Source organism: Microcebus murinus, chromosome 10, assembly GCF_040939455.1.
Source record: "Microcebus murinus isolate Inina chromosome 10, M.murinus_Inina_mat1.0, whole genome shotgun sequence".
Lineage (NCBI taxonomy): Eukaryota > Metazoa > Chordata > Mammalia > Primates > Cheirogaleidae > Microcebus > Microcebus murinus.
The window spans coordinates 77,355,051-77,904,534 of record NC_134113.1 but is presented as its reverse complement, the minus strand read 5'-3'; the positions used below and the strand labels follow the sequence as shown (position 1 = coordinate 77,904,534).

The 549,484-nt window shown below is 39.0% G+C and overlaps 1 protein-coding gene and 1 long non-coding RNA gene across 2 annotated transcripts; one reads left to right on the top strand and one right to left on the bottom strand.

The window, feature by feature from the left end:
- The first annotated feature begins 66,410 nt into the window (after positions 1 to 66,410).
- Positions 66,411 to 145,640, top strand: LOC142873405 (uncharacterized). The gene is made up of 3 exons (XR_012921467.1): positions 66,411 to 66,474; positions 144,481 to 144,758; positions 145,388 to 145,640. It is a non-coding gene; the product is annotated as an uncharacterized LOC142873405 (long non-coding RNA).
- ITPR2 (inositol 1,4,5-trisphosphate receptor type 2) lies at positions 77,787 to 544,878 on the bottom strand. Its single transcript, XM_012739535.3, has 57 exons — positions 544,749 to 544,878; positions 502,805 to 502,875; positions 452,542 to 452,657; positions 451,674 to 451,760; positions 449,448 to 449,606; positions 443,761 to 443,859; positions 443,364 to 443,447; positions 442,913 to 443,059; positions 439,062 to 439,157; positions 424,091 to 424,135; positions 412,939 to 413,090; positions 409,476 to 409,575; positions 408,782 to 408,942; positions 403,804 to 403,945; positions 401,544 to 401,705; positions 397,154 to 397,326; positions 396,077 to 396,196; positions 395,770 to 395,955; positions 394,378 to 394,629; positions 393,783 to 393,927; positions 391,883 to 392,033; positions 368,712 to 368,905; positions 365,943 to 366,072; positions 363,792 to 363,849; positions 361,749 to 361,914; positions 360,517 to 360,690; positions 344,501 to 344,590; positions 344,264 to 344,389; positions 343,369 to 343,491; positions 342,536 to 342,736; positions 339,887 to 340,138; positions 336,369 to 336,494; positions 321,277 to 321,405; positions 319,960 to 320,080; positions 305,019 to 305,209; positions 298,782 to 298,924; positions 291,713 to 291,821; positions 239,679 to 239,787; positions 239,002 to 239,189; positions 232,189 to 232,372; positions 231,244 to 231,500; positions 229,200 to 229,400; positions 226,170 to 226,280; positions 222,329 to 222,424; positions 220,956 to 221,078; positions 188,673 to 188,780; positions 183,400 to 183,592; positions 180,690 to 180,815; positions 173,426 to 173,601; positions 164,754 to 164,918; positions 161,269 to 161,464; positions 157,197 to 157,283; positions 144,136 to 144,266; positions 142,863 to 143,028; positions 130,160 to 130,320; positions 82,671 to 82,832; positions 77,787 to 81,969 (listed from the first exon to the last, which is right to left on the bottom strand). The coding sequence occupies exons 1-57, from the start codon at positions 544,838 to 544,840 to the stop codon at positions 81,883 to 81,885; spliced, it is 8,100 nt and encodes a 2,699-aa protein (XP_012594989.3). The 5' UTR covers positions 544,841 to 544,878; the 3' UTR covers positions 77,787 to 81,882.
- Positions 544,879 to 549,484: the final 4,606 nt, after the last annotated feature.

Sequence of the window (549,484 nt, the reverse complement as noted above, 5' to 3'; positions counted from 1 at the left end):
TACCCACATACCCACAGCCCCCAATGGAGCTTGCCTCACCTATCTTACTTAGATCAACCGTCAACAATGAGACTGAATGACTGTGGTCTTTGGGGAATTGCAACTTCAGTACCAGGTATAGGAAACACAAAGGCTAGTTCATCTATAGGTCACAGTACTTTGCTCAAGCAGCACATGAAAGTCATTTGTAATTCAAGATTGAGACAGGCATACGCAATTCTGATCTGATTATTCTTTTTAGTAATCTGATTTTGATAAACAGCTGATGAAAATGGAGGGTGTCTGGTCATCAGAGGAGAGATACCCAGGCAGTGAAATCAGTTTCTCTTATCTTACCAGGCAGGGATTTATTTCAAGGCTCCTATTAATAGCCCACAAATGCCAAGAACTGTGATCACTGCCCTGGACTGCAGGAGCCTTCTGAGCAGAATGACAGAAACCCATTGGGTAAGGTCTTCTCCTCCATTTTTATTGTCTATGAATCTCTGATTAGCTCTGTTGGGAATTCTAGTAATTATTTTAAGCTGGCACCTTTAGAAAAAATATATACCTCTTAGGATTCAATTAAAAATGAAAAGAACCTCTGCATGGTGTTGCCAAGGAGTTTTCACTGTTTAAGGCAGGGGTATAGACCAGGACGAATAAAACGCTCTATGTTAGGTGACATTTCCATCTGGTTCTGCTGCCAGAGCAGCCCTGGGGAGAGAAGCTGGAGACAGAGAGAGAGGGGACAGCCTGCTCTAGCCTGAGGTCCCCATGGACCTCAGAGTCTTTCAAGGATCCCGCAAGGCCCTTTACTTATTTCTTTCTGCAGCAGACATTTCTCATCTGGGACTAGCTACGTGACCAGTTTCAGGTGGAGTCACATTTCCTTGCCTGCTCAGTGACATGTGAGTCCTCAGCAAAGCTTTCAGAAAGGGTCCCTGAACTTGGTGAGGTGCAGCCATCTCCGACTGCCTTGTGAAGCCCCCCTGGGCAGCATGAAGACAGGAGGTGAGAGGCCATCTCCCCTTGTGGTGGCTTTCCCTCCCATTTCCCCAAACACCTCCCCTGCAGGTGCCAGTCCACCAGCTTCAATGCACAGATCTCTGGGCAGCAGCTGCCAAACTGAGAGTGCAAAAAATTGTGCTGTGCTGAGTTCTGTGTGCAGATATGGCTCAGTTCTCATCACGTTCAGTTCACCGCATTTCAAAAAGTTGACAGTAGAAGGTGCTTTCCATTCTGCCTTTAAAAGAGGAATTTCCCCTAAAATCACTGAAGATCCTTTTAGTCTTTGGGCCCAAGCTTCTTGAAGGACATACTTGCCTGCATTATAGGGCAAAATTTTAGGACACATAATTCGAAAACCCTACCAACTTTAAAGTAACATGGAGAAAAAAACAAAACGACCTACTTCTTTTGATTTCTTATTGCCAGGAGACAAGGTGAAGTTCAAGTTCACCTCAAATGAGAAAACTGGATTGCTTCCATTTTATCTGTATACAACCTGCATGCAAATATGTGTGGGGACTATTTAAACTGCAAGGACAAGAATTCAAAAGACAGTGCTCAGCATAGCTCATGGAAGTGTCATTACAAACCCATTTTCTTTTTCAATGCTAACTGGCTACATAGGAAGGATTTAGAATAGACATTAGGAAGAAGTTTCTAACTACGAATGTGTAAGAAATGAAAGAAATTACCAATGGATCTTGTAGAACCCCTATTTCTGTAGTATATTCAATCATCTTCTCTGAAAATTATTAATAAAATAGTATATAACTATAGAATGGCTTCATTCAGATACTGCCCCAAAACTATAGGGAAAAAAAATTCTTCCAACTGGAAGTCATGGGAATTTACCAAACCAGCAGAGATTTCTAATGATGTCACTGTCCCTTCTTGTTTGCTCCCTGGCCTCTTCTAGTTCTAAAAATACTTCTGGTTTGGGGAATTGTGGAGACAGGGTCAAAAGTAGGGAAGTTAAGGGACTGGAGAAAAGAGTAGAATTGAAATATCAATAAATTATCACTTTAAGGTCACAATAAGAATAAAATTAAAAGTAAAAACATTCCTGAAGAATAGTCTACATATTTTAAGTACATGAAAATAATATGCAAAAACACAGTCCTCTTTAATGAGACTTGGGAAATCCCAGAATGGTATTTTAAGGAACCCTTGAATTCAGCAACTATATATATGTGACAGGCCACCTACTGCGGTCATCAAGAGTACAGTTCTGGAACCAGGCTGCCTGGCTTTGACTTCCAGTGTGGCATTGGACAAACCATCAAATCTGTTTATGCCTCCTTGCCTCAGTCTCCTTATCTGAAGGGAAATAAATAGGGATTTTGTGAAGAATGAATGAATTAGCATTTTATGTAATAGATTTAAAACAGAGCCTATAGTCAGTGCTCTGTGTTTGATGATGACAACGACGACGATGATGATGATGATGATAAACTGTCCACAAATATTCATGGGCACATCAGGAAATCAGGAAAACAGTGGTAGAACTCAAAATTCCTATAGCAAAGCACTCTGCAGAAACACAAGTTAATAGCTTCTATCTTTTGGAGCCTAAGTACAAAAAACAGCAATCCCTCTGCCCCTTGAAAACACTGGAAAGTGCAATACAAACAATTTTCTTGTGTTTATTCCCCAGCCATGATTTCTGCTCAGTGAGCAAACTGGATCAGAGCTTCCAAGGCCTGGTGTCTGTGAGTCCAAAGGCTTAATGACGCCAGGGCCAGAATAAGACTTTTAGAGCCCAGAGCCAGCCCATGGGCCACTCCCTACCTTCATAGATGCAGACAGCTTCAAATTATAATAAATACCTCACATAGCCTTGAAGAGAGTGAAAAAGTAACACAAGCTTGTAGTAATGAGCAGTGTACACTGTAAAGGACAATCCTACCATCTTTGCTTTGGAGACTCTGGTGGGTTTATGAATTCAGTGTTTATATGGACACATATGACCTCTTTCTTTAAACCCAGCTGGTAGAGTTATTTTCTTCCTACCCATCCATTAGCTCTGTCCCTGAGCCCTGCCCAGCACTAATAACTTAGGTTTCATATAGGGGCAGGACCATGGCAAAGCCCTGGTAAGGACCTTCCTGTGACAATAAGATGGCTCATAGCAAGCTGCTATCTGTAAATTTTACAGATCCATGTCCTGATAGTCAAGGTCAGCCCTGGAATCCAAGAGATAATATTTTCCGGGGCCTTTTCCAAAGTTGTTCTTACCAGGCCACATTGTCTGCTCCAGAAGCCCCATGGGGTAGTGCCAGAAGTAGGCTTAAAACACAAGCCTGCTCTGCTCAAACCTAAATGTAGAGTGCTATAAATTGACATCTTGGGTACTCTCAAGAGCTAAGATAGATGAGATTTAGACTCGCAGCATGTCAGTAATTAAAAATAGACATGGAGAACAGACATGCGCAAACTATCTTGCTGGAGGAGAGATGTCTTCCTTGCCTTTGGGAGAAATGTCATGGGATCTGATCTGACCATGAGCAGACACTCCAAGCCACATCCGTTGCGCCAACAGTAGTGGTTCTATGAGGTCAAAAGAGGGACACGGCCAACTTCACACTGGATCCCAAACCACCTCCCCTCCTGCCCCAAGTTTCCTCTCTTCCTCTGCTTTTTTTTTTTTTTTTTTCATGCAGAGGAGGAAAAACCAAAACCAGGGAAAGAGACCAAGAAGACATGAGCATGAAAACTCTTGGATATCAGCCTGCAGAGTTTTATATTCATTACTTCTGTAACACAGAGCAGTTTCTGGATGAAAAGGAGTTGAAGGTCAGAGAGAATGAACATGTGAGCCACTTAAAGATAAGCACTAAGATTTTCGCACTGTGTTCTGTAGAAATCTAAGATTGACCGAAGGTGCGTGAATTCTTTCGTAAGGGGAATCAGGCTTCAGGTGGGGGTTTTTTTGAAATTACTGGATATTATTATGTTGTTTAGAGATAGTATTTCTCTGCTTCTACCCCCCAGATTACACTGTCATCCACACTCCACATCTGGGCATTGTTCTCCAAGTGCAGTTATGGCCCTTGGCTCAAAGCAAAGGGGAGAAATCTTTTTCAGCTCTTAAGTTTTAAATTTTGAGTCATGTTACTTACAGTCAAAAGTTTTTTTTTTATTATTATTATACTTGTTTTACTGTAATAAGGAAAGTATAAAAAAGGGAAAATAAAATATTATTACAACCTCTTTTCATTACTCTCACCTCTTTCAGGGTTACTTCTCTTAAAATCATCGTGCTAGAGTTAGAAGAAATGCCACCAGCCCAGCTCGCTCACTCTATAGATGAGAAAACTGAGGTCAGATGAGGGTAAATGACTTACTCAAGGTCACTCAGCTCAAATCTTTCCCTAGCTTTCCTTGTTAACATAAGTTTTTGGCTTAAAACTGACACAAGTTTTGCTTTCTCTCCCTTTTCTTTTTTACTCCTTTACCTTATGATTTTTAAAGTTTTTACTGTTTGATTGGGATCACACAAACTCTAATTCCAACAGTTTTGAAGCCCCTACTCAATATTCTCAAGGAGGCTAGGCCAGAACTTGATTTTTTTCTAGGATAGGGCAAAACCTCTACATTAATTTTGCTACTATGTCCCAGGAGGTTCTTCTATTTATTTATTTATTTTTAGAATGAAATAAAATAAAAGTTACGCATCTTCTCCCAACCTCAATGACTCATGAGTGAAGGAAGAGAAAAGGTGATTTGAGGGGACCCAAGAGCTCACTTGAAGAGGCGTAGCTGTAAGTGTGACTAGGAAACACTAAGGGGCAGACCAAATAGCATCTTCCGTTGAGAATGTCCCCTTGGTGCTGATTGTATAACACTGGCGACTGCAGTCCCTGAGGGAACTTCCCGTCTGCCTGTGTGGTTCAGTGGATAAAAACAGACTCGAGACCAGTCAGCTTCCCGGGGTCCAAGTCTAGGTTTTGCTACTGTTTATACTAGCTCTGTCTATATGCACTTGGACAAACTCCTTAACTACTCTATCCCTAAGTTCCCTCCTCCATAAAATGGGGGTAAAAAGAACACCTACCTCAGAGGGTCATTTGTGAGGCTGACATGAGTCAATATCTGTAATGTGCTGGGAAGAGTGGCCGGAACATTCTAAGGGCTCAATCTATGCTTATCATCATCATTACCTGTTGTCAGCCCTGTTTCCCAGCTCATCTCTGGATCTGAAAATATGGGCCAGAGATGGAAGAAGAGAGGGATTATTTTATTATGTTCGACCAGGTGTTCAGGAAAACAGCGCAGTTACAACTTGATGTAAGGAGGAACCCTTTTCCTTACACCTAAACCCAGCTTTAACCATTAAAGCATACATACTCACAGTTAACATTCGAAATAGAGAGAAATTTCCAGAGTGTGCTTTCTTAGCAGAATCTCTGGTAGACTGCAGACTTCTACATTGAAGTCTGGTTTCTGGCTAATACAACCAGCCCTCTCTGAAACTAGCATGTGCTGGGCTTTCTCGTTGTGGTGTCAGATTTGCACCAGGGAATGACAGTCCCACAAACTCCAAGTCTTCAGGAGTGGGATTGGCTTTTACACTCTGCTCCAAATGCCTCTATAGCCAATCAGCATTAGATATTCCTTCCCCATCACCTTCCTATGCCTTTGGTGATGTCCCTGTCAAAGCTGGACTGGTTCTCTGGGGAGAGACGTGGTTTTAGAGTCCTGACATTTCAAGAGCCAGCCCTTCCAGACTACATGGAAAGGTTTGGTGGGCAAGTAACAAAAACCATTTCTCTTCTCCATCAGATCCTCAAGCCGTCCAGTTCTGTGTCAATCCTTTTGCCTTTAGTGGGGTTGCAAATGGGCCTCTCAGGAGGTATCTTATAATTACTGGCACACAAGGAAAAAGTAGAAAGTAGGGAAGGGTTCTAAAAAAATATTTCCAGTGGCAATTAATCGGCCCGACCCTGATACATTCTGAAGGTCATTTAATGCTGGCAAGAGAAACAGAGATCAGGGAGTCCCCAGCCACGCTCATGAAATCACAGTGCAGGAAAAGCTTCCGCTGGCTCTGAATTTTTGTCTGCATCTTTCATACAACCAACCAATGCAAGCACACAGCACCCATGATGGATGGATAACTTGGTTAATTACATGAACTCCTCCTAAAACACTCTTTCTCCTCCACCACCCCCAACATGTGAGAGAGGGACCAACTATACAACTTAAAGCTAAAAAACACTGGACGTGGGCATCAGTGGGTAGAGAGGAACGAGCAGCACCGTTGGGCGTGCCGCCGGAACAGTGAGAATCATTCTTCACCTGCTCAGCCTGAGAAAAGGACCCGGCTCCAGCTTATCTCGCTAAGTGACTAACGTGAAATCAGCCCGGGGAAGCCTGCCATGACCTCAGAACTGCCTGCTCCGTTCTGAGCAGCGTTCTGGCAACACAACAGAAAACCAGAGGGGTGGGGAGAGGCCCCACCCAAGAAGAACGAAAGAATGGCACGAAATACGATGCAGCTGCTGAACTTTCTTTTCATTAACTTTAAATTATATCAATTTCTGGACTAGGCTTTTGGATACCTATTGAAAGGAGAAAAAAGACACACACACAAAAAAAACAAATAAAACAAAAACAACAATCTGTCTGCTTTCAACTGAGCTCAAATTGAGCAATAATGAAAGTTATTCAGCCCGGGCAGAGACAGGACCATCACTGCTATCACTGCTCCCTGCCTCCCACTTCTGTTTAGCGAGGAGATTCCATTTCTGCTCTCCTCGGCGGCAAAAAACAAAACACAGGCCTTGCTGCAGTCTCCCCTGGGCCTGGGTTCCCCGTCACCTGCAGTGACTCATCAAATCAGCCCTTCCCGGGCATGAACAAGGGCAGCGTGTGCACCGTCTTTCCGGGGGGGCTTGATCATGCCTTGCCTGAAGCAGGTCTATTAGAAACAGCCGATGGCTCCCGGATCATTAAATTATCGACCTGCTCCAGACTCCAAGTATATGTTGGGGGAGGAGATAAACCAAGATGCTTCTCAGTTGTGCAAAACCAGCTGAGGTTGGGGTGGGTGCAGGGAGCCATTAGCCCTCTTCCCCCAATCCCCAAGCCTTCCTCAAGATCCTGGACCTCCAAAGCCTTCCCTGACCTTCTGCCATGAGGTGCCTTTTAGTATAACTTGGTCACAGGATCAAAAACCGAGGGCAAGAGGGAAAGGAAATGTAAAAGCTTCAATATACCCGATTTGTGCTAGTCACTGTTCCAAGAGCTGGATCTCTAGAGATCGATGACACAGACAAGCTTACACACAAGTGGGAGAGACAGACGAAAAGATAAGCAGAAGAGTAGGTCATTTTAGACAGCGAGCAAGTGTTAGGAAGAGTGAAGGGGAGGATGGTCAGGGAACAACAAGCCGTTTGATCTGGAACCCGAATGATCCGAAAGAGCCAGGCAACGGTCTGGGGGGAAGCTTTGCAGGTAGAAGGAACAGGAAATGCCAAAGTCCAGGAAGGAGGCTGGGAAATCAGAGCCACAGAAAGAAGGCGAGGGTACCTTGATCAATGTCTGAGGTCAGGCTGCCCCCAGATGGGAATGAAGTAGAAATTTGCGGTCGCAGAGCAGCTTGTGGCCGCGGTAAAGAGTTGGGGAGCCACTGGGGCATTTGTAAGCAGTGGCGTGACATGGAGCTCGTCCCCTCTGCTTCCCACACGCGTGACATGCAAGCATATATACCCCACACACAAACACAGGGAAGATGTGTGCTTGGGAAAAAAAAAAGTGAGTTTGGGCTATGAAAATACTTCATGTTTTTATAATTGACTATGCCTCCAAGTGTGATGTTTAGAAGGATGAACCATTTCTCAGAAGTACAAAAGGAAGGGCTAGATTGGAAAATAAGGCAAGTGTTTCTTTGAAGCCCCTTTCTAGAGTTAATACCTGAAATGGAGCAGCGCCATCCACACGGAAGTCATGCTGGACGTCGGCTTTTCAAAGCCGACCTTTAAGAGACATTTTATCATGATCGGAACAGGGTCACGACAGGGAGGAAAATGCTGGATGGTTTTCTCACTAAGCCCCCCGAGAAGGCACAGCTTGGTTTAAGGAACCAAAACCCAGAAATTTACAAGTGGTGTGGTTTATCCATACTGGCACAGGGCACCAGGCCTCCCTCTGAGATCCAGGCGAGAACTCTCCATTTTCTCCACTTGTTTAACCACAGTGGTCTCCCTTTGTCCCGGGACTGCACCATCCTGAAGACCCGGTGAATGGAAGCACTTGGAGCAAGTACATGCTCTGGGTATTGAACTATGAAACTCCTTCAAATATTTTTTTTTTTATGTGACTTCCCTCCCTTTCTTTCTCCCTCCCTCCCTCCCTCCCTCCCTTCCTTCCTTCTTCCTTCCTTCCCTCCCTCCCTCCCTCCCTCCCTCCCTCCCTCCCTCCCTCCCTCCCTCCCTTCCTTCCTTCCTTCCTTCCTTCCTTCCTTCCTTCCTTCCTTCCTTCCTTCCTTCCTTCCTTCCTTCCTTCCTTCCCTCCTTCCCTCCCTCCCTTCTTTCCTCCCTTCCTTCCTTCCTTCCTTCCTTCCTTCCTTCCTTCCTTCCTTCCTTCCTTCCTTCCTTCCCTTCCCTTTCTCCTTCCCTCCTTCCCTCCCTCCCTCCCTCCCTCCCTCCCTCCCTCCCTCCCTCCCTCCCTTCCTTCCTTCCTTCCTTCCTTCCTTCCTTCCTTCCTTCCTTCCTTCCTTCCTTCCTTTTCTTCTGTTTTCTTCAAGAACTTCAAAAGAAGGAGAGAAAAGTTTGAGAGAAAAAGGAGGACGATTTTTATTATGAACTCTGAGTATGTCTAATATGGCTAGCATTTCATAATATTATTCTTGTAAAAGGATGGAGTTTTAAACACCTAGGGAGCAGAGGCATTCTCTCAGACTACAAGTAAACAGACTTCATATCCACAGAGTTTCTCATTGTTTAAAGCAAATATGTACAAAAGGCAAATACCTTCTTTAAAAAAAAACAAAAACAAAGTTAATGTTGAAAAAAAATTGTAACAGACTCGAACAGAGGAGTTACTAATACAGAATACATGAAAACATGAATTACTTGTAGGCGTATTTTTATGCACTTCATCATATTTATCCTTTACCAACTTTGAGATAATAATGAAACACAAAATACTTTAAAAGGAAAAAAAAACAGAAGACAAATATTAAATAAAATCAGGAGAGTATACATAAAATAGTAAGAGGCACTATAAATAAGCAAAATAAAATCCTTAACTCTGAAAAGTGTGGATACTTCCTATCATCATATATTTTACTTTCTCAGTATTTCCAGAGCCCTAAATAAATTAGATTTTAAAATTTCCTTTTCACCTCAGAGATATTTCCATCATTTGGACAGACATTGGAAACTAGCTTAATGATTAAAAATCTAGAGAATAAAAGTATGGTAGATTAGCTATTGGTCCTGCAACAACATGCATGTTGGAATTCCTGGATGCGGTCAATGTTACCAGATATGGCAAAAGAAGACTTTGCAGATGGGACTAAGTTAAAGATTTGAGGGGGGAAGGTTATCTTGGATTATCCAGGGGGACCCCTAAATGCAGTCACATGTATCTTTAAAAGAGAGACACAGAGGGAGGTTTGACACGAAATAGGAGAAGGCAATGTGACCACAGATTGGCGTGATGTGGCCACAAGCCAAGGAATGCCGACAGCCACCGGGAGCCAGAAGAGGTAAGCAGCGAGTTCTCCCTAGAGTCTTTGGAAGGACCTGCCAACCCACACCTTGCTTTTGGGATGGTGAAATTGATTTCAGACAGTCTGGACTCCCAAGCTGTTAGGGAATAAATCTGTGTTGTTTTCAGCCACCCAGTTAGTGCTAATGTGTTACAGCAGCCCCGGGAAACAAATACAAAAGCTATTCTGAACTAGCACTCACTGACAAAGGAAGTAAAAATGGCTGTGAGGGGGTAGAATTTTTTTTTTTTTTAATGAGGCGGCGTTGAAAATGATCTGCATTTCTACATCGAAGGAGTGAACCACAGTCCTTATTACATTCAGTTTAGTGCCTATGACTTCTTCAAAGAAAAGCAGGTAATATTCGGGTCCTATCAGCTGGTCAAATTTCAGTACTAACCACATAGAAAGCACTGACTCTTGACTTGCTGAAGGGACTGTAATCTTGGAAACATCTTTTATAAGTCAACACAATAAGTGCAGATGGTAGAAAGGAAAAAATCAAAGGGTACAGGCAGGTTTAGACTGAGTGTTAACTAGCAAATTCTACTGCCAGCCCACTTCCCCTAAGGCAGCCACATTAACCCTTTCTCATAATTACATCCATGACTCTAAATAACAGGATTACACTTCTACCATTTTACCAACTTTAAGGAAAAATGAAAATCAAACAAAAACAAAAACCTACAAGCTCCCTATTAAGGGAGATGATGGTTTAGCTCAGTGGTTTTCTGCCTGGCTACGTATTAAAATCACCCCAAAAGCTTTAAAAACATATCTACAACTGTTCCCTATAGATTCTGACTTAATGTTTCTTGGGTGGGTCCTAAGCATCAGTCATTTTCAAGATATTCAGACGATTCTGCTGTGAAATTAGGGCTCAGAACTGCTAATTTAGCTCACATTCATCTCCTGACACTTCTTCTCTCCTCCCTCCCAATATCCACTAGTTATACTACATATTTTCTTTCTTTTTTGTCATCTTGCAATGAGGTGTTATGATGTGTCTTAATCTTTATTTATTTAATATTTATCTTAAATAATATGGCTAAATATCTATTTCTTGCCTGTCAACTTTGGATGCTATTTTTCTGCTTCCTAACTAGTAGGTGGAATTCTACAATGGCCCACCCAGTTTCTACCCCCTGGTGTGCATGCCCTGTACAACCCCCTTCCTTGAAGTGTGGGCCGGACCTGTCATTCAACAGTTAAGTCTGAGTTCATCAAGAGGAATCATCCTGGGTGGGCCTGACCTAATCTGTTGAGTCATTTAAAAGAAGATGCTGCTCTCCCACTGGCCTGCCTGCAAGGAAGCAGACAGCCATGTTGCCATGTTGTGAGCTGCTTTGTGGAATATTCCATGGGGGAAAGCCAATCCTACAACTGCAAGGAACTGAATGAAGTCTGCTGCAACCAGTGGGGCTGGGAAGAGGACCCCCGCCTGAGACTAGATGGCTACCCCGGCTGTCTCCTTGGTTTCGGCATGGTGAGATTCTGAGTAGGAAAACCCGGCTGGTTCATGCCAAGACTTCTGACCTACAAAAACTGTGAGATAATAAATGGGTGTTGTTTTAGGCTGCTGAGTTTGCGGTAATTTGTTATGCAGCAAGAGAAAACTAACCAAGCAAGATGAGGACAGAGTGACCCTTACTGGTTTCTTACACTACTTCTCTGTTTCCTGGACCCTAGTTTCTATCCACACGTTTATTTCCATGTTTTCAAAGTTAATAACATTTACATTCTGTTCTATAATACGATAGTGTTGTCGTTATGAGAACAGGGTCTGTAGCAGACTGGCTTTATTGGAACTTGGTTCTATTCAACGTTAGCTAATGAAATCTGGGCAAGCAATATAATCTGTCTGTCACTCGTATCTTCATCTGTGTAACAGAAAGAGAAAAATCAGCCCTACTTCATAGTATTGTGACAAATAAATGTCAATGCATGTAAAGTGGTTAGAAGTGGGACTAGCATGTAAGAATAATTATTCAATAAGATTGTTATGTTTATGCTTTTCGTGATGTGACTATCAGTTTATTCTACAACTTGAAAACCAATACATTGCATTTACTTAAATAAGACTAAGTAAATATCTTTTTACAACAGTGCCAAATAGTGTCTTAGTATTCAGTATCTTTATCTGCAGGTCCAGTGTCATGACTTTTTGGCTGTTTGAAGGAGCGTGTTTCTAGCTTCAAGGTCAGATGGATACTATTTTTTCTTATACTTCATCACTTCTCAAAAATTCGCCATATTTTAGTTTATTTTGGATTGGACAATGATTTTTGTGTACAGATATTTAATTTTATCTTCCTGACAAAACAACTAATGCTTTCATAATACTTAAACATTATCTAGTATTTCAATAGTCCAAAAAGTGCAAGAATCTACTTTCTTTCCAGAAATATCCCTGAGCTCCAATCTGGACTAGTTCCGGAAGCTTTGAAATAGCAGTCAACCTGGGACTTTCTTGTAAATATTTGAACATTTTTTTCTATTTATCAATAAAAATAAACCAAAGTAGTTGTATAAAGTACATTTCCCTGGAAATTCTGTCAGTCTGATGATCACAGATGGCTATCGTCCCATGAGGAAGAGGACTGGCTTTGAAGCCAAACATGCCTGAATTCTAATTCTACCTTCATCGTTTCTTCACTGTGAGATCTTAGGCAAATAATTAACTTTCCAGAGCCTTGGTGTCCTCATCTTTAGAATGATGATAACGGTACATGGATGATAATTCTGTGCATGGCAAATTAAATGAGACAGTGAGTGTAAAGCTCTGTATAGAGTACCTGGTACACGTAAACTCTTACTAAAAGGGAGCTATCATCATTATTAGTAAAGGACTGCAGTTAATCACTCTTTAAGCATTAATTAACCCACTCAAAGAGAATTATTTCTTTTAAACTGGAATGTAAAACATGAAGAAAAAGCACATTAAATACAAATGTTCTGTTTAACCAATAATATAGCATTATCAAATGAGTACACAGATAACCAACACACAGGTTTAAAAAAATGGTCTACCCCAAAGAACAAAAGTCACTCTATGAAAAAGACACCTGCACTTGAATGTTTATAGTAGCACAATTCACAATTGCAAAGCTGTGGAAATAATACAAGTGCCCATCAATACATGAATGGATTAATAAAATGTGGTATATGTATACCATGGAGTACTACTATTCAGCTATCCGAAACAATGGCGATATCGCACCTCTTATATATTCCTGGATACAGCTGGAACCCATTCTATTAAGTGAAGTATCCCAAGAATGGAAAAATAAGCACCACATGTACTCACCAGCAAATTGGTATTAACTGATCAATACATAAGTGGACATATAGGAATAACATTTACCGGGGGTCTGGCAGGTGGGGGCGGGGAGGGAATGGGTACATACATACATACATAATGAGTGTGATGTGCACCAACTGGGGGTTGGACATGCTTGAAGCTCTGACTTGAGGGGGGGCAAGGGAAATATAAGTAACCTTAACATTTGTACCCCCATAATATGCTAAAAAAATAAAAATAATAAAAAAATGTATTGCCAGCATCCAGAAGCCCTCATTGCCCCCCACCCCTGTACTTCTTCCTCATCAGAAACACTTCCTTGCACCTTAAGGGTAACTGCTATTGAATTTTCATTTTTAATTTTCTTAACTTCTATGGTAAAAAACTTCCTCACTTTCTTTTCAGCTTTATTATCTAAAAAGAAATACCTCTAGCAAGACTTGGATAGCTTATGAGTTGCCCAGGTAAGTTGGGTGTATTGATTTCGTATTTATTGAGTGACACAGTGGGCAAAAACTATACAGAAACTAATAAAGTGATATACTGTTTGCTCTCTAGCAGCTTATCGTGATGAAAAATAAAGCCATACCCCTGGCTCCTAGCTTGCCTGACGCCCTTCATGCCATCTTCCTATGGAGTATAACAATGTTTACTAGAAGCAAAAGTAATACTGGAAATTATTCTTTTTATAATTGTTTTCAAAGCCAACTTGGTACTCACATCCCATGACATGAAGAGAAGGGGACATGGGAAAAGGCTTTATACTTATTTACATAGTGGATATTGTAATGATGAAAAAATTAAGTTTCTCCCTAACCTTAATAATTCTTAACTGGAACTTCCTATAACAAAAGATAGATTAACAAGGGAAAACAAACACAAATTTACTAACATGTGTACCTCATGCATACATGGGGGAAACACAGAGAAATGAGTAAATCTCTAGAGTAGATCTTGAAGAAAGAGGCTACTCCCATGTCTTCAGTTCCTCCAAATAACCAGCTCAATATAATCAATTTGCTTAAAAACTTTATTTCAGGGTGGCATATTCTGGTCTCCTACAGTCATATTTTAGGATAGTGGATCCTGAACCCCATCAATATCATTAACTCTATTTGACTTGTGAGGAAGTTGAGGCAATGGCTAGTAAGTTGGGACAATATAATCTTAAAAGTTAAAAATGGTGAGTCTTCAGTATCACTACCTCAGGAAGATATCATAATTATAAATGTAAATGCGTGTAACAATAGAGTCCCAAAATGCGTGAAACAAAATCTAACAGAATTGAAATAAAACTAGACAACTCAACAATTATAGTTTTAAATGTCAATATCATCTCAATAATTGATAGAAATGCTAGACAAAAGAATTAGCAGGACTATAGAACACTTGATAACACCATCAACAAACTCAACCTAACCAAGTTAGGTTGACCTATAGAGACATACCACCCAGCAACTTCAAAACACACATTCTTTTCAAGCACATATGGTTGGACCCTGATAGGCCCTGAAACAAGTCTTGGTAAAGGATTAAGATCATAGAAAGCATGCTCTCCAATCACAACAGAATTAGAAATCAACAACAAAAAGAAATCTGAGAAATTCCCAAATATTGGGAAATTTAAAAACACACTTTTAGATAACTCATAATTCAAAAAAGAGATCATAAGGAAAATTAGAAAGTATTTTAATCAAATGAAACCAAAACATACCATATCAAAATTTAAGGGATGCAACTAACATAGTGCCTAGAGGGAAATTTATAGTTTCAAGTCTCCATATCAGGAAAGAAGACAGATTCAAATTGATAACCTAAGCTTTCAGTTTAAGGAACTAGAAAAAGAATCATTCTTTTAATGATCAAGAAAATTGACAAACTTTTAGCTAGACTGACCAAGAAAAAAAAAAAAGAGAAGACACAAATTATTAAAATTGGAAATGAAATAGTAAACATCACTACAACTCTACAAAAACTAAGAGAATTATAAGGGAATGTTATGAATAACTTTATATCAATAACTCAGGCAACTCACATGAAATGAAAAGATTTTCAAAAAGTCACAACTTACCAAATTTGACTTGAGAAGAAATAGAAAATCTGAGTAGACCTATAACAAATTAATTAATTTAATTAATAATTAAAAATCTTTTCACAAAGACAAGCCCAGACCCAGAAAATGTCACTGGTTAATTCTATTCAATATTAAAATAAATAAGGTAAGTCTTTCACAAATTATTTCAGAAAGTAGAGGGGGGGAACACTTCTCAATTCATTCTATGAGGCCAGTATTATCCCCAGTACCAAAGGCAAACTAAGGCAGCACAAGAAAAGGAAACTATAGATCCCTAGTCTATAGTTTCATGAGCACAGATACAATAATCTTCATAAGCACAGACACAATAATGACTACCACAATATTAGCAACTTAAATCCAGCAACATATAAAATGAATTATACACCGAGACAAAGTAGGATTTATCCCAGGAATGCAAAGTTGGTTTAAGATCTGAAAATCAATCTAAAATATATAGGACAAATACCACATGATCTCAATGTATCTCTGTATCTCAATGGATACAGAGAAAGCATTTGACAAAATCTAACATCTATTTATGATTAAAAACTCTCAGCAAACTAAGAATAGAAAGGAACTTCTTCAACCTTTGGATTTGGTGGTATTTGTACAATTCTCTAAATTTACTATAATCATTTAACTGTGTACTTAAAATAGGCAAATTTTATTGAATGTAAATTATGCCTCAGTATAGCTATTATAAAAATGAAAATGGTTAAGATGATTCATTCTCATCAGTAGAAGCTGCTATGGGGCAAGAAGTATATCTTTATTATATTCTCTTTGGAGCACAACTTATTAGGATTGCTCAATCAATTTTTAGTAAATTACTCAACTGAGCATTACAAAACTAATCACATTCCATGGCCTATACAACCTATAGCCTGGCATTCAAGGGCATGTTATTACATGCCCTTGGCACAAATGATCTTCTAACTACTCTGTTTTCCTAAAAGCAGCTTTTTGTACCCACTTTCTCATCTATGTGCCTCGGCTCACACTGTATACCCTTCAGCCACTAGGTGGTACTTTTGGCATGTGTAGCTTGGTTGCTGTACAGAATGACTTCAGGGCAGTTTGAGAAAGGGAGACACAAGGTGTAAAAAGGTCATCTGTCAGCAGGGTAGTCACAGCTGATGAGAGTCTCTGTCAAATATAATTACTTAGACAACTGTAACTCACATTCATAGAATAAATCTATTTTTTTTCTCTTCCTCAGCAAAAGTTGGATATGAAGTGTCTCACGACGGTTCAGAATTTTTCTGAAATGTGGGTTCCTTAGGCTCTGTGTCCACAAAAGCCAATCTTATGAGGGAGCGAGTGGGCAGCTCTGCACAAGTAATGGGGCTTCATTTGTTAGGTCTTCAAATAATATTTATTCAGTGTCTGCTCCATGCAAAGCACTGTTCTATGTATTAGAGATATAGCAGTGCCCTCGTAAGGGCTTACATTGTGCTTGGGGGAGAAATGAATAATAAAGAAATAAATACCGATATTCAGTCTGTGCGAGAGCATCAGAAAGCCCTGAAAAGCAGAAAAGGAGAAAATGGAAATGGTGGAGGGGGCAGTTACCATCGTATGGGGAGTGGATGGACGGTCAAGGCTTTTTTTAACGAGATGGCATTTGAGTGTGTCTGAAGGACATGAGGGAGGAAATCACACAGCAAACTTGGGCTAAAGCAAGCCAGGCAGGGAGAATAGAAAATACAAAGTGCTGTAGGCAGGAGCATTCTGAGTACATTCAATCAAGGGAAAAGAGGAAAAGAGTGTAGCTGCAGCACAGAGTGTCAGGGGTACATGGCAGAGATAAGTTCAGAGAAGTAGAGGTGATAATGGCTTGCAGAGCATGAAGGGCCTTTGGATGGGAGCTACTGAAGGATTTGGGGCAAAAAAGTGACATGATCTGACTTCTGCTTTAAAAGGATTACTCTGGTTGCTGGGTTGAGGTTAACTATAGCACGGCAGAGGTAGAGAGAAAGAGACCAGTGAAGACGCTATTGCAGTAATCCAGGCAAGAGGTGATGGTGGTGTTAGCAATGGAGGAGAGGAGAGAAGTGACCATATTTTGTGTATATTTTTAAGGAAGAGCCAAGAAGATTAGCTGACAATTAGATACAGGGTGTGAGAGAAAGAGAAGAGCCAAAAGTGATTATTTATTTTAATCATTTAGCAAAAGTTTATGTAGTACTAATTATATGCCAGGCACTGTTCCAAGTTCTTGACAAATATTGACTCATTTAATCTCTGCAACAGTCCTATGAGATAGGTACTATTTTTATCCTCATTTTCCTGCCTTCAAGGTTTTGGCTCTGAGAAGCTAGAAGAGTGAAGTTTTCATTTACTTAGAGAGGGAAAGCAGTGTAAAGAGGGGGTTCAAGTTGATGCATTAGGTTGGTGTTACAGGTGAAATGACTTATAGAACCATGTGGTGATGTCAAGTGGGTAGGTGGTTAAAGTCTGGAGTTAAGGAGAGTGGTCTAGGCTGGAGACATATAGTCGGTGGTAAAAAGATGGTATTTATTTATTCTTATTATTTTTTGTATTTCTTCTTTGACATTTTTTTATTTTAGCGTATTATGGGGGTACAAGTGTTAAGGTTATGTATATTGCCCATGCTCCCCCTTCCCCCTCAAGTCAGAGCCTCAAGAGTGACTATCCCCTAAACAGTGCACAACTCACTCATTATGTATGTATATACCCATCTCCTCCTCCCCCCTCCCACCTGCCCAACACCTGATAAATGTTATTCCTATATGTCCACTGAAGTGTTGATCCGTTAATAACAATTTGCTGGTGAGTACATGTGGTGCTTGCTTTTCAATTCTTGAGATACTTCACTTAGTAGAATGGGTTCCAGCTCTATCCAGGAATATACAAGAGGTGCTATATCACCATTGTTTCTTAAAGCTGAGTAGTATTCCATGGTATACATATACCACATTTTATTAATCTACTCATGAATTGATGGGCACTTAGGTTGTTTCCACACCTTTGCAATTGTGAATTGTGCTGCTACAAACATTCGAGTGCAGGTGTCTTTTTCATAAAGTGACTTTTGATCTTTTGGGTAGATGCCCAGTAGTGGGATTGCTGGATCAAATGGTAGATCTACTTGTATCGCTTTAAGGTATCTCCATATTGCTTTCCACAGAGGTTGAACTAGTTAGCCATGAAACTGGTTGAGATCTCTATTTCCAAGGTAGTACAGACATAGAAGAGAAGAGGACCAATGGCCAAGCTTGAGGTCATGCTGTGTTTAAATATGAGGACGAACTATCAAATAAAAAGAAAGAGGAATAGAGCTTGGCGTCCTAGAAGACAAGTGAAGAAACTTTGAAGGAGGAGGAAGTGAGCAACTGTGCTATAGATGGGCCGAGTGAAAGAGGAGGGAGAATGTATATATTGGTTCCTTCGAAAAGAGCTGAATGGTACAGACAAATGTCTGAAGGCAATGGGTTCAAGAAATGAGAGGAGGAGAATAGAAGACGGTGAGTACAGAGAACTCTTTTGAGACATTTTTTATATTAATAAAAAAAGAGAATAGAGAAATATGGCAGCAGCCAGAGAAGGATATAGAGACAAGAGAAGGTTTTGTTTTGTTTTAAAAATGAGAGAATGTTTGTACACGGATGGAAACGGTCCAGTAGAAAAGGAAAAAATATTGATTCAAGAGAGAAGAGATTAAGTGACGTCAATGAGCAGTTAGGAGAGGATCGTAAAGCACAAAGAAGAGACCCCTCATCCCCCGTCAGTAGAGAGAAGGCAGGATTCGTGCAGTTGCGTGGAGAGGTGTGCTGGGTGCCCAGGGAGTTCCCTTCTGATTGTTTCTATTTCTCAGTGAAATAGGAAAAAGGGTACAAGCCGACAGAAATGATCAGAAGAAGTACTGGAGTTTTGAGAAGAGAGAAGATGTGAAATGAACATCTAGGAAAACTCTCATCCAAACATCCGACCAACCAACTGCAGGTCATTCTGTCACTTTAGTCTCAGTTCTTGGGTCTAGAAAAGGTGGAGTTTCAAGGGGCCCCTATTAAAATGCAAATGTTTAGAAACCCAAGTGCTTTCCCACTGGTTTGCTCGGTTAACACATTTGTATCAGAGGATGTCTGAGCTGTGAGACAGCTGAGAGGAAGTGTCCCTTGGGTCCTGAGGCTTTTACTCAGGTTTTCCTGGGAAATCTAAATTTCACTTCCTTTTTTCTTTTTCTTCAAAAAAAAAGTAATTTATTAAATGTAATTAATGTGAAAAGCTTTGCAAGATTTAATGTAATTAAATCCACAAATCAGAAAAATAACTCATCAAACTGCTTGTCCCTTTTTTTTTTCCCCTATAGAAATAAGACATAAGACTAGACCTTTGGTTGAGAAAGTGGTATTGGGGACACTTGTTCTTAGTAAAGAAGACAGGGACCTCCTATGGGAGGGGAAGGGCTGCTCCAGGCCAGTAATGCTTATTTTATGATGACAGGGCTTTCTCCATGCCTCCAAACCTAAGCATGCATAAGTGAATTAATAACCCCTCCTAAATTAATAAATACTGAGCAGGAACATACTAACTTGTCCTCTCTTCTACTATGAGGGGCCAAAGAATTTCTGTAGAATTTTCTTTTTAAAAAATGCACAGATTGGGCCACTTCAAGGATGGCAGGGGAATGCTCTGCATAAGGCGCTCGGGCTCTGGCACATCCCCTTAAAGTTATTAATAGAATCCCAGTTGTACCACATTGAGTTTGCGACATTGAGAAAGTGTCCTATCCTCACTGAGACAATTTCTTCCTCTATAAATCATGGGCTGCGGATGAAAGGTGTTGCAAAATCAAGTGAGGCAACAGGTGTGCAGGTCTGTGTCTGGCACATGGAAAGGGCTATCATTATTAATTGTATGTTGCAAGACACTTAGGCGGTGTCTTTCCTGATACCTGCAGAAACATCTAGCGCTCCCTCTGAAGATTTCTGTTTAAACTTGTATCAAGGGAATGAACTATTTTTCACTATGCTCTCGCTTACAGCACTCAATCCTTCATTTCTGGCCACCAAAATGTGTGGAGTTTTCCCCCACATCTAGCAATCCTCTAATTCTCTGTGGGTACCCATTGGGTGTCCCACAGATCAATACAACCCTGACACTAACCCCAGGTAGGGCAGACCCCACAGGTTAAGGCCATAGTCCCACCACTCTACCCCCCACTTCAGATGCCAATCACAGGCAGCGGGTCCCCAGGTTAGCCACAACTTCTAGCCACACATTGGAGGTTCTCATGACCCCCTTCTGGAGTCTGATAATTTGCTAGACCAGCTCACAGAACCCTAGAAAACAGTTTACTTACCAGATTACTTGTTTGTTACAAAAGGAATACTAAAGACATGACTGCACAGCCAGATGAAGAGCTAAACAGGACAAGGTCTGGACATGGAGATCCCATGTCCCCTCTCTGTGTGCACCACCCTCCAGGCACCTCCGGGTACTCAGCAACCTGGAAGCTCTGCAAACCCCCTCCCTCCCTCTGGGTTTTCCTGGAGGCACCATTAAGTAGACACGATTGATTAATCATTGGTCATTGGTGATTGACTCAACCTCCAGCCCCTCTTCCCTCCCAGAGGTTGGGTGGTGGGGTTGAAAATTCCAGTCCTCTAGTCTCAGGGTTGGATCTTGGGGCCACCAGCCTCCCAGCCTTAGGGGCTTTCCAAAAGTCACCTCATTTACATAAACTCAGGTGTGGTTGCTAGGGGCTCATTATGAATAACAAAAGACATTTATTGCTCTTATCACTTAGAGATTCCAAAGGTTTCAGGAGCTCTGGCCAGGAACCAGGGATGAAGACGGAAATATATATTTCTTATATATCATAATATCACAATACACAACCCAAAGACCCAAATGCCATTAAAACAGGGAAATAGAACAAGAGCTGGAAAGTGGGAGAATGCACAGGCTATGTTTTTAATCGCCTCCTTGGCAGTGTAAACGTGTCAGGGACTGCTATATATTTTGCTCATCTCTGGGAGTCCTTAGCCAGCTGATGAGGAAGACATCTTTATCTTACTATAACAGCGAGAATGGCCTGAAAAAGGGTAAAAATGTTTTCTGTCTCTTCAAAACCCTCTTGCCCTTTTTGAGAACTAAAACCCACATCCCTGCCTCAGGTCAGTGGTTGGGAGGGGCAGGAAGTGTCCTTTGTTCTTTGTGCCACAAGAGATGGCTGGGGGGGGGCATTGCCCTGGTGGAGGTCACAAGACTGTCATAACCAAAAATGGGATTATGCAATTAATCAGAACCTTTAGAAGCTCTGTACTTCTCCTCAGAGGTGGGACGTTGGTACTTTGAGACTGGAGTCTGCCAACCTCCTCATTTCCCAGCGAACTGATAAATTTTTTCCTTCTCTTCAAACCACTTGTCCTCATTCTTTTGATGCGGCCTCAGGGACAAGTGCTGAGCTTTGATAATATCACCATGGTATTTTTAAAGTTCCAGAATGGGAGGGGACAATGTGTCTAACTGAAGCAATGGGGCTGCTTAATAACTCATTAAACGAAGGATCATAATCCAACAAAAATGCGTGTCTTTCCTCAGCAGTTGGTTTTACTGGGCTGCAGCCGCTAGGCCGTCTCACCCTGGCTTGGTGCTGGTGAGGGAGTGGGTGTGCTGGCGGCTGCACTTGAAGCTGGATTTAATGATACCCTCCAACAACGGCGTCCTTTGATGATATAGCTGTCTGAATCTCGCAGCTGTTTTGCTGTCGTGTGTACTTTCTTATATGTCACAGCTGAAAATGAAGAGAGCATGGAAAATTCCCGGAGCCACAGACAGAGCACCGATGGGCAGAGTAACCTTGAGCTCGCACGCTCGGGGAGCAAGAGAGCCAATGCACTGGGTTCTGCAGATAGCCCACCCCTTTGTGACCTCTGTGTGTCAGTCAGCCCTGATTCTAGACACCTAGGCCTGCCGATGGAAAAGAACCCAAACTCTGTAAAATGATTTAAAGAGGTTTATGCTGAGCCGAATACATGCAACCACGGCCCAGAGAGCCATGCCCAAGAAGCCTTGAGCAAGTGGTCTCCCTGTGGCTGGGTTACAGTTTGGTTTTATACATTTCAGGGAGACAGGAATTACATGTAAAGTCATAAACCCGTACGTGGAAAGTATGCATTGGTTTGGCCCCAAAAGGCAGGACATTTTGAAGCAGGGGATTAGAGTGTATAGGTGGCTGTAAAGATTCTTGGATTTGTGATTGGCTAAAGAAATGAAGCTTTATCTAAAAGGTTAGAATGTTTTCAGTTAAGATAAGGGAGTCTTTTAATCAGAGACAAGCTGGACACATACCGGACATATACCCGAGCTCACGTGATCTGTTAAGTAAGCTGATGACCTGTAGGTGTGATTTATGTTTTCACTCTTGTATAGCCTTAGGCCTGTTAATGATTTACAAAGGATATCTCCAAGAAGGGAGGGGGGCATGATGAGACATGTCTGACCTCCCTTCTCATGGCCAGCAACTCAGCTTTAGGGAATTTCTGGAGTCCCCTTGGCCAAGAGGGGGTCTATTCAGTTGGCTGGGGGGCTTAAGCTTCCACAGGCTTATGGAAAAGGTGAGGGCCCACCGGACAAAGCTCTGGCCGACAACTTGAACTGTTATCCATTAACCTGCAGGAGGGAGGCAGTTTGTGCCTGACACGCCGGTTTGCGGGCCACAGCCGTGGCGCCATATGTCTTTTACAGCCAGCTGGAGTGTGGGGCCGCTCCCATGCTTGTCACCTGACCCTTTTCTTTCCTGGCAGGTGACTGTTTATGCCTTTCTGGCCCTGCAGAATCTGGGCCAGAGCTATCAGTGCAGATTGCAGGTTATGCTGCGCAAGGGTTTTCAGTTTCTTTATTTAGCCATAGAGCCTCTTCTCCCAACAAAATCTCTCGCCAAAGCCCAGTGTTTAAAAGCAGCTAACTCTGGATGCATTGGCATGAAGTGGAAGTAGATGACACACACACACACACACACACACACACACACACACACACACACACACAGACGCAGACACTTGATGAGGCCCCTCTAAAGAATTCCTAGGACTCTAAGCAGAGGCAGTTTGAAAACCCCTGATAGTCTTCTCCTCTCATTTTATAAATGAGAAGGTAGATCTAGATCTTCCCCGTCCAATAGCCACTTGTCCCGTGTGGCCACTCAGCATTTGAAAGGGCTGCTCTGAACTGAGGTATGCTGTAAGCGTAAAACACACACACAATTTGAAAGACTTGGTACAAAAAGAAGGAATGTAAAATATCTCATTAATACATTTTTTTTAATGGAGGACATGTTGAAATAATAATAGTTTGGGTTCAATAAAATATATTATTAAATTTAATCCCACCTGTTTTGTTTTACTTTTAAATATGTGTCTACCAGAAAAGTCAAAATTACACAAGTGGCTCACATTTGTGGCTTGCTGAGTTGTAATCCTGCTGGGCAGCACTGATCTAGATTATTCTGCCAAATACCTTTCAAAGGCTGCCGGATCAGTGGAGGCGGGTCAGGACCCATGACTCCTAACTTAGTGCTCCCTTAGTCCCACTATTCTCATATGATTTGACTCACGTGCACAGAGACATAGTTGACAGACAGCAGCTTACCATAACATCTGTGGGCAGTTTCCTTTAATGCAACGGGAAAAGGGGAAAGAACTTGTAGACGAAGGTGGAGGTCGAGTAGGATTAGGCCCATGGATGACCTTCCCAGTCACATGTGTGTTTGGCATCTGGGGGCATCGCTTAGGAGCACCGACTTAGAAACAAGAAGGGCTGAGTCTGGATCCTTTGATGAGTGTCTCTCTCCTTGTGTAAGTCACCTGCCTTCTTGGTCTCATTGCTCTTATATATAAAGTGAGGGGATAAGTTTACAGCACCCAAAGTAATTCTTCCAGCTCTGGGATTCTGTGACTTACCATTTTTGTCTTCACCTGTATTCTTCCCTGCTAGGAAACACTGTTTTTGTTTTTGTTTTGAGACAGAATCTCACTCTGTTGCCCGGGCTAAAGTGCCGTGGCATCAGCCTAGCTCATAGCAACCTCAAACTCCTGGGCTCAAGCGATCCTCCTGCCTCAGCCTCCCGAGTAGCTGGGACTACAGGCATGCACCACCATGCCCGGCTAATATATATATATATATATATATATATATATATATATATATATCTTTTAGTTGTCCAGCTAATTCTTTCTAATTTTTTTTAGTAGAAATGGGGTCTCACTCTTGCTCAGGCTTGTCTTGAACTCCTGAGCTCAAATGATCTGCCTGCCTCGGCCTCCCAGAGTGCTAGGATTACACGCGTGATCCACCATGCCCAGCCTAGAAAACACTTTTGGAAGAGGTGTTCCCACGACTACTTCTCTTTCCTTCATAGTTCATAGACTCTTCCTCCTAACTGCCACTTTCAGCAAAGTAGGGCTGGGAAGGGAAGACTGCCTCAAAGACAACTCCAAGTCACTTCCCTTGACCCTGAGAGTGTGAACCCTTAGCTGTGTGCTCTTGCCTCTAGCCCAGGAAAGGAGGAGCAGGAGGAGGAGGAGGAGGGTGAGGAGGGGAGGAAGGGGGAGCCAGTGGAAGGAGGAAGAGAAAGAAGAGGAAGAAGAGGGTGAAGAATAAGAAAACGGGTTTTAGAAACGCATACCCAAAGGGGGCTTAGTCTTCCATCCGGACACCTTGGTTTATAAACTAGAATTAGCAGGGCAAGGTCCTGTTTTATTTTGGGGGTTAGGCGTTATCTTGGGCAGCACCCCTAAGCACACTATTTATTACACAGGGGACGATAAACGTGAAGCCATCACTTCCGTGGGCCCTCGGAGTCTGTGTGTGTCCCTGTCTGTCACTGACAATAGGCGTGAGAGTGAAAACAGATGACACACACAAGGACGCAGAGCGAGAGAAGTCAAATTAGACGACAAATTCATTAAACTTGTTACCCTCCTCCTGAGCTCCCATGAGGCAGAAAACACCCAGACATTGTTTTAAGGCAGGGAGTTTCCAGCGTTGCAACCGAACGCCCTGGCGCGGGGCCAGGCCTGCCTCAGCCGTGGGAGAGCGCCGCGTCCTGGGGGCTGTGCTGCAAGTTCCAAGTTGATGAGGCATTTGTGGCGGCATTGAGCTGGCACCTATGGGTTTAGGGTCCGATCTTTCCTCTAAACTACACCTCATCCCCGAGTGGCTGCACATGCCAAGACGCTGGTGGCGCTCTGTTTTCTTCCTGATGCTTCTCTGAGTTTTGGCCTCAGATGAAACCATGAAGCAAGAAAGGTTTTTCTCAGGCCCCACCCTCACCTGCCGGCCCCAGGGAAGAGCAGCGAGAGGGGAAGTGGCTCTGGGGACCTGGGGAGACGCTGGCCCACGCCGCCCCATTGTCTCGTCTTCACCAAGGCTCTGGCTCTGCTTTGAAAGGCAGCTTGAACTTGACCTCCACTGCCCACGCCGGGGACACCAACGGTCGGGGTTGGCTCGGCCGGGAGCTAAAGAATACTGGATTCAAACAGGCTTTTCAGAAAGGAAGAAAGGAGGCAAAAGCACACTACCTAGTTAAAAATCCCAGATTTCTGGGAAGTTAAAAGAGAGGAAAAAGCTGGAACGATTTATCTGGTAGGAGGTGGAGGGGCGGGAGGTGTCCGGTCGTGAATCCCTCCGGGCCTGCCCTGTTTATCCTGGTGTGCAGGACCCGCCCCGCAGAGGGGGGACCGCAAAGCCCAGCCCTGCCAAGGCTAACGGCCAGCTGTCTGCTGCTGTGGCTCAGGGTTCCTTCCTGGCGTGTCTGCTGAGACCCTCTCAGCCAGAGCACGAGGTTAATGTCCCCTGACAGACTCCAGGCATACGGATAAACTGCTCCTTTGGCAGTGTCTTAACTGAGCAGGGGCTGATGGAGGCCTAACCGGGCTCCAGGCTCCAAAACGAATTGAGGGGAAATGCCCTGCAGGTTGAGCACACTGTTCCCGCAGCAGCAGCGCTGGTTAAAACGTCCTGGAGTAGGAGGCCCAATCTAACTGTGTTTCCTTGCCAGGGCCTCGGGGGATCTCTTACTGCCTCCCCGCCAGGGCTTATGGTCCTGTGTATTTTTCTCAAAAACATTCAGGATCGCAGTCTTCCCACGTGGCATCCATCCTCAGAGACGGTGATGGAGGAAGAAGCCCTTTCTCTGCGCATGCTCTCTCTCACGTGTCTTCTGAGACCTACCCACAAAAAGGCTGTGAGCTAGGAAGAAAAGCCGAGCACTCCGAATCTAGGGGACTTGTAGGGTCACCTCGTGTGTTAGTCAGCTCAGGCTGCCATGACAAAGTACCACGGACTGTGGGGCTTGTTTTTGTTTTTCTTTAACTTCAAAGAACAAGTATATATATATATATATATATATATATATATATGTACATATATATATATATATATATACACACACACACATATTTCAGGATATTATGAGGGTACAAATGTTAAGGTTACATATATTGCCCTTTTCCCCCCTCCCCCCTTGAGTCAGAGCTTCAAGCGTGTCCATCCCCCAGTTGGTGCGCATCACACTCATTATGTATGTATATACCCATCCCCCCCACCTGCCCGACCCTCGATAAATGTTATTCCTATATGTTGTGGGTCTTATTAAACAACAGAAACTTATTTTCTCATATTAATAGTTCTGAAGACTAGAAGTCCAAGATGAAGGTGCGGGCAGGGTTGGTTTCTTTTGGCTTGCAGATGGTCATCTCTTCCCTTTGTCTTTGGGATAGTCTTCCTTCTGTGCATGTCTTCTCATCATATAAGGACACCCATCATGTTGGATTAGAGACCACCTTATGACCTCATTTTAGTTCAATCACCTTTTTAAAGGGCCTGTCTCCAAATGCAGTCACGTTCTGTGGTACTGGGGGCTAGGACTTCAGCATATGACTTTGGGGGTGGAAGGGCACAATTAAGCTCATGACACCATGTCTGTGACCTTCAGGAAGGCTGAGAACCTTCAAGGCCGTCCACCCACCCAGCCATGACGGCACACATGTGGACAACCCAATAATACCATTCCATCTCCTTTTCTTGCCAAAATGCCCTAGTTTTACTGGTCTTCCTGAGCTCCTTAGGCCAGTCTTCTCCAGGATGTCGGTTCTCTGTGGTATAGGGCACATTTCCTGGAACACCCCCCTGGGGACTGAGGCATTACCAAGCTGGAGGACTGCATGCTCCGTCACCCGTGACCCGTCCCCTGCCGGCAGTTCCCAACTCAGCCAACGCAGATAATGAGGCCCAGTTAAGGAGGCTGAGGTCTTGCCCCAGGAGCCAGGGATAGCACACAGCCCAGTCCCCTGGGGGGTGGCATTCAGAAAGACAGCCTCCTCCTCATCAGCGTGGACTTCCTGTTCTGTTGACAAGCAGGCCTTCTCTGTGTGAAACAGGTTCCAGAAATGGATGTTCAGAATCTGTTTGGCTTCCCACCACTCCCGAAAAGTAATTCCCTGGTAATGCAGGCTGGGAAAGAAGACAGGATTATGGAGCCTGCAGATGATCTCTCCTAACCCCTCTGTTTTTCTTTTTGTTTTTTTTCAAAGAGCAATTTAAAGTCACTTCTCTCCCTGAACCAGATCAGCGACTGTCTCCTTTACCCTGGGCTTTTGCAATTCAACTCTATTTTCTCTGATCACAGTGCTGAGCTTATTCCACCAAAGCAGCTCTTGCGAATCCTCTCCCTGAGAGGATGGCTCCTGGGTGGTCCTTCTTGGGTGGGTCCCTGGGCACAGAAACCCCTGGCCACGTTTCCTCCTCTGCTCGGCAGGCTGGGCAGATTCCACCTGCCTCCTCACGCAGCTCAGCTCCGGCTCAGTCAGCAGATAAGATCAGAGACGCTATGGAAGGGCCCTGTCTTAACAAGGCAGAAAATACAACCTATTCCAGACATCAGGCCTACTGTGCAGAAAACAAACCCCCGCAGCACACCGGCTTTGGGGGCCCTCTCCCGGAGAGGGTTTCTCTGCTCATAAAGATTGGTATCATGGGGTGAGGAGAGAGTCATGCCACTCCCAGCAGGGCCTCCGGTCAGAGAGCTTCACTTTCAATTAGCCGAGAGCAGCTGTAGACTGCTGCTTATGTAACAGGCTCTGCCCGCCCGCCGCCGCTTCCTCCTCCTCCTCGGTAGGAGGATGTGGAACCATTTGGTGTTTGCTGAATAATGAGTCACGGGCAGAGTCAGGGAGGAGACACAGTGAATCTCTCCCCTGCATTGCTTCATCCGGAACTTCTAGTAAAGAATGATAAGCCCTGAGTCAGTGCCCGGGGGCGGCTGGGGGGGGGGGTGCTGCCCTCCCTCCCTCGGGGAAGGGAAATCACGGCAGAACGCGCTGCCTTGAGGGCTCCAAGGGACCCACGTGTCAAGCTGAAGGGGACTCTGGGGGCATCTGAGGCCCAGCTGGGCCTTTTGTAAGGCGATTGGCTGTGTATCCAGGCCTGTGGCTAACCTGCCCAGGGCTTTCTGATCCGGGGCAGTTACAGACCCCTCCCCGGGCTCCAGCAGGGACCCAGGAGTGTCAGGATGCAGACCACAGCTGCAACGTGGACACAGCTTTCTCCAGACCTCGTGCTAACCCTAAGAAATGAAGCAAGCCTCAGGGGCGGGACCAGGGGCGTATTTATACCAATGGAGAAGTCAAAAGGTTTGGTTTCTGCCAGAAAGGAAATTAAAAAAAGTGACTCACATCCATTCTGAGGTCAAACAAACAAAACCCTGAGAAAAATTAAGCCCTGGTGTAAGAAAATGCACCAGGAATTATTTGTCCCTCTTGTGTTTCTAAGAAAGCTAGTCAAACTTTATAGACTTTCCACGTCAGCAAACAATTAATCGTGACTCCCGCCCGCCCGCTCCCCGCCATGCTTTGCAGCATGAAGTCACAGCTTTCCTTGTCCCTCTCCAGGAAATCACAACCCAAATCTCCGTGCGGGCAGACGTGGGGTCTATTGTGGAGTTGGTGGGTCCACTTTATGTTGTGGTGGCAGCTGCTGCAAGAAGTTCAGGTCCACTTGCCTGATGAACAAGCTAGGGGACATTTCCTTCCATGCATAAGATTTCGGTGTGCTGGGCCCTGCCTACCGGAAGTAGCATAATGCAAAAGTCAAGGTCAAATTGCCTGGGTTTGCCAAGTGCCCATCAATACATGAGTAGATTAATAAAATGTGGTATATGTATACCATGGAGTACTATTCAGCTCTAAGAAACAACGGTAATATAGCACCTCTTGTATTTTCCTGGATAGAGCTGGAACCCCTTCTACTAAGTGAATATCCCAAGAATGGAAAAACAAGCACCACATGTACTCACCAGCAAATGGGTATTAACTGATCAGCACCTAAGTGGACATATAGGAAAAACATTTATCAGGTGTCGGGCAGGTGTGTGTGGGGGGAAGGGCTGAGTATATACAAACATAATGAGTGAGATGTGCAATGTCTGGGGGATGGTCACACTTGAAGCTCTGACTCAAGGCGGGGATGGGGGACAAGGGCATTATACGTAACCTTAACATTTGTACCCCCATAATATGCTGAAATAAAAAAACAAAAAACAAACAAACAAAATGTCCCAGGTTTGAATCCCAGCTCTGCTGTGTACCGCAGGCTGCGGGACTCTAGCACTCAATTAGCTCCTCTACCTGGTTCCCCCATCTGTAGAATGGGGTGACAGGAGTCTCTGCCTCACAGAGTGGCTGTAAAAACTAAGGTAAAATTTGTAAAGCATTTTTTTTTAACCTGTCATTATCATCATCTCATTTAATGTTAGCCAAATGTTCATCTCTAGTCGATTCTATCCAAAACTATGTTAGCAAGGCAGACACATAGCATAAACAAGCCTTATGATCAAGCAGATATGGACTTCTTACACCTAGTAAAATTCTTCTTTAGTGTTTTCATTTGTAAAACAGGGAAAATGTCATAAATTTATAGTAAACATTCAACACAATAAAGTCTATAAAGTTGTTTAGCTTAGAAAGTGCTTAATAAGGGGTAGCTATTTTGGTTCTAATGATCAAGTCTAATGATCTGAATCCAGTAAGTTCCAGATTTCTTCATCCCACGTAGCAAAATGAAGTGCCAACCCCAGATCAAAGACATCCCTTTAGAGTATTTCTACACATATTTATGCTATAAAACTTCAGAAGGGAGGAAAATTCAAACAATTCTAATTTAACATATATACAAAGTTCTTAAGGTATCTATCTTGGTGTTTGGTTGAGAAAAGGAAAGGGGAAAGATGAGGCAACTCTGTAGATTCTTGAATAATGGCTCTTTTGGCTTGGGTTTTGTTGATTGATTTCCTGGCTTGATTCAGTTCGTGGTATTTTGCTCAGCTCAGCTGACCACAGGAAACAGATGGCAGGCCGCTTCTGAGGCTGGCTCTTTCGCACCAGGTGGATGTGATGAGTGCTGCATGATGAGGGCAGCCACACAGCTAACGTCACCACCACGACCACCGTCACCACTGTCATCATGCCACAGAGTGTCCACATGTAGAGAGCACCTACTATGTGTTGGGCACGGCGCTAAAGGACATTATGTATTAGCTCAGTCTCATCCTTACAACAACCCTGTTGGCTTAATATTATTATTACCATCTTAAGGATGAGAAAACTGTGGTTTTTTTTTTTAGAGGTCTGCAATCTGTGACGTGGTGCACCTAGAGTTAGACTCCAGCATTCTAGTCGTGGAAGCTTTGTCCGCCGGGCTGTGCTGCCGCCGCTACTGCTACCAAGGAGGGGCCTCCCTGGAACACTCCCCCACCTCCTGCAGTTGTGGTATATGAATCATCTGCCTTCATGTCCCTGCTGGGCAGCCCTAAGGTGACCTTCTGGGTCAGTGCCCCGTCCCGGGAGTGCTCACGGGCAGTCTGCATGCAGGGAGGAACCACGGGTGCTCCTGACAGGAAGGAGCCATTGCCATCCTTGGGCTCTTGTGTAACTCAGATAAACTTGACAGAAACAACCCAGTTCCACAGGAGGATGAAATTACCCCCGAGTTATTACTCTGTGGCGTCAAGGGGGAGGAGATGCCCCCTCTCCGCCCACCCCTTGCTGTGGTGGCTTCCCACGCCAATGACCCCGGCCCCGGGTGTCTTGGTGCAGCTATCAGACCCCTTTGAGAAGGGCAGACCTGACGGCTTGGACAAGTTTCTTTTCTTGAAACAACGTTAATTTGTCCAGTTTTGTGGCTTTTTTATGTGGAACAACATTAGCTCATCCAAGCCTGTGGTTTATTTGAAAACGAAATTCCGGTAAATCTTTCGCACCATCTGGCAGTGTGGTGATTGGCCGCGAGTTAGGGACAAGCCACCGAGCACACAAGAAAACAAAGCGGAGAAAACCCACCCCAAACAGAGAGGCTCTCTGTAAATCCTGCGCCTGAGCAACCCCACAGGGCTCTCTGAGGACCGGCCTGTCCCTGTGAGCAGAGCTGTGACCCGGCACTGTCCGTGGGAATCTGCTTGGCTCAGAAGCTGAGGCCCAGTGGAGTTTCTTAGCTTGCGCTGTAGCCAGGGTCTTGAATCCTTTCTGTAGAAACAGACTCGCAGGGACCCTCCGAGGGCACATACAGAGGCTCTAGAAACCAACATGACTCATCAGGAGCAAAGGAAAATTTAAATATCAGCAGGTGACTTAGGCGTGTGGAAAAATGACTGGGCCTGAGTCCCTAAGAGATGTAGAAGATGTCATTGTTATCTGTCGGCCACACCCACCAGTCCTTCCCTTACATGTGCGACAAGTGTCTGTCCAGTGCCAACGATGTGCCTTGCACTGCCCTGGGCACGGGACATAGAACTGTGAGCAAGACAGATGTGGCCCTTGCCTTTAAGGAGCTTATGTTCCAGTAGGTTCGGCGATTTAAAACACACATCATTGAAAACAATAATTTCAAATCCAGTAAGTGCTACGCAGGGACAAATTAGAGGCTGAGAAGGAGAATGAATGCAGGGGGCCAGGGATCAGGACGGGCTTCAGCTAGATGGCTCAGGGAAGGCTGTCCATGGAGGCAGCGTTTCAGCAGAGACCCCACGGTGAGACGCTGGTGGCCCTGCAAGGTGTGGAAAGGCCTGGAATGCTGGAGGTAATGAAGGGCTGGCCTGGGATGAGGAGAGAGAGGCAGGCAGGGGCCACACCCAGAAGGCTGTGAGAGGCTCACACGGAGGGCGGAGGGAAGGTGTGACCCAACTCACAGGAAAAGAGAGCACTGCTGCCACTGTGGGTGGAAGGACTGTAGCAGGTCGATAGTGGGCGCAGAGAAACCATTGAGGAGGTTATTTATCTCGGGTGTCCAGGCAAGAGATTTGAGTTAGAACCAAGACAGTCTGCCGATGGATTAGACGTGGGGGATTAATGTCAGGGATCCAATAATGATGCTCCTCTGTCCTTTAGCTTGAGCCACTGGTGGGTGGTGACATCATTTACTAAGATGGCGAAAACTGGAGATGGGACCACAATATTTTGGGGGAAAGGGAGTCTGTATAACTCACCCTGCCAGTCCCTGGACTGGTCCCTCGACACCCCTACAGTTTGTGCTAAATGGTCCCGCACCTAAACACCACACTGACTTTGTCATAATGGGAGTAGCACCCTTGCTAAATGTGCCAGAACTTACACTGGTGGGAAGAAGGTGAAAGCTAAGATGCAGGCTTAGACGAAAGGGGAAACCCCAGTTGCAGAGGCTCCCTCAGCCAAGTTAGTCAGGAGGTCTGACGCACGGGATCCAACGGGCATTTGGACATCAGGCGTGGTTCCCACGGGGGCCGGGGAGAGGCCGTCCCTCGGGCTGTGCTCACACTGGGAACTCCAGACACGAGTGGTGAACAGGGAGGTGAAGGGCAGGGCAGTGTGGCTTCAGTTGACCTGTCCATTTAAGGCTTGGATCTGGCCAGGTGCTGATCGGCTGGAGATCAGGTCTAACCAGTGCCCTGTAACCCCAAGAGCTAGGATTTCTAAAGGAATTTGAAGCTTAGAGCTGTCTACCCATCTTAGCGAATGACAAGGGTGCTAGGCAAGACAGCTCATATTCATTCTGTGAACAGGGTCAGCATTTCGGGAGAGTTAGGAGGACTGAGGGTGAGATACACTTGAGCACTCACAGTGCATTGCCCACACCTCCCTTAGTGGGACTACCGACCTTGAGTTCTTGCTCCTCAGCACGGGCTGAGTTGCCTGCCTTTGGCATGGTTGGCTCAAGCCGAGGCAGGGCTGCAGGCAAAGGCCATCAGCACTCCCTTTGCAAAGGCTCCAGGGCTGGCAGCCCTCCCGTGAATTCCAGGACTGGTGACCAGACTTTATTTGCTGTCCGCATGATGAAATCCTTAATTTTCTTCATCGACAGAGCAAATTCACAACAGGCAGATGCCTCCTACAATAGAGCTATAAGAATGATAACAGCCGCATATGACACTTTCTAACCCTCTCTTTTTTGTCTTCCTAGCAACCCTGGTATTCCTATGGCCAAAGAGAGGTAGGACTGGCAGGGAAATGTCCTGAGAGCCGGGAACCACATGTCTCGTTCCAAACCTTGGTGGCGGCAGATTTTGTGGCCTTGGGCAAATCACCCAATCTGTCCACTCTTCTTTCCAAAATGTGAAACAAACTGAAAAGGGACTGGGAGAATTCATTAGTTTGGACGAAAGGTCTGAGCAACTTGTTTCCATCAGTGCAATAATGACCTCTTTCAAGACTTTGGCTGGGCTCCTCATTTCACTTTTGATAGTCAAGTGGATTTGCAAGTAAATGGGAGCTCTCGGGACAATCTGTAGAGCATTCTAAAAGCCTCTGGTTTGTACCGCCCAGAAAAACTGCCAGGGACTCTTTACAGTGTTACTTAAAGGGGCTTTCAACAGGACTCAAGTCAATGCCACTTTGAATCAAATTTTACATGGCAATGAAATTATGCTTTACTCCTGTTGGAAATTATGGCAACAGGAAATTTGTGTTTTGAGGTATGGCCTTGAACTTTATATGTTCATTTACCTCAAATGATTGACTGGTGCCTAGCACGTTGCTCTGTGATACATTTAAATGCTTAGCAAATATTGATGGCTAGATACACAGATAAAGGGGGGATTAAATCATAGTGAGTCACCTATTGCCAAGTTTTGCCCTAGCTCTGGAATTCTTAAGATCTGGAGGTGAGGACCCTCAGATATCCTTGATATTCGCTTCCAGCCTCTTACTTCAATGGGGTCAAGGTGCGTTTGGATTGAAGTGAAACCAAAAGTAGACTCATGACACTTCACTGCAGCTGTAGGGGGGACAGGAAAAAGTACTGTCTATGTAGGACAAAAACCCTACTGTGGGGTGTGACTCGGAGACAGCGAACATTTTAGCACAGCTCTATCCCTAGATGGAATAGGTAGCTCCCTGTGATTTGAGAGTCACTGGAAATCCTCTGTCCCCAAACCTCGGGCTGCCATCATGCTCAGCATTCTCTAGATGCTCGTAGATTCTCTATGTTGACAAAGGAAGTCACGTCATTCATTAATATGGCCACAAAATCACTCATCACTCCATCAGATGGACACAGCCCCAGAGTAGAGCCCAGTTTCACCTTAGGGGTCACCAGACCATGGAGCAGCCCAGACCAACCACATTACACGGGAGGCTGGGATGATCCCGGAAGCTCCGTGTGCCCGTGTGGATGCCGTCTTCCCACTCCCTCCTGAGGGTACTGAAGATGCACCCCTTCCTCACACACCTGAACACTAACCTCAAGAGAGGCAAGGAGATGGAACAGAACTCTGAACAATTAAGTGGTTAATGCAAGACAGACCAAAGAGTTTCATAAGGAGACTATTTAACTTATGATAACAAACTGAGCTTATCGTGGTGTCTAAAAGCCTTACTACTCAACGTATGGGCCCCAAACCCACAGCTTCAGCGGGGAGCTCATTACAAACACAGAAACTCAGTACCCGCTCCAGACCTAAGGAATCAGCATCTGCACACTGCAAACAGACCCCCTGGTGGTTCATATGCTCGCTGGAGTTTGAGAAGAGCTGCTCTAAAGGACAGAACCTTTCCTTCCCCTCCCCACTGACCTGTTAGGCCAACCAGAGCGACTACGGAGCAACACAAAACGACACTTCAACTGCACGTCGTCTTAGGGTGTCCTAAGTAAATTTGCGACCCTACCACAGTTGAATGAAAATGAAGAGCAAACTGGAGAGAAGGGTGGGAGCCTCCCGCACCTCTTCGGGTCAAAAGGAGCGTGTCAAACGGGGCTGGCAATGGGATGTCAGCGTGCACATCAACTCTGTCTGTTGACAGCTGCTGTCTTGTGGGCTGTGTTGAGAGGGACCCTGAATCACATCGAAGTTCAGGGGAAAGAGGCTGTGCCAAGTTAGCTAGTGGGATGGGAGACTCCCAGGACATCTTCCCAAAGTTTGCCATCCCTGAGAGAGCAGGTGCGTTGAGAAGGGCCAGTTAGAAAAGAGCCTTTGGTCTCATCTGACAGAAGTTGCAACAGGGGGAGTTATAAGTGCTCTCTGGTGCTTAAAGAGAGTTTGACAGTGGATCCCATGGCCATATAGCCAGTCCACCTCCCCTTAGGACAGTCACCACCCTGGTTTCCTAGCAGGCTCCTTCCTTGGAATCCCACCGATTTGGCTTCATACTCATTAAGATGGGAGGGGCCAAGCAAGAGGGTTTTGCTGAGCATGATGTCATAAAACCAAGTGATCAGGGCCATGTTGACCCTGCTTGTGAAAACCTTGCTTTCATAAGTTTTAGAATCACTTGATTATACAGTATTTAAGTCTCCTTTAAATTTTACCTGCAAAGATATTTTTTGTCAAAGTCAGAAATACACTTTTTTTTTCTTTTTTTTTAAAAAAAAATTTCTGTGGAGATGAGGGTCTTGCTATTTTTCCCTGGCTGGTCTCATACTGCTGGCCTCAGTTGATCCTCTTACCTCGGCCTCCCAAGTGCTGGGATTATAGGCATGAGCCACAGCACCTGGCCAGAAATACATTTTCTTGAAATTGCATTATTTAAAAGAAATTCCATAATTAAAGTTTTTTTTTTAATTTTTAAATAGGGTTTCTTATTTCCTTCTCTTCCTTATGGCCTTACAGTGAGAGCACCTAACTGAGAGCTGTGAAGATGTGTGCCAACCTGGATCCTCCTACGTATTACCTATGTCTATGGGAAAGTTAATAAATCTCACCAAGCCTCAGTTTCACTGGTGACTGATACCTACTAAGCAATCAATAATTTTTTTAAAGAAATCAATCCTAGCCTCCTCTATGAATTTTATTTAGTTGAATACATATTATTGCTAATGGAGTGATTTCTTTCATCTGTGACATTTTCAGAGAGCATCTGGCAGATGCTGGAGGTGGGAGGAGGACGGATCTTTGCCGCTAGGATCATTCCTCTTCTGTCTTGAATGATTCTGTGGCACAGAGCTCCCCGGAAACAAAGGACCACGCCAGAAGACCCCTCGAAGTCCCTGACAGCTTGAAGGTTATATGCTTCCCTAAATAAATGTGGTGAGGTTGAAGAATATTAATAGAAGCAAAAGCACAGCAGGAATTTGCCTCTTAGCCTTCCCCTCCCAAATAGTGAGAAAAAAAAAAAAAAGCGACAAAAAAAGGCTCCTTCAGATGGCCATGCCTGAGCCCCACCCCCCGCCAGATCACAGAAGCAGAGGAGGCGAATCGCTTGCCTGATGTGCTCACAGGGCTGGTCCCAGAGTCCCCACACAGACCGTTTAATCCAGATTCCATTCCGGGGACTCATTCCAGGGCCACTCACAAGCAGTCCCATTTGCTGGGGTGTTGACGTGGGCTGAATTGTGTACCCCGCCCCAATTCATTCACTGAAGCCCTAACCCTGAGTGTGGCTGTATTTGGAGACAGGGCCTTTAACGAGGTAATTAAGATTAAAGTCATAATGGTAGGTCCCTAATCCAATATGACTGGTGTTTTTATGAGAAGAGAGTCACCAGGGTTATCGTGCCCAAGAGGAAAAGCTCTGTGAGGACACAGCTAGAAGGTGGCCATCTGCAAGAAGCCAGGAAGAGAGGTCTCATCAGAAACCAACCCTACTGACACCTTGAAGTTGGACTTCCAGCCCCTAGAACCGAGAGAACTGCGAGGAAACACATTATTGTTGTTTGAGCTGCTCAGTCTGTAGTATTTTGTTACAGCAGCCCAAGCAGACTAATACAAGGGCTGTTAGCAGGCTGGTGGTTGGACCCCCACGGCTACCATAATCCTACCCCTGGACACCCAGAGAGCTCCAAGATTATTGATTCAAGGCTGACTCACTTCCAGCAGGCAGGGCAGGAAAAGGGGGAAGGCTGAGGTCCCTGGACCCATTCCCAGCTGCCACCTCAATTTGGAGGCTGAGAGTGGGGACAGCAGATGGCAGAATGATGATCCCCACCTGCTGCAGGTGATGCATAGGGCATCCGGGCGTGCGGCCCGCCCCCAATCCCAGTGGGAGCAGATTCCACATCCATCCGCTGGTCTGCTCCACACAGGAGAACCACGTGGGGCTGGGAGGTGGCTATTAGCTCTCACAGCCCAGGGCCTCTGGGTGCCAGACTCACCACATCTTGCTTTCTTTGCCCTCTGCGTCCTTTGGTCCCTTGCGCCATTAGTCTGCTCAGGGCAGCTGCATTCATAGCCACATTTGCCTTCAGTTCACGCCAGCTCATCACCTGCCTGCTTTCACAGGCATCCTACTGCTCTCTGCCTTTTTGAGGTCACTTCCCCACCTTCTCCACTGACACCTGCACTGAAAGGAGTCCCACATCTTCTAGCAGGACTCTCGGAAGTTTCTTCCCTACAGCGGAGCAACAATGTGGCCACATCTGGCTCCTTATTGCCCATACAGCTGTGTGAGGCAGGGACTCCCTGTTTTTGATAGCTCGAGGACTCTCAGACTGCACAAAAAGAAAATGACTCAACCATTTGGCTTTTCCCCAAAAGACAGTCTACAGTGGGGTTTGACCCCTTTCCTCCTCTCGTTTCTCCAAACGGCTTGGTCAGGCTACCTGGGCACTGGAGGTCCATCCTGCGCCAACCAGGAATGGAGGAGACCCTTCTCCTTGGGCACCCTGATGCCTCCAGCACCATCTGAGACAGACAGTAGCTTTGATCTTCTCACCTTCCAAGGGGTCTCCTCCTTTCTGGACACGTTGAAGGCGTTATAACCACCCTTCCCTTTCCATTCTTTTCTCAGGGAAGGAAACCGAGATTTCTTTCCTCGTGGGATTTCTAGTTAGGGACACCACCCTGAAGTCCGCAGTGGCTTACCGAAGTGAATGTCTGTGCCGCCTGGTGCCCCTCCCTGCCCGCCTGCTTGGGCGTTGCCGCAGCGGGAGTCTAGCTGCTTCCCGGCTCCCTGCAGGGGGCCCACGCGTGCTCAGACACGTAAGGACCAACATTCACCTTTCAGGAGGTTTTCCAGGGCAATGAGACAGCCCATGGAGCGTTATTTATGTCTCTTCTTTTCTCCTCCACCCACCCCTTTTGGAAGCAGCCATTTGGAATGGACAGAACAAAACAGAAGTCAAAGAACTGTCTACGCATCCTTCCCAAGTTATAATTAAGATGGGAGCTCGTCTGCCATTCTGAGGATTGGTGTAATCAAGCATATGACAGAGCAAGATTTTGGAACGCTTTTATCAGTTTTGGAAGCACAGCCTCTCTGTGGCCAGATTTCTCTTCAAGGCTCAGATTTCAGGGAACGGGCGAGCGTTTCCCGTAGGGACAGGCCGTCCCTCCGCTGTCCTGACGCAGCTGACCACCGCGCTGTAGCTACAGGCGAGGGGCGGGAATGGACACGTTCCAGCTCGCTGGGGTTTGGAACGGCACCTCTTATCCCCAGAGAAGGGATTCTCTGTGGAGGCTGAGTTGGCAGCGCTCAAGCTTGCCTTGCGGTTGGCACGTAGGCCATCAGAAATCATCTGAGTGTCAACCTGCCAAGCTGAGACCGTCCTGGGGTGCAGGGATTTATTGCTAACAGAGGAGAGAAAAGAAGCCACGTCCTTCACTCTGCCTTGCAGGCCACTTTTATGGAAAGGGACCGCACTGCACTGCTGCCCCAATCTGGTCAAGCCATCGTGCCTGTGTTCGGCTCAGGCCCGTCTGCAACCAGGAACAGGTGCCAAATCGGAGTGTGGAATTTTCCCAGCAGGCTCCAGGGTGTGTTGCTGCCAAGGCAACTGTGGTAGGGTTGAGGAATAACTAGAAAACCACAAATCCAGAAAAGGAAAATGAGGCCGCCCTTATTTGGCTCGGGCCGACACAGGTACAGGCTGTCCCTTGAGGAAAGCTGTGGGTCGTGAAGACCCCCAGAGTGTGTGCCAAGGCCAGACAAGGCCAGAGCTGGCAAAGCTGGACCCCACAGGGCAGCTTCCTAGAACTAGGTTAATCAGACCAGGTGAGGAAGGCTGAGAGCGGGTGTCTGCTAAGGCCACAGCAGGCTCTGCCCAACAGGGGTAGCAGAAACCAGATGGTTGCTAGGGAAGACCTGGACACCTGCACTCAGCGAACAGTGCCCGTGAGCCTCTGAAGTGAGAGGTCTGCATCTAAGTGGGTGCCAGCGAGGAAGCAGAGCTCTGTGCTACATAGAGGTATGTCCGATATTCAGACGAGCAGGAACAAAGCCAGTGATAGCCAAGAAGTTGAGGTCAAAAGTCCAAGACAAATGAAGCAGAGAAGGAATTTCTTTGGTGCTTATCAGTAGCAAATAATATTGGCATCATCTGATAGAGCATGCTCCTCCTCCTTCTCCTTGTGAGGGGAGCTCTGCCCCCCGGCCAATATGGCACACAGCACACCTAGACAGAGGGAAACTTGTAACCAGAGCTGCTCACCTGCCTTTACTTGTCCACTGACCACATCCAAGGTCAGTGGAAATGAGTGCCATGGTGTGATGTCCTCCACAGGGACAGGAAGGGGGGAGTTAAGGCGCACTGGCCAGGCCCAGGGTTTTGTTCTTCCTGAGGTTTGCTTAACTCGTGCATTTCTTTAACTTCATGAAAGACAATGACATGTTTTGTTGAGAATGACTAAGCCCATAATTTGGAATAAGAACCATGGTTTTACATTTTTACTCTACATTAATTTAGACACAAAATTGTCTGCAGCATGTTAAGGATATGGAAGTCCAAGCTATCATCACAAAACAAATGAACACCCTCCCTCGGTGTACCTGATTATTCTGTTCTCATCTAGTTTTGATGCATCTACTTCTATTGTTCCTCTTCCATGTACTTACTGTCTTAATGGAATTAAGACTTTTCTGGCTTAAAGTCTGAACTGAAATTCCCATCAGCCGAAACGTGGATATCATGACATTCTCTGTATTCCAACATTAAACCCCCGGTAGCATAGCTTGAGGTTTTCCTTTCTAATCACTGTTGAGTGAATGTCAGAATGTTGTTCTGACTAATGGCTTTTTAAGAAGGTTAAACAAAGCTCTTTCCTCTTACTTTTTAAAGGGACATAGCAATGAATGTCTAATATTTGTACGCAATCTACAATGTCAGAGTTTGGGAGGAAGAAGAGGAAACTAACACTTCTGGAGTATTCAGGTGCCAAGGATTGTGCTGGTGCTGTCCTGTATGTTATGTTATTAAGTCCTCAGAACAAACTGGAAGGTGATCTTCACTCCCATCTTTATAGGTGAGTATAGTAACATCCAGAGAGATTAAATGTTATAGAGCTCATGACTGACAGAGCTGACATTTGAACCGAGGTCTGATTCTAAACCCAGGGTGCTGCATGGTTCCATTCTCTTGGTGGTAGCTGTTTTGAACTACCTATTTCTTCAAGCACTTCATGCTATGGCTTTGCAGCTTGAAGCAGTAGATGTACTCATAATTAAGTAAATAAATTGACTAATCAATTTGGAAAAGGGCTTGATGTTCTCATTTCCTAGTAGTTATTATTGTTTATTATTGGTTCTATAATTTAAATACAGGAGATATTCTAACAATAATTTTGATTCAGGGGCAGATTATTCCACAAAGTTTATGGCCTGTGATAAAAGGCAAAAAAGTACAACATGAGGCAAGCACATTGACTCATCTTTTGCCATTTGCAGCTTTTAGAAGTTCTCAAATAGCCACATGCATCATGATTCTTACCTAGGAACTGAGTTCATTTTTCCTCTATTGTCTCCTTTTTGTTTTCGCCTACTTCTTCATGTGGGACATGAGATCTCTTGACGCTGGGATTTTGTCTCTGTACAAAACTACATTTTAAGGCACAAACACTTGCAGCATGTCTGATGGAAAGATCTCTGCGGTATATGGAAATAGGGGGACAAAAGATATTGACCTACATCAGAACAGATTGTAAAGAGACCCTCAAAACCTTGACCTGTCCACAGGAAACCCAGCTGTTGCAAAAGGGGAACAGAGAAGCAGTATCTGGATCTGAAAACAGAAACAATGAGAGCCACTCAGGAAAATGTCTTTAGAGAATATAAACTCTTGAATAAAAAAACCAAATTGCTTGGGGCACAGGTACTGTTTTTCATTTTTATCCCTTGATACTGCTGAGATTCTGGATTTGAGATGAAAGAGAAAAGGCTGGGAGGTCAATGGCTGCCTGTGCAGACAGTGTTGACAAACTGGACTTGGATTTGGGGCCCATCTGAGAAAGTACAACTGGTTTCTGAAGGAAGCATCTTTCACACTGAAGAATGCTGACACCACCCATGTAATTGGTGTCACTATAGGCTTCCAGCTCTGAGGCAAGCCCAGAGCAAGGAAGGACTCTGTGGCAGGTCCAGTCGGTGGTACAGGCTACCCTGCTGTTTGGACAATATGACCCCTAGACTCCATAATATTAGAGACATTTGCAGTGACAAAAGATGTCATGTGGTGTTTAAGGCAAGACTGATAGGAGAATCATAACATAGACGCAGGGTTGGAGAGCAGGACCATACCATACACACCAGAGAATTGTACACTTAGAAAATAGCAACTGGAATGCTACTTTGGCTGTGGCAGAGATGAAACGCCTGGCAATGACACAGCAAGTGAACACGTGGCCAGAATTGTTCATCATGATCTGGGTCCTGGAAGACTCACCAAGGCGTAAAGTCAGGTGGACCCAGGAACACCCGTTGTAGGATGGAAGTAGAGCATTGAGGATAGGGCACAAAGCCAGAGGGGACTTGTAAGCCACACAAGCAGGTGACTCAGATTCCCATGTCAGACATGTATTCTTGCTGCAGGCCACTTTCCTTTCCACATGAGGTGGCAGATCAGATATTCCACCTGAGGCCCCGCCTGTTGGGAGGACCATTGTCGGACCATGCTTTCTCTCTCAGCTCACACGTATGGCTACATGACAGTGCCTCATGACCAAGTAATGGAGACAAATAAAGGGCTTGATTCAAGGATGAGTCAGCTCAATATGTGGCAAATCAAAAATGAATGTTGCTACGATACTCGGAGATCACCTTGAGAGGTAGCCATGAATGGAAATCCTCCCAACAGGTGGGGCCGCAGGTGGAATACCTGATCCGCCGCCTCATGTGGAAAGGAAAGTGGCCTGCAGCAAGAATACATGTGGGCTCATGGGCAGTAGTCAATGGCTTGACTGAGTGGTCAAGGGCCTGCAAAGAGAAAGACTGAAAGATTGGACAATGAAATCTGGGAAAGATGCATGTGAATGGACTTATGGGAGTGAACACAATGTGAAAATCTTCATATTCATATCACCCACCTACCAGAGAGCATCAACCATAAAGCAATAAAATATCAAGTAGACGGAAGACTTAGCCAGTTGACATCAGAAAGTTTCTGTCATTGGTCATCCCAGTGCTGGCACAATAGGTATATGAATGAAGTACAATAGTAGCATGGTTGAAAGCCATTCATGGGTTCAGCAGCATGGGCTCCCACTCACCAAAGCTGATCTAGATACTTTCATTGACAAATGTCCAAACTGCCATCAACGGAAACCAATGCTAAGCCTCTAATATGACCCCTTCCTTCAAGGAGATCAACAAGCCACTTGATGTCAAGTTGATTACATGGGACCCTTTCCACCTGGAAAGGACAGTGATACATATTCTGGGTATGGGTTTGTCTTTCCTGCCTGCAGGGTCTCAGTCTGCATCAATCCATCAACTTAGGGTCTTGGGAACAATGTACTGGACCAAGGGAACTCAAGAAGTGGTTCTCAAAAGGGGGTCCCCAGACCATTAGCATCAGCATCACTAGGGAACATAACGTAAATGCAAATTCTTGGGTCCTGCACAGACTTACTGAATGAGACACTGACGTAGAGCCCAGAAATTCATGTTTTAACAAGCCCTTTAGGTATTTCTAATGTACATGAGTATTAGAGAACCGCTACCTTATAGCAAAGGAGATGAGGCACTGGGCGTATGACCATAATATCTACTGGCCTCATCACATACTGCACCATCAAGAAGCTACCAGCCTGACTGAGTGATGAATGTGTCTTTTGGAAACATAGTTCCAGCCTGGAGACATTACTTTGTGGGGTTGGGATGCGATCTTCTAGGATATAGGTTCTACCCTCTGCCTTTCTAAATCAGAATTCCATAAGAGATTTAAACTATACTGAAAATGATTTGAATAACTATTATCTCCATTCTCTCAGGGATGGTCATAGTGAATACTATGCTAGACTCTTAGGAGGAAAGTTCATTCATTATGCACAATGGATGCCTTAGGGCATTAGGGTTTAATCATCTTAGAGAATCCTTGTCGAGAACAGCTGCCATAAATCAATGACCATTATATTGTGCTGTGGCTGCAATAGGTAGAATAAATGAGTCTGGGAAACATGGGGGTGGAAGGAAGAGTGACCTTACTTACCATCACTTCCAGTGGCCCTCTTGGGAAATTTGTGCTTCTTGTCCTTACACCTCTGGGCTCTGTGAGTCTAGAGATCCTAGTTCCCAGAAAATGTGTACTCCTTCTTCAGCACCAAGAAGGTGTAAACCAAGGAAGAGAAAAATCTTTTATTCGAAAAGGGGTGGATTCAACTTAAAGGGAGGAAGAAAGAAGTTGTAGGATGGTAACAACACAACCAACATCGACAGCAACTCATACAGTTTGGAACAGCAGGATGGAGGGCTTAAGAGGCAGGCATCCAAACTCAGTAGGGTAGACTGTATGGACGCTAATGTGATGGAGCATCCAGAAAGAATTAAGAATATGCATATGGCAATTATCAAAGTGAAAATCATATATGTATGATTTTCTACTCAGCATGGTTCTGTGGTTTTTTTCCCCAGTAATGTGAAGACTTAAGGATGTAGACACAGGGTTGGGTGTAATCAGGACCAGGGTTTAGCCAGGTGAGCATGGTGAAGGGAAAGATGAGCAAGAGATGTGAGATGCTTGTGAGTTGTTCTAATGATGGCATTTAAGCCAACTAAGGAGGGAAGTGGGAACATGAAGGAAGATGATGAGTAGTGAAAAAGTTCTAGTTTCAATAGATTAGAAAAAGAACAAACCCGATAGGAAGTGATGCAGTTTGGCTACCTGTCAAGAGGCTGTACACCTGTGCAGAAATGTAGACACTCGAGAATGAGCACACCAGATAGACATATAGGTAGTTTTAAGAAGGAGAACACACTTGGGGCAGATGCCAGAGAGGATGCTTTCCTGACCCAGATCCCAAGCCTGGAAGCCTCCTCAAACCAGGAGGGTGTCTGCAGGGAGTCTCATTTGGCAGAAAGTAGAGCATCTGACAAATTCTTATCTTACTCTACTGACAGAATCATCAATCAGTAAAGTGGAGGGACAGGCAGGGGGAGTTTCTTCTTTAACAAAGAAGAATGTCTTGGTGAAATTGAAATTGATGGGAATTTCGCAGAGAAAATTGTCTGATTCCCTTAACTGCTATAAATGAGCTCAATTCTCCTGGTTCATGAGATCACCAAAGTCCATTATTGGTAGGTTTTATGGAATTGTGAAAAAAAAAATAAAATAATATTGGTAATAGGTAAAGGTTCTGACTGCAAGAAAGAAGGTCGAATCTGCAAAGTACCAAAGGTACTTTTTAATCAAATGAAAAAAATGAATGGTCCCTGACCTTACCTAATGGAAACAGATTAGTCAACCAGAGGCTGTTTCTAGTGGCAGTTGGACAGGAAGCAGGGGTGAGGATTTAACATCAAAAAGCTATAGTCTCAATCCCCAATGGCCTCAAAATGTTGATATAGTGAGCTAAATCTACATATAGCAATAAATTGGTCCAAAAATTGCTTTTTAAAAATTGTTTACCTATATGGATTAGCATTTATACACCTCATTTCTAATCCTTAAAGTGACTCTGTAAGTTGGAGTTCCTGTACTTAACCTTACAGTTGAAAGAACTGAGGTTAAACAAAGTAATTGACTTTCCCAAAGTCACATAAGGTATGACAGAGTCAAGATTCAAACCCAGGTAGTCTCTCTCCAAAGACCATTTTACAATGTTACTCACATGTAAAACACAACTCCATGTAAAGTACATGAGAGAGAGCTTTGACAGTAAGCTCATTTAGAACCAATGGCCATCAAAAAAAAAAAATCTAACATGATCTTAATTTGCATCAACGTAGGGTCAAATCTTATCTCAGACAACAGTATTGTGTCCAGTGTGAGTATCATGCTTGAAAATGATATAGACAGACCTGGTCATGTTCACAGCATCTTCACCAGGAGTACATTCCATCTCAAGAAATCAGGTTTTGTTTTGTTTTTGTTTTTTTTTTTGCTCATCCATACAAAGAAACTCTTCATCCATTCAAGTTTGATCACGAGATTATAGCAATTCGATCATATCTTCAGACTCCATTTCTAATTCTACCTCTCTTGCTATTTCCACCTCATCTGCAGTTACTTGCTCCACTGAAGTCTTGAACCCCTCAAAGTCATCCACACGAGTTGAAATCAACTTCTTCCAAACTCCTATTGATGTGAATATTTTGACCTCCTCCCATAAATCATGAATGCCCTTATTGGCATCTAGAGTGGTGAATCCTTTCCAGCAGGTTTTCGGTTTACTTTGCCCAGATCCATCAGAGTAATCACTATCTACAGCAGCTATATAGCTTTACAACATGTATTTTTTAAATAATAATACTGCAAAGGCAAAATTTCTCCTTGATCCATGGGCTGCAGAATGGATGCTATATTAGCGGGCATGAAAACAACATTCATCTCCTGTACATCTCCATTGGAGCTTGTGGGTGCATTGTCAATGGGCAGTATTATTTTGAAAAGAATCTTTTTTTCTGAGCAGTAGGTCTCAGCAGTGGGCCTAAAATATTCAGTAAACCATGCAGTAAACAGATGTGTTGTCATTAAGTCTTTGTTGTTCCATTTGTAGAGCACAGGAGGAGTAGATTTGGCATTATTCTTAAGGGCCATAGCATTTTCAGAATGGTAAATGAGTATTGGCTTCAACTTAAAGTCACTAGCTGCATTAGTCCCTAACAAGAGAGTCAACCTATACTATAAAGCCAGACACTGACTTTTCCTCTTTAGCTGTGAAAAATGCCTAAATGGCATTTTCTTACAGTATAAGGCTGTTTTGCCTACACTGAAAATCTGTTGTTAATGTAGCCATCAAATATATTAGCCAGATCATCTGGATAACTTGGAATAGCTTCTCCATCAGCATTTTCTGCTTTACCTGGCACTGTTATGTTATGGAGATGGCTTCTTTCCTTCAACCTCATGAACTAACCTCTGCTAGCTTCCAACTTTTCTTCTGCAGCTTCCTCACCTCTCTCAGCCTTCATAGAATCAGAGTCAGAACCTTGCTCTGGATTAGGCTTTGGCTTAAGGGAGTGTTGTAGCCAATTTTATCTTCTATCCAGCACATTAAAACTTTCTCCATATCAGCAGTAAAGCTGTTTTGCTTTCTTACCATTCGTGTGTTCACTGGAGTAGTACTTCTAGTCTCCTTCAAGAACTTTTCCTTTGCATTCACAATTTGGCTATTTGGTGCAGGAGCCTAGCTTTCAGCCTATCTTGTTTTCGACTTGTCTTCCTCGCTAACCTGAATCATTTCTAGCTCTACATCTCAAGTGAGAGATGTGTGACACTTTCTTTCACTTGAACACTTAGAGGCCACTGGCCTAATATCAATATCGTTGCGTCTTAGGCAATAGGGAGGCCTGAGGAGAGGAAGAGACATGGGGGAACAGCTGGTTGGTAGAGCAGTTAGGGCACACATAACATTTATTAAGTTCTCCATCTTGTGTGTGCACAGTTGGTGGTGCCCAAAAACAATTACAATAGTAACATCAAAGATCACTGGCCACAGATCACCATAACAGATATAATAACAATGAAAAAGTTTAAAATATTTCAAGAATTACTAATATGTAACCTAGAGACCCAAAGTGAGTACATGCTGTTGGAAAAATGGTGCCAATAGGCTTACTCAAGGCAGGGTTGCCACAAACCTTCAATTTGTGAAAAATGCAGTATTTTCAAAGTGCAATAAAGTGAAGCGCAATAAAACAAGGCATGACTGTATATGCAAAGCACTTTGAACTGTGAGCCAGATAAATCTCTTTTTTTTTTTCAGTTTTTTTTATTTCGGCATATTATGGGGGTACAGATTTTAAAGTTTCAATAAATGCCCATTCCTCCCCTCCCCCCACAAGTCTGAGAGATAAATCTCTTTTTAAAATAAATTACCCAGCCTCAGGTATCTCTAAGGGACTAAGATAGCCATGTTGGGATCACTCTTGCCCCGCATCCCTACCCGAATCTCTCTCCCTGTTTTTTTTGTACCCAGGATGGGGATTGGCCTATCAGGAAGTAAAACATTTAACAAGAAATCAGAGGGGTCCACTGCTGAGGAACACGTGAACTCAGAGTTTATGAGAGGGAAGCAGGGAGGACTAAGTCACAGGGCAAGTAGGAAGAGAGACTAATCTGCAGAATGAACCAAAGATGTGGGGTCAAAGTCAGGATCCCAGAGCCACAAGAGTGGAACCAGAGAGAGGAAACCAAAGTGGAGGCAGGTCAAGGTGAAGGCGCCAAGTTGCAGGGCCATTTGTTTTAAATGCTCATTAATGTTCAACACTTGTTTTTATGGGCCAGCAGGAGTATAATGTGGTGAGTGGACCTGCTTCAAATGCAAGGACAGATAATTTGCTCACTCAAAACTTTATTTTATTTTATTTTATTTATCTGGCTCTGTCACCCAGGCTGGAGTGCAGTGGCATCATCATAGCTCACTGCAACCTCAAACTCCTGGGCTCTAGTGATCCTCCTGCCTCAGCCTCCTGAGTAGCTGGGACTACAGGTGCCACCACGCCCAGCTAATGTTTTTATTTCTTTGTAGACGCAGGGCCTTGCTGTGTTGCTCAGGCTGGTTACAAATTCCTGGTCTCAAGCCATCATCCCAAAGTGCTAGGATTATAGGTGTGAACCACCACACCCAGCCTCAGTGCTCTTTATTGAAGCCTTATTGCTTAAATAGCAAAGTCCCAGGTACTTTAATGTGGGAATAATTCAAGGTCTTTGAAAATCTTCTCTGACTTTTCCTCCTAGCTTTGCACTCTGTCCTCCTTTATTGCTCCTCAAACTCCCTTCCTCTTCTGGTTTTTGCCTGGAATGCTTTTCTCCTGCCTTTTCTGTACAAATTCTATTCATTCTTCAAGGCTGTTTCTCTGAATGCTGTCCTGACCACACTAGCCTGATGTGAACTTTTCTCATTCTGAACTCTCACAGTAATTATTATGTGCCCACACATTTGGCCATTGGTCATTGTCTCCTTGAGATTCTGCCGGAAACAAATCCCCCGCTAAGCCAGCTTGAGCAATAGGAAAATTTATCATCTCACGTGGCAGGAAGCCTTGAGTTAGAACAGGTTCCAAGGTTGATTCAGAAACTTTAAAAAGTCATTGGAGATCCATGTTTTCTCCACTCTGACATCCAATGTCTGGCTTCTTCGTGGTCATGAGATGGCTGTCAAAAGCAGCTAAAGCTGCATCTGACTCTAACAGAATCTAGAACCAGTGTGGAAGGATGCACTTTTGCTCTTGTAAGACTTGCTTAGTGGGCACCGCAATTTGGGGTGCCAGCCCCAAATTGTTACTCAGCAGTTTAACATTGTTCTCTTGGTTTGACACATACATTGCTACCTTGACTAGCACCACAGGGATGCCATCGAAGCTTCTGAGGGTCAGATGACAAACATAAGAAGGTGATCCTTTGGGGAGCCCAGGCTTAGGAGCCTGGATTTATGTTTGGAATCATGTCGAGCCCCTCCCCTACCTCTGCCCCAGAAACTACGTGGATATTAGCATCAAACACTGATCAAAAGAATAAGATCAAGGAGACTGAAGATTCTTCAATGCAATATATTTCATTATCCTTGATGCTTAGATTTGAGTGAACTTCACTGCTGAGAACTACACAGTTTGTCATAGCTAAAAAGTATGCATTTAATTATATTCCTCTTGGGAATGACAGTGATCACAAAAATTGATATTTAAGATATTTCATTCATCCGTTCAACAAACATCTTTTTTGAATGCAAATTACCAAGCTCTGTGCTAGACACAGAAAATACAAAGTTAGATAAGAAATTATTCCTACCCTCGAATTGCTCATTCGCAGACCTGCTGCCACTTCTTCAAATTTGGTAGTAGTTATTTCTGTGAGGTCATGGGGGTTAGACCTCAACCTACCAATTGGAGTGTCTGCTCTAGACCCAAGGGTTTTGCTGTGGACACCTGCTGATTCTGGCGATACGAAGTACAATTTCATCCTCTATTTAGTGTTTAGCCCAAGGTGATTCACTTCGCTCAGCTTCAACATCACTAAAGTGGGAATTCATGTTATTAGCGTACTTCTAGTACAAGCTATAAAACCCATTACCCATGTGTAAGGTATAATTCTGACAGCCCAAGCTGGAGAATATCATTAGCTAAAGTATAGTAAGATTGGGTGAGGTGGTTGTTAAGAGGTTTCTGAATGAGTCAGGCCTCTGGCGCTAAATTTATTAATGAGTCATTTTCCTTGCCAAGCAGACACTGCGGCAGAAAGTGAAAGAGGAAGAAGCCATTTGATGTCTGTTTTTAAAAATGTGTTCTGACCCTCAGTCCACCAAAGTAGATTTCAACATATTTTAGCATTTTAGGCCTACTACTTGTCACCAAAACATTTTCTTGGTTCCTCTTAGTTTGCAAAAAGCAAGTGAGGCCTTTTTTTTTTTTTTTCTGACACGGGGAGACTGGTTTTCATCTCCTCCCAGAAGTTGCAGATTATAAATTCCCAGTGGCCAGACATAGCATCTATTACCTTGCTCTGTGCAGGACCTATAATTCAATTCCGATTATTCCAGGATTTATTAAAAAGCTTCTTGATGACAATGATGACGACAAGTCATTTCTCACATTCTCTTGCCTCGTTTGATTGTCCCGGCCTTCATCTCTAGTTCATACCAACTTTCCTTCTGCACAGCTATATTCTGGCTCTCTTCATGGGAGATTTCCCAACCAAGGTCTGATCCTTTCATCTTTCTATTGCAACCTTTCCCTCTAGTCTCTCTTCCACTCACTCATAAGAACTAAACATCCCATTCTACCCTTCTGGTAGCTTAAATTGCTTACCATTCCTGTCTACCATAGGAGCCCTTCTAACTCCACTCAATGCTCCATTCAGCTTGTGGTCCGTGGCCAGTTATTACAACATTGCCTCTATCCATTTGACATTTAGTCATGTCCATCATGTCAACCCCAAATCCTGGTATGCACCTACTATGTTCTCTGGACCTGCCCTTGACATTGTGAGACTGTGAGATAAAGATTCAAAACCTTATGGGATTGGCCTTCTGCAAATTTATACTATAAACTTAAACTGATCTGCAACAGTAGTGCCATTTAAAAATTCTGTCAAAACACTTAAACCTTTCATCCTGGCCAGAATTTCCAAATTTCTTCTTTTAATTTCTGGTCACACTATCCTTGATCTTTGCAAATTAACGTCTTCTTGATTTACAGATAATACTAATGCTATTCCATGATTTCTTTCTTTACCTTCTCTTTCTCCTTCTCTCTCTCTGTATACATTTGTGTGTATATACATGCATACATATCTATACACATCTATCTACATATCTGTCATTATCTATTGTCTCCTTAGTGGATCTTAGTTCAAGCCTTGTGGTAGTCTGTCCAGATCCCCCTTGAAGGAATGACTTGCTACTCAGCTGTGGACAGTGTGATTAGCAGGTAGCCTCCAGCTGTTAGCTCCTTTAGGGTCTGCCTCAGCTGCCTGATCTTGCATTTTTATAGAAATGGTCTGCATCCATGGCTGAGGAAAGTGAGTATAAAGTCCTGGCTGTTTCAGCCCACTGCAAGGTTACTGGTGAGTAATCCTAGCTCTTAAGTTCTCCATCATCTCCAACTTTCTCTGTCTAATCCTATTTCTTAATCCTTCCTTTATGGGTGTTCATCCATAATAAATAACTTGTCCTTAAAATTTGTCTTAGTGTCTCCTTCCAGAGAACCCAACTTAAGGGTGGCCCCAGAAAATAGGCAGAAAGGTATGGTTTCATTTCCAGCTGGCAGTGAGGATACCAGATACCATTACTGGCAGAAGGTGGATCACAAAGAGCCCCTGGCACAAGGTGTTGATCCAGTGGTTAAACTTTTATCAATGGTGAGTTGGGAAGGTATACTGGTAGAAAAGAATGCACTAGAGGGTATGATATATCTGGCTTTTGAGGCATGTGGAGGAAATCATAGTTACAAGATTAACAATATTCTTCAATAGCTATTGCTAAAGGCCATCTACGCTTTGCAGAAACATAACAAACAGCTGAGTAACAGACATTTGAATGCCATGGGTAAAAGCCAGAGGTCTCCTTATTTGCATACAGAACTCCTCATCTCCTGCAGCTGCAAGTAGAGACATGCCCAGAACCTGATTATCTGAGATCTAAACTTCAAAAATGTTTAAACTCTCAGCCAAAGCAGGTTTCTTATGCCAAGGTCGGGACCCTGGATGGGGGAATCTGGGACTGAGATACCTGGGAGGAGGACTTCTGGGTGGATTTGTATTTCTAGTATGGCATTTGCAACATTATACTTTGGATTACATATTTATTTATCTGATTTCCCATAGACCAAGAACTCCTTGAGTGCTACGTTTATATCTTACCCATTGTAGTCTCTCTCTCTCTTCTCTTTCATCCCACAGCCCCTGTACAACTCATAGAAAGAAAGCGCATTACATGTAACCAAAATGTTCGTACCCCCATAATATCCTGAATTAAAAAAAAAAGAAAGCTGCATGACCAGTAGTGAATGTTCAATACAAGTTTTCATGAATAATATTCCAGTATTTGCCTGGGATTGTTTATTCCTTAAAAACCACACTTTCATCTTCACGACAAGTTCCAGAGGGAAATGTGTTTGCTTTTTAGGTCTAGTCTATCCTTTTTAACTTTTCAGTGTCTTCAGTCTTTTCCTCTCATTACCTCATTACCTCCTGTGGAGTATTGCCACAGGGTGGGTGCTTTGCAAATGTCAGCTTAAAGAATGAATCTTCCATTGTTTCTCCCCATAAATCTGCCATTGATAAAGCTGATCCCTCAACCAAAGCCATGGTTAATCTCAACTCTACCCCATTCCCATGCAGCTGTTCTCTGTTTCAAGCCTGTCCAGGTTCTACAGTGGGGGTGGAAACTAACACAGGACAATATGCCCAGAAGTAGCGATTTTTACCAGCAGCAAGAAAGATTCTCAAAGACCAGGGGTGAGTCAACCAAATGCCACCCTTATGCAGGCAACTTGAGAGTCAGACTGTGACGAATGGATATTTCCAACAAGGAGATTTCATTCTCTCATCTTGAAAATGCTCTTTGTCTTTATCTTTAGTGAACCACCCTTCCCATTCACACTCACCTGTTTCCTCCATTCCTCTCTTGGGCTTAATCATGTTAGATGATGGTCCTTATGTTCTCACCCCCCAACCCTGCTATGTCCCCACAGTGGCTCCATAACAACCCCTAGGTTGACTCCACTCGATGGCTATTTAAGGAACTGACGACCAGATGTCCCTTGCTGGTTGTTAGGGATTCCTGTGAGGCAGGGGATCTAGGCTGCTAGTCTCAGCTGAGTCCAGTTTGAAAATCCAATGTGTTTAGAGTACTGATGGTCAAGTAACTCTCAGGAATCAGTTGGTTTGAGAGATAGGAGAGCCTCTTGGAAAATACATCAGTCTTGCAAGATTAGCTTATAAACTTTGTCTAAGAGCACAGCGTCAGTGTCCCAGGAGGGAGGCAATTTTCAGTTCAGCAAAGTCTTTGTTGCTGAAATCACATCATACCTATTCACTCCTTCTGTCTTACCACCAGGCCCCCAAGCCCAGTTACTTACACCAGGACTGTGGGGAAAAGAGAACTTAAAAAATAATAGACGAACACCTGTTTTGAACACCCCGACAGTTGCACTCTTAGTGTCTCTTCTTTTTGAACTCCTAAAATGCTCATGGTCTGTACCAACCATTTCGAATTACTAGTTTATATCTATATGGCTTACTCATTGGAGCGTATGGGCCCTGGTTTCTGAACTGTCTGTAGCACCCAGAACAATGCTAGGCCTGCCTGTTGTGATGGAAACATATGTTGAAACAATAAATGATTTAAGATAAGGGCTAAATGTAAAATCAGAAAACATTGTCTTTGTGACCTTGCATTCTGCTTCTTTCTCGTTAATGTTTCCCTTGTGATATTCTTTTCTGCTTCCAAGTTCACCCAGCCAACGCCATCCACTCTGGCTGCCCAAGCGTGAAACCTAGTGTGAAACTTACTCAACAGATGAAATGCCACCCAACAGATGAAAATCACCTTGGGAAATACCTTATGTCTTTGATGTTCTCCTCTTCTTTCTTTTATAGGACTTCCCCTCCAGCCCCCCCCTGCTCAAAAGTGACTATCAGGTGGTGCATTCTCACAGGTCCTTGCTAGATAACAGAGAAGTCTGAAAAGCTACCTTGAAATAAGGAGCCAATGGCTTGTGGTAGCTTAATAAAATACTTTGGTCTAAATAGCAACCTTGGATATCCAATGCATTCAGAGTCAACGTGTGTCTGTTGAGTATCCACCCTGTGTAGATAACACAAGACCCTGTATTAGCTGTTTCCACACACGTTGTATTGTTTAACAATTACAGCAACCGTGAAAGGTAGCATCCGTATTTTATAAATAAAAAAATAGAGACTCCCAAAGGGTCACTTATTTGCTGAAAGTCAAAGAGAGCTGAACTCAAACCCAGGCCCTGTAATGCCAAGCGTGCAAATTGATGTTTTTTCTGACCAGCAGAGCTCACAGGATCCCTTATGCTGTCCGTCCTTCATCTACCTATGCATTGGGGAGGCCTAGATGAGCACCACGCTTTTGTCCAACATAAAAGAGTTAGAAGGCCACTTTTCAACCTGTTTCTACATTATTTCCAAAACTGCCATTGAACTGTATTTTCAAATAAATATCAACAAAATGATTTTCTTCACCTGTAGTTACAGTGCTAGCCTACAGCCTCAGTGACTTGGGAACAGCGCACTGGAGCAGCATGGGTTTTAAACACCCCCCCTCCCCGCCCCCGTGAGGGAACCAATAAGTAGGAAAAAAAAATGCTAAACCTTCCAGAGAGTCCTTCTCAAGACTGTAAATGCAAAACAAGATGTGTGCAACACATGGGTATTAGTGTGCCATCTTCTGCTTTGGAGAATGATTACTTAGTACCTGTGACCGTTTTACAAAACCTCCTATTACATAGCTTTATAACATTGATTTTTAACAATGATTTCATAGATATGACACCAAAAGCATAGGCAGCAAAGCAAAAATAGACAATTCGGACTGAAGCCAAGCAAAAAGCTTCCACCAGCAAAGGAAATAACCAATAGAGTGAAAAGGTAACCTTTAGAATGGGAGAAAACTTTTGCACACTGCATATCTGATAAGGAGTTTATTTCCAAAATATATAAGGAACTCAATAGCAAACAACTAATAACCTGCTTTAAAAATTGGGCTAAAGACTTGAATAGATATTCCTCCTAAGCAGACATCCAAACGGCCAACAGGTATACTAAAAGATGCTCAGTGTCACTAATCATTATGGAAATGCAAATCAAAACCACAAAGAGATATCACCTCACACTTGTTAGGATGACTATTATATATTAAAAAAAAAAAAAAAAAGACAAGTGTGTTGCGGCTGCTTTTTGCTCCTGAGCTCAGTAGCAAAGGAATAAATAATTACTCGAAACACAATGTGAGAAGGGGAGAGGCCAAAGTCTGAAAGAGAAAATGGCCCCCTCAGCTAAGTTCCTCCCCATATTTATTTCCAAGGACACGTGCAAAGGGTTGGGGCCATTTGCTAATTTCTTGAACAACTTCCATAGCTGACCTTTGCACACAGCAAACAAGCAACTTAGAGCAGGTGTTTTCACCTGACCCTTCATTCACCCTGCTCACGTTTTTTCCATCCATCCATCCTTTCTTTTCAGGCCCAGCCCCTACCAGTGTTGAGAATGTAGAGAAACTGGAACACTTGTACACGGTTGGAGAGCATGCAAAATGGTACACTCACTATGGAAAACAGTAGGGAGGTTTCTCAAAAAATTAAAAATAGAACTACTATATGATCCAGCAACCCTAGGTCTCGGTATTTATCCAAAAGAATTGAAATCAGGATCTCAAAGAGATGTTATCACTCGCATGTTCATTGCAGCATTATTCACAATAGCCAAGATGTGAAAACAACCCAAATACCCACTAATGGATAATGGATGTAAAAACTGTGGTATACACATACTGTAGAATACTCTTTAGTCTTACAAAAGAAGGAAACCTGCCACGTGCAACCTTGAGGATATTATGCTAAGTGAAATAAGCCAGTCACAGAGAAATACTGCATGATTCCACTTATATGAAGTTTCTAAAATAGTCAAACTCATAGAAGTGGAGAGTAGAATGGTGGTGGGTAGGGGTTGGAATGGGGAGTTAGTGAACAATGGGCACAAAGTTTCAATTATGCAAGATAAATAAGTTCTAGAGATATGCTGTACAACTTCATACCTACAGATAACATTACTGTATTGTACACTTAAAAGTCTATTAAAAGGGTAGATCTCATGCTAAGTGTTCTAATCACAATAAAATAATTTTAAAAAACAATCACAGATGGGCAGTAGGTAAATAAGTACCCCAGATCCGTATCAGGTGGGGTAATTCTGAAGTGTGTTCTACACCATCTCCCAGAGCTCTCAAATGGTATTGAAACTTGGTGGCCCATAGGGATAATCTCCCTGATAAGTCAGTATTTATTGGTTTCCTTTCCTGCTCTCATTACTATTCTTCCTCTGGTCCCCTTGACTACAATAAACCATTTACACTTAACAAAAGTTGCCTTTTTATTCTTGAAAAAATACTTGAGATATGTTTGGTTCTGATTTAATGAATTAATGATTACATTGCTTTATTATGAACTTGGTGCTTAGAATAATTATCATTAAAAAAATAACATGGTCTTTGCCAGCCTACATGTTTTGGAATGATTTTATCAGCTTGAATGAGAATAAAGGTTAAGATAATTTTTAAAAGTCTTCAAATTGTATACTTACATATGTGAATACTGTTATATATAACTTATAATTCAGTGTTTGATTTTTAAGTAGATAGACATCATATTAAATGTGTTGATAAATGTATATGAATTTAACCAGAGAGACACATAAAAATTGATGTTCAAGGATATTTCTCACTGTTATTTTTAGTAACGAAAAGCTGGAAACCACCTAAATGCCAAGCAATAAAGGATTGCTGCACCAAAACAAGGGACTTTGGTGTGATGGATAATTGGCATTTACAACTGGGTTTCCTGCTCTGGCCCGAACGTCCCCTGCATCATCTTGTAAAATCTCCCCACCCAGGTATTTCTGGGCTTCCCCAAAATTCTCCCACAGGAAATCTTGAGTCAGGCTACTGGATATGCTCCCACGTGGCATTTGCCATATTCTTTCTCTCTCCCTCCTTCGTGTCTTCTACGCTCAACATCCTTTGAAGGAGCCTTAGTCCTGTCGTGCTTGCAGGCCCCATCACGAGTGGCACCAGTGTCCGTGCTGACAGCTAACAGGCAAGGCTCTCGGGCTGACCCTCAGAGCATCAGAGTAGCAGTGAGGACCAGGACCAGCTGTTGTCATCCTTTATTCCTCCCAGCTCAGAAGCACCCTTGAAATCCTTGCAGGATTCAAATGCCGTTCCATCCCTCCACTGTCCTCTTCCCTCGTTCCCGCTTTGCTTTCTGTCCCAGGGACTCCTCATCTAATTCAATCATTATCTTTCAGCCAAAAACCAAAAGCCTTCCTGCAATGCAACCTCATGCAAAAAGGTACCCAGAGTAGTTCCTGGCCCCTGGTTCTGTAAACACTTACCTGAATCACAGTTTGGGATCATCTATGTTATATGTTTGCGTATTTATAGATGCAGATAAATAACAAGCATGTGTCTCTTCGGGGTGTTTATGTTGTTTAATTTTTATATATTAGGTTCATCTGTTAATGCCTTCATAGAGGATGTAACTGATGTACCTTCCTAGGGAAAGTGTCAGGAGTCATCTTCCAGCTGAAGAGACACATCCATGCCCTTCTACTTTCAAATGGTGCTGGGCCCTAAGAGGACATCTGGGTTTCAACTGCCCCTCTCTGTGGATAAGAATTGGAAAAAGCACAATGTCCATGGAGAACCTTGAACTCACAGTCACCATACCAGGGAGTAATCCAGAGTAGTCCACCACTGGAAGCACTGACCCACTGCAGAATAGCTGTGGTTATCTCCCATGCTGGCTGCACCCCCTGAGGAGACTTGGTCTTGTTATGTTGACTTGACTATGGGTCACCTGAAAGTAATTTGACTTATTGAATTATGAATGAAGTAGACAAGAATCCCCAAGAGTTGACTACCCTTTGTCATCAGGGGTTTTCTTATGCTGGTGAAAGTGTTCCACTACCTTACCAGGAAGCTTGGGTTTTATGTATGAGTCACAATGAATCAGATGTACCAGAATTGTTGTTTTGACCTAGTTCAATACTTGTGTCTTTGAGTCTGAGTCTCAGATGGGCACCTGAATATACTCATCACAAAGCCTCATTGCAAATTATACATTGCAGGGAAGCTCCATAAATCATTCTCTGATTATTTCCAAAAAGGAAAAGAAAGGCAGGATTATACAGCACTTAGCATCACCAATTAACAGAGTCATGGGGCTGAACCGCTTGTTCCAAAAACTTAATATCCACAAATTCAAGTGCAAGTAGCCTCTTCTAATTATTTGGGAACAATGGGCCTCAGGGAAGCGAGTGCTCTCAGCCTTGTGATCTGAGCAAGGTTCAGGAGCTGGAGTGGGTCTGGCTGAGTCACTGCTGGCTGCATGACCCCACACACATCACCTGACCTCCACATGCTTTAGCTGGCCTGGCTGCAGAGATGAGTAAATGCGACTGGAAGGCCCAGAGGGGCAAAAGCAGCCTTCTGCACACAGCTGCCCAGCAGCTTCTGGGGCACAGGTTAGCTCTGTCAGAGGCAGGGGGCCCTCGGTCACGCCACCAGAGTAGCCCTGCCTAAAAGCCACCTTTGGAAAAGGGTCCCTTTCATGCTTCATGGGTAAGAGTATAAGGTCGAAAACCCTTTTTGAAGCCTTAAAAATATTCATTTGTTTTGATTGTATAATTCCACTTGACTAGATTTATTCTTAGAAAATAATCAGAGATGCCCGCAAATATTTATGTTCAATCATGCTCATACAGTGTTATCTTTAATAATGAAAAACTGAAAATTATCTAAACCTGAAACTGCAAAGCAATTATTCAGCATATTATGGTACATTTATATGTTGGAATGTTATGTGGCTATTAAAAAAATCACTAGAGCAGAATAATTAATGACCTGGGAACATGTCCAACAGAATAGTATCAGAAAAGGACTATAAAACAGCATTGTTAGAGCAATCAAATTTATTTAAAACTACATATAGCACAGACAGAGAAAACAGCTGCTCAGAGACACCAGCTACCAGATTGTCTCAGAAAGAAGGAAAAGTTTTAGATGAAAAAAAAAATTAAAAAAATCATAGATCAGGTGTAATTCTGAGAGAAAAGTGCCAGAACTCACAAGAGATTTCATGGGAAGAAGTTGTGTAGTAGAACAAGAAAAAACAAGATATCAGCAAAGGTCAGCCCTGGAGAAGCTTGGAGTCCAGTGAAAAGGGTAGGTGGAGCAGTTTGTTTCTCCATCCCTCACATCTCTGCGGTCAGCAGACTCCTGAGCTGCTGGAGAGCATTTCTATCCTCATGAGCCCCAAAGCTGCTGCTGTCAGTGAACTGGGAGCTTCTGGAGGACAAGGCACCAGGCTCCCAGCCACCTTGGGGTGCTTTCCATTACCACAGACCCGAGCTGAGATAGCAGGTGCCACATTGCTTCTCCACCCCCCCCCCCATGCACCTTTGTCCTCCCCATAGGGCTTCAGCACCTCCCTGGTGGCTTTCCCCATAATCCTGAGAGTACACCTTTGATCCATGCCAATACAGTTATCTTACCAACTTTTATGGAACCTGAGGGCAGGCTCACCCAACCCAGCCATGTCCAGCCCCATTCCCCCACCTGCCTATGCTATGGTGGAGAATAAGGACTCACCTGGAAGTTCTAGGGCCCCACTCACCACCTGAGGCATTTGAGTATTTCTCCTGAGGGGCTAGAGCCAATCACAGGTCCCAAAAATAACACTGCAGCTTGTTCCTTTTGGCAAGCACCACCTACTGACAGGGAGGTCAATTTGCACAGCCCTTTACAGCATTTACTGACTCAATGACACAGTGTGTGGATGATTCTTACCCATAAGCACCACCTACTGTCTCAGAGATTAAACTGGGTGTGTCAATACAATTCACACTGTTAAGAATACCACAAGGGTTGGAAAGAGAAAGGATCTCAAATACCTTCACCTTCCCTCAACAAACAGAGACAGGGAATTTGCCCATACACAGAGCTCATCACTGAATAGACTATAAACAATTAGCAACTGAGAAAATCACCACGCTAAGAATATCTATAACTAAGGCATCCATCCAGGACCTAGACCCCCATCAAGGCACCCACAAACAAAGCCAAAAGTTCTTACCCAACATATACAATAGATACTCCCTTATGAGTGAGGGGGAAAGAAAAAAAAGCCCCATCTAAACAAAAGAAAATCCCCAAATAAGAAGTGGCAACTGCCCCAGATGAGAAGGAATCAGTGAAAGAACTCTGGAAGTATGAAAAATCAGAGTGAAAGGGCACCCAGAAAGGGAACACCAACTCTCTAGTAATGGATACCAAACAAAATGAAAATCTTGAAATGACAGATAAAGAATTCCAAATATGGATTGTAGGAAAGCTCAATGAAATTCAAAAGAAAGTGGAAATTCACTCAAAGAAACCAGAAAAACCATTCAGGAAATGAATGAAAAAAATCACTAAAGAGATCAACATATTTTTTAAAAATGAACTTCTGGAAATGCAAAATTCATTCAAGGAAATCCAGAACATGGTGGAAAGTTTTAACAATAGACTAAACCAGGCAGAAGGAAGAATTCAGAGCTTGAAGACAACTCTATTGAATTAACTCAGTCAGTCAAAAATAAAGAACACAGAATTAAGAGGAATGAACAAAGCCAATAAGAAATATGGGATTATGTAAAATAGCCAAATATAAGATTCATAAGCATCCCTGAGAAAGTGCACAAGAGCTGGAAAAATTATTTGAGGCAATAATTAAGGAAAACTTCCCTGGTCCTGCTAGAGATTTAGATCCAAGTACAAGAAGCTCAGCAAACACCAGGGAGATTCGTTGCAAACAGGCAATCACTATGACACATAGTCATCAGACTAGCCAAAGTCAACACAAAGGAGGAACTCTTGTGAGCCATGAGGTGAAAACATAGCTTACAATGGGAAACCCATCAGGCTAACTGCAGATTTCTCAAATGAGACCTTACAAATAAGAAGGGGCCCCATTTGTGGTCTTCTTAAACAGATCAACTGCCAGCCTAGAATTCTGTATTTTGCAAAACTAAGTTTCATATATGAAGGAGAAATAAAGACTTTTGCAGACAAGGAAACATTTAGAGAATTTGTCAAGGCCAGACCTGACCTGCAGAAAATATTCAGAACTGGATTATACATGGATCAGCACAATAGAGACCTATCAATGTAAAACCACCAAAAAGCCACAGATCAGAGTTCATATAAAACAATAGTACAAGAGGTAAAACAAAGCAATAAAGAACTAGCTAATAGGATGAACAGAACAGCATTCCACATGTCAATTCTATCAATCAACGTGAATGGTCTGAATGCCCCACTCCAGAGACATAGGCTGGCTGAGTGGATGAAAAAATATGACACAATTATCTGCTGTCTCCAAGAAACACATCTAACCCACAAGGACTCATAGAGACTGAAGATGAAGGGATGGGAAAAAATATTCCATGCAAATGAAAACCAAAAGAAAGCAGGTGTAGCCATTCTCATATCAGATAACATAGACTTTAAGTCAACAACAGTAAAGAAAAAGATTATTATTATATAATGTTAGGGAGCAATTCAACAAGAAGACATAACAATTCTAAATATTTATGCACCTAACACAGGAGCACCCAGATTTATAAAGCGAACCCTACCAAATCTAATCAAAGAGATAAACAACAGCATTATAATTTCTGGGGACTTCAACACCCCACCAATAGAACTGGACAGATCATCCAAGCATAAAATAAATAAACACTGGACTTAAACAAGACTTAGAACCAATGGGCTTAGCAGATATTTACAGAACATTTCATCCAAAAACCACTGAATATATTTTCTTCCCATCAGCACATGGAACATTCTCCAAAATTGATCATATTTTAGGCCACAAAACATGTCTCAACAAATTCAAAAAAATAGAAATTATACCATGTATCTTCTCAAACCACAGTGGAATAAAACTAAAAATCAAACTCCAAGAGAAACACTCAATTCTACACAAAGTCATGGAAATTAAACAACCTACTGCTGAATGATTATGGATATTCATTCATACCAATCAATAATGAAATAAAGATGGAAATCAAATGATTCCTCAAACTGAATGACAAAGGGGACACAAGCTACCAAAATCTGTGGAATTCACCAAAAACAGTCCTAAAAGGAAAATTCATAGCCTTAAATGCCTACATCAAAAAGACATAAAGATCACAAATTAGCAATCTAAATGATATGTCTTAAGGAAGTAGAAAAGGAAGAACAAAACCCAAAGCCAGTAGAAGAAAAGAAATAACTAAGATCAGAGCAGAACTAAATGAAATGGAAAGCAAAAAATACAAAAGATCAATGAACCAAAAAGTTGGTTCTTTGAAAAGATAAACAAAATTTATAGACCTCTTAGTAGAGATCTATAAACCAGGAATAGAAGAGAAAGTACTCAAATAAGCTCAATTAGAAATGAAAAAGGAGGTAGTGCTGCTGATACCACAGAAATACAAAATATCATCTGTGGATATTATGAATATATCTACACACATAAACTTGAAAATGTAAAGGAAATGGACAAATTCCTGGAAACACACAACTTCCCAAGACTCTACCAGGAAGAACTACAACTCCTGAACAGATCAATAAGGATGAGTGAGATTGAAGCAGTAATAAAAAAATTCTAATAAAAAAAAGCCCCAGACCAGATGGATTCATAGCCAAATTGTATCAGACCCATAAAGAAGAGCTGGTACCCATCCAGCAGAAATTATTCCATAATATCAAGAAGGAGGGAATCCTCGCCAACTCATTCTATAAAGCCAATATCACTTTGATACCAAAGCCAGGAAAGAATATAACAAAAAAAGAAAACTACAGATCAATATTCCTTATGAATACACATGCAAAAATCCTCAATAAAATACTACCAAACCAAATTGAACAGCATGTCAAAAAAATAATCCACCATTACCACGCAGGTTTCATCTGAGATGCAAGGATAGTTCAACATACATAAATCAATAAATGTGATTCACCACATAAACAGAAGAAAAGACCATATATGATCATCTCAATTGATACAAAAAACGTTTGACAAAATTCAGCACCTTTCATGATTAAAAACCCTCAACAAACTAGGCATAGAAGGAACATATATCAAGTTTATAAAAGCCATATATGATGAACCCACAGTCAACATCATACTGAATGGGAAAAAGTTGAAAGCATTCCCCCTAAGAACCAGAACAGGACAAGGGTTCCCACTGTCACCACCTGTATTCAACACAGTGCTAGAAGTCCTAGCCAGAGAAATCAGGCAAGAGAAAGAAATAAAGGGTATCAAAATTGGGAAAGAGAAGGTCAAACTATCATTTTTTGCTGATGATATGCTTTTATATCTAGAAAAAATCCAAAGACTCTACCAAGAGACTCTTAGAATTGATAAATAAATTCAGCAAAGTCTCAGTTTACAAAATCAGTGCACAAAATCAGTAAGATTCCTGTACACCAATAACAGTCAAATTGAGAGTTAAATCAAAGACTCAATACCATTCACAATAGCCCCAAAGAAAATAAAATATGTAGGAATATACTTAACCAAGGAGGTAAAAGATCTCTACAAAGAGAACTATGAAACGCTGAGGAAAGAAATTGCAGATGACACAAATGGGAAAAGCATGTCATGGCCATGGATCATTAGAATCAACATCCTACCCAAAGTGATTTACAGATTCAATGCAATCCCCATCAAAATACTAATGTCATATTTCACAGATACAAAAAAAAATAATTCTATGCTTCATTTGGAACCAGAAAAGAGCCTGACAAGTCAAAGCAATCTCAAGCAAAAAGAACAAATCTGAAGGCATCACATTACCAGACTTCAAACTATACTACAAGGCTATAGTAATGAAAACAGCCATAGTATTGGCCCAAAAATAGAGACATAGACCAATGGAACAGAACAGAGAACCAAGATATAAAACCACCCACATACAGCCATCTGATGATCTTTGATAAAGCAGACAACAATATACACTGGGAAAAAGAAGCTCTACACAATAGAGGGTGCTGGGAAAATTGGATAGCCACATGCAGAAGAATGAAACAGGATCCATATCTCTCACCACTCACAAAAATCAATTCAAGATGGATAAAAGACTTAAATGTAAGCCATGAAATCATAAGAATTCTAGAAGAAAATGTTGGAAAAACTGTTCTCGATATTGGCCTAGGCAAAGAATTTATGGCTAAGACCCCAGTGGCAACACAAAAATAAATAAATGGGACTTGATTAAATTGAAAAGTTTCTGCACAGCTAAGGAAACAATCAACAGAGCAAATAGACAACCTACAGAATGGGAGAAAATAGTCACAAGCTGTACATTGGATAAAGGGCTAACAACCAGAATATAAAAAGAGCTCAAGCAAACTAGCAAGAAAAAAACAAACAAACAAACAACCCCACTAGAAAGTGGTCAAAAGACATGAACAGAAGCTGATTTAAAGAAGATACACAAATGGCTAATAAACATATGAAAAAATGCTCAACATCACTCATTATTATCAGAGAAATACAAATTAAAACCACAATGGGATATCACCTTACCCAAGTTAGAATGGCTTTTATTAAAAAAATCCCAAAACATAGATGCTGGCATGTATGCAGAGAGAGAGGAATGCTTATACACTGCAAATTAGCACAACCTCTATGGAACAGTATGGAGATTCCTCAAAAAACTAAAAGTAGACCTACCATTCAATCTAGCAATCAATCCCACTACTGGGTATTTACCCAAAGGAAAAGAAGTCATTTTATCAAAAAACACCTGCATTCAAATGTTTATTGCAGCACAATTCACGATTGCATAGATGTGGAATCAGCCCTAGTGTCCATCAATTCACGAATGGATTAACAAAATATGGCATATGTATACTGTGGAATACTACTCAGCCATGAATAAGGATGAATTAAGGCCTTTTGCAACAATTTGAATGGAACTGGAGACCATTATTCTAAGTGAAGTATCTAAAGAATGGAAAAACAAATACCACATGTCCTTGCTACTAAATTGGAACTAACCAATGAGCACACATATGCACAGATGGAAGTAAAACTCAGTGGAAATCAAGCAGTAGAGGGGAGGGGATGGGTGAAAACGTACGTAATGGGTACAGTGAACGCTATCTGGGAGATGGACACACTTATAATCCTGACTCAAGCATAACAAAATCAATACATGTAACCAAAACCATCATTTGTACCACTGTAATATTTTGAAATAAAAGAAAAATCTATATAAACACTCCCACACATAGAGACAAAAGGCCGGAAGGAGATGTAATAGATTGTTAATGTTTAATCTCTGGCTTTGGGGATTTTTGAGTCCTTTTTAAAATTGATGATGCTTGCCTGTATGTTCTAATTTTTTCACGATGATAATGTGAAAATCAATTTTTAAATTCCCTGAGTCTTTTGTTAACTTGGACCGTCTACTGTATATGGGGCCAGCCTGCACGCATACCTATGGAGCAAATGAATACAGTGACACATCTGTGAACCAGGGCTTGAGCAATTCCCACCCTGGAGGCTCTCCGGCCTGGGAACAGAGTGGGATTTTTGTTTGAGGAGGCTGAGCCTGGAGGAAGGATGATTTTGTGGGTGGTTTCTTAGATCCTCAATGCCTGTGGCTTCCAGCCTTGACTGTTTAAACTTCTGGGTTGCTGGCCAAGGCTGAAGCGTGAATTTGCCTAAGCAGCAGCCAATTCCCGTATGTCAGCCCACGATTTACTCTGCATCTACTTAATATCTATTAAACAGCACCTGACCCTGTCCCCCAGGAAGGATGTTCCCAGGGAAAACTTTCTTTCAATGTTAAGCAAACATTCTTGGTAAGGGGCCCTAACATCTGGGAACCATGCAGTTCCCTTTTCAAGCATTAAACCCACATGAATGTCCTGAGTTATAATAACACAGTGGGCTGGACGGTGATCTCACTGTGGTGCATCCTGCATGGGAAGAAAAGTTTTAAAATGGTCTGTCTTCCTTTAAGAAGAAAGCTGTCTACTCCGTAATCTATAATGGGAAGAAAATGGGTACGTCATAAGGCAATCAAAGCAAATCAGCACATCTATAGAGCTTTCAAGATGATATTTTCTAAAACAACACTGTCATTCTTAATTCTCCTTATTAAAGCTGAGGGACAGGGGCAGTAGATCTCAGCATTTCCGATGTCTGCTTTGGGGTGTGATGTGTCATTGCCTTGCATAAGTCATTAGTTCCGCCTGCCTTGTCTGAACAGACTTGCTGAGGATGGCCCAGGAACACGCCAAAGGGGCAGGTAAGGCACTTTGAAGTATATTTTAACACTGCTACAGGTCAGTCCCAGTGTGAAATAGCAGTGATATTATCTCCATTTTTTAAATTCTTTGTATATCTGTGAGATATGATGTCATTGTTTTGATGGGGATTGCCTTGAATCTGTAAATCACTTTGGGTAAGATGGACATTTTTAACAACCTTGATTCTACCAATCCATGAGCACGATAGGTTTTTCCATTTGTTTGTGTCATCTGTGATTTCTTTCCTCAGTGTTTCATAGCTCTCTTTGTAGAGATCTTTCACTTCCTTGGTTAAGTTTTGTTTTCTTTGTAGCTGTTGTGAATGGTATTGAGTCTTTGATTTGACTCCCAGTTTGACTGCTATTGGTGTATAGGAATGCTACTGATTTTTACACATTGATTTTTGTAAACTGAGACTTTGCTGAATTTATTTATCAGTTCCAGGAGTCTCTTGATGGAGTCTTTGGGGTTTTCTAGACATAAGATCATATTGTCAGCAAAAAGCAATAGTTTTATGTGTATTTCTATTTCGTGACACTGTATATAATATATATTGTTGATTGGTTAGTATTGGACTCACACCTGATAGCACTGCAACTCATGCCTGAACGAAGCTTATCAAGCACCTGTGTTTTTTCCAGAAGGCACATCACAGCCTTCTTGCACTTAGGAACACCGGACAGCACTTTATCACAATAGTTGAATGCCATTTTAAACAGCAAAATCACCAAGAAAAAGCAGAAAAATGTGAAAAATATAGCACTATATAAATCATGAAAGGATGCTTATTTCCATTATGAAAGTGGCAGCGAGAAGGTGGAACACGGCTTATCTAACCTCAGCTGGAACAAACACATAGGGTGACACAAATTTTATACTGCCCTGTCCGTGTCTGCAAATGACTATGAAAGAAAGCGCCACGAGTACTGATTTGGGGATCACAGATAAACTTTAGTGATTAGGCAAATCTGCAAATGTGGAACTTGTGAATAATGACGTCTGACTATTGAGAGGCCTATCACTCATCTAAGTGGAGATGTGAAAAAAGAGTTGGAGTCCAGGAGATTCTAGGGAAAAAGTTGGAGCAGCAGGTATTGATTTGGGAGTCGTGGCCATGTGTCTAAATTTCTGCCTACAGCTAGCATGAGACTGGATGAAATCATCTAGGGAATGTAGTAAAAGGAGGGATGAGTCCCTGAAACTGGGCCCTGGGGCACTACAGTAAGGCAGTACCTGCAAAGGAAACTGAGAAAGCGAATAGTGGATTAAGAATGAGGAAGTCAGGAACGGGTCAACTGCCACTGAAAGGCTGAGTCTCCTGAGAGATCAGAATCAACCTTTAGGTTAGGCAAGATGGGGCTTGCGGGAGATTTTAATGAATAGTTTCATTTCAACAGTAGAGATTAAAGTCTGACTGAGTGGATCAAAGAGCAAACATACAATTAATTCTTTCCAGGACTTTTGACATAAATGAGAGAAAACGAATAAGGGCACAATGGAAGGAGGGTATAGGATCAAGGATTCTATGCTAAGAGAAAGGGTGTGTCTATACCCAGAGAGAGAACTACTGATAGAGCAGACAAGAGACCATTGCACATGGTACCCTTCTGCGATCGTAGTAACTTATTTAACTTCACATCAACTATGTGCGGCAAGTACTGTTGCTATCTTCATCTAGGGATGAGAAAGATAAGAAAAAGGAAGGTCAGAAACTGGTTCACGGTCAGGCAGTGATGAAGCGGCAGAACCAAGATGTAAATCTCGGCCTTCTCCTGCCAGGGCCTGTGTTTTGACTGCCTCTTGTGTTTCTGCAACTGCAGATTCCAGTCAATTCACATGTATCGATTACCCTGTACCTAGCAGCCAGTAATGAAGGTTGAATGGGGAGAGGAAGAAAGAGTGAAATCCCAGACTCCTGCCTTCTCTTAGCACACTCTTAGAAACACCATGCTTTGCCCTCAGAAGCCAGCCCGGGAGAAATGCTGAGGCTGCAGTTTGAGTGCAGCCCAGGAAGTCAGGGTCATTGCTAATACCTGATGCTTCCAGAATGTCTCTCACCTCCCGGAACACTATAAGGTCAATTTTGCAGCATATGGGAAATAAAATTCATTCCATAGGGTCATTCCCAAATCAAGAATTTAATTAATCTTCCCATAAACTTCTCCTCCTCTTATTTTAATCCCACATGAGAGATTTCTGAGAAAATAGCTCAGCTTTTCCCAACCAAAATGTATGCAGCTTGGCATCCCCCTGGACCCTGTCTACAGTGGTTAAATAAATCACTTGTTGCTAAACAGAGCAATTTATTCCCCTGACATCTACATGGCCCTCTTGGTTTATTTTAAAATATATCAACTAACTTGCCACAACTGCCATTGCTTTTAATGTGTCTGACACATCCAATTTCAATAGCTCAATGAAAATGTCATGCAATAAAATAGAGAGAGACAGACAGTGAAGGTGATGAGAGCTGGTGTATAGACACACCCTCGGAAAGTAAGCAATGAAAATGCTTGTTCAGGTGGGATCCAGGAAACGGCCTTCCTGCCAGCGGTTTGGGAAATTAATTATATTACACGTAAATATCTTTTTTATATATTCCTTTTTAAGACATTAATTCTCCATACTTATTTTTTTTTTTTTTACTAGTGGAGTCTATTCACTCTCCTAAGCTATTTCACGTAAAGTAGCACCTGTCTGGCTCGTGTCTTTAATTTTTCATTTCCATGAAAATATTTACCCAGGAGTATAGTTATTTAACAACGTGAGCACTGCTGGAATGCTAGATGTGTGGCGTCCATTTATTCATTCCACAAGCGGTGATTCGGCGCTATCACATCCTAGGCGTTGTGCAAGGCGTCTGGGTCACGAGATCACAGCTCTGACTTGAGGGGGTGTGCGGTGTCACGAGAATGATCTCCACGGGCAAAGGTGGAAGGAGGTGGTCATGCTGTCGCCCTGCTACTAATTAACTATGTGGTAACCGAGACAACTCATTTAGACTCACATTTCCTCATCTGCAGAAACAGAAGGATATTAAAGATGACCTCCCCTTAAGGTTGCTGGGGGGCATTAAAAGTAACAAACGTATGTCAAAGCCCTGTAAAACTCAACACCAATCTTGTTTCTTCTTAATGGAACTCAGAATATACTGCAACTGTTGCTTCTCCGTCTATAGCCTTCAGGAAATTGATCCAATTGCCTGATAGCTACTATCCCCTGCTGATGTCTTTGCAGCGCAACTATCTGGCATTCAAAAGAAGGTGTCAAGACATCACAATGATGATGTTATTTTGCCTCAGCAATTATAAAGTCTATGATAATAGTCATCTGCCAGCCTTGCAGATTCCTCAAGTTCAACAGGTCACAAACGTACTCACTCTTAAGAATTTTCTCTCCCTGCTGGTGGACATCTTACCCTCTCTGCAAAATTAGAACCTGCAGATAATCCTCAAAAACTCTCCCTCCCTGACCTATTATTGGTCTAACATCCTGGACCTCTATGTCATTTGTGCCTCTCAGGTCTGTTCACATTTATTCATCAGCCCACTGCGGCTCTGGGGCAGGCCCTCTGTTCTCTTGGGTGTGTCTTTGCAGCAACTTTCATCTGAGCTGACCTTCCTGCCCATAGCTTCTTCCTCTCCACTCCAGACTTCACTCTGCCTCCAGTTACGTCCCTAAAACTCAACGTGATCGTGCTCTGCTGGCTCCGCCCATTACTCCTTAGGATAATAATCTAGAACAATTTCTCAGCTACTTCTCCATGACATACCAGCCATGTCTGAGTTTGGCCATTCCATGAAGAATGTTTTTTGCTCTCCTCTGTCTCCCTGTTTGCTTTCACTCTTCCTGAGACCTCAATGTCCCCCTTCCTGAATCCTCTCCCTGGCTACTTCTGAATTCCCATTCAATCGTTCAGATGTTACCTCCTCTGGGCAATCTCTCTCAACACCTGGGACACAGCACTTCTTCTTCTGAGCTCCCATGGCACCTTCTATTCTTGGATTGTAGTACTCACCTCATTGTCTTCCAATACATTTTTGGCTTTTCTCATCCTTGCAATGTGAGCCCCTGAAGAACAGTGGTTGTTTCATTTATCTTCGTATCTCCAGAGCCTAGCTCGGTGCCCGGGATAGCGTCTGAATCTGATGGATGTTTGATCATAAAAGTAGGAAGAGGCAGAGCTTGTCTTCATTACCTCTCTTCTGTCAAGTGTTTACCCTGATGTCTCTAGCTGCCTAGCTTTCCTTCGGCTTCTACCCTGCCTTACATACTGAACAACACTGCTATGGTCTTAGCTCGGGCTGCTATCACAGAATATCATAGACCGGAGGCTTAAACAACAGAAATTTACTTCTCACAATTCTTCATCCAAGATCAAGGTGCCACCTTGACACAATTCCTGGTGAGGGTCCTCATCTGGGTTGTAGACCAACAACTTACTGTATCCTCACATGACAGAAAGAGAGCGGAGAACTCTCTGGGATCTCTTTTGTAAACTCATTCTACTCCCAAAGATTCCACCTAATCACCTCCCAAAGGCCCCAATTCCTTATTCCATCACATTGGGCATTAGGATTTCAACATACAAATTCGTGTGGGTACACACACATTCAGCCGTAACAGATAAGAGTCCCATTCCTCCTCGAACATCATTCATCCCGTATCTTCTATTTGTCTTTCAGTGAACACAATGTGGGATAAGAGTGTGCGTTCTAGAATCAGACTGCCTCCGTTCTGATCCCCACTAACCCATCATGGGACTTTTGACAAATTGATCAACCTGCCTGTGTCTCAGTTTCCTCATCTTTAAGGCAGAGATAATTATATATTTACTTCGTGGGGTTGTGTGAGGATTAAATGAGTTAAGACACATGCAGTATTTAGAAGAAGAGCTAACCCTGAGTGCACACACAGGTGTTTGCTGCTACCAGTTTTGCTCAAATGTGAAACTTCCTTCTGTGAACTTCTCTCCCCTTTCCTCCAAGCTCCTTCCTCTGGGCTCTATAATCTCCCTCTCTGATCTGGCCACTTGCTTTGTCATTGTCCATGTATTTGTGCCTCTCAGTAGCTGTCAAAATATGTCATGCCTTTTTATTTTGATGCATTCCCTGCCTGCCACTAGTGACCTGTGGTATAGCACCAAGCACAAAGTCAGCACTCAGTACATTACTCACTTAGGAGTACATTAGCCAATGAGCTAATGGAAAAATGACAGAATATTACGGTCATTGTTCTCCCAACAGTGCTTTTTTTTTTTTTTTTTTTTTTTTACAGGGTATGTTCTGAAGTCAGTTGTCCGCTTCATCCGCCGTTCGTCATATACAGCACAATTGCTTTTAATTTTAAAAAGTGACTAATGGATAATGGACAGTTCAGATCAGACAGGAGACAGTGGAGCCTGGCCAGTCAGAGAGGGGCACGGCCTTCCAGCACAGACCATCACATGGCTTATTCCCTGAGCCAGCCCAAAGTGTTTAAAGAGTCATAAGATTGTGCAGGGTGCAAACAAAATCAGTCTTAATGCTTTGTAATGCGATGCATTTATTATCACTATTTGTGCTTATCTGTGTGCGTGTCCACACACAGTGCTGCCGTATTATTTTCAACCAAGAGAAGGGACACACTACAATGTATGTGCCGAACGAAGGGAACAATGTTAAATTGTTGAGTGACACAGGCAGATCGTCATGTGCTGTGTATCTTGAAGCCAGAAAATTGGAGCCTGTTAGAGGCATGTTGGAACGGAAGCGTCTCGCTTAAAATCTCCTGAGCTCATACTATCAGTAGTTTTTCCTATGAGGAAACTCAGAGGGGTATTAAAATATTCAGATGCAGAGAAAGCTCTTCTCCCGCCTCCTCCTCTAGTTCAACATTCAGTGGCATCCTTACCACGTGAAGGCTGACTTGAAAGTTTGGCTGGGGCTTGGTTCTTTAGGGCTTCTCTCACGACAACGTGGCCATCCTCTGCCACCTTGCCAGTTGCCCTCAATCAGCAGCGCTGGAGGAAGGAGAATATGGAGCTCCTTTTGGTAGATCATTTTCCCCACTTCCTCTTTGCTCTTCTCGCTTGAGGCAGGGTGATATGCATGGCTGGCTCCCCAAATTGCAGCGCCCAATAAGTAATTCTTATAGAGCCAAAGTGCATCCTTCTACGCTGATTCTAGATTCTATTAGGGTCAGATGCAGTGCGTTATTTTTCACTCAATGTATGTGGAGACCTGCAATGCCCAGTAGGTGTTATTCCCAGAAATCTTCCTTTCCAGGCTCATCAAACATGGCAACATGCACCTTGGTTCTCTCCCACCCCATTCTACTTCCTGTAGTGTCCTTTACAGGAAGTTTATCGCTAGAGGTAGAACGAAAAGGTCTGATGGGAATGGATTGACACTGGAACTGTGGGACACAGAACATAGTTCTTATGTAAAAAAGGGATGGCCACCTCTTTTCCAGATGAGTGTGGCCCATGGCCTGGAATTAGTGACAAATTGTTGAGGTGAGTCAAAGTTTTCTCCTTGTTTCTTTCAGCTGTTCATGAACTAATTCTGAGAATGGAATGTCCAGTGTGTCATTCCAGAGAAGTTTAGAAAAATTCCTTAATAGACCTTTCTTATCTTTAGTAATGATATTAAATTATTATGTTTGTGTATGATTATGATATTCTGTTTTTATGGGATATTATTAGGTATGGTTTGCCCTCTAGTTTTTATAAGTTTGTGACTAAAAAATTAGGAAGAGATACAACAGGCTCTGATAGTCAAACAGCAATCCCCAACCTTTTTGGCACCAGGGACTGGTTTCACAAAAGGCAATTTTTCCATGGGTTGGGGGTGGGGGCATGGAGCTCAGGCAATGATGAGCAGCCTGGGGTTCCTAACAGGCCCTGCCTGGTCCCAGGCCCCTGCTAGGGGTTTGGGGACCACTGATCTACTAGCACATTTGACAGGAAGTTCTGCACCTTTTCAAAACTCCTCTCTTGATATCTAAAACATCATTTTTTTTTTGTTCTCTCTTTAGCTCTCCGTTTTTTCTTTCTTAATATTTTCTTACTAGATTTCTTTGGAGCTCTTTCCTTGTGCTTCCTCTCTTCCTAATTTCCCTCCTCTCTTTTAGCATTCACTTATTCCTTTGATCTCGTTGACGTGTATGTCTTGATGACTCTTGAATCTTTTATTTCTAGCCCTGACTTTTTGCAGATCTACATCTATATATAATGGTCTAAAAACTGTTTCTTTCTTGATGTCTCTAAAACAACTAAAACTCATAGTATCCAAGAATAAACTCATCTTCTCCTCCCTTCAGCCGCCTTCTCCTCCAGTGTTGCCTTTCTCAGTTTTCCCATTCAGCAAACCAAAGCCCAGGCATCATTCTGGATGGCTCCCTCCATCTTAGTTCTCACCAAGTTGAGCACCAAGTGTTGTAGATTCTCCTTCTTGACTATTTCGTGTAACCAACCCTCCTTCCCATTCCTAGAGCCTATTCCTTAAGAAAAAAAAGTCATCATATCTCGCTTGCACTTCCACAAAATTCATTAAAAGCAAAAGGTACTAAACAAATATTTGTTGAAATAAATAAATATATAGGGATGGAGGCAGAGGTTATTCACATCTCAAGGTTTGTTTGATGTTCATGTGATGGACCATCTGCTCTATCCTGTATTTATGCAACTAAGCTTTTTGGAGCTAAACTTTGCATTTCTCAAAGTCCATCAGAACAGCTTTGTTCATCGTTCCAGTTTTCTGATATTATCGTTACTCTGTCATCAATCATGTTAACTCTACTTCCCAACTTTATGTCAGCTCCACATTTTATAATTTTGCTGTCTATTTCTTTATTCCAGACATTGAAATAAACACTGGTTGTGAACGCCAAGGACAGAGATCTAACAACAGGCCAAGGATATTTTACTCTAGTCTCACATTAAGTGAAATTGTTCACTTGCATGCAAATTTGTAGATCTCCTCTCTGATCCAGGACAAATTTCTCTATCTTGTCAACAGGAATATCCTGGAAACGTTTCTTAAATGCCTTGTTGAAATCAATATAAACCATGGCTGTGGTATTCACATAATCTACAATTCTGGTGATCCTATAAAAGTGTAAACTTGTTCTGAATTTAGGTCGTTACAATATTCATTTCTTTTAAAAATTGTTATTATTAAACTACAAAAGCAATTTTGAAAACTACAAAAAGTTTAGGAAATAAAGAAAAAGGAAAATAATGTATATCCTATCCCTATTTTACCCTGGATATCATTGTAGTGTATTCTGCTCAAGTTTTCTTGAGATATGTGCTTTTATATAGTTAAGATAATGGTGTAAGTACAATTTTGTAGCCATTAAAAAATTTATCCTGCCTTTTTTCACAATTGCCTCAGTTTATTATATACACTTCTCATATATTCATAACATTCCATTCTATGTCTAACTTATAAATTGCTAAACATACCCCAATTGCTGGACATTTGGACTATGCTCAATTTTTGAATTAAGAATAATGATATGATGAATATTTTGTGTATATATTCGGCTCTCCGTATCTGTGGATCCTGCATCCATGGATTCAACCAACTCTGGATTAAAAATATTTGGGGAAAAAAATGGATGGTTACCATGTACAGACTTTTTTCTTGTTATTATTCCATAAACAAAACAGTATAATAACTATATATATAGTATTTACATTGTATTAGGTGTTACAAGTAACCTAGAGGTGATTTAAAGCACATGGAACGATATGCATAAGTCATATGCAAATACTATATTGTATCATTTTATATAAAGGACTTGAGCATGCATGGATTTTGATATCCTTTGGGTTGGGGTTCTGGAACCAATTCCCTATGAATAACAAAATACAACTGTCCAGATTTTCTTCTTATTTTATATTTTTCTTGGATAAATCCCAGAAGTTGTATATTTTGGTCAATTTTTTGGTGCTTAATATATTAGTCAGGTAGGCTGGGTTACGCTGCAGTACGAAATTATTATCACACAAACCCCAATCTCATTTATTTAATAACCGCCAGAAAGAAAAAGCAAACTGTTACATTCCAATGGCATAACATAGGAAAGTTTATTTCTCACTCATATCAACTCTGCTGTAGGTCTCAAGGCTGTCCAGGGTAGCTCCCTTCAATGAGGTGATTCGGGGATTTAGGCTGGTTCCATCTTGGCCTCCATGATTGACGTTGCAGGGAAAGAACTGGAGGTTGTATAGTGGCTTTTTATGGCCTCAGAGTGTCAATTGTATTCCCAATCCATCAGTCAGAACTAGCTGTGTGTTTCCACTCAATTGCAACGGGTTCAGGGCAGTTTGGCTTCTGCACGCCCACTATGAGAAGGAGCTTCCCCGCTGGTGAGCATTAAGGTCTACTCCCATGGAGTGGTTTTGCACTATGTCAATTTAGCTAAGCTAGAACTACAACATTTCCTAGAATTCCCTTACTCATAGGGTTACATGTTAGGTTTGATCAGATCATGAGATTTGGAAGGTGGAAGAGAAACAGTAGCCACTAAGGTTAAAAGGAGCATGTGACAGGTGGCTGCCCCCGATCTCCTGGCTTATCTTGTTGGTCTATGGCAGTAGTCAGCCCACAATCCTCCAGCTCACATCAGATCTCCTCCTGCATCTTCTCAGAGTGCTGGGTCAGAAGCACATGCATTTCCATGGCGAAGGGTGTCAGCTTCTTTTTTAGGTCATGTGCACTATGGAGTTTGGAGGTGGTGAGAGCTGGGTGCAGATTTCAGTTTGTCCTCATGGGTTCTAGCTTGTCCTTGCTCTCCCCAACTCCACACGCAATTTTCTTTCCTGACTGCCAACTCCCCTGACAGTCACTTCAGACCCACTGCCGGATGCAGAAGCAGAACCTTCCATCGAATTCGTCACCGATGTCTAATCCCTAAAATACAATTTTCAGTCCATGTTACTGATAGTGATTTCATTCCCTGATAAAACCCTAATTGATGGCCACACATTAGTACTTTTTATAAAGCAGGTCCTAATTTTAAGGTATTGTGGCCACAGAATTTTTATTTGAGTACACTGCTGAGATGACCAAAATCATAGAAACACTTCTGACCCTCATTGAAAGAGAGGAGGGAACAGGTTGTGGTCTACAAAATAGAGAATATAATTGTCTGAAATGAAGATAATTATAAAAACAACAAAACAGAGAGCACAGTTACTAGAGCAGGGAGAGGCCTCAGAACCAGCTTTTCCCTACGCAAAGAGACTTGAGGGAGGAGAGCTTGGGAAGACCGTGCCGCAGTGGGTTGCAGGGGAAATCCTCACTTGCTTCCTCACCTCACACCTGTGGCTGTGAGCAGGGCAACTCTACTTGGAGCTGATTTTGCTCCCAGGACCAGAGTTAAAAAAGGAACAGGAGAATCTAGGGAGGATATCCATATTAAAATAGCAAAAACCAGAATTTTCTGTTAAATTGAGTCACACTGAGTTCAATAACTTACTGTTTCTATTCATTTTCTACCTGCAGAAAATTTGCTGTGTTTGCTTGCCATGTGACTCTCTGCTGGGGGGCGGGGGGCGGGGGCAGGAGGAGAGACACAGGTGAGGCTGACAAACACAGACTTCTGGGCTGGGGTTGTTCTCTGAAGACAGGTCTTCCTAAGGCTTCCTCAAAGCACCCTGGTAGGCCCGGCTGGGGACAGGGTGACTTGCGGACTTCCATTGCACTCCTCTCCCCACGTAAACTACTGCCCTTCCATGCCAGGGACTCTCACTGGAAGAGGAACTCTTCGTCCCAGTTCCCCCCTCCCCCAACTTTTGTTCTGATTCCCAGCAAAACAAAACAATTGTTGCCACACGACTTCAAGGAACTGTGGCACACTGGGAAATACTCACATGAACAAATAATTCTATTTATAGATTGCATGTGATTCGTGCTACCCAGGTTGATTTCAGCAATTGCATGCTTAGTTCTCTTCTTAAAGGAACTACCATTTGAAGCAGTAGGTGTGTTAAGAACCAGAAGATCCTAGATGACCAAATGGCCTGTGCCCAATGAGCTCACACTGGACACCAGACACAGTGTACCTATACCGGTAGGTGTTGGTAAATCGGAGATTTAGCCAACTCCCAATAAACCTGGGCACATTGGTCCATCTGGATTAGCTCATCTGTGTGGTTCAAGCTCATCGGTGTTGGGGGGTACCTGTCGATCTAGTGAGTTTTCAGCACCTCACATCTTGCTATGTGAAATAGCAATAATAATGCCTTTTTATACCAAGGGCGATATTACTTAGAAACATGGCAAGAAATGAAAAAAGCACTTAAAGTATCACACACAAAAAAGTTTTACAAATCCAATTTTATTGATATTATTAAACATAAATTATCTGCCCTGGACATGTTATATTAAACATGTTATATTAAAATCATGTTTTTTTGAGGCAAATAGAGTAATCTCTTGCAGGATAAAAAACATCTTACTTGGTGATATGAGAAATACTGGCTTGATAATTTCATAAATCATTCAGGTCTGTGGAAACACTCCAGAGATGGGTACCTGGACTTTTCAGATTTCTCAATTTTCACATGTATTTTAGCTCTCTGGTTTTGATATTGTGTGCTTTCTTCTACTAAATGGGATAGCTTTCTCAATAATTATTTTAGAAAGAGCAACCCTCAACTGGCCTCAGCTGTTTTCTAAAACCTGGAATTAGCTGTCAAACTTTGAAAACAGAGAGCTTACCGTGGCCTCCCACCTCCTGCATATGGTGCACATCTCACCATCCCGTGCATTTTTAGCTACCTGCCTAGCTCCTGTGGCATCTGCGTTTGTGTTTAGGATGTCTGCCTCCTTCCTTGTGCACGTGTCATGTATCACAGCGCCTTGGAATAGGCGTGCGGCTCTGAATGCGCCGACTTGTTATTCTGTGTAGCTTTTAGAACAGCGGTAGGGAAGACACCACCCCATAGCAGTTGTTCTTCCACAAAGCATTGTTCTTTGCGTATTTAAGGGCTATCTCTCGAGTCTGTGATCTGTTATGTCACGATGCCTGTGCAATATTGACTTGCTTATGTCCCATCTACTGGGTCCCTGGAGAATAAGCCCTTTCTTCCCATTAGCTAACGTGACAGTGGACTGGGAAGCAGAAATCTCCATCCCCACCTTCCCTCACCACCCCCCAACCCCCCAGTTTCCCCACTCATTGCCCGCCCTGGGGATGGGGGCTGAGGGTGGGCCACACTGCATTACTGTTGGTAAGAAAACAACTGTTGGTAAGAAATCAAAGAAAGAGAGCGGCCAAAACACCAAGTTGTGAGCTGAGAATATGGGATAAGCACACAATTAGTTCTGACTTGAGTGAAATATCTCCCTGACATTACCAACAATCTACTAGAAACGGCATCCTCTTCACCAACAGAAAAATGTCAATAGGCAAGAAAATAAGCGCTTTTCTAAGTTAACTTTCTAAGGGATAGAAAATATAAGTCTTTGCATGTATACAATTTATTTATTAATATTATAGTCCTGTACGACACAAGCATTTTCTCATCTAAAAATGTTATTTTAACTCGGAAAACATACCTGCATTAAACTCTTGAACCTCAGAATGGAGCGCAGAGGGGAAAGAAGCCCTTTCGAAACTAGAAATTTTATTCAGCAGAAACTGATACTTTTAAACCAATATGGATTTTAATAATTAAATATTTTTTTTTAAAAAAATCTCCCTTAACATCAAAGTCAAAGATGATTGTATTTAATATCACTATATAAATATAAGAATGTTAACTGATACTTACTTAGGTCAAATATTCCAGTTGCATTAACAAATATATACATAACAAATATAAATCTATATCAAATGTCAAACTTCCCATTATCTTTTCCATCATGAATTTAATGCCCTGGAAAATGCCTTTTTTTGTCTGCTTGTGTTTTTTCTTATTTTGTTTTGCTTTATAATCTCTAAGCATTTAGGCAGGAAAGAAAGAGGCATTTAAAAACACAACTGGAAAATATTTAAATTTTGATGAAATAAGAATCTTGTTCATTGCAATCTCTTTTGAATACTTCCCAAAGGAGAAAATATGTTGTGAGACAGTGAGCCACCACTACTGGGGATGTTAGGTCATTTCTAGATAGCAGGTGCAAACTCAATGGCTTATTCCCTCTAAAACAAAACTATCATGGTGTCAGAAAGAATAGATAGCTCATCATCTGAAAGACAGGTTGCTCACACCTGTACAAATTAATTTATTCTCTTGACCTTTAGTTCAGACATCATAAATATTTTATTTTGTGCTGAAATAGAGATAGGTTCCTATATTGGAATATGCTCAATATTGACTACCTTTCCATTCCCTTCCCTATCCATACAACTCTGTCCGATTGAAACATTTTAGAGTGTACTTTTGCACCTAATACTGTTATTGCCAATCATGATCTTGGATTTTAAAAATGGCTGCTTTCATCTACTTTGATTTTGGTGAAGTCGCATAAAAAAAAAACAAACACAACAACTGGCAATATAGTTTAAAGTTTTCATAAAGAATTAAGGGTTAAGAATTCGGCTTAATTAAGAATTAAGCCGAATTTCTCATGTATTTACTGACTACTAGGTTGAAAGCTCTGTGCTGATGCAAATATATCACAACTTCTTAGTATCTTTGGATCATGGATAATATCAGGGTCTTTCAGCTGCTGGTCAGGAAAAATACTATCACATCAAGAGTGAGGAATTCTTAGTTTGAGGTGATGTTGGAAGGTACCAGTAGATGTAGTTAAAAAAATTCGCTGCTGCAGGTTCAAACAGCTTTGTTTCCAGTCTGCCTTTTAATAGTGTGTGGTAGAAGGACTGGTTCAGGTTCTTTTCTGCAAATGTTCTGCACAGTGGGTAAACATTAAAGTGGGCTAATGTGAACTCTTTATTAATATAGTCTACACAGATCATGATTTGAGATTTAAAGGAACCAGGAGCTTAAGCTATATTAGAACAATACAAAAGCTTTAAAAATTGTCATAGCAAACCCCGTCTGGACCTTGAACCTTGTTGGTAATAAGAACTGAGAGTTTAAAGACTCTGGAGGCAATCTTTTGTTCCTGGGGGGCAAAGTCCAGAAGGTCAACTTGCAAGCCATCTCCCAGAGTCTAGTGCCACGTGTCTTTCCTTCCTTGTCACACAACCTTCTCCTGACACTTTCATAATTCGTATTTTGATGTACTACTCCAAGTGTATAGTCTCTAAGAATAATCCGACCATGCCAGGTTATTTTCTCCCTTGACAAATTCTGATTGCATGATTTAACATAAAAACAATTGGGGTAAGAAGTTATTGTCTTTTTACATTTTGAAAAGCCCTTACAGGTACAGTTTTAAATATGCAGTTGAAATGCTGTATTTTCTTGAGTATTCAATACATTTCTTGGATTGTTTTTTTCCCTAACGGCAGGAATAGGATAAATAAAAAACACTTGGTTCTTTAAGCAGTTCGTTAAGCACAGCAAACACGAATCAGATAGTTTTTCTCCATGTTTATAAAAGGCAATGCCACCATCATAAGTTTCTCAGTCTTTCCTGTCACCGTTAAGCATTTTCATTTATAAATCTTAATGTATTTTAATAGCATACATATGTTCACAAAAAAATTCTTTCCTGGGACTTACTGTTTGGCTTTTTATTCCCCAAATCTTTTAAAATCTTAGCCTATTCATGACTTGAAACATGTTTTGAACACGTTATATGAAAATCTCCTTTTGTGCTCCACGTTGACAGAGCCCGTCTGAATCCCGGAGAAAGCAATCACGTTCCAGTTATGTTGTCAGCATGAGAGGCATAAGCTCCAAAGTACTAAGTTCCTAGAGCTGTACATCCATTGTGTTTCACGTTATAAATAAGAAAATTGCCCTGTGACAGCTACGGTTTGGAAGCATTAACGTTTTTCTTTTCAACTCTCTTTTAGTCTTTTCAGTTATTTTCCTTAGGAAAACTTAGCCACCAAAGTATGCCTTCCTGTATCACGGACCTGTAAGCCACAATTAAAAGAAAGAAATTCCAACCAAGCATGACGGGGGCTGCAGTCAGCAGTTAAGACAAAACTGACGCCTGTCGATTTTACAGAAGACAGTTCCCTCTGCCCCATCATGTCCCCTTCCATCCCGCTCCTCCCTGCCTTCTCCAGCCCTGCGAGCAAATTCCTTCCCCCTGTTGCATTCAGAGTGTGATGTGAGCTTTCCAGGAGCTGCACTTTAGGTCGGGTCTTCTCAACCATGAAAACACAGTTATAAATTGTCCTTGGAGCGAACCCACTCCACATCTTGGCACGGGGTTGTTTTTAACTTCTCAACAATAGGCACTGTTCACTCCCCTCCCTCTCAGCTCTTTATTCAGTGCTCAGGCAGGACACTGATGAAAGGCTAGTCACGGCTTCCCCCCATGGTATCAGTGCGGTGGCATGTGATGATTCACATGGGGTGTGTTTGATCCGAGGAAGCCCAGTCTCTGCTTATTCTTCCTTTGTTCTGTCATCTGGGGGGGAAAGAGAGAGAGTGAGTTCAGCTGACTCCCCCACTCCTACCCAGGGCTGGCAGTGCTGGGGGCCACAGCAGTTCTGAGTTGATATTTCCCAAGCCCCTACTACCCGGCATCATATAAAATATATGTATCAAAAAAAAAGAGAGAGAGAGAATTTTTTTTTAAAAGTGAATTTCCATAAACAGAGAAAAAGAACAAACCCCTCTCTGTGGTTCTTTTAAAACAGACCTTGCTTGTCACATAATTGTCACCATCACCACGGTCATTTTAATAGCTACCATGGTTACTGCTGATATTTTTCCTAACAATTTCACATGATAAAGGAGCTGCTTACAGCGCTGAAATGGCAGACACTAACGATGATCTGCCTTTCTCATCAGTTTAGTCATTGCTACCATGTCAGAAAATACCAATTTCTATCAAAAAGTACAAAGAGGTCCTTGCATTTTGGCATTTCCTTCTTCTTTCCTGCTTCCATAGAAGGAAAAGTGTCACACACGGTTGGGGGAGGTGGGAGAAGCAGAAGTCCCTGCTTGCCGTGATGTGTTCTGCACGCAGCACGAGGCTTCCTTGCTGGAGTTTATAGTCCTCTGTGGACAGCGTCTGGCTCCTGGGGGTTTCTGGGTCTCCCCTCCTTCAAGGCGCTGAACGACCCCCTCCCCCAACACCCACTCCCCACCCCCGTGTGCACCGACCTGCTCCTTGAGCTCCGCCAGCTGCCCCGACAGCTGTTTGACCAGGCTCATGGTCGATTCCAACTTCTCCTGAAGGTTCCGAATTTCATTTTGCTCACTGTCACCTTCATTGCTGACAAGGGACATGGCTCGCATCCGAGGAAACCAGTCCAAATTCTTCTCCTAAAAGCAAATAGATGTGCAGGAACAAGGGAGTAAGTATGGAAGGGAGCCTAGAGGCCTATAAAGATGCATACAGGTGTTCATTATTATTAACATTTACATCAAAGTCTTTTTTTTTTTTTTAGTGCTCAAACTAAAAGGTCCTCTCTCACTAGGGCTGAGGATGGGAATAAAGTGGGGCTTTAGGCATCAGTCTTCATGGGCTGGAGGAAGCTCTCAACTATTGGAGCAAACCTCCTAGGGGTTCCCAGGGAGGTCTCGGCTGAAGCAGTTAGAATGGCACCAGGAAGCCAGCGGGCGGTCAGGGAATGCTGAGAGATGCGGTAGGCTCTGGAGGCTGGGAGAGCAGAGCCAGGTGTGCGGGATAGGCACAGCACAGGCATGAGGGCTTCTCTTTCACCCTGGCACACAGGAGAGGGGCAGCGGAATAGGAAGGCGGTAAAAGAAATGTCCCAGCCCCAGCCACCCATGCTAGTTTGCCTCCTACGTCCCCGGGGGAAACTCCCACCAGCTATGCAGGCCTCTGAGCCCCACCCAGGGAAGAGGGAAGTGGGAGGACATGGCCCTGGCTTCCTCTGTCTGCTCCCTTTGGAGACATTTTATTATAGTGGGGTGAGCTTTCAGAGTTAGACTTCCTCAGAGGGCAATAGCTGGTACCACTTCCGTTTTTCTAGGCAGACTGGGTGTAGGTGCCGCGGGCGCACGCGTGTGTGTGTGTGTGTGTGTGTGTGTGTGTGTGTGTGTGTGTGTCTGTTTCCCCTCCATCATGGTAGAGACAGACAGATGCTCTCGTGAAAACTCTGCCCGATTGCCTAACACCACAGAATCATTATATTATATTTTCCAATCTTCAAAACAGCCCTGAAAGACAAATCACACGGTCCTCATTTTACAGGTAAGAAAATAAGAGGCTTCGACAGTTTAATTGCCCATGTCACAAGATGGTAAATGGTAGAGCTGGGATTGGAAGCCTTTCCACCACTGGGTGTGTCAGTCTTTGTCCCTGTCCACCGAGGAGGTCTCTAAGTCACCTTCCCCCCAACATCCCTGGTAGTGAGCTTCCTGCTTAAGGTTCTTTCTCTTCCACAAAAGCCCACTGAAGTGGCTACAAAAACCTCTTCCTGGGGGATCCCTAAAATGAGACACACTTGAGTGCACTCCTTCCTTCCCTAAGTTACAGTGGAAAGGCCAGATCTGTGTATCTCTGGACTGCAGTGTCACCCTCACCTGGCCTTCAGGTTGGCTTTTTTGTTGGTGGTGCAAGTCGGGGAATAACAAGTTCTTTATAGTTCCCTACCCCAGCAATGGCCATGAAAAGGGCTGATAAAGAATTAAAGATAAAGCATCTTGAAGAGTTTTAAACTGCATTTAAATAGCTGTAGCAAATTAGCATTTCAAAGGAGGACAGTAACTTACTCTGTAGTGCAAAGTGACAGACAGATTCTTTCATTCAATCAGTCCCCTAATGTCTATTGTTAGGTATTTAGGAGTGAAAGGCACATAGGCTGTGTCTCTGCTCTCAGAGCTTGTGGCTCAGGGCAGCTCTCCACAAAGAGGGGACTGAACACCGTGTCTATCAACATCCCCTGGGGTAGCTTGTTAAAATTGAGATTTCAACCCCACTACCTCTTAACCAATCAGAACCTCAGGGGATGCGCATGGTTCTTATGTCCCTAAAGCATATGGAGAGAGAGAAAATAAATGGCTACTGCTGGGGCAATGGCAGGGTAGAAGGATGAAACAGAGGGGAAAGATCTAAAATAGCCGATGTGAGGAAAGGGCAGAGGGAACCAAATAGGGACCCATTAAATGCTTGCACAGATGGCAGAGTGGGAGACCACGCCTCGTGACGTTCACCAACAGCCTAGGTGGATGTGCAGATGAGGCAGAGAGCTGGACTGACACAGGGTGCTGCGTCTCCCTAGGAAGGGCATCAGAAAGATAAAGGTGTAGGAAGCCAAGGATGTCAGCAGATTGATGAACATTAATGTGTGGAATGGTGGGAAGGATGGAGAAGAACAGACCTGTGCCAAATACTCTATATGCATTTATTTCTTTCAATGATCCCAGGAACTTAGGTTCTACTATCTATCTAATATCTATATTATCTACAATGGTATCTATCATCTTCATTTTGCAAATGAAGCAACTGAGGTGCTATGGTTCGGATATGGGTTGTTTGTCCCCTCCAAACCTCACATTGAAGTGTGATCCCCATGTTGGAGGTGGGGCCTAGTGGGGGGTGTTTGGGTCATGGAGTGGATCCTGCACGAATAGCTCAGTGCCATTCTCCCAGTAGTGAGTGAGTTCTTGCTCTTGCAAGACTGTATTGGTTCTTAGAGGAATGGATTAGTTCTCATGAGTGTGGGCTGTTATAAAGCCAGGATGCTCTTCAGGTTTGTTCTCTTTTTGCACATGCCATTTCATGCCTTTTGACCTTCTCCACCATGTTTTGACCCAGCACAAAAGCCCTCACCAGAAGCTGAGCAGATGCCTGTGCTATGCTTCTTGTACAGCCTGCAGAACTGTGAGCTAAATCAACCTCTTTTCTTTATAAATTACCCAGTGTCGCATATTCCTTTATAGCAACACACAATGGACCAAGACGCAAGGCGAGCAGGTGGATTAGCCAGGATCCCGACTCAGATCTAGACAGGAAGACTGTGGCCAGAAAGTGGAATAATGAAATTTAAAATTCTGAAGGTAGAACTACTTTGGGAAATGAAAATTCTGAGGAGAGAATGCTTTCAATCTGGTACAAGTAAATATGGCTGAACTTTAGGAATTAGTGTTTAATGGTACAGAGTTTTAGCTGAAAAATTTCTGGAGTTAGGGTAGTGGTGATGGTTGCAGAGTCACGTGAATGTACTTAATGCCACAAAACTGTACCCTTTCATGGTTAAAATGATAAATATCATGTTCTATATATTTTACCACAATTTAAAAAAATCATAGAATTTGCTGAGGCTAAACTTTTGGATGAATTGTGCACAAAGCTCCTGAAGTCATTGTGAAAGAGGCCAGTAGTTGAAATGGAGGAAGAGACTGGGGGTGACCACGGGACAAAATCTGTGATCAATGTACAATAGTAACCAGAGGCATTCGAGGACCGAGATGGAAGGACTAGAGCAAGGCATTTTCTTTGTGTGTGGGAGGTTGAAGGTGTGATGATTTCTTGATGACAGGCCCTCTTCCAGGGCCTGTCATACAGAGGTGTTGAGGAAATAGGCAGCTGCTACCAGAGGACTCAAAGAGAAGGGGCTTGCTATGGTTTGAATGCTTGTCACCTTGCAATTGCCATTGCAACAGTATGAAGAGGTGGCACCTTTAAGAGATGATCAGGCCACGAGGGCTCCACCCTCCTGGGTAGCATTGGTGTCGTTATATAAGCGTGAGCTTGGTCCCCTCTTGTTCCCTCTCACCCTCTTGCCTTCTGCCACATGATGACACAGCAAGAAGGCCCTTGCCAGATGCAGCACCTTGCTATTAGACTTTCCAGCCTCCAGAACTGTGAGTCAATAAATGTCTGCCTATTATAAATCACCCAGTCTCAGGTATTCTGTTATAGCAGCACAAAATGGATAGGGATCCTCTTGGCAAGCCAAGAAAGTAGCATTGGGGGTGGGGTGGGGGAGAGATGGCCTATATATAACAGGAAAGGGATTCCAGAGAGACTGTTGGGGCAGAAGAATTTGGGAACATCAGAGACTAGGCTTGGGGTGAGAAGGTACCAGGTGACATGGTGACACCCAACGGGAGGGATGGTGAAAACATCAACCTTCAGAAAGTTTCCAAAAGAAACAGATGCAAAAAGATGTCCTAATACTTAGTAGACTGTAACTCTGCCAAACAGAACATGCGTGAGAGTTTGTGAAACTGCTATTGCAGGTCCCAGGGGCCCGGCTCAGTCATAATCAAGACCTCTGGCTTTTGAGGAAACAATGGCAGCTCTCAGTGAACACGACCGAAGCTGTTTGGGCCACGGAACTCTCTTTGCCTACACTCTCTTCCTTCATTTGATCCTTTGTTCATTCATTCATTTAGTAATTCTTACTTGCATTTACTAGGTCTGTGCTAGGCATTGGGAAAACAGTGAGCAAAACCCAGCACAATTCTTACACTTGTGAAATGCATAGTTTGTTCTCATGAGAATTCAGTCAAAGGATGACAAAAGTGATGAGAAGCTGGACTTAAGAGCCAGGAAGGAAAGCTACACGGCCCTACCATCCTTTTTCTTAGTCTCTAAAAATCATTCTCTCTTCCAACTCTCTTTGCTTTTCTAATCTTTTTTTTTATTCACCTCTTGTATCTTTCTGTGTTTTTGTTTGTTGTTTCTCAGCCTTCTCTCTCCTACTTTTCTGCTTCTTGTTCTATTATTTCCTTCCCTTGTATATCAACTGACTATAATCTGAAACAACAATATGATGTGTAATTAAAATGTCTTTTCAATGTGGAATAACATTTTATGGTTTCTTTTCTTAATTTTTAAGGGACTTTAGTTGAATGCTGAAAATCTGTCAGTATAGTGGAAATAACCAACATTTTTTTATTTTTTTTGAGACAGCGTCTCACTTTGTTGCCTGGGCTAGAGTGCCATGGCATCAGCTTAGCTCACAGCAACCTCAAACTCCTGGGCTTAAGCGATCCTCCTGCCTCAGCCTCCCAAGTAGCTGGGACTACAGGCATGCGCCACCATGCCCAGGTAATTTTTTATTTATATGTTTCTAGTTGGCCAATTAATTTCTTTCTATTTATAGTAGAGACGGAGTCTCGCTCTTGCTCAGGCTGGTTTCGAAATCCTGACCTTGAGCAATCCTCCCACCTTGGCCTCCCAGAGTGCTAGGATTACAGGCATGAGCCACCATGCGTGGCCGGAAATAACCAATTTAAACTGATTGTTTTTGTTGTTTTTTTGAATAAAGCAGTCTTTTAAAAATCAGTTTCATAAATGATTTTTCTTCAAAAGTAATGCAGAGAACAGTTCCCCCTTATCTGAGGGGAAATATGTTCCAAGACCTCCAATAGATGCTTGAAACTGTGGACAGTATTGAACCCTATATATACTATGTTTTTCCCTATATGTACATACCTATAATAAGGTTAATTTATAAATTAGGCACAGTAAGAGATTAACAACAATAACTAATAATGCAATAGAACAATCATAACAACATACTGTAATAAAAATGTTCTCCCTCCCTCTGTCTCTCAAAATATCTTGATATTTTTGGACAATGGTTGACCGCAGGTAACTGAAACCATGGAAGGCAAAACTAGGGATAAAGAGAGACTAATGTACATTCTTTCCACCAAAATTAACTCAGATACAGCCATGTTCTCAAGTTGCTGTATATACTTTTTCATCAAAAGTGCTGCCAATTAAACATGCAGAAGTTCCTCTCTCTGTTCCAGTGGCTTCCACGGAAGACTCATCCTGAGCAGGGGAAGGGGAGGGTAGCCTGAGCCAGAGCCACAGGACGGACACACAGAGCAGTTGCTAGTTAACAGGACATCACCTCCTCACCACATCGACTTGTAACATGCCCACCACCTAACAAAGCAGTTTGATTTGATTTGTTATTTCTCGGTTTACACATATATGCTCTGTACATCTTGTGATCAAGCACGTGATTATTAGATGCCTATGTTGACTTTGGTTAGTCAACATGAAATCATTTCCTTATTTCCCCAGGAATGAAAATAAATGACCACGGGGTAGTACAACATCAGGGAAGTTGCGGATTAACTGTGAGACTCCAAGGCTACAGTGTATGATCCTAGTAAGCCGGTGAGTGGAAGTCCAGAGCTTCCTGAGGTTTCTAAAATGCAAAGCTCGGAGATAAACCAGTCGTGTCCCTGAGAAGTCCCTTTGGGACACATCGAGCATGCCATTCATAACCCTCTTGCTATCCCTCAAGTCTAATAATAACGTATCTTTCTAGATGACTAGAAGATCAATAGGCAGACGTGTAAAAAACCTTTCAAATAGTCCTTTCAACAGTCAGATCCATTCGATTTATTTAATTTTGTAGTTATTCAATAAAATGACTAGGTTGTTAGTGTCAGTCAAAGATTAGCTGTGCTATATTTTCATATTTGGTTCCTAAATGTGAAAACCCATTTGTGGAAAAGAAACAACGCAGTAGAAAGGAAAGAGCAGCAATCTAGGAGTGAGGACACCTGGGTTCTGGTTTTAGCGTAGCCAAAAACTAGCTATATGATAGAGAGGGGGAAAATAGCCTTATTTTCTAAGTCCCAGTTTCTTCATTTGTAAAGCCATTGTGTTACCCTAGATGGTGTCTATGTCTCTTCCAGCTCATCATTGTGTGAGCTATGAATGCAAGGAAAGCTTTAACAACCAAATTGTTGGGAGAAGATGGAGCTTGCCAAGTGAGCAAACAGAAACATGTCACCCGGCTAGAAGTAACCTTGAAACTACACAGCCCACACCCAACACATTGCGAAGGCCCAGCCCAAAGCCTAGAAAATTTACATTTTCCTGAGGCCTCATAACATGATCACAGCAGATGTTCCTATACTTGACTTCCACTTTTGGACAAATTCTTCTACATTTCGTAGTGGAAGAGCTCTTATATAATCTATTCCTGTTAATATCTAATTGACCACAGGCTCGAGAAAATATAAAGAGTGTAATAATTTTTTTCCATATCAGAAGGAGATTAAGAAGTAACAAGACCAGGCACAGTGGCTCATGCCTGTAATCCTAGCCACGTTCTGGGAGGCCAAGGCGGGAGGATTGCTTGAGGCCAGGAGTTCAAGACCAGCCTAAATAAGAGCGAGACTCTTCTCTATGAAAAATAGAAAAATGAGCTGGGCATGGGGGCATTCACTTGTAGTCCCAGCTACTCAGGAGGCTGAGGCAGAAGGATCGCCTGAGCCCAGGAGTTTGAGGCTGCAGAGCTATGATGACGTCACTGCACTCTACCCAGGGTGACAGAGTGAGACTCTCCCACAAAAACGCACAATAGTAATCAGATTTGATTTCTGTGAGGCAAACCTTGGAGAAGTTGTCTTATGTCTTTTGAGCTCTACTAGGTACAGGTATGCGTTAAAAGTTGACTATAGGTAAGCTAAAGAGAAAGCAAGTTCCGTAGCTCTCCATGATAGTAACAGATCCCATTTGCTGGCTGCCTACCAGGTGTCAGGCACTTGAGTCATGCTATGAGCAATACAATAATTCCATAAAGTAGGAACTGTTGCCATCCCAGTTTACAGAAGACAACAATGAGGCAAGAAAAGGATTCGTTATTTGCCCAAGGTAATATAGAAGGTGTAAGTAGCTAAGCCACCCTGCAAGTGGAAATCTTGTGCTCCTTCACTGCCCGGGACTATTCTCCGTGTTTAACGGAGATGTCTATGCTTAGCTTCTGAACTGGCCAAAGAAAACTACAGTGATTCCCCAGAGACTACTATAACTTGAACCTTCTTGATTAGTTCTTCTGGGGTATGCTAAAGGTTTATTTACTAAAAATCAGAAACACAAACCCTCTAGCCATTGCACCACAGATGCACGCGAAGGTGCTGCTGGAAATGCATCGATGATTGGCATTCACAACAACTTGCAGAACGCTCTGAAGTTCTGCTAGTGAAGGGAACACATTGATTGACCACATAGTGTAACGGGGCATTAGTAAACCACTGAACATGTACCTTCACCTCTGCATCCAGCCTTTATGGCTATGTGTAGAATGTGCTGTCACAAGACCATTTCCTGAGGTTTTTTATGGTTACCATGCTCTTCTGAGACTTATGTTTATATTGCATTTTCCATTCTACAATTCATTTGCACAGCCTCCTAGGCTGCAGCGCATAAGCATTTCCCTATAGCTTCAGCATGACCTACTGCATGCCTCACTTTGCACTTTTGGGTCTGAAGACATCAGCAGAAATGGCTCTTGAAAGGAGCGCAAGCAATGCAACTGCTACCTACTTACTGGAAGCTGCCCCAGGGAAAGACATCACTCTTGCTTTCCTGGAACTTTAGGCCAAGGAAAATAACCTGAAACAAGGATTGTTTCTAAAGTAATCATTTCGGTGATGGGAGAATACCTCAGGTACTCCAGCCCTGTCCCTGCTCAGTTTCAGCAGGGGCATGGTGGGTTTCTCAAACCTTTGCACCTACACGGTGGCCGTGAGGGCAGGGTAGGTGTTATCTCAAAACATCAAGGGATATCCGTAGCACTGGCATTGGGGTCCCCAGCCTAGTTCCTGGTGAACACGACAAGGACCACTCAAAGGTGGGCAATGAAAAGGCTGGTTCTCACAGGGGCTCAGGGGCAGGCTCTGGGCTCCCGAGGGAGGAAGGATGGGCTGGAAAACATACTCTTGTTTGACACACGTGAGGGACAGCAGGTGAGGGACAGAGGATCCGGCTGTGTTCTCTGAAATTAAAACACTATTCCTGGACTGACAAATAAAGGGAAACCTTGCCAACTCACTCTAAAAAGGGGGAGGAAAGAAGAGTAAGTTTTGCTGTGTTAGAAAAACAACATGTTACAGGAGTCATTTGCAAGCCCTCATGAACGGTATCTTCGTTCTGAACTGGTGGGTTCCCGCAACGCGGCGGCCGACTGGTGAAGTACCACGTTTGCGTGGACTGAGACATTTTAAATGCATTCGTTATCCGAAGCAAATCTGTATTGAAAGATTTTGTAAGGCAACACATTCCTTCAGAGTGGCATCATCATACCTTGAAGTGCTTTTAAAACCTAGATGCTCAAGCGTCAAGTTTAAGTCACGTGTGTGAAAGCGGTTTGAACACGATACAGCACCGCACAGAAGCAAAGCATCCTAGCACAGCTGAGGCCCCGTGCAGAGTGGCTGGAGCCCTCACCTTAAAGCAGGTGGCACCTAACCAAGGCTGGTGTCGCTGCTGTGCTCCTTCTCCACGGCACCTCCTTCAGGGTGAAGGAGGGACGGGGCTGCTGGCCTGGGAGCCTCGGAGGGACAGGCCTATTTCCTCTAGTCACTGTTCCCCAAGGCAGAGGGAAAAGTAGGTCCCGTGAAAGTGCCAACGAAGGAGGAAAGTTCTGGGATGAAAATCACTTAACAGGACGATTGATCTCAGCGGGGCTCAGGTTTAGAATAAAAAAGGTACAGCAGGAAGGGACCGGGAGCTGGTCTGATGCTATAAACCTTGCTTTAGAGGCAGCAGAGCCGTGGTGGGAGGGGGCACGACCCACTCCTTGCACGGGGCTTGCAGGAGGACAGGACTGCCCCCCGCCAAGCTAAGGACGGCCCTGCAGGCTCTCAGCCCCTGCAGAGGTGACAGCCTGAAGGCCCCTCTCCCCGCTGGCTTCTGAACTTAGGGAGGCACAGTGAAGTAGGTGAGTGTGGACCCCCAGAGGGGAAAGGAGGATCAAAACAGTTCCACATTCTTTAGAAAAGCTATGGGGTGTCAGGAAGAGTGTTGGGCTCTGGGGTTTCAAAGACTCATGGGTCAAACTTCCTGTTCTTAGAACGTTCCCGGAGTGGTGGGGGAGTTTGCACTGGTAAAGACAGATGACAATGAGGACTGCAGCTTTCTGCAAAGGGCATCCCAGGGACAAGAGGCACTAGCCCCTCACCTGCAAGTCACCCCCCAAGGGTGGGCTGCAGCCAGGAGCAGGCTCTGTTATTTGGAGGGGTTGAGAGAACTGCAATCTTTAAGGATTGCCTCTCCCAGGTAACCTGAAAGAGCACCAGGTTGGAAAGCAGGGCTCTGGGCAGTGACCTGGGAAAACAGGTACCAAGTGTGACAAGGACCTTGGAGCTTGGCTTTGTGCCCGTGGTGGTGAGCAGCTGGTCTCGTCCCTGGACAACAGCTTGGACCGGGAGCAGGGACTGCAGCCCTGGAGTACTCACCTTGCTTCCCTTGCCCTTTCCTCCTCCTTCCCAACTTCCCCTCCTACGAACTTTCTGTCGCCCGTGAGCAGGAGGGCAGAGGCTGCACAAGGCAAAGCTGCCTGCGTCTTCTCTATCGGTCCCAGACTTCTCACACCTGACCAGCTAGTCACAGCCCTTGGCTGTCATGGAATGCCCCAGCTATACCTGCTCACGGTGGAGGCCTGTCTGTCCCCAGCCAGCAGGGAGGAAGGAGAGGTCTAGGGCTGGGGAGGTCTAAGAAGGCCCAGATCCTACGGCAGCTCAGAGCAGCTGGAAGCTACAGGCCTCTTGTCAGTAACTTCAGTGGCACCAGTGGGGCCGTGACCGGCTTGGGAGGGCAGGACTCTGGGCTGAGCGAGCAGCCCTGCTGTGGCGGGCACCGGATGGGCACCGCACTCAATCTTGAGTATCCACAGAGAGGGGAACACACAGAGAGTGGGGAGCGGAGCCCAGCACTCAGAGCTGCTTTGAGCCATCGGCAGGCTGATTCCCACCAGCCTCGGGAGTCAGCAGTACAGACACAGTGGCTGGGGTCCAACCAGTCAGGGTCTCTGGGGGTCTGGAGATGGGTTCCATGATGCAGCGATGGGGTGGCCCATCTGCTGGAGGAACCGAGGGGCTGCCTGGCACTCTCCTGGATCCCTATTGCCGTTCATCTTACAGGGCGTTGAGTGAGAAACGGATCACAATGTAAAAATAAGTAAGTAAAGCTTGGCATCATAGGAGTTTGCCAGGGACACCAGCAACCCCAAGTTCCTGCCTGCGACTTCCCCAGGGCCAGTCACACCCCTTCCCATTGGAGCTTTTGTTTTCCTGACAATTCTGAACTCCTCTGGATCTATTTTTTTCTCTTGGGATTTTTAACCCTTTCTCAATCTTATTCTTTATTAATTTCTACATTTTAATCTAAGTTACTACTGCTTGGCCTCTTTATGAAAAGAATACAAATACTTATTTTCTGCTGCAAATAATTTGAATTAAGGGCATTTGCAAGTCTCGTTGTGGTAGAAAAAAACCTGGAGATTTGTTCATAGTGAGATTGGGGCAGAGCATTTCGAATGGAGTATTGAATACTCAGATGGGCATTTGTCTAGCCTGTCGCTGCCCAGACTCAGAGGCCCCTCCTGTGTCTGCAGAAACCATCACCGTGGGGTCTTGGTGGAAGGCTGGGTCCCACCTTCCATGACAGATGCTGAAAAGGCTGATGCCAGAGGGTGGAGCTCAGTCACATGACCAAACGGACCTGAGATTTTGATGTGGAACGAGGGACGCCAAGAAGCAAGGATGGTATGGAATTCCTTGAACACTCTTCCTTGAACAGGCTGTCCCCAAGCGGGACCTCAGGCCAGCTCATTCATTTCTCTTGGTTTCTGTCCATATTAAGCCTCGTATCCTGCCTTCCTCTTAATTCTGTACATCCCTTTCATAAATTCTTCCTCTCTCTAAGATAATGAGAGTCAGCTGCTGTTGTGTACAATACAGAACCCTGACTGGTACAAGTGCTAAGGGGTTAATAGGGCCAAGTGCTAATTTAACACTGGCCCCCTTTGTCCAGAATAAAGATAATAAAACTTTAAATGAGAATGGCTAAGGGACTTATCCAAGTCATATAGCTAACGCAGTCTTATATAATAATTACAATTAATAATATATAATTATTGAGTGGTTATCATATTATGAATGAATTATAGGGGTCACCAATTACACAGATGAGAAATTTGTGAACTGTTTAGTTTATAAGCCCTTTTGAGGGCACTGTTTCTGATTTATTCCTGCATTTGATAGAGCCATTTGATAGAGCCTTGTACATCACGGGCACTGAATTCTTATCTGTTGGTAAAACAGATGAAAGATGAGGTGCTATTGCATATGGTACAAATGACTATAGGTAAGTAAGCAGAGTAAATTGTATTTTTCTATAAGAAATAATAGTATGTAACAATTCTTTTTGTTTTTTTACCAGTCCAAAGCAAAAAGCCCTCCTCCCTCCCTTCCTTCAACATACATTTAATGAGCACCTATTATGTGACAGATACTCCAGGTTCCAGTGAAGCAATGGGCAGTTCAGAGAGGGCTTTTGTTCTCACAGAGCTTACTTTCTAATGGCAGGGAGAATGAAGGGGACAGTTGGATATGGAGACAATAATGAAATGAATGAACATGAAATAATTTCAGATAGATAAGCACAGGGATGAAAACGGTGGTTTGGATGATTATATTGGGAGGGGACGGGGCAATTCTAGATCAGGCAAGCCACAAAGGTTGCTCTGGGGAAATGATGTTTGACTGATGAGAAGGCGATAGCTCTGCACAGATCTGAGGGGGCAGTTTCAGCCAGAGGGAATAGTAAGAACAGTTACGCAAAGGCCTCAAGGCTGAAAACAATGCCGGCATATCTGAGGAACAGAAAGAAGGCTGGTATAACTGGAGTGTGGTACCAAGTGAGAAAGAGGGAGTGGTAAGAGATGAGGAACCCCAAGTGGATGGAGACCAGTTATGGAGGGTCCTGTAGACAAGAGGAGCCACAGGAGGATTTTAAAGAGGAGAATGGCATCTTCTGGCTTGCAGCAAAAATACACACACACACACACACACACATATCCATCCATCCATCCATCTATCCATCCATTCAAATAAAATGAAACAGAATACTTTGCCTGCTGCATGTAGAACATACAACGGTAAAGACTCCCATTCAGAGACTACTGCAGGCATCTGTGTGGGCACTGATGGTGGCTTTAGCAAGCGTAGCAGGAGTGGGACACAGGGAAGTGCTACCATGATAATGTCAGCCAAGGGGGCTTTGAAGTCAGCATATGAGCATTTGAAAGCGTATACTTGACAGACAACCACTTTTCCTGGAGGATAAGATTGCATCTACAGAGCTCAAGATACTTGGTTAGCATGATTAATGTGAACAGACAGACTGGATAATTCAGCCCCTAAAATGGATTATTGGGCCAGAACCCCACAGCTGTTGTCCCAGAGAAGAGAACTGGGTCATGCCATGTGTGAGAGCCAATTGTGCACATCTCTTCCCAACTTTGCACTCAGTGACATCGTGTTGGTAGCTTGAAATCAGCCATGGGGGCGGGGGGGGGGGGAGCAGTATTTACACCGTGGAAATAGGCAGATGCTATAATCAGGGCTTACCGGCCACCATCAGAACTTGTTGTCAAGCATTAACTAGCACACCACTGGCCAATACTCCTTACTAATAGAGAGGGAGGAGGCCACAAGGGTAGTAAAATTAAATCATTGATCTAAGTCACATATCAGAACATCATGGCAGGACCAGGACAATGAAGATCTATTACGTCAAAGACAACCCAATCTTAAAAGTCTCTTGGACCTTTGAACATGTTACCATCTGAATTTTTAGTTTACTGGATCCATGGTTTATTAATATTTCTTTTAAGTCTTTCAGTTATTTTGTATTAACATATAAATTTTGGACATGATAGTCCTCAATTATGCTAACGAAAAGCCTGCTTATCTTGCTCTTTAAAATCCGAAAGTCAACAATGAAAACCAAAAAGGCCAATTTATCTTTCAAATACTATTTAAAAAATGCTGAATAGCCAGTGATGGCACCAGACTCAGGACGGCCTACAGAAAGAGGAGGTCTGAGTCTTTTGGCTAGACTCTCACAGAGGGGACTGCCCAAACTATACATGAGAGTCGGTCTGAATATCTCATGTGCTCAACTTCTTAAAGCAAATTGAAGATACAATTCTGGATTTTCAAACCATGCTGAAGTTCCAATGACACAACCATTTTGTTCTTTAATCATAAACCATAATGATTTGGCTCAGTAATTATTTCAGTTAATCCACAACCTGGGAAGTTTCCCTCTAAAATGTAAATCAAAACTGTTTTTCTGCAAGTCTTGTCTAATGCTTTGACAGGATTTCATTGAAATTCCTCAAATATGATCATTATATTTATCTCCATTGTATTATATGTGATTTATTAGGAAGGGAATTAAGAATAATATATTTAGACCATGTGCGGTGGCTTATGCCTGCAATCCTAGCACTTTGGAGGCCGAGGTAGGAGGATCACTTGAGGTCAGGAGTTCAAGACCAGACCAGCCTGAGCAAGAGTGAGACCCCATATCTACAAAAAAATAGAAAAATTGGCCAGCATGGTGGCACATGCCTGTAGTCCCAGCTACTCGGGAGGCTGAGGCAGGAGGATCGCGTGAGCCCAGGAGTTTGAAGTTGCAGTGAGTTATGATGGTGCCACTGTGCTCTAGCGTGGGGCAACAGAGTGAGACTCTGTCTCAAAAAAAAAAAAAAAAAAAAAAAAAGAATAATATATTTGTATGCAGGACTCAAGGAAAATTAGATCATATATATAATGTCTACACAGAAAATACTATACCTAAGAACCTGGAAAAAAAAATCCCCAGAAATTTTTTAACATCAGAGCTACATTCAACACCAAAAATGGAATTAAAATCTGTTTTGCTAAATGCATCTGTTACTCTTTGATAGCATATTTTTAGGTTTGTCTCACACAAAGAAATAAATAAATCTGCTAAAAGGCTACTTAAATTTCTCCTTTGGTAAAACAAGGAATGTTCTTTTCTCCCTTGAGAGCGAACTATTTAACAGATGGTCACCAAACATTAAAATTACATACAGTAACTCAAAGGAGGATCCACTACAGGGTTACCATCACAAAGCATCACCCCTTGTGGAGTCAGTGAGGCAAGATGGCCCAATAGAAACCTCCAGCAATCGTCCCTCTGCACAGACACCTAATGCAACAACTGTCCATGCAAGCAAGCACCCTCAGGAAAATCAAAAATCAGGTGAGCAGCCTGGTTTTAACCTTATATCAAGGAAAGAGGCACTGAAGAGGGCAGAAAAGACAGTCTCTCGCATTGCCTACCCCACCTCTCCCATCCCCCAGCAATGCCCTGCCAGTGCATCATGTGGAGAGAGGATCTGGGTGCTAGAGAAAGGGAGTAAAGTGATTGTGTGGCTTTGAATTGAAAACCAGGGCTACCCTGGCAGAGGGGAGCATAGCACAGGGCAGAATTCTGCCAGCACCCACAGAGGGAGCCTTTTGACCCACCCAGCCAGAGGAAAATGATCTGCCCTGAAGCCTGCGTTCCTGCAGGCCCCATCACCAGCAGACAAAGAGCAGCTTGGGGCCTGGAATAAATTCGTGGGTAAGGCAGTCAGGCCACAAAGGCTGCAGTCCTTGGGCAATTCCTGTGGCTGTGCTGGCTCAGAGCCAATGGACTTGGGATGCATGTGACCCAGTGAGGCACCAGCAGCTGCAGCCAAGCCAGTGCCTGTGTCACTCCTCCCCCAACTACAGGCAGTGCAGCTCAGGGAGAGTCTTATTCCACTTGGGGAAAGGAAAAGGAAGAGGTCTGAGGACTTTCTTTTGCAACTTGGGTACCAGCTCAGCCACAGTAAAATAAAGTACCAAGCAGATTCCAGCCTGAGTTTGTGCCTTAGTTCCTGGACGGCTTTTCTGAACCCACCCTGGGTCAGAAGGAAACATGCTGCCTTGAAGGGAAGGACCCAATTCTTGCAGGATTCACCATTCGCTGACCAAAGAGCCTTTGGGCTTTGAATAAACATCAGAAGAAGCCAGGCAACAGTCACCACAGGTTTTGAGTGAGACTGGGCTGCCTTCAGGTGTAACCTGGTGCTGGTGGTTATGAAGTAGCGCCCTCATCACTCCTCCCCCAACTCTAGCAGCCCAGTGCAGAGAGTGGGAGACAAGAGTTTGCCGGGTAATCCAGGGAATTCTCTTGTATCTGACCCAAGCTCACCGAAGTGTTACCATCTGGAGTCTGTAAGAATCACAACTGGGATTGGGGCAGCCCCAGTATTGATATGGCTGCAGTGACCAAAGACTTAGACCACATCACTCAATTCCCTTTGGGTATCTGGAAAACTTTCTCAAGAAGGATGAGTTTAAATATGCCCAGATTGGCCGGGCGCTGTGGCTCACGCCTGTAATCCTAGCTCTTGGGAGGCCGAGGCGGGCGGATTGCTCAAGGTCAGGAGTTCAAAACCAGCCTGAGTAAGAGCGAGACCCCGTCTCTACTATAAATAGAAAGAAATTAATTGGCCAACTGATATATATATATAAAAATTAGCCGGGCATGGTGGCGCATGCCTGTAGTCCCAGCTACCCGGGAGGCTGAGGCAGAAGGATCACTCGAGCCCAGGAGTTTGAGGTTGCTGTGAGCTAGGCTGACGCCACGGCACTCACTCTAGTCTGGGCAACAAAGTGAGACTCTGTCTCAAAAAAAAAAAAAAAAATATGCCCAGATTGTGAAGATTAAAACAAACACCTAACTCTTCAATGAACAGACATCGATGAACATCCACAAGCATCAGGAACATCCAGGAAGACATGACCTTACCAAATGAACTAAATAAGGTACCAGTGACCAACTCCAGAGTGATGGAGACAGGTGACCTTTCAGACAAAGAATTCAAAATAGCTGTCCTGAAAAAGCTCAATGAACTTCAAGACAACACAAAGAAGGAATTCAGAGAAATTTAACAAAGAGATTGAAATAATTTAAAGCAGAAATTCTAGAGCTTAAGAATTCAACTGACAAACTGACAAATGCCTCAGAATCTCTTAACAGCTGAATTGACCAAGCAGAAGAAAAAAATCAGTGAGCTTGAATACAGGTTATTTGAAAATGCACAGTCAGAAGAGGAAAAAGAAAAAAAGAATAAGAATGAAGCATGCCTACAAAATCTAGAAAATACCCTCAAAAGAGCAAAACTAAGAGTTATTGGCCTTAAAGAGGAGGTAGAGAGAGAGATTGGGGTAGAAAGTTTATTCAAAGAAATAACAGAGAACTTTCCAAACCTAGAGAAAAAGACCAATATTCAGGTATAAGGTCATAGAATACCAAGCAGATTTAACCCAACAAGCCTACCTCAAGGCATTTCATAGTCAAGCTATCAAAGGTCATGGATAAAGAAAAGATCCTAAGCAAAGCAAGAAAAAAGGAAAAAAATAACATATACAAGAGCTTAGATACACCTGGCAGCAGACTTCTCATTGGAAACCTTACAGGCCAGGAGATAGTGCCATGACATATTCAAAGTGCTGAAGGAAAAAAAAACCTCAACCCTAGACTATTATATCCTACAAAAATATCTTTCAAACATGAAGGAGAAATAAGACTCTCCCAGTCAAACAAAAGGTGAGGGATTTCATCAAGACCAGACCTGTCCTACAAGAAATGCTAAAAAGAGTTCTTCAATCTGAAAGAAAAGGGCATTAATAAACAATACGAACTCTTCTGAAGGTGTACAACTCACTGGTAATAGTAAGAATACAAATACAGATACACTATTGCTGTAATTGCAGTGCATAAACCAATTGTATCTTGAGTAGGAAGAATAAAAGACAAACTGTCAAAAATAACAACTTTTTGATGGAGATAAAGGGTAGGATTTCTGTTAGATTTCTCTTTGCTTGTTTATTTGTTTGCTGGTAAGCAGAGTTGTCATATGTTTAAAATAATTGGTTATAAAACGTTTTCTCTGAGCTTCATGGTAACCTCAAATCAAAAAACCTACAATAGATACACAAAAAATAAAAAGCAAGAAATTAAAACATGCTACCAGAGAAAATCACTTTTAACAAAGGAAGACATGAATGAAGGAAGAGAGGACCAAAAAAACAACCAGAAATCAAATAACAACATGATAGTAGTAAGTCCTCAGCTATCAATAATACTGAATGTGAATGAAATAAACTCTCCAATCAAAAGACACAGAGTTGCTGAATGAATTAAAAATAAATAAATAAAAAAAAATAAAAAAAACAAGAGCCAACTATATGTTGTCTGCAAGAAACACACTTCACCTATAAAGACACATATGGACTGAAGATAAAGGAATGATAAAAGATATTCCATGCATATGGAAGTGAAAAATGAGTAGAAGTAGCTATACTTTCATCAGATAAAGTAGATTTCAAGACAAATACTATAAAAAGAGACTAAGAAGATCATTACATAATGTTAAAAGGGTCAATTCATTAAGAAAATATAATAATTCTAAATATATATACACCCAACACTGGAGCACCCAGATATATTAATATAAAGCAAATAATATCAGAGCTAAAGACACAGATAGATACCAATATGATAATCATTGGAGACCTCAACACTCCACTTTCAGCATTGGACAGATCCTCCAACAGAAAATCAACAATGAAACACTGATGTAATCTACACTATAAACCAAATGGATCTAACAGATATTTATAGAATGTTTCATTCAACAGCTGCAGAATTCATGTTTTTCTCCTCAGCTCATCGATCATTCTCAAGTATAGACTATATGTTATGTCACAAAACAAGTCTCAAAAATACTGAAATCATACCAAGTATTTTCTCTGACCAAAGTGGAATAAAACTAGAAATCAATAACAAGAGGAACATTGGAAAATATACAAACACATGGAAATTAAACAATATGCTCCTGAGTCAATGAAAAGATTAAGAAGGAAATTAAGAAATTTCTTGAAACAAATGCAAATGAAAACACAACATGTCAAAACGTATGGGATATAGCAAAAACAGTAATAAGAGGAAAGTTTATAGCAATAAGTGCTTACATCAAAAATATAGAAAAGCTTCAAATAAACAACCTAACAATACATCTCAAAGAAGTAGAAAAACAAGGGCAAACCAAACTCAAAATTAGTTGAAGAAAAGAAATAATAAAGATCAGAGCAGGAATAAAATGAAATTGAAACAAAAAAATACAAAAGATCAATGAAACAAAAGACAAACAAAATAGACACACTGTTAGCCAGACTAACAAAGCATAACCTGCTGTAATCTGATTGAGGTGTGTTTGCAGTCAGCTGGCTCACCAAATAATATTCTTTTACTAGTCTCTGACATTAAGTCATTTTATGTAGTTGTTCTTTCTACTGTTTGGTCTATCCTTAAGTCTTTCCCCCTTGTCTTCAAAATACCACCAAAAGGAAAAGAGTTGGTGGTTCTGAAAGTGTGTTTTCCCCAGACCAACTGCATCAGCATCACCTGGGAAATGATTGGAAATACAAATTCTTGGGCCTTACCCCCAATCTACAGAATCAGAAACTCTGGAGTTGGGATCCAGTAATTGGTGTTTCCATGAGATCCCTAGGTGATTGTGATGCACGCTGAAGTTTGAGAACAACCAATCTAGATAACTTAAGATCTAACCACTGATTTCCTAACATCATATAATTTGTTGGTTAAATAGCTACACATTTGTGCATTACAGAAGTGCCATCAATAATTATGCAGAAACAGAAGCATCAACCAGGACTGTTCCCGTTGAAGCTGTGGTTCCTCTGTGTTCCATTAAAACCTAGACTATCATTTATGGGATCTGGACCAACTACTAAGAGAATGAAATAATTCTGTAACAGTATTTGGGCAGCCTCTCTAGATTAGAAAATCCCATTTATATCTGTAAAATTGTGAGAGGATGACTCTGAGGTCCTATCTACTAGGAATTCATAATCATTCTGGTCACTTGCCAAATGCCTATAAAAATGGGTTTTCACACATTTCTCATGGGAGTGATCCATACCCACCACTCCTGCTTCATTATTACCCATTCTCTCCTTTAGTCTTATACAATAAATAGATACTAATACTCCCCTAAAATTTCTCTTTGATTCCAATGACCTTCATCTAATAAAATCCATGTTTTCCCCTCCATCTTTCATCCCTGGCCTTTCTACTGGTTGCTAAGTTGTTCCAAAAGTCCATTGCCAAAGGGCTGGAGTGTACTCAGGATAAAAATCTTGAATGGCTCTTTAGGGTCAGCACAACACAGAGGCCTAACAATAAATTCAAAGTTGGATCAAGATGATGTGCCAGGTTGCACCAAAGAGATCTTGTACTCAGACCAAACTTTCTCATTAGCATCAAAGATCTAAAAATTCTTTACTAGATTCTTCAAATTAGGACATCATAGGGATTGAAGGATGATGAAATTAAAAAGTCTTAATTGAGTCCAAACCAATATGGTCTTCTGGGAAAAGGGTAAGCAAGGTGTGATGTCGAAATGGGATTGAACTGTAAGTTAGATGATTGCTTTGCAGAGCATGGCAGTGACCACTGTCTTGCTGGCTCTGGAATGTGGACCCACTATAGGACGGTGCACAGCTTGAAAATAATTCCACCACTGTCACCAGTGAATTGACAGTTGCCTGGATGGGTCCATAGGCCACATGGTCCTGCAGTGAGCCCAGCAGCTCTTACATGGTGAGAAGACATGAGGTCATTTCAAGTAGAACGAACAGGAGAAACTTCAAATGATGAGGCACAGCTATGGAATTCCCCAGAGACAAGTGAGACTGAAGAGTATGGTATACTGTAATTCCAGAGGATGGTGACTCAGTGGCTCCTGTCTGATTATAATTATAAGATGTGCAGTCACAATAGGCACAAGGTTTTAGTGACCAGGAATCACAGCTATCAGCCACAGAGCCGCTTTACACACATGTAATGTGGAAGCAACTGTTGATCATGCAGTAGGTGCTGCATTTCTAATTTTTGTGCCATTTCACAAATGAATTCCCTGTGTTTTAAACTGAGGCTGTCCAGGTTTTATGCATTTTACACATTTTTCCCTTTGTGAAATATTTCACTAATTATTTGTTTTTATGGAATAACTGCATGATGGAAGGCTTAAGAAAATTGAAACAGATACGGAAGCAATCCCTACATGTAAAATGTGTTGGATGAAGTAATGTCATGCTTTGTTATGAGTGGCTGGCTGCCGTACACAGGTGCTCTGTGCTGATGAAGACTCAGATGCAACCCTGAGGTAGCTTATGACATTGATATATATGTTGCTTTGCAATTAGACTGTATCTATCTAGAGAGTTGAAACCATGTACAGTCCCTATAGTGGTCTGGTCAGTTTTTAACCTCATGTTTCTCCTCCAACTTGTTTCTACTTTATGTGCTTCTCCTGAACCAACTACTCCTAGGTCCATCACCCACCCTGGCTAGGGGCACTACTGTATGATAAATAATTTGATCGGTCTTTGTTCCTGGTTCCTAAAAAGAAATCCTAAAACTGGAATTTCCCATGTAATGGAAGTATCTTTGTTATTTATGAGCCCCCGGATACACACTTGGGTTTGTACTGATGAGGTGAACCATGGTAGCAGCTTCAGGAGGCGGGGGAGGGGGTGCTGGGGAGAGTTGGTTACCAGAAAGACCAAGCACACATAGTTGTAAGGCTGGGAATCTGAGCCAGCCCAGCCTCTGGAAAAGGGAGGGAGACTAAAGATTGAGTTCAATCACGTAGCCAATGAGTCAATCAATCAGGCCTATGTAATGAAGCCCTAGTGAATACTCTGGACACTGGGACTTGGTGGAACTTCCAGGTTGGTGAACACACTGATGTGTAGAAAGGAAGACACATCCCGGCTCCACGGGGAGAGGCCATGGGTGTCCCGTGTTCCCTCTCAGACTTTACCTAATATGTCTCTTCATTTGGCCAATTTGTATCCTCCCAATTTGTATCCTTTATAACAGAATGGTAATCATAGGTATAGTGGTTTTTTTTTTTTTTTTTTTTAGTTTTGTGAGTGAACCTAAGGGGGTCATGGAAACCTCCAAATTTATATCCAATTTGTCAGAAGTGCAGCAGCCTGGGGGACCCCCAAAGTGTCAGAAGTAAGGGCAGTTTCGTTGGGACCATGCTCTCTAACTTGTGGCGTCTGCACTAACTCTGGGTGGTTAGGGCCAAAATTGAATTGCAGTACACCCAATTGGGGCTGAAACTGAATAGCTGGTGTCAGAACAGGCACCCACCCATGGTGGCAGTGGCGAGGAGGCTGCAGGGCACCTACCTCAAGTTACTGGGGTGGCTGGGCATTTACTTTTGCTAACTGTTAGTAAACTGAGACCTACAAATAGTGGACATTTGATCGGACTATTCTAAAGAGAGCTACAGAAGATAAAGCACATTGAGAGACCTGCAGCTATTTACATATTTAGGATGTGATCATTCAAGGCAGAAAAGATTCATCTAGGGCTGCAGTCCTCAACTCCCAGGCTACAGATGGGTATCGGTCCATGGCCTGTTAGGAACCAGGCTGCACAGCAGGAGGTGAGCAGTGGGTGAGGAAGCAAAGCTTCATCTGTATTTACGGCCGTTCCCCATTGCTCACATCACTGCATAAGCTCTGCCTCCTGCCAGACAAGTCACTGTCTCCCATCAACCCCAGATGGGACCATCTACTTGCAGGAAAACAAGCTCAGGGCTCTCACTGATTCTGCATTATGGTGAGTTGTATAATTATTTCATTATATATTACAATATAATAATAATAGAAATAAAGTGTGACGTAAATGCAATGCATTTGAATCACCCCACCCCCTAATCCATAGAAAAATTGTCTTCCATGAAACTGGTCCCTGGTGCCAAAAAGATTGGGGACCGCTGATCTAGGGTCTATGGATAAAGAATAAAGTAGCTCTCCCTGTTTTCCCCTGATCCCTGAGCAGGAAAACGGTGCTGCTGGATTGTAATATTACATAAGTTCTTTTTCCCTTATCCACTCTGCATGAGGAGTGAGGAACAATTTGGGAGTGCTCTGTGGATTAAACCATTTGCTCTCTTCAGTTCTACCCATTTCCTTGTCAGGAGTGAATTCAGTGTATTACAAATAACTGATGATGTTGGGCACTTCTCAGAATCAAAAAGAAAAGGCATTGATCTATTTTTAAGAGTGAATTTTCCTAGAATAAATTCTCAACTCCTTTCCTAGCCCAGGGCCTGTCCCTCTCCTCCCTGGCATCCTTGGCCACTACCTGCCACCCTCACTAACCCAGGCCACGTGAGCCATCCTGCCGGTCCTCTCCCAGGCCAATCCATCGCCATCAGGGCTTGGCTTCTGCTGCTCCCTGGATCTTTCCACGGCTTGCTCACTTACCCCACTGAGGTCTGTGTTCCAACATTACCACCTCTGAGAGGCAGCCCCTGGCAAGTCCATCCAACACACCCCATCCGTCTCTGCTCCTTTAGCTTGCTTGGTTTTCCCTCATCATGACCTGGTATTGCCTACAACATACGGTTATTTATCTCCAATAACAGAAAGCAAGTTCTAGGAGGGCAGGCTTTTGCTTCTCTTGTTCCTAGAGCTGAGGACAGCATTTGCCATGTATTAGGTTCTCAGCAAATGCTCACTGAATACATGAATGAGTACAGAGATCAAAATGGGGGCAAGTGCCCTGCCACTGCTACTTCATTTTTTTCATGGGTCTGGCAGTGAGGAACATTTGGGTACAAGGTAAAGTGACTTGTCTGGATGGAGCTGGGAAGGCTTACGTACCATGTTAACACTAACCAAGGTGAAACCACATTTGGCAGCCCCCCGAAATGAGAGGAGACTCAACTATACAGGGAACCAAGGAAGCAGGCTGTGATGTAAAAGGCAGGGGTTCTGGAGGGAGCCCAATTTCAGCCTGCATCCTAGCTTCATGTCTCATTAAGTGTGTGATCAGAGATTATTATTTAAGTTTCTTCCTCTGAAAGTGGCGATAATAATCCCTACCTTTCAGGATTTTTGTCAGGATTTGATAAAACGATGTAGAGGAACTAGTGCCATGCCTTTCCCTGGTGGGGACCAAAAGCTAGTATTTAGAATAGCCTTTTGGTGGGAGGAGAAGGGAAGAAGGCTGGGGCAAGGCAGCGTAGGTGGATCATGCGAGAACATATGGTTTTGGCCAAAGCACAAGGAAAGTAGGAAGAATGACCTGTGACTGGCCACATGGGGTTGATTAGGACATCCCTGAAGTTAACACATTTTTCAGGGACAAGCACCAAGAGTCACCCTGACATGAGTTCTTTAAGTCTTCCCATGCTGACTGCAACTGGGGGGTTTCCATCCACTCTGCCCCACCCCACTTCTGGGTAATCTGTGGGAAGGAGGAGACTATTCATCTCTTCCATATCCCCCAGTTACGACTTTGGCCTTTACTGTCCCACGCCCACTTTAAAAAATGTAAACTCCTCCAGTTGCCATGGCTTTCAAGATCCACTGTTTGGAAATCACCGGCACACAGAGAGAAGGAGGCCACCCCAGAATGGAAGGGCTCTATTTTTGTCTCGGTTTCTCTGCAAGGGCAGGCTGTGGTCAGGCTGCACAAGGGTGGTGCCTGCACAGTCAGGGCTGACCCATTTGCGTATCTGGACTTGCTACTTGGAAAGAAAGCTCTGAGCCTTTGTCCAGAGTATTCGTAGCCCTTCCCTGTTCTTCCCTGTTTTACTAAACACACTATTCATCCTCTTTTACTTCCTCCTCCATTATTTATCGTAGCCGAGGGGCTCAGAGAACCACGTCCAGAGGGAAGTTCATCTTTTGCTTCTCCTACTCTGGCCTCGTTGGTTCCTCTCTACAGAGCTTGCTGTTTTGGAGAAGTCATGATGACCTTTGGCTTTGCCTGGCGCCAGAGTCCACGTTCATGGTTATGAATTGTGCCAAGGAAGCCTTGCCCTAAGAGCCATAACTTGGATTTGCCATGACTTTGTGCTCGAAAATTAGATTATTGGAGATGTCTGCAGTTTGGCCCGGTTTGTGGCTTCTACACACTGCCAGCAAATGCATGCCTACTTAACTTCGGAGCTGACAAGGCTTTTTAGTGCCCTAACAAACAGGATTTATTTGGATTTAAAATTTATCACCAGGAATGGAAAATTGATGGTCTTGCCAGTGTTAGTAGCCAAGACTTCCAAGGTCCTGTTGAACTAAAATTTATCCTTAGCTTTTCAATAGATGTTCTGTTACACCCTGTAAATTTCACCAGGCAGATATGAATATATTCTTTTTTTTCTTTCTACTACTAAGATTTTAGTGCAATTTGACTACATCTTTGTGTGACTGCTCTAAATATTTTTAAAATACATTTATATTTATCACCCCAAAGTTTCATAATTTTTTGGATTGGGGTACTTATTTAGAATTTAAAGCAATGTTATCAAAAGTTTCACATTTAATTGTGTTGAAAGTTGGGTTTTGAATTATGTCATCTACTGGAATCATAACAACATCTATATAGCACAATTTAAGGAATCAGGTTATGATTTAATGCCTGATCATGGTTTACATATCATATAACATTTATTATAATACCCCCTCATTCATTTCTGTTTTTAATATTAATCTTCATTCATCCCCCAGCTGCACCCCATTACATCAAAATATTTTTTAATTTGCTGAAAACTGTGGGAATAAATTTGGCAATACAATTATTCAATGCAGCTTGCATTGGTTTAGATTGTGCATAATTACCAACTACTTCAGGAATAAAGATAACCTAATTATTTTAACCTAAGATAGAGTGCCTTTAGGCTAATGCGATATATAAAAACAAGATCTACCAAAAGAAAACAAATAGATTATTTACTATTCATTGCCAAAGGATTATTTCCTAAAGAAATAATCACCAGTTGTTTTTTTTAAGTAACAATTTCCCCAGGTCCACTGAAAATATGATCCAATTTTGAACACAAAATGCATTTATATGCAACATTTCAATAACTTGCCTAGTGTAGAAAGTGAGGCAGAAATTATTTTGATGTGCACTATCAGGTTAAGCAGCACATTTAGAAAAATCTTATTCATACTGACTACCATTTTATTGCAAAGGCAAATTTTACAGGATGAAAGTAGCTGATGCCATATGCAGTGTAAACTTTCTACCTGCCAAATCCTACTTTGAATACAGCAGTCTCCAGTTATTCTGATTCATAATAACACCACCTTATTGTGTAGAACCCCATTGTAATAAATACACTTACAATGGCTGGATCAAAGTATTGAGGTATTTTTGATATGCCCAACTTCCAAGTGGCTTGAGGATCAGGGCCTGGAGGGCACCGTGTTCCCAGGCTTCAAGCTGGGGCTCAAAGTGCTAAAGCTCCATTATGCAGGATAGAATCCCCTGCAGCCTTGCATTGTAGAGACAGGGTCTTGCTATGTTGCTTAGGCTGGTCTCGAACTCCTGGGATCAAGACATCCTCCTGCCTTGGCCTCCCAGAATGACGGGATTACCAGAGTGAGCCACTGTTCCCAGCCACTGCTTTGAGCTTTTTGAAGGAGAAATCATTAATAACATTACTAAAATCAGTACCTTTTCAATCACATAATACTTCAAAAGTTCAATTGCTCTTTCCTATTTACCATCTCATTTTATTCTCTCATGAACCCTGTGAAGGGCAGCCCCAACTGTCCCCAAGACACAGGAAGGAAAACTAAGGTACAGCGCTGTCACAGCCTAACCAGTGTCACCCAGACAATGACAAAGTCAAGAGGTTTTTGATTTCCAGGTCCCAAACTTTCTCTGGAGCTCATGATACATTAGCATCCTTTCCATGATCTTATCTTAGAAAGGAGTCCCACGAATTTCTCTAAGTACACAGATACCTATAAATTGCTTGATGTTAGACTTAAATACTCAACTAATGATAAAGCAAATGAAGTGTGTATCGTGACATCTTAAGGATAAAAAGTCCTCAAGATCAAAGAAAGACCCAACTGTTAATTAATCAATGGATGAACACCTCTAAAAGCAGTTGTCAATCAGGAGGAGGCCATGAACGGGAACAAATGGGGTGGGATGAGGCAGAACTGGCTTGTGTGCCCAGCACTTTCCGGGGGTTATTTGGTTAGGGTCTGCATGGTCCTTCCAGAAGATAAAATGAGAATAGTAATAATAATAAGTTAAGATAAAAAATATGATGAGCCACGCACTGTCATCTTTACATTTATTATTTCAATTTGAGTGACTCCACCACCTTGCTTATCTTCCCATCTCTGCTTTATTTTTCTCTGTAAAACCCATTGTCCTCTAGCAGACTACATTATTTACTAATTTTATTGATTGTCTGCCTATTAGAATGTAAACATCATGAGGGTGAGGCTTTCTGTCTGTTTTGTTCACTGCTGTTCTGGGACATGTGCCTCAAATAATGCCTGGCACAGGATAAGGGCTTAATATAACACGTGGTTGGTAGTGATCGAATAAATGAATACATTTTCACAGTAATACTAAAGGAGGTACTATTCAGTGCTTCCAAGGTCACAGAGCTAGTAAGTGGTAAAGCCAGGCCTCACTCACACACAGGATTCAAGGATGTGTCTAAACTCCAGTCTCTAGCTGAGCGTGGTGATGAGGTCCTATTAGTCTGGTCCACTAAATGTTCAGATCTTCAAATCATGCAACCAACTACCTCCCTTTGCCCCCAGCCTCTGCTCAGTAAGCAACCTTGTGATTATAATCTGGCTTCTCAGGAAAAGTACACTAACCAGCTATCCTATGTATCTATTCTGTTTGGAAATTGTAATTTATCTTGTTAAATCCATGCATAGGCATTCTGATTCACTCACATCTCTGTCTTTTGACCCTGGTTAGTGTGGTCCTCTACCCTCAATTCATTCTGTGCACCCTGATGGCGTCTAGGATCTGAGCCTGCAAAGGTTAGCACTGAGCCTGGACCTTTGTCACCTAAGAGAGCCCGTCTGGGGCACTATCCCAAGAGACCATCTGGTGATCTGCAGGTCAGCGTCCCTGTGTGGCGACTCAGTCTCACTCATTCTATTTTTAGCAAAGCAGTATTCTGACTGCAGTTATCTGATATAATTTGGGAATGACAGCGATGAACATGAATTGTGAAACAAAGCTCACTGGTATCACACTGGCTCACCTAGAGTACAAGAGCCAGGCATAGTTTTATTTCAGGGTTTACTAGCAAGGTCAAACTGGAAACTCTAGGCCAGTCAGACAATTTTCATGCCTGAACACAAAGGACAAGAAGAAAGGAAGATGAACAACATCACAACAAAGAATGAAAATTTAATTTGAAGCTTAGTCATTCCTGAAGCCTGGGTACCTAACAATATTTTTAATATAATACAAGAGGAGGCATTGTACATTTCCCAAACATGCCAGGATTCAAGACATGCCTTCTGCAACTTTAACTACATGAATCATTTTCTCCTGAAACTGTAAATTTTTTTTCATTGACATACCATACCCTTAGATGCATGACATAGGGGTTCTGAAGTAATAGATCAGAATTTTCATTGAGTGCACATGACATCCCAGAAATGTTAAATTGTTCATGCTTGTTTACCATTATATATGTGAGTTTACAGTTTTAGATCCTAAATAAATTTGCTCATCTGCACATTATAGAAGTAGAAAAAAAGATGTTTTCTATGAAAAACAAACTGTGGATAAGATTTGCATACTATGTAAAGGAATAAAATGTTTTAATTAAAAGGCATAAAGGGTTTAAGTAGGAAGCTTGTTAAAAAACAATTCTGTCTGAATTAGACAACACCAACGATAAGGGCAGCTAAGGTGTTCAGACAGAAGAGCCAGTTAATGTGCCAGGGGAAAAACTGACCCAAACACTGGTCTCACAGCTGGTGCCTGCTTAGAAGCTATTTCTGATTTGAATATTATTACAGTATTATAGCATTATTCTTGCATATTGTCAAATTTACCATGCAAACTAAAAATTATTTTAAACTAGAAAGTAAAAACAATACAGAGGATTTCTTTAAAAAGACACCAGAAGAGAAATCTATTTTAAAGTAATTACCAGTTAAACATCCTCTTGTGCTTGCTGACAGGTTTTTAGTGATTATGCAACAAATGTTCTTACTTTCCTACATCAGTTGGTCTCTTCATGAAACAGTGTAGCCTGCTATCCTTGTTCTCTTTGCAAACTTTAAAGGCATTGCCCGTGTGATGTAGAAAATGCAGTTTCTGCTACCTTAATGGCTAATTACAGCAACAGGAGGGAGAATAAGAAAATCCAGTTAAATTGCACATAAGTAATGAAGGGCTGTGTGAACTTTAACTACAATTTCACACCCTGTGCAACAGTTCTCTAACAAAGCCTTTGTTGTCAATTCTTTTTTGCTAATTTTAGTTTTATATTTTGATGCTTATAGTTATGTCTTTTGCAGAAAGTGGTCTCAGATTATGTTTATATTTTTCAGGGATGTCTTTATCAGGAATCACCCCCAACTATGGTTCTACATCTGCTCTATCTTCAAAATAAAATACATTTTTTTTTGTCATTGTTGGGATAACTCAAATACAATCTATCATGTTCTTCTCCACTGTTGTTTTGTGATTGCTTTTAGGATAGGAAGACTAAACAATTTAAGTTTTTAATAGATTCCTCTATTGTAAACCTCTATTTATATGCATCACAGGAGGGAAGCACCCACTTGATCTGGGAGGGTGAATGCTTGAATGTCTGAGTGTTCCCTTTGGAGAAACAACAAAAAAACAACCTGTGCAGCAGTCACTTCTAGAAAGGATGCCTATATTGGTAGTTCCAAAACCATGAAGAAAAGAAGTCATTTTGCCCTTTCTGCTAATTTTGGAAGAATAAATTTTCTTGGTCCCACAAAAAACAGCATTATGACTTCTTTTGCACAGTGAACAGAGGAGAGCATCCTCTTGGTCCATCAGAAAAATCACCTAAATGCCATTTGAAGTTGGATCGATTAAAAACGATGACAGTTAACTGTGGGCTTTGAGGGTTATTTAAAATCTCAACTTCTCATAAATCCTCAACTATAATACAATTCCTGATCTGTTGAATGCTGTGGAGTGACTGTAGTGGCTTCTATTATATATAGATTAGATATGCCCAATTTACAACTTTAGATATATACTTTTATCTCTGAAGGCCCTTTGAGAAAATTGTACAAAATACTACATCAAAGATTGTTGTTGGAAATATTGAAAGATTTCATGATGTAAAAAATACATCAATGTCATTTAAATTGAACAAAATGGTTCCTTACTTTTCCATATACATTTTAACCGTATTCTCAACACACCTGTTCAATAAATACTGCATGACACAAACATTTTGTACTTTGTCCCAAAGATGCAATTTGCCAACCTGATTGATTTCTTTCTCTGTAGCTCACCTGCATTTCACATATGCCATATTTTCTCCTTTATTAAAGATGATATAAGCTTATCTTCTATCACATTCACCTCCACCAAACTACTGAGAAGAAGAGAGAGATGCAAAGACAGAGGTAGGAAAGGATAAAATTTCACAAAGCAGGTTTGCAACCAAGTATAAACATCTGGCAGGAACTCGTAATTAGGAAAGTAAATGGAACAATGGTGAGAAGAGAAGAAATCTGGCGATAGAGCCAAACGAAGACACAAACTTGGAAAAAATAAGAATAAGCAGTAGGAACAAATTAGATATTCTGAGAAGACTTACTGTGTCACTATGGTTTGAACAGATCAAATACTTTGCATGCTGCCAGATGGAGAAATTGTATTCACATGTGTTAGCCTACGTTTCCATCACTGTTTATATCTAGTTCTCCAAGACAGTGCTCTATCTTTCACTAATGATATAAACAAATCTCTTTTCCTTCTTGGGTAGTACTTTATTAGAGAAAGAGTAAGAGAGAAAAGAGAATGCTGACATCGGTTGTTGACCTAAATTTGATGCCAGATTCAACTCCATTTTCTTGGCCATTTCCTCATGCAGACCAGAGCTGGCAACTTAATCATAACCAAGTGAACCATGCTTTTCAGGGACCGTGTCCTGCAGAGTAGTTTAGTTGACATTGCGGGACTATTTGGTGGCCATTTGAATGAGCAGAACCTCATAATAAGGAAGAGAGCCCACTGCTTTTCTTCGAGCTTGGTATATGATTCTCCTGTCAATCTCTAGCTTTCCAATTCTGTCCGGACATGTGGTTTTCATTATAAAACTGCAGAATATCAGAGATTGAAGGGTCTTTTGATAGATTTAATTCAACACCCTTGGCTTTTCATAAAAGGAAGCAAGGGCAGGTTAAGTAACTTGGGCAAACTCTCTTATATTTATTTTCTTTTTTGGAGGAAAATGCAATGTATTTATTTGTTTGTTTATTTTTAAAATTTCAATAGATTTAGGGGGTTTTTGTTACATAGATGAATGGTACAGTGGTGAGGTCAGGGCTTCTAGCATACCCGTCACCTGAACAGTATACAGTCCATGTCTAAAACATTTAGGCCACACACTTCTCTTTCTCACACACACAGCACCCCTTCTACTGACTCCCTTTCAATTGCCCAGATTCTTATTTCATTCTTGATTCTGGGGCATAAGCGAGTTATACGTAAGAAAATAAAGTAAGGCAATCCTGATACTCTCAAATAAGAATACATGTTATCACCCCAAAAAATGAGTGATCTTATTATCTACGTGTTGGCACTATGTCTCTGTCTTCTAAAATGACACTTTCAGACTGGACTTGGTGCTTCCAAATGGTACGAGGCCCTCAGCCTGGGGAAACAGAAATTCTCCCAGCCCCTGCAGCACAGATGCAGCCCGACACAGTGGAAATTTCCCACCCCCACCCCTGCCAGAATCACAGTTTAATTTTCTCTAGGAAGGTTTGGCTCCAGGTCTTAGAGGAAAGTTCATTGTCTGTCCCTAATCAGTGTTGTCCCCCTGAAAAGGTTGCAGCACAGAGGTGTCATCTTGGGGACTGCAGACCATCAGGATCTAACAGCCAGACTCCAGCCATGGGAAGGCAATCCACAAATGATCTCCCAGGGAATACAATGGAAACAGTCCAATTTCAACCACTCCATAACTCCTGCTCCAATTGCTTCCGGTTTGTAAAACAAACTTACATAACCAAACACTTACATAACCAAAATTTGATGTCAAGAAATATTTTAAATACTAGCGTTATCAGGATTTTAGAACTAGGACAGGGGTGACTCTGGAAATCACCTGGACTCTCACCATGAATGAGAAAAGCCACGTGCATGGAAGTCCAGTCTCCTTTCAAAGTCACAGTCCTACCGACTAGAACACAATCCGGGGCCTTTATGTCACAACTTGGCACCAAGATAGCCAAAGGAAAGCCCCGGGGAATATTATCTTTTTGAAAAGTTACACTTATCTTTGCAAATAAACCACTTCTGAATCTGGCTATTTCTGAATTTCAGATTCTGGTAAACCGGTGTTTTTTTAGGTCAGTTGTGTTGGGAAGGCTCATCAATAACCTCACAGAACAACACAAACACTCTGACACCTTTCTTCAGAGTTAATGATGACAGCAGAACGCCAGTGCAGAAGGAACTTTAGAGAGCCACAATATTATTTCTGAAGCAAAAAAATGTGTGCTTTATACTGGAACTTTTTCAAAGGTTGAAAAAAAAAATGAAAAAGGTGATTACATGACTGAAAAATGCTGCGAGTTCTTCACCTGAAGGAACCTAAAAGATATTCTTTGGAAAATGAACTAAACATGCTTTTTTTTTTTTTTTTTGCTTCCATTACATAGCTTGCCCATTACTTCCCATCGTGAAGACGCAAGTAAACTAGATAAAATTTCTTCTGATATAATTTGGGTTCTCACTCAGAATTATCTCCCACTACTCCCTTTCTCAGTACACCTGTCCCCACGTCCTCTCTGGGACACTCCAGATGGCACTGCACCACACCTCTTCATGGTAAGATCTGTCCTCAAATCACTCATTAGACTCAAGTGAGTTCAATGGTTCTAGCAATTCAAATATTTAAGTGAGCTACAGACTTTTGGTTTAATGAAGGAACAGATGCCAAATGGATTGAGTTTGCGTCAGACAATCGTACAGGAAGGCCACTCACCCTGACCTTTTAGTACATGGTAGTACTCACTAGTTAACTATGTAACAACTGTGGTGACATGTTAAGGATCTGCCTTCTGCTCTACACAGGAAACTCTATGACAGGCCATCCCTGTCTTGATCTTTTTTGCCTCCCTCTCCAGGGGCCATTACAGTGCCCAGGACCTGGAGGTAGTTAACTATGTATTGAACAAATGAAAGGTGACCGGTTGCCTTCCCTGGAAAAGGAACACTATGCAGAATCAGTAAAGTGCTTGAACATTCCATGCTTTAAGAATGCTTTGAATCCGTAAAGTAGTATTTAAGTTTAGCCATATTATTTTGACTAGCTAAATATTTTAAGTAGATGTGAAATAATCCAACATTTGTTGAGCAATAACCAAGAGGCAGACACCATCCTAGGTACTAGGATAGATGTGGTTCTGTTTAATCCATACAGGAGCCCTAGCAATGAGGACCACTATCTCCACTTACAGATGTGGAAACAGACTCACAGGGCTGAGATAACAGATCTCAGATGCTATTATGTCAAAACATCTTGATCTCTAAATCCCATCAAAGTCCCAGACTCCACTAACATGATATTAAATGACTAATTTCTAAAATACAAGTGTTGACTCACTTTTGTAAAACTCAGCAATTATTTTTCAGGAATTCCCTTAGATAAAATTAGTCCAAAATCCTATGGAAATTAGGTTTCCTGATGACGTTATCTAACACAAGAGTAGTCCTTCAGCTTAATTGCCATCTTAACTAATTACTCATAATATGGCACGGGCTACGCTAGTCTATTAAAAACCATTAGGTAGAAGTCGTGTGGCTTTACGGTATATAGTTCTCATTCCCACAACTTACATTTTGATGGCATCTGCTACTCCCTGGAAGAAAGCCAGAGTGTCTGAGTAAAATGTATCAGTCCTAACAATGTGGACATTATTATTCCAGAAAGCCAACTGAGAATTGAACAAGATCTTACGGTAATGACTAGAACTGGGAAACAAGAATTTTCTTCAGCACAGCAGGAAGAAATCTTTTTATTAATGTTATGAGAATCAGAGATGTGAACATCCCTTTATAAGTTTAAAATAAAATGACTTAGGATGGGTCGCCATTTCAAAACGTCTGAACACATACTGAACACATCCAAGTCATTTTGTTCTAAATACTTGGTATGCAGTATAATTCCATGCTAAACTTAATCAATGTTGGGTCCCATGATATTTACGAACTGACCAAACCACTTCTAGATTCCCTGGCTAATGAAAAGTTAAAATCCTCTTTCAGAGCCCTCCTATGAAAATTGTTTTTCTCCAGTCTAGTTCTACTTTTTGATGAGTAAAATCTGGGGGATAGACTCTTTTTTGTGTTGTCCAAGGAAGACTGAAAACCTGTAGCATGAATAATATATGTTTCTCCTTTGAAATCTTGTGAATGTATTAAATGTATTGTTCTTAAAAAATTATTATCATAATTATTACTAAATAACATTTATAGTCTATTAAGCTTGTTCTTTTTTGTGCATCAGTCTCCCTTGCAGAGCCTTATCCAATTCTGTGATTTCAACTATCATGTATATTCCAGTGACATAAATCTTTGTGATCATTTAACAAATCTTTATTGATTATCTACTATATACCAGTCACTGTTCTATGCTCCTGGAATAAAAGAAACTAAAATCTTATCCTGGTGGTAGTTTATCTTTTCTAGTGGATTGTCCATTTTAGATTTCACATCTAAATTCAAGACTCATGTATTCAGTTTCTTATTAGACATATGCACTTGGACACTATAAACCAAACTGAGATAATCAGATCTCCTCAACTTGCTCCTGTAGAACCCTTAGTGCCTCCCCTCATCTGAAGCCAGAGACTTAAACCATTTTCCCCTTATCTTCATTAATGACTTTATCTTAATTTTTCATGTCTGTCATTTCTTTTCAATTTCCAGTAGCATTTCCTTAGTATTAGTTCTCACAATGAAATCTTTCATCCTGTTTTAGGATGACTCCCTTGAATTCATTTCTTAAGCTTCCATAGAACCTGCTTTCTAAAATGAAATCTGAACTCTCTCTTTGGTTTACTATCTCTGCTGGGCTTCCCTTAGCTTTTAGGAAAAAGTAAACATCTCTAGGTTCTCAGTCCTTTTCCATTGGTCAATGTCTCTATTCTTGAGCCAGTACTATGGTGTTTTGGTTACTAAGCCTTGTATTATAGTATAGCTTGAAGTCTGGTAGATTGATGCCTCCCAATTTCTTTTTTTTTTTGCTTAAGGTTACTTTGGCTATTCAGGGTCTTCTCTGGTTTCGTATGAAGAATAGAATTATTTTTTCTAGATCTGTGAAAAATGATGTTGGTATTTTAATAGGGATTACACTGAATCTGTAGATCACTTTGAGTAGTATAGACATTTTAACAATATTGATTCTGCTGATCCATGAGTGTGGAATGGTTTTCCATCTGTCTACATCCTCTGCAATTTCTTTCTTTAGTGTTTCATAGTTCTCCCTATATAGGTCTCTCACTTCCTTAGTTATGTATATTCCTAAGTATCTTATTTTCTTTGATGCTATTGTGAGAGGTACTGTGTCTTTGATTTGATTCTCAGCTTGACTGTTATTGGTATATATGAAAACTACTGATTTCTGTACATTGATTTTGTAGCCTGAGACTTTGCTAAATTCATTTATAAATTCCAGGAGTCTCTTGGTTGAATCTCTGGGGTTTTCTAGAAATAAAATCATGTCGTCAGCAAAGAGTGATGGTTTGACCTCTTCCTTCCCCATTTGGCTACCCTTGATTTCTTTCTCTTGTCTGATTGTTCTGGCAAGAACTTCCAGCACTATGTTGAATAGAAGTGGTGGCAGTGGGTAACTTTGTCTGGTTTCAATTCTAAGTCAGAATGCTTTAAATTTCTCCCCATTCAATATGATGTTGGCTGTAGGTTTATCGTATATGGCTTTAATAATTTTGAGTTATATCCCATCTATGCCTATTTTGTTAAGAGTTATTATCATAAAAGGGCACTGAATTTTGTCAGATGCCTTTTCTGCATCTACTGAGACACAGACTGGTCTTTGTTTCTGCTTTGATTTATATGGTGAATTACATTTATGGAGTTGCATATGTTGAACCCATCCTTGCATCTCTGGGATGAAGCCCACCAGGTCATGATGAATTATTTCTTTTTGATGTGTACTTGAATTTGGTTTGCTAAGATTTTATTGCCATCCAATCTTTGACAAAGCAGACAAAAACATACACTGGGGAAAAGAATCCTTATTCAATAAATGGTGCTGGGAAAATTGGATAGTCACATGTAGAAGACTGAAACAGAATCCGTACCTCTCACCTCTCACAAAAATCAACTCATGATGGATAATAGACTTAAACCTCAGGCATGAAACTGTAAGAATTCTAGAGGAAAATGTTGGGAAAACTCTTAAAGACATCAGCCTAGGCAAAGAATTTATGAAGACCCCAAAAGCAATCACAGGAACAAAAATAAATAAATCAAAATGATCAAATTAAAAAGCTATTACGCAGTCAAGGAAAGTATCGTCAGAGCAAACAGACAACCTACAGAATGGGAGAAAATATTTGCATGCTATACATCTGATAAAGGGCTGATAACTAGAATTTATATAGAACTCAGGAAAATCAGCAAGAAAAAAATCAAACAACCCCATTAAAAAGTGGGGAAAGGACATGAACGAAACTTTTTAAAAGAAGACAGACTAATGGCCAACAAACATATGAGAAAATACTCATCATCTTTAATCATTGGGGAAATGCAAATCAAAACCACAATGAGATATCACTTAACTCTAGTGAGAATGGCTTTTATCAAAAAGTCCCAAAACAACAAATGTTGGCATGGATGTGGAGACATAGGATCACTCATACAGTGCTAGTGGGACTGCAAATTAGTACAACCTCTATGTAAAGTAACCTCAAAGAACTAAAAGTAGAAAGGCCATGTGATCCAGCAATCCCACTACTGGGTATTTAACCAAAGGAAAAAAAGACATTCTATAAAAAAGACATCTGCACTCAAATGTTCATGGCAGCACAATTCACAATTGCAAAGATGTGGAAACAACACAAGTGCCCATCAATACATGAGCAGATTAATAAAATGTGGTATATGTCTACCATGGAATACTATTCAGCCATAAAAATGGTGAACTAATAATATCTCTTGTGTTATCCTGGGTGGAGCTGGAGCCCATTCTCTGAAGTAAAGTAAAACAAGAATGGAAAAACAAGCACTACATGGTACTCACCATTAAATTGGTACTAATTGATCAACACTCATGTGCATATATGATAGCAACATTCACTGGGTGTCAGGCAGGTGGGAAGGGAGAGGGAGAGATGGGTAAATTCACACCTAACAGGTGTGGTATGTACTGTCTGGGCAATGGGCATGCTTGTAGCTCTGACTTGGGCAGTGCAAAGGCAATATATGCGACCCAAGCATTTGTACCCCTGTAATATTCTGAAATAAAAAATAAATAAATAAACATCTCCAGTCATACAAGGCCCTTTATGACCTGGCTCCTGGTTACCACCTTAGCTTCCCAGAGGTACTCACTCTTTCTCCAGACATACCTACCTGCTCCCTCTTCCCGCATCATCCTGATTTTCCTCACTCACCTCCAGTACCCAGTTATGTCGTCCAGGAAGCCTCCCTCCCCAGGCTTCTGCACTCATCACTGAACTGTGCCATCGCCACTCCTATGTTTGATCTCTGTCTCCTTTATTTCTCCCAAACCTCCCCAGAGGCGTTAGAGAATCTGCCTCAATTTTGAATTCCTAAGCCTAGCCCAGTGTCTGGAGCACAGTAACACTTATCCTGTGTTTGCCGAATGAATACATCTCTAAAAAATGGAAAATGATTTTATTGCTCTGCATTTTCAAGGCATTGTAGATCGTACCTCCACTATTTTAGCTTAGAGACTATGAACTCTAAATACTGGCGGACCCGAAAGAGCTCTCTTCCTTCCAAAGGATGTCTTTTGCTATTTGAGATTTCTTTCCTACCGATTTTCTTCTCCAATACTTGATTTACACCTATTTGATCTTAGTTAAGTTTATCTAACTCTTCCCCAGGAGAAGGGATAGCTAAAGGTGGAAACATAAACATCAGCCCCAGAAAGATCTGTGTTCAGATGTTGGTTCAAGTACTTATGTACTGAGCACCTTGGATGGGTAACATATTCCTCTGAGCCTCAATTCACATAAAATGAGTGTAATTAAATACGGTAACATGCAAAGCTGCTAGTACCTATCATGCACTTAATTATTAATAGTTTCTTTGTATCACACTTTCCAGATACAGACTTTGCCTGAAACATATTCCCCTCCAGCCCTTCTGTCAAAATCCGCCTCATTTTTAGGCCCAACTCTCTCCGTAACTTCAGTGAAACGTTAGCCACAAATAACTGTCCTGTCCTCTGTGCACTGGTGGCAGTCTTATTTATTTTGTTCAACACAATTTATGCTGAGTGCCAGCTATGTGCTGGGCATTAATTTAGGTGCTGGGAATATGGCAGAGAGCAAAACAGATGTGTAAAAGCCCTAACGGAGTGTGTGTTGTAACAGTAGGAATAAACATACCAGTAAGTATAAAGACAACAGGACAGATTAATATAAAATGCTAAAGGAAATAAAGTGTGGTGGGAGAGAAAGTCACTGGAACAGGGCTGACAGAGAAGGCACTGGCATGCAAAGACCATGACAGCAAGCAGAAGGCACACACAAAGGCTCCAACCAGGGAGAAAGGGTGGCGTTTTCAAGAAAAAGAAAAGGGCCGCTGTGGCTTAATTATAGTTGGCTAAAGAAGGTGGGATATAGGCTGGGGACGGTCTGAATAAGGAGTCCATCAAAGAGTCTGGATCTTAATCTCAGTGCCAATGGGAGGGTTTTAAGCAGGGTTGCAGTGGTGTGGTTTGTTTTACGATTTCTCTGGCTGCGGAGTGTCATCTTCTCTACGTCTCAGTGGAGTTCTGATCCTGTAGTTTCTGGAGAATACAGCTGTCCTTCCCATTATACTGTGGTTCTGAGAGGGCAGTCATGATGTTTTTATTCTTGTTCTTATCGGGGCCTCATGCATGGTGCTGCACAGTAAATACTCATCGAATTAATTGAAACATCCCGCAGCCTCTTTCTTTCTTGCCTGCAATTGTAATAATTTAATTGTAATACTTCTAATCTTTATAGGAAGCACGCAGTTGCCAAACAGCTCTGAACGAGTTCTTTTTTTCCGTTTTGAATTCCTCTCAGGCCTTCCTGCCATTGTAGGGTTGTCATCTGACTTCCTGTCTCGCAGCCAGGTCTACTCCCTGCCCTGTGGACTGAATTTTTATAGTCCTTCTTCTATAAAGCACCATGTGCCCTGTCGAGAGGGCTGGGTACAGCTGGCCTTGCCTGCTCTCAAAGGAACCACAGCTTCTAGCTTTATGCGTTTTATGGATCAAATACTAATAGACATTTGTTGACCATTTGCATGTGTCTGGCACGTTCTGGCCGTAACGTCCCTTTGGGCAAGCTGTGCCACTTTGGGCAAGTTACCAATGCTCCCCGATCCTCAGTTTCTGCAGGTGTAGAATGGGGATAATAATAACAGCACCCGTCTCCTATGGTTGTCATGAGCCTTTGAGAGTGATCGTGCATGGAAAGCACTTAGCACAGCACCCGGTACTTTGTCAGCACTTACCCGGTGTCTGTTACATTAGCAGTAGTGCTGTGAGGGCTGTTAGTGCGCTTGATTTTACTGAGTCCTTACAGCAACTCCGCAAGGAGAGTGTTGCTCTATCCAGGACGGGTATTTAGCGGGTATACAAAGATACTGCAGCACTGACTGCTAAAACACTGCGGTGTCTGCTGATTGTCAAATTAGCCACTGGCTCAAGCCCTCCAATACCCCTGCTCCTCCCTCCCCCTGCAGTCTTATCTGCCCTGGTCTGCCCCTGGGATCCCTGCCACGTTCTCTCCCCGAGATCCCGCAACTGAAGGATTAATGCCTGGCACAGCAAGAGGCTCCAGGCTCCCACATCAGCTCAGCTGGCTTCCAGTCTGAGCGCCGACTGGCCCATCACACATTTGTATCCATGGGTAAACTGAGGCGCAGAGGGGATAAGTCAAGTCACTCATCTTGTACACGGAGATTCTAAGAAATCAAACCTGAGATTCTAATGCCCAGGCTTACTCCTTCACATCGAGCTTCTCCTTAATTAAACACTGAGTAGAAAAACTAACAAAAGCCACTTTTATCTCCTTGAACTCTGTGGACCATCACTGGGACACCAGTAGATCCACAGTCTCTGATCAATTCAGGAGGTAACCTAGGGCATCTTGGGGTCTTGACTTCACCTGCAGCCCTTGTTCTTAGTCCCAACCCAGTTCCACCTGTGAAAATCATTTAAACGCCACTCAGCCCAAATCCTATCACCCCTACTTCCAGCACTGACAGCCGGGCACTAGAATAGTCTGTGAGACGAAGGGACTGCACACAGCCACACTGGGATGTGCTTACCACTTCTGTCTCTGTTTTACAAACTAAAAAGAAGATTCAGAAGATGTTAACATGTGTGCAAAATGCAGTCATTCATGGATCTTACACGTGAAAACCAAACAGAAAATGAGAATAGCATAGCAGACAGATCCCACAAGGATCCCACAAGTGCTCAGTACATAAGATGAGGATTAATCTCCTTGAGTGCATGCATGTGCTTCCTAATTGTGCATTCTGAGCTGCAAAGGCCCCCTTGGCTTGGCTTGAAATGCTAACATTTTTAAGAGTGTCTTATTAAGTTCTGAGGTCTTGGAGAGAGAGTGGTTAAGTGAGTGGATGAGTGAATGAGTGGTTGAGTGAGTGAGTTGGGTGGGTGGGTGAGTCTAAAAAAAGTTCTGAAGTCTTTAATAGAGGGCTTAGTTAAAAATTGAGCAGTTCCATAATTGGCTTAATTAGATCCAATTACATAATTAGTGCAAATTAGAAATAATAGAACACAACATATAATTTCATAATTATGACACATAACAATAGTGCAGAAATTAAGTTGGCAAATGGTGCTAAGGCAGGAGGGGTGCATATAAATCTTAGAAGTCTCAATATTTTTCATGAGCCCAGACATCTCCGCCTCCCAATAGTTACTGCTCAAAAATAAATACAAGATTGATTTTGAGTTCCAGGCTCAGAAAACGACATCTGGAAAATTGTTATTTCTTTTCCCTTCTTATATGTCTGAAGTAATGGGTGACTAGATGGTTAGATTTCTTTCTTTTTTTTTTTTTTTTTACATTTGTACAAATATGTAGGGTCCATGTGCAATTTTGTTAAATGCATAGATTGGGTGGTGGGTGAGTCGGGGCTTTTTAGGGTATCCATCACCCAAATATCATACATTGTACCCAGTAAGTAGTTTCTCATCATCCACTCCTCTGCCACCCTTCAGGCTTTCGAGTCTCCATTGTCTACCATTCCACTCCATGGGAACACATTCTTAAGCACCCACTTATGAGTGAGAAACATGCAATATTTCACTTTCTGTGCCTGGATTGTTTCTCTTAAGACAATGACCTCCAGTTCCATCCATGTAGCTGCAAAAGACATGATTTCATTATTTCTTATGGCTGAATAGTAGATTTCTTTTCTGTCTCATTGAAAGGATGATCCCCCCACCCCCTTTCTAAGGCCTTGACAGATTATTGCAAGGAAGAATTCACGCTTAAGGGCGAGTTACGCTGAAAAACCCACCAAGGTGCATCCATGCCCCCGTGCTAGGGGAGCCTCTGAAGGCTTGCTCCTGAGGCCTGTGTGGGAGGCAGAGAAGGTGCTGGAGAGATGCTAGGAGAGACCACAGAGGGATTAAAGCGCCTTGTCTTTTAAATCAGCTCCCCGATTTGCTTCAGGGAACATAAACATTCCTCGCTTGCATCTTTATCTTCCTATTTTAAAAGAGGGGGAAGATACAGTATTTGACTAATAAGAAATTCATGTTGCAATCTCTCGCAGCTATTCTGGTATATCTTTCTGTAAATTATGTCCGACTACCAGAGGGCTAAGAAGAAACCACTCATTTATGAATTCATTTGTTATTTTATTTATTCATTCAATAAACGCTTAGAGTTTCCTAGGAGAAGAGATGATTTCCTACGTACCCTTATACATCACATCTGAGCACAGTTGCTGGCATAGAGGAGGCATTCAAAGTTTTCACTGAATTGCTTCTAATACATACTCTAGCTATTACCTGCTCTGGCATCGTGCAGAACGAAGAGCTACTCTATACCTGGTTATGGCCTTTGAGAAACTTATGATTATTTTTTGGTTAAGATAGACAATTATTACGTTAACAAAAATGTGAATTGAGCTGCCTTAGTTGACACTGCCACAATGCCAGGAAGCAGTTGTCAGTCAAGAGTCAAATAAGCTGAAGTGCTTAAAAATACGATGCAGTAAAAGGAGGAAATTGGTCCCCAAAAGCTCATGGTCATGGCAGGGGGAGGGTGGCCAGCCAGGTCTCAGTAGCAGCCTGCTGTCATCTGAACACCTGGGGAGGCAGTAGCCCTGAGGAGGCATGATGCCTGTTCTTATATGCACCTCTGGTTTGGGTCCCGCTGTTGGTCAGATTAAGCAGTAAACATCTGCTAACGTGTCTCAGCAAATGAACACTGCAAACCTGAAAATGTCCCCAAAATGTTAGAGAAACACCTAAAAGCCTTGGGCATTTTTTCTAATGATCTCTATTTTGTTTGTTCCTCCTCAGTCATCATCCAGTGGGTAATGGGAGAAGCAAAGGGGCTTAGTGATGCTCAAAGGCCATTACTGCTATGGAGGGAGGATTTATCCTTTCATACCCTTGCCTCTAGTTTATTTGATTCTCTTTCATTACTTTACTTTCCTGTATGGTCCCTCCTTTTCCCTTCTCATTTTCTGTTCCCAATAGTAGCTCAAAACCTCAATTCTCTTAGCAAAAATGAGGGGTTGCTTGCCAGAAGCAAATACATTCCCAAGATACCTTGATCTACTCATATCTCCCCTAACAATATCCCAGAAGATGCTTTCTGTTAATTCAAATATTCAGACAGTGGCTAAACATCTTGGTTTAGAGTTTGAAGGCAGGGGTAAGGAGGTTGTAAGTTTCGATTAATATTTCAGGATCCAGACACACAAATGTTTCTTAAGATTCTAACCGCTAGAATTAATATATTACTTTATTTACAATGTATGTTTTAATGGTGTAAATATTCCTTATTGGCATGGTAATAAAGTTGGATTGGAAGTTAAAAAAAAAAAACACAGAGAGAGAAACATCCCCAAAACTTACTCTACTCTTGTTTTTCCCAATTCAACAAAAGGTAGGAGGCATTTTCTAAGGATCCCAAGGTACAAATAAGACTTACATAAATAGTGTAGCAGGATTCAGATGAGTTTTTTTCATATTTGTTTTGTGAACAAATATGAGAACCTTCCTCATTTTCCTTTGCATAAGTTCTTGAGAGTAAAAGCTACAACAATTATGAAGAATTTTAAACTTCTCCCAAAGCCCTATCGATAAGCACCTAAACCGACTTGATAAACGAACCTATTGTTAAGGAACAAAAAGGAAGAGTGGCAGGAAAATGTCTGGAAGGTTTCCTATCAAACTACTGTTATCTCTAGAGTGGAGAAACAACAACAACAATAAAAAAAAAAAAACTATAGATATGCTTCAACTCTCTATGGGCTCTAAAAATCTTATCTCTGGCTAGGAGGATTAGAATCCCAGGGCCACCATCTCCACACAGTGCGGAGTAATGGATTTTCTGAATTGGGTTTGTCAGCTGCAGATTTTTAGAAACTTCCTCAAGAGGCTGTTTCCATAAATAAACAGTCTTCCATGCGAACAACTTTTTGTTTCCATCAGACCTAAGCTAATATTGCTCTTCCTTCTCTTGGCCATTAGCATCAGGAACAAAGCCTGTTCTCTTGGGTGTGCACTGCTCGGGTCAGAAGACATTTCGTGTTAGAGTAAGCCTGCAAGCTCTTATCCCCCGGTCAAGGTTCTGCAGAGACCTCTGAGACAGAATAGGCTGGGCAGAAACATGAATAAGTACTTGGATACTTAAACATTCAAGTACAAGTGCCGGGTAAAATACTGCTTTTAATGTTGAGGCTAAAGATGGGTCAACATTTTCACAGCAGTCTTTTCTCACGGTCAAAAGTCACCTGGTGATTTCTGTATTACCAAATCCAAAGGCTTCGACCTGTCTCTTCTTTATGGCCTCTTTGCAGTAATTGACACTGTTGAACTGACACTGAAATCCTTACCTTTTGGCTTTTGACACATTTCACTTCCTGGTTCTTCTGTCTTTATTGTCTTGCACTTATTTTACTTGTCTGTCTTCTTTTTCCTAAATAGGGGATCTCCCCTGGGTTCTGTCTTTGGCTTTGTGTCTTGATACTCCCTCCCTTCTCCTATCTCCCTCTAATTCGATGGCTTTCATGGTAATTCTCTGCGCAGTCGCACTGAGAATGGTCATGCACCGAGGCTCTACACTTGACTAGGCACTTTTTACCTGTCATCTCGCTGAGCTCACGACACACCTGTGGGCAATGCAGCAGCTCCTCCATTTTAGATGAGGAGGCAGAGGCTCAGGTAGGCTCCAAGACTTCTCCGTGATATCCAAGCCCCCCTGGCGAATACGTGATAGACCCAAAGTCTGGTCTTTCTGGCTCCAAGACTCCCACCTGGCCCCTGCATTGTTCCTCTTAACCCATGACTCTCAGCTTCCAGTCTCACTTCAAGGTCAAAAAGTCATCTTCTCTAACCAGCTTTTGTTCCTAATGAAGACGCTTTCTGAAACTGACCCACCACGTTTCTCCCAATGCCCAGGCTCACTATGTCCAGTGTCTCAGGCTCATCTTGCTCCCTTCACCTCCCCTGCTGCTCCACGTCTTCCACCCCCAATCTCATCCATTGCTGGACGCCATCTCTGACTTCGTCCTCCTCCTCTCCAACTGGCCTGCACACCAATGCCTGACTCTTGTCCTAGGCCACATTATTCCCTTAGTTATGACCTTTAGAGGCTTCCATTGATGCTGAAACAACATCCAAATGCCTACCTTTATTATTCAAAAGTCCAATCTACATTTTCTGTTGTATCTCTCAGAGCTTCCTTACAAGTGGACCATGTGCCAGTGAAACTGGGCAACTCATGATCACCTGTGTCTACATGTACCACTTTTAAGCTTTTGTTCAGGCTGTTCCCTTATATGTGCAAACACTCCCCATCTGCACAAACCCTGCTCTGTCTGGGGTATTCCACCCCTCCCCCCATACCCACACATCCATTCCCCTCCACCTTCTCCCAGCTGGATGTCACACTACATCTTTAAGCCTTCACAAGTTTTCATTTGTACTACCCTTGGGGAATTTGGCACATTCTAGTTTTGGTTTGTTATTCCTCCCTCCTTCCGACTACTGACTAATGTGTTTCTCTGAAAATAAGACAGGGTCTTATATTTATTTTTCCTCAAGAAGACATCCTAGGGCTTATTTTCAGGGGATGTGTTATTTTCCCCTCAAAGCCTCAGCTTGCAGCACGCACAGGATGGCCGGGACCTGACAGGGGGAGCCAACCTTGTTGGTGGGGCTGCCCGCACCTTTACGGTCACCTCTGGGATAGTAGCTGTCACGATGGGGCAGATGAGAAGGGCTGCTCATCTTCTTTACCCATTCCACGACGAAATGCATAGGTTGTGCAGATACTGTGCGTAGCCACGCCCATCACTAGGTCTTATTTTCTGGGTAGGGCTTCTATTGCACAAACGCTTAGAAATCCTGCTAAGGCTTATTTTATGGGTAGGTCTTATTTTTGGGGAAACATGGTAAGCTCTGAGTTCTTCCTCAGAGAAGGAATGTATCCAACGCTTCAGTTGGATACATTTTATAGTCCAAGGGACATAATAGGAGCCCCCAAAATACATACTGATGAAACTTACTCAAACTTTGATAAAATGCACCAATGTGAGGTCACAATTTAAACGTAATGCTTTACATGCCTTTCCACCCAGCAAACAGAAATGAAATGTTTCTTGTCAATGAGAGCAAGAATGTGTAAAGGATGACTATGAATGCACATCCTTTGAATGATTACCTTTTTTTCCTGATTTAGAAGGCGGAGAGGGCAGAAAGGCAAGAGTAGAGAAAGAGAGACAATATTAGGTTCTGCTCACTGTTAAATGAAGAACACAGAGAAAAAGACTTACAGTAGGATGCAAGTCACTAATAACAAAGCATGAAAAATGCTGAACTGTAAAAAACTCAATTTACATGTAGCTCTCCTATGACATATAAATATTGACAGGTAAGGTAAACTATTCTTATATATTAACTTGTACTTATTAATACGTTACCCAACAGAAAAGTGCTTTGTTCGCTCCCTATGCTGTAGTCTATGTTTTCCTCAGTGGGTGACAAGCTGGCAAGGGAAGGGTACAGAGCCACCGTGACCTAGCTCTGCTGACGCTTCTGCATTGGTGCTCACTACATTTTAGCCTCAGGACCAAGCAGCACGGAGGATCATGATATGTCTTCTAAGCCCTCTTTCTCCAATAGTGAACACAATTGTATACGAGGATTTTTGAGAAAAGATATCCAATATATAGCTATGTTTATTACAGGAACTCAAAAATATGTATCAGATATAATCATGCTCACTAAACCTGTATTTGGATACACTAAAGTTGTACCTTTGATTTCCCTTTAGGCCAGTTAGTGTTTTTTTGTGTTTTTTTTTTTTTTTGAGACAGAGTCTCACTCTGTTGCCGAGGCTAGAGTGCCATGGCATCAGCCTAGCTCACAGCAACTTCAAACTCCTGGGCTCAAGCAATCCTGCTGCCTCAGCCTCCTGAGTAGCTGAGACCACAGGCATGCGCCACCATGCCCAGCTAATTTTTTCTATATATTTTTAGTAGGCCAATTGATTTCTTTCTATTTTTAGTAGAGATGGGGTCTCACTCGTGCTCAGGCTGGTTTTGAACTCCTGAGCTTGAGTGATCCTCCCACCTCAGCCTCCCAGAGTGCTAGGATTACAGGCATGAGTCACCACGCCCGGCCTAGGCCAGTTAGTTTTAATTTTCTATGAGACAGGAGAAACTTCATATCGTGGACAACCACACTCTCAGTGCTGATCTTAATAACAAGGAGTTACCAGCGACTGGATGTGGCAGGATCAATGCGAATCCGTCAGCAACAGTGGTACATCAATCTACAGTGGGCGTTGACAGGAAACCAGGGCTCTCCTGTTAGGAAAGACCATCATACTCTCCCCAAACACAATTTAATGTCTTAAACTCTCGATTTTTGAAAGTCAAGGAATTTCTTAAAATATCAATCTTCTACTCGTATTTAACAATGGGGAAGTTCCAGATTTTGGGGAAGTGGGACATGAGCAATGATGGAAGGCATGAGGTCAGGAGGCAACAGACATGGCTGAGATGGTGCTATTCACTGCACAGAGAGTCCTCCAGCAGATATTAACTGTGCACTTGAGACTGAGATTTGGTTTCAATAACCAAGAAGTCTACTGTGAACCAATGATTTAGCCAGTGTAGAGGTTCTTCGATGATGGACAGGCCCACTTAAAAGTTAACAAAAGATGATTTGCTAGAACCTTTATATTTTGAGAGGGTAGGGTAGAGAAGGTGAAAGTATATAAAACGTGACACAGTCACAGATTAAAACCCCTTGATCACTCACCACAATCATTTGAGCCACATAACTCTCAGGTCCGGTGTATTCAGTTGGGTCTTTAACTTTCACCAGGACTATGAAGTACAAATAATGCCACATATTGTGTTCTGACTTAATGTGCTCCTCAAAGGAAACAGTCTTATTATCAAACTTGTCCCTCTCAAGTCCTGCAAAACACAGGAAACACAATATATGTAATTTGTTATTTAACCAGCATTTACTTCTTAGCATAAAAACAAAGCATGATAATTACCGTGGGAAAAAAAAAACGCTTTCTGTAAGGGTGTGCCAATTTTAAAATGCTATGATTAAAAACAACACAGTACACAAGACCTCCAGAAAAGAGGCTACAGTTTATAGATTTCTTCCCAACTAACATTTATTTTTTTCCCCATGGTTCTTTGGAAATGCACAGTCCTATTATAGATGTAAAACTTGAAGATAACTTAAAATACAGTCATATCAAAATTGTCACATTACCCTGGACCACAAGTTTAAGAAAAAGAGGTAAAAATGATCATGCAAGAAAAGGCATGCTTTCTAATCAGGACAGGAAAAAAAATGTCATTTTATCCAGGAACTTTGATTAAAAGAGGGAAGGCAACTGAGAGAGTCATCCTCCGAAACCACGTGTAATCAGTGAAGGGCACGGGAATGCAGACAGCCATCTGCACCCTGAGGACAGCTAGGCTGTCACACTGCTCCAGCCCTTGAGAGCACGGGTGGCAGGCATTTTGGGGAGGGGGAGGTCTGTTCAGTTTCCAGGGCACATTTTCAGCTTCTGGAAGGACACTGAAGAAAAGATCTGGACAGTAAGATTCTTTTCTCTCAATGTTGAAGAGTAAATGAAAGGAAATGAATGAAGATGAAGAAAAACAGCAACAGAAAAACTAATTTGCATGTCGAGCAAAGTGGGATGTTGAGATTTAGTTTGGTTCTGCAGTTTAGGTATTGAAGAAGAAACCAGGAAGTTGAATTCCAATCCTGACTACTCTTTCTCTAAGCATTTGTTTTAAAAGGCTTGTAGAAGACCCTTTAGATAGTAAGATATAAAAAGCACGGTAAGTAAAAACTCTGTCACCACAGAGGGATGACCTTTTGACTTACATGATTGGACATTTTTTATGGAAAATAGCACAAGATTCAGCTGGCTGATGGCTATGCCTCATCTTATTTGACCTATCATCAGCTCAGCATGCCCCAAGTAAACTCCAGTCCTCCTGCCCAAAACTGCTCTACCCACAGTCCTCCTCTTTTGATTTGATTGATGGCAGCTCCATTCTTCCAGTTGTTCAAACCATAAGCCCAGAAGTCATCTCTGAATACTGTCTCTCACATGCTGCATCCAATTTATGTTGAAATGCTTTTGGATCTACGTTCGAAATATATCCAGAATCTGCCCACTTCTCTCGACCTTCACTGCTGCACTCTGGGCTGAGCCGTTGCTGTCCCTCCACTGGGTACTGCAATAGCCTCCCAGGCCTCCCTGTCTCCACCTGCATTCTCCACAGCCTATTCTCAACACAGCAGCCAGCAGGGTCCCTCAAACACCTAAGCAAGATGGAGTCTCTCCTCTGTCACAAACCCTGCAGTGTTTCCTTACCTCCTCAGGATAAAAGTCCCTATGATGGCCTTCAAGTAGGGTTGGTAGATAATAGATAGGATGCGCAGCTAAGTTTGGATTTCAGATAAACAAGTGTGCCCCATGCAATATTTACTTGCTAAAGTCTATGTGATTTGGTCTCCCAGCCACACCAATGTGACTGCTACTACTCCATTCACTAACTGCCATCAACAACGCTGGCCCCTTTGCCATTCCTGGAACACAGATTCCTGCTTTGGGGCCTTAGGACTGTTTGATTCCTCTGGTCACAAACTCTTCTTTTTGATATCTCTTTGAATAACTCATTCATCTTCAAGTTTCTGCTGAAACCTCACTTCAATGTGGCTTAGCTAGATAATACCCTATTTCACTCTACTGTGGGTCCCTTCCTGTTTGCTGACACTGTGGATCACCTGTTCCCTTTTCTCCTCTTTTTCCTATGGTGGTTCTCACCTCCTAACAGAGTGAATATAGCCCTTACCAAGTTGTTAAATTATACTAAATCACAATGCTAAGATGAAGAAGTAAAAATGATTGTGCAAGAAAAAGCCTGCCTGCTAATTAGCACAGAAGAAATATTATTTCATCCAGAAATTTGGATAAAAGTTCATTATGTTTATTATTTATTGTATGTCTCTCTTCCCACTAGAACATAAAAGAAACCTGGGCAGATACAGTTTGTCTTTTTTCTTCACCAATGGTCCCAGTAGCTTAGATCATGTCTGACACATAGTCAGCACTCAACAAAATATTAATTGAATGAATAATGAATATCTCACTAGTAAAATATTGTTCTACTAGGATGGCTATAATAAAAAACAGATAATAATAACCTTACTCCTGTTAGAATGGATTTTATTAAAAAGTCCAAAAACAACAGATGCTGGTGTGGATGCAGAGAGAAAGGACCACTTATACACTGTTGTTGAGATTGCAAATCAGTACAACCTCTATGGAAAACAGTATGGAGATTCCTCAGGGAACTAAAAGCTGACCTACCATTCGATCCAGCAATCCCATTATTGGGTATCTTCCCAAAGGAAGAAAAGTCACTTTATCAAAAAGACACCTGCACTTGAATGTTTATTACAGCACAATTCACAACAGCAAAGATGTACAATTAACCCAAGTGCTCACCAATTCATGAATAGATTAACAAAATGTGGTATGTGTATACCATGGAATACTATTCAGCCATAAAGAAGAATGAATTAATATATTTTCCAACAATTTAGATGGAACTGCAGACTATTAGCCTAAGTGAAGTATCCCAAGAATGGAAAAACAAACACCACATGTACTTGCTATTAAACTGGAACTAACTGACGAGCACACGTGTGCACAGAAGAATGTAAAACTCAGTGGAAACCAAGCAGGGGGAGAAGGGAGGAGGGGAGAGCCAAAAACCTACCTAATGGGTACAATAAACACTGTCCGGGTGATGGGCACACTTATAGCCATGACTCAAGCATTACAAAAGTGACTCATGTAGCCTAAAACATTCGTACGCCCTTAATACTTTGAAATAAAAAATTTAATTAATTAAAGAAAAGAGATAATAATATGTGTTAGTGAGAATGTGGAAAATAGGAACCCTCATACATTGCTAATAGAAATGTAAAATATTGCAGGCACTTCAGAAAGCAGTTTGACAGTTGCTCCAAAGGTTACATATAGAGTTACTATATAACTCAGCATATTCCACTTTTAGGAGTATACTCAAAAGAAATGAAAATATATGTTCACACAGAAACTTATACATGAATGTTCACAGTAGCATTATTCATAACAGCCCAAACTGGGAACAACCCAAATGTCTACCAACTGATGAAAAGATAAGCAAAATATGTTACATGCATACAATGGGATAATTTTATGCAATATAAAGGAGTAAAGTACTGATATATGTTACTACATGAAATTTGAAAGTATCATACTAAGTGAAAGAAGCCAGTTACAAAAGGTCACATATTATGATTCCATTTATATGAAATGTCCCAAACAGACAAATCTATAGAGGCAGAAAGTAGATCAGTGCATGCTTGCACTGAAGAAGATGGAAGGTTGGGGACAGGGTGTTGGCAAAAGGGTATGGAGTTTCTTTTGGGGACAATAAAAATGTTCTAAAGTTGATCATAGTGATGGATGCACAACTCTGAATATACTGAAAACCACTGAATTCTGTACACACTTAGGGGGTGAATTGTCAGGTATGTGAATTATATCTCAATAAAGATGTTAACAAAAAGAAAAAAGAAAATGTTCAAGTAGATTTCCCAGAATTCAGTTCAAACATCTATGGTTGCAAGGTAATAGGGCTATTAAAATAATATTCCTACTATTAATTAATCTGTAATATGGTAGAGGAAACAGACAACTTGTGTTATATTCTGAAATGGCATAAAAGGAGGGCAAAATGAATTCTGACTAGGTATACTTTAAAAGGTTTCAAAGAAGTATTATAAAGCTTTAAAAATCCGGTCTCAGAACACAATTATGGCAAGTGGAGAAGAGCCGAATGGTAATAAAAGGTACTTAATTTTTACTGCGCACCTATTTATGCTGCCAACTATAAAGATGTTCTAAATGTGCTATCATAATTACAATAATCCAATATGACCATTTAGCATGTGAGGAAATAGATTCAGAATGATTCAATAAAGTGCCTAAGTTAACACCTCTAGTTAGTAGAAGACTCGGTCCATATTCAAATAAAAACATTTCTGATTCCAAAGTCCATGTCCATTTGCTACCTGGGCAAAGGAAATGTGACAAGCCTGGAGATGAAAATAGACGACGTGACTGGGGTCAGGTTCCTCTAGTGTGGCCAAAAGGGAATATTTGGAAATGAAGATGAAATGGTCCATTTGGCACAAACCATGAAGAGCTTCCAACTCACAGCTAAGGTGCCTGCACTTTATTCTGAAGGCTTCTGAGTGGAGACAAGTACCGTGTTTCCCCGAAAATATGACCTACCCATAAAATAAGCCCTAGCAGGATTTCTAAGCATTTGCTCAATATAAGCCCTACCCCAAAAATAAGACCTAGTGATGGGCGTGGCTATGCAGCGCATCTGCACAACCCATGCATTTCGTCTCAGAGCGGTAAAGAAGACGAGCAGCCCTTCACATCTGCCCCACGCTCAACATGAGAGATTGGGGCCAATGGTTCTAAAGGAAATAGAGTTGCAAGAAATTCAAGATGGAATTCGGGGTTTGGAGAGTTATGATGATGTTCCAGAAGAAGACGACTTAACTATATTAGAATAAATGTAGATTGTTGTACTGTACTTTAAAAAAATTAACACATCCCCTGAAAATAAGCCGTAGGTTGCCTTCTTGAGGAAAATAAATATAAGATCCTGTCTTATTTTCAGGGAAACACAGTATGTTCAGAGCTATACTCCAAGTTGTTCCTGGAGCAGCACTGATTGAGAAGACGACTGAAGGAGAAGAGACTGAGGCTGGAAGACCAGGGGACCAGGGCAGTGGAGGGGAAACATGAAACAGGGGGAACTAGTTGTCTTTCATCTTCCTAAGTTCCTACTGTGTAAACTTTATCGTCCATTCCCATGGTTTAACCATCATTGTGCTGACGATTTCTCAATCTTTATCCACAGTACTGACCTTTCTTCTCAACTTCAGTTTCTATTTCCAGCTGCCTACTGGGTAAATCCGCCTGGATAGCTTGTGGGCATGTCAAGCTTAACTCCTCAAAAATTGGTTTCTTTAGCCCTTCTTCTTTGCGTCTGTTAAGGAAGTCCCTGTCGACAAGTGAACTTGAAGTCATCCTTAGACTCATGCACTGATAGGCCACTCTCAGCATATTCCTTATAGTTACTCTTTCTCACAATTTTCCAAATACCGAGTCTTTTGAAAACTCTATGCCTCCGTCTATTCGGTCTTCTGCTGTCCAGGTATTCCTTCTTTAAGACTCAGCTCAACCACGTCCACCGCTGACTCTCACAGACACAACCAGTGGGTTAATCTGTGCCTACACCACTTCACTATGAAAATTTGTTTCTTTCTGTCTTAGCCTCTCCCACTTTACTGTCTCGGTAATTTTTGTATTACTAGCACCGGCTATAATGTCCGGAAAATAGCAGGCATTGAAATAAAATTGACAGGACAATTGAACAAATCAATAAGAGAGATTGTAGAGGCATTTTAGAAAACTGGAGAAAGACAGATTTAGGGAAAAGGAGAAATCAAGGATGGTCCTGAGTTTCCTGACTTGAAGGACTGGGTTTATGGTACTGTCACTACAGCATGATATCTCTTCCTCCATGTGTTGTTCTGTAACACCTGGTTTATCAGCATCTACTTCTCACTGGATTTCCAGCCTTTAGTAATTCAAAATTAATAATTAACAGGGATTGGAGGGCAAGTATGTTTCTGCACTTACTGCTTCAACTCTGATCTGCCAATCATCACCCGATCACAACTGCCTTCTGGATCACTGGCAATTGTTCTCTGAGTCATGTTCGACTCTCAAAACATCTGGCCATTGCCTTCAAGGATGGCAGAGTCCCAACTGCTCCTACCCCCTGTCACAGAATCCACCTTGTCTTGTCTTACTGTGCGTGTCCCTTGTTACACACCTGGAGCCAAACCTCTCCTACTGTGGAGCTTCTCTCCTTTGTTATTGGTGCTATAGTATGTCCCTCTTTGGATCACAACTTAACGCTCAACTCTTCCAAAAACCATTTCCAGATTAATCATTATTTAATAGCCTACTAGAACAACCCCCAAATATCCCATCTGTTTAAACTATTCTCATAATTAAGTTCTCATAACATACATGGCATGTATTACATCTTCCATGTGGCGAAAGACGCCAGGAATGAACGCATATCTAGATATCAATCATCATGTTGTCACATGTTTCTGCTGAAGGGCCCTTGGGGGACGAGAGCAGAGAACGTACATTTTTTTTGATTCTACATTTTTTTTTTGAGACAGAGTCTCACTCTTTTGCCTGGGCTAGAGTGCCGTGGCGTCAGCCTAGCTCACAGCAACCTCAAACTCCTAGGCTCAAGCTATCCTCTTGCCTCAACCTCCCAGGTGGCTGTGACTACAGGCATATGTCACCATGCCCGGCTAATTTTTTCTATTTTTTTTGTTGTTGTTGTTTTGGCTATTTTTTTTTTCTTCTATTTATAGTAGAGGCAGAGTCTCACTTTTGCTCAGGCTGGTCTTGAACTCCTAACCTAGAGTGATCCTCCCACCTCGGCCTCCCAGAGTGCTTGGATGACAGGCATGAGCCACCTTGCCCAGCCTGGAAACATACATCTCTATGTTACTGAGGTCAGAGTAGCTCAAAGCATCTGGGACAAATCTTTAATTTTTAAAAAAGTTTCCATTTTATTTTAAATGTTCACACTAAATTTGTTCTACTTTATAATATTCTACTTGTTCTCATATAAAAATACTATGTGAGTTTGCTGTTAGGTTAAATTACCTAAATGGGCCCTCTCATATTTTTGAATAAATGTGAAGCTTCCACAAAATAGGCCATGGTGATCTAACATCCCCTTGTGCCTCCTGATTATGACTCTACACCCCCTGTGGGGACATGTTACACCATAGAAACAAGACCCTACAGTTGACAAAATTCAGGACAACCTGGAGTCAGGGCACCCAGCTTTCTTGTCTGCAGTACATGTCAACTTGGGACTTAGTTGCTTCCTCTTCCTTTTGTAAGCTGGAGGCCACACAGCATGGAGACAATGTTAATTGGGAGCTGACTCACTAGATAGTCGCTCATTAAGCAAACATTTATGAATGATCCCCAGTACGCACTAAGGGTGCATAAAAGAGGATAAGATATGAATCTGGATCTCAGAAGAAGGGAAATTAACATGTTCTGAGAGATGACTCTCAGATAAGCATCATGCTAGGGATTTTGATACACATGATCTCATTTATCCTCAACCATAATGCTGAAACATGGCATTACATTCCTCTCTTTCCAGATAAGAGAGTAACAGCTCAGGATGATTTAAAGGGAAAAAAAAAAAAAAAAACTTGGCTAAGATCATGGATCTACTGTAGACCCAGGTCTATTTGAGTATAAAGTTCATGTACTTTCTATAATATGAGAGTGCACAATATCCGGCAGAGGTGATGAAAGAACAACAATATGCACAGTACCATATAGCTAGGCCGGGGCGGGCGGATCGCTCAAAGTCAGGAGTTCGAAACCAGGATGAGCAAGAGCGAGACCCAGTCTCTACTAACAATAGAAAGAAATTAATTGGCCAACTAAAAATATATACATAAAAAAATTAGTTGGGCATGGTGGCACATGCCTGTAGTCCCAGCTACTCGGGAGGCTGAGGCAGGAGGATTGCTTGAACCCAGGAGTTTGAGGTTGCTGTGAGCTAGGCTGACGCCACGGCACTCTAGCCTGGGCAATAGAGTGAGACTCTGTCTCATAAAAAAAAAAAAAAAAAGTACCATATAGCTAACCACGATGTGGGGGCTTTAGGAGCAGTTGTGTTTGCTTCTGGTTGGTGAGATCAGAGAGAGTTTCTGCTTCTTGAATAATGACATTACAGCCGGGGCTCAGAGAGGACAGGAGTTGAACAGCCTGGGAGTCGAGGCATCCGAAACAGAATATTCTCCCACAACTGAGAACACATACAGAGTCCAAGAAGTTCAAGGTGAGAAATGCGGTTGGACTGGAACCTGAGCTATGAATGGGAGAACAGTGGGGGAAATGGTAGGCAAAAAAAGAAGGGGCCAGATTGTGGGGTACCTCACGTGTCAGGAAAATTAAAGTTTTAGAGTTATAGACCTCGCGGTGTTACTGATGGCTTTTTGAGTAGCGAAATATTAATCCAAAGCGCAAGCATTAGTCTGGCAGCACAGAGCAAGCCATCTGGGGGGTGTGAGCCAGGGTGAGCTGAAAATCCAAGGTGTGGCTGCGGGAACAGGTGGACGGATGTGAGTGAGACTGTGAGGGCAGATTCATCAGCACAAGGCAGCCAGTGCACCTGCAGAGGAAAAGGATGATGCTAAAAATGACCGTGCGGTTCCCAGCCCGGATTACTGCGGCACAGTGGGACACCATATATTACAACACAGAAGTCAGGACGGGGAGCAGGGTTAGAGGAAGGGGAGGGGATGGGATGATACACTGGTTTTGGACATGGGAAGTGTGGCTGCCAGGAAGATATGCTGGTCTAACTGTCCAGTAGACAGCTGAAAACAGAGAGGGGAAACGTCTGGGGAGAGGCTGGCACCGAGGCTGCATATTTGACAATAATCTGCATGAAAGGGCTGTCAAAGGGGAGGATGGAGAGAAGAGACAAGGGTTCGATGATAAAATCAACACCTTCCATCTAGGGATCTGGGGAGAAGAAAAGGACCCTGTGGTAGGACCAGAGAATGAGCAGGCAGAGGGAAAAGCAACAGGCAGCAGGAAATTAACAGTGAGGTTTGGAAAGAATGTTTCAATGTGTCAATGAGGGTTATTGGGACGTTTTAAGGAATTAATAGGTCACAGGCTTTTTAATAACTGTGAAAAGGCAAAGAGAATAGTGACAGTGAAGGGAAAGCTCAGAGGGGCAGGAATTACTGTTAAATGATAGGCTTATTTTGTTCACGTTTTTTGTTGTTAGAGTATGGGAGGCAAGACCATGTCTTAGAATGAGGCTCCCATCCCTCTGGTCTGTGCTTCTAGAGAGCACCTTTTTCAGAGGTAATGCATCAACATGGTGGTTATTAATGATTGTGAAGAAAAGGGCTGATAGGAAGCTGTGTAAAAGAAAGACCATGAGACACACAGAAAGGTTTCCAAGGCCAGCACTGTTTTTCCCCTGTGGGACTCACCCTTCCACACAATGGCTCTGGCCCATAACACTATGCCCTTCAGCCCGGTCTGTCCCCAGGCCTGGCTGGCATGGAGTTAATACCTGACTATGACTCTGTCTTTTTAGGAGACGAATGTAGTGTAGTGGACTTTCACGTTAGGTAGTCCTGGGTTCACATCCTGGCTCTCCTGCTTACTAACTAGATGTTGATGGGACTTGAGTCTTTAATTCCATATTTGTGTCCGGGCACGGTGGCTCATGCCTGTAATCCTAGCACTCTGGGAGGCTGAGGCAGGTGGATTGTTTGAGCTCAGGAGTTTGAGACCAGCCTGAGCAAGAGCGAGACCCCGTCTCTACTAAAAAAATAGAAAGAAATCATCTGGACAACTAAAAAAAATATATATACATATATATATATATATATATATATATATATATATATATATATATAAATTATCCAGGCATGGTGGCACGTGCCTGTAGTCCTAGCTTACTCGGGAGGCTGAGGCAGGAGGATCGCTTGAGCCCAGGAGTTTGAGGTTGCTGTGAGCTAGGCTGACACCATGGCACTCTAGCCTGGGCAACAGAATGAGACGCTGTCTCAAAAAAAAAAAAAAAAAAAAAACCAGAAAAGAAAAAAAGTAATTCCATATTTGTAAAAAGGGGATAATATACATAATACATATTATTCATTTTTTCATAATAAAATTAAAAGAAAATACCTAAGTTAAAAGGCCAGACATGTAGTAAGTATTCAATAAATGGTCATGTTTTATTTTCCATGATAATGCTGCTGCTGCTAAGAGAACGGACATGGTTCCAGGTGACACAGGCGAAGAGAATGTTCATCTTCTGAAAGGCTGAGCATGTGCACAAATTCATTGTGAAGAAATGGAAGTGATGACAGCTTTCCCACAGAAAAGAGAAAAATTAGAAAAAATAGGGTGTGCATCATCTTTTCAACAAGGTCGGAGTCTATCTTTTAAGGTTGAAGGAGTCTTCTCAGCCTCTGGGCATGTTTACCTCTTTCCCAAACCCCTGGGTTGTTGTACAACATCTGCCTTGGCTACATCTCAATCTTGCTTCCCCCACCAAATCTAGACGTAAAAAGAGAGGATCCCTCCTTCTGTCTCAATTTTTGTCCAGCAAATCCCTACTCAGCACTGTGCAATCTGCTCTATCTAAAGCCTCCTAAATGAGAAGCCCAAAGGCTCTTTCAGTTCCTGCCATTGGTCTTTCCTGCTCTGACAGGGTTGATGTTAATTTCTTCCTTCCACGGTGGTTTTCTCCCCTCACTTCCACATGCCCCAGGTTCCTGGTTCTCCTCACCCCATTCTCACTTGGTGCTCTTAGTTTTTTGGCGTGTGTTCCTCTTTCTCGCCTAACTCTTCAAAGCTGGTGCTCTGTCTGCTTCTCTGCTCACTTGGATGCCTTCCTCCAGACTCCAGATTTTACTACCACATACAGGCTAAGGATTCCCTAGTTACTGGCTCCAGCAAAGACTCTTTCTCTGGGGCTTAGACTCATGTACTGACCTGTGTGAGGTGCATCTTCTCGGGATGTTTGGAACACACCTGAATTTCAGTATTCAGTTAAAGTCAGTTAAACTACCCAAAGTTGGGTTGTTGTGGTTTTTTTTTTTCACCTATTCTCAAGCTCAATTGTTGGTATTACCATCCCCCTAGGCACCCAAGCTATCTTTCATGTCCATTACTAACCATCAAGATTTAAAAATTCTATCTCATTAATGACTCTGCCTTCTACCCTTTATACGGCCACACTAACTTTCCTGGAGCAAGCCTTTGCTACCTGTTGCTTGGACTGTGTCAATAACCTCGTATCTGGTGACTCTGTTTCCAGTACTGTTACCTGATAATGACCCCCCCAAAGCTGCCAGTGCTATAAAACAAAAATTAGACCCTGTCCTCTTCTCCTTAAAATTCTCTAATGGTTTGCCAGCCTCTACGAGTCTATAGAACAAAGTCCAAGCTGGCTACCATAAAAGACCACTCATGATCTGGCCAACCTGCCGTGCTGGTATGCCTTGCTCTGAACTGTGTGTCAGCAATACTGGGCTGTTCAGGGTACGTGCAGACACTCGTTGTACTGTCTTTCCCCTCCGTGACTTTGCTTATCCTGGCCACTCTGCTCCTCCCCACCTTGGTCTGGTGAACTCCCTTTCATCTTTTACCATCGGCTCAGTCACCTTCTCTTCTGAGAAGCTTTCCTGACTCTTCTTCCTTGCTCCCAATGCCAACCCTCCTCTGTATACCTACACCTCCCTGTGAATTTCTCTATCATTCTGAATACATGACATAGCATACTATTCATTGTGTTTGTATCTCACAGTAGATGGTGAACACCCTGGGACAAGGCAGGTCTAATTTATACTTGTGACCTTAAAATATAGCATATTGTTCTAGGAGTGTTGGGGAGATGTTAGGAGAGCCATTGAGTGGAATGAGATAGTTGACAAAATAAGAACCAAGGAGAGAATGGAATGGAATTTATTGAGAGCCCAACTGAAGTTATAAAGAGTAACGTGGTGAAGCCATTAGGCTTGTTTTCTGACATTTAACAAAAGATTCTTCAGCCCAAGATGGAAAAATGGAGGGTGGGTGTAACCTAGAGTTGGTGATCATCCAAAGAGGAGGATGGATTCTAGGGTTACAAGAGACCAGCTACAGAGACAACTGAAACCAGAAAGGGCTGCTGGATACAGAGGTGAGGGCAGGGCCAATGGGAACCATGGGGGTGAGGGGAGGGCTGGGTGGGTCCCAGAGAGAAGATGGGGGGGTCAGGGTGTGTGTGTGAGAGACAGAGAGACACATGCAGAGAGAGAGATTAAAACTGAGAGAAGATACAGTTCAGAATCTAAAACATAGTGATGCCAGTGAGAAGAAGTTCATGATGCTAAAAAAAAAAACTCATCTCTGAACTCATATTCCAATAAAACAAAATAAATGTCATTCTGTTCTGTAATAAATATATTATTGTGATTAAAAACCTGTTTGCCAGTTGGTGAACTGTGGCATTTTGCATCACATTCTATAGTCAGAGAATCATATAAATTGGAGAAATAATGACAGGATAGCTTTGGGATATAATTCTCCCATCTATTTATGGAAGCAGAGAATTCCAGCCGAATGCTCAGTTACATAATCTGAATTTTATCCAGCCTTCATTTTGACACAATTTTTCCAAAAGCATGACAAATAAAAACCATTCTGGCCCCTCTTTCCTGCAAATAGTTTATTCATCTATTGTTTTAGCATCTAGAGAATACTTACCACAGATGAAACAGGTTGTCTTTAGAATTTCTTCTTTCTTTTGCTTTTCACTTCTGAGGTCAGCAAAAGTATCAATGATAACACCGAAAATCAAGTTAAGAACAATAATGATAACAATGAAATAAAAAAGAAGATCATAAACCACTCTGGCAGCAAACAAGGGCTCCTGAAAAAAAAAAAAACATTTAAAAACAACATATTAATACATACATACTTTTATGGCATGTTGGTTGAGTACATTGTCTAGCATAGAGAATATGTTCAATAAATGTTTGCTAAAAGAATAAGTAGTATCCCAAGTTGGAAAACTAGGACCTGCTTTCTATCTTTATTTTCTTTTAAGTGTCGTAAGAAAAACTTCCTGGCCTACTCCCAGAACCCTGCCCATTTCTCTAGGATTGACGTAGGGTGTGACTTAGCTTTCTTTAGAAACGACTTTATCATATCATTTGGCTAAAGCATTTTGGCACAGTTCCCCTATCCCAGACACTACGCAAAAGGTAGTTAAACGCCCATTCCAAATGTCAGAAATTAGGAATCTGAGGAGGAACTGATGATTTGTCAATTTCTAGAGTAGGTTTTTGTTGTTGGCCTTACAGGGCCAAGTATATACGGCTCACGCTAATTTCTGCCCGATGACCGGCATTAAAATGCACATTAGAGATCATGCAATGCAGGCATTTAATCGATGAGGGACCTGAGGGTTAAGAGGTTAGGTGATCTGACAACAGGAAACAACTGGCCTGAGCAGAAATAAGATTTTTCAAGCTCCCACCCTGGCATGTGAGACTTTGCAACTAGTGAGAAATTTCTCTGCCTTGCCATTTTAATACAGGAAATCCTGTTAGCATTTGTTCAAATTTTATATTCATCATGGATAAATAATGGAGGCTGTTCCTATGCAGAAGCAAAGAGGAAATCTTCATGCCTGAGAAAACTGACAGACAAGAGGCAGCCCGGTTTCTGATATTTATGTGACAATCAACTCCTATATAAAGTTCACAGCCGTGATTTCAGCGCTGTAATACGATACACAGAAGAAGCTGGAAACATTTCATAATCCTACTAACATGCATAGATTCTTTTTTAGCACATTAGCTATTTCTATGTAAGCCTAGCATACAATTAATTCATCTTATTGGCCACCATTATACTTTCAAAGCAAATGACACACTATATTACCCTGAACACCGAAACCACATTGCAAATGCTGTTAAGAAAGGTTAAAAAAAAAATTATGTGCTTCTCAAAAAATACTTGTCCTCCAGCTTACATCCTTCGATGGCCTTCTCAGCACGTCCCCGACGCCGCCACCGTTCCTGAGCCCCTGGTTCAGCACAGTGATGATGCACATGAGCAGAGTGTCACACGTCCTTTCGATCCCATCTTCATACTCCTCCTCAGCTACAAAGGTACATACATTAAACAGTGCAGCAAACCTACATTAAAAAAATATACTCTTCACCTACTTCCAAAGGTCTATTTCTCATTGTGCCGTGACATGATGCTTGGAAGTCACACAGCATACCTGTCCCATAGGCAGCAGCATCTGACTGACACATATTGATAAAGCCACACATGGCATGTCCTAAAATATATATATTTTTTTCTTCTATAGGTGGAAAAATGACAGAATGAAAAGGGCAAAATATAAGAAGAAGAAGAATATTCATCGTGCTTGGTGTGGTGGGATGAGACCGTGGTGAAACCTCCTGCAAACCCAGCCCAGGAGGGGGAAGGACTGCAGGGGAAAGAGGCTGAACAAGGCAGCTTGGCGGGCCTGGCTCCACATTCTGTTTTGTTCCAGGATCAGGACTAGGATCAGTATCCTCACCTATAAACTCGGAGGGCTGTTTTAGGATTAAACCCTTCAGAGGGCTAAGGATTACATTTAAGGTACATAAAACACTTTGCAGAGATTGACACACACACACAGTAGGTGCTTAAACCCTGGTGCAGATATTATTGCATTACTGTGGTTAAGTGTCCAGCTTGGAGGTATTGATAAGAAGAGGTATTGATAAGGACCAGCTTGGAGGTATTGATAAGAAGAACAATATATTTGCGTGAAAAATTCTATTTAGAAAGAGACAGAGAGAAAAAGATAGAACATGACAGAAAAACGCCTAGTCATATTTTGGTTCAAGGTATAGTTATCAAACATGAAAGATAATTTATTAGTCACTTAAAATAGAGAAAAATCCATATCAAGTTGGATATTAGAATCAGGAATTGTTAATATTGGCAAATGAACAGAAATATATTTTTTTCATTGCAAGGTTAAAGGACCACAGGGGCGTTGGATTTTGGGATTGGGTAGTCACAGGATGTATGTGAAGACACAAAGATAAAAACCACCACCACCACCACAAAAAAAAATTTCAGTCCAACTTTGTCTACATGCTCTATGAGCAGCAGCATGTTTGGAACTTTGTTATGAAAAAGCTGATTTTCCTCTTCTGGGCTGACTTTTATTGTAACATCCTATGGATGAGGGATCCAGATATTTTTACTTGTACTTACAGCTGTTCCTTTTTAAAACCATGCTGGGATATATCTCGAGAGGAGGGTCAACGTCAGAGACAGGCAAGCACAACACGACCGGCTGCGAGTAAGTGATGAGAGAATGTCTTTCCGTGTGGTGTATAAATAGGGGAGAAGGACCTGGTCAGGGCAATGCCAGCAGCAACCCAATCATCCTGCTCAATCATGATCAGTACATAGGCCTGCTGTCTTTATATAGGAGCCCCTGCGAGCTTAGTTAGGAAGGTTCCACCTCTGTGAGATGCATCCACTCTCAGCATGGTAAGCCAAGTTAGCAAGCATTCAGCTTGAAAGTAAGGCCCCGAGACATGGTAAACTACGTAAATGCCAGCATGTGGTTACCTGTGTAACCAGCTGGCCTTCCCCATGTCACACCTGCCAATAGCCACTGGGTTGGGTGCTGGGAATACAGAGGGGAAAGATGGAAGTGTCCCAGTCTACAGAAAACTTATGGTCCCCAGGAAAGGGGGCTCAGCAGATGGACAAGGGCAGAGCAGTGTCACAGCGTGCTGCGGTACATGGATACACACCTCACAGACTAGGGCGTCAGGCATCCGGAAGGAAGTGGCATCTGAATTGAGTCTTGACCGTGGGGTAAGCAAGGCCAGTGCCATCAGTGAGTGAGGGAAGACATTCCGGGCAGAGAAGATGGGAGGAGCAAACGCAAACAGCCATGAAGACACAGGAGGAGTGGGGAAGGCTAGGAAGGTGGGAGTGCCTGGGCTTTGGTAGGTGCAGAGGATTTGGGGGATGTGAGAAGAGAAGCAAGAGGGGACTAGATCATCACGAAGAGACTCATACGTCAAGCTGAAGGGTTTAATTAAACTTTATCCTGAAATTATGAGGAACCACTGAGAAACCTTCAACAGGGGCAAGGTGCTGAAACAGTAGGAGATAAAACACGTACAAGACAAATCAGCATCTGATAAAAGACGGGAAAGCGGAAGTAGGCGCAGTGGTGTGTGCATGTAATCCCAGCTACTCAGGAGGCTGAGGCAGGAGGATAATCTGAGGCCAGGAGTTCAAGGCCAGCCTAGGCGAGACCCCATCTCAGGGAAAAACAAAAAAGACTCAGAAGTGGTGCAAGAGATCGGAATAGAGAGTGCCAGGTAAAGACACGGATAATTAGAGGGGGAGCCCTCTAATTAAGGTGGACTCTGAGTTGGCCTTGACTGGTCTCTGGACTAAGACTTGAGCAGAGAGGCATTTCACATGGCATAAGACAGAAATCACCAGAGGTAGAAAAATATATGCTTGTACGATGCATGGCAAATAAACCAGCGAGTATAAATGAGAGGAGCGGAAGACGAAGTTGGAGCGATAAACTGGGAGCTCTCTGTGAAGCTGTAGGGAGTTTGGGTTTTATTGGGCAGGTAATGGAGCGTCATGGAAAGCCAGACTTGGGGGTAGGGAGGAAATATTCAAAGCAGTGATTTCTGACAAGTAGTCTAGTGATGATATACTGGATGAACTGAAGAGGAGAGAATGGCAGGAGGTTGAAAGACCACTTAGGAGGCAGTGGCAATAATTCAGGCATGATGTGCTGTGAGCCTCGACCAGGGTAATGGCAGCGAGAAGGCAAAGGATGAATGAAAGGGAGCTGACGGGCTCCAGGGGAGGGCGGCATTAATACCGCTCTGAGCCTTTCCAGCCAGGGGTGACTTGGGAAAAGGATGGTCCCATTAGACCACAGAAATAGGCAATTTAGAAGGAGGAACTGGATATAGGGTGTTTTGATAAAGACAAGGAAACCATCTCAGATGATTTGTATGTTTATGAGACGACAAAAAAAAAAAAACCACTTTAAAAAGTCAGAGAAGACAGGAGAGCTGGGAGAATACTGTGATCTGAATTAAGGAAGTCAATAGTTTAAAGATGGAAACAGTGTCAAAACCGTCAGAATTATAGAATAGTCAAAAGCAACGAGAAGCAAGAAAAGGTCACTGGATTAAACGACGACTAGGTCACCAGGAAACAAGAGAAAAAAGGCAAATAGTAAAGGAAAAGAGAGTTGATGCAGAAATTGAAGGAGAGAGTATAAGTCTATTGTTTCATAGGAAAAGTTGGTACTGAAAGGAAGATGACTGATAGGATATGGGTTGGAGGGGATAACAGAACCCAGAGAAAGGTTGAATTAGGACCTTAAGAGTATGTGTAGGAAGAGAGAGAACACACCACAGCAAGGAAAAGATTTCAGATGTAAGAACAATGATCCAATTGATGGTGGTGAGGGGGTAATGATAAAAACAGAGGTAGTTATAAAAGAAGCAAGAGAGCATGTGGTTTACAAACAGAAGGAAAGGATTAGTGAAAACAGGCTTTAAATGTGGAGACATTTAAAAGAACTAAATATATACATATGAAGAACTTACAACAGTGCTTGGCATATAGGACTCAATAAATTCTAGCTACCGTTATTATTATTGCTTTGAGATGGCTGTCACATCTTTTTTTTTTTTTTAATGCTGGTCCTTTTTTTAAGGTTTCATTTAAAAAACAATTATTATGGATACATAATAGTTGTATATCCTTTATAGGTACATGTGACATTTTGACACAGGCATACAATGTAAATTAATCAAATCAGGGTAACTGGGGTATCCATCACCTCAGGCATTTATAATTTCTTTGTTTTAAAAACATTCCAATTCCACTCTTTAAGTTAAAGTATACCCTAACTTACTGTTGGCTATAGTCACTTTGTTGTGCTATCAAACATTGATCATTCTATCTAACTATATTTGTGCCCAGATTAACCACCCCCCTTTATCCCTCCCTACCTGCTACTCTTCCCAGCCTCTGGTAACCATCATTCTACTACTCTGTGTCTCCATGAGATCAATTTGTTTTTATTTATTTATTTATTTATTTATTTATTTAATTTCAGCATATTATGGGGGTACGAATGTTAAGGTTATGTATATTGCCCAAGCCTCCCCTCCCCCCTCGAGTCAGAGCTTCAAGAGTGACCATCCCCCAAACGTTGCACATCTCACTCATTATGTTGGTATATACCCATCCCCTCCTCCCCCCTCCCACCTGCCCGACACCCGATAAATGTTATTCCTATATGTCCACTTAGGTGTTGATCCGTTAATACCCATTTGCTGGTGAGTACATGTGGTGCTTGTTTTTCCATTCTTGAGATAGTTCACTTAGTATAATGGGTTCCAGCTCTACCCAGGAAAATACAAAAGGTGCTATATCACCCTTGTTTCTTAAAGCTGAATAGTACTCCATGGTATGCATATACCACATTTTATTAATCCACTCATGTATTGATGGGCACTTGGGTTGTTTCCACAACTTTGCAATTATGAATTGTGCTGCTATAAACATTCGAGTGCAGGTGTCTTTTTTATAGAGTGTCATTGGATCTTTTGGGTAGATGCCCAGTAGTGATCAAATGATAGATCTACTTGTATTGCTTTAAGGTATCTCCATATTGCTTTCCACAGAGGTTGAACTAGTTTGCAGTCCCGCCAGCAGTGTAGGAGTGTTCCTATCGCTCCGCATCCACGCCAGCATTATTGTTTGGGGACTTTTTGATAAAGGCCATTCTTACTGGAGATAAGTGATATCTCATTGCAGTTTTGATTTGCATTTTCCTGATGATTAGATATTTAGCTCCCACATATGAGTGAGAATATGCGAGACTTGTCATTCTGTGCTTGGCTTATTTTACTTAACTAACGTTCTTGAGTTCCATCCTTATTGTTGCAAATGGCAGGATTTCATTCATTTTTGAGGCAAAATAATATTTCATTGTGTGTATGTACCACAATTTCTTTATCGATTCATCTGTTGATGGACACTTAGGATGATTCCAAATCTTGGCTATTGTGAATAGTGCTGCAATAAACATAGGAGTGCAGATATCTTTTTGATATACTGAATTCCCTTCCTTTGGGTATATACCCAGCAGTGAGATTGCTGGGTCGTATGGTAGTTCCATTTTTAGTTTTTTGAGGAACTTCCATTCTATTCTCCATAGTGGTTGCACTAATTTACATTCCCACCAACAGTGTACAAGGGTTCCCCTTTCTCCACGTCCTCACCAGCATTTATTATTGCCTGTCTTTTTGATAGAACCTATTTTAACTGGGGTGAGATGATATCTCATTGCAGTCTTGATTTGCATTTCTCTGATAACTAATGATGTTGAGTATTTTCCCAAATGTCTGTTGACCATTTGTATCTCTTCTTTTGAGAAATGTCTATTCAGATCCTTTGCCCATTTTTAAATTGTATTATTTGATTTTTTTCCTATTGAGTAGCTAGAGCTCCTTATATTAATATATTCTAGTTATTGATCCTTGGTCAGATGGGTAGTTTGCAAATATTTTCTCCCATCCTGTGGGTTGTCTCTTCACTTTGTTGACTGATTCCTTTACTGTGAAGAAGCTTTTTAGCTTTGATGCCATCCCATTTGTTCAATTACTCAAGAAGTCCTTGCCTAAACCAATGTCCTGAAGTGTTTCCCCAATGGTTTCTTTTAGTAATTTCATGGTTTCAGGTCTTAGCATTATGTCTTTAATCCATTTTAATTGATTTTTCATAAGATGAGGGATAAGGGTCTAGTTTCACTCTTCTGCATATGAATACCCAGTTTTCCCAGCACCATTTATTGAAGAGACTGCCCTTTCCCCACTGTACATTCTTGACAACTTTGTCAAAGATAAATTCACTATAGATATGTGGATTTATTTCTGGATTCTCTATTCTGTTCTATTGGTCTATGTGTCTATTTTTAATGCCAGAACCAAGCTGTTTTGGTCACTGCAGCTCTGTAATATAATTTGAAGTCAGGTAATGTGAGTCCTTCAGTTTTATTCTTTTTGCTCAGCATGGCTTTGGCAATTCTGGGTCTTTTGTGGTTCTATAAAAATTTTAGGATTATTCTTTCTATTTCTAGGAAGATGTCATTGGTATTCTGATGGGCATGGCATTGAATCTGTAGATTGCTTTGGGCAGTATGGACATTTTAACAATATTGTCCACGAACATGCAGTAAATTTCTATTTTTTCTGCCCTTTTCAATTTCTTTCATCAATGTTTTATAGTTTTCATTATAAAAATCTTTCACTTCTTTGGTTAAGTTTCTTCCTAGGTATTTTATTTTATTTGTAGCTATTGTAAATGGGATTACATTCTTGGTTTCCTTTTCAGATTGTTTACTGTCGGCATTTAGCAATGCTACTGATATTTGTATGTTGATTTTGTATCCTGCAACTTTACTGAATTTGCTTATCAGTTTTAATAGTGTTTTTGTGGTATCTCTAGGTTTCTCTAGATCATATAGTATACAGGCAAGGACATTTTGACTTCTTCCTTTCCAATTTGGATGCCCTTTATTCCTTTCTTTTTTCTAATTGCTGTAGCCAGAAGTTCCAGTACTATATTGAATAACACTGGTGAAAGTGGGCATCTTTGTCTTGTTTCAGATGTTAGAGGAAAGGCTTTCAGTTTTTCCCCATTCAGTATGATAATAGCTGTGGATCTGTCATATAAGGCTTTTATCATGTTGAGGTAAGTTTTTTCTATACCTAGTTTTTTGACAGTTTTTATCATGAAGGGATGTTGAATTTTATTGCATGCTTTTTCAGCATTAATTGAAATGATTATATGGTTTTTGTCCTTCGTTCTGTTGATATGATGTATCACATTGATTGAATTGTGTATGTTGAACCATCTTTGCATCTCTGGGATGAATCCCACTTGATCATGATGAATAATCTTTTGAATGTGCCGTTGAATTCAGTTTACTAGTATTTTGTTGAGGATTTTTACATCTATATTCATTAAAGACATGTACCTATAGTTTTCTTTTTGTGTTGTATTTTTGTCTGGTTTTGGTATCATCATGATATAGGCCTCATAGAATGAGTTTGGGAGTATTCCCTCCTCCTCCATTGTTTGGATTACTTGAAGTAGGATTGGTACTAGTTCTTCTTTCAATGCTTGGTAGAATTCAGCAGTGAAGCCTCCAGGTCCTGGGCTTTCCTCTGATGGGAGACTTTTTATTACTGCTTTTATCTCATTACTTGTTATTGGTTTACTCAGGTTTTGGATTTCTTCCTGGTTCAATCTTGGTAGGTTGCAATGTGTCTAGGAATTTATCCTTTTCTTCTAGGTTTTCCAATTTATTGGCATATAGGCTATTAAATCTTATAGAAAGTTATAGTTTTAAAATAATCAACAAATTCTATACTTGAACAATATGAGGTTAAATTATCTTCATTTTCAGCTGACTAGCAAAATATTTTCTCTTAATTTATAATACAAATATATGAGGAAAGGAATAAAAACATTTTTATTAGCTCTAAAACAGTTCCCCCAAATCTGAGGTATTAGTCTATAAATTATTTTAAAATACTGGCCATACTTGAGTAAGAGTATTTAATAATGCCATTTTTTCCTGCTTTCATAATTAAATTGTTCAGTGTTTTTTTTTTATGGTTTCTTAGAAAGCAGTAGTAGATTGTCATTGAGATACATTTGAAAGTTTGAGTACAATTAAAAACCTCTTATTTGTTAGTTTTAACCTTTAATTACAATCAATTCATTATGCAAATGACAATTTAAAAAATTTTAACCAGAAAAAAAAAATTTAAAACACTAGGCACCCCAGTGGGGAGCCAAAATGCAGAATGCATTAATGCTGACTGGATTCTGGTATTCATCAATCTTTTCTATTAAAGCAAAATACCAAAACATTAAATATGAATTATTCATAAATGTTAAACATCTGTGAACTCCCTCCTTTTTTATGTACGTTCAAATGACTTTTACTTATACAATAATCATAGTTATATTTTATACATTGTCTCAGAAAGGCCTTGCTTTCCTAGAAGAGTTAGGTTTTTTTTTTTCTGGTTTTTTTTTTTTTTTTTTAGTGAATATTTTTGTTCAGGATCAGGGAGGTTTGTAGCAAATGAAATACAACGGATTTCTTTTTTTTTTTAACCACAGTTGGTTGCCAGTTACCGTGCGAATTTTCTGCTGCTGGGACAATGACCTTACTGCATCCGCAAGAGCCTTCCAAGGGAGCTAGCTTCTCTGCCTCCCAATCACCACGAGGCTTGTTATTAAGCGGCTGTGTATGCCTGGGCCTTTTGTTGTGTGGACCTGCTGTCCAGAAGGTAACAAACCAAGGTTGTCACAAACGCACACTAGGGTTTGCAAGTTAAAATGTAATCCTGGTCTTAGACACAGAGGTTATTTTTAAATTCAAGTGATACATGCTGCACAACAAACACCAGGTTCTACCTTTCACCGTGCTTTTGCAGTTAAATAACATGTGGCCAAAATTTAAAGGTGTCAAAGGCTAGAAGATCAAATCCACAAAATTTTCAGATGAATTTTATCACATACAATGTGAAATGCAAAAATGGTACAGAAGAAAGAGTAGATTAATACAGGCACTCCTGTATTTTTAATGCTGATTTAGGAACAATCCCTAATTGTGAAAAGCTACTGCCACCATCTCTGGCTCCCAACAGTGTCTCTGACACACCTCCAGGGCTGAAACTCCTCCACTCCCCACTGGAATCCTTGCTTTCTTCCCTATTCTGGCAGCTTTCCTAGAAAAACTGTCTCTACCTCTTCCCCTAACTTCTAGCTCCGTTGCAGCCTAAAAATATGGAGACTATGGCCATGGGGCAACATGCCCGAGAGGAAAAATCCACCCCATTTATCCACAGCAAAGGAGAAATTATGTTCTTTGTGTAATATGTTAGGTGAATAGCAGGTTATAGAGGTTTTCATGGAAAGCCTTTGATAAGAGCTTGTATTTGGAATCATAAACCAATATCTAAACAGAACAGAGTTTCTTAACCTTAACACTTAATGTTTTGGGCTAGATGGTCTTTGTTGCAGGGACCGTCCTGTGCAATGTAGGATGCTTTACAGCATCCCTGGCCTCTACCCGCTAGATGCCAGTAGCATGCTGGGGTAGCCCAGTTGTGACAACCAAACATGTCTCCAGACATTGTCAAAGGACCCCTGGTGGGTAGATGTGGCAGCAAAATCAACTCCAGTTGATAAATATGTCATAGACAATATTTATATTTTAAAACATTGCCTTTTGTAGACAACGTGCTTCAAGAAAATAGACCCAAACATACTCAGTGAAGGGCAAGATGACAAGCAGAGTTTTTAACTATCTCTACATTTTGGTTAGGGAAGAAATAACTCATAGACATTAATCTTTTAACCGGGAGGCAATAAAACAGAAGGTTGGAGCGCAGTCTTTGGAATCTGCATTGATTTACATCGATTCACTGGCTATGGGATCGTGGCAACCTACTTAACGTCTCTGTCCTTTGGTGCTGTTACCTGAAGTGTGAGGATAATTGCAGTATCTATCTCACAGGGCTGTCGTGATGATGAAGTGGCGTAATGCCCACTGTGTGCACAGTGGCGTGCCTGAAACCAGGACACCTTCTCCAGCTCCTTGGACATGTCTCAGGGCTTTCAGTCCAGGATGTTCCCTGTGCCCAGATACACTTCTCCCTCCTCTTGGCCTGACTGGCTCCTGCAAGTCTCAGCTTAAAGAACTCCTCTTAGAAAGTTCTCTCCATCTTATCTACCTACGGCCAGGCTGTGCTGTGATTATCCATCACAGCACTATGTGGGACACTTGCCTAACTGTATAACTTGTTATGCTTCTCCTACTATTTTATAAGTTCCATAAGGGATTCCAGAATCATGTTTGTTTGCTCAACATTGTGTCCTGAACTCCTAGCACAGTGGCTGGCCCAGAGTATGGGCTCCGTAAATATTGCTGTATGAACGAATGAAGAAAGGAATGAATACGCAAGGCTTTCATTATTATTAATATCATCATTATCATCATCATCAAAGACTTGCAACTGAATTGACTTAACTACTCTCCTGTTTTATAAAAATATGCATTTTTTAGAAATGCTAATATCAGCTAGGTGCGGTGGCTCACGCCTGTAATCCTAGCACTCTGGGAGGCCGAGGCAGGTGGATCATTTGAGATCAGGGGTTCGAGACCAGCCTGAGCAAGAGCGAGACCCCGTCTCTACTAAAAATAGAAAGAAATTAATTGGACAGTCAGAAATATATAGAAAAATTAGCCGGGCATGGTGATGTATGCCTGTAGTCCCAGCTACTTGGGAGGCTGAAGCAGAAGGATTGCTTGAGCCCAGGAGTTTGAGTTGCTGTGAGTGAGGCTGACACCACGGCACTCTAGCCAGGGCAACAGAATGAGACTCTGTCTCAAAAAAAAAAAATGCTAATATCAAAATGTCACAATTTATGATAATATATGAAGTAGTTAACAATAGAATATCTGGTTGACTGTCAACAACAATGCCTGGGGGATTGGGTAAAGGCTAAAATTTACAGAATTGCACAGAGCTGTGCTGCCAATCATCATGGGGTGTGCTCACACTATGTGTGACCGTGAGTGGGCCCCGGCAGTCACCTCACGGTGCCTTAGGAGCCCCTGGCTGCCATGCCGTGGGTGAGAGTCACTAACTCATGCTCTTCTGGACCCACTGGGTCAGCCCTCTTTGTAGACTCTGGGAAAAGAGTCTAGCAAAAGACTAGCAAAAGAGTCTAGCAAAAGACACTAGCAAAGCAATTATTTTGTTCTTAAAATCAAACCGCAGCGTATACTTGCTTCAAAATAAAGGAAATAATTTTTTATAGTAACATCTGGAGACAGAAGACCAACTCAGGCATAGCGTCACTACACTTGGAACCATGTTGTTAAAATATTTGTGTTAACAATAAAGTAAACTTCTTAACATATTTTTCACACTCTGTTAAGGAGAAAGAATGTTGAGTTGAAAAGGAGATAACAAGTACTGGTGACAAGAAACTCAAGTTCAAAGTGGTTGAAAAAGATCCCAAGACCTATTTAATTTTACCCAATTACTTTAACTATGTCTAAGTTTTCAAAATAGCTCTCTGTGATTTTTTAAAAAAAATCACAGATAATGATGAGAAAAGAGGAATACCTGTAGACCTGAATTGGAGATGGTGACACATTCTGTGAGCAGCTGACAAATGAGTTTGACATATCTTAGGTTTTGTGGGCTACACACAGTTTCCATTACATCTTTTCTCTTGAAAAAATTTAAAAATTTACAGTCATTCTTAGCTTAAGGGCTATATCAAAACAGGTGGCAAATTAGATTTCCCCATGGGACATAGTTTACCAGTTCCTATTCTAGAGCTTATCAAACTTGAGGATGCCATGAGAGAGAATAAATATTGCTTGACAGACTCAGAAAGAATCATATGGACACCAGGATGCTCATGGCGCTTTAGAACTGGAAGAGACCTGAAATCTAGAGATTGTTTTTATCAAAGAACTCTCGATGTATTCTCTGGACAAACTGGGACATCTTGGGATTATGGGCTGGCAGGAATATATAGAAATAAGCGCATGGTTTTCTACTTGAAATCCCAAACTCCCAATCATATGAGAATAGAACGGGCATTTATGGCTTGACAGCTCAATCAGTGAAGATTGGCCCTTTAGCCAAGAGTCAGCCAAATATGGGTAACGAGTGCCATGTGATTCCAAATTCCAGTATCCAGAATAATACTGCACCACTCAAATGCTTGCCCTGGAGTATCACAAAGGTCACTGTTACAATATGTGAAGAAGTATGAAGAAATTGGAGGTATTTAAACTGGAAGATGCCTATGACGGGATTTTGCAAACCACAGAGCACAGGAATGTTAAGGGGTCTCCTTGTGAGCTTTGCCTGGCGGAGCAGGAGGTAGGGAAGAGAAGTCCTGGTGGCAGCTGGTCACGGTGCCTTTAGCATGGGAAACTGGGATGCAATGTGTGCATTTGTGTGCTTAATTCTTCCTTTAAGTCATAAAGCATTAAATATTTAGTCAGTAGAAAGGACTACCATTTTTCCTCAAGCAATAGTTGAACACCTCAAGGAAAAAGCCAGCTTAGGAAAGCAAGCACTACCATTATGCCCAAACAATGTGTTCCCCCAGATGGAAACCAGGGAACTCGATTCTTACACTGTGCTTGTCTCTTTCTTCCCTGAGTCCAATTTTGCCCTCTGTAGACCCAACACATCTACTCCCACTAAATCTGCTCCTTTTCAATATAAGACAACTTTTGAAATATGTAAAGACAGACACTTCCTAAATCTTTGCTACTTCAGGAAACAGATCACTGATTTCTTCTATACTTCATTAAACATCGCACATGCCATAGTTTCTAGATGCCTGCCACATCCTAAGAGAACAATTTAGAGTTTAAAAAATTATTTTTATATGATCCTGTGGAGGTAGGAAAAGTTTCACATCCTCATATTCTCCACCCCCGCTCTCTCTCAGCAAGCCATTTGAACAAAGTCCAGAAAATGTGCATAACATATCCAAGACTCAGAGGTAGAAAATGTCAGGTCCAGGATTATACCCAAATCTTTTGTGTTCTAAGCCCATGCTCTTCTGAATCCTGTGTCAAAGGCTTATATAGTTAAAAGGGGCTCACTTAGTGTGGTTTGCAATATGGTAACAGAATTTTTAGCAGCACATACCACCAAGTAAAATTCGCTGAATTCTCATGAACAGAAATGAAATAAGGAACAGGATAGGAGCACGAAATGACCAATATGGAAATCCTTTCACCAGTTTGAATCCTCTTGGTTCTTTTACCCTCTATTCTTCTATTTCAACCCACTAAGATATTCCTAGAGCAACTCTCTAAGAGGTGATACCATTTCACCAAATAGAACTTCAGAGGTATCAAGTTCATACTATCCCGGAGGCCCTTCTACAGACCTGCATTTGAAGCTGGTATCGTGGGTGAGCAGTTCTCCTTCGTGCATGTTCCCATAATAGTAGTTAAGGTAGGCACCTGATGACTGCCTGAGAAGACACAAAGTAGAATATGCTGTAGAGACAAACATGCAAATGACAGGCAATGAACTTGAAGTGATAAACGCATATAAATTAAAGTCACTCGTACTCTAACTTAGCTGTGTTCCCAAAGTCTATTAGTAAGTTAGTCTGGAACTCAGGAAGCAAATTTTATAAATAGAAAATGAGTTCATGAGCCATCCCACTAAAAGTCTTTTTATACCTTTCTTTTTTTTTTTTTTTTTTTTTTTTGACCGACTGACCCATGTTCATTTTTATACCTTTCTTAAGCGGCTGAGATAAAGAGTTAATAATACTGTAGACTGTAACCACCATGTGTAATAACGGTTCTATGGCCAAATGCATTCTGGGTTCTGACTTGGGATGCCAGGAACACATTCTCCTCTGTGATGTTGGCAGTCCCTGAGCCCTAAGCCATTGGGCACTACCACCGAGGAAGAGATTGCAGGTGGTGGCAGTGAAGTATGGATTTTGGGGAATAAGGGCATAAAGTGCCTCAGGGAGCAAGAATATGCTGCCAGATCCTTGTTCAGGATCTTCTAATTCTTCCACAGTCCCCAGGAATCCATCTGCTTCCTGGCTCACCACCTATTTCCCCAAACAGGAATGGGACAGAAAATAGTAACCTTTCTATTTGCATATAGAAACTATTTGCATATAGAATATATATATATATACACACACACACACACAATTCATTGTTCATAACAAATAGGAAGTAAAGAGGTTCCTCTAAACCTGTTTTTTAGGCTCTGAGGTCCTCAAGGTGAGGCTTTGGAGAACCAACAGTCAACTAGGGCACATAGACAGGTATAGACAAAATTACAGTTGGATGGAGTACATGATGTACAGATTTTTTAAAATGGAGTGCATTAGAGGAGGGAGAAGCGAATTCTAGAAGGGGAGAAAAACCCAGACAGCTTTTTGGAGAAGGATCCCTCTAAGGAGACCCAGGATTTACACACATGAAGGTAAGGAGGGGGGTAAAGGGTGCAATATCTTTCTGACAAAAGGCACAGAGGCCAGCAAAGGCGCGCGGCAGAGTGATCAGGGCTGCTCGCCAACTGCTCTAATGCTCTAAACAGGAATCCCACAGGCAGAGGAGATCCAAATGTTTGCAAACCAATGAGAGAGAATCAGAGCTGAGGTCAGAATGAATGACATGGGCAGCAGAAGAGAGGCTGAGGGTGGGGGAGCCGCTGCAGGAGTGGCTCCTGCAGGATTCCGGGTGAGCGGAAATGAGGATGAGAAATAGGAGGACGGCACTGAAAATGGAGAAGAGGGACATGCACTAGAGATACCGTCACCTCCACTTCCCAACAGAACCTGCCCTCCAAGTCCTTTGGCTTTTATAAGACATGGAGTCCCCTAAACACTGGTCAAGGGGTGGCTATTTATTGAGCCACAGATTCCTCTGGTCACAGGGGCAAGAACTGTGTTCTCTAAATTCCCAATGCAGTCTGCGAATTATCCGCCCTCTGCTCTCCCATGCACCTGTGAAGCTTTTGCCACTCAGTTTTAGAACCCTCAACCTGCCCTCTTTGCTTCCCCTCTGTTGGTTTTCTGATCATTCTTTCACCTTCACTGAAGAACTGCATATATCTTCTGCACTCCAAATTTCACTTGCTACCCAGGTGTGTTATCCTCAATAATTTCACTTGATACACAGAGTCAACTCTGGAAATACATAGTCAACTTTGGAAGTAAATAATGTCAAGTAAATACTATGTTTCCCTGAAAATAAGACAGGGTTTTATATCTATTTTTCTTCAAGAAGACACCCTAGGGCTTATTTTTAGGGGATATGTTTTTTTTTTTTTTAAAGTACAGTACAACAATCTGCATTTATTCAAATATAGTTAAGTTGTCTTCTTCTGGAACATCATCATAACGCTCCAAACCCCAAATTCCATCCTGAATTTCTCGTGGCTCTATTTCCTTTAGAACCATTGGCCCCAATCTCTCATGTCGAGCAATAGAGCTCTCATGGGGCAGATGAGAAGGGCCGCTCATCTTCTTTACCGCTCAGCGACTAAATGCATGGGTTGTGCAGATACGCTGCGTAGCCACGCCCATCACTAGGTCTTATTTTCAGGGTAGGGCTTATATTGTGCAAATACTTAGAAATTCTGCTGGGGCTTATTTTATGGGTAGGTCTTATTTTGGGGGAAACATGGTACTTGAAAAATAAACTTTATGCTATGTATCAATAGAGACTAGGTATGGTATTAGAAATGAAATTTAAAATATTATGAAAACAAGGGTGCTTTTTCTAGGGCATCGCATCACATACACTCTCACTCTATGAAACAAAAACTCTCACTCTATGAAGAACAGTTTAACTTTGTTAACTGTTCCCATATGCTAGATTGTCATAGTATGTACAAAAGCTTTATTTAACAGCTTTCTGTATGAATGTGCATAAATATTTTTAGTAAAGAGCTTGAAATTTGAGGTTTAGTGTTACCTATTTTGTAAAAAAAATTATTTTTTTCTAAGGAAAATATTTATATACATAATATAAAGATGCCAGCTTCCTTTTTAAATAACACAAAAATGTTTACCAGTAGGATTTATGAGACAATAACTTCTGTACACATTTTGAATTCAGAAATAATGATGCTTCAGCTTTAGATTTAGTCTGTACTGGGTAACTCAATATGATCATGCCTCAAATCTAGTAAGCAATTAAAACGTAGAGATTTTTAAAAGCAGACAGTTTATGGTTCATAAAAATTTTAATGAAAGTAGAGCTTTGGGGGTATATTTGTGTGAGGTCTTCCTCCAAATATTTACATAAAAGTCTGGAAAAAGTAACATTTAAGGAAGAATAAGAAAGGCAGTAACAGAAAATATTTCATGTTCCTGGGAATAAAGACTAACATCTAGGTATGAAATTCAGGGGAGCCACAAGTTTAATAAATTTCAATCTGTGCACATGATGTTTCTGATCACTTAGACTTACTAATAGACTTAAATGCCAGCTAATTATCCCATAACCTAAGAAAGATACTACCATATGCCATCAACTTAATAATTATGAAATGTTTGTTAACAGCAAGAAAGAATATTATTTACAAGGCATCAGTAATGAAATTCTGGTTTAACATGCAATGGTTTGAGGAGAGAGTGTGTCATTTTGTGGTTTCCATTCCCTACAACCCATAGTCAGTGGAATCACTCAGAAAAACTATCAGCAAAATACAGAACTATGATTTCTATCTAGCAAGATAGAAGCAGAATAAAAAGAATAAAAAAGAAATTTAACCAAGAAAGCAACGGATAGGAAAGGCGGAAAAAGAATCCATTAGAAAGTATCATAAACAAAAAACTCAAAATAACATGGAAACAGTAAGCCCTAACACCACGGTGAATATAAATGGGTATGTCTAACCAGTTAACCACAAGAGTAAAAATCGTACAGAAATTCTGACAGCCACACACTGATAGATTCAGCCTTTTAATCACATTATTTTGAGCATGTATGTCTTCTGTACCCAATTTCTTATTATTTGATGGTTTCTAAATCAAAGCATTTATCATTTTCAATTACTTAGTACCATATGATATTGTACTGTGATCAAATTTGTATGGAGTAATGGTAGTGAATGATGCTAGGGGTTGTTTTGGGGGTAGACAGGGAAAAAGAGGAGGAAAAGAATTTCAGAGCTGTTACTGCGCACTGAAGTTGCTGACTGTCTTCTGGAATATCGTCGGCAACATTGACACTTTCTTACTGAGACTGAACTTAGGTGACGTGATGTTCTTGTGTGTTTCTCTGTGTCCACTGACAGCTAATACACAGCCTAACAGTATTTCACGTTCCTGACTCTCAGTAGTGACCAAGAACATGTTCTCAAAGGAATGAAAGAAAATATTTCCTCCATTAGTGTTTATCTGTAATCTTGTTAACAAGCTATGCACAAGTCATATCCGCCATCAGAGAAAGCTCATTTAGCGGTGACAGCAATACCTGTGACAGGAGTTCGGTTTTTCAGCCTATCCACTTCCATAGTGAAGTCATCCTTCAGAAAAAGGAATCCAATAATGGAAAACAGGTAGACAAGAATGAGAGCCAGGACTGCAGTTAGAATAATAGAACGGCCATTCCGTGTGACGCTTTTTATAACATTGACCAGCGTCTCCTCTCTGTACACCAAATCAAAAAGCTACAAAAATAAAGAAAATAAAAACAAACGAAAAATTCAATGGAGCAAAAGGTGAATAACCATAAATATAATTACAAATACAAATGCAAGCCATTATAGTTTATCTAAGAAAAAATAACCTAAACCATCTTAAAAATGAACCAAAAAAAGGAAAAAAAGGAACCAAAATATTTATTTCTTCTTCGGTTAGAATGCATCAAACATTTTCAAAAAGATAAATTTAATACAGCATATAATGCGCATAATATCAATTTATTAAGACATTATAGAAATAGCATAGCTTCAAATTTGAATTTAGAAAAATTATAATATTGTACTTAACCAGCTTAGCTACTTATTCTTTGTTTTTACTCTTCCTGATATACTGCAGTTACTTTTGAAATATGTAAAATGGCTAAAGTGAGAATGCTGAATTAGGTCCTCCTAAGTAATGAATAATTGAAAAATGCATTAAATATATTATTTAAGAGATTAGATGTGAAATTTTAAGAACAATTTTATGAGGTGGTTACAATAGAAAATGTATGAAATTTAAAAATATTTGAGAAATGCAAACATCTTTCCTTACTAAAAGGATATAATGAGAACAAAACATATTAGTACATACTTTTGGAAACTGAAGAATATACAAAAACATAATACATAATTTTGCTAATTCACTTTCTCTAACAGGCTATCATCCATTTTGTCTTTAGTAGTAGAAAATCTATGCATTAGTCAAGAACCTACATATTTGCTATCTGTAGTCAACACTAAGAAAAATTTTATTTATTGCTACATTATAAAGTTGAAATTATACATTAGCTTTTATTACAAAAAGCTGGTTAAAAGCAATAAAATGATACTAACTTTTAAAAAGGTATAAATATCTGTTTGGAAATGAACAGTATTTTTAAAATTGGAATAATTGAAGTTTGTCTTCTGCTATCTGTGGGCAGTAATTAGAACTTCTGAACTGGCTGAAACAACCAATTATATGTCATATACCCTTCTGGAAACATCAAGGTCTTGTTATATATATATATATATATATATATTTGAGTACTGAAGGTTATACTGTTGCTTTCCAATTTAATTGTAGTCTTGCAAAGAATTGCTATATAGGTATTAACTTGTTTGCTCATCTAAGGAAACTAATATTTTACAATGGTCAAATAAAAAAAAAGTCTAACTGTTTTGCTGTTTATCTCCTGGAAGGAGTAGCCATCTTTAGAAATAAAGTCAATATTCTTCAGTAGAGACAAATTAATGAATGCAAATGCAACTTCAAAATAGTCGACATTCTGCTTATTCAATTTATTTAAGCATTAAGTTGATGTACTAGAGATTTTCCTTTAAGTTAACTCAAGAGAGGCTTAAAGAAAAAAAAATTGGCAAGGTGGTTTAGGTCAGCTCTACAGAAAGTTTAGAGCTTTCAGAAGCCCCTGAGATGCTTGCTAAAAATGTATATTCCTGGGCCCCATCCTATGCCCATGGAATAAGTAGCCTGTGACTGCAAAAGGTGTTGATATTGGACAGTGGATGGTTCTTTTTGTTTATTTCTGAAAGGATAATCTTGAGTATGGTTTTTATCATTTTGGATGAAGGAATGACATTTGTGGGCACAAGGAGAATTCATATTCAAATATTTTTTTTTAAATAGAAAAACATTAAAAATATGTTTAAATATCATTTTTGGCATTATGTACATTATAATTTCCTTCTAGTACTCTAAACATCAAAATGGACTATATACTTTTCATAACCAACCAAATAAAAAAATATTAGCATCAGTATCATAAGATTTGACAGAACAGATAAAAGACCAGAGGAAAAGAAAACTAGAAGAGAGGGTTAAGTAACATAAAAGTAGTATTACTACTCATAACTTGTAATAATTTGAATATACCTTTATTTTGTTAAATACCTTTCCTAGAAAACTTAAAGATTTACATTCATCATTTCACATTTTTCATATTATCTGGTTTAATGGATCTTGAGATTACTGGTCTCTCATATTCTCCCTATCCATTGTATAAATAAGAAGGCTTATGCACAAAAACATAGACTCATCAAATTGTATACATTAAATGTATATAGCTTTCTGTATGTCAATCATACTTCAATAAAGTGGTTTAAAAGCTATTGAATATTACATGTCATAGGTAAAAGTGCTGGGTATAATAGGACTTTATATATCACAGGCAAGTAAAAAATGGAATTTTTCTGGCGAATCAGGGCAGACAGAGAAATCATTTGGATTGCTGGAACTAAAAAAAAAATTCTACTGCTTAATGATCTAACTTAACTGCCTAGAAGGTAAGTTTATATCAAAATATAATAGACAAATCCACTCTTCACTCTGGCTCTTTCAAGTATTTGATAGTAAATGAAACATTGGCCTCATTTCAGTCTTCCCACATAGGTGTGCTAGATAATGGGGAAGCAGGAGGTGCTGAATTTATCCCTCATGACCCAAGCAAATTGGGTCAACAAAATGTTTTCATGTCTTCCACTGGTTTTCAGGAATCATTTCATTGGACAGTGCTGTCTACTGCATGTCAACTATGGGCTGGAGATATAAATAAACCATTCCTGTAGCATCATGATGTTCACCTGCTTTTTAAGTTTCAAAACATTATTGCATATTTGTATTGACTCCTCTCCTGGTTCATGGCTATAAAATAGTACATACATAAGAAGGAAAACTGAGAATCAGAGGGGAAAGAACCCTCTAGAAACAATCTGAAAACTCCATTTAATGAATTAAAGACATGCAGATAAGTTTAACAATAATGACATATTAAGCCCAAAACTTGTAAGACTCTACTTAAAACAACTCACTGTGTTTTTGCTAGATTGACTTTTTATCCCCCTCATTCTACTGATATTCCATTCTAAAGATACAATTAGCTTTTGATATTATAAATAAAGCACAATGATTTCAGTACCCAAGAAAATATACCCCTATTTTGTCTCCCACGCTCTGTTGGAGAATCTTTAAATGCAAAGGGAAATATTATTTGGCTGAAACCAAAAGCAGCCTCTCATACGAAGCCTGGGTCAAGAGGTGGGATGGTTGTTTGCTTCTCAGAGAGATAAAGAACTCTACCACCTATGTGGTTTCCCAGAGAAAAAGACTAAAAGTGATAATAATTCATGCTTTTCCTAGGAAATTCTAAAAATAACATAATTTGTCCTAAATGTCAGGCCTTGTTTAAAAAAAAAAAAAAATCAAAGGAAGAGGCATAAGAAGAAGCAGCATTGTGTATTTTTTCAGCAGTGACTGTCCACGTGGAGATGTACTCACCAGGAAGCTATAGAAGAATTCATGGACAAAGAGGCCCAGCATGCAAACCAGGACATACGCTACGTGGTAGAGAAAGGCCACATCCAGGATGACAGCCCGGTACCCTCGGGTGAACGTGCCACGATTTCCAACAAAACTCACCAGAAATACTATTTTATTACAAAGCTAAAGGGAGAAAAAGATTAGAGATTACTGTCTTATTTATCCTGAAACTCACATAGATAGCAGGACATTGATGAACACTATTATTCATAAAGTCTATGATTTTCTATCATGATTTCTCATTTTGTAGTTTTTCAGCATGGCTTACAAATCTGCATGCAAACATAGCACATGCAAAACTTGTATCCTTTTCAGTTCCAGGAAAGAAAAGAAGAATGATAAAGAGAACCAGGTATGCAACCAAGACAGGCCTGAATTTTTTTTTTTTTTTTTTTGATACAAGGTCTCCTGTCGCCCTGGCTAGAGTGCCATGGCATCAAACTCCCAGGCTCTAGCAATCTTCCTGCCTCAGCCTCCCAAGTAGCTGGGACTACAAGCATGAGACAAAATGCCCAGCTAAATTTTCTATTTTTAGTAGAGACAGGTCTTGCTCTTGCTCAGGGTGGTCTTGAACTCCTGAGCTCAAGTGATCCCCTCCCGCCTCAGCATCCCAGAGTGCTAGGATTACAGGCGTGAGCCACTGCACCCAGCCCAGGCCTGAATTTTAATCCTGGCTCTTTCATTACTGTTGTGTGACCTGGTTAATGCAACTGTAGGCCTTGATGGTTTCTCCTGAAAAATTGGAATAAAAGAATTGCCACCTCATCGAACTCTTCAGAGGATTAAACGACATAATGCATATGAAGTCCTTAATACAATGACTTTTTAAATATTACTTTTATTGTATTTTCTACATTAAAACTAATATATAAAATGTTTTTATTATGCTGGAAATATAACAAAAATATCTTTTCACAAAATTTCCAGAGATTTGTCCTTTTTTTTTTTAATCCTGGATTTTTCTCTACTAAGTATTATTTTAAACAAGGAAGACATTAAAATTATTTTTGCATTTAATTAACTTTATATAGGAAATATAAATATTCTTATGTACCTGGGTTGAGATAAATATAATGTATGTATATTTCTAAGCCCTGTGTGTGGTACTAATTCAACAAACAGTTTGGAGTGTTTATTATGCCTTTGACCATGTAGAGTATATTCAAACTATATTTTATATTGCCTTTCGTGGCATAATTTTGGAACATAGAAATTTATACTGAGATTCTTTGGCAATAGCAATAATCTGTGCAGTGATTTACAAAAAAAAATTATCATAAACTTAGTGTCATCTATTTGGTTTTAGAATTGCTGCGTTATTTATAAAGCAAAGTGCCAATTTTACCTCTTAGTCATCAAGGAAAGAATTACGGATTCCAAGAGTTCATATAATAGTCTGCATTTCCTACTTGTTCCCTGAGTTCTTTAGGTTATCTAATGGAACAATATGTGTCTTTAAATGTCCAAACCAGACTTTGGGAAAATAGGTTGCTCTTTGCACAGTGTTTTATGTCATGATTTGATTTTAGATAACCTAAGAAGGAGCATAACACTTTGAGGCAGATGTAAAAGTTAGTTTAGAAAACCTTTTCCTTAAAATTTCTGAAGTTCAAATCAATACAGATGAAATGAGAAATGAGTTATTATTGCATGTTGTGAAGGGCCAACCAAATTAACAACGTGGCAACTAAAAAGGTCAAACCTTTCTTAAATTTCCCCCCTGCTGATTGATTAACTATCCTCTCCATAACCGATGTTATCACTCCATTCCTCATCTTGTTTGTTAACAATTTCAATAACTTCAAACAGAAAGTTTCATTTTACTATTTAGTTGATGATGTTTCATCATTAATAGTTTACATTATTATTAAATATAGCTACAGTATAATGGATGTCTTTATAGTTATTGTCCCAGATCAAGTTTAATATTTTAAGAAGTCATTATTTAAAAACCCAGGAAATAAATAAAAAGTGCTGATCTCCATAAAGTATTTGACAATAAATACCCATGAAAATTGTGAAAAATAGAATGTCTGGGAAAGCAATATTCAGTAATTTATTCTTTAAATTGTTGAGTGCCTATTATTTAAATTTGCCCCATTTACCTTGATTCACCTGCTATAGTACATAAATATAAAATAGAAATAAAAAATTCTATAAAATGTAAAATTGGAAATTGGAAAGTTTTCAGAAGGATGAATAATATGTTTAAGATAAATTGTTTATATGTTGTTTTCTGATCTCTAATTCTCTAAATTGAATGATAAAAATTATGCAGGAAAACTATTTGTAAACCCTATCTACCAAGGAAATATAATAAATTGAATTCAAATTCTCAAAAAAAGCAATACATTTCATTTCTCCAAAAATGTGAAAGTAAGGACACATTTGTGCCTAAAAGGGTCTCTGCCACTTTCACACAAAAAATAAAGATTTGCCTTATTTGTTTTAGGGTTTTTGTATTTGTTCTTTTTGAACCTTGACCTAGAGCTTGATGGGTAGTTTCCTTTTTCTTCACTAAATCTCCACGTGGAGTGGAATTAGGGCTGGTGGTGGCATCCACCTGCTTCTGTCAAGATCAGAAGTAGGGAAATTGTTGCCCTTTTGTTTTAAAGTGTTCATAACAAGGAGAAATAAGTGCAAGAATAAATGATCTGTATAGGAAAGAAGTTAAACTCTGATTTCTCTCCCATCATGAAATTTAAAAATTGTCTTTATATTTCATTTTCCATGAAAGCCAAGAATATATGTGCCGAGAATAAACAAGTTGCAAAAACGCTTTTCATGTCATAAAACATTGATGCTGCCGGGCGCGGTGGCTCACGCCTGTAATCCTAGCACTCTGGGAGGCCGAGGCGGGCGGATTGCTCAAGGTCAGGAGTTCAAAACCAGCCTGAGCAAGAGTGAGACCCCGTCTCTACTATAAAACAGAAAGAAATTAATTGGCCAACTAATATATATAGAAAAACTTAGCCGGGCATGGTGGCGCATGCCTGTAGTCCCAGCTACTTGGGAGGCTGAGGCAGGAGGATCGCTTGAGCCCAGGAGTTTGAGGTTGCTGTGAGCTAGGCTGACGCCACGGCACTCACTCTAGCCTGGGAAACAAAGAGAGACTCTGTCTCAAAAAAAAAAACAACAAAAAAAACCCCACAAAAAACATTGATGCTGTCTAACCAGTCTCTCATTTGTCAACACCATTATTCAGGTAATCATTGTTTCTACGGCAAGGGTCCATGTGGGTGACAATAAATGAAAAGGTGTGGGAACTGGGCAAGATTAAGCATGGGTTAAAAGCCCATGCTCTTTCGAGCTGGTGGTAAAAGAACCCCTGAGTCAACACAGGGATACCAATACAAATGACCACAACTGACAACTCATATATTGTTTTCTTCATCTAGTTTTCCAAGCTGCCCTTCATATCGTTTTTGTTCCAGATGGGGTGAATTGTGTGGCGCTAGGGAAAAAAACGGGATGGCAGAGAAACAGCGTCAATGAAAGCTTTCTGGACAGTCTTTAAAAAAGTGATACACCATCCAAATGATTTACCATAGGTCTTCCAAAATCAAAAGCAAAATTAATGTTTGTTTGTTAATTAGTGTACACTATACTAAAGCAAGTATTAATCATTAATTTTAATAAAGTATTCAGTTAAGTAGCATTTTCATGTATATTTATAGTTTGTTGCTATTAATATTCTTCGCAGGACTATTAACAGTCCAGTATGGTGGAAAGACACTGGAAGGAGGGCCATGTGGCTTCCAGATCTGGCTCTGGCGCTGCTTGCTTTGATCAAACCTCCTGGTCTCTATAGGACTCTGCTTCCTCATATTTAAAATGAAATCCTAGAAGGGAATAATTCTTAAGGTTCCTGATAGCTCTAGAATTCTATGCGATGTCCTTTAAATGTTCCTATTTTGTGATCACAAAATTTTATAGCTGTCATGTCTTCTTTTTTATATTATCCTTTTGGTCTTATTTGGTACTCTGTCCCTGATCAAGAATTCTATCTCTATCTTACATTGTTCCTATGGGAAAATATGACCTATTTTACAGGAATAAATTGTAGAAAGAAAAAGAAAGATGTCTACATATTTATTGATGGGTAAAAACTGAATTTATGGTCTTCAACTCCATACCATATTTTCATCAACCATGTAAATCAACCTTCTTACTAAAAATATGATTTGTTTTAAAAAAAATCTCCATTTCAGTGGTATTACATCTTAGGCAGGATAAGGTTCTAAGGTCAGCTTGTAAGGAAAAATTTGTGTGCAGTCAAAATCACCCTGCAAATCTTTTAAATTGCAAAAAAAAAAAAAGTACAGTAAACAAAGGTGATATAAATGGTAGCATCTCTCATTAAATTCAGCACATCTTTGTTTTATTCTAGCACTAGAGCAGATTTTATTTTTGCAACTGAATATCAGAAGTAGTTATGGGCATTCAGTGACCACATTACATGAAAAAAGGTGTGTGTGTGTGTGTGTGTGAGAGAGAGAGAGAGAGAGAGAGAGAGAGAGAGAGAGAGAGAGAGAAAGAGAGAGAGAGAGAGAGAAAGAGAGAGAAAAAGAATATGAAAGTTTTGAACTCAGACCATATAATTTAGTTAGTATGTTAGGTGAACATATGGTGGGACTCAATCTTATGAATTAGCGGTAACATGAAACTCTCAGAAAACTATCTACAGGTAAATAGTTAAGGACATGATGCCCCTATTACATTTGATCTCGGTAATTTACTGTTAATAGACTGGGTATCTACTAAACCTCTCTCTGCAAAATGGTGAGACCAAGTTATTAAATAAATCACACATTTCTAGGAATTAATAGAAAAGCAAAAAAAAATGCTGTAGATAAGAATTGTTTAGAAGATATTAAAAGATATCTCCCTGGTATTTTCTGCATTATTATTTATTATAAAAATATCTAAAAATTCTAAATAACAAATTAATGGAGTAATTAAATAGATTATATAACATCCATATGACTGGAAATATTATAGGTATTAAAATGAAGTTTACAAATAATTTTAGTGGTATGAAAAAAATAAAGTGACTCCAAATTTATAAAATGTGTGCTTATAAGGCCGGGCGCTGTGGCTCACGCCTGTAATCCTAGCTCTTGGGAGGCCGAGGCGGGCGGATTGCTCAAGGTCAGGAGTTCAAAACCAGCCTGAGCAAGAGCGAGACCCCGTCTCTACTATAAATAGAAAGAAATTAATTGGCCAACTGACATATATATAAAAAATTAGCCGGGCATGGTGGCGCATGCCTGTAGTCCCAGCTACCCGGGAGGCTGAGGCAGAAGGATCACTCGAGCCCAGGAGTTTGAGGTTGCTGTGAGCTAGGCTGATGCCACGGCACTCACTCTAGCCTGGGCAACAAAGCGAGACTCTGTCTCAAAAAAAAAAAAAAATGTGTGCTTATATTTCTCAGAATAATATACTAATTTCCATTACCAAAAACTAATGATGCAGTGTAGCAGATGAGAAGAAAACCATTCTGGGTAACAAGACATATTTTATAGCAGAGAAAAAAAAAACCTTTGAATTTTTTGAAACATCTCAAGAATTGAGACAACTCCTATGACAAGGTAAACTAGTTGAAATCTAGACAAAACTTAAAAAATTTCAGCAATAGAAAAAGACACTAAAAATGAAGCACCATAATAAACAGAAACTGATAATACTTTTACTAAGTGCTCAGAACACAGATTGAGGGCTTTCCTCCCACTTGATTCCTTTTCCCAAAAAGGGACTTTCTCCATTTGCTTAACAGGGTGAAAGACAGAGTCCAGAAATAGATAACTCTCTTTGAACCGACATAGAAACACTTTTGTAATCATGGTAGCAATGTTTTACAACTGGATGGTGCTTCATATATCAGACGCTTGGTAAACGGTAGCCAGAATTACCATAGTATCATTGCCACTGTTAATTATCTTATAAATCTTCCACACTCATCTTCTCAAAAACCTGGTGGGAACAGATCAGGCTTTAATATCTCCTTTTCACTGATGAGAAGAATGAAATTCAGAGCCTTGTTGATTTTTTTTTCTAAAGTCTAGAATTCTGATTCTCATTAAAGCAAAACTGTCAGGTAGATGTCTTCTTTTGCTTTTCCTGTTTCTGACACCTGTAATTTTAGCACTTACAGTTTCACCTGTTACACAATGCAAACTTTTACATGTAAATTAAGTTAATAAGCATATTAAAACCTAAGGTATAAAACATGACTGATTTGTGTTTTCATTTATTTATTTATTTATTTTTGTGCCTCTTGGGTAATGATAAACCATTGATAGGTCTGTAATGAACCTCTCAAGTTAGAAGTTAAGGTAGATGATAGTTGCTAAAACATTTTTATTAATCCACATAATATTAAAATTATAGGTAACATTTCTGCTAATATCTACAATATCAAAATCACAATTATTCCACTGAATTCATTCCTTAATCAAAGTTGACTATTTTCTTTGGTCAAAATGCCCTGGACTGGTAGACCATAATGTATCATCTGGCTGTGCAAACAGATGTTTTATGTTGTAAAGGGTATTAGAGTACTCACAGATTCATGTACTTAATAAGATAGACACATATATATACATGTATATTCTTTCTCACAAAGAAATTAAAGTATAAAACTTGCCTCTCATTTGAACAGTCATTAGTGTTGGAATTATTCTCACCAAACCAGGCAGAAGTTATCTTTTTATCCAGTCCCATGAAGGGGGGAAAGAAAAATACTCCAAATGCTTTTGGTTTCTCCCAATAAACATTAGAATGTTATTCCCTATCTCTTTATATATTTCCTGAAGACAAAGAAAATGCAAATTGGTGAGTATGACATATCAGCTTCTGGATAGCAAGAACCATATCCTCTACCTCTTGGTATTTTTTCTGCCTATTATATAACAGAGGCCCAGTAAATGTTTGTTATTTTTTGCCTAGCTCTTAGCTATTATTTCAATTTGTCAAATGTGGATTTTTTCACTTGGATTAATGTCTTACTGAGGGTCAGTAATCAGTTTTATGAATATTATATCCTTCTTTAAGTAATATGGTTCAGTGTATATATATATATATTTTAAAGCCAAACAAATAGGTTTAGAAAAATTTAGATAAATTCATGAAGATTCTATAATTAGTTTGGTTGGTAATATTGCAAAATTAGCTTATTTCCAAAGCATTGAAAATACAAGTTCAGTTCATGTGAACACTTTTTGAATGGTTAAATGCCAGCTATTACAGTGGAGAAAACAGAATTAGCAGAGAGTGAGGAGGGTAGGTTTATATAAATGAATATGACAACTTCTGCTCTCAAGAAACTTACAAAATAATACATTTGGTACTTTACAAATTCTTTACTGATATATGTCTTTGTATGTATAGTATGTTTCCCTTTATGGACATGATTGAGGATAATTGGTAATTTGGTTTTCTGAACGTTCTAGTTAATTGGGAGCTGTCATATCTATCATGTCCAATTTTTAAAAAATGATAATAAAATGGAGGTCACAAACACTGAAACATAGAATTGACTATGTTAGCTCAGCTTTAGAATTCTCAAAAGTTTGTTGACTATTTCATTATTCATTGTTAATAAATATTTGCCATATATTTTATGTGCAAGATGTCCTAAATGTACAAGAATACAAAGATAATCATTCACTCACTTATTCATTTTCTCTCATTAGTTAATTTATTTAAAAAATATTTACTGAGTCCCTATGAAGTTCTAGATGTTGACCAATCATTATGCTTAGGAATAGTATAATGTAGGAGAGACAAACCCTAACTACAGGTACTAGACTACAGGACATCATGTTGGAAAGGCACGAAAAAATAGTAAGTGCTTTAGGTATTCAGAAGACATATAACAACATTTATTTGCTTACCTGGACATTTGTTATTTCATCAACCTGATGATTTACCTTTTCTTAATATCCCTTTATGACTCTGTCATGCATAATGTGGCTAGTCTCCTTAAAATTTTATTTTTTGAGTAAAATTATTTCTAGAAATATTATCACTTGCTTTTTGAAATAGTACTCTGGCTTACTTATTCAAAACTTGCCTAACTCAAGCTTAAAAATGCACTTCCTTGTTCTAATATTTCAAAATTTGGTAGAAAAAATTAATCTCATCTATGCCTTTTACAAGTTTATAGGATTTGTTCACATAAAAAGAGCCCAATTTCATATTTCTTCATAGAGCAACCCTTTTTCTTAGGTCATTTGATAAAAGGTACCCACTTCTAAAATTCTACAGAATGTAATTTAATCTTTCTTGGATTATTTGTATGTCACTTTAGGATGTTAACAGTGGCTCAGAGTCATTTTTGCCAATAGCTGTAGGTATAGGATGCAGACGGCATTGAAATTGGATTGCATTAAATTGATGGCAGAACTGGGTGTTGCCCCAAATGGTACCTTCTTAAATCAATCAATGTTTTACTTGTAATTTTTTATTTCTCTCAAAATTAAATAAAGAATTTACAAATTGTACTCTGTAATTTAGATTCACAATACATAGAATTCACTGTGTTAAATTATTTAAAAGCATATAGTTACATTTTTATATTTTATACATTTTTAATTCTATAACAGCAAAAAGCTAAGTAAAGTACTTACATTAGCTGCACCAAGAAGTATTAATGTAGGCCCAAGACCTATTGTATATATCGATCTCAGCATTACTGATACAAGAAATGGCCGAATACCCACAGGCTTGGAGAAGAAAAACAACATAGATGTGCAGATCGCAACTGCTATCCAAAGAAGAACTGAGAACAATGGAGAAAGCGTACCTGTAAAACGTGGAAGAAGTTTATTTTTACTGAGAACGAAACTAGAAAATGCTAAAATATTTGCTGCTTTACTTTATATGCTACAGGAAGTCAAGCCCTAATGCACTGAATTTCAAAACAATCCTACTCTATACTCTTTATATTTCAAGGATATGTCTTTGAGGACATTATTCATTATTATATTTCCAAAAAGCAAGTCTGAGAATTGTTCACCTTTCTTTGATATGAAAGTGATTTGCTAAATATTTTTGATAGACCTATCCCATTTGGGAAACCTAATTTGAAATTTATGATTAATGACCATTACATGTATAGCTAAATCATGTGAAATCAAGAATTTTTTTTCATTGAAGTCACACCTTGTCTTGTTCTATTATTGTCAAGTTTCCATATTATAAATTCCAGTGAAGAATCCACTATGTAGAATGCTCAGTCTTTATAAAATAGACACAAGCTTTAACTGTTAAAACACACATGTGTACAAATGCATATGTATGAGCCTGTGTATCCAAAGGCACCTCAAGTTCTAAAAAAACATTGAGCTATTTAATCATCAAAGAACAAAAGTTCCAAATGTTTTAAAATGAACTCCATTGCAAACAAAATGTCTTAGGAACTGCCCTAAAAGGAGAATTAAAAAATATATTTTCTTTTAAAAAGAGGTACAATTCATTAGCATGTGCACTGACATGTGTATTCAAGGAATCCCCCTCTGAAAGTCACGTAGTGCCACACGGGCAGAAGAAAATTAATGGGCAACATCCCTGGGCTCACTGGATCAGCTCTGGGACCTCAAACACGTGTCTATAGGCTGACATAGTCACAGTGGAAACAAAAAAAGGAGATTTTTCCAACTGCTTCCTTTGGCAAGTATTCCATAAGGGTTCTTATTCTCTGGGCCACACCTCTTTTTATTATTTATAAAATTTACTACTGCATGCCATGCAAAACACCCCAAGGGCTTTGCTGTACAGGGCTTTTACATTATCATCAAAACCCTGCCTCCTTTAATGAATTTTGTACAAGCCTTTAGCTCATAGTGGAGCTAACCGATCCAAAAGTAGGTAGGAGGATCCTTTCAGGTGTTTAAAAACAACAAAAAAATCAGATAGTGAACAGCATTAGTTTAGACATGTTTATTTTTGCAATGTTCTTATCGTGTTGTCTTGTAAAGCAAACAACCACGAAAGAAGGTTGGGAAGAAAGATTTGGTCTTCCCTCTCACCGAATTTACCATCTGATAGGATTAATTTGGAGATAGGGAAAGAAAAAGTGTAATCTTGCTTTGAAAGTGACCTTCGATTCCTGTCCTCTGGCAATGCTGACAAAATGGGTACCCTACTCATATTTATTATGATGTTGGTTTGGAAGCACTCTATTCAACTGCATTGATTTCACAGATCTGAAAGAGCCATAGAGAGAATAATGCCTTAAACTTCTCTCTTGCTCACTGGGACTTGAGACTTTATCAGGGTAGAAAGCTCCACAAAGGTGAGGACTTGGATTTACTACAGCGCCTGCTATGCAGCAACAAATACATTATCTATTGAGTAAGTAAATACACAAAAACAGATTCTGCGAGTTTGTTTTGAGTAATTAACTGAGTCTCCAGTTATAAATTCCCCAAGTTGTGCAGTTTCACTTTTAAGTATACTAAAACTGTCAACATCTTCATAAAAAGTTTCAGCCAGTCATTCGACTTGTCAGTATAATTCTTAAGTAATGTCTTGGTGTGACATTCTTATTCTAGAAGTCCCAGATTGAGCACAGATAGTCACACTGTACTTTGTCATTAGTGCCTGATAAGCTAGCCACATTTTCACTATTCTTTCCAGGACAGTATCTTGTTCACTGAGATGCCCCCTCAATTAAACAGGAAATTATAGCCATGCACTTAAAACTGGGTGTTTGATCCCTTTGTAAAAAGAATTCAGAGAGTGTCTAACATGGTACTTTGCATAGAGTTTAATACTAAACATGTATTTGTGGAATGAATAAACTATTCCATACATTTCTATTTAATAGCTGTTTAAAACATCTATTAATTGACAATGATGTTTGTAATTATCTTCTGTAAGAATAATATTGGTTTCTTTCTGATGATTCAATGCTAAAAAAAATTGAAATCTCTCTGACAAACTCTAGATAGTACAGATTTTCAAAGCAATCTTTACCCATTAATGATAGGAAAGGGAGAATGTTTTCTCTACTCAATATATTTGTGTCAATTTTATATAATGAGCACATATTATTTTTATAATGGAAAATTTTTTTAGAATTTACACTTTACAGCTTTAACTCTTAGAAAGTATGCAGTTTATCCTTATAAAAGAAAGTTCAGACAGCAAAATTGGAAATTTCAATTCACATAATGGAACTCTGCTGTCTATGTCATGCTGACTTTATAGTTTACTGTATAGAACATGCTTCTTCTCACTTCCCCGTCTCCTGCTCTTCCTCTGCTTTCCACATAGTCTCGATAGACTTCCTGTTTCCTCTACTTCAGTCTAGCTAGAATAGACATCCGTCCACAAATCCATGTCTGTAGTACTGTACCTTATTCATTTGTTGGTCCTTTAACTAGACTGTGGGCTCCTAAAGACAAGGACAGGTTTACTAATCTTTGTATTTCTCGTGTCTAGCACAGTACCTGGCACATAAGTAGCATTCTGTCAATAGTTAAGTTAAATGAATTGAAATCACCTTGAAGCACTTTATTCTCTTTAACATAAAGCACTTAATGGAAAAAAGAATTGCACCCCAAATTTGCACGATTTAAAAAAAAATTACTACTACGCTATCTTGGTATAAGACAATCCCATGGCATCGATTTTCTCCACCACCTTGTCTGCCTTTGCCGAATCCAGGCTAGGGATTGTCGGCATGGCAACTTTCAACTTCTGAGTGGACATCTAGGAGATTCCCTGGCATCGATAACTGTGCTTTATTCCTCAACATCGGTACAAGTTTCTGTTTTAGAGAAGCATATGTTAAACAAACAAATAGCCACAAAAACCAATCAACTAAAGAAACCAAACCTATAATCACAAAAACAACCCCTGGACCCTTGAATAAATTCAAACTGAACTCTTCAAAATCTGGCAATGAAAGGAGATTCCCCAGCTGCAGCAGAGGGTGCCCCCAAAATTGATCCTCTGAGAAGCATCTTCCCCTTAAATATCTCCCTTTAGTTACTGTACAACACTACACTGGTTGAAGGGAGACATTACTCTCTCAGTTAATGTTTTAACCCAGGTATTTGGGCACAAGAAACTGCCAGTAGCTCAGGTGTTATCAGGCTGGAGAACACGCTAGGAGACAGCCAGGCCCTCTGTTCTCACTGGCACAGTGGCCTCACTGATTCTGGAGCAGCAGGAATTAGGGTCTGGGGTTGGAAAGGGAGGCACATTTTAACCAGAGGGCTTTTTTTTTTTTTCCTTGGGCCCAAGATTTACCTGGTGATTTCATGATCAAATTTTATATACCCAGAATCGTGGAACTTCAGGGTTGGATAGATTTCTTGTGTTTATTAAATTTTTTTCTTTTTAAACTTCTCAAAACTCTTTCAGATTTGAGCAATAGGTGCAAAAATAATGTAAAAAAATCCCCAAATATCCCTCACCTAGATACTACAAACGTCAATACCTTATATAACCACATTACAATGATCAATATCAGGAAATTAACAATGGTAGACCACTTTTATCTAATGTATCTACTCAACGTTGGTCAAGTCCCCAGTTAGTGTCCTTTTTTTAGACCAGGTTCATAGCCTGAATTTAGTTGTCATGTCTTTTTAGCCTCTTGTAATTTGGACAGTTCCTTAACCTTTCTTTGTCTTTCACAAGCTTGGTACATTTGCAGAGTACTGTCCAATTATCTAGTAAAATGTCCCTCATTTTGAGTTTGCCTGAAATTTCCTCAGTTTGTTCATTTTTGGCAAATGACATTATGTCCTCGTCAGCATACTGTATCAGGAGGTACATGAGATTGCTCTGTCTCGTTGCTGGTAACATTAATGTTGATCCCTTACTTAAAGTGATTTCTTTTTTCACCTTAAAGTTACTATTTTGCCATTTGTAATTAATAAGTATGATGTGGGGAGACACTCTAAAACTATGTCAATATCCTATTTCTCATTATACACTTTTTATTACATAGCCACCCATTAATTTTAGCACATGTTGATAATTCTTACTACTATGATGTTTGCCAGATGGTGACATTCTATTTCCATCATTCTGTCTACATTGTATTCATTGAAATACAATTATAAGGAAGAGCTTGCTCTTCTCACTTATGAATATGGGCTCCTAGATTTTTATTTTATTCTATGTGTTATATTACTACCAACAATGTTTTCTCAATTTTTTTTCATATTTGACTACTGAGAGGCCTTCCAATTTGGATGCTGTGTTCTATCACATATCCTCCTCATTTTTTGAGCACTTCTTGGAGGAATTTTAACCCACCTTTAATCTAATCAATCCTTATATCACTTCAAAGTGCTCCTGGCAAACAGTCATCCAGCCTGCTTAACAAAATCCAGCATCAGAGAACTTTCACCACCAGCACAGAATTTTCCTTCTCTGGTTCTGATGGCCAAGTGTGCTTATCAGTCTTGACCTTGTTTCCCTAGCCTTCCTTGCTACACATTGTTTTGAGACTGACGTTTAGAGACTGAGCTAATACTTACCAAAATATTAAGCTTATTCATAGATTATAAATAATTCATCCAGAACTATAATCAGATGATCAGACACAGCCTTGGGCTTCCGTATTGCAAAAATGGCAGTTTATGCCTTCTCTTCCCTCTAAGCACCACACCTACTCAGATACCAGACTGAGCCTTTACCATGGTTACTATTGTTAACTTCTACCCAATTGTTTTTTAAGGGTCAAGTTTGCCACTGCATCCAATGATGGGCCACCATGTTTTACAGTCTTGTGTTTGTTAGTCCTATTTCTTTCTGAGGCTGCAGCCTTACTCCAAACTCTCTTAAATATGTGGTTTCAAGTCCTTGTTCAAGGACCAGTTGCACAAGCAATACCTGGTGAAAGTATTAAAAAATACATATTTCTGGACTCCAGTCCCAAATTATTAGGCAAATCTTAAGCCTCTGCTGCTCCATCCATAAGAATTTAGTACTCTATAGGTGTGTCAGGAAGATTAAGTGAAATTATGTATGTGAAGAGCTTAGAATTTTGCCTGACCCAATCTACATGTTAAACAGCATCGGTTGCTGTTATTACTATCAATATTACTGTTGAACTATTATTAGACAGGCAAGTACTGAAAACATACCAGGTGTTCTACTCTCTTCTGAATGAGTAAAGGGCAACTGTCCAGAGGGGTGGTGTTACCCACCACTATTATATTTCATGTACAATAGGTGGCAGCAGAGGCTATATGCATTGGCTCCAGGGGTCAAGAAAGGGATATTGTGGAAAGGAACTCAGGGACACTTAGGTCCCGTGCGAAGGGACACCTGTTATCAACATGCTTCCAATCCAACCATTCATGGAGAAAGGTCCTACATTGGACATAAAGGGTTACTGAGATCTGCCATTTTTTAGGCTTTCTGGGCTTCTGTCTCTTCCTCTGTCAAATGGGGGCTTCATATTAAATGATTTCCAGAATTGCTTTCATCTGTAAGGCTTTACGCTTCTATTAACCAGGACTCTACAATCTTCTCAGCATTCTGTGTGCAGATGATACTAATTTATGGTTTCATGCTGCACTTCTCTCCTCACAAGAGGTTGTATTCTTCTGTGCCAAGAGTTCATCACTAAAGGAGACTAAACACAGTGAAGAGAAAGCTGCTTCCACCTCCTGGTGTATTTGCTGCTTCCCCACAACGGATGGCCAAATATTTGCTACATTTTTTACTGCTATCTAACTTACACATCCACTCCATTGCCCAATATTCTTCTTTTATCATTGGCATGACTTCCAAAAAAAAGTGGTTATTCATGACCACGGAGAAGATAGCTAAAGTTTAGAATTTTGATATCTATGTTACCTGTAATGAACCTGTAAAAGAGCCAATTCCTCTGGGAGTCCCAATCCCTTTCCTGCCCTCCTCCAGTTCATCTGAAATAGCCTTAAATACCAGTTGTTCCCATCATATCATTTTTTACTAGGCTTCTCTCTGCACTATAAATATTTACGTTGTACCAACGACAAGTAAACTTTATCAAAAGCTTACCAAGTACTCTATTAAATGGTTTCCCTATAGCATCTCATTAAATTCTCACAAGAATCCCATCAACAGATGAGATACAAAAGCATCCCATGGTTATTAACTGCTGATTTCTCTCATCTTTTCTTTCCATGCCTTTCCAAATTTACTTACCTGATCATATCCCAAGCCTGTAACATATTTTCCCGCACACTTTGCCAAACTTAAAACTTTTCCAAAGTCCTACCCTTCAGCATATTTTTTCTCTATTTCCCATTTCAGTTAAAATCGTATAATCTTTGCTTTTGTAAAATCTCATGTATTATTAGTTTAATAATATTAATTTCATAGTCAATATCCTTTATTCTCTACTATTATAGTCTGTCTTATGCTGTACATTTTTGAAGCCTGAGATTATTAATATTTAATTCTATTTATTATCCCTGATACAGTATTATAGAATTAAAATTTTACTTTTATTTCCAGACAAGACAGAAAGTGAACAGAAGAAAGTAAAATAGAAATGTGACTGTTTAAGGCAATCACAATTAATATTCGGGCACAAAACTCTCCTTCATGTAATTGAGATGATACAGTATAAAATGCATTTTGGTCATAATAATTAGGTAAAAATAATAAATTTTTTTCATTGCTAATATATAATATAGCTCTAGTAACTATTCTATAAATCAGGTTTTGGAAAATTAACATTTCTATTGGCCATACTTTTCTGCCTAGTATCATACTCTACTTTCAATAAATACAGAAAAATCTATTTAACAGGAATTATTCTTATTTTGAAGATCTAAATAGTTAAGTTGGAACTTTAAAATATTTATCATTAAAAAAAAAAGCCAAAAAAAAAAAAAGAAAACAACAACAACAACAAAAAAAACAAGCACTTGCCTTCATCTCCATCATCCCCAAATGGGTAGAAAAGAGCAACAGCTAAATTGATGAACACGGCCAGGTTGAAGGAGATGCTCCCCCAGAGAGAGATGTGCCTTGAGAACCAGAACAGGGCAGGGTTATCTAGGGAGAGACAGGTGCAAGGGGAACAGACAAGAAAGACAAATTTTGGTTTCAACACATGAGGCTAATTAAAACAATGTTTTATTAAACGCACCATTTTTGCAAACTATTATAAAAGTTTATCTAAATAACATTTAATGTACCCCCATAATATGCCGAAATAAAAAAAAATAAAGTTTGATTTACCTAAAAAATAAATAAATAAATAACATTTAATATGACTTATTTTAGAAAGTTTATTAAAAACGATCAGTACCATAAGGGAGGTTTCTATTTGATTTCTTCTTTCCTCCTTTAGCCAGTTTACAGCTAAACCACTGTGGAAGGGTGAGTAATTCTGCAATTACTAAAGGTGGTCAGAAAGGGTGATTCTGTAATAATTCTTCCTAATCTATCCCCAGAACAGATTAGGGGGAAGGCAGTTTAGCAGCTGCCTGGGGCCCCTTTCAATGGAATGATAATACATCACTGTACAGTTTGGTAATGTTGATACACTGGTCCCACTCCCATGCCTTAAAGTCAAATAAAAAACCCAAACCCCTAGCACAGATATATCTCTAATGAAAATGTCTATGACATGGTCACAGTTACCTGGAACTCTGAAACCTAATAACATGGCATAGTACTACGTACTGGGAAGTAGTGATTTATAATATTATCTACATATTAAACCTTAATGCTTCCTGAGAACTTGTTGGATTTGAAATAGCAGAAGACAATGAAAGCTATCATAAGAACTGCCAATAAGTGGGAAAGGATTTACTGGATATTTTCAGAAAAGGGACTCAGTGTCTGCCATTGCAAATGAATCAGTAAATGTATCTACTAAATATAGTTTGCATGAACTGAAAATCAGTTCTTTCCACCTCTGCTAAATAATTGAACAGATAATGTAAAGCACATACGTTTGAATGGGAGCCAAATTTATCAGCCTGCCCTGGGCACCCACCTGGTCCCTTCAGGTCTTGTCCATTCTCTAACTTCTAACATTTTAATACCAGGATTAAAATACTTGAGTTAGTCAAGGGAGAAAGACACATCGATTTTCAAATAGAAATTATAAACTTTCCAGATACAGCCTGTGAATTTCAATCTAGTCCACTGTTTACTTCTCTTCAGTACATCTTATTTTTCTTCTCTAGGAATGGAACATTCCAACACCAGAATACGCTGTGATTAACTCTGTCCTTTAACTGACTAATGTATCATAAATTGTAAACATCTGCATCACTATTATTCCTGAATTAGCAGTCCTGATTTTTAAAGGCAGACTATTTAGACAAAATTAGAAGATGTTGATGTGTATATTTGTAATGACAAATCCTTACTTTATAAGGATCAACGAAATGAATTAGATTCTGCCTATAACCTCATAATAATCTGCTTTCAAGCTTTAAAGTTAAATGTCCATTGGAAATTATTTTAAGATTTATTTTTTGATAAAATGACAAAATGTATTTTATCAAGAAGAAGCACAGAGCCCACAGCATTAGTTCATTATTCAATTTACTTTTTTGTCAAGAAAAAATGTAAGTTTTTCAAATGCCCCAAATAAAAAATTATTGAGTCTTCATATGTATTTTGGATACCCAAAATTTTTACTGAATTCCATAACGCTATATATGGTAAAATGCTAAGGGATAGAGATTTCTTTCTTGATTGTTTTTCAAACATTCTGCTAAGGAAGCCTGAAAATGCGTACCACAATCCTAAACTCCAAGATGGTATTTCTAAAGTTCCATTCAAATTTATAAATCATACCCACGAAAGTACCTAGAAAACCAGAATGATGAAACACTGTTGAATAGAGGTTTTGAGAAAAATATACCTGCTTGTCTGGAAAACTTCTCCAAAAGACAGAAAAGACCTACCCAAAGAGTTTTCCCCATCAATTTTTGTTAAAAACTCATGCTATCTCTTATCTGGGAAAATAAACCAAACTTCATTTAAATTTTTGAAATTTACAATTTTGAAATTCAGTGTTTCCAAATAGATTTGAGACCTGAGATACAAGTAAAGGGAACCGTATTAAGGTGGTTTTTAACTGTGAAATTATAAAGTTATTTAAATATAAGTATTATAAAATGTGTAGCTTGTTTGGTCTGGAGAGGTAAAGATATGGTAAAAGGATCATTCTCAGAAAAACATTAAACCAGCTACTCCATCACAGGACAACAGAGGAAGAGCGTGCTGGTGCCCAGGTCTCTCCACCCTGTTCACTGATTGTTAAGGCCAGTCAGGGCCCATTCACGGACTTCAAACCTGCAGCTGTTCAGCAGTTGACACATACAGCTGCAACCTTGCAATTCATGATATCTATGTTTTAAAAAATAGGATCATCAGTAAAAGATGATCTAATTAGTCAAGGCTTTCTGTTTTCATTAAGCTGCAGGTGCCTCGGCTCTAGTCGTAGACTAAGCTGATGCTCTGAAGCCTACAAGTGATTTCAGTAACAGCGGACTGGCAAGAAATTTAAAAAAAAAAAAAATAAATAAAACTTAAATGAATTGCCATCATGTGTCCAAAAATGCCAATTTATCTTTCATTATGCACAAAACTAACCCTTTCGATTTATTGTACTTACTCCTGATTTTCTTCTGCCACTTCATTTCATTGTAGAGATCTTCTGTCTGCTGGAAGAAGTCATTCACTTTACTTCCTTGTTCGTCCCTCTCAGTGGTGTTGAACACACGGCACTTGGATTCTCGAGTGAGATATTCACATATGTTGGGAACTGGAAAAACTATTTGCTCCATAGTCCTATCATGCCGAACAATCTGAAAACAGTAATTCACATTCGTTTTTAGCCTTCTGGACACCTCGGTCTTAAGAGTATTTTTTTTGTTGTTGTTCTTAGCGTGAGTTTATTGATGATATTTTATGAGTTCAGTTATGAAAGATACGCCAGCTTGAAATATCTAAAATAGTCCTTGACTGTTTTTTATCTTTAAATAGGATAAGTTAATTGACTTTTATATCATAAACACTATACACCGTGATACAAACCACAAAAACTAAAGTCTTTCTTTCCGTACTGATTTGTGGCCTGTTAGGAACCGGGTGGCACAGCAAGAGGTGAGCCAGTGAAGCTTCTTCTGTATTTACAGCCGCTCCCCACTGCTCACATCACCACGTAAGCTCCACCTCCTGCCAGATCAACAGCGGCATTCGATTCTCATAGCAGCATGAACCACACTGCAAACTGAGCATGGAGGGGATCTAGGCTGCACGCTCCTTGTGAGAATCTAATGCTGATGATCTGAGGTGGAGCTGAGGGGGTGATGCTAGCGCTGGGGAGCAGCTGCAAATACAGATTATCATTAGCAGAGAGGTTTGACTGCACAATAAATTTAATGCACTTGAATCACCCCCAAATCATCACTCCCATGGAAAAATTGTCTTCCATGAAACCGGTCCCTGGTACCAAAATCAGTTGGGGACCATATCATTAAAATGGTCTCCTATGCACGGTAAAACATATTTTTGTAGGTACGATATCCATTTAAACATATACCCATATGGAAGTGTTCATCATTTTGAACCTCTCTTATTTGTGACCATTCAACTTTAGACAAAAATACCAGGCTGAATATTTTCATACAGCTTCACTATGCAACAAGGGTGTATATAGCCCAAATGTTAGGATTCGTATTTATAGAAAGTGCCTCAGTCCTCGGGAATTAATAAGGATTGGCCTAAGCCAGAAGAGTAATTCTATTTCCCCCTGCCACTGACTGGTGGGCATGGGACCTGGTTCTGGGGAATGAGGCATAAAGAGAAATCTCCGGGGGGGAGGGGGGGACGGGGGAAGGAGCTTCCAGGAAAGAGTTTGCTTCCTAGTAAAGGCAGAGCAAAATAACGAAAACCGAAACTCACAAAACAAATGTGTGTTTTTGGGGGTTTTTTTGCTTGTAAATTCTTTCTTCTTGCTTAGGACAAAACGTAATATAAAAGTGTGATGCTTGAAACTTTGATGGCCATTTTGGAACCATGAGATGACATATCACCAGCATGGTAAGGAACCTGGCAGAAAGATGGGACAAGACTGTGTGTCTGAAGACATCATTGAGTCACTGAATCAATTATAGAACCACTGGTACCTCCGGACTTCCAATAAGATGATAAAATATTTTTATTATCTAAATAATTGTCAGTCCAGTAGTCTATTGAACTTGTAACTAATTGTGTCCTAAATGATATGTCATATATTCAAACTATATACTAGACTATTGTCATAAAACAAATAAGATGAAATTTAGTAGTGGTAAATAAATAAAAATTCCTGCACATGGGTTAAAAAAAATTAATTGTACAAAATAATTGAACATATTTGGTATGAAAAGCAACCATATGGAAAAAAAGGCTTGATCCAACAGTGTCAAATATTTTTCAAAAATCTCACCACACATTAAAGCAATAGTATCTTGATGATTATAAGCCAAGCTACTCAATCCCTTTATGAAACATCATGTTTGATTCTAGTTGTCACACTTTACAAAGGGCATTGACAAACTGGAGGGGTTATTGAAGGAAATGGAAATGTGCTAGCTGAAAAAAATCCCAATATGGATAATTTTTCAATATATTTATTCAACAAATGTCTATTCTGTCCTTACATGAGGCATTTTGGGGGATTCAATGTGATAACACAAGAATCCCAATCTAGAAGAGCTTGCAGTTTGGTAATCATGATAGTTCTTCAAATATTAGAGCCAAGCTCTCATGTTGAGAGAGGAACAAATGTCCTAAATAGTGGGTGAACATTAAAGTGGGCTAATGTGAACTCTTTATTTTTTAAAAAATCTCTAATTATTAGAGTTGTTTAAAATTGGATCAGTTTCCTCCTGAAGTAGTGAGATCTCTACCATAGGAAGAATTTAAAGTAGAAGCAGATCATTACTGGGCAATTCTTTCTTGGATAGGGCATTAGACACAAGGCCCTTCCTATTCCCTAGAGTCTAAGTCTAAGACCATAACTATTATTCCCAACAATATTAATTATTATGGTTATGTTCCAGGCAGTGTTCAGTTTTGGAAATACAAAGATGATGGGAACCAGTGCCTGCCTCAAGTAGGAGATAAGTGACATACATGATGCTAACAGTATTCCAATGTGATAAATAGTGAACTAAAAGAATGACCAAACTTCCGTGGAAGCATACCCAGTGGGATGAAGTTGATGAGTGCTTGCAGGAAGGAAGGGAGGCTTTTCTCTGAGTAGGTCATATGAGCTGGGTTTGGGACGAGCATGAGAATTGGTTAATGAGAAGAATTTAGGTCATCAGCTCAGACCATTCCTTTGAAATCTGGACTTCTACATCCAACTTCATGGATGTCTCAGAGTCCTCTCAAATTCTATCTACTCAAGAGTGAACAAGTAATCTTCTTCTACGTTTTAACTGCCAAACCTCACTCTCTCTTAGAATTTCCATGGCACCAACTTCTTTCTATTTATTCAAACCAGTAGCTCAGGGGCATCCTTTTCCACACCATTTTTTTTTAAACCTTACGTGTGCAATCCAACTTTAAGCCCTGTCAGTATATCTAGATATGTATTTCTGTATATAAAAATATATCTCTATATATGTATATGTATGTGTGCTGTGTGTGTGTATGCAAGTATTTTCCTGTACAGCCATCTTTAATACCACCATCTCTCACGTTTGCTATTATATCTTCCATCTAATCTACTTGTATTCTCCACCCATTCTTTTTTTGTGTGTGAGTTTTTTTTTCCAGCATATTATGGGGGTATAAATTTTAAGGTTTCAATAAATGCCCTTTCCCCCCTCCCCCCTCGAGTCAGACCTTCAAGAGTGACCATCCCCCAAACATTGCACATCTCACTCATTATGTATGTATATACCCGCCCCCCTCCCCCCTGCCCAATACTCTATTACTGTAGTACCTATGTGTCCACTTAGGTGCTGCTCAGTTAATACCAGTTTGCTGGTGAGTCCATTCTTTTTTTTTTATTCCTTTCTCCAAACAACAACCAGAGTGATCTTTTGAAAAGAGCCATCCCCTTCCTATGTTCTTTCACACCTTCCCTTCATTTACGTTCTTCTATCTGAAATCCCCTGCCTGGAAGAGAATCTTGTATTCAGCCTTTAATATATTCTTACTGGCAACATTCCCTGTGAAATCTATCCTGAAATTTCTCAGGCACAACTAATTACTATTTTCTCTACATTTCCTTGGCCCTTTGTTTATACACTTACTCACTTCTATATGTGTGAATTAGTAGAGAGTAAGTAAGTGCTCACTAAACATTTGCCAAATATATGTATTTACAACTGAACCTCTCCTCACTGCTAGAAATCAACAAATCCACCTCAGACAACAGCCCCCTGTCCCATAGGTATTAACCAACCCCCCCTATCTACCTGGCCTGCCACTCTACCTGCTATTCCCTGTCTCTTCTGATCTCTTAGGTTTGTACTCTGACCTCTGGGACCTTCCTTAGGGCCGTTGTGGCTTGATGATCTATTTGTGTCAATTTCTCCAGTTTCCTGACTCTGCCAGCCTCCTGTTTCCTCAGCAGCTGATGCAGTGAGCAGTGTTTTTGCTGCTGGTCCAGCTCATGGGTTCCACTGGGTCCATCTGACACCAAAGCTCTGGTACTATTCGTGTTTATAAATGTGAGCAAGGGTTCTGTTTTCTGACACAAGACAATAATGCTCATTATTCCCAAGGTTTGGCAATAATAAACAATAAGGTGTAGGGATGATATATCCTGAGAGTAAAGAGCAGTGACGCCCATCATGCACTCTGCTGAAAACTAAGAAATACCTGCCAAAATGAATGAATGTATGAATGTAAATTAGGAGTGACAAGCATCAACTGCTCTGCTCACTTCTGCCTGATTAGCTCTGCCAACTAGTGTCAAAATGATACCATAGCTAGTAAATGACAGCCAGCTGGGTCTCAGAACACAGGATGGTAAGTCCATTTTGACTCCTGAACTGCCACTGGCCATTAAATAAGGTCTCATTTATGGGGGTGGAGGGGGCTGATTGCTGCATACTGGAAACAGAAACTGCTAAAACCATTCCAAGGTTATGCTAGCAATAGGAAAAACTTTATTTGTGCCCTCCAATGTTGTCTACACTTTTGAATACTTAGAGAGCTCTACTTCAATAAGCCTTCCACAGTTTTTGAAAAGAAACCTCATCTCAAATGATGGCTTCTATTATAATCATCCTATCTCTAAAACACCACTGTTCTGCAGTGATCACTTCTATGACCAAAAGAAAAAGAATCAAAAAATAGATCTGTTAATTATAGTGTTCAACAGGGATCTGAGGGGGGGAGACCCACAGCTTAAGGATGTGATGAGTTTTGTAGGGGGGGAAGGATTACTTCTATCCCTTTTTAGGGAGAGGTAAAGAAACACACTATAACCAAAATGGCTAAAAAAAAAAAAAATTTTGTTAATGGGAGGTGAACAGGTGGAAGGAGAGAGAAAGAGAAGGGTACGCACTTTCATGGTGGGTGCAGGGCGCACCACTTGGAGACTGGACACGCTTGAAGCTCTGGCAGAGCGGGATGGGGAGGGGGACAGGGGCAAGATATGTAACCCTAACAATATTTGCACCCACAGAATTTGGGAAAATAATAAATATAAAAAATAAAATGTACATATAGTGTTGATTAAAAAAAAAGACAACTTTGACAACATGTACACCTCAGTTTCTTATAGATAACTCCTCACTCATCTTCTAGTGTTTACTTTTCAGTTTAAATCGCTCAATTCTGCTTCATTGTTCTAAAAAAAAAATTATGACAGTGTTCTAAAGTAGAAAATGAACATATCTTTTCACAGTTGGTCCCTTTCAAGAGATAATAGATGGTTACCTCAATCTGTGCAGTGTGGTTGGCATAATACTTTAAGGCTTCATCTCCTTCGTCTGGATCCGATCCTGGCTTGAGCATCTGCTGCAATAGTCTGTTGTGGCGTGCCAACTAGAGAGAAGGAAAAAGATAAAGGTTTTAAGGTTTCTTCTTCCCCTTTCCTGGGGTCGAACTCTGAAATTACTTTTGTCCGCTTGCACACGTAGCTTTACAGTCCTGAGGCTAAGGGCAGTCAGTTATATTTCAAGAAAGCATCGTCTATATTAGAAAGGCATACATAGTGAAATCACAAAGATCAGCTATTAATATTTGTTGATTAAATTTTTATATCTTCAATAACATGAGACTGTGCCAGGAAGAAATACAGTGACATATAATTGATAGTCCCCATCCTAAATTTAAACTATAGGCACATATAAGACAACTTGATCAACAGTGCAATAGATCAGTGGGTAGTAGCTAGTGAAAACAATATAAATAGTAGCTTCCTATATGCACATAAATAGGTATCTGTATTTCAGAAGAGTTCCTCTTATGACATCTAATCAAAGCTCTACATTAGTAGCTTGTACTAAAGGCCTATGTTTCTGCAACTTGGCATGTCAAAATTGGTGCTTTATGGGTATAGATTTCAATTTTATTAGAATTGAAATTGGGCATTTAAAGAATAAAAATTTCACTGTAAATTATTTTAAACTGCTGGCGGTAGAAGGGATCTTTCTCATTTGAATGTCCATGGAAATTGTTGGCTAGTTCTCTCACTTTATAGATAATTAATACATATTGCCTTCAGATGTCTCTTTTATGGTTGTCATGAACAATTCCTGAAACTCTGCAATGTCTTTAACCTTTCAAATATTCTGTTAATGCCTCAAGTTCCCCGAGGGCTTCTAGTGACAAAGACTCTGCCATGTATTAATAATTCTCTTACTCCTAGCACAGAGCCTGCCTTCAACTCTGTGCCAGGCACTATCTCAAGCACTCTAAGTACACGATCTTGTTTGATCCTACTAAAAAATCCTGGGGTAGGTACTCTTCTTATGCCTACTGTACAGATGAGGAAACTGAGGCACAGAGAGTATAAGGAACTTATTTGTGACAACATAGCTAGAAAATAGTAGAGCCAGAATTAAACTCAGGCAGTACAGCTCCAGAGTCAGTATTTTATCGACATTATAGAGCAATAACTGTCTCCTGTTATTCATGAGATCTTAATACCAATTATGATGATAAAGAATGGAGATAAATTTTTAAACAATAATCCAGAATGTATAAAACCAAATTAACATTATCCTTGTAAATGACAACCTGGTAAGTTAAACATTCATTCCATTGATTCTGCTGTAGAGCAAATCATTTTTGAAACTATTATTTTAGAATTGGCTTTCAGGCCCTCATTTATTAACCACTCAAGAAAACCATTTCCTATTTTATATTTGCATTTTATTTTCAACTAAATGTGAATTATACAGATTTTTTTTTTTTTTTTGAGACAAGGTCTCCCTCTGTCACCTGGGCTGGAGTGCATGCAGTAGCGTCATCATACTCACTGCGACCTCAAACTCCTGGGCTCAAGTGATTCTCTTGCTTCAGCCCCCCAAGTAGCTAGGAATATAGCATGTGTCACTATGCCTGGCTAATTTTTTACTTTTTGTAGAGACAGGCGTCTTGCTTTTGTTCAGGCTGGTCTCAAACTTCTGACCTCAAGCAATCCTCCCACCTCAGCCTCCCAAAGTGCTAGTATTATAGGCATGAGCCACTGTGCCTGGCTAAATTATACAGATTTTTATTACAAACTGTAGTCACAAAACTTGTGACTTGTAGTAGGTGTTTCTAAAAATCTAAACAGGTTTCAAAGGACAAAATTATTGTAACATTCAGGCACTTTAGCATGTTTTAAGAAGTGGCGAGAAGTAGACAGTTCTTGAAGGTAAAACTGACATGATTTGTTTACAGATTGGATCTTGGGCCCAAAAGAAAGACAAAAATTAATGATGATCACTCCAAAATTTGACCCGAGCAACAAAAAGTTTGGAAATGCCATTTACTAATGCAAAAGGAGCACACTTAAGGGGAGAAAATCAGGACTTTGGACACAAGAAGCTTTAAAAATCATCCAAGAGGAAATGAGGAGCAGGCTGCTGGATATGTTTGTCAAGAATTCAGGGCAGAGGTTGGGGCTGGAGCTGGACATTTGAGAGTCATCAGTACATGGCTGATCTTTAAAATCGTGAGCCTTAATGAGATCACCTAAAAGTGAGTGTAGACAGAAAAATCAGGTCCACAGAACTCCAGCAGAGGTTAGGAAGATGAAAGACACCAGCAAAGAAGACTGAGGACAGTGGTTAAGCAAGGTAGGAGCAAAAGCAGTGCAATCAGGTGTCACAGCAGCCAAGTGAAGGAAGACTTCAAGATGCAGAGTGATCGTCTGCATCAAATGCTGCTGATAAGTCCAATCAAATGAGGACTGGGAGATGTCATTTGGTTTAGAAACGTAGAAATCACGGATACGCTTGACAGCAGTATCAGTATGTTTAGGAAGTGCTGGAGAGCAAAGATCAATTGCAGTGAGTTTAAATAAGAATGGGAGGAGAGGCATAAACAATGAGTGTGAGCATAGGCAACTCTTGAGGACTACTGCTGTAGGGAGGAGCCAAGAAATAGGACGGTGCCTGGATAAAAAGGGCAGGGTAAAATGGTGATTTTCTAAAATGTAGGAAATGCAACATCATGTTTGCTTGATTTTGAGACAAAGGGAACATTTCCCAGCTAGAGCAACATCTTGACTAGATGAAAGCCAGCCAGGCTCAGTGGCTCACGCCTGTAATCCTAGCACTCTGGGAGGCCGATGTGGGGGGATTGCTCGAGGTCAGGAGTTGAAGACCAACCTGAGCAAGAGCAAGACCCTGTCTCTACTATAAGTAGAAAGAAATGAATTGGCCAACTAGTATATATAGAAAAAATTAGCCGGGCATGGTGGCACATGCCTGTAGTCCCAGCTACTTGGGAGAGGCTGAGGCAGCAGGATCGCTTGAGCCCAGGAGTTTGAGGTTGCTGTGAGCTAGGCTGATGCCATGGCACTCACTCTAGCCTGGGCAACAAAGCAAGACTCTGTCTCACAAAAAAAAAAAAAAAAAAAAAAAGAAAAGAAAGAAAGAAAGTGGAATGATCCAGTACATTGGTAGAAAGGTTTGCCTTAGATAGAAACAAATTCACCCTCAGTGACAGCAGAGAGTATGGGCACAGATTCAGGAGTTTCGGGAGTTGTGATGCTGGGAACACAAGGAAGTTCTTTTCTAGTTACTTTTTTCTTCTTAGTGAACTAGGAAGCTGATAATGAGGATGAGAGAGGAGGTGTTGGATATTTGATGAAGGGAAGCTATGAAATGGTCAGCTAGGGCAAGTGAATGGACTTGGCAACTACAGTAGGATTGCCAGGAAGCCTTTATGTCACGGTCAAAGCGAGGCCAGCAGGCACGTTTGTGTTTTCTTCTCCAGCAGTGCTCAACTGTCTGGGTGCAGGCGTAGAGTAGGCAGAGAGCTATAATTAATGAGATTTGCCGTTTTGTTGGGTGAGGTCAACAACACACAAAAAAGAGGCACACGGATATTAAGGGTTCATGAGGGAATTTAAATGGGACCATAGAATCTAAGCTGGATGAAGAAGGAAGTGAAGCCACGAGGGATAATGAAAAGGTGGTAGGATCAATGAATTATAGCTTCTAACATACTTTAAAAATAAAACGTGTTGGAGCTGGGTGCTAGAAGGAAGTGCTAGTCAGAGAGGGATATTAGAAATGGAGCAAATTGGGAGAGCGCAGGTACAGTGATCAGTGATGACCAGGTTTTAAGTGTGCCCGTGTATCTATCATATAACTGCTTCTCACTTCTCTTCCACTACCCTGGTCCTAGCCAGCACCTCCTCTCACTCAAAGTGGTGCAATGGCCTTCTAATTGGTCTTCCTGCTCCCTTTGGTCCCTAGAGTCTAGGTTAACACAGGAGCCAGAGCCATCCTTTAAATCAGACCATGTCTCTCTTCTGCTTGGAACCCTCCAATGGCTGTCACCTCACCTAGCACCAGAGCCACATTCTCACTTTGTTGACTTTTATTTACTCTCTCTCCCTATAGAAAGTAAGCTTATATTCTTACAGGACAGATTTTCACTTGTTTTGTTCACTGCTATATGTCTAAGGCTTGGAACTCATAGTAAGTGCTCAATACCTATTTGTTTAACCAACTGAATTTAAACATCAGAATTCTTTAAATCTTAAATAATTGATAGCCTCCCAAGATGAGATAGTAATTTGAATAATTTCTCATCAGTTTTTTTAATTGAAAAGCTTTGACTTATCTATGGTCACTTTATAGGGTCAAAAATTGCTAAAATTATTTTAAGGAACCAATAATGTATGTGAATTAATAGTGAAAAAACCTATACAATAATTTTCAGTTAGTATATCTTGCTTTGCACAAGCATTTTAAGGCTTCTCTCCTCCCTGTAGTCTTAATGAGAGGATTCTGCATTTGTCTTGTTTTATTGCAAAAAAGAGGCATTCTATTATAAAAGGCACTAAAAATATTAAACACTTAGGCCTCCTGTCACATGTTCAAAGTGTTAGAACAATATTTTCATTCATGATTATATAAATAATCTATATACCTCTTGGAAAATTTGAAATAAACTTTTAAAAAGTAATAAAAACAAAATAGAGCTAACTGTACCATTTTTTCTACCTGGGCATCTTTTATATTCTTTGTGACAGGCCTTTCCTCACCAAGCAGCCTTGTTTGCTTTTCCCTATTCCATGTTCAGATAGTGCCCTACACATATCTATATAATGAAATCTCTCATGTTGTATCTTAGTAACTATTATTTCTCTCCAGTGGGCTGTGACATCCTTAAGAAAAAGGCCTTGTCTTATTCATCTCTGTATTCTCAGAGCCAAACAGAACTTGGTACATAAAATAGACTCAATACTCAATGAAGAAATGGGTTAATCAATGACATACATTCATATGTTGTAATGAGCAAGGACTCAAGTCTCGATGAATTTTCTGTTTCCTCTTCTATAAAGAGGAAAGGCAAAGAAATCAGAAATTGTAAATCAGATGATGGTACAAATTCCAGTGTTTGTAGAAATAAGATATTTTAATATTTTTTATCATTTCATAGTTATTTATGGACTTATACTATACTCGTATTTTTCTTGTTTCATAGTTATTTATATATATATAAATATTTATAGATTTCTGTACATGTTTATGAGATATATTCTGACAGATTATAAGCTATTTGGAGAAAGGGACTGGGTACTCATAAATGTTGACTGAACCCCTATATGATAAAGCAAGGATAGTATCCTTATTAAATAGACAAAATATAAAATAATTAAGGAATATCTCAATGACTCTGAAATGCACAAAAATGACTGGTATCAATATAAAGCTTTCTTGGTACAAATTAATAATTCACTAAAAGCACAATACAGTGTCTCAGAGAGCAATTAACATATGCTCAATAGTTTTTAAAATATTAACTCCCCTATGTATGCAATTCTATTAAAAATTCTGTAGAGTGACAGCACTGTCAACCAAAGACATTTAGTTGCCTCAGTTACGGGCTCTTCAGATACATTATGTCTAGTATACCCTGTCAGGTACCCTTTTATATGACATCAAAAAAAAAAAAAAAAAAAAAGCCAGTATCCAAAGAAGCAATAGCAACCTGAGCAACATAGCAAGACCTCATCTCTACAAAAGAATAGAAAGCTAGGTATGGTGGCAGACGCCTGTAATCCCAGTTACCTGGAAGGCTGAAAAGCAGGAAGATCACTTGAGTCCAGGAATTTGAGGTTGCAATGAGCTATGATGACACCACTACACTCTACCCTGGGCAACAGAGCAAGACCCTATCTTAAAAAAAAAAAAAAACACAAAGAAGCAATAGCACCAGTAACTATTATGTGCTTTGGAAACCAAAGATAAAAATATCTTGGTAAGTTTCTAGACGAGTATGGCACATCTGTGGGGAGTTGTCACAGTAAGAAATCTAATTTAAAGTCTAATTAAAAACTGAAAAACAGCTAATGAAGATATTCAAGGACAGCCATCTCATGATACCCAACTTTACCATTGACAGAGACTCTCACAATAGGACTTGAAATTAACGGATGTCACTATACAACATGGTCCAGAAAACCAACCAACAATCAATATTAGTAATAATGAGAGTTTGAACCTGGGCAACTGCACTGAATGTTAAAAGGGAACAATGCCATAGGTGGGAAACCAAGGGGTCCTAGAAACACTTGCAATCCACAACAATTGTTATGAACCAGAACAGTAGCAATTGTTTTATATATGGTGCGGAAATGGTGCCTATCTACTTAGTATGTTGTGTCGGAAGAATTTTACCAATAGAAAACACTTATATCAGGTCATTATTACCAATAGGAAAACTAGGACTGCAATAATTTATCACACATCATAATAAAGTTTTACAACAAAATGCGATATAACACAGAGACAGATATAGTATATGCGTATACATTAGTGAGGAAGAGATCCATAGAATTGGTGGATAGTTAGCCTTATGAAAGAACAAAGGTATATTACCCACAGGGAAAGACCATCAAGAAGGCCTAGAGATTCTTTGATGATGTGTTGGGGAAAAAAATCATGCACCTCATTATCAAGCATGACACTGTGATTTAGTTAAGTATAGAAGCAAATGCAAAACAGGAATAAAACCATGTATATGTATATATTCATAAAATACATACACACGTAAGTATAAACATTATACCTTAACACACATAACTTGCAGCAGGGTCTTTGAGCAACACCATGTAGCTTTTGAAGCCAAGATTGGGCAATAAAGAATGACAGACCTCTGGGCTTTTCATTTTTAGTGGCATCCTTTATTAAATGACTTCACATTTATCTTCTTACCATTAGGATATTAATGTTCCTTTCAGTTTGGATCCAAGTAAGGACAGAGTAAAAAAAAATCAAGAAATTGTGCTTGAATGATATTTAACAATAATCATTCCTGGGTTCTTTTTATCTGTGGATTTTTTTTTTTGTATAAGTTCTACTTTTATGAATTGCTAAAACTATGACACAGCAATTGGCTTTTCCAAGATCACAAAGTGAGCTGAAGCCTGAAGTCATAATAACTGTGTTGTAAGTTGATATTAATAATTGTACAGTGCTCTCTTACCAAACACTGCTCCTATTTGAAGCAGGGGGAAATCAGAAGAGGACATAAACTAATGTTTTACTTATCCTGATGTGTAAAATACGGAAACCCTCTGTTTTAAAAACATCTATCTTCCTTTGATTTTGTGATCCCATTATGTGCAAATCACAGTTCTAGCTACTGTGCGATTATAGAGATAAGCAGACTTATTTTCTCCTTTTAAGCGAGCTACTTTCTAGCTGAAGGAATTAAAACAAGGATAGAAATGTAATTAACATGGAGGGCAGAAAGGGCAGAATTACAAGGAATCACATGTGATTTGGTGGCACTAGGAAAGGAATCATGTAAGAAATACATCTGATAAAGGTTTTAAAGAATGGATAAAGTGGCCCCAGGTAGAAGGGAAGAGGAAAGGATGGCATGAGGATGCAATTCTGCATAGAGAAAGGGATCTACAGGTGCCACGTCACAGGGACGTAAATGAGAGGCAGGACTGGGAAGAGAATTTGCAGCCACACTCAGTGCCTGTGAGGAGTTCAGATACAGAACACTGTGGGGGAGTGAACTGTGTCCAACTAAACCAATGAGATATCTATGCTCAAATCCTACCCCCTGCTACCTATGAATGTGATCTTATTCCGAATTAGGATCTGTGCAAATGCATCAATAACAAAGTTAACTGAGGCCACACTGGATTAGGGTAGGCCTTAACCCAAGGACGAGTGTCCTTATCAAAAGAGGGAAATATGGACACAGACGCACAAAGAGAAGGCCATATAATAGCACAGGAGAGACCGGAGTGATATAAACCAAGGGATGCCAAGAATTGCTGGCAAACACCAGAAACTAGGGAGAGCAAGGAAGGATCCTGCCCCAGAGCCTTTAGAGAGACCATGGCCCTGCTGGTACCTTGACTTAGGACTCCAGCCTCCAGAACTGTAAGATAATACAAATAACAAATACTTGTTGTTGTGAGCTACCAAGTTTGTGGAAATTTGTTACGGCAGACCTAGGAAGTTAATATAAATATAATACAAACCATAAAGGAATTTTTCTCTTAACTGTGGCAAGATGAACTGAGATCCTCTTAACCATGCTTTTCCTTTCTATCAGAAAAGGAATTTGGGGGATCAGAGAGGATCCATGTGGGAATGGTGCCATCTGTCCAGAGCTACTCTCAGAGCTGTTCATAAAGAACAGAGCCCAAAGAAGAAATAACTGTTCTTCCAGAATATCGATGCCTGAATTATTTATGCTGCTAGGAGCGGGGTCAAAGTCATGTCAAAAAGAAGAAAAGGTTTTCTCACATGAGACTGAACCGTGTGGTCTCAGCAAGAAAATATTCACGGTGGCAGGCAGTGTTTGCAGTTAGGCACTTTAGAAAGAAATCGACTTCAGGCACTCCTCGAAGACAGGAGCGCTTCCTATCCACCCCAGTCAGCAGAATCCGGGCAGCAGGAAACCCCAGTAACACCCAGCCTAAGTCTGAGGCTAAACAGTCCATGACACATGCGCAGGGCAGTAAGCAAGGAATCTTCTCTTAAGAAGGAAAGAGTAGTTTCCCCAAGGACAGGGGTGAGATCATCAGAGAGTAGACAAGGATGGGAAAAGCTGGGAGAGAAAAACGGGGAAGAGTATTAGAGAAAGGACTACGGGAAGAGATGAAAGCATTGATTCCCCACCAAAGAGTACAACGGAAGGGACTGCCTTGAAAAAGTAACAAATTTTGTTCTTTCCTAAAAAGTTACTTCTTGTTCTTCTTTTTTCTTTCCCAGACACCCCTTTTCCCTAGTCAAGCACAGCTATCCATTTTGTCTTGAGCAGATTTTGGATCGTAACTAGAGTGGAAAGAGAAAAGAAACAGTGTTCATTTTTCTGAACTTCCAAAGTAGGCTCTTGAGAATCCAGGGAAAGCCCCAAACAAAACACGGCCAAAGAGGAAAAGGTGGTGGTGGACAGGAAACAGAACAGAGGGGTGATCATTCTAAGGAATGCGGTTTGACAAACCTGGGAAAGAGACAGTACGAACTCCTGAGCACCTTGGAAAGGCAGCTGTGGAGGATTTGTGGACCACCAGACCAAAGAATGATAGACTAAAACAAAAGCATGAGATCTTAAGATTGCTTTCCGTCCACATGCACACATGCCCACGTACACACACTCACACACACACAACTATAGAGAAGTAAGGATCCCCTCAGCAGGATCAAAGGAGAGACCCGATGATACGGAAAATGTCGGGTGCTGGGACGCGGCTGCTTGCCGCCTCCCCATTGCTCTGCATCTCCCTGGGCCAGCGCTGTTCGTGGCCAGTTGGAGGGCACGATGCTGGGGCCACTGGAGCCCCGCAGGCCAGAATGGCCTCAGGCCCACGTGCTGCCCCTGTTTTCGGCCATGGCTGCTTGCGTGATCCTGATTGGGTAATTTTTGAATCCCACTGTTTTTGATTGGATGTTAAAGCTTGCTGTTGATTGGATGTTAAAGCTTGATGCTGATTGGATGTTAAAGCTTGTAGTTGATTGGATGCTTTTTGAGCCCTACCAAGGGTATAAAAGCAGGGGGAGACCAAGGAAGGGGCAGAAAAGTCAGAAGATCGGAAGACAGGAAGAGAGCTGTAACACTAGGTGTGCTGTTCTATGACTCTTAGTGTGCTGCTCGGTTCTTTCCCGGTCAAAAGCTGTAACACTAGCTGTACACATTGTCGCAACACCTAGAATGCCAGTATTACTCACTATAGCATCTTTACTCAAGGAGTTTAAAAAACATTATGAGCTCCATCCAATAGCTAAAATAAATCCACTAGGGCTCTTAGAAAACATGTTGTTAATTATTTCCATGATAATGGTGACCAAACTAGGATAAAGATAGGTGCAAAATAACAAGAAATTTACCAGATTTAAAGAATAAGACAAACAACTCTTGCCTTTCAGATGATCTAGACTGCTATTCATTAAGGTCTATCTTAAATTATAATAAAAATCAACAAAAAAATCTTTAGTGGTTATAGTAAATAAATGGCTTATGATAGCTCAACCCTTGAAGCAGGGCAGAGTAAGAGAGAAAAAAAAAGTAAATGGCTCACAAAAAACAATGCATTTTAAAATAATCTAAGACAGTTTTTAGCAAGTAAGCTGTCTTTGTACTATGGGTTTGATATAAAGCATTACAAAGTGTTGTGATGATGAAGCTAGCTTTCCTACCGATTGCTAATGCTCATCCTAATAGTATAGTTCTCAAAATGGGGTCCCTGGGAGAGATGCAAATTCTCAGGCCCCACCTCAGCCCTTCTGAATCAGAAACTCTGTGGGTTGGATCCCAGCAATCTATTTGAGTAAGCCCTCCATGTGATTTCAATCTTGCCAACATTTGTGAACCACTGTTTTAATAGATAGTAGATAACATCACCACAAACAATTCGAATTTATAACCAAAAATCCACCAGGTTTTTTTTCAACTAAAATTAAATATAAAAGAATCAAGTAGGCCAGATGCGGTGGCTCACACCTGTAATTCCAGCACTTTGGGAGGCCAAGGTGGGAGGATAGCTTGAGGCCAGGAATTTGAGATCAGTCTGGGCAACACAGTGAGAAAATTATTTTCTCCACAAAAAATTTTAAAAATTAGCCTGGTGTAGTGGCACATGCCTGTAGTTACAGCTACTCAGGGGGCTGAGGCAGGGGGATTGCTTGAGCCCAGGAGTTTGAGGTTGCTGTAAGCAATGATTGCACCACTGCACTCCAGCCTGGGTGACAGAGCAAGACCCTGTCTCTGAAAAAAAAAAAAAATCAAGTGTTTTTAAAGAAGTTTTTTTCCTTTAAAAACATGCAAGGAAAACATAAACATTTAGATACCCTTAATAACAATAAATTTACAGAACATATTTTCAAAAAAAATTGCCACTGGGGTCAGGCATGTAAAATACATTCCACTGGATTTTCAAAAATGGTTATTTATCATTCATAGCTTCCCATTTCTGAGCTCACTTTGCACTTTGAAAGGATTCCCATACTGCTAGGGTTTGAGTGTGACCCCAGAATTCATGCATTGGAAATATGGTGGCCGATTTGGCCGTATTGGGAGGTGGGGCCCTTGAGAGGTGATTAGGTTGTTGAGAGGAATTATGCCACTCTCGAGAGGGACTGAGTTAATTCTCAGAGAGAGAATGAGTGGGTTCTTGTTCTCCAGGGAATGGATTAGTTACGTGGAGAGCGGATTGTTATAAAACAAGGCCCCCTAGCTCTGGCCTGCTTCCCCTTCTCTTCCACGCCCCAGTCCTCGCAGCCCAAGTCCCTCACCAGAAGCCAAACAGGGGCAGCCAGCCAACCTTGCACTTGCCAGACTCCAGACAAACCTCTTTTCTTTATAAATTACCCAGCCTCAGGTGTTCTGTTACAGCAACAAAAAACAAACCACAACTCATACTAAAATGGTAAAAATTACTTTAATCCCATTAAAGTAAAAAGTCTATAAGGAGGTTTATATAATTATATATACTATATGATAAATATATTAGTTTACAAATTGCTTTATAAGTTTATTACCATGAAAAGAGATGAACAAAATCATCATCTAAAACAAGCTTTTCCTCCACAATTATTTAAGACAAATTTATTCCTTAGTCCAATTTTTCAACTAAAACAGGTTATACCTTCTCTTACTTCAACACTTCAGAAGCTACTTAAGATTTCACAAAGAATTTATCACTTTAATGGAAAATATTGCCCTTTTATATTTTTCATGCAAAATTTAATGAGGTTGAATGCTTCATTGCTTCTGATATCAATGTAAGAATATATATCGATATTTTCTGAATGATTACAACTACATAAAAATAAATGTTATGTATGTAGGTCATCTTATCTGAAAACAGTATTCCACAAAAATATCATAAATTTTAATCATTAATGCGGTGTCCTATCCAGAAGAGTTAAAATATTTGAGTGGGAAAGCAAGAAAAGAAACAAATTCTACATATTAAGTGGGGTTACACAAACTACAGATAAACATTAATAAGAAAGAGAAGGTAGCAAGTGATTTCTGGGAAACCCCAAAATGATGTACACTTGGAGCTTCTGCTTTTATTTTGAAGAACCGATGAAAGAGAGATGTCTCTTCGGCCTGATTTCTTTTTGATGTAACTAAAGGGAGGTCTGAAATTTCTAGATCTCACTATTCATACAGGAAATAATGTATTTTCTACAGATCCAGAGTTGAGAGGATACTATTACTTGAGTTGTTTCTTCAAGCATCCAGGAATAAATTGTTGGATATTTCCATTCATAGCCCTTCCAGCATGAATTTTCAAATATGTTCTGGGAAATACTAGCAGAATGCCAGGATCTTTCTCCATGATGATTCAGATGACACATGAGTGTGAAACAGTTTTCATTTGATTTTAGTGTGTCCCTTAACTAGAACATAAGTCCCAGAAGGGCAGGGATTTTTTTTTGTTCACTGCTACATCCCTGCATCTAGAATAATGTCTGGCACAGACATCGGATGGATGAATGGATAGATGAATTGCACAGAATATTTTTGTGCTTGCTTATCTGTTAGTACAATTTTTAATGATAATTTTGAATTTTTCCAAGAGAAAATTTTTAGAAAATGATGAATTACTTTACAATACAAGGGCTGTCCAGAAAGTATCCAGCTATCGTTAATAAGATGAGAATAGTTTTACATGGCTGAATGTACTTTCCTTGTATGTAAATGTGAAAAATGTTTTAATTCCCATTTCTGGAATAAACTAGTCATTTACTTATTAACAGTAAAGAGAATGGGAATGATAGCATTGTTTATCTCTTAAAAGCATTCTGATTATTTCCCTGCTTTTAGTGATTCTTTTTTTTTTTTTTTACTCAAGGCAAGCACCAAAAGGTTAAGAAAGTCATCTTTCTGAGACCTTAGACCATATTAAAATAGCTCTCGTGGTCGCGTGTGAAAACTTAAGAGAGCTGTTGCTCTCAGAGTAATTGCTGGAGTGAGTGGGCTTATTTCCTGTACTGAGGGGCTCTTTCTGGCTCTGCCACCGACCTTTCATGGCAACACGTTCAAGTCACTTGATCTTTTCATGTTTTAATTTTCCTTGCTGTGAAATAACAATAGTATCTCCAATGACATATCAAAAAGAATTACTGAAGGGTCTGTGCTTTGAATGCGCCTTAAGTTCCTGAGCAGATGAGGCTTAGTGAAGAGCACAGTATTACTATTCCACTCTTCTCTATGATATACCTAATCTGAGTCAATTGCTTTCCTATTGCTCATAGTCTTGACAAAGCCACTTTAAAGTGGGTTAATTAAAGGCTTGAAATCATAATGATGAGTTCCACAACAGTTCTCTCGCACTGCCAGTGTGCTCAGAAATCCAATCTGAAGTGCACAAATTAGCCAGCTGTAAAATCGGGGGTGGAATATGGGGAGGTGAGAAGAAGCAGCTCTACGAGATAATTTTCAGGAACTTTAAGCTCAATTGCTTGAAAGCATTTCAACTTCAGGTTTCTTCGGCTTTCTATTTCGGAGTTACATCAGACTGAGAAATATCATGCCATTGCTGTCTCTATGTTTAACTGTCTACTCAACAGCTGCTAAAAAAAAAAAAAAAAGGTCAGCTTTTGTTAGATAGAGTAGTTCTTAAAAGTGAGAGAATTACTGCTCAAATGAACTTCTGCATTTCAAAGGCAAACCTAATAACTGAGGAAATGAGGTGGCAAGGTGAATTTCCACTCTAAGTAAGGATTCAGATCAGCTGAATTACACTGAAAAGAGACAAAGAATTTTGAACAGATGTAGCATTAACAGTATTTCCTTACTGGTTCATGGGGTGACATCCAACACCCTTTTAAATGTTATCTAGTCATTCAGAAGGTAAATGGCCCAGGTTGCAAATGAAAAGACAAAGGGAAGACATGCAAAGAAAAGAGAGGAAAAAGGGAGGAAAGAGAAAATGTAGAGACAAACTCATTTATAAAAACGTATCCTCCATTCCAAAAAAATATATAGCTAACTGGTAAAAAGACATTTAAGGATATAGGTACTGAATACATATAAACATACAGATATATGACAAAGTTACCGCCTGCCTTGTAAGTGTCTTTGGTAATACATAATGAGGTCACCGAATGATCTCTAAATGAAACAATATTAACTATTGTCAGATCCCAAAAGCACTTTATATGTAATATTAACATAACATAAAGACTCACTTCTCCCAATCCAATACAAAAAAAATTCTCCTTAAAATTCAAGTCATCATGAGTTAAATACAACTATTAATATATGCCTTGTATGTTCATTCTAAAATATTTAATGGACTGCTGATATGTGCCAAGTTATGCTCTAGGTATTAGGATTATAATGGTGAACAAAGCAGGCAGAAGCTCCTCCCCTCACGGAGCTGGCTTTCTGCTGATGGGGGAGACATAACCAAACAAATACATAATCTATCCAAATGGGAAAGTGCTAAGAAGAAAATGAAGCAGAGGAGGTGGGTAATGAGCACTGGGATGGAGGTTGTCATTTTAAATCAAATGGTCAGAGACTATTTGAACAGGAACTTAAAGACACAAAGCAGGGCTATGGGTCTTGGCTCCAAAGCACAGCCATGAGACCAGTGTGGGCTGAGCAGAGTAAATCAGGAGGGAAGTGGCCAGAGAGGTGGGAAGAGGAGGTGGAGGGGCCAGGTCATTGCATTGGCCTTTGAAGCCAATGCAAGATGTAACTTTTGCTGAGGAACTGGAAGTGTTAGAAGGTATTGAGCAGAGAGTGGACATAATGTGTGTCATATTTTTAACACATTAACTGCCATCAGAGTTGCATTTAACTCACTCTAGTTTTGACCCCAGGGCCGCAGGAAGCATATATATAAAATCTTACTTGTTGATGTTCCTATTGTTACAATTAATATTGACAATTAAACTATAAAAATGTGGATTTAGTGAATAGAAGTCAATGAATTTTGTTTTTCTATTTATGTTCATCTTCAAATTACACTCAAAGTTTTTATTCTGGCCCATCACGGTGGCTCAGGCCTGTAATCCTAGCACTCAGGGAGGCCGAGGTGGGCGGATTGCTCGAGGTCAGGAGTTGGAAACCAGCCTGAGCAAGAGTGAGACCCCCATCTCTACTATAAATAGAAAGAAATTAATTGGCCAACTGATATATATAGAAAAAGTTAGCTGGGCATGGTGGCGCATGCCTGTAGTCCCAGCTACTCGGGAGGCTGAGGCAGCAGGATTGCTTGAGCCCAGGAGTTTGAGGTTGCTGTGAGCTAGGCTGCCGCCACGGCACTCACTCTAGCCTGGGCAACAAAGTGAGACTCTGTCTCAAAAAAAAAAGTTTTTATTCTATTTTCATAATAACCACACTGTGGCCCCAAGGAAAAGTTTCTGGTTTTCGTGTGTGTGTGTGTGGCAGTCAATGTGTTAAGGGTTCACTGTGGCTACCTGCAGTATAGAGGACACTAAGGAGCACCTGGGTGAATGGAGGCAGGGAGAACAGTCAGAGCCTGTTGCGACAATCCAGGTGAGAGATGGTGGTAGTTTGGAGCAGCAGGTGGTAGTGAAGGAGGTGGGCAGATTCTGGAACATAGAAGGCAAGAAGAGGGGTGGTCGCAGAGATGGCTGGAGGGCAGGACTGTGCCGGGGTTAGCAGCATCACTGGCTCCAGACAAATCCATTTAGCTTCTCTAAGTTTCACTTTCTTCTTCTGAAAGTGAGCTTCCTAAGAGGACTTTATTAATCTTTACCTCCGAGACTTATTTGTGATTTTTAAATGAGACTCTTGATACAAAGTGCACATACATACCTGATAAATATGAACCAAAATAGCAGAAAAATTAAGTGTCACCAGGAGCGTGCTCATAAAGGGTCTCCTAAGCCACGTGAGCCCGGGGACGCTGTTTACCGGAAGCTCCTGTGGTGTTTAGCGAGGAGGTAGCCGGGATCAGCTGGCATTTTAGAATAATCACTTTGACTTCCCCCGTGGAGAGGGAATTGAAAAGGGACTTAGCTGGAAACAAAGAGACAGCAGGCTGCTGCAGTCGTCCAGGCCAGAAAAGAGGATGGCGGGAGGGGAAAACCAGCAAGCCCAGTGGAGAGGGGTGGGCAGCTCCGAGGGGCATCCTGAGGGTGGAACCGATGGATGGCACAGGCTGTCTGGGGGCGGCTAGTGGAAAACTGGTTAGAGAATCGTGCCACTTATGGAGGAAGGGAGCTCGGAGTCATTCCAGGAAGAGGTGGGTGACGATTGTTCACAACAGCACACCTAGATCACAACACACACAGCACCAGGGCCCCCTGGAGAAGCCAGGACAGGCTGGCTGCCTGCCGCCACCTGCACCCAAAACACTGATATCTTCTTCATATATGTGTTTAAATTATTACCTTGGAAGACTTCTCCCTTCGTTTGTGTTCATGTTAATCACGTAGGAGTGATCAACTATAAAAACAAGGTAAATATGAAACACCTCTAGAATTAATGATATGGTCAATATAATAGGGGCTGATGGAGGGGGACATTTTCTTCAAGGCAAACTTGCCCAAGGAAATTGTTTTCTGTTAAAGCTACATAGACATGAGTTTATTTATTCCTTTTGGAGCTCATTTGTGAGCCCTCTTGCAGCACCCATTTAGGATCTGAACACGGAAGCTGTCTCGGTTGGAGCACTTCCCTACCCTAATGAGCTTCAGGAAGGTTGATGTGCCTCTCCTTCCCCCATCCTCTGGGCAATCTGAGCCTGAAGGGAGTGAAGGCCTCCCCGAAACTCCCAACCCCACTGACATTTAATTAGCGCAATCTCTGTGATCCCATAGCGTGCCTAACCAGATGAGAACCAGAGAGCGCTGCGCAGGGTGGGCACAAGACAAGCTAAAACAAATCCCTAGTCTGGCAGATAAAGATCTGCTTCTGCAAGCTGGACCTTGTGAGTATTTCCTATTAGCCCTTTATGGGTACTGCTTGCAGGGAATGCTGCCCTGCTAAGGGGGGGAGCCTCAGGAAATCTTGGGGGGTGCGCATTTTAAACAACACTCTCTCTCTCTCTCCCCCCACATTTCTTCTGAAGAGCAACTGCAGTATATTTAGGGTATAAATACAATTGCTCAGAGTGACAGCGAGACAATTTGTGTTGTAACGCCACCAGTGTCTATCTCATTCTCTCTTCCCCTCCAGGTTTCAGAACTGATATTTCATTTTCCTTCTGCTCATGATAATAGGGATCAGAAGTGGACGCTCTGGCTCAGCTCCTTTGAATCCTTGCTTCTCTGACTCTAACATGCGTTTTGGAGTGCTCCTGCTCTTCAGGTAGTAAAGTCCACGGCCTATTCTGTTCACTGCTGTCCAGTTTCAGGCTCCCCATTCAACGTGGACGGCTGGTGACCTGCCAAGTGCCAAAGCCAGGGGTCGGGTTTGCAGCTGCACCTTGTCTACTGAGTTTAGGGCCCACTGGTCTTACTCTCCTTGAGGAGTCTCTCTCCTTTGCTTTTTATATCCCATTCCCTCAGACCTGTCCTTTTCAACCCATTTCAGTGGGTTTCTTGTCCTTCTTCTTTCCTTTAAAGTTGGATGTTACTCAAGGTTCCATTCTTGATCTTTAACTCCTCTCATTCCAATTGCTTTTCCTGGGAAAGCTTGTCTGCACCCACAATTTCAACTAGCATCAATACACCCATGTCTCTGTACATCTGTGTTCCAAGCCTACCTCTCATTCCTGATAATCAAGCACGTGCAGTCAACTGCCTGTTGTACTCCTCCAACCCAGTGTCCCACAAGCTCCTTAGATGCCAAAGGTCTAGCACCAAGCTGCTTCCCTCTCCATCCCACCTCCAAGCCCTCTCCATCTCCAGTCTTGTGAAATGCACCATCATCTGCCCACCAACCAACTCTATACCTAGGAGCTATCCAAGACTGTCACATCACTTTGACTCTCGTTAAGCGATTCCCAGTCATTAAGTCAGCTAGAGATGAAGTGGTGCTTGGACTTAGGAAAGGGCAGTGGTAACAGCTTCTCATTGTTCCTGGATAAAGTCCAAAACCCTCAGCAAGATTATGTTCTGATCTGTCCTTACTAACCTCCTCAGCTCATCTCTGCCCCTCTCCCTTTCTGTGCCCCAGCTGTTCTGGCCACCTCTTCTTGTTTGGTCATTAGAGACATGCATATAGACCAGTGACAGGCTCCGGATCCTCACACTGCCTTACGGGGCCAAGGAGTACATGCTCAGGGAGGAAAGGGATATGATTTGTTTGTTTGGGTACAAGCTGTTTTCCTATTGACAATCAGTAGAGGTTAATTTTTTTAATTTCTAAGAAGGGGGTTAACAAAAATGAAATAAGTAATAATCAGTTTAGGTTGGTACCAGCAAGGTAGAAAGCAAAAAAGGAGAAGGAAGGGCAGGAAATGAGAAGAGGCTGTCTCTGGGTCAGGTGATCCAGCTATCAGACAATTAGGGAAGGAAGCTGAGAAGGGCAAAAGTCTGGAGTAGCTTTTTTTGAAACTGTAGTCTACAGAAAACTTGAATAAGAACATCCAGGATATACGGTTCTTAGTGGTTTGGGGCCCTACCCCAGACATATTCGGGTCTCTGGGGATGGGGTCCAGAAGTTTGATGCGCATTACAATTTGAGAGCCGCTGCTTTAGACCTCAACTTTAATACATAGTGATTCCCAGGTTACACATTGGATGTAAGTGGAAAACTACCCTTGCCCCCAGCTATGGTTCCTAGGTTTGCCCTCTGACTAGTCCCCTGGATCCGTCTCATTCCAATTATTTCTGGCTTCACTTCCCCTATTCTGCATCTGTTCGACTTGATTCATTCACACTTCTGATTCACTCATCTTCTTAATCTAATGAATGAACACAAGCCTGCCCTATCATTGGCTAGTCAATTCTCATTTATCATACGGCTTCCACTGTCTATAGAATGCTTAACTCGCAGAACTACTGCAATGGAAGAAAGAACTTCTGTTAGGATTAGGGTCCAGCATGTTCTTTTTCATCCAGTTAGAAACTCCAGGCCGGGCGTGGTGGCTCACGCCTGTAATCCTAGCACTCTGGGAGGCAGAGGCAGGCGGATTGCTCGAGGTCAGGAGTTCAAAACCAGCCTGCGCGAGACTCCATCTCTACTAAAAATAGAAAGAAATTAATTGACTAACTAAAAAGATATATATACAAAAAATTAGCCGGGCATGGTGGTGCATGCCTGTAGTCCCAGCTACTCGGGAGGCTGAGGCAGTAGGATCCCTTGAGCCCAGGAGTTTGAGGTTGCTGTGAGCTAGCTGATGCCACGGCACTCACTTTTGCCTGGGCAACAAAGTGAGACTCTGTCTCAAAAAAAAAAGAAACTCCATGTGTATGTCTCTCTGTGTGTATGTGGTGCGTTACACTCCTATACAAAGTGGATTAAACATTATAAATATAAACATGAAAAATATTTAAAAATAAGTGACCCATCAGTTCTTACAAAGACATTTCAAATATAAAAAATCATCTACACCAGGGTTTGGCAAACTATGTACAGCTCCTGGGTGAAATCTGGTCTGCTACCTGTTTTGTAAAATAAAGTTTTATTTGAACACAACCAGGTTCTTTTGTTTCCATGTATCTATGGCTGTTTTGGGCAGAGTTGAGTATTTGCAACAGAGACAGCATGATCTGAAAAGCCTGAAATATTTACTATGTGGCACTTTGCAAACCCCTGATAAAGTTACACAAACTGGCAAATAGCATAAAGATACATTTCTAGAAGGTAATTTTTGAACTAATCAATTCTATATTGCTAAAATTGATCTCATATCATTGATAACATAAATCCTGACAAGAGACTTTCCAGAATTTTCCCCTATTGTATAATTTCAGATAATCACTTGATTGTGACATAAAAGGAACTTTTTTGATCTAGCTGAGGATAACTATTTCCCTTTTGGAGGACTAACTTTTTTTTAGAGCCCAACAGTTGATATTCCAGCATTATTTTGTCACAATGGCCTGCCACTTTGCTTGCCTCTATAAGTAATTCTGAAACTCAAAATGCACCAACAGCCACAAAACACAAAGGCTGAGCAATCTTGCTCCGTAACTATTAATGGTATGACTCACATACCTACATGAGTCTCATGGTCATTAATTACATCAGGAGAAACCAGTTTTATACATCACTTTAATATCCTAATACTAGATCTATTGACTAAAACAGTATTGGTTGGACCCATCTATCCTGGCATTCCAAACCATCTCATACTTCCTCAAAGTATCTGCAGGGTACAATGTCACTTATAGTTAAATGTTCTTTGTTTACGTTCAAGCTGGAAAAACAAGTTAATCAATAAACATTATGGGCAGATACATGCAAACACATACATAAACACATATATCCTGAACATTACTTAGTGCTTTGAGGTTAAGTGTTTTTGTATTGGCTTACGTGTTTGCTAATTTTGTTTTCTCATGGGCTCATTCACAATTGATTTATCTTTAAATACTTGCTTAATAATGTCAGGGAATAAATTAGTAAATGAATAAAAGTATAACCATTAAACAATCCTTCTAAGACTTGTAATAATGCTTTTCAGTTGGTGGATGTTTTCTACAGCAGACTTGGGTGCCATTTGTCCTTGCATTATTGTGTTCAGCATTTTACAAAATCGTTAATGTCTCATTCATTTTATGGCAACATAAGTAAGAACTAAGTACTGTCAGGAATGAGTTAGCAGAAATATATGCTATGTTACATTTCAATAAATATTTCTATGGGATTATTTTTGGGTACTTGAAGTCCTCCGCAATTTGATAAGACTTGTTCCTCCATAGCTACCTCTCACAGGTGCACCACACTGCTCTCTCTTGCTATAAGGCCCCAGAGAACCTGACTTACACACACACAGCGTGGTGAATATTGCCCTGCCTCTGAGCATATTTTCCCTATAATGGAAAGCCTTTTTCTTCCTCTCCTTTCTCTGTTATTCTCATCTTTTTTTTTTTTTTTTTTTTAGAGACAGGGTCTTGCTCTGTAGCCCAGGCTAGAGTGCAGTGGCATCATCATAGCTCACTGCAACCTCAAACTCCTGGGCTCAAGAGATCCTCCCACCTCAGTCTCCCACAATAGCCAGGACTACAGGTGCGTGCCACCACACCTGGCTAATTTTTTAATTTTCTGTATAAACAGGGTCTTGCTACATTGCCTATGCTGGTCTCAAATACCCTCAAGCCTCAAGTGATCTTCCTGCCTCAGCCTCCCAAAGTGTTAGGGTTGCTGGTATGCACCACCATGCCTGGACTACTTATCTCAATGTTATCAATCCATAAGATTCATCTAAAATGTAAGGCCCTCCACAAAGCTTTCTACAGTAAATCCAGCCAATATTACCCCATTTCCTTTCTAGTCATCTACAGTACTTGTTGACTATAACAGTCACTCATTTACTCAATCAATCAATCAACCAAAAGTATTGATTGTACCACACAGAGTACTACGTACTGGGTGACATTCATGAATAAAATGGAGTTTGGGGTCTAGTAGAGGAGACTCCAAGTAAATAGACCACACGATTTAGTAATATATGTTCTATGATCACAGTAAACAGTGTGAGATGGGCACGCATGGGAGAGGCATCAACTCAACTTGGGTTAGAGTAACGTTGGGAGTCGAGGCTCTGGAGTCTGAGTGCCTGGGTTTGTATCTAAGTTGTATAGATGGTAGGAAAACCAAGAGTTCCATTATGGATATGTTAAGTGTGAAGTGCCTATGAAGATATCCAAATGCAGATCTTGAGCAAACAGAGGTCTGGTGTCCAAAAGAGAGGCCCATGCTGACGATATAAATTTGGAATTTTTCATGGTACAGCTGATGTTTACAGTCATGTGACTGAATGACACTATCCAGAGAGTGGACATTGATTAAGAAGACAAGAGATCCATGGGATGAATCCTACAACACGCTGACTAGAACACCTCTAACAGAAGCAAGTGAGAGAAAGAGGAACCAGGGAAGGAAACAGAAAGACCTGGAGCTTGTGCTGTGTGAAGAAAGTATTTCAAGGAGAAGGGACAGGCCAACTGTGTCAAATGTTAGTGACATAGTCAAATAAGATGTGGAATGAGGACAACTATGAGATTTAGTGACTGGTGGCCTTACCAAGAGCTGTTTTGGTGGCATGGTGCGAATGTGATCCTGGCAAAAACAGATTAGACAGAGAGAGAGAGGAAGAGAGGAATGGGAGATAGCAATTATATATCATCTTTTGACCAGTTTTTCTATAAAAGGGAGCAGAGTTATGGGCCATTGGGCTGGAGCTTTTTTAAAGAAGCAGATTTGCATGCTTGAATGCTGAGTGAATGATCAAATAACTTAGGACAGAGAGACAATGTTCTCTGTTCCTCTGCCTCCCTCTGGCACTCACACTCTCTCTCTCTGCCACATTCACCAAAGCACACTCCGAACCTCAGATGCCAGAATGCCCAGGTACACATTTTTCATAGGACTTGCTGCAATGTGATTGTCTTCGTGTCTCCCTCCTTTAACAAAAGGTACATTCCAAGGTGGTAGAGACTATGTCTCATTTCCATATCCCATGCATTCCCTACTCACCACACAATTGATGTCTGCAGAACATACGCCCCAGGAGGACCAAAAAATGTGGTCTCAAGGAGGGAGACATCCTGACTACCATGTAAGCTCATTGAGGGGAGGGATTTGGGCCTGTCTGCCCATTCTTTCATCCCCAGCACCGAGAACAGCAGTTTTTCACACACCTGGGCAATTAGGATAAGTCTATTTTCTGCAATTTAATATGATACTCTCTTGATATTGAAAAGTTTTTTTTTCAACTAAGTTCACATATTGGAAAGGTCCTGCATTATCAAAGTTTGTCTATGAAGTGAACTTAATATCTATTTTTACAATGACTATTGGATTAAACCCACTTCAAAATTAATTATATTCATTCTTGCTTATAACTCAGAAGTTTTGATCATTATCCATGAGGACTGAAAAACAGCTATGTGCATTATTTTATCTGGTGTATTATGCAGAACTATTTTAGAAAACATTGTCCACTGTGTTGTACTATGCCCTTGTATAAATTCCTTTTAGAATTAAATACCAGTAAAAAGTTGGTCATTAACAAATAGTATAGGTACTAATTATATTTTTGGTTCCCAAGAAGCTCAGAGCTACCAGTAACTGATAAGCAGTAAAAATATTAGCCAAGACCCTTAGCATACTTGGAGCCCCTTTCCTTCTCAAGACAGTTGATCATATATTCTAACAGTCTAATTATACATGTACATTTCTTGTTCAGCCGTAAATTTCCTTTATAAGTAGACAAGGTATAAATAAATACATAACTATATGATAGCTGGTTAGTTATTCCATTACATCATTTCAAACACAATCTAATCTAGTAAAAGAGCCATCACGTCTCACTACTCTCCAGTGTTCATATAGGTCTCTGAGGGTTTACTTTGCAAACATAGCTAATGAGTACCCATCATATTTTTATAGATGAGAAAGCTGAAGTCAGAGAAGTTGAGTGACATCAATAACACCTACGGAAAATATAGGGTGCATGGGTGAATAACAGCTAAGCTGTTTGCACAATATTCTTGGTACAATATTCTAGCCAACATATTACTGAGCTACAAGTGCCTCTGTGAGTTGAAAAATCCAGCTGTATTTTCTACTTTCTGTACTATAAGCAACAATAAAGATGAAGTAATCCTAAGTTAGTTAAAACCCTTCCAAGATATTAGAGATGGAAGTTATGTATCCAATTACAAACCCACCCTTCTGCTTCTACAAATAAAGTAAATGAAGCAGTGCTGATTACTATATATTAGCATAAGAAAATAGAAGCTGCAAAGAGGTGAACAGCAAAAGTCTCTAAGGAAAGCATTTTAAGTAGTCTGAGTGATATATACATTTCACATGATTTCAGTATAAATTAAAATTTAGCTAGAGTAATTTATATGCATCTCTCTTAAAATGAATGTTGTTCAATCAAGCAATTGTAGTTATGAAACATAAAGTTTTTTTTGAGACTTGGTCTCGCTCTGTTGCCCAGGCTGGAATACAATGGCACAATCGTAGCTCACAGCAACCTTGAAATCCTGGGCTCAAACAATCCTCCTGCCTCAGTCTCCTGAATAGCTGGGGCTACAGGTGCATGCCACCAGGCCTGGCTAATTTTAATACTTTATAGAGACCACACCTTGCTATGTCACCCAGACTGGTCTCAAACTCCTGGCCTCAAACAATCCTCCAGCTTTGGCCTTCCAAACTGCCAGGATTATAGACATGAGTCACCACACCCGGCAGAAATAGAATTTTTAAAGAAAAAAAATTGATTAATTAAGACTATCAGGATATTTAGAAAATATCTTCAGCATGACATAAGTTAAATATACGTGAGTTGTATAATCCTTATAACACCATGACCATTCTTATCATCCCTTCTCTCTCTCTTGCTCTCTCTCCAGAAAGTTAAGAAAGAGATATTGGCTTTGGTTAGGAATAGGATAACAGTGCCAGGGTGTGATATCTCTAGCTCTCCCAATAAACTTTGAATTCAATGGATAAAGTCGAAGTCAGAGCAGACAAAAGTCACAGACATAGCAACAGCCTTCTATGTTGCTAGAATCCAGACTGATGCTCTAAGAATTATGTCATTCGGAAATAAATATATATCTAACAAACATAGGATGTTAAGCAAAAAAATAATTGCTTCCACTGAACCTGTCTTCATGATTCTTACACCAAACTAACAATTACAGAGTCCAATTTCAATCCATTTCCTAGATTGCATGTTTTATTGCTCCCATTAACCATGAATCTGAGAGGTCATTTAAATGGCTGTAACCCAAGGATTCTTAGTTGCTTAGTGAAAATATGTAAGTACCTATTAGAAGATTTAATACATTAACTGCCATGTGAGTTGTACTTAACTCATGCTAGTTTTGAGCCCGGAGCCTTCTGAAGCATATGTAACTCACACGTCTCTTTACCTTGGGAGCCATGTGGTGCGCAGGCAGCACTACCATGCAGTAGCATGCATGTTACGTGATGGGTGGCCCCCCAGGCAAAACCCTGCAGTTGGTTCGTGACAGTCTTACTTGTTGATGTTCTTACTGTTACAAATAATATCGACAATTTAATTGCATATAACTCATGCATAGAAAACAATAAAAAATAAAATGTTCATTAAATTAGAAAGGATCATTTTGTTTTTAAAGTTTTTATTCTATTTTGGTAATAAAACACCATGGCCCCAAGGGAAAAAAATTATTTTTGAGTTTGGCAGTCAATGTATAAATCTATTATATAACATCTAGGTATTTTTTCTCACTATATTTTTTCTTTGTGGAAAAGATTCTTTTTTGAAAATGCGGTCTTGTGGTTGCCCAGATTTTGTGAATCTACTACTAATTAAGTCGCCAAGACCTACATATATGAAACAATTAAAGAACAATTGTAGGATAATATACAACATAAGCTAGTGTAAAATTATGTACATGGTTTTGGGTGAACATACCAAACGTAAGAATTCAAAACAAAGAAAAGATTGTTGTTGGTTGGAATTTATCTAGGAAATGGGGTAGGTAGATCTCAATCTGGATTTTAAAGGAACTAAGGTAATACTATAATGAGTTTTAACAATAGGAGGAGATATTCTATTAATTCGGAAGAAAGATGGCATCATGAACAAAAATAAGAAAAGTGCCTTGCAAGAGGGAAGATATTATAGGGTCCTGTCCACATAGAGTTTACTGACAAGAGTGAGGTATAAAACTAAAAAGAAAGTCAATAGCAGTTGAGTAAGATCCTTGACTGTCAGAATGCTATTTAATAATATCAGCTTTGTAGGATTCTATTAATCTTATATAGTGCCTATATTATATAAAATATTGTCAGCACGCATGCATTTTTGCAAGAAGTTATTCCCCCAAACTCTTCTTGGGCATCTACTATATTATAGGTACTGTAGTTGGCATAGGAACAGAACAAAATAAAAGATGTATCTGGACACAAGGAATTTATACTTCAGTGGCAGAAATTATCATTACCTTAAATCATGGGGATAATGATAATAGGAAAATATCTTTATACTCTTTTTAAATTATAATACTTAAACTATATAATATCAAAGCTTTAGAATATATCACATCCTTGACATTCATTCATTCTTCATTTATTCACTCATTTGTGCAACATTTGTTAAGTGCCTACAATCAGAGTCATTACAGTTACCCAAGATGCTTACTCAATTCAGATTATTGTAAGTCATTTCATGCAAAGATGTAAGTCAATACCACAGAGGATCCCTAACCATATTACCAAAAGAAGTTCCTCTCCAAAATATCTTTGGTGCATTTTTTTCAGAAGCTGTATCCTTCTGCCTAGAATGTCTTCCCCAATCTTTCTAGCCTTCAAGATTCAGTTCAGGTGTCACCTCTTCCATGAAGCCTCTCCTGATTTCCAGGGGAAGTGCATTTTGTGTATGCCTTCACTGTAATACGACTACATTAAATTACAATGATTTTTCTGTCTCCCTTATATACACCTCATCATAAGCTTCTTGATTATATCTTCATTCATCTTTCCATTTTAGCAACTAGCATAATGCCTGACATAGATGTCAATAAATGTTGTCTTATAAAAATGAACCTGAGCTGAATTGTATGTGATTTAGTATAATATTCAAGGACTAACAGCTGATTTGGCAGGTAGTGGTCAAGCTATGTAGGTCTTCTTTTGCTCCTTTAAACATACCAAGCTCATTACCACCTTTAAGCCACTGGGATGCTACCCTAAAAGCCGTCCCCCCACCATTTCATACTACTGGCTTTTGTGTTTTCACTTAGATCTAGCTCCAATTTCAGCCCCTCAAAGAAAACTCTCTAGATCAACAAATTTCTGGGAGCATCCAGTTACTGTTTTTCACCACCACCTATTCTCATTCACTGCATAGGTATCTGCTGTCTTTTGTCTACTCTAGTAAACCAGTAAAATGGACTATCCAGTAAAATGGATTGTCCATTTTACTAGAGTTGTTTGTCTACTCTTCATGCTCCCAGCCAGAATGTGAATTCCCTGAGAGCTGATCTGTTGTTGATCTTCTCTGCTGCTGCATTGCTAGTACCTGGCACAGTGCCTGGCATTTAGTAAGCACTCAACGCATCTGTGCACTTGAATGAATGAATGAGCAATGAATTTAACTCCTTTACTCCATAAGTGGTAAACTAAAGGCTCAAGGGCTGAATTCGGCATGCCAGTGAGGTTTGGTCTGCTCAGTGTTTGTAAAAATCTTGAATAAGTTGCCAACTTTTAAGAGTTAGAAGATTTCCACATTTTTAAAAAATTTCAAAATTCAGGCTTCTTTTGAAATATTGGAAAAAGTGGAAATCCAGGTCCTGCAATCCCAATTTGCAAATCAGCAGAAGTGAGTAATGGCTCCCTGCTTCGGAGGAGGGGCATCAGACTGTACCAGCTCCACCTGTACCCAGATTACTCATTCACATGCCCTGACTGGCCCTGAAGGTGGTTTGGATTTTGGCCCCATCTCTTCTACTAAAGCTTTCTCTGTGGCACATGCTTTACACTACCCTCATGTCATTCCTATAAACCTTGCCCTAATATGTTTGTAGGGATTTGCTGTTACACTAAATCTTGGAATATGTCTTTAGAGATGAATTAGCATCAGAACTTATTTTCTTATTATTTCTGCATTATAATATGGAAAGATTATATAATTATATACAAAAACTGAATTGATTGTGCACTAGAAGAAAATCTAGGGGAGTGTTTATCTGATTTCAAGGTGGTAAAAGAAAATTATGAGATCATCAAAACATTAAAAGCCAGTGAATCAAGAAGAAGTAGATATAACTAATATGATGGACAAAGAGCTATTATCCTTAATTATAATAAAATTCAGTACGATAAAAATGAACCCCAATAGAAGAAGGGATAAATACATTTTCAAGTAATTCACAGAAGAAATACAAATGACCAAAAGATAATCCATTTTACTAGTAATCCACACAATGTGAATCAAAACATGATTTCCCTTTCATTTGTCATGCATTAATTCACTCAACAAACATTTGTGGAGTAATCGTTATGTTCCAAACACTATCAGTTTGGCAAAAATTTTTTTAAATGGTAATAATTTTAGGATTCAGTAAGGTAAGTACCATCATAAACTGTGAAAAAAATTTACCAATATGCATCAAGAACCATAAAGTAGTTACTACTCTGTGACCCGGTAATTAAACTTCTTGGAATTTACCCAAGGGAAATAATCAGTGTAGCAGATAAAGATTAATGTATGAGGATGTTAATAATATCATAATTTATAATATGAAGTATGTTAGAAACCTAAATGTCTAACAATAAAGAGTGATTAAATAAATTATAGTACATTCAAATGATGAACAATTATATAGACATTAAAATTACACTTTCAAAGACCATTTAGTGATATGAGAAAATGCTCATAAAAATTTTTCAAGCCTGTATTTTGAAAATAATTTTATACAACCAATTAAAGTGATCCATTCTTTCTGGCCTTATGATCCAGGAGTTATTTTTCCTTTTCACAGGTTGGTATCTAATACTTTTCCTCATCCTGCAAAGCATATAACATTTCTTCATATATTTCTTACTCTAGGTGGGCATTAAATGAAGGGTCTTATACAAAAAGACAGAAATTGCTACGTGGGACCACAGAACCAATATGGGTTAACATATATTAAAGTAACATATACAAAGTAACGAACAGTGCTTCAGACTGTGGGCAGTGACTGTTTCTACAGATAGCAAGAATAAAGAGAAGAAGGAACAGGAAGAACCCAGAATATAAAAGAACAAGACTAGAGCAGAGAGATGGGGCAGAGGGGAATACAATAGCATACAAAAGACAGGGTCAAAAAAGGACACTTAGCTGAATTTTAAGGAAATTCTCAGCCTGACACCATAGTATTAGAAGTTAAGAAACTCCCTTTTTGATGTATTTATAGTTTTATGTAGATCAGACAAGACACTTACAAGAAGCATTATTTGCTTCTTGTAACACCAACCACAGGAAGGGCCAAAAGGATGTCATGGCAGAAAAAGCAGAACTACTTCACTACCATGAAAAGAATAACAACAAAAATTGAAAGTCTGAGAGCACCAGAATAAACTGTCTGTGCAAAAGATGATTATAGTAAAACAAGGAGGAAGTTGCATCTTGGTTTTGGAATCACTGACCCCTGCAAAGGCAGAAACCAAGCTGCATGGTCATTTGCGTTTAGGAGCCAAATGATTCCATATCCACAATAAAAATAGTGAAACCTTGACTTGCTCAAACCCCCGTAGCACAACAACACGGCCACTTCTAAAGCAAAGCTTAGGACCACTGCTCATTTGCATTTGTGCCTTGGTGTGGGAGCTATTCAGGTAACAGTTCACAAGGAACTTGGTAACCATGGTTGGCCTCCCAAGAAACCAAATATAATATCCCAGCCTAGAGAAAGCCAAAAGAGTCACTTGTAGAAAAATCAACAGAACACAGTGGGCCTTTTACCGTGAGAGCTGATAATTTTTCATGAAAAATTGGTAGGGAGGAGTCACCCCATAAAGAATACATTTTATAAGGCGGCAAGGTAACAATTCTTGTGTCACTATAATAAAGTAAGCAGATAATCGTTTAACTCTACGCTGTCAGTTACATACAACTGGCCCACATATTTTCCATTCCTATACCCTCTTTGAGTTCTAACAGGGACTCAAATGGACACTCATTTCATATAAACTCTTATAGTTTAATCACAAGGCTTAAAGTATTTGGAAATTCAGAATTTCCTTCTTCTCTTTACTCAGCTTGATCTTTGTTCTCTCTGTCCCTGAAGCCTGGCTTTGTTTATGTACCTTTATATCGTACCTTCGCTGCTCTGCAAAATACCGCTTTTCCAATATTTTGGTTTGGGGAAGTTTAAAAAAAAGCCTCTATATATTCACTCAAGCCATTTTCACTTCCATTGTCTTCTCTGCTCCTTTCAATAAGTTGTTTTTAACCCCTTGTTGCCTTTCTAATTCTTCTGAATTTCTGCTCCTGGGATGATTCCACCCTCATCTTTAAATATATCTATTCTCCTCTTCAAGCACTTTAACAAACTCAAATCCATCAAAATGCTGTGTTCATTTTTAACTTCCTTCATATACAGGCTACTTTATATAATTTTTTTTTGTATCATCTTTCCATCTATGACCAACTCTTACATTCTTTATCCTCTTTCTCCTTTCTTCTCAACATGCAACTTAGCCTTTTTAAAAACTTGTATCCTCTACTCTTATACTTCGTCTGCGTAAAACTGAAGTGACCTCATATAAGTCTTTTCTTGACCTTGACATTTTAATTGTTACTCCTCATATAGCGGTGATCTGAGATTGCTTTTTTTAAACTTCTCCACGGATGTAGGGTGATTGCACCCAAGCATCTGCCAGTCTGCTGGTTGCAGGGCAAGCTCAGCAGGTCTGTTTGTTCACTTAACAGCTTCGTGGTCAGGCCCCGTTCACGGAGCTGCTCACGTGCACAGGGGGACGATCTCCCCAGACAGAGCAAGACTAGTTTTCACTAAAGAAAACAGAAGTGACTGTAATCGCCTAATTCCTTCTTCTAAAACTTATTACTGCTCATTCCGCCCTAACATTCTAAAGTATCTCTCTGACTCTGTACACATAACTGTGTCACCATGTTTCTGTGTTCATTCTGATAGCCAATATGACTTTAATTCTCAGCCTGGGAGTTTTTTCCTTCCACTCACATTCAATCCGTGGTCATTTCTCTTTTAGCTTGACTCAATTCTTATCATGTGATTTCTCCTTTCTCTCTAAAATGACAGCTTTTCCACATTCCAATTCTCCAATTTTCTGCTTCCTTCAACGTGTCCTTTATCTTGGCTTTCAGTTCCTTAACCCCTCAGTTCCAAAATGCCCTTTTGTCTTTCAAGCTCATCTTCCCTTACCTCTTTCTACTATATATTAAATACATGCACTTGGATAGACTATGAGAAATCTTAAAATTTTCTCAATGAGCTAACTTTATCATAAAAACAAAAGCAGTTTTTGTTAGTATCTTTTAGAATCTGACTCCTTTCCAGGAGCTTTTGTAAAAATTGTACCCAAGTTCACATACATTAGCTGGTGATATAAAAAGTAGAGGAGAGGATGAGAAAGTTCCAAAGAGCATCCTTTAAAAAGAAATCTACTCAGAATCTGACCTTATAACTACCAATGTTTATTCAATCAACTGATGGGGCAGGGGAGAAGGGAGAGAACACCAGTGGGAGGAAATGGTGATAAAGAAAGATTATGAACATCTACAAAGTTTGAACTTCATTCTGTAAAAGTGGGGGAGCTATTACAGACAAAATCAAACCAGCAAATGTACATTTACTACTTTTCACCTCTAAACAAATCTGCATTCGAAGACGCAGATTTAAAGTTGCCCTTCGTGTTAATGTTAATGGAATTAAACTTCTCGAATGACACTCCTCAGGCACCTGTTTCTGTAACTTATAAAATGGAAACAATTCCTCCAAGAGAATTTAAAATTTAGCCTCGTCTTTGTTAGAAGTCCAGTGGAAATCAATTAGAGGCTGCCACTTTGAGGCTTCTGCAGAAAGCATGTCCATCTATAATTCATCAAGGAGGCCAAGAGGCTGCCTGCCAGCTCTGTCCTGGTGCGACCTGAGGTACCCCTTCCTTCAGGCTCCCTTCCCATAAGCCTCTCTTCCCCTCTCCTTTGGGACTTCTCTTTGTAGCCGTGGTTTGCCTGCTGCTGGGGCTCTGGCCCGCACCTGCCTCCTCCCTCTTGGCCTGACAGTTTTGGGTGCTGAGTATTGTTTTCCTGTGGCTTGTCCCTCTAGCATTCCCTGGGGTGCACAATCAGGCATCCTGGGAGCTTGCTCTTCTCTTTAGCCCAGACCTAGGACAGCAAGCACTGAATAAAGGAAGGGACCGAAACTTGAAAATACCACAACAAGCCACTGACATAAAACATGATCGACAGGACGAGCAAAAATAAAATAAAGACATAAAATGTGATACCTGATGGGCCAGAATATAGATATTGTGTCCAACATCTTTTGGAGAAACACCATCATCTCCGCCCTCATCATCCCCATGATCGCATTCCAGTCCTTGGTTGTAGGCGTTCTTCATCACATCCACCTAGCGGCAAAAAACGGTGAGGCTTGAAATGCCACAAACAATATCCATTTTAACTCGTTGATGAAGTATAAGTAAAAACGGGGAAGCTTCATGAGACTCCAAAGGGTAGAAGGGGATTCTAAATGAAAATGGCCTTGGAAACCATCTTTATTTAAATGAAGATGTTAAGAATTTTCCTACAATATTCCCCTTTCCCTTGGGAAATTTGATTTTTGAATGTTGATAATGCCAAAGATCCCATGAATTAGGAGAATCTGGAACCCTGCTAAGCATCCGTTATTTATTAAGCGCCCACTAGGTAACGAGGAGACATGGCGCCGAATGTTGTACTGGGCCCCGAGGATGCAGCAGTGGGCAGGACATGGTATCCACCCTCAAGGAGCTTCCCCTCCAGTGGGAGAGTCAGCAGGTAAAGAGGCAAGCACAAGGCCGGGCGCGGTGGCTCACGCCTATAATCCTAGCACTCTGGGAGGCCGAGGCAGGCTGATTGCTCGAGGTCAGGAGTTCAAAACCAGCCTGAGCAAGAGCGAGACCCCATCTCTACTATAAATAGAAATTAATTGGCCAACTAATATATATAGAAAAAAAAATTAGCCGGGCATAGTGGTGCATGCCTGTAGTCCCAGCTACTCGGGAGACTGAGGCAGGAGGATTGCTTGAGCCCAGGAGTTTGAGGTTGCTGTGAGCTAGGCTGATGCCATGGCACTCACTCTAGCCTGGGCAACAAAGCGAGACTCTGTCTCAAAAACAAACAAACAAACAATCTCTGTGGAATCTCCATCAAGGCTCTGCACAATTTCCTCTAGGCCAAGCATCATACAACATTCCGCCAAAAGAATAACTACAAACGACACTGGTTTTAGTTCTATTTTTCAGAAAGAGGTATAAATAAAATTTTTGAGAGGTACAAACATTTTTTTTACACGCCTTCCTCATATATGCCAAGAAACTATTAATATTAAAGCAAAGACAACTTTTTTTTCTGGCGAAACACATTCGCATATAATTTAGCAGACTGACAATTTGGTTAAGAAAAGTGCTTGGAGTGGATACAATCCCTGAAGCCACAAGGCGCCTTTGCTATCACAGGGCCTTTTGAAGAATGCGTAATGCTTTTAGGCCATGATGTCCCATCATTACACCTTGGTAGAGCAGTGAAAGTCGCTAGACTTTTTTTTCTGACGTGCATAATGTAAAATTGTCCCTTTTAGGCTACACATTATTAATACAGCTTTTAAAAGTTCTCTTACCAGTTCCCTGGGTCTCATGTTAAAGAGAATTCTTTCCGCATTCTCGCTGTCATGTCTGCTTTCCATAATGGCCAGCAAAAGCTTGGAGGCATTGTTCTGTAGACACAGATTGAGTTAATGCGCAGGCAAAGTCTATTTCATGGATTAACGATCCCCTGCATTTGTTTTAATTGAGATTACCAGGGCTGTTTTTTTTTTTAATCAAATAGAATTTAAAACTGCTAATTTCTTTTGCCTTTTAAGATTTTAAAACAGAATGTTTTACTTCATTGTCGACACAAAATAAAATTAATGTGTCATGAGAGACGTGTTACAAGGGATATTTTAAATATCGGTGAAAAGGTGCTTTAAATGCAACATTGATTTACTATATACTACACTAGAGAATAATCGTATTTTTCTTCACTATTTCCTAAATAGGCATGTCTATGGTGACATTTTTAACAAGAAAATAAGGTGAACAAGGATCAATGACATATTTTACAGAAATAGTATATAATTTAAAGAATTTAGAAAAATTGTTTTTAAGATGAAATACCAATATATATTAGAAAATTAAAACTTTAAATAAATCTGAGCAATAATTAGAATTAATCTAAATTTATGAGTCAGAAATATAATATATTCTGCTTCCTGATCCATTTAAAGAAAAAAAAAAGAAATATAATATAAATTTGCAGTATATATGCAACATGTTTACCATCTAGGTTGTGGAAGAATAATATTTTCTATTTTTGTTTATTGGAGGATGAAAATAGCTTATGTTGTTTTTGATGTGTTCTAATTTGGTGTAATAATATGTTGTCTCAAACATTTTCGCCTATAGATATCAAAAATGTTTCTGATAACAATTTATAATCCAAAATAGGTACCACAGAGTCATAGAAAGTCTTGCTACAGAAAGCACAATACCCCAAACATTTGAAAGATGTTTCTTTACACTGTGCTTTTATTAGCAATGTCATAGAAATTTGTCAAGTTGCAAGATAATAAAATATATCCAAGAGATATTTCTGCAGTGTTTTTACAATATTCATTTAGATAAAAATCTTAAACCTCCACATACATTCTGTGATAGCAGTACAAAAGAAGTTAAGGCAACTGCCTTTAAGATACTTCTAGTGACTCAAAGCTAACATCTTATAGAATAAAAAATTATACTGAATCAGTGTTCAATCTAGGTAGACAATCACCACACAAATTTTGCTAAGGTTGTGCAAATTAATTCCACTGCATAGTTTTAATACCAAATTCTACCCAACTATTTTTTTCTCTTGGAAGTACAGCCTAAAGATCATCTTAAGCAACCTATATTAGCAATAATGATGATGAAGACAATGATTGTGACACCAATGTCACTAAACCATCATGAAAAAATTTTAGTACTTTGGGGTGGGAGGGGAAGTATTATCTTTTTCTGTTCTATTTTTATTTTTTGCAGATTTGTACCAATCCCCAAATCCACTTCTATAATATAGTATCCCATATAAACAACATACCAAAAAAGGAAGGTTCCAGTGTTAGTGGAGAGCTTAAATCCTTAGAGTGATCTGAACAGACCTCCATAGATTTCCAAGCTAAAACCTTGGCATCACTAACAGAGCTTTCTAATGACCCATTCTCAGTAGGCCCAATACGTGATAGCTTAAAAATACATCCAATTTCAGAATGCTATTGGCAATATGGTATTTTTTTTCTAACCAATCTTCTTTTTCATACTACGTCAGAAGAATGGAAATCTTGTAAATGACCTACTGCAATATGAATCAATTTGAAAGTATAAGAGTCTATATATACTGAAAAATCAAATGGAAGTGTCAGTGGTTTTAGGGGATTTTCTTCTAAAAGAAATCAGAATCTTAAAAAAAAAACAAAAAACCTACCTATTTACAAATTAAGCACATCATATTCACAGCTTACTTATGTAAATGAAAATAAAAAGTAAGGACAAGATAAATATACAAAAAATTCATAGAATCTTATTAAAGATTCTATGAGTATATAAAGTATACTAATTATATTAAATGAGTATATAAAGTATACTCAAAATTATGGATGATTTAGCAATTGAATTCATAAAATCTTAATATTTTTAATACGGCATCTCTATGTTACAGAGAATTTATTACTTCAAGCATCCTACTCATTGAAACCCCTCAAATTTGCCAGTATATATGTCATTCAGTCTTACAGACATTGTTCTCATGTTATCAACATGTACAAAACCTCATAGATGGTTTAGAAAGGTATACTCATCGTATTCTTTAAGTAAAAAAACTATACTCTAAATATTTCAAGTCAAGTCCATACAATATTTGGTCTTGTAGACATAGCTTATTTATCCAACTATCATATTTTAAAAGGTATAAATAAATTTTACTTATTGAAATAAATAAAATTTAAATAATTTTTTCAAAAGTATTTGTATTTAAATAACTAAGAATATCTTTGTGCTATTAAGTCATACCCCATCATTTCATTTTTTTATATAGGTTTGGATTTGTAAATCTGTATGCCTATACTTTAAATTGGTGAGTCATTCAGTATTTGCTCCCATTAAGTTATATTAATTAAAAATGACATTTAAAGGTATAGCCTTTAAACAAATGAAGGATTTTAAAAGCCAAAGATCAAGGCCTCTGTATGTTGTTTCTTTATAAATTATAGTTAAAGATGAATTTAAGATAAAATAAAAAAATTTTTTCTAATAAATTAAGCTGACTATCCTATAAGCCTAGGCTGGTTTTAGTAACTGAAGCTTGATGCTAATAAGCAAATGGCACAAGTACACCCTACATAAGGATCACCTTCATTCTCATCTATGAATAGAAAGATCCAAAGAACATACATACTGGAAATGAAAACAGTAAAAAGTTAAAAACTCATGTCTTCTATTAAAGGAAGCATTTGCTTACTAAGACCCGTTAGCACAATCTTCACATAAGTAAGATATATGTACATTCCATTGTATACCTAAAGCTATGTTTAGATAAAGAATTACAAAAATATCATTCCTATTCTTCTTGGTCATAAATTTACTCATACAAAGTTAAACTTAATGATATATTCCCTATAATATTGGATACACCTCGCTTTACAGACAAATTGTATTTAACCAATGATTTTTTTATCTGCTTAATACTAAACACAATAATGTCATCTTTAATAATTCATCTCAATTGAATAACATGCCTTAGCATTTGGGATTTACAAAGTTTCCTGTATATTCATTTGTCTATTTCCATTTGAACTAAAATCACTTTTTAAAAAAATGTTATTGTGCTCCTGAGCTCTGACAAATGGAACTGCTGAGAAGTGTACACAAGGCTTAAATTAAAGGAACCTCTTAAAAGGAGTGTGGCTATCACATAAAGTATTTGGGGGAAAAATAAAATTTTAATGTAAAAGAGAACAACTTTCAGAAAGAAGAGAGTCATAAAATTAAAATGCAGCACTCCTTTGACTTTGTCTAATTAATTGTGACTTGCTAAATGGAATTCTGTAGTCAAGGTGAATTAAAAATATATGGTATAGTAAATGTTCAGCTCCTTTTGCTTCTCTATATAATGAAAAATATAAAATAAGAACAGAGAGGAAGTAAGAAAACAAAGTAGCTGCTTGAAGAATTTCTAGTAAAGTATCCTGCTATTGAACATGGCCTCAAAGTTAATTTCCATTTTATCGGGAATTTAGTGAGCATGGTGCTTTCACTATCCCGTTCTGTCAATTGACTAGCTGAAAACATGATAATATCTTGCTTTTTACAAAAATCAACTCTGAAAGGGAGTTTTATGCCATAGAAAACATAACTTTCCCTGCCTGAATGGTGAATTTACACTACCTTTAGTTGGAGCACCAAGTCCATCCGGTATTTACCAAGAGGGTTTATGTCATTTAGAATCAAAGCAATGATGATATCAATCCCATTAGATTCATGAGTAGCAATACAGGTCTAGAAAACAAAATATTTGTAAAATAACATTTTATTCACAGCATAGCACTAGACATAATAGGACATAATATAACAGAATCACCTTAGTTTTTGATCTTTAAAATGTAAATAAGATTTAACTTTGAGCATTTGACTTATTCTTTTCTGTAGGGTCTGACTATTAATTGACGAGTATTAATTAAGTGGCTTTGTATGCAGAACACTGAGAGAGACACTGTGAAGCACATATCTTTTAAAATGAACCATTTTTATAGAATTTTGAAGACCACTGGTTAAGTTAAATATGCTGCCAGTTAATAAAGTTTAACGTACCCATTGACAGAGGAGTTCCTTAAACTTAGAATTTTAAGATTTGATTACTCTAAAAGAATATTCTTATATATGAAGGAGGTGTGTCCCTCATACCCATGATTTGTAAGTAAATTTCATAGTACTGATGTAGCATTTTATAGTACTGATGTAGTGTTTAATTTAACTGCTACCTAATGCTTCATTGGTGACAACACATGCTGCTTTGCGTGCTGGGTGGCAGCAAAGACAAATGATGTGAGAGTCTCCTAATGTTTTAGGAGACATGCTGTCAATAATGACAGTTGAGAGAAATGTTGCACAGATTTCTTTTTTTTTTTTTTTTTTTTTTTTGAAACAGAGTCTCGCTTTGTTGCCTAGGCTAGAGTGAGTGCCCTGGCGTTAGCCTAGCTCACAGCAACCTCAAACTCCTGGGCTCAAGCAATCCTTCTGCCTCAGCCTCCCGAGTAGCTGGGACTACAAGCATATGCCACCATGCCCGGCTAATTTTTTCTATATATATTAGTTGGCCAATTAATTTCTTTCTATTTATAGTAGAGACAGGGTCTCGCTCTTGCTCAGGCTGGTTTCGAACTCCTGACCTCGAGCAATCCGCCCGCCTCGGCCTCCCAGAGAGCTAGGATTACAGGCGTGAGCCACCACGCCCGGCCTGCACAGATTTCTTAAACTTAGGTGATTCATAAAGGGATCATGACTAGGGAAAGTTTATAGAACATCCTGAGAGATAAATATAATGTTGAAGGTTAAGATCAACTGTGTTAGGGTTCTAACCTTAATTTTATAGAACTTAAAATCAGGAACTCATAAGATGGATTTGTGGGACTTTGTGTTACAATGTAGCACTTTGTCAAGGGCTATGAAAATTAAATTAACTCACCTCACAAAGGGACAGTTAAATGAGAAAGAGTAAATTCAAGGCAACTTCAAAATGACTACTTTTTCAGTGTGGGCCCCATTTCTTCCTTCATACAAGGAAATTTTGATTCCCTTGACACAGAGGAAAGGTGTTTTCCATCCATTTTCTACATTTCCTAAAGTTCTGTTCATTAAAATGTTTTTTATTTAAAATGTTGTTTGCCAAACTTAAAGGCAATGTATTTGCAGATCGTCTCTAGAATTTGTTAGCAACTTTCTTTCCTTCCACACATTTTCAGAGCATGGGAAATTACATGTGGGGTTCATGTTATTCCATAATTAGCTATTACTTTTACAGCACATTTGATTTTAGTAAATTACTTTCAAAATTCAACTCCATTCTCTTATAAAAGACCAAAACTGGGGAACATTCTTATAGGCTTTCCATGAAATAGTAAAAGAGATCTATGATATATATATGACATTTTTTTTCTATTATAGACGTATAAGATTTTATCAACAACAAAACCAAATCCCTGAATTTGTGTATTTTTCCTTAACTTTGACTCAACAGTTAGGTTTTCTTGTATCATTGCCCTAGGAAAGCGAAATATAATCCAGAAAAATACAAGGCAAAATCCACAAACTCTTTGAGTATGTCATACGTATATTCCATAAGGGGAAGAATACCTCTCATCATGAATTATCAAATTATTTATGCCAATAATTGCCATGTTTTTATTTTATGCACCTATGTATATATGTGTGTATATTTATGTTCATACACATATGTGTGCATGCGTAGATATCCTATGTATGTGTATAAGTACCATGTCAATTGCAATTAAAAAAAAAAGCAAACTTCTTTTCCACATTTCTTTTCTATGGCAACCATTGATGTTTGGTCTCAATGGCTTCTTTAAAATTTACATCCAGAAATGTTTGTGACTTGAAAACTCCTTCTGGGATGGGTCCGTGCCTGGGCTGGCAGCTCCGAGAAGACCTGAGCAGATGCTGCACAGTGAGCTGTCAACCTCAGGGCCACTCCGCTTCCCTTTACTGACCCAAGTGTTCTGCCTTCGACTCCCACAGTGTGTCCTTGATATCCAAGAAAATGGAATCAGAGACAAATATTCTGGAAAATAAAAGTTGAAACTGCCTGCCAAAATGCAGTATACTGAAAAGAGTATGTATACTCTATTTAGACTCAGAATCAAAAGTCCTGAGTTGTAAAAAAAAGGCTCTACAGCTTACTGATTCTGTCACTCTGAGACTCTGGAAACTTAATCTCTGAGTCAGAACCTATTCATCAGCAAAACAGGAGCAATAACACCTACTTCATATGTTTACTGTGAGTATAAAATAGATAATATATGCTACCCGCTGCAGCGGAGCCAAAGGCGTCAAAGAAAGTTCATTCTACAAATCCTGGAAAGAGTCAGTCACTAAAGATGAAAACTGAATAATGGTCAAGAAACATATCTCACTCTCTTTAGTAAGTTTGATTTTTATCTTGAACATTTTCATGGGAATTTTTTTTTACGATAAAATTAAATAAAAACATGGCAGAGTATCTGCTAGTCTATAATTCGGCCTTTGTAGAGTTTTTTGGGGGGAAGCAAAAATGTCTGGCAAAGAAAGAAAAGAGATCTTTTTAAATGTACACAAAGGTTGGCTCCTTCTCCAACTTGGTCACTTGGCTAATTAGTCATGAACGCTTCACACTTTTGCATGAAGAACTGCTTTCGCGGTTACCTGATTTTCATGGCACGGGCCCTGGCAATACTCAGTCAAGCTCTCCAGGGTTTGGTTGACCAGAGCCACGTTCTTCTCATTGATGTAGAGGCCCAGCAGGCCCAAGCCACCAGTGGTACTTCCACAAATGCAGTCCAAAAACTGAAGGGTCTCACAGACGAGGTTGTAATTTGTTTTGTTGTTTTGATTCCTCAAGAAGTTCTGAAGGCAAAAGAAAAAGACACGTGAAGGATTAAAAAAAAAAAAATCACAGTGCTAACTGTTTTCAGTTCTACCTACATGTGTGTCTTTCTAATTCAAAAAGATACCCATGGCAGTGTGGAAAGGACTTTCTTTTTATAAGAAAAGTCTCCACATTAATTAAACTTCTCCTTGGTTTGGGGAGGGGAAAAAGGCCCTTAGGTTTTTCTTCAAGCATATATATTTGTCAACATCATTCATAATAAACAATTCTCAGTGCCATTATCTTAAAACTATATAGAGAGGGTAAAAATAATAGGAAGTAGGAAAAAGTGAAGGAAAAGGGAAACTGGATAGAAAGAAGTTCATTGGGGAGAAAAGCAAATTTCCAAGTATAAATGATCCCTTATGAATAGTTCAGCTTCACTATTCATTGATTTTAAATGATACAACCATTATGGAGGGCAACTCGGAAGCATCTATCAAGATTCCAGTTAACATACAGCTCCACTTCCAAAAAGTTGTTCTAGACATAGGTACACAAGTACACAAAGAGGTTTTGTAAAAGCATACTGCTTCTTATAGCAAAAACCATAGACTGTGTCATATCTGGGGTAATGTCACTGGTTTAAGAGATAATAGTTACATACAAACAGTAAAACATTATAAAACTATAAAAATGAGGTATTTCAATATGTACTGATAAACATAACCTAGCAATCAGTAATTTACTAATAAGATATGTTAATAAATGAAACATGTAAGTTTAGGAACACTTTATAAAATTAAAAAAAAAATGTATACCTGCACAGATCAATATACTTATATATACATAAAAATTTCTGGAAGAAAAAACAACCAGTTAATTTTCTCCAGTGAAAAAGAACCAGTGATTTTCTCCAGGAAATAAAGCTGGAGAAATAGTAAGCAGGGAGGGAAACTTTTTATTTTTATTTAGTACTTATTTTTATTAATTTATTTATTTGAATTTATTTCTACCATTTATTCTTCTTAAAACTATTTTAAAAGTAACATTTTCTGCATTGTTTGATCCCATACTTCTGTCAAATATTTATGCAGATACATTATCATCTCTCAAGAGTGGGAAACCTGAGGCCTTAAGGCCACAGGTAGCCTTCTAGGTCCTTAGGTGTGGCCTTTTTACTAAATCCAAATTTTACAGAACAAATTCTTTTATTAAAAGGGATGCGTTAGAGAAAGATGAAGCTTTTCTTGCCTCTTTTGGTGCTTAAAAAAGAACAATCTTGAAATCAGAAGGCCACAGGTTTCTCATACAGATGCAAAAAAGAGGCCAAAATTCATAGGCACCCCTAAGAGTGAAAAAAGGGAAACGTAGCAAAGAAGATGAAAGACAACAACTACATTCATTTACAAAGGTATCAACCTTCACTCCTGTAAAAAATCCTCTTCTATGTAACTTTGTTTCTAATTAAGACAGACCAATATATTCAGCATCCTCAATCAAGAAATATGAATTGGGTTGGAAGTAATGAAAGTTCTTTAAGTATATAAAACCATGAAAGATACAGATGAGATAAATATGGCCTTCCTCAACAAATACCAATAATAAATGATACCGATTGAAGCTAAAAAGATTTGCGTCGAGCATACACAGAATGATACTGTATAAGCCTGATTTTTTTTTTTCTTGCATAAAGGAATTTTCCTTTAATTTTTCTTCACCAATACAAAAGTTTCTTCCCATTTCAGAAGAGCAGTATTGCTTTTATTGATTATCTTTCCAAAACGCTCTCCAAAACGACTTGTCAGTTTCATCTGAATTTAATTACTTATAACCATGCGCCGCCGTGTTCTCAGCTTTCACACAAAACAGGACAAATACCTGCAGTTCGCGGTTGTGATTCTCGCACAGCAGCTGAAGGAATCTTAGTATTGGCTGCATGATGGCAATTGCAGGGCTCATTGTCACTTCCTCCGCAGACTTTTCCTCCGCATTTCCCGCTTCTGGTCCTGTGCACATAATGTCTATTTCTGGATCCATTTCTCTTCTGTACACACAATATGCTTTGGATGTTGCCGAAGAAGCTTCTGTTAGTTGGCCTTTCATTCCCTCTTTTAAATGTAATGATGAATCCCTTACTGAAAATAAAGCAGTACTCTTATATACCTGAACCAACTTCCTTTTGCCAATTAAAAAAAAAAAAAAAAAGACAACCAGGTATCCACACTCTCTAACAACTGAATTAAACATTATCTGACAAGAGGTGCAATAATTTAAAAAAAAAAGGATTTGAGGTAGCAACTAAAATGTCAAATTCCCAATGAGAAATTTAGAAGAACTTGTGTCTTTCCAATATATATCAGAAATATATAAATATTTCACATATGTGAGAAGGTAGGAAAAATGATGTGACAAACTTCAAAATGTTAATATCTTTATGATTTGTATTTAATGCACTGATGATTTTGTCATTTCAAATACCAAGAATCTTTTTCTTGGCACTGGGTGCTAAAATTTGTTTTTAGAGTTTAATTTTCATGGCCACTTAAAAGGTTCGGGGCAGTTATTCTTTACCAAGCATGCCACAATGAAATCAAACATTTTTCATGTCTCTGGTTGCATTGCACTGATTATGTCTCATTTAGGTTTGATCCTGCAGAGATGTTTTAGGGTCAAACCCATGACCGAAATTCTTTATGGATGATCAGAGCCACAGTGGGGGTAATTAAACCAAGCGAAGTGAGATAACAAAGATAAGTGAGATTTAAACGTTGTTACCCTCTTTTCTCTCACTTTATTCTCCCAAATACTCAAATACTTCTTTACCTCTTATTCGTGGACCAGATGTCATCAATTCACTGTCATCGTCCCTTTTTTTGCTACCTAAATCTATGGTATTAACTGTCACTGTTGATCTTATCTCTTTCTGAGCAGCCTTCATTCGATCATAGAGAACTTTGAAGAATTTTTCTGACTTTTTTTGTTCATGCAACTGCTGGTAGAAAGAATACTGCAAGAAAACATATTTTAAGATATCAATACCCAAAGGGAGACAAATAGTGTTTTTATGCTTGAAATAAACATAAGCGTTATAGATAAAAGCACACATCTAATGTGCTACCCATTATTTCATAAATTGACAACTTTTGCCAGTTTCTTATACTATTTAATGCACACTAATAATAGCTAGTATTTACTTAGCACTTTCCACTAAACTCTAACACATGGTTTTTTATATGCTATTTAATTTATCCTTACTGCCCCATAATATGCCGAAATAAAAAAAAAAATTTATAAGGACACTATAAGAAGTTGTATGGAAAGAGTTCTTTAAGTATTATATTATTAAGTCACACATTGATTCTACAAATATTTATTGGGTGCCTACTATGTGCCAGCCCCAATGCTAACACTAAGGTATAGAACAAAAAGGGAAAGCAACCATAATCCCTGTCCTCATGAATTTGTAATCTAAATTGGAAAACAGCCACAAATCCCATGGTCATCCTGTATAAATATGAAAAGTTATAGAAAGTTACAAGGAGTTATTTTTTCTCTTTATCTAATTTAAAGTGTATTAGTTTAGAATGTGTTACCATGGTAGCCTCCCTCATGGGAACCCACTGATATGAATAGGTATGAAGTTCTTTTGGTATTTCATTAGCTACATTACTTCACATGGAGTCTAGGACAAACCCACCTTAAAATAAATTCTGCTTTATAGTGATTCATGATGTAGAGAGGGTATGATAAAATATATCTTAGTAAGATGTGGAAATATTCAGACTTGGGACTATCTACCCTAATCATCATCTGCTCAGTGCTCTTTCTGGAAGTATCCAGGAGAAAAGGCAGGAGGGAGATAGAAAAGATCATACACTCCAGAAAAGACAGAATTTGAAGTGGGTGGGGAAATTATAAATTATTAATACCAAAATTATGAGATAGATATAAGACATATAAAAGAAACATAGTAAAAATTAATAAAGATAATAATCAAAGAGAGCTATATAAGCTTGATGAGAGACAGTAAGAAGAAAACATAAGAAAAAAATAATAATTTCCAGATCAAGCAGAGTTGGCTATAATCCAATATAAGCAAATTTAAACAGCCAATTCGGGGGAGTTTGCCTTCTGCAGAGATGCTTTCCTAAGGGAATGCCTGCAACTGTGATGAGCAGGTCTTGAGATCTGTAAGTTACACTTAACGACATCAGGTCTCGAAATGGTTTCCTGTCTTGCAATTTTCTATATGGGCTATATATATATATATATATATATATATATATATATATATATATACAGAGAGTGTTTTATGAAGCCTTAGATGTCAGCTTCACACCTCCAAGGGGAAGCTCCTAAGCAGAGGGCTAGCAAGCCCTCAAGGAAGCAGGCCAAAAAGTCACAGTAACCATAGCAACTATAGTAAAATAGTCACGCTGGTTCTGTTAATTCAAAGGATTGATGCAGCACTCACAGACCTCTAGGGTCCCATGAATTAAGCTGATGCTTAAGCCCTAATATTTTCAATATAATGGAGTTTGAAGGTGGAAGGAAGTTCCAATATATTAATGAGGACTTATGGAAACATTGTGGCTCTATTAAATAAAGTTTTATAATTTATATAGTTCTTCATACATCACCTCATGGATACTTTCAGTCCAACAGTGTGATGAACAGAGTGTTCTTATTTCTATTTTATAATTAATACAATGAAGTTAAGTAAAGGTAAGTGACTTGCCCAATATTACATAACTTGTAAGTGGTTGAGCTAGGATTTAAATCTAAATTTTCTAACTCTGAACCACTAAATTTAAAAACTAACTTCCTAAGCTCAAAACAATTGATTATTTTTTAAAAGGACAACTTTTATAAGCCAGAACTCTACAATGCCAAACAGCATGATTTTAATGAAGATTAAAAGTATGTTTCACATATATTTATATAATCTCAACAGGTAGCATTAAGGTTTTCTCTTACTAAAGATATGGTTTTTGCTTGGGAAACTTCCTTCACAAGTTGTATAGAGTGTAAGGGGAAATTTTAAGGTTTTGTTTTTGTTTTCTTTTTTTTTTTAGGAGCTAAGAGTAATGGATAAACAGGTCTGTGTGACAAAAAGTGGGAGAGGAGAAAAAGGAAAGTGAAGTGGGGATGGAGAAAGAAGAGAGCATGAAGCAGGATGAATTCCCCCATGAAATTTTCCAAGGGTGAGGATGGGGAAGGTTATTTCTAGAAAGGAGATGTGTACTATGGCTAAGAGCAGACTGCATGTGTTTGAAACACCCTGGCTCTATTTCTAACTGTCTGCGTGAGCTGTGGTCTATCTCAGTTTCTTCTTCAGTAAGTTAGGATAATATACATGTTACCTCATAGGTTGTTTGAATCCTAGCCACGTTAATAAAGATCACTAAGAATAGTGCCTGATATTTAGCAGGTATTATTTTTCTTGTCATTATTAGTGTCCAATTTGAAATTTTAATGTAAGTACCTCCTCTCTCCTCTCCTCCTCAACTGATCTCTTATTTTTATTTTTTATTTTTTGAGACTGGGTGCTACTCTGTTGCCCAGGCTGGAGTGCAGCAGTGCAATCAGAGCTCACTGCAGCCTCGAACTCCTGGGCTCAAGCAATCCTCTCATCTCAGCCTGAGTTACTGGGACTACAGGGGTACACCATCATACCTGGTTAATTTTTCTTATTTTTTATAGAGACGGGGTCTCACTATGTTGTCCAGGCTGATCCTCTTACTCCTAACCTCAAGCAATCCTCTCACCTCAGCTTCCCAAAGTGCTAGGATTACACATATGAGCCACCATGGCTGACCTCAACTTATCTTTAATAAATTATATTTATTTATGTAGTTAGAAAGGTAGAAATTAAGGAAGTGGCTGTAATCCATATCTCAGTATGACAGCAGGGATTTCAAGACAATCCATGCACTGAGAAAGCAGGACATTTGTGATAAGGAGACAGCGAGAATGTAAACCCCCCAGGTGACTGGCAGGAGTCTTGGACTCCTGAGCTTTAGACTACTACAGAGCAAGAAATAGGATTCAAGCTGATCTCAATTAGACCTTTTAGAGCCAAGAGCACATAGCTGACACTTGGGTTACACAATGATGTATGTAAGTTAGGAAACTGAATAGGGGAAGGCTGGCAAATGAGGTTGTCTTAACCCATCATAAAAAAAAGGTTTTCATACACAAAAGAAATTTAATGCTGTTTCATCAAAAAATATTTGTTGAATGCCATAAAGCACTATAGATATAAAGAATAGGACATGATCACATACATTAAGGAAGTTGAAATTTAAATGGATAGGCAGGGTGTAGTACAAATAATAAAACAAAGTAGCACACTCAAAGTGCCAAACGAGTATTAAACAAGTGGCATGGGATCTCCGATAAGGGAATGGTCACCAAACACCCCAGACAGATAGGCAAGACTTTGTGAAAGAGATGCAATTTCATTAGGATCAGTCATTTATAGATCCATTCACTCATGAACATTTCTTGAACCCCAAGATTTGGCCACACATGGTGCCAGACACAAGAGGTACAAAGATGTACAACATGTGCTCTCAACCTTTATAAGGATTTATAATTTACTGGACAGAGCCTGATTCACACATGAAGAGGCCCAATAAAGTGGCAGAGACGCTATGAAGACATCTGCCGGTGATAGCAGGGGTGTACAGTAAGCAGTAGTCGGTTCTGCCCAATGGGACATGAGGTCAGAAAAGACTTCCATGGGAAGTCCATTGAATTGATCCTCAAAGAGTAGAAAGCAGGACGAGAAACAATACAACACATTTGAGGAACTGCAAAGAGCTTAGCATAGCCGGTGCACAAGAGAAAGCATGGAGGAGGCAAAGAGGTGAAAGAAGAAAGGAAAACGTGAAGAGATTAAAGAATGAAGGATTTTGGACTATAGTAGGGATTTTGCCTTTATAGAGCAGGTGACAGATTTTAAGCAGAGGAATAATATGTTTTTGGAGAGAGATCTTTGGAGGCAAACAGGGAGAATGATTTGGGGAGGGACACAACTGGAAGCTAACTCTTAGAAAAGTACTTGTTACAGTCCAGGAAAAGATAAGAAGGTTCTATTACTGTAACGAGGGATGGAGAGCAGGGATTAAAAATAAGAGTAGGGATATGAGAGATGTGTAGAGGGCTGAGTCACAGAAGTCAGTCATCAGCAAGATGTTCAGGAAGGGAGTGAAGGTGCATAAGTTAAAGTCAAGGCTAACTTTCAACTGTGGGTCAGACAACTGGGTAGATGGAGTGTCAGTCACAGAGAGGGAATGCAAAAGGAGGAGGGGGTGTACTGTTCTCTAGAACAATAATGGATTCCATTTGGGACATGTTGAGTTTAAGGTACTTGTGGACTTCCCACCAAAGACTTCTGAAAGAAGCTGGATGTAGGATCTAGAACTCCAGTGAGTGAGCTGAGAATCATCCGCACAAAGTGGAAGTTAAAGATGTGGAAATGGACGCGTTCAGGCTAGGAAACAAATAGAATAACAGAGGAGAGTCAAACAAACTTGGTAGATGTCAGGATTCAAGAGCTAAGTACAGGAAGAGGAATCTTCACAGAAGGCTAAGAAGAAATGTGAGGAACTAAGAAGACAAATTGGAGAGGGTGATGTAGAAAAGGTTTCAAGAAGAATGAAACAGTCACCAGTGGCAAATGCCACAGAAACATCATGTAAGGACTGAAAGATATTTTGGTCATGAAGGGATCAAAGAAACAACTTGCCAGGAATTTAAAAGTGGAACATGCAGTTTCTGATGGGAACTGGCTTATTCCCCAGCAATATAAGAACATAAGTAAGTGCAAATAAGTATAGAGAATGAAGGATGATCCCATCTGATGACCCTCAGTGGCCCAGAAACAGGAATCTAGAAAGTACTATAATCCTAAGGATTGCTTCTAGGGATGCCAAAAAAAATCCCTCACTCCTATCCTCTGAACTAAGTCTATCTCTGATGTTATGTAGTTGCCTAGATAATTTCCTTAGAAAGTCTCAACTGACAGAATTTTCTGGTTTTTAAAAGCTGAATAATATTCTATTGTGGATATGTACTACATATTTTAATCCATTCATCCATTGATATGTGAAATAAGCTAGGCAGAGATGGACAAATACCATATGAACTCACTTATATGTGGATTCTAAAAAGTCAAACTCACAGAAGTAGAGAGAACTCCGTTCAATGGATACAAAGTTTCAGTGACAGGAGGAATAAGTTTCTGGTGTTCTATTGCACAGCAAGGAACTATCATTAATAATAATGTATTGTATATTTCAAAATACCTAAAAAGAGTATTTTAAATGTTCCACTGCAAAGAAATGATAAATATTTGAGGTAATGGATATGTTAATTATCCTGTCATTCCACAATGTATAAATATATCAAAACATCACACTGTACCCCATAAGTATATACAATTATTATTTGTCAATTAACAATAAAAATTAAATTAAATGAAAAGAAAGAAAGTCCCAATTGAATACTTTGTTGTAGAAGAAAAGACATTTTCCAAGAAAACCCACTCACATTCCTCCATCACCCCATTCCTTAACTTCCCCCACAGGGAAATTTCTCCTGCAGCTTCAGTACCCTGAGAATTTTCAACACTTTCTTTTCCCAACTAAGAAATAATGTTTTGGGGTTGTTTTTGTCACTATGCCCTTTGCTGCTCATGAGGCCTTTATACCCTAAGCCACTGTTATTGGATGTGTCCTATAGTAAAGTTCCTGTTGTTCGATGTATTGGATGGCTAATTAAAGCAAAATATCCCAGTTTCGAATTAGATGTGGCTTCCACTCTCCATGAAAAGGGAAAATGGATTTCGAAATTTCTAACTAGTTGTAGGCATATGGTTTCCTTCACTGACCAAGGCAAACCCACAAAGAGCAGGCTTCTGAGCAGCAAGGCTGACGGCTAGATAGGAGGAATAGATTCTAGAGCTCGAGAGCTCTGTATGGTGACTATTGTCAACAAGAACTTACTGTACTGTTTCAAATAGCTAGAAGACAAGATCTGGAATGTCCCCAACACAAAGAAATGACAAATGTTTGAGGTGATGGATATGCTAATTACCATGATTTGATCATTGCACATTGCATACATTATCAACATACCACACTGTAATCCGCAAATGTGTACAATCATTATGTGTCCATTAAAAATAATAATAAAGGCAATGAAAGAATGAAGGACAATGTGTGCTCTCTGGAAGCATTCCCCAGCTCTCAGGCTCACTTGGCATGTTTTGCCTTTGGGCGTGGCTGAACCCAGGGGCAACCTGGCAGAAGTTTCAAGGGGAAATGGTGTGGCTTCTGGAAATAGTGGTCTAATCTCCTGTGTGCAAGTGGGAATATTGCTCCCTGCAGTGGAATTCCTGGAATAATGTCAGAAGGATGCGTCCAAGGAATGTTCTGCTTTACTGAATAAATTGTGAAGCCCTGTGGTTTCTATAGCAAATAAAATAAATATATAAGGACAACGTGATACATGTGTTCTGAGGCAGTAATGAGAAACTAAAAGAAAAACATTATTTTTCCTCAGTTTCTATGACGAGTAAATAAGAAATACAAATACTAGATGTAATGCCCATGATTTATAAACAGGTACCTGCGTTTGTGTATTTCCTCCTTCAAGCAAAGCAATGCCCAGGAAAATGCCTTCCGAAAAAATTCTGTCATTTTTGGTGTTCACTATGACATCAATGACAAGCTCTGATGCACCTTCTTTGTCCAGCAGACACTGAATATCTGACATGGATATCCCCATCTTATCTGCATCTTGTCCAGAAAAACTTCCTGTGATTAGAATAAATAAATAGATAGTAATTACAGGCATTATTAGCATATAAAGTTTTCAAATTCTCAAACTACAAGAATATTTATCATTGAGACTATTTCCCCTACAAAGTTAAATATAACAGAAGCTTGAGTTAAAAAGTATTAAGTTTGTAAAAACAGAACTGTTAATTAAATATCTGACACATGTAATTAAATGTTCTTTTAAGAGAAATACTTTAGAAAACAAAAACTAGCTTTATTTTTGTTGTCTTTAATTTATATACTAAGAAATTAGAACTCAGTGTAACTATTTTCCCAAAGTCAACAGGCAAAATCAATCCTAATGTTCAAATCTGTTGTTTCATGAACCCCAAATTGCATGAAAGTTTTAAATAGTGCTTTTTAAGTGAATTTTTTATATTTGTGCCATTTAAGTAAAATACTAAAGTAACATTGACAAGATATGTCATGAGAATCCTAAAATTAGAAAAAAGCGATAAGCATTACCTCCCACTTGTGCAGTTTTGGAGTAGGTTCCTGACAGGTGTCCATTCATACCAACTCCATAATCACCTTTAAAATATCGATTCAGGAGTATTTTTCTTAACGTGTTACCCTAATGAGAAAGATGAGAAAAGTGTCACTGTTTACTTTTCTAATAAAAGTAAAAAATGTCACCTAAAATGCATTTTGTGAGTGATGTTGAGACATGGGAAAATTAATTTTATACCAAATAATATCTTCTGAGGCAAAAATTTACAATGTGCCTCAATAAAATAATAATTTTACTTCTCATACTAAATAAAGAGGATGGGAGGATCCTTTTGGAGATGATGTAAAGGTTTATGGCACAGATTCTGGTGATGGTTTCACTGTGTATACTTACCTCCAAAGTGATCAAGTTGCATATATTCAACATATACAGCTTTTTGTATGTCAATCATATGGCAATAAAGTGGTTTAAAAATAATTTTACTTTAAAGACTAAAAGTTAAAATAAATAAAAAATAAAAGATAGTATTGCCAATAGAATGGACTAGAAAAATCACAAATGTTGCAAATTTAAGATTGCTTAAAAACCTGAAGTTCCCCATGTTGGCTGTGTATCACTAGCACCTAAATAAGACACAGCATAATAAACACCTTAAGAAAGCAAAAACTTTAGGGAGGGGAGCTTAGTCAAAAAGAGTCAGCAGAGAGCTGGGTATACAGCAGGTGCTCAAAAAATTAAGCTTCATGAAACAGAGTGAATCATATTTAAACTCCAAGTTGCTTTATTCAGAAGACAGTGGGCAAAAGACAGTGTATTCCTTCATAAAACACATAAATCCAAAGTTATTAAGTCTTCAATTGTGTACTGATTACAGTATGCTTTTTTTTTTTTTTTTTTTTTGAGACAGAGTCTCACTTTGTCGCCCAGGCTAGAGTGAGTGCCATGGCATCAGCCTCGCTCACAGCAACCTCAAACTCCCGGGCTCAGGAGATCCTCCTGTCTCAGCCTCCCAAGTAGCTGGGACTACAGGCATGTGCCACCATGCCCAGCTAATTTTTTGTATATATATTTTTAGTTGTCCAATTAATTTATTTCTATTTTTAGTAGAGACGGGGTCTTGCTCAGGCTGGTTTTGAACTCCTGACCTCGAGCAATCCTCCCGCCTCGGCCTCCCAGAGTGCTAGGATTACAGGCGTGAGCCACCGCGCCCGGCCTCTACAGTATGCTTTTTAAATAATACATTTTGTAATTATAATAATGGCATGTACATAAGGAACTTAGATGATAACTCCAAATTTTCCTTTTTATTTGGTGATTATTATTTTAATAAAAAAGAGTGACTTAAAAGTATTAAAGAATCAATCATGCTTGAACTATTTAAATTAACAAAACACCAACTGAGATGTTATTCTCATCTTGCAGGAAGGAAAGAGTGGCCCAAGAGCTTAGGTAGTTATTGCTTGCAGATCATGCAGCTAACAGGTACATGAGCAAGTCCTGAACACAACTCTTGACTACAAAATCCAGCCATTTCCTCATGCCAGGCTGCACACACAGCTCTCATTGCTCCTTCTCGCTCTCTCTCTCTCTCTGCCTCTCTCTCTCTTATGCTTTGGTTATCTTTCTTTCCCAAGGTCTTCGGGTTGTGTTCCCAGTTCTTTTGTTGTCATCCCCTCCCCATCTCTCCCCAGTCTGCACTTTCATCTGATCCTTGGTTGCACAATCACTTCTGCAGGTCTGATTGCCAAATGTGTTTCCTCCGGCTTTGACCTTGCTCCCCTGAGCTTCTCATTCTGTTTCCACTTAGATTTCCCTACCTATGTCTTGAAGCTTTCCTGGCACCTCAAGCTCAATTTTTCAGAACGGAATATTCCTTCTCTTTGAAATACGTTTTCCTCTCAGTTTCCATTTGTTTTAAGGCGATCACAATCGTTCTGGTCATGTAGGCTCCAAACTGAAGGAATCATCACTACCACCACCACTCCCAACTTGACAATGATTTTGTGAAACCCTACTTATTCTACCTTTCCAACTGTAGCTTCCAATGGTGGCTTCATATGTGATATTTTACCAAATTGAACCAAGTGATCATTCCTCAACCAAAATGTTCTGAATCTTTCTCTTTGCTCACAACACATTCTCTGGCTGAAATGGTCTTCTTCCATCTTACATATAGATAGGTCCTGTCTTCCCTCTTTATTCTATGAATATGGATTAGGTACCTATTAGGCACTATCTTAATTGATAAGATATAACCCTCCCCTTAGAGTTTACAGTGAGATACATGCAATAATGGAGACATCTACTAGATCCTATGAAAGCACGAGAGGAAGCAGTCTACTCTGAGGGGGCTCTCCATGGCATATCCCGCTACTAACCCATATGATCATCGGAATAGACCAGTCTTTTGCACAGTCAATGCCCAGCAAATATGTCATAAAGACATGATGCCAAGAATTCTAGCAGACATTCAGAGTGCCCGCAGTTGTTTATCTTTATAGTAACTTTTATTTATTGATATTTAAGTTCTTAAAACACAGACATTTATTATTGCTTCCTATTTCATTTTTTCTTCCTTTAAGGCTTTTCAATATAGGGGTATAAATAAAGGTGATGACTAGTCTTGGAAGAAATAGTGAGATGTAAGAACTTATTCTACCAGTGAACATAACTCTACTATCCCTTATAAAACTTACATAGGGCACCTAGAGAAGACATAAGAAATGAAAATAGTCTTTGCTTTTTTTCTGCTCTTCAGAGAAGGTCCTTTGAGTTTAATTAATTCCCTCTGGCCAAAGAATGATAATTCCAAAAGGGGAGGGAAAACAAAATAAAACATCTCTTTGGAGTTAAAGCCTTTGGCCTTTTAGTGTGTATCTCATTATAGTAGAAGGAGGTACTGTGAAAGAACTTTCAGACCCATAACTATGGGGTTGAAGCTACAAGCTGGGGAGAAAAATGTGAGGTCACATTAACGGAAGCACTAAATATTTTGCAAGGGTAGCTCAGTTTGCTGTACTAATCATGATTCTCACTTCTAAAGACCACTCAGTCTAACCCTGTAAGAGACACTTGGTCCGCTTCTAATGAATAAACTGACAAATGTGAAAATCCAGGCCTTTTTACTTGAAATTGCACAAGTCAGTGTCAGCGTCTGGAAGAGAACCTGCTGTAGATCCTTTTTACTCTCCGTCACGTCTTTTAATCACACTATTCCAAGAACCCAACTAAGATATAAACAAACAATAGATTATTTTTTATTTTTTATTTCAGCATATGACAGGGGTACAAATGTTTAGGTCATATATATTGCCTTTGCCCCACCCAAGTCAGAGCTTTAAGTGTGTCCATCCCCCAGATGGTCCCATTGGCACCCATTAGATGTGAACACACCCATTCCCCCCCACCTGCCTGACACCTGATGAACGTTACCTACTATATGTGCATATAAGTGTTGAACACTTAATACCAATTTGATGGTGAGTACATGTGGTGCTTGTTTTTCCATTCTTGGGATATTTCAGTTAGTAGTAGAATGGGCTCCAGCTCTATCCAGAATAATATAAGAGGTGCTAGATCACCATTGTTTTTTGTGACTGAGTAGAACTCCATGGTATATATATATATATATATATATATATATATATATATATATCCCACATTTTATTAACCCACTCATGTATTGATGGGCACTTGGATTGTTTCCACATCTTTGCAATTGTGAATTGTGCTGCTATAAACATTCCAGTGCAGGTATCTTTTTTATAGAATGTCTTTTTTTCCTTTGGGTATATGCCCAGTAATGGGATTACTGGATCAAATGGTAGTTCTACTCTTAGCTCTTTGAGGTATCTCCATTAGTTTGCAGTCCCACCACATACACACCAACATTTATTGTTTTGGGACTTTTTTTTTTTTGAGACAGTCTCACTTTGTTGCCCAGGCTAGAGTGAGTGCCGTGGCGTCAGCCTAGCTCACAGCAACCTCAATCTCCTGGGCTCATCGATCCTACTGCCTCAGCCTCCCGAGTAGCTGGGACTACAGGCATGCACCACCATGCCCGGCTAATTTTTTGTATATATATTTTTAGTTGGTCAATTAATTTCTTTCTATTTTTGGTAGAGACGGGGTCTCGCTCAGGCTGGTTTCGAACTCCTGACCTTGAGCGATCCGCCCGCCTCGGCCTCCCAAAGTGCTAGGATTACAGGCGTGAGCCACCACGCCCGGCCTGTTTTGGGACTTTTTGATAAAAGCCATTCTCTTTTTTTTTTTTTTTTGAGACAGAGTCTCAGTCTGTTGCCCAGGAGAGAGTGCCTTTGTGTCAGCCTAGTTCACAGCAACCTCAAACTCCTGGCCTCAAGCAATCCTTCTGCCTCAGCCTCCGAAGTAACTACAGGCATTTGCCACCATGCCTGGCTAATTTTTTTTTTCTATATATTTTTAGTTGGCTAATTAATTTCTTTCTATTTTTAGTAGAGACGGCGTCTCACTCTTGCTCAGGCTGGTTTCGAACTCCTGACCTTGAGTGATCCACCCGCCTCGGCCTCTCAGAGTGCTAGGATTACAGAGGTGAGCCACTGCACCTGGCCAAAAGCCATTCTCATTGAAGTTTAGCGATATCTCATTGTAGTTTTGATTTGCATTTCCCTGACAATTAGAGATGGTGAGCATTTTTTCATATGTTTGTTGGCCTTTCATCTGTCTTCTTTCGAAAAGTTTCTGTTCATGTCCTCTGCCCACTTTTTAATGGGGTCATTTGATTTTTTTCTTGCTGATTTTCCTGAGTTCTATATAGATTCTAGTCATCAGCCCTTCATCGGATGTGTAGCATGTGAATATTTTCTCCCATTCTGTAGGTTGTCTGTTTGCTCTCGTGATAGTTTCCTTGACTGTGCAGAAGCTTTTTAATTTGGTCAGGCCCCATTTATTTATTTTTGTTGTTGCTGTGATTGCCTTTGGGGTCTTCTTCATAAATTCTTTTCCTAGGCCAATGTCTGTAAGAGTTTTTCCAACATTTTCTTCTAGAATTCTTATAGCTTAATGTCTTAGGTTTAAGTCTTGTATCCACCATGAGTTGATTTTTGTGAGAAGTGAGAGCTGTGGATTCTGTTTCAGACTGCTACATGTGGCTATCCAATTTTCCCAGCACCATTTACTGAATAAGGATTCTTTCCCCCAGTGAATGCTTTTGTCTGCTTCGTCAAAGATTAGATAGCTATATGAGGCTGGTTTTATATCTAGGTTCTCAGTTCTGTTCCATTGCTTTATGTCTGTGTTTTTGTGCCAATTCAATGCTGTTTTAGTTACTATAGCCTTGTAGTATAGCTTGAAGTCTGGTAAATTGATGCCTCCCAATTTGTTCTTTTTGCTTAAGATTGCTTTTGCTATACGGTGTCTTCTCTGGTTCCATATGAAGCGTAAAATTATTTTTTCTAGATCTGTGAAAAATAATGTTGGTATTTTAATAGGGATTGTGTTGTGTCTGTAGATCACTTTGGGTAATATAGACATTTTAATAATGTTGATTCCATCAACCCATGAGCATGGTATGGTTTTCCATCTGTTTATGTCCTATGCTATTTCCTTCCTCAGTGTTTTGTAGTTCTCCTGAAGAGGTCCTCTCCTTAGTTAAATATATTCCTAGGTATTTTATTGTCTTTGTTGCTATTGTTCACAACATCACAAGGTCTTTGAGTCTTTGATTTGGTTCTCAGTGTAACTGTTGTTGGCATATAGGAATGCCAGTGATTTCTGTACATTGGTTTTATAACCTGAGACACTGCTAAATTTGTTTATCAATTCCAGTAGTCTCATGGCAGAATCCTTGGGGTTTTCTGGATATAAGAGCATATCACCAGCAAAGAGCAATAGTTTGACCTTCTTCTTCCCCCATTTGGATGCCCTTGATTTTCTTCTCTTGTCTGACTGCTCTGGCTAGGACTTCTAGCACTATGTTGAATAGAAGTGGTGATAGAGGGCAACCTTGTCCGGTTCCAGATCTAAGCAGGAATGCTTTCAATTTTTCTCCATTCAGTATATGTTAATGTTGGCTGTGGGTTTGTCATATATGGCTTTTATCACTTTCAGTTTAGTCTCATCTATGCCTATTTTGTTAAGCATTCTTATCATAAAACTGTGTTGAATTGTGTCAAATGCTTTTTCTGCATCTATTGAGAGAATCATGTGGTCTTTGCTTTTACTTCTATTTATGTGTTGATTTAAATTCATAGATTTGCATATGTTGAACCATTCCTGCATCTCTAGGAGGAAGCCAACTAGGTTGTGATGGATTATTTTTTTGATAAGCACCTGAATTTGGTTTGGTAGGATTTTGTTGAGCAATTTTGGATCTATATTCATAAGGGATATTGGTTGGTAGTTTTCTTTTTTGTTGTGTCCTTTCCTGGTTTTGGTATCAAGATGATGCTGTCTTCATAAAACATGTTGGGGAGGATTCCTTCTTTCTCTATGCTATGGAATAATTTCTGCAGGATAGGCACCAGTTCTCCTTTGCGGGTCTGGTAAAATTCAGATGTGAAACCATCTGGTCCAGGACTTTTCTTTTTAGGAAGGTTTTTTTTATTGTTGCTTCAATTTGGGTACTTGATATTGGTCTGTTCAGAAATTCTATTTCTTCGTAATTGAGCCTAGGGAGGCTGTGTGTTTCTAAGAATTTGTCCATTTCAAAGAAATAGAAAACTGGTTTTGACCCTTTGTTTTGTTTTTTTTTTTTAAGAAATGCCCTTTATACTTCTAGGAAAATAAAACTAAAGCCAATCATAGTGTAGAATTGTGTAACACCAAGTTAAAATTAGACTCACATTTGTGAGTATGTTTAATTTCCCTTTAGGCAGATAAAATCACACAGGTGCCTATCAGATTCCTAAACATCAAAATCAAATGGGCAACACTCTTCTTATGCAATTGCAGTCTAGCTAGATACATCTACTTTCTAACTATGTAATACTCAGCATACCATAGAAAGTGGACAGAGTTCCACATTTCTCTGTTCTTAACCCTGGAACCACACTGCCTGGGTTCCAATCCCTTCTATGCCATATTCTAACTGGAGCAAATTACATCACTCGGGGCCTCAGTTCTTCAACTGTCAAACGAAACAGTTAGTATCTACCCTCATAGGGTTTGTACGATAATTAAATACTTAAAATGTACATGAAGGACTTAGAACAATCTCCAGCACATAGTAAGTGCTTTGTAAGTTGTATACGGTGATGCTCCTCCTGCCAGTACAAATAGTATCCAGACCATGGAACAGTTCACAACTTACCAAGGACTTCTGCACACACATTCTTACTTTATACCAAACCTTCCCACAAAAGTGAGAGAAATTTCCAATATATTGAGAAAATGAAAAAAAAATTAATAAATGAAAAAGTATCTAAAATCCTAAATTTTCAACTATTAATCAGCTTTTAGAATTGTATGCTTGTGAGCTAACATGGCAAAGCTGCCCCAAAGCATGCATATACTTTACTGTATAAAATGTATACTTAGAACTTCGACTAAAGTGGAAAAAATCTGTACTTTGGTTCAAACTCCATAGTTTTCAGCTAAGACAAACTTCAGTGTTAAAAATGGATGAAGAACAGGTATAGATGGAACAGGATTCTCCTGTGTCTCAGTGATCCTCATTTAAGAATGGAAGACTTCAGGTAGTGGTATGTCACAAGTTCAGCAGAACTGACCTGTTGTCAAATATCAAGCTCTGACTTGAGGAATGAGAGGCAAGTACTATGCCCCAATTTGTCTTGCAGCTTTCTTGGTGGCCTGTCCTCTCTGCGATGGGTTGCAGTGGTGGTAGCTTAGATCATTTCCCCCAAATTACTTTAACTCAAATAAAGTAACTGTGGAACCACTGTCAGAAATTCTGGTGCCAGGGTTGCAAATGATTGTCTCAGAGCTATAACTGCCATGGCAGAAATCTGTAGAAGAACTAAAAGCACATTAAGCCCTTTTGAAAAGAATTCCACCGCAATTGAGAAGTCTGACTTCTGTACTGGTTCTTCAAATCCAAAATGAATTCCTGTCCAGGCTTCCCATGGTAGGTATCTTTGCTGGGTTAGACCAACTAGCAAGGAATGTCCTTTACAGCCTTTTCAACAGTCAATTCCAGGCCACAAGACACTACTTTTAGCCAATGTCTTCATGTGAACACATCCCAGATGTGCTAAATGTAATGTAGCCAAGATAACTAACAACCACCTTCTGAAATTACAACAGAATATCTCCATAAAAAGACATCTTTTGTGGCCAGAGAAGTCTTGCTGACAGTCTGTGAATATCTGGGAGGACTGGTTTTTTCCTGGCCACTCCCTGGTACACCAAGTCCAATGTATCAAAATTTCAGAAGCTCGGAAATTATTGCCTTTCATGGACAGAAAAGATGATAAAAATTTACTAATCCTAGAAAGGACTTAAATTTTCTTTCATTTTCAAGAAAGTACAATATTGTTAGCCTTAATAGGGGTTAATACTCTTAGAAGTGAAGACGATGTGATGACAGAGATACTGATTCACACATTCATTTTTATCCCCTTGGAAAAATGGCACACTAAAGTAATGCTATTTTTCCATTATGAATAATACAATCAAGACATCATGAAAAAAATGACATCACAATCAGCATCCTAGAAAATTAAGTCCTCACAAGAAATTCAAAAGGTAATGAAAATTGCAAACTAAAGATGCTCCATTTAAGATTTTCCCCCAAAGATTCATGGTTAGCTACTAATCAGCCTGGACAAAAAAATATGTACCTGTAGTCTCCATATTGTATCATTGTAACATTAAACTTGGTATTAGCATAATTAGTGTTTCCCTAAACATTTGGTTTAATGACAATTTGTCTGATTCAGGTATTCTTCCCCATTTGAATTCCCAGGGGTAAAAAGGTACACTTCTCTCATTTCAAATAAATTGTTGTAACAACTGTATCCTTTCAGAATTATTTAAAGTCCATCACTACAGTCAACTACATCTTCAGGGAACTCCTTTGGGAAAATATGGCCAATCTCCTATAATCCAGCTGACTAATCGCTTGAATATGTCAATTTCTTCCCCTATTGCTTTGCCCAGCCTTCTTACGATAAGAAACATAAATTTCAATAGGAATAGTTGTTATATACATTCACAAAATGTTCTTCATTAAGACAATGATACAATCATTATATCTTGAAAAACATATGGATGTCTCAACAATTCTCATAAAGAGCCTCATTAAAAAAATACTAGAAAATATTTTATAACCAAATATTCATATACCACAATGGCAATCTATTTTCAAATTCCTTCCTTGTTTTTATTAATTGTAAAGGCATTTAATACATTTCTACCAGGTGTTAGGAACTAGGAAAGGGGGTACAAAAAGTAATTTTGCAGCATATGCTAAAAGAATTTTCAAATATGTAGAGTTGAGACATATGGTACTATTTTTCTTTCTTTCTTTTCTCTTCTCTTCCTCTTCTCCTCTCCTCTCCTCTCTTCCCCTCCCCTCCCCTCCTCTCCCTTCTTCTCCTTTCCTCTTCTTTCTCTTCTCTTTTCTCCTCTCCTCTTCTTTCTCTTCTCTTCTCTTTCTCTCCATTCTCTTCTCTTCTCTTTCTCTCCCTTCTCTTCTCTTCTCTTCTCTTCTCTTCTCTTCTCTTCTCTTCTCTTCTCTTCTCTCCTTTTCTTCCTTGTTATTTTTTTTGAGATAAAGTCTTGCTTTGTTGTCTGGACATGAAGCCAGTGTCATCATAGCTCACTGCAACATCAAATTCCTGGGCTCAAGCAATCCTCCTGCCTCAGCCTCCCGAGTAGCTGGGACTACAGGTGCACCACCACACCTGGCTATTTTTCTATGTTTTGTAGAGAAAGGATCTCACTCTTGCTCAGGCTCGTCTCAAATTCCTAGCCTGAAGTGATCCTCCCGCCTCAGCCTCCCAGAGTGCTAGGATTACAAGTGTGAGCCACCTCGCCCAGCCTTGGCACTGTTTTTTAATATAAATAGTCCTCACCAGACCATTTGGTTCCATTTGTGAAATCTAAATGTTTAAAGAGTAAATGATGATGTTTACACATTTGATGATGCTGCTGGATATAGGAGTGTCTTCAGTGATTACTCCAGGTTTTTCAAACATCCTGGCCTCAAGGCAAACAGAGCTGCTGAGAAGGTTTTGTTAGGGAATGATTCTGTGCCCCATGAATAATGAGGAATAAAGGAAACTGTATTTGTGTTCTTTGGGGTATAATAAAATCTCTCAGCAATTAAATTCTAGGAAGCGTCAAACTCAAGAGACTCTTCCACCTCAACCATTTTAAATACAGGGTCTGCTGAAATTCAGAGTTTGAGAACTTACACAGCCCCTCACCAGTAGGACTTGAGAATGAATTTTACTGCTTGTAATTGCTTAGCTTGCTGAGTAAGCACTCTTCATCTGATTTTCAGAACACAGAGGCAAAAAGTTGAGAGGAGAGTAAGCAAGCAAGAAATGAGCAGACAAGCTTCAGATATCATCTGCTTATTGAAGAAAACCTACTGGACTCACACATCATAAATTACTAGCTCACAAACTTACACTCAAATGGCAGTGGCACACGATACCTAAAGTGACGCCCATAATCTCTTGGTATATAGTCTAAAAAACTACTAGTGCACGATCTGTTACTTAAAAAATGGAATCAATGCTGCCAATGTAAGCATGTGCATGCACACCAAAGACTGGGAAAAATGGAACTTCTAGAGGTAATTGTAAGACTTCAGCAAACACTGTCACTGAGAGGTAGGACATGACTCAGTAATGGACTCAGCTTATGGCAGGTCTCAGAGAACAAAAATGCAGGAGTGTGGAGGGAATGGGAATAAATGAAGGAAGTGACTTGATCTGAATAGCAATATGAACTACAATGGGAGAGGGGTCTTCTTCCTGCTTGCTGTTTTAAAGTACTATCCTCAGACGCTGTGATTCCTGTTAGAGCAACAGTTCCCAACCTTTTTGGCACCAGGGGCTGGTTTCATGGAAGACGATGTTTCCATGGACGGTGGGGCATGGGGAATGGTTTCGGGATGATTCAAGCACATAACATTTATTGCACAGTGAAACCTCTCTGCTAACGATGATCTGTATTTACAGCTGCTCCCCAGCGCCAGCATCAACGCCTCAGCTGCATCTCAGATTATCAGGCGTTAGATTCTCATAAGGAGCGCTCAACCTAGATCCCTCGTGTGTGCAGTTTACAGTAGGGTCCGCGCCTCTATGAGAGTCTAATGCCGCTGCTGATCTGACAGGAGGCGGAGCTTATGCAGTGATGGGAGTGATGGGGAGCAGCTGCAAATACAGATGAAGCTTTGCTGGCTCGCTGTCACTCACCTCCTGCTGTGTGGCCTGGTTCCTAACTGGCACAGCCCCACTACCAGTCTGCAGCCCTGGGCTGGGGTCCACAGTGTTAGAGTTCCACAGTCATCACATGAAGATTGACACAAAGGTGCCACTTTGGAAGGTGGTGTGACAAGAGGTGAGGAACGATGCATAAAGGGAGGTAAGACCAGCACTAACCTGCCCTACGCTGACCTTCCTGTTTGTATGATGTCTCCTGCACTCAGCGCTGCAGTCCTTGAGCTCCACACTGTGACCTGATCTACAACCAAGAGAGTGTGGCTCCCAGGGCAGTGAGGGAGCACGTGGCTCGGAAAACGTGATAAGGGAAATATGTGGTAGGAGATGCTACCCCAACACACACACACACACACACACACACACACACGCAGAAAGAGAGAGAAAAAGAGACCTTACCCTTTTACCAAAAAACACTAGAAAGAAATTGTCCTTCAAAGTAAGAAAGAAAACTAGCAGTTGTATTACTTATTAATAAATGCAAATATTTGACAAAACAAGTATGAAGCCAAATTTTATTAAATTTGAAATAAACTTAGAAGTTCCTCAGATAGGATGGAATTATTTATGGAATCTGGGATGAACAGGAATTCTACATAGCACAACTTCAACGGGAGGTCTTGAGAATGAAATGAAGTTTATAATATCTACACACAGTTTAATACATAAGAAGCTTGATTGATGAATGCGTTCTGCATTGGCAATGATGATGCACTTTAGCATACTTTAGTGGAAATGATGTTTTGGAGACCAATGTGATTGGCTCAGATCTGGGTTCTGCCATGTATTGGCTTTGTTATGTCAAGAATTTTACTTAATTGCTCTCAGACTCAGTTTCCTCATCTATTTGAGATATATTCAATGTAACTTGCATATTATGTATTTTTAGTACATAAATACATTACCTACAATTCTATGGCTAAAAGAAGGAAGTTGTGTTGGATTCCAAGAAGAAAAACATAAGAACACTTAAAAGTAAAGACGGACAATTCCAACATTCAGTCTGAAAGACTGCAAAATAAAATATTAATTATAATGATAATTGCAGATGTAGCCTAATGCAAAAGAATACACTAATATACCAAAAGTTCAGTCCAAGATCTTCCCCTCCTACAGTGTATCTATAGAAATAAGACTTTCCTATTTTACTGAAAAACACAGAAACTACCTTGATGTTTCACATCATGCAAGGATCTGTCTTGGCAACATAATTCCTAGCACTAGGGAAATATATTAGTTTAAATAGATATAAAGTCATTATTCCCTTTTTAAAATATGTTTGGGTATGCCATAATTTATAATAATAATAAAATTAAAGATAATTCTCTTTTATCTCATCTTTTTCCTCATGGAATAAAAATCATTTCATTTCCCTAGTGTTTATTATTATATTCACAATTGCATAAATCTAATTTTGATCATTTCCTGTCAATTTGTCCTTGAGAACATATATTTGGACTAATTTAATATAAGTTCTATATGTAAACCATAATATTCAAAGAATTTCACAGCAAAAAATTATGAGACAATGATTTAAAACTCATGAAAAATAGTAATTTCTTATATTTTCATCAACATCTCAAATCATCAACACAATTCTTCCCCAAAGAAAATGAGGTCTCAGTTCAAACAAACCTAAACATACCTGAGCTAATTAAAGGGATTGGGTGCCAAATGCTTACCTTAGGAAGGGCCTTTTGCAGAAAGGCTTTGACTAGGCTATTGCAATCTTTTGAACACTATTTTGAAAATCATTTCAATTCCCCATGGCACTCGCCATGACAGAAATTGCACTACTTTCATGTATCTAGAACTATCACTGGAATCCAGGTTACTGAGAAAGTAAACTTTATTTTTAATAACATGCAAAGCACCTTTGCAGTTACGGAAGCACAGCAGTGGTAGCATTTCCATTATGAACAAGGGTTTTCACAGGCTTGTGAAGTCGCCTGTTGAAATTAGCTTCTGAAAGTAATGAGACAAACCATCCTTAGGCTGAAAAGAAAGCTTTAAAATATTCAAGAAACTTGATTTGAGGTAAACCAGCTATTTTGAGTTAGTAAATTGAAGAAAAGAAGAAAAAGAATCATTTCAGTGAACTCCAGACTGTGATGCTGGTCTAATACTCCCAAACTGGGAAAAAATAAGTCAATGAATATCTCCTCTTTTCTATGTATGTATGTGTGTGCACATATATGTGTGTAATATATACACATATATATTTCTGTATTCTTGGATACTGATGCACATTTGTATTAAGTCTTTGTGGTATTAAAATTCTTGCTTTCTTCCCTGGGACTGAGTTGCCTCCATAAAGCAAGTGAACAAGCACATCTCCTTCTGTTATATGTCATTTATTCCAACATACACATTCTTCTCCCTTCCACTTTACCATTTGTGAATTGCAGGTCATTTTAAAATCAATGGTGTGTTGTAGTTTAATTGGCAGCATTTTTTTCTTTCTAGTGATACATAAAAATATGGCATGCTTTGCAATTGATGTTATATTAGAATTGAAAAAATATATTATATTGAATGAAAAAATAAGTATGTCTTTTTATCTGTCACTGTAAGCTCTATAGTATTAGCATCACTATTGCACCCATGTTTTAGTTAATATAAAGGAAAAGCATATCAGAAATGCGGAGATTTAACCTTTGAGATCAGCTTCTGTTTAGTGTTTTCCCTTTTTCTTGCTACATGTTCTATATAATAACCCAATTCACCACCACCTTAAGTTTTGATGTCATATGCCCTGAGTTGGGCTTGCATTTAAAATTAGTAAGGAAAATGGCAATATTGCTAGACATGAGAGATATATGTATCTTATAAACAAGAGTAATGGAAAAGCAACAAGTAAGAGAGCTACATTTAATTAATTTCTGAAGCATGAATAATATTAAATTTCTTTCTTTTAAAATAACCACCTATTGATACCACTTCATACCCACTAGGATGGATAAAATGAAAAAGACAAACAGTAACACATGTTGGTGAGGATGTGAGGACATTGAGATCCTTATATATTGCTGATGGGAATATAAAATGGCACAGCCACTTTGGAAAACTGTTTGGCAGCTCCAAAAAATTAAATACAGAGTTACCATATGACCCAGCAATTCCACTCCTAAGTATATACTGGAGAGAAATGAAAGCGTATGTCCATACAAAAACTTGTACATGAATATTCATAGCAGCATAATTCATGATAATGGAAACAATCTGAATGTCCATCAAATAATGAATAGATAAACGAAATGTGGTATATTCATATGATGGAATATTATTTGGCAATAAAAGGGGAATGAAGAACTAATATATGCTATAATATGAATGAGCCTTGAAAACATTATGCCAAGTGAAAGGAAGCAGTCACAAAAGACTACATATTGTTTGATTCCATTTATATGAAATGTCCAGAAGAGGCAAATTCATAGAGACAGAAAGTCCATTAGTGGTTACCAGGGGCTGGGGGTGGTAACAAGGTGGGTGGGGTGACTGTCAACAAGCATAGGGTTTCTTTTGGGGGCAATAAAAATGTTCAAAAATTAGACAGTGGTGTTGGTTGCAAAATCTGTGAATATACCAAAAAACACTGAACTGTACACTTTAGCAGGGTAAATTTTATAGTATGTGAATATCCCAATAAAGCTGTATAAAAATATAAAATAAATCCATTAGATGGGTCAAGAAAAATAACTCCTTAAATGATTTTAAAGTACATCTCTTAAGGAAAATAATGTCAGCTCTGTCCAAATTTTTGCTAAGCAGCTCCGCTGCTATTTGCCACCAATTTCTTGCATTTAAATGCATGTGTGCAACAGATGTATTGTAATGGCACATGTTTTGAATGTTACATCTGTTCGTAAAATGTAGAGAGGCTCAAACTGCTAATTAAATATGAAATTATATGTGTCAATTAGGAGCCAATTTCTTGTTAAAACTGCCTAACATGTAAGGCACAATAAATCGAGCCAGTATCTGGGACTGCTTGAGTCCTGACCTGTGTGGGAAGGCAGTCCGGTGCACTGAATATAGGCTAGACAGTTTCCATGGATACCTCACAGCACTTGAGGTGTAGAAACTCGAAATTACAAACAACTTCATAGAAATTATGCTTCACAAAATATATTAGCAAAAAGAAAACACTCATCTTCCTCAAGAAAGATGCTGGGCTTTTATTTTGGTGATTTTTTTCTTTTTTGTGCGGGGTAGTGAATGCATTTTTAAAAGGCCAGTTTTTAAGTTCCTTTGTGATTCATATTAGACAGAGAGACATTCAAAATGTTTCACCATAAGCTTTACAGAAAACCTCAAGTGTTTAAAGATACTTAGCTTTTATAGGAGCCTACTATATTGAATTATGCCGGCTGAGTTTAATTAATCTAGCCACTGCATACTAATATACCAGTCTTTCCAAATAAATGTACACTGTAATTACAACCAGGCTGCTCCACCCACCATCCTTTTGCTCTTTCCCATGAAATAAGACTACACATCTTCCAGATGTAGCAGAAAAGCCACAGTGTCATTTGCCAACCATTTCAGCATTAAACAAAATAAAGCATGAGAAGAACACACGTAGCTTCTATTTAAAAAAGGCAGATATTTTCCATACCACTTTGCTGAGAAGACCTGACCACACACCTGTTTATTTATCCCTTTAGCAGGTTAGAGAAGGAGCCATGAGAAAGTCATAACATCAGCTTTTTTCATGTCCCCAAATCTCTTCCACTATTAAGCAATCAAGTCCCAGAACCCCAAAGATCACCAGCCGGCACAGAAATGCAGTTGTGTTCCTTGGACTACTTAATCCAGTCATTAGGGAGGACCAGCATGAGTAAGGGAAAGAACACAAATTGTTTTAATAATGGAAACAAATGAATCACTAAGCTTTAATCAAATTAAACTAATATTTGATTATGTGTCAGGACAATTTCACAAATATCTCATTTGATGGTCACAGCAAACTAACACCGAGCTTGGCAGCAAGAGTCAACTGCATTATGCACTTCCCAAATATTTTTGAAGAGTGCGCATTTGTTTTAATGGGATATCAAATCAAGATCGCCTTTTGAAAAATTAGAAAATGTTCACTAGAAGTGTAGGGTGCAAGAGTTGGCAGTAAAAGATCACAGAAAGAACTCTACCTAAAGAAAAATAGTTATGTTAAATAGAACTCTGCTCTAAGTTTTCCCACTTTCCTCCTCTATTTTTTATTCACGATCATCTTGATTCTCTCAAATTTCTTCCTGTTTTCTTAGTCTCTTTTCACCTGAACTACAATCAATCACTTCCCTGCGGTCCCTTTTGCTTCTGTGTGTCTAGTCTTTTAAAGGTACGAGAGATCTCTGCCAGCCGTACAGGAGTGGCCCTGGCACGTGGGTGCATTCCACTGCTCTACGGCCTTCACCAGAAACTCCTCAACATTCTTCTGGTCTCAGCTTTCATGCCACTTTCTTAGAAAAGCTGTTCTCTGGACACCCCTCCCCTCTCTCAGCTCCGGTCCTCTGGTTACACACTCATACAGCACTCTGGACTTCTCTGCCAGAGTAATTTTTAAAAAGAAATTAATTAATCCCTGTCCAACCATTTGGTTGGTTATCTGACTTTCTCACTCAACTCTACACCCTGTGAGGGTATAATAAATTGTTCATCAATGCATTTCCAGGGCTAAGCAGACATTTCAACAATTTTTTTGTAAGTCTACATTGTCTCACACATTTTTTTCCTATTTCCAAATGACCTCCGCATTTTGTCCTTTTCATGATTCTCTAATAAAAATATTTTTCGTAGAATTCAGATTGTTTTTCAAAATCACCTGAAAAATCATGCCATGAGATAAATATCCTTCATCCTATTTTGACCTATGATGAATAGAAAATAACCACACTGAGCATATGTGGGATCATGTTTGAGACATGTGTGGGACCAACACCTAAACAAGTGGAGGATGGCCAGCCAGAAGGTAATCACCCTAAGTCCCCTCCAGCTACAAATCAAGTCTTGAAATCTAAGCCATCTCTGTCTTCTACTTCAACCCTCAGGCTCCATCAGTATCTTCAGTTCTGACCTCCTCGATGCCTTTCTACACAGTCTTGCCACTTCCTGGCACTAAAATTTTGTGCTCTGCAGCTTCCGTCATCTGAAATAACCTCCCCATACCTCTCTGCCTCATCTACTCTCCAGCTCATTTCAATCCTCGGCTAAAGACATCCCTTTGCCCTTGCTTTACCTCTGCATGGACAGAGAAGGGAAAGGAGTTTTAACTCTAAAGCACTGGAGCAGTCACTTTGGAGGAAGACAGTCTGCAGTCATCATCACAAAACATAGGATGCTGCATGTATGACCAGGGGAATTCATAGGGTTAGGAAAGTCATTACCAGCCTGCATTTTAAAAGCCTCTGCTCAAGTCAGAATCCAGACTCATTATGCTTTTGCCACGGTACTAACATTTTAACCCCTTGGAAAAAGAATGTTAAGATAATTCTTCCTTCTGGAAAACATAAAAAGTTTTATAAAGACCCACAGCCAAAGACACCATCAGGTATCCTTGCCCTGTTAAGTCTGTAGTTACCAACACAAGACGGTGAATGTCAAACCCATAGTTTACTGCTAGAAGAGGCCATGTGCCAAAGGCTGGCCAGCTGCTCACTGAATCCTCCCCCTTTTCTTCTGGAAACACCACGAGACTACATTTGGTCTCTGTCCTGGTCTGGTCTTCTGTCCTGGTCTTCTGTCCGGCCAAGTGGGGCCATGTGGCTGAGTATGAGCAAACTAAAGGTAAGCAAAAGTGCCATGGATATGGCCCACATGGGAATCTTGGGTTCCTTCCTCTGCTGTGGCTTGATGCAAACAGGTAAAAAAAAAAAAAAAAAAAAAAAAAAAAAAGAATGCCTAGGAGATCCAGTGCCCAAGATAGAAGGAAACCAGGGCTCTGAACTGCTAGGGAGCTAGCTGCTAGGAGAGCGGCCCTCCTAGGACCGCTCACGTTGGAATTTTAACTTTTACTATACGACATAATTAAACTTTTGTTATATTTAAACCACAGAGATTTTCAGGTTTAGTTGTTTCATTAGCTAGTTTTGCCTTAAATAACATAGGCCAGTTTAGGTCTGTGTCAATGGACAATTACTGGTCCTATCCCTGGCAGCTCCAGCTGTGATTCTTCCTCAGGGTGTCCAGACTCATCTTTGTCTGCAGAAACTCTGACCCTGAGTGTAAGCTAATCATGAGGCTGCCAGAAAAAGTCAGCTGGGAATATAATTTCACCTACACTAGAGTTTTCCAGGTTTCCCTTGACTTGTGCCAGCAATCCCCTCTTCCTGGTAGCTCTGCCCTATCTCTCCTGTCTAATTGTTCCATTGTCTCCAAATTCCCATTACTACAATTATCACACACACACACACACACACACACACACACGTTTTTCCTTACTCTGTGGCAGTCCCTGAATCTTGTAAAAGCTACCCAAAAAGGAAAATTAACCAACTCAGGCTACACGCTTGTCATCGACTGTTCTGAAATGTTCTCTAGCATTCTGCTGTGTTTCCACTAATCTTTCGTTTGATCATTTTCATTTTTTGTTTTTTTGTTGTTTTTTTTTTTTTTTTGAGACAGGGTCTCACTCTGTCGCTTGGGCTAGAGTGCTGTGGCATCAGCCTAGCTCACAGCAACCTCAAACTCCTGGGCTCAAGCAATCCTCCTGTCTCAGCCTCTTGAGTAGCTGGGACTACAGGTATGTGACACCATGCCCGGCTAATTTTTTCTATATATTTTTTAGTTGTCTGGCTAATTTCTTTCTATTTTTAGTAGAGACGGGGTTCTCACTGTTGCTCAGGCTGGTCTTGAACTCCTAATCCTCCCTGCCTTGGTCTCCCAGAGTGCTAGGATTACAGGCATGAGCCACTGCGCCCGGTCCATTTGTCCATTTTCATTTCTCCCATCTTTGAACTTGTGAAAATATTTCCCTCTTGCAATGATGGCTCAAGGATTAATAAGCCTCTGAAGTACTTAGAAATGCCTCAATTAAAGATGTATCTCAAGAGCCATGTGATACTTATGAATAATATGATACATGATTTTGTTTTTATTTTTTATTATTTTACCAGCTATGGAAGAAGTATGACTTAAATTCCTTAGGGAAATCAGTTTTCAGGTACAAAGCTTCCAATTAACTGTAATTTTTAAAAAGAGAAAAAATAGAAAGAGAGAGTGCAGGAAAATAAGAAATAGTAAATGAATTGATGGATGGAATTGGCTGGGGTTTGTATCGATTTAGTTTGATATACAAAGAACAAAGTGATTACAGTATTGCTGCTTCCTCTAATGAAAATGATTTAGGGGAATATTTACTGCAGTCATGATGTTTCTAGGCTTGAAAGAAATCCATACAAAAAGATATTCTTCTGTACTAGATCAATCAAGTTCCAGCCTGGCTAGAAGTGATGATAATTATTGGAAAGTAAGTTGTTATGTTTTCGTCTGACTGCCTGTTGCCTTGGCACGTGCTATTTCCAACTCTGTCTGGAAATAATAGTACATCAAGCCATCTTGGGTGACTTATATAACCAGCTACTATCATTTGAAAACTGTCAGCTGCAGTATCTTGCCACTGTTCATACAGTTACACTATTGGAACACCGATTTTATTGCATTTATTTTCTGCCTGCTGCTGAGAACTGTACTTTAAATGGAAAATTAATTATAAATCTTCACCCTTAATCTTAATTCAAACCATTTTCAATTTGGCTGCCAACAATCATCAAGAAGAAAAAAGATGTAATGAATAGTTGACCCTAAAGTATTTTTTATTTTATCAATTAAAACTTGCATTAAAACTATGATTAATTTTTTAGGAAACACATAATTATCTTCTAATGTCTGCATTTATAAAAACACAACAAGAAATTAGTCTTCAAACAGAATAAAATCTGTTTATTTTCTCCTCAACTACAAGTAAGATGGTGGAAAATTCTCCTAAATTCTGAGCTATTTAACAAATATACAAAGTAATTTCTACCTCAGTGCTCACTAACATATTTTGCACTATCAAAAGTAAAGAGACACCTAAGAGCAGTGAAAAACAGAGTACACAAGATTTGACTCAGATTGAACCAGTTTGCTCCAGTAACAGCAATAGAACAAGAAGGGGGAAAAAAAAAAAAAAAAAACAACTATAGGTTAAAATAGGCAGCGCTAGGAAAAACAAAAAACAAAAACAGAAACTTTATATCACCTCTTAAAGAAAATAATTTTTCTGGAATACCCAAAGACTAGCAAAAATTTTTAATACTAAAACTTTTTTTTAAAGGAAAATAAAAAGCAAGAAAAAAGAAAGCAGAATGTCTTTCATTTTCTACAGTGACTGTTTGGGGGAAGTCTGAACATTATTTTACTTCTATGTTTGAATAGTACCTGCTGTAATTATTGTACTGCCTGTGTAAATTACCAAAGCCCTAGTATTAAAATGCTATTCCTTAAAACACATACTGACTTCCAGTATGTGTGTGATTAATTAATTTAGCATCATTACACTTCTGCTGTGAAAATCAACAAAAACAACAAAGAGAATAAAACAGAACCACGAAAACTCCATTTTCGGCAGAAAGAAGAGACAGGTATAATCTGCAGACTACAAAAGACATCTAAGGGCTGCCCGTACCAGCAGCCATTGGGCAGAAGCCAAGCAGGAGAAAGTGCAGAGAAGCACTGAGACTGGCAAGGTGGCCCACCAGCCGCACCAAACGGTAAAGGAGAAAATAGACCTCCTGGTATGAAAAGGAGCCCACCAAGCAATACCAAAGCTACATTTCATATTTATATCAAGAGAAGTCATAATTATTGTGAGAAAAGTCAATGTCAGAGATGCAGAGGAACTATAGTTATGAAATGGACAATCAGGGTAGTCATATTTGCAGGATGTGTTCTGTCTTTGTGACGGCAGAGAAGGAAAGAACTTTTGGACCTTCAAAGGCCTCCGGTAAATATCGGTTAAATCAAAAGAAAGAATATGTAAAAGAAATATGAAGAGGAGGGGTCAGGTGGGATGCAACAGTAAAGCTTATCAACAAATGGCACTCATGAATTATACATACATATTTAAATCATTACCAAAAATCTTTGACATGCATTTTTAAATTATGATGAAATCACCCCAGAAAGGATTATTGTACAGTAAAAAGATAAGAATTCAGGAAGAGATTGTGAAAAAAAAAACAGTAGGAATGAAAATAAGAAAACATTTCTTCAGAAATGAATAATTGAAAGGGACACAAATAAGCACAGGAAACAGAGGGATGCAGAGAATGGATAAGAGAAAAACAAAATAAAGTGGATATTAAAAAATCTCTTCAAAGGTTATAAGAGAATCTAAGAAATAAAATAGTGAACAGAAGACTCAAAATACACATAAGGGAAAATCTGAGGAAGAAAAGCAAAGAAATGGAAGCAAACAAGTAGTTTAAAAAGACATAATGTAGTAAAATTCTCATAAATGCAAGAAGATTTGAAGAGGATGATATTGATAACAAAGAAGAAAATTAGAAACTAGTTTTCAAAACTTGAATACAAAAGATCCCTTCCATATGGTAAATCAACTCTCCTTAAACAACTTTTGGGCCAGAGAGAAAATTCAAACTCAATTGCAGAATTTCTAGAAAAAAATAAAAATAAAAATAATATATATATAGGGTGATGCTATGGGATTCAGTTAAAGTAGTGCTAAGAAGAAAATCCATACCTTAACCTTTCACAACAACAAAAACAAATGTCATATCCCAAAATAAAAAAAATAGCAAAAATGTAAACCAAATAAATTATTGAATATAGAAGTATGTTATAATGAGTTGGAAAAGAAAAATAAAAAGCACTAGTAAATACATTTTTTGAAAATTTGGTCTTTGAAAAAAATGAGAAAGATTAACCATCGGACAACCCAGTAAAAAGAAAGAAAAAGAAGGAAAGGCTAAAACACTAAGTAAAACATTGCAAAAGGGAAATAACTAAAGAAACAGAGAAAAAAAATTTTAAATGATCATAAGACTTTCTATGATCAACATAATTTTTCAGTTGTATATAAAATTTTTTGAAAAGCTTTAATGAAATGAATAATTTTATAGGAAAATACTATTTATAAAAATTGGACCCAAATGAGAAAAAAAATCTAAAGGGACCATTTTCATAGAAGAAATAAGGGAAATTGTTAAAGAGAAAATTATCCAAAAGGCATCAAGCCCGGGTAGTTTCACAGGCAAATTCTACCAAACTCTAAAGGAGAGATCATTCCAATACCATTAAACTGTTTCAGTGCAGAGGAAAAAAAGATAAACTTCCAAATTCTTCTTAAGAAAGAAGTAAAATTGACATAAAAACATGCACAGAGATCAATAATTAAAAAAAAAACTCTATAATCTTTTAACAAATATCATTGTGCACACTCACATATGTATGTGTATGCTGGTGAATTCCATGACCCAGTGGAGTTTGTTCCAGGAATGCAAAGATAGCTCAATATTATAAATATTGGGAAATCTATTAACAAAATAGGAATTTTAAGGAAATATATATTAAATATAAAAAAGTCACATGGTCATGCTATATAGGTGCTGAAGAACCATTTGACAAAATTTAATCTCATTTCTGATTTTAAAAAATAAGTATAATAAATGGATGCTTCTTTGACAAAATAAAATATATTTATTAATATCTTATCCCAAAAGCCAGCATCATGCTTAATGGGAAATATTAGAGGCATTCTCAATAAGGCTGGAAAGAGACAAAGATGCTCATTACCATTAATATTTAACACGTGTTGGATGTACATGCCAAGACAATTAGCAGAGAGGAATGATTTAGAGATAAAATATTTGCAAACTCTCAGTATTTGCAGATGATGTCATTTTATCCTGTGAACACCAAAAACAATAAAATGAAAAACTACTGAGAAAAGTAAGAGAATTCCTTAAGGCAGGCGTCCTCAAACTACGGCCTGTGGGCCACATGCGGGTGTTTTTGCTCATTTGTTTTTTTACTTCAAAATAAGATGTGTGCAGTGTGCATAGGAATTTGTTCATAGTTTTTTTTAAACTATAGTCCAGCCCTCCAATGGTCTGAGGGACAGTGAACTGGCTCCCTGTTTAAAAAGTTTGAGGACCCCTGCCTTAAGGTAATGGGATTTAAAACATAAAGAGCTTCTCTATGTACTAATATAGCAAAGTCAACAAGACACATTAAGTAAAAAGAGCAAAGTGTAAAATAGTGATATGACAGAGATAGAAATATATATATGTATTTGCTTGTGTCTGCATAAAGCAACTCTAAAAGGGTACATAAGAAACCAATAACGTGATTATCTAGGTGGGAGAGCAGGAACAGGGTGCCAGAGCCATGAAAGTAGAAGAGAAACTAACTATTCGCGTTACATTTTTGTACCATTCGGAATATTACCTATTCAAAAGTTAAATTTAAAATAATTTTTAAGGCCGGGCGCGGTGGCTCACGCCTGTAATCCTAGCACTCTGGGAGGCCGAGGCGGGCGGATTGCTCAAGGTCAGGAGTTCAAAACCAGCCTGAGTGAGACCCCGTCTCTACCATAAAAATAGAAAGAAATTAATTGGCCAACTAATATATATAATGCCGGGCATGGTGGCTCGTGCCTGTAGTCCCAGCTACTCGGGAGGCTGAGGCAGGAGGATCGCTTGAGCCCAGGAGTTTGAGGTTGCTGTGAGCTAGGCTGATGCCACGGCACTCACTCTAGCCTGGCCAAGAAAGCAAGACTCTGTCTCAAAAAAAAAAAAATAATAATAATAATAATTTTTAATTCAGAGAGTTTCCTTAAGGTCCTCAACGAAACATGCCAGTTACTAAGCCATTGCTTCTCAGCTCCAAACTGGCTCTTGTGATGCAGGGGCTGGAATTTTATAGATCACGTTTCTGCTTTGCTGGCTAGATCCAGGACAGGCTCTGCCAACAGGAAGTACAAGGGGGAGATTGCAAGGCAGGAGGAAGAAGAGACTGATTCCCCTCATCTGCTACCTGTGGGCTTCCTGTTGACTTCCTGTTTTTGCTTCCTGTTCCTGTGAGTGTATTAATAATTCCTGTCACACTCTATTCCAGCAAGAGTAGTTTCTGCCCAAAGCCACAACTAACCCAATATGCAGTTTTTTCCAGCATTCCTTTCCCTCGGAAACATCTGTTCCTGGCCTTTGCCGGTGGTCCCCGAGGTGTGTGCCCCAGGCACATGTGACTCCCTCCTAAGTTTTCAAATTTTAATAATTCCAATATTTTCCCTTTAGAGGTGACAGCTGCTTCCTTGAGTTGCCATCTATGCGACACTTTAGTGTTTTCTTTCAGCCTTTCCTGTCTTCATTCCTAGCTATCAATTCTGTACAATAAAATTTTTGCTAAAATAACTTGTGTTTTTCTGTCTCCTAATTCAAACCTGACTGACAGACCAAGCAAATCTTTCTCTTTATTTTTTAAGTACATACTACACATGAATTTGACTGATTAGATATTCACAGGATGTGGATCTTCTGTAGGCTGACATAATTTTCAAAAATTATAGCAGAACAAGTCAGGAATTAGGTAGAATTAGTTTATGTAAGGAATATAAACATGCTCCTTTTTAGAGTACCTGGATAAATTACTTCCTGGACTGAACATCATCACATTAATGCAGCAATATGAGTCACTATGAAAGAAAGTACATTAAAGACCCAGATTCTGCTCTTGAGTAGTTTCCTTTTTATAGTATAAACGCTCAAAAAAAAAAAAAAATTCCACCTAACCAACATGTCTTAATACCTGAAGACATGGTGCATTTTCAATAGTTATGCAAACCTTACGTTAATATTTAGTTCATTTGGAATAAAAAGTTTACTCGCTCATGACTGAAGTTCAGAAAACCATAAAACACCTGGCTATTTTTTGTTTTTGTATGTGCAACTCATGAAAAAGTAATTTCTATTGATTATGTTATATAAATATTAAAATTTAAGGGAAAATAACTTAATAGATGCCATGTACTTGGTAATGCACTATGACAGTTGAACCATTAAGAATGTGTTTCTAGAAAGTACTTGTTCTGCAAAGTTATATGTACCCTGTTATTTATTGTCAAAACTTTTCAGACTCATTATATGCATTCAGACCCCTCTGGAGTCTTCCCAAAGCCTGAGCCATGATCCTTTCTTTGGTCATGAAGCATGTAAGTTCACAGTCTCAATTTGGCCTTTTCAAACATTCTCCTTTAAAATAAATATCTGTGGTACAAAACAAGATGAGCTTTGCAAAACACATGGAGGGATGAGATGCAGAAAGGAAAAATGCTCAAGGAGCCCCATCCCCAACAGTGATGGATCATATGCCATCTTTTAAAGATGCAGACAGAAAAGGAAACACCAGCACCAAAAAAAAAAAAAAAAAAAAAAAGACTCAAATATGGTAGGGTAGGGAATTAGCTAGTTCCCTTTTATTATTTTGTAAAGATGCAGCAGCAAGTTACATTCATGATGATAACGAGCTATCCCTCCATCACCAACTCATTAAACCAACTCTGAATTCACTCATTAACCAAGTTACACCAGCTAGCATCAATTTAAGACCTGGAGGCTAGCCTTTTTATAGCAGATGTCATACAGTGAATTACATTTCCCACTATATTCTTTTGACTACTATAAAATACTACAATGTTAGCCACAGAATATTTTATGTCTATTCCAGCAAGATATATTTTCTATTAAAGTTTTACCAAGAAACAAGAAAGAATGAACTGTATTTTTACAGTTTAATTTGAATAAGCAAGATGAACACATACACGCTCTCTCTCTCTCTACACACGCACACACACACACACACACACACACAACACCCCCCAAAAGTACAGCATAAATGGGATGTTCAAATGCTATCTCTAGAGTTCAGGATATGGGACATGAAATAGCTACCCATCCTGCTCTTATATCAGAATCACCGGGGAAGTTATTATAAAACTACACACTCCCAGACCTTCACTCTAGGCATAATAAATCACAAGTTCATTGAAACAGGGGCTCCATCTGCGGAAGAGCATTTGGGGATCATTAGCACAGTGGGGTGAACACACGTAAGATCTGTTTTGGAACCCACACCTCATCACCTCCAAGTAGTGGGAGCCTGAGCAGCTCACGGTCCCTCTCTAATCATCAGTTTTACCTTTGGTTAAATGGAATAACAATAACTACAGCAGGTACTTATAACAATTAAATGACCGGGAAAGAACACATGCAATGTTCAATCTCACACATAACTTAGATGATCCATTAAAATGAAAATTTGTTAAAATCTGGGTTTTAATATATGTCAGAAAACAACCCCACCCATGAATATCCACGCACATTAAAAGTAAGCATACACGGTTACATTAAGCAAATTCTTGTCCTAAGAAGGTTTTCAAAGGATACGAGAAAAATAAGAGCCTTTTTTCAGGAGGTTAAAAAACCATGACACCACCAGTTTTGCTACAGTTCAAAACTAGTTTACCTAAAATCACAAAAGCCACCTAATCCCTGTTGAGATAGCAAAATGGAAGAATTCTGCATAACATTTCCGTGCCATTGGTTGCAATCCAGTGTCCGAACAATTCCAGTGAATATCAACTTCTTGCCAGGGCTTTTGGTTGAAAACTTAAATCCTATTTGGAGGAAAATGGGGGTAGAGGCAGCTGGGAAAGCCAAGCTCATATCATTGGTTTTGGTTGGTTCCCAGTAACTCTTTAAGCCCTTAGTATAATAATAATCCTCTTCTTCTTTTCCAGGCCCCAATTTCTCAACATCTATTACCTTCCTTCCTCCATACCAGGTCTATTTTTGTGAAAAGATAACAAGAAGTCTCAGTCAAACAAAATGGGTTAATTTCTGATGATTCTCAATTCCTTAAATTGATCAGCTACAATCTCACAAAGAAAATAAATTTGCTCAATATTAAAAGGCCATCTGACCTCACAATTTAAAATTCTTCCTCACTCATCTTCCTTCTCCCTACCAAATTATCACTGTATTAATTTCCATATTCTTATTCATAGATCATGGCATTGGAAAAAAAATATATTTGCAAGTTCCCAAAAACAATGGCAAAACCTACCTACCTTCCTTTCTTTTTCTTTCTTTCTTTCTTTCTTTCTTTCTTTCTTTCTTTCTTTCTTTCTTTCTTTCTTTCTTTCTTTCTTTCTTTCTTTCTTCCTTCCTTCCTTCCCTCCCTCCCTCCCTCCCTCCCTCCCTCCCTCCCTCCTTCCTTCCTTCCTTCCTTCCTTCCTTCCTTTCTCTCTTTTCTTTTTAAAATCTGCTACTTGTCTGTAAGCAAATATTTTTCTCTAGTCGTGAGGGGCTGGAGTTTTTTTTTTTTTTTTTTTCCTCCCACATTATCCAGGTTACATAATGCTTAAACTCTGCTCTTCAGGGGCATGACAATGTATAGATAATGCAAATATCCTTGCTGGAATTACAATGGCAATTTATCAATTTATGTGCAGCTAATCAACCCATTTGCTTTCTAGTGTAGAGCAGTGAAAGCTTATCTCATGCAGACTCATGGATCGTTCAAAGCAATCTAATTGAATTTCAGGGCCAAGAGCATTGCCCTGAACAACACGTGACGTGTCTCCAGCGGAGCACAGTGCCAGACACTGCAGGCGTTACATAATCACATGCTGTTGTTGGCAGAGCCGCCTCAGTGGCTTGGCAGTCCGTGTCTCCTCCAATCGTGCCCTGCAGCTTTAATCTGCACAGAGTGTTCACATGTAGAGTCACATGTTTTGGGACTTTCATAGCAGCAAATAAAACAGGGACCATTTCCCTACCGGTAGAAACAGTTCATTAAAACCAGCCACACAGCACACGCACATGGTTATATCAGGATACAAGACACATACAACACTGAGGTTTCCAAGCAAGCAACAGAGAAAGCAAGCATCAAATATTACATTTTTCAAAGGATTAAGGATATATATCAAAATATTATCCCTGCCATTTCAAACGAATTTTCAAATTGGAAAAGTGTGAGGATGATATATCGAAGACATTACATAGAATATAAACCAATTGTTGAACGTGAGCTAGCTATTCCTGAACAAGGGGTGCTGTAAATTCTGAGCCTCATACGGTCATCATTTCATCTGCAGGGATCAATCAGAATATGTGCAATTATTAATTACTGAGAATATCTAGTTTTTAAGTAATGTTGTTAGATTTATAAATATTGAGCCATTTAATATGTACCTAAACATTCACATATACCTTCTCTCCTTTTTACTGCTAATGTTTTGCCCTAATGTAAAACTATCCCTAAAATGGATAATGAAATACAAGTTAAATAAGCTCTTACCCATCTTTCATTTAAAAATTTTAAAAAAACATATCAATGTACAAGATCCTGAACTCAGGTGCATGACAATGTCTGCAGATTTTTTTCCAAAAACAAAAGATATCAGTTTAAACCATACCAGGGCTGTTTAATGGAACTTTCTGTAATGACAGAAATGCTACATATAGAGAAAAAATGAAGACAAAACAACAACAACAACAAAATAAAAACAAGGTACACAAACCACATGTTTTCTGATCCTGAGATGTTTTTAAAACTCCACCAAATATTAAAATATTATCAAAATAAATAACATAATGCTACAGTAGATAAAATTAAGCAGGTTATCAATTGTATTAAAGTAACACTAATGAACAGAATTCCAAATAAAATGTGACTGTGTTACTGTATCTGGACTTAGAAAAAATTTGTTTTGATCTCATGTGACTTGGATAATTATTTATAATTATGAAGTGAGAACTCAAAATATGGATAGGACAAAATGAAGCCTTTATTTTATGTAATTCAAAGCTTTAAATGCGAGCAATGCACAGAGTAGGATAAATCATTTGTGAGATGGTGACACCTACTGATGAATTCGAATGTTACAGCCCAGCTCTATAGGATCAGGCCCACCTACCATCTCAGGGAAGACAGAGAAAAAGAAATTTCCAACGATTTCGATGTAAAATATGAACATCACTTTCAAGAGGAAAGTGTGGGCATGAAAGACAGGGAATAGCAAAGGAGAGATACTCCCATGGCCCTGCCTACCGTTCTATTCCTAAAGCGTCCCAAAATCCAGGTCTTCGTGTCCTTCATTCTATAACAACTTCCTTTGCATGCTTTTTAGTTTGGGGTTTACGATAGGCATATAAATTCCATCTGTTTTAAGTAAAATAGCCTTAGAAATACATTTCAGAATCTCCCACCTGGACAGCTACTATCCTCTCCTACTGACCTCTCTGCCTACAACATTTCCCACCAATAATATCACAGCAGGATTAACCTCAGAGAGTCACTCGCTGGTAAAAAAAAAAAAAAAAAAATACTCCTTCAGTAACTCCAAATTGACTAACTGCAAGGTGAATTCTGTTCCCACAGCTTTGACTTTAAGACCCCCTATAAGTGAGTTTTTGTTCTCCAAATTTATATCCCAGTACTATTGAAACAAAACTTTGCACCACATAAACAGAATTACCACCAACAAGAACAGAGCTCTGGATTTGTTCACAAACCACACCCTGAACAGAATATTTTTCACTTACTCCTTAGAGTCCACACTATATACTGTTCCAGATATTGTCTGATATTTTCTCTCTACAACCTTGGCCTCACCCTATCAGACCTACTCTGCTTGCTTAATGTGGCACTTCTGTTGATCTCCTGTTTCCTTCTTTAAATACCATTTGTGCCTGCCACTTAGACTATCATACATGTAGCCACTATAACTCAGCCCCAAGCCTCAACCTCCAACCCCGGTCACCACTATCAACCTTCCTGCTAGGCTTCCCCAGTTCCTTGAGAAGAACTCAGGTGTTGTCCCCTACAATGCAATGGACACTCCATTTCCAGCTCTTCGCACACACTGTCACCCAGCTCCTTTTCATTGCTCCTCTGCTTATCTGGAAAGTATCCAGTCGTTGTTAATATAATGAGAACGGTTACATGGCTGAATACTTTCCAGACAGCCCTTGTATAAGCTGCATTCTTCGTTCATTTTACAAATATTTATTGGCTAGTCCAAGACCCTGTGCTATGCACTGCAGATCGAATAATAATAAATAAGATTCTTACCCTTGTGGAAGTTACAGGCCTATTGTGGGAGACAATAGGTAAACGGCGAAAAGAAAACTCGGTGTGTGCATTTCCTGAAACTTGCGATGAAGAAAATGAATAGGATGTTATAAGAGCGAAGAACTGGGGGAAATTATTTCAGATCAGGTTTTCAGGAAATGCATTTGAGCTGACAATGTGACATTGGAAGTGAGACCTGACAAATAAAAGGATACAGGCACACAAATAGCCAGAGGAACAGCATTACAGGCAGAAGGAACAGCAAATGAAAAATCTTTAAATGAAAGGAGGTGATCCTGTTTGAAGAACAGAAAGGACACCACTGTACTGTACTTGTAAAACAAGGAAAAAAGGTGGAAAAGGTGGCACAAGCTAGATCATGCAGGGCCCTATTGATTCTGATAAGAAATGTGAATCTTCTTTTAAAAAGCAACAGAAAAACATCAAAGGGTTTTTTTTTTTTAAACAGGAGAATTACATGGCCTGATTTATGATTTACAACTACTACTGTATGGAAAGAAGGGATTGGAGGTCACAAACCATGGAAGCAGGGAGAAGAGTTAGGAGGTCTTGTGCTAGTCCAGGCAGGAGACGATGGTAGGGTAAAGGGTTTTGACAAGGGCAGGGTGGCAGGGCAGACAACCAGCTGAGTACATTCAAGATACATTAATAGGTAAAATCAACAGACTAGCTGGTGCATTTGCCATATGGGAGGAGTTAAGGAGGAATCAAGAATGCACCTAAGGTTTTGGTTGAGCAGCTTGGTAGATGGAGATGCTATTTACTAATAAGAGCAGTGCAGGGGGATGGGAGGAAGCCACCAACACTCGGTTCTTGGGATATTTGAGGCCCAGCTCAAGTTCTTCCTCCTTCATGAAATTTCCTAGTACCAAGCAGCCCATAATGATCTATTCCTGGAAAGTTATGGTAACACTCAGTTCTAGTGTCTCAAGCTTTATGAATAATTCCTAGGAAATGGCTTGTAGCCATCTCAAACCTGTCAAAAATGTCTTTGGTGCATGACTTAACATTCTGATTCTAACACCTGTATGATTCACTTACCAGGTAGTACAGACTTACATTATTTACTTTTTTAACATGTACTCACATGGCATGCATTCTACATTAGAGTACAAACATCTTATGGACAGATAACTGATGATTCTTCGTGCCTCAGAATTTGGTATCGTACTTTGAAGAAGGTCTTTGATAAATGTTTGTTAATGATGATGAGTAGGATATCTAGAAGTGTCATCAAATTCTGAAAATTGTATTATACATTATACCACCAATCAATATGATTCTGGTATTGTTGAACACTTGGCATTTTCCAGAATATAAATCAAATGAATCCCTTTCATTGCAGGTATACTGAAAGATTTATTGGGATAATCAATTTCAAATATTCATTTTACAGAAATTTTCTCTAGTCAATCTTAACTGAAACACACCTATGCTCTTTGTTGTCAATCTCACTGAGAAAAGAAAGGATGTAGCACCAGCGAAACTGGGAGTAATGCATAGTTTAGCAGGAGCATATAGTGAGATACCAACACTGAAGGCTTGTTATTAATCAGATATGTTCCTGTGGGAAAGCAAGTTAGGACCTACCGCTCTTACACTACAAAGCAAGGAGTACATATATGTAGTATTTCTCATAGAAAAGTGAACTTAGCATGGATAAAGGCAATGAAAATTTCTTAGGTAATGAGAGAAAACTCTCAATGGAGAGAGGTCAGTGGGGAAGTGCCTCTCTCTGCACCTTGTGCATACCAGGTGGAGGTACCCCCATTAGTGACACTTTTGACCTCTCTCTGCACCCTCACTCACTCCTCCCCAGAAGAGGGGAAGTATCTGATGTAATTGGTGATTTGGAAAGAAGGAATAGAAGATGCTTGGCAAAGTCTCCTCTGGGTTCTGCCCGAGCACAAGAGCAGTCAAATTCTGGACTGCTCTCTGCCATACTCTAAGAGGCTTTGGGAGAGCCTGTTATTAGATTGTTATTAGATGGGAAGAAAATGTTAGCAAACACATCCACAGATCTAACGCCATGTTTTCCAGTTGGATATTCCAGTTATTAAGCTGACATTTTGATCTTGACCTGAAGGACTCCTATGACTCCCACTTGTTCCAAATCCTGGGAGAGGGATGGTATTTAAGTGGCCTCCTCAAGCCCTAACACTAACAAATAGCTTCAAATGCAACCATATGAGTGTTGAATTTTTGTTTGATTTATAGAATGTAACATAAGATCCAACACATTTGTATGTTCTAGGGACACTGCATCTATCCCAGAAAAATATCTGTCCTGTCATGTCTTCTTCCATAGTCTTCCTTAGTCATCTATTATAACAATGCCCATCTGTATGAAAATCTCAAGGAGGAAGCTATATTGAAATAACATTCCTTCTCTGGTCACCAAAAACCTGCTCAAAATTACTCTACACATTGTAGAAGAATGAAACTTTAAGTTCTATCTTTCTTATGTTCAGGTTCATCGATCATGAGATTCAATCCTCCTTCACATCTTCCTTCCTTTTTATATTGCTGCCATTTGGACACTCAAAATATTATGTAAAGGAGATGTCGTTTCTTGGCTAAACTTCATCACCTTAGCTTTCTGTATTTGTTTGACAAAAACTGGCAGGCGTTGGAATAATTCTGTGCCTAACTAGTTCAGCCGTGCACTAAACCTACCTGCTGTGCTGAGCAATGGGGACACACGGATGGGTAAGATCCCTCCTATCATCTTCTCTGTCAAAATAAATGGTACCTCCTTTCTTCCAGTTACTGCAGCCACAATCCTTAGAGTCCATTTCTGACTCCTCTTTCTCTCATATCTCACATTCAATCCACCAGCAAAACCCGTCCACCCAAACTTCACTGTATGTCCGTCCAGCATCCTACGGCATCTTGCTGCTGCTGCTATCACCCTGGTCTAAGCCACCTTTATGTCTCACCTAGATGCCTGCAGTCCCTTCTTAAAAATTCCCCCTGCTTCACTCTCTCCCTTGCAAGTGTGCTTTCTGCACAGCAGGCTTGGTGGTTTGTGTAAATCATAGATCAGATTTAACCTATCCCCACACTCAAAACCTTCCAATGGCTTCCTGTCTGACCCTGGGGAAAAAAACCAGCGTCCTTACCACGTCCTGCGAAGGCCCTGAATAATCCGGCCCTGCTCCCACCTCTCTGGTCTCATGGCCTAGTGCTACCTGTCACTACCCCCTCTCCAGCCACACTGGCTTCCTTGCTGTTTCTCACACACAGGAAGCCAGTTCCTAACTCGGGTCTTGGGCACACGCTGTCTCCTCTGCCCAGAACGTCTGCACATCCTGTTCCCTCACCTTCCTGGGTCTCTGTCACACCCAACTTTGTCAAAGAGGCATTATCTTCACACCCCCCTGCAAAACACAGACCTCTGTCACTCTCCCCGCTTCCTGCCCTGCTCGTACCCTGGGACAGACAGAGTCTGAGTAATTTAGTATTAAAGAGTAAAGATGCTAGAAACCACACTGCCTGGGTTCTGACGCCAGCTGGGTTTACCAGCTGGTTCTGTCTGTGGAACATGTGACAAATAACCCAACCTCTCCATACTTCCATCTTGTCTTTCATAAAATGGAGCTTGAAATTATACCTGCCTCACAGACTGACTGTAGGATTAAATATCCCTATAATGCACAGCGAATGTCCTTAAAAATGATTTCCAGGACCTATAAACATTCGATACATGTTGGCTATTAATAGTTTTTCACCACAGCACTCCGCCCTTCCTGACCTACATTCGTTTATTTAATATTTATTTCTTTATCATCTGCTCACCCACCAGAATGTAAGCTCCATACAAAAACAGACCTTGTCCTTTCATTTCATTTTGTTTTCTTTCACTACCATATCTTCAGCAGCTAGTATGGGTCCTGGCATATGGTAGGCATTCAATTGATGTTTTCATTTTTGCCTTATAATCTTGTGGGGCAGCTTAAGTCTACCCTCCAGTATTTCTGAAAAGGCATTTATATGCTTTGTAATCACATTAAGAATCGAAATACAGAAAATGGAAGGAGAATCGGGGAAGCATGGTAGAAGAGATCTCAAAAGCTCACCTGGCTCAACTTTGGCTTTTAATTTAACTTGACAGATGACACAGGTGAGAGCCAAGGGACCTGTGATCCCACAGCCAATATGGGATGTAACAAGAACCCCAATGTCCCAGACTAGCACTCTTGACACTGGCCAAGGTTACTTTCAATGCCATATTTAGTCTGTGTGCAGAGTCAGACTGACTAAGTTCATTTTTAATGGTTGTATATAGTCAAGAAACTATAGATGACATCCTATTTTCTCATTCATATGGGGTCAGAAAACCAGTTAATTTCTCAACCATTTATTCTGGAATTTTATTAAATATACATCTGAAGTCTTCAAAGACAGACCCAGAGGCCATGGAATAAATTATTTGGGTCATTCTCTTGTATTCATGTTTGTATTTTGGAAACTTCATTGTTTGTGTTGCCAAGAGTAATAATCTTCCAATGATATTGTTCACTGAGGGTCATTTTCTGCATTAATCCTTGAGATTTTGACTTTCTCGATGGGTCAGGAATAAATGTAGGAGGAAGATTATGTTGTTCTTTGGTCCACCAATAAGGGTTATGAACTACTAGAATCAACACAGTCATAATCTCTACACAAATTGCCTCCTGCTTTCTACTTACGACTTTAGAAACTGGACCTAGTGTAGGATTCTCTGTGGTCAGCCTTGGACCTAACTTCTCCCCTATCGGGTTCTTAAATGATGTGAATATTGTTCTGGGTAGAAAGGCCATGTTTGCATGGCTTTGTCAGACACTAATATATCTATATGGGATAGTAACAATAAATTCAGAGAAGAAAGAAATCCTTCCTTCCAGAGCCAATTTCTTTTTTCATTTTGGGTTCTCTTAATGCATGCTGTCTAATTTGTAAATATTAAGTCATAAAAAATTACATTCAGCAAAGAAGAGCTGAGGAGAGATAAAAGTGAAAAATAAATCTTTTTAAGGTTAACTTTTATGATTAAATTTAAGCCCCCTTTTAGTGTTGAACTATCAAGAATTTTAGGTTGGGATATAGCCACTGAATGCTAAGTATGCTTGGTAAAATAAATCAATTACAGCAAATTGTTTTTATCTTAAATACTCTTAAGAGTACAATGAAAGATAAATGTCTGGGAACCAAGCAAGTCCACTTTTGTGTCAGGTTCCCTTGCATTACCAAAAATATTCCCTGGACTTTCCTAATGCACCTCATCACGTTCTGCCCACTGAAACATCTGAGCCAATGTGAAGCACAAACAAGTGAATACACTACAGCATTAAGCGTGTAAGATGTTTCAATAAATGTACTGAAAATACAATCAGTCAACAATAAAATCAGACAAAAGATTTTCATGTTAAACTCTGTAACCTGTTTTTAACAATTAATTTATCACACATATTGGTAATGTGTAATAAATTTCAGTAAAAACTAAATTTAGAGAAATTCATTGGTATGCAGGTATAAATATTGGTTGTGAAAAATGCTCCTGGATTTTTTCACTCCTCTGGGCTTTGTGATACATCAACAGCGATGTTCTGATGTTCATGTGCAGGTTGAGACTGTCTCTCCATTTCCAGAATACAGTATTTCAGTCTCATTTTTCACAGGTGATATTTTCTCATGCACACATTTGATTTTCTGCTACCATGTTCTATGCTTCATGTTTACTGCATTTACACATATGTATAAACGTATATCTGAAAGATCCAAGAAAACTTCCTTTTCCTGTGCAGTTAGTGACATAACCCATCACTTAGAACCTCATGGGAAAGACTATGCCAGCATCAAAATAAAAGTGATCAATAATCCTAATTTAGCTATGTAATAGTCACTTATTTAAGGACAGAAGGAATTACTTTGTAAATGTATCTTCAAGTTTATTTTTCTGATACTGCTTATTCTCCTTTTATTGGCATGAGGGAACTAGTTTAAAACACACTAGAAATAAACAAACTTTACATCTAAGAAAATAAAATAATGCTACCTTAGAATATCAGAAAAATATTCTATAAACCAGGATATTTACAAAAGTAATACCATGACAAGAGTCATTTTCTTTCTTAAAATAATGAGAATTTATGACTTAATTGTCATCTCCCAAATACAGGTGCAAGTCATTTAGGCTTGGCTGCATCATGGGCTAAATGTAGCATTCTGATTTCTTTTACATTTTTTAAAATTCACTTTATATGAATATTAGACACAACCATAAGCATTTTAAAAAACTGGCCACTTGCCAAAAAACAAAAATGGGTAAAATTGTGTGTGTGTGGTTTAAAAAAAACTTGTAACCAGTATGAAACACTCTCCCACAAAAGGGACATTTTTCAATGAAAGATTCTGAGTGTATATTTTGCTATGAGAGGACCAGAATGACAAACTGATAAAATGATATTCCAGATTAATTCTTTAATTTTTAGCAAATAGAAAACTCCAAAGACATATTCTGAAACACAGTTGTTCGCGATCGTACTGAAACATAGTAAAAAAAATGCTTCGTAAAAAACTGGACTAAGTCAATCCAAGCCTAAGCTATCACAAACATGATTCTATCAAATTTTTAAATTTTCCCATTTTGTTCATTCAGAACCACTCAGGTTTTTCAACTTTAAGCTCAAACGTCTACATAGGTAGTTCTCATTGTGACAAGGGTTTATGTTTTCTTTGAACATTAATCTAAAGATGAAACAAGAGGAGAGCAAAATCCCTCTTCTATGTTTCTTCTGTTGGTTTAGGACTCATTTAAATGACAGTGTTTAGAAATAACTTCCTAAATCTGTTTGTAGATGCCACCACAATCTGTTCATTACATTCTGGCTGCCCTCAACAAAATGAGCACAAGAGAAGTACACACAGCCAACATTTGCACATGTCTTAATCATAAATGGATTAAAGACTGAGGTGATGGCATGGGCTGAATTGAGTCCACTCAAAAATTCGTATGTTGAAGTCCTACGCCCCAGTCAGTACCTCAGAATCTAAACGTATTCAAAAATAGTCTTTAAAGAGATAATTAAATTAAAATGAGGTCACCAGGGTAGGCCCTAATTCAGTATGACTGGTGGGTATACTTATAAGAAGAGGGAATTTGGCCACAGACATGCACAGAGGGAAGACCTTGTGGAGACACAGGGAGAAGATGGCCATCTACAAGCCAAGGAGAAAGGCCTGGAACAGATCCTTCCCTCCTGGCCCTCAAAAGGAACCAACCCTGCTGACACCTTGATCTCCAACTTCCAGCCTCCAGAACTGTGAGAAAACTAATTCCTGTTGTTTAAGCTACCCAGTCTGTGGGACTTCGTTATGGCAACCCAACAACTAATACAGGTGGCATCATTTCATTATTTTGTATCTTCCCAGAGTATGATACAATGCATGGCAGGTTCTCAATAGGTGTTGGTTATCCAACTAAAACCATACAAGTGAGACCAGGCTTTTCTCCAAATAATCCTCTCTCTGGTGTCTAATCACTGGCCCAGAGGGACAGAGCTCAACATGTCCATCTTCCTAACCATGTGGAGCCACTGGCCATCATAGTAGTTGCTTTTCTGGAGCGTACCCTTTACCTGCTTCTCAGCTTCCGGCCCAATCACAGAATAGTTCCAAAATTTTTATAATATCCTCTTTTCTCCCTAAAATAGAGGCACCACAGAAATATTCAGTATGCTCTTTCCAGGAAGTATCCTTGGCAAGAATCAGCAAGATGGTATGCAAACATGTGAATCTCATTTTACTCTTGGAAAATGGCAGATGTAGGAGAGAGATGACACTTGCCAATAGATCTCAGAGGAAACTGTGTTTGATCTCAACTATGAGATAAATTCCTAATCCCTGACATAGCCTTTAAAGACAGCAAGACATAAAAGTCTCTCCTACTCTAAAAATAAATTTTACATGATTCTAGATATAGCTGAAGAAATAACAATTTCATCATATAAGAATGAGTAACTGTATTTTCCAATTTATTAACTCTCCTTTAACCATATTCTGGCTTTAAAGAAAAAGATAAAGGACAAAAAAGAAGGCAGAGAAAACCCAAACCTCTTATGAAAATCAGAGAATGGAGCTTCCCTCTCAAGATCTTATAATGTGATTAAAAAAAAAAAAAACAACTTGTGGTCATTTCATTAACTAAAAAATAAAACATAAAATTAAAAAAAAAAAAGATGTTGAACAGGTAGTTTACTAAGGAAGAAGAAAACTACTTGTTATCTTCCTTAAATATTGAACATTTAAGGAATGCTGAACATTTAATGACTGTCAAATCTTGAATATGTAAAGAATTCTCCCTTTTAAATGCTGAACAGGTAGTTGACTAAGGAAGAAAAGACACTATGGCATTGTGACCAAAAGTAAGTCTTCCTTCAGAATTACTCACTGGCTATGTTTTATATCATTGGCTTCACAAGAAGAGAATATCTCTAACCCTTTGTAGGGAAAGGCAAAGATACACAATGTAACCAAAAGGTCAAAAAAGGAAAAAAACTCTCATCGGGTGGTGGGCAGATGGGAGACAGGCAGAGGGCAAGGATATATACTTACATAATAGGTGCAGTGTGCACCACCTGGGGGTTGGACACACTTGATGTTTTTGCAAGGCGGAGGGCGGGGGGAGGAATGGCAGGGGCAATATATGTAACCCTAACAATATTTGTACCCCCATAATATGATAAAATAAAAGGAGGGGAAAAAAAGAAGTGATGATTCTTTTCTAACAGGCCTTAAGATCAAGTATCTATGTGAAGCATTTTTCATTCTTAACAATTTTTATAAATTATTTCATTAGGAGGAATAAGTTCATGTATTCTATTACCCAGTAGGGTGAATATGGTTAATGATATTGTATGTATCACAATACCTGGAAAAGAGGATTTTGAATGTTCCCACCATAAAGAAATGATAAATGTATGCAGTGACAGATATGCCAAACACCCTGATTTGATCATTACACAATGTACACATGTATTGAAACATAATACTGTACCCCATAAATATGTAAAATTATGTCAATAAAAGACTGTTACACTAATTGAGCAATGATGGCAATAATTTAAAATGTGCTGAATTGCTGATCCTTAGCAGTAACAGTAAAACAAATCAGGAGGTACCATACATAATAAAAATGTTACATGTAGCACTTAGAATGCTTTATGTGTGCTGCACAGAGTATGGTAGAGGATACAGAAGTCCAGCAAAACATTATCAACAATTGTTCAATAATACCTTTTGGTGGAAGATATGCTAATTGTCCACTGCAGATTTTTCAATCACCTTCTCATGCAAAGGTATGATTACAGATTAACATGCATCAAATGCCATTTGATGGAGAACTTAACTATTTATAGTCCAGTTCAAAATCATGATTCAGTTCTAAAGTTTAGTTCTTAGTTTCAGACTAAGAAGAAATAGCTATCTACGTTGGGACTAAATCAACTTGAGGAAACTGAGTTCAGATGTTTTCCTAAGCTACTTTTAAGAGTTGAAGTAAAAGATTATTTTACAAAATTAATGCAGAAGTATTATTCCAATGGCAATACATTTAGTTAAGTAAAAGAAAAGAGAATATAAATGTAAAAACCAAATCACAAGTTTTAGAATTAGACATTATATGGCTCCCACTTTTAAAATAGGAATTTTTCCTAAGAAAATCCTGTTTCATTGCACTGTGGCAACAAGCATTTAAAGATGGTGCATATAAATAATAATAAAGAAAAAAGAATCCCAAAAGAACAACTTGTATGTCAGTCAAGATTTCAAAGATTAATATTTATGAAAACAATTGGCAAACAACCGTCCATGATCCAAGAACAAAAAATGTTGTAGCAGATGTCTTGTCAAGAGGCTACAGACGATGAGAAATAGCATACTTTCGCCCATATGTTTTCTCAGCCTTAAGAAGAGATATCCTCAGTCATTCCAATTTAGGAGAACACAGAGTGCCTGTGTATATAGTGAAGTAGAAGCTTTTTTCTGTATGAGAACTCTGAGCCAAGATTTCTGGCTTCATTTGGAAAGAGATGGCATATACATTTCGGTGGAACATTAACAGAAAACCAGAGAAATAACTTAAATAATCTAAATAACTCAATCTGTCAAGATTTTGCAAAAGAAATTGGGGTGATCATTGGTTGTTTTGGCCCATCTGGCATCCCTTCCCCCATCTTTTGGCAACAATACTCTAATTTTCTTAGGAAAAACAACCCCTTCCCTCCTCTAGGCTGTTTTGGTAGGACTATCTGTGGGTGCTCTGTCTTAAAACAGCTGCTCAACAGTTGAGATTGTGACTATGAAATCTGAGGTTAATAAGCAGCGGAAGGGAGCAACCTTAAAGCATTGGGAAATTACAGTGGTCAGTGGTTCTGATCGGGTTGAAGGACAGTCCTTAATGGTGTAAGCAAACAAGTAAACTGAATGCAAAAGAGTCAAGGCCAGCGAGTTGGGATGCCTGAACTAGCAGATGCGGAGAAGCAGCCATTCTTGGTGATAAAAATTTCCAAAGTGTTATCAAAGAACTGGGCGGTGGACAGTGGAGGGGAGAAGGTCAGAGGTCAAGGGTCTAAGAGCCTGGAGTGTTGGATACACGGCCTACGTGGACTCAAGTCACCCCTGACGCCAGTGGGGCTGAGGGCTGAGACAGAACATGGTCCAGGTTCCAAAGTCTTAGAGGTATGAGACTGATAGGTACGTTGGCTGGTGCCAGGGTGAGTTAATCAGAGGGCCTTAACCTCAAAGGAGCTAAGGATTTTAAAGGAAGGCAGAGGAATCAGTCTTAAAGTAACAATGGGAAACCATAAGGACACAAAGCTTCTTCACGTGGAGGATGCATGAGAAAAGAGACAGGGCTTGACAGAGCTGCTGAGAAAGTGGGAGTCTTCATGCAGAGCAAGAAGGTGGAGGGGCCACCTGGAGAGAGGACAGGGTAGAGGAGAGTCTGCAGAGTGGGAACTCCATGGGGGAGAGGAAGAGTTTGGGAGACTGAGGAAGAGAAATAGCAAGGAGACATAGAATGTTATGGGGATGATAGGAAGCATCTGGAATTTACTTTCTGTGCACTGATTGGTAAAAGCAGGGGGAATCGATATCGACCATTTCTTTCAAGAGACTGGGCAATCGGCCTAGTAGCCGGAGGGCTTCTTTAGCTCTGCCACGGGGATGGGGGGCCCTTGGCCAACTCTACATATGCTGCAGCCTATCTGTTGATGGAACAAATGGTTGCATGTGCCACTGTGGCAAGAAGCCTAAAGAAAGCATCCTCAAAGCCATGCCCAGGTGTGACACTACTGGTTGGTTTCCACTTACTACCGAACACTTCCCTGATTACCATACTCTGACAATGTAAATTATATAGTAAGTACATGTCTCTGAGCTGGTATCTTAAACATCATTCCAGAGATCTGATATTAATTATAAGCATTCGATCTGATTTTAATTGTCCACGTGTCTTTGTTACTTTGGGCCACAGCCTCATAAAACCAAGCTGCCATGTTGTGTTCATTAACATAGCACATTCATTTGCCCTATTCATGACTACAGAAGTAGTACAGTCTATAATTGAGTTTTATTTAAAAACTCAACCAAAAGCCAAGAACAACCGAGATAACATAAACTTAACACCTTCACTGAGCAATCTGCAAGTATTCATAATGTTCTGCGTTGTTTTGTTTTAAGTAACTAAGATTGATCCAAAAATGCTTAAGATTTTCAAGCACCAGATGGAATATGCAGAAACCAAGCCTACTCTGAAGAAATCAGTAAATGGTAGATATTCAACATCATTATACATAAGAAAAATATCTTATAAGGTGGTTTAGGTAGTTTAAAATAACTTAAAATGGCTAAGAGGAAAACCATATATATGAGAAATTTTTTTTCCTCTGGCAGCCAAGCGTGAAATTCCTACAGCTCTGTAAGTTGTTACCCCAATATCATGAAAGACAATATCATATAGTGACTGGAAACATGAGTTCTGGAGCCAGAGCCTGGTTTTTCATCCTAGATCTACCATTTTTTTTTGCTATGTGAATTTGGGCAAGTTTCTTAACCTTTCTGTGCTACAGTTCCTCAATGTGTTGTTACAAGGGGTAAATTAATTAACAATATAATATAGTAAACACCATAAAAGTCTCAGCTGTTACTATTATTCAGTGTATCTACCTAAAAGTTGGATGAGAATATATTTCCTTTTTTTTTTTTAATGATTTGTTTGACCTTCAGGTTTCCAGAGGTAGCAAAAGGAGGAGTAAGTCTGAAAGAGATGGCTTGAAAAACCAAAATCAAATTCAAATAATTGTTTATTTTCACCAGCAATGTTTAATTCCCTACCACATGGAGAAGCATCAGGCGGTAGAATTAGGAAACCCTTATTCTTATTCAGGCTCTGTCATTTTTTTAAGTGTATGATCCTTACTAGGTCATTTTACTTTCTGTGCCATTTTTCTTATCTATAAAATAGAGATTAAAATAATACTTTCTTATCTCTGAGTTAATGTAGGGATCCAAGCAGACATAGATGCATTGTTACCTCGCAACAATCAACACTAGTTAATAACAATAATAATAATGTGATTTTAGTGCCTCATATACCAGGCTGTACAACTCTGGGAGGACCTGTTCAGCGTATCTGATAGAAAAAGTGAAATGTATCAGACTCCATCCATCTGCTTCTCAGTCTTTATATTCCTTCTCCTCCTCTGTGGCAAGAGCTACTGATGCTGCCTGAGATCAACAGTTAGGTGGACTTTGTGCTAGTTATTCTCACTAATCAAACTCAGTGTTCTAGTTCAGATGATCAGGCCCAGCCTCTCCCCGGAGCCCCTCCATGGCTCCCATGTTCTCCTGGTTTCCTAGTAGGCTTTTTCCTGGCTCACGGTCTACGTGGCACTTCTCTTTCTTTTGCTTGTTCTTACCAGGTCCCTTCTCGGGGAAGGGGGCCCTCCCTGGACCTGAAGCCCAATGGCTGGAGTCCTCCTCCCATTGGCTGGCCTTCAGGTCCAGTCATCCTTTGCTCCAACCTCTTTTGGCTGAGCTCCCAACATTGCAGTGCACAATGTCTCTCCCCCCAACCCCTGCCTTCTTCTCCTTTTGCTTTCTAAGCCACACGGCGAGCAAAGACTACAGCAGCCTACTGGACACGATGCTTTCTGTGAGGCAGTCTCTGTCCTCAGCCCCCTGCGCTGTGGCTCTCTGCTGCTGGCCCAACTCTGCAGGTGTGTCAAATACAAAGAAACCTGCTGGGTTTGCTGGGTTACAAAAATATGCAAAGTTGAGCTTGAAGTGAGACTTCTAGAACCTGGAGTCTGGATAGGACTCATGAAGGCTAACGTGCTATACTTGCAGGCAGTCGGTAACACTACAGCTACCAGGCAGTCCACAAACAGTTCTGAGCACTAACACAGGGCACCATGCTAGACACCGGGACTGCCTCAACAAATAAGATCAACAGGCTCTGCCCTCAAACGGTACAGCATTTTTCCGAGTGTGGACTGACACTGGAGAGAAATCCAGAACTGCACCCTCACAGAAGCTCAGCACTGAAAGGCCTTTTGAGCATTTCTTCACCTTACGTTATGCATCAGACGTATCCTCAAGGAGTTTCTAACTTATTTAAAATAACATTAAGACACACCAGAGCACAATATAAAAAGCTCTATTTGAATAAGACAAATATAATTTTATAAGTGCTAAAACAATTAGAAACCAGAATGATACGGAGTTAAACTAATTGGGGAATGACACTTGGAAAATGGTATAGGTTAGATTTAGGTGGAAATGATTAACATGAAGATTAAATAATATATTAATTTTAGAGTTTTTTCTTTTTGTTCTTTATTCTGTTGTTTTTGGTGTTGTTTTCTGTTTTTTTTTTTTAATGTTATCTAAGTTTGTTTTTAATCACACCACCATTTTTCACCTATATCATTAGCTACCAAATGTCTTCCTCATACTACAGGCAATGAACGGTGGTTATTTTCAGAGTACAGGTAATATTTTCATTATGATCTTTTAGTCATAGATCTCTCAAGAGTCATAGCATATCTCAAAAACCACTGAGGCAATGAGTATTATTATGTGAGATTTTGAAATGGTAAAGTAAATGTAAGGCACAGTTAAGAACTTTGTAAATGTTTGTAATGATGAGGTTATAATCACTATAATAAATCCGTTAAACTTATCACTTTTACAGCCTGACAAGTGACCAAGCAGCCAGCAACTGGCCTTTTAGAATAAATTTCTAAAAGCAAGTCTTGCTTGTATGCCCACTTTAATGCTCAAAGTCCTCTTTACCTAGATGAAAATATAGAATAAAAATTCTGAAGTGGAATTATATATACTAAAACAGAGCTCTTATTATAAGAAGATAACACATATTCGTATTTCCAACCATTTAGTTACTTAGTTAAAACATAACTCACAAAGATGCGCACACACACACACACACACACAATATGCACAGGAATGACTCAGATGGTACACGTTTGCAACATCACTTATTGTTTCTGATTTAAAACAACATTAGAGTGCTTATATGGCAAAAAACAAATGTACTCACCTCCAAAGCATATTTAATAAGAAATACTACAAAATGCAGCTGATACTAAAACTAAAATTTATTTCCCTTAGCAAAACAGTTATTATCAAGTTAAGTTACAATGCACTCTATGAAGCACTTCTACTTAAATTCGTTTATTTGCCTGCTAGAAAGAGAAACGAGTAAATGCATAGAAGGTGAATGATTCTGCACAGATTCTTACGATACGAGGAGCTTGACACAATTGACAAATTTGCAACAATGCAATTACTGCTGGGTCTGACAGGTATGCATATTTGATGTAGGAGTTAAAACTTGTTTGGTGTAATTATAACTTATTATTCTTTTTGCTGCTTCTCAAAATTAAAAATAAAAGCTTAGTTACAATGGGGTTTTTTCTTGCTGAGGAAAAGAATAAATTCTTGTTAACTCAGGAGACAGTAAATTTTAGAGTTTTTTTTAAAAAAAAAAGATGGAGGGCATCTTAAAAATAACTCAAGGCGTCATTTCTTAAAGATCTTTATTCCATATCACTCCAGATACCAACTTTCAAATCAAGAATCCGCTGTCTGCTATCACTGTTCAGTGTGTAAATATCATCTACCCCACCTGGGCATTTGTAAAGATCACAGCTCTCAATTAGATGCCATGCTGTTTGTCGAATGCCACATTTCCATAAGGGGCTACCTACAACAGTCGTCTTATCAAACATTGTTTAAAACTTTTATATCTAATATTCTGCTTAATAACAGCTCAGACCATGATCAACAGGCAGGGGACCAAGGGGCTCTGATCTTGATCTGGAGGTCTGAAAAAATACAATATGAACTAACACACTTGTTAAGAAAACCTGCTTCTTTGCCTATTGGTAGCTATAAGGCGAAGTTGAAATGCCTGGGTCTAAAACACAGATTTATACATACCTTTCAAAAGATTCATCATTATTTGTTTTCATTTAGGGAATTGAAGCGTTTGACAAGGAAACGCCTTAAAAATCCCCACAGCTATTGCATCATATTGTTTCCAATTAACTTGGACTAAAATCTTCAAGCTTCTCCTCAGCAGCTCAATGAATAAATGCCTTATGTTTTCCAGTACGCACTTAGGCAAATTTTATCAAGAATAAAATTAAAGAACTTTTCATTTTACTTAATTGCATATCTGAGAAAATAGATGAGTTGTGATTTTAAGTCCTATAACCTGTTTGGATCTAACATGCTGGTTAAGAGTGTTAGCTCAGGAGCCAAAATGTTTGGGCTGGCATCCAAGCTCACTTCTACCTACTAGGTGTGTGACCTTAAACTCTATACTTTAGTTTCCTCATCAGTAAAGGGGAGATAATGACACTTCAACACAGGGTTGAAGATTAAATAACATGGTTAAAGGTTTAGAAACAGTGTCTGATAATAGCAAGCTCTTAATAAATGCTAGTTATCATTATTTTTTTTAAAACCAGTGCTTAAAACTATACAAACGGCTATTGAAGAAGCAGTTTCTAGATCTGTTTGCAACAATATTCAAAGGATATAATATGGTGCTCTAAATCTGAACATTTTAAGAATATTGGGCTTTACTAAACACCTTTGTTGCCCTGTAGAGTATGTCAGTATAACATCAGTAGATAGGAATATATTCACAGGGGAAATTTTGACTGGCATTCTAAATAGGTCAGCTTCTTTGACTACAACATAAAGAGAGTGACTTTAAATTACCAGTTCCACAGGCTATCAGTGAATACTTTCAGTACTCAGTATCCTTTCCAATTCTAAAGTACAGAAGCTATGGATTTTATGTATTTAGGATTGAAGTCTATACACATCTTTCCTTTTCATGATTTATGTGTTTCTTCCTTATAACAATAGAAACAACTTGTAATACTCTAGAAATCTTAATGAAAAGGCACACTAAAGAGTAAAAGATGAAGGAAATTGACCAGAAAAATCCTTAAAACCAAACCAATGCTCTGAGCATCCTGCATTCCTGCTCCAGTCTCACCAGCTGACCCTCTATCCAATCCACATAAGCTCTTCCTATCTCCATCACCGCCTCGCCTCAACACAGAGCTGGACCTACAATATTTTTAAATACATGGAACAAAGGTGTGGTGCTATAACCAAGCTACTTTTGTTCAACAGCTATCACAGATGGGGTGTGGAGAGGTCATGGAAATGAGAGATGAGAACAAAAGGGCTTTAAGGATAGAGAATATTAGAAATCATATTGCCCTCAAGCCATTTTGAAATATTCCTTCTCCTCTTTTTCTCTCCCCAAATCTTTCAACATACATATTTTTTTGAAAGAAAAAATATGCTTGCTGTTGTTACCTTAAAAAAAGCCTTTTAAATATGATCAATCCCAAAGGAATCTCGAGTTTTCAAAGTTGTTAGAGTTTTTAGAGTTATATCCTCTGTAAACTTTTGCTTTTCTATCAGAATCACTAAACAAATAATACTTTAACTGAGTTTTTCTTAAACTCACTTAGGTAATATTCCCCTTAAGAACTTTTCTATACACAATTTTCATGTTTTCTCCTTCAATAAAAATAAGTACTATAGCTTAAGTCACTATATGATCCCTACATGATTTCACATATAGAAACACATAACAAAAAATTAAATTTTCCTTTATTAATATTATTCTTTCAAGAATCTTTAAGATCTTGCCTACCCACATCTTATCACTAAAACTTTTAGGGACAAACTAAGGAACATAAAGCAAGGAAGAATATTCCTAAGTATAATGCATTTAAAAATTGTACTCAAAGTTATTATAAGTTATAAATTTTTAAATATGTAGTCACAGCACATATCCTTAATATATTTCCCTAAAGGACATTTGGTTCCACCATGAGGCAAATTTATGCTTTGTTGCCTTATTTTTAAATTTTTGCCAGCTTAAAACACACAGACACACACAGAACTTCTGGTGTCAGGGACCAAGGATGTGAAAATGGAGATTTTCTTTTAAGCTGACGTTTTAAATTTAAATAGGTGGAGTCCCAAATGTAATATTAGGATAGCTAGTGTGAAAAATCCTAGTGTGAGCTTCCTGACTTTATTTCATTCTGATAAATCTCCCAGGAATGCTTCAATAGATAGATGATAGAAATCTGGTTGATTAGGTATTAGAGGACCAGGTACTAGGTAAACTATGTAACTTAATCCAATTCACTTCTCTGAGTCTCTTTTTCTACATTTGCAATGTGGAGGTAACACTGCCTGCTCTAGGTACTTCCTAGAATTGATAAAAGGTAGCAAAATATTTAAAAATATTTTGAAAGCAGCAAAGTGCTATAAATTATCCAGCATTTTTGTTATATTCATTCCCATTTAATCTGCCCTACATAGTAATTTTAATCAGCCGCAGCTAAATTCTGCATCTACATGACAGATGTCATGTCTCACTGTCAATAAAAGGATCATTGTGGTAGGTTGGATAATGGCCCTCTCCAAAGATGCCCACATTCTCATGATCTCTTGCCTTGTGACCAGAACCTGTAGGCATGTTATCTTACATGGTAAAAGGGATTCTGCAGACGTGACTGAGCTAAGGACCTTGAGATGGGGAGATTATCCTGAATCATCCAGGTGGTTCCAAGTGTCTTTATAAGAGGAAGTCAGGAGCATCAAAGTAGGAGAAGGAGATGTGACAATTGGGGGAGAGGGGACAGATGGGGGTGGGGAGAGAGAAAGAGGGTGGGAGGAAGAGAAGAAGATGCTACATTGCTGGCTTTGAAGATGGAGGATGGTGGGGCCACTAGCCAAGGCCTTCTAGCAGCTAGAAGGGGCAAGGCAATGAATTCCCCCCTACAGTCTCCAGAAGGAACATACCTCTGCTGACACCTTGATTTTCAGCTTTTGACCTCCAAAATTATAAGATTATAAAGTTATGTGATCTTAAGCCACTAAGTGGTTTGTAAATAGGAAACTGACACAATCATAAAAAGATAGCCACCTATTATCCCACTTCTGAGAATCAGGGTTTTTTTCTTAGAGCCCACCTCAAGTTGTACAATTGTATTTCTGAGCAATTTCTACATCTGTTACCCAGTGCTATTCCACTCAGCCTGGTGAATCATTTAGCTCTCCCTCCATTGGCATGGATAATTGAGCACTAACGGTTTAAGAAGGGCCAGCTGACAACATGTAAGGATCAACTGGCCCTGTCTCTTTCCTAGTGTACCATTCTCCATCTGTTTTTCTTTAAATTTCCTTGAGGAGGGGGGAGTCTTCTGCTTCCACTGGTAGAAATGCTTCTCATTCCAAAATACTTAGAATTAAGAAGTTGTCTAAGAGCTAGAATTCTTTCAGCTACAATTTTTTTTTTCGTATTCTGTCCCTAGATGTGGAAATTAAGAAATTAGATACTTATGAGTCTTTTGGGGGGTTTTTCTTTCCTTAGTTAAATGACTGCATCTTTAATATTTCCCCCAGCTTTTATGTTTTCTTAGAGGTTTACCTAAACCTTTACCTGTTCTGGATGCTATATTCTGTCTTATACTCTGTCCACCTGTGTCTTAAAATTTGGAGCCATGAACCTGCTAGACAAAGTATTCTAATCTTTATTAACAGCAAAATACAAAACTTGTAAAAGTTGGCTGTGATCTAAGAAATAAGAAGAACAGGCAGAGAGGAAGGAGTGCCAATTAAAGCCCTGGTTCTGGCTGTTGCTGTGTCGTCTTGAGCAAATCACATAACCTCTCTGGGACCCAGTGACAGCTTAAAATAAGAAACTTGAACTAAATTATCAGATGCAGTCTAAAGTGTCATAAAAGGGAGGCATGAAGTCTTTTGGAAATTCTACTGAGAATGTAATCACCACTTGCTGGAACAATTGATAAGGACAGTCCCCTAGCTCCCCCTCAAAGGTTAACACTGGGGACACTGAGGCTTGTTTGGATTTCAGCAATCTAGGATTCCAGACAGAGCAAGTTCAGGGCAGGAAGAACCTGAGGTACCTCACAGGCATACTGAGTAGCACACATTTCTGGAAGCTAATGGGTAAGGAAGGATAAGGGGGGGAAAAAGGAGAGAAGACAAATGGAGGGCCTGGAATATCAAAGCCCTGCAGTGCCCCTGAAGGTATCTGAAGGGCTCTCATGATGTCTTGTCTAGATTATTACAGGGGTCCACTAGCATGTGAATTGAACCCCTTTGGTGGCTCTTGGCACACTGTGTCATTCATCTCCATATCCCCAGTGCCCAGGCACAATCACTGGCATTTAATAGTTGCTCACGACATATGTGTTGAGTGACTGAATGAATGACCCACAACTAGCCCTTCTCATCTCAACTTTTCCCTGAGGACGGTGTCTTGGGGGCGCCATTCATGCCATGTCTTATACGAATGATGCCCCTTGGAGCTGTGAACACAGCAGCCCTGCCTCCCCTCAAGGGAGCAGTGCAGACTCAGGGAACTGAACTACTGGAGTTTTCTAGACAAGAGATAATGAAAGCCTGAGCTAATGATAGCAGTGGGAATGGAAAGGTAAAAACAGGTGATTTATTTCAGAGAGGCTTGAGAGGTACACAAAAATACTCTTGACTAGTCAAAGTAAAATCTTACTTGATTTCTATTTTCCTTTAGAGCAATTCAATAATAATTTGTTACATAAAAATGCAAGGCTTGTCATATATCTCCAATTAAACACAGGTCTCTATTATTGCGAACTTCAACTTCTGTCAAAATGTATATTGACCTCATGTTTCTACTTTAGGATCTAGTATCTCAGTCAAAATCAAAAAATCTATAGCAATATTCTAAGAAATCAGAGAAAGACAGCAAAAATTTCTAAGGAAGTCCATTTACCATGCCATACACTCAAACTTAGAAGCATTTTCCTGAGTTTCACATTAGAGAAACATTTGCTAAAATTGCATTCACCACCTTTACTTTGATCATTTGTTTCCAAATATAGTTTAAATGATGAAAAGAACTAATGTAAATCACAACACATTTTTATTGCTGAAACAAATATCTGATTCAAATGGAGTATTTTGAAGCAGATGCCTCTTCTATTAATATCCAGATTTCACTGCATCTCTTTTCTACAGGAATGTATTTAAAAAAAAAAAAAAACACTACAATCTATTCAGAATTAGATAGCATAGACATAAATTAATAAAAAAAATCCTTCCAGTTTTAAAATATTTGATGATTAGTATTTACTGAAACAGACCAAAAAGTTATTAAGGAGCATAGTACAAATTTTGTTTGATGCTTAACATAAAAGTATAACTAGCTAGCTTAAAAAAAAAAAAAACTTCTCTAGATTTATATTTTATATTTAAGTGTATCATGTTGGGTATTAAACATGCTGCTAGCTATCTCTTAATGAGCACCTGAACTGTCATTTTTAATAGCAGACTGACAGTTATTATCTATAAATTGATATTTCCCTGGAAATCATTTCTACAATCTCAAGTTAATATAGTTAAGAATAGAAACTGACTATTCTATTTATTTAAAATAGTATTATTTTATAGTATTTGACATATTATCAAGAATAACATATATATATATATTTAAAACAAAAATCAACATATGCCAAAATGCATAGGCATTCTCAATGTGCCAGCAGAACTTTATACAAAATCTAAATAATGTATCTCAATCATTCATTGTTTAAAAAGGTCATTTGGTCCATTGAAGCCATAAAAGGAAAACATACATATCCAAAACAGAATACGATAAAACAAATGAACCAAATATTTAGGCAACTCTATTCTTAGTTACTTCTCAATTCAAAACAGGACATGAGAGATTAATACCATAAAAACCATAATTATCCAATTCATCTAAGTATGTATACCATTAATATATAATGCAAGTAATCACGTAATAGCCTATTATAATTCATAGGTTACAGTATTCTGGAAATCTTACTTTATTTCCAAATATTAAAAGTCTTAAAAATTACCTCTTCCACGAAGCTGTCTTTCTTCTCTAGCATTTCTCGTAATGTCTGAAGAATTTTAATGCACAGTTTTTCTTCTTTCTCCATTAGTTTCTTTGTATGATTAATCAACCTTAAAGCAAAACATTAAATCTTAAAAAGGGCAATGATTTCTCTTCAAGCTACATATAAACATCAAGTGCTATAGAGAAAAAAAAATCAACACTATTATTTGAGAATATGAAGTAAACCAGATACATGTTTTCAAAAGTTTTAAAATTACACTTCAGCTTATAAATTTTGTATTATAAAACATCTTTTTTGTTTTACAGGTAGTTTAACTCGGTGCTTCCCAAACAGGTAGCATTCTTTTAGTGGGACACAATACTCTTTGAAAAGCAATGAAACACTGACATTAAAACAACTTTATTAGCAGAAAAATATAAATATTTGTAGTATGTTACCTTATGTTATACTATATCATTTTTATGCACTGTTACATTAATTAATGACACTGGTAGTGTACAACATTGCAACCTTAGCATAACAGGCTGCCTTCCAGTTTCCATTAATAAGAGTGAGCTATTTTTCATTGCTAAGGCTTGGTAGAAACAGACAGTTTCTGTTAATAGAAGCAAAAAAAAAAAGTAACATCAAGACAGTCTATCCGTTTACTATTTTTGCTATAATTGGACAAAAACTCTAATCAATTTTATAGTGGTGAACCATACAATGGTGTTCTGTTAGGAGAAATGTTTTGGGATCATGGTTATATCCCCAAGGACTCAAAATCAAGTAAAATGTCCATAATCATAATTAATAACTTAGCAGATATAGCTGGTGTTGTTCAAAAGCTGGTCCTCAAAATGACCCTGTGAGGTATGTCTTCCTAGAGTAACAAAATGGTGTAGAGTAACAGTAAATAATCTGATCTCAGTAAGATGAGTACCGTGGGACATAACCCTGAGAAAAAGTGAGCGCTCACTAGTTAATGGCCCGTAAGTGCTTATCAGGTATCCAGGTCAGGTATAAGGACCTCTTAGGGATTCTCCAAATTCATCCTCACGAGCCAATGAGACAGGGTAAGGCTAATTTTGCTCATGAGAAAACAGAGGCCCAGAGAGATAAAGCAACCTGCCTCTGCTTACATAATTGTTAAGTGGTGAGATCTGGAACAAGACTCAGGTCCATCGCACTTCTGAGCCAAAATTCTTAAGCACCGCTCTGTGGCCACCAGATGCAGTTTACTGACCTCCTGAATCTCAGGGTTCCTGTGCAGGCCCCTCCCCCCAAACACACACACACCAGGTCACACCCAGCCACCTGACGCAGTAAGTGCTACAATGGAGATGTCAGTAAATGCCATAAACCAGACAAAGAAACCACTTCACTCTGTCAGGGGAGATTGCCTGGGGTGAGAGATAACATGTCATTGTGACAATTTCGTCTGGCCGGGAAAGTGGGGAGAGAAGGCATCCCCGCAAAGGAACGGTGAGGACAAAGGGCAGAGGCAGAAAGCTGACCATCATGCCCAGGACATGAGACATACACCAACTGCTGGCTGACACTAAAAGATCTGGAAGAGGAAAGCATAAGAGACGTGGTTTGGGAAGAAGGGACTAGAATATTTAGGAATCTTTAAGGGCCTGTTGTCTTATTCTAGAAAACATAGGGACCCGAATGACCCTTCCTACATGTGCTAAAGATACCATCAAAGGCAGGAGGAAAGAAGCAGCAGAGGTAAGAGAGCAAGCAGAGATGGACAGCCATGGGGCGGGGTGAGGCTGCAGGACTCAACAAAGAAGTGTCATTGCCAAGACGGGTAAATAATGACACATGGGAAGTGGAAGAAAAAGAGGAAGGACAGATCAGAGACCCCTGTTATGTACAGACTGGGTTAATATGTGAATAGTGGTACTTTTATCTATCTTCTTGAGACAGGGTCTCTGTCACCCAAGCTGGAGTGCATTGGCACAACCATAGCTCACTGTGCCCTCAAACTCCTGGGCTCAAGCGATCCTCCTGCCTCAGCCTCCAAGTAGCTAGCACAGGTGCACACCACTATGCCCAGTTCATTTTTCTATTTTTCACAGAGACAAGTCTAGCTATGTTTTCCAAGCTGGTCTTGAATTTCTGGCCTCAAGCAATCCTCCTGCCTTGGCCTTCCAAAGTGCTAAGATTATAGGTATGAGCCACCATACCCTGTCAATAGTTATATTTTTAAATGATACCTGCTTCATGCTACAGAAGCACATAATAAAGGTAACAGTGATTTCCTTCTAGATACGTTGAGTCTGGACACAGTGTTATTATATGTATCAGGTCCTGTGGGCAGAATAACTTCAAAAGTTCTCCTTGCAAGAAAAATGAAGCCTGTCTCTTTAAAACTCCTCCCACTATTTAGTAGGTATTTTCTTTCACATGATTGTCTTTGAGTATGTGAAAATTGTTTTGGTGGATATGGTAGATTTCTTTTGAAGTTTTTTCTCTCTCAGACTACATATTTCCATTTTCTTTAGCTCTTCCTTAGATAAAACAGAGAATGCACTAACCATACTGAAAATATCAACCATAAAGTTGAATGACTACTTGATACGGATTTATAGAAGGTATTCATGGATCACACATAATGTTTGGTTGGGTTAGATCAGTAACTTTCAAATATATTTTTTTCTATGATCACAATAAGATACATTTCACAAAACAACCTAGTATGTAAGTACATGTATGGGAGTGTGGGAACTGACACCAAAGCCATCCTTCCTATATGAGATGCAGTCTGGTGTTTTATGTCTTTTCTAATTCATTTTTTAAATTAGCTGGCTGCCTCTATCTAAGTCAATTTAAAAATCCACAAATGGATCATATGCCACAGTTTGAAGAACACTGAGATTCCTCTTCATAAGGAAGAGGAGTTGCTGATTTGGAAGGACCCCCACCAGCCACTTTAAAAGCTATCAGTCTTTTTTTTTTTTTAATCATATATTTTTTTTATTTCCGCATATTATGGGGGTACAGATTTTAAGGTTTCAATAAATGCCCTTTCCCCCCTCCCCCCACAAGTCTGAGTTTCCAGCATGACCATCCCCCAGATAGTGCACATCTTACTCATTATGTATGTATACACCCACCCCCTCTCCCCCCACCTGCCCAATATCCTATTACTGTAGTACCTGTGTGTCCACTTAGGTGCTGCTCAGTTAATACCAGTTTGCTGGTGAGTATATGTGGTGCTTGTTTTTCCATTCTTGGGATACTTCACTTAGTAGTATGGGTTCCAGCTCTAACCAGGAAAATATAAGATGTGCTATATCACCGTTGTTTCCTAGAACTGAATAGTACTCCATGGTATACATATACCACATTTTATTAATCCATTCTTGGATTGATGGGCACTTGGGCTGTTTCCACAGCCTTGCAATTATGAATTGTGCTGCTATAAACATTCGAGTGCAGGTGTCTTTTCTGTAGAGTGTCATTGGATCTTTTGGGTAGATGCCCAGCAATGGGATTACTGGATCAAATGGTAGATCCACTTGTATCGCTTTAAGGTATCTCCATATTGCTTTCCACAGAGGTTGAAGTGGTTTGCAGTCCCACCAGCAGTGTAGGAGTGTTCCCCTCTCTCCGCATCCACGCCAGCATCTATAGTTTGGAGACTTTTTGATAAAGGCCATTCTCACTGGAGTTAAGTGATGCCTCATTGTGGTTTTGATTTGCATTTCCCTGATGATTAGAGATGTTGAGCATTTTTTCATATGTTTGTTGGCCATTCTTCTGTCTTCTTTAGAGAAGTTTCTGTTCAAGACCTTTGCCCACTTTTTAATAGGGTTATTTGATTTTTTCTTGCTGATTTTCGTGAGTTCTAAGTATATTCTAGTTATCAGCCCCTTATCAGATGTGTAGGATGCAAAACTTTTCTCCCATTCTGTAGGCTGTCTGTTTATTTTCATGACTGTTTCTTTGGCTGTGCAGAAGGTTTTTAGTTTGATCATGTCCCATTTATTTATTTTTGTTGCTGCTGTGATTGCCTTTGGGGACTTCTTCAGAAACTCTTTGCCTAGCCCGATGTCTAGGAGAGTGTTTCCAACATTTTCCTCTAGAATTCTAATAGTTTCATACCTTAGGTTTAAGTCTGTTATCCAGCGTGAGTTGATTTTTGTGAGAGGTGAAAGGAGTGGGTCCTGCTTTAGCCTTCTACAAGTGGCTATCCAGTTTTCCCAGCACCATTTATTGAAAAGGGATTCTTTTCCCCAGCGTATATTTTTGTCTGCTTTGTCAAAGATTAGATGGCTATATGAGGATGGTTTTATATCAGGATTCTCAGATCTGTTCCACTGGTCAATATTCCTATTTTTGTGCCAATACCAGATTGATTTAATTCCTACAGCTTTGTAGTATAGTTTGATATCTGGCATATTAAGACTATCAGTCTTATTGACCTATTTTCTTCTCACTCTTTTATGCGACTAAGGAGATCTGTGAATTCAAGTCCTTTCCTGGGATCCGTCCTTCACATAATCCTGCAGTCCCATCCGAGTCCACAGGTTCCAAGAATTAGATTCATTTGAGGAAGGAGGAAACCCCACTTGGGCCTTTGCCCTAAGCTTATATTCTCCAACCAAGCTTTAGCAGGGCAGTGTGCACGGCAACACAAGGCCCCCTGCATAGCTATTAAAAAAGCTGGATTCCAATTTCATTAGATATTCTTGCAGATGAAATCCTTGTTTCTTCACAGCATTGGGAAAGGGGTAGGATAAGCACTAGAACAGAATGCGGGCACTCCTGGGACTCCGGCCATCATACAAATGGTAATAGCACAAAAATATCTTCTCAACCACTCCTTCATCTGGGTGTAGGATCTGCAATATATTCTCATTATCCCATCGCTTCCGCTTCTCTCCTTTTAGTTACTTAGCAGTGCCACGGGCTTGCCTGCACCTTCAGCATAGTTCAATATTTCCCTGATATCCTGAGACGCTTTGGGTCCCTTTCTCATAGACCCATGTCTTCAAGTTCTAAACCACTGCTGTCTAGCAGAACTCTCTGCAGTAATAGAAATGTTCTATATTTGCACTGTCAAATGTGGGAGCCCTCGGCCACAGGTGGCCACTGAGCACTTGAAATGTGGCAACTGTGGCTGAGGAAGTAAATTTTTATTTAATTTTAATTTTACTCTAAACAGCCATGTGTGGCTAGTAGCCACCATACTGGCACCCTAGTTCCTAACGAGGAGTCAGCAAACATTTTCTCTAAAGGATCAGATGCCGTGTTTCCCCGAAAATAAGACAGGGTCTTGTATTTATTTTTCCTTAAGAAGATACCCTAGGGCTTATTTTCAGGGGATGTGTTATTATTTTTAAGTACAGTACAACAATCTACATTTATTCAAATATAGTTAAGTCGTCTTCTTCTGGAACATCATAACTCTCCAAACCTCGAATTCCATCCTGAATTTCTTGTGACTCTATTTCCTTTAGAACCATTGGCCCCAATCTCTCATGTCGAGCAATAGAGCTGTCATGGGGCAGATGAGAAGGGCTGCTTGCCTTCTTTACCGCTCTGCGAGGAAATGCATGGGTCGTGCAGACATGCTGCATAGCCACGCCCATAGCTAGGTCTTATTTTCCCGGTAGGGCTTCTATTGCACAAATGCTTAGAAATCCTGCTAGGGCTTATTTTATGGGTAGGTCTTATTTTTTGGGAAACACGGTAGTAAAGATCTTATGCTTTGGGGGCCATACAGTCCCTGTGGCAACTAGTAGACTCTGCCACAGTAGGATGGAAGCAGCCACAGACATTACATAAATGAATGAGTGTGGCTGTGTTTCAATAAAACTTTATTTATCAAAATGAGCAACAGGACTAATTTATCCTGAGGGCTAGAGTTTGCCAACCCCTGTTCCAGGCTATCAAGTCTCTGGGATATAACTATGGTATCATATTAGTTTACTGAACTTAAAATTCCCACGTTTATTATCTACTTTTTAACCCATATTCTATGCATAGATATATATTCATAGGAGGTGAAGGGTATTTTTCAAAGACCCTATTTTTATACTGAATTACTAGGCAATACCTCCACGTAAAATTTGCTTTTTAATGTTCTCAGCAGTTATGAGTTGCACAGACACTTAGGGCCTCTTCACTTCCAAACCTTTATCAGAAGAGAAGTGCTCAGACAAACACATTCTTCCCAGTCCCCCTAAGATACAGTGGGTCTAGAGTCAAAAATCCCTGATTCCGGCCATAAGATAGCAACCCCACCTATTCTGCAGCATGATCTACAGTCAGTTCTTGCCATCCTATACCTTGCATTGACTCTCAAAGCCCCAGCTTAACTGGAGAAAGAAAGGAACACACTTCTCATGTCCCCGGTCCCTCAATGTCTGCATCAGTACATCACAGTCAACGGAGGAGGTTTCCAGACCTCTTCCAGTGACATCCTCAGCTACACAGGAAGCAGGGGGATGGGTAACACATAGATCTGACTCTACCACAAAAATACTGAGAAAAGTAAGTGACTGAGCTGCCCATGAGGTCTGTCAAGGCAGCATGACCCACGTGCTGGGTCTGGGATATAAGAGCTCGGACAAAGCCCTGACACATGCACGCCTGTGCCCCAGTGTCCTCACATCTGCAGCAAGACGTCCTCTCAGTCCCTCAGGTTGCAGGTGCAGATTAGACAAAATAGTAGGTGAGCATGCACCACAACAGCTGGCTCCCTTTCCTTTCTCCCCAAGTCAATGAGAATCAGTGACTTTAAAACAAGAATCTTGTAAAAGGTCGCATCATATAACTATACAAAGGAGTTAGAACCAAAACATTATTTGGCATGATACTTTTGTGCCCAATAACGACACGCTTCGTTTTCATTAAATTTTAGTAAAATATGATAGCTTGACCTTCACCAGAATAAAATTTCAAATGACTCATTTTAATTATTTTGGCAGTATAGATTTTACCATGGATTGCAGACCTTTCACATACTTCGTGGACCGTCATTATATATCAGCAGAGTAAAATGCAGAAATGTTCGAGGCCATCTGGGTTTGGTGACGCTAACAGAATCTCAGAGCGTGTAGCCACTTACTTGGACATGAAAGCGCCACATCTTATTCTTGCATCACTTCCCTCAGGGAACAGCAGTTCGGGACTATACAAGACATCGACCAGCACGGAGAACTCAGCCTGCATCATCGGGCTGAACTGTTGCTCCAAGGAGGCCACTACATCCTAAGGAAGAAAGCACCAGAGAGCCCTTGTGAAGACCTAAGTCAGATTTTGTCTTTCGAAGACATAATAGACCTAAGAATACTAGCCAGGAATGAGTTGTGGGAATTTCAGAGAAGATGTATCCTGTCTTCCCGGGGCACCAATGTCTGTGCTGTTAAGTATAGTCTGGTTTCATGTGTGAATACTGCCTGGGTCTATGTTTTTTTCATTTGCAAGATATGGGACGGGTGGATAGATACAAGATTTCTAAGCATATACATATGAGAGGAAAAGTCACGAAAGCCACTGTATGGGCCTCGCAGTGGCCAGGATTCTAATGGACATCATATTCATTGAATTGGAAAAAATTGGGGCATACTCCAGGAACAACATTGTGTCCCTGGTCATCTAGAACTGATCATTTCTCCTGATGGGGAAAGGCACTGATAGATTATCTGAAGCAGTACTAGTACTTTACAGCGAGGGGTTCCGTGATGCTCAATAGCATTTCAAATTATATTTTTTGATAAACCCTATTGGTCACCTTCCCAACATCCTTTCTTCCCCTCTTCCTTGCTAAGAGAATTCTTATGTTTCTAAATCAGGCAGCAACTTTCTCGGGGAGATGAGCCCCTCCGCTTAGGGTCAAGTTTGCGTAGTTTAAGCCAGTCATAGTTATTCCATTTCCCCCTCTAGCAAAAGGTCTAGGCATGACTATGTGACATGGTCCCTCCCCATCAATGAGCTGTTGGGTGAAGTCTGCTGAGTGAGTGGGGTTTATTCTGAGCTCCCTACTGCCCTCACGGCAGCCTGAGGGTGAGAATCCAAAATCAGAGGCAGACTTCATGTGACTTTGGGAGACCAGCCTTAAGCTGAAAGCCAACACACCTCTTTGGCTTTAGGGGCCCTGGCCCAAAATTCGAGCTGCTGAATTAACCAAACTCAGGGAAAGCCACAACTCCAGGGTTTCTTGCTCTATGAAATGATACAGTCTTTATTGTTTTAACACATTGACTGCCATGTGAGTTGTATTTAACTCAGGCTAGTTTTGACCCTGGGGCCTCGTGAAGCAAAACCCTGCAGTTGGTTCCTGAAAATCTTACTTGTTGATGTTCTTATTGTTACAATTAATATTGACAATTTAATCCTAAGAACGTGAATTGTGTTACATATAACTGGCAGACAGAAAACAACAAAAAGTAACAAATTAGAAAGGATTGTTTTGTTTTAATAAAATACCATAGCCCCAAGGAAAAAACGTTTGTTCTAGTGTGACAGTCAATGTGTTAAGCCACTTTTAGTTGACTATTGTATGTTTTAAAGCTGAAAGCATCCCAAATGACGTGTTTCTAAAATGAACTATAAACAATGATAATATCCTGAACATTCTTTAATAGTTAAAGCATCCCCCTTTTGTTTTTAAACTATGTTAGAAGACAAAAAAATAAAAAAAAATCAACTTCCCACATAAAGCAACAATTTACTCACCCATAGCCAAGGCATATTTTGTTAGGCAAAAAACTTCCAATTGCTTTATTTTTACTCTTAGCTACAGAAGCACAGATGGGGATATCACCCTCTTGATTTCTTATGGCTAGATTTCAGGAGTTAACTCATGTTTAATTCTTTCTCTTTATGCAAAATAGATCATTTCTACTGCAACTACTCTAATAAGATTTCTGAGAAATTTCTGGTAACAGTTAAAAGAGATTACTGGAAAGGAAATAACATAAAGGGGAAAACTAGATATTATATACAGGTGGAAAGACAGTATGTTTATCATATACAACCATATTTAATACAATGTCACAAAAAGGTCCCTCTTTTTTAAATTACCTCTTTATTTCGTTTACTAAACAAATGGTGCTCAGGCTATGATGTGAATTCCATCATTATTTCTCACATTGATCATGGGTCAACTATGCAACCTCTAAGTCATTGTCTGCCCACGTGTAAGCTTGGGATAATGACATTAGCAATCACAGCTTCTTGCTGCAAAGATTAAAGGTAAGTGCACAGAACAGCCTCTAACAGACTGGCCACTCATTCCTTGTAATTGTTAGTAATCATTATTATTGAGCACCAGTTTGCTACAATCACCACTCTGTTGTCAAATTCTGTGGTTACTTCTCTGTCCTCATCTTAATCACTGCTACATATTTTACACACTGGTTCCTACTCTTTATAACTCTTTCTGCCCTTGGCTTCTGTGACACCACACTTTATTTCCACCTATGTCCTTATCATTCCTTCACCAATTCCCGATAGCTCCTGGTCCTTTTCTTTTCTACATCTGTGCTTTCTTCTGAGCGATCTCATCCAATTCTATGGTTTTCATGTCATATGTATGCTGGAACTTCCCACATTTAAGTTTCCAGCATAGACATCTTTCCACACCACTCCAGACTCATGTATCCAACTGTCTAGTTGACATACCCATTTTAGTATCCAAATAGGCATCTCAAACTGAAAACTCCCCAAATAGAACTTCTCCTTCCAACTCTCCCCAACCTTTCTCTCTCATTGTTTCCTATCTTAGCAAATGCTACAATAACATCAAACCCAGAGACAGCCTTGATTCCTTGTTCCATCACCCCACAATACACCCATACATCCACCGAGTCCTGTGGCTCTACAACCAAATATATCCAAAATGCATCCACTCCTTTTCATTACAATAGTTACCTCCTTTGGCCAACCCATCATCACCATTTGTCTGAATTTGAAGCAAAACTACCTGACTAGATTCACTGCTTCCCTGTCTAGACCTTAGAATACACTCAAAATCCACAGTGATCTTTTGAAAGGTAAACCAAGTCGGCCTATCTCCTGCTGAAAATCTCCAATGATTTGCCGTTATGCTTAGAATAAAATGCAAATGTTTTGCCATATGTCTTAGTCTGTTTGGGCTGCTTTAACAAAATACCATAAACCGGGTGGCTTATAAACAACAGAAATTATTTCTTATTGTTCTAGAGGCTGGGAAGTCTAAGATCAGACACTGGCAGATTCAGTGTCTGGTGAAGACCTATTTCCTCGTCTATAGCAGGTGCCTGTTTGCTGTGTCCACACAGGGTGGAAGGGCTGCATGAGCTCCTATGGGCCTGTTTCACAGCGACACTAATCCCAATCGTGAGGGATCTGCCCCCATGACCTAAGAAATTCCCAAAGGCCCCACCTCCTAACGCCATCACCTTTGGGGTTAGAATTTCAACATATGAATAGTGGGAAAAGAGGGACACAAACATTCAGGCCATAGCACCATGGAAGTCTCTACATGATTTGGCCCCTTATCTCATAGTATTTTACTCCTTTACTCACTAAATTCTTGCTCCAGTGGGCTTCTCTCGGTTTCTCAAACCCATCAGCCTCTTTCTTGCCTACGCACCTTTGAATTTACTGTTCCCTCCCATAAAATTCTCTGTCCTAACATCTCCTCTTCAACTCAAATGTCACTTTGCTAGAGAGGAACTCTCTACTCACAGGATAACTCTCCCAGCATTCCCCGCCATGTTGTTTGCTTGGTTTATTTTATTCATAGCTGTGTTAATTGTCTAACATTTTATCACTTGTTTAGTGAGTTAGAATGTTCGTCCCATGAGAGCACAGACCCCAAGGCGCTATCTCCAGCACTTAACCTATGGCTAGTATAGAATTTTCACGAAATAAATATTTACTTAATGGATGCCAATCAGTGCATTAAAAGAAGTACCAGGCACACCGTCTCTATGTGGGTTGACACTCCCACCTACCCCTCCTCTGAGATGCTCTCCTCCCTTAGACTCTCCTCATGACTCTCACCCTCCTCCTTTCTGGCCCTGCCTTTTTTTCTCTCTTAATTTGGCCATTCTGCCACTCTCAGCCTCTCATAGGTGGGTTTTTTTTTCCCTCTATCACTACATTCTCTCTTTTAGCAATACCAACCACTATTTTTGCTCCAACTATTATTTCCAAATATATACTGAACTTGTAATACATCCAATAGCCTGTTAACCTAATTCAGTGTATTTTCAATGGTCACAGCCATTGCCTCTACTGTGTCCTTTCCACTTTCCTCTTACAATGAGAGTCTTGATAATGTCACATTGTCTCCAGTCATCAGGGCCTCTTAAGCTCCCCTCACGCCCTCCCTCTACTTATATCCAAGGACTGCTGACCCTTCCTGCCTTCATATTTGTCTGCAAAACCTGTTCCTTTATTTTATTCATACCACCACCTGGCTGAGATCTAAAGTAACTCCTAACTCATCTGCTTTCCTCTAGTCTCTTCCTCATCATCCAGTCCTACAAACCTCTATCTGCTTAATCACCCATAATGACATTTTCCCCTACATTTTTAATGACTCATACCCTTCAAGTTTCTCATACTCTGAATCTAACTTGTCTTTTTTTTTTTTTTTTTTTTTTTTGAGACAGAGTCTCGCTTTGTTATCCAGGCTAGAATGAGTGCCATGGCGTCAGCCTAGCTCACAGCAACCTCAAACTCCTGGGCTCAAGCAATCCTCCTGCCTCAGCCTCCCACGTAGCTGGGACTACAGGCATGTGCCACCATGCCCGGCTAATTTTTTATATATATATCAGTTGGCCAATTAATTTCTTTCTATTTATAGTAGAGACGGGGTCTGGCTCTTGCTCAGGCTGGTTTTGAACTCCTGACCTTGAGCAATCCGCCTGCCTCGGCCTCCCAAGAGCTAGGATTACAGGCGTGAGCCACAGCGCCCGGCCCTAACTTGTCTTTTTAATCCCATATAGCACTCATGTGATCTCTCATTTGTTCCCGTTCATGTCTGACCATTCTCCAAGCCAAAAGAATTTCCTCAAACCATACACCACAACTCAACTTCATGAAATCTTCCACTAATTAATTATGTGGATGGGAAGATGTCTGTTATGAGATGAACTGTATTCCCCCCAGATTTCATATGTTCTGTATCTTATAGATCTAAATATATCTTAACTCATAGCACCTCAGAATGTGACTGTATTTGGAAATAGGGACTTTAAAAATGTAATTAATGGCTGGGTGCGGTGGCTCACACCTGTAATCCTAGCACTCTGGGAGGCCAAGGCGGGCAGATTGCTCGAGGTCAGGAGCTTGAAACCAGCCTGAGCAAGAGCGAGATCCCGTCTCTACTATAAATAGAAAAAAATTAATTGGCCAACTAAGATATATATAGAAAAAATTAGCCCGGCATGGTGGCACATGCCTGTAGTCCCAGCTACTCGAGAGGCTGAGGCAGGAGGATGGCTTGAGCCCAGGAGATTGAGGTTGCTGTGAGCTAGGCTGAAGCCACGGCACTCACTCTAGCCTGGGCAACAAAGCGAGACTCTGTCTCAAAAAAAAAATGTAATTAAGATAAAATGAGTTCATATGAGTGGGCCCCAATCGAATATGACTGGTGTCCCCCTAAGAAGAGGACATTAGGGCATAGACATGTGCACACACACAGGAAAGACCATGTGAGGACATGGCCAGAAGTGGCCAGAAGACAGCCATCTGAAAGCCAAGGAGAGAAGTCTCAGAGAAAACCAAACATGCTGACACCTCGATCTTGGACTTTTGCCCTCCAAAACTGTAAGAAAATAAATTTCTGTTGTTTAAGCCACCCAGTCTGTGGTATTCTGTTATGGTAGCCCTAGCAAACTAATACAATGCCCAGCCAAAAGCATGAGTGAGATACTGTGAAAGTAATTTGGGAGTAAAGGTACTTGGATCATTCTGCCTAAAGGATTATAAGAGAATACTGAAAGATAAATTAAAGCAAGATTATGAATATTTAACTTACTACATAAAACTTTATGGTGAATTATGTTACCAATGTTATTACTGGTATTATAGTGTTTATTTTATAGTGTTTATTTTGATATTAAGGCCCACCATTCACTACCATACTATCAAAACATATTAAATAATATGTACTCATTAAAAAATAACTCCCAAAAACTATTACCTAAAAGCTATGTATTTACAAGAGTAATGGTGGTGGAGAGTCATAAAGTAAGACTTGGTTCCCAAATACAACTTGATATTTTCAACCATATTTTATTTGTGTGACCACATATTTTAAAAATCGCAATTTAGAAAATATCAATGCTATTTCATGCTTTCATTGTACCTGTAGCTTTTCAATAATATTTCTATAATCCCAAGCAGGGCCTCCAAGTGCTTCCTTAAAGCGTGGTCCAGAGCGAGCTGATAATCTCCAACCCATGGCTGCTCTCTGCACCATATTTGAATGGCTCTTCATGAAAAGAGTATTAACTTGGCTGTCCAAATCCACCGGAATGGCAATTCCACGATTTTTTGCTGAAAAAGAAAGATTTAATATTTCCCTCTTAATTTGACTAAAGCTTCTTATATATTATCCAATCTTATAAAATAAAAAAGGAAAATATATCAAATCTTTAAACTCTGCCATTAAACTGTTTTACATAACCGTAAAAGCTTTTAACCTGAAAGTATTTCAATTCTTAAGACCAATTAGTAAAGTGGGTTCATTAAACATTCAAGAACTTATTTGATTTCCTAATGATTAATGTTTGAAATGCACTTCATACAGCATCAATACAGAAAAACACTGCATAACAACAATGCAAATTTGTACTTTCCCAGATGCCAAAGAAAATAACAAAGCAGACAGAAAGCACATGATAAAATTCTGTCAATCCGTTCGTTAATTTAATTAGTGTTTGTGTGCATGCACATGCACACACAAAATTGTAAGCAATAAAACATCAAGGATGGAAATAAAAAGTAGAAGAGTGTAAAAAGTCTGCAATGGAAGGTGGCACATCTTAGTGCCTATCCTTCTTTCCAAGATCCACTGAAATTTATATTGTAAGAGGCTATATCACAATAATATTGAAAAATGAGAATGCTTGTCACAAGGAAAATAGAAATATTGAGGCATTTTTGTAAGACAGAATGAAGATGTTATTAGTCCCTCAGAGAAAGAGAAGAAACTGCCCCACAAGAGATTAGAGTTAGAACAGGTCTTCTTAAGTACATAGTCAACCAAAGAAAAGAGTGGCACAGGGTACGGGGGAATCGTCTGGACAACTCATTAAAGAATAACATCTGAACAGCTGGGAAGTTAAGGCCCTCCTCCCTCTGACTAGCATAGACAGAGCAGCTAGCAGCAGCAGTTTTTACCCAGAGTATAAAGTCAAAGAAATGTAGAAATGTTCTCTCAAAAAGTAGAACACCTAACTGAAGAGAATGCCAAGCAAACGTGTCAGGACTTGACAGAGAAGCAGAATAGAGCTTGAACTAACTCCAAAGATCATCAAATATGAGGTAGAATGGGGGGGAAGAGAGAAGAGGCAGCTCCAGCAGAGAGAGAAAATATATTCGAAACTCCAACCCCCAAACAAAGCCCCCGTTATTTTAGCATTTGCTGGTATTCCCAGCCTGTCTTCTGCCCCATACATGCACATACACACACCCTAAAGGCAAGTCTGCCTAGCATGTGTTCTGCCCCTCACAGAGAACTCCAGGTCAACCATGTCATTTATACAAGAATTCAGGCAGAGAAATAGATCCTCAAGACTGCAGTGGAGACCCATGCCAGCTACCTGTGCCAGTCATAATGGACCTTCATAATTATGAACACACCACCAAGGATCCACAAGGAAAACCAATAGCATTAAGGATAACCAACCCCAGTGAAACCAAGCCAAGAGCATTAAGAATAACTGACCCTAATTGAAGGAAAAGCAAAAAATATTTAAACAACTTTAATTACTGTCCTACAGAATTTGAGTATATACTGCAACCAAAAAACTAGAAAATCAGAAAAATAGAAAGACACCTTAGAAATTGAAATGTGATTGCATAAACAAACATTTCAAGAACTGGCTGACAAAGAAAGGATAGGAACAAAGTTGGTACTCTGGAAAAGGAAGTCAAGGAATACTCTAGAACATAAAGCATAAAAGATCAAAAGGGAGAATAAGACAGAGAGATTATGAAATAAAGAGGGCCAATCCAGGAAGTTAAATATCTAACAAACACAAGTTCCAGAAAGAAACAGCAGACACAAGGGAAGGGAAAAATTTGTTAAGAAAAATGATAGAAGACAACTTCCTTGAGCCGAAGACAGAGGTGAGTCTCAAAACTAAAAGGGCCTACTGTGTGTTAAAGAGTATTTAATAAGCATATTGGCCATATTCTGGTAAAACTTTAGGATGCTGTTATGGGTTGAACTGCATCTCCCAAAATTATATGTTGAAGTTCTAATCAATACCACACGTGAATGTGACCTTCTTTTGAAATAGGGTCTTTGCAGATGTAATCAAGTAAAGCCGGGGTCATACTGGACTAGGGTGGCCCTAATCCAATTCCACTGACGTCCTTGTAAGAAAGGGAAAGACAGAGAAACACCAGAGGGAAGAACACCACACCATGTTAAGATGGAGGCAGAGGCTAGACTTAAGCAGCTGCAAGCCAAGGAATGCCAAAGATACTTGGCAAACTCCAGAAGTTAAGAGAAAGGCATGGAACAGACTCTTCCCTGGAGCCTTTAGAGAGAACATGGTGCTGCTGCTGACACCTTGATTTCAGACTTTTAGCCCCAAGACTGTGAGACAGTAAATTTGTGTTGTTTTAAGCAACTCATTTGGTAATTTGTTATGACCAGCCATAGAAACTAAGGCAAATGGCAATTGTACAGAGAAAACCTCAAGGACTTCCAAAGGGAAAAGAGTATTCCTAAAAAGAACCTAACATCAGACTTATCATCATCAGCACTGAATGCCAGAAGACAGCAGAATAATATCTTTAAAGATTAGATAGACGTGGGCAACAGGCATAGTTATAACCCTGACTCAAGCATTACAAAAGTGATCCTTGTTACCAAAAACATTCGTACCCCCATAATACTTTGAAAATTTTTTTTTAAAAAATGAAAAAAAATGATTAGGTTAAAAGTTTTGAAACTGGGAGTTTATGTCCACCTAAACTAAAATCAAATCAGATTCCCAAATAAAAACATCCTAGAATATGTAAAGGCTCAGAAATTTTTCCCTGGACCCCCTATGAAAAAATTCTCCAAAAAATTGAGAAAGGAATCCAAAAACAAATGTCAAGATGAGTATAAGAAACTATGGCAACTGAGTGTGCACCTGAAGAAGAAAATAAAGCTGGGAGCAAATGATGAAAGGAGATGCATTAGATATTAATGGTTGAGAAATTCTCTTCTAGTTGGAAAGTTTTACTGTCATAACACTACATTTTTTATCTCAAACAGTTACACAATGGGAAATATTTACACAACACAATTTGTAAGCTCTGATAATTGATTTTTAATGTTTATCAACCTATGAGAATATTTATAGTTCAAAATAGAATACCAATGTCACAAATCATAACAATGGAAAAACCAATAAAGTTAAAATATAGAGTTGGCAAAAAAGAGATAAAAGTGCAAGAAATATGTTAACTTCTTATTTTTCACAATGTGGAGCTTATAGACATCATTTAGAGCTGTTAAATCAAGAAACAAGAGATACAAGGATCATATTTAAAGTTAAAATGATAGTCACCAGAAGACTATTTTAAATGAATTAAAATAGAAAGAAAGGAATAAAAAGAAATTGGATAGAGACAGATAGATAAGTTCAAGACCAGCCTGAGCAACACACTGAAACTCCCATCGGTACAGAAAACAGAAAAATTAGCTGGGCATAGTGGCACACACCTGTAGTCCCAGCTACTCTGGAAGCTGAGACAGGAGGATCATTTCAGAGAGAGAGAGAGAGAGAGAGAGGGGAGGGGAGGGGAGGGGAGGGGAGGGAGGGGAGGGGAGGGAGGGGAGGGGAGGGAGGGGAGGGGAAGGGAAGGGAAGGGAAGGGAAGGGAAGGGAAGGGAAGGGAAGGGAAGGGAAGGGAAGGGAAGGGAAGGGAAGGGGAAGGGGAAGGGGAAGGGGAAGGGGAAGGGGAAGGGGAAGAAGGGGAAGGGGAAGGGGAAGAAGGGGAAGGGGAAGGGGAAGGAAGGGGAAGGGGAAGGGGAAGGGGAAGGGAAGGGAAGGGAAGGGAAGGGAAGGGAAGGGAAGGGAAGGGAAGGGAAGGGAAGGGAAGGGAAGGGAAGGGAAGGGAAGGGAAGGGAGGGGAGGGGAGGGGAGGGGAGGGGAGGGGAGGGGAGGGGAGGGGAGGGAAGGGAAAACAGACATTTTTTGCTACCAACACAAAAATGGGTATCAATTTAAACAAGAACTCAAGCTGAAGTATTACAGGAATTATAATAGCTGCTATAAGCAACCTTAAACAATCAATTTCACCATTGTCCAGATTTGCCTAGTGAATGTTTTCCTAATATTCATGGTACGTTTCCCTATTCCAACGCATGCAGTGTCTGTTTATGTCCTTCACACACAGCAGTGCAAACTGCACTTTTGTCCCATCCAAAGGACAGCGGCCTCAACACTGCCAAGCAGCCCATAGTTTTATAAATAGTTAATCCTGCACCACGATCAAATCCTGGCGAGATTTTCGTCCTTTTTTGGCTGCTTTCACTAATAAGCTGGGTTTGCTCTAAACATTTGAAAATCAAACAGAAGACAATACTGCTTCTATGTGATTTTCTAAGCAACAAAAATAACAAAAATTATAAACCTTAGTGTTGCTCAAAACATATTACAAACAAGTTTCCACTGTTGTTTAAACAAATGGGGGAGCGGAATGAGATTTATCTACCCTTTAGGAATCAGGTACATTGACGGAACTGAACATCAAATAAGTGCTGTTGCTATGAACATGACTTACACAAGGAAGTGCTCAATGAATATTTTTCTAATGAAACCAGTGGAAATTTAGCTCAATGGCAGCACCTCTGTCATTAAGAAGGCCTTTTATTAGTGAGTTCAGGAAAATCTCACCCACCCCAGATTCTTCTGTAAGCTGTTGCCACTACATATTTCTTCATAGCCAGCACCATGGACAAACAAACCAGACTGAAAAGACTCCACTATCCCAAACTCTGTTGAAAGGTTTTTTATTTCTGCCAAATTTTGATTCGTATCATCCAGTCTCCTTTCTTAGCATAAATTGCACAATCTAAATTAGCAGGGTAAAATAAACCACTTTCCCATGCCTGAAGGTAAACTCTACCCAAGGGCTAAATCACAACTTCTACGCAATAAAAGAAAATTAACTATGCAATTGAGGAAAAGAGAATTTGAGTTAAAATTAGTCTACCATGTAGATAATGATAAAGTTTTTTCAAGCAATTGTAAAAACTTGAATATCTGTAAAGACATGGTCTGAAATAGATTCTCCATGCTGTCCAAATAGTATAAAGATAATCTGAAACCAAAATTGACAATGATGATTTAGCTTTCTTTTATTTAAAAATTAAAGCAGAAGAAAAGCAGAAAAGAAAATCGTGACTAAAGAAAGAAAAGACTTTATTATTTCACTTACTAGAACATTAATAACTAGAACAATATTTTTCAAATGCAGCAAAAACAAATCCAAATTTAGATTACTTTCATTAAGATTTTAAAATGCTGGCATATATAGGATGTCAAAATTGGAACTAGGACATATTCTTGGGATTAACTGTAGGTCATTCCCCAACCCTTCCACCTCTCAGTGAGAAACAGCTAATGAATTAACTACACCCAGCCATTCTTCTGGCCTGTAGCATTAACTGCAACTGTGTACTTTAATAGAAAGGGTCACATTAAAGTTTAAAATGTTTTAAAAAGAATTGTTCCTATTTCACTTGTAAGTTGGAGTGCAATTGAGATACTACCTTGTTAAGGATACGTTGTCAGAGAGTAAATATTTGGAGTCCTTAAAAAACTAACAGGAGAGAGGATGGGTTGTTATTAATGCACTTATCTTTTGTAGAGCTCTTCCTAGAGATAACTAGTTCTCTAAAATGAGCTATCTTTATTCACAGGTATTTTTACTGTTAGGCTAACCTTCTAATTAGCCTTGTAAATCTTGAAAATTCTCTGAATATGACAAGACTTTGCCATGATTTTAAGATGTAATCAAAATCTATTTCTAATTATTATTCATTAAATATTGCATATTATGTGAAATTTTTTAATTAGATGGAATTACTGATGATACCTGCCAGACCAAAATCTCTGAGAACACATATAATACAGTGATAGGTGCCATGGAGAAAAACGCTTAGATAGATAAACTGACAGGTAGGGGAAAAAGGCAACAGAAAGTGTAAGCATTAATTAGAAACCCTGGTTGGTTGTCAAGCACCACTGTACAGGTCCATGAGCATAGGAAAAGCTGGAGCACTGAAAGGTGTAATGGTGTAGGCAGAGTGGTACCTTTTCTGTACCATGTCAAAGTATACAGGATAAATCTGTACAGAGGCACTAGTGTTTTTAAACAGGAAAAAAATTAAAGATGTTAAATGCATCTTTCCTGTTTGGCACTGGATGGCACCTCAATTCATCCTTAAATTGAATAAAACATATAAGTTTTATGGGTTATTGAACAACTAGTATTGGCACACCTGACTAATCACCTGGAAAAAAAATAAAGTTGATTCTGTACCTTATACCATACAGCTAAATATATTCCAGATAGCTCACAATTTTAATGTTAATAGCAACACCAAACACACAAACACAAACAAACCAAAACTAGGAAATTTCTCCATGGGAATTCAAAAAACAACATCTCAGACTGATCAAGGCTATTCTGAAGATAAAAGAAAATCTAAAAAGCCTAAAAGAAAATTTAAAAATTCTGCATGCCAAAAACTACAAACAGAAATTCAAATGACAAATGACAAGTTAAGAAAATAATATTGTTACTTATAGGCAAAGACTTCCTTTTGTTAATATCTAAATGGTTGTACAAATTATTAAGAAAAAAAATTAGGAAAAATAAGCAAAGCACAAGAAGTGACAGTTCACAGAAAAGGAAATACCATCATATGTAAAGATTTCTTTCCTCATTCATAAGAAAAGAAATACACACTAAAACTATAATACTATTTTTACTTACAAGATTGGCAAAAATCTAATGCGCTGTATCATCAATGAGAAAGATACTCTCCCATATGGCTGGTGGGGCATAAACTGAACAATCTCTACAGAAGACAATACCTATCAAAATCAAAATAACCCAGAAATTCTATTCCTATATATTCTGTCTCATGTGCAAAATGACTGAAAACAACATAAATGTCCAACACTGGGGTTAAGTCAATTGTAGTCATACAATGGGATATTATATAGCTAGTGATAAGAGTGGAATACTCATTCATTTATTCATATTCATTAATTTATTTTATTCATGGAATAAATATACATTGAGTACCCACTGTGCTCTAGGCACTATGTCAGGCTCTCTAAATTTATAACAGATAAAGGATTTAGTTTTATTCCGCTTTATCATTTCCGTACATGTTATATCTACTCCCAACCCCCAATGTACTGGAAACTCATTGAAGTCAGGAAATATGGTTCAACACACTGCATTTCCCCAAAAATTGGAGGAATGCATTTCAGAGGAGTGCATGAGGAATCATTATAATGATTATAATGAGGAATCATTATAAATCATTTGAATAAATGAACAAATGAATGAATGAATAAATAAATAAAGTTGAATAAAGTAAAAAATTTGTAAGATACCATTCTCTTATAACTGCTTCAGATTTATAATATTTTTTTTAAATAATAGAGTTTCTAAAAACCATAATCACAGGGCTATATTATGTCAAACTCTTTATATGATCAACTACAATATCCTAGATGGATTAAAATGGGTATAATATGTTTATTTAATAGACAGTGAATTTCTTTTCTCAATGGGTTAATATTTTCTACATGTTCAAATTTTTTGGGAACAATTGGCTTGAAGATTAATGTTCATTATTTAAACCATTTGTAAAAGATATTTTACAGAATTTCCATTTGGAAAATAGATTGTATTGCCAACAAAGTACCCAACATTAATCCCCCCAAATAGTTTGAAGATTATGAAACATATGGAACAAAATTCTTTTTTAAGTGAAATAATATGGAAGTAATTCTTAGATGCTTTTTCTCCAAGTTCTATACTTTCTACCACATGCAATTGTATTTTATATGAATGAGTAAACTGAGGAACAGCAATTGACCAAGCACTTTTAAAAACTTACATAGCCTTAATAGCCTTAACATTTCTCAAATCTCAATGAACACCATGGCACGAATTTATTGCAGAGGTCTCTATCCTTACTTGCTCCCACCACCAGCCTTAATTTGTAATTTTGTCTTTTGACACCAGCAAGCCAAATTGCCATAGTTCTAATTTACATGTTAGGGCTTCTTAACATAGAATTTATCTAGAGAATGACAGCGATATCTGTACTTTACATGCCAGTTAGGCCCCTCACATGTAATGTCTTTGCCTGGGAATTTGCATTTATTATCATTTAAGAACTTCTATCGTCTTATCGATTTCAAATTCTATATAACTTAGGAGAAAATGTAGCAATGTTGGCAAATGTCAGTAATTTCTACAGATATAAATCATTCAAAAGCATCTCAGCCTTTAAAAGCTTCAGAAATTCTATCAGAAAAATCTAACCAGGTATATGTGGTAAATTCACAATTGATTGTGGTTTCGATTTTAAATGCTTATGAAGCTTTATCAGAAAAACTTAATGTCACATAGTAAGTACGCAACAGCTGGTAGCCTCAAAACATGAATGGTAATAAGTAAAATTGTAGCGAACTTCTGGTAAAAACTTCAAGGGAAAAAGAGAGAAAATATAAGAAGTACTTTTTTTCCTAGTGATTTCCCCAAAACCCTTAATTCGCTAGCTCCTCAACTTCTTTTTAAGTTATTTGAAAATCCTATGTATTTGCTTCATGGGCAGCTTAAATTACCATCTTGATCCATATTTTGTATCTTTTTTTTTTTTTTTCTTGAGACAGAGTCTCACTCTACCCAGGCTAGAGTGAGTACCGTGGCGTCAGCCTAGCTCACAGCAACCTCAAATCCTGCTGCCTCAGCCTCCCGAGTAGCTGGGACTACAGGCATGCGCCACCATGCCCAGCTAATTTTTATATATATATATTAGTTGGCCAATTAATTTGTTTCTATTTATAGTAGAGACTGAGTCTCCCTCTTGCTCAGGCTGGTTTTGAACTCCTGACCTTGAGCAATCCGCCCGCCTTGGCCTCCCAGAGTGCTAGGATTACAGGCGTGAGCCACCGCACCCGGCCCATATTTTGTATCTTAAAGGTGTAAAACATGTAACAGGTCTGTCTACACTGATTTGTGATAGCAGAGAGTCACAAATGCCTGCTAGCATGTCAGTGCAGAAGGGGTTCAGATCCTGGCAGGCTCTCTGCCTACCTGTGTGACCTTGCACAAGCTGCCTAACCTTGATAACCTCATTTCCCTATGTATAAAATAGGTCTAAGAATTATGCCCATATCATACAGTTCCCCAAACTGCCCAACACTCAATAAACGCCTGCTGCTCTCAGCAAGGCGCTGACTTCGTAAGTGCTTTGGCTGATTTTTACTACCTTTTGTATTTGATGTACAAATAAGGAAGAGAATGAAGTATTTTTGATAATGATAGATGAGTTGAGCTAATGTACTTGAGAGCACTTTACAAATCATGAAGTGTTATGTAAATGTAACTATAATTGATATTTGCATTGACAGCAATGTGTTTACCAATCTGTAAATGCACTGAAAATTTGCTTTATAAACAAAGTGCACTCTTGACTTTGTTATATTTTAAATATGTATACCCTTTGTTCTCTTTAATATTATAAACCCTTACATATTTGAATTGTGTTAAATTTTAGTGCCTCTATGTATTTTTAAAGAGTTGCTGAAACACAAATAATTTTGCACCTAAGTTGTAAAACTTCAGGCAGATCCCTACCCAGTGTTAAACAAAGTTTACTGGAGGCAATTGCTTTGGACTAGCCTCTTGCACTAGGAGCCAGCAAACCAGACCAAACCGGAATGGAGTCATTCATGCCAGGCTCTGGCCAGAAAATCAAACCGAACTCTAAAGCGAAAATAGGAGATTCACAGCAACCAATCAAAGGGCCCGGCTTGGCAGGATAAGGAAGTCCCCTCTGCTTTAACCCTATAAGCAAAGTAACTTTGAAAAGACCAACCCAATTCTTGTTCCCTGTTTCTGCTTTCTTCAGACCTATTGTCTATAAAACAATCGAGGTGCTGCTGGATTCTGGAATCGCAAATAAAAGCCAATTACATTTTTAAAGTAAGTTTGTTGTAATTTTGTCTTTTGACGCCAGCAAGCCAGATTGCCATAGTTCTAATTTACATGTTAGGGCTTCTTAACATAGAACCTCTGAGGAAACATAACCAAACTTAAACTTCATACTCAGAGAAACTAGGATTTCAAACCCACCTCAACTACGTATTATTCGGGCAAGTTATCTAACCTTTCTAAGCCCAAATTCCACTATCTTCAAAACACTCAGCATACAGATTACTGTCAGTCAGCAAACACTTATTAACCTGCTTAGTCAGCCCCACACACTTTCAGGCCCCAGAGGTGAAAAAAACAAAGTCCCTGTTTTCATAGTTCACATTCTAAAGGGGGAAGTAGACAAAAAAGAAGCAATGAACAAACAAATTAACAAGATGCTTTCAAATGATGATAAGTGCTAAAGGGAAAATAAAATTGTATGATATGATAAGGGGCAAGAAGAAACTGAGACATTGTATATGGAGAGTGTTCTGGAGTATATCACTGAGTACTTGCTTACATTCTAACTGAGATCTGATTGACAGGAAGGAAACCAGCAAGTGACAACCTGGGGTAAGAGCGTCCAGATAGAGGGAACAATACATGCATACACCCTAAGGTGAGAAAATCGCCTGATGCAGATGAAAGACATAGAAAGGGGGCAGGTGTGGGTGGGGCAGAGCTAAGGAGGTGATGGGGAAAAGGTAGGACTAGATGAAGCTCAGATGATTAAAATCTTTGTAAGCCCTGGAAAAGAGTACAAATTTTCAGTGCAACGGATAGTTTTAAGTGGGTGAGTGATATGCTCCCATTTACATTTTAAGATCGCTCTAATTGCTGTGCAAGGAATGGACTGCAGTGGGGAATTCAGTAAGAGACTCTTCCATAATCCAGTCCATCGATGGCAGAACAAGAGAAAGGAAAAAAAAGACATATTTTGGAAGCGGGACCAACAGAATCTGCTGTTGTGTTTAATAGGAGTGAATGGAAAGGAAGAATCAATTGTGATCCTTAAAGTTTTAAAAGAGTACTAATTGTAAAACAGTTATTTCTTTAAAGTAGGACAGAAATCTGCCTCTTGCAGCTGCCCTATATTATTATAGTTATAATCACATCCCTGTGAAAGAAGCCCATGGCTCACCTTCAAATGTTTGAAGGGAATTATTATGTTCCTCCTCCGAGGAATATTTCTTTGTCTAAAGATTTCGCATTTTCAATCAATTACTCAAGCGAGGTGGTTTTAGATCCCTTTACTATCGCGAGTGTTCCCTTGTGAATGCGTTTCACTTCGGTCTTGTGTTTTTCCGCGACCCATTCACCAACAACCAACAAAGCACGCAGTCTAATCAACACAGAGCAGAACCTGCTTTTCACCTTCGTCCTAAGTAGTAGCTTTATATTAATTTCTTTTTGACAGCTACTTCATTATGTTTTCCCCTCAAAATCTCATAGGGGCAGTAAGAACAGTACTTGTGATGATGGAAGTCAGGATTAGAGGAAGACCATGAGGAAAGGTTTAAGTGGGCAAACGGGGAAGAATTCAGATAATGGATTGGGGGGGGGAGGAAGGAAGGCTTTGATGGAGGAACTTGACCCAAAAAAAATCTTTGAGTAAGGGACAAGATGCTGAGAGGTGGCAATGGGGGAAACGGTAGGAAGGAGAGGAAGTCACAGCGTGAGCAGTGCATGGGGCACAGTTCAGTTTGCTGTCATATAGGGGGTGTGTGCAGCAGACTTATTTAAGTGAGAAAAGACCGAAGGAGGAAACACTGATTTCCTACAATGGTCCAAGAGGAAAGTAATGAAGGGCTACACGAGGCTGTGAAGGGTGGGTGGGAAGATGGTAGGGAGCAATGCAGAGGGAGCGTGGGATTGAGCTTCCAGAGCTTAGTAACTCAGATGGAGGGACCAACAAGGAAGATGAAGGAAACATGGCTTCTCACAAAGACAGCACTGAGATTTTACACAGAAACATCACTTTTCGCCTATCTTGATTATAGATTCGGCTATAATTATTTTTCAGACTTCTCTCCTATCACTCATGTCTGTAAGGCATACAAAAAGAAACTAAAATATCCTGTTAAATCATAAGATTCTGGCCAGTATAGGAAATGCCAGGAAATGAAATCTTATAACTGAGAAATAAAAGATATATTTAGGCTAATATAGTTTTAGTGACTATTTTAAACCCCAACGCTCTGTTATCCTGCTATGCGAGAACAGATTTGACTACACGATGCACACCACTGAAGTCGGAATTCAGGTAGCAAGCACAACATGGAATCTCACTTGTGGCTCAAAGTTCTTCATCTCTCAGTGTTTAAGTATTATAGACAGTGTGCCCCCTATGCTCTGTGTAAGACTAACAGGTCTTTTCTCCCATTGCATTTGCTACAAACTGAGGGAGGGGAAGGAGAGAAAAGGGAGGGGTAGGGAAAGGAGGAGAAGGAAGGAGGAGGGAGGAAAAAGGAAGAAGAGGAGAAAATGTAAAATGCAGACATATACTTGGCAGCTAAGGCAACGTATTGCTATGCAAAAATTAACACCATCTTATTTTCTTTGCTTTTCCTTTGGATTTTATCTTTGAATTGTTAATATATTTCCTAACTGATTTGGTCCAAATGAAAACACTTTTACTGTTGCTTTATTATAACTTGAAAATGATATATTATTAAAAACTCAGAAATTACATAAAAGCATGCATAAGAACTAGATTCACCTATCATCCCACCACTCAGAGGTCACTAATGTTAATGTTTTATTTATATCCTTCTGGACATTTTGCTGGGAACATCTTTTTAAAGTAAAAATTAGGCTCTCTTAGGCATCCTTCTTTATTTTTAAAGCAATATATATTGTGGCCTCTCTTCCTTTTCCTGTATCTCCTCCTTTTGCTTCCTAATCATTCAGTCCTAAACACCCTTAGGAGGAGCAGAGAAAAGTAAATGTCAGTGCTGGGTAAGGTGAGAAAAGGAGCCGAGGGGAGTGTTAGGGCCCAAAAAGCTGTGGAAGGTCTGCATGGGAGGGCTGCCAGGTGTGGAGAATCAGAACTTAAGAAGGGTGAGGAGGGCTGGGGGACAGCCTGGCTCAGGGTGTTACAGGTGAGGAATGTATTCGTGCAAAGGATTGATCCAGGATAGAGAGTTTGAGGCCAAATGGGGTGAAGAGGTCAACCCCACAGAATAGCAGCCTGACCTAGACTACTGGAGCCCAGGAAAGCTGCTATGATTTGAAGTGTCCCCCCAAGTTATTGTGTTGGAAACTTAATCCCCAATGCAACAGTGTTGAGAGTTGGGACCTGGAAGAAGTGATTGAGCCATGAGGGCTCTGCCCTCATGAATGGATTGATGCTGATAACACAGGAGTAAGTCAGTTATTGCAGGATTCAGTTTCTGATAAAAGGATGAGTTCAGCCCCCTTCTGCTTGCATGAATCCTCTCCCCTGCCCCTTGCCTTTCTGCCTTCTGCCATCGGATGATGCAGCAAGAAGACACTTGACAGATGCGAGCCCCTTGACCTTGTACTAGTCTCCAGAACTGCAAGAAATAAATCTCTGTTCTTTATACATTACCCAGTCCCACGTATTCCATTATAGCAGCACAAAGTGGACTAAGACAGGGAGTGAGTAGAATATATCCATAGTGTCAGAGGCCAATCTATAAGAGGACAGCATTGCTGTGAGGTGTAGTCCAGCATGTGGTGCCCAAGCCAAGTGGGCTGTGAGGTGAGGAGAGTTCCAGGCATGGAAGCATTAAAGTTATTACTTTATTAGAGAAGAACCAGCATCTTTATCAATTGAATTTTCCAATCCGGAAATTATATATTTCTCCATTTGTTAAGATCTGTTATATCTCTCAATATAGCATAATTTTATTATCTCATATTTCTTAAGCTTACTCTTATGTGTTTAATATTTTCATTGCCATTGTGAATATCTTTTTCACATTATGTTCTGTGTTTCTTTTTAGTAGACAGAAAATCCATTTAGTATAATCGTTAATTATGATTAATTAACTAGGTGAATTGTATTACTAGTCTATTAGTTCTAATAATTTTCAATTGATCCTCTTGGGTTATGACTGGTTTTCAATGTATTCCAATTAAAATCAGGGCCATCACTCAATTTTGGTAATATAAAATCACTTAAGTCAAATTATAGACAGGGAAGAAAGACTAAAAACATTTTAATTGGTCACTAATTAGTTAAGCTATTTATTCATTTGACACATATCTACTGAGCAGACACTATAACCCTGGCCTCATTACATACCTAGATAATTCTCTGCTTTCTCAACCTTATAATGTAAATAATCAAAGAACCTATCTAAGGATGAAATGAGATAATGCATGTAAATTGCTTAGCATTGCACAAGGTAAGTGCTCAATAAATGTTAACTGTAATGATGACAATGATAATAAAACACATTATACACTGCCTTTCCCAATGCCTGCAAAACCACCGTTAGTTGAGAGAATGATCATCAAACTCTTTTTCTTAAGTCCAGCAAGTCTGTATTTCTTCCCCTCCTCCCCTTTGCCCTTGGTAGAATGGCCCTAATTAACCTCCTCACAGAAAAAGAAAAAGAGGGATCTATGAGAAACTCTTCTAGAATATACTAACCTTCCTATCGCAGTAATCTCCTTGCCTTCCAAATTTCTGAAGCTTCTATGTATAACAGGCCCTCAATAAATACTGATGGATTTCAAACAAAATTGGAAAACTAAAAAACTCTCAAAGTCCTATGCCATATGAAGGTATCAGTAAGTCCATCAACTTAACAGACAAGTCAATTCCATAATAAAATCTGAGATAACAATTAAGTAAGTAAAACCCAAACCATGGCTTACCCACTTCAGCCAAAGTTCTGATACAGGATTCCACCGAGGCTTTCTGTGCTGGGTTTGGCCAGGTGCAATTGTAAATTCTGAAGGCAGATTGCAGCAGCTGAATGAAAACTGGCTGATGTGTCTGAAAACAGAAAGTAGCAAATAGTGCGGCTAAACCATCAACACTACTGATGCAATATCTATGCATTATCAGAAAGGCTCACCAAAATAAAATACAATACGGTCATTTGAGTTCCAGTGCCATTTAATAAATATCTCATTCAACAAACATTATGTACCCACTTCATGATAGGCACTATGCCAGATACTATAGAAAATTGATTATTTGCATTTTATTAATAACTATATTCTTAACCAGAAAATGATACCATTTCTTGAAGCCAATGACATGAATTTAAATATATCATTTATAATCCGTTGTTCATTCCCAAGTATAAATAAAGCTGATGTTTCTGAGTTTGTTAGTTTATTTTGGTTTCATATGATGGGTAAGTAGAAGAGACAACCATTTTAAACTACAAAAACATTTTCATATGGTTCTATCTAATAGTTTAAATTTCTCCCTAAAGAAAATATAATCAAAATGATACTTTATAAGAGTAGCACACAGTTCCTGTAGGATATTTGGGAACAATAAAAATAAAAATCATCACTAATCCTACAATGTAGAGATAAACAGTATCCATATTTTGAAGATATTTACTTCTTGATTTTTCTATTCTTTATGCAAACAAATTTGAATGCTACTATAATGCAATTCTGTGGCCTAATCCCACTTCATGATTATTTTCTGTAGTCATCAATTTCCCTTTAAAACATGATTTTTAATTGCTATATAATAAGCCATCCTACAGATAATACCATATATTTTATTTAGCTTTTCTTCCATTTGTGGACATTTAGGACTGATGTCAATTTTATAGTATTATAAATACTTGGATGAAATTCTTAATATACAAAACTTCTGCTAATTCTTTTAGGATAAATTGCTAAAGTACAACTATAAGGGTCAAAATGCCTATCCATTTAAGGAATCATGTCATTATTTCAACACTTGGCAAACAGTCAACAGACAGATATAAAAGTTCTTATTCTGCTTAGAAAAAAGAGAAAAAAATAATTCAAATTGAAGATGCAGGTCTTTTCCATTTAAAATAATATTTGGTAAACTCCGAAAGGGACATAATATAAATAATGTAAGAGTGTTCATCAGAAGTCCAGGAAATAACCTTCTGACCAGATCAAACTTTTTTCCTACTGAAATAAAATATTAATAAATTCTTTGCAACATTATGCATTTGTACTTGTTTAAGTTACCTGGAGGCTGGTACTGTTGTCTGAGAAAGGAGAATTAAAGAAGCCGCTCACAATGTTCATTATTGACTCAGTGACACACTTCTCTAAGAAGATGTCTGCGTGTTTCCTGTCTGTAGTTGTGTTGCAAACCTGGAGAGAAAAACAAAACAACTCAATAGGTTTACTACATCTTTAAATTACAACTCAATACTGGAACCATCTAAAAATTGTCCTGAAATTGTCGATAACATTTTTATTCTGTTTTCTAAAGCTATTTAGAATAGAAGCATTTCTGCCTAAAATCCATTAAAATTTTATCATTCTGCAGTAGCTTCTCCTTCAAGTTTGCTTGTCAGTTCAGCCTTGGTGCAGAATTATTTTGCAGACTCCCAGCCCCTTCTTCCTGATTTGCTCCTCCCTTCTCTTTCACCCCAAACGCTCCCTCTGTCCCCAAGGTTGGCTTTGCTGGAAAACAATTTTCCACTCAATATAAGGAAACCAAAGAGGAAACAGTCATTATAAGAAAGGGGTAAATGTGATTAATGGTGGTTTATTGCACCACACATTTCCACTCAAATATCTGGCTCAATGCAAACACAGAAAATATCTGGAGAGGAAAATAGAAAGGTGGGAGAAGATAAATCAAACCCTTTCCACAATTTTGGCATTTTCGTCCACATACTATCTGGGGAGCATGAAGTACATGTTTGCCTGCCTTCTTCTCAGAGTTGGTTAAGCCAGAAAAAACAATACTGGGGCTGCGGACAGACCAAGAAAGAACAGCCCTAGTTCCTACTCTAATCTTTACATCTGATTAAATGAGGCAGAAATTGGTTCTTTTGCTAAACTGTACATTTTGAAGTGTGTCAGGGTAGACAAATTGTAAAAGCTAAGATGCATAATTGAAAACACATGAAAAAAAAAGCTGAGTAGTGAAAAGATAAGAAACATGGAAATAAAAAGAAGAAGAAGAAAGTGGAAGGGAGAGCAGAGGGTTTGAGGGAAGCCTGAAAAACTGGGGCAGAGAAAGAAAGTTTAAATATTCACAAAATTGTGGTGGGTAAATATGGTGGCCACATGTTCCAGATGTTCTTAGACAATCCAAATTTTTATGTGATTTCTTTTTCATTTCAGTAAGGTGCTTAACCAAAAGAATGAGTAAATGAAATTTAATCTAGTATTGCTTTAAAACCTTTCACACGAATTCATGAAAGAGAAAAATTCCTTTCTCAAACCATGTGTCCCAGGGTTTTTGGTTTGGGAAATAGATGTATTATTCCTCAGTGGAGGTGTAAGAAAAGATGACAGGGTTTGGTTTGTTTTGCGTCTAAGTCACTTCCCATCTGGGCAGTTCATTTTTTCCTCAACTATTAAGTGACACCTACTTGACATTGTTATTAAAACTAAAAGGTTTTTAGTGCATCCAATCTGCCAGGGTTACTGGAGGGAACAGTGCAGTTAAAGGAATTAAATTATGTCAAATTATGTAATCTTCTAGTTATTGTTCCAGCATACAATAACATAGTGTCTGGCACATAAACGAGGTTCAACAAATGTTTGTGTAATGAATGAATCAATGAAGTAATTTTGCAAAATGAAAGAAAGATTAAGAACTCGTTTTCTTTCAAGTTAACTTTGGGTTCAGCTATACTTGGAGAACATCTAACCTAGGATTAAAATTTAATATGGTCTCAGAACTAATATAAAAATTGATTTTTCCATGATGGATATGAATTAGGATTTATTTCTTTTAGTATCTTTTTAGCACTGGCTTTTACAATGAATTTTTCTGATATGTAGGTTAAATTTAAAGTTGAAGAGGTAGCAGACCAATTCTATCACAACCAGCCCAACAATCTTCTTCCTGATCCAGTGACTTTTCTCTCTGAAGTTATTATAGTATCACACTGCATTACCTACAACTGGACATTTGCCAGAGAACCACCCAGAAATTTGCTTTTTAGTAAGTGAATTTATCTATTTCTAGATAAAAAACTTTCTTCAAAATTCTGGATTATGAGGCCGGGCGCTGTGGCTCACGCCTGTAATCCTAGCTCTCTGGGAGGCCGAGGCGGGCGGATTGCTCAAGGTCAGGAGTTCAAAACCAGCCTGAGCAAGAGCGAGACCCCGTCTCTACTATAAATAGAAAGAAATTAATTGGCCAACTGATATATATATATAAAAAATTAGCCGGGCATGGTGGCGCATGCCTGTAGTCCCAGCTACTCGGGAGGCTGAGGCAGAAGGATCACTCGAGCCCAGGAGTTTGAGGTTGCTGTGAGCTAGGCTGACGCCACGGCACTCACTCTAGCCTGGACAACAAAGAGAGACTCTGTCTCAAAAAAAAAAAAAAAAAAAAAAAAATTCTGGATTATGAAAAGTCTGTCTTGTACAAAACAGTGTGGAATCTATTCCTCAATTTGTTTAGACAAGAAATTCAAATAATTTTTCAAGATATTTTTTCTGCCCCATATGAATAACATTTTTACCTTGTATCCTACACTGTAATATCATAGATAACCAACAAATGTAGGAAGCTACTTTTCTTATAAAAATTTTTAAAAACTTTTTAGAAAAAAAATAACCTAATAAATATTAACATTTCTTTATTTTTTTTACTTTATTTATATCTATTTTCCTGTTACAATAAAGACTGGAAATAGCTCAAATAAAATTATATCACATCAAATGATCTTTTTATGTGTAATACACATACTTTAAAAGTTTCAATCTGTTTGCACATATTATTCACATAACATTATTTCCTATAAAACATTTTCATGTACTGTCATTATCTAAACACTTATTTTTAAAAGGCTATATTTATTCCATCATTCTAATGCACCATCATGCTTTAATCCATTTTTGGAATGAGTTGAGTTATATATTAGCAATATTACAAATCATTTTCTTATATTCTTAGTTATTTCTTTCTTTTATGATGTGATTTCCTTTTTTTTTTTTGCTGTTTTATAAAGAATTGTGCAAAATTACTGTTTTTACTTTAATATTTTTGTTGTATATCTCATAACCAAATGAGGTTATGTAGACAGTTTTATACTGCTTGCTGGGCTAATCCTCTAAAATAATAAATTATAACAATGCTATCAACAAACTATGTGTGGATACATAGGATACTCTCTCCTTACAACCAACTAGCTCTTCCTTTTAGGCTTTGGCCCAGTGGGGAACCTGCAGGCTTCTGATTTCAAGATTGCTCTTTTTTAAGCAGCAAAGGAGGCAAGAAAAACTTCATTTTCCTCTGCTGCACCTCTTTTAATAAAGGGATTTGTTCTGTGAAGTTTGGATTCAGTCAAGAGCCACCCTTGAGGATCTAGAGAGCCACATGTGGACTGGAGGCTGCAGGTTCCCCATCTCTTTAGGCACTGGCAGATCACAGAGTGGAAGAGAAAGAAGTCAAGCACCCACTCTACCTCTGCCTCCATGTCCTTTTCCTGTGGAGACTCTAGTCTCTGGATGCAGCTCCTATTAGATCCCTTCCCCATGCCTCCAAGCTCTCCCCATGCTCCAGTACTAATTCCTGCCCCACGTGCCTTCAGGCTTAGTGGGGGTAAAATCCCTGGGTGCTCTCCCATCCCTTCTTGGTTCCTTTAACCCTACCTACATCTGTTGGGGTGTGCCATGTGTTTCCTACTGGAACTGACTGCTATACCTGCAAATTATAATTGTCTTTGTCAATTTAATGAATTACTTGGCATTTGTTACATCATTCATAGGCTGGGCACTTTTCATACATCTATTTCAATCCTATATTCTGTCATTCACAAGTAAGTCAAAACCTGTAAACCTGCAGTCCCCACCCCCTGGGCTGTGGACCGGTGGCAGTCTGTGGCCTGTTGCCATGGGAGAGGCCCTTATACCACTCCCTTGAGTAGAAAAATTCTCTTCTATGAAACTTAGGAAATGCAAAATGCTGGAGGGGAGGGCAGTAGCAGGTGAGCACAGGCAAGCGAGAGCAAGCAAAGCTTCATGTGCATTTATAACCGCTCCTCATTGTTCACATCGCCACCTGAGCTCCTCCGATGTCTCCCCCCCGAACACCTCCCCCACCATGGAAAAACTGTCTTTGATGAAACTGGTGCCTGGTGCCAAAAAGGTTTGGGACTGCTGCTGTACACCACTTTCCAAAAACCTGGATAGTGACTGCACATTTTGTATGAGTTTAACATATTTTGATAAGCTCTTTTAGGTTGTCATTTTGTGTGTATCTTCACATTCTGACTATTTAGAAGATTTATTTCATGAATTTCATTGTGTGTAAACTACGTTTTAGCATTCAGGCACTATTATTTATTTTGATCATTGCTATTTATTTAATACAAAAAAGGAGGGAAAAAACCTCCTTCTATAAAAGAAAGGAATAGTCTATACATTTTTATTCTACTTTCTAACTCTTTAAACCAGGGGTGGGGAACCTGTGACCTTCTAGATCCTTAAGTGTGGCCTTTTGACTAAACCCAAATTTTATAGAACAAATCCTTTTATTTTTATCAATACATTTTTGTTCATTCTTTATATTATTATTTTATTTTTAGAATGAACATATTTAAAGTACCAAAGAATAAAATAAATTTCAACAAAATAATCCTCCCAGATTGGCCAGCACAATTAGAACATTAGTAAGCCATAAGGGCTAAACTGAAGGCTGCTACGCTCATGATTTAGTTCTAACGTCCCGCGCCTGACTGGCACCACTAACTAACAGGAGACTGGCGCGGGGGTCAAGTACACCAGTCTGCTATCAGCTTTTGATAACGGTGCACTGTGTTTCTGTTTGAAGTGGAATTTGTGAATAGTTGCACAGCTCGACTGTATTTTTTAATTCTGTCTGCTTAACAGCCCATCATGTCAAAGAAGACTAAGAGAACACTAAAGGAAAAAAAACAGATTTTTTTTGTGAGGATTGGGAATTGCAATATTATCTTGTTTCTGCTAAAGATAAGAGGATTTGCTTGCTTTATGATACTGCAACATCAACATTAAAGAAAGTCAATGCTCATCAGCGTTATAACACTCGTAAAGACCATAAATATTTTAAATTAGAGGGAGAGGCGCGAAAGGTTGTATTACAGAAATTAATAAGATGGAAAGGAAAAGCAAAGACGATTCTTCTGAGCAGCAATAAGACCTGGAAATAAGATCACTGAAGCAACTTATAAAGTAGTTTATATACTCGGGGAAAAAAGGGAAGCCATTCAGTGATGTAGGAATTGTGAAAGAATGTACTGTCGAAGTTGTAGAATGCTTAGACCCTGATAATGTTTCAAAGTACAAACAACTGCCTTTCTCAAGGAGAACCATAATTGATCAGCAGCATGAATTAGCCTTCAACTTAACAGAACAACTTCATGCAATACTTCAAAAGGAAAATATATATTACTCAATCGCTGTGGATGAATCAACTGATACTACTTACTCAGCACATAGGTTTTATATTTCATTTGGGTCATAACAGAAGATTTTCTTTGCTACAAAAAGTTACTCATTTGGGGCATTCTTACAAACACAACACAGGGAGCAGATACTTTCAACAACTTTCAAGATAAATGTGAAGTTGGATTGAATTTGGTAAATGTAATAAGTTTATGTACAGACAGCGCACCTTCCATGACAGGAAAACATGAAGGGTTTAGTGCACAGATAAAAAAAAAGTATTAACAAATCCAGATACTCTCATTTCTTTTCATTGTACCTTGCATCAGCAAAACCTCTGTGCTAAAGCTACCATTTTAAGTAACACTTTGCAACAAGTTTTAGGCATTTTTAATTATATTTGTGCAAATGCAATGCAGCATCCTCAGTTTCTTAACATGCTAAAGTTGAACAATGAGGTAGGTATTCAGTGTGGATTTGCCGTATCATTCTAAAGCGTGTTGGCTTTCACAGGGACAGGTGTTAGCCAAAATTTTATCTCTGTGATAACAGATAGTTGTATTTTATGAAGAACACAGTCAGAATGTGAATTATTGAAAGGAGATTTCTATAGGAATGAAGCATTTCTGTGTGATACCATGTCAAATCAAAATGACTTGAATATTTCTTTGCAAGGTAAAACTAAGTCTATATATGATATGTGGCAAAAAAAATACAAACATTTCCAAAAAAAAAAAATCTATCTTTTTTCAAAACACTTCTTCAAAAGGAAATTTCAGATGAACATTTTCCCCAGTTAACAAAGGTCACTGATAAGCAGGATGATATACATTTGAAGAATACGCAGCTGTTACAGACCTATTAATTGGAGAATACAATGAAAGGGTCACTGACCTTGAGAATCATGACATCACACTCAAATTAGCATTTCAGCCTCACCTAGTTGATATCACCAAGAACTACAGATGGAATTGACTGAACTCTCAGTAGATGACATTTTAAAGTCATCTGATGCCAAGAACGCTCCCCTTGAAATATGGAAAAATGCAGTAGAATACCCACGGCCTTCGGGAACATGCCCGAAAAAATGCTTTCTTACTTTTCAACCACTTATTTATTGCTGTGAATCTACACTGTCCTATAAAGATACCCTTAAGGTCACAAATGAGTAATACCCATTTAGAGGATCAATTGAAACTGTGGACCTCCATGCTCCAACCAAATATTCAGATGCTTTCCAACAAAACGTGGACACAAAGCAAAGTCATTAAAAGGTTAGTTAACTTTAAAATTAACAAATAGCTTTCATTTTTTGAAATTATAAAGTGAATACTAGTGAGATTTTTACAAAATAGTGTACATTTTTAAGTATATCTAATTGAAGTTTCTTGAATATGGCCTTATTTGATTACAGATAAATCAATGTGGCCTTCCAATATAAAAAGGTTCCTCATCCTTGCTTTAAACTATCTTGAATTTGTTGCTGTAGGTGACCTGACTTATGGATTCTGATTAATTTTTTTCTATACTTATATTCAACTTTCTTCCAAATATTTATTAGATAGTAATTCCTTGCCTCACTCTTAAGTTACTTGAGGTTTGTCTTATAATGTGTCACTAATGACTACTTAAATCTCTCTCCAAATCTCTAGTATACTGCCTGTTTTTTTTTAGTATTTTAACCCAACTCCATAAAATTAAATGATTCTCAATACATAATGTGTTTTATGACCTGTAAAAACAAGTGTACCATCACCTTTTCCAAGAAAAAAAAATCCACCTTTTGAAATATGTGTCTTCTCCTACTTCCAGATGAATTTTGCTACATATTTGTCAAATTTCATGGCCTGTTGCATAGGGACATAAATTATTAAATTAAAGCTAAATATTGCACTAGGGAATAGAACAGTGAATCAGACAAAACAATGTCCCTCATCAAGAGAGAAACACAATAGACAAATTAACAAAAACATAACCTGTTAAGTGGTAGAAACAGAGAAAATAGACTATAGAGAAAAATAGAGAGGGGCAAGAGGTACAGGGAAGGCCGCAGGAGGGTGGGTATGGCCAAGGGCTACCATTTATTTAAATTGCTTGGGTGGCTTCTCTGCCTAACACAACATTTAACAAAGAATTGAAAGAGGAAGGGGAAGCAGAAGCAGCCATGGAGGTTTCTGGGGGAAGAGCAAGTAAAAAACCGTCCCCATCATTAGAATACACATTCCCGGACACCACGAACGAAGCTGTCTTGCCCACCACTGTATATGCAGCACCTCAGCATGTAACAGGTTTTCTAACATTACATCTTGAATAAGGAAATATTAAGTAAACTTCCTAGACACAATGTCTGAATTTCTCCCCTTAATAGATGATGTCTCTCCTCTTCTTCCTCTCTAAAAGTGACTGCTACCCTTCAAGGATGACAGGCTCTGCTAGTTAAGTTCTCAGATGCTAGAGCAGCACTGTCCGGTAGAACTTCCTGCCATGATGGAACTCTTCTAACTCTGTCATGTCCAATCTAGCAGCCATCAGACACGTGTGCTAAATAGGCACTGAGCACTTGAAATGTGGCTAGTGTAACTGAGAAGCTCAATTTTTGAATTTTATTTAATTTATCCTAATTAAAATTTAAATAGCCACATGTGGCAAGTAGCACAGGGCAGGGCAGCTCTAAAGTCAGTGACATACTTTTGATCATATAGACCAAGGAATACAAATTGTAAGGATCATTTTAGTATTCCTCACAGACTGTAAAAAATAACTGAGATGATATCTCATATGTATTCTCATTTTCATTCCTTTATTTGTAAGGCCAAAACTTTTCTAAGCATTTGCTTTCTCTATCTCCTTTTTGTGAGAATCGTCTACTCATATACTCAGTTGGGGCTCTCTTAGAATTTTAAATTCATTTTTGAAAAAGATAACATTTTCATAATATCAATATATATTAATCACAGCGAGTCTAAAAAAATCCAGAGAAAAATAAGTTGGAAAATGAAAATTATCCATAATCCTACAATTCAGATTAAAAAACCACGATTAACATTTTAGAATTTTTTCTTCTAAACTTTTTGCTCTATCATAAATATTTTACATAATTAAAATCATTCCTAAATAATCAGTTTCATATCTTCCTTTTTATACTTAACACTCAATCATTAGCATTTCTCACATTATTAAAAATTCTCAAAAAATAATTTCAGTGACTCTGTCATCTTATAGATATAACGTATTTAACCAGTTCTCTAACATTAAGTATTTAAAATATTTCCTACTGCATGTTATTAAAGAAGTACGCTGAACTTCTTTGACCATAAATCCTTTATAGCATTCCTAATTATTTCCCAAGGACAGATTCTTGGAAGGTAAATTACTTGACACATTATAAAGGTATGAAGGGTTTTTTAAGGCATTACCAAATGCTTTTCAGAAAGGCTGCATAAAATTATGCTCTTGTCAAGAGGACATGCAAATGTATACCCTGAACCATCACCAACATTTAATATTATCTTTTTAGTCTTGCAATTTGGATGGTTGAAAATTGGATCTTATTTCCTTTTCTATTATTTTTAAAATTATTAACAGTTAAACATTTTTTCAGAGATTTATTATTTACTTGTATTACCTCTTCTATAAATCATGAATGCCTGGTTTTGCCCATTTTCTTATTATATTACTAGAGTTTTTATCAATGTATGTAAGTTCTTTATGTGATGGTTATTACCCTTTTTAAAGTACAAAGTAACTTATTCCATTTTGATGTTTTTATTTTGATGTTTTTATGTACTTAAGTATTACATTTTCAAAGAGTGAAATTTCTATGATTTTCCTTAGCTAATTTCATTTATTGCTTTTACTTAAAAAGATCTTTCTTATCCAAAGGCAGATAAATATTCATGTACACTCCCATCCATTTTTATTGTTTCATTTTATTTTTTACATTTAGCTCTAAAATTCATTGCAATTATTGCTATTATATGATGAGTTCATTTCATCCCAATAGCCAGTGTTGTCAACAGTCATTTTGATTTAGTTCTAATGGAGAATTTTTGTTGAGTGTCTATTCCATGCAAGAATGTTCTACATACCTGGGACCCATCAGTGAACATAATAAACAAAAATCACTACCTTAATGCTGTTTATATTATTAACTTAATAATCCAAGGTAGGCAACCTACAGCCCATGGATCAAATCTAGCCATATCAATTCATTTATATATTATCTATGGCTCCTCTCCCTAAAGTAAGTGCTATAACAGCTGTGATAGTGGCCTACAAAGTTGAAATATTTATTATCTTGCTCTTTATAGAAAAATTTCAGCAATCCCTAGAAAAACCAATCTCTTCCCGATGATAGGCGGTCATTTATTATATATTAAGATCTTACAAAAGTAAAAGTCTGTTTCTTGCTATTTATTTCATTCCACTGATATGCCTACTTAATTTTGTGCCTAAGACCACACATACATTGTTTTCAAATCCACTTTCTAAATATTTTTAACTTCATCTGACATTTGTTTATTCTTCAAATATTTACTGAGTATCTACTATGTGTGAGTCACTGTTCCAGGTCAGGCACGCAGCAGTGAACAAAACAAAATCCCCACCCTTCATTTGTTTCCACTGAAACAAATACAAATACATATATAAAAGTCATGTGGTGATGAGCTCTGTGAAGAAAAATGAACCAAGTATAGGGAGAATAAGAGGAAAGGGATTGTTACTTCATATAGGGTGGTCAGTGAAGGCCTCTCCAATAAGGTGACTTTTAAGGAGGAGCTTAAAGGAAAAGAAGGAAGAAGTTATGAGGCTATCTCAGGGTCATGCATCCCAGGAAAATGCAAACATGCTAAAAACATGTTGGCACATTTGAGGAGCAGCAAGGAGGCCACCAGGTGGAACAGAGAGATGGCTCAGGGGACAGTAAGAGGACAAGGGGAAGAGAATGGTCAGGGATAGAGGTCAAATCATGCAGGCTTTCACTCCAGGTTAGACAGGAAGTCATGGAGGAATCTGAGCAGAGGAGTGACCTGAAACAGCAGCCATTTTCTTCTTCTCTTCCTTCTCCTTCCTCTCTTCCTCCCCTCCCCCTCCTCCTCCTTCTTCAGTCATTATGAGAATAGATGGAGAGGAGAAAACCCATCTAATCCCATCAAATTAAAGAACTGGGAAAGCGTGTTTAAAGGAACATATAAATTCTATCTTTACTCCTATCTCCCACCTATTTATTTGGTAAATTAAGTAATGGGAGCAAATGGCTCAAGTGATCTATCTGAGAGAGAAATACACAGATTTGTCTTGCTAAGCAATGACTGATGGAACATTGGCTTGACATCGAGTTAGGTGCACCTTCTAAATTATTTCTTGATCTAATTTCAGTCTGCCAGTCCATTACTTAGAGTACTGTTGGTCATTATAGGACCATGACATTGATGGCAAAATTGGGAACATCTTCAAAGAAAAAATATAGTCTGAGGCTAACACGGATCACAGTCCACTCCCTCCATGTGCTTTCTAATAATGACTCAAATTCCCTGATTATGCAACAACAATTGGTTATAGAGCCAAAGAAGGGCATTTCTGCCCTATAAACACCAATTTTGTAATAGCTGCGCTGGAACATAGATCAAAGTGGGCTGTTGTTAAATGCTCTAAAAGACAATGTAACAACTTTTCATGGGTCTAGTAGCTTTGCTGCCTGCCTAGGTCTGGGGTACTTATGGGACACGGATACTCTCTCTGTCAGGAAATCAGAATGGAATAAATATGTGAAACTATAGATAGATAGATATGCATACAGATACAGACATAGAGAGATATACAGATACAGCACTAGTTTACTAAAAACAATCTTTTAGGGAAGATTTTCCTATATGGGTCTTAACAAGATAAAAGACAAGGGGTGGGGAGACAAATGGGAAAATGAAAGATACTAATAAAGGTGACTTTACTCAAGAACAAACAAAAAGATTCTGGCAGTACTGACTCCAGAAAAACATGAGAAGAAAGGCAGAAGGTCATGTGAGTTCCAATACATATTAACATTTCATTTGCCTCTTAAACAAAATTATTCTCCAAATTTCTACTAAAATAAAACTGTGCTGGCCAGACCCTGCCTAAGTACTGGGTTCCATCATGAATGCCATGTCTTCAAACAGAAATACAGACAAACCAGAAGGAACCCAAAAGTATGCTGAACAAGGATCCCAGAAACCATATCAGAAGAGGAACCGCATGGAGAAAATAATGGGAGACGTGAAGCTATCATAAAATATTTGGGAAGCCATTGGAGAAAAAAAGCACTGGATTAGGCTGCAGCAAAATGCCTCTGTAACTAGCTAGGAGAGTCACCTAGCAAATAATCTCTCTGGAGCCCATAGGAAAGATTATGAGCCCAACGGAGATGACCTTAAGTACCTTTAAGTTATATAATTTTATCATTTCAAAGTGGATCACTAGTGAGGAGAATAATGAGAAGGTGATTATAGTAAATACTCACATCTTTGTTTAGTTGAATTGTTATATGTTGCTGCAAGAAGAACTGTGAGTAAAAATTGACTATAAGTAAAAATTATGATAAGTAAAAATTTGGCTCAATATATAGAGCTTTTAACAGTTAAAGTTGTGTAATAATGAAACTAATTATATCAAAAAGTCATAAGAACATTGTTAATGGAAATATCCGAGCAGGTGCTGAAGACTATGAAGGAGATATAAAGTTGACTACTAGTCTCTTCCAACCCTAGCATGCTGTGATTCTTTAGGTCTAACTTATCAAATTCCTTTCTTCCAGATAGATTACCTTTGCCATTTCATAATTATATACATCAACTATTCCAGGATTTCATAGTTTTGTTGGAATATCTGAATTTGCTTCATCTCACAGGTGGCTGGTTATTCATGTCAACTACTGTTGTGTATGTCCAGCTTCACGGACGTGGGTCCAGCTCTTGCCTGTGCTGGACAGTCTTCCTTTTGGTTATATTAATACATCATTTGGTATAGGTCTTGGGGAAGTTTCCCAATATAACTTACAAGGATGCATATAACCTTGTCATAATCCTAGGGCCAATGATGTAAATGATGTAACCAACTCTCTTACTAGCTGTTAGCATGTGTTAACAGGTTCATATGCATTATCTCATTGGATCCTCCCAGTAATCCAGGGAGGAATGTGTTAATATTGTATTCTTTTTACAAATAGGGAAGCTCAGGTTCCAAGGAGTTAGGTACCTTGCCCAATATAACTGAGCTAGTGAGAGGCAGAATCTGGACTTGAACTCAGGTCTAGCTAACTCCTGTGACATCCCTACTCTTAACCACCAAGCCCTACTACAGTGATTCTGAGTATAGTCCCTGGACCAGTAGCTTCAGCATCACCTGGGAACTTGTGAAAAATGCAAAGTCTCACATGTACTGAATCAGAAAAAACTACTGCTCTACTGAACTGAACATCTGCCCAGAAGCTCACACTCTACTCATTTAACCATACTTATTTTTGTAACTTGAATTTGAAACTTTCTGGTAGCTCCTTAATCTTTCTTCAGGGGGAGAAAAAGAAATCCCAGATATAGGAAAGTCAAGTTTCCTTTTTCTTCCCTGAAACAGGAAGAAGGGTGATTTCCTGTCCAACCTAGTGAAGGGATTAAAGAGTTGCTGCTTTAAAATATACCTAAGAGGGAAACAAAAAGGAAATAACTACCTTTGCAATGTAGCTAAGCAGTTGTGGTTGAACGTAAAAAGTGAATAGACCAAGATCTTAAAATTCCCCTAGAGACTTTATATAATAAATAATATTAATATTTTATACATAATAAAAATATTATATACACAATAAAAATAAATATTATATACATAATAAAAATAGTTAAAATAAAAATCCTTTCTACATATGTAGTTTTTTAAAAAAGAAAGTTAATTTGTACATATTTGCCTGGTGAATACATCAATGGGAAGAGCATTTCCAAGGTGGTATAATCAATGACAGTTATCCTCAGCTTTCCTTAGCTTAAAAAATAAAAATCCTTTCAGCTTTATAGCTCATGCTGCCTAGAATGTGACCTTGGTCTTTTTCAAGCTTATCCTTAGTCCATAGCCCTGTGCAACTCTGCAAATCAGTCTATAATCTCTTTAATATCTTCCTGCACGTGCAATTTTAAAGCTCAGTCATTGGCATGTAAGCCTTCCTGTAGTTCAAGGTCTCTGGTACTTCTAGCTTGCCAGATACAAGGTTATCTCAAGGTCAATGGGGATAAATATGAGTGCTATAACAAATGCTGCATAAACCACGATGGTTTCTCTACAGGTGCAGATTTACCTGAGAAAGGTAGCAAGTACCTTTTAGTTGTACAGAAATGAAGTGAAACAGGAATGACCTTACTTTACACCCTATGTCATACTAAAAGTAAAATAAGCACATTTCACCTGGAAACCTTGACTAAATAAAAAGAGCTCCTGGTCTGGAATAAAACATGATTCACTGTATTGTATAAGGGTGCTCTCAGATGTCTTTGTCTGTAGTCAGTGTTTTATTACATATATTTTGCTGTCTCTCCTTTCAGAAAGGGGTGCAGGGGGCTAACAGAGAACAGCATCCATTCTTGTCAGATGGTGGAAATATGGACTTCACTAATCCATCTTTTCCAAATCCATCTATATGTGGCCTGCATAAAGCCACAAAAACTCAGGAATACAGGCAGGCCAAAGGGACTGGGACAGGCAACCACAACTCATACTAGATCTAAGGAATGATCTATACACCATCTTCTATTAGTGAAACCCTTATTTGATCATCATGTCCCATAACTTCAAAGGGAAAACTAGAGAAGATTTAAAAGAAAAAAAAAGACTAATAGACCCTATTATGATAACTCAGTATACAAAAGAAAAGGCTAAGACATTCTAAAGAAAATTATTGTCTATCAAGAAGATTCCTTCTTTTCTTTCTTCATTTATTCATTTACTCAATATCAAGAGAGCAAAATCATATATGGGAAGTATCTGGAAAATACCAACCAGCTCCACATGTTCTCACCAATACCCCCCAACAAAACAAATAAGAGGAAATGGACTCAAAGAAAAAGCATAATATAACTTGGCTGACATGACAGAAAATGCCAGATGATTAAATTACTGGAGCATGTTTCCAGGAAAGACTTCGAATAGGCAAGAGTGGGCAATGCTAAGTCGTGGGGAGTCCTATCTGCCTGAGAGCAATGGTTAAGACCTCTTAAGGTCTCTTTCATCTGTGGTTTGTAATTGACCTCTGCTAAATGTCTTCTCTAACCAATGTAAAAAGGCCACTAAGATTCCATTTAATAACAGACAATTATAGTTGGTTGTAAAGGGAAAAATGAATACTTTATCTGTTGCTATGTATACTATACTAAGTATAAATATTTTGTGTATAAGTAAATTTGCCCAGAAGACCACACTCTACTCATTTAACCATACTTATTTTTGTAACTTGAATTTGAAACCTTCTGGTAGCTCCTTAATCTTTCTTCAGGGTGAGAAAGAGAAATCCCAGATACAGGAAAGCATCTCACTCACAATCTTGTGAAACTCAGTCACAACTTTATGAATGTCACAAATGAAATCAAAAGGAGTGGGTTAAATTGCAAGTTTCCACCCAGATGCTTAATACTATTCAGTCAAAATATATGTCCACGACCTTTACTAAATGTGAAATAGTATTTAATGGTCAAAGCGTAACTTACCCTTGCCATGTCCACCAAGAAGTTCTCAAATAATTTCCATATGTGATTACTTGTATAGATTTCCTTCATTTCCACTTCTGTGTCGACGTAACAGTGATTAACAAAGTTCACGTAAGCAATTTTAATCTGTGCAAGTTTCAAATACAAAAAGGAAGTTAAGTTTTCTTTATTGTTCACTCTCAAGTGTCAACTACAAAAGGACAATATAAACTTCGTGTTAGTTCCTATAGTAAATTATAGCAGGCTTCATGTCTACCCAGAAAGCATTCCCATTTCCCTTGTTTAGCCAAGATACCCACTGACCCAGAGGTGAACACATGGCCTGGCCCTCCATCCCCCAAGTGCAGTGACTGGTGTGAGAACAGGCACTTCACTCAAACCAAGCCTATCATATTTGAGACATTAGGAGTCAAAATCCCTCCTCTTCTTCTCCCTCTCCCTTTCTTTCTCTCTCTCCCCTCCTCTTCCTCCTCCTCTTCCTTTTCCTCTTTTTTCTTCTTTCTTTCTTTCTTTTTTCACTCATTGCTACAGTGAAACAAAAGGTAAACCTGAACTTCACGAAACCATCTTCTCCAGGAATGTGGAGGAAAACTATGCCCAGAAGCAGGGAATGAGGCAGAAGGATAAAGGAAAAAAGGACAAGAGATGGAAGGAATTCTGAGATTGCTTAAACCTCTGGATCCATCTAAACAGCCATCCTTCCAATTCCCAAGTACAGGAGCCAATACAATTCCCTTTTTTGTTTGAACTAGTTTAAGTCAGGGATCTGTCACTTGCAACCAAGAGAGTCCTAATATAAAGTTAGTATTGTTAAATGTTTTAATTGACACATAATATTTATACATATTGGTAGGAAACACAGTGATGTGATACATATAATGTATACTGATAGGATCAAGGTGACTAGCATATCTATCATCTCAACCATTTGTCATTTCTTTGTATTGGGAACATTCAATATTCTCCTTCTAGCTATTTGAAACTAAATAATATATTACTGTTAACTGTAGTTATCCTACAGTGGTATAGAGCACTAGAATGTATTCCTCTGAACTAGCTGTAATTTTGCATCCTTTAACAAATCTGTCTCTATCCTTCCCTCCCCCTACCCTTCCCAACCTCTGTACTACTTTTTCCTCCTGTGAGATCAACTTTGTTTAGCTTCCGCAAGTGAGTGAGAACACGTGTGTTTAACTTTCTATTCCTAGCTTATTTCACTTCACACAATGTCCTCCAATTCCCTTCATGATGCCACAAATAACAGGATTTTGTTCTTTTTTATGGATGCATAGTATTCCATTATCCACATATACCACGTTTTCTTTATCCATTCATCTGTTGTTGGACACCTAGGTTGATTCCATATCCTGGCTACAGTGAATATTGCTGCAATAAACATCGGAGTGCAGATGTCTCTTCAATATATACTGATTTCCATTCCTCTGGATAAATTCACAGTAGTGGGCTTGCTAGATCATATAGCAGTTCTATTTGTAGTTTTTTGAGAAACCTTCATTCTGTTCTCCATAGTGGCTGTACTAGTTTATATTCCCAACAACTGTTTATGAGAATTTAAATATGTTGACTAAATAATATTTCATTGCCATTAAAAAAAATTTAGATTTCTTCTTCTGAGAAGAAACAAGCTCACAGTTTATCCTCTAAAAAACTGTATTATTTTAAGATGTAGTAAGATTCCTTTCTAGAATTAGCCAAATTCCATATAAAGGACTGATATGATAGAGGATAAATGATAGAAATATGGCATTTCTAAAGTATGTATGATAGTAGTTCCTTCATTTGCATTTTTCTTTCTCTCATTATAAAAATCTGATGAATGCTATAAATCTCCCCAGAAAAAATGCATATACATAAAAAAAATCAAGTGAACGATTTTAGGGGATTCATGGAATGCAAGTCAGACTCACAAGGAATGCAGGATCAGCTTCCAAACCCAAGTGATTCCCTGTGCTTGACTGAGGTCTAACCAAACCATTCATGGCAGAGTGCATGTGTCAGGATGGGCACAGGGTGGGGGCAATGTGAGCCTCTCAGGCACTATCACAACCATCCTGACAGCAGCTGGCCTCACTCAGTGTTTGCTATGTGCCAAACACCCTCAGCCTTCAGTATGTGTTATCTTATTTCATTTAATCCTCCAGCTATGCTAGCAGGTACACACGATAATTATTTCACTTTAAAATTGTGGAAATTAAAGACTAGAAAGGTTAAGAAACCTGTTGGAGTCAGTTACACAACTAGGCAGATATAGATCCAGGATTCTGACTCATCCTTTAATTCATTTGTTCATTCATTCAAAACCTATGTATTGGGTGTAGGTTCCAGCCCCATATAAGATGATGGTGAATAGAAACAGACCCAGTTATTACCCTCATAGAGCATATAATTTTGGTCAACAGATATTTGTTAACTAATAAAGTTGAAATTTCAAGCTATAGACTCTGACACATTTTCTAAAAGAGGCCAGGGAAGTCTTCCTGGAAGAAGAAAGGCTTGAATCAAGATCTGAAGGATGAAGTGGAGTCACTTAGGTGAACATAAGAGGCAAGAGTGGTGTAGTCAGCGGGAACTGCAAGTAGGAAAACACATGGCCGGGACCAGGACCTCAAATAAGGACAGAACCTGTGAATTTCATCACGACACTATACTTCCTCTCTGCCATTTTATTTCAAACCAATCAAGACATGAAGTACCTTTGGGCTGAGGTATCAACAATTCCACAAAATTTCACAAAAATATACTTTCAAGTCCACCACTGCATAGGACTCTTTGAGAGTTGGGAAGTAAACATCATCTGACACCTTTTAAAGTTACTGTGATTAAATTGTCACACATTTATGAACTTTGCAACAATACACCACAACGGTGGAAAAGAAAGAAATTGTTGCAGTGTACATTTCTGGAAGCCTCGTGAATAGAATCCTACTGGCAGACAACCAGCTTCTACTGAGTTTTGTTCTTACCATCAGAGGCAAACTAGGACAAAGGACCAAAGAGGATGTGTGAATAAAGCAAAATGTGTGTGCACATTTTCAAAACTGCATCTATTCCATATAGCCAGGTAAACCTGCAGATTATATTACTTAATAATAATAATGATACATGGTCCTGCAACAGCACTATCCTAGCCTCTCCAGTCAATGACTATGAATCATTTATCAAGCACCTGCTTTATGCTCAAAAACACACTAGACGTTACACGTAAACCTTCCTGTTTAGTCACAATGCCACGTTTAGAATTTACGAGACTTGTATAGTAGCTCCCACTGAACAGTGGTTATAGTTTAAGAAAAGGTTTATCTTCTTTCATCACTCCTTTCAGAACATCTTATTAAAAAGTAGACCTTTTTATGCTCTTTTAAAATTTTCCACCCTGTATAGCTACAATTCCTTGACTAAATATATGATATTATTATTAGTATGGGAGGCTTCTGGACTTCCATAAACTTTAAAAATTAATAACGATTCTACAGCTGCCAAGCGCTCGCCAGGCTTACCTCAGGGATGCAGTCATCGTGGGTCACCACCCTCACTATGTCGTCCAGGGGCAGAAGGGAATTACACTTGATTTCAGTGTAGACGTTTTTCCCTTCTGTGCACGCTGCCAGCAGCTCCACCAGGGTGATGTGGTAGGCTAAGGGGCCACTCTCATCCCCTCGGTCTCTCTCTGAACACATCATATGGAGAAGGACTGGAAACGATGCTCTATCATTGTAAAATATCAGCACATCTTCACCCCCATTTATCAACTGAAATGATAATAAGAGAGTCTACATAGCAGCCCAAATGTTCATCCTTGCAATTATTTCCACAGGCTTGATCCATCTGAAAACACATGTATCTCTTTGCATAAACATAGATAATATTGCAAAAGCAGAGCTGTGCCAAGGCAGGGTAGTGAAAAGATTATAGTCATATGCCAAGGGATCAGTTATGAATGCTATGAAAACCAGTCGGGGAGATATGGGAGCAGCAGATGGGGCAAGAATTAAATGGCATAGAAGATGGTAAATTGTTCACCAGTGAGTTACACTGAAATTAAACCTGGAAAAGAAGAAAGTTATTTCCCTCCACTTTAAATGGAAGACCTCTACCATGAAAGCATGAGAAATCTTATAATTTTACCAAAGCCATAATAAAAGCCCCCATGCACTTCAATAGTGACTGAATACGTAAGCAAGTACATTAAGCCAAACGCAATTTTACGAAAATCTGGAAAATTCCATGTGTCATGGGAAGGCATCAGCAGAGAATAAAATATAAAAATCATAGATGGGAGAAATAAGGAGAAAAAGAGGACTTTAAAATGGGAAAGACAAAGACATAAATAGGTAAGAGCTTTTAGAACATAAATTTTCATTCATATTTTATTTACATAATTTTAGTGGAGAATTCCAGCAGGTAGTAATTTTATTGTTCAAATTCTATGACATCTTATTGTCCATCTATTATCATTACTAATTTTCTAATCACAGTGTGAGATATTTGGTGGGTAACAAACGATCTATAATTTTTTCTCTATTTATTATATTTAAATTGGTAACATTTTAATTGATAAGCCAATTAATTGGCTTACTTTGAAATTTGAATTGAAAGAGAATGCATATGTGTCAAACATATGGATCATATATTAATATAATATTATATTACAAATACTTCTTTACACATAGAACACTTCACTTGACAAGTGCCATAGGACTGGCTTACATAGTGGCTGCTTTTCCATTCTAATTCTTTCCTTAGTGATCATAATACAAAATCAAATTAGTTCCCACATCTATAGGCAATGAAGAACTAATGTGAATGTAAATGTAGATAAGAAAAAGGTAAATTTTACAAGTTTAAACTTTTCCTTAAAATGTTTAATAACAATATTTTACATTTAACAATTCAAAGGTTTAAGCTGAATTAATTTGAAGATTTCTATGTGGCAGGAAGAACTCATATTGAATCAACATGGATATCTCCCCATGCCCAAATTTAAGGTGTATATATATATATATATATATATATATATATATATATATAAACATTCCCCCATGGCCGGGCGCTGTGGCTCACGCCTGTAATCCTAGCTCTTGGGAGGCCGAGGCGGGCGGATTGCTCAAGGTCAGGAGTTCAAAACCAGCCTGAGCAAGAGCGAGACCCCGTCTCTACTATAAATAGAAAGAAATTAATTGGCCAACTGATATATATATAAAAAAAATTAGCCGGGCATGGTGGCGCATGCCTGTAGTCCCAGCTACTCGGGAGGCTGAGGCAGAAGGATCACTCGAGCCCAGGAGTTTGAGGTTGCTGTGAGCTAGGCTGACGCCACGGCACTCACTCTAGCCTGGGCAACAAAGTGAGACTCTGTCTCAAAAAAAAAAAAAAAAAAAAAAAACATTCCCCCAAACCAATCTAATCTACTATGTAACTGATGGAAGCCATGAATGGATAATCCATATGGGCCACTAGAGAATCATTAGATCACAGAGCAATGATTTACCCAAATGGGCTCTTTGAGCTGCCAATTCTTCAACATGTAACACTTGGTTCCTAATAACTTATTACATAAATGTCATTCAATATCAAACATCAAAATGAAAAAGGCAAAATAAAAAGCATTTCATCCATTCGTTTTTCTGAAATTATTAACTTATTCTAAACAGCAAGTTTCCACATGTTACAATAAGCCACTGATGAGTATTTTTTATTAATTAGTTTGATTCTCTTTAAAGCACTCTGCAAACAGTAGCAGAGAGTGGCAGAGAACACCCATTCTATATTTCACAAACAGAGCAACAAAGGCACTGGAAAGACAAGAGTTCATCTGTCTTTGAAATATTATCGGAAACTTAAAGATATAAAATTTTGTCGCTTTCATTCCAAAATTCCAAATAATCCATAACATTTCATAGGATTTTGTCCATTATTTAAAATACATGAATTCATTATGGATATAAAAGAAAAGTCAGCTCTCAGAAAATCACAAAACCAACTTAAGACACATTGCTTCACTAGATTAAAGCAAAATATACTTGTTCTTAAGTAGTTATGATTACATTATTTTCCAGACCTATGTTGTTGGGGTTGTTTTCACTCTAAATTAACAGAAAATACATATTGTTTACGTGAAGCTGATAAAATGCAAACTGAGAACATACCTCTGTCATTACCATATCCTGGCATTTCTTCACATATTTGCCATCTGCTTTGACAATCGTTTGCAAAAACCTCAGGTACTCCACGTGGCGGCCATGTGTCTCGATGCAGTGCACAAAATGCTGCACAACTCTCTCACTAATTTCATTGCACAGATGGTAATTGTTCATGAAGATGTGCCGCATGGTCTCTGCTTCAAGGAGCTAAACACAGAAGAACGTGCCCTTGTAATTCTGACAAGATCAATTTTCTATTCTACAGTATTTACACTAATTTCCCTGCTTGTGACCAGCTTTATACAAAGCCATAGTGAATTTTCTGTGCAAGTCTTTTATGAAATGCAATGAGATCATTAACTACTAAAGGAAAACTGAGCTAACAAAGGAATTTAGTTGGAGAAAGGAGCTTATTATCATAAAGTGCATGATGTTGGCAACAGTATTCTTGAGATTAATTTAAAATTCAAAGTTAGCTCTTCCCTCAAATCCACTGAAACACATTTTACAGACAAGGGCAAACTCCACCTTTGAGTTTTCAATATTTATCTTGGTCGTGGTATTGTAGAATTACTTCTTTGTTCTACCGTATCTCTTTCCTGACATTAAACTACATACATATAAGTGAAGTCATCATTTTGCATGTACAATTCATGTAATTTTTCAAGTTTCTTTAAAAGTTTCCTTAATGGAAATATAAGATGTTTGCTTTTAGGGAAAGAATCCCTACAAGGAAAAAATGAGATTATGAAAATTAAAAATATTATAATCATTAATGTTACTAAAACAAATTTGATGCACACTTAACTATACATATTAGAAGTCTCTAAAATACTTACACCTGGAGTTAAAAACAAATTCAGATGTTTATGAAGAAGAACTTGATTCTGTGGATTTCCTCGACAGAAATTCTGCAGGAACGTATGGGCTAGATTCATTACTTCATTCATCTTTTCATCAGTCTATAAGTTAAAGAGCAGCACGTGATGCAGAGAAACAAACACAGGAGAGTGAAGTGTTACCAAAAATACGCCTTTTCACCCATCAACTATTTTTCTCCCTGCCCCACTGTTTTCACTCCCCTTTCTGACCATGCACCATGCTCCTCATCTCTGCACAGAGCCACCTCTCCCACCCCTGCCTTGCCCCCACCTCCCCGTGGTGCATTCCCCTCTCTCTGTCCTCTCATCTCACTCCTCCTCCCCTCTCTGCTGTACCCTCCTGGCCCTCTAATTCTTCCTCTCCCAGAAATGTGCCCCCTTTCCCAGTATGTTATATATCTGGCTTTTTCTGTCTCTTTTTTCCTTTTTTCTCCCTTTCCCCCACCTTCTCCATCCCTCATTCTCATACTTCTTCCTTCCTGTCTCTCCCAACATCTATTCCTTCCATTCCTTCTCCTCTCCTGCTCTCGCCCCTTTTCCTCCTGCTCTGCCCTCACTCCTTCCTCCTCTAGTGAAACAGGACAGGATTAGGACAAAGGGAGAGAAGTGAGTAGTATGCAGGGATGAGGGACAGTGGAGTGCCATGCTCTTTCCTGCTGGAAGGCCGTGGTGGGGCTGTGCAGAAGTGAGCCTGTGTTTGTAGGAAATATGCACTGAAGGGCTCAGGGTTGATGGGGCATCAGGTGGGTGAATTATTCCCAAATAATTAAGGGAGAAAAAATTCTTGGTAACTTGGCTAAACATTTGAAATTGTAGCAAAATGAAAAGTTAAAGAAAAAAAGTAAGGACTAACCTTTTCATAGGGTATCTGCAGAAGATCCAACACCACTGAATGAGCCCCCATATTTTTCAGTAATCGTTGATGTTGATTCCGACACTTTTTATTCTGTACGCAAAGTTTACTTAGCCTAATCAAAATCTTTTAAAAGAAAAAGAAAAACATTCAATGTAACAAACAACAATATGAAATATAAGCAAAAATTTCTTGTAGCAAATATAAATCTATTAAAAATATTGTATATCTACTGACCTCCTTTACAATACGGTAGTTGTTGCTCTTATTGCTGTCGATCTGAGGTTTCTTTGTTCCATCCTGCACTGGACTTAGAATGTTTGATTCCTAAAATAAACACAAATATGCATTCTTATGCCACTTGTAACTTTGTAATAAATTTATGTATTTTGTATTAATAGTAAATGTATTTTGTAATTATTTTGTAATAAATTCATGATTCAACTTAAATGCTTCTTTTGTACTTTTTTACTGCATAAAAAGTTCTTTGGCTTGAATAAGCCATATGAAGTACCTCTACCCAATAAGAACCAAATTACAAGATAAATGGAATTACTACTAATTATGAGTTAACTTTTAAAAGTTATTACATGTATTAGTATATACTTTTATGAGATTATATATATGTGTGTGTGTGTATATATATATACACATACATATATATATATCTCAGACACATTATGGTTTTATATTGCCTACAAAAGAAGGAATAGTGAAAAATCTAGGGCATAAAAAACATAATTTTATCATGAGGATGAACAGAATATGTTCTGAGGGAGCATATCATAGCAGCTGAACACATCTCGGGGAAGGGAGGAAAGAACAACTTAACCCAAGGATTCTCTCTGCCAGGTTACCATGACATCCTTAACAGTCACGAATTGGGACCAACCAAGCATGCACAGAACCACGAAAATGAAGAAAGAAAAATAAGACTCAAATTAAAAATAACATTTTAAATTACTAAATTAATAAAGCTTATTAAGAGGACCTGAAACACCAAAAATACTTAATCATAACAACTATTATCTGTAGCATAACAATAAAAAGCAAGTATAGGGATTGCACAGATTGTAAATATCAACTATTGGGGTCACCATGTGAACATAAAACACCAATTACAAACAATTCCGTACAGAACATTTATTAGGACTTAATACATATGGATCTAAAAGAAATGCACAGAAGCTATGGTCCTTCTCACAGGTCCCCCTAAGAAAACAGGGAAAAATATGAAAATAAAGATTTGAACTAAGCAGAATTCACTATTCAGATGGGGAGAGAGAGAGATAGAGAGAGAAAGAGAGAGAGGAGTGCTACAGCTTTAGACAGCTTTATGAGGCAGGTCAAGTTTAAGCCAAGGTCTTCAAAGATGAAAACCATCCAGTTAAGTATAGAGGAGGTGTGAATGGGCAGGGGCAAGACTTGTGAGGTGAAGAAGTCACCTTAGGCAAAGGTACTGCAGCACGAACGAGCATTAACAGCATGTAGAAAACAGCAAGAACTGACAGTACACGCAGCAAAAGACTGGGCAATCAGGTAGAGTGGGGCCTGATGGCTTCCCTGATTTACAATATATGCAAAATTGCACTTGGCATGAACGTCAAGTTCAACCAAAAACACCCTAAATTTTTTTACTATAATGATGGTGTTGGTCTTTCTCAGTTATAGGAGACACTAGTCTAAGCTCAGGAAAAAAGTATCAAAAATATATAAGGCCAACTGATAAACTTTCATTTGTTCTAAGCTATTTTTCCTACTGTGCTCCAAACAAATCACAAAATAAATATAAAGAAAGAACGAAATACTTTCCTTGCTAGTCAAACAATTCTGATGAAAGACTTCACCCAGCAGACTGATTTGAGCCAGCACCTTTCCTTAGTCAGCTTTGTATTTCTCTTTCGATTCTCTCTCTGGCAAATACTGTCCTGAGGCTCCCACCCCAAACTCCACTTAAGCAGGTGACCTCCTCTCATTTTACTGAGTGGATGGAAATTCCTCTCCATGGCATTTCGTTTTTTCCATCTCAAAATTTCCAGTACCATCCACCAACCTGTCTACCTTTCCTCCTGTGTCTCAGAGAACAAAACTTATGACGCACGGATTTGGAAATTCCTTCTCTCTCGCCCCTCCTTCCTGCCCCATTCCTCCCTGCTTCATCGCCACCCTCTACTAACTCTTTCATCTCTTCAAAAATATTGTCAGATTAAAGCAATCCAAGCACTTGCACATCCTGGGAAGGTGTCTTTGCCTCTCAGATTATTGGCCCCACTGAATTTCTCAAATGAATACTCTATACCACACTGTACTAAAATTGCTTTATGTGCCAGTGACTCCCAGTTACCAAAACTGTCTTCAGCGTTTGACTCTGTGGTTCACTACCATTTTCGTTAAGCCCCATTCTCTTTGTTTCATTGTGACATGATACTTTTCAAGATTACCTTCTGCCTTTCTGGCCACCTGTCTCTCCACTCACTAGCACTGGCACTGCAAAAAGTAAAAGATGCAAATGCTGAAAGCCTTCAAAATATTACACATGAGATTCCAGGGCTGTGTCACCTAGACACCTTAATGAATACCAGGACAGAAATGAAAGCAGTCCAATCTTCACATGAACCAGGCATATAAAAGAGAGAAAAGAATGTGAGATATTACCTGCAAGACACTAACCGTTAAGCAAATCTTACAAAGGTACAGGAGAAAACGTTAAACTATATATGTCAGTGAAGCAGGTATAGAAGAAGAAACACAGCCCAACTGGCTAAGACAAATGGAAACTTACTTAGATGAAAAGACAATGGAGGTCAAAGAATGACACAAATACGGTTTCTATTTGATAGTGGAAATTATTGATGAGAAGTAGAAATTGCAAAAGCTAGAAATATAATAAGATTTCCTTTTTCTGATCACAAACGTGGAGGCTGAAGTTTTAAAACAACCATTCCATTTTTTTCTATAACAAAAGAAATACTAAAGAAAACCAAGTTTGTACCACAAACTAAGATTAAGATATTACCAAGTCTTAAGATTGACAAAGCTCCCTCGGTAGAAAGGAGATCTTTTGATATATGTCAACTTTAAAGAAAGCTTTGGCAATGCTTTGGCAAATATATTTAAGCCTGTTCTTCAAACAATAACCTAAAGAAAAAAACAAATGCCTTCTTTTAAGGAACGTAATCATAGGCAAAATGTACTACATTACAAAAAGTTATGCTCTTTATTTCAGCCCAGGGGAAGGTACAGACAATGCTAAACTCTGTAAGTATGGAAATTATGAAGAATAATGATTTTAATTTAAAATTGCCAGCAGTCAACAAAAGGCAATGACACTAGAGAATTGAATAAACAAGCCCTTTTAATTTCATAAAATAATTCAATGTAATTAAATTGAACAAAAACCCATAGAACATCTGGATGATTCCAAAGCAGTGATCAGGATAATTTAACAAATATGTAAACCATGTAACTACAGTTAGGTTTTATTTTCTTATTTTGATGCCAAAATGGTGTAAAGGTGTTGCACAAGTTTTCCTCCAGAAAGGGCAGAAATTGACTATATTTTTTATATTCTATAAAACTTTATTCCTAGGTATGTGGCCAAATCTACAAAGCCCTAAATTTGTTCTAATGACAGAATATCAGGGAAACTTATGCAGAATCCCAGAGTTCAATAGACGCAGGAAAAAAACAAACAACAAAAATAAACAAAAAACATTGTTAACACTGAGAATAGTGCCTTGCTTATAGTACCCCTCCAAATGATCCTCTAGACAAGAGGGTTGAAGAATAAATACAGTGCTCCAAAAGTAGTTGCACTTTATTGTCACTGCTTCCTATCATTTGGACAACCTGAATTTATTCTCTCTAATGGAATATGGGAAACAGCTAGTTAAGTCATTTTATAGAGGCAGCTATATTTGTAATTGCATAGTATATACCATAAAACGTCAGGTTCAGAAACAAGATAGCAAGAACAGTCCAGAAATTAGGTGGGCAGCAGGATTCTAGGAAGAGACACAAACAGTAAATACTGGTTCTAAACATAGCTTCCCCCCTAATTTTTTTTAAGAGAGAAGGTCTCGTTCTGTCATTCAAGCTGGGATCATAGCTCACTGCAGCCACAACTCCTGGGCTCAGTCAATCCTCCTTCCTCAGCCTCCCAAGTAACTTGGACAACAGGCATGTGCCACAATGCCCGGCTAATTTTTCTTATTTTTCTGAGAAAGCATTTTGCTATATTGCTCAGTCTAGTCTCTAACTCCTGGCCTCAAGCAATCCTCCTGCCTCAGCCTCCTGAGGTGCTGGGATTACAGGCATGAGCCACCGCACATGGCCCCCAGTTTTTTTGTGGTTGTTTTTTACATCAGGCAGGGAAACTCTTTTATATCAATAACAAAAGTGATATAAGAAAATAATATTGTATAAACTGTATGATGACATAAATATTAGCACCAGTGAATGGGGACCTGGCTCCTTAATTTAAATTAAGTAAGAGCAATCGTGCTTTTAAAAATAGAACTTCCCGAATCCTACCACGTAGAACTGCCTTCATCTGCAGCTGCGTGATTAAAATAGCTCAGTGCATGCCTTCTATTTATCCCCACCCCACTGAAGTCTAAGGAGGTCCTTCTTCAGCAAAGTTGTCAAGTCAGCCAGACTGCAAAGCCTTCTGCTCACCATCTGCATCTCTCGCCTTCTCTGGGTAACCACTCTTCAATCCAGCCAGGGCCCTCCTTGTACCAACCACCCTTTCCCCCAACTTCGGGTCCCAAATGCCTTCCTTCTCCCTTCCTCTCCTCCCTCCAAAACATGGGGGAATAAAAAAGATCTAATAACCAACTGTTTTATACTTTGGGGCCATGAAGATTATAATTTAGCTGAAGCTCTTCAGAATAAATGTTACCTCCCTGAGATGACTGCATGATAACCCTCTGTGGGCTGAGGAGGTATTTTTTTCTCCCTCCCATCTCATAGTAATCCCATGTACTAGTCACTGAGGAAGACGTCACCCTAGATCTGTTTATCTGACCTTGCATGTAAAACTAATTTGGGCCATCACAGTGTCATAGTTGACAGTCTCTGCCTCCCTGGGAGGCACTTAAGACAGCTTGAAGACTTGGGCCCAGATCCACAAGGGGCGGAAGAGGCTGTGTGCTCCGTTACCTTACAGGCAGATAACTTCCCTCCAGACTCTTTTTTCCTCAACTTGAGCCCAAATCCCTTTCCTTCTTGAGAATACATACATATTTCCTTACCTTACCCCAAACCCATTTTCCTTTCTTTCTGTTTCAAGACAAATACAAATATTGATGTTTTCTAAGTCACTTGATGTCACTTTATAATAGTATTTGATGATGCTTAATCTGATGTCCTAGAAAACACCCTAAATCTCCTTTACTATCTGTACCTCTGATAAATAAGATGACAAAAAAGTGTGTGTCACTGGGGTGCATCCTCTTTGCTTACAGAGATATTTAGGAAAAACTGGGAATATATCAATGATAGGTACGTCTAATGTAAACTAATAACTGCTTTCATAAAAGCATAACAGGAACCCATTATCATACAGCTATAATATAGCCCAGGAGTTTTTTGGTACAACTTCCAAGCAGCTAAAAACTTGCCAATATTATATAGAATGTAGAAAGGATGGGCAACCTTTTAGTCAACAGAGTGGCATAAAATAACAAAACACTGTACAGGAAGTAAAAATAGTAGTACAATAGAGCCCTTAAAAACTAAATAATTTTGGGTAAAAAACAAAAATTTTTTTTCAGATTTACATCATGTGAAAAGGACTTACTGATTGATACTCATGTATGGCAATCACCTTCAGTGGCATTAACTCAGACATACAGGACAAGAGTATGTACAGTGATAGAAACAAGTAAATAAATTATATAATGAGATCTGAGGCAAAAATAGAAACTGGAGACAAGAAAGCAGTTTCCATAAAAAGAAAATTCAGGAAAGCACTGGCTACAGTTAAGGGATAAAAGCTCTTCGTGCAGTTACCACAGCATCCCTCATTGTTCAAGTCAAGTAGCAAGATTCTGTCTAAAACATATGGGCTCTTTTTGTACCAGGCCATGCGGCTTAGGTATTCTACCAGTTAACTGTTGTCAAAAGTCAGTTCACCAATCACAAGTTTTGATGAAGAAACAAGTTAATGGAGAACTATTTTCCCACTGGGCAGAATCAAATACTAACATTTGGGAAAGCAGAGCTTTCTCTTCAAGATATCCTTCTAGAGGGCTTTGCTTCCTTCCTCGCTTCATCAAAGGAAAAAAGATCGGAAGTGGCAGGCAAAGAATGGAAGATGGTTTTTGCTTTTAAAGAGTAAGGAGATGTGTAGGTAGCAGAATACCATCAGACAGGAAGGTGTGCCTGGAGAGAAATAGTGCAAAACCCATGGAGGGAGGTAAAGAAGAGAGGCAGGGAGAGAAGAAAGGAAGGAATTAATGTATAATTAATGAAATGTAATAATTAATCAATAATAATTAATTAAGATAGATCTGCAAACTATAATTCAAACTCCTATTAGGAATGTTAATGCTAAGAAAGAGAACCAAAAACTCAACAATAGGATTCCATCATGCCCAGTGAAATATAAACAATCAAGAAATCTTCTGAGAGGACTTATAAATAGGTATGTTTAAAATTATCCTAGAGATAGTGAATAATAACATCTCTCACACCAGTTGGACCCCTCTGTGGTTGCCACGTGTCACGCGACAGTGTTCATGAGGACACCATGGTGTCACTCACCATGTGTAGCTTTTATTGGGAAAGGGGAAACTACAAGCCCAGCATCAGCAATAGAAGGGAAGGCATGGGTCCCCCATCCTACCATCACCCCACACAGAAGTGCTGGGTGCTCTTCTGGATAGAGTGGGTCTAGACGTCCAAGTAGCCACATCCTCTACCCCCACAGCAACTACGTGCAAGTTTGAGAGTAACCTTCTCAGTGAAGGTTCAGACAAACGGATTCAGCACCAGGCAGTGCCTGTTGTTCACAGGAATCATTTAAGAACACCAGTCCCATGGTCTATAGACATTAGACTGCTTCTGCTGGGGGCAGAGGCCACAGGTCCATGAGCAGCCAAGAAAGTGTACAGCCTCTTGGAAGAGAGCAACGCCCCATCCTGCAAGAACAGTCCCGGCCAGCTCGTTGTCCGGACAACCCAGAATGAGCCCCAAGGGACATTTTTCCATTAATTCTGTTCCTTACATCACCGGCTGAAAGAACAAAAGAAAATATGAAGTAAAAACAGGCAGATATAAATCTAAAATGGGTGGATATGAAAAAGAACCAATTAGAAGACCTGAAAATGAGAAATATAGTCTTTGAAGTAAAAACTAGATAGATGGTTTAAACAACAGACCTTAGATCAGTGACAGTATAACTAAATTGTTTCAAAGAAGCTGGCAACCACATATAGGTGGGTAGATAGAGATAAATATAGATATACATACAAATATAGAAGCAAAATCGTTGTAAGAAAAATTAACCATCAAAATAAATATCATGAGTAGGAACTTGTCTTGGAAGCACCACAATGCCCAAGTGACCTGCTTTTGAATCCTAAACAAAGGGCAATCCTGACTTAACCCACTAGGATATGGTTTCCTGAGTTAATCTCCCCTTCCTATATTTAGAAGTCAACACGTATTTGAATGTGATTAGCAATTAGTAATTGCTCCCAATGCTACTGATAATGTCAACTTGTTATACTTTGTCTAGCCTTTAAGCTTTCAGAAATGATGGTACAGTCTTCTAATGCCCTGGAAGATAAGTTTAATGAAGGAAAAGACTATAATGTACTATCGATAATAAAGCTCATAGGCTCCAGGGATGCAACGGGCTTACTAGGTGACCAAATCTATTCCATTCTCTTTATTTATAAGAGATCAACTACAGTAATGAGATTATTTTGGATCATATGCTGAGATTTGTTAGTGTTAGTAAACAGACTTTCAATTCACATTTATTGCCCACAGTGTATATAGAACTTACCACTGAGGCAAAAACAAACAAACAAAAACAACACACTTCTATATTATCAGAGACATTTTTTTATTCCCAAAATGAAGAATCACATTAATGTTATCTGATCTTCTGATATGTAAGCAGGCACAAAGTTAGACCATTATGAGCTGTTTTAAAACAATTCCAATCGTCCTGTGTTTAGAGCCTTTGTAAGATTTACTAAACAACAAAGCACTATTGTTTGTATCCGCCTGCTAGAGTGCATGCTGCCTGCTACTGGCTGTTTCCATTGATACTGTGACATACTGCATCCTGTTTACAATACATCACCACTATCTTTGGCTGCTGGTTCATTGCATAACACAGATTATTGGGCTGTGTGTAAATTAGTAACTTTGTAGTTTCTCACTTTTCCCCCTTCTGTTAATCTATTATATGTGTAGCATACTCCTGGCTTCTCAATCCACCTATGCGTGTACATTTCTACTCCTACCTCACTAGGTTCTTGTTTCATAACCTTACACCTGAATTTGTACAGGAGCCTCTTAATTGGTGCCCTACCTTAGCCTCTTCTTCTGAACCATTCTAGATTCTGCCAGACTAAATTTTTCAAGATAGTATACTCACCTCCCTACCCAAGAATCTTCAAAGCCTCCCAATATCTAGCCATTTCAAATACAAATAGCTTATTCTTGTTGAATTTTGCTTCTCTTGCTATTAGTCTTGAATACATTAACTAACTAATTCCTCCCTATCCTTTAAAATAGACCCATGCTACACATCTGGAGAGAAGCCTTCCCCAAGTCAGCAGGCCCTTACTGACCTCTCCCTTTTCTGTACTGCATAGTTCACTATTTAATCAACTACTCTGTCACACTGTTTTATGAGCATTCATTCCGTGTGTTCATTCTTTGAGGGCAAGAGCTATGCTGGAATATTAGATTTGATTCTAGATATCAAACTTTAAGAAAGGGAATGAAAAATTGTGTACAAAGGCAAGTAAGCATGATGGTAAATAGACTGAAATTACACTTTAAACAGGGTTTGAAACAAGGATTTTACTCTGGAGAAACATGACAGTTATTTAAGTACAGGAGGTTCAGATATGGTCCACGTTGTCCATCAGTGAATAGACATCACAGGGACAAATAGATGGGCTTAAAATAAAGAACAGTTGTCTATTGCTAAGAACTGTCAAATAGAATATGACAAAATAAAGTACAGAGAAATCTCTCCTCTATAACATTTAAAAATGGTAGATAAAATATTTAAAATATCTCGTTTTAGTAGGGAGGCCAGAAACCATGAAAATACATAAAAATTTTAGAGCAATAATTGAGCACTAAAGCCACTATTGACCGTGGGAGTTTCAGTCCATGCCTAATAACCTGGACTCTGAGTTTTAATATGTCAGTTACACACACACACACACACACACACACACACACACACACACACACACCACAAGGGAAACAAAGCCTGGATCCCAAGCCAGATGGAAAGTCTGAGCAGAGACCCCAGCATAGAGCCAAGAATACCTAAAAGGGACACCCATGATGATAAACCAGGAAAGATGTGGCCCATCTCTTTCAAAAGAAGAGCAAAATGGCACCTGTCTTGGCCTTGGTTTTGGTCAAAGACAAAAATGTGGGGGGGAAAAAACTCTTAAGGCTCCTGTATATAAAGATTTCACTCAAGATTTAAAATCAGAATTTGCAATAGTAAAGGGACCCCAATGTCCCAAGCCAAAAATTGTGTTTAATATGGTTACAGAACATAGTATCCCAAAGTGCCTCACAGAGTAAAAATCTTCTCTATATCAACTACAGGCTTCAAAGGAATTCCACATATAAAGTTCCAAATAAATGAGAGTTCATAACAACAACAACAACAACAAATCACTAAATACCTAAAGTAAACACATCTTAAAGACTTCTGCAAGAAACAGCTAACTTAAAACTGCAAAGAGCCCTCCTATTACAAAGCAGATTGTAGATAAAAACCTATTTTAAGTACATTTCTGGGCTTACAGAAAACAAAGGACAAGTCCCAGAGATCCCACTCTCAATTTTCTAAGGGAAAAAAACATAATGTGAAACCAGAGCAGAGAGCTACAAGCTACAAGGCCACAGGATAAATTTCCCTGAAGGCAAATGACAATACTACCATAGCCCTACAACTCAGAGACTAAGTAATATCAAAGCAACTGTCAAGTCTGGGAAGAAATTCCTGTCTCAAGACAGGTGTGCAGGGAAGGAGCAATGTGGTATTGGGCTAGCAGCGCCCCCTGGTAACAGGTCAAGGCAATCACAAATACTCCAAGAAGGAAAACATCCCCTGTTTCAACCCTCAGGACAGAGGTCAAAAGATATGAGCTCAAAACCTGCACCAAAATGTTTATAGCAGCTTTATTCATAATTGTGAAAAATTGGAAACAAAAGAGATGTCCTTCAACAGGTGAGTGGATAAACTGTAGTGCACATGCATACAATGGACTATTATTCAATAATATAAAGAAATGAGCTATCAAGCTACAAAAAGGACATGAAAGAACCTTAAATACATATTGCTAAGAGAAAGAAACCAGTCTGGAAAAGCCACATACTGTATGATTCCAACTATATGAAAAAGGCACAACTCCGTAGACTGTAAGAAATCAGTGTGGTTGTATGATTTTTTCTTGTTGATTTGCTTGAGTTCTTTATAGATTCTAGTTATCAGTGCTTTATCAGATTCTAGTTATCAGTGCTTTATAGCATGCAAATATTTTCTCCTATTCTGTAGGTTGTCTATTGGCTCTAATGATTGTTTCCATGGCTGTGCAGAAGTTTTTTAATTTAATCAGGTCCCATTTATTTATTTTTGTTTTTACTGGAATTGCTTTGGTGATCTTCTTCATATATTCTTTGCCTAGGCCAATGTCTATAAGAGTTTTTTCAACATTTTCTTCTAGAATTCTTATGGTTTCATGCCTTAAAAACTGGGCAAAAAAGCCGGGCGCGGTGGCTCACGCCTGTAATCCTAGCTCTTGGGAGGCTGAGGCGGGCGGATTGCTCAAGGTCAGGAGTTCAAAACCAGCCTGAGCAAGAGCAAGACCCCGTCTCTACTATAAATACAAAGAAATTAATTGGCCAACTGATATATATATAGAAAAAATTAGCCGGGCATGGTGGCGCATGCCTGTAGTCCCAGCTACTTGGGAGGCTGAGGCAGAAGGATTGCTTGAGCCCAGGAGTTTGAGGTTGCTGTGAGCTAGGCTGACGCCACAGCACTCACTCTAGCCTGGGCAACAAAGCGAGACTCTGTCTCAAAAAAAAAAAAAAATAAAAGTGGGCAAAAGAGATGAATAGAAACTTTTCAAAGGAAGATAGATCAATAGCCAACAAACATGGAAAAATGCTCAACATGTCAATCTTCAGGGAAATGCAAATCGAAACCACAATGGATATCACTTAACTGTGGTTGTTATCAAAAAGTCCCAAAACAAATGTTGGTGTGGATGCAGAGAGATAGGAACACTCATACACTTCTTGTGGGACTGCAAACTAGTACCACTTCTGTGGAAAGTAATATGGAGATACCTCAAGAGCTAAAAGTAGAACTACCACCTGATCCAGCAATCCCATTACTAGGTATCTACCCAAAGGAAAAAAAAGACATTCTATAAAAAAAAAAAAGATACCTGCACTCGAATGTTTATAGCAGCACAATTCACAAATGCAAAGATGTACAAACAACCCATCAATTAAATACATGAGTGGATTATTAATAAAATGTGGTATATGTATACCATGAAGTACTACTCAGCCACAAAAAAATATGGTGAACTAACACCTCTATATTAACCTGGATGGAATTGGAGACCATTCTCCCAAGTGAAGTATCACAAGAATGGAAAAACACACATCACGTGTACTCACCATTAAATTGGAACTAATCGATCAACACTTATGTGCACATACGTAAATAACATTCATTGGAAATCAAGCAGGTGGGAGAGGGGAGGAAGGGATGGGTAAATTCACACCTAACAGGTACAATGCACACCATCTGGTGATGGGCACACTTTGACGCAAATAGTACAAAAGCAATTTATGTAACTAAAACGTTTGTATTCCCATAATATTCTGAAATAAATTTAAAAAAGAAATCAGTGGTAGCCAGGGACTTAGGAATTTGAGAGGAGAGATGAATGGGTGAAGCACAGAATATTTTTAGGGGAGCAAAACCACAGTATGACACTGTAATGGTGGATATATGACATTAAGCATTTGTCAAAAGCCACAGAACCATACAACACAGAGTGAAACTTAATAAACGTAATAAACTTTAGTTAATAATAACGAATCAATACTGGCTCATCAATTCTAACAAATGTACTACACTTATCCTAGATGTTAATAATAGGAGAAAATGAAAGAGGAGAAGAGGGACTATATGAGAACTCTATACTTTCTGCGAAGTTTTTCTCTAAACATAAAACTTTTCTAAAAATGAAGTAAATTCAAAAAAGATATGAGCTCATAATCAAAGATGACCAAAAATATAATGAAATGAGAAACATGAGTGAGAATCACAAGAAAAGCTCAAGTACATCAGCTCCTGGAAGTATACAGGCTATAAAATAGCCATAAGGAATCACAAAAATGAGAAGAAACAAAACATGATCAAAAAATACTAAATAGATTTGGAAAAAAAAATAAAATTTCAGGTGTAAAAAAGTATAAAAGCTGAAGTTAAAAATTTAATTGGTAAACTGCAAATATGGCATACCTGAAGAGAGACCCTGCTCGAGGGTCAGCTATACATAAAACTCTGGCAAGATTTAGCTAGAGAAAAGAAGCAAGACAAAAGTAAACAATATGAAGAATGAAAAAAGGGTATGAAGCTATAGTTATAGCAGAAACTAAAAAGATAGTAAAAGAGTATAAACAAACTTATGCCAATAAATTTGCAAATTTAAATATATGACTAGAAAAATGTACAACAAATTGACACAAAATAGAAAATGTGAATGAATTTATAACCATCAAAAAAATGGAATCAGTACTTAAAAATCTTCCCACAAGGTAAATGCAATGCCCAGGCCCAGGTTTTACTTTTCTATAATACCTTTTACAGAAAGGTTTTATCACACATTCATAGAACAGATAATTCCAATCTTACACATAAAAAGAGGACTCTACAATTCATTTTATGGGACTGGTCTTACCTTGATATGAATTTTACTTCAAGAAAAGAAAATTATAGGCAAGTCTCACTGACAGTATAGATGTAAAAGTCTACACAAAGTATTAGTAGACTGAATCTAGCAATGTAAAAAAAAATCACCAAGATATTTTTATTCTAAAATGCAAAGTTACTATAGTAGAAGCTCTATTCAGGATTTATGTAATTAAAGTGAACAGATTAAAAAAAAATAATGTAATCTCAGTAAATGCATAAATTATAAACACTAAAGTCAATAAAGTCAATAAAGTCAATAAAATTTATTGGTGGGAAAAAAATTAGCAAACTAGGAATAAAAGAGAATTTCCTCCTTGATAAAGAGTATCTATTAAAAATGTACAATAAACATTATGTTCAATAGAGAAATATTAAAACCATTCCCTTTAAAATCAGAAATGAGACAAGGATGCCCATTATCACCACTTCTATTTAACATTGCACTAGGAACTGCCACCAACACAATAAAGCAAGAAAAAAGAAATAACAGCCAAAAAGATTATATTCAAGTTTGAATTTATAGCATCACCATGACTTGAAGTAAAAAAATATTTTTAACCTTAGTAGGTCCACATGAATTGATAGTACCTAACTACCTGCCTATATGGAATTTAGCTTTATCTAAACTGTAAGCAAAGTAAAATGACAAATAAACATAGGAAAAAAATGTTTACATTTACATCAACCTCAGAAGTAACCCAGCAAAATGAAAACCACAACAGAGCTGATACATTAAACATAACAAATTATCAAAAATGGAAAAGTGAGAACAACAATTATAAGGATGGGGAGATATAGGAACTCTCATACATTGGTGGAGGAAAAACAATTGGCATTATCTGGTAAAAGTGAACATACTACATGTTTTACTCCTGAAGAATCTCTTGAACATGTGCATCAGTTGACATATAAGAGTTTTCACAGTAGTATTGCTTTTAGTAGCAAAATTTCTTTTAAAACATCAAAACTGGAAAGAACCCAAATGTCTATCAACAGTTACCTGGATAAACTCATGTATAAATGTAATAATATATATTAGAGAAAATGAATCAGTTGCAACTATACATCAACAAGGATGAATGACAAAACATATCTACAATAGACTAAATTTCATATATTTCTTATGTTTTATAAATACAGACATTTGGTAAAACCATTAAGCAAGGAAATTTTTAACACAAATTCATGATAGTTGTTTCCTCTGGAATATAGGGAGGGAGCACATGAACTTCTTGCTGGTAATATTCCATTTCTTAAGCTATACATTAATTTCAGTAGAATATGCTACCTCAGGTGGTACTGAATTTCCCATCACAGATCTCATGCATGGGAGACATTTAGAGAAAGAGAATATAAACATCACATAAAGAATTGGAATTAATTACCCTATAGGTCTATATCCATCATAACAAGCAGCACAAAGTGTTGCACATAAAAACAAATAATAATTATAACAAACACTAATTGAATAGTGACTTTGGCAGATACTGCTGTTGGCTAACCAACATCCTTTCTTATTCTTCCTTGATAGCAGATTCCAATTTTGTTCTGCCATCTATCCTTCCCCCATGTAACTCAGGGTGGGCATCCCAGCTTGAGGGACATCTTTGATTTAATCTAAACTAATCCTGTAGTACATTGGTGTAGGGGTAAACACGTCATCCTGTTTTGGCCAAGGAGACAGGAGGTAGAGTCTACTGAGGGGCACCTGGGAAAGGTTTCCTGGCTCCTACACAAAAGACCCAGAAATGGATATTCTTTCTTGGTGGTGTCATGCACAGATGCTGCTGCCACAATGCAACCATGAGAAAGATTAGCCTCAAAACTAAGCCTATTGATCCATGATGACAACACTGAGACGATGAATTAAAGCTGGAGCCCCTCACTTCTTGACTCGCTGGCAAATATTAATAATATATCACCATATTGTTTATATATTCCCACTGAAGCCATATTAACTGACACACTTAACCACACACACAGGGTTTGCTCATTTAATCCTTACAGCAGTTCAATGAGTTAAGTACCATTATTATGTCCATTTTATAGACAATAAAACTTAGAAGAATGAAAGTAAGTCACTCAAAGTCACACATACACTGAGTGGCAAATTCTGGGGTGTCTGATGCCAAAACCCACGCTGATTAAGTCAAAAATTTCGTACAGAAAAATCACAAGAAATAGTAACCCACCAGGTCAAATTTCCCTTGAAACTTTTCAGTATTTTTTCACTGTAAGTATCCCCCATCTGTCATCACTGTTCATTCTACAATATTTTGGCTACTCCAACAAACACAAAGCTAGGGTAGGGAAACCCATACAAATAGTCTACATTGCTGCAAATTAAAAAAAACAACTAAATAAAACACTAGACAGGCATTTCAGAACCTTTATACATTATCCATAGATATTGGTACAAATCTTTTATCTAAGCATTACCATTAAAATGCTATTTAAAAAATTTTTAAATGGTTGTATATATTTAGTGAAATGTGAAAACATGTTATAATTAACCCACTAAAACTGAAAGCAATACAACAGAAGATCAGATCACCACCTCAAGATTTTTGGTATTTTCATGTTGACACTAAAGCATATTGCCTTTTCATTTAGATATATTTATATATGACATAAGGATGTGCCATAATGGTAGGAAGGATTTTCAGGCTGGCAAAAAGTAGCCACAGTGAAAGGTGATAAAAATTCACCCCTATGGAAACATAAGTCTCAGCTTAGGGTCCATTCCTTTCTTCTCCCATACTCCCTCCTATGATCCTGACTCCTGGATTACAGGATTCACGATAGAAATGAGAAAGAGGGAAAAACTAGACAGATGAGGTAAGAAGTGGTAGCAATTGACCAGAATTAACCTAAGTGCAGGTGATGGAGTTAATTGACTTGGCAAATGAAAATGTTATGCTCTGTTGCTCAGAACAAAATTTTCTTCATGAATAATTATGACTGCAGAGCACATGGTTACATATCTGACTTAAAAGATATCATTTGGATTATTTAGAAATAGATCTTGAAAACAAACCTCAAGTGGCTCTTCACCACCTTTTACTTGATTTTCACCCATTTCTCCATTCTCATAGCTGCTGTTCTTCTCAACCCATAACTCAGACTTTTCTACAGTCAGTCGGAGCTGGTCTAGATCTGCCTTGATCTGCTTGTAGTTATCTACGTCTTGATTGGACACCAGTAACTGCACCTGGGAACAGAAGAATTTCAACCCTTAACTTACTATGAAACTTCCTTTATTCCTATTTCCTTTACGTTGAAAATCCCTTGTCTTTAAACATATTTATCTCCTAAAGTTCAATATTAGAATATTTATGAATACCTTAGATGTGTATTGGCCATAAAAACTTACCTGTAAGTATCTGTGAACTCTAACCAACATACTCACGTTATTTAAAAAAAAAACAAATTTTTAAAGTAAGCCCTAGCACAACTTTTCAAAACACTAAGGAGTAATTTAAGATGAAATAGACCCTAACTCTAATTTCACTGCTGAAGTTAATTTTTCTGAGACTCTCTCTGATTAATAAAAGGTAGACACATAAAAATAAGTGGAAGAAAATATTGACAGGTATAATCTAAACCTCATGACATACATGTGTATTTTATTATAATTTATATGTGTTATATGGCATATACATACATGCATAATTATATGTATTTACATGACTATCTTTTTAATTATTTAACATTCTTTAACATATTCCTGCAAAACTTCCTAATAAAGATCAATGCCCTATTAAATAAAATAAATATTATTGAAATATATACATAAGCACTTGGGTATTATTGATCAATAACCTCAAGATTGATGCCTTATTCAAAGATCACAAAAATTAGAACCATCGCAGTTCCTTTCTTTTGGATTTATACATTTTTCAATAGCAAAATAATTCATTCTTTCAGGGTTGCTGCTTGTCCTACCCAAATTTATCAGTAAAATTTGGGGGCAAAATAAGAGTTACGGCAACAAAATTCCCAATATATTATGATCCCCCAGCGCCTTCTTAAATCTTAGTGCCTGTCATTTGCATTAAAAATATTAACTGAAAATCACTTGTGGGGAGCTCTTTCTAAAATAGATCATGTCCTGGCATAGACAAGGCCACGTCTATGTTTAAAAATAGAAAGTCTCCCCAGGAAAAGCCACACAGTCTCAATAACTGCAACCATGAAGTCAGGTTGGATGTTAAAAGCAACATTTTCGGGGCTTCTGCTATGGGACCATTGGGGGCTACTCGGTCTTACCTGCTTAAATGCCTGTAAAACTTCCGCTCTCTGGCTGAAGTGCTTGAATAGTAGCTGCAGGGCTCCAGAGAGCAAAGGGGGGTAGTCGTGCATGATCAGATGAATGAGGACCCGTAAGAACGTCCTGCCTCCTTCATCGTCAAGTTGAACTGGGTTTTTTTCCTTCCTGTAAAACCAAAAATAATTCTAAAGTGACTTATATTTATATAACATCTACACTGAAGTGATTGAAATTGTGTGTGTATATTTCTCAGTTATATCACTTATTTTCCCAAACTTGGAAGTAAAAAGGAAGAAATTTTTACTTTCCCCCTCCCCCTCATTGTAACTGATGAGGAAATAATCACAAAGAAAAACTGGTGCTTGCCCATGAAGTAGGAGTGACCGATCTAGTCTATCTAGGACTGAGGGAGTTCCTAGGCAAATCGGGATGAGTGGGTTACCCAGGCATAGACAAAACACAGGCGTCTGAATCAATCCAAAAGCATTTGTTGAAACATCCTAGGCTGGATGTACACTGATTTTCCCCAGAGCCCTGGAGACCCCTACATGACAGCAGGGAGGGGCAGGAAGACAGTGAGCACATGCGGAACCACCCCCAGAGCAGCCACACGCCTGTGGTGTATTATGACTCTGAGTAAGATCTCACTGGAACAAAAGGTCCATCTATTTTAATGTGAAATCATAAGTGGTTCACTCTCTCTTCCTGGGAAAAGTAAAAATACATCAATAGGCAAACAGCAACAAAAACCGGTACTACAATATAAAAGCAAAGCTAAACAAGTATTTGCTAAAGATTAAAATCCTTTTGGCTCCCTTAATTCTCAATTCGTGTCTTTCTAACAACAACAACAAATGCAACAAAAAGTTTAGTGCAGTAGTCCCCACTTATCCGCAGATTCGCTTTCTGTAAGTTTCAGCTACCCGGGGTCTACCGCGGTCCCAAAAAATTAAATAGAAAATTCCAGAAATAAACAATGCATAAGTTTTAAATTGTGCGCCATCCCACTCCATCCCACCTAGGACATGAATCATCCCTTTGTCCAGCGTATCCACAGTGTCTACGATCCCTGCCCATGAGTCACATGGAAGTCAGTGCTCTGGGTTATAAGCTCGACCATCTCCCTTATCTCAGGGCTTGTGTTCAAGTAATCCTTATTTCACCTTATAATGGCCCCAAGGCCCAAGGATGGTGATGCTGGCATGTTGTTACAACTGTTTTACTTTATTATTAGCTATTGTTGTTAATCTCTCAATGTGCCTAATTTATAAAGTAAACTTTATCATAGGTATGTACATACAGGAAAATACGTAGTGCATATATAGGGTTTGGTACTATCCAAGGGTTTTAGGCATCTACTGGGGGTCTTGCAACAAATCTACTATAGATAAAGGGGGACCACTGTATACCCTTTTTTAGGTTCTCATTTCAAGTCTATAAGGAAAACGAACACTAGAAACTAATAATTTGTAGCTTATGCATTTTACTTTTTTCTTTTCTGATTGCTATTTTCTGAAAAAGAAATGAATTGAAAACAATAAATGGCAGGGTAGCAAAGGAGGGTAGTCAGACCAAAGGTATTTTGTTTTCTTTAATTATGGATATTTCCAATCGGCAGAAAATAGCTGTATTTCTCACATATAAAGTTAATGATAACATTAAAGAAGTTACTTTCTTGCCTCAAATATCTAGGATTCAAGGAAGCAATGCTTTACAAGATGCAGCGATATTTATACCAGGGGAGTTAAAGGGCATTCTTGGACTGTCATTATTTGAAGAAAGAAAAGCAGAGAATTCAGGGAAAAGTTCAATACACTGATCTAATTTCTCTTTTCCCTTTTTTTTACCTGACCTAAAGAAAACCTTTGCTTTCTCCCCTAGAGTAAATTAGTAGCTCCATTTCTGGCAGAAATAATGTTAGCAACAATAGAGGGTCTAAAAATAGATAGATATAGGGAAATGAACAATAACGAAGTATCAATAAAATTCTAAGTAAAATCTTATTCCACAAGTAAGATAAAGAAACATAAATGTTACTATACCTTCCAGCAAACATAGTTTCTGCCTGTGCTGCAATTTCATCTATATCAGGAACAATAGCTGCAAAGACAAACGGTAAAATCTATTCTTTATCTTATTTTAATTAGGAAACACAATATTCGTAGTTGCTTACCTGAAAATATTTTTGTCTTAATTCTTTGACTCTCCCAATTCAATTAACAGTTTTAAAAAAATCACAACATAGTTCCACTTAGACAGCAATGTAATTTTTCAATGTAAACTATGTTTTAAACTAATGTATTGCTGTAGTCAAAGATATATTTAAAAAATTCAGAAAGCGCCATTTAAAAAGTGCCTCTTATCTGTATAAATGTATGTATATATACATTAAATGATACAATTTAAATGGGTGACAACACTGAAAAATAATTTTTTAAAGAATCGAAATATACATACAATCAGCCTTGTTGCTAAATGCTGTTTCCAAACAACACGGTCTTTTTACCTAACTTTGATGTGACTAAAACTCTATCCCTTTTCCCTGTGGGACAGGGTGTTTTTTTCTATGTAAACCAATCATGATTCTTTACCGTCCCCCACCACCAACATTCTAAAGATGCCTTTCTTAAGATAATATGTTTAAATGATAAATAAACTATTTATTTCCCATCTCGAAAGCATAAAAAGAAAACAGGGCAAGACATAAGAAGGGGAAAAACAGTTTTCCCTAGAAAGTTATCCTTTACAGATACAAACAATGAAAAGAGAGCAGGTAAAATCAGAGAGAAAGCATTTTCTGGGGTGCCCCTAGACTGTCCCTCGGCTACTTTACTGACACTTAAAGCTCATGTTTCCAGAAGTCTGGCTTCTGGGAGCCAATAATTTTTATGCTACTGTCAACGCAACCCGCCAGCAAGACTTTCTGGTTCTGCCATATCATTCCTGGAAATAGCCCTTTGGGGTTCTACACTTCTGGGAAGCAGAAAAACAACACTGTTGCAAATGTGCCAGAAGTGACTTCTCGCTTAGGCAAGCTGAACTCCATCTCTAGAGGCATGGTGCCTTCTGGATGGCACTAATGATCCAGACAGCCGGACATTGGGTCTAGCAACCATTTTAACTACACACTTACAATCACTGCGTCATTCCTCATTGACTGACAGACAAAGAAGAGGTGAGTTCCTAAGGTTGTCACAGTGGTGTGGTTAGAAGAAAGTCTCACATCTGTGTAGGAATCCTATCCTCAGAAAAAGAATCCTGTTAACTAGCTAAATTTTGAATAAGATGAAGTTTCCAGCCTGCCACGACCGGCCTGACCTATCCAAGAAAGTGGTAATTTAATATTTTGGGGGGGGTTTCCAAAAGTCCTTCCTATAGTCACAAAATTTTTACCATCATTTGTGTGCTCTTTTGTTGTTATGCTCCAACACTCAGAGATAGAGTGGCTTCATTCTCACACCTTTTAGATGTGAAAATTGAAGTACAGTTCTAGCTTATAACCATACAAAGTAAAACACACACACATACACACACATACAAAAGAAACCAACAACATATATAGGCCTTCAGGGAATGTCATCTCTTTATTCTTGGATCAGGTGAGAGCTTCCCTACAAAACACTTTTCCTTCTGACAACTGCATTTCACACACTGCTCTTTGATTCAGGCAGAAAAATTTCTCTTAGATTTTCACCGAAATGGCACGATGCTTAAAAGATTTACCAGGGGACCTCAAACTTTTTAAACCGGGGGCCAGTTCACTGTTCCTCAGGCCATTGGAGGGCCGGACTATAGTTTAAAAAAAACCATGAACAAATTCCTATGCACACTGCACATATCTTATTTTGAAGTAAAAAAAAACAAACGGTGGCCTAATGACCATTAGCAAGTAACTTAACTCCTCTGACCTTGATTTTCTTATCTGTAAAATGGCGCAATAAACAATATCTCCACCTCACAGAGTTGTTAAGACTACAAAGGAAAAGACATCCACGGGACTTAGCACCAGACAACAGCAAACATCCTCCCCACCATTCTAGGTGAGTTATTTTACGCTCTGTCTCAGTTCTTTCACGTCTTTAGTGGAGATTATGTCTCCATTTTTGTCTCGCAAAAATATGGTTATGTTTTAAAACATGAAAGGTACTTTCAAGTTCTCAGAAAAACAAAATACAAAGAGTGAATACTGTCACCTGATGGTAGTAAAGTGTCTGGAGAGCCATTGGCAGACGTCTCAGCATTTTCATTGTCCTCGCCAAACTCCTTCTTATATATTGACAGCATATATGAGATCCTATAGTCTAGTCTGACACTCAGGATAAACTATAAGGAACATTAAAAACAACATAATTTTCTTTGATTAGCACAGTTTTTTAAAAGGCAATTCGTTACACACGACACCAAGAACAATATAACTATCAACATTTCAAACGAACTAGTTAGAAACTTTATTTGTAAACCCTAACACGTCAGTTGCCTGTATGTTTATCAGCCTTACCACTAAGGAAAGGGATGCATTTCCATTAGCCAATGTCAGTACAATCTCAAAGCAATTTTTGTAAAGAAAATTCGACTCCCCGAGATTGCTCTCTGAATATTCCAGGTAGAGGTATTACGTGGGTCTGTGAGTAGAGATGACCGTGATGGAATTTCACTGAGCACTTTGCAGAGCTGCCGTTGGCTCTGCGAGGAGACTGATGGAGCTGTGACCCTCGTCCTTGCACCAAAAGGTCAAGAAATCAGCTACAACAGTACTGACTCAGGCTATATCATGATCAGTCCTGGAGCCAGGCTCTAAGGGGACAGCTGAAATAATAGGAACTATACACCACAGATTTTCCTCATCGGCGTTTGTGTTTCCTTAGGTTTGTGGTCTTATCGTCATTCTCATCAGCTAATACATGGACAGATCCAATCCTCTGCTAGGAGCCACAGGGAATGCAAACACTTGAAGCCCACTGCCCTCAAGAAACCAATAATCAAGGTGGGAAACAAAATATAGCATTGTTAACATAATTAGGAAATTATTGAGGGCTAAATCACCTGTTCTAAATTTAAAGGAGATGAGAGGAGGAAAAGTCGGGAGGTGCCACAGATCAGAGTTGTGGTTTTGACATAGCTCCTCCCTGCCTCCCTCCCTCCCCCCAGGTTGCCTGGGAGAGGCCCAGGTTAGCCTTTTGTCTCAGCATAATTACGAGTGGCGCCCCCTACATTCTCAAACGACTCTCATTTGACAGTAAGCAACAGAGTCTCCCTAGTTTTAGGGAAATTGGCATTACGTGGCATCTAAAACACTTATTAACTTTTTGTTGAAGATAAGGAAACATAAAGTTGTATTTCATAAATATAACCAAAATAAAAACTTCTACTCTCTAATATGCCCAATTATGAGAAACAAATGGGAAGTAGATGGAAAGGAGGAAAGCAAAGGATAAAAACTAGGGCAGAGAAAGAGTTGGGAGAGGGCCAGAGAGAAAGAGAGAGAGAAATCAAAAGAGAGACCGAAAGAGACACACAAAGTGATGGGAATAAGAGGAGAAGACCCAGAAAGAGAAGAGCTGCCAGCAAGCAGAAGACCTGCCAAGGAGCATGGCTACAAAGAAATTCTTGAAGAGATGTTCCAAGAAAGGAACACATCCAAGAAGCAGCACATGGGCACAGTGAAGCTGACCCAGACACAGGGACGCAAAAATCAGAGCATGAACAGAGGTTCAAGGAGAATATATAAAGATCCCAAAAGAGGCAGCAAAAACGAATCAGCCCTAGACTGCTGTGCCACAGAATCTCCATCTCATCATTTCTTAGCTGTTTGAGTTTTTTTTTTTTTTTAATTCTCCTTTTCTGTTACTGTGGGCTAAAATGAGGTCATGTATTTTAGAGGTTGTCCCATGGGTAGGATGATGTTAAGCTGGGGGCTCATTAGGTCCGCGGGTCAGGTGACTGCTACCTTTCTCAGTTTAAGAAGAGGAAAACTTTAAGTGATTTTTCAGGGTCATGAACACAGCATTGGGATGCCTGCCAATATTTCTCAGGATTCAGCCTTTGTAATTCCTAGAGGAACTGTGAAACCTTTTATGATTATAAATCTAATTACTTTAAATGAAAAATATACAGACCTTTCCAGGACTACTAACCCACTTCTGGTAGCTCAGTATACATTAAATTATGGTAAAAGACATAGTAAACCATATCCAAAATTTTAATAGATACTTGAAAACTCCAAACTCCATTCTCCAAATCTGGAATAAATACTATAATTAAGGCATCATAAAACTGCCTTCCAAACTTAAATAAAAAAGCACTAAGAATTCACAGCTACAGTAATGAAAAGTTTATTCAATAAAACAGTGGGCATGAAACAGTAATTTATCTCCTTTAAATTCATAGATCTAGGTATTAGACTAGGTTATATTTTATAAATTATTCCTAGTCTCTTGGAAACAAAAACACAAAGAGAGAAAGTCACATATAAAATACTAAAACCAATGACTAACAACGTTTTAAATAATAAATAAAATTTTATTTGAGTTTCTTGCTATAACAATAAATCTGGATACACAGAATCATATGAGCAATTCCGTTAAAAACGGGAAAACGAGTTGGAATTTAATCATTAATGTTGCCTCCTCTGAAACCCTCCCTAAATGAAAGTAAAATTCAATCAGGGTCAATACTAAATGAAAAAAAAAATACCTGTGAAAGCAGTTTGAGCAACCTCAAATCACCCCACATGTGTTAGATAATATCATTAGTGTATTTAATGAAAGTGAATAAATGTGATTCATATGTTAATAGCATCTCTGTGAGATTTCTTACCAGGCTTGCCATTAACTTTAAAGAAATAAAATTAGATCAATAGTATTTCAGAATATTTGCTTAGTGATTTGGGACAAACCATGTGTGAAGTTAAACCAACAAGCAAAATTACGTCTTTGTCACTTAGTGTCTATCGTGTGACACACCTGCAAGATCTCGATAATCTTCAGCTTAGTGTCCATCACGGTCACATCCTCGTGCTCAGCGGGGCTGCCCTGCTTGCTCGGGACGATGCTGGGCTGCACGTCCGGCACGCTCATGGGGAAGATGGAGCCTCTACTGAGCACCATCTGGGTCATCATCTCTCCCACCCCGTGGATGGTCCTCATGACATTGTTCCCTGCAGTGAGAAAAGGCCATCAGTCGACCCACACAACACCTGGAGAAACGTAGCTGTAATATTCAGTTCATCACAACCAGACCAAAAACAAGACAGGCAAAGCATTAAGAGAGGAAAGAAGAGCATCAGTACTGCTCTGGCTCTTTCTTTGTACATAAAGTTAAGACATTGCAGGCACATTTCAAGATGGTAGATTTTTAAAATGGAAGTTTACTTCCATAGTATGTGACACCAACCATCACACCAGTAGACCGTAACTTTTACAATAATGCAAATGAAAGGTTATTAATCACAAAGACAAAGTGAGTTGCAAATGGGTATATACAAGGATGGCGTGAAAACATGTAGATGCTGAATTCCAGCGTTGTAACCCTATCCTCAGACCAAAGACTTTTTGGCTTTCCTTTTGCAAGACATATAAAAAGAGCTTGTGAGGAGGACCGTTACAACTTTAAGAAAACGAAAGTCTCATCTGTGGAAGAAGCATGTGTTAGCCAAGATGCTCACTACGACTTCATCCAACTTGAATAGAAAACCATTATTCCAAATCCACCAAAAGCAATAATGTTTGAGGTCATTACAAAAAACAAGCTGGTGACAGACATGATCATTTTCAAGGAGAGACCACTCTCTGTGTCTTCTCCTGAATTTGGCTTCTCGATTGTGGATAAAATTGCACGACCCTTACACACTGAACACAGATGGTTGTATCAAAGGATCCTCCTGACACTACAATGTACGGTCTCCAGCCTAACTGCCGTTTCTCACTTCTAAGTTCCTACAATAAGCAACACAGATCCCAAAGCATTATTATTTACTTTCCTTTCTCAACAGTGGTCTTTGCTTCGTGGGTGTTCGTGAAGCTTTGCCTCAGGCAAAGGCCTAAGAATCCAGCAAAAAAAATGTTCCTTTCCCTAAGTGTGTCGGGGTGTAAACCAAGAGAAAGGGAAATGGAAATAAACTAGGATGAGATAAAACTCTCAGCTCTAAGAGAAGAATATAAACTGTGGGAATACCTACAGGATCGAAAGCCAAACAGATAAAGGGAAAGAAAATATTTAAAAGACGACTCAAGAGAATCTGGATGGTCCTGATCAGAATTATCATCAAGCCACTGGTAACTACTATTATTTGTACGTTGTATTGCACAAAAGATGAAATGCCTTTTAAAATTCATTCTCTTAGCTATACAGGAAATCAGTATAAGTAAAGAGGGTGGTGCTCCAATAGTACAAATCCCAGAGTACACAAAAAAAGGTAACACTTTTTTTTCTAAAGCAGCATATTCTAGGCAGAAATTCACTTGAGTTTTCATTTAGAAGGTCTGAGACCTTTTGTTTTATTGCTACATGCATAAGCCAAACAAGAGGATAAGAAAAAAGTTATATATCAAGGTAATTCCCAAGTTTAGACAAAGTTGAGGCGAAAAGATTTGAGACAGACCCTTTCTTCTATCAGAACAACCTCGAGGCAGAATGCTTCAATGTCTGTGGTTCTCCAACAATCAGAGCAATTGCGTATATCCAAATCCCTCCCACCGTTTGCTACATGGATTGCAGGGTTGCACATCTGGTTGTTGGCAATGGTTTCGAGCTGTCGAAGTTCAACCAGCACATTTATCCAAGGCTTGATTTGAGTATGTGTATGTGTTAGCCTCCAAGAGATGCTTTCTCACCACTAACACAGAACAGCCTCGTTTGTTATTCTTACCCTTGATCCACACAGAAATCCTTGGCACCCGCGGTGTCTGCATCTTATTTAGATTTGCATGGAAAATCATCATTTAATCCAAGTGATTCTTACACAGAAAGTTAGCCCAGACAATTCTTTCCCCCCCCAAATATAGATCCTGTCACCAAGAAATTAAACTCTAGCGGCCAGAACCATAATAGCATGTAACACATGTTGTCAATGAAACCGAGGGGTTCATCTGTTCATACCACATCCTCAGATGCCTGTGGGACGTGGTCGTCACATAACTGTCCTGACATTTCCATGTATGGCCAAACCCAGGGGGCTCAAATTAAAAGGTGCTGTATTTTCTGAATTTGCTTGGTGGTGATGAGAAGTGCTTAAATTGTAAACTATTGTAACTCGAAAAACATAAAGTCAAACACTACATAAATCACAGATGTGCAAAACTTCCAGTATCCATTTTTCCTCAGAAAAAATTCTAATTCTAGACTACTGGGATAAATCAGAGATGATCAATCTTCGACATTTCAAAACAAGACTTTCTCTTCTCAAGCATAATTCGTTAATGTTGACTAAAATGTTTTCAGTGAAAAGGCTACTGTATTATTAGTGCAATATAAATTCTTTTAATAATCTAATCCCTACAAATGCAGCTTTTCTATGTTTTGGTTTTTTTTGTATTAACCCAGAAGCCAGGGTTTAGATTTATGTGTAAAGTGTATTGAGATGATTTGGGAAACTGAGAGTCACAAGTCAAAAGTAAGAAGGAAGGAATTGCTTAGAAAGAATGACATATGGGCTTTTCGGGTTCTTTCATTATATGATTGTGTAGATATTTTTACTAACTCAAATTCTCCCCTCAGTAGAAAAATCCAAAAGTAAGACAGGAATAGGAAATGCATACTGAGAGTGGTGACTGGGTTAGGAATATACTGCTTTGTTTCTTTGATTGTTTCAATAAACCAAATTTCTATTATCATTTCAAGGAAGTGAAAAGCAATAAGGAATTTATATAACACTAAACCTGTGTTGACCATAATTTAATTTTTCCCTATTCAGAAGTCAATTTATTGTTGAGATCACACAATCGGGTTCAACAATCATTAATAGGATTTATACAAGGTATAAGAATTTAACAGAATCTTGATTGAAATGTATCTTAAGTCTGTTGGTATTTATTTTTTTATTTTCATCTTTATTATCCTATTAGAATATCCTTTTCTCTATGAACACACAAAAATGATTAATTTGAATTCTTCTGTTGTTTAGATTTCAGATAGACATTTCTGAAACATTCTCAGCATTTATAAGAGATAATAGACATATTCGATTAGAAGAGTTCTGGGAATAATCATTCACAGTAATTTAATTGTTCTGTGACAAGTAAAGTCAGCTCAATGTTTTATAATAATAGAAGCCAAAAATGGATAATCCAAAAACCATTGTTATTTTCCCTGAAATACATTTTATAGTTGGGTTTGAATAAATGCATCTGCTGCTGTAATAATTCATTTGAAACAGAATGATGTTAAACTATAAAGACATGACTCAGGGAAGGCTTCCTAGTTCCCATCCCAGCTTAGCAGCTCCTTAATCCACTTCCACTTACTGGAAAACACCTACATCTCTAGAACTAGAGCATTTTTCTATTTCAAACATTCTCTGGAGCAGTGCTTCCTCCCAGTGGCTGAGGGTCTGGGTTAAAACTGGACTTTTCCATATGCGAAGAAAACAAAAACATTAGCATAAGATCAAAGTCTTAATTAAGGTAGTGATAATAGAGTAATAGGTAATATGCTACCAACTTGGATTAAATGGAAGATCAAGACTGAACACCCTGAGAAGACAATTATATAACCAGCACTCTCAGTTCCAACTTAGATCACAGTGTCTTGGAGAGCTAGATATCTAGTTTGCATAGGGTTTTTATTCCATATACTCCAAGTCCCTGAAGTGAACTCACTATCCCTCTGTCTGGTATTCTCTTGCCCCCATGGTGACATGGCTTGCTCCCTCACTGCTTTCTGATTGGTGACGCAAGGTCAGCTCTTCAGGTAGACCTCTTCTGGCCACCCTCTTCAAGAACTGCCATCGCTCTCCATCCATGCACCCACCCGCTCTATGTTTTGGTCATGGTTTAGCACTCTCTCGCATCCTATTATATACATTTGTTTGTGTATTTATTGTATTCTCTCTCCCCAGCAAAATAAAAGAACCTAGGTTCCACGAAGACAGGTATTCTGCCTGGTGTACTGCTCTATTTCTATCATCTGGAATAGTGCCTGGTGCATAGCACTCGCCTAAGGAATGTTTGTTAAATTAATGCATGAATGGAAGAAAAAAAAGATTGGATAAATAAACTATTAAGAAGGGGATGACTTTTTTAAAATAAGCTTTATATAAAAATGGATCTCAAAGGTACTCCATCCTTCAAGTTCAGTTTTTGCTTGCTGTTCTTTATACCCTCCAGGATTTCTCAAAAAAGCACATATACCTTCATGTTACTTAAAAACATATTTATTAAAAGGAAAAGAAAATGAATAAAATAGATACCAATGAGATAAGGAAAAATAATGAAACCTGCCTCTATCAACAGCATGTCATGTACTTTACAGGCCACATACAGCCTTCACCTTGACTGATCCTCACAGCAGGGTGGGGTTAGAGGACCCACCCACTTTACATAGCCAAAAAGTGGCCAAGTCTCAAATACAGGTCAACTGATGTCACCATGAATCATCTTTTTCCCCCACACCATGTTGCTTCAATAACAGACTTTATAATTCCAAAAATTTTATACCAGAGCTCAGAAAGCCTATTAAATGTAATTACAGAAAGGAAAAAAAAAAATTCCAATTTTTTTATCCTTTTTTTGTATTTTTTAAAATTTCAAAATATTACAGGGATACAAGTGTTTTTGGTTACACGGATCACTTTTGTAAAGCTTAAGTCAGGGCTATAAGTGTGTCCATCACCCAGATAGTGTTCATTGCACACTATGGATAGGTTTTCATTCATCCCCTTCTTCCCCCTCCACCATGCTTGATTTCCACTGAGTTTTACTTCTCTCTGCACACATGTGTGCTCATCGGTTAGTTTCAATTTAATAGCGAGTACATCTGGTGTTTGTTTTTCCATTATGTAGACACTTCTCTTAGGATAATGGTTTCCGGTCCCATTCAAATTGTTGCAAAAGGTATCAATTTGTCCTTCTTCATGGCAGAGTAGCATTCCATGCTATACATATACCACATTTTGTTAATCCACTTAGGAATTGATGGGCACTCAGGTTGATTCCACATCTTGGCAATTGTGAATTGTGCTGTATTAAACATTCAAGTGCAGATGTCTTTTTGATAAAACTACTTATTTTCTTTTGAGTAAATACCAAATAGTAGAATTGCTGAATCAAATGATAGGTCTACTTTTAGTTCTTTGAGGAATCTCTATAGTGTTTTCCATAGAGGCTGTGCTAATTTGCAGTCCCATCCACAGTGTATAAGCGTTCGTTTCTCTCTGCATCCACATCAGCATGTATTTTTTTTGTGACTTTTTAATAAAAGCCACTCTAACACGGGTACAGTGATATTTTATTGGGGTTTTAATTTGCATTTGCCTGATGATTAGTGATGTTGAGCTTTTTTTCCTATGTTTATTGGCCATTTTTCTATTTTCTTTTGAAAATCTTCTGTTCCTATCTTGAGCCCACTTTTAAATGGGGTTGTTTGTTTGTTTCTTGCTGACTTGCTTGAGTTCTTTGTAGATTCTGGTTATTAGCTTTTTATTGAATGTAAAGTTTGCAAGTATTTTCTCCCATTCTGTAAGTTGTCTATTTGCTCTACTGATTATTTCCTTAGCTATACAGAAGCGTTTTAATTTAATCAAGTCCCATTTATTTATTTTTGTTGTTGCTGCAATTGCCACTGGGGTCTTTTTCATTAATTCTTTGTGTAGGCTGATATCTAGAAGAGTTTTTCCTACATTTTCATCTAGAATTCTTATGGTTTCATGCCTGACATTTAATTCTTTTATCCATTCTGAATGACAAAAGGGACACAAACTACCAAAATCTATGGGATTCACCTAAAGCAGTCCTAAGGGGAAAATTCATAGGCTTAAATGCCTACATCAAAAAGATAGATCACAAATTAATAATCTAATGACCCATCTCAAGGAACTAGAAAAGAAAGAGTAAACCAAACACAAAGCCAACAGAAAAAAAAGAAATAACTAAGGTCAGGGCAGAAGTAAACAAAATAGAAAATTACAAAAAAAGGATCAATGAAACAAAAAATTGATTCTTCGAAAAGATAAGTAAAATTGATAAAAAATTTTGCTAGATTAACCAGGAATAGAAGAGAAAGGACCCAAATTAGATCAATCAGGAATGAAAAAGGAGATATTACAACTGACACCAAAGAAATACAAAATATCATCTGTGAATACTATGAAAATCTCTATGTATATAAACCTGAAAAGATAGAAGAAATGGACAAATTCCTGAAAACACACAACCTCCCAAGACTCAACCAGGAAGAAATAGAACTCCTGAACAGACCAATAAGGAGCACCAAGATTGAAGCAGTAATCAAAAATCTTCTAACAAAAACAAGCCCTGGACCAGATGGTTTCACAGCCAAATTTTACCAGACCTACAAAGAAGAGCTGGTACCCATACTGCAGAAATTATTCCATAACATCAAGAAAGAGGGAATCCTCCCCAACTCATTCTACAAAGCCAGTATCACCTTGATACCAAAGCCAGAAAAGGAAATAACAAAAAAAAGAAAACTACAGACCAATATCCCTTATGCATATAGATGCAAAAATCCTCAATAAAATATTAGTAAACCAAATTCAACAGTACATCAAAAAAATAATATATCATGACCAAGTGGGCTTCATCCCAGGAATGCAAGGATGGTCCAACATACATAAATCAATAAATGTTATTCACCACATAAACAGAAGCAAAAACAAAGACCATATGATCATCATAACTGATGCAGAAAAATCATTAAACAAATTCACCTTATCTTAGAGTAAGGGGAGTGAAGAATAGCTTCACTGAAGACAGACAATTTTTCAGTAAGCTTTGAATGAATTCGAGGATTTAGATTAGAGAAGTATGATCTTTGTCAAATCATGTCACCATCCTATGACCACATAATTATGTTCCATTATGTGGTCACCACCTCATTAACGAATACCTGGCTTCATCATATAATGGGAGTTCATAAAGCAAGACTGACACACAAACAATATCGCCTCTAAAAGGAGATGTCCTTCAGAAGAGTGATTTATAAAGAATAATGGACAAAGCATATGATATGATACCTAATTTTCTTCATTCTAAACAAATGGTCACTGAACACAGTGTATCAATAGACTGTTTTACAGATTCCAAGTTTCCAAGGGCTTAGAAACAGAACAAAACAAAAACTGGCCAAAAACATGTATAATGAATGTGTAGTAATGTTATTATCCATCTTTTTTTGAATATCAAGTAGACTACTTAAAAGAAAAGTATTTTCCATCCCACACAATAAAAAAAAATATTATTCAAAGGACGAATTGAAAAAGCAATTCATACAAAACAGTGGCTGTGTTCTGCACCTTATTTTGGATTTCATCACTGTCGAATATTGACAAAGTCATTTCAATATTCCAAACCTCAAGATTTTAATTTACATGCTCCTTCTGAGTCCCAAAAAGAAAATTACTTTGCAAAACTGATCTTTAATTCTTAATAGCTGATAATAATGTGATAAATGAATTTACATACTGTTTTATAATGTAGATGTAATTTACTTACAGTGAGATGCAGATCTTAAATGAAAGGTTTAAAGCAGTTCTCACAAAGGCATATACTGTATAAACCACATGCCCATCAGAGAGAGAACATGGCCATTATCCCAGAAGGCTACCTTGGTGCCCTTTCATTCAATTCTAACATTCCTCTGTACTCCCAGCACCAAAAGCAATCATTTTCTGATTCCTTATACCACAGACACATACATCGGCTAATATAGAGTTTCACAGGTATGATTTCAGTTAAATAATTACAGCCAAAGAGTGCTGGTTAATTAATCAATGTTTAAGTACAGAAGAGCCTCTAATTCTTTGCTACTTTGTTCCTGCCTTGACCAGATCAGTATTTTGTCAGTGACTTGGATGAAGTCATAGACAATATTTCTCAAATGCAAAGATAATATGAATCAAGGAAGGATAACTACTATAATGAATGACTCTATCAAATTCCAAAACCACATCAATAGGTTGAAAACTAATGTGTTAAATCCAACAGGTGAAATCAAAATATAAAAAGCACTACACTTAGGTCCAAATACAACCAACTCAAGTATATGATCATGGAAAATATGATGTAAGAGAAAAAAAATTAGAATTTTAGTTGAGTTCAAGTTCAGTAGGAATCAATACTGTGTCATCATTACCAAAACACTCATTTTCACCTAGACTGCATTGCACAAGTGTTCAGAATGAAGGAGAAAATAGCTGTCCTTGCCAAAATTAGATTAGAATCATAAGGAACTGTTAAAGGAACTACAGACAAGAGAGCAAGAGAGCAGGTGATGTGCTAGCCATTTCCAAACATAGAAAGAACAGACATGGGGAACAGACATGATGTTGGATTTCCGTGTGGTTCCAGGGAACAGAAGTAGAGCCGCTTGTTGGAAGTTAAAGGGAGGTATATTTAGGATAACCTAACAAAAGAGACCTAATAATGAGAGCTGTGAAAAATGAGAAAGGCCTGCATTTTGTAGCAACACACTCTTGGCCACTCCAGGTATCCAAGGAGATGCTAGATGACCATTTGTAATGAGTGTTGTATGAAAATCTGAAGTTCATACATCGTATAGATGATTTCCATGGTTCCTTTAATAGATTTATTGTTATGTCTGGGTTCCAATAATATGTTTTATTGGAGGTCCTTGGTGTACTCTCTTGACCAGAAATTGAGACTACTGGGGAACCTATTTCAGTGTGTATTAACACCTTAAGGCATCATATTTTGAGGCTCAGGTAGTATTTATAATTAGAGGAAATAATTGTAGTAGAGAGAATGTTACGATAACGTGGCCCTCATTAGTCGTTCTCATTATTTCTGAGGCCATCCATAGGGATTGATCCTGCCCAATTAACTCAGGCAATGTTCGTGGCTCTTCCCCGGTGTCAGGAATAATGCCTAGACCCATTCGTATCACTCCTGGGTAACTACAGAGGTTTCCGAGTTACCCTACAGCAGAAAGAATAGGAATGAACTTCACACTAAACCACAGGACATGCTTCACCCACTGTTTGAATGATACCTGGGAAACCAAAACTCAAAAAACCATAGATAGTACTCTGTTTCTGACACATCCCACAGAACCACAGACAAACCTAGAAGCAGAGTCTTCTGCCTCTATGGAATCAAATTAATTACAAAGTATAATAAAAATAATTTTATGTACTATAATTATACATGAGTAAACCCCCCCATTGAGATAGCCATAAGAAAGTTACTTTGTGTCTTACTATATTATGTAAATTATTGGCAATATACCCATTAAGTCCTCCTAAAGTTTATTAATCTACACAGTTAAAAAGTAAATATTTGGGCTGGGCGCGGTGGCTCACGCCTGTAATCCTAGCACTCTGGGAGGCCGAGGCAGGCGGATTGCTCAAGGTCAGGAGTTCAAAACCAGCCTGAGCGAGACTCTGTCTCTACTAAAAATAGAAAAAAATTAATTGACCAACTAAAAATATATATATACAAAAAATTAGCCGGGCAAGGTGGCGCATGCCTGTAGTCCCAGCTACTCGGGAGGCTGAGGCAGTAGGATCACTTGAGCTCAGGAGATTGAGGTTGCTGTGAGCGAGGCTGATGCCACGGCACTCACTCTAGCCTGGGCAACAAAGTGAGACTCTGTCTCAAAAAAAAAAAAAAGTAAATATTTGAACTATATTACTCTATTAAGATGGTGCATCAAGGATCACTGTAAAGAAATAACATGAATCACTAAAATTGCTAAAATAAAATCATGAAACAAAATACCAGGAATTTTTTTTAATATAAACTGACATTTATTATGTTATCTCCCATTCATTTAAAGTTTGGAAAGCCAAACTAAAAGTTTATAATAATACAATCATATATTTGAAATGCTATGGTCTAAAAAAAGTGTGCTTCAAATACATACATATTTGTATAAAGCATATAATTTACACACATTCATTAAATGCATTTCACTCAATAATTATTTTTGAAAACTAAGTAGGTATACAGTGGTATATTAGGCATGGCACAAGTCACCTACAGAACCAGACATAGAATCTTTTTTGTAATTTCCCTCCCACTTTGATTCTCTCAATCAATAAATCTGAATCTTTATTATTGAATAATCTAAATAGCAAGTCTGAGAGTCATGATGCCTTTTATAAGTCTACAGGAAAAGACAGACATAAAAAATAATCACAAAATTAACAAAAGAAAGACACAACTATATATTGGAATATTCCTGTGTCTAAATATCTTTGTCCTTCAAATGCATGCATGGTTTATATGGCATGTCACTTACATACATTCCTCCTAATGATAAATGAAATATGAAAGTATATATGAGATACAGAAGAAGCTCATAGAAAGGTGTCTAAGGAGATAAAATGGCTTAATATCACTGGGGAAACAGCAAGAGACGGAGCTACAGATGTCTAACTCAGATTATGAAGACCCTTGGGCACCAATTTAAAGAGCTGCGTTATTATTCTCTAGAGATGCTGAGAGCTGAAGCAAGGGGGAGAGCGTGTGATTTAGAAGGATCCTTATGTTCGAATGTGGAGAGTGAGCCAAAAATAGAGTCAGGCAGGACAATCAGAAATCTACTGCAGGAAAGGAAGGGGGATATCCAGCTTCAAGAGACACTTAGGTGGCAAAACTTCTGCGATTGAAACTTTTCTGAGGCAAGGCAAATCACCCTTCATAAAGCAATGATTCTTTGTTTAACAATTTTTTTTATCTGACCTGAAAAATCACCAAGCTAAATCAAAACTCATTAGTAAATACATAAAGTTTCATACTGAACTTTCTTAGGAATCTTGGAAAAAGTAGAAAACAGAGTCCTTGCATATGAGGAAGTCATCTATGCACAAAGACAGCAGTATAGAGGGTGACTGGTCAGCAAGACGGCTGACTAGAGACACCTGGCATTTGCAACCCCCACCCCAAAAGAAAGGACCAAAGCAATGAATAAACAGCTAATAGTTGACTGGAGTGACACATGGGAACAGAGAGGCACCTGCGGTGATTGGAAGAGCAGGAGGAGGGCAGCAGGGAGGCACCAGCCTCTGCAGCTTCCTCTTCCCTGACCATATTGGATCTGCCTGCAGTCAGAAGGGGCTTCCCCTTTTAGGCAAAGGTCAGAAGATCCTGCCAGAAAACCCCTACAGTCCTCACAACAGGAGAACCCACAGTCCTTGCAAGCCCTAGCCCGATTTGGAGAGCTCCTGGGAATTCACGTAGCTGCAGTGCTCCGGATTAGGAGCACAAGGTGTACACCCCACCCCACCCCCATTCCCACCCACCGCCTGTAAGCCAAGCTGCTGCAGCAGGTGCTGCCATCTGAGACCAGAGCCACCTCTGGAGTGCGCCCTGCTCTGGAGGCCAGCAGCCACAGCACACCTCTCCAGCACTGGAGCTCTATCTTCAATGCACCAAGCCCACACTGGTGGGTAAAGAAAATGAGTTATATACACAATGGAATACTATTCAGTCAAAAAAAAAAAAAGAATGAAATCCTGTCATTCATAGCAACATGAATATAACTAGAAAACATTATGTTAAGTGAAATAAGCTAAGCACAGAAAGTTAAACACCACATGTTCGCACCCGTATGTAGAAGCTAAAAAAAGTTGATCTCATAGAAGTAAAAAGTAGAGCAGAGGATGCAGAGGCTGGGAAGGGTAGGAGGAAGAGAGGGACAGTGAGAGGTTTGTTAAAGGACACAAAATTACAGCTAGATAGGAGGAATAAGTTCTAGTGCTCTCTATCAGCAGTCCCCAACCTTTTTGGCACCAGGGACCAGTTTCGTGGAAGACAATTTTTCCACGGACTGAGGGTATGGAATGGGGGAGGATGGTTTCAGGGTGATTCAAGCACATGACATTCATTGTGCAGTCAGACCTCTCTGCTAATGATAATCTGTATTTGCAGCCGCTCCCCAGTGCTAGTATCACCACCTCAGCTCCACCTCAGATCATCAGGCATTAGATTCTCTTAGGTTGCATGCTCAACCTAGATCCCTCGCATGCGCAGTTTACAGCAGGGTTCGTGCTCCTATGAGAATCTAATGCTGCCGCTGATCTGACAGGAGGCAGAGCTTATGTGTCGATGCGAGTGATGGGGAGTAAATACAGATGAAGCTTCACCCACTTGCCTGCTGCTCACCTCCTGCTGTGTGGCCTGGTTTCTAACAGGCCATAGGCTGGTACCGGTCTATAACCCAGGGGTTGAGGACCACAGTTCTATAGCACTGTAGGATGACTATAGTTAACAATAATATATTATATAGTTACAAATAGCTAGAAGGAGGATATTGAATGCTCCCAACAAAAAGAAATGAGAAATGTCTGAGATGATGGAATGCTAATTACCCTGATCTGATCACTATATTTTATATGTATGGAAACATCACTGTGTGCCCCATGAATATGTACAGTAATTATTTGTCGATTAAAAACATTAAAAATAAAACAAAATTTTAAAAGAAAGCCATATAATAATAGTAGGAAAAACATCAGCTGTAAAGCTGTAGATTTTTTTAGAAGAAGAGAGAAAAAGAAAAATAAAAGAAACCTGGATTCAAAATTCCAGGAAGAGAAGACCATACGAGGAAGAGGAGATGAGACCATATAAGGAAGAGGAGACCAGACCAGATGAGACCAGACAAGGAAGAGGAGATGAGATGGATGAGGAAGAGGTGACCAGACAGGACAAGGAGACCAGACCAGATAAGGAAGAGGAAACCAGATCCGACAAGGAGGAGGAGACCGGATCAGACGAGACCAGACAAGGAAGAGAAGACCAGACCGGTGAGACCAGACTGGAAAAGGGAGAGGAAGAGGACAGATGAGACCAGATGAGGAAGAGGAGATGAGGCTGGATGAGGAAGAGAAGACCAGACCGGAAGAGGAGACCAGACCAGACGAGGGGTTGAAAATCTCCAGGACAGCAGCTGTGGCTCAGCCCCAGGGCCAGCCTGAGGACACCTTTGGAGCAGCTGTGGGAACAGTCATATAGGCAGAAAGAAGATATCTGACTTGCATAATAGCTAAAAGCAGAGACTCTGGAGTCAGGCCTGGTTTTGATTCTCAGTTTCATGAGTTAAGGTGTTACCTTGGGCAGATTATATAACTTCTCTAAGCCTTAGCTTCCTCATCTGTAAACAAGGTTAAGAACAATATCTATTTTGTAGGATGGTTCATGGGGTCTGAATGACATATTGCATATTAAGAACTTAGCACTCTCTTCCTCTTCCAGTCTGGTCTCCTCTTCCTCCTTCAGTCCGGTCTCTTCTTCTTCCAGTCCGGTCTCCTCTTCCTTGTCTGGTCTCATTTGGTCTTGAATTTTTGAATTTATGGAGGCCAGGGATAGAGTGCTATGGTCTAAAATGTCCCCTCAAAATTTATATTTTGAAATGCTCATGCCCTCATGGAATGAGGACAGGGGGGCCTTTGAGAGATAATTAGGTCAGAGAGCGGGAACAGAGCCTTTATGAAAGGGATTAGTACCTGCCTTATTCTGTTTTATGTTGCTGTAACAGAATACCTGAGACTGGGTTATTTATAAAGAAAGGAAGTTTAGTTGGCTCATGATTCCCGAGGCTAAGAAGTCCAAGCATGGCACCAGCATCTGTTCAGCCTCTGGTGAGGGTCTGGTGCTGCGCCAAGACACAGCGGAGAAGCAGAAAGGTGAATAGGTGTGTGCAGAAGAAGGGACCAAACACACAAGGAGAAAACTCACGTTGTAACAACCAGCTCTTGTGGTAACTAATCCAGTCCCAGGACAGCAAGTGCTCACTCGTTCCAGAGAGGTGGCATTAATTTATTCATAAGGGATCTGCCCCCATGACTCTAACACCTCCCAATAGGCCCCACCATCCAACACCGCCACACTGGCAGCTAAACTTCAACATGAGTTTTGGCAACCAAATTATAGCAATGCCCTTATAAAAGAGTCTTGAGCCGAGCACAGTGGCCTGTGGCTATAGTCCCGGCTACTCAGGGAAGCTGAGGTGGGAGGATTGCTTGAGCCCAGGAGTCCAAGACCAACCTGGGCAACATAGTGAGACTCCATCTCTAAAAATAAATGAATTCACAAATAGAGTCTTGAGAGAGACCCCCCTCACTCCTTCCTCATGTAAGGACACACCTAGAATGTGCTATGTATGAACCAGGAAGCAGGCCCTCCCCAGACACTGAATCTACTGGTGCCATGATCTAGGACTTCCCTGCCTCCACAACTGTGCAAAATAAATGCTGTTTGTCAGCCACCCAGTCTGTGGTATTTTTATTACCTCAGCCCAAACAGACTAGGACAATTAGTCTGAAGAGAGACCTCTAGCAGGGTCACACATCCATTCCTGAGCCACCCATGGGAATATAAAGACCCAGCCCCTTCGCCCTGGTGGAGACAACTCTGAAGAGACATCCCAATTTCAGACCTCCTAGAGGCTTCCACTAAGACCGTATCACATCCCAACTTCTCCCTCTGCCCAACTTGCTTCTTTCCCGTCCATTCCACGGGCGTTGATCCTAACCGCCCTCCCTCATTGTGTCTCCTTCATGCTAATCTCTGTCTCAGAGTCTGCCAACCCAGGGAACACAACTGGCAATGAGAAACTCTGGAGCTGCTGAAGGATTGTTGTTGTTATGTTAAAATCAGTGGAAGAATCTCGAGACCTTATGAGAAGAACATGTTCATCTGATATAAGACACACATACACGAAGGGACAAGAGAAAACCTGTCACTGTGCATGGCATCGTACACATATGCCTGCCTCTTCTTAGAGTCTAAAGCTTCCTTTGATATAAGCAGGACATTTGGATGGAGAGAGAAGGTGTAGGAAGAAGGGAACAGCAAATGGGAGATTGGTAGGTGTCAGGGAAAAGATACACAGTGGAGATAAAACAGTTCGGTTAGAAGCAAAGGGACCTTTTTGAAAGCAGAAAGATGAAGGTGGACAGATCGAATAGAGCCATCTCGAGGAGAAGAATCCTGAATGCTGAGAGAGGCAGAATGGTGCAGGGGAAAAATTAAGTTGAGAAATCAGTGAAAGAGATTTTCAAATGATGAACGGTAATTGTGATATTTTCTCTTTGCAAGTAAACTTTGCTAACACTTCGTAGCACAGTGAACTCTACTGCAAACTTAAAATCCTTTGCAGAGACATGAAAATTTTTCTGATGAAAAATTAAAAGGAGATAAACACTGGGAGGAATCTTTAAAATGAAGCTAGGTTGTACCTCAGATGTCTGCTCTTTGGTTTTTGGTCCTTGTACTAAACCTTTTTCTGTTTTTTCTTGTCCCCCGTCTCCACTTAACACCTCCTCACACCCAGGTATGTCTTTTCCTCCCTTCCTTTCCTTTTGTTCATTTTTTTTATAAGGCACTCTGGTTATTTTCAGTGAACTAAGGCTTCTGATTTCAAGACATTCAAGACAAGACACCAGTGTCCCTAAAACACTATATTCATCAGAAGATACGCTTCATAGATATTTGCTAAAAAGACTGTTTCGCAACACACACCAAAACGAATGCCATGCAATGAATGAAGGGAAATTACACTGAAATAAATAAAATGAAGAATCAGTTTTTGAACTAAAGGAGATTGTAAAGATCACATTTAGACTAACCTCATAATTTTATAAAAGAAGAAACTATTCTCTGGCAGATTGTTTTTGTCTGCAAATATTTTCTTCCTTTCCCACCCATATAACAATATTTTTTAAAAAAATGTTTCTGCCCCACCTCTGAATCTCAATTTCCCTTCTCCTTTTTAATGGTAACTATGCTGCCAGAAAAAGCATTTTAAGGTGGATCATGGGAAGTCCCTGCCAAGGGGGGGGGGGGGAAACAAGTTGAAGAAGCAGCTGGTTCTTTGCCACTGGATGAAAAGTTTGCATCCTTACATTTTCTCCCCCAAATCTCCCAGGGAAAGGTGCTCCCAGACATACATATATTGAAAGGCCGTCTCACCACCCTGCCTCCTTGTCTCTTCCCTACCCCAGGCTGGGTCCACAGGGCCACAAGTCACCCAGCATGGCTGTAATTCCATTAGGGTAGGAGGCTAATTTCAGGCTGCTGTGGTTGCCTGTATCTCATTCTCTAAGACCAAAGGGACTTCATCTCCAAACCTGAAACTTCAGGGAAAAGAAATTGTGCAAGTAAATGGAATTCTCCATTGATTTTTTTTTAAGTGATTTCCCATTTTTACCATCATAGCATGTATGCCAACAAAAGAGATTATCTGGTTACTGACTAGAAACGGGCCCACATTTCAGTGTTTAACTATGGAAACTCCCAAGATTTTGGAGTGAAAAAGCAAACTGATAGAAGACAAACTATAATATTCAGCCCTAAGTCAGTCTTTTGGGAGTTTTCTATGATATATTGCCTTTTCAAATTATGGTGAGTTCAAAGACGGGAGACAACTCTGAAAAGAAATGACCATGCTAGGCCGGGCGCGGTGGCTCACGCCTGTAATCCTAGCACTTTGGGAGGCCGAGGCGGGCGGATTGCTCAAGGTCAGGAGTTCAAAACCAGCCTGAGCGAGACCCCGTCTCTACCAAAAATAGAAAGAAATTAATTGACCAACTAAAAATATATATACAAAAAATTAGCCAGGCATAGTGGTGCATGCCTGTAGTCCCAGCTACTCGGGAGGCTGAGGCAGAAGGATCGCTGAGCCCCGGAGATTGAGGTTGCTGTGAGCCAGGCTGACGCCACGGCACTCACTCTAGCCTGGGCAACAAAGTGAGACTCTGTCTCAAAAAAAAAAAAAAAAAAAAAAAAAGAAATGACCATGCTGTTCTAGACTATGCCCAAAGTTTACTCAGTGATGAAGACTTTATTGCTCCATGTTGGATTTTTAAACTTGAACTCCAGTCCCATATCGACAGCAAACACAGATAAGTAGAAAGATATCAACAGGGCAACTAAATAATGAATCAGACCCAAACTATGTCCTGAGTGTGTCAAGTTCTCCACTCTAACCACACTTGTGCTCACACGGAGATGACACCTACTCTTACAATTCAGAGTTAACACACAGCATGCTGCTTAACAGAAGGTGTACAAGTTGGATTCACGTTGGTCCCCAACTATTTAAATGACTCTCTAGTAGAACAAAATATTCCCATCCTGTTGTTTAAAAAAAAAAAAGTGATCTAAATTATTAGTAACATAAATCTTTGGATTGTATATCCTTTGGCAAGCATAAAAAGAAGAAAAAATTGTTTAATTTTAAAAATGAAATGTTTGCAAAGAATACTGAAAATATTCATTTTATCAGCTGGTATGTGCATTTGCTTTTAGCTTCTATATGTGAAAAAGAAGAGCACTGCTTGACATAATAATCCTTCTACTCAAAAGATCAATTACACTGAACGGTGCCAGTGCATTTTAAATCACTGAGAGCAAATGATAGGTATTAGACAAAGCAAATTGACTCAACAACCTAGCCTGTTGGGAGTGAATACATTTGTTTGAAAACAATATTTCTTTTCTTAAGTGAGTACACAGCCAAGGAAAGGTATTGGATTGATAGTTCCGAAGATGTGAATCTTCTATTTCCCTACAGCGAAGGCCAGGGCAGTGCCAGCTCCCTGCGTCCGCATTTGAGTATGCCTCAATAATTTTCTGAATGGACCACCTCTAGAGCACAAAAATGAAAAGCTGCTTCGGAGCCTAGCAATTTCTGCTGAGCGTGCCAACTAAAAGCCACCATGAGGGTGAGCAGCCACAGCCTGGCAGCTAGACTCAGACCCCCAGTGAGTTCTAGGATGGGGACAACTCACAGTGACATTAAGGCAAGCCGCACTGTCACCAAGGACCTAGAAGAGGAAAACTTCTATAATTGACACTTTCCAAGGCAGCCATCCCTGCCGCCTCAAGCACTAATCACTAGCATCTAAATCTACAGGATTTCCCAGAAAAACAATTGACTGCGACATGTGCACACCCTACTTAAGACTGGCGCCACTGAGGCTGGCACAACATGGAACTCCAGGAACTGTAAGCCTTTTCCTTCTAGACAGGCCTTCTCTTCCGCTCCCCTGCGTCTGGCCTGCCAAACAATTGCCAAGCATTTCTCTGCAATTCCAACCCCAAATGTGCCGGAGTAAGTGAGAAGTTAAGGAAGGATAAAAAAAAGATCTGGTTCTATTGCATACAATTTTCCAGACATGGTCTGAGCAGAGAAAACTGTATCACTTACTTGAAAGAACTGGTTTTTCTAGCAACAGTGTTTATAAAATTACTTTCTATTTTTTAAAACCTGTGCTTGGCAACTGACTTCCCATTGAAGGTAAAGTTTCATTAAAAGAGGAAAATATCTATAGTATTAGAGGCGTCCATATGAAAAAAAAAAAAGAGGAAAATATAATTGAAATTATTTGGCTATAAAAGAGCCAAGATGATGATACACTGGGTATTGTAATGTAGCAGCGCTGCCATGATTCTTATCAGTCAGCCTTTAAAATAACAGTTCTTTTCTTCCCCCAGGTACTTTCCATAATCTGGGATTTCCTCTCTAGCATCAACCCCTTCTCACCCTGCACCACAGAAATTTTTCCCATGCTTGACAATCCTGTCTCCGCTTTCGGAGTTTGCAGAAATGTGTTCCCTCTTGCTTCTTTAGTTAAGAATTTATAGAGTCTAACACTTTTCTTAGGAATTTATAGTCTAATAGAACCCAGCTATAACAACACACCTCCTACTAGAGTTGTAAGATAATTTTTTAAGCTTGAATTGTCACCTTGCATGAAATAAATCCTTTTTCTACCAGGTTAATTAAGTTCTTAACTTTTTTTGTTTTAAAAAACTTTCAAATTTATGGGAAGAGTTGCAAGAATAGTACAAAGAACTCCCACATATCTCTGCCCAAAATTGATTAGATTTACAAATTCTGCCACATTTGCGTTTCTCTCTCTCTCTCTCTCTCTGTCTGTCTGTCTATACACACGCACACACACACACACACACACACACACACACACAAAATCTTTCCTGCCCTATTTGAAAGCTAATTACAGATATTGTACCTTTCAACCCTCAATTCTTCAGCATGTATTTGTTAAAAACAAGTACATTCTCTTACTTAACCACAGTGCAATTATAAAATCAGAAAATCTCTACAATCTATATTCAGATTTTATCAATTGTGCCAATAATGTCTTCTATAGATAATGTTTTTCCTGATCCAGGATCCAATCCAGAATTTCCTATTGCATTTTAGTTGTCATATCTCTTTATCTCCTTTAATCTGGAATAGTTTCTCAGCCTGCCTTTATCTTTCATGACATTGATATTTTTGCCCAAGTGTCTCTATTCTCTATTCTCCCCTCAGGAACCAAAGTGATCAGATCACATCAATCCCTTCTCAAATCCCTCCAAAGATTGCCCTTCAAACTTGGAACAAAATTCTTTCCCTCTCTCCCTGCATCCCTTTATCCTACTTTATTTTTCTTCATGGCATTATCTGATGTTACAGTATATATTTATTTATTTAATATCTGTTCCTCCCAATGGGGAAGGGTAGAAATTTTGCTTACTTATTTATTAATTGTCTACCCTGTGGCTAAAAACTTCATCTCATTCATTGTTTGTTCACAGTGACTAAAACAGCCTCTGGCATACAGTATTTGCTCAACAGATTCTTGTTGAACAGGTTAATTAATGGTTCTCAGATTGCTGAAAGAATGATTAAGATATCCAGAAGTGAATGGAATTCACTAGAAAAGATGAGAATTCTTTTCTTAAAAAAATTGCATGTGTATTACGAGGGCAGATATGGATAGGACAGTGGAGAGTGCAAACTGGCTATTAGCAAATTTTCCCCAAAAAATAAAATACTTTTATTCAGGGTGAAACCCTGAAAGCAGACTGTAAACACTGAGACCAAAAGTCAGGACCAATTTCTACCTCTTTAAGAATGACTTGGTTTAAAGGCAACTGGAGATTATAAAAAGCATGATTCATATAGACATTTGAAGCATTATGTACCCTCTGGGACTATTAAAAGAGTCTCTCACTAGTGAGATTCAGGCAGCAAAATCTGCACAGACCACCCACGTATCCCTGCTCTTTGATTTACCACGGAAGTTCTTGGTCTTTGCTTTGTTCTCATTCGTACATTGTTCATAGACTTCTATTTTTTTATAACATTTTAAACTTGCATAAAAGATGCAATGATAGGAAAGAACACTCTTAGACCCTTTCCTTTTTTCTCCATTTGTTTTCACAGTTCCTCCCTCAAAGCCTTACTGCTGTCTCTGAATAAAACTATATATAATAGTTCTATTATGCTACGCCTTGGAGATTACCATTCTGGACAATGTCACCATGTAGATTCAGGTTGTCATTTATTTCCAGAATGGTTTTTTCAACTGTAATTATAAATATCCATTCTGTTCCATTACATTGTTTTTCTTCTTCAGGAACTCCAATTGTTCATATGATGGCTCTTCTTTGACTTTCTTCCATTTCAACCACTTTCTCTCTCAAATGTTACTAGTTTCTTTATATCATTGTCATTCTCTTCATTGTTCTCCTGCCTTCCCTCAACGTCCCTTTTAACATTTTCATTCAAATCTATTCTCCCTTTGACCCCTATAATGTAGTATGTTAGTTCTAAAAATTAATTAATTAAGCCAACATTTTATTCTATTTCTTTTCTAAATTAAATCAAGTTTCACTTCATTTTTCCTGGGTTTTGGTCTATTTCTGACCTTAGCTTTTTAATTTGTGATTCAAGGTGTTTTCTATAGCTCAGTTTTTGCTTGAAGATAATTCAATTCCACTTGGAGTATCATATTACAATATTCTTCTGCTTCACAGTTGCTTTTTAGAGAGGTATTTCCATCCACTGAAATGTTTTGATTTTTCATTCTGTTTTGTTCTTACCATAGTTTCACATGGTGAGACCAATGACATCTGTGCATTTTGTGGACAGGCTTGACAAAGAGCAGGTTCACATGATCTCTAGTTCAAGAGCTCCTTTTCCTGACAGAGATGTGAAGTGCATTTTCTTTAAAGTTTGGCTTTTGGTGGGAGGCAGTGGAGGAAGAGTTATATGTTCATGAGTTTTTGGAGTTTTTTCTTTTTAATCTTGTGGTATTTTAGATTTTCCCATCACCAACAAGACTTTTCCCATCACCAGTAAGACTCCAAAGGGTGCCCCTCCCTTACTTTCACGCCTAGAATCCCTGCTTTTCCTTAGCTGCTACCTAGGTACTTGTAAGTCCCTTCCTCTTTAGTCACTGTTCTTATCTACCTGGAGACTTTTTCAGCATTTTCACACTTAAGACAGACTTTCTCTTTCTGAGGGTGGTTTTCACACACTCTCCTCTGTCTCCTCTGCAGTTTTTCCAGAAACCACTACCTGTCCATGAAGGCTCGCAATGGGAACTCATGAGGCTGCTCTACTGAAAATGGATGTTTATTTTTCTACTTACAGTAACTAATGTTTGTACTGACCTCTGGCTTCTAGTAATGCTGGAGGTGGAAGGATTTATGTGGTTCAATTTGCTTCTTATTGATCTGCACAGTTTTTGTGGAAGATGCAAAAGGGATTGATATTTAGGCAGCAGCAATTAATTACTTCAGCTTACTGTAAATTCCTCATTTATAATTCTTAACCAGATATTTCTTCCTTATACATGAAATTAAATTTCTGGTTTTACCATTTTAGTCCTGTAGTGGATATTGTACTGGACACTCTTATGATCCACCAGTATCCTGTCTTCAGGGCTGAGACTCCCATTCCCCAGGTGCTGGGCATCATGGCTGCTGCCTACAGATGGCTGTACCTCTCAGAAGGCTGATTCTTGGACGAAGGGAACTGCCTTACCCAATGTTACCCGTTCCCCTCCATGGTGATGCCAGCAGCCAATGGCTGGCTGATACAAGGATACAAAGCTTGACCCCTTGCCTTAATTTGTGACAACTCTGAAAAACCATCCCAGCTCTGGAGCTCCCTACAGGGTCAGCTGAGGTTTTGAGTTGTTAACTACATCGCAAACGAACTTCTCTGCCTGCCTAGTCCTGCCTGCCTCACTTCCTTACAGGAGTACCTCCTGAGTGCCCTCCTCAATATACCTTCTGCAAACAAACCTCCATCTCAGGATGTCTTCAGGGCATCCAACCTAAAACAATCATCATCACAAAAAATTTGTACTGAGCCATAAGACAGGCACTGATGAAAGTCTGTTGATATGTTGTATGCATTCACTTAATTCTCACAAGGAAACTGTGAAGAAGATACTATTAATACCATCTTTACCTCGCAGATGAGAAAAGAAAAATCATAGAGTAGATAAGTGCCTTGTCTAAGTTAATAAATGGCAAAGGCAGGATTTGAATGCAGGCACTCTGGCTTGAAAGAATACTCTCTTATCTACTCCACTCCACCGACTCCCACCCTGGCTTGCCATTCACTATCCCCTAGTATGACACTTAGTCAGCCTTTTACTCGCATCTTTCTAAGCCCTGACATGGAGCACAACCAGCATATGACACATGCCAAGATGATCACAAATATTAAGATTTCTTTAACATATAATTATTTTCATGAGTGGATTGGCTACAATGTTAGTTGCAAAAGATGCAATTTGATCGTATGAATTTGTGTTTCAAAGCTTTAGCATTATAAACAGGGAAACACATTTGTAAATCCATCCTATTATCACTCAGGAACATTTTTCATATGTACTCATGTATCAGCAGGTACACATTAACTTCTCTGCAGATTTTTTTTTTATTTCATCATATTATGGAGGTACAAATATTGTTAGGGTTACAAATATTGCCGCTGCCCCCCCTTCCCCCCATGTGTCCGATCCCCTGGTGGTGTGCATCACACAAGTTATGGAAGCATACACCCCTTTCCTCCTCCCCCCTACCCCCTGCCCACCACCCGATAAAAAGTTTTGTTTTGATTTTTTTTTTATCTTACTCCCAAGTAATAACAAAAATACTATATAACATTTCTCAAAAGTTCTTACCTCCATCTTGAAATTTGCTTAATCTCTCAAAATATGATGACATGGGGGCCTGCACAATGTCTAGGATGGCCAGAAGTGTTCTTGTTAGCCTTAATAACTCACTGAAACTATAAAATCCAAAGTATATAAGGTTCCGAGCCAAGTGGACCACCTTAATAAAAAAGGGGGTGGGGGGAGTAGAAAAGAAAAGACGCATTAGGAACTCAATCAAATAAATATTGGCTTTTTTTTTTTTTTTGAGACAGAGTCTCACTCTGTTGCCCAGGCTAGAGTGCCATGGTGTCAGCCTAGCTCACAGCAACTTCAAACTCCTGAGCTCAGGCGATCCTACTGCTTCAACCTCCCGAGTAATTGGGACTACAGGCATGCGCCACCATGCCCAGCTAATTTTTTGTATATAGTTTTACTTGGCCAATTAATTTTTTTCTTTCTACTTTTAGTAGAGACAGGGTCTCGCTCTTGCTCAGGCTGGTTTTGAACTCCTGAGCTCAAGCAATCCGCCCGCCTCCCAGAGTGCTAGGATTACAGGCGTGAGCCACCGCGCCCAGCCTGGCATTTTTTATTATCTAAATTAGTTCAGATATTTCTAAACTTCCTAATTCTTTAATACCTAAGAATTAAAATACCTGCAAAAGCAACCACTTGAACTTTGACTTATTCAGGTCTATATTAAATCCAAATCAGATTTTGGATACTTTAAGTGGTTAATGAAGTTTACACATTAAAATTATTTATCTCTTAATTAAATATTAACTCATTTAAGTCTGTAAATACCACTTCATAAACAGTTATGTTAATTACTTCAAAAAATAGATATTATCCATGCAATTTGCCCAGAAATATATGTTCCCTATGCTGCTCTGTGGTCTTCCAGATACTACCAGACATCCTAAGTGTGATAGTCGGGCTCCAAGATGTAGCCCCCAACAGTCTCCTGCACATTGTACCAGGGCTGGTCTGAGTGACCAACAGAAGTGATGGCATGTCACTTCCAAGATTAGATTACAGAAGACTGCAACTTCCATCACGGACTCTCTCTCTCTCTCTCTCTCTCTCTCTCTCTCTCTCTCTCTCTGTCTCTTTGTCTCTCATTCTCTTGAATAGCTTGCTCTGGGGGAAGACAGGTACCATGTCATGAGGACCCTCAGGTAGCCTATAGAAAGATCACATGGCAAGAAGCTGATGTGTCAACAGCCAGCAAGGAAGTGCTGCTACCAACAACCACATGAGTGAGCTTAGAAACAGACTGCAATCCCAGTCAACAATTTACTGGCTGCCCTATGGGATACCCTGAGCCAGAACCTCCCAGCTAAGCTACTCCTGGGTTCCTCACCCATAGAAACTGTGAGATAATAAATGTTTGTTGTTTCAGGATGCTAAGTTTTGGAGTGATTTAGTACACACCCATAGGTAGCTATTACGTCTAGTATCAAATAACAGTATCCTTTCTTTAGTTTTATCACTATATGCCCAGAATGATATAAATGGAGGTATTTCAATTCAGTTTAATGAGGATAAAAATGTCACCACCATTAAGATGAAAAAAAGTACCCAAACATATTAGAAAATATGCAAAACTATCTTTGTTCATTAAATGCAATAAAGTTCACATAAATTAAACAAAAAATCAAGGAAAATAGTATATAAAGGATAATTATAAATAAAATATTTTGTATTAGATATCAAGGTATAATTAAAGTACCAAATCTATCTCTTGAAAAATGGCAGAGAGAATCATATTTCCATGAACTAAACTACCCAAGTACCAAAACATCCTAAATATTAGGATGGAAAGAAGGGAAAAAAATATTAGAAGGAAAAAAACTTTGATGCTCAATGTATCTAATTTTTCACAGGGAAAATGTAATAACGTCAAGAATAATCGTTTTTAAAAAGATACCTCAAATGTCAGTTTGTTTTTTTCTTTATCCCCAAAAGGAAAGGGCTGGTTTACAACTTCTTTCAAGTATTCTTCAACAAATTCCATTGTCAGTGCAAATTTCCTTTTCATATCATTTCTAGAAGAATCTGTTATAGAATCATATCTGGGAGGACAGAAACAAGATAGGGCAAATGAAATTGATCATGAGCATTTAAAAATAGGAAAATATATATACCTTAGCTTCCTGGCTTCATAACCTTGGTTAAATCAGTTAACTGCCATGGGTGTTAAGTCCTCATCTGTAAAATGGGGCTATTGTGAAATGAGCTAAGACATGTAAAACATGTAAACCAGTCTACTATTACATCAAGTACTTAACAGATTTTTACTCACATTATCAAAATTATTTGTTTACTGGTTTCCAGAAAGACGCTTCTATTATCACTAAGAGTTATCATTTTAACAAAGAGTATTTTATTTGCACTTGGAAGACTGACAACCTGAGTTAGAACACACAAACGCCTTTCTGTGTATTTCATTTCAAAATGGTAGACATTTGGTTTTGAGTTCATCGGCTGAATTGAAAGGCCTCAAGACATTTTTCCAAACGTACTCGTGAATTGTGATCTTTGTGGGGATTTCTGTCCAGAGCCTGGCATAGCGAACGGGCACCACAGACTCCTGGGGGTCCCGGTCCACATGCATGTGGAGCATGAGGCGACAAAAGGACGCTCGGAGGTCGAAGGGCAGGCTCTCGTCCGACACGCACCGCAGGATCAGGTCTACAGAGAGCTGGGTAGAGATCTGGTTTATGGCCAGATACTGGCGATCCAGGCACATCCGTGCAAAGAGGTTTAGCTGGTACCTTAAAAATATTAAACATATTACATTACTTGTCTTATCTTGATAAAGTTCTTAAACACCATAGCACCAATCAGCATCTATGTTTATGATACCTATACTTCCAAGTGTTTCTGATACTGGAGTCAAACTCTTACAGTAGTAGGTTAAGTGATCAAATGACAACACATACATGAAATTGTCTCTACACCCCTTCGGTGACATTTTTCTCTTACTTGTGCCAGCAACATGTGCCTGGTGGAGAGCATTAATAGTTATGCTCTCAGTTTCCTAGGATTACAAATACCACACTAAGCCCAAAGACTATGGGAAACAGCTCCCATGAAACCATCTTTCTCCACCTTCCCCAGTCTCTCGCTCAGCTGCAGGCTCTAGCATCTGCACTCTAAATCGAGCCCACTCAGTTCCCAGTCCCAACGTGATCAGTCCAAATGGCATTAGTACACTTGGCTTCACCAGCTCAGGTCTGAGATTAACAATTAGGCTTTGGTTTTGCTGCTATAGCTATAGAAAACAGAAAACACAAGGCATTCTCTGCCTTCCTCTGATTCCTGCCATTTGGGCCCTACTCGGGCCCAGGGATTCTGCCATGAGTTTCTATCCCTTGGACTCAAGGATGCTAGCTAGGTTATTGATCCCAATATACTGACCACCAGTGCTTCTGCTGCTATATGCCACCACTGAACATTCATAACTACAGGTACCAGTCACCATGAATTCATAAGTACTATACACTAAACTACCAGCTACCTTCCTCTGAGCCAGCCCGGCAGCCAGATCAGTATCCTCAGCTCCAGCTCACTCTCTCTCTCTCTCTCTTTCTCTCTCTCTCTCTCTCAACTCCGTCACCTAGGTCCTCACATCTGCTCCTACCCCAATCAATAAGAGGGAAAAAAAACTTTTGCTGCACAAAAATTCCAAACCAGTGGAGAACCAGAAAATTGCAAGCAGAGTCTTGTAGAAAACACAGACATTAACTTTTATTCTGAATATTTTAAATACACTAAATATTTCAGCTACCCTGCATCTGACATGACTTTCTAAATTTCCTCTTCATAGATACCTAAGTTTTTTAGAGGCTTCAGAGAATCAGCTCTCAATGAATATGTGAGACTGAGAATTTTGATTCTCTATAATACTTAACCTGTAATAGGTAAGAACTTCTAAATCAGTCTTGGTGCCTTCTTTTGCCTCTTGAGCAAGGTGCCTGATAGCTTTGCCATGAGGTTCCTTGTTGCTGTCAATCCAATAGAGCCAAACTTCTTCATCCTCAATGTCGTCTGGAAGGATGGAGCTCTCCATGGGATTGTCTACTTGCATGGAGACCACCCTTGGAATAAATAAAATGTACAAAAATCTACTAAGAAGTGCACTTAGAAATATGATAAAGAACTACAGTATTTACAAATAATAAACTGAAAAAAAAGGGGGGGGCCTTTATCTGGGCTTACTTAGTTTGAATGAGAATATCCGCATTGCCTGGACTCAGCATAAATTTACAGATGAGTTCCTGAGTTACAGGAATAGCAGTGGTGTTAGACACACACAGATCTGACAAATAATCCAAAAATCTGCCAAGAGAAAACAAATTAAATTGAATATTAAGACAAAACATTTTATAAAATCATCACAATAAAAATACAATTTGGAATATAATTAAAGAAACTTATTTAGAAATATTTTTGATATTTCTATGCACTATTTTTCTAATGTGTTGCTTATCGTTTGTATCATTAAAAGCAAACATTCAATTATTTTTATTTAATGCAAACCTTATTTCAAAAAGGATATGTTTGCTTCTATTTATTTGGTGATACTCAACCCACAGCACTATGACTTAGGTTTAGAAAATCATTTATCTGCCTTAAAGTGAGACTCCCTGGAACTGAATATTAAAACAAAAGCTAATGCTGTGCTGAATCAAATAGGAATAAAGCATGTAGTTAATAGAAGTAACTATTACCTGGTTGAGTCAGGGGCCCATTTCTACCTTTTAGCATTTAGTTGATGTATTACTTAGTTAAGAAAACTTTGCCAATTTGCCTGCTTTTCTACAGGCATTTTTCCCAGATAACGTAGCAAGGTGCAATAGAAAAAGAACTTGATGTGAAGTCAGAAACTTTTTTTATTCTATTCCTAACTGTTGGGGTATTCTTGGGCTAGTTACTCTCTACTTCTGAGCTCTCAAATGTGGACAATATTATAAAACCAGTGTACTTCATGCAAATGTATGAGGATCTAAATAAGACAATGTATATGAATATATTTTGAAAAACTATGAAGTTGTATAAAATCATAAGTTATCAGTGAAAATCAATCGCACTTTAATATAAATCCACCAAGGGCTTTGATCCCTTAAGGGGTAATATAAGTCCTTCTTATATGCCATTATTATAGCAATAAGCCCAACATAGTTTGTCCATGAACAGTTTGTGATATGAAAGAATTCTAACTTTTAAAAGTTCTAAATATAAAACAAAAAGCCACAATCCCCACTAGAAAAGAATACTCTATGAATCACTTCAAACCTTGGCTCTCGATTTCTCCTGAGTAAACTGACAAATGTTTCTATTTCTTTTGCTGTGATATGTTTCTCTAGTAGTTTTCTGTTGTTGTGCAACAAAGCTGTGATAGTATCTTCTGCCAAAATATCATAGCCAATCTGGGACTGCATGACACAGAAATTCTTAGCAATATATTCCTGCGAAGAAGAAAGGCTGTCAGAACACACCACCAAACGGCTTAGAAATAACAGGTTCTATTAGGGTCAACAACATTGATTAATTTATTCATAACAGAAAATCCACTAAAAAGTTTGCCAAAAGAAAAACAAATAAATAATTCTTCAACAAATAAAGTTTTTTGAGGAGGGTAATAAAAACATATCAACATATAAATATATATATATACTTTAAATAATAACAAAAAATTATGGCCCTAAAAATAATTTTTAATGTGGGTACATATACTCTTGTAAGTGGGAAAAAAAATTCTAACTAAAATAAGTTTTTATGACATCATAACTTAGGATTTCATCACTCTATTAAAGCCCCTTCTTCTAACTCTCACTAGATATCATAACCAATGATTTTGGCATGATTATAGAAAAGAAAATGACTGCCTGAGATTTCATTCATGAGGCATGAGATCTATGCTATTACTTAAAGATCCCAGGTGGAGTGGGTTGATTCCTTTTTTGTACATATACTACAATGGTTTATGATATCTACTCTTTAAAATAGTGGTAAATACTTTTTAGCTTTAAAAAGCTATCGAACAAGATAATATGATTAATCACTTTATTGATCAGATCCATTCACCCAGTAAATACTTCTTAAGGCCTATGACATTCCAGGTACTGTTTGAGAGACTAAGGATAAGGCTGTAAACAGGGCAGAAAAACTCTCATGGAGCTCAAAGGCAGTAATGAGTAAACAAATACGATCACTTTACATGATGACAAGTGGAATGAAACAGAAGGATGGAGAAAGGTGACAGCTTTAGATGGGGTAGATGGGGTAATGACATTTGAGCTAGAATGGAAATGATGAGAAGGAGGCCGCCATGAGAAGCCCTGAAGGGAGGCCATCTAGGTAGTGGCAGTGGCAAGTGCAAAGGCCCTGTGGTAGTGGAACCAAGCTTGTGATTATAAACAAAAGGTGGCCACTGCAGCTAAGTAAGGAGAAAGCAAAGCTGACGGTGCAGAGGTAGGTCAAAAGAATCCTTGTGAGCCATGATAAAGGGCAAAAATGTTATTCTAAAAGCAAGAGAGAGCATTAGGAAGGTTCGATCATGTATTATTTAATATGCACCTTGTTTTTCACATTCATTTTTCTATGTGCCAAACCACTATTTCCCACATTCTTCATTTCCCACATTCTTTCTACAAGCAACACGACTCAGACACCCATAGAACTGGTGAACTTAACCCCTTTCACAACCAAAAGTTTTCACTTTGATTTTTGGGGGATTCTCCCTGGGAATGTATCTATGTTTCTATGATAAGAGAATGTATTGATTAGAAAGTGGTTTTGCCTTAGGTAAAACTTACTGGAATGTATCTATTCCTTGAATATGATATTGGTTGCACAAATCTAATTATATTCTAGGCAGCATTTCTGCGGTCTTTCAAGATGATGGCTTTGTGTATTTGGGCAGCCAGTTAAGTAAAGTAAGTGTCTTCTGTTAGTATATCATTTTAAAGATACGTATCGATTTACACACTTTTATGACTATTGTAGTTATATTCTGGTAGAAGGCAAACATCCAAGATGTTAATAAATAATCAAATGAAATTAGAGGTGCTAACAAATTCTATAAATAATAATAAACACAGGCTCGATATTAAAGACGTGGGTTAGTGCGAAATCACAAATGAACTCTCTATTAGGACTATAACACACAGGTGGGAATAAAGGAAACAACATAATTATGCAAAAAAGTAGAAGGCCTTTCTGCCTGCATTTTAAAACCATGTTCTAAAAACATCAGAAAGCTGCTTCATACTTAATACAAAGCACTCTTAATAGAAATGAGAAAAAGATTTCTCAGCTATCACTGAGATTCAATTAGAACATGCAGGAGAAAGGCAGGAGAAATAAAATCTAATCCCCAACAAATACTGGAGATTCTTTATTCTTTTGTCAGCTCTATGATCTACCTCTTGGGGAGACACCCACAGCCATATATTCCAAAGGAGCCCAGAAAGCAGGTCCCCAAAATATATAAACATTTAGCCAAAAGGAGTGATGTCACCAGGTAGGGGCGTGTGTGTGTATGTGTGTGTGTGTGAGTGCGTACGTTTCCTTGTCAAAAGAATGAGTGTGTTCAGAGCAGAAACTGCACGTGCCCTCAGCATGCTGGGCCCAATCCCTGGCTAAGACTAAGAGGAGAGCGAGAAAGAACCGTGTGTGCCAGACCTTGGTAGACTGAGAACTGACACCAGTTAGGACATGTTGCCCCGGGGAACCTACAAGGGACTAGCGGTGTTATAACCAAACCCCAAGAGATCTGGCACTGTCAAGCACAAGGCAGTGCTGTAGAAGGGGGAGGGGACCTCAGCACACTCCCAGAGGCTGAGCACAGTCAAGGATGGCACATGTCACAGGACACGATGGGACTAGGGGTGCCAGGCAACCTCTGTAGACCTACTGATTTTTTCTGTTGATTCCAATCTCTATAAAACAGCATTGCTTTTATGCACAGAGTGGTAACCTGTGTAGCAAGCATATTTCTCCGGACTCAAGAAGAGAAGTGAGGACAAGTAGAGTCCATGGAGCAGCCTCTCCCACCCCATGCCCACTCCAGATCACTAACATAATCCAGGGCCTAATACTGGGAGCATCTCCAACATTGCCTCCAAGTGCTTGAAGGTCTGTCATTTCACATGTTGGAACATAATTTGTCTCCCAATAAAATATGAACAACTCTACCTACTTTATCTTGCCATCTTAAAGCAATGCAATGAAGTTGGGAGAAATAATTCTAGTGACAGCATTTCCATTGGAAAGAAGGATATTTATAACTAGGATTATATTAAAGGATTTGTTTATATTGTCCCCTTGCTCCTGGTCCTTGCCATATTATTTATCTCCTGGCTAATGTTTATTCATTCTTTTTGGACCTTTCTTAATCTTGAAACAGAATTTCAAAGCCAAAATATTTAAACACAATCTTCCTAAAGCAAATCTTTTTTTCTTGCCAAAAAAACTTTCAAACTACCAACAGGCAAAGTGTGATGTCTAAGGGCCTGGGGTTTGCATACCCACTCCATTCTTAAAACTATCATCTTGGACAAGTTACGTAAGATCTCTGTGCCTCCACCCCTCATCTTAATTCAGTATTAACTGAGTGTTAGTTCATGAAAAGTACTTATAACTGAGTGTGATACAAAGCAAGCACATAATAAATACCACTCACGATTCCAAAATAACCTCGGCCCTGTATGTTTGACATCCCAGACCAAGGCTCTACGTGGCTTAGCCTGCCCCGCCCTCCCACGCCTCTTCCACTCCATCCTTCCTCACAGACCACATTCATCAGCAAAATTTCCTGATGACACATTCATCCCTCAAACGTATTAAAAGAAACATGGGATGATAATTCACCAAACAATAATTAATTCTAAACAACTTTATGTTAAACATTTACAGTATTGAACACAATGCAAAATATTATATATTTTTAAGATACAAGTGAGACTTAAATTTCACTTGCAGTTGGCAACATCTAGCCGTATCCCTCAATCCACCTGGGTTCCCGGGCCTCTGCAGTTGCAGATTTCCTGGGGCGAATGTGCCCTTTCTAGCATCCATCATCCTCGCTTCCTAGATCTCTCTTCCTAAAATACCCGTCCCCATACAATTTATGAAAATGATTCTCATCCTGCTCTAAGACTTCCTCCTCCAAACATTCTTCCTTGGCTCCCACAGCCACAGCTGAGCTCCCCCACTTGTGAATCCCCATCACGCTGTCTCTTCTCTCTTGTGTCCCCTCATGTCCTCACCCTGATATTTCAGATGCACACGTTGTATCTTTTCCCCCCAGACAATAAGCTCTTTGGCAGGTACGTGGTGATATTAGACCTCACAAAAAAAGTTCCTCAAGCCAAGAAATGCTTCATTCCTCTTTACATAATAAATGCAGTATGCCTCCCCTGGCCAGCAGGAGGTTAACACCACCCACATGGAAGGACCCAGTACATCCTCTCCCGATAATTCTAATTTTATAGGGAAGAATAAATACATGTCAGTTCAAAAAATACTTACAGATCATTTTCGCGTGTCGCCAACACAAAACATTTCGTTCCAAAGTGAAATTTCCCATTTCTACTTTCCATATGCTTTAGAAGAGTAACCAAAGAACTTGGCCCATACTTTCAAGATGACACTGAGTGAAAAATGGAGACCACCCTCTGACCTGATTTTTCCGGTAGTCCTGCTGAGAATGTCTCAGTACGCGGTAGCAGAGCCGCAGCATGTACTTGTAGGGAGCGTATCTTTGGTCCCCCAGATCTTCAAGTCTCAGCATCGAGCCTTCTCCTGCTTTCTCCTTGAAGGGTGCTTTGAGAATCCCAAACACCTATCAGGAACAAAAAGAACCACCTATTCTGATGAATGAAGGTGCGTGCTTTGCAACCTATTTTAATTTTTTTTCCAAATAAGAACACTGACTCAAAACACTTATGCAATATCTGAGTAGTATGTATTAATGTAAGGGTAAAAAAACAAAACGATTTAGGATAGAAGACCAACATATCAAAGAACAGAAAAATACGGCTGCAATGATTCCCTAAACAGGATGACAAAAACATTATTTAAATAAAATGCTTAATTTTGTTCAGAAATTCTATTTTTTTTAAATAGGAAATATAAAGATAACTTGTCCCAAGTGACATGAACATATTGATTTAAACTAAAATACAGTTTGATTTCCATAGGCTTTATAGTTTCTGCTATTACTTTCTGTAACTTTTCAAAACCAAAACAATATAAAGAAAACATGTTATTTTTCATCTGAAACTGACACCAGAAAATTGCTTCCAAACAGTGCTTCCAAACCTCTTTAGAAAAGAGTTAATGTACTATTTTTGGTGCATAAAGAGGCGGCCAAGTCAATGTAACAAATGTAACAAATAAGGAGCCACACGGGCAGCTGGTGGCACCCAGTGAGCCAGACTCTTGTAAGGTTAGCAGTTTGGAAGCATTTAAAAAGCACTGAAGAATATAACTCTTTCAGGCAGGAAGACAGCAGGTAGGATCACCTGGAAATGAGTCGGTAGGATGAGTAATAAACAGTCTGTGAAAGCACATGAGCATTAATAAGAGAAAGCAGAATAGAAAGGAATTATCCTTAGGAGTTCATTAACTATGATATGAATTATTCTGTATTTCTGTATTTCTGAATGAATTATTCTGTAATTCTGTATTTGCTAAACCTTGAACTTTATAATACTGAAATAAAAGAAAGATTTGCTATATGTTGTTTAAAATAATATTAACAAATCATTCAAGGTTCTAAAAGTCCTTAAAATTATATGTTTTATATAAAAGAATTCCAAAAATAAAGACTCTGTCCCATTAAATTTGTAACCTTTATTTTTTATTTGAGGAAAATGTTTATTTTATATTTTCAATCAGCTATAGATATTAACAATATGTCTACTATTTTGCTTTCCCAACTCAGTAAGAACATGTGTATTAATAACACGATTTTTATGTTTTAAGTATCTTCCTTAAGTCCATACTTAACTAATGCAGAAACCCATTACCTTAAATAGCAATTTAACAGAATGAAAAGAACATGTAAAAGTAGGCATGTCCATATGTGCCTATGATTAATTTTAGGAAGTGAATTAATTTACTGATGTGTTCTGAACAATTTCAAGGAGACATAATATAGGAGCAGCTCTATACTTTCAGAGAAAAAAACCAGAATACTGTTTGGAGCACTTGCGAGCTGATGAACAGACTGCCCTACTTTCCTAGAAGAAAAGAAAGAAAAAAGTAGGAAGCAGATGGAGATGGCAGTTTCCAAGTTCACCTGGAACGTCTACCTACAAAGTTTTCCAGCCTATTTTCTGGAGCTAGTCTGACCATGCAGGTTCCTTTAGAGGTCTATGGTAGGCTGCCTCAAGATGGCCCCAATATTCCTGCCTCCTGGTACTCACACCCTCATGGAGTGCTCTCTGTTTGACGGAGGCTGGATTTATTAACCTGATTCTAACAAATAGAACACAGGAGAGTTGATGGCGCGCTACTTCCATGATTAGGTTATAAAATGATGGTAGCTTCCACCTGAGTGCCTTCTCCACTTCTCTCTTGGATCCTTCACTTCACTAAGGAAAGCAAGCTGCCTTGCCTGGAGACAGCCCTGCAAGAGGCCCACGGGGGTGAGCTGGGAAGCAGAGGCTCTCCCAGTTGAGCTTTGAGATGACTGCAGCCTCAGCCAACACCTTGACTGAAGCCTAGTAAAAGACCCTGAGCAAGAACTGCCCACCTAAGCCGCTCCTAGACCCCCAGGCCACAGAAATTGTGAGATAATAAAGGTCCGGTTGTTTTTAGCCACTAAGTTTTGGGGTCATTCGTTATATGGCAATAGATAACTAATATGAGGACTTTCCCGATACTATAATTCAAAAGAGAAAATATGAAAATTTAATACATGAAGAAAAACTCACCTGTGCCAATATGTTTTGTTCTCTCATTAACTTTTGACGTTCTCGGTTTGGCTTAGTGACAACCACGTCCAGAACTTCTTGTCCGTTATTAGGCACGTCAGCGACAAAGAAGATGAGGTCTTCCAATAACTTGGTTACAAATCTACCATAAAATGGAAAGGAAATGCTACTCTACAGTCTGCTTAATTTTGGAGAAAGTAATTTTGTTAAACACTAAGAACTGAAACCCTAGAAAACGAAGTATTTCGTAACAGAAATTCTTTAGTTGACAAAAAAATAATAATAATAGCTAATGCAGTTATGGTTTACCTAAACTTTTACAAAGAATATCCCTTCTGCAGTTCCTCCAATGCCCACTCCTGTCTCCAGCACTAATCAAGCATTTTCAAAGACTATTATGAAATAAAGCCACGTGAGCCCCAACGACAGATGACTTGGTAGAATGACACCCCCCAGATGCTTTTCCACGAATGGCCAGCGAAGCAGAATATTTCTGCTTAAGGGAGAACAGTTGCACTTCTAAATTCCTAAATTCAAATCTTTTTTTAATTATTAACTTAAACTGTATTTCTTAATCCTCAACACATTTCAATTTAGACAATGTACAGAAAAACGTAAATGATCTGTGAATAGAAGCAGAGTAAGCAATCCTGTGCTCTGAATTGTCATGAAAGTATTCAATGAGCTACAAAAATCACAGTATTTGAGAACCACAGGGCAATGTTCACTTTTAAATCATATTTTGGTTATTATTATAACTTTTACTTGAACTTCAGTGACATTTAGTACCTGAAGTGTCTTAAAAACCCTTCCTCCCTCACTTTTTCTCTTCCTCCTTCCTCTGCCTGCTCTTCATTTTCTACTTGTGTTGGTAGATTGAGGGAGGGACAGGAGTTCAAATTATTACAAAAATGGGTAAACCGATTAGAAATCTGTATTGGAAGGGCTAAGGGATTCTTTTAAGTTATTATTTACGGTGAAGCATACAGCTTGTTAATTATTCAATAAACACAGGTGGGTTTTTTGGCATAAGACAAAAGCTGAACAAATATTTAAATTAGTTTTATTTGTATACAGCTAGCATAACCATTCACTGTTATTAGCATGGTCAATCATGATCACACCAATAAGAAAGCCACAATTTAAGAGCTTCAACTATTCCAGAAAAGTGCAGGATGCATTCAACTGGAAAATATCTGGATCCTTTTAGCCAAGTTCAAGGAGGGAGGGAGGGAGGGAGGGAGGGAGGGAGGGAGGATGGAAGGAAGGAAGGAAGGAAGGAAGGAAGGAAGGAAGGAAGGAAGGAAGGAAGGAAGGAAGGAAGGAAGGAAGGAAGGAAGGAGAAGGAAGGAAGGAAGGAAGGAAGGAAGGAAGGAAGGAAGGAAGGAAGGAAGGAAGGAAGGAAGGAAGGAAGGAAGGAAGGAAGGAAGGAAGGAAGGAAGGAAGGGAAAGAGAGAGAGAGAGAAAGAAAGAAAGAAAGAAAGAAAGAAAGAAAGAAAGAAAGAAAGAAAGAAAGAAAGAAAGAAAGAAAGAAAGAAGAAAGAAAAAGGGAGAAAGAGAGAAAGAAAGAAAGAAAACATCTTGACCCTCCTCTATCTCCAGATTTACCTCCTGAAAGAGAATGCACTTTCATAGAGCCAACTAGGCACACTCATAATCAAGAATTTAGCTACCCAGAAAAATTTCAGCATATCCCCAAGGGTCATAAACTCCACTCCTGAATTCCAGGGATCCTATGTTTTCTTGGGGTGCCCATTTTAAATTTCAACCCAATCTGTTTCTTTTGGAAAGTGTGTCTAACTGATAGGATTCACTGACATAGGTTTAATTTAATCTCTGAAGGCAACACAGAAATGTAAAACATGTTTCATGTGCATCTAAATGTGGTATGAACTTCTTTTGTAATTGTGATTAAATGTCTTCTAAATCATTCTGTTTTCTTAAAACAATTCTATTGAGCTCAAGTTCCTTTAGCAAACTGAAATTAAGGTGAACCCCTGTTGCAATCTTCTCAATACAAGTCCAGTTTGAGCATAAATATTTCTATTTTCTTTCTAAAATTATTAATAGTCTTTTGCTCTTGCTGTTTCAATAATTGTAATTAAATGTTTAGATATGTAAGAGGGGACAATTTTTTGAGCAATGACAGATGGTTCTGCTTCAAACTCTTCTAGATGCCCTGACAACTGGTGATAGTTAATGGAATGATGATGACAAAATTAACAGTCTTGATTGACAACCACCATACTCCTTGCAGAGCCCACCTTCTCTGAAGATGATGCAATGGAAGTCGGGAAAGCCCACCTTCTGTTTCTACCTCTTGACAACCAGTATAAGAAAGATGGGAGGGAGAATATCTGCACATAATTAAAACACACTGAGGCACTTTTCTCCCATGAGAGGAATAAAGAAATATTAATAACTTCAAGTTTTATAAGAAAAAATATAGAATTAAAATGCATGATAAGAGGCCGGGCGAGGTGGCTCACGCCTGTAATCCTAACACTCTGGAAGGCCAAGGGGGGGGAGGATCGCTTGAGGTCACGAGTTCGAGACCAGCCTAAGCAAGAGTGAGACACCGTCTCTACTATAAATACAAAGAAATTAGCCAAACAACTAAAAATAGAAAAAATTAGCCAGGTATGGTGGCATGTGCCTGTAGTCCCAGCTACTCAGGAGGCTGAGGCAGGAGGATCGCTTGAGCCCAGGAGTTTGAGGTTGCTGTGAGCTAGGCTGATGCCACGGCACTCTAGCCCAGGCAACACAGTGAGACTCTGTCTCAAAAAAAAAAATAAAATAAAATAATAAAATAAAATAAAAATGCATAATAAGAACTTAAGGATAATTACTAAGGAATAGAAATATGACCTAAAACTTCTAAATCAGTAGAGGAAAAGGTAAAATGTGGGGAGGGGGAATATAAACTTTATCAACCTAATAGAAATCAAGAAAGAAATGAAAGGAAAAGAAAACAAGCGACACTAAAGAAAGAAAAACAAAAACAAAATAAGAATGAATCCAAATACATTTATCAATGACAAGGTAATTAATCTTGCAAATTAAAATAGATGACCAGCCTGAGCAGGTACGAGATCTCATCTCTACAAAAAAATTGAAAAAAGTTAGCCAGGCGTGGTGACGCACACCTGTCGTCCCAGCTACTCCAGAGGCTGAGGCAGGAGGATCACTTGAGCCCAGAAGTTTGAGGTCGCAGTGAGCTGTGATGAGGCTACTGCACTCTGGCCTGGGTGACAGAGTGAGACTCTGTCTAAAAATAAGAAGAAGAAAAAAAAAAGAAATAGACTATCAGATTAGACTTTTTAAATCCTGCTTTCTGCTGCTCACAAGAGATAGAACTAAAGCAAAATGACTAGGAAATCTGAAATAAAGGAATATTGAAAATGCAGCATCAGTCAAATACTAGACAAAAGATAGTTGGTGTAGCCAGTGTAGCCACAGTAATATCTAACAAATAAAATTTAAGGGAAAATGATGTTGCTCTAGGAAGCAACATCAGAAAACCATCTGACCTGGTGATCACATATCGGATGACCCCTATTCTATTAACAGATCCTAAGCTTCTATCATGAGGAATTAGAAGCGCCCCTCAAAACCATAAGTGGCTTGAAGACATGGGTACGGTCTGTGACCTTCACCACCTCATTAGCACCACATAGACCTAGTGCCTGGCACATACCAAGAGTTTAGTAATACTGAATCAATCACATCTCTGAGCTCTAGATGCTTCAGAGGAACCCCCACACTTATTGTGTATCCTCAGAGGTAAAACATGGTGCAGAAATGTTGGTTAAAGATTGCATGTGTCACTTTCTCAAGCCCTGAATAGCAGTTAACACCCCTCTATTTTCCCTCCTGCCAACATATTCCTACTGCTGTCTGTTTTGTTGGTGCAGCTATGTAGAATGAGACCCAAAAATTCCACTGAAAAATACCAAAGGTTGAGGATCTTGGAGCAAAACACAGGAGCTGTGACTCCAGAGTCTATTCCTGGGGTGGATGGAGGGAGGGAGAGACAGAGACAGAGAGAGAGAGAGAGAGAGAGAAGGAGAAGAAGAAGAAGAAGAAGGAGGAGGAGGAGGGAAAGGAGGAGGAGAAGGAGAGAGAGGAGGAGGAGAAGGAGAAGGAAGAGGATGGGAACAAAACAGGCATTCTAACACCCTCCCTTGGACCTGGTATCGCTCTTCCTGGTTTTGAGTAAAAAAAGAATATTTAATAATAACTTAATTCTCCACTGGGGAAAAAGTCAGAGTTATCAATTATTTTCAGAAAAAAAAAGTTTACATTGATTTCTAAAACTAAGAAAATAATATAAATGTATTCAATTCTGCCAGTAAGCTTGACAGTCCTGACAGGCAGCTCTCAGTGAATTTTGATGGCAGGTAGCTTTTCTGAAATTGCCAAATTAAGATTAATAATTGCAACTTCATGTTTCTCAGGAAAAGCCTTCTTTTTTCTTTATTGTTTTTCATTCCAGAACAGAAGGGAAAGAAGCAGGGGAAATGAAAGAGCATGCTCTCTGTTTAGTCCCAGTCCACCAGCTTTCTCGGAATCACCTTGAGAGGTTAAGATTCTCTCCTGCGGTAACCGAAGAAGGGGGACTTGCACAGGGTTTCAACCAGTGACTGTGGACCGCCCATAATCTGAATCTTTATTTGTCCTTTTCTTTAAGGAATATCTCGGTGCTTAGCAAGGGAGACTGCAAAGATCAGAAAGTACCTGGAAACAACTATTTTCAAGCCAAGCTACCATGGGAAAAGTGAATATTCCACCAGATTTTAATTTGACCATTTTCACTCCCTCACCATGATCAAGAGGAATCAAGTTCCCACTTCATTCGGAAGCAGATGTGCTGCTAGTGAGAATGTTCTAAATACTCCCAGTCATACACTTGAGGTTTACTGCAAGAGTTGACAATTGACTCTTGATGATTTCAGAGGCATTTGAAAAAGTTACTAACCTCCTTTCATTCTGAGTTATCGTGCCATTTTCCAGCTTTTTGACTGTGGTCGCCAGCACTTTATTTGCGTCGTTGGCAAAGTCTAAGTCTCGGACCTCAGACAGAGGGACGGACACAATGGCAAATGCTTCTTTATCTTCCTTTGTTTGGCAGGTTCCAATCTGAAAAGTGTTTTTCCATAAGATTAGTTTTTTAAAATAACTATGCAATATCCTTGGAGGACTAACACATCTAGTACTGTTTAAGAAATACAAGACAAGAGTAGATGACCCAAACATAGGAATTCCGCATGCATTCGTCTACTACAAAATGCTGTAGGGACACAGAGATTCTTCATGCCCATTTCCTGCCTTGTTCTCAAAGCCCCACTGAAAACATATCCCTTTCACACTTGCCCTCTGCCTCAGCCTCAACAGAGTAATTGCACTCCTGGAGTTTTCTCCTCTTTCCACACACTCCTCCCAGTTGTTTGATGTCTATGTTGCATCCTCTTCCATCACATCCTGCTGCAGCCAACCCACTTAGTTCATCTACCAAAGCAATTGGCAAACACGTGTGCTTGATTAAATTAATTGCTACAATCTCTGATATTGGTGAAGACAGATTTTAAGGAACATGTCACACAGAATGCCTACCCTAAATCCTATTCACACAGTATTTGGCTGACAATTAAACCATCCTCAGTAACATTTACCTTCAACATAACAGGTCTCTCTTCATCGGTGTCTATGGGGATACTAGTACTGGTTACCCACGTGTTGGTGCATAAATGCCTTAACCGAACGTAAGAGTTCCTAAAAGCGAAACAATATAAAAAACAGATTATAAAAATTGTGCTTACAAATTCATATATTTAACAGTTTCATACATGATAAGAACATAAAAGAAAATTAGTAATTGACCCAGGATCCCTCTGGTTTAAGAAAAAATTCCGAATTATAGACTATTCCAAAGCATGTAGCATTAATACCTAGGCCACTTTGGTTCTCAAAGTGTGGTCCTTGGACCAGTGGCTTCAGCATTACCTGGTAACTTGCTAGAAATGCAAATTCTAAGATGTCATCCCCATTCACTAAACCAGAAACGATGAGAGGAGCCCAACAATGAGTCCTTTAACAGGTTCTCCAGGGCAGTTTTGATACATGCTAACCTGAGAACATGGATCAAGTAACCACTCAGTTAAAACTGCTGACAAGTGGTCCTTTTTGTAATTTAATTATCTGCACGTGAAAGTCTACACAGTCAATTCGCATTATTTGCGGATTCTGTACTTGTGCATTCTCCTACTCACTAGAATTTATCCATAACCCCAAACTCAATACTCGTGGAGCTTTGGGGGTCATTCAAGGACATACACAGAGCGGCAAAAATTTGAGTCATGCAACAGAGACATTTCCAAGCTGAGGTAAAATGAGGTGACACTCTGCCTTCTTACTTCAGCTCTCATACTGTGCACGTATCCTTTCTGTGGCTTTAGTGTCACGTTTTTTCATATTTGGGTGCTTTCTGTTGATGACTTTGATGTTTAAAATGGCCCCCAAGTGTAGAACTGAAGTGCCGTCTAGTGTTCCCAAGCACAAGAAGGCTGTGATATGCCTGGCCGAGAAGATACTCGTGCTAGAGAAGCAATGCTCAGGCATGAATTATGCTGCTGTTGACCAGGAGATCAATATTAATGAATCAACAATGTATATTAAATAGGGAGTCTTGGCCAGGCGCGGTGGCTCACGCCTGTAATCCTAGCACTCTGGGAGGCCGAGGCGGGCAGATTGCTCGAGGTCAGGAGTTCGAGACCAGCCTGAGCAAGAGCGAGACCCCCGTCTCTACTATAAATAGAAAGAAATTAATTGGCCAACTAACATATATATATATAATTAGCCGGGTATGGTGGCACATGCCTGTAGTCTCAGCTACTCGGGAGGCTGAGGCACGAGGATTGCTTGAGCCCAGGAGTTTGAGGTTGCTGTGAGCTTGGCTGACACCACGGCACTCACTCTAACCTGGGCAACAAAGCGAGACTCTCTCAAAAAAAAAAAAAAAAAAAATAGGGAGTCTTTATACAGAAACACATAAAACAAGGTTATGTATTGATTGACAAAAATGCTGCCACCAGAAGATTGCAGGGACCTAACCTTGTATTTCCCCTAGGAATAAATAGTTCAGTACTTGCTAATTCTACATACCATGCATGAATAACAAAAATTGACTACATATGAACTGTGAGAAAGTACCTGAGAAAGGACACCTGGAACTTGATCCAACTCAAATATTATCATTTTTTAGTAAATCTTTCATTATTATCTTTTTTTAAAACAGATATGGGTATAATGTCTATGAAAAGAAAAGCACATTACATACTCTGCCTTCATGTTGCTTACAGCTCAGTATAAAGGCAAGACATAACTACTGTGTTTCCCCGAAAATAAGCCCTAGCAAGATTTCTAAGCATTTGCGCAATATAAACCCTACCCGGAAAATAAGACCTAGGGATGGGCGTGGCTACGCAGCGCATCTGCACAACCCATGCATTTCGTCTCAGAGCGGTGAAGAAGACGAGCAGCCCTTCTCATCTGCCCCATGAGAGCTCTGTTGCTTGACATGAGAGACTGGGGCCAATGGTTCTAAAGGAAATAGAGTCACAAGAAATCCAGGATGGAATTTGGGGTTTGGAGAGTTATGATGATGTTCCAGAAGAAGACGATGACTTAACTATATTTGAATAAATGTAGATTGTTGTACCATACTTAAAAAAAATAACACATCCCCTGAAAATAAGCCCTAGGGTGTCTTCGTGAGGAAAAATAAATATAAAACCCTGTCTTATTTTCAAGGAAACACAGTATGTCAAATAGCATAAGCTAGAAAGCATTAGGGCCAATAAGAGAAAAGCAAATAAAATGCCAAGTGCCTCAGGGAAAGAGATTCACTTAGCAACATGGTTCTGCTCCTTTATAAAAGCAGATAAAATAGAGCCTTTTTAAGATTCCCAGGTGTCCCAACATGCAGCAAAGGTTGGGAAACACTGCTCTAAGCCCTTGAAACTTAAAATCTAGTCCCCAAACCAACAACATCAGCAGTGCCTGAGAACTCCTTAGAAATGCAGGTTCTCAGGCCCCCATTCTAGACCAAGTGTATCAGAAGCTGCATTGTCATCAGATCCCCAAGTGATGCAAAGTACAACTCGGAGACCAAGGCAGACGGATCGCTCAAAGTCAGGAGTTCGAAACCAGCCTGAGCAAGAGCGAGACCCCCGTCTCTACTAAAAATAGAAAGAAATTAATTGGCCAACTAAAAATACATAGAAAAAACTAGCAGGGCATGGTGGCACATGCCTGTAGTCCCAGCGACTCAGGTGGCTGAGGCAGAAGGATCACTTGAGCCCAGGAGCTTCAGGTTGCTGTGAGCTAGGCTGATGCCACAGCACTCACTCTAGCCCAGGCAACAGAGTGAGTCTCTGTCTCAAAAAAAAAGAAGAAGAAGAAGAAGACTTGATCTATCAATTAATTCAAATCTTTTCTCAAACATCCTAACTCAGGCCACCTCTGAACAATCTCACCTAATAGAACTTTCCATACCCTGCCATTTTTCTTCAGAGCATTTTTATGACCTGACCTTATATTTTACATTTATTGGTTTGTTTACTGCCTGCTTCCCCCATTTGAAAGCATATAACCAGTCTGTTCACTGTTGTCTTCCCCATGCCACAGACCAACACCTGGAATGTCATCGACGTTCACTGAGTATTTGTTGACTGAACGACTACATAAATGAACAGATGGATGGATATGAATGAAATGGGGGAATTTGACCTAATAAAAATAAACAACAAAAGCATAAATAGAAATGCTTTTAGATTATTTTCCATTCATTATAATAACCAAAGGCTATACAAGTTATGAGAATAAATGATTCCTATAAATTTTTCAGAGTTTCTTTGGTCTTACGCATTTTAATTATGTATAAGAATAAAACAAACTATGTTAATCTACTCACAAAAGAGGCACAATGCTTCACACACTTGTTCTTCACTGATGAGGCTTGCTCCCTTGATATCACAAAAATTACATTAACATTATGATTTTCATTCCTTACCTACTGGTATAATTATTCAAAGAAACATTTTTTAACTGTGTTTTTTCTGTTTGTTTGTTTTTTACCTTGGAACCAGACAGTCAGCTCTCTGAAGAGTTGTGGCATCCAGCTCAAAAAGGGATGCAATGTCATTTCCATGTGGGACAGAGACCAAGGTGTACATGATCTTCTCCCCCGCCTGGCGTTTTTTCTTTGAAGTTGGAAGGTCTCCATCTCTCTGTTGAGGAGGTACAGAGTTATTTACTTTTGTCCGGCTTGATACTGAACCCGCCAATTAATCAGAAGATAAGGTTTAAATCCGCATGTCACTACAATGCTTCACTGGATTGCTGAGGTGTCTATTTCACATCATCCAGATAGAGGAGCTCAGGCCTGGCAGCCTTTGAGGTAATTACTGTCAACAGTGATAAGCTGCACACTCCCAGGGTGGGGGGGTTGATCTGCACACGTCATCAAGGCTAACAGTCACAATAGTTAGGGACCCTCCTCTCGTTCCCTTAAACCTATTCACAAAGTCCTAGTTTTGACCATTCCACAGGTAAAACAAACACAGAGAAGAAGCAGTATGTTGAATCCTCTAGATTGCAAAAATTAAAGAGCAAGCATGGCAGTGTTTGGAAATCTGTGCCTAACTCCCAAAACATAAACAGAGCATTAACTTGGAGAGGAGGAGAGTCATCAGCAACATTCCCATTCAGTTCATCAGCTTGTTCTATCAGATCCAAGAACATACTATAATTGCATACAAAATGAGATAAAGGGAAATCACACACAGAAGCCTTCACGATGATGTGAAACTTGGTCAATACTCCCAGCACACCCTACCATTTTAAGCAGGCAACAACACAAAATTAACAATTATGTCTTTTTTACTTGAACTCCCCAAATTCCCAATGCCCCATGGAAGAAGTAGATGCACAAGAAACCAAAATGCAACACAGCAAATGCAATATAAGCTTGGTAATTAAGTAGATTAAATATAGTTACTTATACATATTTATTAAAGCAATTGAAATTTCAAAATGAGAGAGAAAGAAAGAGAGACAGACAGACAGACTTGTCAATATCCCATCATGGGAAGGTGCATGAAACTGAGGGAAGGGAGGGATGCCCAAAAGAGAAACACAAGCAATCTACACCCATCAACAAGCATTTACTTAATGGTTGCTGTGAAAACAAGATATTACACTTGATCATTCAAAACATTCACTTGGAGTCCCATCTTCCCCCTCACCCCAAGTTCGTGAATATCATTTTCCTCAAGTCAGAAAATCTTTCAGTTTCATTTCTGGTTTCTTCTGTGCATGGTGCACAAATCGGTGGCACCACTGGACTGTGAGTGGACAGAGGTTCCTAAACAGGAGCAGGAGCATGATCTGCTAAATCTCACATGACCCAGCATCACCTGGTAGCGGTTGTCATCTTTGACTTTCGAGTCTTCCACAGAGACCAAAATTCAGAGTTAAATGAAAGCAGGGGTCCGGCAGCAAATTCTACCAAAGTGGTTTGACCGCCATAACAGTTGTTTCTCATCAGTAAATGTTAACTCTGTTCAGGGATCAGAAAAAGGCATACTTAAAATGCCACACGTAATAAGAGAGGGTGGGTATATAGGGAAGGAGAAAATGCAGAAACAGAAAGCAAACTATACTTCTGAAATGACACAAAGCTTCTCATGATACCAAAGCCATTTGCTTGGCTGTTCTCATTAATCTCACAACTAAAACTTGAGAGAGAGAAAGCTAAGCATTCTCATTTCCACTAAACAAAGAGATGAGTGCAGTCACCTATAAAAGATGATGGATGAGGGGAGGGTAGGAAGAAAGGGAAAAAAGAGGGAGAAACAGAGGAGGAAGAAGGGGAAAGGATGAGAAGGAGAGGAGGTAGGGAGAAGGTAGGGAAGTGGAGGGAGGAGCAGTGAGTGGTGGTAGTGAATGCTCAACTCTAAATTCAAATGGCCACGGCCTCAATCCAAGCTAAATAAAGCCAGAGGCCTGGAGCCCTTAGACACTGAAGGAGTCACTCCTCAAAGAGAAAATATGAACTCATGGCTAAGAACCTTCCTCAAGTCTTCTGAAAAAATTCTCTTGGGTCATAGGTCATGAGACCCACTTTCACAGTGATTTGCATTAAAGACAAGGAAGTCAGAGAATTAAAGACAAAAGCTATGAGGGCCCCAAACACCCTCTCATTCCGCAAGAAGAAAGTCTAAATATCTTCAAATAACCCAATACTAGAGTAGTCCGTCCAGGCAAATGGGTCAGAGAGATTGGCTGCCGAGGTGGCCTAATAGCTTAGGATGATGGAATCTCAAGCTTGGAAAGGGTTTTTAGATATTACCTGTGGACTGAAAAGACTTTTTCCCAAATAAATCTATGTCAGCAGCTAATCAAGTGAAATTCTATTACTTGAAATTTATTCCTTGGTTTTTAATTATTCTTCATAGAAATTTAGACAGCCCTTTGTACAGTTCTGCCTATTTCCTGCATTTCAACTCTCACAATGGATTGGGAGCAAGATCCTAAAGGAAAAAGAACCAGTTGGAATGGAATGGTAGAACAGGGAAGGAAGAAGAAAATGGAAATTAGTATGGTACACTAGAAGAAAAACAGAAGTTTGCAAGAAAAATGGCCTATGGTCCAATGTCACTTCAAGTTCCTTTCATTGGCAGGGAAAATACAATGTCTAAAATATGTGTAGCCTAGTAAGGACTAGGAGTTAGATATTACTATCCCATTTTACAGGTGAGCAAACGGAAGCTCAAGAAGTCAAGTTTACAGAATACTCATGTGGTAGAGCTGAAAAGCAAATCCAACTCCAGCTGATTCCATAGTCTTAACTACACAGTGTCCCAAAAGTCTCCATACAAAGAAAAAAATTTGTAAAATTTTGTAATGAATATTTTGTAAATAAAGGTACATTTAGTTACAAGTCCCCATTTTCCCTATGTATGACAACTTTTGGGATACCTTATATTACGCTATAGAGAAAACATTATAATCAAAAAGGCTCCCAGAAAACCATCAGCTAACAACCTCGAAAAGATAAACATAACTGACTCTACATAGTTGCCTTTTTTGCTCCACTTTTGTGACTGCCTTTTCCTTGGAGTTATATATATATATATAAGACTGGCTGGGCACAGTGGCTCATACGTGAATTCCAACACTATCGGAGGCCCAGGCAGGAGAACTGCTTAAGGCTGAGAGTTTGAGATCAGCCTGGGCAACATAGTGAGACCCCATCTCTACAAAAAATTAGCTAGGCATGGTGGCACATGCCTGTAGTCCCAGCTACTTGGGAGGCTGAGGCAGGCGGATCCCTTGAGCCCGGAGGTTTGAGGTTGCAGTGAGCTGTGATCATGCCACTGCACTCTATCCTGGGCAGCAGAGTGAGACCTCATCTCTTAAATAAAGATTAAAAAAAAATAAAATCAAGATGCCAAAAAGCCCAGGACAAAATGGCTTCACAGGTGAATTATATCAAGCATTCAAAGAATACCAATACTTCTTAAACTCTTCCCCAAAAATAGTAGAGAGAATACTATCAAAGTCATTTTATGAGGGCAGTATCACCCTAATACCAAAGCCAGACAAAGACACTACAAGAAAACTACAGGCCAATATCTCTGATAAATACAGATGCAAAAATTCCCAGTAAAATACTAGCAAACCAAATGCAACAGCACATCAAAAAGTTTATACACCATGGCCAAATGAGATTTATCCCTCGGATGCAAGGTTGGTTTCACCATACTCAAAACAACCAATGTGATATACTACATTAACAAAATGAAAAAAAATATGATCATCTCAATAGATGAAGAAAAAGTATTTGACAAAGTTCAACATCATTTCATAAAAAAAAAATTCTCAACAAAGTAGGTATAAAAGGAAATTTCCTCAACATAATAAAGGCCATTTATGAAAAGCCTACAGCTGATATCAGAATTAATGGGGAAAAAAAAACATGAATGCTTTTCCTCTAAGATCTGGTACAAGGCAAGACATTCCACTCTCACCACTTCTATTTAACACAGTACTGGAATTATTAGCAAGAGTAATCAGACAAGAAAAAGAAATAAAAGGCACCCAAATTAGAAAGGAAGAAGTAAAATTATCCCTGCTTGCAGATGACATGATCCCATATGTAAAAAACCCTGAAGAGCCCACTAAAAACTGTTAGAACTAATAAATGAATTCAGTAAAGTTGCAGGACACAAAATCAGCTAACTCAGTCAGATTTCTTTACACCAATAACAACCTATCTGAAAAAGAAATCAAGAAAACAATTCTATTCACAATATTTCTAACAAACAAACAAAAAATACCTCAAATACACAGAAACAAAGAGAACAGAGAATAGAACGGTAGATTGGTGATTACCAGGGACAGAGGGAATGGGGAAATGGAGCAAAGGATACAAAGTTACAGCTGTGTAGGATGAATAAAAACGAGAGATCTAATGTACAGCATGAGGACTATATAGTTAATAATATTGTGTTGTACACTAGCATTTGCTAAGAGAGCAGATTTTAGGTACTTTTACCACAAAAACAAAAAGTAACTACGTGAGATGATGGATATGTTAATTTGCCTGACTTTTAGTAACCATTTTACTATGAAAACATCCCGCTGTACACCTTAAATATATGTAATAAAAAAAGGAAAGAGAGAAGGAGGGAGGAAAGTGGGGAGGGGAAGGAAGGAGGGAAGGAAGGAAGGAAGGAAGGAGGGAAGGAAGGAGGGAGGGAGGGAGGGAGGGAGGGAGGGAGGGAAGGAAGGAAGGAAGGAAGGAAGGAAGGAAGGAAGGAAGGAAGGAAGGAAGGAAGGAAGGAAGGAAGGAAGGAAGGAAGGAAGGAAGGAAGGAAGGAAGGAAGGAAGGAAGGAAGAAAAATGAAGGAAGGAAGTCAAAAGTGTGTTGTTTCATTGATCTATACCATGCCGCTCAAAATGAAAATCCAGGTGTTAAACTAATATATGGATGGCAAACAAGCAGTTTCCCTGGAGGCTCTGAAATCTAATGGTGACAAAGAAACAACACTGCTCAAGAAAGCCTGAACAAAGTCTATGCATCCTCATAGGCCCAGTAGAACACCATGTACCAGTAGAAATTCCTTCTCGAGGTTAAAAACTGTAATGACATCTGAAATGGAAAGGTGGTAGTGATTATGATGAACAAGGCAGACAAACAGGATACAGAAGGAGGTTTAAGAAGGGGAAGTGATAATTCTAAAAGAAAGAAAAGGAAGTTTGTTTTTAATTATATCCTCAGTATCATGAAAACCTGGGGAGAAATAGACCAGGAGAATTACAGTCACAAAGAAATATTATAAAAGAGCTTTCTTTTCCTGAATTTTGCAATGCTATTAGAGCCAAAAGAAAGAACCACCAACACACTAAGGTTGTTAATACACAAGAGGAGAGAGACTGCCTCAGAATGTAAGAACACAGAAGTTATGAACGAGATCATTCAGTTGTCGAAATAATCCAAAAGATTTTTGTAATTATGTAGACAATGGGATTTGGGCACAAGTGGCTTAAGTGGAATACTGAAAAGGCTTAGACTATGATATTAACTAAGGAAAATAAGATATTTATCAATTATTATGAACCCTGTTTGAAGAAGGGCTTTATAACCAGAAGATCAGCATGTAACCTAAATAAAAAGAGAGTCATTGAGCAAGAATTTAAGTTTCTCTCACCACTGTCTATTGTAGATGCAATGAGTGAGTATGTCAGTCTTTGTGGATGAATACCATAACCCCGATAGAAATGTGTGTCATCTAATTTCCTGACCCTCCTGCACACCAATCTTCTAACTATAATTTGGCTTTTGATACAGATTTTTTTCCCTCAAGGAAACTGTACTAACTGACCCAGCCATTTAGATCTACTCAGCAACTGAAAGTGGGCTTTGCAGTTTATACATCAGTCGTTTGTAACTTCTTTTAAGCAGGAGTCAATCTTCCTGCATTCACTCCTCTTTTGTAATGCTAATGAAATGAATTTTCTAGACTTAGATCAGATCTAGGTTCCTAAAGATCACCCTCCAACCCTCACTCCTTGATAATGTTTTCCTGTAGGTGCCCAACAAGAGTAATCAGGGACATGTCTATTTTGACATTCTTACAACAACGATGAGACTGTTTTCCAATCATAGAAAACACTCATTAATTAGGGTTAATTAAAAGAGGTCACTCTGAATTAACTCATACTGCTTAAGACCTGTGGCTTTATTTCAATTACATAGGATAAGTGGAAGGTACTATTCTACCCTTATAGGATTCATGATACACAGGTCCTTGGAAAACAGCTTTAATGAATAGAAAAGTCCCACTTATAAACAGCATATGAAAATGTTTACCTGTGAATAAGAGCTTCTAACATGTTTAGAAGTTTTTTAAAACAGTGCTTAAGCGTTCTGCTTTTAATATCTTGTACTCTGTTAATTTGCTTAACAAATTCTCCTTTGTTAACAGTTTGACAGTAAACTTCAAGCTAGCCCTTGGAATTTACCCCTCAAATCAGCCCCTAATGAAATCTGAATAATGGGTGATACATATACAATTTTTAATATATAAGTCAAGCCTCAATATAGAAGAAAGTCGATATTATATCTTTATAAAGCATGAAGCCAATTCAGTTCAAAATTGTGTGCTTGTGGCTTTTGTTTATAAACCTATATTGATTTTTAAGCAAAAAGACAGAGAAACCGTAGTGCCCTATAAAGAATGACAGGAGCGCAATGCCCAACTTCTTGCATCATGAAAATACAGTAAGGCACAAGAGAGCTTAAACAGGTGTTGAATATAACATCAGCTAGCTCTCCAAAACATGCTCAATTTACGGTAATGCAGGGCTTCTCAAAATGTTAACCTAGTCTACTGAGCTCTCAGCAAATGGGCATTTTTTTCACTCTGCAAGGAAAGGCATGAAGCCTTGGGTTACACATGGAGAAAATCCCTTCTAAAAAGCCAGCCACGCCAACTAACGACTCTCCTTGCTTCTGCTGCCCTGGGTCCTGCAGGCAGCCGCACAGCAGTCAGCCCCCTAGAACACCTTCTCTGTTGACTCATCCGTGAGTCATCGAATTTTAGCAGAGACATCAACATCACGTTGCAGTTCTGTTGTTGGGAGCCAGAGACACATTCTGTAAGAAACAATGTCTGCGTCTTCGGAGCTGATTCAGACCTGTGAGCAGCCGGGGGAGCATAGTGATGTGCAGGCATCTGTGTTTGTCTTCACATCCTCCTGTGCTCTCACTGCTGATTTTATGTAACCACACACGGCACTGCCATTTAAAGCTGCAAACACTTTTCCTCTTGACAATGTTCTTAACAAACTGTTATTCGCAAACCGATTCCTAATAGGACTATTTCTTTTCCTTATCACCTTATCATTAATCAATATATAGTGAAACTCAAGGAAATGTGGTGGTCTGCTTTCAGAATTTGGTGCCCAACCCCACCCCAAATTCTAGAGAATAGAATTTTCAAGTACATCTCAGCAAAGTTTCCTGGCTCCGGAAAATATCTCTGTTTATATATGTAAATGCACATAGACCGGGTGGTTCTCAACAGGAGATTTTTGCCCCCCCCCCCAGGGGGCACTTGGCAAATTTCTGGACATATCTTTTAGTTGCCACAGTTGGGGACAGGGGGGTATGCTACTGTCCCCCAGTGAGTAGAGGTCATCAACGATGCAAAACATGCTACAATGCAAAGGGACTTCCTCCCGCAGCAAAGACTTATCTGGCCCAATATGTCAATATTGCTGAGGCTGAGAAACCCCTACATAGACTAAAGACATTCCCATGAAAAACCAGATCACATTCCATATAAATATGGTAATGTTAAGATGAGTGGTGTTAGTCCAAAAAACTCCCCTTCAAAGAGCCATTTGAAAAGACGCAGCCTTTCAAGCAGGAGAAACTAATGACTGTCAAGTTCCCAGCTGGGCTTGACACGGTTCCAATGTTTACAGGGTCCCTGTGGATGCTGTACATTTGTAAGATTGGAAATAATAGACTCCTTTGTAGAATAAATACAGCAATTTGTGTCTTAATGGGCGCCCTAACACACACCACCTCATTTTAGCGGCACCGTGCATTAACCTTTGAAACTTCAAAAATGGAAGGCCACATTTTGATAAAGGTTTCTAAATTACAGGAAAAATATTAACTGAGCATTAAATAGGCAACAAAGGGAAAATTAGGCAACAAAAAATTAGCATGGTCACAATGAACTCAGTGTTACTGGAACCCAGATTTGAGGTAAAACAGCATTCTGTTTTGGGAAACTGATTTCGTATTTCACAGGGTGCAGATAAACTCTGCTGGCTCCTCTGTCTTCTTCTATAGACAGAAACATAATTATTGCTGTGTGGTAAAAATGAGAAACCATATTGTTAGCTTTATAGTTCCATATTCCCAGTCTTGTTGACTCTCAAGCCAGGTATTCTGGAGAAGGAAAAAAATTTAAATCGGATGTCTCCAGCTGGGTGTCTCTCTGAAATGACAGATGAGACCCAGTCATAAACTTCTACAGCAAAAGCAGACCCATCTGTGTTGTATGCAATTAAAGGATTGCTAGTGACAACTGCTTAAACAGAACAGCATTCTTTCTCACCTTTAGAGGTGAATGAAGAAATTGTGTTTTAGAATAAAAAGGAAAAAAAGCTATTAAGTCTGACTAAAAGGTTGATTAGCACAAAGAGTGAACTTCACTACAAGTCTACGACTTATTTGTATTTTCCGTACTGTTGCATAAACCTTCATAGTCTATACAGCAGTCCCTCAGTATCTATGGAGGATTGGTTCCAGGATCCCTGCAAATACAAAAATCTGCTCAAGTGCCTTATATAAAATGGCATAGTGTCTGCACATAATCTATGCATAGCCTCCCATATACTTTAAACCATCTCTAGATAACTTGTAATACCCAATACAATGTAAACGCTATGTGATTAGTTGGTACCTGCACTGTTTTTTTCATTTATATTATTTTTTATTTTTTTTCCAAATATTTTTGATCTGTGGGTAGTTCAATACACAGATATGAAACCCGTGGGTATGAAGGAAAACTGTATCCTCCCACTCTGTTCTGTCCACAATCATCAGTGGCATCACCAAACATTATACAGCAGAAACAAGATGAGCACAGAGATTTAATTCATTTGCACAATTTGAAGCTTTGATATGATGCCCTTTTAATAGAAATGACTTACATTTTTACCCTACTAACATCTTTTATTCAAAGAGTTTCCATCTGTCTGATATCATTTTATCCCATGGCATGCAGGTAAGGTACACAGGACAAACATCTTTATCCCATTACACAGGTGAAGAAAATGAGTCTCAGGAAAGCTACCTGGTTTGTCCAAGGTCACACAAGTTAATGGTGGTGCTAGAAACAGAGCTCTCTTGGCCCTATACCATGCTGAAGAAGTCACACAGAATATTATAAAAATAAACCTTGAGAAAGAGAAAAGCAGCCCCTGACATCCAATAGGTGGCCTGGTACTCTCAGCTAGGCCATGTGTTCTCTGTTGAACATGAAGGACTTCATAGAACATCAACATCAGACAAGGTACTCCGTGATTGTGATGGATCAAGACAAAAATAAGACCACTCCCTAATCATGTCTGAACACAGACAAAATATGAATATTATCCAAGCCACAAAAATTATGAAACGATCCTCTCTCCCAGCTAATATGAGTGACTGCTGCTTCTATAGAAGTCTGTCTTTCCCATAGATAAAATTTCAGATACCAATTACATAATTACTTCCTCTTCCTAACAGCATTCTTATCCACAGCAAAGCCCTACTTCCTTAAATCCTCCCCAAAATCACCTTATGCAGGCCACGATCCTATAAAAGGTATTTCTAGCATGTTCTTACTGAGATGACCCACAGTTCCCCATGGTGTTTGTGCTTTCTCACTGTATGAGAACTCATTTCACTACAGGTGTGTGTCCCTGCTCGTCTTTGGCTGGAGGCCGTTGACAAGCTTACGGGAGGAACCAAAGAAGCCATGATTCATACTCAGCTTTTTAAACCTGATTACTGGTAGCGTTTTCCTAAATCATAGGAAAGCAGGAACCCAACAATCCTGGGGCACCCATGGGAAAGCTACCCAGAGTGATAAAATTGAATTATAAGTAGAAGGTCCACTTGGTGGAATAAACCTACCTATACGTTTAGGGACATTTTGACATAAAGGTTTCTTTGGGCCAATGCCCTGATACATCAGCTTCATTGGCATTGTAAGCCTGGTAGTCAGATGCAAAAGGGAGTCAAACAGGATTGAATTCAGCTCAGAAATTCTGATTGGATACACCTCTCCCATGTCAGCATCCTCCTAAAACATAACTCTGTGTACCAATGCAAACACAGTGGTCATTTTAATTAAACATTCCAGCTCTTTCTAGCAAAGGGTAGAATTTTGAATGATGTTGTAATAATACCTACAAATTCAAAAGGGATGGCTAAATTGCTAAGAAAATTGAATTATAGACTGTCTATATTACATATAAATATTGGTTAAATTGCTTTAAAAATTGCTTAAAAAATTAAAGTTCATCCCATCATCCAGAGATTTTATCTGTATTACATCAAAATTTTTCTGAATTTTTAATTGAATAAAGAAATCATGTTGTTACCATGAAGTCATCTTCTTTACAAATGATGATGAAATAAGAAGGATGGATAATAAATATTTTCCATCCTTCTTATTTGGCTTTAAAATAAAATTGGCTTTAAAATAAAATGCGGTGTTTTTCAAGCAATATCAGAAATATCAGTCATCTAGTTGCTCAGGCTTCAATTTCTCCAAAAATAGAACCCAAGTTATTTTGAATCCAAAAAAGTGTCCCATTTCAATATCATGTCATAATTCCATTTCTCCTTCCTAATTTCTATGCACTTCTAGAAATGAAACTCAGACTCACCAGATCTCCCAGAAGCCAGCTGCCTTCAGCTCTCTACCATAAATGACCTCCCAGTTGCTAGAAATCTTCCTAAGCACCCATTACTGGACATCTTATAATCTAAGCCATATCATCTTTTACCTTTTATCTTTGATCTATAACCTCTATTCAGAGATTCTCTCTCAGAGTCCTTAGTCTTCAAATTTGCTATTAAATCTTTAATTTTTCCATATAAAATATAAACAATATGTTTGGAATTTATTGAGGAAAAATCAATTCTACTTACCACATTTTTTCCTTCATTTTGGGCATCTCGATAATCGGGATTAAGCTAAAAAACAAAGCAAAATTAGCTTTAAATTGCTATTAACAGCACATTAACAAGACCAATGATCTTTAATTCAGTTCATTCTTCTACCCTTAACCAAGCTTAATATAAAAAGAAGCTAAGGAAGAAACTATTAGTAAATATGACAATTTATTTTTTTCTTCTTTTTTCTTTTTTTTTGAGACAGATTCTCGCTTTGTTGCCCAGGCTAGAGTGAGTGCCATGGCATCAGCCTAGCTCACAGCAACCTCAGACTCCTGGGCTCAAGCAATCCTCCTGCCTCAGCCTCCTGAGTAGCTGGGACAACAGGCATGCACTACCATGCCCAGCTAATTTTTTTCTACATATATTTTTTAGTTGGCCAATTAATTTCTTTCTATTTATAGTAGAGACGGGGTCTCGCTCTTGCTCAGGCTGGTTTCGAACTCCTGACCTCAAGCAATCCACCCACCTTGGCCTCCCAGAGTGCTAGGATTACAGGCGTGAGCCACCGCGCCCAGCCGACAATTTAAAATATTATCATCAAACCTGTTGCAGGAGACAAGACCTAAAATTCCAAGTTTATGGTCTCGTTTTATATTAGAAACGTTCACATCTTCCAACAAATGAGAACTGATCATCTCATCTTCTATGGGAAATCATTCGATAGAGTTCACCATTTTACCCACCACAAAAACTGCCATTTACCAATAACTCAGATACCAATCGTAAAAAATAGACCAAAGAAGAGTTTTAACAATGATTCAAGATCATGCTTTACAAACTATGTGTGCAAGGAAAAGAAACCAAAAGAGCAGCTATGTATCAGATATGTCTGTTAATACATGAGGGCTACTGAAGCCAACAAAGATGCATGTCTTTGGGCTTGGATAGTGGAGTTTAGGGGTCATTCCGATGAGAAAAATGAGCTCTGGACATGTTCACAGTATTGACTGACACATCTGGTGGTGTCCCTAACTCCTGACTCCCATCTGTCTACACCGCCTTAAAAGGATATCTTGGTTGTACTGAAATAGCTATTTGATAATTTGCAAAGCAACAGATTTATAAGGTATTTTTCCTGAAATAACGAGTTGTCCAATTTAATCATTTTGATGTAAATCAATTGCTGTGTACACCATACAATCTCAAGTAGTCAAAGTTATCATTTCAAATGTAAGGTCAGTGCCAAGATGTTCAGCCGCCAAAATGAAAAAAAATTAAAGAAATGATAAAATGTAAGGTCAGGAGTCTTTCTCATAATGACATTTGGCTAGTAGCTCTGAGAATTGCCTCTCCCAACTTATCACTAAATGTCAATGAAAGTGTTTTTAAAAAAATAAGCAAAAAAAAAAAAGGAAAAAACTCTCCATTTCATGGAGAACTAAGGCTGTGAAACAACCTAAATTCCAAATCTTCGCTGAATTGACACTAATTACAAAGCAGATGGTCCTGGGGGAGAGGCAGGGAACAGCCCAGTTTTTATCTTGTGGCATACCTTAACCTCACATAAAGCCAGTGTCTGTGTGAATAAAGTTAAGAAGATACATGCTGTGTCTTGTCACTGTTTGTCACTGACTGAGAGACCCAGAGAATCCACCAACCAAAAACCTATACAGAGGGGTTTCTCTATCACTGAGAAGCTGCTGTGAGATGGAGCAGAAAATTGCTCCCCGGTCTGCCCCCTCCACTGTCTCTAACTTCACACGACCAGAGAGATGGATACTATAATGCCAAGAAAACGACTGGGCAGAGGGTGGAGGGGGCTTTCTGAGAAGCAGCACGTGAAGGAAGGAGAGAAAAGAGAAAGAAAAGAGCCATGAAGGCTGTGGGCTGGAGTGACATTGCATGACGATACAGAATTAGCAAAGGGGTAGGAGAAGAAACTGCAATAGAGCCCTGGTATGTAGAGTCGACGTCCGCTACAGCTGGGAACTGCTCTGGAAATGCACGCATCAGTCTGCCCTGCAGCCGAAGATTTAGAAGGAGGATTGAATTGTCATACTAGAGAATTACAAAATGGAACAAAAGGACAATCCGCTCGACCCCATCTGGTTCTGCACGGAGCTCACTCATCTGAGGATAATAAAGAAAGAAAAAAGGAAGGAAAAACCAAACGGGACTGATGAAAACGTATGTTAGAACAAGGGAAATCCTTTCTCACGGTCTTTCTGAATATATCCTTTCTGAATATTTTCAGAAAATGGTCTGGCATACTCAAGAAAGTGCAAGTTAACACGTCCTCTATATAAAGGCGACAAAATAACAGGAACAGCTAAAAGGATAATATAAAAAGAACATAACATAAAAAGGAGTTAAGAAAGATTTCGATATAAATGAAAACGTGAATACAAAATTGAAGTCCACGTTGGCAGCAAAAAGCGTATAGTTGATATTGCAGAAAATGAGTGAAGCAAAGGATAAGAAGTTCAATAACTATCCCTCAATACAGAGGGAAGGTATCCAGAAATGAAAATTAAGAAAAAGAAAATAGTCACAGAGAACCAGCAAAGGTGACTGTCAACAACAAATGGAAAACCTGGGCCCACAAAAGGAAGAGAGAATCAGTGAGAAGAGAGAATCAGAATCAGCATGCAATAATCAAAGACAACAGAACACAAAACTTCTTGCCAGGTGTGGTGGCTCACACATGTAATCCTAGCACTTTGGGAGGCCAAGCTGCGAGGATCACTTGAGGCCAGGAACTAGGGACCAGCATGGGTAACATATCGAGACCCCGCCTCTACCAAAAAAATCTTTTTAAAATAGCCTGGTGTGACAGCCTGCACCTGTAGTCCCAGCTACTTGGGAGGCTGACGCGGGAGGACCGTTTGAGCCCAGGAGTTCGAGGTTACAGTGAGCTGTGATTGTACCACTGCACTCCAGGCTGGCTGACAGAGTGAGACCCTATATCTAAAAAAAAAAAAAAAAAAAAAAAAGACAAAAACAAAAACAAAAGAAAAAGAAAGGAAAACTTTCCTCAGCTGAAGAAAGAATTACACAGAGTGGGGGTTACTCTATTCTTGGAAAATCAACTACCACAGATTGATACATTCATTTGAGGATGTTAATCGGAAAAGGGGAGGAGGGAGAGAGGTAAGGACGGAAAGAGAGGTAAGAGGTAAGAGACAGAAATTAGGCTTGGATAAAAACGCACATCATGTAACGGGAGAATGGATAAGCAAAATGTGGTCTATTCAAACAATGGAGGACCGCTCAGCAATGAACATGATGAGCTGCTGATTCACACAAGAAGGACAAATCTCAAAAGCATTATTAAGTGGAAGAAAGCAGGCACAAAAAACGATGTTGTGCGTGATTCCATTTGTATAAGATGCAACACCAGACAAAACTAAACTATCATGAAACACATCAGAAAGTGAGGTGGGGCATGAGAGAGGAAAGCAGTACCCCACCCGAGAGCACCAGGACAGCAGTCTGTCAGTTTTCAGAGCTGACACACAAGGGGGTGGTGAGAAGACACAAGTTGCCTGTTAGGGCTGGGCCAGCCACTGGGGGGCCTTGAGGCTGATGCTTTTGCTACAGAGACTCAGACTCTCCCGCAGACTCTTTAAATTCCCTTGAATGATGAGTAATAGAATTAGTTCCAAAACAAGATTCACCTTGATTTTAGAGTCCAAGAGCAAAAGATAGAAAGCCAAAGAGTGAGTTGAGTGGCCTCCTTTCTACCGATTAATCAAACTCAAGAAAACAAATTTTTACTCAGTAGTGAAGAAAATTCTAGCACAGTCCCTAAAGGGGTTTATTCACCTACTTTAGTCAAGTATCGGTGTAGTTTTATGTATTTATCTATTTGTCTGTTTTGTTTGAAGAATCCCAACTTTTCTTTTACATTTTAAAAAAATCGATACTAAAATTTTAACTAAATTACATCTAAAACGTGGAACATGTTCAACCAAGGGTAGAGCTTTATGGTCAGAGTTTCCATTCAATACTTGTTAGAACAGTTGGTCACAGACACTGTAAATTCACAGGGCACACCATGACATATCCATCACCAAAACACACACAAAAACAGGAATTAACGTACCTAAGTCAAACACAGAATAATTTGTGCCCTCTAAAACTTGTTCATATTCTATCCCAAAGACAATGTTACTTTCCAAAATTCAGTCTTTACATATTTCACCATTTAGGATCACCCATCCCTGACTAGCTGTCTGGGGAAATGGATTCCAGACTCTGCTCTATAAGGAAACACCCTGGACCTGTGGAAAGGTCACCTAACCACTTTGGGGCTCAGTGTCCTCATCTGCAAACTGAGAAAAAGTCTGTGACCAAACCACGATTCTATGTCAATAAATTTTACATATTTATGCATTTGGCAGCAATACTAAAGATGGTGCCAATCATTTAGATTTTGCCTCATCTGTGTTTCTCAGACTACAATGTGATTTTTAAAAAAATAAACATAGAGTGATTACTTCAGTAAATTCAATAAAGTATAAATGATAATAATAATAATAATGATAATGAGGAGGAAAAGAAGGAGAAAACAAAGGTAGAAAAAGGCCACCCAAATACATCTATGGCTGTATAAATTTGCAAATATTAACTATGAAAGGTGAAATAAATATATGCTTTAAATTATATTGCTCCTTTACTTCTCTATAATGACAGCAGTAATTATTCGAGTAATAAACTAAAGATGAGTAGAAAAAATACTATTTTTAAGAAGAGGGAAAAAGACATGGTCATATGGCAGTTCCTGAATCTTTTAGTACTTAAAAAAAATTCCTTGTGTTAAAAAATAAATTATAAATCTGGCATTGGAGAGCTAATACACTATTCAATCATTTATTCAATAAATATTAATAGAGCATCTATAATGGGCAAAGCATTGTGGTATATGGTATTTTAGTAAAGACAAAGAGAATATGGTCCTTGACCACAGGACCTTACAATCTAGGAGGGAAAATAAGACATAAATATAGTCAGCTGTAATACAAAATAAAATGTGACAAGGGGTGTAAGACAGGAATGAATAATTTATAAATAATATAGGTCAGAAGAAGGAGGGATCTGTGGTGGGCAAATTTATTCACAAATTATTCATGGCGAAAGTAGCATCTGAGATAAGCCTTGAAGGATGGGTAGAATTTTAACTGGCCGAGAAGGAAAGAGGGAGTGAAGAAAGCAGTGCTCTAGAGCAAATGCCTTGTAGGTGAGAACAATGAGATTTGTTGAAAGAAGACCCATCAATGCCACTTATGGACTACTTTTTATATGCTTTTAAAGGTTAATTCATTTAACCTTGCAATTATGCTATAAGACAGGATTGATTCTTGACTCCAGTTTGCAAATGAGGCACCTGCAGCACATCACATGAAGTGCTTCAGGTGAAGTCACTGCTAGGGAGTGTCAAGGTAGGAGGCACAGGTCGGAGGGTTCCACAACTACATCAGTTAGTCACTCCAGCACGTTTCCCCCTGCCTCCAGAAAGCAGAGTGGTGTGATCCAAGGTTCAAAGAAAGATCAGCCCAAACCATGGGGGGGCCTTTAAACTATAGGCTAAAGAGTTTGCATCTTACTCAGATGTGAAAAGATCAAAGAAGTGAAAATAACCAAGTGAAAATAACCAAGGGAGAGGTAGGAGGTCCCAAATAAAGATAATAATGCTGGAATGGAAAGGAAAAAATAAATAGGTATGAAAGATTTTGCAGAGATAGAATCAGTGGAATCTGAATGTGTAAACTGAGAGAGAAAAATGTTTATGCTAACTCTCTCTCGAGTCTTTAATCCTGAACTGAGGAAACAATTCAATCTTAGGTAAATTTATTGAGATTATATGGCAGTGGCATATTTAAGATCAAATGCATGACCCACTGTAGCCATGGGAGTGGGTGATGGAGAGAGAATATAAAGACTAATCTCTGCAGAGTCTTCATTTAAATGGCCAAAGAGGAATAGAAAGAAGTCAGGCCCAGTGCAAAGTGATAGAAAGAGAGAGATGGAAATGTCATAAATACCTAGGCAATGGAAGTCACGACTGTACCACAATCAAATGAAAGACAGCCACACCCTTTCATCTAACACAATAGCAACAAGCAGACCAGAAGCTCATATGTCCATAACACATGTCCACTTTCCTACAAGAAAAATGTTGCTTTTTTTACAATGAAATGTGTTTTGATCAATTTTTATTATATATATGATTAAAATCATAAAACCCTCAGGGGCATATTCTAAAATAATTATGTTTGCATGTTCCTCATTCCAATGACTAGCATTTCAGGGCCAATCTATTATTCTGACTGATAAGTCTAGAAAAGAAAGGAAGGGAAAAATAACCTTTACTGAGTGTTTAATTTATATATTTTGATATATAATATTTATATGTGTATGTATATATTTATATGTATATGTATGTGTAAGTACATATACAGGTATGTATATACGTATACACATATGTATTTATATATGTATAACATGGTCATCTACTGTGTTTATGCATACACACACATACAAATCACACCCTTTTCATATACTACAGCTGATACATTTGATAAAGAATTAAACATAGGGACATTCACAACTATAGTCTTAATATTCATAAGATCCATGCTAATGTATACTTTCATAAATTTTAAGTTTTAAACTGATTAATTAAATCCAAAGCCTATTGAACAGTTAGGAAATAAGTGTTTACTGCCATCTGGTGGAAGTTTTGCCTATCTACAAACAAATAAGCTACTCTTTAAAGGGGCAAAATGAAATCTTTTAACAAGTAAAATTATTTTGCATTCTTCTATCTAGTTTCGAAAGGATCATTAAAAGTTCTTACTTTAATAATACCCAAAGAAAGGAAAGGTAGAAAGCAGCAAATCATAAATTGTAAAGTCTGATTTACAATTCTCCCCATGACTACATTAGAACTATTTACCAAGGCTCCCATATTATCCTATTAAAAATGGGTAAAATTACTTGCTTCCTTGTAGACACAGTTGTGAACTCGCCTGCACCAAGGTAATACAAGTAAAATATTAATGCCTATAACAAAATGTTGATGAGTGTGCTGACGGCTGTGCTGTGTGTTAAACGCTCAAAACTATACGAGTGTGTGTTGTCCCTCCCCTCATGTCACCTAATTACAGGCATGCCCACAGAAACTGACATTGTAAAGGAGAGAGTCTGATAGTATATAGTTCTGTATTAACTCATGGAGTCAAAATGTATTTTCATCTTATTCATAATTAGATACTTTGCTCCATACATATTTTGTCCATAGTTTTCTAGCATTGTATACTTCTTAAAAACGAACCTGAATTCCCTAAAACTATACTGTTAAAGGTAATTACATTGAATAAGGGTCCATTTTTAAACCTCGGTTCACTTTAATATCTTGAAGAACTTTAAAACTTAAATTGTGTTAAATCTTATACCATTGTCCTAATTCCTAGATGTTTTCCACTAATCACAAAAAAAAAAGGTGCATTCTTAAATAGTTTACAGTGTATATGTTTTGTCTTTGTAATTAGACTACAGAATCTACAGCATATAAAATGGTCTAACTTCCTTTGGAAAGTGTCCCCTTTGTTTATACACAAACAACTAGGCTCATTACATGTTTCTAAATAATTTAACCACCCAGTTAAGTGCTGGTTAAAACAGAATATTGTATTTAGGCACTATATATATATATATATATATATATATATATATATATATATATATATATACACACACACATACATATATGTAAATTTTTAGGGTTCTTTTCCTCAATTATGCTTTGATTTAAGGTTACAATCCTTTAAACATACTGTGAAATTTAGCTTGGTCACCTATAAATGTAAATATTTTAAACATTATACAAAATGAGATATCTCACATGTGTATGCATGATGGAAGCAATTGCAAAAGAGATCTCAATGTTTCAGAGATTGAGTTAATATAATTGTCCTCTAGAGAGAAAACTCTTAAAGGACAGGACCATGTTTTAATCCTTTTTGTTTTCTTCACAATATCAAAATGGTGCTTCTACCCAGTAAACAGTCAATAAGTGATTATGTATTTTCAGTATAATGTAGATGAGGGTTTCTCACACTCAGAATTATTGGCATTTTGGACCAAATAATTATTTGTTATAAGGGACTGTCCCGTGCATCATAGCTCATTCAGTTACATCCCTATCCTCTACTCACTAGATGCCAGTAGCTCCCACTCCCCAACTGTGACAATAAAAATGTCTCCAGACATTGCCAAAATCACCCTCAGTTGAAAACCACAAGGTCTGGCATTTTCCTAATACTCTCTCATTATATTGTTTTTTACTTTGAGCAAAATAAATCACCTCTCTGAGCCTGGATTTCTTTTTCTGTAAAGCGAAATTATTGCATTTACAGCAATAATCATAGTCCTTATGATTCATCCATTCAATAATCCAATAATAGTAACTGAATGCAAATTGAGTGTCAAACACTGTGCTAGGCACAGGGTGTCCAGTGATGAGCAAAACACTGGTATCATTCCCCCTTTCCTTAGGGGGGAACGATGTGATAAATAAATAAATAAAATGTGATAAATCCAAAGAAATGCTATAAGCATTTCTTCCCTAAGTAGGGGATTTCTGAAATATCTCAACAGATTTACAGAGAATAACTGTGGCATTATTCAGAATCGAAGCCTTTTAAAATTCTAAAATACTCTATGAATTCTACAATGAATACTACAAGACCACAATTTAAGTTATTACACAATAACCTGAGTTAAACTAAAATTTATAGACAACAGAAAAGTTATTCAAAAGAATCTTCATTCCTGCTTTAGAAAATTTTATCAAACAAACTTGGAAAAATAAAAGCAATATATGGTAAAATATTCTAATAATCCAAGGCATTGATAGTCTTTCCAGCTGTTCTCCTAGATAAGCACTCAGTATACTCTGCCCAATTAAGAGTAATCTGACCCAAAATGTCCATTTTATAAGTCGTGGGGGTGACCAGCTGCTTGTGTGTTATACTTCACATGTGAACCATACAACATCATGGGGTTTATTAGAGAGATTTTCAATGTCTCCAATGAGGCAATATTTCCTATGCCAAAATATAGCACATAATCTTTTCCAGATAAAAGATTAAGTAACTAAACTTTGCCCCTAAACACTTTACCCCCTTAAGTTATCTGACTGACAAAGAAATACCATTATGCTTTAATGATAATAATAATAAAACACTACTCTGCAGTTTCTCTCCCCTTCCTCTCCAGCAAAGTGAAGAGACTTAAAATGTACTGAATATCTTTTATGTACAAGGTGCTGGACATTCCCTATCTTCTTTAATTCCAGAATAATCCCATATAATACATGTTATCACCTTTTTTACACACAAGGGAACTCAAGTCCAGAGAGGTTAAATATTTGCTTAAAGTCAGAGAGATTGTACAACAGTATACATGGGATTTTTTTTTCCCCCACTACACTAGGCTCTCTTTGTCACACTGGCCAATATAAATACCCTAAACTCAAAGGCAATTCAAGAATTACATAATCCTACACACCAGGAATGCCTAAAGCACATTAAAGCAATATTCTAAATCATAAATATGTCTGTTAAAGGTGGAAAAGCCATGGGAAGAGAGTAACGCCCTGCTATACCCTGCCCCACCTCTAGGTACTTCCCTTTAGTGAGAAAACAGGGCCTCTCTTGTCCATCTTATTTTTTAAAATACATTTTATAAAAAAACATCTACCAGGACTCTTAATTTTCCCATTAACTACTTCTCTGCTTCTCCCTTCACAGACGTGCTGTGAAAACTCTATCTGCATTCACCTCCCTTTCCTGGCTTCCTCTTCATTCCTCCACTCCTACATTCTGGTTTCCACTAAACATGCTCTCAACAAAGTCACAATGATTGCATTCTTGCCAAATGCTGTAAATAGGTTGTGTTTCTGATCTTTTCCATGGCACTCCCTCCTTTGTGAAACTATTCTCCCTTGCCTGGCATTTGTGACTCAGCCCATTTGATTTCCCAGTTGCTTCTCTGGCTTCTCAAGCTCCCAGGTTTTCGTCCCTCCTTAAAAGATGAAGTTTCTCATGCTTCTACCTTCAAACATCTTATCATTCTTTTCACATGCCCTGTGATCTTATCTGTGCTGTGGAGATCCAAATCTACCTCTTCAGCCCTGTCCAATCCCCACATTTCTAGAAGTTGTGAAACCTTGTGCCTATGAGACATCTTCACTTGGACATTTTACAAACATCAAAATTGAAAGGATTATTTCCCTCACCAACTTGGCAGCTCTTCCCATTTTCCTCAAATTGGCGAACGACATCACCAGTTCTCTAAAACTGGAATCCTACTCTTAACCCCTAACATTGGATGGTTTACCACTGCATTGATCCTGTCTCGTAAAAATGTCTTCAGCACTTCCCCTCTTTTGTCATTGCCAATGTCGATCCCTTGGCTCAAGTCTTCAAAATTCCTTGAAGGGATCATACCTCTATCCCCTATCTGGTCTCCCTCTAAATTCAATCTCTTACAGTTGCTTTATAAAGGCTCCGGAGCAGTGCTGCCCACTAGAACTTTCTCCTTGAAAATGCTCCATGTCTGAACTATCCCATAGGGCAGGAGTCCTCAAACTTTGTAAACAGGGGGCAAGTTCACTGTCCCTCAGACCATTGGAAGGCCGTTGGAGAGTGCGGTGCACATTCCACACATGCGCACTGTGGGCCCGGGACGAGTCGGCTGCTAAGCAGGACAGGCAGCCGTGGCGCGGGCTGGATAAATGTCCTCAGTGGGCTGCATGTGGCCTGCAGGCCGTAGTTTGAGGACGCCTGCCATAGGGGGTAGCTATTGAGTATCTTGAAATGTGCCTATTGTGACAGAAAAACTGACTTTTTAATTTTATTTCATTTTAATAATATTAATTTTAATTTAATAGACAACATGGAGCTAGAAACTACATTATGCCTGTACATTAGTTGTACATTAGCCTATACAACTTTAATCACAAATTTATTTATTACACTCCTCTTTATTTTAAAGATAAACCCATTCTCCTTAATTTATATGGCCTGAACTTATTGGCTACGCTTCATCTATGGCCCTATCACTCCTGCATCCACCACCTTCTAGCATCACTTCCGAACTCACTCATGAGGCTGAAGTCCTTGGCATCAGCCTCATGAAACAAGTCTGCATGACACCACACACCTCCTCCTTGTGCACAAGCTGGCGTCACGAGCTGAACACCCTTTCTCTCTCTTCCCCACCTGCCTTACTCGTCCACCAAGCAGCAACTCCTCTGGCCTCCCAATCATTCCTCACACCTCCCTGACAACCTTACCAAAGGTGTGCCGCACTCTAGCACTTGCCCATAGGCATGCCACTATTCACACTGCTATCATACATTTATCACACTGTACTTGGGTGCTCCTCAAGGGTGAAAATTAGATTTTTTTTAATGATGCCATCAATCTCTACCAAAGGTTTGCAAAGAGTTGCTCAGTCCCAGCTTGTAGGCAGCTACCAGGATAAACTTCCTTAAACTTTATTCCTATTATGAATTATTAATAGATCGAATCTAAATCTTTCAATGAAAACCTTCAAGCAAAGAGATCTATTGCTCAATAATTCCCTTCACAACCTCTTCCTTGTGCTAGGCCTTGAGTTTTATATCATCTACATATGATTTGAACATTCCCCATCCCTCATGTGCCTCTTTAGCAACATATACCAGTATTGTCCTTTTATTTCTCTGCCAGTCCATGTCTATTACCTTATTTAAGAATCAATGAAGAGTTTGCACTAAGCAAGAGCCTTCTTTGACTAATCTCACACTGGCCTAACTCCACCTGCACACAAAATTAGCCCTCCACAATCTTGCCTGTGCCCTGGGGTCATTAATTGTGTGCCATCTTCTGAACTAGACCGCCATTTTTTGAAGGCAAACATTGAGTCCTCTACTTCCTCTGCTGTACCTGCAGCATTATCTACCATGCTGTGTGCACTTATCAGGCACTAAAGAAACATATATTGAAGGTTCTATGACATCTTAAAGATGATGTTTGCTATTTTTATGAATTCCAAAAATAATCATGCCCAACTCTTGCATTTTTGGCATCCATTGGGATTTGAAATACTATCTACATATTAAAGGGAAAATTGAAAAAAGTAAAACAAATAAAACCCATGGAGCCTTTTCCCACCCAAAAAGGGTATAGTGTAATGAAACAAATAATTTTAGGAGGTTGTAACTCAAAATGTTGGGAACCGCCTGTCCTGTGTGGATGACATGAATAATGCTTTGAAATTAAAGACCTGGGCATTTTTTAAAAGTAAAATGATAAAAGGATAATCATTGCTTCTCAACTGCTTTGTCAAAGGCTAGTTACCACCTGTTTCCTTATTGAGAATCAATTTTTTAGCCAGTGATGGTGGCTACAATCACTGTGATTTTGCCACACCCCTAGACATCTTCATGCCAGTAATGACAAATGTCCTGAGTGTGCCAGGATCTTGTCTGAACTTAGCTGACATAAGAAATACAAAACCCCACTTATGGAAGTCAGGATTTTGAAGGTATGGTTTTTGTTTTGATGTTAGAATACTACACAGAGTACCCATTCCATTATATTAAAGTCAGCAGAAAATAAATTCCTAGCTTTCAATCTTCAGATACGAATTTAATGCTTAATTCTCTTTCTCCCACCTGGCCATAAAAAAGATGTTATCTAAAGTATTAAAGGTCAAAGAAAAGGTCTCCAAATACTGCAGACTCTTGAATGCACAAGAAGGCACCTGGCATTTTAAGCTGCATTCTCTAAAGAGAGAATGAGACAGTCTTTCAAATCATTTTCAAGGAATGAATTGCTTTCTATTTTTCAACTTTTAATTAATTCATTTATGTATGTATTGAGTTCTTAGATCTTCATTAATGTTAGAACATTTAATTCTTAATTTAAATTTAAACAATTTAATTCTTAATAATGTAATCATTTGAATGCATGAAATGATACAAGTTTTAATTACAGAAATTAACAAGGAAAACTTGTAATGTGTACATCATGTCAGTTTTCTGCAGCACACCAGTAGCTTAAAAAGCCATTGATTGAAAGATGAATTAGGGAAAAGAGCCACTAAATGTAAGATTCAAGAGGATTTTAATCCTAATTTCTTATCTTTTATGGGACATCTAGTTAGGCTTTCCTAATTTTCTTTTTAGACAAGATTCTGTACTCATGATTTTTGCTTCAAGGGGTTCAAAAGGATTAATTCAAAATGTGTACGGTATAAACAGTCTGGAAACTGCAAAGTATATTTTATTTACTAAATAATGTGGTAGATATTTATAAAAGTAAGAATAATCCCTGTCTATCACATAATAAATGTAATCATGCCAGCATCATTTACAGGGTGCTTACCATGAGCCACACCTTCTACCAAGCACTTTCCTCATTTAATTCTCTTAATAAGTTAAAAGAATTATAAAAATATTTGATTATCCTCATTTTTCAGAGGAAGAAATTGGAGCTTAGAAACATTAATTAATCCCAAATATGTCTCCAAATGCCTCTCTGATACAAATCCTGAAATCTCCTTCTTCTCATCCTCTAATCTTATAGAAGCCTGAATAGCTTCTCTATATTCATCCATTCATTCAAAAAATATTCATCAAATGCTTTTTAAGTGTGCTGAACTGTTCTAGGTGCTGGGGACATGCTGGTCATAGGGGAAAAAAAATTCCTGCTAACAGAAACAGTCAATAAAATAAAATGTAGAATAAATCAGATAGTAAGTACTAGGAAGACGAAGATTATCGCAGATTAACAGGGTGGCGAGGGTAACGGGGTTGGGTGCTAGTTTAGACGGGGACCAACATGCTTATAGAACGTACAGAACCCACTCCCTGTCCCCACACCTTTTCCTCATCAGTTCTCCAGCCCCACCTCCTTCCTTACCCTTCCTGACATCCAAAACAAATAGTTAGATAAGTAATAGTAAAAACTCTGAGAACAGATTCTGGTTTTGAATTTCAAAAACAACCTCTAAATTAAAAAATAAAAACAGAATTGAATAGAGTAGAATGAATGGAAATTTTCATACATCTGGAAAAGAATGGTTTCAAAATCATTTTTAAAAATAACCAAACTTTCATTAAATCATTTCTAAAACTTCTACACTGTTATTTCTACCCATCCTTCATTTCTATCTGATTGTCAGCATACTTTTAGCAGAGAAAGAAAAGGACTTTATGCGTTCTTACCATTTTTATTGACAGTTTTAGGGCAGTTAAGTGTCTCAGGAAGAAAGCTCTTTCCTTGGCCAGGCACAGTGGCTCACGCCTGTAATCCTAGCACTCTGGGAGGCCCAGGCAGGAGGATCGCTTGAGCTCAGGAGTTCGAGACTAGCCTGAGCAAGAGAGAGACTTTGTCTCTACTAAAACTAGAAAAATTAGCCAGGCATCACAGCACCATCATGGTGCACACCTGTGTCCCAGCTACCAGAGAGGCTGAAGCAGGAGGATCACTTGAGCCTAGAGGTTTGAGGTTGCATTGAGCTACAATGACACCACGGCACTCTACCAGGACAACAGAGGAAGACTCTGTCTCAAAAAAAAAAAAAAAGAAGGAAAGAAAGAAACCCTTCCCTTTCTCATGATTTGAACAATAAAGTGGACATTCTGAAAGAGTGAAGCTAAACAGAAAATTCTAGGCCACATTACGCACATATGCAAATCAGATATCCCATTCCATTGACTTTACAGTGTAACAACTGCAGAGTTTTGCCATTGCTGTTTCCATTTTTAATACTTTGACTAATATTTATATTTTAAAAATAATTTATATGCCAATCCAGAACATTATAAGCAATAATCAAGTTTATATAATGACTGTTCCTACACATAGAATGTCTTCTCAAGAACCCAATTGCCTTTTTCACTATTTCAGAGTCAGAGACTTAACAGGACGATATCCATGAGTCTTACCTCTGCAGCTAAATAGTTTCCAGTTGCAAGATGTTTAAATCTGAACAAGCTGTTCCACTGTCCTGCACCCCCACGGCATGGGTCATGATGAACCACCTACAGACAAAGAAAGCAAGAACAATGACAAAATGATATTCATGTTCCTGGCAAGCAAATGCCAACGGTTTACATGGAATAGCTTCCTGTTCATGCTGACCTGTCAAATCTAATATATGTTTTCATGAGAGTACAAATGTGGCAGAAGAACAAAATTCCTGGTAAATAAGAGACATGTTCGAACAGTTGTTAACTCACTGTGCACACATGACACTCATGCCTTACATCTGCAAATACAGCCTTACTGATACAGCCTTACTCAGAAAGGCATGTTTCCAAGACCAAAACTGGAAATACTGTGAGGTTTCCCCCCATTTGTTATTCAAACATTCATTCAGCAGATCGCATTATGAGCCTACTATGTGCCAGGTACATATCAAGGCAAGAAGGACTCAGCAGGGGATAAGACTAGAGCTTTCATTCTATTGGAGAAGAGAGGGAACTACCAAACAAAGAAATAAATGAAATTTGACAAGTGTCATAAAGGACCCAAACAGAATGCATGACTGAGCAACTAGAGAAGGAGACGTCCAATGTACAGTCAGCACGGGCCACCTGGAGATGACATGTAAGCTGAAACCTGGAGAATGAGAATGAGACCAGCATGCAGGAAATGAGAAGAGATCATTCCAGTCAGGAAGAACTGCGAACACCAAGGCCTGGAGGTCTGAACTAACTTAATGCTTGGCACTCTCCATGCATGCTTTGACTAGCACTATGTCCTTTGATGCCTGTCCTTGGAACTGGCCTTGCCCAGGTGCTGAGCCGCTTGGCTCACTGGGAATGGAAGCAGCAGGTCCTGACGCAGCTGGTGCTACAGGGCAGTGGAACAGCTCAGGCCCTACAGTCAGATGACCGCGTTTGAGACCCAGCTCCACCGGTTGCTACAGTCTGATCACAGCAAGTAATCAAACATCTTCAAGTCTTGTTTCTTCGTGTGCAAAATGGAGTTAATTCACAGGATGGTTGTGAAGATTAAAGACCATAAAGCATGTCAGAGTGCAAGGATAATGTTCCATTATTCTCCTTCAGCAGATAACTTTCTTTTTGTTAGTGCTGACCACTCTTTGCTTCCCACTGCAGCCTCAAATTCTATGCTAACTTATTTAACTTTCTAATGTCTTTTGCTAGACACCAGTTTCTACATTTCCCCCTACTCTGTAACTCAAATGAGATAATAATTATGAAAATACTTCAAAGTGCATGAAGTCTTACAAAACGCTCCCTCTGTACCCGAAAACCCACCCAACCTTCAAGGCTCAGTTCTCAAATCAAACTTTTTCTACAAATCCTTTGCTAATCACACTGTCCACTGTGATCTTGTCAACGATTGAACTTTTACTCCTTTGGAGAAGGCTTTAAGAATCTGATAAAATCTATTGCTTGTCTCACACATGCACAAATGCACACACATACACACACGCTTTGTATATAATCGCTAGGATTAACAAATAACCTGAAGCTTACCGTAGACCCCAGACTAGGAACTACTCTCACGTACTTTAAGTGGGTCTAGCAATTGGCAGTATAGGGAACATTTTGGAGATTTGGAAAGGAGGGTGTTTTTACTTATCATGAGGATTTGGGAGGGATGCTATTGGAGTTTAACAGGCAGTGGCCCAAACATGCTATATCCTGCAATTCACAGGGAAGTACAGCCTGTGCTAGATATTGTGTGCAGCCCTCTCTGGACAGTCCCCACCCTTCTAAGTGCTCCTGGACCACAGGGGCTGGAAGCCCCACCCTGCAAGGTTCTGCGTGCATTCCCATTAGAATGGAAAGCAGAGGAAGGCAGGAGAAAGGCTCCCCATTTGGCTGCAGTTAACAGTGGTGGCAGCTGACCGATGCAGGCTCCTTTGGGGTGGAGCGGACGAAGACAGCACAGCACACAGGGAGAGGCCTGCAGGCTCAGAGGAGGGGCAGTGGTAGCCAGACCTTCCCCTGCTCCAGTTCTCCTCCTCCAGCCCAATAATGCCGAACCTAATTCCCTACATCACACACCTCTTTACTTGAAATGCCTGATGCCCACACTAAGCATGACTCTCAGCCCTCCTGAACGAAGCCCCACTGTTACAGTACACAACAGAGAAATGTCCTGCAGCCTGCGTCTTTCAAATCTCCTACAGAGATCAACCTTCCACAGATATGAATTAGTAATACTTCAGTACATAATCAAACAAAAACATTTTTACGTGAAGTTATATGAAAGGTCCAATATTGTAAGAGAAATTCATTATGGAGAGGGAAGTTTAAATGAAGTAAAGACATTATCTCAAAATTATTCAGTCATTTATTCATTCCTCTTCTGACTGCTCGATGTGTTATAGCATTTCTAGCTACGCATTTTGATGGAAGGGGTTTCAGAGCAGTGGTACAGCTACAGCAAAAGCTATAAAACTAAAAGCAAATAAATGAGAGAATTTTTCAAAACTCCTTTTAACAGACTTAGAACCAACATTAAGTAGGCAGAGACACATGAAGTGCAGGGAACTCACTGTATTTCATTAACAGAGTTTTTAAATAACATCTCACCTTATTACTATCCCTCCATTTTTTTACGTTTTTGGAGAACAATGATAAGAAATCTATGGTGTGTTGCACACCTGTGGTCCCAGCTACTCCAGAGGCTGAGGTGAGAGGATCACTCAAGCTCAGAAGTTTAAGGTTTCAGAGAGCTATGACTGCACCACTGCACTCCAGCCTGGGCAAAAGAGGGAGACCCTGTCTCCAAAAAAAAGGAAAGGAGAGGAGAGGAGAAGAGAAGGGATGGGAGAGGATGGGAGGGAAATGGAGGGGAGAGGAAGAGAGGAGAGGAGAGGCCATAGCTTACATTTTCTTACTTACTCTAACATATTGCACCATTTAAGAAATACTTTTTAGGCCGGGCGCTGTGGCTCACGCCTGTAATCCTAGCTCTTGGGAGGCCGAGGCGGGCGGATTGCTCAAGGTCAGGAGTTCAAAACCAGCCTGAGCAAGAGCGAGACCCCGTCTCTACTATAAATAGAAAGAAATCAAAGATATCAACTGATATATATATATAAAAAATTAGCCGGGCATGGTGGCACATGCCTGTAGTCCCAGCTACTGGGAGGCTGAGGCAGGAGGATCACTTGAGCCCAGGAGTTTGAGGTTGCTGTGAGCTAGGCTGACGCCACGGCACTCACTCTAGCCTGGACAACAAAGCGAGACTCTGTCTCAAAAAAAAAAAAAAAAAAAAGAAATACTTTTTAAAGGATGAATGAATTCTTAACTACGGGTCCCTTGATTGCAACAGAAATGGCATCCCAAAAGAAATAAGTGTTGTTCTCCTGAGTGACTATGTAGTTCTGGAATCTACCTTTACTCAAAGCAAGGCATCCTACTCTATCTTAACTCCAATGCCATTTGAGAGGCACACGGCCTTCAGGCTGATCAGTCTTGATGACATTTCACAATCAATTTTTTTAAAAGTAAAATCATATCTATGCCCTTATTAAATGTGTGCATGTGAGAGAGAAAAGGGAAGAGAGAGAGAGAATGAGATATACCACAGAAAGACTTGTCTTTCTTCTACCACAAGAAGAAAGACAAGTTCCTTTCTTGAAGTTCCTTTCAAATTGGTCACAGCAATGAAGGGGTACAAGTTGGTTCACAAAAGTTATTCTGTTTTATGGATCTATCATAAATAATGCCTATGACAATAAAACAACCAGCCTAGTGAATCTGATCTTTTTGGTCTAAATATTGATTAAAAGCAAAAATGTATATTTACACACCTCTACTTCCCAGAGTGCTTTAGAACTAGTGGCAGAAGTTGCTGATTGGCGCAAGGTGGTACGAAGGAAAATGTGCTGTTTTTTCTCATATTCGTCGCAAGTCAGAAACTTCTCTTGTTCCGCATGAAACAATCTAACCACGTCACCCTAGAAGAAAAGGTCAAGAGACACTATATTTCCAAAAATCATCTGAACAAACAGACATCATAAGTAGGTGGCTCTTTCTGGTTTTCATACCCTGGGCCCTACTGCTAGCTACTTGGCTTTTAATGATTATCTATGCATTTCAAAATATTTGGTGGGGGAGACTCAGTAAACACTCAGTGAGTATTAAGGTTTGTAGTCACTTTCTAAATTATAAACCCCAGTGAATACATAGGTTTTACATCTAGAATTTCAGTAAGGCTGCCTTCATTTCTTTCAGTAAATGGTCTATGTTGCACATACTTACTCCTTTTAATACATCCTCTCGGTATGAACTGTATTTCATGAATAAAGTGATTTTCCAGCTAGTGTTGCAATTAACAGCATTCACCTATTAATAAAGAAATGTGAAGAGTTATAAGACTACAAATTTCATACTATACCAGAAATTAGTACTTTAACTAGTAAAAGGAGAGAAACAACAACTTTGGACGATGAGCCACGTAGCACAATACAAATATCTTCAAAAGACCATCCAAAAAATAGCAAAGGGCAGTAATTGTTATCTACATGTAACTTAGGAATATTAATTCGAATAACTAGGATTATGCTCATGAAAACAATGAAAGAAACTATATGACTTTTTTTTCTTCTCTCCCTCATGAGAAAATCCACAAATTCATTCCCTTTCCTCTTGAACTTACCTCTTTACACCCCGGGTTGTCGAGAAGTTCTATGTTGCTGGCATGCAGTGGCTGTCCTGCATTCACAGGCATCAAAACAACTTTATCTCCTACAACAATCTAGGAATCAGAGATAAATTGCAATTGAGACTAGGCATGGATCTTTGGCACTATGTTTGAAGCTAAAAATAGCGGCATAGGAATCCACATTATTGACCTGACACCTGGTTCTTTTATCATCCATACAAATTTTAGTTCAATTCTTTTTTCTCTTTGAGGTAAAATACCTTCTAATAAATGATCATATAATCATGCCCCACAGTGCCTATCCATCTGGATTCATAGAGCTAGTGTAAATCTTTTTCTTATTAGTCTCCCATTTCAGTCAGAGCTTTCTTAAAGTCAATAAATAGGCCATTATCCCTCCACATGAGGTCTTTTGCCACAAGCACAGCAGACACAGAGAGTAAATGCATCTGCCACCAAAAAAAAAGCCATCTACCCAAATATTAGAACCACTTCAAGGGCAACTAGAAAATGTTATACACTTGTATTATCTCTGCAATGAGAGAAAAGCCTGGTAATTTTGATCTTCCCATAATCTCAGATATGTATTAAAAATTCTAATATTGTCTAGATTTCAAAGAGGCAGGATTAGGTAACCTTGTAGAAATATGTTTTTTCTTTGGGCCTTGAGCATGTGGTTCACACTTATTTTTATTTTAAACATCCAAAACTAGCATTGCTCCTTAAACCTGGTGTTCATTTTTTTTTCAATAAAAACTAAAATTGGTTATGGGAGAAGTATTCTAGATAAGTAAGTCTAAGTTGATTTTTTATTTATGCTATCATGGCATCGTCTACTTTATCTTCAAGTATTTTTATTCAAAACTCAAATTGTGGGGAAGTGAAATTATCCTTTCTTAATGATAATAATGAACAGTTTAATTTTAGTTATCAAAGTTACTTATATTATTAAATTTGTTTAGAGGACATGTTATTATGGTGCCTACACTTAAATTACAGAATTGATCACCATTTCAGAAATGAAACTTTCTCATAGCATATTTTATACTAATAAATATTTTATACCCATTAAATATTTGAATAGATTAGTTTGAGGGATCAATGAAAAACAAATTAGGACTCAATCAATATGAGTAAATAGAACTTCTCCAGGTGTTGTACCTCAACCTAAACCCAAACTTTAAGAAGCATCATTTCATATTTTCACTGTCAGATTATCCACTATATGGATTACACAGAGGAGTCTATACTGACAAATGGTGCTGTTGTCACCAACTTTATCTGGAGATTAAAATATAATAAAGAAGCCTCACGCTCACTAATCAAATAAAGGAAAGCTGATCTTTGTTTGGCAGAAATAGCTTCTGCTGTTTGCAGGACTAGTCTCTATCCATCACCAAGTCCATATTAAGTCAGATGCTATGACTCACAAAGCCTTATCAGACAAGCCCTCTATGTGCAGATAAAGAAAGATCATCAAGGAACAGTGTTAAGAGAAAAGATAAAGGGGCAGATACAGGCATATAGTATGCTATCCTTTGTGTAAAAATGAGAGGAAGTGAATAGGAATGCATGGATAAAGAAATCTCTCCAGTGGTTAGCTGCAGGAGAAGGGAGCTGAAATTGGACAGATGGGAAAGGGTAAGAGAGAGACTCTTCACAATATATCTTTATATTGCTTCCTATCTTTGAACAAGAATTGGTACCTCTTTTAAAAAATTAAATTATAAACAAAAACAAATAAAAATCAACATGACATAAGCATATTTCCAACTCCCTACCCACCCCCCAAAAAAACATTTGTTATTTCCCGTGACAGCAAGGCAGCTCCAAGTTGCAGAGCCTTGCAAAGACCTGATCCACACCATAAATTACTGGGAGTTCGACACCACATTTTGCAAGTCTTATATCTGGTCTTCCAATTTCTTGATAAACAATTAGATTTGGTTTACTATTTCATTCTCATTTGTATCATATCAAATATTAGCCAATAAGTTGCTAACTATAATGATACATTGTAACTATGTCCTTCTAATTTAACAAATCCTTCTGGTTGCACCTATAGTCACTGCTCTAAATCTTACTATTTTACTATGGTTGTCTGTAAACTTTAGGTCAATCCATATGTTGTATTTACTTCACCCATAAAGCCTTATATATTTTTAAGAGACCGGCCATATAGCCAAAAGGTTTTTTGATGTGTGTGAAACAGCTTCAAGGGTTCATGAGAACACCATTCACAAGTAAAATCTAACCTTAATTCACTAATTTTCAAGCCATCGTTCTTATTCTCGACAATGTCAACCCTGACTAGCCAAGCTGAATAAAACTTGCAAATGATATGGACGAGATGCCAATCATGTAAAATAAAAAGAACATTAAGAGGTGCCAGGAAGAAAACAAAAGTGTGGAAGAAATAGTCCCTATTCTCAGGAAATTCATACCTAATTAGATAACTTGGCAAATATTTTGGAATAGTGCAGCTTGAGGTCTGATCCACACATAGGATCAGATGCTTCCTGAGAAGCTGTATATTTAACACAGAACTTTAGGGTGAAATCATTTTCTGCCACATCCTAGGATCAACCATTGCATTCACTCTAGAGCACATACATCTTTTTTTTTTAATTTCAATTCCAAAAGCATTTCTGTTAATTCTATATAAAAGCCATAAGATTCAAGCTGAGATTCTGCTGAAAATAAAGAGTGATATAAGGCCACTAGCAGCTACCATTCTTTTGAAGAGGCACCTGGTATGGCAAAAAGAACATCACAATAGGAACCGAAACACCAGGGTTCTAGTTCCACCTCTGCTAGAAATTCAAGGCATATAGGTTTTTTTGTTTGTTTTGTTTTTTAAATAGCAGAATCTACTTGCTATTTGAAGGGTTTCTTTCCCTAGGGGTTAACATTGTCTCTTGATTTAAAGAATATATGGCCTTTCTTCACTTTTAAAATCTACCATCAAGGTAAAGAACCCACGTCTTCTTAGATCAAAATTGAAAATGAAAAATTAACTACTCAATCATGAGAAGACAAATGAAAATGAAATATTTATGTTCTCTGCTCATGGTTGTCCCCAGTGACTTTCTAACAGTTCAACAGTAACCAAGGACTTTCTCTACAGTTGAAAGCTGAGAGATCCACGAAGCTGCCTTTTCCCCGAAGCCACTCATCCCACAATTATGTAAGCCATATTATGAAAGTACTCTCCCAGACCATCATCGGCCTCGTTCTTGCATTTCATTTGGGTCACAGAATATGTTATTGGATACTTGCAACCAAAATTGTAACATAACTACTGCTAAATAGTGAAACAGCATCTTAAAAGTCCTCTAAACATTGCAATTTTCTCTTATTAATTTAATATGCTTTTAAAGAAAATCAGTAGTATTTGAAGCACCAGCTATGAAGTGACAGTAGTTCCAATCGCCTTCAACAAATTGCAGTAGGTTTATAATTTAGAAAAATGCTATCTATTTTTAGGGAAGAAAATGAGGATTACAATGCAGTTATTTTATGTGGCCATTACAGGGCTGTGGGTGTACTTAGGCTTTACCAGGAACCTTATTCACACACAAAAGCTACACAGTGGCGAACAAAAACAGTGAGTTGTGTCAGCAAAAAGCAATGTGGAAGGTTGTTTTAGCCATGCTTTACCGAGTACATCTCGATAAGGAGATCTCCTATATTGCACTTAACAATTACATTGTCCATTTTCACCAAGAATGAGTGTTTTGAGTGACAGGTTTTGTTTTGTTTTGTTTTTCCAGTACAACTAATTGTTTGAAATAGTTCATTACATTCAACTCTCTATTGACTCTGTAAAGTGATTTAGAAGCAGGGAAAGGAACAGATAGGACGAATAAATAAAGAGATAGAATAAATTTAAAAAATCCACAGCTAATCTAAAGGCCCCAATTTATTCAATCATTTCATCGCATTCCTTCAGAGCTTGAGCTCAGGTTTTGTTTGTTTTGATGCTTAATTTTCATGGGTCACCTGCAGACAGGTCACTACTCCCTCGAGGGTTGGTGAGGGGAACAAGCATTGCCAGAAAAAGTGCATCAAAAGATACAAATTGTCCACAAACTGCATAATCAGTTCCCAAATAGTTGAGAGTTGATTGTAATTAACTACCTACTGAAAATAAAATATGTACCATGCTCACAGCACACATCACTTGATGCCAAAAAAACAAAAAAGTAGGACTTTTTTTTTTTTTTTTTTTACAGAATCCAACCAACACAAGACATAAAGTGCATTACATTCCTGCATGCCATGCTTCTCCCAAACCTTACCTAAGGAAGATATCACCAGATAATCTACTAACCAAATTAAATCATGAAGCTTGCATCCTGTGGAATTAAATTTATACTTCAAAATTCACTGGAAGAAAATAGATTCGCTATAAAAAGAAGACATTTCTGAGACAAGAAATATTCTATAACACATTAAAAATGTAATCAAAGTATTTATTGAGAAAACTCTGTCAGAATAATTATGCTTTTATATTGCTTTGAATTTATAATGTTAATTTTTTTAAATCTCAACTATTGATCACTTGACCCAATATTTGTAAGGTGTTCTATTTACAAAATGTATTCAGTCCACAGTGTCGACCAGCATTTATTGAGCATCTCCCATGGGCTAAGAACTGTCACCGGATACTTTATTATACACAAAAAAATCCAACTATTGATCCTATTGAATCATTTCTCATAATTTTTTTCTGTAAAGTAGCAGAAAATATTGTATCAACTTACTAAAATTTACGTGGCAATACACACATATTCCACAGTGTATTTTAAATATAGTTGTCATCAATGAACAGATGCCAACCTACAGCTCTTCATTACATTACATATCTATTAAGGCTTACAGGCTGTAAGAAGCTGGCCAAAAAGCCAGTAAATGGAATATTGTCACGATTCACAGTGTTACTCTATTACTTCAAAGGGGCAGACACCATTTCCTAAACATGGCTCATTTTCCTTACAACCATGCTCCCTCCTGATTCCGCAAGAAAGTAAATTCTGCTTCTCTTTTATAAGTCTGAGCCAATACTAAGGTTGCTTAAGTTCTTTCATTCTAGTTGGATCATTTTTAATTAATCTTAATCTAAACTTTGCTTTTTGGCCGGGCGCGGTGCCTCACACCTGTAATCCTAGCACTCTGGGAGGCCGCAGTGGGCGGATTGCTTGAGGTCAGGAGTTCAAAACCAGCCTGAGCAAGAGCAAGACCCTGTCTCTACTATAAATAGAGAGAAATTAATTGGTCAACTAATATATATAGAAAAAATTAGCCGGGCATGGTGGCGCATGCCTGTAGTCCCAGCTACTCAGGAGGCTGAGGCAGCAGCATTGCTTGAGCCCAGGAGTTTGAGGTTGCTGTGCGCTGGGCTGACGCCAAGGCACTCACTCTAGCCTGGGCAACAAAGCAAGACTCTGTCTCAAAAAAACAAAAATTAAAAAAAAAAATAAACTTTGCTTTTTATGATTTCCGAGCACAATTTGTACTACAAACCTGTGCGTTTAACCTAGTAAAGATATTAACATAAAAATAACATTACTGGTTAAAAACTGAATTTTCTTTCTTTGTACTTTCTGGATTCTCTTCCTTACTAAGAATTATTTTCTCTATGAAGCCACTATTTCCCTCTTAATTTTATATTTACATACGTTGTCACCCTCGCTTCTCAGCTTCCAGAAGGGATGAATGTAAAACCAAGACCCTTCATTTCCGGCAGCGTCCAAGGACACGCGCATGGCATTCTTCTCCAGCAAGGCGGGTAATCTCTTGTTGACAGTCAGATATTTGTTGCTTTTTATATGCAGGAGCTGTAGGGAAAAGACAGGGATTACCACCTTTATTCTTTGGTCTCCTCTGTTAATCACATGTATGCATTTATACATACATCATATCCACATATGATATTGAGGTGGAGGTTAAACAAATGAGCTATTTTTTGGACTCCACACTCACCATCTTTCCAACCTGACTTTCTTTGGGTTTCTCCTCACTGCCACCCCCAATTCTGCTGCTTAATGAAGAGGACAGAAAACAAACCAGGAGGCATCTCTGAATGATTGTCATCCACCGATAAATAACAGAATAAAACCAGGCTTTCCAAAGGAGATTTGGAAGTTCCCCTAAACTACATCCTTTCTCAATGCCTACACAGCCACAAACACAGACTATGCTAAAGAAAAACCAAGAAACTAAAATAATGTCTGGACCCACTTAGTGTTATTAACCATCTCTGCCCACAGGCAACTTCTTCCTCTGTGAGGAGGCAGACCACACATCCCAAATACGCTCTACATTTGCCAGAGGATGCTGATCCATGCTGATCCTACCACCTCTCACGTGAGTGTAAAAAGCACCATTTGTCAGATCCCATGGACAAAATCCTACCAAAACATGATTCTACGGAGTAGGGAAACCAAAACAAAATAACCTTCCCATCTATGATTACAATCATTTCAAAAAAGAATGGCAATTTTTTTTACCTGCCTTATAAGAAATTATCTCAAAAATAAATGGCAATTCTTTAATGGGGGAAAAAATCAGCTTTTTGAAAAGCTCATTGTCATACCCTTGGTTCTCATGTTACCATAAACCAGTGCAAACTCTCATGGGCTGACAACATTCCTTTGGGATCCACTATGCTAAAGCATGTGGCTCATTGCCTAACTGAGCAGGAAAACGTTTGCACTTCAGGCACTTGACAAGGAGCATAAGCTCCACTTGCTGACACTTAATATTAATCAAAACATAGTTAAGAGAAACTCTATTTATGGAGGACTGCCCAAGGGACATGCAGGCCACTCACGCTGTGAGTATCACATTATCTATCATTGGATTTAAGTCCTACGTCCCAGGAGCTGCAGACCCAGGTTCTCTCATCTCATCCCATCGGGAAACTGCATTGACTACCTTGTGCTCTGACATTTTGCCACTGGCCAATAACAAAATATCAGGGGATATTATTTTTAAAAACAGCTCTATGAAACACCTCATTGTAGTATTTACTGTAAGGAAGTGAAGGCTATTGTTTACTGTATTAAACAGTGTCCTCTTTATGAGCGTGCATAGCAGAAACACTTCCCTGGTCCTATTCCTACAGCAGCTGTGCTTCTAGACCTCTCATTTGGCTCTAGGTATGGCCCTCCTGGACCAATGCCTTAACATACTACGCTTCCCTATAGCTAAGTGGGCAATGAAAAGATCTCGAGCCAAAGTTTACCAGACTTTACAACATGGCTTTTATGAACATGCCTCATCCCTGACTTGAGCTTATTCATCCAACCATTATTTTCCCATTCACTCAATTGTCTTACTTATTTCTATTTTTATCTTGTTAGGTGGTTATGTATTTTGGAAAATGTCTTACATTCTTTTTGGAACAAGGTGGGGCATATATTAACAAATAACCAAGTAAAAAGCTAAAAAGATCTAAATGAAGCACAGGAAAGGAATGCAGATGAGATAAATCAGAATGTGCACAGTCATTGAAATGTAAGAACTTCTAACAACAATTCAAGGACAACTTCCATCTGAAAGTACAATTCGACAACTTTCTCTACAAATAAAAAGATAAAGTTCCATATGTTAAACATTAGTCCCATTAATCTAAAGGACTATTTTATTACAGTCCTTCAGGAAGTGTTTCCTTTTGATGTGATAACCTGTGCATATATCCAGATAAGATTATTTACTAATAGATGAGTATACATCAGACTTATTCTTAAACATATAGAATAGTGCACTAAATAACAGCTGAATATATCCCAATACCTATAATTCCCACCAAAGAACAAACTATTGTATCTCACAATTTTAATGCAGTTTGGCCTTCCTACCCATAAAATATTCACCTCTTTTAAGAGAAAATAAATACTTACTTGTATAACATTACTGTATTTCACAATTTCTCCCAACAGTTTCTTATTCTCTGATTCATTTTGTTTTTGTTCCAGTTCTGCAGCATGCTATAGGAAGATTATCAAATATTCAGTGTGGAAACATAATAAATGGAATACAATAACTGACAAAAAATAAATTTGTTAGGAACAAAGAATATAATCTAGAAAAAAATGAGCTGGTGGATTTACTCTTGGTGCTTGGAGACAGAAGGAGAAAGGGAGCAATAATTAAATGGCTATAATATAGTGTGATAATTTCTCAATTTATGCTGAAATGCAGCCAAAAAAACTCTTTTGCCGCTTATATGTTGGAAATTTCAGAATAGTACTAAACTCTTTGGTCTTATAAAATTAGTTCAAGAAGGAATGTTGATTAAAAAAAAAAAACAGAATAGTAGGTGAATTTAAAAAGGCTCAAAGTTCTCAACTCTAAAAGTAATAGGAATTTTAATGATACAAAATTAAGTTCTATCAAATTTATACACAGCCAAAGCAGAAACAAGGGTCTTTCAATTTTTTCCCCCCATAGTCTTTTGGGAGAAAGAACATTATGTATTATGTCAAGTAAAATATAACTGGATTTAATATGGAGATTCTGAATTGGTTTAGATTTTGATGTGAAGCTTTGAATTATTCTGGCACACCCTAAAAAAGTTCAGCAGGTAATGTGCTACCTACGTGCCAGGAAATAAGTGGTCACACCCTATTACTTAAAAGTCCTTTCTACTTTCAATGTGTTGCTACATCTATTGTAAGTCTCTATGCATTAGGTGAAACCACAAAGCTAGAAAGCTGCAAATGCATCTTTTGTTACTGCTGTTCGTGGAAATGGAAGCCTGGACCTTACCTGTAGTTTCTTCAGCAAGGCTGTCTCTGTGTGGTTCCCTTGTTTGGCTTGCTTGGCTTTCCAATATTGCTTCTGGGCAGAATATCGGTTCATAGGGCACACCTTGAAAAGGCAGTCTACAACAAACCAACAAACAAAAATACTGTAACTAAGGCTACTGGCATTTCTTAGATTTCCCTTATCACCTAGTTTTGAAATCTTGGAATCCCTAAGTATAAAGAACATTTTAAACATATAGTCCAGCCAATTCTTAAATTTGTTCTATAACATCCTTTCCAAATAATTATTTAAACTCAGCTAAAATAACCCCTTCTTCAGTAGTGTAAGTTTTTTAAAAGAATACTATAGCCAGTGTAATTTATAAAGAAGTCAAATCAATGTGATTGTTATAAGGCATTTATTAATTATAGTTGGTCTTAGAAAGTAAATAAAATGAGATTCGTGGCGTCTACTGCCTTATATGACTGTGCAAAATTGATACGTATTTGTGGTATGTATCTTCGATGGCCAAAGTGATGCAGGAAATAGAAACACTCCCAGCTGGCAATTAGAGTCATCCATTCCCCAGGTTTTGAAATACCTGGGTGAATATGGTGTGGTAATCTGAGAAGGCAGTGTGATACAAAAAATAAAGCAAAAGAAAACAAAAAATGCAAACCAAGATTATAGTCCTGACTCTACTACTACACATCAAGATAGAAAATCATAGCGAAATATTATAGTCAGTGATATCTCTAAGTTAAAAAGAAAAATATATGTTTTCTTTTTAATGAGGAAAATAGAAGGACTAAATAATTTCTCCATATGCAAATGATTCTGAATGCTTGTGGAACGAATTGCAATCTAAAGGCCAATTTCTAGTATTCTATGATAAAGGAGTAGTAATATAGAAAATTCAAACATTAATTTTATTTTTCTCACAAAAATTGTATGAATTCAATATTACAAATTCTGGCCGGGCATGGTGGCTCACGCCTGTAATCCCAGCACTCTGGGAGGCCGAGGCGGGAGGATTGCTCAAGGTCAGGAGTTCGAAAGCAGCCTGAGCAAGAGCCAGACCTCATCTCTACTATAAATAGAAACAAATTAATTGGCCAACTAATATATATACAAAAAATAGCCTCCAAAAAAGTAGCCTCCAAGGTACTCGGGAGGCTGAGGCAGAAGGATTGCTTGAGCCCAGGAGTTTGAGGTTGCTGTGAGCTAGGCTGATGCCATGGCACTCACTCTAGCAGGGGCAACAGAGTGAGACTCTGTCTCAAAACAACAACAACAACAAAAATATTACAAATTCTTCCTCCAGGTCAGGATATTTACTTTACTTTGGTTGATGTGTTAATATTTAGCATCATTCTCATTTTTCAATTATGTACCACAAAAATAAAATTCAGTCAACTCAAATATCCATTTTAACCATATTCTTGACTACATTATAATGATGTTTGTTCCATTATTTTCTTTAAAATTAATTATATTTAAAAGATGATCTTTTTTGCTACAAGAATAGTCTCTTTTACTAACTTCTAAAATATTGCAATTAATAATAGTCAGCCCTAATATTTTCGCAGGCAAAGTCCCTTTTGCCTCCGATCACAGGACCTTCTTTCACAAATGTTTTTACAACACAAAATTTATCAAACAAATTACTTCTACTTAAGATTTCTTGATACATTTTACCAAATTTAGAGCCTGCAAAAGTATAAGCTTTCTCAATTGCACTTCATTCTGACACAGGATATAAATTTATCTAATCAAATACAGGAACTCTATCCGAAGAGTCTTCCTCCAGGTCAGGATATTTCTAAACATAATTCCATGATTTCAAAATTAAATCTTGCCTGCTGTTTTATCCTCAGTTTAATCTGTTTAATTTGTTCCATTCCTTCCTGCTAAAAGATGATCTTTTTAAAAATTTCACTTTCTTATGGTGCTAATCACATAAATGATCAAGAAATATGACTGCAAACGTTTTAAGGAATTTAGAAAAGGCAAAAGAAATAATGACTTTTTTCTACATCTCATAATTATAAATACAAATTCTATTGATTGCCCCCACTCCCCCATGTGCACACAAAGCTATATAAAAGTAATTCTTAATTTCTAGTTTAAAAGGTACTATTAAGGATGAGTAAATATTTTATAGGTAGTAGAAAACAGATACCTTCCAGCTGCAAAAAGCAGGCTAAGAGACCATCACAGTTACAATACAATACAGGAACCACCACTCAGCACATGCGTGTAAAAACCAAAGACCTACACCTGGAAAATGTTTCCCTTGGCAGCATATCTTACAAGCCCCTCAAGTTATTTCCTATACATTAGCAACTACAAAGAGAATTACACAAATTTTTTGAAGCACAAATATAGAGATTGTTCACAAATATTGCCCCCCAAAAAGAGTGTCCCCAATATAATGCGGCAGACTATTTTGACTATCCTGTATTAGGCAAGCGACAAACTCTACATTTGTCTTAGTGCAGCAAAAGCACAAATGCATGTTCAAGTGGAACTGAACTCTATAGTTCTGACTTTATTCATATATAAAAAGAAAACAGAAAATTTGTGTTCATCTCCATTATGACAGATCCCTAATTAAACTCATTAGGAAATGGTCATTTGACAGAGAAAATATGTTTTGTAAATTCTACACCACCCCAATAGCAGTCCTAATTACTGGGTAGCTAGAAAATAACCATGCCATGGTCAAACACTCCTGATTATATGGCTGAGGTCACTGTGAAGTGAAGCCAAACACTGGGCCAACCCATGTTTTACTGTAATCCCCCCTGCGTGGGGTCATCCCCTGCATGCTAGGTGTTAAGACTCAGGCCCTGTCCTCTACAGTCTACCTGAGGCTTCACAATGGAGCTCTGGAGAAGGTGCTAGGAGGCACGACGATGCATCTGGCCAACTTCACCAGGCAGGGAGGTCAGAACAGACTTCCCAAAAGAGAAGAAAGGAGGAGACACAGCCAGATTTTTAAACAGCCAATACTAATTCAGCACATGGGCAAGGGGGTTCCCATGCTCAGACTGGGCGGGGGGGGGGGGGGGGGGCGGGGGGGGGCATTGTGGATGAACCAACAGCTCAGGGTACAAGGGCAGAAAATGATGCTAAGGGAGCCACTACCTTGCAGAAAAACCACCACCTAGGCAGCGACACTAAAACGGAGTGGTAGGCTGAAACCAGGATCTGCAGACTGCTATGTTCTGGGCTAAGGAAGATGGGCTACATTCCATGGAAAACACTGAATTCTTAAAGGGATTTAAGCTCTTACGGCATGTGGAAGGGGACATGAGCAGGAGGCAAGAAGACCAGCCCCAAAGCCCATGACAGTGTGAAGAGAGAGCAGGGATCCGAACTGGGGCTGTGGAGTAGCTTTCGGGTAGCCACGGATTTAAGAGACAGCAGCCGGACCAACAGGCTTTACATTTGACTAGATGTGGGAAAGGGCGAGGGAGGGGGAATGTGAAGATGCCCAAATGAACAAGCTTCCACCCACTCTGGCTGAGGTACTGAAGCCTTAGATTTCAAGATTTCCATTTTCAGGGCCTTAGTTTCACAGTCCCCCTCAGCCACCTCCACAGGTGACATCTCATTTTGCATTACAGTAAGTAACGGAAAGTTTCTGCATGGGAACGAATACTGCAGCGCTGTTTGGGTTGACAGGAAGGAACACAGGGCACACACGGTCTCCCATGGGGAAAAAAAAAAGCTTTTATTGGTGGTGCTGAAGTGTGTGCATGTTTAATTCTCTCTCTGCTCTCTTTGGAACTCATAAAAAAAAAAAAAATCTGGTCTCGGACTACTCACGCGCTTTGTCTGACTCTAAATTTACTACATAATGAAAGTGTTAATAATACCTGCCACACCTCATTTGCAGGCTTGCTGAGATGTGCAAGAAACTAATCTGTGTGAAAGTTCTCAAAGTTCTCTGAGAACTTTAAAGCCCTGTTAGGGATGGAAGGCATTATTATTGGTATTGCTTCATTCTTTCAGCAATAGACTCGCCAAGATTTACAGAGCTCTCAGCAAAGAGTAACAAAAAGTCGAGTTCTCAGATGAAACCTCAACACACACCAATGGTGTGCCCAATTAACGACCAGGTGTTCCCCTCTTTGGTTTGAGATGCCACAGTGTGTTTTCTGTATAAAATTCTCCACTTCCTTGAAACAGAATGACAGTGAGCAGATGATAAGATCTTCATTGCCCCGTAACAGCTTTTAAAATATGCAGATGCAATCACTAGCACCAGTATGGGCAGAGCCTTTTGACAAGCCCAGTTTCCCCCCCCCACCTCCCACCTCCCACCCCCCCTCATCCCCCCATGCAGGAATTCAGCCATTTTAGGGAAACCACCTTCAACATAGCTCCTCACCCTGCTTCTAAAACTAGGCCTCTAGCGTTCATTGGTCTGCTCATCCTCTAAAACTAGTGATGAAATACTGCTAAGAAAAAAGTTTTAGAAAGTTCTCCAATTAGAAATCGGTTCCACATCATTTTTTAATTAGGTTACAGCAATCTCTTCAGCACTTTAAGGCTCAAGAAATGAAATTAAAAAAAAAAAAAAAAGCAAAGAGCAAGCATCAAAAGCACAAATAAAAGGAAGTCATTTTAGTTAAATTTTTCAAAAAGCTTAACCTTAAGATCCGAGGCCAACAGTTTTGCAGAATTACAGATATTCAGGAAATGTTAGTAATCCAACAAGACACGGTATGTTCAGTCAGGCAATATTATAAGAACAATGGCTTAGAATTCGAACTTCTTTTTTTTTTTTACAGCTGTGGAAGAAAATTAAGCCACTCAGAAGTGTTCACTTTAAACTGAAAGAATTGGCAGCATTTTTGCCTGCTTACAAATGCTAGCGGAAGGAAGAAATACGAAAGCCATTCAAATGGCGTGGAAGACATAAGCCACAGCATGTAAACCTACCCTGTAAGTCAAAGAACCAACCTTCCCATGTTGATTCCATGGAAATCTGGCAGGAAACCAGCCTACACCGCCACTTACAATATCTGCCTAAATAGTTTTGAAATGTTTCGCTTTGTACCTGTAAAAGCACTCTCTAACATAATTTGTTATCTGAGGCCGTTTCTGCACCCCAGAAACTGACTACAGAGCCCCATGTGGCGCTCTAGTACGTGTAGTTCGAGTTCTTACTTTTCCATTTCTCCTTCCTCCTAAAGATGTCTTAAGATTTAAATGAGGCAAGGCATATTAAACCATCCGCAAGTGGCTGGTCACAAGGCAGGCATTCAATAAACTGCTCTTTCATGGTAGCTGTAAAATTACCTCATATTGACTACAGGGAACGAGGCTGCCAGGAGCTTTATTATCTCCACGTGGAGAAAGGTGGGGAGGGAGAGCCTCAGGGACTTTTCTTTCTCTCTTTAGGATATAAAGAGGGTGCAGAAGAGTTCAGTGAAGACAAGGGTCTCTGTGACAGAAGCCCAGGCTTCCCTATGATAAAATGGAAAGTGGTAAGAAAACTCTCCCTAGGGTAAAAGGACAGGGAGAAAAAGGTGCTGCTAGACACTAGCAATCAGAATGAGAGTTGATCAAGGGAGAGGTATGTATTCATTAGCCAAAAATATAACTGTAACTCTGTTTTTGTTTTTCGGTTTCTCTAAGAAACACATCCTGAAATAGAGTGTTTGCATAAATCTCTCTATATTTAGAAGTGTTTAAAAGGAGCGTGTATTGTTTTAAGCATGGACATTTCACACCAAACATCTACTCCCCTTGCCTTGCCTAAGTTAAGTTTAGAGAGGGTATCTATCTAGAATGCCACAAAAGCCAAGGAAAAGTTGTTCCATGTGTTCGGAAACATTAAAATTAATCACAGCATATAGGTTGGCAACCATGAAGATGGCAGTATAACTTCCTCTAGCTGAAAATCGGGTGTTTTACTACTGAAGAGGACAAAAACTGGCCTCTTGTAGTGACAGGCTTGTAGACTATGAAAAGGTCAGAACTGGAAGGGCTCTCGGACAAATCCAACCTTTCCTTTCTTTGAGGTAAAGAAGCAAAAACACAGAGAGTGAGATGCCTCGGTCCTGCATGATAGAATCTCTAGATTTGAAAAAAATTATAAATATGAACAGGTTCAACCACACGTAGGATGCTTGAATGCCCTGACAAGTGACTACCTGACCTCAGGGTGGTAAAGACATGAATGCCACACCTGGCTTGCTCAATACAGTTTACTACCACGGAGCGGGCTTGTAAACCGTAAGAAGTACTACGTGTTGATAATCAAGATCATTTGATCTTCGCAACACCCTTGAGGGTTAGCCAGGGTTCTTTCCTCTGTGCTACAGAGAATGAAACTGAGATTCATCTTAGGGTCCACACAGCTGGTAAGGAGTTGAGCTGGAATTTGAACTGAGGGCCTCTGAACCCAATTCAGTGTGCTGCTGCTACACAAAGACGCCATTTGGAAGCAGGTTTGTCGTGTTGAGGCAGAATCCCGTCTCACTTTATACTGTTCATAATTCTACAATGTACACCTCAAGGCCATTTGGAACAAATCTAATCCGGTTTCTGCACAACAGCCCTTAATATCCACAGACAGCAACCTTCTGACTTCTCTGCCTCCACTCTGATTTGGCGATCACGGCTGGAACTCCTGAAAAAGCATCGTTTTTCATTACCACATACTAAGATACATACCTCTTTCTCATAACAAATGTGATTTTAGTCAATTAAAGACTGAATTGTCAAGGCATTTATTAAGGCACTTGTTAATGTATTTAGCAAAATGTGCTTCGGTTCTCATCTGACCTCAGTCATGCAACATAACACAACTTCTAGAGAAATATTATAAAGACAAATTGTATATTTGTGCAGCAGTTATACTTCAAAAGAAACTCATGAATGGTTTGTCATGGGAAATATCCTGCAAGCGTATATATAATTAAATAAATGCTAAAACATCAATAAAAACGTTACAAAATCTTAGTCTCAAAGAGATTACTTGGCTGATTCGTTATTAATGGGTAAATATTCAAGAACAAATGAAACATTATCCATTGCTTCATGTGGAGTGGGAAGGAAAAATAAAATTTAAATGCATTAACAAATTTACATTCTTGCCAAGGTGTGAATTTCAGCACTGAGCAAACCATTATACTAGACATAGGTGCAATTTGCTGACGGAATGTATAATTTTTCAATTAACTTTTCCATTCTCAATGTGACAGGTTAACATCAATAATCCAAAATGTGTAATAAACAGATTGATTCAGAAATCAAAATGCAAGTCTCTAAATTCCATTATACAAGTATCAAATCTGAAAGAAAAGAAAGTGAATTTATATATCCATATGTATTTATATACATATATATTTATAATATATTTTATATATGTTTAGATGTAAGTATATATTTGTATAGTATCTCCTATATATCAGGAGTTGTCACATACATTACCTCATTTAATTCGCCTACACACCCTTAAAGGTAAGTATTCGTTTTATAAAGGAGGAAAGAGAAACTCAGAACATTTTAGAAATTTAAAATCTCCAAACTAGTTTTTAGATTTAATCCAGATCAGTATGTCTCCAAAGCCCATCTTCATCATTTAGTAGAAGACACTCTTATTTATCAAATTAAAATTTTAACTAATACACCCAGGTACATTCACTGAAATTAAAACACATAATGTGACAGTCTAGCTTTCCCTGGTTTCAAATTCCTAAAGATGCTGAAATTCTCCTACAAGAGCCCAAAAATGTGTTACAAAAACTATCTGAACACCTGTACCTCTAAATACAACAGAAGCACAGCATCAAGCCAGAAACACTTGGACACAGAATTTTATGTCTTCAAGGACTCTACTCAGAAAGTAATAATTTCCTAATAGGTGAACAATTAAACTGTTAATACAGGTAAATTAACTTTACCGAGGTAGGCTTGCCTTTCTAAACCAAATTTAGTGTCGCTACAACTACTCCTGGCCTAAAATTTTTTTACAAAGTCTAACACAGGATGGTTTATGCCAAGTAACAGTTATGTAATAGAGATATTTAGAGGAAAGAATTGCTTGATGTTCATTGTTCCAGTACTGAATTAATCGCTGTTCTCGTTTAGGAGACCTAAAACAAAATCAGTTTATTATGCAAGTTCTTCTGTGAGCAGAGACTTATCCATAAGAACAAAAGATCTTGGAGTCCTATTCATCATTATTATTGCAGATTTATGCCCAAGTAAGGCTAGCTTTCTGTTGATTATTTTCACCATAAAGCACCTATAGACAATTAGGAGTCAACAGACAACAGCTTTAGAGAAGAGTTTCACAAATGGTAATTATAAAAACCCCTGGAAATCAATTTATTTGTTCTCAACCACACTTTTGTGAACAGAGTGAGATGGAATTCAATGGGACAGAAGAGAAAGACTAGAGGGGAAAGAAGACAAGGGAAAGAAAAGAGAGGACATTGCAAGTAGCAAGTATTCTTCCAAAAAACTTTTGTTTCTGGGTGTGGAGGAGGGTGCGTGTGTGTGTGTGTGTGTGTGTGTGTGTGTGTGTGTGTGTGTGTGCATGTGTGTGTGTGTCTATACACACACATGCATGTGCTGGATTACAATGCAAAAGGTATTTCTTGTTGAGAGTTGCAATAAACAGCATTCAAAAGCCAATAACCTAGGATTAAATGAACTCTAAAATTTAAACAATAAATTGTATGTATCTATACATTTTTATATATATGAATCCCATGGTCAAAAAGAGAGGAAACTGAAACCCAAGGAACTTTCCTTTGTTCTGTGAGTGACTTTTGAAATACATAAAAACTATCTTTTTATTAACTGCCCTGTCAAATTTGTGTATAGGCAATCACAATGGAACAGGAAGATACCCTTCTAAAAATGTCTTCCTCCTTTTTATCCCCACTATGGCTGATCTCTGTCTTTATTCTAGCATCCGGCTATTAGATGGTGCCTTTTATTAGATAACATGCTTGCATGTAACTCTACATTCAGGACCTATTGTCTGGTACATGGAAGATGCTCAGAACCTATCTGCAAAAGGAAACTCCTGCCAAGTCACCTGAGAACCATTAAATATCTATTTTTTCTGCTCTGAAAGGTTTTACAGTCTTTTTTGTCTCCTATAAAATACCTGAGAAGGGAACACCCTAAGATCTTGGTTCTCTGTTGACCCTTAGAGCCTGAGAACTCCACGAGCAGGAGGTGGGTTGGTACTGAGGATCTGGGGAAGGCACCTTTTAGATTGCCAATGACTAGAAAAAATACGCAGGCAAGTTGTTGATCAAATTTTCAGATGTCACAGTCTGTGAAGGAATAGCTAGTGTGGTAGATAAAAATCTAGATTTTCAATGATCTCCACAGGACAAGCATCCTTATTATTATACTTTATACAAACATAAATATGAAGTTCAGAAAAAATTCAACTACTTCAGTGCAAGATATAGAGGAGCACCAGGGGCTATCAGCAATTAATATTTAAAAGAGCTTAGGCTTAAGTTCAACTTACTATAATTAAAGTGACTAGATATCCCTGGTGTGCCCAGGACAGTTCTGGTTTATGCCTGTTGCCTGTGCTTATTAATCACGTCCCTCTTTCACTCTCAAAAATGTCCTGGTTTGGATGATATAATCGTCCCAAATATAAATAAATGAATACCGTGTTGTACCAGCTGAAAAGCTGATGCCACCATGTTAGGCTGATTCACAGAAGAATGGGACCTCAACTGGAAGAAGAAAGAACACTCAGTTTATTGAGTTCAATCATAGGTGCCACATTTTAAGTGTCATCCTAACAAATTAGCTCGTGTGCAAAGTTGGACAAATGGGAAGGCAAGTGAAATATAGAAGTCATGTTATTCAAAGAACATTAGTAGGAACCGGGAAATGTTGCCTAACAGAGAGAAAACAAAGAATTGGCCTAATCTCACTTTGTACTGCTAAAGTTCTACTTGTAGAAGAGGGAAGAAAGTTTTTTCCCTATATTGATCCAGGATCAAGGCAAATTTTAGTACAACGTAAAGGGAAACTTGCCAGCAATTGGAAAAATTCCAAAAAATACAAATTACTCAGAGGCAAATAAACTTTCAGTCATCATGTTGAGGCAGAGGCAGATGAAAAATGGTGCAGAAGGAATCTGGCATTGGGAGGGAGGTCCCTTCCAAATACTGCCTTCTGTTTTTCAGAGGGAATTGTGGCAGAAGTGACCAGCATGAAAAGGGTAGAGTTCATGTCCTGCATTTACATAAAAGCTCGGACCTCTCACCTGCCTCAGCTGTATTTATCAAACTGTGGTTTGGCATCTCAGCATTACAGAAACCAGGAAATTCCAGCCCTGGACCATACTAGTCTTCCACGACTAAATATCTGTCAGTACTAAGTTAAAATGCTCAAGGATAAAGCACTATGTAAATATTCCTTATTATTACTTCCAACTTTACATTCCAGATGAACAAATACAGTTGTGTTTATAACTTGGAGTTTCAGAAGCATGATGCTTGTTGTGATATTCTGTCACTTAAGTATTTTAGTTTGGTAAGATACTCAGATTAAAAAGAAGATGAACAGAGAGCCAAAGGTAGAAGGAATGATAATCAAGAAACATTCCTTCCTGCCAACAAATACACACACACACACACACACACACTAATAGCAGCTATAATATTTACTGACCAAGCACTATGCGCCAAGTGCAATAATAAAAGCTTTACATCAATTCTTTAATCTCCACAGACAACTTTGAGACCAGCATTACCATCACTCCCATTTTACAGAGCATGAAACTGGAACTTTTAAAGGCTATGCCCAAAGTCATAGAAGCTAGGATTCAAACCCAAACAACCAACTTCAGAGTCTGTGCTTTTATACAGTAAAAATGAAAAGGACACAACCCAGCTATTTTGTAAGTTTGGAAGGTGGGGCAGTAAAAATATTGAAGAATTGGGATGTGGGAGAAAAGGGGAGACTTCCAGAAAGCAGCCGAATATGAGAAGTGGAGAACTGAGAGATGAGACCACGGAGTGATTGATGTGACAGACAGGATGTGCACAATGAAAGGAACAGTGGTGGTATTTTCTTCTGCTGGCATTTTTATTTGTCTTCTTTCCTATCTATTCTTTTTTTCCTCCAAAACTATAAATTTGTTGGTTGTCCTCTTCCTCCACTTCTTAGCTTCTCTGTCTCTCATTACATCTCTCTTTGTAGTTCTATCCCCATCTTTCTTTTTTCTAATCCTTTCATACCCTCTTATTCCATTCTTTCCTCAATATTTCCTTTATCATTTCTTTTAACTTTCTCTTTTCTTTCTCTCCCTTGCATGGTTATAAAGTTAGTCTATGAAAAATTATTATTATTATTTTCTTTAGATTAGGTTGTATCTTTTGTATTTCAAATAAAAGCATAGATGAGTTGGACAATTTCTTATCAAAGCTCAACTTAAAATTAAGTTGCAAAAGCAAATACGTATCTAACAGAGGACTTGGATCCAAAACATAGAAAGTATTCTCACAACTCAATAAAATAAGACATACAATCCAATAAGATTGGAACAGACACCAAAAAAAAAAAGACATATAGAAGACCAAGTACATAAAAAGATGCTCAATATCACTGGTCATTAGAGAAATAAAAATTAAAACAATTAGATACCACCATGCATGCACTAGAATGGCTAAAAGTAAGAAGCATGACAGGGGCATAAGTGTTGGTGAAAATGTGGAGCAACCACCGGTAGAACCCTCATATATTGGTGGTATGAATACAAAATGGTTCAGCTACTTTTGAAAACATTTGATGTTTCTTAAAAAGTTAAACATACACTTACTGTATGATCCAGTAATCTCAATCGCTACCCAAGAGAACTAGAACATATGTCCACACAAAGCTTTGTATGCAATGTTCATCAGCATTATTCATAATAGCCCAAAAAGGGGCATGAGGAGACAACCCAAATGTCCAACTCCAACTGTATTAAAAGCAGTATATCCATACTATGGAATACTACTCAGCCAAAGAAACAGAACAAATTACTGATCTCTACAACAGCAGGGATGAATCTCAAAAACAAAATACTAAGTGAAAGAAGCCAGACATAAAAGAATACATACTACATGATGCCACTTATATGAAATTCTAGAAAAGGCGAAAACTATAGCATCTAAAGGAAGGTCAGTGGCTACCTGAACGGGTGTGGGAAGGAGGACTGACCACAAAGGTGCACAAAGGAACTTTTTGGTGGTGGAAGTGAGATTTCAGTGTTGGCGGCACAACTGTATACATTTTACAAAACTCATTAAACTGAACACCTACCAAGAGTGAATTCTATGGTATGTAAATTTCTGCGCAATAAAACAAAATAATGACTACATTTGCCTGTGTTCCTCAATTGCTTATTTTCTGTGGATCGATGGTTTCTCATACATATTCTTAAGAAAGAAGATAAACTTTAGAGACCTAGTAACGATGTGTTTTAGTTGTTTTGGTTGTGGTGTGCGTGGCACATCAGAAGGGGAACTCTGTGGTGACCTGTTAGCTACATCACAGGATCCAGCTGACTTCCCTGCACACGGCACCTCTCAAAAATATTTGGTGATTGACTGATAAGGCACACCCAGGGGTGCAGCAGGTAAATCTAGTTAAACCCAGTGAGAACAATTTTCCTAAACACAGCACAACATAAAATTGAGGCTTAATCTAAAATTTAATTTCAGCTTGGAAAAAAGAATAGCCTGGAATACCTGTCATATCTCAAACTAAGAAAGTCAACAGAGACAACTGGAGTCACAGCAAAAAGACTTGAAGAGGGTCTTGATGAACAAAGAGGAGACGACCTGAGCATGGAGATGAATGGACTGCACTGGGTTAAAACACACCTAATACATTAAAATCCATGTGTTCATAATTATATAAAAAAAAAAGAAACACTTATTGATCATTTTTAGAGGTTAGGTTACCACCAGCTCATTAGTCTAAAAACTGGTAGGTAAAGGGAAATGAGCTAAAGAAGAAAGACAAGAAAAGAGGGAGGGAGGTAGACACATGGAAGGATTCTGCGATACAGTGAAAAGTGGAAAAAGCAAACCGCACACCACTGTATAAATGCCTCCCGGTGTTATAAAAACAAACAAACCTATACAATGCTTTTATAGGCTTGATTAAAACCTCTGGGAAGACAAGACAATTAACAGTGTTTATCCCTGAGGAATGAAAATGGGCACTGCAGAGGAAGGAACATGATTTTCACTCTGTACTTTTTATTACTTCTGTAAAAATTTTAAAGTAATAAATTTCCAGATGAAAACTTTTCATTTTTCCAGGAAAAAAAAAAGAACCCAATTTATTATGAACTATATATTAAAGTCTTGTCATGACGCTACACTGCTTCCTGCATGAAGTCCAGATTTGTTCCTATAATGAAAAGCATAAAACAAAGTTCCAAAAGCCGTAAAAATCAAGTGCTTACTCTAACATTGCTGTTTCTTTTTCTGTCTTAGGAGAAAAGCACCAGAGAATGAGAAGAGGCTGTGGTGACTCCAATTCTGCTACCACTGTCATCAAATTGTTTTAAATGTCACATTTAGAAAAAAGGTCTATTTAATTATCTACCTCACTTAGTCCACACCTGTGCTTTTCCAAGGAACTCCACAATTGAGTGGCACCCAATTATTCATCCATTAAAAATGTGAGACAGGAAGCTCAGGCTGAGGAGGGCAGGCTCCTGGTGAGCCTGAGGCTTGGGGGCAAGCACGCCCCACCAAGGCCAGCTGTCCCTGTGGCCCAGGCAGCGCCTTCTCAGCCTGGGAGGGCCTAGACCAACAGCAGGGTATTCATTTTAATCTCTAGTTAAGAAGTTTAAAGGAGTAGTGAAGGGTATAATCAGAAATACTCTCAAATGCCTGTACAACCGAAAAGAATGAGACTATCATAACAATTAAAAGGACTTCTCTAAGTACTGGTAACTCTTACCTCCTTTGCCAGCTGGGCATAGGTCAGGATTTATACACCTCTGTATGTATTCACATCTCTACATACATAGTCTTTCCATGTGTCTGTGTTCGCTGACGGCGAGAGCTTGGAACAGAAGGTCTTACGGTCAGGGGAAGTTGCATTTGAAAAAAAAATGTAAGGCATTACCAAGTAGACAAGAAGGATTCTTAGTTCGGCAACCATGAACCCACAGTGGCTGGGATTCATAGAGGTCCCTGAAAGTATAAGACAAAATTGCATGTGCGTGTGTGTATGTGTGTGTGCGTGTGTGTTTGCACCTGCATTTTTCTATGGGAAGGTACATAGCTTTAATTAGATTCTGAGAGGGAGCTAGGCCCCTCAAAAACCCATAGTAATCATTCCTCAGAGGGAACGTGCCATCATAAGTCACCTTAGGCTCTCAAGCTGGAAACTGTGCAGTGAGTTGAAGGCCGGCCTGAACTAAACTCTGCTTTGTTAAACAACAGCAGAGGAAATACAAGATGCTTTACAGAAATAAGAAGAAGAAAAGTCCATTCTAAATTCGTGCCCAGGCAGGGAAGGAACAGTCCGGGGGCAGGTCTGCAGGAAGCATGTTTCCTCTGCCCCAGTCACTGACAAGGGAGTGTCCAGCACCAACGTGAGCGAGCAGGACAGAAGGCTGTGAGGGGGCAGATAAAGAAAGGGAGGAATGAGCCAGCAATTCCACTGCCAGGCACTTACCAAAGAGAAAATGAGAGCTTTTACCCACCCAAAGACATGCAAAGCATGTTGCGGCTGTGTTATTTCCTCCATGGCCCCAAACTGAAAACAATCTAAATGCCTATCAATTAGAGAATGGATAAATAAATTGTGGTATGTTCACAGAATGGAATTCTAAAAAGTAATGAAAAAGAATTAACCACTGCTACCTGTAACAACATAAATGAATTGTATAGACAGACATAATGTTGAACAAGAAGCTAGCCACAACAAAGTATGTTCTTTTCACGCCTAAGTGCACACCCAAGAAAATTGAAAACCTGTCCACGTCCACATAAAACCTATACAGGAACGTTTATAGCAGCATTATTCATAATAGCCCAAAAAAGGGAAGCCCAAATGTCCATCAGTGGATAGATGGACAAACAAAATATGATATATTCACCCACTGGAATATTATTCAGCCTTAAAAAGGAATGATGTACTGACTGGTGCTACAACATGGATAAACCTTGAAAATATTATCTAAACGAAAGAAACCAATCACAAAAGGTCACATATGGTATGGTTTCATTTACATGAAATGTCCAAAACAGGCAAATCCATAGAGACGGAAAGATTAGCCAGGGGTGGGAGGAGGGGGCATAAGGAATGATAGGGAAGGGACTGCTAATGGCTACGTCCTTTGGAAGCAATGAAAAATGTTGTGGAAAAGAGAGTGACAATGATTACACAAACTTGCGAATACACTAAATTGTATACTGTAAAAGGTGAATTTTATGATATGTGAATTATATGTCAATTTAAAAAAAATTGATTTAAAAAAGAGCTAATCCCAGCACTTTGGGAGGCTGAGGCAGGAGGATCACTTGAGGCCAGGAATTCAAGACCAGCCTAGGCAACATAGTGAAACCCCTTCTCTACAAAAAAAAAAATTTTTTAATTAGCCAACCATGGTAGTACACGCCTATAATCCCAGCTACTCCAGAGGCTGAGGCAGGAGGATCACTTGAGCCCAGGAGTTTGAGGCTACAGTGAGTTATGTGGCACCACGGCACTCTGGCCTGGGCGACAGAGCAAGACTCCTGTCTCAAATAAATGAATGGATAAAGAAATAAAGAAACGTTTTACACAGAGTATGCACAGTGTGGTTCCATTTATATGAAGTTTGAAAATAGACAAAACTAATCTATGGTGATGAGGGTAAAAATAGTGGCTACCTTTAGCAGACAAACCTCTGCAGAGCCAGAAATGTTTTATATCTTGATCTGGGTGGTAGTTACATAACTAAATATACACATTTATATTTACAGATATACACATGTATATAAATTTAGCAAGCTTATGCTAGATACACTTAAGCTTACACGTAACATTTGGTTTTTCTGAAAGTAAGTTAAGTATTTCAGCAGTTTTTCAGAGAAAAAAAAACTTTTCATTGAAATCTATAGCATTATGAGGATCAATGCATTATCAGATGCAAACCCCTAGAACAGTGTTGAGCACAGAGTGTGTGCCCAGCGAATCAACTGTACCCTACCTACCAGCTGCCTACACTAAAAACCCTAGAGTCATCTCTGATTCCCATCTCCTATACCTCATGTCCAAAATAATAAAACCCTTATAGGTTCTACCTTTAAAATACATCTAGCAACTGATTTCTCACCACTTCACCAATCTGATCCAAATCACCCACCATAACTTCTCTCTTGGCTACAGCAACAGACTCCTGACAAGTCCCTGTGTCTGCTCGGCCCCTGACTGCCAGTTCTTTACTTAGCAGGGCCTGTCCGCCCTTCAACGGCTGCACCTTACTCAGAGTAAAATCAAAGGGCTCCCCGTGGCCCACAGGGCATGGCATGAGCTGCTCTTTGCCTCTGCCACTCCCAACGACCTGCCTGACATCACCTGTCACTCACCAGCTCCATCCGGCCACACAGACCCACTTGCCGTTACTGGAACTTTCCCAGGACACCCTTGCTCTTTAGGGCCTTTGCCCTGGGTGCTCTCTCCCCCTCTGCCTATTCCCCAAGATTTCTGCACAGTTGACTCTGCCTCCTACTTCAGGCCTCTGCTTACATACCAGTGAGGCCTTCCCTAGCACTCTTGGTCACCCTGCTTTATGTATCTACACAGCATATCACCATCGGATAAGTGCCTAGCACTTAGTAGGTGCTCAGTGAATGTTTCCTGAATAAATGAACACATGCATGAATAAAAGAATAAAAGAAATGAAGAAATATTAGTTATTCCTGAATACAGAATGAAATTCTACAGCCCTAGGAGCAATTGGAATTTTTTGTCATAAATATGGATTATTTTGGATCATGAACAGGAAATAGAGAACACAGTCACAGTAGCCTGTAATTTAACTGGATTCTGTTCATGATCACCCTAAAAAGAAAAACAAAAACAATTAAACCTAATGGAAATGTACTCTCTTTTCTTGTTTGCCTCATCATCTACATGGCCTTATTAAGAAAGAGGTGACTATGAGCTTTTGAAAGGAAAATGCGAGTATGGAGGAATATAATTTTGCAGGCAAACTGTTATGCATGTATAGATTGTCAGAAGAAGTTTTCTGTGAAAAGTTAGGCAAATGACGGTAGGTACAACTTTTTTCGAGATTAAATGTTTTGCAGAAGTGAGAACTATTTCCCAGGCAGTAGCATTATAAATGCTCTCAAGGGTCATCCTGCCCACAGATTAGCAACAGCTTTGCCAGAACAGGCTTTGATGTTATCCAGGAATGACGAACAACAGGCCTCCCTGAGCTCCTCGTCTGTGAGATGAAAACATGGGAACATAAAGAAGCCCTGGTGCTTCTTGCCTTTCATCCTTGAGCAAACACAGACATAAAGCAGATGTGACCTCACTAAATATGAGCTGGATCAACTGATGTGCAGTTTTGATTGCACTTCTAATGATTACACATCGTGAGGTTCCCACTCTGTGTGACTGAATCCAGGCAAAAGACAAAAAGTAACCCTCTGCACCACAGACATGAACGTCTATTTGAGGCATAAATTCTGAATACTTTAACAATCTGATTGCAGGATTATTTTTCTATAACCCAAACTGCAAACTGTTCAAACTTCTCGTTAGAACAATTGTTATCAAGATAGCTGACTTTCATTGTTTGAAGGAGCACCCTTGAACTCCTTCCCATAATCACAGCTCAAGAAAGGAGAAGAAATTCCTTAACACAATCCTCACTTACCAAAGGCAAAGAAATCTATATAGGCAAATCACATTTTTGCTTTTTGTTTTTTTTTTTTTGAGACAGAGCCTTGCTTTGTTGCCCAGGCTACAGTGAGTGCCATGGTGTCAGCCTAGCTCACAGCAACCTCAATCTCCTGGGCTCAAGCGATCCTCTTGCCTCAACCTCCTGAGTAGCTGGGACTACAGGCATGCACCACCATAACTGGCTAATTTTTTCTATATATATTAGTTGGCCAATTAATTTCTTTCTATTTATAGTAGAGACGGGGTCTCGCTCTTGCTCAGGCTGGTTTCGAACTCCTGACCTCAAGCAATCCATCCGCCTCAGCCTCCCAGAGTGCTAGGATTACAGGCGTGAGCCACCACGCCCAGCCGGCAAATCACAATTTAACCAACCAAAAATTAGAAAATATTTGGTTTCAGAGAGCGAGTGAGAGCATGAGAGAGGGAGGTGGTCATAATGTGCTTTTTCTGGAACACAATTATCAAAAAGCATTTATGTGGCTCTACCAAACCTATACAAAGAGAATTACAGCAGAGCATGATTCTGGGGGTAATTCTCTATGAAACCACCAAAGTGGTTTCTTGCTCATAACTCTAAATTTAGTCCCACTACTGAGCACAGAAACTGGCATAGTGGATATTCAATAAATGCCAGTTTAACTGAAATTTAATTCTAAACCTTAAACCTCATTCTTCCAAGAAGCCTTCCCTGACTACATTAGCTCACAAGAAAACCCTTTTTCAGCCCCCTATAATACTCACTATCCAACAATAGTTATAAAGTGGTTTTTGTTGTTCTTTAATTATTTTTTGCATAGATGCTTATCTCCCCAACCAGACTGTGAGTCCCTGGAGTTCAGACTACACGTTAAACTTCTTCTGAATAACCCAACAGTACCCAACTCCGGGGACACAGAATGGGTTAAATATGAACCACCCCAAGCAAGTTACAAATAGCTTGAAATGTTATATTCCTACAAAACACACACACACACACACACAGATGTTCTTGTGTGGCTCTTCATGAGCTGTTTCTTTGAAGACCCAATAAAATATGCATGCAAATGCAGGGAACCTGGAGAATGAGCCCATTCTGTTTTGTCCCATGTCCCACATTTGCTGAGCTTTAGAGAAGACAGAGCTAGTGTTTTCTGTGGTACTCAGGAAGCCCTGGACGTGAGTTTGAATAAGAAATGAGCAGAAACAACCTGACCATTTGCCACTCTAAAACATGGAGACTTCCCTCAGCTCTAGGTTGGTCCTATCAGTGCGGCGTGCCCCCTTAGAGATCTGGTCTCTAAGGAGGTGTCTCTTTCAAAGGAGTCTGTGGGAGATTTCATTCAACAGACTCGTACCACCTCTGGCTTGCTGAGAGCATCACAAACTTAGTTGGGCAGTGCTGTTCTCTTCTTATTACTGTGGCACATGTGGGCCATCTATGACTAATTTATGCTCACCAATCAGATCCGCACGGAGAGGATTTTCAAGGTAAAGAAGCTAAATTGAGTATTTCAAAATAGTGTGTTGTTCCATGTACTTGTCTTTCTCTCCAAAGAGCTCAGTGTTCTTTCATAAGGGTGTGTGTGTGTGTGTGTGTGTGTGTGTGTGTGTGTGTGTGTGTGTAGGTTGGGAAGTGTTATTTTGTTCAGCTTCTTAATGCACAGATCCTGGTCTCCCCAACTAGACTGTGCATGAGAAACTCATGTTTCTCTTAGTGACCACGTGAAAGTGACTCAAAAAGTGAGAAAAAACATGCTTCTAGACTCCCTTTCAAATTCACAAAACTACTTTTTCTTGCTAAATATCCAGAAATCTAAATATCCAAGTAATTCAAAGCTGAGCAAACTGTCTAAAGAGGTAATCAATCTTCTAAAGTTTCACTACACTGGTTAAACAACACTTAGTCAAAGGCCAAGTTGTTTTATCTGAGACTTTCAGTTAATGCATAAAAACATGCAGGTTTAAAATTTCAAAGAAAAATAACTCATGAAATCTGCTTGTTTGTTTTCTCTTTCCTTTCTTCTTTCTTTCCTTCCTTCCTCCCACAATCACTTAAGGCTTTAGTCCTCGTTTACCTGGTAGTATTGCTACTCTTGCAATTCTTGGTTCCTCACTGATGCCATTATCCATTTCTGAGAGTAGTCGTCTCCACCCCAACCAGATGTGTATTACAACAAACCATATAAAATTACCACTTTTATAGATTTTAAAAGTCACATATTAGTAATTTCATACAGTTCAACCCTAATGTAACCTTATTGACATCTTTGACTCCTCTCCTCTCCATGCTACTCATGCAAATGTTATAAAGTTTTGTCTAATCAAATTCTATAAGATCTTTCTGATATGTCTCTTGTTCTACAACCACCATCCTATATGTCACTGAAGCTCGTCCCCTCTCAGCAGAACTGTCACTGTGTCCTTGCTTGATTTGCCATCACTCTTATCTCCCCTCCCAATCCAGTTTCAAGACCATCGGATCAGCTTATTTCAATACTGCTTCTAACATATTTCCCCGTTCAAGAATTCTTATGTATCAAATGCAAATTTATTTACTTCGAGTATCCTACACCATGTCACCTCTCGCATGTCATTATTTCATTAACCTGTTTTCATTATTCTCCAAAAGACTCTCTGTTTCAGACAAGAAAACTCTCTGCCCCAAACCCACAGGTTGTTTTTCCTCTCTAAAAGACTTAATGTGTGCTAGTCTATCATCTGAACAACTCGGCCTATTAAGTTCCACCAATTTAAGTCCCTTCTAACCCTTCGAAATCTTGAAGAAATAGTTTTTCCAGGAAGGCTTTTCCTAATTAACTTTATAGTACTCAAGTCATCCTATAATATTACAAAGAAGTCATTCTTTCTCATTGTTTTGATAATTGCTCCTACCTGAACTTCAGATGTGTATCTCTAAACCACCTTCCCACAAAAGCTGCCGTAAGGTGATTTCTAAATTGTCTTCAGAACATACACACTGGGTGTCCCATTTTCATCTGAGATAGGCTTTCCTTTCAGTCTTAGAATTATGATGGTCACCCTTGATACTTGGATATTTTTTTTTTTTTTAAACTGTGAAACACTAGATGGGATTTTAAAATACCCTTTCCTTCTGGAAACCCATGGATGATGATTCACGGGAGAGACTGGGGAAGTTAGAAGGAGCTGGAAATGTAAACTTTTGAGTCCATCAGCAGCAGACTGACAATTTAAACCACAGAAATAGATGCCATTTAAAAATGGAACTGTAAGGAGTGTGAAGAAAAAGGGCAAAACCTGGGGAAATCCATACCTTTTAAGTGTGTGTTAACTGACTAAAAGAAATGAGACTCATTATTGGGATTTGACTGCATGACATCATGTATATTCAAATACCTGCAGCCTTTCTCCAAAGGTATTAGCTTGACTCCCTGTGAGTTTTTTATGGGTTGTCTGCCACCTCTACTTTGCAGTTTGAAAGTCTAAAATGGAAACTAGAGGAAGAACCTGGACTCATGATTAGTTAGCATTGACTTTTAAATGTCCAAGTCAGGAAATTAAAGATGGACTGTGATCCAAAGCAACAGCAATCACTCCACATGCTACTCATAAATTTCTGAGAGAAAAGTTACTGCTTATTCCATAATGTGAAATGTCAAGCGTCAGTGGAAAAGTTTGAACTGTAGCCATTTTTTAAGTCAAAAATGATTTCCTAACTCCAGTAATCATACAGTTTCAATCACTATTTTTTTTCTCCTGGGGAAACAATGGAATAACTAATATGTTCCAATACATTTACCACCTGCTCCTGGTTCTGAGAGGAAATAAAGACCATTGTTTTCAAGTATTGCGTTAGGTTGTAACATACGGGTCTGATGATCACAACCAAATATTATGTTCTTTTTATAGCAGAAATCCAAGCCTACAAATCTCGGGAAATGCAAAAGTTAACTTATCTATTAGTTTCTTATGTTATCAATTCTGATAAATGTCGCAAAAGCACAAATAAAAACCAGAAAACTTTAATAATCCATTTTCTTCCTTATGGCATGTGTTCCCTGTCTATGACTTCTAAATAAAGTCGTCATTTTAAATGCTGTACCTCAGGAACACACTTGCAGAAATTATTTGACAATTAAGAAAATGTACATTATTCACTAATCATATATGGATTTTTTCCCCCTGGCACTGTTAGAATAATCTCCACAATTGCTAATTAATATTGGCTGAATACCCAATAGGGGTAAAGCATGAAGCCAGAATTGACAAAACTCACAAGACAAGAAGCAACAGTTTTGAGTAAACTATTAGGATAACTAGAAACTATTCTGCTCTTTCTAAAGCACCTGGTGCAGAACAAGAACACCTATTTCTAACTTCTGCTGTGAATTTTAGTGTAACCTTACATAAGAGTAGCACATTAGCACATTTTATCCCAAATCAAAAGAACGTGTTTTCTCTATTTAGAAAATATTCACATGATGTTGAGCTTCAGCTGGCAGATTTAGATTTGCAAGTTCAATACCCAATAAATTCTTGGTTTTCATTTTTGCAGTCTGGGTAGACAGTCACCATAGTTATAGACTCCAACTTCCCAGCCTTCCCCTAAAGTAATATATTGTTCTATGTGTTGAGTGTTACCTCTTGCACTAGACATCTCTGAGGGCATGCCACACTCGCCATGCTGCCCTGTCATTTCCTTATAGATACTAAGTCATGGTACCCCAACTTCTGATCAATACCTCATCTGAAGATGGCCATCTCTAGGCTGTGCAGTGCCAAGGAAGTGGCCTTCATCCAAGAGGTCTCCTGCCCCCAAACCAGATCCTCTACACTTAATGGTAACTTATTGATAGGGTGACCATGTCATTTATTTCCAGCCCAGGATAATTTTGGTAAAAAGTAAAAGAATCACCATAATTACACTGAGAGAATCGGCGGAAACCAGGATTGCCAGGCAAAATGGGACATACGGTTATAATCAATTAGCCCAAACAAATCCTCTGTCTGTACACGAGATGTAGGGGAAAAGCCAGCAGAAACACGCAGAGAGGAAAGTCCTAAGGCAGAAGAAAAGGAAGCAATTATCACGAATGAGCAGAAGAAGTGAAAGAGAAGGGAATGAAGAGAAACTCATCAATGGGAAAAAATAGCTGACATTTCATACACTGTACTAACAACTTTAGATAGCAGGTTGCATTTACTCTCAAAGCAATTCTATGAGATAGGTATGATCACCCCCACTTTGCTAATAAGTTAAGTGAGGATATCTGCTGCAGATCATGCCGCTAGTCGATATAGCCCAAGCAACAAAAATAGTTGAGTCACCATAATGGCAAAACACATTGCAAAAAAGATGTGCACATTTCAAGGGAGTACCCAAACAGTCTACTGGGGTGCAGAAAAAAAAAACTCCAGGAATCGAATTTATTTTTATCCCCTATTTTCAAATTGTCTTCAGTATATGCTCAATAATGTATACAACTTAGTATCATAGTAATACATATGTACCGTGTTTCCCCAAAAATAAGACAGGGTCTTATATTTATTTTTCCTCAAGAAGACACCCTAGGGCTTATTTTCAGGGGATGTGTTATTTTTTTTTAAGTACAGTACAACAATCTACATTTATTCAAAAATAGTTAAGTTGTTTTCTTCTGGAACATCATCATAACTCTCCAAACTCCAAATTCCATCCTGAATTTCTCGCAACTTTATTTCCTTTAGAACCATTGGCCCCAATCTCTCAGGTGGAGCAATAGAGCTCTCATGGGGCAGATGAGAAGGGCTGCTCATCTTCTTTACCGCTCCTCGTGGAAATGCATGGAGCTGCTTAGCCACGCCCATCACTAGGTCTTATCTTCGGGGTAGGGCTTCTATTACGCAAATGCTTAGAAATCCTGCTAGGGCTTATTTTATAGGTAGGCCTTATTTTGGGGGAAACACGGTAATACTTATAAATAAATGTATATCTATTATATTCTCTTTTTTTTTTTTGGATGAGGCATATGATCAAAAAAGTTGAAAGATCACTGCCTAGAGCTCAGAGCAGCTTTTACAGTCACCGTGGCATCAGCAGAACTAATCTCAAACTGCCAGAACCAGTGATGTAGCCCTGAGGCCAGGTGGTGGTGACCAAGACTGCTTCATGCTCCCTCTCATTTGTCTGTATGTTCTGACATATAGAGAATCAACTCAAATCAACTGAGCTTAAAAAGTTAAAAATATCACCCTATATAAAGTTTAAACCAACAGTCAAAAACAACGTGATTTTAAACCCTGACATAAAATTATTTTTACCACATGCATAATCCCAGAGCTATGTTCTGTGTCTTGAGAGGGCAATACATATGCAGGATTAACAATTAACTTTCATGTGTAAACAGTTTTCTTCTAAAAAAATTTTTTCTGGCCGGGCGCGGTGGCTCACGCCTGTAATCCTAGCAATCTGGGAGGCCAAGGCGGGCGGATTGCTCAAGGTCAGGAGTTCGAAACCAACCTGAGCAAGAGCGAGACCCCGTCTCTACTATAAATAGAAAGAAATTAATTGGCTAACTAAAAATATATAGAAAAAAGTAGCTGGGCATGGTGGTGCATGCCTGTAGTCCCAGCTACTCGGGAGGCTGAGTCAGGAAGATTGCTTGAGCCCAGGAGTGTGATGTGAGGTTGCTGTGAGCTAGGCTGACACCACGGCACTCACTCTAGCTTGAGCAACAAAGTGAGACTCTGTCTCAAAAAAAAGAAATTATTTTTCTTAGTTTCACATTAGATATCTAAAAACCCATCTTAATTTTAACAACCCTCTTTGTTAGTAATTAAGCTCTTTTTGTGTGTGCTAAATTCCTCAGAATACTTGGGCCCATTTCTCCTATTGCAACCTCCGTTGAAGTAACTACTACAGACAGTCCCCAACTTACACTGGCTCGACTTACAGTATTTTTGACTTATGATGAGTTTATCGGGACATATTCCCATCATTAAGTAGAGGAGCATCTGTAGTTGGTTCTCACATTTTGCATAACTTTTAAAATATATGAAAATGTTTATTTAAGTGAACTATTATTCTTTCTGATTACCTGCTCCAAATCCATCTCTCTGATTTTATTGGACTCTCTGGAAGTACCCCATGTTGTGATAATGCTTTAGGCAGAATCCTTCGTAAAATATCCTCTTGGGGATGTGGAAGATGGAAAATTGAGGGTGGAAGTGGCTGCTGTGACTATTCTATTTGAGGATTTCTAGAAATTCAAAGATAGTTCTAGAAGCACTAGAATTAAAAATAATTATATAAGCATTAATTAGAATTCCAAGGAATAACAGTCACTAAAATTTTATTTTGAAGAAACTTTCCAAATTAACGATCTAGGTGAAAACCTCTCTTCCTGCTTCCTTTTTCTACCACTTGGCTCTCTCCTGTCTCTATCTCCTACTGTTGCCTGGAATCAGTCTCTCTTCCTCATCCTCTTTTCCCACCTTTCTCACTGTTGATCTCCCCATTTCTAATCCTTTTTCTTCCTTAACTAGACAAAGTATATAAAAGTCTATATATATATATATATTTTTTTTTTTTTTTTGAGAGACTCTCACTCTGTTGCCCAGGCTAGAGTGAGTGCCATGGCATCAGCCTAGCTCACAGCAACCTCAAACTTCTGGGCTCATGCAATCTTTCTGCCTCAGCCTCCTGAGGAGCTGGGACTACAGGCACGTGCCACCATACCCGGCTAATTTTTTTCTCTATATTTTTAGTTGGCCAATTAATTTCTTTCTATTTTTACTAGAGACAGGCGTCTCGCTCTTGCTCAGGCTGGTTTTGAACTCCTGACGTTGAGTAATCCGCCCGCCTCGGCCTCCCAGAGTGCTAGGATTACAGGCGTGAGCCACTGCACCCAGCCCTAAAAGTATATTTTAAGTACTCATTTATCATACATTGGTGTCTCCTTTTCTAAGTTTTAAAAGAGATTAATTGAACATGAAAATTTTAGAAATAATAAAACATTACATAGTACATAACAGATGTATGTTAATGTTCCTTCTTCCCCCACTTAGTTCATTTGTTTTATGTCTGTACTGGCTCTTAATGGGAGAAAGAAAGGATTCCCCATTTTAAACACTAGCCTTTCTCAATAGCACAGTCTTCCCGGCAGTAATGGCTCTGGAAAATTCCAACTTTGTAATGTTTTTGATAAAGGATATAAGTCTGGTATATAAGGGCTCTTATTAGAGCAAAGGATGTTCAAGTCTTCACAGATTAGACAATGAAAGGAGAAGCTCCTGGCAAGACAGGGCGTATGACCCGGCAACCAGACTGCCCTAATGAGAGTCAGTTTCCACTAAGGTTCTTACACCTGCTGCCCTACATGCCCTTCCCTCATGAGTCTGTGGCTCCCCATATAGAACCCGGCACAGAGAGAACAAAAAGATTTTCTACATTCTCCTTGGCGCAAAGGAAATCAGCCAGCACTTTTCTTTTAAATTTTCTAATTAAATGCCAAGAGAAATATAAAAGGAAATATTTACAAAACTTATAGTTTTTCAAGCAACAGGTTATTGATAGTCTATGGATCACATCTAATCCTACACACAGTCTCTTCCATGACTGAGGTCAAGAGACCAAACTTACACCTTCTGGGCATAATGGGTCATTTGTACCATGAGGGCAGGAACAGCATCCATATTGCCTACAATTATATCTCCAGTGTCTATCAAAGAACCTAACATATAAAAAGTGTTCAGTAAATAGTTTAGAAATAAATGAATGAGTCACACATAAAAATTATCACCTTCCAAAAGAAACACCTCTCCCCAGATGTAGGTGATTGGGCCATATCCACTACATAAAATTAAAATACCGTAAGAATTTCCTTTTCTTCCTAACAAGAGAGTTGTTCTTTCAAAACTCTCTCACCAGAATCTAACTTGTGTTGCATTTCAAAGCAAATTCAAATGAGTAGTTTTCACCTTTGTCCATGTAAATCAGACCACAGTAGCAAGCTCAGGTATGTGCTAAAATTCATTATTCATTTCCTCACAGCACCACAACACAGCTCTTTTTCAAAGAAAGAGAAAGAGCAGTTTGTAACTGTTTGCCTTGCCTCAACAGCTGCTATTTAAATTATGAGGTGTTATTCTGTTGCAAATTATATCTTACCTAAGGAAATCGCACTCGTTTGGCAAATACCAAGCAAATCTAGCCAAATTAAATACAGAATTACTGATACTATGAGCTGGGCACACACACTAAGGCAGGTGACAAAGATTACTTCAAAGACTAAAGGTAATTAGAGGTAATAGAGCACAGCTAAAGGAGTGTTCAATAATGACACTGAAACAGTAGCTTTTGGCAAGGCCTAGAACAGGGGATCCTTGTGACCTCCAAATCATCTTTTCCTGAGCTGCCAATGATTAGTGATAATTCTTCCACTAAGCCCAGGAAAATTCTAAACTAAAGAAATTAATAACAATAAGAAAGCCAACAGAATCAAATATGACTTCCCTGGGGTAACAAAGATAAAATTAAAAACAACTCTCAGCATTTCAAGGAAGAAAGGAAGGAAAGAAGGGAAAATGTAATTACAATCATCCTTTGGTATTCACTGGGGATTGGTTCCAGGAACCCCACAGATAATGAAATCCCCAGATGCTCAAGTCCCTGATATAAAATGCCCTAGTATTTGCAAATAACCTACACACATCCTCCTAAATACTTTAAATCATCTCTAGATTACTTACAATATCTAATACAATGCCAACATATCACTTCATTCACATGGATTCAACATAATACTTGACATATGGCAAGTTCAAGTTTTGCTTTTTGGAACTTTGTAGAATTTTTTCTCCCAAATATTTACAATCTGAGGTTGGTTGAATCCGCAGATGAAGAATTCAGAGATACGAAAGCTGACTATATACATCAACATTTGTTTCTGTGATTCCTTATTATAAGGAGAATGAAGGTGAGGAGGAAAATAACTCTTAATGATTCTACTTTGTGCCATTAACTGTGCTAGTTACTTTACACAAATTATTTTAATTTCTAAATGACCCCAAGATGACTATATCACCATCATTTTACAGTGTGAACACTGAGATGAAGTAAGATAAAGTGAACCCCTCAAAGTCACACTCCTAGTAAGTATTAATAGCAGAGCCACGGTCTAAACATCAGTCAGTCTGACTCCCGTATACACCAGATTAGGAAAGAAAAGTCCCAATGTGTCAACAAAGAACTCAATGCCAAAACCATGATTCCTGGAGAGAGAAGTAAGCCCGAACACCCTAAAAAATGCATTGTCTATAACAAATTAACTTCTCTCTTATCCATCTACAATTAACTTTTTATGTATCATCCTTCAGAGAACTAAGAAAACAGTCACTCACATTTTTATCTACATTCTGTGGTAGATAAGGAATCCTGGGGAGAAAGGCTAGAATGAAGAGTATGATGGTTTCCAAGTAATAGTATGAAACATATGTTCCCTGAGATACAACAACCACAATTTATCAGGGAAACATAACATGAACAAAGGAATAAAATAAAGCAATAGTGAATGACCCTAAAGAAATGGAGATCTATATATTTCCCAACAAAGAATTCAAAATAATCATCTTAAAGAAGTTCAGTGAACTACAAGAGAACACAAATTGAAAACCAAACAAAAAGGCCGGGCGCTGTGGCTCACGCCTGTAATCCTAGCTCTTGGGAGGCCGAGGCGGGCGGATTGCTCAAGGTCAGGAGTTCAAAACCAGCCTGAGCGAGACCCCGTCTCTACTATAAATAGAAAGAAATTAATTGGCCAACTGATATATATATATATAATTAGCCGGGCATGGTGGCGCATGCCTGTAGTCCCAGCTACCCGGGAGGCTGAGGCAGAAGGATCACTCGAGCCCAGGAGTTTGAGGTTGCTGTGAGCTAGGCTGACGCCACGGCACTCACTCTAGCCCGGGCAACAAAGTGAGACTCTGTCTCAAAAAAAAAAAAAAAAAAAAAAGAAAACCAAACAAAAATCAAGAAAACAACACACAAACAAAATTAGAAGTTCAACAAAGAGATAGAAATTATTTAAAAAAGAGAAATTTTTAAGCAAAAAAACACAATGTCTTAACTGAAAAAAATTCCACAGAGAGCTTCAACAGCAGATGCAATCAAGAACATAAAGATAGATCATTTGAAACTACTCAGTCAGAGGAACAGGAGAAAAAAAAGAATTAAGAAGCCTACAGGATAATGGGACATCAAGAGAATCAATATAGGCATTATAGGATCCCAGAAGGAATAAGAGCAAAGGGCAGAAAGCTTATTTAATGAATACTTCCCAAAACTAGAGAAGAAATGAACATACAGATTCAAAAAGCGCCAACAACCCCAAATAGATTAAACAAAAAGAGAACTTCCCGAAGCCACATTAAATCAAATCCTCAAAAGTCAAACTGAATTTTGAAAGCAGCAAGAAAAGAGCAACTTATCACATACAAGGAATCCTCTATAAGACTATCAGCAGATTTCTCAGCATAAACCTTGCTTGCCAGGAGACTGTGGGATGGTATATTCAAAAGTGCTGAAAGAAGAAACAGCCAACCATGAATATTATACCCAGCGAGCCAGTCCTTCAGAAATGAAGGATAGATAAAGACTTTCCTAGACAAATAAAAGCTATGAGAATTTATTACCAGGAGACCTGCCTAACATGGAATGCTAAAGAGATTTCTTCAAGTTGAAATGAAAAGACACTAACAACATGAAAACATACGAAAGTATAAAACTCACTTTATTAGGAAAGGAGTTTTAAGAAGAGAAAAATAAAAAGAAAATAATTTTAAAAATAAATTAATTAATTAAATAAAACTCACTTTAAAGGTAAGAATATAGTCAAATTCAGAATAAGCTAACACTATAATGGTGGTGACTAAAACACTTTAAATTCCAGTATAAAAGTTAAAAGACAAAAATATTAAAAATAACCATAGCTAAAATAATTTCTTAATGGATGCAAAATATATAAATATATATAAATTTATAACAATAACATAAAATGTGGGGTAAGAAGTTAAAGTATAGAGTTTTTGTATGCATTCAAAGTTACACTGTTATCAGCTTAAAATAGACTATTATAACTATAAGGTGTTTTAGATCAAAGGGTACAAAGTTTCAGTTAGACAAGAAGAATAAGTACAGGAGAGTTATTGTATAGTATGATTATTATAATTACTAATAAAGTACTATATACTTTAAAATTGCTAAGAGAGTAGATTTTAAATATTGTCATAGAAAAAAGTATTTAAGGTGATGAATATGTGTTCTGGGTCATATGTGCTTGATTTAATCATTTCATAGCATATACATATATCAACCCATCATGTTGTACATCATAAATATATACAATTTTTGTCAATTATATTTTAATAAACCTGGGGGGGGAATGAAAAGTACCAGTTCAAAAAATAATAAACATAATCAAAGGTGATGGACTAGTAAAAATAATAAAACTTGTGAAAACAGGCTAGTGAAAATAAAGATGTAACTTTTTTTCTCATCCAATTTTATAAACCCAGAAAACAGTAAGACACATACATTTAATTTGGGGATACATACATATGTAGTAAACGATACCACTAAAGAAAAGAAAGAGAACGATTAACACAAAACTCAGGATAGTAATTATATTTGTGGGGGAAGAAGGAGGATGCAATGAGTTAGGGGCACACATGGGCTGCTAAGGTACTTGTAAGTTCTATTTCTTAAGCTAGCTGAGAAGCACTGGTGTAATTTTTATTTTTTTAGTAGAACCATTAGTGGGGATTTCTTCCTCACTTCTATGGTTTCTTTCTATGGGATCTCAAATAGTGAAACTGTGGCATTTCTCCATTCTTTTACTTACACTGCCCTAGAGAAGTAAATGGATTTACATGAGTACCTGAATGCTGCCTATGACTGAGTAAAGCATTCTGCTTGATTCCAGATTCAGAATTAGCACACCCACTTAGCAAAAATGCCTCAAGCCAGATCTGCAAAGCCAGCTTCTATCATATAAAAGATGAAATTTTGGTATCCATCTTCCCTACCCTCCCTCCAACTTTTCCTTAGTGAAAAAAAAAAAAAATAGGACTACTCAACTTCAAAACCTACTGTAAAGCTACAGTAATCAAGACAGTGTGGTATTGGTGAAAGAACAGACAAACAGATCAATGGAACAGAACAGAGAGCCCAGAAATAGGCCTACATATATGTATTAGCTGGTCTTTGACAAAGGAGAAAAGGCAATACACTGAAGCAAAGATAGTCTTTTCAACAAATGGTGCCAGAACAACTGGACATCCACATGCAAAAAATTCAATCTAGACATAGACCTTTTATCCTTGACAACTAAATATTGAGCATAGATCTAAATATAAAATGCAAAACTATAAAACTCCTAGAAGATAACATAAGAGAAAATCTAGATGACCTTGGGTTTGGCAAATGACTTTTTAGACACAACAGCAAAGGCACAATCTAACAAAGAATTGATAAGCTAGACTTCATGAAACTTAAAAACTTCTATTCTGCAAAAAATAGCGTCAAGAGAATGAATAGATAAGCCACAGACTGGGAGAAAATATTTGCAAAAGACATATCTGATAAAGGACTATTATACAAAATATACAAAGAACTCTTAAAACTCAACAGTAAGAAAATAAAGGACCTGATTAAAAAGTGGACAAAAGAGCTGGATAAACACCTCACCAAAAAAGATATAAAGACAGCAAATAAACGTATAAAAAGATGTTCAGCATCATATGGCTTTAGGGAATTGCAAACTGAAACAAGATACCACTCTACTAGAATGGCCAAAATCCAAAACACTAACACCAAATGCTGAGGAGTATATGGAACAAGAACTCTCATTCATTGCTGTGAAAATGCAAACCGTTACAGCCACTTTGGAAGGCAGTTTGGCCGTTTCTCACAAAACTGAACATACTCTTACTATATGATCCAGCAATCACACTCCTTGGTATTTACCCAAATAAACTAAAAAGTTATGTCCACACAAAAACCTGCACACGGACATTTACAATAGCTTTATTCATAATTGACAAAATTTAAAAGTAACCAAAATGCCCTTTAGTAGGTAAATGAAGGAATAAACTGTGGTATATCCAGACAATGGAATATCATTTAATACTATAAGGGAAATGAGTTATCAAGCCATGAAAGGACATGGAGAAAACTTAAATGCATTATAACTAAGTGAAAGAAGCCAATCCGAAAAGGATACCTATTGTAGGATTTCAACTATGACATTCTGGAAAAGCCAAAACTATGGAGACAGTGAAACAATCAAGGCTTGCCAGAGGTTGGGGGAAGGGAGTGATAAACTGACAGAGCACAAGAGTTTTAGAGCAGTGAAACTACTATGCATGATACTATAATGTTGAACACATGTCATTAAACATTTGTCAAACCCCATGGAATGTACACTACGAAGACTGAAATCTAATGAACCCTAATATAGACTGTGGATGATAATGATGTGTCAACTGTAGGTTTATCACTATAACAAATATACCTCTGGTACAAGATTTTGATGGTGAAAGAAGCTACGTGTATGTGAAATATGGGAAATCTTTGTGTTTTCTACTCAATTTTGCTGTGAACCTAAAATTGCTCTTAAAAATAAAGTTTCTTTAAAAAAAAAAGAATAAGGTTATTTTGGGGCTCTGCCCACTTAGTGCTATATCTATATAAATACAATCTATATCCATATACTCATACAAGTATCTATACACATACATGTATGTACACATACTTAGATACACACATATGTACATTCATTATATACATTCTTTGAATGTGTGCTTTATTTCACATTAAATGTTTTTTTAAAGTAATGATATAGTGACTCTAAAAGATAATAGTTAAAATGAAATCTATAGCAATATGGGACAGTACTTATAAAATTAAATATTTTTAAAGCAGAATATAAATCTATTAAAGCTTGAGAAGTATAGAATTAGGATAAATATGAAGTCTTGTAAAAAAGTCCCTCAGGTCTTCAGTGAGCCACCCTTTTAGGTGGCAGAGCCCAGAGTGTGGCAAGAACAGAACAGGCAGGAAACAAACAGGGGGAAGTTGCTGCTGATCTAAGATTGACAAGATTTTGTCTTTCTTCTTCCCTTTCTCCCCTTCCAACAAGTGATACTTACCAAATAAGAGGAGAAATTTCCTTTTCTCTTTTCCTTTCTTGTGCTTTGGGCTTTTGTTTTTGTTGTTGTTATATTTTCTTTTCTTTTTTGGAGACAAGAGTCTTGCTCTGTCACCCTGGCTGGAGTGCAGTGGTATCATTGTAGCTCACAGCAACTTCCAACTCCTGAGCTCCAGTGATCCTCATGCCTCAGCCTCCTGTGTAGCTAGGACTATAAGCATGCGCCACCACATTTGGCTAAATTTTCTATTTTTTGTAGAGACAGAGTCTTGCTCTTGCTCAGGCTGGTCTCAAGCTTCTGAGCTCAAGTGATCCACCTCCGCCACCCAGAGTGCTAGGATTACAGACGTGAGCCTCTAAGTCCAGCCCCCTTTGGCTTTTCGTTTAACCTATAAAATGACCATAACACTATCTCCTCTTCCACCAGAAAGCACAAAGAGTCATGATGGACCCTGAAATGGGAATTCTTTGCATAAGTGGAACTTAAGCAATACCCCCAGAATTTTGTATGAAAAGTCAACAAAATAGCCCAAGACACGCATCAAAACAATTACAGATACCTTCATTTGCCTTGAATTTTTCACCTCCTATACTGACCCAACGACTGATGTTAATTATAAATTTTATGAGCAAGAGATTTTATGTATCATTGAATGTATATACTCAGGAGTAAACACAGATGGAACTCTGTTATTTAATGTTTAAGACGAGAATTCTTTGCTGCTGGCTATTTTATATTTTCCTCCCTGAGCCAAAGCTTTATAAAATATGTTTTTCTGACAGCTCTCCAGAAAGTGTACCGATGTATAGTTTCCCCTTCCGTGTGACAGTACCTATTTCCAGCAACCTCTCTTAAAAATTGTAATTTTTATGTTTTTGGCTGATTGGACAGATATAATGATATACCATAGTTGTTTTAACTTGTAATTTATTATTTGTGAGTTTTAACATTTTATGTTTGCTATATATCTCTTTAATAGCTTTATTAATGTATAATTTACATACCATTAAGTTCACCTATTTAAAGTATATAATTCAATGATTTTTAGTATATTCACAAAGTTGTGCGAACATCCCCATAAACTTATTTTAGAACATTTTCATCACTTTAAAAGAAATCTTGTACTTACTGCCTTCCCTTACCTCCTCTCTTCCTCGCCCTAGCCAATCACTAATCTACTTTGTATCTCTATAGAATTTGCATATTCTGGACATTTAATAAATGGAATCATACAATATGTAGTATTTTGTAACTGGATTCTTTGAATTAGCATAATATTCTCAAGGTTCACCCATGTTGTAGCATGTATCAGCTATTACAATGTATCTAGCCATTACATTTTATGGCTAAATAATGTTCCACCATAAGGTTATATCACATTAGGTTTATCCATTCATCAGTTGATGGATATTTGGGTTGTTTCCACTTTGGGCTATTATGAATAATGCTGCTATCAGCATTCAGGTACAATTTTTGTGTAGACATATATTTTCATCTCTCTTAGATGCATACCTGGGGGTGAAATTGCTGGACCAAATGGTAACTGTATTTTAGTTTTTTGAGGAACTTCCAGATTGTTTTTCAAAGTCCTGCACCATTTTACACTCCCACCAGCAGTGTATGAGGGTTTCAATATCTCCACATCCTGGATAACACTTGCTATTATCTCTTTTTTTTATTATAGCCATCCTTGCTGATGTGAAGAGATATCTCATTGGTTTTTATTTGCATTTTCCTGACAACTGATGATGTTGAACATCTTTTCATGTGTTTACTGGCCATTTTTATACATTTTTTGAGAAATATCTATTCAGATCCTTTGCCCATTTTTCAACTGGTTTGTCTTTTTTTATTATTAAGTTGTAAGAATACTTTATTTATTCTAGATATAAGTCCCTTATCAAATATATGATTTGCAAATATTTTCTCTCATTCTGTGTGTTGCGTTTTCACCTTCTTGATAGTGTCCTTTGAAGAACAGTTTTTACATTTTGATGAAGTCCAGGTTATCTATTTTTTCTTTTGTTGCTTATGCTTTTGCTATAGAATATAAGAAATTATTGCATAACCCAAGGTCATGAAGATTTACTCCTTTGTTAGTTTCTAATTGTTTTATATTATAGTTTTAGTTCTTACATTTAGGTCTATGATCCACTTTAAGTTAATTTTTATGTAGGGTCCTTTCATTTTTAAATGCCCAGTGATTTCCTATTACTCTAAAGAGAGAAGGGAAAAAGGTAAAATCAAGGCAATATAGGACAATTTATGTTCTATAGCATAGAAAATTCAAACTATTGAAAACATTATCTAGCAGTATGTGCATATATATGTCCGTGTATATATTATATAATGCATACTTTTAATTATTATTATTCCTCCTGCTTTAGGTCTAGGTTCTATCCCTTCCAAATGCAAAGGGCAGGCAAAGCTGCCAATCCACCAGCCATTCTTCTTTCCTTTATTGTGCTCACTGCTGCAAGCTTTCTTGTCCTTCCCTCAATTCCCCCGCAGCAGTCTGGAGTTTGTCAAAGTTCTTCACACGGAGCATCAGGTATTGCAGTACAAATTAAAGCTACTTGTACTTGTGTCTTTCCTCTGGCATGGGCAATATCTGGCCACCAGTGTACCTCTCAACCTGGAACTTCCTGCTGCTTCTGCCACCCTTAGAGGTTCATAGCGGCTTCACACAGGCAGCAAAAAAGATTAAAAAAAATTCTGAGCTTGGGTAGGAAGCTCTTTCAATATGAAACTTGACTTGCACTTTTTTCTAAGTGGCTTTAAAAAAAAAATATGTATGTATGTGTAAAAATAACTTGGGCTTTTTTTCTAAATATCAAATTGATGTATGATCACTGAAAAGCTTTTGGAAAATGTGAAGAGAATAAAGAAAAAAAAGTCTCACCTCTTTTCATATCCCAGAGTTAACCACGATTATCATCTTGGTATATATTCTTACAGAGACAGACAAATACCTTTGCCAAAATATACAGGCATACATACATGTTTTAGATAACTGGAAATGTTGTTATGTGTATAGTTTCACATAAAGCTTTTTTTCCCATTTCACATTTTCTAATGTCATTAAATATTACATAAAAACATAAATTGACTCTTAACATATATCATAATGTATTAAATCTATTTCTTTCTTTTTCATATTTCAGTTTCCTCCATTATTAGTAATCCTGTGATAAACATCTCATGTGTTTCTCAAATTTTTATTTGATTTGACAATCTTATACTTATCAATTTAATCATTCACAAACACTCATCAAAGGCCTATCCAACTTGTAGGCACAGTGGTGGGGATACAATGCTAACCCTCAAAAAGCTCGCAGAAAATAGCAATTCTCCTATCCCCTTATTTTGTTCTGCCTCCTTGATATACCTGCTAATTTCCAGATTTCTAATTACATTCTTTGATCTTGGTTCTTACCTAATCCTTGCCTATCTACTGCTTTAACACATGCCTTTTCCCATAGCTCAATTAAGCTTATTCCTAATTCTTGTTTCCTGATTGTTTCTCTAAGCAAGCATTTCCCAAACTTTTTGGTCACAGGACCCCTACACATTCTTAAACACTACAGAGATTTTGTTTCACGGCTGTTTCTATCTATAGTTACTGCACTGCAAATTAAAACTGAGAAACATACAACATAATAGAACACAGACACACATTTCATTAGCCAACAAAGAGAGGATGCCATCAAACTTCATGTAGCCTCTGGAAAACTTTTGCTATATGCTCAAGAAAGAATGAGAATGGAAAAAGGAAATAATATCTTAGTATCATTATGAAAGTAGTTTAATCTTACAGACCCCTCCCCAACAAAAGGTCCTTGAGGACCCCTAGAGGTCCCCAGGCTAGAGAATCACGTTTAGGCCTTTGTCCTATGACTTCTAATGTTACTTATCTCATACTCATGGCCTGATGCTCGGTTGCTACACAGTGCAGTGGCTCACAGGGCACAGGGCAGATGCCATAAGTTACCTTGATTGCCTTTTTCTCCACAAAAAGTGACCACTTTCCAGGTACCAATAGTTTTATTCAACCAAGTCAGCATCTCTAGGCTATCTGGAAGTGATGAAATCTGAAATTGCAAACTATTTAATAAACTTTACTTTCGAGGGCAAGAAAGGGACAGGCAGAGTATCCAAAGAGGCCTCTAGATTTATAGGCGTCCTCAAACTATGGCCTGTGGGCCACATGCCGCCCACCTAGGACATTTATCCGGCCCGCCAGGTGTTTTTGACGCTGCTGCCTGTCCTGCTTGGCAGCCTACTTGTCCCGGGCCCACAGTGCGCACTCTCCAATGGCCTGAGGGACAGTGAACTGGCCCCCTGTTTAAAAAGTTTGAGGACCCTTGCTCTAGAACAATGCTGCTCATCTCTTGTGTTGGGCTGAAAAGTAGGGAACTATCTTGTGCTCCTGGCTCACATATACATAAGCCAGCGAAGTGAAGATACCTGCCTTTAATTTGACAGTGCTGGCCATATATATAGAAAGAAAACAAAGGTAATGAAGAAATGGTAATTAAAGGACTTCCATTGTTATTGTTTTAAGTCAAATTATTAGTTACACTCAGTTGCTTTTTGCTTTCTTACATTTTACATCTGCCCACTGGACATGACACTGTGGGTACTGGATTTTTTTTCTTTTATGTGATCACATTATAGAACTTAGTTCCCAACCTAACCACACAATTAAGTTTATTTAACTCTTTCCCTTCTAATATTTACCCATATCCAGGTATTTAATTATGCAGATATAATCAGAGTACAGTCGCACAACTATGAGGCCTTCTACAACAATTATAGCTGCACCTGTGTTGCATGCAGTATGTCTAAATAGAACCAGCAGGACAAATGTCCACAGCCCTATTTCTAAACAGAACTGAAGCTTCTGCCCTTTAGAACATGCTACTAGAAATCATTTTTTAGCCTACCTATACTTCCAAGATAGAGTACTTTCTGGGTAAGTGTGTTATCTTCCAGTTCTTCATGGACCTTGAGAACCTCTGTAAATTTAACCACCTCCAAGTCCTCCAGTGGAAGATTCACACACACACACACACACGCTCACACACACACCCCAATCTCAGTCATATAGTGAAACATTAAAGAAGTACGAGACTCAGGGAGTTCACTTTCATTTTCAGGCTGTCACTCTCTCTTTGCAGGGTCCCAGAACTGAAAAGGGCAAGAAAGGCTTCCAGAAAGCCAGGGTGAGTCAGCAGTGCGCAACCTACTGAGGCTGGATCTCCACTGGTGAGGGCTGCTCTATTAAGTTATTATCCATCTTATTCTTCAAAAGACAAAGTTTCTAAACTATTGCCAAGCATTTGCAAAGCAAACATTGCCACCTGCCAGCAATGTTTGCTTTATTCTGAAATTACTGTATTTACCCTAAAAACCACAAACTGTAAACAAGGGCACCTGATCAGAGAAGATCTTTAAACTGCTAACTCACTAAATCAACACCTGGGGAGGAAAGGCAGTTGACTTGGACTTGAATACACAATGTGCAAACTGATCTTTTATCTAAAACTCCTCTTGGTAGCTTGAATAAGTTAATGATTATTAAAGTTTAGGGAGATACACAGAGACTTTCATAAATAAAATATAACTTTTGCTAACCTGTTTAATACTCAAAGGAGAGAAAAACAAGGGAGGCCCACCTGTTACCATAAATCATAGAAGCACAATCTCGATTCACACATATTTCCACTTAAAATAACAAATATGTGTATAATACTGTCCTTCCCACTGGGGATACTTTATTTTTGCTATAGAGTACACAAAAACTAAACTGATTTGACATTTTAATATGCCACATACATGACAAAATAAGAGGGGATGGGTAGGAAGGACGGTTTACTTAAAAACAGCTATTGTTTAATTCACTGAAGAGTATTTTGAGGGAACCAAACTTTTAGTTTCACACACAGTCCATGCTTCTAACCACAATGTGTTCCTAGAAATATTATAAAAAGAATGCATTTTCCAAAGGAAATTCTACTGGAATAAAATAATTGGGATTAATTTCCTAAGGAATACTAAGGTTCATAATGACTATATTATAGGTAGAAATACTCTAATTCTACATATATCATTTAGAAGAGCAAACATCCTATAAAAATGATTAAAATGCACTTTTTTGTACTATCATCAGGATCATTGTTTTCATCAAAAGTAGAACTGTATCATATAAATATCTGAAGACTTCACTGAGGACCTTCCTATGAGGGCTCAGAGACACAAAGACTTGAACCAATAAGGTTCTCCATTTCCCCATGTAGCCAGCCTTGGAGGTAAAAGAAAGTCACAGAATGCAGACTGGGGAGACTTCATTTTTTTCAGTGAAGTCAAGAGAGTATTTCTGGGTCAAATGAACTTCAAACCACCACCCCCCCCACGAACTGGTCATTCTGTTTCATACCTCAGTGCTTCAGCCAAAAATGCCTCTTTCTCCTTAAACCCTTCCTCTCCACCTGCTTATCAACTGCCCATTCTTCCTCTGAATTCCAAAGCCAATTACAATCCTCCACTCTGAGCTTCTATAGCCCCTTGGCTTTAAGGGCAGTATAGCTAGTGCTAAAGGGTCTGGATTGCAATCATAGCTTTGTTTCCTTCGAGATGTAGGACTTTGGGCCAAAAACAACAGAAATTTATTCCCTTACAGTTCTGGAGGCCAGAAGTCCAAAGTGAAGGTGTGTGGGCAGGGCCATGTTCCCTCTGAAGGCTCTAGGAGGGAATCTTCTCTTGCCCCGTCCAGCTTCTGGTAGCTCTACGTGTTCCTTGTCTTGTGGCAACAAAACTCCATTCTCCGTCTCCATCTTTACATGGCCTTCTTCTCCGTATGTGGCCTCCCCCTCATGTCTCTTATAAAGGATACTTACAGGATTTAGGGCCCACCTGGGTAATCCTATCTCAAGATCCTTAATTTAATCACATTTACTTAGACCCTTTTTCCAAATAAGATCACACTCATAATATTAGGATATCAGGACATAGACATGTCCTTCATGGGGCCACCATTCGACCCAATATACCCCATGATTATGAGATATGAGTGGGAGTGATTTATGAAATTCCAGGTCTCCTCCTAAAAGGAGATTCTACTTTCCCTGCATTCCTCTTACCCCTTTGCTACCAACTGGGAAATGGTGACCACTGGAACAATTTTGGAAGCCGTATGTTGAGAATGACAGAGTTGCCAAGATAGTCCTGGAGTACTCACCTAGGGACTAAAGTGAATAACAAATAAATGTCTTGCTTATAGGAGCCATTATGGGGTGTTTTTGGGTTTTGTTTGGGGATTTTTTTGGAAAGGGGGGTAATTTCTGCTACAGCATTTTATCTACTATATGGAGATAATAATAATAATACATACTTCATAGTGTTAGGCTTAAATAGAATATATAGAAGTTAGAACATTACCTGACATAAGGTAAGGACTAAATAAATATTAGTTATTAGTAGCAGTGGTAGTAGAGTACCCCTTGTCACATTCAGTTATCACTGATTTATTTATGTACCACCTGCAGAAGATGGGATGCATTGGAGTAAAGGCTTGGTGCTTTCGTCTCAGTATTGGACTTAAAAGAATACCAAACATTCCATTACTGTTTAAAGAAGAAATGCAATTGAGCTTTGCATACCAATTATTACCCCAGGAATTATTTTCATGAAAAGGTGCATATTAGGCCTGAAAAGCCTTTTTTTTTTTAATTTAATTTTTCAGAGATAAAGTTTTGCTCTACCCCCAGGCTGGAGTACAGTGGTGTTATCATAGCTCACTGCAGCCTTGAACTTCTGGGCTCAAAGGATCCTCCCACCTCAGTCTCCCAAGTAGCTAGAACTACAGGTGTGTGCCACCATGCCTGGCTAGCTTTTTTATTTTTGCAGAAACAGGGTCCACTATGCCTAGGCTGGTCTTAAACTCCTGCCTCAAGTGATCCTCCCACCTCAGCCTCCCAAGTCGCTGGGATTACAGGCATGAGCCACTGCACCGGGTTTAGACCTGAGGAATCTAGATGTCCCTTACCCACAGGCAAAAACCTTTCAGGCCAAATGCTATCTTAATTAAGAAATTTTCCTCATCACTCTAAACAGGAAATTAAAATCTCCATCCTCTCATAATGCCTTCACTATATCTTTTTATTTAGCCCTTTATCACTTTCTACCTTGTGGTATAATTTATATACACATCTTATCTCCCACACAGGATTATAAATTCCTTGAGAGCAGCATTCATTTCTGACTCATCTGAACTGTATCAACTATTGATAGTTCACACATTGTATTGCACACAGCTTATATTCAATAAACCTCTGCTACATGTATCCAAGATCTTACAGTGCTGAAAACACTGTAAGATTGAAACAAGCCTGCCTTCCTACCCACTTGAGCATGTTACTTGACTTTTCTGAAGCGTGGTTTCCACATTTATAAATGGGGCTATTAAGGATTAAATAAGGTAACATGGAGAAAGGCCGTTATAAGCACTCAAATCAAACTTTTTAAACAGGGGGGCCAGTTAAAATAAAAAGAAAGTAAATAAAAATAAATTTAAATTTATTTTTAATTTAAAAAATTTAAAAAATTTAAAAAAAATAATAATAAGCACTCAAAGTTAAGAATTTTAATATTTAGCACTTTCCATTCTTGAAAAGAGTCATCTTGGTGTTAAAATATTCACAGACAACAGATATTTATTCAGTACTTAATAGAAACTTAAGTAACTTAATAACTTAACAGAAATGTAAGAAAATTAAATAGAAATTTAAAATTTCTATTTTAAATAAAATTAATTTTAAATAAAATTAAATAGAAATTTAATTTTACTTAATAGAAAATTAAGTAACTTAATAGAAATTTAAATAACTAACTTCATATACAACACGGGAAGGGAGCTTTTGACACCTGAGCCTGCAGCTCATGAAAACTGGCCCACAGACATTCAATTAGTAAGTGAGGGCATCGGAGGGCTGTGCTTACTCCACTGAACCACGTGCACCACAACTGTTAATTTTCTGCCCATCACTTCTTTCTCTTAAAGGAGAGAATTAAACCTGACGATTAAAGCCACGAATCAAACAAAATTCAAAATCATTCATATTTTAGACACGCAATTAACTGTGAGTGCTGTCGTAAACAGCAGCTCATGAGACTTCCAAAGTAGTCCCATTTTATCGCTCAGAACTAACAGCAACTTCCCAGAGACTAAAGCAGTTTAAAAGCACAAGCACTTTTACAATCCTGACAAGCTTCAACAGAAGCAAAGAGACAAAGCAATCTGTTTTCATTTCATCCTTTGGCTCCTCTCCGAAACTTCACTGAGGAACTTAAACTTATTATCCAATCTCCACTGCCACTTAAGAGTTTAATAATAGGGGATTAGCAAGAGGGGTTATTAACGGGATGACTTACCAAAAATATACAGGGATCAACACAGCAATAACATCCAACTGAAGAATTTTAATGATTTCTTAGTATAAATCATGTAACTTCTGGCTTGGAAGTCCATTGCAATTTTCTGAACTTCTTTGAGTAACAACAAACTAAAAAAATACTTCAAACTACTCAAAAATCTTTACTTAATACATGCAGAAGTTTATGTCTTCTGTTATTCACACTACGGATTTGTATGGTAGAATGCACATTTGACACTTATGAAATGAAATTCAGAGGTGCGAAAGTTAAGACTATAATAAACTAACAGGTCTACACATTGCTTTACCGTAAAACAACTACTAATAATTAAACAACTATGTTACATGCTGGACATCTGCTAAAACACCAAAAAAAGCAAGTAGGGACAGAATGGAAATTATATTGCCTTTAAGAATTATAATTCTTTTTTAGAACTTTATTCTCTAATTCAGTGAAAATTAAGTCAGCACCACCAATGTGCAAAACACTGTGCTTGGTCTTGGTAATTTGGTGAAGCACAATGCTGACACAGTCCTTATCCTCATACAGTTTACAGTCTAACCACAGGTCTTTCAGTAAAAGGAGCAGGCACAAATTCTGAGCGTGCATAAGAATGTGAACATGTGTCCTCAGGCCCAAGTTCACTGACAAGTGCAGTGGACAGTCTCCAGCCTGCTGACAGCTTCTCACCTCAAGCTCCTATATCTCTTCTTCTCTGCATGAAGGCTTTCTCCCTGACACCTGGAGAAATTGCTCAGCTGCACACAGCAACAACCCAGAAGTGTGTTGTGAAGTGGGATGATGACACCCTCAGGGGCAAACCAAAACCCACAGAGGATGGAAGTTGGCCCTGGCCTTTGGTCGTTGGGTAAAGGCATGTTCTGCACGGTTTCCCAGAGGGCCCCACAGGATTGAGCTCCAATTGCCCACAGTGGTGGGCATTAATGCAGACTTTGTTGTCTTCTTCTCCTTTCTGCTCATTCTCCCCCCGAATTCTGCACTTATGCTTCCAGAGATCACCTCCCAAATAGATTACCCCAACCAAGTCTCCCAGGGTCTGATGTGTAGGTACCCCAACTAATACCGTCTAATCTATTTCTCTTCAGATAGATTCAATAACACTGGACTAACATGAAATGAGAGTATCACAACACATACCTTTTACCAACTTAACAAATTTCAAGATGTGATGAGACTGGGAATTATTGTAGAATATATATTAATAATTTGGATAAAAGATCAAGAAAAAGAAGAAGAAGGAAAAAAACAACAGTTTGGCAGGCTGGAGCAATGAACCAATTCAATAAGATGAAAAGTAACAGGTTCTCCACTTGGTTCCAAAGAACCAATCACATGGCACAGGAGGAGGGAAGTACAAGTCCAGAGACGCAAACAAAGAAACACTGCACGTTTGGCTTGACTAACAGCTAGAGGAGTCCAGCCCAAGACTCTTGGGCTACAAATGTGGCTTCCAAAAATGAAGGGGTGTCTCATCAATGAAACCCAAATGTGCTAAGTTCAGTTCTTTCTATACTGGTAAGAATTAAATTGACAAACAGGACCCTAACTATAAAACAAACAAGGTGGCATAATGGAAACTAGAAAAATCCCTGAAGAATTTGTCACTGGCAACAGTTAAAAGAACTTGAAAAAGCGAAGACTGTAGAAGAAAAGATCTGTAAGAATATGATCATTCTAAACAAGTACTTAAAGGGCCATTGAGTGGAAGACAGATTAGATTTAATCTATGCGGTTTATAGGACCAACAGGTAGAATTTATAAGAGGGCATAATTCAATAGACAGTATGGTATCGTGGTTAAAAACAAACAGCTCTGGAGTCATAAAAGACTCCAGAGTTGGTTTAAGTCTCAACTCTACCTCTAATGACCTCGATGACTTTAAAATGGTTGTATAACTTTTTTATGTTAATACTTAACTTTCTCAACTGCAAAATTGGGATGGCAGCAATTTCTACCTTATGAGGTTATTGTGATAACTAAAGAAAAATACATGGCAAGCCTCAAGCACAGTGTAGCATGTATTAAATGCTCAATAATGTTCACTGATTTCAAATCTGAAATAGATTCAGTCTTCATTCAAAAAAAAAGTATACTAACACCAAACCTGAAGAAATTCAACATAGTAATTGTTCAGCTATTGGAGCAGGTATTTGTAATTAGCTCAATCACTGTGTTAGACAAGACTGATATGTTCAACTGTGTAAAAAGTCAAAGCATGGCTGGGTGCAGTGGCTCACATCTGTAATCCCAGCACTTTGGGAGGCCAAGGCCGGAAAGGTGGAAGAATTGCTTGAGGCCAGGAGTTTGAGATCAGCCTGGGCAACATAGCAAAACTTCATCTCCAAAAAAAAAAAAAAAAAAAAAAAGCCAAAGCAACCTAGCAAAAACACTTTTTCATTTATGTGTGTGAATGTGTAACCTCCATGAGTGGAGGCAAAAGGTGAGTCTCGGCCTTCCAAACAACTTCCCTGAATTACCTGAAGACAAAGAACTGAGTTAAAGAAATAATTTTGTCAATCTTTCCCCAAGTCCCCGTTTTCTCTGCCTGCTTTAGCGTTGCATTGCAAGAAAGGAAATTCTCTATTTTAGTTCCAATCCCTACAGTATTCTGACTTATTACTTCAAAATGACTGTTGCTTGCCAGGAAGAGGCCCCTTGGTAGGCTAGGTGGATTATGAAATAATCAAGTGACAAATGATCACAGAATCTCAGAATTGGAACTTTTAAGACTAAATGAAAAAAAGAAAGAAAGAAAACAGAAAAGAAAGAGGGGAAAAAAGGCCAGAGTGAGGGCTCACGCCTATAATCCTAGCACTTTGGTAGGCCAAGGAAGGAAGATAGCTTGAGGCCAGGAGTTCGAGACCAGCCTGTCCAAGAGTAAGCCCACATCTCTGCAAAAAAAAAAAAAAAGAAGAAGAAGAAGGAAAAAGAGAGAAAGAAAAGAAAAGAAAAAAGAAAAGAAAAGAAGACTAAATGGCTCAACCCTGTGAAGTATCTAATCAACCAGGAGAAAGAGCTATTAATATATTCTCTTCCCTCAGCCTGGGGGTGGTCCCTGGGTTCTCTTACTTTTGTGTTTTATCACCCTGATGGTAAGAGAAGGACATGAACCTCTCTTGCTTTGATTTAAGTCAACTTCCCCTCCTAATAGAAAAGGTATGTGTCTCAATATGCAGACTCTTGGAAAAAATATATTAGAGGAAGGTTTTCTAAAGAAAGGGAAAGGAGTGTGAAAAGGAACTAGAAAAGAAAAAAAGAAAAACCAAAAGAATGTAAGATCAACTAAAATAAGTGCCATATAATGTGTGCAAAGGAAGAAGGTTAAATTGTATACCAAAAACTAAAACCAGGCTGGGCGCAGTGGCTCACGCCTGTAATCCTAGCACTCTGGGAGGCCGAGACGGGCAGATCACTCAAGGTCAGGAGTTCAAGACCAGCCTGAGCAAGAGCGAGACCCCATCTCTACTAAAGAAAATAGAAAGAAATTAATTGGCCAACTAAAAATATGTAGAAAAAATTAGCCGGGCATGGTGGCGCATGCCTGTAGTCCCAGCTACTAGGGAGGCTGAGGCAGAAGGATCGCTTGAGCCCAGGAGTCTGAGGTTGCTGTGAGCTAGGCTGACACCATGGCACTCTAGCCTGGACAACAAAGTGAGACTCTGTCTCAAAAAAAAAAAAAAAAAAAAAAACAACTAAGACCAGCAATAACCTGTGGTGATATTATACACCGCCTCAATATGACACAAAGAGAAGGGCACTTAACCTCTGTGGTATTCTCCCCGGAACCTCAACCCCAGTCTAACCATGGCAAAAACATCAGACACGCACAGTCCCGGGGACATTCTATAAAATTCCTAGCTAGCTAGTACTCTTCAAAAGTATCAAGGTCATGAAAAACCAGGAAAGACTGAGGAAGTGTCACAGACCAGAGAAGACCAAGGAGACACAACAACTAAATGCAAGATGGGATCCTGGGTGGGATCAGGAACAGGAAAAGGCCCCTAGTGGAAAAAGCTGGTGAAATCCCAACGAAGGCTGGAATTTTGTCAATGTACAATTGGTAACTTCTTAGTTTAGACAAATGTCCCATAGATGTCCCACAGGATGGAAATAATAGGGGAAACTGGCTGGAGGAGAACTCTTGGTATTGGCTTTACAACTCTTCTGTACATCAAAACTTACTCCAATGTTTAAAGTTTATCTTTTAAAAATAGGGAATATTTGATCATTTAAGGAATTTTACTAAATTAAAATAAAGGCACTGTGCTTCTGTTAATATTAATCTCATTGACTGTGTGGTTTCTATTGAAATATAGCTGTCCATCAGGTTTTTTCTTTTTAGTCATTTTCTAAGGAAAAACATCAGGAGGAAAAACATCAGGTTTTAAATAATGCATTGGAAATTGCTTATGTACTAAAACTTTCCTCTTTTCATAAGTGAGGCAATGTGACACAGTTCAAAGAACATTTCACTGTATAATTCTGTGTACTTGGGAGAATCATTTCAACCTTTTTTGGAACTTTGGTGCTTTTCATTCAAAAAACCATAGGAGTTGTCCTAGATTTACGTTTAATTACCTACCAGCTCTAAAATGTTATGATTCACTTGGACAAATCACAGCATGAGTATGAAAAACAAAAAATCTTTTAAAAATAATCTGAGAGTATCATTGGTCTGGCTGAGGCAAGAGGAACTGAGGTGCAGCTGGACTTGTTGACAGGCTATTGTGTTTCTTCGCCTTATCTAGAAAGTGACAATCAGGGAGGGTGCTCTGGAAACTTGGCAGAGGAGTCTGGAAATGCTGGGACGGTGGTTCTGGGAGGCAAATCTGTGAAGCAGAACAAAGCCATAGGGAGCAGGGGAAATACATTCAGGCAGAGAATGGTCTAAAGCAAGAGCCGTAAGGACAAGCCATGTGGAAGGATGAGGCATTTGGGACAACACTGTCCACTCCAGGCTGTTAAGCAATAAGAAGACCACGGCAGAGACAAGCGCAACTCCGGGAATTCTCCTCTGGGGCTCCCACGGGAGGGGGCTCAATCGTCATGGGAGAAGAGCCAGAGCTTTAGGATTAAAGGAAACCCCGAGTCCTCAATAGGAAAGGACCCTCCTTTTCCAATGATGAGTGTACCGAAATAAGTGGGTTTGTCTTAAACTGGAGGTAGAAAATAAGAGCAAACTAGCAAGGATAATGACCTAAAGTACTGGATTACAGGAAAAGCCAGCCTTCCACCAGAGGGAGAGAGCGCCTGAAAGAATGATTCATACTTGGAACCGGTGCCCAGTGAATAACATGAGACCAAGTATCTGTGTATAATTACCTAGTAGGTTCAAAGCTGTTACCCTAGGGTTCCCTCACATACTCTAAAATAATCTTTGCTCTTTACAACAACTCATTTCACTGGAAAAGAGGAAGAGAGGAAAGGCAGCCAGCCACAAACCCTAAACGTTTATCTCTGAAAGATTAATTCTTCTTGACCAACAGAGGAACAGGCACCCAGGCTCATGGCAGAGAAATGTGGGCACCCCTGGGAACGAAATTTTACCACATGACCCCAGGGAAAGTTTAGGTGGTTTCATCCAAAAGCATCTAATGGCTGTTTGAGGAGGGCGGAGGGGGGGGGTGCATGCTAAGGACATAGCACTATGTCTGGGAAACACAAAAAGAATAAAATAAAACTCTGCCCTTGAAGAGGATATAAGATAAGGGTAGAGGCAAATACCTTTAATGGGAATACATTATGCCTTTCTATTATAAGCTAACTATTATTTGTATAATGACTTAAAACACTTTTATATTCATTCTCTGCAGAAATTTCAAGGCTCACAAAACCTCATGAGGCAGGCACTGTTCTTGTTATCACCCACCCCTTCTCCCACTGACCAATGACAGATGTCCTCTGAGGCTCAAAGCAGTTAGGTGACCTACTTAAGATGACACAGCCAGCGAACAGTACAGTCAGAACCTGAACCTCATGCTTTTTCCTGTTACAAAAACAGATGTGTTGTCCCAGTTTGCTTTAGAACTTTTCTCTTTGTCTTTAATGCCCTTCAGGTCACAAAGGTGTGGGTAGCTTCGGATTTGGTTTTATTTACCATCCCTACCCTGAACTCAGTGTGCCTCTTCCACCTGGGGAATGATGTTTTTCTTCAATTGTCTGAAATCCTCACTCGTATCCCTTGACATGTTGCCTCTCTCCCATTCTTTCTAGTCTCTTCTAGAATTCAAGTAGTTACTGTTGGACTTTCTCCATCTGTCCTCCAAGCTTTTCATGATTCATCTGTATTTTCCTTCTTTGTAACTCTCTGTGCTATATTCTGGGCGATTTCCTCAGATCTCTTCTCCAAAGCACTAATTCTCTCCACATCTTCATATAATGCGCTAGTTTAAGCTTTTCAGAATCTACCTGTCCTTTATTCGTTAATATTGTCTGTTCTTCCATTAAGGTTTCTCTATCCTCTTTTAACTTTTAGGTCATTTCACACACGCTTATTGCACTGTGTCTGGCAGGATGTTCTTTCATACCAGAAGCCTACTTGTCACAACTGCAGGCTCTCCCACATGGTAGTTTTACTGTTAAGTCCATCCTCAATGGAGACTGTTTATTTCAAGAAGATCTCCCTTGCCCAGGATTAGGGGAGTGTCTCTACTCAGTAGCTTTATGGGTGTTTGGAATGGGCAGTTTATCATCCACTCCCTATTTTATGCTAATTTATCCACTCAGGGAGAAATTTGGATCTCTTATCCAAAGTGGCCAATTTAACTCAAAAGACATTTAATGGTGCGTGTCGCTTTCTCTGCAAGGTTCTGAGTTTAGGAAAAATGAAATAAATAAAATACTCTTATAATGAGATATTGTATACAAAGTGCTCATCACAGAGAGTAAAACACGGTAGACATTTGCCAAATGCTAAACATCTCCCCTTCTCAGGGCAGTAGGAAGCACATTGACTTGGGCATGTGGCTCTGAAGAATCCCTTCAACTCTCCACAGTCTTTTATCCTTTAGTAAAGCTGCTTTTCACCATTGTGGAAACGAACACTGACACAGTTTTCAAGGTAAATATTGTTTCAAAATTATTTTTATTGCTATAAGTACGCACAAATTATGAAATTGATTTGAGCAGGCTTTTAATTATAGGTTTTAGCCTTCTATGATTCTCCACAGATTCCATTAATCCTTCTTTTTAACAGTTGAATTATTAATATAATCAATCTCCTACTTGGACCAATTTCTAAGTTGAGGAGATTATCAAGCTACTCTACAATTATACTTGAAAGGAATTCTAAGACAATTGTTAGTTATTACACACCATCCAAAGTCCTATTTTCAAAGGTAAGCTAACACACCACCGTCACTCTCCCAGAGATTTTACAAAGATAAATTAAAGGGAAAAAAAAAGATAAAAAGAACTGACAATGAAAAACTATAACATTTATAATACAACTGTCACAGAAATATATAAATAAGTGTTATTTGACTGCATTTATTGCCTTGAAAAGTAGCCTTTCATAGTTAATTAACAAGATTTCCCTTCAACAGACAATTATCCAGCAAAACAAAAACTAAAACTATTCTTTCACTGTCAATCCCTCATTGTGTAAAAGAAAAGCAATGGGGAAATTTTTGAAAGAATTTTCAGTGGACATATTTATATCTGAAAGTTTCACAATGAATAAAGTTTCGGCATTACTTATTTTAAGATGAAAAACTAATGCTCCCCCTTAGCTCACATAATCAAAATTACATTTATTTCTTACCTCTGAACTTCTTGGGAGGATTGGCAAGGTCCCCGGCCTCTGGGTGTACCACACATCTGTCATCCACTAATCTAGAAAGAAATGCATGTTTACAATGTTAACTTCGTCATATCCATAAAGCATAGACTGCACATGGACATTCTATAGACATCTACTAAAAGTTTTAATACTCTTTTTCACTAAGAAGCTGTTTAATAATCATGGATTTATAAAAAGATTTGGTTGTAGAGATATTAATTAAAGCAGGTTTTATGAAACTGAAAAACAGGAAACATTATTAAGTGGTAGGAAACTAGCTAGATAAATCATGACACGGACAAACCATGGAACACTGTAGAGTTATTTAAAACTCTATTAAACGAAACGCACCGGCCTGCAAAATGTTCATAATACGTTTTGAACATAAGTGGTAACCAATCAATAAGATATCATATATGCTTTAACACATACGCACACACCTCTACACATATATACCTATAATGAATGGAACACGGACAGTAAAATAGTTAGGAGGATTAAATGACTTGATGTTTTCAAAGTACCTAGTACAGTTTCTGGAAGCTTCTGTTTAGTTGATAAGTAAAATCAAGAACCTTGTCTGTCCTATTCCTCACCATACTCTCTGCTTCTAGAATAGTGGCTGACACATAGCAATTGCTCAATGAATATTAGTCAAATGACTAAATTGCCTTTATAGTCACAAAGACATGCTTAAACTCTATTGAAATATTTATAAGAAGCCAATTTTCAGGAAAATTCCAAGATAGAGAAGCTAAATCTCTGAACTGGCAGCCAGGAAACATGAATCTTCCATTCAAAGAGAAAGACCTAACTACCAAAGACTCACTATAATGTTCATTTCTCCATTAACTAAGTAGTGAGAGTAAAAAGGTTTTTTCCAGAATGTTAGAAGAATGCATGTGAATTAATTACATGTATTTGAATTCATTTAAAGGGAGATGCCCAGGCTGTGACTTTCTGTTTTTGTTTTTTTTTAAATATCAACCAGACTCACTAGCAAGCACTAACTCCAGGACAGGATAAACTCACTGAACTAGGATGATCAACCAAATCAAAATGAAACTTTTGGTTCCTGGTTTATCTAGTTACTGGAAGCAGACACTCCCAAATCACCAGATATCTCTATGAGATTCAATTTCCACAAAACAAAATTTTGTCTGCAAAAAAAAGCAATACAGTTCTTACTTTGATTTCATGTGTGTGTATATATATATATATATATATATATATACACTTATATATATACACATATACACACACACCCCATTCACACAGGTTTACTAAATGTGGTTTTACAAGAGCCACCAAACATGCAAGAAATTCTTTTTAAGAGTCTCTACAAATTATTTTCTTAGAAACAGGAAGTCACGTTGGATCGAGAGAAAGCAAACCCAAACTTTCACAATGCCCATCTTCAGCTTGTAACATTGAATGTGAAAGGCCCAATAGTACTGAGACTATCACAACATAATATTTAAATAAAAATGCTGTGAGGGAAAGGTCAGATTTTCTAATTGGTCAAGACATGTTAAGGATTTAAAAACATAATGATCAAGAAATCATAGTCCTGGGCCGGGCGCGGTGGCTCACGCCTGTAATCCTAGCTCTCTGGGAGGCCAAGGCGGGCGGATTGCTCAAGGTCAGGAGTTCAAAACCAGCCTGAGCAAGAGCGAGACCCTGTCTCTACTATAAATAGAAAGAAATTAATTGGCCAACTGATATGTATATAAAAAAAATTAGCCGGGCATGGTGGCGCATGCCTGTAGTCCCAGCTACTCGGGAGGCTGAGACAGAAGGATCGCTCTAGCCCAGGAGTGTGAGGTTGCTGTGAGCTAGGCTGACGCCACGGCACTCACTCTAGCCTGGACAACAAAGCGAGACTCTGTCTCAAAAAAAAAAAAAAAAGAAATCATAGTCCTATTTACAGCACATAAAAATTACATAATAAGTGACATTGACATTCTATTCATTTTTGGTGCCTGCCCATTCCCACAAAAATACAAACTCCCACAAATGCCACTGAGTTCCCACCTGCATGGACCAGCCGTCAAGAAGGGTGGAAATGAAAGCTATAAATCAGATCACAGTGCTTTTTTTTTTTTTTTTGAGACAGAGTCTAACTCTGTCGACCCAGCTCTAGTGCAGTGGCATCATCATAGCTCACTGCAACTTTAAACTCCTGGGTTCAAACCATCCTCCTGTCTCAGCCTCCCCAGTAGCTGGGACTACAGGTGCACACCATCATGCCCTGCTAATTTTTTCTATTTTTAGTAGAGACAGGGTCTTACTTCTGTTCAGGCTGGTCTTGAACTCTTGACCTGAAGCCATCTGCTCACTTTGACCTCCCAGAGTGCTAGGATTACAGGTATGAGCCACCTCATCTGCCCAAAGTGCATTATGTAGACACTATGTCTATCCTCAATTATAATACCTGATGTCCTGGATACAAACATAATAATTAGGAGTGACTTCAGTTCTAAGAATTTGTCCTATTCCTTATACACAAGCTCTTGTGAAAATCACAAAAGTGATCATTTCATTTTGCAGACGTAAAGAATTGGAACTGAGTTTGGAGGGGAAGGAAGGAAGGAAGGAAGGAAGGAAGGAAGGAAGGAAGGAAGGAAGGAAGGAAGGAAGGAAGGAAGGAAGGAAGGAAGGAAGGAAGGAAGGAAGGAAGGAAGGAAGGAAGGAAGGAAGGAAGGAAGGAAGGAAGGAAGGAAGGAAGGAAGGAAGGAAGGAAAGGAGGGGTAGGAAGAAGCAAGGAGTGTGAACCTGGTATAAGACATATGATCATTGACATTAAAAGTCAAACAGGATTTTAATGGTAGTGGTTGGAACAACTTCTACAATATCCCCAGCAGCCTCTTCTTAAATACCTGCAGGGCCATTTACCACTTTTCTGATGGTACTAATATTGGAAATGTATTTTATGTGGAGGTGAAACAGCACCCTGTCTTTCACACCACAGTACTCATCACACTTTCTTATATCTGCTTGCTTAATTGTCTGGGTCTTCCAAGACATTTTAAGCTCCATGAAGTCAGGAATTGAATCCATCTTGTTTACCATTTATAAACTTGGGATCGACTAGAATGAGTTGCAGTAGATATTAAATAAATATTTGTTAAATGAACAAAGGAGTCAATGAATGAATGATATTTGCTTCCCAATTAACTTGCCCTCTTTGGTCCCAGTTCTTTCTTCTGGGGCTATATAGACCAAGTTTTCTTTTTCTGAAATGAACAAGCCTTATTTCTCTCCAGTTCTTCCTCATATGGATAGTAACAAAGGAGCTCAATATCTTTTCATATACTCCAGTGTCATCATCCCCCTTAAATGTGATCCTAGAGACTATGCACATGAGTCCAGATATACTCCCAGAAAGTACAGGGCACAGGAGACTACTGCCTCCTTCTCTCTGAAATTAAACTTGCAGGAATGCATCCTAAGATTTTAGTAGCTTCTGTGGCAGTCAAGGCCCACCTCTGACTTTCACTGGGTTTACAGCTAAATAATAATTCCAGATCCTTCTCATGTGTCCTACTGATAAGCCAGCTTCTCCCATTCACCAGCAGGGCAGTTAACTTTTATAACCTAAGGACTAGAATTTATAACCAAATAGGGATAAATACTAATATAAAGAATAACCTTTGGCCAATGAGGGGAAATCATCTGAAAAACATATTCATCTAGTCCATCCCTCGATAATTCATTAGAGACCTTGTCATGATTCTTGCCCCTTTTAATCACTCATGCTCCGTGTTTCCCAAATTTGGCTAATTGGCTGAATTGGCTGAATAACTTGGGAAGTTAAAAATAATAACAACAAAAAACTTTCCTTTGTCCAGACATATTGGATCAAACTTTCTAGGGAAAAGGACTAAGAATTTTTTTTAAAAAACTCTTTAACCTTCCTTAAATGGAGTAGGGGTACACGCTCTGCACTCTCACAATATCCTAGGATATCCTCTAGTGACAGAAAATATCACAATCCATCATAATTTCTTATTTATACACATCTCTGTAACACTATAAATTAAAAGTTCCAAGAGAGTCAGCCCTTTTCTGTTTTGCTCACCACTATGTGCCCATCTGTGACCACTATGCCTCAAACACAGAAAGTGCTAAATAATTAACTGATGAATGACTGCAGTGACATTTCAAACCACTGAATAAATCAATGATGCTATTTTTGGTAGTTCACATAAACAATAAAAATAACTGGAAACAATAAATCGTTGCCTAATAGGAAATGAAAGAAAGGGCTGGAAATGCTCCCCATCTAGATAGATCTCAGAAAATTATCAAAAATATCATATCCTGAAAAGGCGTAAGGTAGCTTGCTCTAAGTAACAATATCTCATATAGCACCTTTCACTCCAATGTATCAGTGTACTTTTTAATGGGCTGCATTGATTTTTCTCATGACTGAATTAGCAAGTAAGCCAAACAGGCAATTAGCATGGCAGCCTAACATTCTCAATTTGTCACTGAAACTCATCTGATATAAAACACGTTGTCCTCCCTATTTATCTTCTCTTCATAAGGTCATACCTGGAAGTTATTTGTTCATTTTAATTTATAGGAAAAAAGTCATTCAACAATTAGACCTTCAATTCAAGACTAGTCTGAGCAACATAGCAGGACTTCATCTCTATAAAAAACAGAAAAATTAGTTGGGCATGGTGGCACACGCCTGTAGTCCCAGCTACTCAGTAGGCTGAGGCAGGAGGATCACTTGAGCCCAGAAGTTTTAGGTTACAGTGAGCTATGGTGATGCTACTGCACTCCAGCCCAGGTAACAGAGCAAGACCCTATCTCAAAAAAATTAAATTAAATTAAAAAATAATTAGACTTCCAAAAGTATAAGGAGAATTTAATAGCTACTTTGAATGATTTTCAACTTAAGTATGAATAAAAAGCATATGTGGGCCTGGTGCGGTGGGTCATGCCTGTAAACCTAGCACTCTGGGAGGCTGAGGTGGGAGGATCACTCGAGGTCAGGAGTTCAGACTGAGCAAGAGCAAGACCCCATCTCTACTAAAAATAGAAAGAAATTAATTGGCCAACTAAAAATATATAGAAAAAATTAACCGGGTATGGTGGTGCATGCCTGTAGCCCCAGCTGCTCAGGAGGCTGAAGCAGAAGGATTGCTTGAGCCCAGGAGTTTGAGGTTGCTATGAGCTAGGCTGATGCCACGGCACTCTAGCCCAGTCAACAGAGTGAGACTCTGTCTCAAAAAAAAAAAAAAAATGTGAATCAAATTTTAAATAGACATACAAGAGAGTTAAAAATAATGTGAGAAATATAATATCTTCATGAAAAAAGTTTTGTTTGTGCATTAAATTCAAGTTCATAACACTTTGTTACAACTAAAATACACCATTAATTATTTTCACAGATAGCAACAGTCAAAAGAAAACGTGTTGTTTTTATCTATTTTCTAGGTTTTGTTGTTTAAGACTCTACTGCTGTCCATATCCAGAAACACTGAAGAAAATCCATCCTTCAAACCAGGCTTCAAGATATAGAAATTGGCTGGACATGGCGGCTCATTCCGGTAATCCCAGCACTTTGAAAAGCTAAGGTGAGAGGGTCACCTGAGGCCAAAAGTTCAAGACCAACCTGGGCAACATAAGAAGACCCCATCTCTACCAAAAAAAAAAAAAAAAAGGAGCAGCCGGGTATAGTGGTACTCCCCTGCAGTCCTAGTTACTCTACCTACTCAGGAGGCTGAGTCTCTTGTTCATCTCACTTTGCTTGAGCCCAGGAGTTCAAGGCTTTGGTGAGCTATGATTGCGCCACTTCACCACAGCCTGGGTGACACAGCAAGACCCTGTCTCTTAAAAAAAAAAAAAGAAAAGCAAAATCAAAAAGATACAAAAACCAATTGAAATTCATCCTTCGCACACATCTGCAAGTTTCATTTCTTCACTGAAGCTATATTCCCCCCAGATGAGGCAGTCTTCTCTGAATTCCTATAGCAATGTGAGAGTACTTTCTAGTTTACAAGATGGTCTATGTCATTCTATAAGTACGTCATACACAGTAGTCTTATTTTCCTAGTTGAATAATAACTATAATCTGTCAGTCTGATTACATGCCAAGTACTGCTCTACATTGTTTACTTACATTATCACTAATTTCCAAACAATTTTGCAAAACATCCTTCTCCTCCAGATTGGAGAGGTCAGTTGATATGGTCACGATGACAGCTCAAGAGCCAAGCTAAGATCTAGACTCAGATCTATGAGACCAAAGACTTGGCTTCCTCTTTCTATTCCACGAAGCTGAACTTGTAATTCTCTTGTATACTCTACATGCATGATAGAACAAGGAATGTGCAGGAGATACTTCAAGATTTTTTGTTGAAATGCTAATTGACTTTCTTTGATATCTATTCCAGCTTTAAAATCCCACAATTCTATATCTCCATTTTTTACAGTATCTATCCTTAGAAAGCAGTATTGTGTACTGAAGTATTTCATAAATGTCATTAATTTACATAATACCTTCCTGATTTTTACCATATCTAGAAACCAAACACCAAAACACATTAAAGTAGGGAAAGGATGGATTGTTAAATGATGTTAGTACAATTAATTATTCATGTGGGAAAAAAATGCATAATTCCTTCCTCATATTATACATAAAAAGTCAATACCAAGTGAATTAAAGTCTTAAATGTAATAGGTAAAAGTATTAAATTTTTTAGGGCCAGGCATAGTGGCTCACAACTATAATCCTAGTACTTTTGGAGGCTAAGACGGGAGGATTGCTTGAGCCCAGGAATTTGAGACCAGCCCAAGCAAGAGCAAAACCTCATCTTTACAGAAAATATAAAAATTATCCAGGTGTGGTGTTGTACACCTATAGTCCCAGCTACTCAGAAGGCTGAGGCAGGAGGATCGCTTGGGCCCAGAAATTTGAGATTGCAGTGAGCTATGATGATGCCACTGCACTCTAGCCTGGGAGACAGAGCAAGACCTTGTCTCAAAAAAAAAAAAAAAAAAAACTATAAAGCTTTTAGAAGACATACGTGGGTGATGATTTTCATGAAATCAAGGATAGAGAAAAATTATTTAAGCCAGACTGAAAAAAAAAGCTTAAGAGACTGATAAATTTGCCTACATTAAAATTAAGAACTTCCATCCATTCAAGGATAATATAAAGAGATACAACAGTCACAAAGCCACTGCCATGCTTGTGCAGCACACAAAGTATGCTCTGAAATTTGGTTTATGTTCCAATGTTGAAGCCATGTACAGTGACAGTGACACAGACAACATTTGCCCAGCAGTAGTGGTTTACTTGCACAAGAGAACAGTCTGTGCAGCCAACAGAAGCATGCTTTTCTCATTCACACAAAAGCCATAAATACCAGCAACATCCCTTAACACACAAGCTACAAACTAGGAGAAGAGATTTGCTACAAAGGCTTAGAATCAGAAATTTATAAAGAATGTCTAATAAACAATAAGAAAAAAGATAACCAAATAGAAACATGCAAAACAGTCATGAACAAGCTTGCGGAAACATTAATAGCTTTGAAATATCTGATAAACTGCTCAACTTCATTCGTAACCAGAAAAAAGCAAATCAAATTAAGATCCCATTACATATCCAACCAATTGGCAAAAAATAAGGTAGGAAAATACTTAGATGTCAGCAAGGTTTTGAATCAATGCAAATTTTTATTCACTGATGGAATAAAAACTAGAACAAACATTTTGGGGAAAAAATGTGGTATTTAAAGTTGAACAGGGGCATACACTTTTATTCAGCATTTCCATCTCTAGGAATACATATGCTCTAGAGAAATCTCATAAACTTGCATCTGGAGATATATACAAGAGCGTTAAAGGCAACATTGTTTAGGATAGCAAAAACTGGAAAAAAAAATAACAAATGCAGAATGATAAATTAAAGCTAAATTAAGAGTTTCATACAATAGATAATAGATACTGAAAACAAATAAATTGCAGCTCCATGCAACAACACTGACAATCTCAAAAAGATAAAGTTGAGCATAAAAGAAACAAGTCCAAAAATAACGAATTATATAATCCCATTTACATAGATGGCATAAATAGGCAAAACTAAACAACACATATTTTAGGAATACATATGGGGTATAAAAACATTATTGTAGAAAAATACATGGCTATCAGACTTTTAAGTATATTTCCCAAAGAAAGCAAATTACTCCTTGGTCTCTGGTCCCTTTTTATTCCAACAACTACAAAGAAAATGCCACATAATATGTAAAATGTTAGTCTGATCTTTTTTCCTCATGAAGCCATAAGTGGTATTTCTACCTTGAATATATTATAAATTAAGTGTTTTCCTGATGTTTGTTTACCACGTATACCTGATCTATTTACCATTAAGTGATATACTTCATTTCTAACAAATTTCTAACAATATTTCTAACAGTATTTCTAACAATAGCCCTGAATCACATTTAAATAAAATGAATTTGGAGCTGAGTGCAGTGGCTCATGCCTGTCATCCTAGCACTTTGGGAGGCAGAGATGAGAGGATTGCTTGAGGTAAGGCGTTCAAGACTAGTCTGAGCAAGAGTGAGACCCCATCTCTACCAAAAATAGAAAAATTGGCTGAGTGTAGTAGCGCACACCTGTCGACCCAGCTACTGGGAAGGCTGAGGCAGGAGAATTGCTTGAGCCCAGGAATTTGAGGTTGCTGTGAGCTATGATGATACCACTGCACTCTAACCGGGTGACAGAGTAAGACCCTGTCTCTAAAATAAAATAAAATAAAATAAAATAAAATAAAATAAAATAAAATAAAATAAAATAAAATAAAATGGATTTGAGAGGAGAGAGGAGGTGGGACATCACAATGGACATTATTATTACAAAAGCTTTTACTACGAAAGGGGATTAAGATGGTGGCTAGGTTCATAAGCATAATGGAATTGCCTTTTAAAGTACTTGCAGAACTTTATCACAAATAATTCTATCTCCCAACTCCAGGATTTTCACTCTCCATGACTACGTGAACTTCCCCCTTAGCCGCAATCTTCTGGCTTCTTACCTAAACTGCACCTCCACCCCACAATCTCCACCACCAGCCCCCACAACTTTGGCACATTATCCAACTCCCTCCTTCACCTTCATTTAGAAGTAGCACTAGAAGAAGAAAAAAACATGGGTTTTAATCCTTGATCTGCCTTGACCAGCTGTGTTTACATGAGTTACTGAACTTCTCATTTAAAAAATGAGGTAGTTGTGACCCCACTAGTTCCTTGCACTTCTGTGGTTTTTGTTGTTTCCCTGATCCTGTTTTGTGACAAGAGTTGGCTTGTGGTACCCTCCTTCAATAGCAAATTCGACATTTATCATATTTTATGCACTGTAGTTTGAAAGTTTAACTGTTTAGCACCTAATTTTTAAACATGTCTGTATTATTTTATCATTCTAAGCAAAATACTAGTACTAAGTGATTTTGTTCCATTCATTTACCATCGTCTTGGAAGGTATTATTTTAAAAACTTAAGATCTGGCCATCTAGTAACACGGACTTTTATTTAGCAGTACTCAAGTTGACCAAATAAGGAGTCAATTCCAAGGATATAGATTCATGTTTGTATGGTAATTAATTTATCTCATGATGAAGAGTAACTTGATAGGAAATACTGGGTTCTAAAAATGTCCAATTTCACACATCAAATCTGACAGGTCCTGTGTCGTTACCACTGCACAAAGCCATACATAATTCAAATCATGCAAAGAGGGAAGTAATTTCATTGCAAAACTTTCTGCCAAAGAATTTTCTAACTTGTAGAAGCAAAACAGATGCAACATACCAAATTCACTCATGGCTATCCTCATATTTTGCCTGTCTACGATAACAAGAAGAGTTAAATGCACATTTGTTTTTGCCATTTGAAATGTGTGGCTTTTATGGTTAAACCAGTAAAATTTAACATTATCTTCTCTTTTCAGATGTGTCTCATTTCAATAATATTTTTGACTAATACACATAGTAAAAATATGCTTATTTCCATGTACAAAGTGTTTAAATCATGCACAGGTCTACCTCTGCTTATATTTCTAAAATTGGTTCTACCCAAAATTAAATTGTGCTTGCTCTTAGGTATTTAAAATGTTTCCAATTATTTTTCCATGAAAGGCATAATTAACCTATATCCACATATAAATTACAGCATAAGCACTAAACTTTGAGGTACCTGCTAAAAAAGCTGGGTAAATCTATATATTTAAATTTTTTGATAAGACTAAATGATTAGGTCACTAAAAATGAAATGTCCGATTTCAAATCAAAAGTTTAGTTGATTATATCTCAAACAAGAAGCACTAAAATTAATCCAAGTATGAGCCTAAACTAGTTTTGCCATCTTAACAATAATAGCTTGATTATGCCAGCAGTGAAGAAACCTGGAGAGCAAGTGGCGATGAAATCATGAAAGGTGTTTTCCACAGATTACTGAGAATTGAATATTTTTCCTTGCAAGAAGTGATCCAAAGCCTGGAAGAAGTAGTAGTCAGTTGGTGCAAGATCTGGTGAATGCAGTGGATGACAGCAAGTTTTCAAGTCCAGCTGCTGTAGTTTGAGCAGCATTGTTTATATAACAACATACAGTTGCATTATCTTGCAAGAGAATTGGCCCATCTCTAGTGACCAATCTCGGCTGCCTAACTGCAAGCATGCTCATCTTTTCATTTACTTGGTTGCAGATAGATATCTGCTGGTCAGTAGATATCCGCTGTAATCAACTGACCAGTTTTCATGAAGCTGTAGTGAAAAATACCAGCACTGGGCCACCAGACACCATTAACTTTTGTTGATGAATATTCAGTTTTGGACTGTGTTTTGGCACTTCACCTTTATCCAACCATTGTGCCAAATGCTTGTGACTGTCAAAAAGAATCCATTTTTAATCACATGTAACAATATGGAGTAGAAATGGTTAGCCTTCATGTTTTGACAGCAAAGAAAAACAAGCTTCGAGATGATTTCTCTTCTGATGCTCATTGAATTCATGTGGTGCCCATCTATCCAGCTTCTTTACCTTCCCCATTTGTTTCAAATGCTCCAATATTGTTGGAATAGTAATGACAAACCTTGCTGCTAATTCATGTCTAGGTTGAGATGGACTGGCTTCCACTACAGCCTTCAGCTCATCATTATCCACCTTGGTCTCAGGTCGCCCATGTGGCTCATTTTCAAGATTAAAATCACCAGAACGGAACTTCTCAAATCTCAAACTTTTCACGTACCATGCCTTCCTTAGCCATATCCTTCCCAAACACTTCCTTGATATTTTGAGCTGTCTGCACTGCACTGGTTCCATGATGAAACTCATATTCAAAAATAATACAAATTTTTGACTTATTCATAGTTTCACAAAAATTGCTCTAAAAAATAATTCAAAAGATAATCACAAGCCAAACCGTGGGTTTGAAAGAATGCAAATGTACCTTCACAATAAAAATAAAACAAGACATGTGAAAGTGACATATCAGAGATATCAACTGTCAAATTTAGTATTTAAGGAAAAGGAAATTGGACATTTCATAATAATTAACTACCTTTTTAAAAATCAGCATCATGTGACCACAAAGAGAATTCTGTCTCTGAAATATGAATCTTTTTATAAGTCACTGCGAGAAGCCATCACTTTGTAAAGCAATTATCTTCAGAGTATGGGTGCTGATGAAACTAAGGTGAAAAAAAACCAAAGGGGCTACACATATAGCCTTTCAAAGAGAAACACATATAGGTGACAATGATTGCAGTAAGGATTTGCCAGTATATTTTGAAAGCTTAAAGTCCCAATCCAGCCAAAGGAAGAAATCATGAATTTTTTCTTCTGGGCTTTTCCTTCTCCATCTCCTTCTCTTTTAATTTCCTGTTCTTGATTCTCCCTACCCTGCCTTGACCTCTTTGAACCCAGTATTATTGAAAGTCAGTTTGCAAAGTATTTTGTCCCAGCCTGTCCATTACAGTTCTCATCAAAGTCAAAGCATTTGCAAAATGTCTTTCTCAGAATATAAATGGGCATCTGTACCAGTTGAGATCAATCATTCAGTGATGGCTGAGCCGACCTTAACTACTATCAGTTCTCAATCACCTGCAAAGAGCTAGAAAATCGCTGGCATGCTGGTAAAAGTAACTCACAAGGCAAAGTTCCGGTCCAGATACTTATTACTACCACACTGTGATTCCTATCTGAGTTTTTGCCACCTGGTTGGCATTGATTTTTCAGGTACTCTCAGGGAAAAGGCCATAAAAATCATCAATTCACCTAGAGCTATTCTCTTCTTCAAAGTACAGACACCTCCCCCTGCTCCAGGTATTTTTCTACTTTTGGTCACTCTCAAGTGCCTGTGAATAGTTTTTTATAATTTGTTCAGAATTTATAGTCATACACTTCAAATTAAATTCAAAGAAATATGAGCTCAAATATTTTAACAATTACTGTTAAATAAGAAGATAAGGAACAAACTATTATGCATGAGTCAGCAAAAACAACAGTATGATTATCAACTAAATAATATAAAATAATTGCTATGAAATGTTTAAAGAGATGAAAGACAAATTTTTTTTAAAAGCAGCAAGTAGGAAGCCCATCTAAAATCGCCTTATAGATTTGGTAAAGAATTTCTGGAAGTGAAAAACAATTATTGAATAAAGTAGGTAGGCTTAAGATAGTCAATCAGACACAGCTAATCAACAACCTGGAAGATTGGTCTTAAATAATTACTCAGAATAAAGCAGAAGACAATAAAGACAGAGAAAATATGAAAACAGGGTTAAGAAATACAAAAGATAGCATATGAAGTTTACCATGCATATTTAATTAGCATCCCAGAGAGAGAAACTAGAGAGAATGGAAAAGAGGCAATATTTGAAGAGATAATAGCTGAGAATTTTTACAGCTAATGAAAGATATAAGTCCACAGATATAGAAAACACAATATAGGCCAGGCGTGGTAGCTCACGCCTGTAATCCTAGCACTCTGGGAGGCCGAGGCGGGCTCAATTAGTCAGGAGTTCAAAACCAGCCTGAGCAAGAGTGAGACCCTGTCTCTACTATAAATAGAAACAAATTAATTGGCCAACTAATATATAGAGAAAAAAATCAGCCAGGCATGGTGGTGCATCCCTGTAGTCCAAGCTACTTGGGAGGCTGAGGCAGGAGGATTGCTTGAGCCCAGGAGTTTGAGGTTGCTGTGAGCTAGGCTGACGCCACGGCACTCACTCTAGCCTGGGCAACAAAGTGAGACTCTGTCTCAAAAAAAAAAAAAGGAAAGAAAAGAAAACAATAAATTCCAAGAAAAGTATATTTCTTTTCTTTTCTTTTCTTTTTTTTTTTTTTTTTTTGAGACAGGGTCTTGCTCTGTTGCCTGGGCTAGATTGCAGTTGCATCATCATAGCTCACTGCAACATCCAACTTCTGGGCTCAAGTGATCCTCCCACCACAGCCTCCCAAAGTACAGGATTACAGGCATGAGCCACTGCAACTGGCCAAGAAATAAATATATTTTTTAAAAAACAGATACACTCAGATCTGTTCAAAGACAGAAAAGATCTTGAGAGTAGACCAAGGGAAACAACCATCTGTGAAGCAATTAGATGGACAGCAAACTTCTCAGAGTCTATAATATAAACCAGAAGATCATGAAATCATTTCTTCAAATGCTGAAATTTTAGTTGTCAAGGTAAAATTGTGTGAGCATCAAAACTAACTTTTAAGAACAAGAGTAATATGAAAGTATTTTTAGATAAATAAAAACTAAGAATTACTACAGACTTTTTTTTTAATTTCCATGGAATATAATATAAGCAAGAAGATAATTATCTTACTAGAAAAATCTAAGTCATAAGAAGAAATGGTGAGAAAAAAACTAGTAAACATGTGAATCAATCTAAACAAACATTGTCAGTATAAAAGAATAATTACTAACAAACATGTGGGGTTAAAAAAGAACAGCACTAAAATTCCAACAGCAACATATAAGCAGAAAGGGAATGATCAGAGTTAAATAGTTCTGTGGTTCTGAACTGTACAGGAATGAGTTAAAATATCAATTAACTTACTTTGTGGTATATATACGGTAACACTTTTCCTCATCCCAGCTTTATTAAGGTATACTTGACAAATAAAAATTGTATTCATTTATGGTGTTCAACATGATGTTTTCACACATGAACACATTGTGAAATGATTAAATCAAGGTGACTAACATATCCATCATCTCACATACTTACCATTTTTCTGTGGTGAAAACACTTAAATTCTACTCTGTTAGCAATTTTCAAGTATACATTATTATTAACTATAGTTACCATGCTATACAGTGGATCTCCAGAATTCATTCATCCTAAATGAAACTCTATTTAAGCACCATCTCCCCATTCCTCCTGCCCCCACCAGCCACTAGCAACTATCATTCTACTCTCTGCTTCTATGAGTTCAACTTTTTCAGATTCCACATATAAGTGAGACCATGTGTTATTTAGCTTTTGTGCCTGGCTTATTTCACATAGCATAATGTCCTCCAGGTTCATGTATATGGTTGCAAATGACAGTATTTCCTTAATTTTAATGCTGTATAGAATTCTATTGTGCATATGTACCATATCTTCTTTATCCACTCATTCATCTATGGACATTTAGGTTGATTCTATATCTTAGGTGTTGTGAAATAATGCTGAAATGAACACAAGAGTGCAACTATATCTTTGACATACTCATTTCATTTCCTTTGGATATATACCCACAAGTGGGACTGCTTGATCATATGGTAGTTCAATTTTTAGTTTTTTGAGGAATCTCCATAGTATTTTCCATAATGACATGACAGTACTAATTTACATTCCTACCAACAGTGTACACGGACTCCCTTTTCTCCATACCCTCCCGGACACTTGATATCTCTTGTCTTTTTGATAACAGCCATACTAACAGGTGTGAGGTGATATTTCCTTGTGGTTTTAATTTGCATTTGTTGATGATTAATGACGTTGAGCACTTTTTCCTATACCTGTTGGCCATTTGTATGCTTTCTTTTGAAAAATGTCTATTCATGTCTTTTGCCATAATAATCATAATACGTTTAATTTTTTTATCACTTAAAAGATTTTCAATTGGATAAAAAAAAATCCAGCTATATGCTATGTACAAGAGTCATACCTGAACACAAGACAGAAAAAGGCAGAGCAGGGAAATGCTAATCGAAAGAAAGGCATGGTACCAGCGATAATAACAGAGAAACAGCTTAAAGAGAAAAAAGCTTTAGTCAGAATTTTAAAAGCTATTACATAATGAGAAGTGTTTCAGTTCTCCAAGGAGATATAAAAATTCTAAATATACATGTAAGAGCCACAAAATATATTTTAAAAATTTATAAGCTATAGGGAGGAATCAACAAATACATTATCATAGTGGGAGATCTCAACATATTCTTAATTACTGACAGGGCAAACAGACAAAATTTACTAAGGATACATGCTTTGAAATCCATAACTAATAAGTCTGATCTAATGGACATATATAAAACATACAACTTCTAATGGAAATATGTAAAATTAAACTGGAGAAAATTTATTCTTTTTGAGCATATATGGAATATTAACATACCAGTTTCCTCAACTATGTTCAGATTATATGGTTTTCATATCTCTGTTCTATTTCTGAAATGTAGCCTAACTTTACAGGTTTGGCTTGTTAAAAACTATTATTCTTTTGGCCTAAACTGAACTTGTATTTAACTAAAAACCCCACACTCACCCATCCTCCAGAGGCGTAGGGTCGCCTTCTATAGTCCCACCATATTTGACATCCTGTTATCCTATTGCATTATACCTCAAGCTGTTATCGTATTGTATTACACCTCCAGCTACATGTCTCCAATAAGCAATGAGCTCCTTGGAGTCAACAGCACTGTATTTTTAATCTTTATATCCTTAATATGCCAGCACAGTGACTGGCATGTAGTAAGTGCAGAAAAAAATAATTGTTGAATGAATCAATTGATACTTTAATGGACCACAAAAGTAAAGAAAACAAATTGCAAAAGGACAAAATGATACGGATGGTATAGCAAAAAGATCATAGGAAGGAAAGATGAGGCAAGAATGTGATAATGATACAACTGTTCATCCTTTGTTCACACCCTAGGCAAACTACCAAAGTAACAAACATTTCATTATATATTCTAAAGTGGATGGCTAAAAACTACCTCCAAAAATAATTCAGTTAGTAAGAGTTCCTAGGCAGAACAGAACATTGGTTAGCCAAAAACATTTATTTCTTTGAAATCTTCAGAGTACAATGCAGTTAGTGATTAGTTCTGTGGCCATAAGGACCTGCCCCTTCCCTGTAGCTTTAACTTTGCCTCCTTCTTCAGAAAGAGATGAATATGAGAACCAACTACCACTTCCTGGCTGATCAGACATAAAAGAGAAACATTCCTAGGAGGAAATAGTTGGCAAGAGAAGTTCCCTGGCCAGAAAAACCTCCGGCAACTATAGACCGATTCCCACAATCATTATAACATGAGAAACTAGGCTCATATTGCCAGAAAGCTAGAGGATATAAAAGTTACCTTGTTAAAGTTGCAAGCAGATGATTCTTGTTTCTTAGTCAACCCGTAACTAGGATGTTTCTAAGAACTATCAAAAAAGGGAAAAACTAAAAACAAAACAACTTCCCATTTTCACAATTCCTTCAGAGACAGAGCTTCCAACATTTAATTAACAGTGGCTAAATGTGAACAAATATAGGTTAAAAAAAATTGTTATTCCAACGTCACACCTATAATTGGTATGGATGGAATCAATGCTCATAAGGCCCTTTTATAAGCCATTTCTGTGTCCAAAGAAAATAATCCCAGACTTATCTGTGTCACAGGCAAGGGACTAATTGTGGCTGGGATGACAGATTTAGTCTCTTCTGGAGCATTTTAATTAAAGAGCACAGACCTCTCTTTTCTGGGATGGTGTGAATGAATCCTTACTGGAAAATAACGAAGTAACCCACATGACCTCTGAAAGCAGAGCCAACCAGCGGTAAAATCAAAGGGAAATAAAAACAAGCAGAAAAGTCTGATGGCTGAAAAGAGCTACAGGTATATACACTAAATTAAATTATTTCCCTTGCTTCTAGGTTGGACAAAATGTATTTTTTCCAATCCCTGGAGGCAGAGATAGTAATACTCTTGAAGTAGAATTCATGTTTAATTGTAGTAATAAATTTATCTCTAAATGCAAGAGTACCCCTCATTTTAATCCCTAATCCTTCAGACAGTGATCACAACCATAAATAAAAGTTCCTAAAGAGAGCGGCGGCCAGGCAGCCCAGCCCCAACAGCCCAGCTTCCACATCCCCCAGACACCCGGCACACACACCCTACCACCACCAAATAGCATCAAAGGAGGAGTCCAAGAGGAGATCCGCACAGCTGTCAGCTAAACCTGCTCTTGCAAAAGTGGAAATGAAGCCAAAAAAGGCAGCAGGAAAGGATAAATCTTCAGATAAAAAAGTACAAACAAAAAGGAAAAGAGGAACAAAGGGAAAACAGGCGGAAGTGGCTAACCAAGAAACTAAAGGAGATTTACCCGCAGAAAACGGGAGAAACTAAAACCAAGGCGAGACCAGCCTCTGAGGAAGCAGGAGAGAAAGAAGCCAAGTCTGATCAGTGTCATATACTTGTCTTGTCAGTGGTCCTTGGCTTCCTTCGTGGACAATCCAGAGGAATATCTTCATCAACTATTTTGCAAATGCAAGTTTTTAGTAGCTCTGGAAACATTATCAAGAAGGAAAGAGTCCCATGTCATCCCGTTGTTTTCAGTGTGTTTTTTTTAAAGAGGTGAAATCATTTCTTAGTTGTTTATTTTTTGGTACAACCAGAAAATAGTGTAAGATATTGAATTATGGGAGGCTCTGCAGCTTCACATTCCATAGATTGGGGAGGGGGGGGGTGTTGGTTTTTATATCCTATGATACAAAGCGTAGCAAATGGCAATACGGAGTCATAGTCCTGCATATAATGTCCTGGACATTTTAAATCACTTGTTGTTTTTTAGTAGAATTGTTTCCTAAAGAAACGTGCTCCTAATTCTTAAAAATTCTGCAAGAAAGATAAGAGTCTTTCCTCTGAGGGCACCCTCAAAGTGCCTTTGGTGACACCATCCAGAAAACCAGGTGCTCAGTAAGGGCCACTCAGTGGACCCGTTGACATCCTAAGACCATCACATCAGCCTCAAATTAAACTAGCTATTTACAAAAGGTACCATGGACATCAACTACATTTTAGTCTGTCTCTTGCCCTTTTAGGAACTTCCCTTTCCCACTCACAGCTCTTCATAAGGCATGGTGAAGAACCAGCAGGACTCCTCTACTGCCCAAGGGAGGGCATGAGACCTAGGCTGGCCCCTCTCCTCTAGATCACATACAGTCTCATCTTCCTAGGAAGCTGTTTGTGGCAAACTTATAGCTTAACAATTTTTAAATAACTGATGGGGGCCGGGCGCGGTGGCTCATGCCTGTAATCCTAGCTCTCTAGGAGGCCGAGGCGGGAGGATCACTCAAGGTCAGGAATTCAAAATCAGCCTGAGCAAGAGCGAGACCCTGTCTCTACTAAAAATAGAAAGAAACTAATTGGCCAACTAAAAATATATAGAAAAAAATTAGCCGGGCATGGTGGTGCATGCCTGTAGTCCCAGCTACTTGGGAGGCTGAGGCAGAAGGATTGCTGGAACCCAGGAGATTGAGGTTGCTGTGAGCTAGGCTGACACCACAGCACTCACTCTAGCCTGGGCAACAAAGTGAGACTCTGTCTCAAAAAAAATAAATAAATAACTGATGGGGAGCAAAGGAATTACACACATCTCTTCAAAAGGAGGACCCCCCCCTTAAGTTTTAAAGACTCAGTTTACAAATATACTATCAACAGCCAATTTTATATATATTTCTTTTCTCTTAGCAACTTTATTTGAATTTTAAAGTCTCCTGTTATAATCTAATACGACTAAAGAGCAATCAAGTCAAAACAAGCAAAATGTCAATAACTCTGGAAAATCATAGGGAAAATTAACTTTATAGAAGCTTCTCTTGAAGTTATATGCCTCATCTTTAGGATTTTAAGTCAGAGGAACATAATTTTACAAAGACAGGCTCAGCAAGAGTATCCTCTTCTGCGTTTGCCCTTTACTGGAGTGGAGGTGAACCTCTCAGTCTCTACTTTCTGATTCCTTTTGAAGCATATGATTAGGCTGTTTCACATTTGCATTTCCTGGACCCAAAAGGAAAGCTATTTCCTTTCATCTGCAAAATGGTTTTCCTCTACACCAATGCTGATCAGATTCTTGTCTTGTTAAAAAAGAAAACAAGAACCAGGGCTACTACTTTCCCTTATTCAAAAAAGGTCTTCCAACGATGTCTAAACAGCAGTTGATCCATTACAATCATCTTAAGCACCTAAACTTTCTCTAAGAATGTGATCTGGTGGCTTTCGTTCTGCCTGCTCTTACAGCTAGGCTACCCAAAGCAGACTCCTTTTCAAGGCAAAATAACTTACTTCTCAACCTTCTGCCATCCTATGGAATGAAACTGAAGACCAAGTAATCAAAGGTACACAATGATTTCTTTTTTAATCCTGCTCAAAGAATTCACTGATTCATATTCCCCAGGTATCCACTATCTTCACTCCTCTCTACTAGTTGTCTCCCTAGTGACAGGTGATCTCATCTGGCATTTTGGTAGGATCCTCCCAATTCCTCCCAAGTTGGTGTGACCTTCTATCTATATCTGCCTCTCTCATTCTCTTTTATAATGTCAAGCTTTAAACAGATTTCGAGTAAAACACCTGCAATATTTTTTTAACTGTTTTTTTTTTTTGGTTTTTTTTTTTTGAGACAGAATCTTGTTCTGTTGCCCAGGCTAGAGTGCCATGGCATCAGCCTAGCTCACAGCAACCTCAAATTCCTGGGCTCAAGCAATACTTCTGCCTCAGTCTCCTGAGTAGCTGGGACTACAGGCATGCGCCACCATGCCCGGCTAATTTTTTCTATACATTTTTAGTTGGCCAATTAATTTCTTTCTATTTATAGTAGAGACGGGGTCTCGCTCTTGCTCAGGCTGATCTTGAACTCCTGAGCTCAAACGATCCACCCACCTCGACCTCCCAGAGTGCTAGGATTACAAGTGTGACCACCGCACTGGGCCTTAACTGTTTTTCTTTTTTTCCTTTTTTTGAGCAACTGTTTTGGATCCTGTTCAACGATCTTGCCAATCTGATGATTTCCAATCAAACCTAACCAGGAAAGGGACAAACCTCCACAGTTACCTTATCCTGTTGGACATGCTATAAGGAACAAATATAGTTTAAATAATACACTACTCACTCTCTCCCACAAACCGATACAGATTTCAGCTTTTCTTTTTTTAAGTTTTTTTAGCTTTGCACATTAAGGCATAATGCCATTCATAATTACAAATTACATAGAAAAAAATACATCCATTAGAAGAAAAACAATTATTCAACTGTGTTTTATTTCTGGGTTGTACACCAAGGGCTTTGTCACTGAAAGGCCATGTCCACACAAGATGATGGCATCTCCTGCCAGGATTAGAAGGACTTATCCTAAATCACAAGAAATAAGAAACTTTCACAATCTCACTTTTCCCTTGCTTTTGTCCTGTCTGAAGAAGGTCTGTGAAAAAGCACATGATACAAACATTCGCTCTGGATTGAGATTTGATATTACCAACAGAATCACCACGCCTTTTTCAGTTTTCTTTCAAAAGTAATTTTATGAATAGTCTTTACAATAAAATCCTTATACTGTTGTCCAAGATCCCTATTGCTATTTCTCCCATAGTGTCCAATATTTCAGTGTTAAACTAGTGAAATGACACCTGTTCAGCTACACACTTTATTCAATGTTCAAAAGCACTCAATTCTCCCTAAATGTAAAAAAGCCCTAAAGTAGGCACTTGCCATTTTCCCTGTGTCCACCCTTTTTTCTTCTTCTCTACTGCTCAGCACAGCAACACACAGACATTCACTCTCCTTTCCTTTCACACCCAATCAAAAGCCTCTTCCCTGGCGGTTTACAATCTAAATTCCAAGAACTTGGCAGTCCAGAGCCGTCCCTGGGCCAGCCTCCTGGTGTGGGCATTCTGAGCACTGCCCAAAGACTTGGTAAGTAGCGAAAGTTTTCTTTCAAGGACTTGGAATTTAAAAACAGGAACAGAAAGGCTGTGATAGGAAATGTTTTATTTTCCCTCACTTAACAGTCCTTTAATTTATGGACATCTTGATTTAGACGTGTAATTGTGCTTAATATTTCACCTTTTAATCTTCCCTGAGTGCTGGAGTCTGAAGAAACAGCTGGACCAGTTTTGTGTGTTTCTTTAAACAATCATATGAAGTTTAAAACCATGTCTCATCTCCTCTCTCCTGTTCTGAGTTAAAAAAATAAAGAAAGGATACCTTAATGATACTCCAAAGATCATGATTGATCTGTTGAACTGTAGTCATGATATTTGGAACATAGTTTTAAAACAACTGCCTAAAACAAGATATTTAATTTTGTATATAACTAAAATAAATTATTTCTCTTTTTTCAATATCTTCTTTCATCAATAAACACAAAATAAAATCCAGGAAATAGTGAATTGTGAAACTAACTCAACGTTTTCTTTTTATTTGCATCACTGCTAAAGAGGAAACATTTTCCTGCTTTTCAAAGTACAAAAATCTAGGGGGGAAATCCATTCATGTTCAAATGTGTAATATGATTCAATTCTTGCTAATAAACAGGTTTAGGTGACCTCCTTACAACCTTATCATTTAAAAAAAATACTAATTTTTTAAATGTCTAGTATGTACCAGTATAGTTTTCCAAATACTCAAACAGATATATTGTCCCAAAGGACCACTGAGGAACACAAGACAAGTATTATCAGCATTCCCAATTTAAAGATGAGGAACTGAATTCAGAGTTTAAAGGACTTCTCCAAGTTCTCAGGGCAGAACAGAATTCAGACCCAAGCACTTGAGCAGCTCTTTCTGCAATCCATATTGTCCTTAAAAACTCATTACCAAGCATCTACTTATTCAATGATTTGACTTCAACCTTGAGATCAAATATGATTTCTACATAGTCCTGTTATAACCAATCAATATCTTCAATTGTTCAAGATGGGCCCAAGTTTTAAATATTTAAGACAGAAGAAAAGAAAATGAGTTGAAGATACTGACTTTTTTTTTTTTTTTTTTTTTGAAACAGAGTCCTGTACTGTCACCCAGGCTAGCCTACAGTTGCACACTCATAGCTCACGGTAGCCTCGAACTCCTGAGGGTCAAACAATCCTCCTGTCTCAGCCTCCCAAAGTGCTGGGATTACAGATGTGAGCCACCATGCCACTGGCCAAGATACTGACTTTTAAGAGTGCGAAAAATTTACTTTGATTTTTCTAAAAAGTTACATAAAGATAACATTTCAAATATTATATATTAGGAATCATAATTCATATTTGGTTCGAGCAGAAAATCAATTATATCTCTTTTACTAGGGGAAATTTTAAAGAAAAGCATCTCACAACAAAATTTTCTAATTTTTGAGATCTAAATGAATAATTTAGTGCTTGTAAACATTTTAAACATGTTAAACCCGGCTTATATTACATCCTGCTTTTTATCCTTCTCCATCATAATAATTCATATTCATTGTGTACACATAACATGCCACAGTTGTTCCATATGGTAGATAAGCTACCTGTCTGGAAACAAAATCTGTATAAACCAAAAGTGAGAACATTCACAATCAAATTTACCATGAGAAATAGAGATTCGAATACATTTGCTTTCATGGATGAGATTCATTTATCAAAGTTCTTCTGTGTTTATGAATAATATGCTTATTTTGGAAAAGTTTGTCTCATAAACTCCCCCCCTTTTCAAAATTTTCAAATTCTGTATCAGCATTATGGAGGTATAATTTAGCTACAACAAACAGCTGCCTTTCCTTTTCGACCCCTTACTGCTACCCCCACCCTTGATCTTCTTAGAATCCTTTTCTTCTTGACATGAGCTGATGTCAAAGTGAAATTTAGACCAAACCAGACTCCTGGGGCTTTGTGGCATGTAAAGTATTCAGATAATTCTCCTTTTCATCAGGAAGTGGACTCCACATGAGACACACTAGGACAGCAGTTCCCCCCGGCCTTTTTGGTACCAGGGACTGGTTTCACGGCTAGCAGCAGCCCAGCGGTTGGGGACCACAGTCCCAGGATAAAGCCCCAAAACAGTGAACTGGAAATGAGAATTACCTGACATAAGTAACAAAATAATTAAAGGCTTCCAATCTTTAAATCCTGTTTGTAATGACCCAGGAAACGTGGGCTCATGAAGACTGGAGGAGGACCCTACTTGGCCGCAGTGTATATGTCTTGTCTCTGCCTACCCTGCACCCCCTGCCCTGCCTTCTGGCAGCCGAGCGTTGACAGCAGAATAGAGAACAGCTCTTCTTCTTCCACTCAATATGGCATCATGATAATGTCACCTCTGTAAGCAGAGCAGATCATCCCCTGGCAATAGTGTTTGTCCGAAAGAAGGGACCATTCTTAGCCACTGCAACAGTGATAATAACTGTAGTACTTTTTTCTAGAGTTTAAGAGAATGAGGCACTCTCTTGTCAGCTCTAGTGTAAGAGGGCAGGGTAAGGCTGAAGTTACTAGCAGCCATGCTGCCACCATAAATGGAAGACCTGCCTGAGAACAGGACTAATGCTGATAACACAGAAGATCACAAGATGACACAGAAGAATCAGGGATCACAAGAATCAGGGATCACAAGAGGGATCCTAACAATGGTACGACAAGATTTTTCAGTTACCTTAATCACAAAGTCCTTTTATGCCGCAAATTGTTTGAATTGGGTTCTCTGATTCTTGTAACCGAAAAACATCCTGACTAGGCCCATCCTGGTGGCGCATGTCAGTAATCCCAGCACTTTGGGAAGCCGGGGCAGGAGGACTGCGTGAGGCCAGGAGTTCAAGACCAACCTGGGCAGCATAATAAGACCCCTATCTCCACAATTTTTTTTTTTAGAAATTAAGCCAAGTGTAGTGACGTGCACCTATAGTCCCAAATATTTAGGAGACTGAGACCAAAAGATGGCTTGAACCCAGGAGTTGGAGACTACAGTGAGCTATGATCACGCCACTGCACTCCAGCCTGGGTGACAGAGTGAGACACTGTCTCTATTTAAAAAAAAAAAAAATCTTGACTAATAAAACTAGTGTCTTCAGAGACACCAGTTTTGTTTTGTTTTTTTTTATCACATCCAGGAGTGTGGCACTCTGTGAGCTCTTCTCCATCACCAGTTATTCCAGTACATCTAGAAATAGCAAACTGGCTCAAACCGCACCATAAGAAATTTATGTTCACTAAAAGGAAATATTTTCTCATAGAGAAATGTTCAAACAAGAGTTTACAGAGTAGTTTCTTTTAAAAATGTTTTTAATGCTTAAATTTTTTAAAGGTTCATCAATACTTTGTGTACACATACATACTAATAATAGTATATATAGTATACTAATACAGTAATTAGTAATATTAATACAGTATTTCAAATAAATAGTAAAATCTCTTTGTATGGTATAACTAAAAGAAGGCTAAGGCCTGAATAATTTTTATCCAGCAGATAGATCTAAGAAGCAGGAATAAAATACACTCTATGCCTTTTCAATCCCTATGGTTTTGTCTAAAAATCATTAGTATTCCCAAGTGAAATAAGCATCATAATTTGATTAGTTACTATTTAAAATCTGACAAGATTTTTCTAAACAAATGTGTTTGTGTGTAAAGTGATCAATTATCCAAACTAAATAAACATTTTTGCTAATCCCTCTAACAGTACAGTCACAGAAATTTTTTTTTTCTTTTTTTTTTTTTTTTTTTTTTTTTTTGCTCATAACAGACCTGGAGATGTCACAGAAATTTGATAAGAATTCTTGGCCAGTAGGAAACCTCAGAAGGAACAGTATCAACCAGCTGTCCACTGGAAACTTAAGCAAAAACTCTATTCTAAAGGCTCCAAAACAAACACTTGGTTTGTCTCAATAAATAAAACTAAACTGTTTCTTTTTATTACTAAGTTCTAGTAGGGAAGAAATATTAGCAACTAAAATAACTTACAATGGCTTGTAAAAAGATTTGAAAATTCTAGTCAAAGAAGATATGGTATATATTCATAGATGTCAAGCAAGTCTAAGGTTATTACTAATATCGATATACTTCAGACGTTTGCATTACATCAAAAGGATAGCATGCATCAAACCAGTATCAAAGGATAAATATAGGTACCTGCAAACTTAGTAACGCGCATTATCAAAGTAAGGAAGGAAAAAAAACCCAAAACCAAAATAAATAATAGATAAGGCAGGGTGCCTTTGAACAGCCTATTAAACAAATACGAGCATAAAAACTGGTATACTGCAAAATTTTATAAACATAATACAGCAGAACTCTTAACATCAACGAATTTAGCCAGGCTTCTTAAAAAAAAAAAAAAAAAAAAAAAAAACTTGGGCTGATTTTTTAGATATAATAATAATAATATTAACAACAATAATAATAATAGCTTCCACATATTTAAGACTTGAATGCTTAATGCTATGGGCCTGATGCTTACTGTTTCACAGATGTTAATTGCCATTAATCTCATGGCAATACTATAAACTAGGCAATAATCCCGCTTTACAGATAAGGAAATTTAGGTGCTCAGTATTAAATAACTTCTGAAGATCACACCATGAGAAAGAATGGAGTCATGGTTTGAAACCAGGTTTGTCCCAGCTAAAAGCACGTGCTCTTAACCATACGCTAAAACATTATTTATTCATTCAACATATTTCTTGAGTACTATGTGACAGATACTGCCAGAGGCCCTGAGGACGTAATTATGAACAAAATCAGTCATGGTCTCTGCTCTCACAGCATTTAAAGTCTAGTGGGAAGGCTGGGCGGGCATGGTGGCTCACACATGTAATCCTAGCACTCTGGGAGGCTGAGGTGGGAGGATCGCTTGAGCTCAGGAGTTCAAGACCGCCCTGAGCAAGAGTGAGACCACGTCTCTACTAAAAATAGAAAAAATTAGCTGGGCAACTACAAATAGAAAAAAATCAGCTGGGTGTGGTGTTGTGTGCCTTGTAGTCCCAGCTACTCAGGAGGCTGAGGCAGGAGGATTGCTTGAGCCCATGAGTTTGCTGAGGTTGCTGTGAGCTAAGCTGATGCCATGGCACTCTAGCCCGGGCAACAGAGCAAGACTCTGTCTCAAAAAAAAGTCTAGTAGGAGAAACAAACAATCCAATGCTCACAGAATTAGAAGCAAAATTAAAACTACGACTGTGATAAATTTTGTGAAGGAAAAGAATACGATGCTATGTGAGCACATACCAAAGGGATCTCACACAGTCTGCAAGATCAGGGACTGTCACTAAAGAGTCACAGAGTTTAAATCTGAACAATATTTATTGAAAGGTACGCAGATAAGAAGAGAAACTGACCACACAGAGGGAAAAACACATGAAAAGACAAAACGGAGCTCAGAATGTTTGTGTAACTAAAAAGACAGTATGCATAATATATGGAGCTAGAGGAAGGAGGTATGGCACAAGATGAGGTTTATGTCTCAGAAACCCAAAAAAGCCTGAATTTATTCTAATACGACATCTTATTCAAATGGGAGCAAACGAAAAGATAAACTTCAAATATGTAGGTTCAGTTTTCAGAATAATATAAAGCCTCAACAGCAATGGCGACTATTTTAATTTATACATCTTTCCTAGACCTAAAGTGAAACACTAAACAAAGATACTGTCCCTTCAATGCTTGTGATGATGAGCAACTTTTCATGCGCACTAAAGTTGCTTGTTTCAGGCTCCATCAATGACCACTCAGCCCTGTTCTTCCTTGGCCTGCCATTTTCAGCCCTCTATTCTTCCTCTTTACCACTGTCCTGTCTTTCTAGAACAAAACCTAATCCTTTCATTCTCCTGCTTAAACATCACTCCATGGCTTCACATTGCCCAACAGGGAACACATACATAATCTGGCTCTTGTCTACCCATCTGGTATCATCTTTTGTTAGAATATATAATAGCAGAGACAGGATTTGAGGACATCTGGAGAACTGATTCTTAATGCTCTGTCATTCCTAGTGTGTTGGCCTTAGCCACATGATCCAAGATGCCTTCTTCCCATACCATGTTCCAAACACCTGGAGGGGGTTCAGGGGTGTAAGCATCTCCTTTAAAGGCCTGACTACAAAATGCAATTCGTGGCCACACCTGACTATAAGGGAAGCTAGAAAATGTGGTCTTTATTCTGGACACCCACAAACTCAAGTATATTTCTATCAGTATGGAAGAAGAGAAAAATGAATTTGGGGGCAATAACTAGCAGACTCTGATACAGAAACTGAAATTAACATGCATTTTGTTAAATTAAACATGCTTCAAACTAAATAATGTAGTTGAGATTAATTCTTTAGAATTCATTGGATTAACTATAACTTCCACTTTTTAAAAAATGTGCAATACAAATGTTGACCTAATCTTTACAAAATGTTTATAAAATAACTTTATGGGTATTCCTTGCCAAAGAAATTATTGCCTCTCAAAACTTCCACATGACAATTTACCTAAACAATTCTTTATTCAGATTCTCCAATTATTAACAAAGTACTTTTACATTTGCAATTTGATAATATTTTAAAAGACCTTCTGAGAGACTCTTTAGCAGCTGTGACTTTGGAAAGAAGCATTTGTTTTCTCCCCTAACAGATAACAATGACTTCATTTGTACTAAACAGGAAAGGAGGCTCATTTTTTGCATGGGTTTAAAACTGGAACTCAACTATTAAATCATGACCTGTCAGGTAAATAAAGGAACAAAGTTAAAAGTCCTTTTCTCATTTACTAGTAATCCTGTAGCGGAATTTAGTCAAGTTTTTAATAACACTTTCACTGACGGTGAATCTTGATTTGACTTTAAAGTATCACTTAATAACTATCATTTCTAGGCAAAGGATAGGACTCTGCGTACAACAAAATTCCTTTCTTTACCTTCTCCCACCCCCACCGTAAAGAACCTGAACTGAACTTATCCTCTTTGAAAACATGATTGAAGCCAAAAATCTACTTGAAATGCAAATGTTTAAGTAGTTATGTCCCTGATATTAGCAATGACCTTGAACACTTTAGCCAAACATAGTAACTAGTCCTTAAATCATTAACTTACTTTGGCTTCCTAATGTAAGTGTGTTTGATGATTTGGGTAACAGATTTTTTTAAGTCACTGTCTTTATATATATGATATACTTAAACGTGATTAGTTTGGATGTTACAGAAATGAAACAAAACTCTGATACTATTTGGTGTCTTCTCAAAGTTACTTTTCTAAAGATACTACATTTTTAAAAATATGCCATAGAGGGTTATAGCATGTTAGAACTAAAAGAAATCAAATGACATTGTTTTATTTTCTCAAATTATTTTGTAATTTGTACATGTTTATATTTTTTGACTTTATTTTTTTTGTCACATATGCAAATAACTCTCCAAGAAGTCCTCATATGTACATTGCTACATTCTCTAGGAGAGAATTCCTAGAATGACAGTCAACATTCTCCAACAACATTGGAGAATTTCAAATTCTTAAAGAAATTGGCCAAACATGTAGTTTCGTAATTGGCTTCAGGTAAAGCACATTACAACAGACTTAGTCAATAGATATAATATATTATAACTTACCGAAGAACAAAAATACTGCCCATTTGTTCCCCTTCACCTATATGTAAATGCTTACCATTTTCCAGGCTCTTATTCCTGAATTTTAAAAATAACAATTGCAAAGTGTCACATGCCCTATTCTATTTTTCTAGAGTTCTATAAATATCCCAACTACTCTCTGCATTTCCTATCAGCAAATTCTTTTTAATTAAACTTTTCTAGCAATAGCAGTCCAAGTATAAAATGTCTCCTTGGATGTATTATATACTACCCACCAAGAGAAAGGGCTGGTCTAAATTAAGAAATAGTCTCACAAAATGCTTACAGATTCACTCTTTGCATACATAAAAACAAAACTGAATTTACAGAAATATCTTTTCTTTAATGTGGCTATAGCATGCATACCCTCAAAAAAGGCCATGAACATTACTTTTTCCAGAGTGTTAAGTTTTATCACACGTTGGCCTGAGTATATACAGAGTTACAACCAAAAAATATTAAAGGACCAAGGATAGCAAAATTTAATGGCACCATAAATCGAGTGCCTATATTTTTCGAGTGCCTATAAATTTCCTATATTTTAGAGGAACTGCCTATAGATCTGAAGGTATTTAATAAATAAGAATAATAATCACATTGACTTTTTTCCAGAGAGGGACTGATGTTAACAGCTACATACAGATTTGAAAATATGTATCTAGCAGTCCCCAACCTTTTTGGTACCAGGGTCCATGGGGGTTTGGGGGGTACAGTGTGGAGCTCTATGGCCCCTGGTTGACCTGGGATCCGAGGCCCCAGGGTTGGGGGTGGCAGGATATGCTAATGTAACAAATATTCATTTAATAAATATTTATGGAGCCAAGCATTTGAGATATTCACTGACAAAACAAAAAGATCCCTGCCTTCAAAGAGCTTATATTCTATCGGGGGTGGACAAATGATAAACAATGGGTACAATAAATAGTAAATTGTATGTAATAAAATGATAGGGGGAGGGAAGGTAATGCAGGATAAAGAGAACAGGAAAGGCTAAGGTAAAATGTTAAACATAGAGTCACCATACGACCCAGAAATCCCACTGCTAGGTATATGCCCCAAAGAATTAAAAAAACATATGTCTACACAAAACCTTATACATAAATATTCACAGCACCATGATTCGTAATAGCCAGAAAGTCGAAACAATCCAAATGTCCAACAATACATGAATGGGTAAAAAACCATGTGCTATATCCTTACAATGGAATATCAGCTGTCAATAAACAGGAATGAAGTACTGACACATGCTACGACACGCATGAACCTTTAAAACATTATGTTAAGTGAAATAAGCCAGCCACAAAGCACAGATCTTACATGTTTCCACTTACATGTAGTACCTAGACTAGACAAATTCATAGAGACAGAAAGTAGACTAGAGGTTACCAGGGGCTAGGGGAGGCAGAGGTCAGGGATTCACTGCCTAAAGGGTACAGAGTTTCTGTTTGGGATGATGAAAAAGTTCTGGAAATGGACAGTAGTGGTGTTGCATAGCATTGTGAATATACTTAATGCCATTGAATTGTAGACTTAAAAATGTTTAAAATGGTAAATTGTATGTTGTGTATGTTGTACCACAATTTATTTTGGTACATATAACTATTACCTACTAAGCAGTGCAGTGAAATCTAGCTCAGGCCCAGGTCCTCTTTGTTCTCTTTTCCCTCATACCACGCTGCCCCAGAAGTGGGCAGAAAACAGCCCTGCTCACAGAGACTTCCCTGGTAGCCAGATCTGGGCATTGTGACTTGCCTTCAAGGATTTAAGTGATCAATCCTGATCCAAGTGAGGCCAAATTCCATCACCCCATAATTTGAAATTTAAGAAAAGGGGCACAGAATATAGGAATTGCTGGATCCGAGTCACATAAGTGGTGGGACCCAAAGAGAAGGTCCTGCTATTGAGATTCGCACAGCACTGTGGGTTTCTGCCTTTCCCATGCTCAGCTGTTGAGCTCATCCTTTAATTTCTTGGAGCTTCTCCAGTATCCTCACAATAAATTTCCGTCTTGGCTTAAACTAGCCAGAGATGGTTTCTGTTCCTTACCAACAAAGTAATTATGTTACTTCTAATATAATATAGTCTTTCAATTACTAAGCTTTATCCATGTGGGCAAAGTGATATACAAGTATCACTTGCTTTCCAAATCTTCTGGGCTTTCATGATCAGACAGTAAGAAGGAGGACAGCAAGGGATACCTATAAATTGTTTTTCAAGAATTCTAAGGCAATTCACTACAGGTTTGCAAATAATTTAATTAAACGTAAGTTGTAATATGAGTGGGAGAGCACTTTATTCTCTGAAATTTTTACAAATGATACATTTTGCTTTGCCCTCTAGAAAATTAACAACTTTTAAACCAGTTTTTTTTTTTTGAGGTTTTGTTGGGTTTGTTTGTTTATTTGGTCATTTGGGCTCTTACTTTTAGCTCTGATGAGCCACATAAATTCACTACATATTTTGAAGAATCCTCTTTTTCAATAGGCAATAATATGTGGAGAACAGTAGTGTCTGCCCTTAGTGATTGTTTCACAATTAGTCATCACCACAAGGTCTCAGAGCGCTAGATAACTAGGAATTACTTCACTAAAAACCTAGGATTAGCTGGGAAACCCAGCTACTCGGGAGGCTAAGGTAGGAGGATCATTTGAGGCCAGGACTGTTCAAGACCAGCCTGGGCTATATACCGAGACCCCTGCCTCTAAACAAATTTTTTAAATTAACCAAGTGTGGTGGGGCACACCTGCAATCCCAGGAGGCTGAGATGGGAGGATCCCTTGAGGCCAGGAGTTTGAGGCTGCAGTGAGGTATGATTGTGCCACTGCACTCGAGCCTGCAAAACCCTGTCTCGAAAAAAAAAACCCACAAAAAAACAAACTTAAGCTTTCTGTAGGACTCTGTTGAAGAATTCTCTTGAATAACGAACACATAATAAAAGTCCAGATTTTAACAGTGACTCAAACATGTCAGTGATATTAGTAGATAGACCCTCAATAACACGTTTGAATTCTAAGACTTTAGATATGAATTTAGATTATGCTTTGTTCACTTCCTTAGTCTTCCCTGCATTCATGGGAATCTATCTATGGCCTTTATCTCTTCTTAAAACACCAAAAGGAGAAGAAAGCATGGTGGACTCCATGCCAGAGGATATTCCATACCAAGTGGGAATGTACGCTCGTGTGTGTGTGTGTGTGTGTGTGTCTATGTGTTCTGAACAGTCATATGCAGTATGAGTAAAAAGAAAAAAATTAAAAAGAACTATTTTAGATGAAAAGTTGTCCTTACTGCCCAAGCTTTCAGGATCAGTAAGACTCTAACTTCATGATTCATTAAGAAAATCTATGAAGCACTGAAGATGCGGAGAAACAAGGAGAAAGGAGATGAAAATATAACAAAAGGGGCTGGGTACAGTGTATAAATTCCCCCAAATAATTGCCAGCTTTCTTCTTGACTGGGTTTCATAATCCTGACCTCATTATCTCAGGTCTCAGTAAATTTGGCATACATGACAAAGATTGAAAGCAGTCTTACTATTTTCAGAGGCTCTGAACCAACCTTAAACCTCTCACATTTGGTAAATAAGCATAAAATAGGCTCTCAGATTATTTCTTCTATCTTTACATATCTCAACAATATCAAATTGTTCGCTTTAGTTTGGAGCTATTAAAATAGTAAAATTTCACTTATTCTTTTTTTAAGTGAAAGAAAAAAGTGCCAAGAATACATGATCAATTATGGGTGTAGATTTGACAGAAATCCATTCTAATGATACTTCAAAGTTCGGCTTAAATGCCACCTCCTCCTTGAAGCCCCCCAGGTCATCCCAGGCAGGAGAGAAAGAATGTAACTCTTTGGACTTCTTCCTACAATACTGCTTTCAATCATCTTTTGGGCATTTGAAAAGAATTGCTATAGATCACAGTTATTCAATACCAGTCTTATCTCCATTCCTAAATAATTACTACCTTAATTGTACAAATACTTAGTCCTCAGCCTCCCAGGTAGTCCCAGCTACAGGGGAGGCTGAGTCGGGAGGATTGCTTGAGCCCAGGACTTTGAAGCTGCAGGGTACTCTGATCACACCGGTAAAAAGCCCCTGCACTCTAGCCTGGACAACATAATGAGATCTCATCTCTAAATAATAATAATAATTAAATAAAACAATAATTAATTGATATAATTAAAACAGCTTAATATCTGGTATCTTTTTACATGTGTATCCCCACCACATAGTAAAGGCTCAAGAAATATTCATTGAATGAACTAATGAGTCAATCTGCAGCATGCCTTCACATAAACTATGTCACCAGGGTAATCTCATGGACTCAATTCATGATGTGGACACACTTTCAATTTCAGTTTTTTCTAAACCACCTAATACTTTAACTTATTTTTAATTCAAATCTGGAGATCTTTGGGTGGGCTGGTATAAACTATGTAATAGCTATTGTTACTCAATTACTGATTTGAATTTTGAAAGAGCTAATCCATCCATTTCAAAGATAGTCAACAAAAACAGTTAGCTCATTTATTTCAATCACCAAAAAGAAAAATCCCCTCACAAACCAATGCTTTATAAAAGTTGACTCAGGCAAAAAACTGTTTCATAGTGAGTACTAAGATTACTATTAATAAAATGAACAAGTCAGCCATGCTAAAATGCATACTTCCCACACATGTAAACAGACTTCTAAAATAAAAGACTAGCAATGCTCCCTGACTTAGAATGGGGTTACATCCCAATAAACCCATTGTAAGTTGAAAATATCAAAAATGCATTTAAGGCTGGGCGTGGTGGCTCACGCCTATAATCCTAGCACTTTGGGAGGCCGAGGCGGGCGGATTGCTCAAGGTCAGGAGTTCGAAACCAGCCTGAGCGAGACCCCATCTCTACTAGAAATAGAAAGAAATTAATTGGCCAATTAAAAATATAGAGAAAAAATTAGCCGGGCATGGTGGCGCATGCCTGTAGTCCCAGCTACTTGGGAGGCTGAGGCAGTAGGATCGCTGAGCCCCGGAGATTGAGGTTGCTGTGAGCCAGGCTGACGCCACGGCACTCACTCTAGCCAGGGCAACAAAGTAAGACTCTGTCTCAAAAAAAAAAAAAAAAAATGCATTTAAGACACCTAACCTAGGCCGGGCGTGGTGGCTCACGCCTGTAATCCTAGCACTTTGGGAGGCCGACGCGGGCGGATTGCTCAAGGTCAGGAGTTCAAAACCAGCCTGAGCGAGACCCCATCTCTACCAAAAATAGAAATAAATTAATTGACCAACTAAAAATATATATACAAAAAATTAGCTGGGCATGGTGGCGCATGCCTGTAGTCCCAGCTACTCGGGAGGCTGAGGCAGTAGGATCGCTGAGCCCAGGAGTTTGAGGTTGCTGTGAGCTAGGCTGATGCCACGGCACTCACTCTAGCCTGGGCAACAAAGCGAGACTCTGTCTCAAAAAAAAAAAAAAAAAAAGACACCTAACCTATCAAATGTCATAGCTTAGCCTAGCCTACCTTAAACTTGTTCAGAACATTTACACTAGCCTACAGTCCGGCAAAATCATCTAACACAAAGCCTATTTTATAAAGTGTTGAATTATCTCACATAATTTACCGAATACTATACTGACAGTGAAAAACAGAATGGTTAAATAGGTACTCAAAGTACAGTTTTTACTTAATGCATATCACTTTGGCACCATCGTAAAGTTAAAAAACCATAAATCAAACCATGAAATCATTGTAACTCAGTGACCATCTGTATATATTTACTGCATTAATTAAATCAACCAACATAATTGCTCAGCATTACTGGCCAAATATCATTTTTCCATAATAACATTTTAAAATACCAATAGCAACCAAGAACAATTTCTTTTTTTGAGACAGGATCTCGCTCTGTTGCCTGGGCTAGAATGCAGTGGCATCATCATAGCTCACTGCAACCTCCAACTTCTGGGTTCAAGTCATCCTCCTACCTCAGCCTTCTGAGTGTCTGAGACTACAGGTGCACACCACCATGCCAGGCTAATTTCTTTTTATTTTTTTAAATTTTTTGTAGAGACAGGGCTCTTGCTATGTTACTCAGGCTGGTCGCAAACTCCTGGCCTCAAGCAATCCTTCTGCCTCACCCTCCTAAGGTGCTAGGATTACTGGTGTGAGCCACCATGACCGGATATATGTTTAAGGGTTAACATATGACTATTTCAGCAACAAGCAGCTTCCTAGTTTGTGGTTTTCCTCCACTGACCATGACCAGGAAAATGCTTTACTTATGCTTTTTAAAGTAAATATAGTTGATTAATAGTAATAAGAAATTGAAGAATCCTTAAAAACATCATTTTCATTTTAGTTAACTTTCCTGATTACAGATGGTTAATTAAAGAAACATACAAAATCTGGGCAATACAAAAATTAAAATTAAAATCGCCTATTCACTAACCATGCAGGGTCAACGACTTTTAATATGCTGTTCCATTTTCCATGTATATTGTTCTGAATATTTTTATTAAAATTATGGTTTTCTAAAGGTCTACATTTTTAAAATTTCCCATCAAAATCAGCATGGGAGTTGAAAGATGACACAAAAAGAAGGCATCAATACATTTGAAGGGCAGTTTTATCTATTAAATGAATGAATGGTCATTAAAGTTTCACATGTCTGATTATAATCCAATGATCTATTACCGAATTCTAATATTTAAAAATGGTAACATTCACTGTTATTATACTACACATTTTCCATAAAAGTCCACTGTTACTTATTCTTTCATATTTATATATGAAGACATGCCCTCTGCCTGCACTTTAGGTTTTAAAGTTTGAATCTATAGTACTCTGCCTATAGTCTCTAAGTTATTTACACACTGTCTGTACAAGAACAGTTCTAAAGGGAAAGCATGATTGTGAAAAGTGCTACCTACACAAAAATAAAAAGCTTCTGTTAAACCTAGAATGAAGCCAAACAGTTGCCTCTGAATTCAATTCCATCAAAGCCAAGCCATCAGAGGCACTTGAGGAGGAATGGTTGTTTACCTAACTGAGCTCTCACTGCCAGAGAGGGTCCAAAACCTGCACTGTTATTTATGGAATGACTTTTAGGTTTAAGAAATACTCGACCTTTCAGCTTAAAATAGACTTTATGCTCACCAAGGCAGAAACTATCTTTTTGCTTGTGCTGATTTCAAGTTCCACAACATCACACTCCTAACACTTAGGCTTTCCAAAACAAGATTCTATCATCTTCTTCCCCCTCACTGAACAGACACGCAAATGTCCAATGGACTTTTAGATATTTTTATCACATTATCATATGCCTTAGCCAAAGCAAAGCTTAAGCTTGTATGCCTGGTAATAGCAGGAAACAATGGCTATCATCTAGAAGATATTAAACACATCTTCACACAAAAATAAAAGTTGACTATGATCATTCCACACTTCATCTACAACTCCCCACTGATCAAATAGTCCTATTAAGGGAAATATTTTTAAAACTATAATAAGACTAGCATAGTTAAATAAGTAAGAAAGAAAAGATAATAAACCAAATCTTCAAATGTTTAAATATCAAAAATGTTTAGCAGGAAGAAGATTAGGAAGAGAAATTTGAGGGACTATAATTGGGAACAAGAAAATACAAGCAGTTACACAGCCTCATTCCTCTAAGGAATTAAGTCAGAAGTATAAACTGTGGACGCCCACCCATCACCCTACCTGACATCCATTCTTGAACGTGAAAACAAAGGACTGGAAAAGGTAAAAGTTGGAAAAAATCAAGCAGGAAGTAAAAATAAGGGCTGCAGTCTTTTGTCACTCTAAGACACTATTATGATGCTTTGAGGTCAGTGCATCAATTGGTGACCATTTGACAGTTTTCTGAGACCTTAATTAGTCGATTTTGGTTCTGAGAAGATCCAGAGAAGAAACCTCAAGCCAAGGTAGCAATGGCTTAAACATACATATATAGACATACACACAAAAATATATACACTTACACATTTTTCATTTACTAACCTCTTTACCATGCAGAGAACGGCCAAGGAAAGAATGACATGCTTTTTAATGATTCTACTATCTCATCATCCATCCTAAGAATTCTGTTATACTCAGTCCCCACTCTGTAGTACCTGACCATTGGTGAAGTCAATGTCCCCATAAATATGAACATTTTTGACAGATGTGACAGCAACAGGGGAAACAAGGACAGAGAAAATTGGGGTGAGGGGGAGGGACAATTAACACTTCACTTGGAATTGTACAGTGTATCCCAAAACTCCCCCATTCCCTTTTAAAAGAAACATAAAGAGTATAACCCTAAAATGTACCGGTATAAAAAAATCAATTTATTTAAAATATATTCACCATCTTCATTCAATGGGATTTAAAGCAATTTTCCATAAGTCTATACAAGTATTTCCTAAATGGATCTTCAGATGAAAGATTAAATTAGGAAATACAAACCGCAGGGCACCTACAAACTGAGAGAAGAACAATAATGAAAATTCATTTTGCAACAATTCAGGATTCAGAAAAATCAGGTAAATACTGGTTAAAGGATGAGGTCAAATCTTCGCAACTGAGGTGTTCAAACTTTGCACAGACTGAGAAATCATACTGAAAAGCTAGGTCACAAAGTTCAAGAAAATCTTCTTCCACCTCCAGTCAGAAGGCCCTCAAAAGAGGCCTGCTAAATTCAAATACAGTGAAACCTCATGCTTTTTTTCAGCTAAAAAAGTCATTACCGTATTGTAAAAATTTCCAAAAGTTACATAACAACAATGTGTATTCTCAAAAACTTATTTATACACTAAATATTAAAATCAAACAAAATTTATTTGCAAATAAATACCTAGTCACTACCTTGAAATGTTGTATAAACTCAGTTCTTATTAACTAGCTTCCTAAGCTAAATTTGAAAAATCATCATGCTACTAAAAGTGTCAAATGGGTAAAGAGCTAAAATAAAAATCAAAAACTTGTAGTCTAATTTTTAGCTCTTCCGTTAGGTCCTTAATCTTACAGTGGAACAAATTTTGGCTAAATATATACAATGCCAATGTCTCCAATCTGAATCACTTTAACAATTCATATGCCTTTGAAGAAGGTTTACAATTCTACATGCAAAAATATAACACTAATGTAGATTTTTCTAGCAATTTTCTAAAAAAGAAATCTTTTTATTTCTCTCTTTCACTCACTTTTATAATACCCACAGGGAGAGAGAGAACAGTATCTGTTCTTCTTCTTAGTCTCCATGAAGACAGGCTGATATGAGAAAAGAATAAATGATGTGAACAAGGCCACATGGCTAATTAGCAGTAGACCTAGGCCAACAGACCTCCAACGGACAGAAGAGCAAGGAAGTTCAACTAGAAGTATGCACTCTGTCTTTGATACAGAAAGGGTAAAAATAATGATCCTATTACAACATAATAAGAAACTACAGCTACCGCCTCGCTTTGGTTTCATAGCCTTAAAATCATTTTGCAAAATAAATTATCTACCAATTGTACTCTGAGCTAACAACTGGGGATACTACCCTAACACGCGCCTAGATAAGACTCCATGTGGCATGGACATATGCTCCCGTGAGCTTTATAACTCCTAAAAATCTGAGGGTAGTCTGGTTCCACAGGCTAAAGAAAGCCCTAAACATTAAAACCAAGCATGACTATTTAAAAAACTGCAATGTCAGTTTTTGAACAAAACAATCATGTTCAATCGGTCGGATTTCTCAGGATAAAAGCATCAGATGTTACAGTTTGTGGCCATTAGGAAATTAAATAGGATTATTTCTCAAAAACTGAAGCTTTTTATCCCTGAATTTTAGAAAATTATTTTATTAATATAAACAGAATCCCTAACTTTGAAAACTATCTACACATTAATAAAAATCAATGAGATGAGCACAAAATACATCGGTTTTAAATTACAATCAAATATTTTGGTTTAGTTAGTAAGGTCAAATCTCAGTTTTAGCATCTTATCTAATAACTCCCACAGAAATATATATACACTGTGATGGCTGGAGGTACAGAGTAGAGGACTGCAAAAAGCCATGGACAAACCTTCATATCTGGGCACAAGAGTCCAGTTAATTCTGTTGTGATGTGTGACTTATAGTCAGGAAAACAAATTTACTTCTTACCTCCAAAGTTCCCTGTTCTCTCTTGTATGACTTTTAAATTTAATATTTAGAAGAATAGAAAATGAACAGCATGACCCCTTTAGAATTCAAATGAGCTTTTTTAGAGAAGACACCAGATGCTTTCCAAATGCAACTTAAAAGTTTTTGCAACGTTATTTGCATATTCCATACACAACAGAATTTTGAAATGTTCATAAATGAGATAATTAATAATTTCAGGTTTAATCCTATTTGATATCCCCAACATGTTTTCTGGGCTGTCCTGTTTTCAAAGCAGAAAGTCCTAAATTTTTAGGTATCATAAATGTCATGGTGCCATTACTATCAAACGAGAAATCACAGCACTTTTAATTTTACAGTTTGCCTCAATTGTTCTATGAGGATTCTCTCAACTTAGAACCCATTTAAGTCTTAGGCTAGCATCATACTGCCCTTGAGTACCCTTTGGACACTGTTCATGAAGGCCAGGAGATTGCATCAGGGCAGATCAGCAATGACTGTTACTGTAACAGTCCTTTGAAAAGATGTTACAGAAACAAGTAGCAGAAGGGAGAGATAGCCATACCCAACTCCTAACCTCTAAAGTACTACAAAGTTATCTGAACCTCTGAGCAATATATGTCAGAAAAAGATGACCCAATCAAAGGCACATGTTTCACCAATGGCAGCATTTCTAAAGACCCTTCTTCCCCGTAGAATCTTGCTGCATGAGAGCTCTGTCATATGAACCTCAACAAGACTCAGTTCATTAACAGAAAACAACACACTGAATAAACACACCCTAAGGAAACAACTTTTAAAACATAAGCAAGACATATTAAATACAAATAAGAAATATTTACACAAATGCATTTGCTACATTAAAGGTTATACAAGCTTATTTTTCTCAAGGCTTAAAGATTTTCATATGTAACCAAAGAAAAGCACGCTTGGCTGGGAATCTGGAGGCAAGGTTAGAGTTCCAGCTTTTGGCATTAATGCCCTCTGCTTCTTGAGTTAGTCACTTCATTTCTCTTCACCTCAATTTCCTGAGCAGGGACAACTCCACAAATGTTAAAGTTGCAGCTTCCTGATTTACCATCAATAGCCTTCTAGTATTTGTTTTATAAGTTATCCATATGCATACTTTTGCTGAATAAGACACCACAAAAACATATTCCTTTCTTTGTCTAGGTTTTACACTCTATTCCTAATTCTTTTTATTATTTTGTCCATGAATGTAACTATTGTTCACAGTTGCCAAGAAAGCGATAATTACCAAAATAGCTAACACTTCCATAGGTGCTTATTATGTGTAGGGTACCCTGCTAGGCACTTTATGTATATTAACTCTCTTCTTCCTCACCACACCCCTGTAAGGTAGAATCTATTATTATTCCCATTTTTTAGAACTGAGGAGACCACAGCACAGAGAGATTATGTAACTTCCCCTGGGTCATAAAGTTTACAAGTGGAAAAGCCAGAATTCGAGAACCCCAAGCATTCTGTCCCTGGAGCCCTTCCTGCTTAACTAGGACATCACACATACCTAGGGAGTCTATGGCAGGTGGAGTGCAGCAAAGCCCATCTGCAAAATGTTGTTGGGGGCCCAAAAACTGAATTTGTACCATGAATGCTCTCAGAAACAACGGTAGCTCAAGATTTAAAACCCAGCATAAAACACTTGCCATTGATACTTATTCCTTTTATGCTTTAGTTTCACAAGTAAATAATATTGATGCACAAGGGATTAAACTAAACCTACCTCCCTTCTTTTACCCATTAGGGGAAATGCACAATTATTAAAAACAGGAACTGTGGAAGTACTGGTGACTTCCACATCCCAGGGTTGAATAGGCAGCACTCAGTTATACAGGTCATGTGCCTCAAAACCTACAACACGGTTCACAGGCAGGGTCCAGGGACTCTCTGCATGTTAAATCATGTGCCCCCAAAACCTAACAACTAAAAGTAGTAACCAGCCACGAGTGGAAACACCAGTTCCACAGCCTAAAGTCTCTAAGACTAGGAGGTGGGGTGTCTAAGTACTGAGGCCATGAGGTAACAAAAGATACCTGTGCATCAAAATATATTGCAGTGTGCAATTAAACTGTACACTAGTATTCACAGTTAGGACAGAGAGGAAATATAGCAATCAAGGAAGTTCTGTTTAACCATTTAGCACGCTATTTACATATATATATAAACATACATATTTCCCCCATTCATAAACCAACTCAAATCCCAAGAACTCCGCACTTGGCTGAGTTCCAGGAGAGTTTCAGCATGTCAGTGGGCCAAGGCCCGGGCAGGGGAGAATGCAGGTCTCAGTTCTAGAACCCGGGAGGCCCTCGTTAACCTCTGAGGGCCCCAGCGCTGCGGGCGCCCCTGGGCTGCCCACGACGGCGGGGCGAGTCCCCGTTTGGCAAGGCCAAAAGGAAATTACTTCAGCGAAGAGGGGACGGTGAGCTCCTCCCGCAGGACAAAGCCACACTTTGGCTCACCACATCGCTCAAGTTTCACGTCCAAGGCCACGGACTTCTTCCAGACCCGACACTGAAGAGGCAAGGGGCTGAGAGCCGTGGCCTTAGAAAAGATGGGAAGGCGGGGTGTTCTGTTCTGCCTTTCAAGGGAAACGAACACACGCATTTCACTCAAAACGGCCCGTGGAGACGCCAGAGAAGACGTCTCCGCCGGGCCTGTCTCGGGGCTCTCGAATCACTTCCTCCTTTTCTGATGTGTCTCTGAGCTCGAGATTGCGAAGTTGCTGAGACAGTCTTGCCTCTCCGGGCGGCTTCCTGCGAGCGCGCGCGGGCGCCGGCGGAGCGCACAGCGCTGTCCGCCGCGCAGACACCGGCCCGGCCCGGCCCGGCCTCCGCGGGGGGACGCGGCGGCGCCAGGGGGGACAGGGATGGGCTCCGAGGACGCCGCGCGCGAGCGCTTGCCCGGCCCGCGCCTGCCGCTTACCCTAAGGTGCTGATGAAGCCGTTGACGGAGCCCTCCGCGTACAGGGACACGATGTCCCCTATGTAGAGGAAGCTGGACATTTTATCGGACATGCTGCTTCATGTTCCAGAGCGCACGTCCCTCCGCTTCCCCGCGCCCTCGCCGCTCTCTCCGTCCAGCGGGCGGCCGCGGCACGGGCGGAACGGGGCGCGGGACCGCAGCGGCCGAGCGCGGCGGCGGAGCGCGGCGCAGCCGGACACGGAGTGTCGCGGCCCGGCCCGGCTTCCGCGCCCGGGGGGGAAGCTGGGCAGGAGCGGACCCGCAGCTGTGGACACCCCGCCACGATCGCAGCCCCGGCGCCCCGAGAAGCCGCAGCCGCCGTCTCCCCGGCAGGTTTCCTGTTCCTTTCAGAAGTTTTCTCTCCAACACCTTTGCTCCTCCTCCTCCTCCCTCCTCTCCCCACTCTGCGCCCCGACGCGGCCGTCACCGCCGCGCGGCGGGAGCTGGAGCTTGCAGAGCCCCCGGGTCCCCTCGGGGGAATTTTTGGACCAGGTGGTGGTGCCCATTGGGCGAGGGGCAGGGGAGGAGCCCGGGGAGGAGGGGGCGCGCGGCCAATCGGGGAGCGGCGGCCGGGGGCGGAGCTGGGCCGGGGCGGGGCGACTCCGCGGAGGCCTGGCCACCCGGGAAGCCGCGGTGGCCGCAGCGGCCGGCGCGGGGACGAGACGCTGGGCGGCGCTGGAGAGGTGGCCGGGGACCCGAGCCGGGGACGGGCACGAAGTAGCGCCCTGGAGAGGTCGGACCTGGAGCGCGACGGTCCCTCCCTGGGAAAGCAGGGAGCCGAAGGGGGCCGGGAGAGGTGCCCGCTGTGGGCGGTGGGGCGGGCGCGCAGCGGGCACAGCAGCGTGAACCCCCGGGCCCCCCGGAGACGAAAAGATGGAGCCGGAGTGGGGTGAGTGGGTGGGGCAGGGCTGGGGGATTTGCTGACCAAGGGAGAGGCAGGAGTGGAAGTAACGGAAAAAGTGCAAATAAAAAATAAATACGTAATAAAGAAAGTATAAAAAGGAGGAAGGAAAATCTCCATTTAGAGTATGTAGTTTGGAGGGTTTTTTGGGTTTTTTTTCCCTCAAGTAGACAGCGTTAGTGAAACTTGACCCGTCAGCAGATGTCCAGGTGCACGCGAGCCTCCAGGGAGGTAAACCTCTCTCGGCCGAGCCACCAATTTTTGTGGCCAGCCGTTGTCACTGAGGGCTCGGTAGAGCTGAGCCTTCTAATTCGGCCTCGGAGGCCGCGCCCCCTGCGCTGGCTTAACTCGAGCCGAGGTTAACCTTCCACCCCCGGGAACCCAGGGTCACCGTCTCGCTGACAGCCCTGGCTTGTTTACATTGAAAGCTGCTGACTCTTCAAGCTCCAGCGGTTGTGGAAGAAACTGACAGCAGGACACGTTGCCACGCCTTCTCTGTTGCTTTTGCCGCCCTCATCTTAGAACGTCGTTTAAAAGCCTTATGCCCGACCCTTGTAGAAAATGCGGAGGAAGCAAACTAACTCCTCGTGGGGCGGTTTATGACACTTGCCACCCAGTTAAAAACTGCTACCTAAGTAATCCCCACAGGGCAAGGTTTGCATTTGGCGGAGGAACCGTGGGTGTGCAGAGAGGTGTGTGTGTACCGTATTGTGCAACTAGCCAAAATCTAACTTCCAGTTCAAAGATGGTTTGGGTTGACACTTACCGTCTCACAATGGAATGTGAACAAAGAATAAGCGTAATATTCAAACGCTTGTGTTTAGAAGGCCTGCAGGATAGAAGAGAATGACACGAAGTCCAGGAAACGCCAATGCAAAGCCTGTATGTGTTGAGATAAACTGGACCCAGTCATTGTCTTGCTGTGCGGCTGACAGATCTTCACTTTTCATTTCTGTGTTCTCCTTTGGAAAAGGTTACTTAGCAACTTAGAAATGCCTGTTACACGATAGAAGCCTTTCTCTGTCTTCACACGTGACATCACTGTTGGGAGCCTACAAGACATTGGGCATATGCGTTATTAGAAAGCTTGAGATGGATTGAGATGATGACTCTGGAAATGGAGGTTTCTGTTCATTGAAGAGATCTGCGCATTATATTCTGTGGTTCCCCACATGGCACAGTAGGTACTGTGCCATACATCCAGTAGATGCTCAACAATTGCAGATCAAAGTCATGAATAGTCTTTGTTTCCTCAAGGCACGAACCATAATATCTGTGGACAACACATAAGAAAATGAGTGGGTGATTGTTTGTGCTGATGAACAGGTACAAACTTCAAGCCATGTACCCACATCCAATGTCTTTCTTCTTCCTCATCCCATCCCCAACATCTGCCACCCATAGAGTGTTCAGTATAGTCTGGAGACGGAATCTGGTCACTAGGCTGTGTTGGCATGGCAAAGATGATTAGCTGTCCACCAACGATTCACACAGAGTGTTGGGGTCCCTTTTTCTTTTCTCTACCAATTTCTTCTTTTCCATTATCTCAAATATGTCTCATTTTCATCTTCCCCTATTACTGCTCTGTTCTACAGGGTTGCCTGCTCACTGTTTTCCACCCTTCCGGTCTTTCCCACGTGCCATCCCCATGGTAAGCCAGAGCTTCATGCTTACAGAGTTGATCTCACCAAAACAGCTCGAACCTAACAGTGGCACCCCATTGCCTACAGAAAGAAGTGTGAAGGCCTTCACCTGCTGATGTGAATGTTAGATGTGAACATCAGTCCCTCTAAATGGATTCTCCTGTGCTGAGAATACAAGACACTTTGCTCAGCACTCACTCGCTGTGTCCTGGTGTTCCACACTGTCCATGTTCTAGTCTCCCTCTCCTTTTACAACTTCGGTTTCTACTCTTGCATTCCTGACATCCAGGAAAGCCAGACTTGCTACACATAATCTGGCACTTTTAATCTCCATGCCTCTGAGTGTGATATTCCCTCTGCCAGAAATTCCTCTTCCTCCTTCCTTCTCCCACCCCTGCAGGGTCAAGCTCCCATTGCCCAGTGAAACTTCCCAGATACTACCAAGGCAAAGTTCTCCTTCCTCCTGAATTCCCGTAGCCAGGCCCACCTGCCTCTAATGTTTGTATGTCCCCGTGGCAAAAACAATTGGAGGCCTGTGTAACATAGACTAAATATTAAAAGTTCTTAATTGAGCTAATAAACTGTTAAAGGTAATGCAGAGAGAGCTCTGACCACGGTCGCTAAAAATAGCTATCCCTTGGTTATTCCTTCAGCCACCCCTGTGCACGCCAGCTCTGCAGGCTTCATTTGGGAGATGAATAGGGGGCCATTTATGCATGAGATTCTGGGGTCTTAGATACTCAGAACATAATCTAGAAGGAGAAGGAAATTCAGGTGCCTGGTGGGCATGTCCACCTTAGACCAGCATGAGATCCTCTAAAACTCCGAGCCCAGGCCAGGAGTCTAGTTACTGATCTAGGGGCATATCCCTTTTAAGGTACCTCTCAACACTTGCTACCTCGCCTTCTTGCTATATCTGTACATCTTAAGTCTTACCAAACTAAAAGCATCCTGAGCATAAGATCAGTGTCTGATTCATGTTTTATCCCTCACGGGGCCTAACAGAACCCATTTAGGGCTTCAATAAATATTTGATACATAAATGAAATAATAAATAACTAATGTTGAATTTTTGAATGATTAAATATTTTTATTACTTTGGGTGATGAGAACAGAAGTCTACAAATGGCATTCAGAGTCTCCTGTGCTAAGATGAGTCACTACAGTGAAAGCCCAAGTCATCATGCCCTAAAATATCTATAGGGAGAGGTAATAGAGAGTAATGTATGAAATGTTTATCCCAAAGGATTGACTATATTGAAAATAAGATTCTAGTAAAGAGTTCTTCCATCAGAAATGTTTGCAGGATAATTTATATTCAGCATTCACTTGACTATCCTCAGATCAATACTAGAAATGAAAGGGTTTGCAATCTATTATCCATCAACTGAATGTGTCCTGAATTGCTTTCCTCACTCCCTGCCTTGTAATAAATATAATTTTTAATAGTAACTGGTTTATTGAACAGCCTTCATGAGGTGCAAATAAAATATGCCTTTTGAAATCATTTCCTTTCAACAAAGGGAAATATACTATCAAATCTACACATTCTGTTGTTTAATAATATTTCAAAGAGAGCCCTCAGATTTAGAATTATTTTCAGTTATTAAAAATACAACACACACTCCAGTCCAGTTTAGAACATTGGTCTCAACCCTTCCGAGCTTCCTGAAATCAATGGGCCAGCCTCAGGAGGGGGGTGTGGGCTGCTCTATTACTCCTTCTCACACATCTTCATATTTTAGCTCCCTGGATGTTGGGATGGGGGAGGAAAATCAGGATGAAATGAGCAAAGGATTGTTCTGACCTGCGAGACCCCACCTTTTATCTGGCTAACTGACTAGTTGCAGAGGCCTCTTGTCAGATGGTGTCAAATGCTGGCTCTCTGTTGGGCACATGGGTGGGAATATCAGTAGCTCTGAGGGACCTCTGCAGTGCACCGTTCTTTGAAGTGGGAGAACTTGCCTCAGCCTGACTTCTTCCAAACCGGCTTAGCTTCAACGGTGTTGCAGGCAGACCAGCCCCTTGGGTGGAGTTCTAGCAAGCCTGGCCTCCTTTTGACCCAGGGTGATTTAGTCAAAGTCTGTTTCATGATGACACAACCTGTACCACTTTGCACTGGTCCATGCAAATATGTAGCCAGCCCTGAATCC

What these genes read in the sequence shown, in the direction of transcription:
- ITPR2 (XM_012739535.3), bottom strand. Translation starts at nt 544,840, where the DNA reads ATGTCCGATAAAATGTCCAGCTTCCTCTACATAGGGGACATCGTGTCC. An exon ending in AGACACTTTACTACCATCAG is followed by an intron (nt 363,850 to 365,942) that starts GTGACAGTATTC and finishes TTGTCTTTGCAG; the next exon opens with CTATTGTTCCTGATATAGAT. An exon ending in AAGACAGCTTCGTGGAAGAG is followed by an intron (nt 239,788 to 291,712) that starts GTAATTTTTAAG and finishes CTTTCTCATTAG; the next exon opens with GGTAACACGTTAAGAAAAAT.